The 542,487-nt window shown below is 35.7% G+C and overlaps 10 protein-coding genes and 1 long non-coding RNA gene across 13 annotated transcripts; 5 read left to right on the forward strand and 6 right to left on the reverse strand.

Moving 5' to 3' along the window:
• Nucleotides 1–280: 280 nt before the first annotated feature.
• On the forward strand, nucleotides 281–48,062 carry LOC145668912 (cytochrome P450 20A1-like). The gene is made up of 11 exons (XM_081737193.1): nucleotides 281–436; nucleotides 9,188–9,300; nucleotides 12,390–12,442; nucleotides 19,056–19,225; nucleotides 22,829–22,974; nucleotides 26,330–26,497; nucleotides 33,535–33,787; nucleotides 36,136–36,256; nucleotides 42,221–42,397; nucleotides 45,375–45,476; nucleotides 47,708–48,062. The coding sequence occupies exons 2-11, from the start codon at nucleotides 9,226–9,228 to the stop codon at nucleotides 47,853–47,855; spliced, it is 1,413 nt and encodes a 470-aa protein (XP_081593319.1). The 5' UTR covers nucleotides 281–436; nucleotides 9,188–9,225; the 3' UTR covers nucleotides 47,856–48,062.
• LOC145668914 (uncharacterized) lies at nucleotides 14,306–179,385 on the reverse strand. 2 transcript variants are annotated; one of them, XR_014128116.1, is made up of 4 exons: nucleotides 179,209–179,385; nucleotides 175,591–176,266; nucleotides 152,085–152,231; nucleotides 14,306–14,444 (listed from the first exon to the last, which is right to left on the reverse strand). It is a non-coding gene; the product is annotated as an uncharacterized LOC145668914 (long non-coding RNA). The 2 variants fall into 2 exon arrangements; XR_014128117.1 differs by lacking the exons at nucleotides 14,306–14,444; nucleotides 152,085–152,231 and having other exon boundaries at nucleotides 175,386–176,266.
• On the forward strand, nucleotides 77,601–102,881 carry LOC145667912 (serine protease inhibitor dipetalogastin-like). Its single transcript, XM_081735338.1, has 6 exons — nucleotides 77,601–77,643; nucleotides 78,624–78,782; nucleotides 83,048–83,224; nucleotides 87,800–87,952; nucleotides 89,312–89,470; nucleotides 102,692–102,881. Exons 1-6 carry the CDS (start codon nucleotides 77,601–77,603, stop codon nucleotides 102,793–102,795), a joined length of 795 nt encoding a protein of 264 aa, XP_081591464.1. The 3' UTR covers nucleotides 102,796–102,881.
• LOC145668913 (aquaporin AQPAn.G-like) lies at nucleotides 127,098–306,650 on the forward strand. 2 transcript variants are annotated; one of them, XM_081737194.1, is made up of 6 exons: nucleotides 127,098–127,506; nucleotides 265,913–266,124; nucleotides 286,352–286,495; nucleotides 291,370–291,588; nucleotides 298,675–298,755; nucleotides 301,929–306,650. In XM_081737194.1, the coding sequence occupies exons 1-6, from the start codon at nucleotides 127,398–127,400 to the stop codon at nucleotides 302,148–302,150; spliced, it is 987 nt and encodes a 328-aa protein (XP_081593320.1). In that variant the 5' UTR covers nucleotides 127,098–127,397; the 3' UTR covers nucleotides 302,151–306,650. The 2 variants fall into 2 exon arrangements, with proteins under 2 accessions (XP_081593320.1, XP_081593321.1); XM_081737195.1 differs by lacking the exon at nucleotides 127,098–127,506 and adding an exon at nucleotides 234,487–234,639.
• On the forward strand, nucleotides 144,527–146,167 carry LOC145669075 (uncharacterized). Its single transcript, XM_081737432.1, has one exon. It carries the CDS (start codon nucleotides 144,527–144,529, stop codon nucleotides 146,165–146,167), a length of 1,641 nt encoding a protein of 546 aa, XP_081593558.1.
• Nucleotides 306,651–319,894: 13,244 nt separating the features above from the next.
• On the reverse strand, nucleotides 319,895–321,154 carry LOC145667913 (uncharacterized). Its single transcript, XM_081735339.1, has one exon. It carries the CDS (start codon nucleotides 321,152–321,154, stop codon nucleotides 319,895–319,897), a length of 1,260 nt encoding a protein of 419 aa, XP_081591465.1.
• A 75,412-nt stretch (nucleotides 321,155–396,566) lies between these two features.
• Nucleotides 396,567–398,183, reverse strand: LOC145667914 (uncharacterized). Its single transcript, XM_081735340.1, has one exon. The coding sequence runs from the start codon at nucleotides 398,181–398,183 to the stop codon at nucleotides 396,567–396,569; it is 1,617 nt and encodes a 538-aa protein (XP_081591466.1).
• A 31,379-nt stretch (nucleotides 398,184–429,562) lies between these two features.
• LOC145667916 (uncharacterized) lies at nucleotides 429,563–430,363 on the forward strand. Its single transcript, XM_081735341.1, has one exon. It carries the CDS (start codon nucleotides 429,563–429,565, stop codon nucleotides 430,361–430,363), a length of 801 nt encoding a protein of 266 aa, XP_081591467.1.
• Nucleotides 430,364–496,077: 65,714 nt separating this feature from the next.
• Nucleotides 496,078–497,397, reverse strand: LOC145667917 (uncharacterized). Its single transcript, XM_081735342.1, has one exon. It carries the CDS (start codon nucleotides 497,395–497,397, stop codon nucleotides 496,078–496,080), a length of 1,320 nt encoding a protein of 439 aa, XP_081591468.1.
• A 16,218-nt stretch (nucleotides 497,398–513,615) lies between these two features.
• On the reverse strand, nucleotides 513,616–514,791 carry LOC145667918 (uncharacterized). Its single transcript, XM_081735343.1, has one exon. It carries the CDS (start codon nucleotides 514,789–514,791, stop codon nucleotides 513,616–513,618), a length of 1,176 nt encoding a protein of 391 aa, XP_081591469.1.
• Nucleotides 514,792–539,525: 24,734 nt separating this feature from the next.
• On the reverse strand, nucleotides 539,526–541,478 carry LOC145667919 (uncharacterized). Its single transcript, XM_081735344.1, has one exon. The coding sequence runs from the start codon at nucleotides 541,476–541,478 to the stop codon at nucleotides 539,526–539,528; it is 1,953 nt and encodes a 650-aa protein (XP_081591470.1).
• Nucleotides 541,479–542,487: the final 1,009 nt, after the last annotated feature.

Raw genomic sequence — 542,487 nt, forward strand, 5'->3', positions numbered from 1 at the left:
GAACACTTATTTTTAAAATGTGAAGAAACCTTAAAAATAAGGGAAACATGGAAAAAGAAGGGAGTTTGGTTAAATTAGCTTGGAGGCTAGGCTTTAATGTAAACGGAAAGGAACTAAGTGAGAAAGAAATGTAAAAAAAAAAAAAAAGAACTTCTTGAATTTTGGTGGAAAAAGAAAAATTAAAAAAAGCAGTATATGTTCATTTTTTTCTCACTATTTTTTTTTTTCAGGAACCAAACTTCCGAAGAGAAGGAAGAAAAATGCCTTGAACCTCTGCACAACTTTGAGAAAGGAACGGGACGAAATATGGTAGATTTAGGAAAGCTCTGAAGTTCACAATTATTTACCTTTGTACCTGAGGTAAAGCGATAACGTTTGTTTGTTTGGGTGAAAAAAACAGATAAGATTAACTGAGAAAAGCTGTGAGGGATTGAAGGTATGTATTTAATTTACATGAAATAATGTGTGAATTAATGATAACTTTATTCTGTAACTAAATCTCATACTGCGCATTAAGAAAATTCGGGCGTTTAGCATTTCGAATGGCACTAAATATGCACGGCAACCCTTGTCAAAACATTAGAACTATTTTTTTGGTAGAAGTTGAAGAGCTTTAGTTTAATCTCATCAGAAATAAACATTTTGTTAAAAACGAATTGGCTAAAGAAGCATTTCAAATTAAAGAATTTGCAGTTACTTGGAAGGTCAGAATAGAATGTTGCCTTGTACTTTGTTTGAAAAGCTGGGATATTTTGTACTAGAATAAGTCAATGACAGCAGGTATCAAGGGTTTGGCTATTGTTTACCATTGGGGGACCAGGTTTTTAACCGACTTGTTTTGCGATATTTATTCACATTCGGTTAGGTTAGCTTAATAATATTTAATTTAGAAAGTATTGCCGAGCGAACTTAAGAATAGATTAGGTTTCGTTTCTTTCACTTACTACATATGTTTGGCTCAGTGGAGCTTATCGAAACTTAACCCGGTATCAAAATATGTAGACAACTCAAAGGACTGTAAAATGCACATGTAAAAATAGGACTATGTTTTACATATATTTGTGGCATCCTATTTTAGGAATCCATACTTGAATTAATTAATTATGGACTTCTTTCTTCAGGAAATGCCTTATAAATCATTTTCTTAGTGGTAGTTGCATTCCTGGGTGTACATTAAGTAGAGATGCAAGGGTTCGGAAAAAACTCGGCTTTTTTGGAAAAAAAAACTCGGTTTTTTCTGCTTCGCTTTTTTGCTTGGGAATTTTTGGGCTTATTTCAAAATTCTGCTTTAAATTGATAAACCAAATTTTGTTTCACTTCTCTATAACACAAAAAGTCATTTAATTAGTGATTGATGCCGATAATAATATAAAACCTCGAAAATAAACCATGAATTTCAAATAGATATTTCAAACAGTTTTACTTCTCAACATATTTACATTATGAATTTTAAAGTATTAACCAATGTATATAGTTAGATTTTTTAACCTCCTACATACAAAAGTAAGCAGGGTTTGCAAGAGCCATGGTTGTTTTTTAAAATGCCAAAAACCCGTTTTTTGGGGGGAGTTTAAACTAGGTTTTTTTGGTTTAAACCAGGTTTTTTTGGTTTAGATATTTTGCTTTATGTATTTATATTACATATTGACAGAAATAAGTTTGTTTCGCCTTGGTGTTATTATGCAACAACAGGGTTATGCTGGAAGAGGTCACATAAGCTTAAAGAAGTCTGGTCAGTAAATTTCTTAAATTGCAAAACTCCCGCCCTAGTCATCGGGAAAACCCCGTCATTATTCTAAATGTAAAACAATAACGGAAAATTCGTGTTATTGCTTTGCATGTAAAATTTAAAGGTCAACGTATCATAATCAGTACGCTAAAAATGAGGTATTAAATTACAAATTTAGTACGTACATATCATTGAAAGTACAATCCAAGCCAATGTTGGAAGCTACGTAGGCAATCGATAAATTTTGCCAAAATATATAAATATATTTAAGCAACCTTGACCTCTTTATAAAACAACAGGCATTCAGGCATGCAGAAATATACAATTTAGTTTCGTTTCGTATGTTCAGGCTTAACATCCTTACGTAATACCGAGGTTATCAAGGAGAAGACTTTCGCTTAAAGTGACATCCGAACCGCTACTTTGTTTACGCATGAAAGAAGGGTTGTGGTTCGACCGAGAATTGAACATGGGACACCTTGATTAAAAGGTGAAAAGGAAATAAAACTAATGCAGATGATTTGATGTGGGGAAACGTCAACATGAAGTTCACACGATTTGCATTTTTCGTTCTTTTTTATTTTTTTGGTTCAAACCAATTGTTTATTTAAAAAAAAGAAAAAACAGTTTGTGTAAACCAGCCAACCCTAAAAGTAAATACTTCTTTTAAAAATACACAAATAAGTAGCAAAATTCTATTTAGTATTTTTACTTCAAAATATTCCATACCCTCTTTTTGGAACAAAATAAAATTAAAATAAAGCATAAGAAAATACTTAGATTTATATGATACACTTAAAGGCTACACATCTGGAGCTTTTGGTTTTGTATATTCTTGAAATTCTACAGTTTTAAATAAGCACCATCACGGTTTACTCAGTCCTCAAGTTTTCTGTATTTTTAACAAGAGGGATTCAACATATGAATGGTAACCCACAATTTTACTATTTTAAGAAATTAGAGATTTTCTGCTGCACAATCCATTTTGAAAGTCGGAAAGCTGATTTTTCACATAAGACTATACATGAAGGATTAAACGAAGCGGGATGCGTTGCTGTCTATCTGGTGCTGCATAACTCAACAATTGAAAATTTGTTAGTTACCATGTTCTTGGCTCACACCCTTCATATCATTATGGAACTCTCCCCACCAGCACAAAAAAAAAAAAAAAAAAAAAAAGGACTACGGAATATATTTAAGATAAATACAACTGCACAACAAATATGATTGAGTGGAGCTTTTGCGCTTCTATCGGGAAGTCCGGCATTCAACTCAGCATTCGACCATTTTGACAAAGCTTTTCTTTATTCCATCTGTGAAGTAGAAATAGTGAGGCGTGTACTGTGAGTTGGCCGACTTCCTTTCTTATTGTTTTTAAATCGTTATTATTACTAATTACCAGCAGTGACGGTTTTGCGAAGGTTAGGGGGGCGGTCTTTCGGACTGAAGCGTGTTCCCCAAAATTACGGAATGTCTCAAACAAACGAAATATCTATTAGTTATGCCTTTCCTCATAAACTTTATGCTCCCGTCAAATAAAAATTACGAATGTTTAGAAAAACTAAACATTAGTAAGAAAAAAACTCCCAAAATACTTTTCTAAATCCGCCACTGCTTCTCAGTATAAAATGATCTTCAAGATTGTATCCGGAAGATTATCGCTAAATATATAAACGAAACGAAATACAGTGAAACCTCTGAATAACGGACACCAATGGGACATGAATTTTTGTTCGTTATTGAGAAGTGTCCGTTTCAGAGAGGTTCAGAAATTTAATTTCTCACAACGGTAATTGTACGCAGTAATATACAGTGAATTCATTATGTATGAGCGTACATACGTAAAATTCAATATGACAATAATCTATTTAGTACGTATTTGAATTACTGGGAGGGATGAAGGAGAAATTCATTTTTGTTAAATAATAATATTGCTGGGGGATGTGTTAATATATTCGTATACCGGTACTGCAAAAGATAATGCGTATATGCTAAGTACATTTAATCACTCTGTAAGCATTTCTCGTTTATTTAAAATTCTCAGAACCTTCTCAAAAGATGCATTAGGAACCAACTGGTCGGCTAAACTAATTTGTTTAGCGAGAAAAGGCATAATTTCTCCTCCACAAGGGTAATAAAACTCATTAGCAAGTGTCCTCTGAGAATCCTCGGTACGGTTTCGGAAGAAACATGTGTGTGTTTGTGTATTGGAGCGGCATCTTCGTTGGCGGAATGGATGACAAGGCATATGGGAGTGCATATGTTTATTGACCCAGCCCGTCACTAAGAATATCCTCTTAGAGACAGTGAAAAAGGAAGCCGGGAGAACTCCAACCAGACTTGTTCCAGTATCATCAGTAAAAGAAAAATGTTGCTTGTCCAAAAAAACGTAATAGAGGAAACATTGCTCGTTGAAAATGTTATTGTAAAACAAACAATGTTTGTTTTGTTACCTATGAAACTGTCGGGAAAGATGCAAGGCCCAGAGGCAAAAGGACTAAATTTGTTAGGGAAGGGAAGATAGTTCGCATAGAATTCTTGGCCATACGACTGACTCTGCATGTCTTATCGCATATTGAAGGTTTTCTAGGATTTCCACCAGAAAGCAATTTATTGCGGGCAGAAAAAAGAATAATTTCAAGTTCAGTTTGAAGCTGCTCTGTTTGATGGTTCACCAGGCCTAGACTCATGATAGATACGCTTGTGAGGAATAATATATCGCAGAACCGAGAATAATTCCTGTCCATTATGAAGAGGTTATTGAAAGGTCTGGGGGAAAAAGGACTGTCCGCGCGTCCGTATCTGAGAGGGTCCGTAAAAGAGAGGGTTTTGTTCCATAAGGGAACATATATTTTTGCAGGAAAAAGAAAAAAATGTGACCGTATTATAGAGATGTCCGTTATTGAGAGGTGTGCGTTAAGGGAAGTTTCACTGTATTAGTTATGCCTGTTACTCATAAACTTCAAGCTCCCCCAAGTAAAATTAGGACATTTTAGGAAACGAAACAATCAGAGAAACCCGTTCCAAAGTACGTTTCTAAATCCGCTACTGATTATTTGTATAAATTAGTATTCAAGGTTGTATCCGGAAAATTATTGCTAAATCGTTGCACAGTTACAGTATAACAGAAATGTGGAAGTACGGTTAGAGGGATATATTGAAAAGCGTACGCTTTGACGGATATATAGAAAAACGTAAGTTTAATTTTTGCGCTAGGAGCTAGAGTACTAAGCTCTTAGAAATGAAATACAGATGACAAACTGAAATAATCCTGAGAAGAAAAAAATGTCGATAACTCAAAAGTTAAAATAAAATTAAATAGCCTCTAAAATTGCCCTCAAATACTACATTCTTCATGGTAGCTTTAATTCGTAAAACATGTGCTCCATCCATCTTGATGGTGAATTTTAGAGCGAAATATGGCATTTAGGTCATGGAATTTATATCTAACTATAGAATATACTATAAGAAAGCTATTTAGATAGAAAAATCATGAAAATGAAAAAAGCCAAAATTTCCAAAATTCTTGTTTTTTTTCCCCAAAAGAACCGGCTTTTTATGTGAAAAAAACCATCGATTCAAAAAAGCCGGCTTTTTTGCATCTCTAACAGTAAGTTTATGAGGACTTAACTTTATATAACATGTCATAAAAACGACAGTGGAAACAGCACGATTCAATATGTGCTAGATGGCCTCTGTCGCATAAGAGTAGAACGAAGGGGGTGAGCCTGCGCGGGGTTTCGTCCGTGGAAGCAGGCATATTAGTGGCAGTGGATATGCGCGTATGCGAGAATAGTGCAAACACAATGTTCCTTATGTCAGTAGATGTCTTACGTGTCTGACAGCTGATTATTATGGATCATGACATAACTGATTGGATAGACAGGAATTCAGTTCATTATGGCTTCCTTATGGATAATTACGTTCTTAAAAACGTACCATTTCAATTACGTCTTTTTTTTTTTTTTTTTTGTTAACATTATTAGGAATGTCAGAGGTAAGATCCTCATGTATTTTGATTACTTACGTGTTCTTGTATTGAAATAATATTTGATGTTTTTTTTTTTTTTTCTGTAAAACGCTGATATAAGTAACTTGAAAAGATCATGCCGGGTATATGAACAAGTAGAGAGCACGTAAGACAATAACCATTCACGCTTTCTGTACACATAGGGGATCTATACGTTCAGTTTACTCGGGTTTATCCCGTTTTGTTGTCCTGATTTTTTATTAGAACATGGTAAAATCTTTGCAATTTATTTTAACTCAATGGTTAACATAAACTGTTCAGTGAGGCCGATCTGGCCCAGTGGTAGAGTGCTCACTTCTGGTGCTTTGGATTCCTGGTTGGACCTCAGCTCGGATCAAATGAACTTCGTGCGTGAGTTTGCTCTGAATTTTCCCGTTTCCTTCAACTTTCTTCACTCCATCATTTCATTCATTATTTAGTCTCGGCGCATAATCATAATAATAATAATAGAAAAAAATATCACCAAGCAATTTTTGAACTTTTTAGCTCAAAATACTTGAGGGCCTACAGAAGTTCGCGTCACTGCCAGTGTAGTTTTCTGTGTGTCTTTGCAGCAGACAAATAAAAGGAACAGGTTCACCTTTAGGAGAACTATGTGTTTTGCTCACCTGTTTAGGATAGTTGTAGTAGTTTCTATAGTTACTTAGAAAACATGACTTATTCAATGCAATAGAGATTAAAAAAATGAATGGAGGGATCTAGGTAGTATGTAAATCTTTTCTATAATTAATGGGTTATTGACAGCATTTTGTAGTGATAAAATACCATAACTAAGATTTATTGTAATATGATTATATGTTCATTATGTAAAACTGCTTTATCTCGAAGTTCCGGGTTCGATTCCTGTTGGGAAAGCTTTGAAATTCGAACGCATTATGGTGGTTTGAATTTTACCTTAAACTAAGGTTCACGCCTCAAATACCCTCGATGCTCTAAACGCGTTTCCAACCAGACAATAAACACGATTTTCTTCACGTTTTAATTTTGTTGAACTGTGAAATTATTGATTTATTTCGAAATAAGCTTTTAGTTCCACTTTTTTAATTTTATACTAAACTACCAGATTGCCCGTGCTTCGCATGGGAGGAATTCGTTTCATTTTGGGCATGAAGAGCAATGGGAGTTGAATTTGGATTTAAACAGAATCGGAAGTATCACTGTTTGTCTCAGCGACCTTGAAAATTATGGATTTGACACTAATATCGATCATTTTTATATATCTCCCCCCAGGGCCGGATTTAGAGGGGCAGTACACCGGAGCACGTGTACCCCCCTCCGTTGTGAATATAAACTATCTAAAGTGAGAAGCTAGCAGCGAAAATAGCAATACTTTCGGAAAATTTAGTGTCATGTTTCCGTTTCGGACTTAAAAGAAAGCGGAGCTTTGCAAAAATAATAGTTTAACTCAATTCCTCATAGACACCACAGATGTCTCTAGGCATTTACAACATTTAAATTTGATTCAAATGTACTGGTAGTTATTGGTGCACCCCCCGTCAGAAAATACTAGATCCGACACTGTCTCCCCCTTCCTACGTTGCACCATCAAAGTGAAATGATAAAATCTATCCCTGCCCGAACTTTATCTATGTTGAAATTTTCATCGAGATCGGTTGGCTGCTTCAAGAGTTATAAAGTCACACACGTAGTCGCTTTCAACTTTACATATTAGATTTTATATTATTATTTTAGAGATGCCATTCTATTTTTAGCTGTTGTAATTATGATCATCTTAAGTAGCCATACAGCAATACCTCACAGAAAATGTGGCAGCACTTTCGAAATTAATTACAGTTCAACTTTCCACGTCCGGTAACCAAGTTAAATTTCACGGCCGGAAGCCAATGTATAGTATATTATTGAGAACTTCAAGATCTAATTCTTACGTGATAACCAAAAAATGTAAATTTTGCAAAACGAATCTAAAATAACCTACATCTAAGCCTAAGGTATCTGAGAGAGAGTATAACTGAAGAGATTATGGCCTAATGGTATAACGTTCATTTCTGATTACGTGGATGTGCACACATCATAAACGAATTTTTTTTTTTCGATATATTTCTTTTATTTAGTGAAAAACAAGAAACTTAAAACTAAGAAAGACCGAATTAATTTTTTTTTCTATGGAATATTGTGTTTTCACTAGCCCAATTTTTAGAACACATATGTTCTGTAGATACATTGGAGCCAGTTCATTGTGAATCTCGTACATTAAAACAAAGACTCGTACATTAAAACAAAGACTCGTACATTAAAACAAAGACTAGCTTTGTTGCTTAAACCGTATGATCAATGCTTTGTTTGATTTTCCAACATAAGTACAGACACACTAACAATTTCATCATTGCTAATTATTATTTATTGGAACTGAACTTTCTTACTATCTTGTGTATAAATATTCAGTGATTTTATTAAAGTAAGTGTAAGCCACACTAGACAGCCTTCCATGAAAACGTTTCATTCTCACATACTTGATGTTTTCGTTAAACACGATTGCCAAAACATTACATATTTTATGCAAATAACTTAGGCTAATTATGGCAGGTAAACGTAAACCTTAACTTCAGCTGTTTATATCACAAAATAATGTTTTGTTTTACTTTCGACAAATACCTTAATAATTCTGTATTTGCATGAATTAAGAAGAGAAATTTCATTCCCCTGTAAAAAAATCAGAGATTTATGTTTTGAGCTCCTAATTGCTAGAATTTTTCCAATCTTGAGGAAGTTTTCTGGATTCTATTGCATTTGCATTACACAGACGTTAGGGCAATCATTGCATAGGACTGTTTTAGTTCTTTAAAATTGTGTTTTTTTTTAAATTTTTCTATCTCTGTCTATAAAAAAAAGCTATGAATAAAATCTCCAGACAGTAAAAACTGCTGTTATATATTTTTTTATTCTGCATAAATAAATACATAAGAACAATTTAATTATCAAAACTTACAAAGAAACTTTAAAACTCTTAGTCCTCAATTTATTTAAAACATTTACAATACTGCGTATTTTGGAAAATGTTTATAACCTACAGTATATTGTCATCTACATTAAGAGACTTGCTGAAAGCACAACGCAACAAGTGACTTCTCAATCTAAATCTGAGGCGGTATCCATTGAGAAAAGTTTGTCTTTACACGTAAAAACCCGTTTGTACATTTTTCCCTGTCATTTTACTGTCTTCTACTATAATTGGTTCATGTCCATTTAGGATAAGAGGGCGAAAACCAAATCCACTTCAAGAGATCAACATCGGAATAGAAGTTCTTTCAGCAGACCTTAAATAATGCTTCATGGATTAATAGAAAAGCAATGTATTGGTTTATGCTTCATGGAGTTATAAAAATATATATAGTTGTAATTCTATAGATGCAAAATGCTTATATATTCCTTGCTCTTCCATTTTATGTATTTGTTTTTCTATTTACCAGGTTGGACTAACAAAGAATAAAGTTGGAATCCAAGAGAAATGGCATTGGCTTTTGCCATATTTGCAATTACAGCCATAGTGGCACTTCTTATAGCAGTATTTTATTTCTACCCGGTAAGTTAATTCTTCGTACAAGTTATTTGTAATTGTGTTAATGTATTAGTATTTGAAATGAAATATATTTCGAATATATTTGCTGGTGGATGCTGTAGGATACATATTGTAGAGGAAATACTACGAACCTTATAGTCTATCTCTAAAAAAGTTAATCTTAAATTATTTCAGTAATCGTTATTACTTATTTTTCAGTAACTTTTTAAACTGCTACACTAGCATTGTTGTGTATCCTCTCATCTTATTACTATCCCAGAAGAGGACAATTAAAAAAAAGAAAAGAAAAAAAAACTGAAATTTGTGAAGCACTTCAGTAGCGTAGCTAGAATTATTTTTGGGTTGGAGAGGGGACAGCGAGGGGGCACTAAAGTTTTGATGGGACCATTCATATATAACACACTAAATAGCTTGAAACAAACACACACACTAAATATATATATATAAGATTTTCCTATGGTTTTTAGTTAAAGTAACGGAGTTCCTTCTTTTAGCGTTTCTAGAAATGTAAAATCTGGAATGATCGTTGTCTTTACTTCTTTTAAACAAACTGAAAATACAGCGTGTTTCAAAATGAATATTGGGGTTTTAAGGCTTTGTAGTATTTATTATAATTAACTTACATTTATAAATAATACATGAAATGAAAAAGCAACTCAGTTTTGTATGCACGGATGCGCATGTACTGTTTTTTTTCTTTCTGCCGTTAGAAAGCGCTAGTAGCAAAGATGGCAACTAGTGAGCAGAAAGCTATCTGTGTGTTTTACATTTTGCAAAGACTGAATCTATAGTTACAGTGCAACGCGTTTTCCGTATTAAGTTCAATTGCAATCCACCAAGTGATAATAACATCCATCAGTTCGAAAACAGCGGTTGTCTGTGCAAAGGAAAGAGTACAGAACGACCAAGAGTGACTGAGGAACGTGTTGAACGAGTGAGAGAATCATTCACCCGTAGCTTCAAGAAATCAATTTGAATGCTAGTCGTGAATAAATAATTCCAGTGACCTGTGTGTTCGGAATTTTAAGGAAATTGAGGAATTTAAGAAAAAGGATTGAAGCATTTGTTGCAACAATTACCCCAAACACACTGATCAAAATAAAATAGCTTTAGGACTTCTCAACAGGCAGAATACTTAATAATAATAATAATAATAATAATAATAATAATAATAATAATACTTTCATAGTAGTTTGACACGTTAAATATATATATATATATATATATATATATATATATGTAAACATTCTGCCTTTATATATATGTAAAGAGTTAGAGTTTAGTTAAATGCTGTCATATCAAAGGTAATAGAAAATGTAGTTCTAAGTTAAGCTTGTTCCCTTGCCTACTTCTTCTTCCCGACTATTAACCGGTATTCTTCAACGTAATATATGAACTTCAGGCAATTATAGTTTTGAATTAATGAATCCAAATCAACGTATTGTATTCTTTATACATCTAATTTCCCTTTCATGTTGTAATTACTGCATTTAGTGAAATTGTGATAGCTTCATACCAATGCTTATTACGGACAGCCCGATGAAAATTGTCGTGATTTGATTTTGTTTTTGCTATATATGTATTTGATGGAGTCAGTGTATTATTCCGTGCGTGCTTAATATAGATTGTACGGAGCGCGGAATAGAGAATGGCTCGTCATAACTCTATTGAGATTACTGCTATATATATATATATATATATATATATATATATATATGTGTGTGTGTGTGTGTGTGTGCATGCTTCATACTTTGAAATAAGAATTATTCACTACGAATGTTTTATTATAATGTCACATTACATGCTTTTATGATACTGATTCTGTCATATTGTTTATATTGGTCATGGAAAGTAAGAAATCAGTACTATTTTAATGTGTCAGAATATGTTTAATTGCCGTACAAATTATGAATTAACCACAGTGGTTTGACTGATTACCAGCTGTCTTGAGTGTTCCATCTCAGTGTGCTGAAAATGTTCCTTGATCTAAAACACTTTCTGCTCTCAGCTGTCACAACCAGGAGACCTAAGCGGATGTCAAAAGCTATACATCCTGGAAACAACAACTGAAGAACATCGACTTTCTCGAATTTCTGGTTCATTCGACTGCGTAGCTGCAGAGCTCACTCGGACGGTAAAATGAGAGAGACTACAATAGTTTTAGCGTAGCATTTCAAGAAGTTACTGAAGAAAATAGCATATACTACTGAAATAATTTAAGATGATTAACTAACTAACTAACTAACTAACTAAAAAAAAAAAAAAAAAAGTTAGCATATTTCGGACATATTGTTAATATCACATTATTTTAAAAATCCTGTATTAAGGATTAAGCCTTACTTACGTGGAGCAGCATGATATTGAGTGAATTTTCAATATTTTTGTGTAAAAATTCCAACTTTCCTCTGGTAATTCCTGTCTTAAAGGCGAATATTCACGACTTTTTAGGGAATATGTATAACATCAATGGGCGAGTACTTCCCCTTAGTTCCTTCATTTATTGTCTTACTAAAGCTTGAAAACAATGATAATTAAGTTACATGTATTGAAGATTTACGTATTTATTTTCCATTTCTATTGCTTGAACTTTTATCAGCGTAATTCAGTATTGACTTATCACTTTTGTCTTCTTGTTTGGGGTTCTACGTCATTTTCTTTTCTACACCTAGGCCTTTATGAGTCATGAGCATTCTAGTCAAAGTGGAGTTCAGACAGCATATACTGCCAGTAGAGATTCAAGCAGCTTTTCCCGTTGATCTAGTGGTTAGCATGTGTGACCTTTGCTGCATGTGGTGTCCCGGGTTCGATTCACTGTGGGAGCTCAAAAATTTAATCTCACATCTGTCTTTTTTTTAAAGAATAAAGTGTATAATGTGGGATATTGAACTTTTTTTTTTTTTTTTAATGAAAAAGTGTGGGTTTATGATATTAGTGACAATCATTTTGCTACAGTGATTCTCCTGATGTGATAATGTTGACATGCTTAAACAATTTAAATTATTATAGTTTTTTTTATTAGTGTAGTAGAAACAGAAATTACTTGTTTTTGAAGCTCTAGGTTACATTTAGTGTATATCGTATTCCTATTGCAGGGATCCAGAAGTAAGCCGTCAACCGTTCCAGGACCAGATCCTTCAGATCCAAAGTAAGCATAAAATTTATTGGTAATAAAGGGAAAAAAAAATGTACTCACTGAAGTTTCCAAATGTTAAAACTTTATCTTGACGCTATCTATGTATTACAAGGTAACCAGCAAAAGTTCTTGCTGCTCTACTAAAGCAATGATAAACAAAGAGGAATACAGTGGACGGTTCGTACCTTTAGGTTTCAAAGTAATCTTCATCAGCATCCAACACCTTTTGCTAACATTCCTGCAGGTGCACAATACCTTAGTGATAAAACTCGGCGGTCGTAAATGCAAAGTAGTCAGTGAGTGCGTTCCGCAGGTCTCCCTCATATGCGAAGGATCTCCCACGGAGGTGGTTGTTGAGGGAATGATACAGGTAGTAATATGTTAGCGCAAAATCCGGTGAGTATGGTGCATGGTAGTGTCTTCCAGCCAAGTTGCTGAAGGTTCTCCTGAGTCCTCTTTGGCATATGTGGCTTGGTATTGTCGTGCAGGAACAGTACACCCTTGCAATTCACCAATGCCGACCGCTTCTGCCGCAGTGCATGGTGCATCCTTTGCAACTGCTGAGAGTAATGCAAGTGCTAATGGTCTTCCTAAGTGGAAGGAGCTCATAATGCACCACTTGCCGACAATTCCACTATACAGAGAGCATAAACTTGCGTGGGTGCAGAGGTGGTCTTGAGGTGGAGGAATAAGGTTACATGGCTACGCTTGGGAATATCATAGAGGACCCGCTTTTCTTCACCAGTAAGCAAGCGACCAAATTGGTTGTGTTTAGATTTCGAGTGAGCAAGGACAAACGGACTGACACTCATTTCTTGTTGGCTGCCGACAATGTGTGAGGTACTCACTTGCTTGACTTGTATGACTTCCCTATCCTATGTACGAGGTATAGTCTGACTGTTTCAGCGGAAACATGGAACCTTTCTGAAAGTTCATCACACGTAAGACCACTGCCGTCCTCGATGGCTGCTTTCAGGGCCTCGTCATCTAACACATGTGGCCGTCTACTGCGAGGTTCATCCGAAAGGTACACATCTCCCGAACCGAATTTCTGGAACCAATGCCTGGCGGTGCGTTCGTTTACAGGATTCTTCCAAATGCCTGGTATATGCGGCACCTGACAGACCCACTTTATAAAATTATACAGCAAACATACGCTAACAAGCTGCTTCGATACCTCCATTTCTCTTCGACACTAAACAAGCTATGACTGCTGTGTGTACGCAACGTGCCTTTATTACTGACGGTCGATGGTCAGAGTAACTCCCGATCGCTTGGCAGACAGGTACACCATTTCGTTTCCTCTCTCTGAGCATGTGATTAATGGGACTCAAAAACAGTAAGGACTTTTTTTGGTTACCTTGTGTTTTAGACATACATACAGTACAGACGGACAACATATAGTATTACGTCATTACTTAGTAATACTGGTAACATTATGCAAATGATAATAGGTACTCGCATTGCACTTTTAAATGAAATAGTGAGGGCAGAAAAAAGGTTAGATATAGCGCACATGGCTCTGGAACTCATAACAAAATAGTACTTATGTATTTCGGAGTAGTAATACAAATGATAACCTGTGTGTGTGTTATTAAAAAGTTTTTTTTTTTTTTTTCTATCTCACTTCTCTGTAGCTTTTGGATAAATCAACTAAATACAAATTCTTATAATAACTTGTAGATGTTCTAGGATACATATTTAAACATGGAAAGAACTCTCCTTGTATCCAGTGCTGTAGTATTCCTGTTAAGAATTCGTACTCTTCTATATTTCGGCTAGCGTTGGGACCATGGACCCGAACACTCCTACCGCAAACTGAAAGAAATTACTATGACATTATGTAGTTTTTGGTTCCGTAATAAAGAACTAAATAAAAGACTAATTTGGGACAAAATGTATGTTTATTCGTCGTTTTGTACATATAAAATAGTGTTTTATATAATTTGTAAAAATTCTCATATCACCATCTTCTGGCATCAATGATCTGCTCTGCCCTTACGCAATGAAATTTCTGGAACGAAAAGTCATGAATATCATTTTAATGCCCATAAACAAGTTTTTTTGTTTGTAAATGAACAGATAAAACTGGATTATTCTAAGGAGAAAGTGCATACAGTGCAGAAAGTGAGTGAGAAGAAAAAGTATTTAATGACAGGACACATCTTCCTATTATTGTGTACCATAATGTGTAATCAAACAAAATATTTAATTGAATTAAAAAATGTGTATAAAATAGGCAATGTATGAAGTGGAGACAGTTTGAATATTCTTTAGGATTCATAATCCAATAGAAAATTTAGAGTGCCTTGACTTCTACAATGCAGATGACCGGTTATGACTTTTAAAACTAGGAAGACTCAGAAAGAATGTACAAGAATGTTGTCATGACGGAAAAAAATCATATAAGGTCTCCGTTCGACATAACCTCCGGAAGTTTCTTACTGCCTTTTACGTCACAAAACCGGTCACGTTTAAGGTAAATTGCGAACCTATTTTTAAGGTTTTAGCACTATGAATACGGTTTTTACAAAGGAATACAATAGCACCGGATGCAAGATGAATTCGTTTTATGCTATGTACGACTCCCTTTTGTAACCATTCTTTCTGGACACTTTCCTAATCGAAAGAATTTAACAAAGGCTGATGATAACATTGTCAGATCATATTATACTCTACATTGTTAGTACATAATTTGTATGAACGATGTTGTTGTAATTACGTGATCCATTCCGTACGCCTACCAAAATTATTATTAATACGAACTTGCTCGGACGTTTCAGTAATCCGTTAAATAAAAATAGAAAGGCTTATAACAACTGAGACAGTTTTGATATTCCACCTGTGATAGTCTTAACGATGCAAGTGTTAGTCGTAATGAGTGTATGAACTACATATCCACTACAAGGAAAATGTATAGATGGCAATGGCAGAAGCTGGAATCGTATAATTAAGCTTTCCAACTCTACTACAACCACTAATCAACAATGGATAAACTAGTTTGAGTACCAAATTTTACAGTCAATCCCATGTACACTCATGTCCAAAATTATTGTCGCATGTCTATAAATATGTTGTTGTACGAATATAATTTGATAACGAATTCGCCCAGTAGTAACGAATTTCTTATAATGTTAGTATGTGTATAATCTGCAAAGACATGTATGTGGCAAATTTCATGTCAAAAGTGCAGTAAATAAGAACAATAAAACGAAAGTAAAATTTTCTTGTCCATTTAGCAACATTTTGTTTTACTCTTTCTAATTTTCGTATTTATAATTCTTTTCCTATGAAATTTACCACAAATATACATTTCCCGATTATACACATAGTACCAGTATTAAAAGTACCCTACAAAATCATTATCAGCTTATATTTGTACAAGAAGACAGTTATAGATATGCGACAATAATTTTGGACATGAGTGTACATATAAGTTTCACATCAGTATAACTTACTTTTCAGTATAGTACAGAAATCATAGATTAATTCACAAATCATCAAGAACATAAGATTGAGCTAACATTCTTTATCAACTAATTGAAGTCTCGCATTTGCGTGGAGAATTTTTTCATAAAAAAAATTTTCACAGTGGAAAAAAGATAATAAGAGCAGCAATTTTCTTACCCATTAGCAGTTTGCAACTTAAAAAGTTCTAATCAGTTAAATATTCACGTAACACAATATAGAAAGCTACACTAATTTACAAAGAAAACTCATTTTTGGAACGCAGCGCATTCGAAAATATATATTTCTATTATCCACAGGAAAGTACAATATACTAAAAAATGAAAGTATATACAAATATGTTTTTAAAATCACTATCTTAACAGACTGACCGAACGCAAATGAGCATTTACCACAATAAATATAAGTATTCGCAAATTAAATGTATCTATAATTTTTTCCAATTTCTACATGATTGAGTACACAAAATGTCATTACAGGATTTATCAACTTGGCTGAATAGCGGAAAATAGATATTTAATTACTTGTCAAGCGGTGTAAATAAGATTTTCATAATTTAAAATATTTCATAGTGTCTGGAAAGATCAATAAACTAATCATTTATAACAGTGATCGCCAAACCCTCGATCGGGAGCTACTAGTAGCTCGCGGGACATTTTCGGTAGATCGCGTTAACGCTCCGGTTGGCTACCCTTGATCAGTGTTGCCAATTTGGGTTAAAAGTATCTAAATCCAGGGGATTCGGTTTCCAGAATAAACTTGATGAAAAAAAAAAAAAAAAAAAAAAGAGTTCCATCCTTCTCATTAAAGTTAATGTCTGATAAAAAACAATCTGTTATTATATTTGTTATTTATTACTAACTACACTTCAATTTGTTTTTTATGTACAATTTAATTTCAGTTTCTTTTTGTGATATACAGTTTAATTAAAATTGATTTCATATTTACTAGAAAGGTATGTTTATAGGCAATAAACAAATGTAAGATTTTTTAAAGGAAATTGGTAGTTTTTTTTTTTGGTTGATAGCTCACAGTGGGATTTAAAAACGGTAGCTCAGAAGCTTCGTAAGTTTGGAGAACCACTGATTTATAAAAACGTTAACAAATCAGTGAGAATTTGCCACAGCAAGTAAATGGAGAAGGAATTAGTATTTTTTATGAACAGGTCTTCTCGGGCTAGCAGCCAGGTAAATACTGTTACATCTTGCGACGTTTCGAGGCCTGACATCGTCCTCATCTTCAGGCGAGTATGATGGTGCAATGGAGTGTATAGAATATATATACTCATGTATGTGTGATTGGACTCTTCTGATTGGTGGTTGAAATGGAGGCTTCTAATTGGTGCTTGAAATGGCGGGATATGATTGGTGTCCATGTTTTGCTCAGTTGGAATCCTGTGTCTCTGTTAAGGTTCGTTTTTTCTTGTGTGATTGCAACGGCTTCTTTTATCCTCCTGTCCCAAACTCTTGAGCATTTTGCTATTATTTCGGCATCTGTGAACAAAATCTTATGTTGCTGTTTGATGCTATGTTCAGCCAGTCCGGGTTTTTCTGGTTGGTTTAATCTGATGTAACTGTTGTGTTCTTTGCATCTGGCTTCAATGGTTCGTCCTGTTTGTCCTATATATGACTTACCACATTCACATGGAATGCGGTAAACTCCAGGAGTTCGGAGGCCCAGGTCGTCTTTGGTTGATCGTATTAATTTTTTTTATTTTTGATGGAGGTTTGTGTATTGTCCTGATGTTGTACCTGGCAAATAGTCTGCTGAGCTTTCCAGAAGTGTTCCCCGATGTATGGGAGGCAGATTGTGTTCTTCCGTTCTTCATTCACAGTTTCTTCTGCACTTTTGTCCTTGTTGTCAGTGTCCTTCGTTCTGGTCCTTTTCAGAGCTATATTTATATCTCGCATTGAGTATCCATTCTGTAGCATGGCGCTGCGAAGGTGATTAAGTTCCTCTGTTAAACTATCCTTGTCGGAGATGGAGACTGCTCTATGTGCTAAAGTGTTGAGAACTCCAAGCACTTGACCTTTGTGATGGAAACTGTTTGCTTGAGCTTTGTGATGGAAACTGTTTGCGTGAGCTTTGTGATGGAAACAGATTTATATCTGAACGCAAACAGTTTCCATTCAATGCGAGACATAATGCGAGATACTCAATGCGAGATATAAATATAGCTCTGAAAAGGACCAGAACGAAGGACTCTGACAACAAGGACAAAAGTGCAGAAGAAACTGTGAATGAAGAACGGAAGAACACAATCTGCCTTCCATACATCGGGGAACACTTCTGGAAAGCTCAGCAGACTATTTGCCAGGTACAACATCAGGACAATACACAAACCTCCAGCAAAAATAAAAAAAAATAATACGATCAACCAAAGACGACCTGGGCCTCCGAACTCCTGGAGTTTACCGCATTCCATGCGAATGTGGTAAGTCATATATAGGACAAACAGGACGAACTATTGAAGCCAGATGCAAAGAACACAACAGTTACATCAGATTAAACCAACCAGAAAAACCCGGACTGGCTGAACATAGCATCAAACAGCAACATAAGATTTTGTTCACAGATGCCGAAATAATAGCAAAATGCTCAAGAGTTTGGGACAGGAGGATAAAAGAAGCCGTTGCAATCACACAAGAAAAAACGAACCTTAACAGAGACACAGGATTCCAACTGAGCAAAACATGGACACCAATCATATCCCGCCATTTCAAGCACCAATTAGAAGCCTCCATTTCAACCACCAATCAGAAGAGTCCAATCATACATACATGAGTATATATATTCCATACACTCCATTGCACCATCATACTCGCCTGAAGATGAGGACGATGTCAGGCCTCGAAACGTCGCAAGATATAAGTATTTACCTGGCTGCTAGCCCGAGAAGACCTGTTCACAATACGTCGCCAGGAAAGCTTCAATAGATATTTTAGTATTTTTTAGAATGACAAGAGGAGAGTAGGTGACAGCCAGTTACTTCAGTCTGAAGGTACTATGGAAAAAGTCCCCAGACTCTTCTACAGAGCTGAAATAATTGAACTTTAATACAAATAATTTATACGCCAGATACGTTATATTATCATTTCAATTGAGTCAGGTTTATTTATCTAAAAACTTCACAAAGATTATTTTGTTTATGTTGCAGAGAGGGCAATCTCCCAGACATAGATCTTGCTGGTGGTTTGCACAATTATTTAGTCGATCTTCATGACCAGTATGGCCCAGTGGTATCATTTTGGTATGGTACGCAACTTGTTGTAAGCGTTGGATCTGCAGAGGGTTTGAAGAGTCAGTCACATATATTTGACAGACCACGTAAGTTAATTCTATTATTGTCAATAATAATAAATTGAAGGAATATTTTTTTTTCTCCTGGAGAGTTCCTAAATTAGTTTCGCATTAAGAAACTACCAAAATTGCAATTGTTGACGTATTTATTTCATTAAAAAAAAAAAAAAAAAAAAAAAAAAAAAAAAAAATTGAATGGCCCATTAAAGCCAACATAGAAGCATTAATATCTACTTACCCATTTCCGTGTAGATAACTAAATAGAGTTTGCATCTTGCAGTTATCGTGGATAGAACAAAGCAAGAAAAAGATGTTTGCATAACAATGGACTGTCTTCAAATCGAAAATCCTTTGTAATGATTATAGGCAGAAACACCATATCTCAAGAATAAATTACCATCTTTCTGGCTGATTTATGTTTGGTTGCCGGAACAAAAGTACCTAGGTGTAGTAGATTTTTTTCAAATAAGAAAGAAAAGAAAGGTGGGGGAAAGGGGGGGGGGGGGGCTAGCAGTGATGGTGTTTCAATTTGTAACATTACCTTCATCTGGGTTTCTACCTTCAGTATCAATAGATCGAAAAATGTATTTTCCTATTTGCATTTTAGGTCTGTACGAAAAGACTAACATTTTCAATGCGGTACCCGTATTTTAATAGAGGCATTTGATAGACCAGAATACCAATTTCATAATTCGTTGGTTGTTTTGTGTTGTTGGTGTTTTTTAATTCTAGTTTTGATTTGATCAGCCGGTTTATATGTACAGGAACAGCTGAATAGATGCTTTATAAACTTGCTTAGTCATAGGGAATTGAAAAAAAAAAAAAAAAAGGGGAGGGGGGGACATTGTGGCTCAATGAAAGAGCGCTTACCTCTGGTGCGTGAGGTCCCTGGTTCGATCCCATCGAAGCAAGTTTGTGTTGGACAACATCGTATCCGTGAGTTTTCCCGGGGTACTCCCGTTTCCTCCCATTTTCTCATTCCACCAATTCTTCCATTATTGTTCACGTGCCTTAATCATCGTCTCCCTTAACTTAAAGAGCATAATCGTAGAACGGTACATTGAAATATTTCATTTCATTCGGAATTGGGGCCCGCGGTGGCTCAGTGGTAGAGCGTTCACCTCTGGTGCTTGGGGTTCCGGGTTCGATCCCAGACCCCGCCAAGTAAACTTTGTGGTGGACAAACACCCTGTGCGTGGGTTTTCTCGGGGTTCTCCCGTTTACTCCCACTTTCTTCATTACACCATTTCATTCATTACTCATCATCACCGTCTCCTTTAGTCTAACCGGCATAACCGTGGGACGTAAAACTCCAAGATTTCATTTCATTTCATCCGGAATTGATAAGTGGACTTTATTTGAATTTAACTTTGGTAAATCGTAGAGAAGTTTGTACTTTTCAAGCTTTCGATCGTAATCCTTGGCTTTTGTTTTTCCAACAAAGCTGAAAAAAAAAAAATATTAAAAATAAGATTAGTAAGTTCAATAGGAACCACTTAATTTAAAATAAATTTTGGCCTAGCAGCTTCACCTGCAGCAATATGGTGGGTTTTCTAGATACCGTTAACATAAATAAAGAATTCTGGGTCATAAATGTGAGCGGTGCATGTAGTTACCGGTATAGGAATCGTTGAAATAAGTATTTTAACAATTGATCATAACAAAAATTGAATATTCGCCTAAGCTTCGTAATAGCAATCCGATGACAAGTATGTGATACCTTTAGTATGTATCTCTTGGTAGAATACCTTCTTAAACAGTTCATACATATTCGTACAGGATATTTAGAACAAAGAGATATGTAATAATTTAGTTTGTTGTGCCAAAACATATATGCATTGTCGGAATTTTTTTTATTACTAAAATCAGTTTTGAGTTTCGGTAATAGGAAAACAGCGCAAATTATAAAACCAACTAAGTTACAATGTTTTAATAACCACTAATAATTATTTGTACAAAATAGATATTTCTTCTTTCAAGTTTGGTTAAAGGTAGTGAGCACACCTTATTAACCAGGAAATTAAATAACAACGGTACTTGAAGAACGTTCTACGAAGGAGAGTCCAAAAATAAGTTTCCCCTCACGTTTTCGCCACAAAAGCGAACAGCAATGGGCGAAACAAGACAGCGATTGCATGCGCAACACACCCAGACACAAGTGGGTATCATTCGCCCGCGATCCTGCAGATTGTGTCGTCACAGCGCCTGCGCAAAACAGAGACGATTCTTTCAGTCTGTGCCTGGTAGCTATGGAGAGAAGGCGCATTTTGACATCATGGTCAAAGGAGGAGGTCCATGCGGTTCTCCGCTATGAATGGACACGTGGCGTATCGGGAACCGAAATCCATAACCATTTGGTGGAAATCTATGGGTCTAATGTGATGTCGAAAGAAATGGTGTGGAGATGGTGTCGCCAATTCAGTGAGGGGCGGCAGCAAGTGCTGGACACACCGAAACCTGGAAGGACGTGCGCGGCCACTACATACGAAAATATCAGGTATTCTCGGCAGCAAGTGGTTTGGAAGCAATGCTGAAATAACAGAAGGGGCTGTTCAACGCTTCTTCCATATGCAAAGCCCTAAATTTTTCCTGGAAGGATTTTTGAAGCTCATTGACCGGTATCACAAATGTCTCAATGTACGTGATACTTATGTGGAAAAATAAAGATACGTCTGATCTTTAATATCACATGTTATTTTTGGTCTTGCATCCCCATCTCTGTCCACAGTCGCTTGAGGAAACTTATTTTCGGACTCCTTCTCGTACATTTTATATCTACATTGAAGAAAATTGATTAAAAATAAAGTTCTAACAGTGTAAATTTTAAAGGATATTCTCGGAAGATGGCGGAAACTTGTCACTGAAACGTTTGCGTTCGGATTGTTGTTTGGATCCGTAGGTGAGCATTCAATTTTTGTTATGACTATTTGGTATGGATACTATTATTTCATTAAGCTATTTTATAACAATCCGTCAGTAGTTTCTGTACGTGCATGGTCGTATTTTCATATGCGGATTATGAAACTTTAATTTGCATTATATTGCACGTAATGCAGACATTTCAAAATTGAGTGGTGATAGAATTTTCACAGACATATTTTGGATATTTACGACAAAGATTGTTTGTCTTGAACATGATATAAATATTTTTTTTAGGAATCTTAATCTATTTCTAATCGTTCCAAGCATGTGTAAATGTCTATGGAACATACAATAATTTGAAAATATAAGAAACTTCATATTTAGAATTGAGGAGTTTGATGCAATAAGGGCGTAAGTCTGAAACATGCAGTTGGAGAAAAACGATGTTGAAAATTTAAATATAGATTTTTCTTACATAAAACAATGTAATATGCAGCAATTTATTCCGATATTGAATTGAAATGTTATCAGGAGGCTAAACAAGCATGGCAAAAGCCACAAATGCGTTTGATAGAAAAAGGGCGTAAACTAGCTATTCAACAATTACACCAAACTCTTCGGTTGTTGCATAGGTTTTATTTTATTTTTTTCTTTTTCAAGTGAAAATGTTGCGTGCTTATCAAAGCATTTTAAAAGAAACTATGTGTGCTCTTTATGGTAAGAATTGTTTTAAAATAAATATTAGTTTCTACTGTTCATCTTTTGCAGCCTTACTATTTGAATATTTGAAGCCAGTTATTGGTCCACAGAGCATTCAGTATGCAAATGGAGCTGACGGGAGACAGCGCAGGCATCTTTATGATAAAGCATTTGCACATGATGCTTGTAAATATTACTCCATTTCATTCCTTAAGGTAGGTTTGTTATATCATTGAAGTAAATGGGAATGGGCTCAGAATTTGGGTATTTACAGACATAAATTCTAGTTTATTGTTATTTTCAAAAATAAATTCTTTATATTACAGATGTCCAGCGCAGGTAAGATCAGATAAGGTCTTCATCTTGTCACCTTTTCAACAATACTACTAGCGATATACTTCAGCCAACATTCAATGCCCATGGAATATCTTACATACTATAAATGTTCTGGAGTTACATTAAGTATAGCACCAACTTAATGCCATTTTGTGTCTTGTCCAGTATGGTGTTAGTTGGTTGGCTAGATTTAAATTTTGCGTCCATTTCAGCACCGAGACTATGTGAGACATGGATCTACAGTTTGATGTTGTGAGCTCCATCAGAAATCAAATCCGGTCTTATGCGCCAAAGGCGCTTACTGTGTAGCCAGGTCAAAGATGGTATTAGTGTTCGAAGTGACAACTACTATTTGACTTCAATAAACTCAAAGGTACTCACACCGGGCCGCGGTGGCTCAGTGGTAGAGCGTTCACCTCTGGTGCATGGTGGTCCTTGATTCGATCCCACCTCGCGCCAAGTAAACTTCGTGGTGGACAAACACCATGTGCGTGGGTTTTCTCGGTGTTCTCCCGTTTTCTCTCACTTTCTTCGTTTCTCATCATCACCGTCTCCTTTAGCCTAGCCGGTGTAATCGTTAGACATTAAACTTAAAGATTTCATTTCAAAGGTACCCACTTTTGATCTTTCCAATTCTTGTAGATCGTTAAAAAAATATATTAAACGTCTCAGCATTTTCAAGACTTACGTAAAGAACAATAATTTCGTAGGGATAAGGTGTATGGAAATGAAATGTTTACGCTCTACAAGAATAAAAACATTTATAAAAATTTATAGGATCAAAACTGAGTGCCTTTGAGTTTGTTGATAACATTGCTCTTCAAGCAGTTCACATTATAATACTACTTTTAGTTCTTTCTAAACAAAAATATCAAATCTAGAAAGAAGTGAAGTCTGTTTAATTACATCGAACATTCAAAGATGTCGAACAAGAATATAAGTTACTGTTATGTTTTAGGTTTCATAGCTTTTTAATATTCTCTTGTCCCAGTCAATAGTCTGATTTTGAAGATCAGTAATGCATATTGGTATATTGATGGTATGCAGTTGTTAGACAGTTGATAAGATAAAATGGCAGTGCATATTGCTATATTGATATGTAGTTGTTGGAGAACTGGTAAGCAGTGGCGGTTCTAAGGCCAGCGCCGGGGGAGCTCGCCGACCCAGTTTTTTTGAGTGAAAAAAAAATTGAAGCTATTATTTATATATTTTTGAAAGTTTTACTCATGATATACCTATCATAGGCTGGGTTCTGGTGGTCCCCCCAGTTTTTACCATCTAGAACCGCTTTTGCTAGTAAGACAAAATCATATTTTAAATTATTTAGTTATTTATTATGTGAAGTATACCTTTTGGTTCAAGAACTAACTATTGGATAAACTTTTTAGGCATCTAAGGGTAATGAAGTAGATTAAAATTATTGTATTTTATGTTTATTGTATTTCTTCAACAAAATTATTGCTTTATAAAGATAAACAACTTTATCTTTTTTGTGGTTTATGACTATTTCCAGCTTAGCACTTTATGTAATGACAGTATACTCCCGAGTATCTGGCTCGTGACAATCCAGCTTAGTTTTCTTTTATCGTAATTAAATGAGGAAGTCAAGGCGTTGTATTGGCAACATTGACAAGGCATTGGAAGCAGGCGTCTGCTACAATCCTCCTACGCGTTGTGTGCAAAATACAAGTTGTGACAGGAAAAGAGCAGCGTTCTGCTCCTTGTTCATTGTTTCGTCAGTGTGTAACGGACCTCAATACAGTGCGCTTGCTGCTGTTCCTGATTATAACTGTACAGTACCTACAGTACTGTATTCGTAAATTGTTTTCGGGGTATGCTTATTGGCAGATCTTTATAAGCAGCAAATTGTAGCTTTATACATTGTAAGTTATTGCAGCAGGAGAGAATAAATTTTAACACGAGGTTCAGCAGCTCTTTGTTTGTATTAATAACTATAGAACATAAATATGTATATCATTATTCTACGAAGCGTTATTTCACATGTTTACGAAGCGAAAACTATAATAATTGTACTGATGCACCTTGTTGTTGTTGTTGTAAATTTTGGAGATCCTTTAGGTAAATTCTTACAAAAATTTAACAACTTTCATCCAAAATGTACAGAAAATAAACATGAATTAAGGTTGCAAACAGATCTTCTCGGGTTAGTAGCCAGATAAATATTGCTGTATCTTGCAACGTTTCGAGGGCTGACATTGTCCTCATCTTCAGGCGAATATGATGGGACAATAGAGTGCTGGAATATATATACCTTATGTGTGTGTGATTGGGCTCTTCTGATTGGTGGTTGAAATGGCGGATTCTGATTGGTGCGTGAAATGGCGGATTCTGATTAGTGCTTGAAATGGCGCGATATGATTGGTGTCCATGTTTGACTCAATGGAAATCCTGTGTCTCTGTTAAGATTCGTTTTTTGTTGTGTCGCAACTGCTTCTTTTATCCTTCTATCCGAAAATTTTGAGCATTTTGCTATTATTTTAGTATCTGAATAAAATCTTATGTTTCTGATTGATACCATGCTCGGCCAGCGCAGATTTTTCTGGTTGGTTTAATCTGATGTAACTGTTGTGTTCTTTGCATCTGGCTTCGATGGTCTGTTCTGATTGTCCAATATATGCCTTGTCACATTTACATGGAATGCGGTAAATCCCATGTGTTCGAATGCCCAGATCATCTTCGGCTGGTTGCAGTTGCAATCACGCAAGAAAAACGAACCTTAACAGAGACACAGGATTCCAATTGAGTCAAACATGGACACCAATCAGATCCCACTATTTTAAGCACCAATCAGAAAAGCCCAGTCACACATGTGAAGTATATATTCCACGCACTCTATTGCCCCATCATATTCGCCTGAAAATGAGGACAATGTAAGCGCTCGAAACATTACAAGATACAAGAGTATTTACCTGGCTGCTAACCCGAAAAGACCTGTTTGCAATACTTCGCCAGGAAAGTTTAAATGGATATGAATTAAGGTTGTTTTTATCATTATTTATCGCTGGCGAATATTTTTGTTTTTTTATCAGTTAAAAAAGTGAACTTCTGTTAAACATTCACTCCTTTATGTTCTAATGTTCTCCAAGGTATTAAAGGTACTTAAGGAGAAATCATCTTTAAGTTGGAGTTTTAATCATCGAAGGTTATTATGCTTCTGTAAGTAATAATCAGCATTATTTACTGGACTTCTATTTTTTAAAAATCTATTTGTAGCTTGCTCAAGAGCTATGCAAGAAGTGGAGTTCATTTCCAGCCGATCAGCATATTCCATTGCATCAGACAATGATGGCCTATGCTATCAAAGGAATTGTTACTACCAGTTTTGGTGATTTTCTTAATGACGAAAAGAAGATCCTTGAATTAGCACAGGAATATGAAGTGGTAAGTGAATATAAATACTGGAATACTGCTATTGTAAAATAAATTGTAGAAGCATAGATTAGCCGTCATCTTGTGTAAATTTCAGGTTGCACATTGTAACTTTCTGGTGTGCAAGCTTTTGAGTATAACTCAGTTGCTTGAGTACCAAATGGGAGAGTGATAAGTTCTGAGAGCTAACGGGGTAGCGTAGTGACTAACTCATCTGCACGGTAAGCCGGAGTTCCTGTTTTGAATCTCTGTCCAGTCGTTTTTTTTTTCTCACTCTATGTACGTCATAAGACATTCTTTTATTTTGTGATATTAAAAACTGAAGTATTTTCTTAGTCTCTCGGGGAAACCAAACAATAAACAAGTAAAAGTGAAATATTTTAAATAAAGTATCGAAAAACATCCTGGTAAAAATAGTGAAAGTTAAAAACAAATATTATAAACACGGAAGACTTTCACAAGGGAAAATAAACAATTCTATTTTCTCAAATCCGAAATAGAAAATGAAAGTATGGAAAATAAATATATATATTCTAGAAATCTTACAAAAATCACCACATTACAATCACAACTCAACCTTAACGCATTCGCACAACATCGTTTACAGTGGTGTTCTACAATCTTAGCGTTAATGGTGTGCAGGCTCAGCTGTCAATTAACTGTGTCTGATCATGGACTTCAGCCAAGTGTAAGTACGCAACCATGAACTCTGTCCGTTATTATAATGAAATATGTATATGGCAGTCTTAACATAAGAACGAGAATATGTAACCCCATGTAAATCGAAATATTATTTAATATTTTCTCCATACTCTCATTTATTTTAAATGTTATTCATTTCTCTCTTAACATTTTGGTGACGCTCATACATCATGTACGTATATGCAATAAAATCACGTTTTGTATTCTTCTTCTAAGAATCTGTTTGTCTCCTTTCAAGCACTATACTACCTGCTCTATGGCAGACAATCATCTTTTTTTTATATATATATATATATATATACATCTTAATCATGCATTTTTCTTGTGATTAAAAGAAAAAAGAAATATCGTCATATTTTTTTTTATTCTTATTATACAGTACGAGGTTGGGGGGTTTAATTCCAGATTTTCGAATTGGATACAGTACTTTATTGATTGCTACATTTCCTTCCGTGAAATTTTGGTTTGTTCAATACAATGTATTGGAGAAATGCTAACTTCTTTCATTTTTTAAAGTAGTAGTTTAAAATTAAAGTATTCGTTTTGGTTGAATAACATCGTGTTGCAGAATAAACAAAATGGAGTAAGTTCGTTAGTGTCAAGTTAACAATGCAGAATAATATACAGTTTTTTTTTTTTTCTAACTTTGGAAATGTTTATATTCTTATTCATACATTATACAGGGTGAACACAAAGTCTCTCCCTGATATCAAACATTAATCACAAGAAAACAAACAATGATAGAAAAATGCGTTCTGAAAACATCGCTTGTATGATACTTCAAGATTTTGTCAGCCTGTGCTGTCATCTACTGCAGCTGACCGCATCGCGACAGTCATTTGTTTAAAAATGGCATCAGCACAGCAGAAAGGGAAGTGTTTGTTGCGGTATCATGAAACAAAATCTTCTGCCACAGTTCAACAACATTCAGCAGAAAGTATGGACAGCAGCCACCAGATGTGAAGACCATAAAGGAATGGTATAGCAAGTTTATTGCAACAGGAAGTATTTTAGATCGTGATAGAAGCTGTAGTCCGAGTATTATTGAGAAACGTGTGAAAGCTGTTGATTTAACTCGAAGCCCATGAAAATCCTTGCGTTGCGAACTTCTTCCTGTGGGGTTATGTTAAAGACAGGGTTTACGCAACACCTGTCTGTGACATTGCAACGCTCAAAAACAGGATAAGGATTGCAATAGTCACAGTGACTCTTGAAACATTGAGTAACACATAGATGGAAATTGAATATCACATGGATGCTCTGAGGACAACTAGTGGAGCTGATGTGGAAATTTTCTAAATCAAATAAAAAACTTTTTGAGTTTTCCTATTATTTGCCGCAAACCACATGTTATTCTTAGTTTTCTTGTTATTAATGTTTGTTATCAGAGGGAGAGACTTTATGTCCAACCTGTATATAATAATACCTTTAAAGAAGGGAATCTTTTGTGCAATTGGAGGATGGAAATTTGAGACCATGTGCAGCAAAAGTGAACGTGCTAATTTTTTATCTATTCTAAGGCATGTAGACTTGGAATGGAGCCCAAGATGAACCATGTAATCCTCTTTCTTCCTTCATAATAATAATTTTTGAAGCGCAATATAAACATAAGGTTTTCTTAGAATAAAGTACATAAATAATCAGAATAGTTGATGACTTGTTCACACGGGATTTAAAACATTCTGGTGTAGTTAAACCTTACATGAAACTAAAATTAATTATACACAATCGGTATCATAGATATTCTCCATTCCTAGAATATATATATATAAAAAGTCACTCATTTTGTGTGTGTGTGTGTGTGTAAGATTAACTTCTCATCTCGGTAGGTAATGTATAAAGGTAACCAAGAAAGTTCTGTCGCTTTTTGTAGGAATCTGTGTAGCGTAGTCAAACCGCGAGTTGAATGCGAATGGAGATAAGGCGAAGGTCGGTTGTTGGTGTGGGTATATCCAACATACCACCTGGTTGTGGCAGTTCAATTACACCATGAACTTGCGTGAGAACAGAGTGAACATGGTACCTCCAAGAGCGTCATAAAGGCGTGTATGCTGTACGAGTTCAAACCAGGGTTTGCTCAAGTGGGCCCAGCCCGAAAGAACCCACCGGGTTTTTTCGGGTTGGACCCACCTGAAAAAACCCACCTTAAAACCCACCTGGGTTTTTGAGCTTTTTGTTAATATATTATTGATACAACCAAGGTGATCACATTGAAAGTGATTTTTATCAGATTTTGGACTTTCCTTGGGCGAATTGAATGCTTTCCCGTTAAGGTATACAACATTCAACATAAGACCTTTATAAAGTTCAGAATGCACTGAATGAATAAAAAAAAAACCTTACCTTAGCTTGAGATAATTAAGTAACAAATTAATGTATGGATTATGCTTATAGCCTATTTGAAGGAAAAAAAATGCAATTTTATGTTTTAGAAAATACTTTCCGTGAATAGTGTGCTCACCAACTTGGCGACGCCGAGAGCTCCTCCGTGGCTAAGCGGTTAGCGTACGCGCCTTTGGCGTGGGAGACCCGGGTTCGATTCCCGGCGGGAGCTCATGTGGTTCGGATTCCACGTTAATCAGTAGGTCCACGTCTCATATAGCCTCGCTGCTGAACGGGACGCTAAACTAAAATCAACTCAACTCAATTGGCGACGCCGAGGGACGTTGTCCCTCATACGTTTGACGCGTTTAAAGCCATAGATGCCGGTACTACCAGTAAAGATGTAGTGCATTAGTAAAACTATTAGTATTATTTCTTACCTTTGATGGTAACACAAGTATTCTTCAGTAAAATTTAGTTTTCGAACAACTACAGTTTAGTGCAGTTATTTGTAGGTACTCTTCAAATAAGCATTCTGTAGAATCAACAATAACCATAGCATAAAAATTCGTCAAATTTAAGAAACTCGATGCTCAGAGTTCCGAACTACGTACCGCTTACTGTTTCAAGTGCTGAATTCCAACTTTCGTACTAGTGGAAGTTCCGATGTACAGTAAAGGGAGCTGCATTTTCGAGGGAGGAGGAAAAAAAAAACACGTCCCGAAAGAAGTTCTCGGAAAATTCCCCCAATTGAACGCACAAAGCATCGGAACTGAATACTTCAACAATAAAACTATTTATTTTATGTTGGAAGATATTTAATTTCATTTAAGACACATGAGCTACATGAGCTGACATAAATTATTGAGCACTTCCTGTAGGGCTACAATGATTAAATTTGGCATGATGGTAGCTTTCCGGGACTAACCGACAGAAAAATTGCCAAAAGTGAATATTTTTAATTTTTAGGGGGTCTAAAGAGGGGATGAAAAAATTCCCCACGTTATTTAAATAGGCCTTTTTTGGACCTATAATCTCATGTTTTAGGTGCTTAGAATTGGAATAAAAACTTGAAATTCGGTATGCTTGTACGTTTTCTTAGCAGTATCTAAGTAAATCAGTAAAAATTTAAAAATCCAACTTTAGAGTGGTTTTATAGGGAACTGAAAAATCTTTCCCATGTCATTTATATGGAAAACCTTTTACACCCTCAAATTATTGAGCACTTCCTGTAGGGCTACAATGGTTAAATTTGACATCATTATAGCTTTTCGGGACAAACCCACAGGAAAATTACCAAAAGTGAATATTTTTAATTTTTAGAGGGGGTCTAAATATTGGATGAATTTCCCCATGTTATTTAAATGGTCCTTTTTTTAAAACTTATAATCTCATGTTTTAGGTATTTAGAATTGGAATAAAATCTTGAAATTCGATATGCTTGTACGTTTTCGTAAGCGTTACCTAAATGAAACATCAGAAATAAAAATTTCCAACCATAGAGTGGTTTTATGGGGAAACGAAAAATCTTTCCCATGTTATTTATATGGGACGTCTTCTACACCCCAAAATGTTTAGGTCCTTCCGGCATGATTAGAATGATGAAATTCGGCATGATTATAGCATTCCGGGACTAACCGACAGGAAAATAGCCAAAAGTGAATATTTTTAATATTTTTAGGAGTCTAAATGGTGGTGAAGAAATTTCCTTGTTATTTAAATGGGCGTTTTCTTGGGATACAAAATTTTACCTTTTAAATAGTTGAAATAGGAAAAGAAATGATAGAATTGTGGGTTCAGAAGATGCGAGGCCGTAGGCCGAGCAAAGACAGTGTGTGGGGGGCGATGCCACCGGGTGGACAGATTCAGGAAATTTGAAGAGCAAGTTCACGAAATTCACTGTTGATGCAAAGGGCGTTTGATAAGAAATGCGAGGCCATAGGCCGAGCAAACTCGGGGGTCTGGGGGCAGAGCCCCCAGCTAGCCAAAAGCTAGTTTATTTTATAGCTCGGGAAATTCCCGTAATTGAACGCACCAGGTATCGAAAATGAACTTCAATAATAAAAAACATTTATTTTACGCTGTTCAATTAATATATTTGGTGTTCATATTTGGCAAACGTCACTGAGGCTTTTGGGATGATTCAATCTGCATTTGTTCGTTAGTCTGCTTGTACCACACATACTAAAGGGAATCACGTCCGGTTTTTTAAATGTAAATTTTCAGAGAACAAGCACGAGACACACTAAATTTCCTGTATAGATTTTGGCGGCATACCAACGTAAAATTTCAAAATGGTGACAATTTATTTTTTTTTTCAAAATAGCGGGTATGCACGCTACAAAGCGCAATTTTCGGTCTTTTAAGTCGAAATTTTTAGAGTAGAAGCACGAGATACTCTAAATTAGCTGTATATATTTTGGCGATGATCCAACGTAAAATTTCGAAATGGCTGCCATTTTTTTCAAAAAAGCAATGAATAGAAAATTGTTGCAAGTTGTGACAATGATAATCTTGAAATATAAATCACATTTTAACACTTTTACCCCAAAGACATTGAAATATTTTGATAAAACCCAATTAAACCCGAAAAAACCCAATAAAACCCGAAAATACCCGAAAAAACCCATATGGACCCAGGTGGGTTGGGCTTTTTCAGAAAAACCCGGGTTTTTTCAAACCCTGGTTCAAACAGGGGTCAAACGCCGCTCCAGCAGGGTGGAAGATGTGCAAGGCGTTTGGTGAGGGTGTCGTGACTACGCAGACAGTGCAGCGATGGTTTAAGAAGTTTAAGGACGGTGACGAAACACTCGAAGACGCGCACGTGCCAGAAGATCAACACATGTACACAATGAAGATCTTCAGGCAGCAATAGAGACGAACAGTGGCCAGACATGTGAGGAACTGGAACTACAATTCAGTGTGAGTGGAGAAACCATTCGGCAGCACTTCCATCAACTTGGGAAGCAGTACAAGTTGGGTCGATGGGTCCTACATGATTTGATTCCAGGCCAGAAGGAAATGCGAGCAGACCCTGTGTTTCTTTGCTGTCTCGTCTGAGGAAGGAGATGTCTCTGTGGACCTCCACAGCGCCGTCATAATTGTTTAGGATCGCATGAACCGGTTCCAAAACAGCCGAAACCGAAACTGTACCAGAAGCTCCTCCTGTGCGTGTGGTGGACTGCTCGCGGCATCGTACATCGGGAACTGCTACCACCTGGTCAGAGCATGAATCTAACTGTGTACTTTCAGCAATTGAACAGTGTTCAAGAAAAACTCAAAACTGGAGCCCGCACTTCCGAATCGAAAGGAGTGCTCTCTGTTACAAGACAACGCTAAGCCCTACGTAGCTAGAATGACCCGGGACATTATTTTACGCCTTAGATGGGAAACTATTGCATCCTCCATACTCCCCGGATATTGCACCGTCCGATTATCACCTGTTCCATTCCTTGGACAATCACCTTAGAGGACGTCAGTTCAAATCCTTAATAGAGATGCAAAATACACTTGATACCTTCTTCACTTCACGGCCCACCAACTTCTATCGCGATGTAATCCATGGCCTTCCAGAACATTGACAGAAGGTTGTCGATGCTGATGGGGACTAATTTTGATCTTCCAGGTACGTCTTACGTGACATATTGATGTTCGAAAGTGGTGGGGAAAAAAAAGCGACAGAACTTTCTTGGTTACCTTTATAGAACGCTGACCTCTAGTGTGAGGAGTCCATAGCTCGATCCCTGTCCGTGCGAATTTGTGGTGAACAGCATCGTTTTCGTGGGTTTTCTCGGGGTTTTTTCTTTCCTTCCTCATTCTTATTCCACCTATTCCTTCAGTAATCATTCATTTTCAGTAATCATATGTCTCCTTCAGCCTAAAGGACGTAAAGCTACAAATTTCATTTCAGTTTTTTTTTTTTCGATAGATAATTGAACGTAATTATAAATTAGGTATTTGTATGTTTCTGTAAATTTAGAGAATCAAGAGAAGTATTGACTAAGCATTTATTCTGATTGTTTTAGTGTATGACTGAGATGTTGGCCCGAATGTCAGGACCAACCCCTGACAGCACTGACCCAAGAGAGCTGAGATTCCGCAAATCCGTGAATTTCCTTCACTCCATGATTCGAGATATTGTCAGATGTCAGAAGGAGCAAGGCTCTGGTGATGGACATTCGTTTCTGCAAGTTCTTGTGGAGAGTGATTTGCCTGAAGAAGTAGTCGTCACAGATGCACTTACTTACCTCATTGGTGGATTTCACACTTCTGGCAACTGTGAGTTTTCTGTTCAAGAATAATACTCCACAAATTCATTTTTTTTTCTGGAATGATTTTTTTTTGTTGTTGTTGAAAATCGTAAAATGGGGAAAGAGAAACGTAGCCCCCCGAATTGAGGTTTTATTTACGTTTCTTTTAGAAGGGCATAGCTTAGAAATAAACATGTGAATATATATTAAAATTATGCATATGAAAGGATGATTGAAATTAATAAAAAATTGGTTACTTCAGGGTATCTATCGGTCACGAAAGTCACGAAATCAGAAAACGGTCATGAAAGTCACGAAATGTAGCTTTTAGGTCACTTTTTTTTTTTAACTGTACAAATGTAAGAACAGATTGGAAAATTTTGTTCTATAAAACGTCAAAATTCACCACCAAAAATGTCTATGGTCGGATTTAGACGCTACCAAATCGCAAGCAAAGTACGTTTCTATCACATGGATGAAAATTCGGCCTAATTCGCACCCAAATTCGCTCTTCAAAATGTTAGAAAATTTTATAATTTGGTAAAGTAAAGGTCACGAAAAAGTCATAAAATTTCATTTTGGAATTTTAGTAGACACCCTGTACTTACTAATAAATCCTTCCGCGAGAAAACTAAATACTCTCCAAATGTATCGGAACAACAAGCTAGTTCCGTCTTCAATGGTAAAGTAACAAGGAGAAAAATGGGTGAGAAATACGGTACGGGAAAAGGAATACATATTCTTTAACATAGGATTAATGTATTCTTGCAAAGCATAATATATCTGCTGCCAGTATCCCCCCAAAAGCTTAGAAAAACATCTTACCGGCTTAAAAGATTATTTTGTTGATCACTAAATAGGTCAGGTTTTTATCGTGCTCAATTTGAATGTGACTCCTCATATACAGGGTGTCTCGGAAGTACCCTGATATAGGGTAACTTTGTTACTATCAGAATTACAACAATATGTAACAGGGGAAACAATCTCCAAATATGATGTTTTCAATCTAAATTGAAGGATTTCTTAAAATCGGGCGAGCCGTTTGGGCTGTACTCTCTTCATGCACCCAATGTTAAAGGAAAATGCAACGTTGTCATTTACCTGGATCCACAACATAAGGTGCTTGGGGGCATGTTTGAAATGGATGCTGGCCAGCAACACGTTAGCGTTAAAGACAGTAACTTCATTCACTTAATTTGTGGGTCCAGGTAAATTGCAACGTGGCATTTTCATTTAACATTGGGCGCATAAGGAGTGTACAGCCCTAACGGCTCGTCCGAATAAAAATAAAAAAAAAAAAAAATCACTTCATCATATTTGGAGACTGTTTTCCCTCTTACATTTTGTTGTAAATCTGATAATAACAGAGTCAGGGGAACTTTTCAGACACCCTGTATAGGTTAAACGAAACATAATATTGACACCCGAATTAAAGAATACATTGGACAATCAAAAATGTCACAAGAAAAGGGCATGTCGGGATTGTCACTTGACTTAAAACAACATATACACATTATAAAGCAGGTTTATGTGATAGATTAATAATAATAATAATAATAATAATAATAAACGGGAAATAAAGAATCATTCTTTATTCATAAATATAAACCGGCGTTAAATCTGGATTTTGGCAACATTGATAGAATCTGGTTACCTACCTTTGGTGTAGATTTTAAATCTGGCAATAGTGACGTAACATGGACATTGCACTTCCTTGAACTCAGCTCATTCTTTCGCATGCTTTTTTTTTTTTTTTTTTTTTTTTAAAGCACCAATCTCTTACGGTATATTTATTTGGTGGTATGTATTCCTTTTTCCATACCTTCTTTCTCTCATCCATTTTCATCCTTGTTACCTCATAACTGGAGACAGAACTAGCTTCTTCTGATACGTTTGGAGAGTATTTAGTTTTCCCACGGGAGGATTTATTGATAAGTAACCAATTTATACAGTTACCAATCAAAACATATCAGATTAATTTTTCCGGGGGGAGGGAAGGCGGGCACTGAGAAATGAACGTAACCAAACTACAGGAATTTTGATTTATTTTGCATTGTTACGAATTAGCTGTATCTTTCCTAAATAATGATTAGGTGTCTGACAACTTAGTCTGGCTAGTTAAATGGTCAAGAAATTCTTTGAAATAGAAGAACTTTTGCAATAATCTGTATTTGCAAGAGATGGGTGACGAATTATTTACTTGAAATCGTTTTAAACCGAGATACAGCAATGATAATAATACAGTAATTGTATATCAATGAAAAGAAGTTCATTTCAGTATGTTTTGTGTTCGTTCAAGTGTTAAGGAGTACTGTTAATAACTACAAAAGATATGCAATGTATTTACAGAATATTTGTACTTTCTTTTAATTTCAGTTTTGACATGGGCTATATATTTCCTGTCTTTATATCCAGAAACACAAGAAAAACTTTATGAAGAACTGAAAGATGTCTTGGGTAACGAGCCTTTCAATGTGGATGAAATAGACAAACTGAAGTAAGTAAACTGTCAAACAATTAATAGTTGTTGCGTGTTATCCGTAATGGGCTATGAGTCATGACTTTTTTTTTTTCATTTTCATTTTTCACTTTTTCTGTGTAATATTCTTTTAAGTTCTAGTATCTATATATAGGCACTGAAGTAGTGTCTTCACCATTCGATTTGAAAAGTACCAATAAAGCTTTTTACTTCGTTTGTTTTTCTTCAAGCATAGAGGCATTGTAGAACACGTTACGTATGGTTTCACACCTTTGTACGTCGAGATATAGGGGTGATGACGTCATAACTTAAAAAATAATATTTTTTATTTATGACTATTTTTATTGTTTTTTGGCGGGCGTAATTTTGCACCTAGAAGATTGGAATTTTGCACAAACATTCAGTGCACCGAGTAGTATTTTTAAGATTTTTTTTTCAGTTCTCTGCGTTAACACAGGAGCGTCCGGAGGGACGGAGATGTAAAAAGACGGATTTTTAACCAAAAAATCCCCTTTTTCGTGATTTTCCCGCCTCAGATACACGATGAAGACATGTGAATGGTACCGTTTGAAAGGATGCTCTATTTTGAAGAGAATGAAGTAGAAAATATGAGCCTAGGATAAATAGGGATGCCTCAGGATTTTTTTTTTTTTTTTTTACCTGAGATCCGGGTCTTTTGTGATAATCTAGAGCATTGTGGTGCTCATTGGTAGAGGGGGAGGGTATTTCCCGCCCTTACTATTCAAGATAGAAGTTTGAAATTTTGTACACACCTTTAGTACACCCGTTAACATTTTTCGGTTGATTTTTAGTTCTGTGCGTTAACACGGGGTCCAGTGGGCCTCAAAACTTTAAAAAAATGAAAAAAATCTGAAAGAAAAACCGTTTTCTCTCAAAATTTCTCGCCTCAGGGACCTGATAGGGAAGCGTGAATGGCACCGTTTGAAAGGCTATTCTATGCTGAAGAGAACGAGGTACAAACCATGATCCTAGGACACATAGGGATGATCCTGTAGCTGCTTGACTGAGAGTCTTAAATTTACCTAAAAAAAGTCAGAATTTAAAAGGGTTAAACAAATAGAAGTGGTCAATGTTAGTTATGCATATTCTTCGAGAAAATCATCTACTTATTTTAGTAAAACTTCGAATTTTAATAAATTATGAATCGACTTGTAAATAAAGTACAGGATTACTACAAAATTGCTGGGGCCTTCTAAGAATCTTGTTATCGTTGTTGCTCGGTTTATATTATGATATAAAGTTCTAGTTTTTGTTTTGTGCTGTGTTAAAGGAGACATTTGTACGAGGTCTATTCAAAAAATACCCATCTCTATTTTCACTGCGGAATCGAAAAAAGCAAAGGAAATGTCTTATGGTGGAATGGTGTAGGGCACCGTTTGCAAGCATGATGTTTTTTCCTCTCGCAGAGTGCGTCAGTAGTGAATCTCACCCTGTGAGTAAATCAGCGTAACTAATGCCCTTCGGATTTTCTTTTGGCACGTAATGACGTATAGACTTAAGCAGAGATGTTACATGACTTTAGCTAAAAACTTCCTGATACCTAAGAAGGAGGGGTAAAAATGGATCTGAAAAGGTAGGGGGACGGTAGGTAGCGGCAGACGTCACACCGCCCCCCTGCCTATCTTTGCCCATTGTAATTGTTTTAGGAACTGGGAAACGCTGTACATATTTTTTTGGAAGTGGTGGAACTGTGTCCCTCCGCGTTCCCCCAAACTTTTACCCCTGCTAAGTAGAAAAAAATTCGAGAGATAGTAGAACCTTCTTGATACACATACGATGGAATAATTCAACTGTTTCAGAGATTGCCACACGGCAGTAGAGAGTGAATCATTTTCTGGTAGGTTCCAACAAGCCAAAATAAGAAAATTACTTGTGACAGTTGCTATTGCGACCCAATTAATTAGTAAATCATTTATTAGTATATTCTTTAGTACATATTTTGAAACATCATTTTTCTTTTAAAATGAAGAATCTGTATTTCTGTTTTCCTTCAAACGCGTATTTTTTTTTATTCGCTTTCCAACGGTATCCACCCTTTCAGCGGTAAATGAGACACCTGAGTAACGGAAGTCTTTAAAAGTCTTTATTCACCACGACCACCCACAGCCAGGAGACACACTCAAGTTCTATTGTAAGGCTAGACAGTTTGTGTAGAAAGAGAATCTTCACAATAGCTATCGTAGAAAAGAGGTATATTCGCAAGCGCATGATAAAACCGAAAGAACCACACCGGCACGATATTGCAAGCTAGAAGTCCATTAGCACATTTTAACATTTTAGGAAGAAAGAAAAGGCAACGCAAAAACAACAACCTATTTTGGCAATTTTGAAATTTTAAAACTGGAATTGGGAGAACATACGTTACTTTTTTTTAAATAGAAAGACGGTTGCAAGATACTAAAAGAAAGGGCAGTTAAGTTTGAGAAGTGACACCGACAACACGCATACCGAACTCACACACACAATTTTATTCATTATTTTTTTTTTATCGTGTTGAACAACCATATACAATGAAGTGCTAAACACCTAATAGTGCCGCAACGAGTTCACTCATGAAAACACTAATAAAGTTTAATCAAATTCCGAACGTTCTCCCAACTATAATCTATTTTGCATTTATATCGATTTATAACAGAGTGCAACTAAAGTTTGATTTGTGACTGTGACAAATTGTGATAATTGTGACCAACATATATACGGATACATTATTTGTTAATCAGTTTACGGATACATAATTTGTTAATCAGTGTATCAGTTGGATTCACCAATATTGGACTTCTATAATCACTTTGACCGAGACAACCTATGAAGAGACGCCGAGACGCCTAGATAAGAGGAGGAATTTGGATGCTACAGTCCGTTGATGACGTCCTAAACGTCCAGAGAGAGCCAAAGGCCTAAGGAGGAGAGAGAGAGATCGGCGGGTGACCATACACATCTCGGGAGTCGAACGGGATGCTGCAGTCACATGAACACAGGAACTTGAGTGTTGTAAGTGGTCGACCAGAGGTGAATAAAAGTGGTAGCTTCAACATGGGAATCGACGGGAAGGTAGGACAAAACCTTTATATTAAATTTTCAATTTGGAATTTGTTGCCACATTACCGTGGGCGAGCGCATCCTCTTACCTTGGCCAAATTCACTAATGTATCGAGAAGAGAATTGAATCGTGGTAATCCGGCCTTGACGGACTGAACAGTTATCTTTTATTATTATTATTTTTTTTACAACTGAAATCGATATTTTAAAATTTATTTGTGATTAACTTTTGTCATTTTAACCATTTATATTCACACAACTAATTAATGTTAGATTCTGAAAATTATCTCCTTATATTCTAAATGTTAGTGTTGTTTGCTCATTTAAAGATATTATATGTAGAAAATTTTGTGACAGTATAAAAAGTTAGGTTATTACACGACGAGATTAATGTGTCAGAAAAGCATTACTATTCAAGTATTAATTGGATAAATGATCTTTATGTTTTCATGTACTTCTATCAAAAGTTTTTTTATTTACCAAGTACATACCCAGAAAACTCGTATTTGTCAGTTAGAAGACGAATGTAATCTGTTGGCTAGATATAGGTATTTTTATTTGTATTGACAGGGTGTACCTAAATTGAAAGACATAGAGTATAATTCTTGCCCTAAGCATGTAAATAGAGAAAAGTATCATTAGGACCAAATTAACTCGTAAATAAGCAACTAAACATAAAAAAAAGACATCTGTCTGCGCAAACGCCGCACAGACAGATCTTCATAATTATGAAGTAAAATATTGCGCAAAGTAAAATAAAGAAATATAAGGTACCGACGTTTAGAAAGAAATATTGGCCAAGTTAAGTATAAATTCTGATATCTATATATGTGTTCTTGTAATCATTGTGTATATAACGTGTGACTATTTAGTATATGTGTCCAAGTATAGATGATTGTTTGTTTCTATATTACGAGGTATTTTATTATTATTATTGGATATTATTATCTTAGATCTATATCCATGTGTAGAGAATTTTCAATTTAAAGTAGACAGTTAAAGTCAAATCAGTGCACTGCTCAAATCAAAACTTTCACTATCTTTTCGTCTTTAATTAATCTAAATAATAGTCATGTCTTGCTAGCATTCAAAATCATCTAATTTTCCCACCTTCGTCAACTATCTATTTCTCAAGCATAGGCATTTCCCTACTTTCTCCTTCTGTGCTTGATGCATAAAATATTGTCTTCTGGACTAAATAAATCACACACAAAAGGTTATATCGGAAAGATGAAACAATGATACCATGTACATTTAATTTTTTTGGAATATCTAGAATATTCATCTTTAAAAAGTGGAAAATAGAAAATATTGTTTGTAATTTATATAATAAGCAGTTACAAAAGAAAGGTAAACTGCTCACTAAATTCAAATCTTTGTAATTTGAAAGTATTGCCTAAGACCTATTGTTAAACAACATAAAGAAAATAAGAATCCTTCAGATTCTTCAGTCAACGTATTCCATATTTCATCTTTTATTTTATTTTAGTGACATTTGTCTCAATTTATTTCAACTTAAAATGATCATGTCATTTCAATTTTTTTTATTGTTGTTCAATTTAAATTTTATTGCAAGTTTGGATAATTAAAAATTTATTACTGTTACCTAAATTTTGTTAAATTGTCATTACAAAAACAATTCAGATTTCCCAACCTATTCTAGGCCAATTAGAGAATTTTCTTATATTATTTCGAAACAACTGGGAACCTAGCTGAGCTGACCCTCACAGATACAGTTAATAGAATTTATAGTAAATTTTCTGTTCTACATTTACATAAATTCTGTCTCATAACTAAATTAACTCATGCAATAATTTTAATTGCTTAGCGAAGTGACGGCCAGTACAGCTGTTTCCCAATAAAACTACAATAGTAATTTTATTTCAGCTATGCAGCACGTGACTATCTTTTGAAACATGTTCTAACTAACTACGCACCTATTTTCCTAGCACTCTGGAGTACCGTATGGGGAAAATAGGATTATAAAAATCGTGCGGTGTAAATCAGACTTTCATGAATCAACGCACGTACATTCAGCTTTCTGCTTATTAGGCATGTTATAACTTGCTAGGGCGGCAAGTAAATAAGCAAAAACAATTTGTATATTCATAAATAGTATTTGGCGAACCCGAACATAATTTTTATGAAAATTATTCAAATAATTTTCAGAACCAAGACTGGAAATCAAATTTATCTTGTCATAAATTTGATTCCCCCAGTATTAAAAAATTCCGCCCCTGAACTAGGACTCGAACACCGTTACATACTTGATAAGATATGAACTTTACACATGTTGGACTGTGTATTACACCCAAAAGTGGTTTGGTAAATTTGAGAGAAGATTTGTTCATGTTGGTGGTTTTAAGAAACGACTCAAAAACCGAAGTGCAATCGCCAGTAAACACATTTATCATCCCCAAGGTTATAATAATAATAATAATAATAATAAAAAGTGACAGGTACCCAGCAATATCAGTCATGTTATTTGTTCGTTGACTCCCGTGGGATGCTTCATTGGTAATACTCACCACAAGGCCAGAACATTACCAGAGAGCACCAGTGAAACTTGTTTTTTGACCAAACATAATATAGGCTGCGTGGTCTCCTTATGTGGTTGTCTATTCCCTCGGGCTGAAAATGTTCCTTGAATCACGAGTAGACATTATAGGCAATGTGACAGTTCAGCGGTACATTCCGAAAGAAATTTCAGCTCCCCAGATAAGTAATTGTAATTTTCTTTCCAGGCCAGAGATCTGATATATTTTGAATAGACTTCATATATCGTGAATCTTCAAAATTATAACTTTTCTTGATTTCAGGACCGTAACCTAAAATGATTTAGATATCTAATCCTTGATTTGTCAAAAAGTGACAATTACTATTTTTATTACTTATTTATTTATTTATTTTATTTATTTACAGATATATGCGTCAAGTGCTGGATGAAACCCTTCGATGTGGCGTAATAGCACCATATGCAGCAAGATTTTGTGAACAGGAGAGTGTAATTTGTGGACATGTCATTCCCAGCAATACTCCTGTCATTCATGCTCTAGGTGTCACTCTACAAAACGAAACTTACTGGCCCAATCCTGAGAAGTAAGTCCACTTATATTTTATTTTCAGGTGAAAGTTTGAGTGCCTTTTTAATTTTTTTTAAGCGTTTCAGTAATATAGGGTTATTCAAAAAGGGCGCCGGTTTTGTTACATCAAATTATGAACTTTATTTTTTTAAAACACACTATCAAAATTCATAAATATGTTCATCACACATTCCGATTTCAGGTATGGTGAATGATGTCGGGCATATGACCTCCTCTACTGTACTGGCATGCAATAACTCTGTTCGTGAAATTCGCTAAGACTACCTGACAAGTTTCCACATGGATTTCGCCGACGACCACTGCGACGATGCTCAGGACATTTAATGCTCTTTGTTGAACCCGTTTTAATGAACTTTTTCATAAGTCTGCGTACTTTTGATTCATTCGGTGCCTCATTTCGCCCTAGAACCGCTCGAAGTCGCCTGACAGTTGCTTCATAACTTTCTCCGTTCTGATAAAACGTTTTTACAATTACCACACGTTGCGTTATAGTAAACTGCTCCATGGCTAGACACAGACTGAAGAAATGCGAGAAATTCAGACTAAGGCGACAGCCGGAATATTTGTGGGTAAAGCAACAATACAAAACAATGTCGGCAATTGAGAAACAAAAATTTGCCAGAAGATCCCAAACCGGCGCACTTTTTGAATAACCCTTAACTTCTAAGAGGAACAATGTGAAATTCATAAAATAATACAAGTAATTTTTGAGTGTTTACAGCTTAAATTGTTGCATTGATTCCAAATGATAAAGTTCATCAGTTATGTAGGTAATGAAAAGGATACAATAACTTAATTCTTTTAAAGAAAATCGTAGTAATTTCGTTGTAATTTATCCAATGGTCACTGTTGCCAGTACTTCCTTATATATAGGGTGTTTCAAAACAACACCAACTGCGTTTAGGAGGTGATTCCTAACATCAAGATAAGACAAAAGGTATAGACCAACCGGTGTGCACAAATGCTTCCTTTCGGAGTTATAAGTTGCCGAAAACGTGAAAAATTGAACTTGAAAGGTCCATAACTTCAAAACTATGGGACCTATCGTAGTCGGGTCAAAACTTCACGTAGGAACTAATATGTGTCCTATCCAAAAATCCATATTTCAGAATCCTAAGATACTCACGCAATAGGAGTTTGGCTTCGGGCATATAAGCTGAAGTACTCACCAACTACCTTTATAAAAATTGTTGCGTGAGTATCTTAGGACTCTGAAACATGGATATTTGGATAGGGTACATATTAGTTCGTAAGTGAAGTCTTGACCCGACTACGGTAGGTCCCATAGTTTTGGAGCTATGGACCTTTAAAGTTTTTTTTACGTATTCGGCACCCTGTAACTCCGAAAGGAAGCATTTGTGCACCCTGCATACAACATTTAAAAGGGTTAAAAAAATTAATGTATTACTGTGTTATGAAACTTTTAACAATAACGTAAATCAGTAATTAGTTGAGGTTAGTAAAATGAAATATGTAATGCATAAGCAAGTAATTTTATTGTAATTTGTAGAAATCGCAGTGATGGTGTTCTGTCAATTATTGGTATTCAATTTTCTTTATTATATTATTATTATTATGAACATTTAAGTACTGGCAATAGTGACCATTTAGACATATTACAAAGAAAATATTGCTGCACGATTCGAACAAGGAGAAATCCATATGATAATATATATATATATATATATATATATATATATATATATATATATATATATATATATATATATTAAAGATAAATAGTTGTAGTGAGTATCTTCTACATTTTAAACCCCTTCTAATAAAAGCTCTTCTTGTGTCTACATAAATGATCAAATGCTTATCTACTTTCATTTTTATGTGTGATTTTCCAAAACGGTCTGAACGACTTAACTAGTAATAAATTATGATTAAAATTGATTTTACACTTGCACTTTAGTGTTTAAGCGTAGATTAATTGTTAATAAAAAGTTAATAATAGTAGTGCTCTGAGTTCAATCTACGTCATGGCTGACTGAAAAATATTTAAAAAAAAAAAAAAAAATAATAATTTAAAGGCATAACAATAATATGCGCTTAATGAGTTATTTGGGAATAACGCCATTTGAAAGAACTGCTATCTGTCAAAGTCTACGATGAACGCAAGACGTGGTTAGCAGCTGTTTTGATTTCAGAGATAGGACGAAAGTCACAGGCAATAATAAACGTTTAAAAGTAAACTAATCTTAAGAGCTCATCATCATATATCATCTGGCATTACTGCGAAGATTCTATTGTGATCCCACTATTCTGTTAAATTTTGTGTTATCTGCTTGGTTCAACAAAAACTTATATCGCGTAAGTTCGAAACAGGAATTCTTGGTTCAACAAAAGCTTATTCTATATGACGTAGGATCGAAACAGGGATTCTTGGTTCAAGAAAAACTTATGACATAGGATCGAAACAGAGATTCTTGGTTCAACAAAAGTCTTATATGGCGTAGGATCAAAACAGGGATTCTTGATTCAGCAAAAGCTTATATGACGTAGGATCGAAACAGGGATTCTTGATTCAACAAAAACTTATATGGCGTAGAATCAAAACAGGAATTCTTGGCGCCAGAGGCAAGTGCTCTGCCACTGAGCCAGTATCTTTCAAAAACTGAACTCAAGATTAGCATCAAAACTAAACGGACATGTGCTAATATTGCACTTGGGTGCTATTATTTTCTTAGTTGAATGAATCAAAATATGTACCTAGAAAATAGACTTGTTTTACTGCAGTGATTGTAATTTTTATTGTTAGTTTTTCAAAGGGTGAAATTTAATTATGTAGGTGATAACTATAATGTACACTAGTAAACAATACCTTCTTAAAGCTTTTTGTGTGTGTTTGTACAGTACTGCGTTTACAAAACTGTAAAAACAGTACAACAGTATTGTAACAATATTTTAAGTTCTTGTGCTTCTTCTTTTGTATTACTACTTACTCATTCATTTGTCTTAATTTGCAGGTTTGATCCGGAGCGTTTTAGCCCAGAGAACTTGAAAGCAATTCCATCTATGGCATTCCAACCATTCGGGTTTGCAGGAAAGAGGAAATGTCCTGGCTACAGGCAAGTGAAAAAAAATTACATCTTACAAGTTTTCTTTTTCTTTATTTCTTTCATTTTTGGATCGATGAAAAGTATTACAGAGGAAGAAATATTCTTAGAAAAGCCTTTTGGGAAAATCTTGTCGTATGGGCAATAATCAGTAAATGATTTGATCATTAGGGTGGTACAGTTGCTCACATTTAAGATGAATCTGTGTGATGAAACTGTGTGTCAGTGCAATATGAATGAACTGATCAATTACAGAATCTTAAAATTAATTCTCATTCACTTTAAGTTAGAGAAAACTCAAACTGAAATTGGCTCTTCCATTCGGAAATAGCTGGAAATTTTTTTAACTGGAAACCCAATCGGATAAAGACCATTAGGAAAACCCAGACGCAGATGGGAGGATAATATTAAGATGGATCTTGCAGAAATAGAAATACAAAGTAGAAACTGAATCCAGTTAGCTGAGGACAGAAGTAAATGAGGGCTTTTGTGAATGCGGGATAGAATTTCCGTAAGCCATCGAGTTAATTACTGGTAATTTTCTTCTCAAGTTTATGCCATCAATTAGAACAACAAGAACATGCAGCTTGAAGTTCTCCATGCAATTGTTCTATGTGGTGGTTCACCAGGTCATCAACTTACGATAGACATTTTGTGGAAGGGGAATTTTCTGTTCATTGTACCGTATCACAAATTTATTTTCAAATTGCATAAAATATTCTCTGTACTAAATAGCATGAACTGAAAATAATTTATGTCCGTAAAAGTAAGAATTTTGTCTCGTAGTAATACACATGTTTTTGTCGGGACAAAAACATCTGTCCATATTATGGAGGTGTCCGTTAAGAGAAATGTTTCACTGTAGTGTCATGAAAAATGCATATGCATGCTTTAAGCAAGAACAAGGATCCAGAAGAAAATATATGTAAAGCCAATAAGGAAAGGAAACACAAAAAATAATGGGAGTCAAAGAGAGAGAGAAAATGTTAATAATATGAAGAAGTTTTTATAGCATAGAAGGACATATAAAGTTAAGTGATTAGGTTCGTTTATTACATATGTGAAGAAGATGATGCGTAATTAGCGTTTCAGACCTATTTTTCTTCTTTTTTTATTTGTTTATTTTTATTTCAATGACCTTTCTTATAAAGACGAATTTTGTAATTACCTGTAAGGTTTTCAGAATTGAGAAAAGAAAGAAAAAATTCCGTATTTTGAAATTGAAGGCTTGAACATTTCCTTATAATAAATTTAGCGACAGCTGTGTGCTAGATTCCGCATTATATTCTTATAGAATCCCATTTAAACAACATACCTTCACCCGAGTACTCACGCAACAGTTTTTATAAATGGAGTTTGGCTACGGGCATATAGTTTGAAGTGCTCACCAACTGTCTTTATAAAAATTGTTGTGGAAGTACCGCAGGATTGTGAAACTTGGATATTTGGATAGGGCGCATACTAGTTCCTAAGTGAAGTCTTGACCTGTCTATGGTAAGTCCAATAATTTTGGAGCTATGGACCTTTGAAGTTAATTTTTTCATGTTTTCTGCAGCCTATAAATCCAAAAGGAATCATTTGTGCACCAAGTTGATCTATACTTTTTGTCTTATCTTCGTGTCAGGAATCATCTCCCAAACGTTGTCAGTATTGTTTTGAAACACTTTGTACTAAATATATTAATCGGATTTCCGGTATAGGTAGTTGTGTTCCAGGGACATATCTTTTTTTTTTTTTTTTTTTTCTGACGCCGCTCGAGACCCTGCTTGTATTTAGAAGTACATGCACCACTTGCATGTTAACATCCGCCTATGTACACTGGATATCTGGTTCTTAACATTAGATACAACCTACATATTATTACCAGTGTCATCATTATCATTAATTAAAAACAAATAAGTGTGTTGCGGTATCATAAGCGCTCAGTGAAATGTGTTGTCAGTTCAGAAAGGTTGGGAACCACTGATCTAAGGCACTGAATTATTTTAAAAAATGGCCATCCTGAAACCGTGCCCGTGTTGAGGAAATGGGAATGTCCGGTGAAACTCTTTATCCACCGCCTAGCCCGAGATTGAACTTGAGGTCATAAGCAGTTTACCAGTTTTGTATTTAAAGTTTGTTTCATTGTGAGTAAATTGGAAGTAAAAATTAGCTTTGATAGATTTTTTGTACTGTATTTTTTGAAAACTAATTGAACTGCTATTGCTGTTTCAAAGTGTTTATTTACTGTTATTATTTTGCAGATTTTCATACATGGAAGCCACAGTTCTATTGTCAGAGGTAATCCGAAAGTTTAAAGTGGATCTTGTACCAGGACAAGAAGTGACACCACTGTTTGGATTCGTGTCGAAACCTGAAGAAGAAATATGGATTACAGTTTCCAAGAGGTAGTTAGGTTAGTTGGTTTCTCAGTGTTGCCTTCGAGACAGAGACTGGTTGATTTATTTTGATAATATTTCAATGTGATAACACTGTACATAATTGTAGAGCAATAATGAAAGATTGTAATATTTTTTTCCCCCGTAAGAGACTATTTTGTTACTAAAAGGAGTGCCAATGAACCAAGTTCGTTAGCCGTCTCGTGCCGCAGCAAGAAAATTGTCACATAACAAGTCAGCTACAGTTGCATCATATAAATACAAAAACATGAAGAGAAATAATTGTCTTATTTCATCAATGTAACAAAGGCGTTAATGGGTGTTTTTGTACATTTATGAAATTGTAAAATGGCTCTTGTCTAGTTGAAGGGTGTTTAACAATGGCTGAGTTGGGATTAAGAAAGCGGCTTCTATGACTGACTTTTTTTTTTTTTTTTTTTTTTTCAGGATCTCATTATTTTTCATTTTAATAGAAACCATACTATCAACTTTGCCAAGACTAGCAGTGAATTGGGCACACATTAATTTTTGTCAAATAATTTTTTAACAATTATTTCATAGACCATTTCATACTTGAGTCGGACGTGAAGACTCTGTAGCAGAGTCTGTGATAGGTGTGTTAGGAGGTTTCTATCCTTACTCTAATATCTTAAGGACATCTAGAAACTTCGTAAATGCCCGTCGGAGGTCGGAGCCAATCTTTTGAGGTAATATTACGCCAGGAATGGACTGGGTAAAGTTCTTCCCGCGTAATGACTCTTTTATAGGTTAATCAAAGCACAATCAGAAGATGCAGGTGCCTGCAAATAGAAAAGATGTTTGAAGATGTTGTACTAGAGTCCCTGCCATCACAGAAGCTAGGTTTTCTACATGTGTTGGTAGTAATGATGTTCCATGTTGGCATGACAGCTCAAGAGCACATTACTTATTCCCGTACATACGACACCGGTATGGGGACTCCATAATCTAGAGGTTAACGCGTTGGACTCACGTCCGCGTCGTCCCAGGTTCGATTCCCGGACAGTGCTTCCCAATTTTCGGCGTCCACCCAGTGTCGTGAGGCAAACTGGGGAGACTTGTGAATAAAAGACGTGGCGGTCATCAGGTGTAGAAAGCTCTGGTACACTTGTTAAAGGCAGGGCGATGCAGCGCGCCGAGGACGTAATTCAGCCGGTTCCTAACAGATAGCGTTGGAACTGTTCAGGCTCACAAAGGCCGGTCAGAACAAGTGGTTTTAGACGACACTGATAGGTAATATCGCTCACCATGTGTCGCCAAATCGTGGAAAAGTCTACAATTCCGCTTGGCAAATAGACTAATGTCACTTGTTGCATATATATCAGTCATATTATCGTAACGTTCTAAGGGTCAGCCTCATTCAGTTCAACCTAAATATAAAGATGTTCCTTAATATAAATTGTAATGATTACTAAACGTGCAAATACTTCAAAATTTGCAAATTTAACTTTGTTTATAAAATGTTTCTCCAACAGTCTTGAACATTATGTCTTCATTATTATCCGAATATAACAAATTGTCTGAAATATCTTGTACCAAATTTTGTTCAATTTCGAGTTGTGAATTTTAGATTTAGTACTTTCGATTATATCTGCGTCGGTGTATCTGCTGTCGGTATGTGCGGCCACTGGACTTCGTTCCTGACACTATGGTAATCGACTATTTGATAATCATGAATTTTTATTTAAACCCAGTTGAAGTGGTATATGCATGAAAAAAACTAAAAGACTGCAGAAATTTGTCAGGACCCTTTTTTTTCTTTTTCTTTCTTTTTAAAATAACTGTAAATACCTATATTGTCGCAAGGTACACAGAGAATTAATATATTAACATTACATAGTTTTAATAATCTTGCAGTTGAGGAGGAGTAACACCTTTTTTGATTTTGTTTCAAAAAATCAAATATTTTTGTCAATAAATATTAATTTTTTCAGCTTTATTTTGTTTTCTTTAAACATTCCATAATTAGGTAGCCAGAGGTGGAATATATTTGTCAGTGGCATCTGGCAGCACTGTTCTTTAGCATCTTTAGTGTTCTTAATCCTATGAAACAACGATTTTTGTAACATTTGAGAAATGTTGTAGGAGTTACAAATATATATATGTCCTGTGTAAAAATGTATTTACTTATCTAAATTGTTTGTTTCCAATTCTGACAATACTTTTAACAATTGTGATTAATGTTAAATTATGTTTAATTTCTTTGATGTTGGTGTATTATTTAGTCTTATAGCGCTAAATTTCCGCACAGAGTTTCTTTTAATTGCTTGTAGCTGCTGAATTATATGCTCCGAAATCTTGTTGTGAAACTGGACTTTATTGTATTTGTTAAGAATAAATAAATGGAGGCTGCAATACTGGGCGCTCAGAAATGCACGTTTATCTCCTGATGCTGTAAAGTAATGTGCAATGTTTTATTCGCCACGTGGCGTTTATTTATATACCTGGATACAAACATACGAATACTTTCGATTTAACTGAAAATTGGTGAAGTCATATAATTAAAGAAAAAGTATCTACTGTGTTTTAATAAGATTAAGTATCTACTGTGTTTTAATAAGATTAACTCTATTGTTATAAAATTGAGTTGAGTTGATTTTGAGTTTAACGTCGCTTTCAGCAGCGAGGCTATATGAGACGAGACCGACTGATTAATATGGAATCCGAACCACATGAGCTCCCGCAGGGAATCGAACCCGGTTCTCCCACGCCAAAGGTGCGTACGCTAACCTACGTAGCTCTATGTTATAAAATTATTATACTCAAAGTTAAATAGCTAGACTAATCTGTTTGTTATTTAAAGACACATGATACTGTATTGCTTTTTCTTTCTTGTATGTAAACATAAGTAATATTTGGTTCATTACATGTCATGTTTTCAAATATGTTAAGCAGTGTAACATCTATGCAAACTAAGAGAACTCAAGTGTATATCTGTGATTGGGTTTCCAAGGTGAAGCTTTTTGTTCAGGGATTGAAATTACATATTTCCAGTTTCACTAAGAGACCTTTTCTCCTCGTTTAGAATTCTTTGCGCTATTCGTAAACTCACTCCATAGGCTGCTGCGGTTCTTTTTCAGATACCACAGCTTGTTTCGTGAATGTTCACGTATCTTTAAAATGACAGAGTACAAAACTCTGGAAGTAGTAGCTCATTAAATCTATTTTCAATTCAAATAAAAAGTACGGACATTCTGCCACTTACCTTAAGAGTACCTATTGACACGGACACAAGTCTTAAATACAAACTGTTCGTCTGTACTACAAAAAAAAAAAAAAAAAGGACGTCTGGCAACCCTAGTGATACACCACATATTTCATAATTGTGAATTTTCGGGTTTCTATGCATCATATGCGCATTAAGATTTGAAAAGTCAATCAAAAACGTGTAGGTGCGTATGAATTGTTTTTTGTTTGTTTATTGTAACCAAAGGAGAGAAGAAGAAAGAGAACAATGATATTGGGAAGTATAACTTATTATTATTATTATTTTGAAACGTTGCATTTGGCGCATTTCATATGAAATAAATCTTCCTTATGAGCATGCGTAAACTATTGTTATAGGTACAGAAACAACTGTTTGCAAACTAGGCAAAATTTAACTAAGTTTGTTTTTATTTTATCTTTTTTATTTATTTTTTTTTTAATGTCGTTAGAGGGAAATTTGTCACAGACAATCTCGTAAGAACACTGTCCGAAGTTCCACTGTCAACATTTATCCAGTCGTTTTTATTGTTGGGGCAGATACGTATATTCAGCGACAAAAATCCTTTCCGTTTGTAGAATTAGTTCCGTAAATAACTTCAGAATATAAGTACAATTTGAGTACAGTTTTCAGTAAATTAAAAAGAATATAATTCTCTGTACGTTCCAGCAATACCGCCGTTATTTCCTAAATAAATTTTACGTCAGGAAAGAACTTTTGTCGCTGACTGTACAAGGCGATCATATTAAAGTTGAATGATGAAATTTCTTTTTTCTTTTGAACCAATCTCGTTACTTTGTCGTTAGATTATGTGTAATTTTTTAGTGCCTCTGTAAAAGTTATAGAATTGTAATTTCCATAAAATGAAAGCAATATAGGTTGTTGTAAGAAAAGGATATAGTTTTATCACTTGATAATAACTTATTAATTTGTATATTGTTCATTATAGCGTTGAGTAATTTCCACAGATAGTAATGAAATACACACTGACCGAAGCACGAAATATATTAAAAATATTAGTGTAACAGTTTCGGCATGGTATCTTCACCTTCATCGGATAACGTATTGGATGAAGCCAATGATAAATTGACGGAACTTTTACACAAGTGTTTTTAATATACAAGGGCCGGATAAAAAAATAATGACAACATTATTATAATTCGTACCTGGTTGTATGCACAGAGCAACATTGCCATATTCCTTCAACGTAATTGCGTCCCATCTCTTTCACTTTCAGCCAGAAATGTTTTAAGGCGTCTTACACTGTCAGCGCATCAATCTTTTGTCGATGTTCCGCAACTACCGCCATATGGTACATAGATGGCGTCTTTTGTGTCGTAGTGGGTTCCTTCATTTTGACGAGAAGGCGTCACGAAGTAGCTGAAAATATTGTTATGCACTGTGCCCATGTTCCATTTCAATCTTGATTCCATACACGTTGTTCGTCTTTCCGAAACATGTCGTTATAATGCTACCACTACTTTACAGCACTATGCTTTTGACTGAATAACACATTCATTACCTTTCGCCACGCTTCATCGCCTCATATTCCCTTATTAGCTACGGAACTCTTGTAGTGCTGAGACCCTTATCAGCTACGGATCTCTTGTGGTGCTGAGACCCTTATCAGCTACGAAACTCTTGTGGTGCTGAGACCCTTATCAGCTACGGAACTCTTGTGGTGCTGAGACCCTTATCAGCTACGGAACTCTTGTGGTGCTGAGACCCTTATCAGCTACGGAACTCTTGTGATGCTGAGACCCTTATCAGCTACGGAACTCTTGTGGTGCTGAGACCCTTATCAGCTACGGAACTCTTGTGGTGCTGAGACCCTTATCAGCTACGGAACTCTTGTGATGCTGAGACCCCTATCAGCTACGGAACTTTTGTGGTGCTGAGACCCTTATCAGCTACGGAACTCATGTGATGCTGAGACCCCTATCAGCTACGGAACTCTTGTGGTGCTGAGATCCTTATCAGCTACGGAACTCTTGTGGTGCTGAGACCCTTATCAGTTACGAAACTCGTGTAAAGCTGAGACCCATTATCAGCGATGGAACTGTTGCAGTGCTGAGACAGTTCTCTGACGTGAGAAGAGTGCCGCACGACTTTTTATCCAACTTATGTATAAATACTTAGTGCTTCGGTCAGTGTACTAACTATAATATAGACATTTATTACTGGTTTAACCACATTTTCTATTGTTACCATCTTATATATAAATCTTTTTAATGGTTACATGATATCTATCAGTTGATAAACATCACAAGTTTGTATACTTGGTAGAATAGACTGTTAAAAAACATATATTACATTTTAACAGTTATCAATATGCAGTTAATTTCATAATTATGTACCATATGTAAGTAAGACATTCTGAGAGTAGTTTGCTTATAGTTTATATAAAAGTATATTATAAGAAAGACTGTATCTTTCTAATTACAAATAAAGATAAACTTCGTTCCTGAAAGAAATTGAGACTGATCATTTTTGCAATACATCGTAACAATGTTGAATATGTAACCTCTTTCGTTTTAAGCCCATTGATTTATTCTCCTCTTTTCCTCAAAATGAGCTGGTGTTTTAATAGTGTGGTTTTACCATTTCTTGGAGTCTGTTTAAATGCCTATTACTTCGTAAAAATTAATTTATATTACTCTTTATACAGGTACTTATCAGTTTAATGGAAACGCGTGAGAAAAGGGCATCTTACCAGATTAATGCAGCGTTCGACAAACGGAAATACCTGAGAAAAGGGCATCTTACCAGATTAATGTAGCGTTCGACAAGTGGAAATGCATGAGAAAAGGGGATCTTACCAGATTAATGTAGCATTGGACAAATGGAAATGCTTGAGAAAAGGGCAAATTACCAGATTAATGTAGCGTTGGACAAATGGAAATACCTCAGAAAAGGATATCTTACCAGATCAATATAGCGTTAGACAAATGAAAATACCTGAGAAAAGGGCATCTTACCAGGTTAATATAGCGTTGGACAAATAGAAATGCCTGAGAAAAAGGCATGTTACCAGATTAATACAGCATTGGACAACCCTTCGCCCTCACAATAGCTCCATATTCCATTTTCGCGTCACCATTGGCATCGTACTAAAGTGTTAACAGTTCCTTATCAGCAGTTAGGCCCATCCATAACATGTAACACGCGGCGGACTGTGATTGTCGAGACAGGCTGTGGGCTTCTGGAGTTTCTCCGTCACTTACTTTCTGAGTGAAAATCCGATTTAATGTTCGGCAAGATGTGTCACTGGATTTTCTTTCGATCACTATTCCTCTTCGCAGATGTAGTTTCTATATACCCTTTTAAAGCAAAATTATAATAGACAGCGCGATACAGTTTTTGATATGGATTTAGCGTCTCAAAGATTTATTCCATCTCCACCCTTCTGTTTGAACCGGAAGTGTAAGAAATCTATTACTTCCGTTTTTAATTCCAGTACAAATAGAGCAAAAATTATTATTATTATTATTATTATTATTATTATTATTATTATTATTATTATTATTATTATTATTATTATTATTATTATACTATTAAATATTCTACCTGTCAGCAAGTGCTGGAACTAATATTTGTTTTTCAATTTTAGATTTGGGCTTGGAAATGTTTCTTCTACGTTTCTCAATCTCCAGCTTCCTCTTTTAACTCCCAATATTTTCTACTTTTCAAATCGTCGATCAGTTGTGCTCTTCTTCTTCCTGTTCCTCGCTTTCCTTCCATCTTTCCTTCTATGGTGGTATGAAGATGACAATTTCTGCGCAAGATATATCCAATCCAATTGGCCTTACTACAAAGGATGCTGGCTAAAAGTGTCCTCTTCTTTCCTATCCGTTTTAAAACATATTCGTTTTTTACTCTCTCTGCTCACTTTAGTCTCTCCATTTTCCTACAATACTACATTTCGAAGCTCTCTAAATATTTCTTCTTTAACTTTTGTAATGTCCAAGTTTCTGAACCATACAGTCCAATGCTCCATATATCAGGCCGGTAGCTAGCCCAAAATGTAGGAGGAGGGGCGGTAGAAGTTTGGGGGGGCGATCCAACCATATTATAGTTCATCACCATATTATAGTTCATTTGCAAGCTTACCGTGAAAATTTTAGGGGGAGTAAAACTTTAGGGGGAGCCCTCCCGCCCTAGAGCACCCCTTGGATACGGGCCTGCCACATATAGAACTTGATCAACCTCTTTTTTAGTCCACCATTAAGCCTACTAGTTGAGAATGATCTTCCCTTCTCGAATGTTTCTTTGGTTAAGGTAGTCCTTCACCTGATCTCTTTGATGCAGTAAGCGTGTCTCGTCGAAATACTTCCCAGATATTTGAACTGATCGACGTCTTCAAGTTCTCTTTGATCTACTCTGATCCGTAAGGAAGTTTCCACAGGATATTGAAAAAAAAAAAAAAAAAAAAAAAAAAAACTAAGAGTTAACTAGAAACTATTTTTGATACAGATTTCAATTTCATCAGAAAAAGTTCTCTCTCTGAAATGATCCCAGGATTGAAACTGGAAATGAGACTGACTTTCGGTTTGAATATTGAATTTGTACAGTTAAAAAGCAGTGGCGGATCCAGCCCAGGATCGGGAGGGGGAGGCCTACGCTCCCCAAATTGAAGCTATTATTAATATATTTTTGGAAGTTTATGGTAAGCGTTGTCTTTTATTCTCTATTGGAAAATTTTTGAAACATTAGATATAGTTTCAGTTTTTCTGTCATGCAATATGTGAAAATACTTGAGGTCCACAATATCAATGTCCAACCTAGTCATAATATCTTTCGGGAAATAATGAAGTTGGAAACTTCAGCAGGAACCTATGAAAAATTGTAAACTTACGATATGCCTTTAACCCTTTAGCGCGCAGATTTGCATACATGCAAAGTTAACTAACAGCTTTGCGTATCAGCTAAGATGCCCTTTCACTAATGAAGTTCTGAATTTCCCGCTAGATGTCATAGTAAGCCAGCATTGGACTTTTTTTTCTTACTTGCTGCACTCGGAGTTGTCATCTTGTCATCTTTGAGATTTCTTTGCTCGTTTAGGTGGTCATGTTTTGAGCTGTTGATTTTTTCTAAGTTAGACAGGAGTGTAATGAGTGCAAAAATGCAAGTAGGCTGACATTCGTCGCGTTTTATTGGTTCTATCTGGTTTTAGTGGACTTTGCAGATGTCAATGCGCAATTTTGCATAGATCCTATATGCAAATACCATAAAATATCCCATAGAATACATATTATGTGCATTAATTGTTTTTTTAAAAAAATCTTGTTTCTTACACAAAACCACTCCAAATTTTAAAAAATCAGTTTGATCGGAAAAAATGGTGCATTAAAGGGTTAATAGTCTTGGCTTTGGCTGCCCCCCCCCCCCTGCCTCGCAGTTCTTACCTTCTAGATATGCTACTGTTATGAAGGTTAATGTAGTTTCACAATGAAAATCGAACTTTTTTCTTATTATACTTTCAAACTGTGCTATGTATGTATCGTAAGTCTAATAAAATAGCTTTGTCCGTCCGTCTGTTGTTGACAGAAATAAGAGCAAAAACACAGTAAGAGAGATCGAAATATCGCTGTATTTCTTATCTATTCAGAAAATGCCCAATATGATCTCAAGTTCGGGGGTGTGAAGTTCGATATATATAAACTTTTACTACTTTACATAAGGACACTCGTTTAAGTTGATGTGAAATTCGTTAATAAGCTTTTAATGTAAACATAAACAAATAAATAAATACTTTAAAAATGAAATCTTTCAGTTTAACGTCCCACGTTTATGCTCTTTAGGCTAAGGGAGACGGATAATTTAGGCAAGTGAATGATGATGGAAGAATCGGTGGAGCGAGAATGTGGGAGGAAACGGGAGTACTCCGAAAAAACAATGGACACGATATTGTCCACTACAAACTTATTTGGCCGAGGGATCGAACCAGGGACCCCATGCACTGGAGTTACAATTTCGTGGCACCCTCTATCGGTACTGCTGGAATTCAATATGGTGTTGGCCCACCCTTAGCCTTGATGACAGCTTCCACTCTCGCAGGCATACTTTCAATCAGGTGCTGGAAGGTTTCTTTGGGAATGGCAGCCCATTCTTCACGGAGTGCTGAACTGAAGAGAGGTATCGATGTAGGTCGGTGAGGCCTGGCACGAAGTCGGCGTTCCAAAACATCCCAAAGGTGTTCTATATTATTCAAGTCAGGACTCTTTGCAGGCCAGTCCATTACAGGGATGTTATGGTACTGTAACCACTCCGTCACAGGCCGTGCAGAATGAACAGGTGCTCGATTGTGTTGAAAGATGCAATCGCCATCCCCGAATTGCTCTTCAACAGTTGGAAACAAGAAGGTGCTTAAAACATGAATGTAGGCCTGCGCTGTGACAGTGCCACGCAAAACAAGGGGTGCAAACTCCCTCCAAGAAAAACACGACCACGCCATAACACCACCACCTCCGAATTTTACTGTTGGCACTACACATGCTGACAGATGACGTACACTGGGCATTCGTCATACCCACGCCCTGCCATCGGATCGCCACATTGTGTACCGTGATTCGACACTTCACACAACGTTTTTCCACTGTTCAATCGTCCAATGTTAACGCTCCTAACACCAAGCGAGGCGTCGTTTGGCATTTACCTGCGTGGTGTGTGGCTTATGAGCAGCCGCTCGACCATGAAATCCAAGTTTTCTCACAACACGCCTAACTGTCATAGTACTTGGAGTGGATCCTGATGCAGTTTGGAATTCCTGTGTGATGGTCTGGATAGATGTCTGCCTATTACACTTTACGACCCTCTTCGACTGTCGGCGGTCTCTGTCAGTCAACAGACGAGGTCGGTCTGTACGCTTTTGTGCTGTACGTGTCCCTTCACGTTTCCACTCCACTATCACATCAGGCACAGTGGACCTAGCGATGCTTAGAAGTGGAAATCTTGCGTACAGACTTCTGACACAAGTGACACCTGACCACGTTCGAAGTCCGTGAGCTCCGCGGAGCGCCCGATTCTGCTTTCTCACGATGTCTAATGACTACTGAGGACGCTGATAATGAGTACCTGGCAGTAGGTGGCAGCACAATGCACTCAATATGAAAAATGTATGTTTTGGGGGGTGTCCTGTTATATATATAGCTGTTCTCCCCGTGCAAAGTACGGACATTTCAGCAATTGTTTTAATAATTAGCTATATTTAACGTTAGTTTGAATATAATGAAAATCGCATTGTTCACTGAAACAAACTATACTACTTAAATTTTATTTTTAAGAATTCTATATATCAATATTTTATCAAACAGGAAAATCATTTCAGATTTTGTTTGGGGGAAAAGACAGGCTAGATGCTTCATCTCATATAAGAATATCACATCTTTTGTATTTTATTATACAATTGATTAAAATATGTATATATGTATAAAGGTATCCAAGAAAGTTCTTTCGCTTTTTCATCCACCACCTTCGAACGTCAATATGTCATCTAAGACGTACCTGGAAAATTGAAAGTACTTCAGATCAGCATCGATGAACTGTCAACGTTCTGGAAAGCCAAGAATTCCATCGCGGTAGAACTTGGTGGACCGTGAAGCGAAGAAGGTATCAAGTGGAATTTGCACCTCTACTATGGATTTGAACTGCCGTCCTCTAAGGTGATTGTCCAAGGAATTGAACAGGTAACAGGTGATAATAGGAGGATGCAATATCCGGGGAGTATAGCGGATGCAATAGTGTTTTCCATCCAAGGCGTAGAATGGTGTCCCGGGTCGTTCTGGCCACGTGGGGCTTAGCATTGTCCTGTAACAGGAGGACCCCTTTGCGATTCGGAAGTGCTGGTTCCAGAGTTTTGAGTGTTTCTTGAACACGGTTCAACTGCTGACAGCACATAGTTGCATTGATCTTCTGACCGGCTGGTAGCAGTTCCCGATGCACAATGCCGCGAGCAGTCCACCAAACACACAGGTGGACCTTCTTCTGGTGCAATGCTGGTTTCGGCTGTTTTTGGAACCGGTTCACGGGATGCTAACAAATGGTGGCGGCGCTGTGGAGCTTTGTACAGAACCCACTTCTCATAAGAAGTCAACACCCTGTTCAGAAATGGCTCCCTCCTCAGACGAGACAGCAAAGAAACACAGGTGTCTGCTCGCGTTGCTTTCTGCCTGGAGTCAAATCATGCGGGACCCATCAATCCAACTTGTAGTGCTTCTCAAGTTGATGGAAGTGCTGCCGAATGGTTTCTCCAGTCACACTGAATTTGTAATCACAGTTCCTCACACGTCTGGCCACTGTTCGCCTCAATTGCTGCCTGAAGATCTTAATTTTGTATATGTGTTGGTCGTCAGCACTTGATGAGTCTTCGAGTGTTTCGTCACCATCTTTAAACTTGTTAAACCATCGTTGCACTGTCTGCGTAATAACGACACCCTTACCAAAGGCCTGCCATATCATCCGCCCCGCTGCAGCGGCGTTTGACCCCAATTTGAACTCATACAGCATACAAGCCCTTATGACGCTCTGTGGAGGTCCTATGTTCACTCTGTCCTTGCGCAAGTTCACGGTGTAACTGAACTCCCACAACCAGCTAGTATGTTGGATATGCCTACATCAACAACTGACCTTCGCATTATCTTCATTCGCACTCAACTCACGATGTGAGGGCGAATTGAACACAGACGTCTACAAAAAGCGACAGAACTTTCTTGGTTACTTTTATATTTCAAGAAGTCAAGAAAGCAATTGGTCCTGTGCTCTCTCCAAATGACTCTCCTGATAAACTGCATAAATGTGTGTAAACAACTCGAAAGTAGGTTTGCTATCTTATTGGAATCCTAGAGAATAGTTAGTTGAATGCAACCAGAAACACACTTAGCCGATAATTAAGGGATGCACGTAGATTGGTTAATTCTGTAAAGTCACTGAGTCAATGAAAAAATATTAGGAATTATATTTCCTAATTCACAAAATAAACATTCAGGTAGCCCTATTTTACATCAGTAGGGGTGATGTGTAAAAATAATCCGAAACGACTGATACTAATGTGCAATCCATAGTTTTCGGAGTCGCTTAAGTGAATTGTGACGCTCCCCAATACCTTTTAAGTCCGAGTTCAGTTCCATCGGCAAAAGGAAATGAGGCGTATAAAAAATAAAATGTCAAAAACATGGATGAGATTAGTGTGGAATTCATAGTTTTGTCGAAGTAGGGAAAACGACTGACCCGTTTGAAATTACGTTTGGAACATAATTAATATATCTACCTCAAACTGTTTTTCAAAAGTCACACCAATTTGATTAAAGGGCGTATTCCAGAGCAGGCCCGAACTAGAGGGGGAGCTAGGGGGCCTGGCACCCCTACACTTTTCGTTGTCCCCCAGGCCTCAATACAAATTTCTATTATTAATTCAAAAAACACAATTTAGATATTTGTAAAATAATTTTTGGCGACTTGCCGCCCTAACATATTTATGGCCCCCTAAAACATATTCGTGACCCCCCAGGCCTCAATACAAATTTCTATTATTAATTAAAAAAACACAATTTAGATATTTGTAAAATAATTTTTGGCGACTTGCTGCCCTAACATATTTATGGCTCCCTAAAACATATTCGTGACCCCCCAGGCCTCAATAAAAATTTCTATTAATTCAAAAAACCCAATTTAGATATTTGTAAAATAACTTTTGGCGACTTGCCGCCCTAACATATTCATGGCCCCCTAAAACATATTCCTGACCCCCCAGGCCTCAATACAAATTTCTATTATTAATTCAAAGAACACCATTTAGATATTTGTAAAATAATTTTTGGCGACTTGCAGCCCTAACATATTTATTGTCCCCTAAAACATATTCGTGACCCCCGAGGCCTCAATACAAATTTCTATTGTTAATTCAAAAAATACAATTTAGATATTTGTAAGATAATTTTTGGCGACTTGCCCCCCCCCCCTAACATATTCATGGCCGTCTGTGGCTGGTTGCGGGCATGCAGAGGGGTAAGGAGTGTTTCAAAATTTGTGCCAAAGTTAGAGTATCTTATAGATTTTTAACCATCGTACTATCATTGAATTAAAATACGTATTTTACACAAACCTGTTGTTCCCGTGTGAAAACTGAGATTTCAGCTAGTGTATATACGTAGGTATATTATATAATCTATGTACTCGTATGCTGTCCGGTGTACGAAGACTAAAACGCAAATACTTTCAGACGCATACTGTCCAAAAGAGCATTGTAATATTACAAAACTAGGACAAGTTAAAAAAAAAAATATGCTGACAGGAATAAGCACGGTTTTCTGTTTGTTGTCTTATGTTCATTTGTATTATGTATCTCTGTACTTGTGCATACATAAGATTCCTAACCTTGCTGTTTGACACGTTTGTATTTATCCACATTTTGTTTAAATCTCAGCGCTTTTCATAGCGAATACGTTGTTGTTTTAATAAAAACAAGTGCATTCGAGAGGCGAAATGTGTAGACTTCACAAAACACAATTCCAAGGCAAAGAGTTTATCAACAATTTCAACAGCTCTTGTAGATGACATTAACACTTTAAAAATTCTAAGGAAGCTGGAAAAAATAGTGTAATTTTAGTGTACAGATTACTCAAAAAGGACGGCGATGTCATCGTGGCTTTTGGTTCTGCTTGGTAAGTTCTTCTTTTAAGCTCATGTTTCACAAAAGTTCTTTCCATATTAGTGCAGACCAGAGTTGCCAATCTCACAACAAAATTATCGATTTTTGTCTTTAAAATTATCGTATATTCGTTATGCACGTGATAAGTGTAGAAAGAAGTATAATATTAGGCCTACTAATAATAGCAAAAATATATAATCAACTTATCTAGTACCGTAATCTTCCGTTTCAAACTCCAAATCGGCGTCACCGTTCCCACCATTTTCTAAAATCTTTATTCACGCTACTCTGAATAAGAATATTCCACCTTCTTGTAAACGTAATTGAATTTAAAGAGCTGATGCAGGGTTGCCATTTGCCAATTTTCAAAATGTTAGTGTGGTATGTTTTATAATTATTTAATGCATATTTACAATTTATTTACAGATTCAAAAACTAAAAAAAAAAAGTACTTTCTAAAATTATCTTATATTCATCTAGTAGCATTAAGGCTTAAATTATCGTATATCACGTTAAATTATCTTATGGTTGGCAAGCCTGGCAGACTGCAAACAAACTGAGTGTAGTTAAATTTACATTGAAGTTGTACCATTCGGTAGTTTCGTAATGTCACGTGGTAATTAGTCCACTTTGCACACACAACTTTATTGATAAAAAAATGATTTATGTACACTCCTGTCCAAAATGATTGTTGCAAAATGAAAATAAAATGAAATTTTTAAGTTTTACGTCGCAAAATGAAAATGAAATGACATTTTTAAGTTTTACATCCCACGATTATACCGGTTAGGCTAAATGAGACGGTGATGATAAGAAATGAATTAAATGGTGGAATAAAGAAAGTGGGAGGAAACGGGAGAACACCGAGAAAACCCAGAGCACGGTGTTTGTCCACAACAAGGTCCATATGGCACGAGCAGGAATCGAAGCAGGGACTCCAAGCACCGGATGTGTACGCTCTACCACTGAGCCACCGCGCCCCCCAATGATTGTCGCATATCTATAACTGTCTTCTTGTAAGAATATAATTTGATAATGTTTTTGCAGGGTACTTTTAATACTGATATTATGTGTATAATCGGGAAATGTATATTTGTGGTAAATTTGATAGGAAAAGAATTATAAATACGAAAATTAGGATGGGGAAAACAAAATGTTGCTAAATGGATAAGAAAGATTTATTTTCGTTTTATTGATCTTATTTACTGCTGTTTTGACATGAAATTTGCCACATAAATGTCTTTGCCGATTATACACATACTAACATTATAAGAAATACCGGACGAATTAGTTATCAAATTATATTCCTACAACATATTTATAGATATGCGACAATCATTTTGGACATGAGTGTACGTTGCGAAACATAGTTGAGCGAGCGTTAGCGAGCGAAAAGGGTTACAAGCTCCGCAGGGCTCATTTTATTCCACCTTTGCCCCAATGATAATACCACGTGACATTACGTCACGCTCGGGTGGTGCTACTTCGATGTAAATCTAACCTCATTCATGAAAACTAGTTTTTATACAGTAGTACCAGGCACTACGAGATTAATTCGTTCTAGAAAGTAACTCGCAGCAATATAATGCGAGTAAAAATGCAAAATAATAGAGATCCAAGAATTCGTTCTGTATTCCAAATATATCAATATAAAATCAATTGTCATGGTATTTTATGCAGCTGTGTCGTTTGTTAGGAACTATTAGAGAGAAAAAATAAACAACAATAGATTCAATTTCTAGTTATCATATTTTTATTTATTTATTTTACGTATACAACACATAAATAAAGAATATCTTCCACTTAAATATTAATAATTATTGGTAACGAACGACGTATATTTTAGCGACATAAAAAGGTTTTTTCCCCTCAATTTTCTAGAAAACAACACACACCAATTACCTGCAAGCTTGTCATTTTGTTCATCTTAACGTAGCCTATTGATTGACGTGTACCTCACCTTTGGGCAATATTTTAGTTCAACAGAAAGTTAAAGTTTTAGAGTTAATTACAGTTTTGGCCTATATTTTGTAATCATGATATGTATTGCCAAGGGCGCCGATTTCTCTGTACTTTTTTGAGGGGGGGGGGGAGCATTTAGATGTAAAAGACATATATGAGAATTTTTGGGACAAATTACATTTAAATTTTGTCAAATATTGTTTCATAAATATAATGCGGTGGCTCACATGAGGTTAGGGGGTGCCCGGGCCCCCCTGGGACCGGCACCCTTGTGTACTGCCAAATTGCTAGTGTCATTATGAAGAGCTTAATACGGGTGATATTCAGTATGAACGTGAAATACAAGCAAGGATAGGAATGGCGAATGAAGTATTTAGGGGGAAGAAAATACTATTTTGTGGGAACTTGAACAAAGAGTTGAGAAAAAGATTCATAAAATGCTTCGTATGGAGTGTTGTTCTGTATGGGTGTGAAACGTGAATTCGTGAACATTGCACAAAAACGATGAAAAACGACTGGAAGTTTTCGAGATATGGAGAGGAATGGAGAGAATTAGCTAGGCCGAGCGGAAAATGAATGAGAGGGTGTTAGAAACAGGGGCGTCATTTACGGGGGCAAGGAGGGGCATTTGCCCCCCTTGAGTTTGAGATTTATATAGATTTTATCAATAGAATAGTAGTAAGTCAGTGAAAATGCGAAATTTTACTTATATCAAGGGGTCTTGCCCTCCCTCCAACCCAAATTTGAAATGACGCTACTGGTTAGAAATGGTGTAGGAGTAAAGAACAATTTTAGGTATTATTAAGAAGAGGAAGAGAAACTGGTTGGGACACTGGCTAGGAAGGAACTGTATCATGAAAGACGTGCTAGAGGGTATGGTGGCAGGAAAGGGAGGGAGGGAGCGAAGGAGACTACAATTAATGGGCGATATTAAAACAGAAAAATCATACGTGAAGACGAAGAGGTTAGCGGAACACCGTGGAGCATGGAAGCTTCCCAGTTGCAGCAAGTGACCTGCCAATAACGGCAGAATACCTACGATGAATAGGGGTACAAATCAGTAGACAGAACATTAAGACACTGGGATATAATTTGTGGGGGTTAAAAAATTCACTTTACATGCATACATGTACTAGTTACATACTAACGCACTAACAACTGGAAGTATCAGGTGGGCTAAAGATGGTCGCAGGAGCGGCTGGCTATCCCACGTCAAACATTTTGGGGTTAATTTTATATAGTCTACGTATAGTACTCGTAATTTGCTAAAGTTAACTATGAAATTTAAGTACCGTAAGATTTTAACCGTAATTGTACACAGTAAGATAAAGCATTTTCATAAGACGTATATTTTAAAATTATAAAATAACTTTTTTTTTTTTTTTTTTTTTTTTTTTTTTTTTAATTTCAGTCACGTTGTATGCTAACTCCCAAGCTATACCCAAAGCTGAATTCATTGACAAATGCTGCAGCTATAGTCATATAAAATATGGACCTCCAGTATGTGGATCTGACAACGTAACTTATTTTAATGAACCACATATGCATTGTATTAATAGAATGAACAAAAGAGGTAAATAATTCAAATTGTAATTTTCATTTTATTTAGTGTTAAAAGAATTAGTTTAGATCGAAACACGACTTTATTCAGACCTAGCTATTATCAGAGAACCTTCAGTGTTGGATAATTTGGTGTTTGAAGTTCCAGGTGTATGTAGTGGTGTAATTCAAATCATTTAAGAGCCTAACATACTAAAAATAGTACAAAAGTTACCATTTTTCTTTTGCCTGTTTTTTATAAGTGAAAGGAGATAATGAAATGCAACTTACCACAATCATAGATAACGCTATTCTACAACAGAAAATATGAAGAATTTTCAGTGTTGCCACCCATAGAAATTACAGTGTTGCCAGAATAACATTTTCCCCAAAATCTAAGTTAAGGCAGCAATTAGAGGAACGAACTCAACTGCATTTGATTACGTATCATGTTGTTTAGGTATCATGTGAACTACTTTTTTAAGTAATATTTGTATTTAGTTTGTAATAAGCAAAATACAGTAGTTTTAATATACAGTTACTAAAATTAAATAATAATGTTATTTAAAAAGTAGTTCACAGGATACCAAAACTACATGGTACGTAATCAAATGCAGTTGAATTTGTTCCTCTAGTTGGTGCCTTAACTTAGGTTTTAGGGGAAACGTTATTCTGGCAACACTGTAATTTCTATGGAAGCAACACTGAAAATTCTTTAGGTTCATATTTCCTGTTGTATATATATATATATATATATATATATATATATATATATATATATATATATATATATATATATATATATATATATATATATATAACATTACTATGATTGTGGTAAACTGCATTTCATTATCTCCTTTCACTTATGAAAAACAAGTAAAAGAAATATGGTATACTTTGTATTATTTTTAGTACGGCAGGCTCTTAACAATCGGTTCTACGATTAGTATAGTAAGTTGATCTAGTATTACTATTATTACTTTATGGTTATATTATTAGTATTTGTTTATTATTATTATTATTATTATTATTATTATTATTATTATTATTATTATTATTATTATTATTATTATTATTATCACCAACTAAAATAGATATAACTTCTTGCTATTGAATCATAGCCGCGATGCTTCTGATGAGTCCCGAAACAAAAACACCAGGCCTCCATTTTGTATCAATTTCTGTCAACGCAACGGAAATCCGCGTTTCTGAAAAAAAAAAAAAAAAAAAAAAAAAAAAACATGCTACAGAAACGAACTGCATCTATACGTCGCTAAAATACATCGGGAGGTTCAAGATACAAGGTCTCTATATTTTCAAATATATGTATGCATGTCTAGTGGTAAATATTTATTTTTGTTTATAACATCTTGCTCAAGGAGAGGTTCAAACCCTGAAACTTTCTCTTGCGTACGCCACTGAATGAGACGTAAAAAATTAAAATATGTTTCAATTGCAGCATGTCTTAATTAATTCTCTCTTTAAAAGCCTCTCCCATTTTTCTTTTGTGCATATTTTACTTTTATACTAAAAGATGTCTACTTTTATTTCCTTCATGTCTGTCCGTTCGTTGCATCAAGTTTAAAATACTAACTTCAGAACATTGTAAACCGCTTGTAAAGGGAATACATTGCATTGATGATAGGGTTTCTTTTCTTTTGGCACAAGTCTAAACAAAAAGCATGTTTACTTTTCTACCAGCAACAATCGAATTATACTATACGAACTGTGACTTTATTGAGTTGAATGAACATCAGTCAGCAGTAAAATGGATGAAATCATAGATCGGGAGTGGATAATTCGGTGTTAATGACAGGAAGTGTAAAAAAGAAGTTTTTCGGGCGTCTCATTTAATATAAATAAAATACAGTTTGTTTGTCTGTGTCTGTCTGTCTGGTGCGGCCTGTGTCGGGTCAGACGAGTAGACCGAGAGTTACCAAATTTGGGTCACGGGTACCTTGGTCCAGGCCCCAGACCAAGATGAAGCTATTTTTTTCTTCAAATTTCGAACCAGGGGTGGGTCTCAGGGGGGACGTTTACCTGAACGTAAAAATAGTAGAAAATGACCGATATTAGTGTCGTATTCATAGTTTTCGCGGTCGCTGAGATCAATGGTGAAACTCCGATTGCATTAACTTCCAAATTAACTCCATTTGGCTGCGGGCTGGGTGTCTCCGGAGGGGAGGGGTACCGAGACATGCAAAAATAATCCAAAATGGCCGATATTAGTGTCAAATCTATAGTTTAGCGGTCGCTGAGATCAATTGTAATACTTCCATTTGTGATGGCTTTCAAATTCATCTACCATTGTATGCTTGCTGGGTTCACCTGCGGGAAGGAGGCGGAGTTACCGAAACATGTAAAAATGATCCAAAATGACCGATATTAGTGCCAAATCCATAGTTTTCGCGGTCGCTGAGATGAATGGTGATACTACAGCCTATATTCTTTATTACCATTTGTTATTTTATGCCGTACATCAGTTTTCTTTTTCTTTCTTTCTTTCTTCTTCTTCTTCTTCTTCTTCTTCTTCTTCTTCTTCTTTTTTTTTTTTTTTGAAAAAGCTTAAATTTCTGCCTCTGGAAACTAAAAATGTTATATCTTAATGTTATACGTGGCAAGGTTCAGCGACTCTTTCTTTAAATTGCATTTTTCTTTTTCGTTGAAATCGACTAGACATAAATTTTGGGATGAGAATCAGACATGTTTGCTGTGCTGCCATCTACTGATGAAAAACTTCTCTTATGCAATACTCGTTAGATGTCAGTAACGTGCTCGACGTAGGGTAGTGCGTAAGGTAACTGTTAACGGAGCTTGAATTCCTGATTCTCTTCATGTATACAGGGTGTTTCAAAACAACACCGACAACGTTTGCGAGGTGATTCCTGACACCAAGATAAGACGAAAAGTATAGACAAACTTGGGTGCACAAATGCGTCCTTTCAGAGTTATAGGCTGCTGAAAACATGAAAAAATGAACTTTAAAAGGTCCATAGCTCGAAAACTATGGGACCTATCGTAGTCGGGTGAAGACTTCACTTAGGAACTAATATGTGTCCTATCCAAAACTGCATGTTTCAGAATCCTGAAGTACTTCCTTAACAATTTTTACAGAGAGAGTTTTGCTACGGGCATATAATTTGAAGTAATCACAAACTATCTCTATAAAAATTGTTGCGGAAGTACCGCAGGATTCTGAAACCTGCATTTTTGGATAGAACACATATTAGTTCCTAAGTGAAGTCTTCACCCGACTACCGTACGGTCCATAGTTTTCGAGCTATGGACCTTTAAAGTTCATTTTTTCATGTTTTCAGCAGCCTATAACTCCGAAAGGAAGCATTTGTGCACCCAAGTTGGTCTATATTTTTCGTGTTATCTTAGTGTCAGGAATCACCTCCTAAACGTTGTCGGCGTTGTTTTGAAACACCCTGTATATCACAGTCCTACTACCTTTCTTTCTTTCTTTCTTTCTTTCTTTCTTTCTTTCTTTCTTTCTTTCTTTCTTTCTTTCTTTCTTTTTCTTTTCTTTTGGGAGTATACAATAGTTCTATCTAAACGACTTATGTGCTAACGCAGTTGTATCGATTCCAATGGAAGCTTCATGAACACTTTCAAGTTGTAATTCTCTATATTAACAACGAAAACTTTATAGTGAAATCGGTATAGAAAGGACCACATTATTTGGTTCAGTTCAATTAGATCCATCAAGCCATCAAATGGTAAATGCCTTATCTTTAGATTTTTTTTTGTTACATTCTAATATATAATATTGTAGAATTTCCCGTTTACAACTACACACGTTGGAAATAATTTACTTTCCGTGCCCAGATATATTAGTTTTATGTAGAGAATTATGTCCAAAATTATTGTCGTATGTCTATAAATATGTTTTTGTACGAATTTAATTTGATAATGAATTCGTCCTTTATTTCTTATAATGTTAGTATGTGTATAGTCGACAAAGACATGAATGTGGCAAATTTCATACCAAAAGAGTTGTAAATAAAAGCAATAAAACGAAAATAAAACTTTCTTGTCTATTTAGCAACAATTTGTTTTACTCATTCTAATTTTCGTATTTAGAATTCTTTTCCTATGAAATTTACCACAAATATATATTTCCCGATTATACACATAGTATCAGTATTAAAAGTACCCTGCAAATTCATTATCAAATTATATTGTTACAAAAAGACAGTTATAGTTATGCGACAATCATTTTGGGCATGAGGGTACATCAATCGATTCAATATAATGAAATGAATCAATCGATTACACCAATCTTGACCATTCCTGGAAAATCACTTTCAGACAAGAGTCATAATTTTCTTTCCGAGACCTGAACGCTTCTAGTAATTATATATAATATATACTCGTACAATATACAAGGTGGCTCAAAGTAGGCATACACCCCTGCATTGATCAAGTATAACATTCTAGTTTATGAGTTTATTTGCTTCGGCTCTTCCGAGCTTAAGATGTAAGTAAAAGGACATTAAGAACAAACAATAAAGAAACTAAATCTACCTGATGGATAACAATAAGAAATTATATAAAATGCAATGATCTGATCAGTATGGTGCCATATACCTACCTTTGGTCCACCCTGTATACACAAATGGAATTACAATAACGAAACTAAACAAGTGACACCAATGTTGCGAACTTCCGAAAAGTCAATTCCGGTTTAGGGTCGATTAATGTACAGTCTTGATCAAAAAATTTTGGTCACCCACCTTATTTTAGAAGGCGATATTCTGACACCCATACGGAGGAAATTCTAGAACTTCGGCTCTAAATAAAGATTTTAGATTGCCAAATTAACCTCACTTTTGTTTGATATAATTTGAACTATAGATAAAAGTATAGTGATTTTTAAAGAAAGGTGGGTGGCCATGATTTTTGAACAAAGCTGTGCATGATATAAATATGGAATCACTAGAAACTTCCAGACCCCAGAAAGTACATTGTACTCTAAACCGGATGTAGCCAATATTGGTGTCAATCGTTCATTATTCTGAATCGATTGATATTTATACATGTTGTCTATATAGGATCACTAAGTATATCTATTCCCCACACTATACAGAATTTAGGAAGATAAATAACTGGTCAGATAACTATACTTAAATATACTTTAAGATAAATATACTTAATGTTAAATTTTATATTTCAGATGCTCAACTTGTATTTCGTGGTTCTTGCAGTGACCCTTGTTGGATGTCTGTGACACAACTGAAAATTGAACCGATCTGTGGTAATGATAACTACACATATCCAAATATGTACGCATTTCAATGCTATAAACAGAAGATAAATAGTAAGTTATATTAGATTTGTTACAATACAGTTAACGGTTATGCATTAAATTTATTGATTAATTCCTATGCAACATCGTGGTTATAAAGGACGAAATATACTATTTATTTAAATTTCGAACTGCATCAGGACTTGGTTCCTGTGACTGTGCTGTTGGTGAGTCTAGGCAGTTCATCTTACAAGCCTGTTGGTGAGTCTAGCCTGTTGGTGAGTCTAGCCTGTTGGTGAATCTAGCCTGTTGGTGAATCTAGCCTGTTGATGAGTCTAGCTTTTTGGTGGGTCTAGCCTGTTGGTGAGTCTAGCCTGTTGGTGAATCTAGCCTGTTGGTGAGTCTAGCCTGTTGGTGAATCTAGCCTGTTCGTGAGTTTAGCCTGGTACCGACATCTATCCCATATCACCAAACAATTCTTTCTTCAAGACAACAGACCATAACTATTTTCAATGTTGTATATAAAGCAGAGGGACATTCAGTAGTGGCGGATCTAACCCAGGATCAGGGAAGCCTAGGCCTCCAGTTTTTTGAGTGCCAAAAATAATTTAAGATATTGTTTAGATATTTTAGTAAACTCATGGCCAACTCATGGAACCATCATAGTCTGGGTTCTGGCTGCCTCCCCCCACCTTCTAGGCCCGCCTCTAACACTCAGACAATAACTTTCAAACCATGACTGTTCCGATTACCATACATCTTGTTTTGATTGGAGTAGTCATGGTTTAAAAGCTGTTGTCCGGGTGCTCCTCTGATATGTTATCCCGGTTTTCAGTCGGAATGTATCACTGCATCACTGTGCCTATGGATACGTATCCAACTTGCAGTCCTATCGCATACCCCCGTCGATTGTCTCACGTTAGTAGCTAGAGGCAGCAAAAACTAGTCATATATAATCCTTGGATCTAAGATACGTTTTAATTTCCTAACTACTATCTATTACTGTTGCATCCAACATGAATGAAATGACGAGTTCTCTCGTGGGTATGTGGATAGAAAAATGAAATCTTTAAGTTTTACGTCCCATGGTTATGCCGGTTAGGCTAAAGGAGACGGTGATTATGAGAAATGAAGAAAGTGGGAGGAAACGGGAGAACCCCGAGAAAACCAACGAGCACGGTGTATGTCCACCACAAAGTCCACACGCCACGAGTTGGGATCGAACCAGGGATATGTGTGAGAATATGTGTGAGAACTGGGTTCGATTCCCGGTTGGGCCTCACGTAGTTCTGACTGATTCCACGTTAAGCTGTAGGCCCACGTCTCATATAAGCTCCCTGCTGAAAAAGGACATTAAATTCAAAATTAAATCAAATCAAAACATGAAATAAAAATAGCTCTTGTGATGGTTATGCACTTTCTACTCATGGAAGAAGCGAAAGCAAACTTTTCACCAAAATGTGCTGATTTGAAATGAGTAGAACTATAGTAACTGTATCTATAAGAATGATAACATTTATTATAAACTTATTGTAGTTGTTGTTATTGCTATATTATTATTATTATTATTATTATTATTATTATTAGATAGATATAATTTTAAGGCCAGGGACCTCCACAGGATTTCTTCCAAGGGAGAGACCTATACAGAAGCACAGTAGCTAATACGCACGCGTGCAAATAATACATCATATAAAACAACAATTACTCACACATATATTCCTACTAACTACAGTAAATAAACTATAATATTTAATATAAATATATTCAGTTCTACAGAATATGAGAACAAATTAATATGTTCAGTTTTCCAAGAACTGAATACCTTTGAAAATCCAGGAGGGCAACTGCTCCCTTCCCCCCCCCCCCCGCTGTGGGTGCTATGTTTAACACTAGGGAGTGTGGTGAGTCAAGTAATTTCGCTGTTTCCAGTGTCAACGAAAGTGGTACCATCAGGTAAGAGAGTGAATAAGCATTATTATCAGTAGGTTTAGGTGAACCTGAGAGAACTCGTGAAAACGAATAGGGCCCTCATGTGGAGGAACAGTGAATGGATTTTGTATCTCGACAATGTTCCTTCGCATACTGCTTTAACCATTAATCAGTTTCTGGTAGCTAAGAAGATTCCGGTATTGGAACATCTACTTTATTCGCTGGACTTGGCACCGTGCAGTTTTTTTCGAAGATGAAATCTGCCCTCAAGGGAACTCATTTTCAGACCGTGGAAGAAGTGAAGCAGAAAACGGCAGTGACATGTAAAGAGTGGTACTCAAGACGGTGACGGTTAGCTTATTAAATTATGTAATCTAGTATTTGTTTAATCTATACCTGTTTGAGATTATCAAGTGTATAGTGTGTCATACGCAATCCACTTGAATTTGTCTGTTTTTGTCTTATTTTAACTAACGTTATATCTGAGAGAAGCACAAGAACAGACTAACTAACTAACTCTATGCGTTGTGAAGCCCGAAGGTTCAATGCCGCGTTCACAAAAACTCTCCACTGACTTCTATCCTTAACCAATTGGATCCAGTTTCTACTCTGTATTCCTATCTCTGCTAGATCCATCTTAATATTGACCTCCCATCTGCGCCTAGGTCTTCCTAATGGTCGTTTTCCGATTGGTCTTCCAGTCAAGACTTTGAAAGCGTTTCTACTTTCTTCCATCCTAGCTACATGACCCGCCCACCTAAGCCTTCTAGACTTGACGACCCTAAGAATGTTGGGTGAACATATGGTAGTTCCTCGTTATGAAGTTTCCGCCATTCCCCATTCCCGTTCCTCTTGGGTCCGAATATTCGTCTTAGGATCTTGTTCTCAAATACTTTCAGCCTATGTTCTTTCCTCAGAGTAATCGACCATGTTTCGCAACCATACAGAACAACAGGCATGATTATCGTTTTATATATTTTAAGCTTCAAATTCCTCAACAGAATTCGCGACGACAAAATATTTTGAACCGAGTAGTAACACGAATTCCCTGCTTTTAGTCAACATTTAATTTCTTCGTGAATATGATTTTCGTCTGTTAATACTGATCCTAGATATTTGAAAGTATCCGCTTTATCGAAAGTATTATTTAATATTTTAACGTATCCATAATTTGCAAGGACAGACTGCAAGGACTAATTGTGGTCCACGGACCACAGTTTAAAAAAATACTACTATATAACATTTTCTGATATATACCACACTTCTTTCACTTTTCTCCGTTCTGCAACTTTCCCACCCAATAGTAAGTTAACTAAAGGAATTTCTCTCATAAGTCTGTATTGTGTGTTTCAGGAAGCCTTACGGTGCAATATAATGGACGTTGTGAGTGCAAGAACGAGGTTGATCCTGAAACTCTGAAAGGAATCACTCCCCAGAAACTTATATGCGCATCCGATGGCGTAACCTATTTCAATATATGGGCCATGTTTGCAAATATTAGGAAATACCGTACAGGTAAAGTAACAGATCTGTGTACTACCTAACTACAGTTTGACTCAGAAACATGCTCATTGTTTTAGTAATTGGAGTTTTATGTCCCTTTTCACTAACCAAGCTAAGTACGTAAGACTAGAACTATTTTAACCCTTTAGAGAGGGTGTGACAAATCAACACACTACAGATCCTTCTGTTGAGGCAGGTGTGGCTTGTAAGCCTCATTTGTATTTAATTCGTCAAATAAGTCATTCTACGTACTACAATATCATAAAACAACTTTCAAACTACTCTTTTTTTTAATGTCTTCGTTTGACAAACGTTATGCAAGTACATACTTTATTTGATGTTGAATTTTTAAATGGTCCTATACTACGAGATCTGTTGATGGCGCGGTTTACTGTTGACAAAATATAATTTTAATATTTAGTTTGGGTTTAAGTTGGATATGGTGTGTTTCTTTTATTTGAAGTAGAAGTCGTAATGTTACGACTTAGAGATTTCAAGTGGTTTCGTTTTTTGGGGGGGAGGGGCAAATACTGAGGTTAGGTCAGTGTTGAATTCAGACCTTTGTACAAGAGGGGACAATAAAAAATTAAGGAGGGCTCTGTTCTAGATTGCAATAGAGCAGCAGGAATTTGTCGCAACAAAACTCGCGACTTATTGTCTGACAGGTTGCAATAATCAACAGATTCCCATTTTCCCTAACTAACGTTGTAAAGCGTTTGTATGCGCCTATATATAATTTCCAAGTTTTTATTTAACTTCAACTTTATACGAGAAAGCGGTTTATTAATTAGAACAATTAGTTTGGGTAAAAGAAGAAACTAATTTTCTTTAAAAACACAAAAATCTTTGCTTTTAAGACTTTTATTCCGAAAAAATTAAACAGAAGCAAGTAAATATTTCAATACATATGTATATATATTCTAGAGGGGCGCATATATATTCTAGGGGGCTCAGTCCCCCTTGAACATGCCTGAGTTCAACACTGGGTTAGGTACTCACTGTATTAGTGGCCAAATAATAGATGTACCTACGTGTACCTACAGGAATATATTTGTATAATCATGTTTGTCAATGCATGAACTTACATGATGACGTTGTGTAAGGTAATTGACATTGGTACGCGGAAATAAATTTAAAGAAAGAATTATAAAGCAGTTTTATAGAAGAAATCTTAAGTCAAATATAAATGAGTTTTGAAATATATAATTTTTTATTGTCTTTTGCAAGTCATTTTGAAGAGTAATAAACTAAAAGTATAATCACGGACAAAAGTTTAACGTGTCCCACTACATTTTTTTTTTCAAAGTGAACTTACAACTACAGCTCACAGATGACGAGAAGAACCGTAGCAGAAGTAGTGTGACGTAGATATGGGCTCGCCCACTTTTCGCACGGGGGTTTCAGATGACACCACGGAATAGCACACATATAACTTTACCCGAAGTAGCAGACGACATCTAAGTATAGACCACACCTCAAAAACCCAAAATGGACTTGACCGTGTCGTTGACCTTTCCCCGCTTCCCCTATTTTAGTGTTCTTCTCGTCATCTGTGAGCTGTACTTATCTGTTATCGGAAACTCCAATCGTCTGATTGATTCAGGAAACGGAGAGCAAGCTAAGAAGAGAAAACAAATGATTAATGCATATATAAATATACAGATAACATAATGTATAAACAATTATCTAACTAAAATATTGTATTCAAATCTCGTTCTGTTTCAGGTTATTGAATTTGTAATAATAATTTTAAATTGAGATTTTGGCCATTTCTGCTATCTATGTTATTAGGCTAAGTTTATACATATGTTCGATTGTTCAGGTACGAGCTCTTTTCATTCGTGTCTGGAACTGCGATCTATTTTCTTGAAGTAGTACTCCAAAATGGCGGCTCTGCCCTATGTGCGCATGTCGCGATTTCGTCGGTTTTAGACCTTAGTATCGTACATAACTTTATTTCGTTGTGCGTTGTTTACCCTCTCATATTCACCTCATACGTTGACATCTTCAGTGTTGATGTAAAACGATATTTTAAAAAGTTTGCAAGATTCAAGGATGCCGATCATGAGAGGTACAGTACAAAGAAAATGCCTACTCTTGGATTATAATTCATCTGTTGGACAAGCTCTTCAAAACGTCGACTCAGTATCAACATTAAATGGAATCCACTTAGGCATTTCTAGGGTATGAATATTGATTTAAAAAACCTGGTTAATATGTATTTTGTTTAATGCTAATTATTTAACAGTTATCACTATATAACATTTGGATTTCCTACTACTAAGTGCGTAATTACTCGTATATGGAAACTACTTTCAAAATTCATTCACATTAATTTAAAAATGAGACAAAACGTTTTCGAGACGAGTATTTCTACAATCGGGACGAGACGATAAAATCGAGTAGAGACGAGTATTTCTACAATCGGGACGAGACGATAAAATCGAGTCAAGACGAGAAAACTGTATTTCTCATTTCTTGGGCAGAGCTAATAGCCATTCGGTGAGGCTTCTCATGTGCGTCATAAATCGCGGTAACGAGTTGAAATAACTGTTTCAATCTAGAGTAGCTAATTAAATAAGTTGAATCAATATTTGCAAGGTATAATATTTTACATAACTCAACTAAAATATTTATAAAGTTCAATAAATAACTAACATAGTTCATCTGAAATAAATTTATAAGGTCGAGTAGTTAATAAACAGCTGAAACAATACTTTCAACAGTGTTTACAATGTAGAGTAGTTAATACAAAATACCTAAAAAAAAATGCTGAATAGCTGATGTAACTAATCTAGAGCAATGTTGTGGTTGAATAACTAAAATAGCCCAGTAGGAATAATACTTACAAAGTTGAGTAGCTGACTTAAATTGACACAGTTGCGGCAAGGTTAAAAAACTATATAACTCAACTGGAAAACATTTATATGATTGGATAGTTAACACAAGTCAGATGAAACGATGTTAAATTGTTGAGGAGCTATTATAAGCTACGTAAGCTGAAACATTTTTACAAGATGAAATTCTAAATTGAAACATTTACAAAATTGAATAGGGATTAATAACATAGCTTAAACAATGTTCGTAAGGTTGAACAGCTAACGTAACTCAGCCGAAACAAATTTATAAGACAAGTAGCTAATATAACTTACAAAATTGTGAGCTGAAACAACTTATAGGGCAAGTAATAAATATAACTCTGCCGAAATGACTGGGCAAAATTGGGTAGCTCAGTAGGTGAATCAACTAATTTAAGCACTTCTGAGCACTTTGAATAAGTAAACCTTGAATTCTAAGAACGAGAAATATAACGCTGGCTTTAAGTTGTAGACTAGATTGTATTTGAAATGGAACTGTCATATTGATGTTTAAACCAGGAATTGAAAATAACATATTTTGTGAATCTCTTCTGCCTCTTTTTCTCCAAGAATATCCATTTGTAACAAGGACGTTTTAGCCATTGAAAATTTATTCTGGTTGGATTATACCTTCTCTTTGATTCAAAGTATATACTTTCTTGCCGAAAAATCGCCATGACTCTTTTTTTTTAAATTAAAATATCTAACCCTTTTACATACTGAAATTATTTTCACCTTTTACAGATATTTTCGCAAAGCACTTTGGAAGATGTGAGATTAATTGTCCTTACTCACCGTATTTTGTGCCAGTATGTGACAAAAATGGAAACACTTTTGCTAATATGGAGGCTTTGAGATGCAAACAGATGTTGAATCCATACACAAGTAATTATTGTTTACTCGTAATTTTATCATATAAGAAATTTACTCTAAAATAATGATATATTTCCCGTAATTTTATATTCATCATTAATGCTTAAGAGCCTGACGTACTAAAAGTAATGTTTACAATACAAAATTTACCATTTTCCTTTTGCTTATTTATTCATAAGTGAAAGGACATAATTAAATGCAACTTACCACAATCATAGATAAAGTTATTCTACAACAAAAAATATGAAACTGAAGAGTTTTCAGTGTTGCCACCCATACAAATTACAGTGCTGCCAGTATAACATTTCCCTTAAAATCTAAGTTAAGGCAGTGACTAGAGGAACGAACTCAACTGCATTTGATTATGTATCATGTTGTTTTGGTATCCTGTGAACTACCTTTTTAAATAACATTATTTTATTTTATTTTAATAACTGTATGTTAAAACTATTCTGTTTATTAGAAACTAAGTATAACTATCTGCATTTCCAATAAGAAATTTATGTCTAATTATAACATAATACGATAGATTTTTACTTCTATAATATTTCATGACACAGAAATATATATTTCGTAGTTATGACATAATAAAATTTTATTCCACAAGTAATTCCTGAGATACAGTACATCCAATGTTTCACATACAATAATGAAATGAAATTAATATTTTCGTTTTACGTCCCACTTTTCTGCCCAATAGGATGAAGGAGAAGAACGATTGATAAAAGTGAACAAAAATGAAAGAGCTGGTGGAATGAGCTTGTGGGAGGAAATGGGAGAACCCCTCGTAAACTCAAGGACATGATGTTGTCCGTCACAAATCGACATACCTTGTGATCGGTTATATAAACTTAAATGACTCCTTGCGCCGGAGATGAGCCACCGTACTCCTAAATACAATTATGTTAGACTTTGTAAATCGCATGTTGACAATAAGATCAACTTTATCGTATACAATTTGTTTTGTTTTATTTTTATTATTTTTTTTCAAGATGTCGAGTATGATTCTGACGGAATATGCTGTGAAGACTGTCGTTTAAATCCATGCAAGCAAGATGCTGATACATGGCACTACAATCCTGTTTGCGGTTCCAATCGCAAAACTTACCGGAATTTGGGCGAAATATTATGTCTTAGAAAATACGGCGCAAGTAAGTATCTCTGAAATCTTACTGGATATTAAAAGGAAGACATTGTATAAAATTAAGGGTCACTTGTTCGAATTTCTAATAAACTCTCAGTTGGTTACGTTGCAGGTAAAATTATTTTAAACATCATTCTTCTCTAGCCTTCTTTTCCTCATGCTTCCCTATTATTTTCCGTTGTATTCAGCTAATTTTATCCATTCTTCTCCATATTCACTTTTCGGTAATATGAACTTAAATGAGATACAGTAAGTAATGAAATAAATAAATAAACTTAAAACAATATGTCCATTCTTGTCCATGGTGTTGGTCAGTTCACCTCCATTCTGCTGGAAATTATTGCATTATTTTTCTTTCATATCATACAGAATCCACATTTGGACTTTAAATTGAGCTTATTAAAGCGTACATGTTTAAAACTCAATTGTTTGTGACAGCTGAACTCTAGTTGGAGCTCACAATATAATGCATCAAAGAAGAGCACACTAATTTATAATTTCGCTTGCAACTAACAAATAAACTGAACCACTAAAAGAAAGCCTGACATTCCAATGTTTTTGGAAGACCAATTGAAGCCGTGACTTCCATTACCACATAAGTCCAGCTGAAGAGATATTGAGAAAATCAGTAAAAACTGAATATTTCTTGGAAATGTGAACTTGAAAATAAGATTTTTAAAAAACTCTTTGCTGAATAAGAAATGCCACTAAGGATTAAAATAAAGAGTTTATTACAAGTAATTTGTCTATAATAAAATAATGAAAATATTGGACTTGTGTTATTATGGAACTCATTTGTCTGTTACATTGGTTTTAAATACGAGGTCCATCCGGAAAGTGGTACCCGTTTGCGCCGCATGAAGCGCTGACGACGCGTCAGTGGCTTGTCTGCCTGCTCTGTGCGAGGTTGCGTGACGCTAGCAGTGCCTGTGTTGTGTCTGTGCTCGTTTATAATGATTAAACGAATTGAGAACCCCGCCAGTTGTGAAGTGAGGGCCGTGATTAAATTTCTTAATGCACGAAACGTTCGACCTTGTGAAATTCATCGCCAATTAAAGGAGGTGTATGGAGACAATGTGATGGACGAGTCGTCTGTTCGGCGCTGGTGTCGCAACTTCAACCTGGGGAGGGGGAGTACACGCGACGAGGAGCGTTCAGGGAGACCATTTGTCATTACAGACGAACTGCTGAGGTCAGTAGACGAATGCGTGAGGAACGATCGGAGCGTTACAATTGGATTTTCATCTCTTTACGAAGCTTAAAGACTTTCTGGCGGGAAAAAGATTTGACAGCGATGAAGAACTTAAACGAGGCGTGACTACGTATCTCAATACGCTGGCGGCGGAGGACTATGACGCTGGAATACAATAACTCGTCACACGGTATGACAAATGCCTGAATTTGCTTGGTGATTATGTGGAGAAGTAGTATAAAGTATGCTCTTTCCAATAAAAAATGTGTATATTTGTTAATATGTACTACTGTGTCTTTATTGCACAAACGGGTACCACTTTCCGGAAGGCCCTCGTACTATAATTCTGATTTGGAAACGGAATATAGTGATGTTTAAGCAATAATGTCTGGAAATGAAACAACAAACAGTCACTGTGCATAAACGCAATCTCTATTTTCACATGATGCGAGCGATCCCGGGTTCGATTCCTGGTGGGGGCACTCGGTCGAAAAAGTGTAAAAACTCTTTTTCGGGCCAGCCATCCTGGAATGAGGTTTTCCTGGGTTTTCCTCATTCACACCAGGCAAATGCCAGGATTGTACCTAAGTTATAGGTCCCAGGCCGCTTCATTCCTTCCCTTTCCCCGGATTGTGTGCTCGCCGAGGGACGTCATCCCTCAAAACGTGAAGGATAAATGGCCTTAGATGCCGAAAGCCTAGAAATCTAAATTCCCCCTTCCCCCTTCTATTTTCACAATAATGTAATACAACAAACAAACACATTTAGTTTACTCATATCTTTCGTCCACTTTCCCACACTTCACTTCTTCCTAATTCCTCAGCACTGGGAATCTGATCTCTTACCATATTGGTCCAGAAATCTCTGAACTGAAATAAAATAAGGTTGCTCTGCAAGTAAAATTGAAGACAGGTATTATTCAATGTCCCTGGTCTTAGCAGCTTTGGAAGTTTGCTTTCCAGAACAACACAGATCCATGGACTTGTGTGCTAATGAAACTTAACATGTCAGTAACGTGCGGAAGATATGGGAATCTGTGTTGTTTAGAATGTCAAACGATAGAGCTTAGTTAGATGATTACAACGGTATATATAACTCATATAGTGCCAAAAAAGTGGACGTGCTATTTTGGAATGCACGGTTTCAATTATAGAACAGTTGTTTATTATTGAGCTGAGAGCAAGGATGTTATAAATAGAGGATCTGCCCATATGTATCTTCATCCTATTAAATCGATGAAGCCAAAAAACAACCGAGCATCGGCAAGTCTGATTGGCTACTCTCGTATCTGCCATCGTCTGATTAGCTACTTTCGTTTCCGCCATGATTGTTGGCTCAAAACATTGTGATCTTATTGGGCGGAGTGGGCAGAGTAGGGGTGCCGAAACTGTGACGTATGACTTCAAGATTTTGTTGTAAGGGCAGATCCTCTATTTTATAAGATCCTTGGCTGAGAGTGTCTTTTCAGCAGGTAGATTTTATGAAATAGGAAATCTGAAACTATATGAGCTCCTTCCAGGTCTCAAGTGGGTGTTTCTCATGAAAAACAAGGGCCTGTAATATCACCAGGAATACAGCTTGGGAGGCGCTACGTCTAGAAGCTTCTCTGGCTTCTGTAATTAATAATACCATATGAAATTATTGTCATTATCAGTATTGTTTAACTAATTTTGAATTAAATATTCCTAGCTACTATCCAGGTGATATTCTAAGCAAATGTTGAGAAAGTACCTGGTACAAATTTAACTTACGAGGTCCTGTTTTGTAAATTGTAACACTTTGCTCAAACAAGACATTAATAATTTGAATATTAGGATTGGAAATGCATACTCAGAGCCAACTCTACTATATGTGCAACATGCGCATTTGCACGAGGCTGAAAGTTTTGAGGGGCGGCAAAATCTGCCATAACTATATTACTTAAAACAAATATTTCTTGTTGGAAAGAGACTTCATGATGATGGTAGTTAAATTTACTAAGCTGACCTTTTAATTGAATACTTTATTCGTAAATAATGTTTAGATCGCATTAGTTGAAAGTGACATGGAGAGTACTAAAGCAAATGTTCAAACAAATTGCAGAATGAATTGTTTGATTGTTGTCAAATACAAGAACTCAATTCTCGAACAGTAGCGAACACCTGTTCCATTTCGTTAGTTATCACAGTTTTGGTATGAAAACTAGTCTTGTCTTTGTCACAAACAATTTTCTTATTATTGAAGAGAGAAATATTTTTTTAAAATAAATTTTAACTGATGTAGAAGGAAAATCAAGAAATAAAGATAAAAGAGCTCGTTGCACTAGGATTGCAAACGGACATATTGAGATTGAAGCTCGATATTGAATTGTATAAAGAGGATTACCATCTTTCCTCTGCAGGTATATTTACTTTACAACGGTATGTTGTATATTTTACTTGTTATTTTACTTGTAAATTATTATTCACTTGTAATTTTGGGCCATGATGTATTTTAAATATGTACTAGGCTGATTCTGTTACTAGAAGAAGAGAAAGAAAAAAGAAATAATATAGTTATAATGTTAATACAATAATATAAAGATATTCAAATGTTTTTATGTAATCGAATCTTGATGTCGTCGTCATGACAACATATAATAAATAGAATTATTATTCAGTTGACTAGGTAGACATCTTGAAAAAGTGTGTATAAAATAATTTGTACCCTTCTACCTTATAATTATTAAAATAAGCGTGAAAAAGATAAATTGATGTATTTTAATGGCTCAACAATAATTTTAATCGAACCGTTATAACTTTATCTTTTTAAAGAAAGAAAAAAGCAATAACAACAAGGTTGTATTTGTAGCGCGAGTGTACCTTTTCTCCTATTCGTTGTTCATGATGGGGTACCATATTTAAAATTGTGGCTTTTAAGATTATTTCTTTATGGGAAAAAAGGGGGAGGCGGAAAACGATGCCATTGTACGGGGTGGCAAATTGCCTAGGGCCGGCCCTGTGCATACTAAATAACCTTTCTGCCTATTGAGAGGCTATAAAGCTATTATGAAAGGCTTAGTCCTTCTTCTAATGTTGTTAATTCATTTTGTTTCTTTGCAGACATCACAGTTCTCCACACTAGAGGTTGTACAGTAAACGAAGTAGCAGAATTATGGACGTCATGTGAAAGTTGTCGTCTTGTTCACGAATCCAGTGAATGGAACCCTGTCTGTGGCTCAGATGGCATCACTTACCCAAATCCTTATGCTTTTCTGTGTTCTTTGAATAAAAACCACTGTGAGTATTGGGTTTCGAATATATTAAGTTTGACGTGCAAATTTTACTTCTAACCTGTCCTTTTCTTGTCTGATAATTTCAGGGAAGCGTCTGAAAGTGTATGCCCGTATATGTATTAAAGCAGGAAAACAAAAATGTAGTGCAACTTAGCGTCGTATGACTTTCTTTTTTCTTTTTCTTTTTTTCTTTTAAGTGTAAAATCACATCTACGCCAAGGAATCAACAACATTTCATATGAGATCAAATTTCGACGAATCATTTTGCAAAAAGAAGGAGTATTATGCGAAAATGCAATCGGAAATCTCGTCAAAAGAGCAAAAGTGTGTCAAGATAGTGGCGGGTTTAATAGTATATTCCATATTTGAGGCACCTAGAATCAAACCCCGCCAAATCCATTTTTCATACAAATTGACTTATACATCGTATCCTATACTTTTGAACATGCTGAATTCAAAGAAGACATTATTTCGTAGCTAAAACCCGCCACATTCTACTGTAAAATAATGTTGAAAATCTGGCTTGGTTTCAAAATTCGCCAGATCCGAACAGAGCTAGGATCATACTTGGTTTTAAACTCCGCCACATCCAAGGCAGCTAATGAGAATGCCCGGCTCAGTCATGTGACTTCCCAGAATTGAAACGGAAAGATACGATTCTGAGACCAGAACAATATGAGAGCATCCTTTGTAAGCATAGTATAATTTATAAATAGGGGTTACAGTACCAGATAAAGATTGGAAAATAGGAGCAAAAAAGGTGCAAAAGAAGCCAGGCAACTGATATTTCAAATTCAACCCATCCAAACGAATCATTTGGAAACAAAATCAAAAGGAATCGTGTGTTCCTACGTAGTCGAGAAAGATGATAATCTTGATGTCGTTTAGAGAAATAATGCAAAAAGCCACTCTTCCCAAGATTTAACAATATTATATTCTCAAACCTGAGATAGTCTTAATATTGCAAATGACCGTGTAATCTAATTTTGACAACACAATAAAGTATTTTTCAACTTTATATTTTATTATTGATATTCTGTCGAAAATTATTGATTTTTCTTTTCTTTCTTTTTTTTTTTTTGTTAAATTGTACTTTGTTTTAAAATCCCTTTGAAGCAAAAGCATAAATTGAGTTCTGATTTTCAATACTAGCTAAGTCCTGTCAGTATCAAACACCTCCACATCCGAATTTCCTACAACTATTTTTCCTTATATTTTGAACTAGCTTAATATACCCATTCTTCGCATGGGGCTGTATTTGGAAGTCAACGCCTGTGGGAGTATCACTATTCATTTCAGCGACCGCAAAAACTATGGATTTGACACTAATATCGGTCATTTTGGGCTATTTTTACGTGTCTCGCTATCCCCAGCCTCGGCAACCCCCCGCCCGCATACAATAGTAGCTGAATTTGCAAGTCATTGCTGATGGAAGTGTCACCATTGATCTCAGCGACCTCGAAAACTATGAATTCGACACTAATATCGGTCATTTTCTACTATTTTTACAATGTCCCGGCAAACGTCCCTCCTGAGACCCCTCTGATTGGAAATTAAAAAAAAAAGTCTTGATCTGGGCCTGGACCAAGGTATCCGTGACCAAATTTTGGTAACTCTCGGTCCATTCGTCTGGTCCCCAGGCCCACACAGAGAGACAGACAAACACACAAACTCTTTATTTTATTTATATTAGATTGTTATTATTGGTTTGTGTTCATATTTTGTCACTATGACACAATACAATTAACATGTTTGTTTAAAAAAAAAGAAAAATGTTTGTATTTACAAGTGTTTGTTTATGACAGTTTTTGTGACTTTTTCCACAAAGGTATGTAAGAGGATTTGGCGGGGATTAATTCTAGACGCCTCATTTAATCGCACTTCATACTAACATTAGATTTCTCTATCTTTCGAATAAATCATGCCTTTTATTTAACACTAGCTGAAATGTCAATTCTTCGCACGGGGAGAGTAAGTTAATGGAAAACATTTCAATCCACTCCCCCCCCCCCTCTATGGTACGCATTTCAATCAAAGTGTTATGATAATAATCCATAAGATACTCTATTTTTGGTATAAATTTTGAAACAGTAATCGTCGAGCTCTGTGTATGAGAATAAAAGTGGATCTCTGTATTGCAAAATCAACTGAGCTTAGAAAAGTTTTTGGGAGGTGTCTTCACCTCCTCATGGATCCTACCAATGGTTAGTGGTGTCTTACTTCACAGTTTTTTTTTTTTTTTTTTAAGATTGTGAATTATATGTATGCCAAATTTGGTTGATATTGCTCAGGGCCGGATTTCCCAATAGTCCCGGTAGACCCGGGTATATGGGCGCAAACTCCCAGGGGGTGCACGGCCGAGAGAAAATCATTAAAAAATATCTAGAAATAAAAATAAATAGCCATAGCTTAACATATTTTTTGAATTGAAAAAAAAATCAGGCTAATAAAGGATTCTGATTTTGAAGCTCATTGAAACAAATAATTGTTGGTAAAGTTAAACTATTTTTCAACATTATGCATCAACTTCGTTACAACATTATTCTCAAAAATGTCATTTTTATACTAGTACAATTTACTATTTGGACATACAAAATATCTAAGTTTTACTTTAAAACACAGTTTTTGTGTCACGTTATCAAAATACTTCATGTAAGCTGTGTTTCTGAGATTAAAACTATTTTATGATGTATTACAGAATTTTTTTTTTATTTATTTGCCCAAAGGCTAAATTGAACAAAACCAAAGTTATTCAGCAATCTTTTGTTAATACATTAACCGTATTTTGTTAAGCCCAGAACCAAGTAAATTCCTCAAAAAACTTGCAATGATAAAATTGCATCGTGGAGTGGTGTTTAAGCAATTAACATATAGGCCTGATATAATTTTTTAATAAAGGTTTTTAGGAAAGTAACTTTAACCAGACTAGGGGGCGGAAAAAAAATTTGGCCAAGGGGCGCCAAAATGCTAAATCCGGCCCTGATATTGCTTCAAGCGTTCCAGAGTTATAGTGGAATATGCACACACACAAACACACACACACATATATATATATATATACGGAGTGTCTCAAAAGTCCCCTGACATAGGGCAACTCTGTTATTATCAGAGTTACAACAAAATGTAAGAGGGCAAAACCGTCTCCAAATATGATGTTTTCAATCTAAAGTACGAAGGAATGTTCTAAATCGGACGAGACGTTTGGTCTGTACACACTTTATGCGCTCAATGTTAAATGAAATTGCAACGTTGCCATTTACCTGGACCCACAACATAAGTGAATGAAGTTACTGTTTGAAATGGGGGCTGGCCATCGACATGTTAGCGTAAAAGATAGTAACTTCATTTACTTATGTTGTGAGTCCGGCTGCATGGCAACGTCACATTTTCATTTAACATTAGGCGCATAAAGAGTGTACAGACCAAATGGCTCGTCGTATTTAAAAAAATTCCTTCACTTTAGATTAAAAATTTCATATTTAGAGACGGTTTCCCCTCTTACATTTTGTTGTAACTCCGATAATAATAGAGTTACCCTATGTCAGGGGACTTTTGAGACACCCTGTATATACCCACGCACACATATTTGTAAAAGAAAAAAAAAAAAGAGAGAGAGAGATACATAACGAGGATGCTCCCCTGCCAATTTCTGGGTCAGCTGGCTTAGTCGTTCTTGCTAAACTTGGGTTTAAATGTCAACGAGATGGTAACGAATCAACTTAGCGACGCCGAAAATTTTGCATTCGGCCCTAATCTCGGCAATTTTGTACATTTTTCACTCTTTTAGCCGATGGGACTGAACTTTAACCTAAACGATATCGGGAGTGTCACTGTTCATTCCAACAAGAGGAAAACTATGGATTTGATAGTATTGCTAGTTTGCGATTATTTTTAGATATCACTCTTCCCACCCTCAATCCTTCGAAATACCAGGAGGTGCCCTACCCTTTCTGGGGACTGAGATTGACCTTATATTCTAACAGTATCAAGAGTCACTATTAATCTCCGAAAAATATAAATTCGACATTAATATTAATCATTTTTGATTATTTTTACGTCACCCTCTTCCATCCTTTAGGGATGCTAAGGATATGGATTCGATCATAATATCGATCATTTTCGTTATTTTTACATGCCATTCCCTTCTCCCTCTAGGGGGATAGTAGAAAAGTTTTACCCTCTCTGGAGGCTGAGTTTAGACTTAAACGGCATCGTAAGTATAACTATTCTTCTCGAGGAGTCCGTAACCTATAAATTTGACATTAATATTGGTCGTTTTGGATTATTTTTACATTTCATTCCTAAGGGGGTGCTAGCGGTACTTTACCCCACAGTATTTTTTCAGGTAGTAGGTCATATGTCTAGTAAGGTTAATTAAAGTTGTTTCAGATGTTCCAAAGTTATGCTGGTACATACATGCATACAATTTTATATATAGATTTACATTTGGAGCTTTTATTGGGATCTTTCATGACCTGTTGTGAAAGGTAGGCCTATATTACATTATAAGTTTATGAATTTTTTTTCTGAATAAATTACATTTATAAATATATTTAATAAACCACATGTTATTAAATAGCTCTGGAAGTGAGATTTCATAGTGAATGCTCATCCAGTGTAGAAATCGCATGCGAAAGGATGAGATCATTCCCAATGGACCCAGTGTGCGGCAGTGATGGACAGCAGTACAGAAATCCTGAGGCTTTACGCTGTGCAATGAGAGAAGACGAAAGTAAGTGTCTTGTCGATGTTTCTGCTTTATTTTATTTTATATTTTTATTTGTTGGGCTCTTTGCACCAAGATTGAACACACTAGGCTAAAGAAGACGTTGGGAAATGAATACCCAAGTAGCAAGAAAGCTTTCGGCCAATTGGGGCGTCCTTGCTTTTTGGATTTCACGCTTGCCCTTTAAACGTGTGCTTTCATAAAATCTGCCTTTCGTTGTACTTACAAACGATATTTTAGATCATTCGCAGAGCGTCATCTCATCACTGGCCATTCATTGGCTATTGACTTGACTTGTAGAACGCTTGCGTCAAGCTTGAATGAAACACTGAATGCAACGTTGTCCCCATGTAACTTCGTTGCTGGAATCCAGCTTGCGGCATGCTTGCACACTTTCCGATCAAGCCGGATGCAAGCTTGCCGACTTTCAGTGCAAGCTTACAATAAGCGGTTTGCAAGTTGTCTCTGTTACTAAGGTAATGATAAATTTAAATACGTTTTCTGTTTAAAAAAATATAAAAAGACCAGCTGAATCTGCACTCTTTGCTGCACAGCGCACCATTCACATAGGAGCATGAATCTCCTTGTCATTCCTCACATCTGTACATGTCCCTTTACAGACACAAGTGAAGGACGTCTTGATAAAAATCGGTAAGTTGTATCATAAAGAGGAGTATTTAGCGATTATTTTTTCAATATCTCGCACCGTTTGCAAGATTTGAGCCTTCTGGTTGGAGTTTCTAATTCATCTATGATCAGTTCTTTCTTCTTGCATGCAGTATGTAATACGCAAATACATTACCCACACAATTAATTATATCAGTGATATATGGTGTTCATTGGGCAAAACACTCCAAACAAAGATTTATCTTAGACTGGACAAATGGTTATCCTTCGTTTTCCATTATCATTTGGCCATGAAACAAACGCCAGAGATATATGCTAACCCTGTATACAAATATGTGGTGTTGGAATGTATAACTCGTAGAATATGATGCTTTACTTCTCAAAAATTCAACACTTCAATTCTTCCATAAATGTAATAAAGAAATAACGGCCTTTTTAAATATTCAATTAGAACTGAACAATTTACATAAAATTTGCAATCGATGAGTGAAATAGGTATCATTTTAGAGCTTGTGGATTCCGAGTTACAATTGTCAAAATAATTGGCCAGAAACATATCAACGTCCATAAACATTTAAACTTTTCTTGACTACAGACATATAAACCTAGCATTTTAATATATAGATTGGTCACCCTGAATCACGTAACATTCATATGGCTATTGATATACGTTTTTGTTTGTTTTCTTAATTGCTTGTCCTTTGCTGTATTTTAACGTTATGTGTTTATATTTAACAGATTTGTATATGAGACGTCGAGGCAAATGTACAGAAAGAGATGACCCTTGCAGATCAAAGACACGACTTCTCTCTGATGCTGGGAATCCTGTTTGTGCATCGGATAACAATTCTTACGCAACTCCTGAAGCTTTTTGGTGCGCTAAGAAGAGTAACAGAGGTAAGACGTTGACAAACATTAATGGTATATTCAATTCCAGAATTTTAAAGGTAAATCATGATGTAAAAGATTAATTAGAGTAGAGCAGCGTTTCTTAAACTGTGGTCTGCGGACCATTGATTGATTCGTCGGACCACTTGTGGTCCTCGTAAATCTGTTCTTGTGTTCCCCTTACATTGAATGTTAGTCAAAAAGAGGATTTAAAAAACCTGAAATTCAAGTGAATTGCGTATTGCACACTGTAAGTAAGACTTTCAGGTAGGTATGGACTATGCGAATAACAGATTATGCAATTTAGTAAGGTAAAGGTAAAGTAAGGTAAGGTAAGGTAAGATAAGGTAAGGATATAAATTCTAATTGCTTGTATAGATGTATTATTATAATATATTCTTGATAGCCTTCCAATATGACATATTGAGGAACAAGAATTTTAGAAAAAACAAAAATGGATCAAAAGATTGGCCAATAATTAGTTTATGGATCAGAGACCACAAAATTTTTCAACGGCCCCTAAATTGAGTTTTCGTATTTTCTACGGAATAAGCACATCATACTGAGTTAAGTGATAGTTTATGTTTGGCTACACTATATGCAGTTCTCCAGATATAAGGCCTACAAGAAAATGTTTGATTAAAATATATTGGATCTTTTGATCCAAAAAGGTAAATTTGGGAGTGAAGGATTGTAAAATTGAGGGGAATAATAGTACACTTGAGGGGAGAAAGGTGCGAGAAACGGTGATCCCATTTATTGTCCTAAGAATATGTTTCGTTTTCGTCCTTATTCTTGTATTGATACCGGAAGTAATAGTGGTCTACCATTTATAGTTTTAATAATGGATTTCTTAACCAATTAAAGCAGGGTTTCTTATCCAAGGGGTCGCGAAGATAAGTGGAAGAGATAAATATAATTATAATTTAATACCGGGAAATAGTTTCAAATGTTATTTTGCATTTTGTTCTGATAGGCTTATTTTCATTTTTATACATCGTACTGTTAAGAACCCACCCCCCAAAGAAAAGTATACTAAACATTTTCAACAAGTGCAGAGTTGTTTAAAATTCAATTTAAATGAAAGAGGTACGATGTGAAACTAATGAGAACTGCATATTGAAATATCAGAAAAATACAAATGCAACAAAATCTGCATATTGAAATACAATTAAAATTGAAAACCAATGAGATACCTGAACATGGTGTAACTTCACTAGTGCGGCAATATCCGATTCAATCTTCGTAACGCTCATTGTCAAGTCATTTAAAATTCTCAATAACTTTTTTTTTTAAATAACTGTCCAAGTTTTTAACCAAAATTAGAAATCACTTTATTTTATTTTTTTTTTATCATATGACCCAAAATTAAGGGAGTTATGAAGTTTTAAAATTTTCAAACGGCTTCCATTTTGAAACAGTATGACGGATCGGATTCGATATTTGTAACATGAATGAACTGACCAAATTTGTTTTGAATCCATTCGCTTTTAGGGAAGTTACTGTATCCACTATATACAAGAAATGGATTCTACTATTATAGAAATAGATTTATATCGAGAGATCTCCGCAATAGGTATATAAAGAATCCCTCACAAACTTATTACAAACCAGAAATTTTAAGGGAGTTTCAGGAAAAAGGATGTGATACCGGTAAAATGGGGGTCGTGATAGGAATTAAGTTGAGAACCATTGCTGGAGGAAAAACTGTAAGAGATGGGAAGAAAATGATATTTGATATGAATCCAATGTCCTAAATGAAGATTCTATCTCCGCCGTCATTCTTCTTGAAAAAGAAGTTGTAATTTTTTAACCAGGAAGTGGTCTATATGACTTATGTTTCAATATTGGATATGTACCGGGTATAGCGTGAAAGACTAACGTAGTTTCGCAATGTGAAACGAAACCCACTTGTTTATTATTAGAACACATATGCATTTTTTTTTTTTTTTTTTTGCTACACTTTACTTTGAAATTGAGAACTAGAACTAACCTGTTTTTACAAGGTGCAGCAAATACTTTACGTTTCCGGTCTTTAGGTGCAATATCGTACCTGTACCATAACACTTTTCTTTAGATAGCAAATTGCGTGTTTTCATGTTGTATGTCTCTTATCGTTCAGTTATATGTGGTATATAGTTTAAAAATAGCTATACTATGAATAACGTTCCAAAGTAATAATATGCTTCAAAAATAAATAGAATATCCTAGCAGAAAGGGTCTGAAAAAAAAACGACAACTTGAAATTGGACTTTTTAAGACTTCCAAACTATGCTACTCCAAAGTCCGAGAAATTTAATAGAATGGACTGTATGGTTCAGAGACTTGGACTGTATGGAGCATTGGACTGTATGATTCAGAGACTTGGACTGTATGGAGCATTGGACTGTATGGTTCAGAGACTTGGACTGTATGGAGCATTGGACTGTATGGTTCAGAGACTTGGACTGTATGGAGCATTGGACTGTATGGTTCAGAGACTTGGACTGTATGGAGCATTGGGCTGTATAGTTCAGAGACTTGGACTGTATGGAGCATTGAACTGTATAAAGCATTGGACTCTATGGTTCAGAGACTTGGACTGTATGGAGCACTGGACTGTATGGTTCAGAGACTTGGACTGTATGGAGCATTGGACTGTATGGTTCAGAGACTTGGATTGTATGGAACATTGGACTATATGGTTCAGAGACTTGGACTGTATGGAGCATTGGACTGTATGGTTCAGAGGCTTGGACATTACGAAAGTTGGAGAAAAATATTTTGAGAGTTTCGAAATGTGGTGTTGGAGGAAGATGGAGAAGATAAAATGGACAGACAGTAACAAAAGAAGATTTTTTTTAAAAACCGGATAGGGGAGAACAAGACGCTTTTAGCCATCATCGTTCGTAGGAAGTCCAATTAGATTGGATATATCTTGCGCAGAAATTGTCTTCTTCATACCGTCATAGAAGGAAAGATGGAAGAAAAGCGAGGAATAGGAAGAAGAAAAATACAACTGATCAATGATTTGAAAAATATAAGAAAATATTGTTAGTTAAAAAAGGAGCCTGAAGATCGAGAAATGTGAAAGAAACATTTCCAGGCCCAAGCTTTAAGAAATCTCGTTAGTCCGAGGATATGCCAACAGGTAGAATACTTAGTAATAAAAATAGTGTCCGTCTGTCTGTCTATCGACGCGATATCAGAGCAAAACCGGTGAGAGATAACGAAAAGTTGTTTTATGGGATCGATTCAGCGTCCAGGACTAGATTTAGTCTGCGCATTCTTATCCCTCTACTAAAACCGGAAATGGTAAAAATCTACAATTCTGGTTTCAATATTGATTTCCGTAGAGCAGACATGCTAACAAATGACTTCGGCCAGGGCCGGATTTCCCAATAGGCCCGGTAGGCCCGGGCCTATGGGCGCAAGCTCCCAGGGGGCGCACGGCCGAGAGAAAAAAATTAAAAAATATCTATAAATAAAAATAAATAGCCATAACTTAACATTTTTTGAATTGATTATAAAAATCAGGCTAATAAAGCATTCTGATTTTGAAGTTCATTGGAATAAATAATTGTTGGTAAAGTAAAACTATTTTTCAACATTATGCTTCAACTTCGTTACAACATTGATCTCAAACACGGGAGAACTGGCTTTTTTTTCTTATTTACTTATTTTTTTACTACAGTTTTTTTATTTATTTGGCCAAATGGCTAAATTGAACAAAACCAAAGTTATTCGCCAATCTTTTGTTAATACATTAACGGTATTTTGTTAAGCCCAGAACCAAGTAAATTCCTCAAAAAACTTGCAATGATAAAATTGCATCATGGAGTGGTGTTTAAGCGATTAACATATAGGCCTGATATAATTATTTAATAAACGTTTTTAGAAAAGTAGCTTTAACCAGACTAAAGGGCGGAAACAATTATTGGACCTAGGGGCGCCAAAATGCTAAATCCGGCCCTGGCTTCGGCGAGAGAGTGACAAATGTCTTCGGTGACCCAAGAATAAGTTACAACTCTACCTTTTTAACTCTATCTTAATTGGAAGTGGTGAAAATGCACGATAGACGTCAACACTAGTACCACCTATTAACGTAATAATCGATGTAACTGTTTAATATAGCAATGTCAATGGTTCTAAGCTAATCTAGATTGCCATATAGAGTGAAATTTTTGATTCCATATAGCCCCGGAGGATATAGTTTGATATAACGTTTTCACTTCATTTTACCCTGTAGAATAGCGCTCTGTTGTCCGTGGGGGGAATTTTTACAACACCCTATATATATATATATATATAAAGTGTTTCAAAACAACACCGACAACGTTTGGGAGGTGATTCCTGACACCAAGATAAGACCAAAAAATATATACCAACCTGGGTGCAGAAATCCGTCATTTTGGAGTTACACGCTGCCGAAAAGATGAAAAAATGAACTATAAAGGTCCATATCATCAATACTATGGAATCTACCGTAGTCAAGTCAAGACTTCACTTAAGAACTAATATTTGCGCTATCCAAAAATACATGTTTCAGGACGCTGCGGTATTTTCGCAATAGTTTTTATAGAGGATAGTTGGTGAATACCTAAAATTATATGTCCGTAGCCAAACTCTCTCTATAAAAATTGTTGCGTGAGTACCGCAGAATTCTGAAACATTGATATTTGTATAGGGCACATACTAGTTCCTAAGTGAAGTTTTGACCCGACTACGGTAGGTCCCATAGTTTTGGAGCTACGGATCTTTAAAGTTCATCTTTTTTTCATGTTTTCGGCAGCATATAACTGCGAAAGGAAGCATGTGTGCACCCATTTGGTCTATACTTTTTCTCTTATCTTGGTGTCAGGAATCACCTCCTAAACGTTGTCGATGTTGTTTTGAAACACCCTGTATATATATATATATATATATATATATATATATATATATATATATATATATATATATATATATATGTGTGTGTGTGTGTGTGTGTGTGTGTGTATGTGTGTGTAATGAGAGAATTTGTTCTTTGGCTGACACAATTCCTCTCTTGCAATTGGAAGAGGTAAAAATTTATTACTACTTTAGATTTCGATATTGATATTCATAGAGTAAAAAGGATAGGAAAAAGAAATAGCTTTTCGATAGGGTTCATCGTCCCGAAGTAAGTTTCACCTCGACTATCGATCCATCTCTTTAAACTGGATCTCATATAATATATATATAAATTAAAATATCAAACTTGATCAATGCAGCACTGTATATCTACTTTTGGGCCACCCTGTATAATACCCTTTATAATAGTGACACCAATTAGTTTTTATAATGAGTCCATATAGCACTGAGCATTATTGCTACCGCTGAAGGTGTTGACTGGTACTGTACAATCTGTCTCGTTTTTAACTAATTGTTATTAAATGTTTTCATGATTTTTAAATTCTAAAATTTACCGACACATATTAGGGGACTGCGTGACATACCAGTGTGTCGTGACACATCGGTTGAGAACCACTGTCTTAATATATTGTTAGTACAAACTACCAGGCCTGTATCCAGGGGGTCTAGGAGGGATGCCCTCAAATTTTTACTAGCCCCCTCTAAAATTTTCACAGTATGTTTGCAAATGAACCTACATGGCATAATATGGCGATGAACTATAATATTTTTGGATCGGCCCCCTCTAACTTTCACCGGCCCCCGTACATTTTCGGGCTGCCTACGGGCGTGCAAACTACATAATATCTCACCAAGTGTTTCAGTAGATAGTTTTATGCAATCCAACAGAACTTACTTTGTACTATACAAGAATGAAGAAATATAAACCTTCTGATGTCGAAGGTCTAACATAATGGAAAAAACAATATAAGAATTATTCGAGACAGTTTTTGTGATTGCCTTGTCATCCTTAGCAGTAAAATGAACATAACCCTTTCCAAACTGGCCAGAGATATATATTTAAAAGTTAAAAGTTAAAGACTTCAAACTGAATTTTACAGAGGTTTTTACCAAGCTGTAGAACGAAAGATATACAGGGTGGCCACAAAGTCCCATTATCCCTGAAAATTAGTAACAGAAACCACTAAACGTACATAAATAACTACACGTAAAGAACTGAATGACATGAACAACAATACTTTCGAGAAGTTTTATTGAGATAGGAAACATAAAATGTCCAAAAGATAAGTCTGTCGACCGTCATTTTTATGACAAAGGATAATTCGCCGCCAGGTTCTGTGCGACATTTTGTGGAGCATTGCAGGTGTAACTTGAGTGAAAGCTTGTTTTACAGCTTCTGTCAGTTCGGCAGTGGTTTCGTAACGGTTTTGTGCAACGGTGCTCCTTATGAACTTCCAGAGCGCATTATGTTAGGTGGTGAGATCTGGGCTTCGTGGTGGTCAGGCAAGTGGTGCACGCAGATCCGGACTACTACGACAAATCCAACGCCCAGAAAAGACTTCCATAAGATATTCGCGTACGTCGAGGGCATAATGAGCAGGTGCCCTATCATGCTGAAATCAACATGTCTGTTTCCGTGCTCCTCCAAGAGAGATGTTTCTGCTCATGTGGGCGGTCTGCTACTTATTTCCTTATCTTTCACATTTCTGTGGCGAATAGTTTCTTTTCCCATCGTAGAAGTGTTTCGAGGGAGGGTCTCGTTGAAATCTTGTCCGAAAGTCTGTACGCAATATTGCCAGTATCTTACCCATCTGGTTTTTCCCGTGTACCCAACAACTTACAATAACACGTTCTTCAATACTGTAACCGGAAGTATAAGCCTTCGTACACACAATCTGAAACAATGAAAAACCAGACATTAACATTTATAAAAGGGGTAACGGGAAAACTTACATTAGCATATATCAAGGGTAGCGGGACTCTGTGGCCACCCTGTAAGTCACCCTGTGTCCACCCTGTTATAAAAAAATATATTCAACACCAGTTAACTACTTTCAAAATTTCTGGTGCCGTTCCTGTTTCAGCAGAAACATGCAGCTAGAAACACTCCGTGCGAGCAGCTCAACAAAAGATAATCCAGACGATTTTGTCCAAGGGCACAATCAAAATTTGAGTGGTCCACACTGGGACATTGTTACTAAAGAACATATCTTGCACAAGAATGACATCCAATCACAGTTGAATTTACTTTAGCTTTGGAAAGGGGGAGGAAGGAAGGAGTTGGTCATCGCAGCTGAACAAGTTATTAGTCGTCCCGTTCTTTTTCATTTATAGAGCAGAATTTATGAGGGAACAAGAAATAAAATCTCTATGAAATACAAACATTTCCTTTTATTCTTGAAGTCGTGCGAAAATACAACTTATTTTCCCTCCGTTTCTTACCTTGAATATTGAAACGTGGAAAGCTACAATACATCTATAGAATGTGTAGTGTATTTTTTTTCCTTTCGGAGAATAACAACACTAGAAAATTAGGCGTGTCTGTTAATCAACGACATTTAAAAAAAAAAAAATTGATTTATTATAAAGTAGAAATGTCAAATATAGAGGATACGGAAACGTGAAAGTTAATATTTCATATATATATATATATATATATATATATATATATATATATATATATATATATATATATATATATATATATATATATATATATATATATATATATATATATACAGGGTGTTAATGAACTATCCCGACAAACTGTAAGAGCTGATTCCTTACATCAAAATAGGAAAAAAGTTAATATGGACCTGTGGGCAAAAGTGCATAGTTTCAGAGGTAGGGCTGTCCCAAATCGCGAAGAAGCCAAATTTCAAGTGGCCCTATTTCGAATTCGATAAACTGTGGATGGTGGTCCTTATCAGCGTAAAGGAAGTCACGCATACGCAATCCAAAAATGCATATTTCATTAATGTTCAATGGGTGTACATAGTATTACAGGCAGGGTGACATTCCAGACATGCCATCAACCGAATTTTGAGATATTCTCTGACTTTATGATTGGTCTAAAGTAGGCAAACGATAAGCCTTGATAGCAGTGAACACGGAATCCTTTGGCGCGATGTCGGAAGTGTTAAGGATCGTCAGCAGCACGGTCTCGCGTACTCGGGAAAATGCATGCTGCGATGTTTTCTTTCGCGCTTATAAATGAAGAAAATGTGAAATATACCCTGAAGAAATACATCGCATCACACCTTATTCCGAACACAGAAAAACATGGAGCTCCCGGTTTCTAACACTTCCAACTTCCCTGCGAACTATTGGACGTCGATTGTTATTAAGGCTTACCTCCTGCCTAATTTTGACCCTCTTTCAAATCATGGTATATCTGTAAACTCTATTGAGAACATATCCGAGAATTACACCCTGTAGAGAATATCCTGTACAGCTATTGAAAATTGACAAAATATGCAGTTTTGAATTGTGTGTGCGTGGCTCCCTTTACGCTGATAAGGACCACCCTCCACAGTATCTGGAATTCGAAATATGGCCTATTGAAATTTGTATTTTTTTCGCGATTTTGGACAGCCATAGCTCTGAAACTATGCAGTTTTCGCCATAGGTCCATATAGACTTTTTGTCTTATTTTGATGTGAGGAATCAGCTCTTACAGTTTGTCGGTATAGTTCATTAACACCCTGTAATATATATAAATTTATAGATATTGAATCACTTTATTTCTTCATGGCTATAATGAAGAACTATCAAGAAAATTTAACCTACTGGAATTCCCCTGAGTATGTTTAAATTCAGTAATCGTTTCCAAATTGTGCAAATATTATTAACTAGAACTGAACTAGAACCCAATTGATTTCATTATCATTTTGATCTTATGGACAAGTGAGAACTTACCTCCCACAAGGAATCACAGCCAATGTACGAGGGTGAGTCAAAAATGATCCATAATGTAACTATAACTTCTCTTACATTGTTCGCACTGTCGCCTGTTCTCGTTTCTTTTGTTATTATGCTGTTGTGGTCATGATATGAAAATTTGATCCTAATTCTTCTATTTGTCTGCTTTTCTTGCAGATAGACCGCTCTATTAGAAGTTTGTACCAAAGAGGAACAAGGAGCAGTGACCCAGTTTCTGTGGTCGGAAGGTGTACTTGTATTAGAGGGTCGCAATCCATTTCATGAAATCCATGAAAAATTCAAAAAATGATCGGACAAGTGTTACGCACGAGGAAGGATACGGACGACCATGTATAGCTCCTTCCTCGTGCGTAACACTTGTCCGACATTTCTTTTGAATTTTTCAATCCATTCGTAGGCACTACGTTGTGGCAAGACACTGTCCCCGTATTGTACCGAAAGTCTTTGATGGATTGCGTCCCCTGATACACTTTCCGATCACAAAAAACCGGATCATTGCTCCTCTTTGGTGCAAACTTATAATGGAGCGGCCAGCATATTTGCGGATCCCAAACGTTTCAGATATCCTCTGATCTGATTGGCCGATGCAGATACCCTATCACGAGTCATGATCTACATATAGCACAAAGTAAAGGGCAAATGTTGTCGGCTTTGGTAGCCGAGTGAGCTAGCGCAACATGCTAGTAAAGAAAAATTGTTACAGTATTGGCGTGGGTTCAAATCCTGCCTACGGAGACTTTTTTCTTTACTATTTTTAAAATTTTTTATAACACTTCTTTCCTTTAAAATAAGATCAAAATAATATTCAAAAAGTGATTTAACGATTATTTTTTAAAATTTTCATTAAACTTCTTTCATTAAAATAAGTTTGCCCTTGTACTATATAGATCCACAGCAAATGTAGTAGTAGTAGTAGTAGTAGTAAGTTTACCCTTGTACTATATAGATCCACAGCTAATGTAGTAGTAGTTGTAGTAGTAGTAGGAGCGGGTTAGAAGCCCCGCAGGGGTTGTTTGGGTTCTGTTCTCGACATCACATTGGCAAGAATGCTGAAACGTTTGGGATCGGCAAAAATGCGAGTGGCCATAATCTAAGAAAACAAATGGAGGAATTAGGATCTAACTTTCATAACATGACTACAACAGCACAACAATAAAGTAAACAAGGACAGAAATCTGTATGAACAATGTAAAAAAAGCTGTAGCTACATTGCAGATAATTTCTTGACTTACCCTCGTATTTCATTACTTGTTTGAGTGATATAAATAACTGCTACATAGATATTAGATTGTCAAAAACGCTGAGAACTTATTGCAATACTTATATAGTTAATTGATATCAAAGTGACTGAATATATTTATGAAAAATATAATAAATTTTTATTTTTGCGTTTTCGAACTTACGTTTTTACTACGTTAGCATGTTTCTAACAGTTTGTAATCCTACACCAAAATAGCTTCCTCTTTTTTCTCTAGAGGGAGTTAACGTTTATAAAAACAGAAACAGGGCAACGCCCAAGTAAAACATATGGGATTAAAGAAAATAATTCTACATTTTCATTTAAATCTGACAAGTTAATTTAGTTTTTGCAAATAAAAATGATTGAAACGCAGTGGAAATACTTTTTTTTTTTTGAAGCAAGAAAAACTAATTGATTTATTGAAATTTGCTAAATTAAACTCAAATAAATAATATTAACAAAAGCTTTTTAAGTGAATTGTATTCTACTTTTCTTTCTCCTGTTTCCTACGTCACGATGACGTAGGTATTTGACGTCGTCGTGACGTTAACGAAACTAGAAGATTCAATTATTTCAACTCACACGTAACTAATTAAGAAAATAATAAAAACTTGTAAAAACCGAACTAAATGTGAAGGTAATAACACGTTATTTAATTATGAGAAAAGACTTATTTATTTATTTAAGAATAAGAGAATTTTTTTTTTTTTTACAAAATATTACAGTACAGACACAATGTTTAACATGTTAATTAGTTATCCATAAAACAATGATATATCTCAGAGAAGTATTTTGATATTATTCCTCAAATGAAGTTTTGACACAAGCCACACGTATCTGTACTGTTCATATCATGGTTAGTGTTGCTGACGATACGAAAAATGAAAATGAAATGAAATCTTTGAGTTTTACGTCCCACGATTATGCCGGTTAGGCTAAAGGAGACGGTGATGATGAGCAATGAATGAAATGGTGGAATGAAGAAAGTGGGAGGAAACGGGAGAACCCCGAGAAAACCCACGCACACGGTGTTTGTCCACCACAAGGTTCACTTGGTGGGGGCTGGGATCGAACCCGGGACCCCAAGCACCAGAGGTGAACGCTCTACCACAGAGCCACCGCAGCCCCGATACGAAAAATTAGACAATATGTTTTTAAGGGTCTTCACTACAGCGAAATTAAACTACCGCTAATTTTAAAGTTTTTCTATAATATCTTCAAAACAAATAAAAATATTCAAAAAGCAGAAATGTAGTGAACTAGACAATATGATTTTGCATGTGATACCGTTATCACAACTCATCTACCTGCTTTTGATTTGCAACTATAGATAGATATAACATTTTTTTGCGGGTACTGTAAATAGCGGCATACCAAAAGCAGATAGGTGAATTGTGGTAAAGTTATCATATGCAAAATCGTATTGTCTAGTTCACTACGTTTCTGCTTTTCGAATATTTTTATTTGTTTTGAAGATATTACAGAAAAACTCTCAAATTAGCGGTAGTTTAATTTCGCTGCAGTGAAGACCCTTAAGTTGGAGATGAAATGTGGAACATAACAATTCTCGTCTCGTTTTTTTGAGACGGGACAAGAAACTTCACGAGTCTCGTCTGTAATATTAGTTCAACCAAATTTTTGATCTCAGGCATAATTTTAGTGTTACATGATTCTAGAATATAAACTATAAATTGCAAAAAGGGATTATGCGAACACAATGAATAGTATTTATTAGCGTTTAAAGATACACAAGGCATTAGACAATATACTCCAATAATAAATATGATTTAATTGTTGTTATATCAAACCCTTCGTGAATCTCTCATGGTGGCCGCGGATCTCAGTGGTAGAGCGTTCCCCCTCTGGTGCGTGGGGTCCCTGGTTCGATCCCAGCTCGCGCCAAGGGGGCTTTGTGGTGGACAAACACCGTGCACGTTGCTTTTCCCGGGTCTTCCGTTTCCTCACACTTTATTCATTTTACCATTTTGTTAATTTCTCATCATCACCGTCTCCTCTGGCCCACACGACATTACTGTGGGACGTTAAACTCAAAGATTTCATTTGATTTTTTGTAACGCGGAAGAATTCTGGTAATATCTAGATGAAAGTAAGGAGAATAAAAGGGCATAAATTTTGTACATAATTTCATAAAACGAGACGAGAAAAGATTCTTCGACAGTTGAGACGGGACGAAAAAACTTATTTCCAGTCTCGTGTCGTGATCAACACTAATTATAGTTCTGTATTCGCTTTTGCTCACTGAGAAAATATTTGAGTTGGGTTGGAGACTACACAAAAATCCTTTCTCGTCCTTTAATAGGGAAGATCGGGGTAATTTCAATCAAATGGGCTATTTTAATCAAAACTTTATATATATATATATATATATATATATATATATATATATATATATATATATATATATATATATATATATATATATATATATATATATATATATATATATATATATATATAATGCACCACGCATTTACTGTGTGCTGCAGCGATACGAACTTCTATTCAGTCTTCAGGTTGTTGATCATGTAAAAATGTTGGTGTTTTTTTTAGTTTTCTCAGTTTATTCAATAGTTATCGAGAATGTGAATATTTCCGTACCAAAATGATTTGCAAGATCTATTTTCTTGGCTTGATACAATGATATATGTTGTAGTTAATTTATGCATAACTTTGATATACATGTACCGCTTTTAATTTTCCTTGTTTTGTTTGAAAGAGTGTAATTTTCCGTGTTCGCACATAAATTCCGTGAGGATCTGACAATAATCATTGGAGCTAAATTATGGAAGTCCTTTAAGTGCTGACAGTGTTATAATAACGTAATTAATTGACTTCATTGTGTGCATGTCACGTATGACTTCAACATACGTAGATGTGTTGATTCTGATTGTTTTCTAGTTTCAAAGAGTACACATTCTCACAGGTTCCATATAGATTTTAATAAATTTACATTAAAATTATAATGAATTTTAATTTAAATGTTCAAGTATAATTCTGTAGCGGGAAGATCGATTTTTTTAAAATGTTTACGCATATTTCGTAGGCTGGCCCTAATATTACCTATATGGTTCTAAGTAGTGAACGCTCACGTTATGTCACTGCAATTTAAGTTGTGGATAGAGTGTCTTATTTTTATTTATTTGTTTATATTACAGGATTGCGATTTTTACACAAGGGACAGTGCATTGATTCTAATTATTTCTCGTCAACAACGAACTGCAACAATTTATCTCCTCCAGTGGAAATGACATGTTCGTGATAAAATCAAGTTATTTCCTGTTATAAAATCTTTAAAATAATATCGTTAACAGAATTCTTTGTATTTAATTGACTAATAATATTAATAAAGAGAAAACAGTTGCTTCCTTTATTTAAGTTTTGTGCTGTTCTTTGTGTTCAATTACCTCTTTTGATGAGTTTACATTTTCCCTCCTAGATTAGAAGATATAATTTTCTGAACATTCTGCACAGAAAATATAATATAGATCCAAACATTTCAAGCTCGGTAGTGGAAATTATGTAAGTATTGATCAGATGTATCTCCAGCTAAGGTGTGCCCAGATCTACTTTAGTCTGACGTAATATTGTTGCATTCAATTTTAAAAAGATAACTGTGTGTAAATGAATAGAGCAAACGGTTAAAGAACTCAAAATGAGTTTGAAGAAATAGAAGAGCGCTACTGTGTTCGTTGTTGGCACCGTGATAGCTAGAAGGAATTTCGTTACAGTTTTTAAGAGACAGTATAATGCATTTCCCTCGGCTTGACACAATGAAATGAACAGTGGCGTACACAAACAGGGGTTTCTGGGTTTCAAGTCCTCTTTCAACACAAAAATATGAAAAATAAAAAGGGAAACGTGCCACTATCGAAGAAAAGTATCGTATCTTGAATTGTAGATCATTCACAGAATCGTTGATAACTGACCAACTCTCATTGGAACCGTAACGATAGAAACAATACATTTAAATGCCGTTACAAAGTCAAAAATAGAAACAATGGAAAATGGCCGAAATTCCTATGTAAAAGCACATACTATTAAACGGTGTGATAAACATCCTGGTATTTGAAGGCGGCGCTCCAAGTTCCCTTTAAATGTTGCTAGCAAATGACAGGTATTGCCACGTTTATTTTGTACACATCCACGTCTATCCCCTGCCACCTGATCGCGCTGTAGTCTGTCTGCTTAGCCATAGCCACACCCCTTTACCACTTGGCAACGTCGCGCCAGAGCTTGTGTTTTATTCGTTTAGCTGAAATGCCAAGATGTTTGTCACAGGCTTTAGGATACAATGCAATAGTAATAGATCAACGGTGGATCTACAACATTTTCGCACTTCCGAATTTCGTATCACACAAACATGAATGCCAAACACCAGAAGGAGCTCATTCTATAATTCGCTCTTTAATAAACAATAACCATAGTATGATATATACGAGGCAAGTCCACAAAATAAGGGTACTAGGTCCGTCGCGAGCACAGGGAATTTGTTATTACTATGTTGGTCATATTGCCGTGTAGCTTAGCTTCTACTCTTTCCAGCGAGTTCAAGTGGCCTCAGTAACGTCTTCAGTAAAAGATCTTGATAAAATCTGGCGCCAAGTACGAGATTCGCAGCGTTATCCGTTATCTCGTTGTGAAGGGAAAATCTTCGTCTGTAGCTTTCAATTAGATAAAATCAGTTCATGGTGGAGGAAGTATGGAATCGCACGGGTGTGTTTCAATGGTATCGTGAATTTAAAAAAGGTCGTACTGATATACACGATGAGCAAAGGAAAGGAAGACCGTCAATTTTGACTGATATGCGCACTCTCCTGATCTTGTGCCTTGAGACTATCGTCTGTTCACTACTCTGAAGATGCACATGGGTGGGAAAAATTGTCAACTGACGAGGAACTGAAGGTGAATGTGAAGAACTGCGCAAAAGAGGTGGCGGCAGACGTCTTTGAGCAAGGCATAAAAATATTGATCCTTCGTCTCACTAAATGCATTGAGAGGGGTTACAAATGCGTGGAAAAATAGTTCACATGCATACTGATGTAATCAAGGATGTTACAAAATAGAGGATCTGCCCATATGTACGCGTATCTTCATCCTATTAAATCAATGAAGCCAAAAAAACAACCGAACATCGGCACGTCTGATTGGCTACTCTCGTTTCCGCCATCGTCTGGTTGGCTACTTTCGTTTCCGCCATGATTGTTGGCTCAAAACATTGCGATCCTATTGGGCGGAGTGGGCAGAGTAGGGCTGGTGAAACTGTGACGTGTGGCTTCAAGATTCTCTTGTAAGGGCAGATCCTCTATTTTGTAAGATCCTTGGATGTAACCATGTAAAAGTTTTGTTTTAAATATTTTATTTTTGAAACCTACAAAAATCTAGTACACTTATTTTCTAGACATGCCTCTTAAACAAAAATCGCCTGGGTCTTCAAATGTCTTCAAATGATATGAATTTGGGAGGTTGATGAAAATCTATGCACACTACAAGATTATTTGTCACTGGGATATTGCAAACTGTGAAACAAAGTAAATTTATTGAAGTTCTTACAGGGTCATTTTATTGTGTATTTTATATAATATAAATATAGATTTAGTGGTGATTGAAGTTATTTTGAAAGATGTTTCCTTCCTTTAAAAGCGGATGCATGGATGATTTGTTTGCTTCTTTATATTTTAAGTGTAACGACAATATTCCAATATTGCCGTTAAATGGTACAAAGTTAGAGGTTTATATATAGAGTTCAAAAAATGAGAGTTTCCACGGGAAATCGAATTTGGGTTTCCCGTGACAAAATCGAGAACACTAATATTTTTAGTTAACCGGTACAGACGAGTGATCTACGACAGAAGATATGCAATTGTTGGTTCGGTTTGCGTCTATGGCATAGATGTTTTGTATAGGAAAAAATCGTTAAATTTCCTTCAATTAGAGTTTGTAGTAGACAACGTAACCTAACGAAATGTCTAAGCACAGACTAAAAACTGACTTGTAATGGATAAGCCAGAGATGAAGAGGTAACACATCTTTTTATGGATTTAGCTATTATACTATTATTATTATTATTATTATTATTATTATTATTATTATTATTATTATTATTATTATTATTATTATTATTATTATTATTATTATTATTATTATTATTTTACTTTTATTGATCCGTTTCTGCGTAACTTTAAAGTAAATCAAATTTTCAAAAGTTTTAAATTTCTCAAAAATAGATCAAAATATGAAAAAAAGCTTTTTAATTTAACGTCCCACGATCATGCACCGAAGCTAAGGGAGGCGATGGTTATGAGATGAATGTTAATGATTTAAAGACGGAAGTGGGAGAAAGCGGGAGAGGTCTGAGAAAAACCCACGTATACATTGTTTGTCAACCACAAAGCGCAGTCGCCGAGAGCTGGGATTGAACCAGAAACTCTGCTCGTCGATGATGAGCGCTTTGTCACTAAGACATCAAGGCCCAATTTCCCCTCCTCCTCCTCCTTCTTCTTCAAAGAAACCTATTTTCATAGCAATATTTTACTTATTCTTGCTTTTCAACTTCGCCCGGTGCAAATCTGAAAAAAAGATGAAGCATCTATATATTAAAATGCTAGGTTTATATGTTTGTGGTCAAGAAACGTTTATATATTTGTCTCCAATCCTTTCGCAATGAGACCTCGAGAAACACAAGTGCTACAAATGTGCCGTTTTTCTAGGGCGATTCCAAATTTTGTGTAGATTGTCCAGTTCTAATTGAATATTTTTGAAAAACATGCCCGTTATTTCTTTATTACACATTTTTAGGGGTATACTAGAATTGTTGATTTTTTTTTAAAAAAAAGTAAAGCATAATATCGTACGAGTTATACATTCCAACACCACATTTTTGTATACAGGGGTTGTATATCTCTCAGGCGTTTGTTTCATGGCCAAATTATAATGAAAAACGAAGGATAACCATTTCTCCAGTTTAAGATAAATATTTTTTGATTGTTTTGCCCAATGAACACCATATATCACTTGCATTATAATTAATTGTGTGTGTAATGTATTTGCTTATTACATACTGCATGCAAGAAGAAAGAAAACACTGGTCATACATGAATTGAAAACTCCAACAGGAAGTAGGCTCAAATCCAAACGGTACGAGATATTGAAAAAAAAAATCCCTTTACGATATCTCTTGCCGATTTTTTCGCTTCACGTTCTTCACTTGTTTCTGTAAAGGGACATGTACAGATGTTGTGACAAATTACAAGAAGATTCATGCTCATATTTGAATGATGCGCTATGTAGAGAGCGCAGGTTCATCTAGTCCAATATAAATTAGTAAACTGAATTTACGACGAGCACCAGGTATGGTTTTGATCTGTTAATATATATTCTAGATCAGCGTTCCCTAACCGATATGCCGCGGCATACTGGTGTGCCGTGGATGGGCCGCTGGAGTGCCGCGAGGAAATTGAAACAAATTATTAATTCTATTGCAATCTAATTGCAAGACAAAGGAAAAATGTATATTTGCATTTCACATTATTATGAACCTCTACTATGAATCTACAACTTTAAGTTTCATACCGTGTTACTTTTCTGTACATTTTTAATGTTGAAAAAAGTATTTGTTATCATTGTTATGACTATTATTGCTTCTTTATTGCTGCAGACTATTTCGTAACTTGAAATTTTAAAATATCACTCAATCCTTTCGACAAAGCAAACATGCATACAAATTACCTACATTTGTGTTTTACAACTAAAAGAGATTTGTTTGTTCGTTCGTTATTTAGTGATCTTTCTTCTTACCCTGTTAGTGAAAGGTTGGATACAGTTTTCGAAAAAGAAAGCTTAGTTTTAAAAACCAGAGTCCAATATTTAATTGCAATTGTTTTCTATTTTTAAATGAGAATGAAAAATAAGCATAATGATTTACCACGGGGAAGAACCAGTGATTGAGCTTTCTTGTCTGTGAGAAGGAGATCAGTAATCACAGAAAAATACCACAGTATTATGTATATTTACAAATAATAATATCTATGACTGTGCCACGAGAATTAAATTATACCCATAGTGTGCCGCAAGTTGAAAAAGGTTGGGAAACGCTGTTTTTAGATATTTGAAAGTATCCATTTTGTTGAAAGTATTATTTGACATTTTAACATATCCATAATTTGCAGTATTACGATCCCGACGATTTTCTATATATTTAATTTTCTCTGCTTTTAATTCTCAACCCATTTCTCTGTAGGCGTTTAATAAAACTTTTGTATTTCTTTCTATTGTTCTCATATAACAAGATTTCATTATTACAAATTAATTTCAGCAGGCTCCGAAATGTCGTAATACTCCTTCTCTCCAAAGATAAAGAAATTTAAGAGGAGGTGATGACTACAGTGTTTTTGGACAGCGCCGGGGTCATACTCGTGGAGTTTTGGAAAGAGAGCGCACAGTTATTGTTGACCGATATTGTGAGACCTTGACACCATTGCGCGAAGCAATCAGAAGGAAACAGTCAGGAATTCTCACAGAGGGAATAATCTTTCTTCACGACAACGTGCGCCCGCATAAAGCCCAGAAAATCACCAAGCTGTTAGAACAGTATCGCTGAAACCATAGAGTAATTATATAACATAAGAGGTCTCAGTTGCTCTTTCTGCTGAAACTGCGGAGACTGTGGCGCCACCACTCAAGGAAGTTGGTTACTACGGACTACTAAAAGCAAGAACGAATCAAATCATTCAGAGCGCCTGAGTCTGATAGAATTAGCCAATGATACACTTAGCTAATGCGAGTAGCAGACGATGCAGTTAGTTACAACTCTAGCCGGTAGTGTCGCAGAATCACTTTCGTTGCATTGTGGGAAAAAATAATGTCCATTACTTATATAGGAAGTGGTTCATGAGGGTAATCAGTGGCTGGAACATCATCAGCAATCCTCCTTATAGCCCGGTGCTCGCTCCAAACTATCTTCCCCTGTTCCCTCACTTGAAAGAGCACGTAGGAGACCGTTGCTTCGCTTCAGACAAGGAAGTGAAACACTCGTAACAACGTGACGGAACACGCAACAACAGGATTTTTACCAGGAGGGAATGTTTAATCTTATCCCACGATGCGACAAATCCTCAACTAATATGGAGACTATCTCGAAAAATAATGTATGTACCGATATGGAGACTATCTGTTGGCTGTATTGGTTGTATGAAATAATGTATACAAGTTTCACCTCTCTCATTTTAGAGGTGACCTTACTTTCTTTGTAACCTTACTTTCTGATCACCTCTCTTATTTTAACCTCACTTTCTGACCACTTCTCTTATTTTAACCTTACTTTCTGATCACCTCTCTTACTTTGTAACCTTACTTATTTTAACCTCTTACTTTAACCTTACTGATCACCTCTCTTATTTTAACTTTACTTATTTGAACCTTACTTATTTAACCTTACTCATCACTTCTCTTATTTTAACCTTACTGATAACTTCTCTTATTTTAACCTTACTTATTTTAACCTCTCTTATTCTAACCTTACTTTCTGATCACCTCTTTTACTTTGTAACCTTACTTATTTTAACCTCTTATTTTAACCTTACTGATCACCTCTCTTATTTTAACCTTACTTATTTTAACCTTACTTATTTTAACCTTACTGATCACCTCTTATTTTAACCTTACTTATTTTAACCTCTCTTATTTTAACCTTACTGATAACCTCTCTTATTTTAACCACTCTTATTTTAACCTTACTTATTTTAACCTTACTGATCACCTCTCTTATTTTAACCTTACTGATCACCTCTCTTATTTTAACCTTACTGATCACCTCTCTTATTTTAACCTTACTGATCACCTCTCTTATTTTAACCTTACTTATTTGAACCTCTCTTATTCTAACCTTACTTTCTGATCACCTCTTTTACTTTGTAATCTTACTTATTTTAACCTCTTATTTTAACCTTACTGATCACCTCTCTTATTTTAACCTTACTGATAACCTCTCTTATTTTAACCTTACTTATTTTAACCTCTCTTATTCTAACCTTACTTTCTGATCACCTCTTTTACTTTGTAACCTTACTTATTTTAACCTCTTATTTTAACCTTACTGATCACCTCTCTTATTTTAACCTTACTTATTTTAACCTCTCTCATTTTAACCTTACTTATTTTAACCTTACTGATCACCTCTTATTTTAACCTTACTTATTTTAACCTCTCTTATTTTAACCTTACTGATAACCTCTCTTATTTTAACCACTCTTATTTTAACCTTACTGATCACCTCTCTTATTTTAACCTTACTGATCACCTCTCTTATTTTAACCTTACTGATCACCTCTCTTATTTTAACCTTACTTATTTGAACCTCTCTTATTTTAACCTTACTTATTTTAACCTTACTTTCCGATCACCTCTCTTATTTTAACCTTACTTTCTAATCACCTCTCTTACTTTGTAACCTTACTTATTTTAACCTCTTATTTTAACCTTACTGATCACCTCTCTTATTTTAACCTTACTTCTTTTAACCTCTCTTATTTTAACCTTACTTATTTTAACCTTACTGATCACCTCTTATTTTAACCTTACTTATTTTAACCTTACTGATAACCTCTCTTACTTTAACCACTCTTGTTTTAACCTTACTTATTTTAACCTTACTTATTTTAACCTCTCTTATTTTAACCTTACTGATCACCTCTCTTATTTTAACCTTACTGATCACCTCTCTTATTTTAACCTTACTTATTTGAACCTCTCTTATTTTAACCTTACTTATTTTAACCTTACTTTCCGATCACCTCTCTTATTTTAACCTTACTTTCTAATCACCTCTCTTTCCTTGTAACCTTACTTATTTTAACCTCTTATTTTAACCTTACTGATCACCTCTCTTATTTTAACCTTACTTATTTTAACCTTACTTCTTTTAACCTCTCTTATTTATCCTTACTTTCTGATCACCTCTCTTATTTTGAACCTTACTTATTTTAACCTTACTTATTTTAACCTCTCTTATTTTAACCTTACTTTCTGATCACTTCTCTTATTTTAACCTTACTTTCTTTGTAACCTTATTTTCTGATCACCTCTCTCATTTTAGTGGTGTCTTTACTCAATTTGCACAGAATAAATTAAGCAGGAGGAAAAACATATGAAAACAATAGAAGTATAGGCACCCATTAAGAAGATAAAGTTCAAGGACAAGACGAATTTGTAAACATCCTTCAACAGAATCTCAAATATAAAGTGTTGAATGAAGCAAAGTTGTCAGGCGAACATCGAATAAAAGATAAGTCAAGAGCAATCAATGAATAATTCAATGAAGAAGAATAAAATGTTAAATTGGTCGGTTTCTGCTTACAGGGAAAAAGACAATAAGAACAAAAGAAAAAAACTGCTTACTGATGACCATCTGTCATGTTAGATTTCAAGGTCGTGATTAGAAAAGCGAATTGTTTGAATTCAAGAACCGTTTCAATATAAAAGACTATAAAGCACATCATGAAGGGAAAAAGGGCCCATTTATCATTTGGATTAAGCGTCTTGTCAAGTTGGATGGGTTCCTAATCATCCACGTTTAATGATTCATGTCAATCACTAACGCAGAACGCTCAACTTCAGAACAAAAAACTTGTATTGTACGTACTGGAGTATTTTATGTTATTGTTGATCACATTGTGGGATCTCTTAGAAACTCCTGTGCGTTTTCAACAAAATTAAAGCTTGTTTCTCACCTCTCAAAACTAGAAATCTTGATCTGAAACAGTGGCGTAGGGAAGGGGGCCCCAGAGGGGGCGCCCATCCAAAGAGGTCCGACAATGTACTTTGGTACTTTGATGTTTGTAATTTTTTTATATATTTTTATGTTTATATATTTTTTGCTTGTAATTTTTCTATATGTACCTATAACAGCACTTGGGCCCCCTGCCCCCAAACACACATCCTAGCTACGCTACTGATCTGAAACGATGCTTCCAGAATAACGATTACGTTTAAATATGTAGTAAATCACAGTGATAAGCCACAGCGTCGTTCCCCACTTCTAGAAAATGTCTATGGCTTTCCTCAACTTCCTTAAATTAAAAAAAAAAAAAAAAGCGGGGCACGGGGCGTGACGTCTTGCGTCCCCCTATCTTTTCATATCCACTTTTACCCCTGGTAAAAAAGCACTGGAACTTGACAAAATACTAGAACTTTTTATCACTAGACATTATGTGGGAAGGGGTAAAAGAAGCATTTCTGGAAGGAATGCTTCAGCTGGTTTTCTTGGAAGGGTGATTAAAAAGTGCTTGAGGAAGTTAGGTCTCCATCCTCAAGGTAATTTGCACTCTGTAGTACATAAAAATAAATAAATAATTGAAAAGTATTCCTTTTCGTATGTGTAAACTATATTTTCCTGCGTTTGAATAGAAAGAAGTAATCAACCGTTGAAATTCAAGACGTTATTTACGCGTGCTCTGTATTATCAGGTAAAAAATTTCGACACGTGCCTTTTACGATTAAGTGTGATTTTTACGACTTCTCGAAAATTGTTTTCTGATTAGCTTGACGCTATTTCTGTGAATAGTTTTTAAAACAGCAATTGACCCACTGCACTTCTCCGTTTTATGATATTTACCAAGTTCATACAAAACGTAGGGTACAAGAAGGTAAAATATAATCAGGATCAGCAACTTGACATAAACTATTATTAAATTATGTAATAGCAAGAAGCAGTAAAAAAAAAAAAAAAAAAGCCATCACAAGGTAAGTTTTTCTTTCTTATGGGGCGTTTACACTTAGTGGATTTGTGGTCGATTCAGATGAATTGACGTCACTTTCGACTCAGTCGACTGTATAAACAGAACTTCGACTGAATCGCGTGCTGATTGAAAGCGATTAATCGACTGGAAACTGAATTGAAAGACGTTCTATTTTCTGTGGTCGATTCGATCAGATTACCCAACGAAGACAACTGGGTTGCCTAGTGTTAAACATCTGATTCCAATAAAAGTTTTCAGTGGAAAGGAAAAGTGTCCTGAAAATGGCCCGTTTCGGTACAGCTGAGATGATATTACTTTTATAATTATATGAGAAAAATAAATGCTTATGGAATACAGAAAATACTCTTTATGGGGCGTTTACATTTGGTCGATTTAGTCGCACGACTAAATCGACTCGCTGCATTTGCCACTAAATCCAAGCAACTAGGCCGAATCAGATCGATGGATGTGTTCAATTATTTCAACCACAGAAAATAGAACGTCTTTCAATTCAGTTGCCAGTCGATTAGTCGCCTTCGATCAACAAGCGATTAAGTTGAAGTCCCGTTTACACGGTCGATTAAGTTGAAAGTGACGTCAATTCAACTGAATCGATCGCAAATCGACTAAGTGTAAACGCCCCATTACAGGAATATTGCTGCTAGAGAAATAACACTGAAAGCAATTATTCATCAAATGAGTTTAGAAATCACAACTGTGGATCTTCAAAATAAAATTATTAGAACGACCTATAATAGAGAAGTTGAAAAAGTAAATGCTTCGAAAATGTCGGGTGCAGGTGTGGAAGAAACATACCAACCAAAGGTAGCTTGGTTTCATCAATCTGATCGCTTTTTACGCTACATTATACAAGTAATATAATAAGTGTTACATTAGTAACATAATTAGTGTTATGACAGGACCTGTTAATAATAATCTAATGTTTTATGCTAACAAGTAAGCAAAGGTTTTGCTGCTCCTACCCTGAGTGGTTTAAGTAGCATTCTCGCTTTTAGCGGCTATCTACCACAAGTTTGTTAGTGCTTTTTGTACTTACTGTTAGTTTTTATGGCAGTAAGCTCTATTTGTATCGATAACAGGTAAGCGTTTCTAAAGTAAATCTGCATCCAGTAATACTACATCTAAAGTAAATCTGCAGAAGTCCTCCCTTCTGCAAGAGTAAAATACCGTTGAAATAAATGAATATGTGTACCCATGGGTGGAGCTATGGAGGGCATTTCCCCCCAACTTTTTGACAAAAAGCAAAAATGCTACTTATAAGATCCTTCAATTTTGATTTGTATTAACCGTGCCCCCCCCCCCCCCAGCAACCAATTCCTACCTCCGCCTATCTGTGTACCTAAACTGGGACTGCACGGTTTCTACTGACTAATGATCATCCTAGTGAAGAACTTTGCAATTTTATGACATTGTGTCAATTTGAAAAAAAAAAAAAAAGTATCATTTTTCGGTATTTAATGATTTCATAATACATTGTATAGTGGGAGTTTTCAAAAGACCGTCATAACAATGGTAATTTTATGGTTAAAATGTGTTGAGTATAAATGAAAGAAAACTAATAGGATATTGATTTCCACTGGCGGAACATTTTTGCAAAATGTAGGTAAGCAGTATTTCATGTTTACAAGTGTTATACTACGGTTACGATGAGTGAGTCCATATGAAAGACGACTGTGTAACATATCAATTTCAACCAGCGGAGTGTTTCTCCATAATGTAGGAACGTGTATTTTATGTTATACCGTCTTCTTAATATCCATTCCCTTCCCCAACACTATTTCCTTTTCTTTTCTATTGTCACTGCTATTTTAATTTCGTCCCTTAATTCTTCTGCTATAACACGACAAATTGTTCCAATTACTTTCCGCTTGGACATCTTTAGAATTACCAGTCGATTTCGAATCGACCAGAGGAGAGCAAGTCGACAAACAGCATTCAATTTCAGTTGAAATAATTTGAACACAATTCTTCGATCTGATTCGACCTAATCGCTTCTTCGATTTAGTCGCAACTGCTGAAAGTCGATTAGCTGTGCCGACTAAGTTGAACAAGTGAATACAGGGCTTTACTCTTCATTTTTATATAATTTCTGACTTACTGAAAATAAAGCTCCTGTTCTGGTTCTTATTCTTATTGAAGTGATTCCGAGTGTGCTACTATCATTCCATTCTATCATCTGTCTATCTACATTTGTCTATCTATCATCTGTCTATATAATGGGGCGTTTACACTTAGTCGATTTGCGTTCGATTCAGTTGAATTGACGTCACTTTCAACTTAATCGACCGTGTAAACCAGACTTCAACTTAATCGCTTGTTGATCGAAAGCGACTAATCGACTAGCAACTGAATTGAAAGACGTTCTATTTTCTGTGGTCGATTCGATTTTCTTCTGCTATAACACCGCAAATTGTACCAATTACTTTTTGCTTGGACATCTTTAAAATTGCCAGTCGATTTCGAATCGACCAGAGGAGAGCGAGTCGACAAGCAGCATTCAATTTCGGTTGAAACAATTGAACACATCCATCGATCTCATTCGGTCTAGTTGCTTCGATTTAGTCGCAAATGCAGCGAGTCGATTTAGCCGTGCGACTAAATCGACCAAGTGTAAACGCCCTATAATCGACCTAATCGCTTCTTCGATCTAGTCGCAACTGCTGAAAGTCGATTAGCTGTGCCGACTAAGTCGAACAAGTGAATACAGGGCTTTACTCTTCATTTTTATAATTTCTGACTTACTGAAAATAAAACTCCTGTTCTAGTTCGTATTCTTATTGAAGTGATTCCGAGTGTGCTACTATCATTCCATTCTTTCATCTGTTTATCTATCATCTGTCTATACACGGCGGGGTCTATATAAAAATACTATAACATCTATATATTGCCCTCAGTTCGCTATTTCAGAATTTTTGAAACTAGTTAAAATGTAGTTTACGCACTAAATATTCAATACTAACACTCAAGATAAAATATATTTAAACTGATGTATTTTCCAAAGATTTTCTGCATGTACCTTTATATTTTTCACAAAATTCTTTCTTTATAATTGAGAATACATCCACTATTAATGTCTTCTCTTCGTATTATATCTACCAAGGATCTTATAAAATAGAGGATCTGCCCATATATATCTTCATTCTATATATATATCTTCATAATGAAGCCAAAAAACAACCGAGCATCGGCACGTCTGATTGGCTACTCTCGTTTCCGCCATCGTCTGATTGGCTACTTTCGTCTCCGCCATGTTTGTTGGCTCAAAACATTGCGATCCTATTGGGTGGAGTGGGCAGAGTAGGGGTGGCGAAACTGTGACGTATGGCTTCAAGATTTTGTTGTAAAGGCAGATCCTCTATTTTATAAGATCCTTGATATCTACATTGTATAGAACAACATGTTTATACATATCTGGCCACAAAACGTAACAAGCGAAATGTTCAGGTTTGGCCATAGTTGAAATTTGCTATCATACGTTACAGACTGTTGTTCATATCACCATATTCGTATTTATAAATGTTATCGTTATAATACTTGCCTGTCCGTTCCACAATAATGTTCGTGAAATTCGGCCAATCTTAACAAAGCCTGACATGTGCTTTCCTCCAGGAGTCTGAAATACTCTAGGTCGACTGTTTGTGGTTGAAATCTACTTGATTTTAGTAGAAGAATATGAAACCAATCACATATCGGGAATTTTCACATACAAATATAACAAAAAAAATACATTTCTCTGTGTGAAAAGAAACTGATAAATTCTGACGTTTCTTTTAGGATTATCCAATTAGACTATCTCCAAACTGCGGTAAAGGTTAATACTTCCAAGAGAAAAAAAAAAAAGGGAGGAATATAACAGGATTAATTACCCTAGTGTTGAAGTTTTTGATTTACATAAAATATCTGGAAGTTCAAAATAAGCACGTAGCCACAATTTTATAATAGAGAGGGAGAAGAACGTGAAAATCTTTCGTGGTTTCTGTTTCAGGAATTTCCTTTATAGTCTATAAGTCTGCATGTTGCGATTGGGAAACACACAGACCTAAATTTATTAAACTTTAATTTATTAACAACCTACTGTTTTTTTAAAACTCTTATTTCTGTTAAAGTATAGGCATATACTTACTACAAAACACAATGAAGAGTTTTAAGAGGCCTCATCCCGGCGAAATTAAAATACCATTAATTTTACAGTAATTATGTGATATCTTCAAATAGATAAAAGATAATTGAAATATGGAACAAGAGCGCCCTAGACAATATTATTTTGCTTGAGGTACCGTTATCACAAGTCACCTAGTGGCTTTCCGTTTAGAAACGCGAAACTAAATGCCGATTTTCAAAATGGCTAGAAATCGAAAGCAGATAAATGAGTCGTGATAACGGTACCTCATGTAAAATAATATTGTCTAGGGCGCTCTTGTTCCACATTTCGATTATCTTTTATCTATTTGAAGATATCACATAATTACTGTAAAATTAGCGGTATTTTAATTTCGCCGGGGTGAGGCCTCTTAAGCATTTGGGCCGAGCTACGTTTTTATAGTTTCACTTCGATTGAAATACATATCCTAATTAGGGGGGGGGGAGGTCGATATTTATCTTACAAATATTTTCCATAAATCTTATTCTTCCCATTTGAAGAACGGGAGTTTGAGCTAGTCAGCTATAAATGAAGAGGCAAAGTTTATTGCTAGTTCATACGATATATTTTAATAGATACTGTACGAGCTCGAAAATAGGGAGTGGCTGCCCAGGAGCGTACCCAGAAATTTTTTATTGGGTGGGGTCCACCAGAGTTGGCGTGGGTCAATGAAAATTTGACCCACGACCCACTGACCCACCACCCACCATGACCCACTCTGACCCACCCCCCACCATGACCCACCATGACCCACCACCCACGGTGACCCACTCTCACCCATCACCCACTGTGACCCACCACCCACCATGCACCACTCTCATCCACTTTGACCTACTCTGACTCACCAAAATCCATCGTCATCAACTCTGAACACGATCCACGGTCTCTTCTGAACTGACCGATCAGACACATATTCAACTTCGTGAGGGGTCCACATTTTTTCGGAGGTTCATATTCAATAAGAGGATAAACTATAAAATATATTAAAAAAATATTAAATCATCCCTAAAATTAGACTACATTTACAAAAATGTCAGTATTTCAAGAGCATCCGAACACGCAGGCTCACCCTTGCGTACGTTCTTGGATTCGCTGTTATTCTGCTCCCGAAAAAGGCGATAAACCTATATTAAATACTCTCACCTATATTCTCAGAAAAAAAATATAGAACTAATTTGTTTTTATTAGAAAAGAAAGGGCAAAGATGGGATGTAAATTCAAATCTTTAGACTATATCAATCATTTCTCCGCTAAACAATGCAGATTTATTAAGAAAGTATATAAATGTATGTAGAAATAATAAAGTTTGGGGCTGCGGACCCGGGGGACTCCCGCATGGGTACGCCCCTGTGGCTGCCAGTGGTGCTGATTTACATATCACTTTGGGAGGGGGAGGGCGTTGATATATGTGTGTTCCGTTGTGAAATATCCGAGCAAAGATATTCAAATTCAAGCGGTTCCAAGCTAACTTTGCCCTGGCCCCTCTCGGTCTCTCCAGGATCTGCGCTTGTAATGCATTTTCATCAAACCTATATCTTTATAATATACATATGTCGAATATTTTTAAATATCACATATCTACCGTGCGAAGAACGAATACTTAGCTAGTTTTTATACAACGAAAAAAAGTTGAAACATCGCAATAATAGGACCTGTTCATGTAATTCATTGTCACATTTGTTTTCTAAATCACACATTAATTATTCCATTTACTGCCCTAATGCACTCCACTAACTACAGCGGCATTTAATGCATTTTCAGTTGTTTCGTAAATGCACATCGGAGAAGTTAATTTAGTTAACACTTTCTAAGAGAAGTGTGACAGTGAAAGAAAGATATTGCAGTTCTTATCTCAATTGTGTTTTAGCTGCATATGTTTTGTGACAGTGCGTTAGAATGTGTGATGTTTGTTGCACTGGAAAGTTAACGCCAAACCATCGTGTGCTAAATAACCTTGATTGCTTTCTTTATTGCAGTTGGCTCTTAAAATTCTTTGATGGTTGACGAAAACAAAAGACAATCACACAACTAAAAAATGACATGAATGAACTAGAAAGTGTTTAAAAGCTAAGAAGACAATAGCCCAAGAAAGAAGAAGAAGAAGAAGGGAAAAAAAATAAGATCACAAAGCGTGGTCATGTTAACAGTAAATTCAATGTGCAAAACGAACCATTTAGTCCGATAGAACAAAAAAAAAGTGTTCTGTTTTTACTGATGGTGAAAGACAGTCAACGAATACAAAACTGCGAGTTAAAATAGTTAAATCTATCCTCAAGGGCAAGGCTAGGCAGACAAATACAGAGTTGTTTTAATTAATGCCTTACGGTATGGATGTTTCCAATTTGAGTGCAAGTAAGACAAATCTGCTCATCAGCGCTCAAAATTCTTTCCTGACATACAGTGGTGTATTTAGAGGGGTGGCTATCGGTCTCAAGCCCCCCTTCCCGAAATAAATTTGTTATATATTAAAAAAAACTTCATTAAAATTTGTCGGCACCCAAAAGGAAAAATATAAGTGCTTATCCACGTGTTGTGCATAGCCTCCCCCCAAAACAAAATCCTAAATACGCCACTGCTGACATATCACTCAGAAATGAAATATTGATTTTGAACTTATAATTCTCACCATCCATCAGCGGCGCTCATTTCTGAATAACTTTTAGGGTTGCCAACTGGCCGGTATTTTACCGGTAGATCGGATTTTTTTTTTTTTTTATCAGCCTCAACTATATATTTCAGCGTTTAAGATATAATTATTCTTAAAATGTTTTAAGGATTGTGAGCAGGTGTCGGTAATTTTATTCTTCATAGTTGTCAACCCTAATAACTTTGAGAGGGGGGGGGGTATACAGATATAGTTCGTTCTCAAGTATGTTTTGTTGTCAGATATTCAAGCAAAATGAAACACATCATGGGAGCTCAAGAAAACTTTTCGAGAAGGAGGAGGGATCTTGGCCCCAAGGATCGGCGCCCATGCCTTCAATTAGTGTTTCCTGTGAGGGGGCCTGCACTGAGTGCGAGTGTCCTGAGTGCATCGTGTCCTGAGCGCAAGAGCAGACATCAAGAAAAAACAAGTTGACCTTGAAGGGAAGGAAAGTAGCGCCTTGCATAACACAATAATAATAATAATAATAATAATAATAATAATAATAATAATAATAATAATAATAATAATAATAATAATAATAATAATAATAATAACAATCCCCTAAAAACTATAGCCAGTCAAGGTCAACCAGTTTTTTGTGTTGCGCTCAGGACACGATTTTAGCTTATTTCTATGCGCTCAGGACACTTGCGCTCAATGCACTGACGAGAAAGGAATTTCTAGAGTTTAGTGGGAACACTAGTTCATCCAAATCTTAGATTTGGAACACTGCTTTAGTGTTATATGGTGCACAGTACAGGTTCCACGGTGCCTCAGTAGTACAGCGTTCATTTCTGGTGCGTAGGGTCCCTGGTTCGACTTCACCAAGAAGATTTTGTTGTGGATAAGTACGGTGTGCTTGTGTTTTCGCGAGGTTCTCCCGTATTTTCTCGCTATTTTTCATTCCACCATTACCCTGATTTTTATTTTGGTTTAGGAATTAATTCGTGCGGTTGGTACGCATACATTGAAGCTGTAGTACAAACACAAAATACATAAATACCTTAAGAAAAATATTGTCCATCGCTAGCCACCACTTTCGCCCATCTGTCAGGCAATGTACGGATTCCGTGGCGAAAGAAGTCCTCATCCTTGGAAGCGATCCAGTCAGAGACCCATGTTTCGATATCTTCTGAAGAAGTAAACCGCTGTCCAATCAAATCGTTGTTCATGCAATCGAACAAGTAGTAGTCCGAAGGAGCAACGTCTGGTGAATACGGCGGGTGGGGTAAAACTTCCCATCCGACATTTTCTAAATAGGTTTTGACCGGTTTTGCGACATGTGGGCGAGCGTTATCATGTTGAACAATAAGTTTATCATGTCTGTTCTCCCATTCTGGTCGTGTTCTGGCCAGAGCTTGCTTCAAACGCATTAATTGTCGTCGATAACGTTCTCCATTCATAGTTTCACCCGGTTGCAGCAGCTCATAGTACACCACACCTTTCATATCCCACCATATGCACAACATAACCTTTGCACAGTGAATATCTCGTTTTGGTTGTGATGGACCTGGTTCACCTGGTTTCACCAAGGCCTTTTTTCGTTTAGGGTTCTCGTAATGGATCCACTTCTCATCACCCGTAATAATTCGATGCAGAAACCCCTTTCTGCTCTGTCGTTGAAGCAGCAATTCGCAAATGTTTTTTCGTCTTTCAACGTCTCTGTCTTTCAATTCATGTGGAACCCAATGTGACATCTTTTGAATCATTCCCATGGCTTTCAAGCGTTTGGAGACTGTTGTTTGATCAACGCCTAATGCTGCTGCAAGTTGTTCCTGCGTTTGACACGAATCCTGCTCGAGCAATGCTGTCAATTCTTCGTCTTGAAATTTTTTTGGCTGTCCAGCTCGCTCTTGGTCTGCCAAGCCGAAATCACCACTTCTAAACCATGCAAACCACTTCTGACAGGTTCGCTCAGCTAGAGCATGGTCACCATACACTTCCACCAAAATACGATGACTTTCAGTCGCACTTTTCTGCATGTTAAAGTAATGCAGCAGGACACCCCGCAAAAACACTTTATCAGGCACAAATTGCGCCATGTTCACTTAACTACAAACTGGTGTTGTTGACGCTTTAATCCACTGCCCTATACTACGAACGATACGCGATGACAGGGGTTTGCAACACATGTGTGGATACACGGAACTGTGGGACGCTCCGTTCGTTGCGCCATCTCTTGTCCACCCGCACGAATTAATTCCTAGACCAAAATATCATCACATTCTTCTTTAGGTTAGACGACGGCATAATCGTAGGACGTAAAACAAAGATTTAATTTAATTTAATTTAAGATTCATTGTATAAAAACCTAGAGATACAAAAAAAACTGACTTCTTTTTGGAACGGAGATTTTTTCCGCATAAAAGGCCAAATATTTTTTATTTGAAATTTTATCATTTTTTAAAAAACTTTTTATGGCTTTCTTGTCCAAATATCACTTTTGTTTTCCTATATTGGGTTCTACAATTAAGAAAATGAGTTTACAACATCCAGTACTTATGAATCCTATGCTCAGTTGCAGTTGGCTGTCTTGGTTCATTCTCAAACTAGTGCTGCAGGTGTACATTATTCTATGCCTTATCACAAATGTCGTTTTGGTTGCCTAATCATCTTTTCAGGTGCTTGAAAGTTACACATCTTGATATATGTATTTTACTGGTTACCCAAATATAATTTGGCAGGCAAGAAAAAGTAATACTGTACCATAAATTAACAAACAGAAATTAAACTTTTTTTTTTTTTGAATACAATCTAGCTTACATCTCATTCTTCGTTCGGGAAAATTTTTATCCTGAACTTCAGAGAGTTCAGTTTCCAAAAGTAAAACCATAAACGGCTATTTTGGATATATGAAAAGTGAAATGAAATCTTTAAGTTTTACGTCCCACGGTTTCGCAGGTTAGGCTAAAGGAGACGGTGATGATGAGAGATGAGTGAAATGGTGGAATGAAGAAAGTGGGAGGAAACGGGAGAACCCCGAGAAAACACACGAGCACGGTGTTTGTCCACCACAAAGTCCACACGGCGCGAGGTGGGATCGAACTAGGGACCGCAAGCACCGGAGGTGAACGCTCTACCACTGAGCCAGCGCGGCCCCATTTCCTAATCGTGAACACGTAGTACTGTACAAATAATAATAATAAAATTATAATTATAATAATTATTTCTGTACAAGTAATTATGAGTACAAGTAATTATTGTAAGTAAATCTTTTAGAGTTATATAAAGATTTGCAAAGAAAATTGAATGATACAGGATACATTGCTGTAGTTGAAACTTTCCATGCAAACAGAATACCAGTAGGAACTCTTCAAGCAGAAGAGATGTTCCAAGATGAAGCGAGAATTTTTGATTCCCCATCAAAAATGTTTGAGATTAATGTTTTCAATGTTATTTTAGATACGACAATTCAGCAATTAAAATTATTGATTTATCTGCAATGAAATACTGGTAAAGAATATTGCTTGACTAGAGACTATCCGTTTCCATGAGATCAGTAAACTCGGAAAACTACCTCATTGTGCTCTCAGTGGGAAGAAAAAAATCGAGAGGAACTGCTTGAATTTGTTAGTCATTATAGGGACTATAATTAACCGAGGATACAGAAAGTAGGATATTATAAGTAATGAAGCTCAAAGCGAGCAATACGATCATAGAAGTATAAAAGGGGAAAACGAAGGTGAAGATAATGAAAATGAGGAAGGTGAATAGGGATACACACAAGACAAGATTTGTGGCTGTCTCGTCTCAAAAATATGCTGTAAAACTGATGTCTCGACTCGAAAAATGTATATTTCTCTATTGGAAGAGCCGTGTCTCGACTCGAATTTTGTCAGGAAAATCCTGTAACAGTGTAAAGTGTGTCTAGCTGGTGTATTGCAGCTCTTTCAGGAATTAAATCCATACGAAAATGAAATGAAATCTTTCAAAGTTAACGTCTCACGATTACACATTTTAGACTAAGGAAGACGATGCTTAAAGCAAGTGAGTGATGACAGAAGAATGGGTGGAATGAGAAAGTGGGAGGAAACGGGAGTACCCCACGGACACAATGTTATCCACCACAAACTTACTTGGCCGGGGATCGAACTACGGATCTCACGTACCAGAGGCAAGCGCTCTACCACTGAGCCACCGTTCCTTCTCCCGAATTAAGAGTCTTCATCCCGGCGAAATTAAAATACCGCTAATTTTACAGTAATTATGTGATATCTTCAAATAGATAAAAGATAATCGAAATGTGGAACAAGAGCGCCCTAGACAATATTATTTTACATGAGAAATCGTTATCAGGACTCACTTATCTGCTTTCGATTTCGAGACATTTTGAAAATCGGCATTTATTTTCGCGTTTCTAAACAGCTGAAAACGGAAAGCCACTAGGTGACTTGTGATAACGGTACCTGACGCAAAATAATATTGTCTAGGGCGCTCTTCTTCCATATTTCAATTATCTTTTATGTATTTGAAGATATCACATAATTACTGTAAAATTAGCGGTATTTTAATTTCACCGGGATGAAGACTCTTAAAAGTTGTGAAATCACCCTAAAATTTACACAAAAATCGGATTTTTTTGGGGGGGAGGGAGGGGACCCACATGCTGCTTAGAAAGTTCATGTACGTTTGATTATAAAGTAACTGACGATCTTGTTTCTAGCTTCAAAGAGTTAAGTAAATATTTGAAGCTATCAGTAACTTACATAATGGAAACGAAACAAGCTCAGCAAACGAAACAAGCGAAAGTGGTGTTAATTAAATCCATGCTTTATTATTACTCACATGAAAATATTAGTATTAGTAGGATTAGGTTAGATTTTTGGTTGGAGTATATGTAGGTAACTTAGAAGTAAACTTTAATATATTTGAAATAACCTCTGATTTATGAGGGAATAAACTATTATTTATCCTTATTTCAAAATCGAGTTTTGATTAGGTTTCAATCAGCGAGAATATCCTTCGTTTTTTTAAATGTCAGAATCTTTTGTTTAAAAGCTGGATTGTTTATTTATTACATAAATAACTAAAAGCACTAATTCCAGTGTTGTTTATGTTTATAACCAAAAATGATAATGACAATTCTACATTGTATGAGATAGAATGAATATGTTCCTTTTAAATCTTTTTGAAAATTTTTATAATTAACCTTTTACTTTTATTTTAATATATGTGATAGAATTTGTAGGTTAGAAGACAAACTGAATTTGATAAATCATATGAACAATGTCAAATACATTTTTAACATCAGGATGGTCCCTATGTTTGCCATTCCGTCCCTGCCCTCAATAAATGTTATATATGGGTATATTTATAAAGATAGTGCTTAATTTTCGTCTTCCGAGTTTTTTCGAGGCTCACCCCCTAAAATGATTCCATATCAGACCAAGGTAACCCATGAGTAACATTAGCTCAATTGAGCAATTTTAAATGTTGCCTCAAGCAACCTCATGTATTGAATGCATTTTCAGTATTCTATATGAGGCAAGGGACAATCTCCATGAAATTCATCACTGAAAAACATGGCAGCACGCTGGAATTCAGAAAACCATCTGTATACAGTTCTGTTCGATGGTGCTTCATTCTCGAAGTCACTTGATGCATTGTTTTGGGGATAAGTTACATTTGAAGTCAATATATATATATATATATATATATATATATATATATATATATATATATATATATATATATATATATATATATATATATATATAATCGCCCGAAAGTGTTCGCGAGAAATTTATATTTCTTGCACAAAACTACTTCTTCAAACTGCTGTGAAAAATAAACGAATAACCTTAAACAAATGATCAAAGATAGTTTAAACGTAGAAACGTCTATCCTTCCGAATTTTATAATAACGAAACACTAGCCTCAATGTTAGTAGTAATGTGCAGAAACATTTCCACCGGCCCTCGTATGGCTTCGGAAATTTAACATAGCAGCGATATTAGCATCAACAATGAATTAACTCTTTAGTGGCTATATGGTTAGTCTATGCTCATTTGATGCTGCAGACCCGAGTCGATTCCCAGTGAAAACTCACGAGGTTCGGATTTCACGTTAAATTTTAGATCCACGTCTTATATAGCCTCGGTGCTAAAAGGAACGCTAAACTCCAACCATTATCGGTTAATTAGAAATATTATGAAGATTGAACGAAATGAAATTATCGATTTTACGTCTCACGTTTACAGCTTTTAGGGTAAAGGAAATGGATGATAAGTGAAAGTGAATTAGGGGATCGAACCTGAGACCCTTCGTATTGGAAATGACCACTCTACTGTATATCAACATTAAAGTTAATACAGTTGTCTGTAATCCGAGAAAGAGAACTTTCCCCATTCTGGTAACTCTATGCTTCTTCCTTAACTCACAATGATACATACGCCTCAAATATTGCAATCTTAAGCTAGCTCCCGACGCCATAGAATGATGAAATTTTGCACGGGACGTTAAGTGGGGCAGAAATCCAATTAAATACTCGATCGTTACTTTCGTATGTTCTCTACTAACTACATATCCTATTTGGTTATGCAACCACAAATGTTCTGAAGTTGACATGCATTGTCTAACACGTAGGAAATTCTCGTGAATTACATTTCAGATTGTTGAAAGTACGATAGATTTCATGAACTGATTGAATATGAATACATCTTACAACAGAAAGTAAAAAATAAAATAAAAATAAAAAAAAATATTTTAAAAAATATGCTTTCTTTTTAAGAAATAAAAAAAACTCGTAATAAAAAAATAAATGAAATATTTCTTGAGAACACTTACTTTCCTTAAAAATAAAAAAAAAAAAAATCGTATTGAAAGGAAATAATTTTTTGTGCTGTGATACAGGGGGCTATCTTGGCGCCAAGATAGCTCCCCCAAATGTCATCCCCTCTTTCTCGAAAACTATCAGGGTACAAACAAAACTTTTTTCGGTACAAACGGTACAAACGAATTACTTTCGAATGGTGTACTATATTTCAATGTTTTGTGCTGTGATACGGGGGGCTATCTTGGCGCCAAGATAGCCCCCCCCCCAGTTGACCTCTCAAGTAACCCAATAAGGAAAATGGTACAAACGAAAATATTTTCGGTACAAACGTTACAAACGAATGACCTAGTCATTGTTTTAATTTTCTGAAGTGGTGGTGGGGGGCTATCTTGCCATACGTGATATTAGTGCCGAATCCATAGTTTTCGGGATCGCTGAGATGAACAGTGGCACTTCAGATGCCGTTTAAATCCAAATTCGGCCCCTCAACTTGGGGAGGGGGAGGAAGAAATATATAAAAATGATCGAAAATGATCGATATCAGAGAGGGCTTTAATCATACTAAAAAATGACTGACTAATGGATCATATTGATTTTTCTTATTTTAATTCAGCGAAGAGACTAATTGACTAATTAACACTACTTTCAAATATAATTAATTCATTAATTAATCATCCGTCTCGTCTACCCAAAATGGCATAAACGTGGGACGTTAAGACGATTTGAGAAGAAGAGTAACTGCCTTATTTCTGACAATATGGTTACTTTGCATGCCTTGGCCGCGGGAGACCAGGGTTCGATTCCCGCTGGGACCTCACGTGGATTGGTTTCCATCTTAAACTGTAGGTCCACGACCACATCTCATATAGCCTCTGTACTGAACGCGACGCTAAGCTTTAAATCAAACAACCAGCGGCTTATTACACTGTATACTGTGTCTCAATCAGTACTTTACCCAAAACATAATTCACAACATTATGGCTCAAGTCGCTCAACTTGTTTCCAACTCAATCTATTTTATGCTACTATGGATAATTGCCGTGCATTCATCTTTTTTTTTTTTTTTTAACTTATTATTTTTAACGCGTTTCATTTTAAAGCAAGAATCGTTTCGTGTATTTTGCTTGGCAGAATAAAAGAAGAGCGAACAATATTGCGCATGCGTAGTCACAGAAATGAGGTTACGGGGAAGTGAAATGAATTGGCGTTCATGAAGTTGTATTGTGTCCAACTCAGGTGATTCCGGTTCTGCGACAAGGAATCCGCGTGCATTTTGATTCTCCGCTTTATTGTTAAACGCGTTGACTGAGTCTGTGGCAATTTGTGAGTGAAAACAGCTTCTGCTGCGCTTTGCAGATCGATGGGTCGTTCACACGAACAACCGTGACCGGCTTGCAGAAACAAAACACTGCAGTGAGATGAGAAAATAACGTCTGAAACACATTCCTCAAACGAAAAGTGCTTTTCGGCAGTGAACCAAAAATAACGTTGTGCAGCTTGAATCAGCTGTTGTAACCAGCTGACAGTGCGGGGTTCGTATTTGTAGATGGCAGCTGAAGCATCCTCTTCAAATCAGATCGATTCTCGAGAAACTCGCGAGTCTTCCACAGATAACCAAAGCAAATCAAACATGAATTTGCTTAATATAATCACAGGTAAGGGCGTTTGTATATATAATTTTTCCTGTTAAACTTCGCCTATGATTTTTTTCCTTTTTCGTGACCCGTTTTAGTGAAATTTTAGATTTACTTACAGTAGCATATAAGGAATTTCATATAGGGGGTTCAAGCACTAAAGTTCTTATCGCCAGTGTTTCTTCCACTTGTTTTCGGGGGGGCACTGCTCCCACAGGGCTCTGAGAGTGCCCCTCGGAGCAGAACAAAATAATACGTCTATAATATAATAATAAATAGAATAGTACCGTGTGAAAATAATATGTTTTCCTCCGAATACTAAGTGTGCCCCCCCCCCCCGGAACATTTTTTCTGAAACAAACATTGTTTTTCTCTGATAAAGTAATAGAACTTAAATATTTATTTATAAGAACATATGATCAGGATAATTAGTGTATGTATGGTAGAAAACAGAGGTATTCAATCCCTCCAAGTATGCAATCTCTCAAAGTTAATTATTCTCAACCCCCCCCCACAGTAATTGTAGTAATGTTCTCTTTTTAAACAGAATCAATGTATAGTCACCTACCTCTCCCGCCATAATTATCTTTATAATGGAAACAGAATGCATTCTTTGCTATGATAATTAGTTATGTTGAAATGTTATTCCTGCTTAGTTCATCCTTACAGTTGGCGTTATTAGAAGCATCATTATGATATAAAGTTCGAATGCACCATTTTCAATGGAAAACTACACATTCCCCCAAATATCTCACGGGTCCTGAAATCCGCCTGGTAGAAAGTTTTGTCTTAATCCCTTAACAAATACAGTTACGTAGTCAAGAATCGTTACTCGTTTCGTCAACGTTATTTTAACCTTCGTAGAATCAAATGTCTTAATTAACTGCTCAATAATAGCAAGCATGCCGATATATTTACATAATTCCTTTTCTCGTATTTCTCTCCTAAAAAAAAAAAAAAAAAACGTGTTTCCGTCTTTTGGTTTCAGTACTGAAGAACGCTTGATTATTTAAACTCCAGGACACAGGCGAATTTTGTAACCATAACTTCTTACAATATTTCTATAATAATTATTATTATTACATAAAAAAAACTAGTATAAGAAGTGTCAAAACCCGATAATTTGTATTACGTATGAATATTATAACATTTAGGGTTTAGGTAGGATAGCACTTTTGGTGAATTTCAAACGAGTAATGTACTTCTAACAACATCTTATGGGTTCCATGGTACCTTTAATCAGACGTAAATTCTTTAAGTTGTTTCTCTTAATCTTAAACATCGCTCTTCCTCATCATAACATAATAATGTTCCAGAGACGTGAAATGGATGACTTGCTTTTGCTTAAAAAATATTCAATGGATTTCCTTTTTATACTTCGGACATCCAAGTTAACACCTAGGAACATTTGAGCTTCCTCGTGGCAACACAGTTAACATAAGGGTCTTTGGTGCGCAAGATGGAAGACACGAGTTCGATTCACAGTGGGAGCTTATGTGGTTCGGATCCCGGTTAAAGCTGTAGATCTACGACTCAAATAACCTCGATGTTGAAAGGGATGCTAAAATCCAATGAAACAAACCATCCCACTAGAGAGATATAATTCACAATCCCAGGAGAAAATTTGAGGGGCTCTGTCAGCATTTAGAAAGTGACACCTGAGCTACTTAGACATGTACGAGAGTGCCAAGAGCACTGATGAGATTATTTTTGGGGAAATAATTTTTCATTCAAGATGGTAGAAAATTGTACATTTGTAGAGCAGATTTGTAAATATGGGGGAGAATAGTCAATTTGATTGCTAGAATGGTAAATTTGGGGGAGAATAGTCAATTTGATTGATAGAATGGTAAATTTGAGGGTGAATAGTCAATTTGATTGATAGAATGGTAAATTCAGGGGAGAATAGTCAATTTGATTGATAGAATGGTAAATTTGGGGAGGATAATCAATTTGATTGATAGAATGGTAAATTTACCGTAGAATATTCAATTTGATTGATAGAATGGTAATCAATTTGATTGATAGAATGGTAAATTTGGGGCGAATAATCAATTTGATTGATAGAGTCATAAATTTGGAGGTTAGAATATTAAATTTCGGGAAAGAAATGTATATTTGGGGGGGGGGTAGAATCCGAGGGTGTTAGATGAATACGCACCCCTGGGGATTCGCATATAATTTTTGTTAAAAATACATGAAACATATTCTGCGCGCTTTATAGTTTGTTAAAAGTTTTCATTACAATAGGTACTTTCAATTGACATTTAATGATAGCTTGGTGTAGGTACCCTAACAGCACACATCGTAGGCCTTATGTCGGCTAATGGTCGACATAGTTAAAAATTGGTTGAAAAATACGTTGGACCAACGTAGTTTACGTTGACATACTAACAGTTTACCGCAATTTATCCGACAGTTTCGATCTGGCGCGCCTAATCACAGTTTTACCTCTTACGTAGAGATTACGTTGAAAATTGAGTTGGTTGGCAAATGCTCGGCAAAGTGCCCAATTACAAGGTAGGGCCAACGTTGGCAATTGGGTTGATTGGCAAATGCTCGGCTAAGCGCCAAATTAAAGCGTAGGGCCAACGTTGGCAATTGAGTTGGTTGGCAAATGCTCAGCTAAACGGCCAATTACAACGTAAGTCCAACGTTGGGAGTTGAGTTGGTTGACAGATGCCCTTCTAAGCGGCCAATTACAACGTAGGGCCAACATTGGCAGTTGATTAGCGGTTAGCCTAGCGTTTCTCACTGTTGGACCTAGAGTAGTGTTGCTAGAGTAGTTTCGGGTAAGATTACTATGAATACAAAACGTACAAGATAGGGCACTGTGAACACACTGTAAACTACTTCCTTTAAACTACCACTAATCATTCGTCTCGCCAGTACAGTTCAAGTTAAAAAAAAAAGTTTTATAGATTTAATTTTAGTCTTCATGATTATAATTCAAATTTCTCGTGATGGAATACCTATGGTTGCGTCATGTCATAATGAGGAAAGAAACGAGAGTACCCCGAGAAACTCCTCGAACACGATATTGTCCATAACAAACTTACTTGGCCGATGATCGAATCAAGGACCGCACGTACCAGAGGTACGTGCGTTACCACTGCGTCACCGTGCTTCTCTTTCCGTAGTAAAACATTGGTATTATGCATAATTGTGGAGATACGAAAATAATTATTTTTCAAACGAAATATTTTATAGTAATAATAATAGTAATAATAGTAATAATAATACAGTATGAAGAGAAATCAGTTACATTATAAGCTCACAATGCCAGACGAAGTTCAATATGGTTGCATAAATCAATATAAAATTGCGACTATCGTGTAGCATTACGATAACTTCAAAATTGCAGTACCGTGTATTGTATGTGAATAATACGTATGAGTTCGTCACAAGACCGTGAAAATCAACGTGTATGTTCACTCGCAATTTTTTTCTGATATCTACAGATCCTAATGCAGTTCGTTGAATTTATTTTACATTGTTCTCAGCGGTAAACATTTTTAATGTTTCTATCTCATGCATTATTACAATGACGGATTTACTCGTACGTACGCCTGGTTTATGATTTATGACCAGTTCTGTACTCTTTTTATTATGACTTTTTTTTTCCTCGTATGAAATTCCGTCACCCGTCGTAAATTAGACCTACATATCAACGTTTAAGTTTAACCACAGAACGTGAATTTCCAATTGAGAGAAAAGCCATTAGCACGCTTCGAGAATATGTGTTACATTATAAATTTGTTCTTATTAGTTGTTAATTATTGAATCAAGCTTAAGCTTGTACTATTTGATTCAACTGGCATTTTGTCTATATCGTTTCTCTGTTCCATGAACTGGGGGCTCGGTGGCTCAGTGGTAGAGTGTTCATCTCTGGTGCTTGGGGTCCCTGGTTCGATCCCAGCTCGCGCCGTGTGGACTTTGTGGTGGACAAACACCGTGCTCGTGGGTTTTCTTGGGGTTCTCCCATTTTCTTCATTCCACCATTTCATTCATTTCTCATCATCACCATTTCCTTTAGCCTAGCCGGGATAAACGTGGGACGTAAAACTCAAAGATTTCATTTCATTTCATTTCTGTTCCATGAACAAATTGTCAACACTTATCCAGTATTAATGAAGCTAGGCTCTTGCGGGTTGCACACGAGACGAGATGCGACTAGACGATGCCTTTTATAATAATACTAATTAATTGTGTGGCCTATGGAACCCAGAGGTTCAATGCCGCATCCATGAAAGCCCTTCATTGACTTCTGCCCTTAGCCAACAGGATCCAGTTTCTACATTGTATCCCTATTTCTGCGAGATCCATCTGAATATTATCCTCCCATCTGCACCTACGTCTTCCTAATGGTCGTTTTCCGATTGGTCTCCCAGTTAAAACTTTGAAGAGATTGCTACTCTCTTCCATTCTAGCTACATTACCTGTACATCTAAGCCTTCTAGACCTGATAACCCTAACAATGTTTGGTAAACGGTATAACTTATGCAGTTCCCCGTTATGAAGTTTCCGCCGTTCCCCATTCCTCTTGCGTCCGAATATTCTTCTCAGCATCTTATTCTTAAATACTTTCAGTCTATGTTCTTCTCTCAGAATAAGGGACCATGCTTCGCAACCATACAGAACATCAGTCATGAATACTACTGTGTCCAGTATCCCTTCCGCGAACACATCTATTATTTTGTTCTGAACCTGAGATGATGCATATTTTGAACGTTCTGAGGAATATATATGACTATGGACTTCCGTTTAGAATCTTTTCCTATTCGGTAGTTGAACAGTGCTGTAAAAAGTCTAGTAGAACTTGATTCATAAGGATTTAATTCTTGCAGTCTTTTGAGTCCACATCCTCAATCCTCATCATAAGGTAGCTCATTTATTGCGAGAAACTGCACTTTCTCAAGTACACACTTAACATAGTACTTGTTAGGCTGAGCAAGTGTACCTGTGAGGCTGAGCAGGTCTATTGTGTCCAAGATTCATCGCTTGTGCAGTGCAATTCGAGTAGGGATGCGCACGAGACAAGATTTGAGGCTGTCTCGTCTCGAAAATGTGCTGTAAAAGTGATGTCTCGACTCCAAAAACGTGTGTTTTTCTATTGGAAGAACTGTGTCTTGACTCGAATTTTCTCAGGAAAATTCTGTCTCGACTCGACTCGTGCGCATCCCTAAATTCGAGGTTGTAGCACTTGACAACTTGTTCTGAATATTACCTAGTGAATCTTCAATGCCAGGTATGTGACTGCTCATGTTCATCACGTGTGGGTTATTCGTTTGAACATTTAGCTTTTTTTGCCAGTGAATAACAAACTTATCCATGCTATTTTGAACTGATCTCTACAATAGCACCCAAGTTTTAAACCATACATTTTTTTTCTCTCGTAATGACACACTATAGACGAGCAATATAAACACTGATATGAAACACTATACCTTGAGAATCTGAAATAATTAATCTTTAGATAACGTTAATTTGTTTCAAATTAAGAACTTCCTTCTATTGATTCACTAGGCTATTGTAAGTAATATTTCTTGATTCAAAAACATGATGTTTTTGTTTTGTTTTATAATCCGCGTGCTTTTGAATTCAGAGTGTAAATTATTTGCGCTATCTAAGTTTCTCTAATGAAACTATTTAACAGAAGCTATTTATAATAGTATATGATGCTAACTTCATTACCTTTACGCAGGAACAAATGTGGAGTATCAATTTAAAAACGAAAAAAAAAAGTCAGTAGTGTTAAGCATGAATCCAAGTATGGTTTCAAGAGTAGTTGTGAAACGCCGAATTTTGTTTATTAGTAGGGCAACCCAAAAGCATAAAGAGCATAATAGCAATTTACACATTGGTTCAAAGTGACCAGAATTTTCACTTGCGAAAACGGGACGCATAGGAATTGGCTACGGGGGGAGGGGTATCTGACTTCCAGATTGCATTTTGGGACTCAGCAGTTCTCAATTTACAAAATACACAAGTACGATTGATAACACGCCGTTTCTAACTTCGCGTGTACCACACAACAAATAATGGCTCCCGATTGCAAGTTCTACCCAACAATTCTTTTAACTAGTTGAACACTCAGAACTCCCACTCAATTCTCACTTGAACCACGAACACTCAATTCCCATTTAAAAATTCAGAAGTTTTAGGCACGGCTGAACCTTGACAACGAGTGTTGGTATGGAAAAGAGTAGAATCTGCATTGACGATTTATATTTTGAATAATAATTACGGGACAACTAGGTCATTTTTACTTAAAAACGGGACATTTAGGCGTCCCGTTCGAGAATCAGAAAAAACGGGACAACGGTTGGAAAAAAGGGACTGTCCCGGCTAAAACGGGACGTCTGGTCACCTTGCATTGGTTGGTACCTTGAACATGGTTGTGGTTGTCTAAGGGTCCAGAAGAAACTAATTTTAAAAGCATAATAAAGCATAATTTTAGAAAATAAAGCATAAAGCATAATTTAAAATATATAGCACAATTCTTGGAAAATTCTGTTTAACTGCAACTTTAACATACTCTATTGATATTTTTTAAAACCAATATTTACAATGCAAAATCATTGAGAACATAAGAATGAAACAATGAAAAACTTATTTTTATTCCTGTAAATTTCTTTCGGTGTAATCCATTGATGTGGAGAAAAGAAAAAAAAGCAAAAGAAAAAGAAAAACTTTCCACCAACAATGAATAGTGCACAAGAACTCCACACTGTATTGTTATGTGCATTTCTTGAACTTGAGCACTTTCTGTATTTTTGGTGGCATCTTTTACTTTTCCTTTCTGTATATAGGCCTATGCACACAAGTGATAGAAAAAAAAAACTGCCTCGAGTACAGCATACCTCTTTACAGTGCATTAAGTAGAAAGTTCATTAAATATGAAAAATTGGTTGCATAAAATGTTCATAAATAGATCAAGATATTTAGAATACTTAATGTATATAGTAAATAATATACATTATACACCATTAATATAAAGCAATGTTTGAGATTAAAAATAAAGCATAATTTGGGAAAAAATGAAGCATAATTAAACAAAAAATAAAGCATAATTTGGGTTGCTCTATTTATTAGTATGATCGCTCTCACAAAAAAAAAAAATATGTTTTACAGGTTCAGCGTAACCAAGCGAGATTTGAAAGGGCAATTGAATAAAATATGCAATGATTTAATTCAGAATATATACTGTTCTGATGTAATACATCATATAATTTATTCTAAAATCTTTTGTCAGCCACGCCTAGTCAAATTACATCTAGTGTAAATATCAATGAATAATATTTAGATTAGGTTAAAAATTCTTCTTATTTAGATTTTGGTGCTTTTATTGTCCCCCTACTATCTTCAAGCTTTGCCCTATTTGAGCATCAAAATAATGAAAACTAGCATCGATCGATGAACGGTATTTCTAAATTATTGAATATATATCAAGAAATCAAGAATAAATCAAGAAATTTGTGTTGTGTAATGTAGGTTAGATAATATAAAAGCTATTATTTTGGTATACAAAGAAATAGCTGTCCCCAAAAGTACATCTGCCCCTTCGCTTGCCTCCTAAAGAAATTAAAGCTGGCGTCGTCACTGGGTGAGTTCCTAATCTGATCGCATCATGCCGTTAGAAAAATCCGAATCTGGCGACAACAGTATGAATCCATGGATCCCGCATGTCAAGTTGGAACAGTGCAATGGTGGTAGGTCTATTATGGCCTGTTAGACATCATTGGGTCCATTAATTCGCGTAAGAGTATTCCTTAATGTCAAGCTGTAGCAGACATCCTGGTGGACCAGGTGTAACATTACGTGCTCAAGACCATGGTTCATGCCAACGGGAAGGCATTTTCCAACAAGACAACTGTCCAGCCCACAGGTCCCTGAATTGTTTTTAGATACAGTTGAATGATTCGAGGAACATTCTACCGACCTCCAGTTAATGCAGGCCCCCGCTTCCATCCAGATCTGAATCCAGTTGAACATTTGTGGCATGTTGTGGAAAAGACTCTACAGAGCAGACAGCTTCCATCAGTGAACATGGACCAGCTGTGAAGGACTCGTGGCTTGCAATATCTTCAGACGAGGTCCAGAAGCTACTGGAGTTGCTCGCTACAGTTCTTAAGAACAGATTGGGGAAGCCCACACAGTACTTGGTAGGTGTGCCTAATTCAAAGGCAGGTCACTGTATATGAATTCTTCGTAGCATGGAACCCAACTGTATGTTGATGGTGGTTTGGGAAAATACGTTTCTAGAGCACTGCTCAGATCTTGCGCTCATATGCACGGTAGAGGTCAAGGGCTCTTTCTTTTTACTTGTATATAGAAGCAATGCCTTAGGCAACATTGCAACAGAAAAGAAAATCTAAGTTGGCTTACTTTTACATTTTAACGTTTCATTTAATTACAGTCATAAATTCTTGTTAGAAAGTGGACATTAGAGTTATGATTATTATTTTTTTTTAAATTCAATATAAGAGTTTAACCTGACTGCATTACATGCAACTCAAATAGCAAACTCAGGTTTATATATATTATATGAAACTCAGACTGTGTGTAGTATAATGATTTTCAGGAACAATAAAATATATCCTTATTCTTTTTTATTATCATCAGAGAGAGGCGGCTCGTGAGGGAAGTCACATTAGTATTATATGAAAATTGAATTCAATGAGAACCACTGGAAATTAAGAGAAGAAAAGTAACCTAGTGTTCTCATTCTTGTATACACGGTCTGTCAAGAAAGTTATGTCATATATGTGAAGTGACTGTAGGTTGCAGCGCGCACTATCCGCCACAATCGATGGTCGTGAAAGTAAATTATCATCGAGCAAGTACTTGTTCAGTTGTCTCCGAGCTCTCAGAGGTTAAGCCGGGCAATTTCGTAAACCTCTGTTTCGTCTCTTATACAAGTCGCGATACAGCGCTCACTGGAACAAAGATACGCGATCAAGACTCGGCAAAGTTTGCAGCGGAAACTTTTCTAATGGTTCAACAGGCCTCTGGAGATGAGTATTTATCACAAAGACAAGTCTACAGATGGCACAAGGCATTTTTGGAAGACTTTCAAGAGATCGACGACGCAGCCCGCCCTAGACACCTGTTAATCTCCTCAAACGACGAAAATGTGACTTGTGTGAAAGAACTTTTGCAAACAGACCGAATGAGTGTTCATTTAATGGCTGACACCTTAAATATTCCAAATAACTATCGTCCACGAGATTGTGACCAAGAATTTGCACATGAGAGAAGTGTGTACGAAGCTTGTCTCAAGAATTTTGACGGACGACCAAAAATCTTGCAGAGTATAAATTTGTTAAAATGTTTTGGAAATGTGTAAATATGATCGTCACTTTTTTGGATAATGTTACCACAGGTGATGAGATATTCCAGTACGACCTCAAAATGAAGAAGCAAAGTGCCAGGCAGCACACTTCGGCGTGTTCTCGCCCCAAGAAAAATAATTGAGGACGTGAAAGCAACTTGTGAAATGGCTTTAAATGCACTTCCTGAACAGGCCTCCCAGAATGCTTTTCCAGATTGGAAATCTCACTAGCAAAGATGTAGCGACGTAGGAGAACAATATTTTTTAACAATTTTAATGTACAGGTATTATACCCTATTATTCGTATTAGTTTGTGAATATTTTTTTTTTTGTTCATACTTGAAGATTTGGTTCATGCTTAGACATTACTTTCCGGACAGCCACCGTACAACATTTTGAACATTAAGTAACTTTTGTTTGTTTAGTTTGAAGAAAGAAAAAACGAATTTTATGGGTGTGGCTTCCCTCAGGAGCCGCATTTGTTTCCGAAGTTATTTTATAGCTAATCGTAATGCCTAGTAACTTTTGTGAAGATTTTGGGAAAATCATAGATTTTTTTTCGAGAAAAAAAAATGCTTTTGCTTCTATCCTTAAACTAGGGCAGTCTATAAGTGTAGCCGGAAATCAAAATATTCCTGAATCGAGATGTGACTTTTAACTGTGAAAATATTTTTAAAAATTTTGCTTTCTTAACTTTTGTGATTGCTTCGCGTCGAAAAATCGACAATATCCAAACTTTGGATAGTGATAACTTTGCATAGTGTAAAGGTTAAACGACATATGGACATATGAAAATAAAATATTTCCTTGAGGAATAGTGGACCGAAGACTTTTACATTTGATTAACATTGAAATTTTGATTGGTCATCCTATGTATCGGCAATCACACAATGCATAAATATATTATTGAATTGCATACGTGGATAAATAAAATAGGATAAAAATCTAATCTAATCTAATCTAATCTAATCTAAAGGAATACTTCTTATTTAATCTAAACTAATCCAAGCCAACCAAATCCAAGTTAAGATAAGATGGGCTGAAGGAGACTGAACTTGGCTAACGTCTAACCTAAACAGTTATAAGCTAACACTTAAAAATATAAACCAGTTTATATGAGTCAATAGGGGCGTTAAACTCACATGGATTATGTTCGCTAGCTCAGATTTTTTTCCGGAATATTACAAGAATGTAATTTAGGTAAGAAGTGCATGTACATTGTTTTTCTTCAGTTTTAAAATTGTTAACTACTTAACAGTAGGTTGGGTCTTATTTATCATCCCTTTCAGCAGCGAGACTACCTACGGCTTAACATGGAATCCGAACCACATTAGCTCTCGCTGGGAATCGAACCCAGATCTTCCATGCCAGAGATGCGTCCGGTAATCATATAGCTGCGAAGAACTCAATTACTTAACGAGAATGGTATGTATATGTTTATTCTTTTTTTTTTTTTAATGAATTTCTGTTTCACGTGTGTATAAGTGGACAATGAAGAGGAAGTACATCAACAGATCATTATTTTTTCTCCTTGAAAAGCGGTGAAAACAGCACCACAATTACATGAAGTTCGTGCTTTGTTTGTGAATCATTTTCCATAAACACGAAGGTCCATCTCAATAAGCTATTCATAACTTGAATGAAAGGTTTGGCCTAAATCTGTCATCCAAGAGCATTTCTAGTGACACTATTTGTCATTTTATTGTCAAAAGATGCGATCTGTACATTGTGAGTGAAAGTGGGTACAAATTTTGTGTCTGTTAACTATCCCGTGACACAAGGCTTTGAAGAGTTGAACAACCAGGATTTGAAAATTAGAAGACATGTAGGCAGCCGGAAGACTGACGGAAGTACACAGACTGGAAGTATTTGAAAATAAAATCCTGGAACGAATATTCGGACTCACATGGAACGGAAATGGGGAATGGCGAAAACTTCATAACATGGAACTGCATAATCTGTACTGTTTACCAAACATTGTTAGGATCATCAAGTTTAAGAGTGTAAGATTAGATGGACATTTAAGAGCGTAGGCTCAGGTAACCACGTCAAGTAGCCAAAATGGAAGAAAGTACGCGGAACGCTTTCCCAATTTCAAATAAAAACCCAATCGTTAAAAAAAAAAAAAAAAAAAAACAGGCACAGATGTAGACAATATTAAGATGTCTCCCAACCCTCAATGAGGCTGACGCTTGATTGGTCTCGCGCTGACTTACCTCAATTGGTCTCACTTTCATTAAGACCTCGGATTCATTAACCTTAATCTGACACCTTAACCTTAATCTTGGCAGGGATACCTTGGCCCAACCCCTAAATTTTGGCAAGGGTACATAGGACCACCCCCTTAAATTTTGGAAATTTTCAAAATAAAAATTTGGAAACAAAAAAATTACAAACAAAAAATTTCAAACAAAATTTTCAAACAATTTTGAAACGAAAAATTTTCAAACAAAAATTTCAAACAAAAAATTTTTCGAACTAAATTTTGAAACAAAAAATTCAAAATTTTCAAACAAAAAATTTTCAAAACAAAATTTTCAAACTTAAAAATTTTATGTTTCAGAATTGTATTTGAAAATTTTGTTTGAAATTTTTTGTTTGTAATTTTTTTGTTTCCAAATTTTTAGTTTGAAAATTTCCAAGATTTAACGGTGGTGGTCCTATGTACCCTTGCCAAAATTTAGGGGTTGGGTCAAGGTACCCCTGCCAAAATCTAGAGAGGGTGGTCCAAAGTACCCCTCGGTCATTGACCCCGGGCCAAGGTCATTGATCTTTGACCTATGGCGTCACAAAAACTTTTGCTGACTCAGTTCGCCATAGTGCGGGGAGTACTGCTACTGACACTGTAATTGTCATAAAATAAATTCTGAAGAGAAGTCCCCGAAAGGTAAAATACACTTTCGATGTTACATTTTTACTCCAAAACTTTGTCACAACTTTAGTGCATGTTTGATAATGCTCTCTCCTTTTTTACATTGTTATTGCATATTAAGTGCATATTTTAAGACATTTAACAGCATAATTGCATGCATATTTCATGAATTTTAAGTGCATAAAAAACCGGTCTAGTAATAATAAAATAAATAAATAAATAAATAAAGTCGTCCATTGTGACAGTTGCTATTGTGACCCAATTAATTAGTAAATCATTTATTAGTATATTGTTTAGTGCATATTTGGAGATATAATTTTTCTTTTAAAATGAAGAATCTGTATTTCTGTTTTCCTTCAAACGCGTATTTTCTTATTTGCTTTCCAACGGTATCCAGCCTTTCAGCGGTAAATAGACACCTGAGCAACGGAACTCTTTAAAAGTCTTTATTCACCACGACCACCCACAGCCAGGAGACACACTCAAGTTCTATTGTAAAGCTAGACAGTTTGTCTAAAAAGAGAATCTTCACAATAGCTATCGTAGAAAAGAGGTATATTCGCAAGCGCATGATAAAACCGAAGGAACCACACCGGCACGATATTGCAAGCTAGAAGTCCATTAGCACATTTTAACATTTTAGGAAGAAAGAAAAGGCAACGTACAAACAACAACCTATTTTGGCAAATTTTAAAATTTTAAAACTGGAATTGGGAGAACATACGTTACTTTTTTTTTAAAATAGAAAGACGGTTGCAAGATACTAAAAAGAAAGGGCAGTTAAGTTTGAGAAGTGACCCCGACAACACGTATACAGAGCTCACACACACACACACACACTTTATTAATTATTTTTATCGTGTTGAGAACTATAGACAATGAAGTGCTAACACACCCAATAGTGCCGTAACGAGTTCACTCATAAAAACACTGATACAGTTAAATCAAATTCCGAACGTTCTCCCAACTATAATCTATTTTGCATTTATATCGACTTATAACAGAGTGCAACTAAAGTTTGATTTGTGACTGTGACCAATTGTGATAATTGTGATCAACATATATACGGATACATTATTTGTTAATCAGTTTACGGATATATTATTTGTTAATCAGTTTACGGATACATTATTTGTTAATCAGTTTACGGATACATAATTTGTTAATCAGTGTATCAGTTGGATTCACCAATATTGGACTTCTATAATCACTTTGACCGAGACAACTTAGGAAGAGACGCCGAGACACCTAGATATGAGGAGGAATTTGGATGCTACAGTCCGATGATGACGTCCTAAATATCCAGAGAGAGCCAAAGGCCTAAGGAGGAGAGCGTCAGAGATCGGCGGGTGACCATACACATCTCGGGAGTCGAACGGGATGCTGCAGTCACATGAACACAGGAACTTGAGTGTTGTAAGTGGTCGACCAGAGGTGAATAAAAGTGGTAGCTTCAACATGGGAATCGACGGGAAGGTAGGACAAAACCTTTATATTAAATTTTCAATTTGGAATTTGTTGCCACATTACCGTGGGCGAGCGCATCCTCTTACCTTGGCCAAATTCACTAATATATCGAGACGAGAATTGAATCGTGGTAATCCGGCCTTGACGGACTGAACAATTATCTTTTATTATTATTATTTTTTTTAAGAAACTATAACTGAAATCGATATTTTAAAATTTATTTGTGATTAACTTTTGTCATTTTAACCATTTATACTCACACAGCTAATTAGTGTTAGATTCTGAAAATTATCTCCTTATATTCTAAATGTTAGCGTTGTTTGCTCATTTAAAGATATTATATGTAGAAAATTTTGTGACATAAAAAGTTAGGTTATTACACGACGAGATTAATGTGTCAGAAAAGCATTACTATTCAAGTATTAATTGGATGAATGATCTTTATGTTTTCATGTATTTCTATCAAAAGATTTTTTTTATTTACCAAGTACATACCCAGAAAGCTCGTAATTGTCAGTTAGAAGACGAGTGTAATCTGTTTGATAGATATAGGTATTTTCATTTGTATTGACAGGGTGTACCTAAATTGAAAGGCATAGAGTATAATTCTTGCCATAAGCATGTAAATAGAGAAAAATATCATTAGGACAAAATTAACTCGTAAATAAGCAACTAAACATAAAAAAAGACATCTGTCTGCGCAAACGCCGCGCAGACAGATCTTCATAATTATGAAGTAAAATATTGCGCAAAGTAAAATAAACAAATATAAGGTACCGACATTTAGAAAGAAATATTGGCCAAGTTAAGTATAAACTCTGATATCTATATATGTGTTCTAATAATCATTATGTATATATCATATGACTATCTAGTATATGTGTCCAAGTATATATGATTGTTTGTTTTTATATTGCAAGGTATTTTTATTATTATTGAATGTTATTATTATCTTAGATCTATACACATGTGTTGAGAATTTTCAATTTAAAGTAGACAGTTAAAGTCAAATCAGTGCACTGCTCAAATCAAAGCTTTCACTATCTTTTCATCTTTAATTAATCTAAATAATAGTCATGTCTTGCTAGCATTCAAAATCATCTAATTTTCCCACCTTCGTCAACTATCTATTTCTCAAGCATAGGTATTTCCCTACTTTCTCCTTCTGTGCTTGATGAATAAAATATTGTCTTCTGGACTAAATAAATCACACACAAAAGGTTATATCGGAAAGATGAAACAATGATACCATGTACATTTAATTTTTTTTTTGGAATATCTAAAATATTGATCTTTAAAAAGTGGAAAATAGAAAATATTGTTTGTAATTTAGATAATAAGCAGTTACAAAAGAAAGGTAAACTGCTCACTAAATTCAAATCTTTGTAGTTTGAAAGTATTGCCTAAGATCTATTTTTAAACAACATAAAGAAAATAAGAATCCTTCAGATTCTTCAGTCAACGTATTCCATATTTCATTTTTATTTTATTTTAGTGACATTTGTCTCAATTTATTTCAACTTAAAATGATCATGTCATTTCATTTTTTAAATTGTTGTTCAATTTGAATTTTTATTGCAAGTTTGGATAATTAAAATTTTATTACTGTTACCTAAATTTTGTTAAATTGTCATTACTAAAACAATTCAGATTTCCCAACCTAGTCTAGGCCAATTAGAGAATTTTCTTATATTATTTCGAAACAATTGGGAACCTAGCTGAGCTGATCATCACAGATATAGTTAATAGTATTTATAGTAAATTTTTCCATTCTACATTTACATAAATTCTTTTAGTCTGATAACTAAATTAATTTATGCAACAATTTTATTTCCTTATCGAAGTGACGGCCAGTATAGCTGTTTCCCATTAAAACTACTATGGTAATTTTATTTCAGCTATGCAGCACGTGAATATCTTTTGAAATATGTTCTAATTAACTACACACCTATTTTCCTAGCACTCTGGAGTACCGTATGGGAAATAGGATTATAAAAATCGAGCCTCGTGCGGTGTAAATCAGGTTTTCATGGATCAACGCACGTATCTTCAGTTTTCTGCTTTTTAGGCATGTTATATCTTGTCAGGGCGGCGAGTAAATATGCAAAAACAATTTGCATATTCATAAATAGTATTTGGCGAACCCGAACATAATTTTTAACATAATTATTCAAAATAATTTCAGAACCAAGACTGGAAATCAAATCTATCTTGTCTTAAATTTGATTCCCCCAGCATTACTAATTCCGCCCCCGAACTAAGATTCGAACACCGTTACAAACAAATGGCGCACATCGAACAGGAACCCGAAGCGTAGTTAATTAGTTCCGAACAATTAACTAATAAATTAATAGAAATCACGAGTCAATATCCGTTATTATTTTTGGTAATCGGTATTTTAAAAAAAAAAAAAAGATAGGACCCAATATAGAACGAGACACGTTCTATTCCCCCTCTCCAATTTACTTTCTTTTTCAGGGTGTACGACAGAAAGATTACATCTATAGTAGTGTAGCAGGAAAGGATGTTACAAAGCGTAGAATAGAGTAAATATTCCGAGAGGATAGAACAAAATAATTGACAGACATATTCGGCGACGATGAATGTCACCTTAAAAAAAAAAGAAAGAAAAAGAAACTGAAAAGGAAGGAAGGCAATTTAATTCTTTTAGCGTTTCTGTCAATTCATTACCAGGAGAAATAAAATTTTGTACGTTTTCTTTAAAAAAAAAAAAAAAAAAAAAAAAGAAGAAGAAAGAAGAAAATATCAATGGTTCATTTGTTTATTGTGTGAAATGAAAGTGAGAAGAAAAAGATGGCGATTAAATCACAGGTAAGAACAGGAAAGCCAATAAGGTAAATTAGATTAAGTAAGTATATATTTTTCTGGTACACGCATATATGTATATTGTATTCTTTTTTCTTTGTTTTAGCATAGTGATATTCAATCTTAGTTAATAGGAAATTAATATTTTAATTCGTAATTATATTCAGTGATTTATGTGACTTGATATGAAGCAGATTTATTTTAAATTCCCGAGTAATGTAAATAAGTGCGTTATACATATATCTATACATGTTTATAATTATTATTATTAGTATTAATATAGTGAGCATAAGGAACGAGATTGAATTGGATTAGTGTTTGATTGAGTGACTCCGAGCTAGGCACTATACTTTTAATGAAAGAATAAATAAACAAACAAGTGTGTGTAAGTTGAGTTTCAAAGTTGTCTTGTGGATCAAAGTAATTTTATGCATGTTAGCGTAATAGACTGTGTTAGAATTAGAATCGGATGCTTTATATTCATTTCTTTTCCAATTGAAAGGGATATAATCTATCACAATAGCTGACTTTTTTAGTTTCAGATGCCGAAACTGCGCTCCGCATCGAAAGAAGAGCGAAGAAAACTGATGCTAGGAGAACAGCATTGTTCTGAATGTCAGCGTGATTTGTGGGAAGAGGATTCAGAGGCCACTGAACAAAGTTTTGGATGCGTTATTTGTGGCGATATAAGAAAACGACGAAGTCAAAGAAAATCGCCAACAGAAGAAAATTCGGCAGTCCTGGTCAGAGATCAAAGAAGGAACGCAATGGATACAGGGAATATGTCCGAAGAGGGCGTCACGCCAACCAACAGTGTAGACAGCAGCACGGAACCGCCAATATGGTTCCGAATGTACGTAGAGCGGCAACAGAAAAAGGAAGAAGAGCGGCAGAGAAAGGAAGAAGAGCGGGAGAAAAAGGAAGAAGAAGAACGAGAACAGCGAAAGAAAGAACGTGAGGAGCAACAGAAAAAGGAAGAAGAGCGGGAGAGAAAGAAAGAAGAAGAACGAGAACAGCGAAAGAAAGAACGTGAGGAGCAACAGAAAAAGGAAGAAGAAGAACGAGAACAGCGAAAGAAAGAACGTGAGGAGCAACAGAAAGAATTACAAAGACTGTTTAAAGAACAACAAAAAGAACAAAATGAAATGTTGGAAAAGAAGCTGAAAGAGCTAGAAGATGGATTGACCAAGAAAGCTAGAGAAATGGAAGAAAGTGTAGTGCAGCAAATTGAAAGAAAACAAGAACAGTTGCTGCAAGATGTACGGCAAATCTGTGCGAACCTAGAGGCGCAGACCAAGACTGACAAATTAGAACTACAGACTCGAATGGAGAACTTAGAGGAGTCTATGCGACAGGGACAGGAGGAAATAACAGGACAAGTAACCGCTCAATTGAACAGAATAGAAAACTTTGAAGACTCCGTGCGGCAATCGCATGAACAACTTGTGGAACAAATGACCTCACAATCAAACCTAATTGATGCACTGCGATTACGTCAGCAAGAAGATCGGGAGAAAACTGAGGCCATTCAAGATCAAGTGGATCAGTTGGCTACTTCGCTGACAACACGATTAAGTCAGTTAGTGGAACAGAGAGTGACAGATACAGAGAGAACAGCGCCTTCCACTTCTCAAGTAGCAACCGAGCCGCCACGTAGGACGCCAACGCCTCCTCCATCCAACCCATTCTTGCAGGGTTTAGGTCAGGAGAACCAAATGTCAAATAGATCTGCTGATTCGAATGTCAGTATGAGAAGTTTCTTGCGAGCCCCTAAGATCGAAGAGTTACCTACGTTCGACCCTGACAGCGATATGGGTCTACCGTCCACATTTCTAGATAGACTGTCAGATGACTGCCGACTATATGGGATTGCACAGGAAGAACTTCTACCCATTCTGCCGCGCATCTTGCGAGGCGCAGCCAAGATGTGGGTAGATAATCATTTGAATCAATTCAGATCGTTTGACGATTTCAGAAACGCGTTCCTAAGAAATTTCCAGAGTGAGGCTATAGTCCAGAGAAAACTCACTCGATTGAGGAATACCAGGTATAGGGCAGACTCCAAGAAAACGCTCCGAGAATTCTTCTGGGAGCAGGTGAAGTCGTTCCGTGAACTGAGTCCCAGCATGTCAGAGACGGAAATCCTGTCGAACGTCAAGAACATGTTACCTATCAGAGTTTAAAGGCAGCTGATAGGAGTTCATCTAGAGGACACGGAACAGCTCTCTATGATCCTTTGGGATAGTGAAGAGCTGGACCGTATTGAAGTGCAGCAGAGGGACCGGAACGCCCAAAGAAATCAGAGAGGAGGAGCCACCCAGGGCCAAAAGAGAGTGCAACAAGTACAAGGACAGCGCCCCAGGGACCAGGACTTTGCAAACCACCGAGAGAGACGACATAGAAATCATCCTTACAGAAGAGAATGGGGTGAACGCTACACGACAACAGTCGGCAGGTAGTGACGAGGATGGTGGTGGCTTGAGAAGACAAGGACAACTTTCTTCGAGAGGCCAACAGTCGCGACGGTTCCAGGGAAGTCCAAGAAACAGAGGTAGACGAGGTGAGACACAGACCAGACAAGTCAGCCAAGTGAATAATCAGGAAATGGGCACTCAAAATCAGCGAGGAAATTTTAGACCGCACCGCCGTGGTACACGAGGCAGGCAAAATATGAATAATTATAATATGGATGGTTCCGACAATGCGACCCAGCGAACCGGTCAGCAGTCGGAGAACTAGAACCGGACTAGTGGTCCAGGGTTCGAGATTATGGTCAGAAAAAGCATGCCAGGAAGCAGCTTAATGCCAATGATGACGGCATGGAAGCAACTCAAATTAATTGCCATGAAAATTGTGCGTAGAAAAATATACAGGATTTGAAGCGATGATAGAAGAACCTAGCAATTGCCTAGATGACTACTGCAAGAAATGTAAACGAGAAATTTTTAGTATTGCATACCTCACTTGAATAGCTCACCCTAGTAAAAGATGAAGGACAAACACCATGATGCTAAAGAAAATTTTATTAATCAGCGTATTCTTAAGGCAAATGTCGGACGTTGGGAAGTGAAGTCAATAGGGATACAGAGGACAGATGGAAAAAGATATCCGCCAAAAGTGCGATACTCATTATTGAAACCGGCGTAGGAGACACGATTTTTGAAATGCACCAGAATGTGCTTAGAGATACAGATATGTATTGATAGAGAGCCATCGGAAGAGAGAAATTCCCGATTCGAGCTCTGAAGTGGAGTTTTGCGTTTGGAGCAAGAGACTCAACGCACCCCTTCCCATTGGTGATGACAGCTGTGATGAACGCGCCGAGCTAAAGGTTAATGAGCTTTGAGCTGCGAGCAGCCACCAAAAATTTAGCAGTTTTAGTATATTGATGCATGCAATATGAAACATTGTCCTCAAGAGATAGTGCTCCTAATATTAAGACGTTTTATAGAAGTGTTATAGTGCAGCCGGATAACGAAAACTCAAGTGCGAGCAATGGCTTTGCCCTCGCCTGAGGAGGAAATCTACCTCCAGAAAATTCTCTGAAAACTAATGCCATTCTTTCCTGTAGTCCAAGACGCTGAGGAATGTATAAAAAGGGATATTGTTTTGCCACCTAGAGCAGTCAACATTCTTGCAGAAGCAGTAGCATAAGCGCTAAAATAAAATGAAGAAAACAATTCCACAAGAGGATTAAAGATAATATCATCAGATGTTCTTCAAGCATGACTCGAAAGCTTGTGTTTGGCAGCTTAAAACTGACCAGAAACTCGACACCCGAGACTTCGTATATAAAAAAAAGAAAAAAGGGTAAGAATTTTCACCAAAAGTCATTAGGGATAGGATTTTCATGTAATTTCATTTTCATGTAAACTGAATTTTTTAGGGTTAGGATTTTTATGTAATATTATTTTTGTACTTAGAATTTGTAACACAATGCGCAACGTCACTTACATACTTTCTCTTAGGATGGAGATCTGCTTCAACTACGTTGCATCATCTGCTCCATCTTAGGAGGGGGGTAATTGTGACAGTTGCTATTGTGACCCAATTAATTAGTAAATCATTTATTAGTATATTGTTTAGTGCATATTTGGAGATATAATTTTTCTTTTAAAATGAAGAATCTGTATTTCTGTTTTCCTTCAAACGCGTATTTTCTTATTTGCTTTCCAACGGTATCCAGCCTTTCAGCGGTAAATAGACAACTGAGCAACGGAACTCTTTAAAAGTCTTTATTCACCACGACCACCCACAGCCAGGAGACACACTCAAGTTCTATTGTAAAGCTAGACAGTTTGTCTAAAAAGAGAATCTTCACAATAGCTATCGTAGAAAAGAGGTATATTCGCAAGCGCATGATAAAACCGAAGGAACCACACCGGCACGATATTGCAAGCTAGAAGTCCATTAGCACATTTTAACATTTTAGGAAGAAAGAAAAGGCAACGTACAAACAACAACCTATTTTGGCAAATTTTAAAATTTTAAAACTGGAATTGGGAGAACATACGTTACTTTTTTTAAAATAGAAAGACGGTTGCAAGATACTAAAAAGAAAGGGCAGTTAAGTTTGAGAAGTGACACCGACAACACGTATACAGAGCTCACACACACACACACACACTTTATTAATTATTTTTATCGTGTTGAGAACTATAGACAATGAAGTGCTAACACACCCAATAGTGCCGCAACGAGTTCACTCATAAAAACACTGATACAGTTAAATCAAATTCCGAACGTTCTCCCAACTATAATCTATTTTGCATTTATATCGACTTATAACAGAGTGCAACTAAAGTTTGATTTGTGACTGTGACCAATTGTGATAATTGTGATCAACATATATACGGATACATTATTTGTTAATCAGTTTACGGATACATTATTTGTTAATCAGTTTACGGATACATTATTTGTTAATCAGTTTACGGATACATAATTTGTTAATCAGTGTATCAGTTGGATTCACCAATATTGGACTTCTATAATCACTTTGACCGAGACAACTTAGGAAGAGACGCCGAGACACCTAGATATGAGGAGGAATTTGGATGCTACAGTCCGATGATGACGTCCTAAATATCCAGAGAGAGCCAAAGGCCTAAGGAGGAGAGCGTCAGAGATCGGCGGGTGACCATACACATCTCGGGAGTCGAACGGGATGCTGCAGTCACATGAACACAGGAACTTGAGTGTTGTAAGTGGTCGACCAGAGGTGAATAAAAGTGGTAGCTTCAACATGGGAATCGACGGGAAGGTAGGACAAAACCTTTATATTAAATTTTCAATTTGGAATTTGTTGCCACATTACCGTGGGCGAGCGCATCCTCTTACCTTGGCCAAATTCACTAATATATCGAGACGAGAATTGAATCGTGGTAATCCGGCCTTGACGGACTGAACAATTATCTTTTATTATTATTATTTTTTTTAAGAAACTATAACTGAAATCGATATTTTAAAATTTATTTGTGATTAACTTTTGTCATTTTAACCATTTATACTCACACAGCTAATTAGTGTTAGATTCTGAAAATTATCTCCTTATATTCTAAATGTTAGCGTTGTTTGCTCATTTAAAGATATTATATGTAGAAAATTTTGTGACATAAAAAGTTAGGTTATTACACGACGAGATTAATGTGTCAGAAAAGCATTACTATTCAAGTATTAATTGGATGAATGATCTTTATGTTTTCATGTATTTCTATCAAAAGATTTTTTTTATTTACCAAGTACATACCCAGAAAGCTCGTAATTGTCAGTTAGAAGACGAGTGTAATCTGTTTGATAGATATAGGTATTTTCATTTGTATTGACAGGGTGTACCTAAATTGAAAGGCATAGAGTATAATTCTTGCCATAAGCATGTAAATAGAGAAAAATATCATTAGGACAAAATTAACTCGTAAATAAGCAACTAAACATAAAAAAAGACATCTGTCTGCGCAAACGCCGCGCAGAGAGATCTTCATAATTATGAAGTAAAATATTGCGCAAAGTAAAATAAACAAATATAAGGTACCGACATTTAGAAAGAAATATTGGCCAAGTTAAGTATAAACTCTGATATCTATATATGTGTTCTAATAATCATTATGTATATATCATATGACTATCTAGTATATGTGTCCAAGTATATATGATTGTTTGTTTTTATATTGCAAGGTATTTTTATTATTATTGAATGTTATTATTATCTTAGATCTATACACATGTGTTGAGAATTTTCAATTTAAAGTAGACAGTTAAAGTCAAATCAGTGCACTGCTCAAATCAAAGCTTTCACTATCTTTTCATCTTTAATTAATCTAAATAATAGTCATGTCTTGCTAGCATTCAAAATCATCTAATTTTCCCACCTTCGTCAACTATCTATTTCTCAAGCATAGGTATTTCCCTACTTTCTCCTTCTGTGCTTGATGAATAAAATATTGTCTTCTGGACTAAATAAATCACACACAAAAGGTTATATCGGAAAGATGAAACAATGATACCATGTACATTTAATTTTTTTTTTTGGAATATCTAAAATATTGATCTTTAAAAAGTGGAAAATAGAAAATATTGTTTGTAATTTAGATAATAAGCAGTTACAAAAGAAAGGTAAACTGCTCACTAAATTCAAATCTTTGTAGTTTGAAAGTATTGCCTAAGATCTATTTTTAAACAACATAAAGAAAATAAGAATCCTTCAGATTCTTCAGTCAACGTATTCCATATTTCATTTTTATTTTATTTTAGTGACATTTGTCTCAATTTATTTCAACTTAAAATGATCATGTCATTTCATTTTTTAAATTGTTGTTCAATTTGAATTTTTATTGCAAGTTTGGATAATTAAAATTTTATTACTGTTACCTAAATTTTGTTAAATTGTCATTACTAAAACAATTCAGATTTCCCAACCTAGTCTAGGCCAATTAGAGAATTTTCTTATATTATTTCGAAACAATTGGGAACCTAGCTGAGCTGATCATCACAGATATAGTTAATAGTATTTATAGTAAATTTTTCCATTCTACATTTACATAAATTCTTTTAGTCTGATAACTAAATTAATTTATGCAACAATTTTATTTCCTTATCGAAGTGACGGCCAGTATAGCTGTTTCCCATTAAAACTACTATGGTAATTTTATTTCAGCTATGCAGCACGTGAATATCTTTTGAAATATGTTCTAATTAACTACACACCTATTTTCCTAGCACTCTGGAGTACCGTATGGGGAAAATAGGATTATAAAAATCGAGCCTCGTGCGGTGTAAATCAGGTTTTCATGGATCAACGCACGTATCTTCAGTTTTCTGCTTTTTAGGCATGTTATATCTTGTCAGGGCGGCGAGTAAATATGCAAAAACAATTTGCATATTCATAAATAGTATTTGGCGAACCCGAACATAATTTTTAACATAATTATTCAAAATAATTTCAGAACCAAGACTGGAAATCAAATTTATCTTGTCTTAAATTTGATTCCCCCAGCATTACAAATTCCGCCCCCGAACTAGGATTCGAACACCGTTACACCATGGCATGTGGCTAAAACAGTAATCTTTCATACCAGAAATGGATGCTCTGCTTCTCAGTCGTAATCTTCAGTAACACGGAACTAGTACGTATTTGCGAATCTGTAATTTATTATGGACGCAACGTTCTCAGGAAATTGCACAGCATTTTCCTGTACAAAACAGCAACACAGGATCATATAGTTTTTATCCATTGATTTTTTAGTAATTAGTATTCAATCTGCACCTCTCTAAGAGGAAGAACTATTTCAATTGTACTTCCTAATTGTTAAATTGTAGTGGTAGTAAAGGTTAATGCAATAGAGAAAGCAGAATTTGAATACAGCTTAACAGTGAGGCCTTGAACAATATACATTATGCAATCTTAATCCTTTGGACGTGCCTAAAGGTAATAGAATAAAGAATTCTTCAATACATAATAGCAAACTGTTTTGTTTCCTGCTTCTGATGTTAGTATTCTGTGCAATGCTGTAGTCAAGGAAATACAGTACAAAAGTATTCCATGCAAATCAAAGGTAAATTAACGATATCTAAGTATTATTGATTTACAAACTAAATCCTTACCTCAAACACACAGTAATAAGTGCAATCTGAAACTATATTTTACATATACGAGTGGTTTCTAAACTGTGCGCCATGGCGCTCAACGTTGCTATGACTGGCTAGCATCCTGGGGAATTGACCATCTGCGGGGAACCCCAGCATGAATGCCTGGAAGAAACAACTTAAAGTTTGTACCGTTTTTTTTTTCTTTTATAGAGCAACAATTATGAGGGAACAAGAGACAAGATTCATGTGAAATGTACACACTTCCTTTTAATCTTAAAATAGTATAAAAATTCAGTTCATTTTCACTTCATTAAGAAATAGAATTTTAGAACGCTGAAAAGTTACAATTCAATTTGTAGTGTATTGAAAATAATTTTAGAGTATAATCAAATTAGACATGCCTGTTAATAAAAGATATATTTTTTAAAAAGAGAGAAAAAAATGGATTATTTAGTAGATGTAGATATTACTTTACATGCACGTAGGGGCTGCTGGAATGTAGGAAAGAAGAATCAAACGTAAGGGATGCCGAAACTTGAAAATTGATATTTCAACTTGAACTTGAACCCCACACTCTCTCTCTCTCATACACACACAACCTTAAAAGAAAAAGTTACTTTTACAATCAAAAAGGAAGTACACAGTCACAGCAATAGTGACAAATATAATTTAAACATAGATGTTACAGGAAAAGAGTGTCCCTTAATAAATAATTAAATTTCGTCGACAATAAGGGAAGAGAGTTTTATACGGCATCATCAGTGGCGGATCTGAAAGGTAAAAACTGGGAGGGGGTGCAGCCAGAATCTAGACTATGGTAGGTATATCATGTGTTTACTATAAATATTCAAAAATATATAAATAACAGCTTAAATTTTTTGTCATTCAAAAAGCTGGGGGTATTTAGACCCCACGACCCCGGGCTAGATTGCCTCTGGCCATTAGAAGAAATACTACATTAGATAAGCTTTCCTTTCTCTATCTTATAGTAAAAAGAAGTACTGATATGATTTCCTCCCGCCATTGAATTTGAGATGAGTTCTCGTTCATGTTTCTTACATCTTTGGTGCTAAAAAGGAAGCGTTAAAACTACACAGTCAGCAGTGCTTCTTCTGGGGATGTTTTTCTGGGGAAGCACTGCTCCCGGAGTTAGTGCACCCTCGGAGGATACCAAAATAATACGTCTATAATAGAATAATGCCGTGTGAAAATAATATGTACACTCATGTCTAAAATTATTGTCGCATGTCTATAAATATATTTTTCTAGGAATATAAGTTGATAACGAATTCGCCTGGCACGTCTTATAATGTTAGTATGTGTATAATCGGCAAAGACATGTATGTGGCAAATTTCACGTGAAAAGAGCAGTAAATAAGAACAATAAAATGAAAATAAAATGTTCTTGTCCATTTAACAACATTTTATTTTACTCATTATAATTTTCGTATTTATAATTCTTTTTCTATGAAATTTACCACAAATATACATTTCCTGATTATACACATAGTTTCAGTGTTAAAAGTACCCTGCAAAATCATTATCGAATTATATATTCTTACAAGAAGACAGTTATAGATATGCGACAATCATTTTGGACATGAGTGTACCTATCCGAATAGTAAGTAGGTCCGCCGGAACATTAAAAAAAAAAAAAAAACAATTGACAGTCAGTATTTTTGAAATAGCGACAGTTGATTTGTAACAAACCATATTTCTGGGTAAAATATTAGAAAAGCGAAAAATGAAGATAAGGAGAGTCACGAACTTTTTATTCCGAAGTTGATCTCTAAAATCACGGACAACAAACCAAATGGTCACTTTTAACCAATTAATAATATTATGTTATGTTCATCCTTATTCACGTCCTTATTCATGGATGGACATTCACGTCTCTTCGTGTAGTTACACAACGAGTTACTTGCATAAGAGTCTTCTTAAGAATAGAACGGCTGAGAAACAAGGGATAATTTCCCTTCCTTATACTTGCTTGATCAAGTTGGTCATTTCGCGTTAATAGATGCATCACCTTCTTAGCTCGCAGGTCATTCATTTTCACAGACACGCACGACATCACAACAAGAAACGTGATGTGATGGTAGAAAACGTCTTGTGATTTATTTGGGTAGAAAAAAGAAGATGCTTTTCGTTTGGTGCATTCAGTTTGAAGAGAAATTCTTTATCGTAATGTTCATCTTTTTTCTTTTTCTTTTTTTTTTGTGACAGGAGAAATTTTCTCACACGCCTTATTATATGGTTGAACTTTTAACCTTTATTGGTTAAAATGAAATAAAAAAAATAAAAAAAAAATAAAAACAAGAAACCAAGATGCATTGACCGATGACCAAAGCTACTATGTCATCTTCATAAAAAAAAGAAAAGAAAAAAAAAAACAAAGACAGGTCATACTCATCATCAAGTGTTTCCAGGGATGTGTACAAGTGGGTTTTAGGACGCAGGCTGCTCCCTTCACTGAAAATGATACAATCAAACTAAAGAATTGTAAAGTTAGGGGCAGGATACTAAACAGATATGTACATTTGGGAGAGAATAGTAAATTTTGGGAAAGAATGATAAATTTGAGGGCAGAGTGGTGAATTTTGGGGAAGAATGATAAATTTGAGGTCAGAGTGGTAAATTTGGGCGAAGAATGATAAATTTGAGGGCAGAGTGGTAAATTTGGGACAAGAATGATAAATTTGTGGGCAAAGTGATAAATTTTGGGGAGAAATGATAAATTTGAGAGCAGAGTGATAAATTTGGGGGAATGATGGTAAATTTGAGGGTAAAGTGGTAAATTTAGGGGAAAATGATAAATTTGGGGGTCGATGGTAAATGTGGATCTGAATCACATGAGCTTCTAGCGAGAATCGAGCCCCGTCTCTCGCGACACTAACCATTGGTAAACGTTGAGATGATAACGAAGTGACAAAATATTGATTTAGAAAATTCCTAAATTATGCTTTTGTTCCAAAAACCATGAATTTATGATATAAATAGATCACTATTCGAGACGGCACGTTTAAATATAGGCAGAGCCGTAGCTAAGGGAGTGCGAGCGGGGCGGTTGCTCTGGGCGCTGATGGCAAGGGGGCGCCGAACGAGCAAGGCAGAAAGAGAGAACAAGTCTTAGAAAAAAGTAAACGACGTGGCGGTCCGTAAAAGTATTGGCGCCCCTTGCTCGGTTTGCAAAGAAATGCATTTAGTAAAAATTTTCATGTTCCGCTCGCAATTCAAACGTTTCAATGAGAGACACAATAAGTTTCTACTTACTACTTAAAGAAAGTTATTATACATGATTTGGTAATGACGATGTGATGTACAAGGTGTCGAGTAATGACTTAAAGTTTAAGATGGATCGTTTTCAAAATCGGAAACGGTCAAAGTCTGAAATATGTGTTTGGCGTTATGATGATGATGAGTTTGCTTAGTTAATCACGCTTTTCAACCCAGTCGGATTAATCACGATGGTGCGAGTGAAGGTATGAAAATGATAGGAGTGAACAGACACGCGCAAGCTGCTGTTTACGCGGGAATATTAAAAATGAAGGTAAACAAGGGGAATAGTAACAGTTTCGAACTTGTAGAATAGGGGTTTAAGCTGACAGAACTTAACCCAACGCATCTTCTTGTTTCGGACAAGAATTTTCCTACTCGGATTCATTTAAACACATTTTAATTACCATTTCAAATTCTGCAAAAATGTTGTACAATGTTACTCTCCTAACCGAGCCGTAAGCCTTTCTAAAATCAAGAAATTATTGATGGACCGGGGGTATTGTATTCCCATCTCTTTTCGAGCATTTATCAAATTGTAAATATCTGGTCTATAGTTGATTGATTTCGTCCAAATCCACACTGATAATCTCCATTAAACATCTGCGTATGGGATCAATCTTGCTAATAGAATGTTTCAAAGAATTTTGTAGGATGTTGACAGAAGAGAAATGTCTCAATAATTATTACAATCCACCTTGTCACCTTTTTGCGAATTGGAACAGTGATTCATTCTTTCCAGTCTTGTGGTAATTCCTCCTTGTTCCAGACAAGGAGAATGAGTTTGTGTATCTTGTTCAACAATTTTCCCCTCCACCTGAAATTAACTAAGCTGAAATTTCGTTTATGCCCGGAAATTTGTATTTCTTTATTTTCTTTATAGCGATTTCTACTTCTGTTTGATCAGGCTCTGGAATATATGGTTGTGTTGTGTGCATTCGTTTTTTCCAGGAACATTAGTTTTTGGCTATGTTTTAAGCAAATCGTTAAACAAATCTTTCCATCTGTTTAAGATGCTATCTGAATCAGTGAGAATTGTTCTGTCGTGTCTCTTCAATATATACGCGCGAGATTGATACCCTTTTTTAAATTCGTTGATGCCCTTATACATGTCTCGAATATATATATTTGAAGTTATAAGTCCCACGGTTATGCTGGTCAGGCTAAAGGAGACGGTGATGATGAGTAATGAATGAAATGGTGGAATGAAGAAAGTGGGAGGAAACGGGAGAACCCCGAGGAAACCCACGCACACGGTGTTTGTCCACCACAAAGTTCACTTGGCTGGGGCTGGGATCGAACCATATATATATATATCGCGTTTCTTTCTTCTAAACATTTTGGAAGTTTCCTGTCTGAGGTCAACGAAATTTTGTGTAGCTATATCGTTCGGATTTTGTAGCCAACGCAATTTCGCCTATTTTCCGTTCTCTGTAAGTTTGGTGCATTCCTGATCGAACCATGGTTTGTTCCTATATATTTCCACTTGCGCCAGTTTTTCTCTTGCTAAAATTTTAATGCTATCCCTAATTTAAACCCAAATATCCTCAACACAAGTGCTCCCAAAATCATCTAAAACTGAGAATCTATTCGACACTTCAATTTGGTATCCGCTCCTCTTGCCTGACTCTCCTCTAATTTCTTTAACCTCTCCGTTTTCAGACATTGAATATTGCCTTTATTCAACGATGATCTCTCGCTTATTATGGCTGCTACCAAGCAGTGATCACTGCTGTAGTTAGTTCCTCTAAATGATTGAACATCAGTTATGCTAGACTGTGTTCTTCTATCTACTAAAACGTGATCAATTTGATTGTGTGTTCTTCCATCTGGCGAGGTACCGTATGTGTGTTTATGAACGTCGAGATATGAGAATTTTGCACTCTTTACGATAAGGTTTTCGGATGTTGCGAAGTTCACGAGTCTAACGCCGTTGTCATTATTTTCATTATGCAGACCTCCATTCCCTATAATCGGTTTGAAAATATCGTCTCGTCCTACCTTCGCCAGGGTCGGATTTCCCAATAGGCCCGGTAGGCCCGGGCCTATGGGCGCAAGCTTCCAGGGGGCGCACGGCCGAGAGAAAAAAATAAAAAATTTCAAGAAATAAAAATAAATAGCCATAACTTAACATATTTTTTGAATTGATTTAAAAAATCAGGCTAATAAAGCATTCTGATTTTGAAGTTCATTGGAACAAATAATTGTTGGTAAAGTTCACCAATCTTTTGTTAATACATTAACGGTGTTTTGTTAAGCCCAGAACCAAGTAAATTCCTCAAAAAACTTGCAATGATAAAATTGCATCTTGGAGTGGTGTTTAAGCAATTAACATATAGGCCTGATATAATTTTTTAATAAAGGTTTTTAGGAAAGTAACTTTAACCAGACTAGGGGGCGGAAAAAATTATTGGGCCTAGGGGCGCCAAAATGATAAATCCGGCCCTGACCTTCGCATTGAAATTCCCTAATACAATTTTCATATAGTATCGCGGAAGTTGGGCAAATACCCGTTCTACTACTTCTTCGTAAAAAAAAAACAACAACAACAAAAAAAACTTTTATAACGTCATCCATATCTTCTCTTGGAGCATGCACATTTAAAACAATAATATCACACCACCGACCCTTAAAAGTAATAAAGGAACGTATCTCAGTAACAAATTCAACCCGTTTAATTGCTGATACTAAAAGAGTTGAAATTAAAATGCTATTTGTGTGGTCACATACAGAGTAAAATTACAGAAGTTTACAATTACACGTATGACTGCAAAATTGATGCTGTCACCCATTTCGAATATTTTAGAACCACAGTTGAAATTTCATTTCTTATCGATATTATGAAATGTAAATAGCTGTACATTTCCATAACTATTCTCCAAGTAGATTTGTATACAACCAAAATTAGTTCAACAGAAAGGCCAAAATAAGCCTTTTGAAAAGAGCTCTTATTTGTAAAAGAAAAGAATACATAGTTATCGCTTTAGACTGTTGCAATGGTTTGTCCAAGCAGCTTGATAAAAATTCAGTGTAGCATAACAACAAAAGCTGCTTTATATATATATATATATATATATATATATATATATATATATATATATATATATATATATATATATATATATATATATATATATATATATATATATATGTATGTATATATACCGTATTCTCGCGTGTATAAGCCGCACCTTTTTTCACGAAAAAGCAAACGAAAATGTAGGGTGCGGCTTATACACGCGAATGATTTAAAATGGCTTAAAGATAATTACGGTATTAATTTTTTGCGTTTGTTGTACGGTATTTACCGTACATCACACGAAACACGTATAGAAAACAAATCCACAAAGCCACAATCAGACGAAACAACAATTCAATATAGGGACAAACACGTTAACTCAAATACCGCTATTGTTGATTTGAATCAATAATTACCGGTAAACGAACAAAAGATTTTTTTAACGGAAGTAAAGTTAAATTTTAAGGGTGTGGCTTATACATGAGTGCGGCTTATACACGCGAGAATACGGTATATATATATACATATATATATATATATATATAATTGTACATCCCTTTGAAAACTACGTTACTTGGAGAAATATTGTAGATTTCCAAGATTCTTTTAATGAGAAGCTACAAGATTCTTACAGCACGGCGCTGTAAAGGTTGAAAGTACCGTAAGAAGATTTCTCTCCATTTTGATGTCAACAAATACTTCTTATTTTTAGAATACTGTCCTGGTTCGCTGATAACATCTTGAATACTCACTTTATAATACTAATTTTTGAAACCAAGCCACACGTGTCTTTGTAATACATGTTAAAAGGAAATATTTCTTTTCTTTCACAACCAATCATTGAAACGTTATTCTGCAAAAACAAAAAAACTTTCTTCTTTTCAATGTTTTTCATTAACAAGAGAAAATTCCGTAGCAGATCGTCTTTCTGATCATTCATTACTGTTATCATCATCCTAATCATCTTTCCATTTCTTTTCCCAATGAGTGTTGGCAATGAGGAAATTACATCTCTCTAGTACTCCTGTTAGGTAACAAATGGCCAATCCTGGAAGTCTTTTGAATTTGATTTTCCTCAGAAATAACCAGATGATAACATACATTTAGAAGAAGAAGAAAAAACATGTGAATACACCGCCATCGGCAGTTGTAACATCATATCCTTCGTAGCGATTATATAACCAGTCTGTGACACATGTCCATGCAGCGTATGTTTTCTTATGTACAGTATCTACTTGCTATATAGGAAAAAATATGTACTACTAGTACTACTACTTGAATTGTTGATGTAAACATATTGTCAGAGATTATCCATTAGCATTGTCGGCAGGTGCTTGCGAAGAATTTTTACATCAAAATGGGTTCCTCGTGTGAAAAAACGTGGTCATTATATCATGAGATGCAAAATGCCTGTATTTCATTTCTTTCTAATTGCTCATATATACATTATATGTTTTTACATTCTCGCCTTTAGACATCAATTACCTACATATTAAAGCCCACAGAAGCTTATGTAAGTTTCGTGATTCCTGATTTAAATAATATTATCCCATTGTTGTTAACAAGTTATGGATGGTCATAACATCCTCGATTAGAAAATATAGGATGTATTCTTTTGGTTTGATTTTCTTCTGGCAGTAATACAAAGTGAAAACAGTTATTTTCAACTAGCGCCCACTATCCGCTGTGCTGGGTTAAATTTTAAAAAAAAAATAGTAATATGTTGCGTTAGTCAGTCACTTTTTACTATTACTGAAGAGTTCTGTTATCGGTCATTTTCGATCATTTTATATATATCGTATACCCACCATCTCTCTTCCCCAAGTTACGGGGCTGAATTTGGATTTAAATGTCATCGGAAGTGTCACTGTTCACCTTAGCGACACGGAAAACTATGTATTCGTCACTAATATCGGTCATTTTTTGATCATTTTTAAGTATTTCCCCATCCCTAAGTTGCACCGTCAAAGTAAAATGACCAGACCACATCATCTTTGAAACTATTACAAATGAAAGCTAATAGGTAATACATGCATGCATATTCACCCAGTCATCCTTCAACAATAAGAAGAAACTCCTTATAGCAGCCTATGATAAAGGATCAGATATCTAGAATAGTGTTATTGACTATAGAATAATGAAGTAAGCTACTAGTGGCCTAAAAAAATAAATATAGCGAACTATTTTAATTAATAAAGCTAATAACGCTCATTACCAAGACATGATCTATTTCTCAAACCAATTTCATTAACTTATTACTTACTTTTCAACAACAACAACAACAACAACAACAAAAAAAAAAAAACTATTTAAAAAGTTTTGATAATTTATTTCACATGGAGCAATAGCGAACACTCTGGGGTAATGGCAAATATTCTGTCTGGTATTTCCCCATGAAATGCCATTTTATTGTTAAAATTGAAACTAATTGTTGACTGCATACAGGCTAGTAAGATTCCAAAGAACTAATGCTCAACTGTAAAGGAATATATAGCCTTGTCTGTAACAATATAGATAAGATAAGAGCGAACTTAACTTCCCCAGATTGTGAAATCAATATTATAAGCGAATCGACAAAAGCAACAAAACGTTTTCTTCCTGGCAATCCACTCAACCGACAGTCACTAAATTTGTGCTGCACTTTTCCAGGTCTCTCCGCTAGCGTGCAGCAAAATCGTCTATTTTCTAACAAGCTTCCTTGGGCGTAAACTTGGGTGTTCTGCATTAACCCAGTGTTCGCGAATACCCCGCTTTCCCCTATGTAAAAACGAAACTACTCAACTTGTTTTAAAAAATAATTATTTTCCAAACTGTTCTTTTTCTTTCATCAGAAATATAATATCAGAAATAGAATTTAACTATGGAACCGTCTGAAATATAATATCAGAAATAGAATTTAACTATGGAACCGTATGGGCACCTACATATATAGGAAGCGTTCAGTGCACAAGAGACTAGGTCCACTTTTGGTCTATTTGGACATACTTCATATACCCGAAGCTCTTTTCAGTGCTTAAAATATTCATATCAAGATTCTAAATAATTCTTATCATGTAAAAAAATGAAAACAATGTTTAACTTTTTTATGTATTTAAACTGAGCGTAGAAACTGTCTTTCTCTCAGAACTTGTAGTCATCGGACTTGAATCCTAAGTATTCTGAACGCCCCCCATATACTGTAGGTCATTTAAAGGTAGGTGCAGGTAAATACGCCATGTTAAGAGTTGGATTTTTTATAGCCTTAATTTTCATGAAACACAAAGAAGGAGACATGTGGAGTAGCCTTTTCCGGGTGTAGAAAAAATGTGGCAATGATGCGATTCAGTTCTACTTTGTACCCAAGATGAAAGAAGAAAGTGTTACAAAGTGGCGTATTTACTGACATGTGCAGCTAATTACGCCAAGTCTAGGATACTACTAGAAAGCTGTAATAAATCTTGCAGCTGCTTACATCGTCTGTATTATACGAACTCAAATATTACTACACAGCATGGCTGAAGCAGAAATTGAATAACCAAAGTGCAAGATGAAGATAAAAAGATAAAATGTAAAAACGATAATCTCCAAAGTTGAAATGAAGTTCCAAACTGAAAAGTTTTAGTCCATAAGAAGATAAACAGTGTCACTATACTGTGACTAAAAAAAAAAAAAAAAAAAAAAAAAAAAAAAAAAAAAAAAAAAAAAAAAAACTACACCGATATTACATGGAACATGTGGGACAAATGAAAACATCTTTGTCTTCAGCAGTCAGTCCTGCACAAGCCCTGATGTATTTCGCTGCATCATGCTTGGTATTGATTTAGTAGCCACGGAATCACAACTACTGAAATTGCACTTACAAAACAAACTGTTCCTAGACGGACACGAAATGAGGCGTACATTGCTGTAAACAATCGGCAATGTTCTGAGTTAGCACTTAACTAATAACGGATCCTTACCGCTATTGACATAATAACATCCTTCCACGGAATCTTCCCAAAGCAAACAATCCTGCACGGCGCGGTGTGGCGGTCTCAGCGCTGTCTCCCGGGGTATTCTTTAAATCGGACTTGTCCAAGACCGTGGCACATAGTGGAGGCGCATTTTAGCGGATTTCGTCGGAAACGTCCCAGCACTGAACACTTGGCGTATTTAACTGTATTGGCGTATATACCTGCAGTTACCTTATTATTTATTCTTTTGTTATTCTCGTGGATTGCACCTTTATATTCTAAAGAATAAATTAATGCATAACGCATTCAAGGTCGATCGACTTCCTTTTTCGTGATGTGAAAAGACTGTTTAATCAGAGTTCGTTAGCACCCAAAGAAGTGGAAAGAGAGAAAAAGCAATGTGAAACTTGTAGAAACGAGCGTGACACTCAAATTGCACGTGAACAATTTCAAACTTTGAATATGTTTCATTACATCCTTGGAAGAATTTACAGGATGATTTTTTCATGTTCTCTACGTAATTAAGACAAATATTTACTTTTCAAATAAAAAATGAAATGAAATATTTAAGTTTTACGTCCTACAATTATGCCGGCTAGGCTAAAGGAGACGGTGATGATGAGAAATGAATAAAATGGTGGAATGAAGAAAGTGGTAGGAAACGAGAAAACTTACGCACAGGGTGTTTGTTCACCACAAAGTTCACTTGGCGCGAGCTGAGATCGAACCAAGAACCCGATGCACCAGAGGTGAACGCTCTACCACTGAGCCCTGCGGCCAGTTACTTTTCAAATAAATTAAGGTAACAGTTACTAATATCTTGTATGAGTGTTCTGTACGAAAGTAGATTGTTGCCCTATTTGCCTGCTGGGAGTGTGGTGTGGTTCTCTAATCCGGCCCTCTTGGAGTGTGATAGGTACGAGGTGTAACTTTTAGTACGAGGGTTGGTCTTGTATGATGGTCTACACATCCGCCAGCTGCACCGGAGTTAAGCCTCGCTCACGATTTGAAGTCCACGTTAGTAATAGATTCCATCCTTCGTAACTTAGGCATTACCAAGGTTAGGTTATTTACACCTAACCAAGGTTGTAAAATACAACAAAACTCAACTTGAATCAACCTGTTTGCCTAACGTAGATAAGTGTGAGTCTGACCCAGTAAGGTTAGGGGGAGGGTGGGCAATTTTTTCCTTGTGACTCGAAAGAATGGGACACTGTAAATTAGGCGCGTCGTGCGCCTAGTTCACAACCAGTTATTCGTGCTCCTAGCGCTCAAAAATGTTTCGATGTGCTACGACTGACCAAAAGCTTAAAGCAGTTATAGAAACAACAATTACTTACTAGAGCCTATATCATTCTCAACTGTATATAAATATTTAACCTATACTATAACCTATTAACCTATACTAACTGAACCTGCGCTATTGACACAACACACAGTTCTAATATGAGCGTGAATATCCTTCCTACTTCTCACTATATCTGTGCAAGTCCCTTTACGGACACAAGTAAAGGACAGGAAGACTCTCAAAGGAGGTGAATTGCTAGAGACAAACACATAAATGTAGTATTTTAATATATAGAATGTTGGGGGGAGTTTGTGGCAAACTTGGATAAGTGATAGATGATACCAAATACAAATATTTTTTTCTTATAATTCTATATCCGAGTACGCCTCATTGTGGGTTCACAAGCCTTTGAAGTTGCCAGCTTGCAATAAGTTTTGTCATTCAGATTATTAAAGCAAAGCGCCTGAAATGTCCATCAACCCGCTATACGTAGCTCCTCTACTGGTTGCCTTTCCCAAGGGTCAATAGGCCCAAAACGGAGCCTAAAATGTGGAATAGAAAAATAAAGACAAGTTTTTGGAAATTTGAATAAAAACTGGCAAATCTACACACACTTTGGAATCGACCAGTGAAAACAACACCTTTCTAGCACTTGTGGTTTTCGAAATCTCATTGTCGAAAGGATTGGGGATAAACATATAAACTTTTCTAGCATTTTAATATATAGACTAGCTGAACTTGCGCTCTCTGCAAACCGCATAATTCACATATGATCATGAATCTCCTTGTTATTCCTCACATCTGTACATAGGTACATGTCCCTTTACAGACAAAAGTGAAAGACATCTTGATTAAAAAAAAAAAAAAAAAAAAAAAAAACTCGGCCAGAGATACCGTAAAGGAATTTTTTCGATTACTTTTTCAATATCTCGCACAATTTGCAACAGTTGAGCCTACTTCCGGTTGGAGTTTTTAATTCATGTATGATCAGTGTTTTCTTTCTTCGTGCATGCAGTATGTAATAAGCAAATACATTACACACACAATTAATTATAATGCCAGTGATATATGGTGTTAATTGCTTGGGGTCCCTGATTCGATTCCAGCTCGCGCCGTGTGGATTTTCTGGTGGACAAACACCATGCTCGTGGGTTTTCTCGGGGTTCTCCCGTTTCCTCCCACTTTCTTCATTTTACTCATCTCTCATCATCACCGTCTCCTTTAGCCTAACCGGCAAAACCGTGGGACGTAAGACTTAAAGATTTCATTTTTTTCGACAGTAAGAAGAATAGTATTTAGGGATTCTATCCACAGTCTTATTTTTGGATTTCATATCAGTATATATCAGCAATATTATGCTGAACTATTATTGCAGTTAAATTTTAAATTAATTACTCCTTTTCGAGTACTCTTATACAAATTCATAGGAACCTTGTGAATGTTGGGAAAACCTAGACAAAAACATATTTCTGTTATTCTTTACTAACAGCACACCCATCCAGTTGTATCTCATTGTTTGATACTTTCTTATCAAACATATTGACCTTGTGCATGTTAAGGGAAAAAATAAATAACGCTTCTGCGTACCACCCTCTCCACCAGAACCCGTGACTCAGCTTCCAAGCTTACAACTAGTGTTATCGATTCATCTCAAATATTTCAAAGTAATTTTACTCAAGCCTGTTTGGGAGAAATGAATAATAACCTACTTCTGAACGCCGTTAATTGTAATATGAAATCCGGAAGACATTCTTTCTATGAGCCAGAAATACTGGGCAGAAATACAATTTGTGTACAGGAATTGTATATTTCTCAGGCGTTTGTTTCATGGCCAAATGATAATGAAAAACAAAGGATAACCATTTCTCCAGTCTAAGATAAATCTTTATTGTTTGGAGTGTTTTGCTCAATGAACATCATATATCACAGACAGTGGCGTATTTACGATTTTGTTTCGGGAGGGGCTTTGCTAACTTTTGGGGGGGGGCTTTGCCTGGAAATGTGAAAATTCTGCAAGATATTTCATTTACTTTACTATACTAAGTAAGATTTCGTGGGGGGCTTAAGCCCGGAAGCCACCCCCCTAAATACGCCACTGATCACAGACATTATAATTAATTGTGTGTGTAATGTATTCGCTTATTACATACTGCATGCAAGAATAAAGAAAACACTGATCATACATGAATTAGAAACTCCAACCGCAAGTAGCCTCAAATCTTGCATATGTTTTTGTTTCAATGATATTTAATTTGTTCGATATTCGATAGCTCGATATTGTAATATTCGGTATTTTAATATGTTTTGATTAGACGACATTCCGAGATTTTTCGATGCTGTGGTGTTTGATATTGTATTTTTTTCGATATTTTGGTAAATTTCCATATATTGGAATGATGTTTAATTTGTTCGATACTGTAACATTCGGTAGTTTAATATTTTTCGATATTCTGATATTTGATCCTTTGAGGCGACAGCGTAAAGAAAATTTTCATGAAATGAAAGTGGAAAGGCAGAGCGTGAGAGAAAATTTATTAATAGAGAGGCTTTCACCTAAACTTTTCCCTGATCTATTTTTCAGCTTTTGAGTCTTCTTCCTTGAAACGCCTCAACACCTATTCTAAAAGTAACTCCTGTCTTACTCAATTGTCTTACTCCACTGTTAGACTCTTTTCTTCTCAAGTATCTAATTTCTTTATTGTTAATTTAACCTGCATTTCAAAGTGCATACAAAGGATCAAGGGTAAATAGATATTTTAAGAATTATATGAAATGACCCGGTCCTTCAATAGGGATGAAGGGAGAGGGTTAAAAATTCCAAAAGTCACTACTTTTGTCATTGTGTCGCTTCTGTAGCAAAATATGGTAACTGTTTAATGCACTTGATATGCATAAACCAATATTTAAATATATAGTATTTGCATACCTTAATCCGTAGCAGAGCTTTGTCAATCACTCAGGCCTAGTTACCTTATGTCTTCTATATTCAGAGCCGTAGCTAGAGATTCCGGCGCCCGGGGTGAAGTAGAATTCGACGTCCCCTACAATCACCATACCGAGCTTTTTATATATATATATATATGTAACAGTTTCGCCGCTTTCGAAACGACGGATTCTTTTGGACATGGTTAGCGTACGCACCTTTGGCGTAGGAGACCCGGGTTCGATTCCCGGTGGGAGCTCATGTGGTTCGGATTCCACGTTAATCAGTAGGTCCACGTCTAGTGATGGATAAGTTCCCGGGAAGGTATTTTTCGGGAATATTCCCGGGAAGATTCCCAAAATGGGAATTTATCCGGGAATTTATGTTCAATCAGAAAGAAAATTGCATTCTATTACTATATTATGATTTCAAAGTTGAATTAATTTTTATATCACAGCATATTATTACTGTTGACCACAGAGGATTCTTTAAAATGTATATTCTGAACGGTATTATGTTAGGGTACTTTATTAACACTTTATTATATTTAGAAAGTACGCATAAATGTATATTTATTTACAATATGTTCTATCAATTAAATATGCCTATGTGTGAAAAAATTATATAGTAACAGTTTAAATTTATATGTAAGTGGGTTTGCTCAACTTGACTCTATTACTGATATTATAAACACATTAAATTTATAAATGTTATAAACCAATTAGATTGGGTAAATGCTAGAAGATACATGTCTCACCAATTTGTCAACATTTGCGCATACATACCTGTATTTATGTTCACAAAATTTGCAAGATACTTACTTATCTTTATAGTTTAGTACGTAACATTGCCATACACGACCTTTCATTCTACATATTTCTCGAAATTCCATACGTTAATTCACATGTAAAAGAAGTCCGAGTACTTCTTCAGAAATTCGAGTCAGAGAGAGGAGACAGACCGACGTCTATTACTAATGATGGTTCAGGGTTTATTAATAGTACTTCATCTCTATTTCTACATAATTCTAAATTACTCTACAAAATGGTTCCTTTTCATCATTTGTAAATTAGTACTTTGTTAATTTTGGCTGTTCTTTAGCATTGGGGGCCAGCTTTTGCACCTACTTTTTTGCGATAGTCTATTCCGATGCATTTGTTTTAGGTTTCATACGTTAAATTACGTTACCAACATTAAATTCAGACAGCGTTGCAGAGCGAGCGTTAGCGAATGAAGGCGGGTTAGAGCCCCGCATGGCACGTTGTTTTCTATCTTCGTTACCAACAATTCACTTTCTTTTCTCACATAAATCACTTCCACTTACCTTTCCGTTTTGTATAAATCCCATAATGCTCTAAAAAAATGTGTTCGATACTTTCTTGACTACTTGAACATCACTATCAACTCATTTCTTCCGTAAATCATCATACTGTTTGCTAGTTTTGGCCCCCCAATTCTAAACAATTATCTTACTTTTTACTGCAAATGGAAATGGAACTTAAAAAATCATATTATTAGTTATATAAAGTACCGTCAAATAATTTTAAATTTTTTAAACCTCCAAATTCTTTAAAACCTAGAAGTAAATCATAATATATTAAAATAAAGTAATTAGCCATATGGTTCTCATAATTTGGAAGATAAAGTAAAGAAATGGAAATAAATTCCTTCCCGGGAATTTATAGGCCAGGGGAAAAAAACCGTGAATATTCCCATTTTTAAATTCCTTCCCACTGGGAATATTCCCACTGCCCATCACTATCCACGTCTCATACAGCCTCGCTGCTGAACGGGACGTTAAACTCAATTCTTTGGCACAGGGAGGGGAAGCGTGCCACAATACACGTTTTTAATGAGAAGGTTCACTATTTGTCCACTAGAGTGCAATGCTGTATGCATGCAGATATCCCTTTTGCTTTAGGAAAGTTGTAAAGTGTAAACAGTAAATTAAAAGATGGGGTTGCAAGACTTAAATGACAGCTATAAGATTCTTGCAGCATGACAACCTAGCTTGCGATACACGTATAATGGCGTGACAATTCTTAAACTAAGACGTAAGTTACAGGATTTTAACAAGCGAGCTCGTAGCAGTCGACTAAGCGCCTATTTGTTTTTCTTAGTCGCAGAGTTGCCAACCGCCCAGAATAAAATTATCGATTTTCGTCTTTAAAATTATATTACAATTTTTTTTTATCGTATATTCGTTATGCACGTGATAATTGTAGAAAGAAGTATAATGCTACTAATACTAGAAATAATATATAATAAACATATCTAGTAATCTTTAGTTTCGAACTTCAAGTCGTCATTTTCATCATTTTAAAAATCTTCATTGACACTACGTCGAACAACATTTCCATCGTAATTGAACATAATTGAATTTAAATAATGAATGCAGGGTTGCCATTTGCCAGTTCTCAAATTGTTATAGATTAATTTTAGCAGACACGGCTGTTAAAAACCACCGTGTGTGTGCTTTATAATTACTAAATGCACATTTATAATTTATTTCTACATTAAAGAGTAAAAAAAAAAAAAAAAATGTGCGTATATTCGCCTATTATCGCAAGGACAATATCTTATATAGTATTAAGGCTCATGTTAAATTACTGTATGGTTGGCAAGGCTGATTAGTCGATCTTCCTTTCTCTTCTATGATAACTTTCACAACATCTACGATAATCTACAGGGTGAAAATTTATCCATATATACTTATAATGGTAAACATCTTTTGCAGTGACGAAATGAAATGAAGTGAAATCTTTCAGTTTAACATTACACGATTATGCCTTTAAACAGGGCCGTAACTAGTGTAGGGCAGTGGGAATATTCCCGGTGGGAAGGAAATTAAAAAATGGGAATATTCCCGGGTTTTTCCCCTGGTCTATAAATTCCCGGGAAGGAATTTATTTCCATTTGTTTACTTTATCTTCCAAATTATAAAAGATATATGACTAATTACTTTATTTTAATATATTATGATTTACTTCTAGGTTTTAAAGAGTTTGAAGGTTAAAAAATTTAAAATTCTTTGACTGTACTTTATATAACTAATAAGATGATTTTTTAAGTTCCATTTCCATTTGCACTAAAAAGTAAGGTAATTGTTTAGTATTGGGGGCCACAACTAGCAAAAAGTATGATGATTTACGGAAGGAATGAGTTGATAGTGGTGTTCAATTAGTCAAGAAAGTATCGAACACAATTTTTCTTAGGGCATTATGGGATTTGTATAAACCGTAAAGGTAAGTGGAAGTGATTTATGTGAGGAAAGAAAGTGAATTATTGGTAACGAAGGTAAAAAACAACGTGCCATGCGGGGCTCTAACCCGCCTTCACTCACTAACGCTCGCTCTGCAATGCTGTCGCTTGTTGGTAACGTAATTTAACGTATGAATCCATAATACAACCGCATCGGAATAGAATATCGCAAAAAAGTACGTGCAAAAGCTGACTCCCCAATGCTAAAGAATAGCAAAGATTAGTAAAGTTCTAATTTACAAATGATGAAAAGGAACCATTTTGTAAAGTAATGTAGAATTATGTAGAAATAGAGATGGAGTACTATTAATAACCCTGAACCACCGTTAGTAATAGACGTCTGTCTGTATCTTCTCTCTGACTCGAATTTCTGAAGAGGTACTCGGATTTCTCTTACATGTGAATTAACGCATGAAATTTCGAGAAATGGGCAGGAAGAAAGGTCGTGTGTGGCAATGTTACATTCCAAATTATAAAGATAAGAAAGTATCTTGCCAATATTGTGAACATACATATTTATGCACAAATGTTGAAAAAAATGTTTATAACATTTAAAATTTAATATATTTATAATAGTAGTAGAGTCAAGTTTAGAAAAGCCACTTACATGTAAATTAAACTGTTTAGCGGTTTAAAAGTATGTGGACTTGCTATACCATTTTTGAAACATATTTACTGTCATAGAACATATTGTAAATAAATATCCATTTATGCGTACTCTCTAAATATAATAGAATATTAATAAAATAACATAACATCGTTGAGAATATACATTTTAAAGACTTCTCTGAGGACAAGAATAATATACTGTGATATAAAAAACAAATTTATCTTTGAAATCATAATATAGTAATAGAATGCAATTTTCTTTGTGATTGTTCATAAATTCCCAGAAAATTCCAATTTTTGGGAATCTTCCCCGGAATATGACCAGGGAATATTCTCGAAAAATACCTTCCCGGGAATTTACCCATCACTAGCCGTAACTTGTTGGGATCAGGGGGCAACTGCCCTCCGCCCCCAGAGAAGCTCCTCGCTGTTCAAGGTTCACTACATTGCATAAACAAAACAGCACACAAAAAGTAAATGAAACAAAAATGAGTCGTGGGTCCATTTCAGTAAAAAAATGTCTACTATTAGGGACCTTAGACATAATATTTGTTCGTATGAGTTTGAGATTTGTCAATATTGTCCTCTTAATTTGTCATGTATGAAACGGGCCCAAGGGAGTAGCTAACAGCTCCGCAGACCTTGCCGTGCAGAAGGGCCCCACAGGCTCCGGGACCCATAAACAGTAAGGGAAAGATGGAAAGAGGGGCCCAAGAATTAGGAAAACAACTTTTCTAGGGGGCCCAAGAATATTAATTCTTGCCCCACCAGAAAAAAATGTAAGTTACGGCGCTGCCCTTAAGGCTGACAGGTGACTAAGCAAGTGTATGATGATGGAAGAATTGGTGGAATGAAATGTGGGAGGAGATGGGAGTACCCCGAGAAAACTCATGTCACAAACTCACTTGTCCGGCAGAGCTCCTCCGTGGCTAAGCGGTTAGCGTACGCGCCTTTGGCGTGGGAGGCCCGGGTTCGATTCCCGGCGGGAGCTCATGTGGTTCGGATTCCACGTTAATCAGTAGGTCCACGTCTCATATAGCCTCGCTGCTGAACGGGACGTTAAACTGAAAATCAACTCAACTCACTTGTCCGGCAATCGAACCAGGGACCTCAAGTACCAGAGGTAAGCGCTCTGCCACTGAGCCACCGTACCTCGCTTTTTCTTTCTGCAGTGATGATTTCTGTTTTCTCCGGAGGTATTACAATACACTAAGATGGGGGTGAAAGTAGCATTACGAAAATACTAGGAATCTACGTTGGTCATTATAGGATATACGAGAATAGACGTGCCGATGCTCTTTTTTTTTTGCTTCATTGAGTTTATAGGATTAAGATACATATGTGCAGTTCCTTTATTTTATAACATCCTTGGTGTAAGCAAACTTTTGGGGGCGAACACTAAAGTTCTTCCTGTGTCCATATCTTCGTATGATTCTAATAATTTTTCCTTCTTTCTATCGTTTTTCTTTCTTGAACGAAGACATTTTCCCCTTGTGTCCCATTTATTCCCATCCCGGTTCCGGGGGAGTATTTCTTGGGTTAGGGGAGATAATATCTCCGGACCACCTCCTGAAACCATCACTGACCTTCTGAGTTTACATATTCTGCTTACGTGCTTCCCATTCTTTCGTCCCGTCTTATTCTAATGTCACCTATTATAGGGAGCTAGCTTGTTTACCAGCGGGGGCTGAGGTAAGGGGGGAAAATTTTCAACATTTTTTCTGCCTGACTTGCGACACTCCCTTTCCCTCCTTCTATATGTCAGCGTTGCCAGGCGTAAAAAAAATTGTCACATGAATGTCATTCTGAAGACTTAGTTGATTATTTGTTGGGTGTTGTGGTCGCGGTTTTGTTGCTCATTATTCATTTGACAATGGCTTCACAGCTTAAGAGAGGGCAAACTATACACAGCGAAGCTAGAGAAGTAATAAGGAAGGTCATAGTGCAGTGCGACGAAGAAGCGAGGGAGAAAAAACTGAAGCATCTGTTATCACAGTCTAATTTGCGTGTGTCCACATATACACACGTTTCTATATTCTTTGAACATTATTTATGACTTAATTTTTAAAAAAAAATGTATTGAGTATTTATCTTCATTGTTTTCAGTTACATTTTAGTGCCTATTTTACTGCGTATTTTGTAAATTTTAAGTGCCTATTTGCCCACCTATTTTCCAGGCTTTTAATACCTAAACATCTGATCTCTAGTGATAATGATTAATCGAACTTAAACATAACACATACCGGTATATTCTTCATTGCACTTCTAAACTGTTAATAGAAAATTATGTATATAATTTATATGTTTCAAGTGTTATGTATAAGCTCTGTAATTAGATTGAAAATAAATGTATTATACGAAGACAATGCTATTTTTAGAGCCAACAAAATTTCTTCGAAAGAGCGGAATATTCTTAGATATAATTATTATTAATAAGAATTAATATTTATTATTATTATTATTATTATTATTATTATTATTATTATTATTATTATTATTATTATTATATTGTATTATTATTATTAATAAGAATTAACGCTCTAAACAAGCTTAGAAGCTTCTAAATGTAGGACCTACATTTTTCTTGCATAAAGCGGGGTTTGAACCATCGCATTCAACTATCCCCAGCGGAATTGACCCTTTATGTTGCAATCGAAGACTAAAATGCTAGACCGCTCCGCCACGCGGGTGATTATAAAATATAGAAGGTGAGTAACATGCAAAATGTATTCAAATACGGTAACTGCTTATGCAAATATAAAAAAAAATCCGATAGGGATTGCACAGTTTGTATAAACTCTTTGAATTAAGTGAGTATTAGGTGATTTTTTTTACAGCGCACTGGCAACGCTGCCCAGGACCATTGAGTGACCGTTTCTTGATGACGGGGGTGGGGCACCTGTCAATCAACTCTGAATTCCTCGGCCTCGCATTAAAGCCAGCTCCCTGTAATACACCTTCCTTCAAGTCTCGAATTCTCCTTCATTATAGGCCTAGATAGCGTTACTTCTAAGACATTTCACCAAACAGTACATTTTAGGATTTGACTTAAACATTAATGAGTTGAGTCTATGGTTCCACCCTTCATCAGCAGCATTCATTCTGTACTGGTAGCCATGGGTGCCGGAAGGGGGGCAGGATGGGGCCTGACCCCCCTGGCTCACGAAAATGTATACGTAATATTGTAAACCACGTGTATTAAATCCCAGAAATACCAGACGTAATGTAGCAACCATGGAGATGACACCCCTAGAAAATTTTCTTCGGGTGCAACTGCCAGTAGCATGATTTAGTGTCCCAAGAATAGGTTCTATCTACTCCATTAACCATGTATTAAAACCGGAAGCGGTTTAAATCAATTTTCGTTTTAACATTTATTACTATAGAACAAAAATGATAATATATACAAAATTTTCTGGTGAAATTCTAGCCTATGGTCATGCATTACATGACCCACGTAGCGTTTGTAATAAAAAAGTTAAATTCAAGATGGCGGCAGCAAGATGGCGGTCGTCCGCGTAACCTACGCCAGAAAGTGTCACCCTAACCCTCAAGTTCAAGTACCACATCAAATTTGCTGAAAGTACATCCATTTGGATTTTAATAGGGGTGGTAAGGGACTTTTGAGACACCCTGTATAATGACAAGCTGTTTCGTGCAATCGATTCAGATTGTCAAGAGAACATATCATCACATCCCGTAACACTCTACCAAAACCGTTAAGTTAAAATTTACTACTATTTCCGGTTTCAAAACTGATTGTCGCAATGCAAATATAGTAGGAGATATCGAGATGCCCGTTTTCTGCGATCGATTTAGCTTCCAAAGAGTTAAGGTTCTATCTCCTTCCTTAACCATTCATTCAATTTGGAAGTGGTTCAAATTAATGATTTCCGGTCTCAACCATTATCGCCATAGAATAAAAACAGTTATGCACAGCGAGTAATAGCTGTTTGATATGGCTTCGGCGTCCGAGGATCAGGTTCTAGCTTTGATATTATTAATGTATTGCAATCACTAGTTATAGATGTACTGCTTCAAGTTTGAGGATTTAATTTCGATAGTTTGGGAGTCCACTGTAGTTTACTCTGTGAAACGAAATACACATGTTTAATGTAAAATTCAATATTATAAACCAGAAATAGTGAATTTTCAATACTTTTGTATTGATATAGAGGTTTAAGGGATGTAATAGAGCCTATTCTCGGACTGAATCGATTAAAAAATTAAGGAAAAAAGAAAAGAAGAAAGAAAGACAGAAAAGCTTCTCGCTAGATCTTACCGTTTTTGTTCTGATGCCTGTTGACAGACGGACAAACAATCTTATAAAACAGCAAAGATTTTCCGTATTTAGGAGTCAGGTCCGTATCGATCTGAGGTCTAGGAGGGCGGCCCCCTAACATTTTCATAGTAAGTTTGCAAATGATCTATAATATGGTTAGATCGGGCTTCCCCCCTACTTTCTGCCGGCTCCCCTACATTTTGGGCTGACTACTTGTCTCTTAGGAATAATATTTGGAAGTCTATTAAAGTTTAGGAGAAAAATGCTTTTAGTCAAACTTGTTCCTTGAGGGGCGAAGGAATTGAAAGTTAGAACGTTGAGAATGTTTGTAACAAAATTAATTTTTGCGGGGGGTACACCCCAATCTTTTATTTTTACTTCCTCGTGAGGCCTCAAAGAGACTAGAGGAAATCCCAATAGGTTCAATGCGGTTATTCAGCTGCAATATGTGTTGGATGTAGGTTGGATTAAGTTTCAATATCAAAAAGGACGTTTCTGCTATAACATTTATTTTAACAAAAATTATATATGAATTCAACAACAACAGAATTACTAAACGTAGATAACAATAACCATGAAAAATTCTCGTAACAAATTCGTCGTCAGAAACGTTGATCTTTCGATGCAGAACTATCATTACATTTTAATGAACATCGGAGTTTGACAGTTATGTTTCAATTTTAATTTTATAAGAATTAAATGTCCAAAAGAAGTAATTAATATCACTTTCCCATTCTCACTTAATACGCAATACACTAGCCCATATTGCCATAAATAATAAGGCATCCCCAATCAAACCAAGCAGTCAAGTTAACTATGTGAAAAAGAATGAAAAAAGAAAGAAAAAAATACAAGAAAAATAACACAAAAAGAATGATTAAAGATTACTCATTATCCTATGCTAATATGGACTATTACAATTATAACTTACGATACCACGAAACTCCTGTTCTGGAAATCCACATCGAAAGATATGTAATGGAACGATGTTCAATCACATTTTTAAGTTCAATACTACTGTTCCATTCACTCCGTCTTCCTGTCAGCAAATGTACCTGACACAAGGTTGAGTACTCTCACATCGGTTCAGCTAGTTCCAACTTTTGCCACTAGATGTCACTATGTCTTTGATGCGTATAGAAAGCATCTATCACTGCCTACCTCTAGCGACTAAACTGATAACTACTTATTCCACTTTCTTACTTCAATCTAGATGCTCACAAACTTAAAGTCCCTTTTTTTTCCAATTCCGTTACAAAATTCCCCCACAAGGGTGTATAAATAATTTAACAGACAATAAGGTAATTGAAAAAAAACTGATCTGTCTCTGTTGAAATCAGGCATGCCAAAATCGGAAGGATCAACTCACCATGTCCACTCACTTTCCAAAACAAAGATCTTACTTGAATATGGGCCCACTTAATTCCGGAATATTCAGAGTTCCATGGAGTTCTAATCCTTTCCATAACGAGGATGAAAATGTGACAGCCATCTCGAGGATCCAGAGTATTTACCAAATGCAACTGATGACGAAGAAAAGAAAGTCTCTACCATTTCTGACGATGTATTCCCAGGGACATGAACAGGCATGGACAAGTACACACATCCTGCAGGATTGAACAAACAAACACAGTATACATACATAATAAAAATATCTAACATTAAACATGTCTATCTATATATTTACAATATTTAAGGTTATTACATGTGTTTCCGGCAAGCTTTACTTTCATGAATAAGATTCAGTTACTTATGAATAGAAATTTTAAATGCAATTTTACAATTTACATTTAAATTCTTTCAATTTTACAAATTATGAAGCTCTAGGAGGATAGTACTTTTTTATATGCATTACATTCCTTTTTATAACAATGTCAGGATTCTCTATAGATTTTAACAAAACAGTATTCTTGGTCGGATAACAAAGTATCTGGAATGGGCCATCATAATTCTGACTTAGTTTCGGCATAATTTTCTGCTCGATCGAAGCTTTTAACATACGCTTCACTAAGACAGAATCACCCACAGCAAATGTCACCGGAATATGGCGTTTCTTATAAGCGGATTCTTTCCGACGCCAAGTCTTTTCAATATTTTGAGCTATCCTCTGACTCATCTCTTCCTTATCTTGTGTATTATCCAATACACCAAGATCTATGATCCATCTAACGTCAAGAGGATTCCACATTATTCTCCCAAGATATAACTCCCCAGGAGTTTTACGAGTTTCTGAATTCTCTGACGAGTTCAAAGTATATTGCACTTTGTAAATGTGATCAGCCCATTTAGTTTGGTTTTGATTTATGTACGCCTTCAATATCAACTTTATATTTTTATTTTGCCTTTCCGTAAAGTTACAAGAAGGCGAATAGGGAGCCGTACAAATGTCTTGTATACCCAGACTAAACAAATATTGACGGAACTGATCAGATCTAAAGTAACTCGCATTATCATGCAATAATCGAGCTGGATATCCGTACATATAAAATATCTTATCCAACTTGACACATATAATCTTAGAAGTTATCTTTCTAAGTGGTTCAATAATAACGAACCTTGAAAAGGCATCCGTGACAACTAGCAGATATTTATATCCATGACTAGGTAACCAAGGACCCATTACGTCAATATGCAAGCAAGCATTGGATTTAGTTTCCTTTTTCGAAAAATACGTACCATAAAGAGGTATATTTCGATCTTTTATCCGCTGGCAAATATCACAGCGTTGAATAAATTGAGCAATATCTTGATATAAATTGTCCCAAGTAAAGCGGCTTGCAATTTTAGCGATGGTCTTGGCCCGACCACCATGACCACCCCCGACGATTTGTTCATGGAAGAATTTAATGATACTCTCTTTCATACTTTCAGGAATTACAGCCCGAAGTCCACCATATACCTTGCCATTCGTTCTTTTTAACAAAATATTATTTTGGATAAGATATGGTTCTACTGTATGTTTATTTTCTATAGATTGAATTATACCTTTCAGCTTTGGATCCATCCTTTGCAGTTCTCCTAAAGGTTTATTAAAAAGAGGCAATTTCCAAAAATTTATAAAAGATAAATGCACATTTTGATCGTTAACAGTATTAATCTCAACAATATCATCGCCCGGAGGCTCGAAATCAACAAAACTATACATACGACTGATATAATCAGCCAAAAAGTTCTTTTTACTCCTAAGATGTATTATATTGAAATTATATTTACTTATCTTTTCTATCATAGAGCCGTATTTTCTTTGTCTTTTATGATTTTTCAAAATCCATGTCAAGCTGGCATTATCACAAAATACTGTAAATTTATTATGATGCAGATACATATCAAACTTGTCTAAACAGTAAATTAAAGATTTCATCTCAAGTTCGAAGATATTCTTCGACCATCAGTTGTTGGAATTAACTTACTAGCAAACATCACCGGCCTTAATAACCCTTGATCATCATACTGACTAAGGACTCCACTATAACATCGACAAGATGAATCGACATGTACTACAAATGGACTTGAAAAATCCGGGACCTTCAAAATGACATGATTTATTATAGCTTCCTTGATCTGATCTAAAATTTCATCTTCCTCTTTACCCCACTTAAATGTATTTTTATGACTCTTAAGTTCGTATAAAGGCCCTAACAATTCTCCATAATCTTTCAAGAATCTCAAATAATATGAAAGAAAACCCAACAGTTTCGCTAATGCTCTACGATTTTTAGGCCTGGGAAGTTGTTTAATAACCTTCACTCTTTCTTTGTCGATATACATATTTTATTCAGAAAATTCATAACCAAGAAATTTTATTTTTCGTTTACACAAACGAGTTTTATGAGGGGAAATGGTCACACCATTCTCTCGAAGTCTTTGCAAAACTTTTTCCAGAATCTCGTTATGTTTTTCAATACTATCAGCATGAACTATTATGTCATCGACAAATATGTCTAAATATTCGCCTTCCAGGTCCCTAAACATTCTATGCATTAAGCTAGGCAATACAAAGCCTGATATATTAATCCCATTGGTATCTTGCGAAACTGAAGTAATCTAGTTGGGGTAGCAAAAGCTGTTATGGGCCGAGAGCTAGGATGAAGTTCTATTTGATAATAGCTAAATTTTACGTCAAAACAGCTAAAATAACGATGTCTCCCAATGTTAGCTATGATAGATTCTGCGTGAGGACTCGGAAATCCTGTCATTAACACACGCTTGTTGATTTCTGAGAAATTGACTACTAACCTCGGCGATTTATCTTTATTTGAAATCATGAAGCAGGGTGAGATATAAGGTGAGATATAAGGGATTTTAATCTCTTCAACAACCCCTTTTTCTATTAAAGAATCGATAAATTTATCCATATCTTTCAATTTATGTTTGGGAACAGGATAAGGCTGTGTAATACACGGTGTAGTATCAGTTAATATTATCTTATGTTGATAATCCTTTATCATACCTAAATCATCGGTTATGACATCTTTAAATTCATTAAACAATTTTTCAACATAAGGTATTAAATTTGGAGAAATGATATCAACAGAGAAATCAACATTACCTTTTCCATTTTCTTCCAACTCATTGGGAGAATTCTGGAATTCTGATCTGGTGGGATTGTCAACACTGACCCCAGCTGGAACTTCATCCACAAACTGGACCTCTCTGGAAAAATCTCCCGAATCCATCTGCCTAAATGAAGAACGCCGTGGTATATGAACGTTTGTCTCAACATTGGTTCGGCTAGAACTTCCCCTTCTCCACCTAGATCTGGCACGCTGACGCTGACCGGATACCATCTCTCTGCTCACACCCGATGTTGATTGGCCAAGGGAAGATCGATTAGGACCACCACCATTGCTCTCCACACCTGAAGTTGAACGATCTATCTGCAAAATTGACTGTGAATAGTTACTAGTTAATGGGGGTTTTAATGACTGATCAGGTAAATCAATGTCACTACGCATCACTGGAAATCGACGATCACTCATTGGAACTGATTCCTCAGGATGTTCTGACCTCTGTGTGATAGGCGACTGCGTATTAACACCACTACTGAACTCCGCCACTGCTGAATGATATCCATCATGTAACGCTGATCGTTCATCCAATGCCGTAAATTGAAATCCGCCCCCATCAGATGTTGACGGTTGACACAACAAACCATGACTGCTCACCTCCACTGAAGACTCATGACCACTGCGTACCGCAGACGGACGCTGACCTCGATAAATAGTTGACTGTCGTCTAAAATTCCTAGATGGTACTATTTTTGCCTGGTGAGAGACATCTAGATTACGCTCCGCCTCTGAAACTCCAAGACCTCTTGACATCATGGATGGATGGTGACTACTCTGATGAACAGACGGGCATCTATTTCCCACATCACACGATGTTGTTGATGGACGGGATGAATTGACAACAGAAGTCCCTTGACGAAAACGCACCGCTGATGCACGACGATTACCAATATTCCCAGCTGACCTATGAAAACCTCTTCCCCTACACGCTGCCGCTGAGGAGCTACGCTGCATAGATATAGAACGCGATCCATGTCTAATACCATTACTCTCATTTCCACTAAACTCCAATCGTTGATCGTTTTCAACTTGACAACCTCGTCCAGTAGAAGATGAACAACCTACCTGGTCCGGGCATTGCATATCTGCACCAAGAAAGCAATGTATAGAGTTCTGAAGTGAAGCGGTCGTATTACATACTCTAGGACGACATCCGGTATTACTGTTCTGTCTATTAACCCCACTATAAATTACACTAGAATGTTTTAATTTTGTAGGATAATCAACAAATATATCCGAATGATGAGAATCATGTTGATTAAATTCAGTCAATTTACTTCTTTGTTGAGTTTCTCAAAAAATAAAGTTTTATTTCGAATGTCAATATGAGCAAAATTTTCGTTTAAAAACGAAATTCCCAATAATAATTTCAAATTAGGGTGATCAATAATTCCAAACCAAGCACTAAAACAAGAATTGTTCACGAAAAATCTTAATTCAACCATTTCTTCGATGTTTACAGACTCAAACAAAAAAACAGTCACTGAATACTTTACAGGTTTAACTTTAGGTCGACATTTCATACTTATTTCCTCAAAAACTGTTCGTTCACATAAATTCAGAGTTGAGCCTGTATCAATAACAGCCGGATAAGGCGTTCGACAGATGGAAACCATCATTTGTAAAAGATGATATTGTTTCTCATTTTCATTGTTCAAATACTTAGAGTCTCCCCGAATGTTACTACCTTTATACGGACATCGATTCCAAACATGATTACTACTACCACATACATTACAAACCAATCCTGCCCCAAAATTCCTAACACGATTTTGAGTTGAGTTGATTTTTAGTTTAGCGTCCCTTTCAGCAGCGAGGCTATATGAGACGTGGACCTACTGATTAACGTGGAATCCGAACCACATGAGCTCCCGCCGGGAACCTAACACGATTTTGTTTCGTAAGGTTACGCACCACTGTATTTGAAATATATTGATTTTTTTACTGTTTTCTGATAATCCAAGGCATATCGCCTATTCATCTCATAACTTTCCGCAAATTCTAAAAATTCATGAACAGTATTAGGCAAACCAGTTAACAATAATAAATCCCGAATCTCAGGTTTGATTAAGTTTGAGACCGTGTGACAAAATTCTACATCTGACATTTCCATATTCAATAGTTGCAACACTGATATTTTTTCACGAAGAAAATTTTGAAGGGATTCATGCTCTTTCATAACTCTAAACATCTTACTATTATAAAATTCCGTACGAACTAAAGGTGAGATAAATTTTTCCAAAATACATTCAGAAATATACTTCCAATCAGTCGTTATATTAAGTAAACGCTGCATCTCTTCAAACATTTGGTTCTTACATTTACTTAAACTAGCTACTGAAACTGCTTCGGAAGATGCAACCTTCATTTCGATCATTTCGTTTACCTTCAACAAGAACTGACATAAAAGAATACCACTATTTTCATTCACAAGAGGTAGTTCGCTAATTTGCATCTCAATAGATTTATAAATGCTTTCTGAGAATATTTTTGTGAAATTACATGTGATAGGTGGTTTATTCAACCCACGATAAGGACGAACTTGTGGCACCGCACAGCCAGCGAAGTCCAACAAATCAGAAACATCCCGATTCTGGGCCCCCCTGGCTCCTGCGGTGGGCACATCGTCAATTTGCACCAGAGAACCAACGGGAACCTCGTTACCCCCTGGTGGATTACACACAGGAGACCAACCTGTGAACTCTCTTCCAAAACGAGCGGCAAAATTCATGATTCTGATTTTTTTTGAAAAATATAATTTCTAATTGATAGGCCGAAAATGGTCATAAGCTACCCCGTACAACACACTAAATTTATTAATTCTATAACACAGTAGAACCATTTACATATACTACGTATATTGGAACGAATATTCCTTACAACAGATTACTGCGCTATCTTGATCCGAACCAATATTCAAATATTACACTGGAACACAAACCAACACATGTAACAATACCGGGATACGATCCAACACAGCAATAACCGACATTTGCTGACAGGAAGCTTGTAACAAAATTAATTTTTGCGGGGGGTACACCCCAATCTTTTATTTTTACTTCCTCGTGAGGCCTCAAAGAGACTAGAGGAAATCCCAATAGGTTCAATGCGGTTATTCAGCTGCAATATGTGTTGGATGTAGGTTGGATTAAGTTTCAATATCAAAAAGGACGTTTCTGCTATAACATTTATTTTAACAAAAATTATATATGAATTCAACAACAACAGAATTACTAAACGTAGATAACAATAACCATGAAAAATTCTCGTAACAAATTCGTCGTCAGAAACGTTGATCTTTCGATGCAGAACTATCATTACATTTTAATGAACATCGGAGTTTGACAGTTATGTTTCAATTTTAATTTTATAAGAATTAAATGTCCAAAAGAAGTAATTAATATCACTTTCCCATTCTCACTTAATACGCAATACACTAGCCCATATTGCCATAAATAATAAGGCATCCCCAATCAAACCAAGCAGTCAAGTTAACTATGTGAAAAAGAATGAAAAAAGAAAGAAAAAAATACAAGAAAAATAACACAAAAAGAATGATTAAAGATTACTCATTATCCTATGCTAATATGGACTATTACAATTATAACTTACGATACCACGAAACTCCTGTTCTGGAAATCCACATCGAAAGATATGTAATGGAACGATGTTCAATCACATTTTTAAGTTCAATACTACTGTTCCATTCACTCCGTCTTCCTGTCAGCAAATGTACCTGACACAAGGTTGAGTACAGGGGGTGCTCTTAACCTATGTCCCGAACCTCTACTTTCACGCTCTCTTCACAGTGACGTCACCAGCGAGGAACTTAGAGCTTGTCGTCTGCTTGGCGCGCGAAGATTTGCTAGTAAGACCACAAACAATTCTTTGTTTATTTTGGGTTTTTGCTATGTTGAATTGTGTTGCTTTCTTTTCTAGTGGTGTAAGTGGACGAATATTATTTAATAGGGAAAAGGTCTATATCTCGGAAGATTTCTTTACGTGGGCTTGTCTATATAGGCATGCAATATTGCAAGATAGTGTAAACTTGAGTACGTGTGTACATTTGTATTTTTACGTGTATTTGTCTTTCATCTCCAAGTGTACACATTATAGAATTAGAGATGTACCGATATATCGGTATCGGTAATATCAGCCACTTTTGGGAGTATCGGTATCGGCATTGGCAAATAAACATCGATATTTACCGATACATTTTTTAAACTATTTTCAGTTTGTTTAATATTAACAGTGATACTTATATTTCATCGGTTTCTTTTAGAGTTAAAAGTTGTTCTAAACTATTATCAATTATACAAGCAATCGATTTCTTTATGCATGTATACGCCTATGATTTGCACTAGTTTTAGTCCCTCCATGCCAAAATAGTGAAGAAAAGACAAAGGTCCTCAGTCAGGATAATAGGCACCCGAAGAAAATTTTACTAGGAGGAGCCGATTTCCCAATTTCAAAGTAAAATAAAGTAAGTTTATTTTCCTTATTCATTTTCATAAATTTCTATGTATGCATGAAGTTCATAATTTAAAATCATTTTTCGATATTTTTTCTGCTTTTTGGTCGTCTAGATGTTTATTTGAGTTAGAAATCAGAGTAAAACTCCGGGACGTCGTGTGGGTAGAAGAGGTGGGGCGATTGCCACACGCCTTGAACCACAGAATGGAAGAGTTTGACCGTTCAGGAAAACTAGCAGGTTAACTATTTCTAATTCATTGTTGAGATTAGTGTTGTCCACGAGACGAGGTCGAGGCGAGAAATGTCTCGTCTCGTCTGCAATTCGAGACAAGAAGAATCTTTTAAATTCTTTTAAATTTAAAAATATGGGAGTTCTCGTCTCGTTTTCGAGGCAAGATGAGAAACTTCACGAGTCTCATTGGCAACACGAGTTCACCCAAGTATTAGACCTTAAACACTGGTTTAGTGTTGCATGGTTCATCATTAAAAAAAAAAAACTATAAATTGATAAAGTGATTGTAAGAACACAATGAAGAGCATTCAAAGATATACAAGTCATTACACAATATCCTTTAATAATAAATATGGTTTAACTGTTGTTATATCTCATCCTTCGTCAATCTCTCGTGACTTTAGGAAGTCAGGACAAATTTTATACACAAATTTATGCAAGAGGCTAGAGAAACTTTGAGGCCAGACGAAAAGGGCCTTTTTCGAAAATCGATTCTACAAGATGAGAAAACCTAATTTCTCGTCTCGTCTTGATTCGTAACATTAGTTAGCATACAAATATTTAGATATAAACCAAATACGTTTTTCCGGACTGTGTACTGTAAATGTCACGAAGTGCAATCATAGCGTCAACAATGGGTACATTAAATATAATCTGTGGTGGATACTCGACATGATGTTTAACAGGAATGGGTTCCGTTTTAATAATCATATGGAGAAGATATGAATTGGCAATTTTAAACTTTAAACCTGAGTGCCGTATATTGAACAAAATAAATTGCTAGGCATCAAAGGGCTTCCGCAACTGAATGCATCGACGATCTATTATTATTATTATTATTATTATTATTATTATTATTATTATTATTATTATTATTATTATTATCCACGGTTTTAAGTATTTATTAAGATATTCCTATCAGTAATCACAAAGTAATCTATTCATGGCGGGAATGGAATCACCTTAACATTGGTTCCGCAATTACTTTAACTCTAGGACCCGGAAATTTCAGAGATCGCCCTGGTAAAACACATATTTATCTGCAACTTTGCTTGAATACATTCACAGCAATATTTCAGATATAAATACATTTAAAATGTAATTATAATTCAACAATTATCTATCTCATCAAAAAAATAAATAAATGATCATGCAACACAGGTACATCGTTAATTTTCCATAATATAAATTGCGTTAAGATGTTCTATTTATTGCTGGCTTATTATTTATTTATTTATTTATTTGTAGTTTGTGTAGGAGAATGTTGTGACAGCGAAAATGTTATGCATAAAGAAAGAAAAAAGACATTCTGGCTGCTTCGTATACCTCTATACCTACTTGCTGCTCCTCGCTGGTGACGTCACGCAAAACGAGGAGCGAAGCGTCTGAGCGTATAGCCCAACCTTTCCTTCTAGTAACCTTGGGTTGAGTACTCTCACATCGGTTCAGCTAGTTCCAACTTTTGCCACTAGATGTCACTATGTCTTTGATGCGTATAGAAAGCATCTATCACTGCCTACCTCTAGCGACTAAACTGATAACTACTTATTCCACTTTCTTACTTCAATCTAGATGCTCACAAACTTAAAGTCTCTTTTTTTTTTCCAATTCCGTTACATGTTTTAAAGCACGCATTACATTTATGAGGAATATATATAAGGAAAATTTTTAGATAGTGTACCCAGGGCCGTGCCGTAGTGAGTGGCCAGCGGGGCGAGCGCCCCGGGTGCCGAAGGAAGGGGGACAAAAAATTCGGGAGAAAAAAGGAAAAAAAGATAGGAAAAATTGCTTGGAATATATGTATGGGGGCGCCGTCGTATACTTCCCGGGCGCTGATTTTCCACGGCACGGCCCTGACTGTACCACGAACTTGGGGGAGAAGAGGGGACCTTGACTCCAAAATCCAACATGTTAATTTACTTTTGACAGGCTACTAGAGTCTCTGTATTTCAAGTGTGCTCTCGGAAAATATGTGAAACATACTTCGGCCCCACCCCCGCCACCTTCCTACGGAGCAAAACCCTCCCGTTGCTTACGGAAAAGAAGTGAATGACCTCCGCTGTGTTGCCAATTTGTCATTCAATCGCTTGGTCTTGACGAGTAAAGATCGTAGGCAGTTCCGTGTCTTGGAAAATCAGCGCCCGGGGCGAGAGTATACGACGGCGCTTCCATACATATATTCCAAGCATTTTTTCATATCTTTTCCTTTTTTCTCCCGAATTTTTCGCCCCCTTACTTCGGCACCCGGGACCGTCGCCCCGCTCGTTCCCCTCCCCCAAGGCACGGCCCTGATCCTAGGCTACTTAGAATGGCTAACAAGATAGAGGACAGCGAAGTCCGTGAAATAATTCATTTTGGCAACGTTTCCGCATCTAACAATTGAAAGATCTCGGCCGCAACAACTTCTCCTCCTCTTTTGAGGGAGGTACGGGAAAGCACATTGACTGCAGTGCCAAAAGGGGCACAGTTGAAATAGAAGAGCTCTGGCAAAGCAGTACGACGTCAATCTATTCTTTCTAGCCGAACCTTCTCTACCTGGAATATAGGAAATAAACATAGGCGCCGACTTTGGGGGGCAGGACACTTTTGGCCCCCCAATATTTAAAGGTGGGGTCCTTGACCCCCCAATATAATCCAGTTGAGGAAGAATTAACAAAGAGGAGCAAGAGTTTCTCTCGTAAGCTTCGTCGTGCCTTTAGTTAAACATTAGGAACAGCCTTCTTATTCGATAGAAAACGCCGTTTTCAAAACGGTGTTTAATAGAACACGGAACTTCAAACAACACTGTGGCAGCACTGATATGAAAAGTCAAGATCAATGCGCAAAACAAAGTCTGCTGGGGGGGGGGGGGGTCCATGATGCAGTTGATAGAAAACGGCTGAATATGATTATGATATTTATTCATTGTATGGGTCCCCCTATATTTTCTTCAAGTCGGTGCCTATGAAAATAAATGCATCATTTTTAAACTTTTGAGACACCCCGCATTAACCAAACAACGACGCAAATAAGAAAAGAAGGACGTTTTCTCAGTTGTATCACCTTGACTCGCCGTTACTAGTACCTTTTTTGTGTGTGTTCATTCGAAGTGTTTACCAGTATTACGACTTATTCAATTACAGAATGAAAGATCCGAAATGCTACATTATATTATGATGCTGAAGATAGTACAGAACGAACATTGACGTAGATTAATTGTTAGAAAGATGTTAATATGCCGTTATCTTCATTTATTCCCTTCTAAAACGACATATATTGTGAACATAAACACTTTTCTTTACCAAAGATTGCGTAAGATGTTTTGATTTTTTTTTAAAAAAACCATATTTTCGTCTGCGTTCATAAATGCGTATATCGTTCTTTTTGTACTATTATTCCATTTTTGATTTCTTGGTATGAGAAACACTTATAAGACACTTAGAGAGATTGTCTGTTACGCATCTATTAGAGATACTTATAAGATCAAGTTCTAGGAAGTTCTTTTAGGTGACTAGACAACGAACAGCGAAAACTATTATCAGTCCGTTCTCCTAGTGATAGTTTCTGGAACTATTCCTGCTGTGTCAAGTAATTTTCAAACTGATTTGTGGTACGTCTGTACATCCACGTGCTACTTTTTCTGCTTTCTAGTGATGTATGACGTAGATGGTAAGTACTGTGTTCATTTCATGAGAAAAAGAAACATTTGGTTCTCGATTTTGAAGTTGTATTGATTAACTGATAAATATGGACAGGTTAAAATTACAGTGGTGTAAGGCATTTTCACAAAATGAAAGACTTACACAGAAACCAGATCTAAATAAGTCGATCTCTTAACACAAAACGTAAATCAGAGTTTCATTCAACTGCCAACAGATGACAGTTTAAGTTATAGTGATAAAAGAAGCAGGTGTTTTCTTCACAAAGAAAATGTGACTACACTACTGTAAATTTAACCCTCTCATATACTGTATTATTCACATAATATATTATTCCAAAATTTCAATTAGTTACATACGATCTAATTATTACAATTGGGGGCTGCGGTGGCTCAGTGGTAGAGCGTTCACCTCTGTTGCATGGGACCTTGGTTCGATCCCAGCTCGCGCCAAGTGAGCTTTATGGTGCACAACCACCGTGTGCTTGGGTTTTCTCGGGGTTCTTCCGTTACCTCCCATTTTCTTCATTCCATCATTTCATTCATTTCTCATCATCACCGTTTACTCTAGCCTATTCGGCATAATCGTGAGACGTAAAACTCAAAGATTTCATTTCATTTTCTGATTATTACAAGTACTATGAATCATTTTTAATATGTGTGTTGAGGGTCGTCCGTTAGGGGGCAAAGGTTTGAAGTATACATATATATCTTGATCAATAATACAAGTACTGTAGTAATGAAAAACGTAAAACTTTACACATATCGATTGTGGAGTCTTGCTTCCCCTCCTTAAGCGAAATATGAAGGGACGCCACTGTGTGTTTCAATGTTAGCAGTACGTGCGTCATTCTTAGCATTCCGTGTGTCACAGTTAGGAGTATGTGTGTCACCATTAGCGGGACACGAACAACAGTAAATATAATCTGCACAATCTGTTCCAGCACAAAATATCAATTATACCCTATTATTATTATTATTATTCTGAACGAATGACATACTTCCAAGTGCCATAAAAGTTCTATTTTCTCGAAAACTACGCATAAGAGTTGATTCGCAAGGATTTCATTTTGTTCTGGCCAATGTGAACAATCGATTGATACATATATTTTTTTTTTTTTTTTTTTGGAGAAGGCTATACTTGAACAAAAAATAGAGTTTCTGAATTAAACATAATATTAGGCTATATTTTATTAATCATACTGTGCAATCTCATCTTGCTAGTGCAGCGTTTCTCAACCATTTTTTTCCTCCTTTGAGGCGGACCAAAATAACGCTTCAAACTTTTGCGACACCCCTGCATATGATTTTTCTCTAGATGCAAAAAATCAAACACATAAAAATACATACAATCCCTTCTTTTTTTCGTTATGGAACAATTATGAGACAAAAATCTCAAGCAAATTAAGTAAGATCCTTGAATAGAAACATATTAACATAAGAGAAACTCATGACTCTTAAGCAGGAATATGAGAAAGAAATATTACCTTGAGAAATATTAGATTAAAAATTTCACGACACACCTGAGATACGTATATTCGCGACACACCAATGTCTCGAGATACAGCAGTTGAAAAATGCTGTGCTAGTGTAGTGATGAAAACCTACGATATTTTGTTCTCGAATTTTGGTGGGTTTTTGCGTTTTCCCCACAAATTTTCTGCTGGTCATAGCGTCTTAAGGAAAGAGACGACATAAACTTTCCGAGAATCGAGACGATACTTGTATAAAATTTACGACACGACACAAGAAAACTTTATTTGTGGTCTTGTGGGCACACTAACGAGGGGGTTGTTCTGGGTTAAAGAAATGTTCGTTAAGAGGCGTTTCAGTGTAAATAAAATTAAGCTTCAAAATTTATGGTGGCTATTTTAGCTTATGTCAGTACAGGCATATGAAGTTCTCATCTATAAGATATTTATTTTTAAAAAAATATTTTAATGGAACTTGCAAAGTATGTTAAAATTACGTAATAGGTCATAACAGAAAAATTACAATTACAAAGATGCACTACGCCATCAAATAAATTATTATGGTAAAACTTCAACAGAAACCGGTTTAGGCCTCTCGTGCATGCACATATTCAGAGTTGCCAGCAGTGCGAGACAGACAGAAGAGGACAACGCTGAAAAAAGTAGCAAAATTCGACTTTGGTTAGCATTACCTTCTAACCAGAAGTTGTAGGTTCGATCCCAGGTAGATATCATGACACTAGAATTGTACACGATTGCTTCTAACATATTATGTGCCTATATCATTTTTGTATACAGGATACACAGAAACAAAATTAACCTTTAACTACTCTGGTGGGGTCTCATACGTTCTGCTCTAAATTTAAAAGTGCTCCACAGATGACACTGGTTTCTTGTTTACCCTTAATATTTTGTCGTTACTATCATTGTACTGAGTGGCCCTAAAGTAGGTATACAGACCAGCATCGATCAAGTACGACATTTTAATTTATTAAGACCATGCATTTATTTGCTTTGGTTTATTCCGGGCTTAAGGTATAAGTGAAAAATAAATTAAGAACAGATAAGGAAGAAACTAAGTCAATACCTGTATGAATAACTAGTAAATGATATAAAATGTCATGACCAATCAGTACGGAACTGTATACCTACATTTGGGCCACTTTGGACAAACAGGAACTCTGTATAAACAGGAACAAAAGGCAAGTACTGTGGCTTTTCGCAGTATGACTTGTTTGGGATCTGAGATACTCCATCAGAGCAGTACCGTGCCGTGGGGGGTGCGAGCGGGGCGACGTACCCGGGAGCCGAAGTAAAGGGGGCGCAAAATTTGGTATATATATATATATATATATATATATATATATCCAGCTTCACGTTCCTCAACTTGACACTAGTAACTTCACAGCATATTTGCATTTAATCGTTGAACGAACTCACGTTTATTCGTAACTTTATAAATGCTAGAAAGAATCAGAAAAAACACTAACTTAGCTCGCGGTGGGTCAGTTGTAGAGTGTTCACCTCTGGTGGTGGGGTTCTTGGTTCGATCCCAGCTCACGCCAAGTAAACTTTGTGGTGGACAAACACCGTGAGCGTGGGTTTTCTCGGAGTTCTCCCGTTTCTTCCCACTTTCTTCATCCTACCATGTCCTTCAATTCTCATCATCACCGTCTCCTATAGCCTAGCCGGCATAACTGTGGGAAGTGAAACTTAAATATTTCATTTCAACTTAACTGTGGAATTAAAAAAAAAGAAAAAAAACTTCACAAAGTCAATAATCGCGAAAGAAATAATTGGGGTCTGTCAGACCCCACCGGAGTGTAAGTGTAACAATTTTTTTTTCACCACAGTTGTTAAGGGTTAAGGATCTGGAGAGGGAGCAACAGGAGCATAGTCTAGCAGCTAGGAGAGTCCTGTTGGGAGTTTGAGAGCCAGAAGGTTTGTTTGTTTTACCGAGTTCTACTATCTTTAGTGTTCTTAAAAAAATTGGTCACATGTTCTGAATCATGGTCATTATTGCGCAATGACCGCCATCTTGAATATTCCTTTCGTATTCACTACATTTTTCTTAAATACATCTAGCACAAGCTGTAATTGTCGCAAAGTTATCAGTTATACCTCGTTCGATTTGCAATAGTATAGGCTTTTAGGTGACGTTATTCACTTGTCAGTAATACACACAAGAGGGAAGTAAAGGAGGGAAATTTTGAAAATTTTCCTCAAAATTTTCCCTTTTACCGATTTTTGTTATTGTTATATGGCAACGCTGGGTTCTAGGCGAGAAAGAAAAATTACATACATTTTCTGTAATGTGATAAATATATGCTGAAAGTTTTGTCTTGATTGGTTCACTAGCAGAGGAATAATAAAATATTTTGTATTTTATGATTTTGGTCGCTCTAACAATTTTTGGATTTAATGAAAGTACTTTTGTCACATAGAAAGGCCTCCAGCTCAGACTGTAATTGCCGCAGAGGTACATATAATATTTCGTTTTATAATTTGTTTTATTAGAGTAATAAATGGTGTGGATTAATCTAACATATGTGCCATTATAACTAATGACAAGGAAGTATAAGGGAAATAAATATAAAATTCACACGGAATATTTTTCTTTAATGATGTGGAAACACTAAAAGATAGAAGTGGAACTACTAGAAATTCACTAAACATTAATACCTAATGTTTAATTCACAAGTGAAGACATAGATTTTTTAAAAATCGTAACATTTCATGTTTCGTAATTAAGAAATGTGTTCCAAATTTGATATCAAGTGATATTTTCAAACAGCAATTTATTATTATTCTTACATAACAGTCCACAAATGTCTGATAAACTGACACTTTTATCCCACATTTACACACACATGTTCTTCACTTTACATTTACAGAATGGACAACACGGTATTTGCTTCACTCTGCAAGGACAAACATTAACTTTTGTACATGTCTTGCACATACAAGGAGAGACAAATTCAGGTCTGAAATATCCAGTCGTTATTATTGGCTTAAGATATCCTGCTTCTTCTATGTAACCATACTCTAGTGGATTCAGTGGTTGGGCTTCATCCAGCACAGTCATCCATATGTAGCACTGAAGATATGTACGCTGTATATGAAAGACTATCGTTGATGATGGTGGACATAGTTGAGAAAAGTTGATAGCTTTTGCTTTGTGGTATTGTTCAAATCGTACCATATCACAGTTTGTTTTTGATGAACCAAGTACTTTTGCGATAAAAAGCTCGGCATTTTGTATCATTCCTTCATCCAAGGGAGGAACCCCAAAATTGTTCAACAGGGTTCCTGATGTCATTGCTGTTTTAAGTGCCATAAGTTTTGTCCCAACCTTACTTGCCACAACCTTACCCAACCCATAACATCTGTATCTGCTGAGGCAATCATAACTCTTTCAATGGAATCAGTTTCGACCATGTGTTGGATGTGTTTCATGATTCTATTATCAGCTTCTTCACATTCACAGCAAAGATCTGGTACCAAACTAACAGATCCTTCGGTTAATTTCAGGCATAGCTTTGGGTTATGTTTGTGACCTCCTCCCAAATACAAAGATTTTATAGAATTTCCTTGATCGACAATCCACTCAATGAAGAGTTCTTGCAAACGTGCTTTGTTCTGGCTTGAAACCCAAAAAATATCCATGTTGACAGGAAGGGGTGTATTTAGGTTACTAGGAATCACATCAATAGGATCAACATTTTTTTGTCGCCTCAGTCGCTCCCACTTTTTGATACTTTTATCTTGATACAAGTCAAACACTATGTCAGTGCGCAAACAACCTTCGGAGAGTTTTAAAAATATTTCCCACAAATAGTCAAAGTAGTCTCCAAACGTCTTACACATAAGTCGTTTGACATAGACTTTTCGCGCGTACACCATAAAGTCAATCACCATTGCTGCTCTCGTTTCCTGCGTTGGTAGATGACTACCTACATCATTCTTATTTAAAAAGTGTTTTTCAAGTTCTTTGCTGAGTTGTGCTTTATCTGCTTTCTTTAAGAACCCATCATCTGTTAGATAATACGATGTAGATGTAAGCTCGTATTCCTTACTGTCTCAATATCGAAATTTCTTGAACATGCTACTTCTATGAACCGAATAGCATTATTTGTTTCTTGGAATGCCGTCTCGGTTGTAGATATGTATTTCTTTGTCTTTGGAAATTGTTTATGTATGGGATCTAAAATACCTTTGGATTTGTCAATAAGCCTTTCTTGAAGGAAGTTTTTGTAGCTAGTATCTCCTTTTCCTTGTATAGAGAGTAAGTTTTCAGCTATTACTTGATCAATTTTTGTTCCATTTATAATATTAGAAATTCCACAACTATCAACTTTCGAAAAGGGATTTCCTCTCTCAAGCACAAGAGTTATCATCTCTGAAATATTTTGCTGTTCTTGAATTGTTAAAGACTTCGAAAACTCATGATGAAGAGCATATTCGTCGTCTTCATTAAGGCCACAAAACCGTCTCAAAACGTATGTTATATTTTCTTTCTCATGTTTGATAAGATCGTGTTTTGTCACGGCTTCTTTTCGTCTGATTACTCCGATTATGCCTCCAGATCCCTTGGCTGGCTTATTGTAGTGTTGCTTTAGTGTTTGATCCAATGTAACGCTGCTAAATCTATTGCTACTATGTTGAACTGTGAAATGACCGTTCTTAAACTCATTATAGATCAGAGAATGTTCTTGTTCTAGTTTTAAGCAATCGTGGTAATATAGAGTACACCACCGTGCATAATTTGTTCTGTCAAATGAGAAGAAAAGTGTCAAACACTCTCTTAGGCTGCACACATGCAAGTCCCAGTTATTTTCTCTGTCCGCTCGAATTAAGTCTCGGAAAGAGGAGCAAGTGTGGAAAGAAACTGATCCCAATAAGCAAACATTTCACTTTTTTGTGCTCCACTTTCTCTAAATTTCTCAAAGTCAATTCTGATGGCACTCAGGTTTTCGATAGCACATTTAGTTTCTTTAGATAAACTTTGTTCTTCATACACTGATAACTGTATGCGTTTTACTATTGAAAACAATTCGGAGTATTTGGTTATGTTAATCTGTTCCATGAACGCCTTCCACTCCAGTGTTTCCATTACTTCACAAAGCATTCCTATTGCTCTAACTCCCTCCTATAGTGGTTTCCTTTTAAAGCGCTTTCAGCAGTGTGTGGACCCATGGTTTCAGTCTGAACAAGAATTTCCAAAGCTCCACTGCTCTTGAGATATAGACCAATACATGCAAGCACGACTTTCTGAAGAAGAAATCCTCCAAGGCCAAGAAATATGTTGGAAAACTTTTCGGGTTGAAGAAGCTGAATTTCTTTAGCTATAGGATATACGCCTTCGTCACACCACAGTGAACTCTGACATTTAACTGATGCAAGATATCTTGGAAATTACACATTGTTGTATAAATAGAGTCATACTGAGTTGCAGGATAGGGTAGTATTGGAGTATATCCTGTAATGGTCCTGTGAGATGGATGTTCAGACAGTGCACTCATAAAAGCGTTTCTAGAGGGAATCTCAACTTCCTGAGGGAAATCTAAGAAACCATATGAGATCTAATTTTTTGCCTGGCTGTTTTATTTCATTTGCTGTAATTAGGTCATTGCTAGGAACGAAAGTACTGAGGATACTGCACCTTGTTTTTGGCTTTGTGTAGTACAATAGTTTTTGGGCATCTATATCTTTAGTGAGAATTCGTGAAGTGACATCAATGCCAAACGTTCCCAGGTATCTCTCTGGACTATCAGGTTCTTCTAACGAGACGTTAAGTTTATCACTCAGATAATGGTCTTGAAACGAGACAAGTACTGTGTCGTGTGTTCCATGCATTCCTGAAAATGTAGCTTCTTCTCTGTCGAAATTGTCCATAGCACCTCGAACAGGAATGATGGGTTTTATTGATGGAGATATGGGAACACGGTGTCCTTTAGCCCTAATAATAGTCCTGTTTGTTAGCATTTGATCTTGACGTAGTACATCATCATAACTGCGTAGTACATCACTTTGAGATATAAACGTATTTAAGCTATCTTTCATAAATTTTAGACTTCGGTCAATGTGTTATATTCTATAGATTAAGAGTAACAACCAGTACTTTATAAGGAAGAAAATCTGGAATCACTTACCTTTAAATCATTAATCTTCGCTTTATTGACGGCTTTGACGTTAACCTCGACTTTTGGTCATAGTCAAGACTCCAACAGTGCTGCCAACCTACGCACCAAGAAATTTCCTCTTGTATTTACCGTGCTACAGAGAAAAATAGAAACTTTCAAACGTATTTTCCACATTTTTTGATCCTTCCCATACGCACTTCTGGCAAGCCACCTAAAGGCCTATATCATTAAAAGTAGATATTGATATTATTTGTATCTCTGCGGCAATTACAGTCTGAGCTGGAGGTCTGTCTATGTGACAAAAGTACTTTCATTAAATCCAAAGATTGTTAGAGCGACCAAAATCATAAAATACAAAATATTTTATTACTCCTCTGCTAGTGAACCAATCAAGACACAACATTCAGCATATATTTATCATATTACAGAAAATGTATGTAATTTTTCTTTCTCGCCTAGAACCCAGCGTTGCCATATAAGAATAACAAAAAATCGGTAAAAGGGAAAATTTTGAGGAAAATTTTCAAAATTTCCCTCCTTTACTTCCCTCTTGTGTGTATTACTGACAAGTGAATAACGTCACCTAAAAGCCTATACTATTGCAAATCGAACGAGGTATAACTGATAACTTTGCGACAATTACAGCTTGAGCTAGATGTATTTAAGAAAAATGTAGTGAATACGAAAGGAATATTCAAGATGGCGGCCATTGCGCAATAATGACCATGATTCAGAACATGTGACCAATTTTTTTAAAAACACTAAAGATAGTAGAACTCGGTAAAACAAACAAACCTTCTGGCTCTCAAACTCCCAACAGGACTTTCCTAGCTGCTGGATTAGCAGGAGTAGGCTCTATTGTAGAATTAAAACAGTGGCGGCACTTGAGGGAAGTCATATTGATAAAAAAAATATTGCTACATACTAAACATCTGTATGTAAACATTAGAATATTAGGTTAGTTAGATTAGAATAATAATTTCAAACTAATTGCGTCCATTAAAAACTAATAATTGATAATGAAAGAATGGTAGTCGGGCTCGATCCAAACTACATGGCTGTAAACAAGGGCGTCCATGTTGTGGTTTTCAAGGGGAAGGGGCAAGTTTAAGCGACATTTCAACTGTAGTCTCAAATTTTGCAGTAATTATTCTAAAATATCTATTGGGTTTTCGATCTTCCGAAGCACAATTTCCTCTAAAGGGGGGGGGGGGGTGAACGCCCCATCTTGCTCCCCCTGATGGTGCCCTTGGCTGTAAACCAGTTATTTAGTAGACTTTATTGATAAACGGATACTCTTTACTGAACATCAACGAGATTGCGACATACCTACTTGAATTTTTATTGATGATAATATAAATTATAACATAATGTAAGGCGACAAGTTTCTATAACGTGTCACTCAGGGGCGTGGTTTAGGGGGGCAGGTAGAAGCATTTGCCCCCCCTGAGTTTGAGATTTATATAGATTTTATCAATAGAATAGTAGTAAGTCAGTGAAAAACGCGAAATTTTACTTATATCAAGGGGCTCTTGCCCTCCCCAAAGCCCAATCTGAAATGACGCTACTGGTGTCACTCTGTGTAGTGCTGAGCGCTGTTCCTACTGCTGGAGGCGTTGACTACTGCAGTGTCTCAAAATTGATTTTAACTACTTCATGATTTTAAATCATAAAACTTCGCGACACACTCTATGGAGCCATGCGGCACAATGGTTGGGAACCACTGCTTTCCAGTATAGGAGTCCAAGGTTAGGTTCGGACTGGAACGGCCCAGTATTTGTTCCATGTTTATTTATTATAAGCTTTGATAACTATTACGTTATGCATTACCCAGTTTTAAAATGTAATCACTAAACAATAATAATCTATGCCAAATTTAATTTCCGGGTAACTAAAAAAAAAAAAAGAAAACCCACACACACAAATAGCCTATTTGTGTTTCTTCCAGGCACACTTCCAGCGGTTTTTTTTCGTGGGAGACCCGAGTTCGATTCCCGGCGGGAGCTCATGTGGTTCGGATTCCACGTTAATCAGTAGGTCCACGTCTCATATAGCCTCGCCGCTGAAAGGGACGCTAAACTAAAATCCACTGAACTCAATTCCAGCGGGGTTTAGACTCCCCGTTGTTTCCCCCCCTTCCCCAGAGCTAAGGTAAATGAAATTGCAATCATATGTAATTTTTTTTTTCCAGGGCACTACTCCAGTATAGCACCTTCACTTTTTAATTTTTGCTCCCCGGGACAAAAATTTCTGAAAGATAGTCTGTAGTCTATTAAAATTAATATCGAATCAAAACACTACGAATTAGCTCCTTACTTAACTTTCTGACTAATCTGGCAACCCTGCATGTGACAATCAAGTTATGTGATAGAAGACATAGATAATGGAAACGTAACGAACACTTAAGAAGGACTATTAGAAACACTTATGTGTTGGAAGACATTACGACTATAATTACTGTTACTTTTTTTTGTTGTGGTTAGGCACTACTCACACAAGCCGTTAAGCATGAACCTTCTTACGTCAGTAAAATTCACTTCAATTTTTTTTCAATAAGCACATGCACACCTGCAAATCTGTCGGCCGCTGACAGTGATCAACAGTCACGTTTAGCACCGTGTAGAAAAAAAAATGTTCGCAAATGGGTAAGTGCGTGCTAAGAAGAGAGGAAATTAACATGTCCACATCTGACAATTTCTATATACACATGTACAACAAATTAAAGTTGGATTTTTATAGATATTTGACTCTGGTACAATTGAAAATCGACTTTTACTGAAAAAAAATATTATTTTCTATAATTTAACAGAACCAACTTATAATGAAGTAACAACTGTTCCGTTATTTTAATAATAATAATAATAATAATAATAATAATAATAATAATAATAATAATAATAATAATAATAATAATAATAATAATAAAACATTTAGTATCTACTCCCATTTTTTCTTTAGATTTTGGTTTTTGCATTGCAAATTAATCCAGAAATTTAAATTTGCAAAGTAGTTTGTAAGCTTTGTATCGTATTTTTAACAGTGTAGGAAATTATTATTATTATATTTTATTGTTTTATGAGGATAGAAACTATTAAAAATAAATATTTTTGTTTCACAAACCATAATGATAATGAAAAGAAACCTCAAAAACTGCTGACTTTATTCTGTAGATTATATAAGCTGATAGCTGGTTTTGAATGTGCCCATATCAGGTTTCCTATTAAGTCCTGAATCCTAGCGTCGTCACAAAACGGAGAATTGGAATTATGCAACGATATAAAGACACATTTAGTTAATTTCACACAAATGTTTATTTCCGAACTGATATTGTAGCGCAATGCCACTCCCGAATACAGTTAATTTTTCTATTCTATGAAAGTTCCAAACCAAACAATACATTTCTTTCTCCATTTTCAATGGAAAATATGAGGGTTTAGCTAAGAGAATATTTCTGTATCAATGCTATGTAGCAACAAGATACGTCACTTGTAAAATCTCTACCAGAGCTTGAAACAACTATGGAACAAGAATTTTAGGAATGATAAAAAAAAGATCAAAACGGGATCTTGGCCAAGGATTTTAGGAATGATAAAAAAAAATCAAAACGTTGCGATCTTGGCCAAGAATTTTAGGAATGATTCAAAAAATAGAACAAAACGTTGCGATCTTGGCCAAGAATTTTAGTAATGATCCCCCAAAAAAATAGATCAAAACGTTGCGATCTTGGCCAAGAATTTTAGTAATGATAAAAAAAAGATCAAAACGTTGCGATCTTGGCCAAGAATTTTAGTAATGATTAAAAAAAATAGATCAAAACGTTACGATCTTGGTCAAGAATTTTAGAAATGATTAAAAAAAAATAGATCAAAACGTTGCGATCTTGGCCAAGAATTTTTAGGAATGATTCCAAAAGATGAATCAAAAGATTACGTTCTTCACCAATAATTAGTTTTTGGATCAGGGGACCACAAAATTTTTGAACGGCTCACAAATCGTGTTTTCGTATTTTCTACGGAATAAGCACATCATACTGAGTTAACTGGTAGGTTGGGGTTTGGCTACACTATATATAGTTTTTCAGATATACGGCATGCAATAAAATTTTTGATTGAATTATATTGGATCTTTTGATCCAAAAATAAGAAAGCAGAAAAGAGGATATTGCTTAAGCTTCGTACTTTTGCTAGTGATCTTGTTTTCAAAACGTAAGATGAGATCTTGCATCTCAAAATCTCATTAAAACACGTTATTTCCAGATGCAATATAATGTCGAAATATGCAAAATATCTTTGTCGTCAGTTCTACGACCAGTCTTCAGTAATATAGTGCATAGTCCGTAGTGGATTTGTTTGTATTGGTAAATGTAGGCCGTAGGGGGCTTTCCATTGCTCCCTTTAATATTGCCGTTGTTATTATTGATTGCTAATGGATTTACTAATTTCATTATTTAATTGTTTGTTTAATTTTAGTGTCCCTTTTCAGCATCGTGCCTATATGAGACGTGGACCTATTGTTTAAGGTGAAATCCAAGCCACCGTAATGCATTCAAAGATTTTAATGTTTTCCACCGGGAGTCAAACCCGGGACGACATGAAGCAAAGGCGTTTTGAGTGATAAACTGTGGGCGTTCATGCCCGTACAAGAAAAAAGACATGTAACAATTGGAAGGAAAATTGATATAAAATACCAAAAGTCACTTGGAAGTCTGCTGAAATTTTACATGTTGCAACTGACAGTTTGTCGACGTATGTGCAGAGCGCTTTATGCGAATTGTTCGCCCATTTCCCATGCTTGCTTCACTGGTGGTAATACGTAGTTCGGGAAAGCACCGTTAGAGTACTTTCTCTCTAGTGTTCATTGCTTGAGTGGCTGATTTATACTGACATCTAGTAGAGAATTTGAGAATCATTTGAAACACATAATCATTGTCGAGATGGCGAAAAATAACTGATGAAATACATATTTGTCGAATGTTATTGTGCAATTTACTTAATTTGGTTTACTCTATACTATAGATTTTGTGACGTAAATTAAACTAAGGAAATATTTCTGGAAATTCAAGGTAGGAGGGGGGAGATAGATGTGACAATTGTTATTTTGAGATGTGAATATCTCAGAATCACTCATGGTTAGAGATGTAAAATTTTGGTAGATTTTTCATTTAAAACAATTAAACACGTGTTTCATTTACATTACTTACAGTCAGGCCCGTATTTAGGTAAGTGCTATTCTGTGCTTGAGCACAGAGCGGCAAATTTTAGGGGGCGGTAAAACTTTGATTTTTTAAAAATGAAATGAAATGAAATTTTTAAGTTTTATGTCCCACAGTTATGCCGGCGGGGCTAAAGGAGACGATGATTATGAGGATGAATGAAATGGTGGAATAAAGAAAGTGGATGAAAGCTAGAAAACCCTGAGAAAAGCCACATACACGGTGTTTGACAACTAAAAAGCTCAAATGGCGCAATCTGGGATCGAACCAAGGACCTCATGCACCAGAAGTGAACGCTCTACCTCTGAGCCACCGCTGCCCTCAGGATTTTTTGAAGGTTCACAATGAAGTAATGTTTAAAACTAGCAACCCGCAGAATTCCAGCACAAGCGTGAGAAAATATGTTAATGTGTTTAATTCGCTCTAATTACAGTAATTACTAATTAGCTGGCTTATCTGATTATTTTTAAAGTCATCCACTGCCACCCCCACCCAAAGGGGTGAGGATGAAAATTGATCTCGTTAAATTCAGCGACCTCGACAACTATGAATTCAACACTAATATCTGTCGTAGGGATGCGCACGAGACAAGATTTGTGGCTGTCTCGTCTCGAAAATGTGCTGTAAAAGTGGTGTCTCGACTCGAAAAATGTATATTTCTCTATTGGAAGAGCCGTGTCTCGACTCGAATTTTGTCAGGAAAATCCTGTCTCGACTCGTCTCGTGCGCATCCCTAATCTGTCGTTTTCGATTACTTTTAAAACCTCTCTCCCTCCCTGGGGAGTGGACAAGGGCGCCGGCTTCTCTGTAAATTTTTTGGGGGGTCTATTCAGATGCAGAAGGCATATATGAGGATTTTAAGACAAATTGCATTCAAATTATGCCAAATATTGTATATTTTTAAATACAATAAGGGGCCCCACATCAGCTTTGGGGGGCCCGGGCCCCCAGGATCAACGCCCTTGGGAGTGGAGTATGACCTTGAAGTTGAATTGGATAAAACTGTCACTATTCATCTCAGTGACCCCAAAAACTGTGAATTCAACTCTAATATTGGCCGTTTTCGGGGAGGAGGGGCGGTAAATTATTTAGAGCAAAGGGGCGCACAATATATAAATACGGTCCTGCTTACAGTAGATTAAGTTCAAGTGCAATTTGGAACAGTCAGTCCAAATAGTCTTATGAAGTCCGGCACTGTTTGCATGCCCTTCACCACGGAAATTCACATCCGTTACCAAAATTCTATAGAAGTCTCGTCTCGTTCTCGATTCTTGAAGAATTCTTTCTTATCTTGTCACTCGAACAGTGGCGGACCTAACCCGGGGGCGGGGGCCTAGGCTCCCAGTTCTTTGAGTGACAAAAATTATTGAAACCATTATTTATATATTTTTGAAAGTTTATAATAGAGTCATCATATACCTGTCATAGTTTGGGGTCTGGCTAGCCCCTCAGTTTTTACATTTTAGATCCGCCACTGCACTCGAAAAGCTTTTCTTATTTGGTCTTGTTTTGTAAACTTATATTAAAAATGTATGTCCTCATTTTCTTCTTAATTTCAGAATTCTTCCACGTCACAAGGGTGTCAAATATTTAAACCATATTTTAATGTAAATTGTGTAATGACAACCTATCTTTAAACGTTGATAAATTCTCTTCATTGTGTTCGTATAATCACTTTTATCTATTTATTGCTTTTTATACTATGAATCATGTAAGACTAAAACAGTGTTTGAGATCTAAAGAATTCGGTGAACTAATGTTGCTAGCGAGACTCCTGACAATTCTTGACTTGTCTCGAAAAGAAGACAAGAACTATAATGCTTTCTCGTCTCGTGGCAACACTAGATGAACTTGTTCCAACTAACCACGTGCCCACTATTTCTCGCTGGAACTCAGAGACTTCTCCGTCTTAGAGCACCAACACTTAGCCTGTTGCACCTCACGCATTACTCACTATATCACCCAATCCAGCACTAAACGGGCACAATTTCTCGTTGCAAATCAGAGACTTCTCCGTCTTGGAGCACCAACACTTAGCCTGTTGCACCTCACCCACTACTCACTATCTGCCCCAATCCAGCACTAAACAGCCACAATTTCTCGTTGGAAATCAGAGGAGACTTCTCCGTCTTAGAGCACCAACACTTAGCCTGTTGCACCTCACGCACCTCACTATATCACCCAATCCAGCACTAAACAGCCAAAATTTCTCGCTGGAAATCAGAGACTTCTCCGTCTTGGAGCACCAACACTTAGCCTGTTGCATCTCACGCACTACTCAACATCTCACCCAATCCAGCACTAAACGGCCACAATTTCTCGTTGGAAATCAGAGACTTCTCCGTCTTGGAGCACCAACACTTAGCCTGTTGCGCCTCACGCACTACTCAACATCTCACCCAGTCCAGCACTAAACGGCCACAATTTCTCGTTGGAAATCAGAGGAGACTTCTCCGTCTTGGAGCACCAACACTTAGCCTGTTGCGCCTCACGCACTACTCAACATCTCACCCAGTCCAGCACTAAACGGCCACAATTTCTCGTTGGAAATCAGAGGAGACTTCTACGTCTTGGAGCACCAACACTTAGCCTGTTGCGCCTCACGCACTACTCAACATCTCACTCAGTCCAGCACTAAACGGCCACAATTTCTCGTTGGAAATCAGAGACTTCTCTGTCTTGGAGCACCAACACTTAGCCTGTTGCGCCTCACGCACTACTCAACATCTCACCCAGTCCAGCACTAAACGGCCACAATTTCTCGTTGGAAATCAGAGGAGACTTCTCCGTCTTGGAGCACCAACACTTAGCCTTTTGCGCCTCACGCACTACTCAACATCTCACCCAGTCCAGCACTAAACGGCCACAATTTCTCGTTGGAAATCAGAGGAGACTTCTCCGTCTTGGAGCACCAACACTTAGCCTGTTGCGCCTCACGAACTACTCAACATCTCACCCAGTCCAGCACTAAACGGCCAAAATTTCTCGCTGGAACTCAGAGACTTCTCTGTCTTGGAGCACCAACACTTAGTCTGTTGCACCTCACGCACTACTCACTATCTGTCTCAATCCAGCACTAAACGGCCACAATTTCTCGTTGGAAATCAGAGACTTCTCTGTCTTGGAGCACCAACACTTAGCCTGTTGCGCCTCACGCACTACTCAACATCTCACCCAGTCCAGCACTAAACGGCCACAATTTCTCGTTGGAAATCAGAGGAGACTTCTCCGTCTTGGAGCACCAACACTTAGCCTGTTGCGCCTCACGCACTACTCAACATCTCACCCAGTCCAGCACTAAACGGCCACAATTTCTCGTTGGAAATCAGAGGAGACTTCTCCGTCTTGGAGCACCAACACTTAGCCTGTTGCGCCTCACGCACTACTCAACATCTCACCCAGTCCAGCACTAAACGGCCACAATTTCTCGTTGGAAATCAGAGACTTCTCTGTCTTGGAGCACCAACACTTAGCCTGTTGCGCCTCACGCACTACTCAACATCTCACCTATCCAGCACTAAATGGCCAAAATTTCTCGCTGGAACTCAGAGACTTCTCTGTCTTGGAGCACCAACACTTAGTCTGTTGCACCTCACGCACTACTCACTATCTGTCTCAATCCAGCACTAAACGGCCACAATTTCTCGTTGGAAATCAGAGACTTCTCTGTCTTGGAGCACCAACACTTAGCCTGTTGCGCCTCACGCACTACTCAACATCTCACCCAGTCCAGCACTAAACGGCCACAATTTCTCGTTGGAAATCAGAGGAGACTTCTCCGTCTTGGAGCACCAACACTTAGCCTGTTGCGCCTCACGCACTACTCAACATCTCACCCAGTCCAGCACTAAACGGCCACAATTTCTCGTTGGAAATCAGAGGAGACTTCTCCGTCTTGGAGCACCAACACTTAGCCTGTTGCGCCTCACGCACTACTCAACATCTCACCCAGTCCAGCACTAAACGGCCACAATTTCTCGTTGGAAATCAGAGACTTCTCTGTCTTGGAGCACCAACACTTAGTCTGTTGCACCTCACGCACTACTCACTATCTGTCCCAATCCAGCACTAAACGGCCACAATTTCTCGTTGGAAATCAGAGACTTCTCTGTCTTGGAGCACCAACACTTAGCCTGTTGCGCCTCACGCACTACTCAACATCTCACCCAGTCCAGCACTATACGGCCACAATTTCTCGTTGGAAATCAGAGACTTCTCCGTCTTGGAGCACCAACACTTAGCCTGTTGCACCTCACGCACTACTCACTATATCACCCTATCCAGCACTAAACGGCCAAAATTTCTCGCTGGAAATCAGAGACTTCTCCGTCTTTGAGCACCAACACTTAGCCTATTGCACCTCACGCACTACTCACTATATTACCCAATCCAGCACTAAACGGAAGCAATGATGCAACCCGTGGGAAAAGTCCTATTTTGTGGGATTTTTAACAATAATTTTTTGAATAGGGAAAAAGGAAATTTTCGTCAAAATTTTCAGAATATATATGGGATTTTCATATCTTTATTATTTCATCAATGCCAACAAATTTCTCCATGAGCGGCTAATGACACTTGAATAAACGTGAAATTAGTGTTGCCAAATTTTCGTATTTGAAAATGCATATTAGTGTGAAAGTGAATTATGCAGAAATTGGTTAATCTCAAAGAGATAAGCAACAAGTAACAAATTGTACTCTAGAGTTGAGAAAGGAAAAAGTGATGAAAATACTAAATTCTCACAACAAAATGTGCTTGTTTTTATCAACCATTTCAACAGTCTTCTTTAAATAAGGAAAATACTTATTAGGAATTTAGACATTGGAATTAACGAATAATTCATTCAAATCTTGAACCAAGTAAGTAACATACGAGTAGTTGTTTCAATTTTAAAAATCTATAAATTTTGAAAATTTTGTAATTAATATGGTGCATGGGAAATTTGAGAGCAAAATGAGAATTTCTGGCTTTCAATATGAGATTTTATTAGGTTCCAGCCTGGTAACACTGAACAGAAGACTGTCGCTGTGCACGAATGTTTACTCTTACTAATCCACAAATATTAGGAGTGGTAGTACATGTGTGTTTTCACTATTTTCATAACTATCTGTTTATTTATGTATGAAATGCAATATATGTTAATTCGCTTCCCGGTGGGAGCTCATGTGGTTCGGATTCCACGTTAAACTGTAGGTCCACGTCTCATATAGCCTCGCTGCTGAAAGGGATGCTAAACTAAAACAATCAATCAATCAATCAATCAATATATGTTAAATGTCCAGACAGGGTCGGACCTAGGCAATTTGCCACCCTTGCAATGGTATCATTTGACGCCAAACGCAGGATCCTGGGGGGCCAGGGCGCCCAGGCCACCCCAAAGATGAGGTGCCCCCTCATTGCATTTATGAATATACGATATTTGGCATAATTTGAATGCAATTTGTCTTAAAATTCTCATATATGCCCTCTGCATCTAAATGGACCCCCCAAGTTTACAGAAAAATCGGCGCCCTTGCTTGCCGCCCCTGCCTGCCTTTCACCAGAAAGAACAAATCTAAGCCACTATGTTTGAGTATGCTACCCCATCATGAACAACGAAAGGGAGGGAAAGAACACTCCCACTCAGAAAGGCCTAAACACTACAAATTCAATCCCGTTGTATATTTTTTTATTTAAATAATAATATGTTATGTTAGTGAGAGATAAAGCAAACACTCTTGCAGAGGAAGGATGTTAAACCTTTTTATAGAATTCAATATCGAGCTTCAATCTTAATACATGAGTTTGCAATCCCAATGCAACTAGCTCTTTTATCTTTATTTCCTCATTTTTCTTCTACATCTGTTAAAAAAATAAATAAAAAAACTTGTTCCCACCTTCAATGATAAGAAATTTGTTTGTGACAAAGGCAAGACTACTTTTGATATCAAAACTGTGATAACTAAATGGAACAGGTGTTCGCTACTGTTCGAGAATTGACTTCTTTTATTTGATAACAATCAAACAATTCATGCTGGGATTTGTTTGACCATTTGCTTTAGCACTGTCCACGTGACCTTAAAATAATGCGATTTAACCATGATTTATGAATGTAGTATTCAAATAGAAAGTCAGCTTAGTAAATTTAACTACCATCATCATCATCATGAAGTCTGTTTCCAACAAGAAATATTTATTTTCCAAATTATAGTTATGACATATTTTGCCGCCCCTTGAAGCTTGGCGCCCCCGTGCAAATACACGTGTTGCACATATTGTCGAGCTGGCCCTGTATAGGCCCGTAGCCAGCCCAAAAATTTAGGGGGGGGTCCCGGTAGAAGTTAGCGGGGTCCGGCCCAATCATATTATACTTCATCACCATATTATAGTTCATTTGCAAGCCTACCGTGAAATTATATGGGGGCCAACCAAAGTTTAGGGAGGGGGCCGTCCCCCTTGCTCCCCCGTGGATACGGGCCTGGCCCTGTATCCAGATTATCATTTCAACCCATTGAAAGATCTTTCGAAAGAGGATGTCTTGACATGCCACCCTTACCTTCACCTTCACATTGAGGAATGGTATTGTCTTGTTACATTTATATGCAAATCACTGCATTGTTTTGCTTGCTACCTTTTTGCCTCACCTAAGCGGAATATTTGTTACATTTGGTTTTCATGGACAAGTCAGTACAGACTACCAAATAATCTGTTAAATCAAGTGCTAAAGTCACACTTTTCTATTTGCACGTCAAAAAGGAACAGCGCGACCGCAACAAAATCATTATTGATGCAAACAGAAGAAGAAGAAGAAGAAAAAATATGTAGCGAAGTTAATATTTATGTATATACACTACTTAGAGACCTAAATTTACGCCCGAGCAAACTGGATGTCCTTGTCCATTGGTCAAATAAGGATTTAACCACAAGTAGCTCCACAACTTTTGCTGTATTTGCTGGCAGGCGTCTGGAATTTTTAAAAACAATCCCAAGGCGCCTGGCTATGCTTCTTAACATTATTCCATTTCATTCGCTGTTGGAATCTCGAATCGGGTTGACCATACTTCTCTAAAAGTTATTGTCTGTGCAAGGAACTAGCTGATTATATTTACATCATGCCAGAAGTAGAGCTAGAAAATGATGGTCAGGAACCTTTAACAACTTCTGGGAAGATTATTCGTAAGTACCACATGTCTTTTGAAACTTTTATTTATGTTTTATATTAAACTTGTGCATTTAGTTTGTTGGGGCCGCGATGGTTCAGTGGTAGAGCGTTTACGTCTAGTGCATGAAGTTGTTGGTTCGATCCCAGCTCGCTCCAAGTGAGCTTTGTGGTGGACAAACACCGTGTATATGTTTCTTTTAGGTTCCCTCCCACTCTCTTCAGTCCACCATATCATTCATTTCTCATCATCATCGTCTTCTTAAGCCTAGCGGGCATAACTGTGGGACGTAAAAGATTTTCATTTCATTTCATTTTGTGCATTTAGTTGTATGTCAAAGGTTGTAAAACTGGTAAAAACGTGTTTTAGTAAAATAAATAGTACAATAGAGTGTGAATAGGAAGGAAGCTGCCTGACGGAATCGAAATTTATAACTATTTGAAATAAGGGATTGTCTTGTTATTTGAAATTCATAACAATCTGAAGCAAGAGAATGTCTTCTTCCTCGATATTCATAACAATCTGAAGTAAGGGAATGTCTTCTTCCTCGAAATTCATAACAATCTGAAGTAAGGGAATGTCTTCTTCCTCGAAATTCATAAAAATCTAAAACAAGCAAATGTTTTCTTCCTCGAAATTCATAACAATCTGAAGTAAGGGAATGACTTCTTCCACGAAATTCATATCAATCTGGAGCCAGGAAATGACTCATATCTCAACATTTATATCAATCTGAAGCAAGGGAATGTCTTTATTCTCAAAATTCGTGATCTGAAGCAAGGGAATGTCTTCTTCCTCGAAACTCATAACAATCTGAAGTTAGCGAATGTCTTCTTCCTCGAAATTCATAACAATCTGAAGTAAGGGAATGTCTTCTTCCTCTAAATTCATAAAAAAATACTAAAACAAGCGAAAGTTTTCTTCCTCGAAATTCATAACAATCTGAAGTAAGGGAATGACTTCTTCCACGAAATTCATATCAATCTGGAGCAAGGAAATGACTTATTCCTCAACATTTGTAACAATCTGAAGCAAGGGAATGTCTTTATCCTCGAAATTCATAATCTGAAGCAAGGAAATGTCTTCTTCCTCGAAATTCATAATAATCTGGAACAAGGGAATGCTTTCTTCCTTGAAATTCATAAAAATCTGAAGCAAAGGAATATCTTCTTCCGCGAAATTCGTAACGATCTGAAGCAAGGGAATGCCTTATTCGTCAACATTCATAACAATCTGAAATAGACAAGCAAGCACCTTATCCCTTGAAATTCATAGCGACTTGAAGCAAGGGAATGGAATAATCTCGAAATTCATAACAATCTGAAACACGAATACTTTATCCTTCGAAATTCACGATGATCTGAAGCAAACGATCTCTACGACTTCCGAATTTCGCTTTAGAATGCGATATTAGGAATGTCATCAATAGAAGAAAAAAATAATATTGATCAATCTTAACCGGATGCTCGCATATGAATGAAATTTTTGGGTGTCGTCCTACTTGCGACAGTCTTATGTGCAACAGGAACTGTTAATTGTCCTATGAGCGACCGATTCGATCTGTTAACTGGCCTATGAGTAACCGATTCATTCATACTAAGATAATGGAAGAAGATAAGGTTCCTTCTTCTTTAACTTGTTTTACGCTAGTGTGATTTAAAAGCTAACAAAACGTATCAACATTCTTCTTGCTTAATTATAAATTTCAGATGTACTCTTACCCTTGTATTCATAAGTATAAAGCACTGTTTAATAAGCATTGAATGCAGTGTTAATAACGAACTACATAAAGAATATGATGTATATTTTCCCTTAACTACCAATCACACTTTATACAGGCTTGGGACTGGCAATGTTAGTCATGGCATTGGCGTGTTTAAAAGTTGCGGAAAGCAGGATTTGTCAGAATAAATAATCTCTCTAATATATATATATATATATATATATATATATATATATATATATATATATATATATATGTATATATATATATATAGTTTTTATCTAAAATATCTTACACATACTATACACTGCAGTCAACTGCGCTCCTTGTCACACTTAGAAAACTACGGTAAGCTGTCTTTGTCAAAATTAGAGAATATATATACACATAGTTTTTCCAGTCACACTCATTAACATATACACATATACTGATCAGTTCTGTCAAAATTATTACATACACGAGGACAAAATATATATTACTGGAGCTTTTGCTCATATGTAAGTGACCGCGAACACTTTACATCCACTGTACGCTCGTATTAATAGAGAATGGAAGATATATTGTGGTCTAACATTACATATGTCTTTTTCCTTCATTTTGCCTCCAAATTCAGAATTCTCCTATCATACATAAGACCGTTTTGCAGAGCTTCGTTCTTCAGAACAGTTATTAGATGTATGAGGCTGGGATATAATTTTCCAAGCAGAGGATTAAGCTTATGATCAGGAACGTACGAAGGGGGTGGGTCTGGGGGTCCGGACCCCCCGAAATTTCGATTTTGTGTACATTTAACCTAATTTTAGGGGCAATTTTAGGAATTTTTATATGAAATACCCTCATATTGAGTTTGGCCCCCCCCCCCCGAAGTAAATTCCTACGTACGCTACTGCTTATGATTTCAGCCCTCCACTGCATTTTTTGTTCTATGCCTCTTTTTATAACAGTTCTAGATTTCACTGCTAATATGAGAATTCTCAGCCATGTATCAACAAAGTAATCATAGAACTCCTGGCTTACTTTCTTACAGATTAAAGTCCACAAATTTAATCTACTTAACTCAAGCTTTTCATTCATAGAGGAGCCTTCTTGAATAAAAAGCCAACCATCGTCAACATGTGCAGGTGGCATGCCAAAGCAGCACATTCTTATATGAACTCTGACTTCTGCGTCCTCCTTGTACTCCGAATAAACCTTACCTGTATTCCTCCCTTACCAAACCGATATCCTGCACTTTCCTCCAAATATACTGATTAACATGATAATTACAACCATTGATATCTATTGCCGGAAATACTATCCTCAAGCTTGAAAGAGTTCCTGCTTCCAAGTCTATGATCACGGATTTCGTTTTCCACAAAGGTATAGAAATACCCAAATACTCAAACAATTTACTGTAGATTTCTTTCTTCCTATTGGGTAAAGGATCATACACTACAAGGATGTCATTGGTGTCCTTGTGTGATGCAATTGTAAATTTGTGAAAATAACTTGTAACAGCTTTTAAATAGCCCATCCATGAAAAACGTGGTCCCCGTTATCATACCCTACCTACCGACACGCTTTGGTTGCTTACAACAGATGGGGAAGGTAATTTAAAGAGTTTGTTTTTACCTTTTGGATCGTTTATAGTGCGCTACATTCTAATTGGTGGAGTTGGTTGTGAATAGCCAATCAGCTGTAAGAAATCGCAAATTTTGACTTTTATTATTGAAATGTTTTCTCATTTTATTCATAATCTTAAGAAATCTAAAAACGTTGATAGTTGGCGAAACTGTTATACGTTTAAGTTTTCCGAAATAAAATATTTGTTTTCCTTAGTCAGCAATTAGCTTTGAATTAAATCAAGTACAGAACGCAGAGCTTTTGAAGAAAGGGGATATTACAATTTGATTTTCAATAATAAATTCCGTAGGAATATACTTTTCATGGAAATATTCCTGTTGTTTCGTTAAGTTATTTGATATGGTTTGTGTCAAATCTAACTCAAAATTAAGATAATTTTATTTGAACTCACAGTAGAGGGAAAACATATTTGGCGAACAGTATTACTGGCACGTACATTTTCCATAGCAATTGTTCGGACTCTAATAACGCCAGAGGCAAACATTTTACGAGAGGGAATCATATCATCTTCCATCATCGCAATGTAAATGAATCAGTCGCTCATAGGACAGATAGCAGCTCCTGTCGCTAATAGGACTGTCGCTTCTAGGACTAATTCGAATTTTTGTGGTTCACGTTATTGTATAACACCAAGGTTATAAAGAACACGATGTATTTACGTGGATCGAGGTAATAAAGAACATGATCTATTTACGTGGATCGAGGTAATAAAGAACATGATCTATTTACGTGGATCGAGGTAATAAAGGACATGATTTATTTACGTGGATCGAGGTCATAAAGAACATGATCTATTTACGCGGATCGAGGTCATAAAGGACATGATCTATTTACGTAGATCGAGGTCATAAAGAACATGATCTATTTACGTGGACCGAGGTAATAAAGAACATGATCTATTTACGTGGATCGAGGTAATAAAGAACATGATCTATTTACGTGGATCGAGGTTATGAAGAACATGATCTATTTACGTGGATCTCTTTCTCAAATCCGGTGCAATTGGTGGGTACGGAGACCCTGGTGCAAGATACACTCATAGTATAAGCCATTCAACACGACATTATCTTTCCTTCGAAGAAAGTTGGACTACCTAAACACGCTACTGGTCCCGGCTCTTTGCATATGCTGGAAATATCGACTTTGCTAGTAGGTCATGTGAATGGATTGGATTGTTTTGGGTTTCAGCTCCAAGGCTATGTGAGATGGGATCAAGTGTTCTAAGTAAGATCCTAGCCACTACTTGAATTTTTATCGCAGGTACGTATCTTCATCCGGTAATTGATCCAGGAATCACATACATAGGAAGCACGAGCTTTAGTCACCCGGTCACGAGTAGGCACATCATATGAAATCAATGTAAGAAATGCAGATATACTGTATGTACGTATTAATAATGTGTAAGGAAATCGTTCTGCAAACAAAACCAAAATGCTATAGATTAATTGATTGAAAACGAGATAGAGGCTCTATGTGACATTTCAGCACCAGCGCCATATGATATGGAAGTGACCAGGGACGTACGCAGGAATTTATTTCGGGAGGGGTCCAAAGCTTTTTGGGGGGCCCAAACACAGTTTCAGGCTAAATTATATTAAAAATTGTAAAATTGACCCTAAAATTAGACTAAATTTACAAAAAAGTCCGGATTTCGGGGAAGGGGGGTCCGGACCCCCAGGACCCACCCCGTACGTACGTCCCTGGAAGTGACCTTTTAAGATGGAATCTGTGGGATCCCTTATATATTACTTGATTACTCGTTAATTTTTTTTCGACCGTCTCAAATTTCAATAAAGTACTTAGCGTCATGATGACCTCACATGTGGGCACCCTTGCCCAGTGATGATGTCAGTTTTAATTTCTTACGGAAAAAAAATTGAAATAAAATCTTTGAGTTTTACGTCCCACGATTATGCCGGTTAGGCTAAAGGAGACGGTGATGATGAGTAATGAATGAAATGGTGGAATGAAGAAAGTGGGAGGAAACGGGAGAACCCCGAGAAAACCCACTCACACGGTGTTTGTCCACCACAAAGTTCACTTGGCGAGGGCTGGGATCGAACCCAGGACCCCAAGCACCAGAGGTGAACGCTCTACCACTGAGCCACTGCGGCCCCTTACGGTAAAGTAGTGTGTCAGAAAATTTTGGTGGTAATTACTATTTAGATCAACAGATTCACTATATTTCAGTCATTTTTTTTTGTAGGCCTCGTATCTGGAGAAGTACATATACTGCAGCCAAAACCAAACTATCACTTAACTCAGTATGCTGTGCTTATTTCGTAAAAAATACGGAAACTCGATTTAGGGTCTGTGCAAAAATTTTGTGGCCCCCTGCTCCAAAAGCTAATTATTGGTCAAGGTCGCAATCTTTTGATCCATTTTTTCTTTGGATCCTTCCTAAAATTCTTGTTTATGTGTACCGAAAACATAGATTATTTGACCTACAATACATTATAACATGTCTACGAGAGAATTAAAGCCAGAAGGAGATACTTGTCCCTTTGTTCCCCTCTGGAATCGCCACTGCATTTGCTCATCTCCAGTAATTAAACTTCCAACAGTGAACCGCTATTCCTGGAAGAAATAACATACTCCAATAAAATGTAAGTAAACAATACGATACAACATCATTGAGAAATAGTTCTATCGTATATTTGTCCTACTTTTTAATGAACAGTACGTTTCGATTTTGCATTCTTCGAAATTCAACATTTTTTCTTTTTTTCTTTCTTTTCTTTTCTTTTTTCTTTTTCTTTTCTTTTTTCTTTTTTTCTTTTTTTTTGCAAAGTCATTAAACGATTCTTGAGTCTTCTGCAATTAATCAGCTACTTGCTGACCCCTTCGCTAAGCCTCTTTGATTGCTGTGCGTCACGCTTATCGTTTTTCTGCTGTTTTTAGATTTGCAGCGCCCTCTCTCTTTAGTTTAACGTATCATTCATTTTAGCTGAGATAACAAAATGGCAAGAAACGCATGTCATCTCTTCTCGCGTCACTATGTAAACATTTTAACAAATATCGCGCCTCTTTTTGCTGCATTTCCGCGCTTCTGACCATTTACTAGACGCCTTTACCAAAGATCAAAGTTTTTTATGTTTGTTTGTCACCGTCTGAATACAGTTGCGAGGCTGATCGACCAGTAAAATGATAGAAAATGTCGTTACTAAGTTATTTTGGTAGATACTTATTTCCAGGGGGTAAATGTGGATCTGAAAAGATAGGAGGACGCATTACATCACGCTGTCCCCCGTGCCTATCTTTCCATTGTATTTTTAGGAAGTGGAGGAACGCCATAGGTACCTTTGGAAGTAGGGGAACGACATTCCCCGGGGCGACCCTCACTTTTACTCCTGCTTATTTCATATAACTAGAGACCGGATGTTTAAGCATTAAAAACTTGGAAAATAGGCACTTAAAATTTAAAAAATAGGCACTAAAATGTAACTCGAAATAATGAAGATAAATACTCAATACAAATTAAAAAATAGATTCGTCATAAATAGTGCTCAAAGAATATAGCAACATACCTGTTTGTTAATGTCTTCTCTTATTCTATATGTAAAAAACGAAGCTTGATATGTATATCATATATATATATATATAGCGAGAGAGAGAGAGAGAGAGAGAGAGAGAGAGAGAGAGAGAGAGAGAGAGAGAGAGAGAGAGAGAGAGAGAAAGAGAGAGTGTAATGTACCATGTACTTGTGTTATTTATAGTATATAAATTATATATATATTTCCCAATTAAATCTTATTTCAAAGAAAATGCATAGAATACGCAACATTAGGCACTAAACCAATTATTGCCTAGGCAGTGCATTAGGCAGTGAGGGGCGAAATAGGCAAAATAGGCAACATAAAGTTGACTTAAATCGAAACTATAATCCCCGATATAAACTTTAAAACGTTATTTTTGATCATATCTTTAGCATTAAAGAATAAACATTTTGCCTAACATCCGGTCTCTACATATAACAAACTCAGTGGCGCTACAGTTAAGGAATGCCTGCTATTATTTTTTTTAATTGGGTGATGTGTAGCTGCCGTTCGCTCTAGTTTTACAGACTGGAACTCACTACCTCTTAATTTAAGTGGATTCTTGAGATAGTGAAGCAACACTGATAAATCTGTTATCCCATTAGGAATCAAACCTTCGACATGTAAAGCAAAGAACATCCCATTCCAGATACCTGAGACTAACCTATATAAATATGATTTGGGTACTTAACATTCAATTCCCAGAAAAAAAATATATATAGTTCCTAGTTATATTCCTGTTAATTCAAATTTAAGAGTTAATAAAAGCGTACAAAAATTCATACCTTGTCATTTACATGAAGCTCATTTATGTGAAAGAACTAAAACTACACTAGCAAGAGTAGTGTGGCCAGGTCCATTTCCTTATGCTTCACAGCGGTAAATGAAAATCAGTAAAAAGTACAGATCACCGCATTGAACTTTCTGGCTCCAATACATTAAACTAAATCATGTTATGCTGCATTATTAATGTTACTTTTTCTTGTGAAATACGAGCAAAAATATATGGCGTTTTCGGAAAATTTCACCCAGAGATAAATCGTCCGAAGAATAAAACATCCTTTGTGCATATTTTCTTAAAAAAAAAAAAAAAACATTATAGAGTTATTACTGCAAAGTATATTTATGAAATATGAACGAAATCGCGTGAGTAGTTTTAGAGAAAATCGCTCGAGAAACATCTCCAAGAAAAGAACAATTCCTCGTAGATGCATTCAGGACGAACACTTTATACCATATTCAGGTTATTAATGAAATTGTTTTTTATGAAATGTGAAGAAAGCACTCTGCGTTGTTTTAGAGAAAATCACCAGAAGAAACTCACCCTAAAAAATAACACTGTCTCTCATATATTTTTCATGAAAAGTGAGTCATGCCATATTATTAGGTTGTTAATGAAATATTTATTGAGGCACCTGAGTCGTTTTTGAGAAAACCCTCCAAAAAGATGTTACCCCCCTATAATAAAATTACAGTTCGAATGTTTTCCCCAGAGAAATAACACCATAATATAGGGTTGTTAGTGAAATGTTGATGTATGATCACCATAATAGGTATTCTGCCATTATGGGCACGTCACTTCCCGCAAACCAAAGTCTTCCATGCTCTACGATCTGCCGGTAATCTCTTTGTCTTCACGTACGATATTTCTGTTTTGATATCGTCTATTAATTGTAGTGTCCTTCGCCTCCTCCCTCTTTTTCCTGCCACCATGCCCTCTAGCACGTCCTTCATGATACAGTTAGTTCTTAGCCAATGTCCCAACCAGTTTCTCTTCCTCTTCTTAATAATATCTAAAATTGTTCTTTTCTCTCTCACCATTTCTAACGCCCTCTCATTCGTTTTCCATTCGACCGAGTTAATTGTCTTCATTCTTCTCCATACCCACATTTCGAAAGCTTTCAGTTGTTTTTCATCGTTTTTGCATGAAATATAAACAAAATCGTTCCTCTCATAGCATCATTCCATTAGTTCTTTTAACATTTATTAATTACCCGTCTCTCCTTAGGCTAAAGGACATAAGTGTAGGACGATAAACTTGAAATTTCAATTCAAAAACTGAGCAATGAACCCCTTCGAAGTCAAGTGATCGACAGTCCACGAGACGAGATGAGACTAGAAATAAGGTTTCCTGATCGCATCTTGTAAATTTTTAGACCTCCTTCGTGGCTAAGAGTTTAACGTACGCGCTTTGGGGTAGCAGACCTGGGTTCGATTCCCGGCTGAAGCTCATGTGGTTTGCATTCCAGCTACAGGTTAAGCTGTAGGACTCCTTCTGAAAGGGATCCTAAAATGAAAATCAAATCAAATTAACTAACTCAACTCAAATCAAATAAACTGAAATGAACTCACCTGAACTGAACTGAACTCAAATCAAATCGTAAATTTTGTAGATGTTTCGTATCGTCTCGTCTCGACGCTAAAATGAAAATCAAATCAAATCAACTAACTCAACTTAACTTAAATCAAATCAAATCAAATCAACTCAACTCAACTCAAATCAAATCGTAAATTTTGTAGATGTTTCGTATCGTCTCGTCTCGACGCTAAAATGAAAATCAAATCAAATCAACTAACTCAACTTAACTCAAATCAAATCAAATCAAATCAACTCAATTCAACTCAACTCAAATCAACTCAACTCAACTCAACTCAACTCAACTCAACTCAAATCAAATCGTAAATTTTGTAGAAGTTTCGTCTCATTTCGTCTCGACGCTAAAATGAAAATCAACTCAACTCAACTCAAATCAACTCAACTCAACTCAAATCAAATCGTAAATTTTGCAGAAGTTTCGTCTCGCCTCGATCGTCTCGTCTTGTAAATTTATGCACAAAAGTTATAACCTTTTTTTTTTTTTTAAATTTCACCTAAAAGTTATCAGAATCCTTTCATGCCATAAGAGGTCAATGAAAAGTGTGAAAAAACAACATTTAAACGATATTTATTATTAGAGTAGATTGTATAATGACTTGAATATCTCTAAGCTTTGATAAATGATCTTGTTCGAGCGGTTGCGGGTTCGATTCCCGGTGGGGACGCTCGGTCGAAAAACTGTAAAAGCTTTTTCAGGCCAGCCATCCTGAGTGAGGTTTTCCTGGGTTTTTCTCATTCACACCAGACAAGTGCTGGAATGGTACCTAATATACAGGTCTCAGGCCGCATCCTTTCTTCCCTAATACTTTCTTCCTTCCATTTCCTCGGGTAGTGTGGGATATCATCCTTCATACGTGACTTGCTAACGTGACTATAGATGCCTAAAGGCTAGAACTCTAATTTCTAATCCTAATTCTGATCCTGATAAATTATCTTCATTATATTCGTAAATCATACAATAAATTTACAGCTTTATTTCCTATTAACGATATAATAGTAAAACAGCGTTTGAGTTTTACGACTTAGGTGAATCTAGTGCTACCTACAAGACTCCTGAAATTTATAATCTCGTCTCGAAAAGGAGACGAGAATTGTTGTTTCTCGTGTCATCTCGAGCTTTAAGACGTACTTTCTCGTCTCGTTTTCGACACGAGAATCGAGACAAGACTAGACATTCTTCGCCTTCTGAGCACAATTACTTTCAATATTGTCAAGAAACCAGATATACTTGAAAGAAGAAGGGTAACAAGGGAAAATTTTACTTATTTTTTAATGAAATTACAAACTGACACTCTTCCGTGGCTAAGCGGTTAGCATACGCGTCTTTGGCATAGGAGACTCGGGTTCAATTCCCGGCGGGAGCTCATGTGGTTCGGATTCCACATTAATCACTAGGTCCACGTCTCATATAGCCTCGCTGCTGAACGGGACGTTAAACTCAAAATCAACTCAACTCAAACTGGCATGCAAATTTAGAAGTTTAATTGACGCTATGTTATGTAAGTTGTGGTGAGATGTCCATTGCATTTTCTGTACGATCACGTTATATTATAAAATGAATGTTCTACTCATTTGAACTTGACCTTCTGTGTTTATTTCATAGTTATCAAAACGTTTATTTATTTATTTATTTATATCTTAGCGCCCTTTTTAACCTTTGTGTCCTTTAACAGAAGTGTGTCTCTGTCTTTAAACTACGAAAAGTTAAAATTTTTGACAGCACTATTTTTACATAACTGTTTATAATGTTGGTATTTTTTGGTGTATATTTTGCATACATTTGCGTAGTTTTGTCCGCGCACGAAATGCTTAACGCTGTAAATATTGCGTAAAGATTTTCTTTTAATGGATTGTTCTCGATCTCCTTTATTGTCTGAGTCGATTAAGTCATTTGGAACGATGGGTAAGATATTTTCTATTTAGTTGTTTCTTTCTTGCATGTATTATATGCGTTACTGTTAGAATTATTGTATCACTGTTAGGAATATTGTGTCACTGTTGGGACTATTGTGTCACTGTTAGGAATATCGTATCACTGTTAGGATTACTGTGTCACTGTTAGGAGTATTGTATCACTGTTAGGAATATTGTATCACTGTTAGGATTATTGTGTCACTGTGAGGATTATTGTGTCACTGTTAAGAGTATTGTGTCACTGTTAGGAGTATTGTGTCACTGTTAGGAGTATTGTGTCACTGTTAGGAGCATTGTGTCACTGTTAGGATTATTGCGTCACTGTAAGGATTATTGTGTCACTGTTAGGAATATTGCATCACTGTTAGGAGTATTGTATCACTGTTAGGATTATTGCATCACTGTTAGGATTATTGTATCACTGTTAGGACTATTATGTCACTGTTAGGAATATTGTGTCACTGTTGGGACTATTGTGTCACTGTTAGGAATATTGAGTCACCGTTACGAATATTGTATCACTGCTAGGATTATTGTGTCACTGTTAGTAATATCGTGTGACTGTTAGGACTATTGTATCACTATTAAGAATATTGTGTCATTGTCAGGAGTATTGTGTCACTGCTGGGAATATTGTGTCACTGTTAGGAATATTATGTCACTGTTAGGAATATTGTGTCACTGTTAGGAATACTGTGTCACTGTTAGAATTATTGTGTCACTGTTATGACTTGTGTCACTGTTAGGAATATATATGTCACTTAGGAACTTGTGTGTCACTGTTAGGAGTATGCGTGACCTAAAAAAGTTGTGTGTGATTATTAAGACAATTATGTGATTGCTACAACTATTGCGTCACTGTTAGGAATATCAGTGTCATTGATAGGAGAAGGCAAACAATGTAATCTACTACTTAACGGCATATTTATTTTACATATAACAAACTAATTAACTAAGTCTAGGGCCTATGGTACCCGGAAGTTCAATGCAGCGTTTATAAAAGGTCTTCATTGACTTCTATCCTTAGCTAACTGGATCTAGTTTCTATTTTGTACTTCTATTTCTGCGAGATCCAGCTTAATATTGTCATCCCATCTGCGTCGAGGTCTTCCTAATGGTCGTTTTCCGATTGAATTTACAGTTAAAATTTTGAAAACGTTCCTACTTTGTTCCATTAGCCACATGCCCTGCACAGCTGAGCCTCCTGGACTTAATAACCCTAACAATGTTTGGTAAACGGTATATATTATGTAGTTCTTCATTGTGAAGTTTCTTAAGTAGTTCTTCATTGTGAAGAGGTAATATTATATTAAATTAAAAGGTTCTTAAGACTTTATCATAATTTCAGGCCACATTTCATTAACCATACAGTATACTGTCTTCTTGCTACTATCATGAAGAGAGATCCTTCGTGGCTAAGCGGTTAGCACACGGAGACTCAGGTTCGATTCCCGGCGGGAGCTCGTGTGATTCGGAAATGAAAAAAAAATGAAATGAAATCTTTGTGTTTTACGGCCCACATTTATGCCGGCTAGGCTAAAGGAGATGGTGATGATGAGAAATGAATGACATGGTGGAATGAATAAAGAGTGAGGAAACGGGAGAACTCCGAGGAAACAAACGCGCACGGTGTTTGTCCACCACAAAGTTCACTTGGAGGGAGTAGGGTTTGTACTCGGGACTCCATTCACCAGAGGTGAACGCTCCACAACTGAGCCTCGTGTGCTTCGGATTCCATGTTAATCAGCAGGTCCACGTCTCATGTAGCCTCGTTGCTGAAAGGGACGTTAAACTCAAAGTCAAGTTAACTCAAATATCATGAAGAAATGGTTGGTGAGGGTAGACGTCACTTGCATCAGTTTAATCTTAATAGCTATCCTGGTTATCGTATGGCATCAATTTTTAATTTTACTAAAAAAAATGTTCTTCGTTTTCTCCAAAACTGCTCATGAGGAATTATACACCAACTCATAACTCATACCACTAGAGACCCTATTCATCTCGATTGGGATAAATGACGGGAAACATGGCCATTCTTCTTTCCTCTTCAAAACGAGATATGAGAAATTTCATGAGTCTCGTGGTCAGAATTAGTTCACCTGAGTCTCGTGGTCAGAATTAGTTCACCTGAGTCTCGTGGTCAGAATTAGTTCACCTGAGTCTCGTGGTCAGAATTAGTTCACCTGAGTCTCGTGGTCAGAATTAGTTCACCTAATTCTTATATCTTAAAGATTGTTTTACTGTTACTTCATTAATAGTTTAAAAAAAAATGATAAATTGATAGTGTGATTTAGGAGTATAATGAAGATTATTTATCAACATTTAAAGATAATCAAGTCATTATACAATATACTTCAATAATAAATGTGGTTTAAATTAATTAATAGCTTGTTTTGTCAATCAATTTAATTAATTTCCCAGACGAGGAAATATTATTTTTTTCTTAAACTTTAGATATCTAATTTCAAGTTTTCCGTATATCCTTTTAATTCACCAAGGAAATATACTGCTCACACAATTCTTGCTCTATTGACTAACTGGTCTATCTGGTTATTTTTAATAAATGAGCTATAACCTGCCTGTGATCAGAACACTCAAACACAAGATGAGAATTGGCAATAATTTTGACGTGTGAAAGAATTCAATAAAGTCCAATATTAGTGTCGAACCCATGGTTTTCGTGGTCGTTGAGATAACTAGTGGCACTTTAGATATTGTTTAAATCCAAATTAATCCTTCATCAATATGGAAAGTGAGGGAGTGGGTGTGAAGAATATATAAAATGGAATGACAATTCTAGTTTAACGTTCCACGATATGAACCGAGATTAAAGGAGACGTTAATGATGACAATGAAGAAATAATGTAGTGGAATGAAGGAAGTTTGAGGAAACGGGGTAACTTCGAGAAGTCCTTGGTATATGATGTTTGTCCACACAAAGTTCACTTTTGCAAGAGCTAGGATTGAACCAGAAACCCACGCAACTAGAGGTGAGCACCCTACCACTGAGCTATCGCAGCCTCATGGGGATGCGAAGAGGACTGATGTATAAAAATAATGGAAAACAATCGATATTAGTGTTTAAACCAAAGTTTCCGGGGTCACTGAGATGAATAGTGACACTTTCGATTCCATTTAAGTTCAAAATCATCTCCCATGTGAATCCTTAAAGGGGAAGGGGTTCAAACACTTTTCATAAAGCAATTCTCCCCGTGCGACAAACGGCATTTCAGCTAGTGGCTACTAAATGTCAAATTTACTAAAAGTTTTTTCTACCATTTTGTTTTACTACATTTTTCTTCACACTTGTGGCAACCCTGGTTAAAACTTGTGTTTATGAAACGTCACTTTGAATTGCCAGTTACACAGAGAAGCTTTGACACTACCATGGCAACTACAGAAGTGACGTTAGGCTTTACCAATTCAGTCTTTCTACTTGATTTCCATTTATATTTATTGCGTCCATGTTTTTCAAGAGAACAATTTAAGATCCTCAAGTGACATTTTTTTCTTTTTCATTTTTTTATCAAGCGTAAGATGAGAATAGATTTTTTCGGCTTAAAATGCATTAACATTTATTTTTTTAAAGTTAAACATCTACCGCAGATTTAGTAAGGACGCAGCAGCGCTTAGTTGTTTCGGTGAATGATTAGGTAAAAAAATAAAGTCTACTAAAGATAATAGAGAATATAATGAGAAAGTTATTAGCGTGATCCTAATATCACTACAATCTTATAAGACCCACTAGCGTAATTGTAATAACATTACAATCTAATAAGACTCACTACCATGATGATAATAACATTAAAATCTTATAAGGCCACTACCGTGATCCTAACAACATTATAATCTTATAAAACCCTCTAGCATGATCCTAATAACATTACAGTCTTATAAAGCCCTCTAGCGTAATTCTAATAACATTACAATCTTATAAGGCCCACTAGCGTAATTCTAATAACATTAAAATCTTATAACGCTCACTAGCGTAATTCTAATAACATTAAAATCTTATAAGGCCACTACCGTGATCCTAACAACATTATAATCTTATAAAACCCTCTAGCGTGATCCTAATAACATTACAGTCTTATAAAGCCCTCTAGCGTAATTCTAATGACATTACAATCTTAATGACCACTAGCGTGATTCTAATAACATTAAAATCCTATAAACCCTCTAGCGTGATCCTAATAACATAACAGTCTTATAAAACTCTCTAGCGTGATACTAATAATGTTACAATCTTATATGACCACTAGCGTGATTCTAATAACATTACAATCCTATAAACCCTCTAGGATGATCCTAATAACATAACAGTCTTATAAAACCCTCTAGCGTGATACTAATAACGTTACAATCTTATAAGACTCCAAGCGTGATCCTAATAACTGCTTCTATATATGAACTCTCGTGACCGTTATGGTTAACGTATAACGGTTTCATTCGAGAGATCTAAATAGATTCCCGGAGGGCGTTCAAGTAATTAGAACGATGTTAGATCGACGTCTCATTTTGCCTTGGTGCTGAAAGGGACATTAAACTCCAGCAATAGACGCACTAGAGTGGGTAAACAATGAATAAAAGAAATAAATCGTAATAGCACGGAAAGGTTGTGAATTGGAAAGTCTAAAAAGGAGTAAAAAAATACAATTGGTTTACAGTATATCTTTTGTTCTAACTTTAAAGTTTGCCGAATTTGGAAAAAATCACGACTCTGCTGTCAAGGTCAAATTATTTTAGACTTTTAAAAATATTTATTAACAGATTTTACATTGACATAACTTAGCGTTTATGTGAAGAGTCGTATCTACGTTTTCACTCATTCTTACCTGAAGGTACATTGAAATCTGATTTATGGGCGAACTTAGGCATGGTTCACCTTAACAGCAGAATCGTTCTGATAAAATCATCCTTAGACTCAGCTCCGTGCGAGTTACAACGAGCTCCTGAATTTCTTAGAATTGACAGCTGTTGCGCGAGCGTAACATCTTGACTGATTTTTTCTAAATCGTTATCGGTTCGAGAACGATTCGACTAGAGCTATTACACTTAAATACTTACAATATAAATAAGATAGAAGTTATCGTAGAAATGTGAATTCTTCCGCATTTCGGCAAACTTTAAAGCACATGCTCGACCTGAAGATGTAAACCGATTTTATTTCTTTTTCTATTCCTTTTAAGTCGCCACAATTTACAACTTTTCTGCAGTATTACGACTGGAAAAATGCATTTTTTTTCGGGTCACCCTAACACGCAAACTATACACACAAACATAAGCACGGATTGAAAATCTGGTTAGGTAGGGATAAAATACATATTCATATATATAAAACTTGTTTCTCATACAAGATACTAGGCAGTGCCATGTACCTTTCCGTGGCCAAGGGATTAACGCACATGATCCCAAATTGTTCCCGATCGGGAACAATTTAGTATTGATTTGGATCCCAATTTAAGCAGCAAGATCCCCATCTCATGTAGGTTCGGTGAAAAAAACGCTGGGAAACTTAAATTAGTCTAAAAAAAAATCCCATAGGTCACTTTATTCAGCGTAAATTTGGAACTCGAGAGAAAGCTAATAGCTATTTTAGATCCATCTTCTAATTTTATATATGCGAAAAGCCTTCATTACATTCTAACCAGTGTACGAAGTGGCAAAAGGGTAGAGGCGGTATGTTCTATTATAATTTTGACTAAACATTCCGGCTTTTTAAATATTGTCTTGATCACTGAAAAACCAGAGAAGATATGTCCTCATTACTGAAAAACCAGAGGCGGTATGGCATACCAGCGCATTCCGTCTCACTTCGACCACTGTTTCTAACTCTAAAGGTGGTGCAACAATCATGGGATGACGAAACTCTGCGAAACGATTGTTATCACCTTTCCTTGCCGTAAAACATAAACTGAGGTTGTTGACATTTATCGTTCGGTTTTAGTGAGGCGCGTAACATTGATAACCACCGCTGTGTACCAAAGTTGTACAACAATGCTCCTGTGCACAGAGCCGCTGTTTCCAAAGTTACTATTCGACATTGCAGGTTAAACCGTCTTCCCCATCCACTATATTCTTCAGATAGCAGCACCCAGCACCTTACTAAAACCGAAGGAAAATAATAGTGTCTTTTACTTTTGTTTTTATGCCAAGCAAGATGATGTAATCATTTCACCGAGTTTCGTCACCTTACCTTCTTGCGTCACCTTCAGGCTTAGAATATAATGAACACTCACGTATGTATCGGATGGGGGTTTATAATAATTATTATTTTGAAGTTTTGAAAATGAAAATGAAACGAAATGGAATCTTTCAGTTTTATGTCCCACGGTTATGCCAGCTAGGCTAAAGGAGACGGGGATGATGAGACATGAATGGAATGGTGGAATGAATAAAGTGGGAGGAAAGGGAAAAACCTCAAGAAAATCCACGCATTGAAGTTTTAATCCCTTAATTCTGCTTTTTAGTCTAAAGTGAAATGATGAGGAATGAATGGTGATAATGAACTGAATGAATGAAGTACAATACGTACTTTATTGCTTTGAGGAGGATTCGATCCATGCTTTGAGGAGGATTTGATCCATGGTTTGAGGAGGATTCGATCCATGCTTTATTATCCATGCTTTGAGGAGGATTTGATCCATGCTTTATTATCCATGCTTTGAGGAGGATTCGATCCATGCTTTATTATCCATGCTTTGAGGAGGATTCAATCCATGCTTTATTATCCATGTTTTGAGGAAGATTCGATCCATGCTTTATTATCCATGTTTTGAGGAGGATTCGATCCATGCTTTATTATCCATGGTTTGAGGAGAATTCGATCCATGCTTTATTATCTATGCTTTGAGGAGGATTCGATCCATGCTTTATTTTCCATGCTTTGAGGAGAATTCGATCCATGCTTTATTATCCATGCTTTGAGGAGGAATCGATCTATGCTTTATTATCCATCCTTTGAGGAGGATTCGATCCATGCTTTGAGGAGGATTCAATATATGCTTTATTATCCATGCTTTGAGGAGGATTCGATCCATGCTTTATTATCCATCCTTTGAGGAGGATTCGATCCATGCTTTGTTATCCATGCTTTGAGGAAAAATCGATCCATGCTTTATTATCCATCCTTTGAGGAGGATTCGATCCATGCTTTGAGGAGGAATCGATCCATACTTTGAGGAGGATTCAATATATGCTTTATTATCCATGCTTTGAGCAGGATTCGATCCATGCTTTATTATCCATGCTTTGAGGAGGATTCGATCCATGCTTTATTATCCATGCTTTGAGGAGGATTCGATTCATGCTTTATTATCCATGCTTTGAGAAGGATTCAATCCATGCTTTATTATCAATCCTTTGAGGAGAATTCGATCCATGCTTTGAAGAGGATTTGATCCATGCTTTATTATCCATGCTTTGAGGAGGATTCGATCCATGCTTTGAGGAGGAATCGATCCATGCTTTGAGAAGGATTCAATATATGCTTTATTATCCATCCTTTGAGGAGGATTTGATCCATGCTTTATTATCCATGCTTTGAGGAGGATTCAATCCATCCTTTGAGGAGGATTCGATCCATGCTTTGAGGAGGAATCAATCCATGCTTTATTATCCATGCTTTGAGGAGGATTCGATCCATGCTTTATTATCCATGCTTTGAGGAGGATTCGATCCATGCTTTATTATCCATTCTTTGAGGAGCATTCGATCAATGCTTATTATCCGAGGATTCGATCCCGTGTCAGATATCTTACGACTTCCATCTTAATGACTCCAACTCTCGACCCTGTCGGCCGATTAAGACCGGATAAAGTCATGTGTCACATATTCTTATCATCACAGACACTTGACATGTTAGCACGGTGGCTCAGTGGTAGAGCGCTTACCTCTGGTGCGTGGGATCTCTGGTTCGATCCCCGGCCAAGTAAGTTTGAGGTAGACAACATCATGTCCGTGGGTTTTCAAGGGGTACTACCGTTTCCTCCAACTTTCTCATTCCACCAATTTTTCCGTTATCATTCACTTGCTTTAATTATCGTCTCCCTTAGTCTAAAGGGCAGAATCGTGGGACGTCGAACTGAAAGATTTCATTTTACTATAACATGTAGCTTCCTATTTCACTTTGGTAATTGACTCTAATTTGTTACGGATTTCTACTAATGCTTTGAACTATTTTACTATTTCATAACAATTACCAGGCTACATACCAATCCTCAAATTCTGTCTCTAAACTTTTTGGTTCCCTTCCCCGAAAGAAGAAGAATTATTGTGTACCGTCATCATGCAGTGTATGCATGCTATCATGCAATTGATTTCACATAATTTGTCACCCAGCATTTCATTTTATTGTAAATACCAGTGATCGAAGTTCAATGGAGTACTTCCTTACTTTCTTTTTAATTTTATCATCTGTGTATGATTAAGGATTGCGATGCTAATGTTCTCTTGTACAAATCGCTTAATTTTCTCTCATAGAAAGATTGTTCTTTATGAATTGATAATAGGCATCAATTGAAGCCATGGTATCTCTTTGGATCCTAAGTCCATTGTCTTATCTATTACATTACATGACCTCCCACTTCAACAATTTTGTCGACATTATTATACTATTATATCTGATTTTTTAAATTATTTTTAAGATTTTGTGATTTGTGAAGCAATTTGCGAAACAAATTTAAATTTGAATCGTAATTTATATTTTTTGTATAACATTTTCAACACCAATATTATTCACGAAAAAATTAAATGCAGTGGCGGATCTGGAAGGTAAAACTGGGGGGGGGGGGAGTCAGCCAGAACCCAGCCTATGATAAGTATATTATGAGTTTACTATAAATTTTCAAAATTATATAAATAATAGCTTTAATTATTTTCGTCACTCAAAAAACTGCAGGGGCCTAGACGCCCCAGCTCTGGGCTGGATCCGCCACTGATTAAATGACGACTGAAAGTAAGAAATTTGTGTTACTATTCAGTTCCTCGCGAATTTGTCGAGCAATTTGAAGCCTTAAACAATCATGTCTGTTTGTTCTGTATGGTTGCGAAATATGGTCGCTTACTCTGAGGGAAGAACGCAGATTGAGAACAAGATTCTGAGACGAATATGCGGACCCAAGAGGAACGGAAATAGGGAATGGCGGAAACTTTATAACGAGGAATTACATAATTTATACTGTTCACCTAGTGGCGGCGATACTGCCTTGAGGGCCCCTCCTCAAAAACTGAACAAAAAGCCATGTGTTACTCGAATTTCATTTACAATTTCTATATGCGTACTATTGTACCATTTTACATTGTTAACAGTATTAGCACTATGATTACAACAACAACAACAACAACAACAACAACAACAACAACAACAACAACAACAACAACTACTACTACTACTACTACTACTACTACTACTACTACTACTACTACTACTACTACTACTACTACTACTACTACTACTACTACTACTAATAATAATAATAATAATAATAATACAGTATAACCAAGGTTAACCGAACTAAAGTAGGGGGCTTATTTCGGATACATTTATTTATTTGTTTGTTAAGTCATGGACATCTATTACCGGGCCTGTACTACAGTATTTTTTACTTATCTGAAATGTTTTGAAGATCAAATAACTTGAAAACTTTCTTTGTAGGCTTCACTTACGTTGTTTATTAAATTTAAGGAGCTCAATAGTCTAGTGGTTAGAGCGTTGAATTCATATCCACGTAATCCCGTGTTCAATCCTCCGCTGGAGTACTCCAAATTTTTGGCATCTGCCCAGTGTCGTGAGGAAAACTGGGGAGTAATACGCCTGTTGGGAGAGGGTGACGCAATGGACTGACCACCTGTTCGTCACTCAGGTGGTCGTAGGTCCATCAGTCGTTAACATATGGCGTTGACGCTGGCTTAGGACTTAAGGTCTGTTACGCCAGTGGTCAAGGTTTTAGTTTTTGTAAGTTAAATGAACATTTTTAGGACTACAGTACATCTATATGTAGTAAGTACTGTAATAGTTTATCTTTATAGCATATGGATTAGGCATAGCCTAGCGCGCCTCCGTTCTTTAGATTATTCCCGTACAGTATAGTACATGTTTGGATAATTCGTGTTTCGCTTATCCGGAATTATATTGTAACTACATTCCACACAGAGGAAAAATTAATGTAGAATATTTTTGTGTTCTAGCGTAAAATATAGTACTTTCATTGCCTAGAATAAAACGGGATGGAAACTCTTCTTGTATCGTCACACCGGAACACGCATCACACAAACACACATAATAAAACTAAGGAGAGGTATTCTAAGCATCATTATCACTATATTTCACTTGGAATGGAATAGAACACTACATTTTTAAGAACTGTTTACACGATAACCTTCGGTTCTTCAGGAGCAAGAATTTGTCTATAACTTTATCCGTGTTTTTTCCATGTTTGATTCTCAAAATGGCAAGCGCACGCAATCCACCTTCTGTTACGGTGCTCCGTAAATAATTCTTGATAATTTTTAATTTTGAAAAACTTCTGTCTGCTGCAGCAGTTGTGACAGGAAGTGTGAGGTACAGCTGTAAGTCAGTAGTCAAGTCCGGCAAACTACTCAAGAAGCAACTGTCTTCTTCAATTAACAAGTTGCAATGTCTCGAATTGTTTTCTTGGTAGATGTTTCCAGCGAACACAATAATTTATTGAAATACGTTATAATTTATTGTAATACACGATAATTGTAGTCTAAGATACACGATAACGAAAATATGGCATAATAGACTAATATAAATAATATTGTAAGGATTCCCGCATTACAACAAAAGCACATGTTATAACGACACGTGCGATTATTTACAAAAGCAGACGATACACTAAAGAGGAAGACACGAAGGAAACCGAAAGGAGACGGACCACTTGAAAGGATCCGAATGAGGACGAACCACCTGAAGAGGACAAATAAAAGAGGACTACGGAGGAACCCGGCATCAGTTTGACCACTGACCGACTAACCATTACCTGCTCCTAATTCGCACTGGACTAGGGGTACATTTTTCCTAAGCCCTATGTCACACTGGACTAGTGATCCTAACTACAACTAAAAATCTCGCGAGGCTGCCGTAAACTGAGGGGGTTTCCCATAAATCTCACCTATAACCCAGCAAGTGTTCTGAATGCCGCCATGAGCTGAAGGGGCACCAGCAAAACACCAATCTCCTTCATCTGGTCAATTAGGAGAAAATACACTATTAATTACTCTTTGAAAATTAAAGACATTGTAGTTAGAAATTTTATAATAAAATTGGTGAAAGGGAAAATACACGCCCGAGCTGCTATTTGTCTCTACCTACAAAACATTTCAATATGCAAATGTTACACTGAAAAATAAAATCTTTGGAAAATCGCAAAGATCAACCTGACATTCATGTTCACACTCATACCTTATTATTTAATTTTAATGATTACTTCATTATTTAATTTAGTGAAACTGTTAGAATTAGTTATAGGCTGTGGAGAAACACTTTCAAAATGCATTAAAATTATAGGCTAAATGACGTGTAAAAGGTGCCTTGGTTAGCGTATTTCTAGGGCCCCCCGCGCCGCGGGGTCTACGGGGCCCTTATCGCCGCCACTGGGTTTACCAAACATTGTTAGAATCATCAAGTCTAGGAGGCTCAGGTGGGCAGATCATTTAGCCAGGATGGAAGAAAGTAGGAACGCTTTCAAAGTCTTAACTGGAAGACCAATCGGAAAACGACCATTAGGAAGACCTAGGCGCAGATAAGAGGACAATATTAAGATAGGTCTTGCAGAAATAGGAATACAAAGTGGAAACTGGATCCATTTGGCTGAGAACAGAAATCAATAGAGAGGTTTTGTGAACGCGACATTTAACCTCCAGGTTCCATAGGCCATAAAGTTATACAGGGTGTTTCAAAATAACACCGACAACTTTTGTGAGATGATTCCTGACACCAAAATAAGACGAAAAGTATAGATAAACGTGCGTGCACAAATGCTTCCTTTCGAAGTTATAGGCTGCCGATAACATGAAAAATGAACTTTAAAGGTCCATAGCTCCAAAACTATGGAACCTACTATTGGCGTTACTAGATTGTGCTAATTGAGGCCATGACCTCTTACTTTTGAGAATTGAAAGTAACTTCAAAAGATCTGTTGCTATTGTGGTGAACAACATCATGCTCGTCGGTTTTCTCTGGACGTTCCCGTTTCCTCCCACTTTCTCATTTCACCAATTATTCCATTATCATTCACTTGCTTTAATCATCGCCTTCCTTACGAGAGAAGACAGAGAGATTATATGTCGAAATGGAAGGTGATACCAATCGAAAGCATTAATGATGCTTATTACGAAACTGTAATACAATTTTTCCTACTGCATATACTGTGTTAGTTATATGAATATACAGGATATCCAGAAAGTACGTTGCCACCCCTAGAAATTGCAAACGGTGAGACAGAAACCAAAACAGGAAAATACGTGTTTAATCATTTTAAAAGTACAATGTATCAAAGCAAAAAGTGTTGTCCTAGGGCCACCCGGCGGGGTCCAACTCAAAAATTTCAAATGGTAAGAGGGGCAAGTAGCATATCGTTGGGAAGCTGTTGGGAAATGCAAGAAGACGGAACAAGTCTCGACTCTCTAAAATTACCCTTGCAAAATGGCGGCCGATCAAAATGTCAGCAGAAGTCTATGGACCCTGCGGAGGACCCTGGGACAAATATTTTTTACTTTCATTCATTATACTTTTGAAATGATGAGACACGTGTTTTCCTGTTTTGACATCTATCTCACCATTTCAGATTTAAAAGGGTGACCATAGACTTTATAATGACGTTTTTGCTGACATTTTGACCGGCCGCCATTTTGCACAAGGTAATTTTAGAGAGTCGAGACTTGTTCCCAACGGCTTTCCAACGATATGCTACTTGACTTCCTTACCCATTTGTAATTTTTGAGTTGGACACCGTCTGGACTCTGCGGGTGGTCCTAGAACAACACTTTTTTTCATATAAACCACTTTCCACTTCGATATATAATCTCCCTCTCTTTCCTTGTTAGCCTAATGGGCATAAACGTGGAATGTTAAACTCAAAGATTTCAAAATTCTGGTGATATCCTTGGTCTTGTTCAATAAACCTGGCCAGCCACTTCTCTTTGACTATCCCTCTACTTACATCTACAGTTGGAATTAAATCAAACAAATATGGATTGTCTTAGTTCAGTTCAGATATTTATTTAGGAATTTCTACTTACAGTTATCAGAAAATGACCATTTATATCAAGTTGCGTAGCCCAGATTTTTTTGAATGAGAATTAACATTCTGATTCGTATTGATGCTGAGACGAGATTTAAGTTTGCCTAGTCACGAAAAGGTGTCGCGAAAGTACTATCCCATCTCAAAAAGTATAACTTTTTTCTTTTCAAAGTGGTTTGTCTTGTCTCCTGTCTCTCAGTCTCGTCTTGTCTCGTGGAAAACACTAATTCTGAACCCCCCTACATCCATTACCCTTGCATTGTACTTGGCAAGTTAATAGCGGTGTCCTCGTCGTCTCTTTTATCTCCGAATTTGAAATTCACAGTTTGAGAATCCACACACATCATCATCATAGTGTAGGGGGGCGTGGTAGCTCAGTGGTAGATCGTTCACCTCTGGTGCTTGGGGTCCCTGGTTCGATCCCAGCTCGCGCCGCGTGGACTTTGTGGTGGACAAACACCGCACTCGTGGGTTTTCTCGGGGTTCTCTCGTTTCCCCCCACTTTCTTCATTCCATATTTTCATTCATCTCTCATCATCACCGTCTCCTTTAGCCTAACTGGCATAACCATGGGACGTAAAACAAAGATTTCATTTCATTTTTTTTCATCATAGTGTAACAGAAACTTTACGATATATAGGTTTCAAAGCTGTATGCAGAAAGCAGAAAAGATGCAAAGAGGAGGAGAAGTAGTGGCGAAGCTAGTAGGTAAAACAGGAAGGCAGCCAGGGCCCAGACTACGATAGGTATTTCATGAGTTCATTATAAATTTTCAAGAATATATAAATAATAGCTTCAGTTGTTTTTGTCACTTAAAAACCTGGGAGGCCTAGACGCCCTAGCCCCGTCGTAGATCCGCCACTAGGAAGGAGGAGGACAAAGTAGAGCCAGTATCAAAAACACAAAATTGCTTTTCGTAAACTACAATGAATTTATCACATTATAGCCATCCAATAAAAGAAATCAGGGGCGGGAAGTGAGGGAGTAACGACATTTTAGGAGTACACTGGCCCCTCCTGGCCATCTCTAGTTACACCTATAGCCAGGGCTGCTATCAAGGGCGCCGATTTCTTTGTAAATTTGGGGGGGGGGCATTCAGATGTAGACGGCATATATATGAGGATTTTTAAGACAAATTGCAGTAAAATTATGCCAAACATTGTATATTCGCAAATACAATGAGGGGGCCCACATTACCTTTTGGGGGGGGGGGGGCTCGGCGCCCTTGGCTGCTATTTAATATTTTTGTCGTCACGGGTCATAAAAAATATGACGCCTACTGAATCTCAATACATACTTGTATAAGAAATTTAAAACAATTGAGTGAATACTCAATATTACGTAGAACTGGATACAAGTAAAATATATGCAATTAATAAAATAATATATTTGTGTCCCACGGTGATGAAATGAATGACAATCGTGGAACGGCATAAGTAGAGGTAAACGGGAGAACCCCGAGAAAATCCACGCACACTGTTTCTGCCCACCACAAAGCCCAGCTGGCGGGATCTGGGATTGAACCAGGAACTTCACAGGGTAGAGGCGAGTGCTCCACCATTGATCCAACACGGGCCCCCAATGAATAATATAATATGTAAAAATATATAAATGCAACAATATGTAAAAACAAAATTTAAAAATCCCGTATTATATCCATATACGCGTGCATAAGAAGTTTCTGGAATTTTCAGAACTGCAGTATTAAAAAAAAAAAAAAAAAGTGATACGAGAGAAATTTGTCGCCCATGTTGACTCATGCGTAAACACGGCCTTGTCTATAGATATGACTATTTTGAGCCGAAGAAATTTGCCGACAAAGGCATGGCCCATGTGTAGCCATGCGTAAATATGGCCTTTCCCATCTATAGTTGTGACACTATTTTGAGTCAAGGAAATTTTCCGCCGAGGGCATGGCCATGTTGGCCCATGCATAGATAGTGTCCTGCCTATTGATATAACTATTTTGATTCGAGGAAATTTTCCGTCGACCCATGCATAAATACGGCCCTGCCTATAGATATGACCCTCTTTTGAGTCAAATCCAAGACAATCAAAATATTTCTCGCCAGTACCATAAATTTAGTAATCTTTTATCTTATGTGCACACCTAAATTCAGCACTTTTAATACCAAGGCCATTTGGAGATGAGCAGCTAATTATAAGCCAAATGATTCGAAATAATTGAATTTTAATTAATATATTTATGCAGTATTCTATTGACATAACATCCCAAAATAAGTTATCTATCTTCCACACACGTAATTAATTTATCTAATAAAAATATATTTTATGATATCTCTATAGCATAATTAATTAATTAATTAATTTTGAAATCGTTTTTTATCAAAAAATAATGGGAAGAAAACAATAAAATCGTGGACTTTGGTGATAAGATCACGGGCTTGGCATCCTTGCTGAAGCATGCTACAAAAAAAGTGACAAATGCATAACGTTATTTTACTCCTGCCGTGGTCTGATAATATGCGCAGGCGCACATCTGTGGTCAATTTACTATGCCGTGGTAGATATGGTCTTTCTTTTTACCAGGGCTGCCGGATGTTCGTTTGTTGTTTAACTAATCGTGCGAACGAAGAGCTTCGTTCATAATCGTGCCGTCAACCCGAGTGTCTGCCGCGCCAGATCTCGTGCGAGAATGGGAAAAGGTGAGTTGATCATCTTCACTCTAATGAGTTAATTAACTGTAATTGTCACATTAATTAGACTCTACTTACGCAGAATTTGTTAGTGATGTATTAAGTCAGTAATTCCAAACCAAACGTGTAGGGTTTTTACTAAGAGACTTGCATTTAATCATTGTAAAAATGAATTTATATTTAATTTTAGCGCCTTTTTAAAATATTTTTTTAAAGTTTAAGATTATCTTCATTGAATGTATTTTTTTTCTTTTGGTATATTAAGATATATTATACTTTTAGGGGGGGCACACTGACTCAGTGGTAGAGCCCTTACCTCTGGTGTGTGAGGTCCCTGGTTCGATTTCCGGGCCAACTAAGATTGTGGTGGACAACATTGTGGGTTTTCTTGGGGTATACTCCCGTTTCCTCCCACTTTCTCATTCCACCAATTCTTCCATCATCATTCACTTGTTTTAATCATCGGGGGCGCGGTGGTTCAGTGGTAGAGCGTTCACCTCCGGTCCCTGGTTCGATCCCAGCTCGCGCCGTCTGGACTTTGTGATGGATAAACACCGTGCTCGTGAGTTTTCTCGGGGTTCTCTCGTTTCCTCCCACTTTCTTCATTCCATCATTTCACTCATTACTCATCATCACCGTCTCCTTTAGCCTAACCGGCATAAGCGTGGGACGTTAAACTTAAAGATTTCATTTTTTTGCTTTAATCATCGTCTCCCTTACCCTAAAAAACATAATCGTGGGACGTTAAACTTAAAGATTTTATTACACTTTTAGTATTGTTGTAACATATTTAATTGGTAATACAGTAGTTTTAAGGTTTAAGAGCGGTAACTAATTATTTGTTTCTGTTGTACTCAAAAGTTTAGCAAGAGTTTCTTTGATGTGCGTGGGATTGGGTTCAGTTCTTTGTGGCAGTACATATATTTTTGTATTAAGTTTCTAAAATGATTATTCGTGAGAGAAAATGATATAATTACGGAAAAAAAGTTTTTCTCAAATACGAGAGAAAAGAATACTTTAAAGCTATTAAGTAAGAATTCAGATTTGGGGGGGGGGGAGGGAAGAAGAAAGTGCACTCGTAACGGTGTAATGTTGGACTAGTCACATTTTTTTTTTACTTTATTACTTTCTTTTTCAGTGTGTTTACAGAGGTTGATAATCTCACTGGGAAACTTATTTCACAGACTGTAGTAAAAACCAAACAAAATTATTCTGAGCGAAAAAAACTACGATTGTACTGTAATATGTAGAGAAACATATTCTGTTAAAATAGCATTCGGCTTATTTTGAGTTTAATGTTCCTTTTGGGCCTGTGAAATTCAAACCACATGAGCTCTCCCACCAGGACTTGAACATGACTCTTTGGTAATCGATAGCTATTTAGCCACGAGGGAACTCTTTAGAAAGTACGTTTCACTTAAAAGAGAATTGAAAATATCACAAACACTGAAGACTTTGAAAATATCACAGATGAATGACAACATGACAAATGATGGATGAAAACATCACAAACATAAATTATAACTATAACATTAATTAGTACAGGGTGTCCAATATACAACGCAACCCGGAGTTTGGGATAGTAGAACTTTTGAACCTGAAGTGATACACAAATAATGGTTATACCAAAATCAATCCTTGTTCATGCATATATTTTTAAACTAGGAAGCATACACTAAGAGCCACACAGTGTTGCCAGATGTAACAAGGGTGTAAATATATATATATTTTTGCAAAACATGTATGATGTACGTATGAGGGATGACGCCCCTCGGCGATTACACTACCGGAGCAAAGGTAAGGAAGGAAGCGACCTGGAACCTGTATGTTATGTACCATACCACCATTTGCCTGGTGTGAATGAGAAAAATCCAGGAAAACCTCACTTCGGATGGCTAGCTTGAAAAAAGCTTTTACAATTTGCGACCGAGTATCCCCACGAGAATCGAACTCGGGACTGCTCGTACCAAAGATGAGAGCGTTAGTGACTACGGAGCCACTACGACATCAAAAGAAAGTGGTGACGAAATGATATTTAGTTTATTATTATTACTAATACTTTTATTAAAGTTCCGACTTCCTTCTACCGTATTACAGGCGGAAAGTCTGAAAAGATTACGTGAACAAAAGTTTAACAAATTCCCAAACTCGTGTAAATGATTCATTTCAGTTTATCCTTATCAAAATTTTCTTTAATAGACCATTTCATAACCTATTATTTCCATAATTTATTCGTTACTCATGATAATAACATAACTTGTAAGATCTTCATTTACCTTCCTATTAACTACTAGATATTATACTCCAAGCTCAAAAACTCGGTATACTTAATAACTTATCTTTCACCGGACAACAGGATTTCGAGATCTGCTAGGATACACTGTCATCGTGATACAGTCACTACCTAAAATGAATACATATATTGTATTTATTAATTGCAACGAACATATGGGGTTTTCCCGGTTTTTACTGTCTCCTAAAACTTTAATGACTCAATTTTCGAAATGATTCCTTTCACCCCTTCTTCAAAGCTGACTCAGTGAATTTTAGCTGAGTAGGTGCTGATTCTTCTACAATCAGTGCAATGATACCTCGAAAACCGACACATCGCTCACCGTACCACAAAATGACCACACAACTATTCTCATTTTACCTTTATTTCTTTTATGAGTTGGATCACAATCCTCGTAGAAAACTCTACTCTAGGGTGTGATTGTAACGCTACGACAAAATTCCATACTAGGGTTTGAACACAATCCTCCCATACAAAACTGCACACTAGAGTTCGATCTGAACCTTCCTAGAAAACTATACACGATAGTTTTTAATTGCAACCCTACTAGAAAGTTACTCCATACGGTTTGATCAAAATCCTCCTAGAAAACTTCATACTAGGATTTGATCACAATCCTCCTAGAAAACTGCACCCTAGGGTTCGCGTGGAACCTTCCTAGAAAACTATGCACCCTAGAGTATTTATTCCAATCCTACCAGAAAACTACACACTAGGTTTTAATCGTAACCCTCCTAGAAAATTCTTCACTGAGGTTTGATCACAACCCTCCTAGAAAGTTACACCGCATGGTTTGACTGAAATCCTCCTAGAATACTACACACGAGGGTTTGATCGCCATCGTCCTAGAAAACTCTACACTAAGCTAGGATCAAACCCTCTTAGAAAATTACACATGTCTATTTGATTGCAATTTTGCTAGAAAACTACATATTAGACGTTGATCGCAATCTTTCCAAAACATTACATACAAGGGTTTGATCGCAACTCTTCTAGAAAACTATACGCACTTAGGTGTGAACGCAACCATACTAGAAAAATATACACTAGTTTGATCGCAACCTTCCTAGAAAACTTTACTCTAGGGATTGATTACAATCGTCCTAGAAAATTTCACGCTAGGATTTGATCACAACCCCTCTAGAAAATTACACTACGCTTTCTTTGCAACACGTGTAGAAAACTCCACACTTGGATTTAATCGCAATTTTGCGAATTGTGGATTTCCACGTACACAACTTTACGATCTCAAAAGACATTTACGCGGACCGCGGTGGCTCTGTGGTAGAGCGTTCATATTTGGTGCATGGGGTCCTTGGTTAGATCCCACCTCGCAGTAAGTGAGCTTTGTGGTGGACAAACAGTGTGGTTAGGTTTCCTCGGGTTCTTCTGTTTCCTTCTACTTTCGTCATTCCACCATTTTCATTCATTTCTAATCATGATCGTCTTCTTTAGCCTAACCGGCATAAACGTGGGACGTAAAACTTAAAAAAGAAAAATCTCTCTCTCTCTATCTATATTCTATAACTGGTTGTTAAAAAATCAGAATACCACTGGGTAACGCCGTGCATTTATGCAACCCCAATTACTTCTTGGTTACAACAGTAGAGGATAAATACCGGGGAATGGATTAAGAACTTTTTTTCCTCTCTTTTAATCAAAGTTCTGAATTAAGACCCAACAACGATGCGTGCTAATAGGTATGCTACAATATAAACGTTGTAACATGAGTTCAAGTATTAGTGGGAATAAATAAGTTATTAAATGCTCTTGTTTCATAGTCTTCAGAGCCCCGAATTTGACCCCTGTAGCCGGCGAACATGACTTAATTTTTCAAGACACAGACAGATCTACCAGGTAATTTCTGGGAAGGTACCTTCAAAGGTCATATCCTAGCCAACTTGCCTCTAATAGTTTTTTTTTCTGAGTTTGATCATATGATAACTGGATCTGAAGCTTCGGAAGTAAATGAACTCTGGAAGAGAGACTGTAGATCACACTAAAGTTACATAGCCTTTTGTCATAGGCAACCAACAAACCTTTGCTGCTGTACAGGTTGCATAGAAGCTAGGCGAACGTTATTGATTTTAAACTATACAGTAAGTTAAAAAGTTACCGCTAAGCGTGAAGATGTTAATTTACTGACTCTAGCTAATAATAATAATAATAATAATAATAATAATAATAATAATAATAATAATAATAATAATAATAATAAAGAATTCAAAAAAATATTTTTCGTTCATGAGATATCGTGTGGAGTAGCGAAAGTACATATTAACATTACGTTCTTATAAGGCCCTTTAGCGTCATTCTAATAAGTAAGCCATATTTATTTTCTTTCTTTCATCTGTGAGTTCGAACGTTATCTTGTGAGTTCGGTAGTTGGAAATATTGATCGGAAGTGAAACAAGAATGTAATGCGTAGAAATACTTTTGAAATTGTAATCAATTGGGTTTTATTTCGTAATTCGTATAGGAAGGAAAATACAAAACTCTTTGAGACGTTATTTCAGTTTCCGATATATAGTAGGCGTGGATTACTATTTGAAGAATTTCATACACAAGGAAAAGAAATCCAAAAATGGCCATAGTTTGAATCTCAGCACAATATTGCGATTTAAACTATGATCTGCTCCCATTAACATAGACGTATAGACTGAGTAGGCTTAAGCCTGGGCCTATATGTATCTACTGGCGATCTAGTGGCCTATTTGGCTCCTTCTTCGCCTATATATACGAGGGCACCCCCAAAATAACCCGGAATTTATTGATAAAAACATTATTTCTTTAATACAACTTTAATCATCCTCAAAGTACTCTCCATTAACACTAATGCACTTAATCAAACGTTCATTCTATTGTAGGAAGTACCAGTGGCTGCTTTAGCGGGTAGGCCAGGTAGGCACGGGCCTATCCCAAAATTTTAAAAAAATATATAAACGCTAAAAGATACAATAAAGAGTAAATATATTTTCAAATATTTATATTAATGGTGGATAATTATTTAACAAATAACATCAACCATTACTGTAAAAGTAATTTCCTACTTTCATTAATCAATCAAATGTGTATAGGTATCCATAAGCGAGGGAACCGGCCTACTCAAAATTAAAATCCTAAAACCGCCCCTGGGAAGTACCTTTTAAATTCGGTCTCTTTGATACCTACTTGCGACGTTGTGATATTGTGCTTGACTTAGTCGACATCGGCAAAACGCTTACCTTAACTCACATGTGTGAACATGTTCTTTGTAAGTTGTTTGCCTAATCATAAGTTTCTGCTGCGTTCTTGCCGAGTAAAAAGCGAATCTTCCCAATCGCACGTTGTTTGTGAGCATCTGCTATTTCTACCAAGCAAAATTCGAAATGATTCTTCTGCCCTTTCCTTCACGAAGTTCTACGTATACCACTACCCTCGCTAATAATTCACACAGTGTCAAAAGTAGAGACAGCTGATTCCTGTTTCATAAATAGTGCTAGCAATGTAAATACTAGGTCTAAATGCAGAACTGATAAAAGTAAACACCTTTACAATAGTTCGTGTCATAGAATTACATTTACATGGTGATTTAAAATTAATGTTACTAGTAATCACAAATGATTTTTCAATATTTTTTCGATTTGTAAAGAAATTAATTTGTAAATTCTACGAAAACGGGTTCATAGTTGTGTCGCAGTTAGTTAGTATTTTCTATAGCATCCAATTCTGTATTTTACTATTCTTATTTTAAAATTAGAACCTTCGGTAAGCGTAAGCGTGCACACACATGGTTTTCCAATACAGAAAAATGGTTACATCAACACCACACACGGAGTTATTTCAACACCGAAATAGGTGTCGTAGTAACACAGAAGTGGAGTGGAACTAACACCAAAAACGGTGTTAATCTAGTGGTCTAACCTTGAATTTTAACACAGGAAGTGTTGAATTAACACCAAAACGGTGTTACTTATACGGCTTTGAATTTGAATTATGACACAGATTTTGTGTTGAAATAATAAGAAAATGATGTTAAAGTAACACAGGGACTGTGTTATATTGATACTTGACATGGTGTAATATTAACATAAAATAATTAGCACACTACACACGGTGTTACTTTCTTCGTGTTGGTGCAACACCGCCACAAGTAACACTCAACACTTTTCTCCACACTACTGACTTTGACATGGTGTCGAATCAACACCGAAAATACTAACACAGATCCGAATTTAACACCGCTCAATACCGGTTGTGTGTTAAAGACGTAACACATTCTCTGTGTTAAACGCCAACACCGCGGGGTCTGTGTTGAACTAACACCGCACAGTGGTAGTCAAGCTGGAACCACTGCCCTGTTAAAATTGAGTTGAATTAACACAACCATTTTCTACTGTGCAGTGTCGTTAATGTTATTTTCTGTTATCTCTGTTTTTAGTTTCGTATCTTTAGTAAAAGAAAAAAATGTTCGCAACAGAAACGAGAAATATAACTTCTTACACAAGATTCTTCTCAACACATTTTGTAAAAGAAAAATATTTCTCTCTCTCTTTTTTTTTAAATTAAAGAAGAAAAAAACAGACGGCAGAGCTGATTTCAAATGGCAGATAACTGATCAATCTTGAAAACACGTTTTAATTGCGCAGAGTCCCAAAACAGATAATCTAGAATGGTAGTCACGTGTGGGCTGACCTTGGCTAGCTATGCTGTGTTAGCTTCTCTATGCACTTATAATTCTGAACAGGATATAGTCTTTCAAATAATGTAACTATGCTTAAGTTCATGTCCTCACGACAGAGATATGATGAGAATGACTTTTGTAACTGTACAGCAATGAATAACAAATTAACCAGTGGAAGATAAGTAAGTACTACGTTAAAAAAAAATGTTTATTTTCTTTTTAAGTATGATGTTTACCATTTTCAGCTTCGATGCCGTATCAGACATGGACCTACACTTTACTCTGAAGACATATTAGAAGTAGATCTACGGTTTAACATGGGATGGAGAACCATATTTACTGAACCGGGAATGGAACTCGGGTCTACCACATCATCAGCGAGAACGCTAGCTAATAGTTTAGGCACGTTCCGGTTGGCGTAGTCGCGTGGTGTAAGCCAATGGGCTGTCGATTGCCAATATCTGTAGAGCTCTTCTTGCTGGTCTAGCCGTCTGGGGTCTGGGTGAGCCCAATCAATAAATTGTTTTCATATACCAATATCGAAAGTATTACTGACTTACATATTGATATTTTGATATTTTTCGGTATCCAATATTTAAGTATTTATAAATATTGTTACTACTTCGATATTTCAACCTTATCGACTTTTGACATTTGATATTTTGATATTTTTCAATACTTTCATATTCTATATTTCAATATATTTTATATTTGAATACAGTATACTCCGGAGTATCCGGCTCGCGTCTATCCGGCCTCCATACCACCCGGCCTAGTTTTTTTTTTTTATCGTAATTAAATGAGGAAGGTAAGGCATTGAATTGGCAACATTGCTAAGGCATTGGAAGCGGGAGTCTGCTGAGATCCTTCTACGTGTCGTATGCAAAATACAAGTTGTGACAGGAAAAGAGCAGCGTTCTGCTCCTTGTTCGTTGTTTCGTCAGTGTGTAACGGACCTCAATATCAGTGTGCAATGGGCCTAAATACAATACTCTTGCCGCTATTCCTGATTATTACTGTACAGTACGTACAGTACTGTATTTGTAAATTGTTCTTGGGGTATGCTTAATTTTTTTTAAGTGTACACCAGTGAACTCCGGCCTGCCTTTCCGCCACATTAGACCGGATACTCGAAAGTCTTCTGTATTCTAATATCAAGTATTTCCATACTTTCGATGTTCAATATTTCGATATGTTTTAATATTTCAACATTCTTGATATTTCAGTATTTTAAGGTATTTTTAATATTTCGATATTTGATATTTAAATTTTAATGATATTTTGATATTCAATATTTTAATAATTGATTTATTTAATATCTTTCAATATTTGATATTTCGATATTTTACAGTAGTATTCAGTATCTCGATACTTTCGATATTCAATATCATAAGATGTTTGATATTTTGATATTTTAGCACTTTTAACGTTTTCTAAAGATATTTTGATATGTGACATCTACGGACTTCGACATTTTGATTTTCGATTTCCCAAATTTTAATACATGATACTTTATGTTACAATATCTTTTATTATGTTGTTATTTTCTGATATTTCGACTTATCGATCAAGTTTTGATATTTTATCGATTCTCGATACCCAAATGCAGATATCAATCAGTCCTAGTCTCGGTTCCATTGTCGATGGAGACCATTGAATGTACTGTATTCCACTGTATTCCACCTTAAACAGTAGGTTCACGTCCCATACTGCCTTGGTGCTGTAAAGGGACGCTAAACTTCAAAAAATAAACAATACAACAATAACGCTAGATTTGTCTATCAAGGAGTTGGAATCTACTTCGGGCATGAGTGTTGTGTATTATTCTTTCATCACTCACTGGTTATTTTTGACTAGTGTTACCCACACGACAAGATTTGGGGCTTTCTTCTCTCGAAGAGGTATCTTATCTAGCAATGCGCACGAGACAAGATTTGTGGCTGCCTCGTCTCGAAAATGTGCTGTAAAAGTGATGTCTCGACTCGAAAAGTGTATATTTCTCTATTGGAAGAGCCGTGTCTCGACTCTAATTTTGTCAGGAAAATCCTGTCTCGACTCGTCTCGTGCGTATCCCTAGTCTTATCTCTCACCTCAAAAAGTGAAGTGCATGGTGGCTCAGTGGTAGAGCACTTACGTCTCGTAACAAGTGGGGTCCGTCCAAGTAAGTGTGTAGTGGACAACATCGTGCCCGTATGTTTTCTCCCATTTCCTCCTACATTATCATTCCACCATTTCTACCATCATCATTTACTTGCTTGAATCATCCGTTTTCCTTAGCCTAACGGGCATAATCGTGGGACGTTAAAACTGAAAGATTTCATTTTATTTCTTTCAGGTTAGGCACTGGTAACCCAAGAAGGCGGGTTCTAGGGGGTAGATGGCTCTATTAGATTTTTTTTAGGTGGGGGCTGACGTAATAATTTTTAATTGAAAATGGCACAGTCGAACTTTAATTATACCATAATTTGGCTTCTAAAAACGGTACAGCGAAATTAAACTACCGCTAATTTTAGAGTTTTTCTGTAATTATCTTCAAAACAAATGAAAATATTCGAAAAGCAGAAACGCAGTGAACTAGACAATACGATTTTGCACGTGATATCATTTTCACAACTCATCTATCTGCTTTCGATTTGGAACTGAAGATAGATTTAGCATTTTTTGCGGGTTCTGTAAATAGCGGCATACCAAAAGCAGATAGGTGAATTGTGGTAAAGGTATCACATGCAAAATCGTATTGTCTAGTTCACTACGTTTCTGTTTTTCGAATATTTTTATTTGTTTTGAAGATATTACAGGAAATAAACTAAAATTAGCGGTAGTTTAATTTCGCTGTAGTGAAGACCCTTACGTCTACAAAACGAGCTATCTTGGTTTTGTTACAACCCACTTCGGTTTCTTCTACTACTTTCCTGTGTGGAAGTGTGAGGAGGATTGAATTTTAAATTTGGGTACATTGAGCTCAAGCATTTGGAAGAAGGAGAAGGTACCAATGGGACCAAAAACTGTACGTAAAGGTAAAAGCCCACGCTTTCTTGATTTCGGCACTCGGAAAAGTGTGTAGTCAGTAATGGCGGATGTATAAGACAAAAATAAGGGGGGGGGGGGGAGCAGGGCAGCCAGACTCCAGACTATGATAGGTATATTATGAGTTTACTATAAACTTTCAAAAATATATACCTAAATAGCCAGGGCCGGATTTAGCATTTTGGCGCCCCTAGGCCCAATAATTTTTTCCGCCCCTTAGTCTGGTTAAAGTTACTTTCCTAAAAACCTTTATTAAAAAATTACAGCCAGTTCTCCCGCGTTTGAGATCAGTGTTGTAACGAAGTTGATGCATAATGTTGAAAAATAGTTTAACTTTACCAACAATTATTTGTTTCAATGAACTTCAAAATCAGAATGCTTTATTAGCCTGATTTTTTAAAATCAATTCAAAAAATATGTTAAGTTATGGTTATTTATATTTATTTCTAGATATTTTTTATTTTTTTTCTCTCGGCCGTGCGCCCCCTAGGAGCTTGCGCCCATAGGCCCGGGCCTATTGGGAAATCCGGCCCTGCTAATAGCTTCGATTATTTTTGTGACTCAAAAAAACCTGGGGGCCCAAGAGTAGATCCGCCACTGGTAGTCAGCGCCACGCTCTGGTAGGACGAGAAAAAAAATTTCCGTTCCCATTGGGGATTGAATCAGGGCTGCTCAGTTGGCAGATACGCACCTTACTGAGTACGTTACTGCAGGTTTATTCCGCTTTTACAGTAAAGAAATAAAAAAAAAAAATAGATAACAAGTTTATCATTAAAAAAAGAAAAGAAATTGGGAAGTCACATGATCAGAAGTATTAGAGAAGAGAAACAAAATGAAGTATTAGAGGTAATTGAAACTAGAGGATTACCTCCCACAATGGAGTGTGTTTTTCGGAATCACCAATTATATGAATATTTGAACAAAACGAGGGCGAAACATAGTAAGAAATTCGGCATTTACTTTTGTTCTTTAATTTTAAATTTTGCTCCAATACTGTCATCCGATGAAAAGAGTACAATCGCTTTAAACAAGACTAGGAAATTCTCAAATATTGAATATAAAAACCAGAACACCACCCAAAATTTGATGATGTCAAAATCTCAACCTCTAACAGTTCATACAGAAAGGGAAGTGACAATTACACGAGGGAAATTGTCAGATAAATTTCTGAAATTCACTGACACTTTGATCACACACTGACCTTAGTTTTTGCAAAATATTATATTTACTAAATGACGATATTTTTGTATGTTTAGAATACTGCTTTGGTTTCTGTGCTTCATCGATTCAAGGCCACTGACTGTGGCTTCTGGCACAAAGTAAGACTTCAGGAACACAACTCAGTTCACTAACAACGCCCCCTTTTCACACGGAAACCACAATTCAAGATCGTACTTTTTTTTTTTTGTACTTATCACAGCGAAGTAAATACTACTAACAATACTCATCAAATACTGCAATTAAATGACTTATAATTATATTTTCCTAGTGTTATTTTTTATTTTTGAGAGTATAACTATTTCTTATGTTCTTGTTGGTCACTCATGATATCGCCTAGTGTATTCGTGCAATGAGCTGATGCTAATTTTCAGTAATATGACACTTGTTCAATGTTACGTAACGGAAAGACTTAAAGTGGATATTCTTATATGTCAGCACTATCATCTGAATAATTTTCACAAGTCTGACACGCTGTAAAATGTTTACTACATATACATCAATTAACTATCAAATTTTCTCCAAGTCCATTATTGTTAACTTATAGTGACTCATTGGCAAAGTTTCTGGCATGCTCTTGTTAAGTTACAGCACATTATTGGCACATTTTCTGGCTTTACTTCTTTATGAAAAGACAGATATATGAACAAGAAATGTGTTTCACATTAGAGTAATATTAGTTCATATTAAAACAATGATCAGTAATATTAATAGCTTATTAATGTTTGCTTTAAGATCATTAACGTTAGTCATATTATGCATAGTTATGGCTCTCTTTGTCGACATAACAAAGAGCTTCTTTTTTTCATTGCAGTTGCGTATTTAAGGGTGACTTCCGGGCTTAAGCCTTCCTGAAATTTTATTTAATATTTTAAAGTAAATGAAATATATTGCAGAATTTTCACATTTTCAGAAACAAAGTTAGCAAAGTTCCCCGAAACAAAATCGTAAATACGCCACTGTTTTATTGGTTACCTAATTCCAATATTCTTTTCTTCTCTCTTCTTTATCTATCGTATTTTCTTTCCAGGATTGTTCATCCCCAGTACCTCAAATTTACCATTCAACCTCCAAATGTATCATTCTTGCCCCCGAATTTACTTTAAAAAATAGAAAACAAACACATTTACCATTTTGCAACCCAAATTTATCATTCTGCTCCCAGCTGGACTTTTCTTCCCCAAAATTTATAACTTTTTCCAATTTGATTATACCATTTTCGATGAAAAAAATATATCTTCAAATATTCTCATGAGCACAACTTGCGCTCTAAAACCTATTTGATGGCAGTGTCGTGCCGAAGGGGAGGGGAACGAACGGGGCAACGGGCCCGAGCGCCGAAAAATGGGGGCGCCAAATTCGGAAGAAAAAAGAAAAGGAGAAAAGAAAAAAGAGAGGAAATATTGTGCACATGTGCACATGTATAAAATGGAAGGAAAAAAGTAATAAAATTGCTTAAAATGAAGGAAAAGCAATGTTTATTTTTGAAAATTTTCTTACGCTTCGCGGCTGGTCTGTCGACCTCACTCATATGTACGAGAGCGCTGTCGTATATATTCTTGCCCCAGGCGCTGATTTTCCACGGCACTGCACTGTTCGATGGTACCCCTACTTCTACCACAACAATGCCCTAACCAGTTGGTTTTCCTCCACGTAATTTCCCTGTTTTTTCCTTCCTATTTCGGTCTTACTTTCCTTTACACCTCTCTTGCTTCTCCACACTTACATTTTGAGAGCTTATCACAGTGTTGCCAACAATATTTTGGCTAAGTCTCTACAATTAAGTTAAAATGTTCCTACCTTTCATCGAAAAGTCTCTACGGGAAATTTTGGCTTAAATATGTATTTTGACTATACAGTATGATTATACATTCCAAATTTCACCATACAAGCTTTGCTATATAAAATTATGCAATATGTATATTTATTGACCAGCAATCTTTTATGCATGTTGATGTTTCCTGTTCATTATGTTTTCCTGATAACATTGGAAACATCTAGCATAACAGGCCTCAATCAATCTTAGTCTTTATAAACCAAGAACATATTCAATGCGTTATATCTTCTAAATCCAGTTCTCAATAAATCAACACCATCTCTTGTGTATTATTTCTCTTAAATACTGTTCTGTGTAGACCAATACCATTTTCTGTGTTATATTTCTTTTGAATTCAGTTGTCAATAATCCAACCAATTAGAATCTCATATTTTATTCGGTCAAAATCCAACCTCAATTAACCAATAGCATATATTTTTTCATTGGTTAGTGTTTGATTTTACCTTTCAGCGGCGAGGTTATATAAGACGTGAAGCTACATCTTAACATGGTATGTAAACTACATGTGTTCCCACTAGGAATCAATCATGGAGCTTCAACGCCAGAGGCGTGTATGCTAACCAAATTGAAGTAACATCAATATCTTATACTCTACAGTTTACACATTGTTGTCCAATCCTTTTGACACTTACCGTGGTAATTCAATCCGGTCAATATTCGAATTTGCTGCTAATAATTTTGTACCCTTTTTATCTTTTAAAAGTTATGTAGACAGAAACGAATTGTATTCATTCCAAACTATAAATACAGTATGACCTAATTGCTACTTTTTCGTTATTTTTCACCATAACTCACCGAAAAAAATACAATTAAAATATAAAGGGGCCCACAGTTTATGATTTAAATGCCATACTCCGTACATTATGTGTTGGAAGGGTTTGGACATACATATTTGGATACGACATTTGACGTCTCGGGGACAATATTGCTTGGAGCACACTATATTTACTGATATTGGGACAATTTATTTATTTATTTATTTATTTAACAATCACCAGATACAGCTCAGAGGCCATTTTACACTGGATATCCAACAACAACAATAACAGTGGAAAGGATTTGGGAAGGTATCGGCCAGGGCCTGTTTAGTAGGTACCATCCCGGTATTTGCCTGGTAGGACTGAGGGAAACCCTGGAAAACCTCAGTCAGGATGGTCGGCAGCGGGATTCGAACCCACGACCTCCCGAATGCAAAGCCAACGCTCTACCACCTGAGCTACTTCGCTCGGTAAAGAGGATTTTATTACTAGCATATAGCGCTAGCCCACTCGGCCACTGAGGCCGACAAATTTTGTTAGTTGTACTTATTACACACTACAAAACAGAATATTCTTCGATCCACTTCCTACACAGGTAATCATTTATTGAGTTTTATGTTGTTTTGTTTGCATCCTGTATACAGGGCCGGTTCCACTTTTTTTTTTATGTGCAACACATGCATTTTCATGGGGCGGCAAAATTTCTCATAACTACATTATTTAAAATAAATATTTCTTGTTGGAAACAGACTTCATGATGGTGGTAGTTAAATTTACTAAGTTGACCTTCTATTTAATACTACATTCATAAGTCATGTTTAAATCGCATTAGTTTAAGGTCGCATGGACAGTGCTAAAGCAAATAGTCAAATTCCAGCATGAATTCCTCGAATATTCTCAAATGCAAGAACTCAATTCTCGAACAATAGCGAACACCTGTTCCATTTAGTTAGTTATCACAGTTTTGATATGAAAACTAGTTTTGTCTTTGTTTCAAACTAGTTCCTTATCATTGAAGATGAAAACAAGTTTTTTAATTGTTTTTTTTTTAACAAACGTAGAAGGAAAATCAAGAAATAAAGATAAAAGAGCTTGTTGCACTGTAATTGCAAAGTGATATATTGAGATTGAAGCTCGATATTGAATTGGAGAAAAAGGATTACCATCTTTCCTCACCAGGTGTGTTTGCTTTACCTTTTACTAATATAATAGATTATTATTTAAAAATAAACAGACAATGAGATTTTATTTGTAGGCCTTTCTGAGTAAGAGTGCTTTTTTCGTTCTCCTTCGTTGTTTATGATAGGGTAGCATGCTTAAAATCGTGGCTTTTAAGTTTTATTCTTTTTGGATAAAGTCGGCCGGCAGATGATGCTATTGCATGGGGAAGCAAATTACCTAGGGCCGGCCCTGCCTGTATAAGGAACAAATTAGATCAGAATACTGCACGGAGATTTCTCACACGTGCGGAAAGATTGCATGTGATTCGACTTTGGGAGGAGCAGTCGTGCGTAATATGTTAAATATGTTATTTTTCTTTGACGTAAACGCCCTTTAGCATTGACATTATATTTTCCTGTTACTGTACCTAATATGATTCAATCATTGACCCCAAGCTATCAATGTTTTATTTATTTACTTCTTAACCTCTGTATTCCTTCTTTGCAAGCATCTAAACTTAAAAAAAAGAAGAAGTATTATGTTTACAACACTTGCGGCTAAGCGTCACTGGTGAATATGATAATGAAACTGACTTGTAAATAAGGTTTAAAAAGTCAAATTTAGTGCATGCTAATTTTAACGTATTACACAATGTAAAGTAAGTTTTAAGCACAATGAGTAGGTTTTTTTTATACGCGGTTTTCTTTTCATTTTCTTCTATGTAAAAATGTTCTGTGTAAATACGTGTAGTCCATTCAACTTTCCACAAATCCAATTCTCAATAACACAAACATCTGTTTTGTGTTATTCCCTCTAAATTCACTTCTCAATCAAATATCTCTTTTGTTTCATTCCCTCTAAACCCAGTTCTCAATAAAATATCTCTTGTGTGTCATTCCTTCTAAATCAAGTTCTCAATAAACTATCTCTTGTGGATCATTCCTTCTAAATCAAGTTCTCAATAAAATATCTCTTGTGGATCATTCCTTCTAAATCAAGTTCTCAATAAAATATCTCTTGTGGATCATTCCATCTAAATCAAGTTATCAATAAAATATCTCTTCTGGATCATTCCTTCTAAATCAAGTTCTCAATAAAATGTCTCTTGCGGATCATTCCTTCTAAATCAAGTTCTCAATAAAATATCTCTTGCGGATCATTCCTTCTAAATCAAGTTCTCAATAAACTATCTCTTGTGTGTCATTCCTTCTAAATCAAGTTATCAATAAACTATCTCTTGTGGATCATTCTATCTAAATCAAGTTCTCAATAAAATATCTCTAGTGGATCATTCCTTCTAAATCAAGTTCTCAATAAAATATCTCTTGTGGATCATTCCTTCTAAATCAAGTTCTCAATAAAATATCTCTTGTGGATCATTCCTTCTAAATCAAGTTCTCAATAAAATATCTCTTGTGGATCATTCCTTCTAAATCAAGTTCTCAACAAAATATCTCTTTTATGTTATTCCTTCTAAATCAAGTTCTCAATAAAATATCTCTTGTGCTGGGTTTCTTAGGTTATAAAAGGTACGATTCTAATGATACATTGTCTAGTTGAAAACAACTGAAGTAGAGGTTAGGGCAACTAAGATGGCGTATATTTTAAGTTATATGCATTGTAAATATTCAAAAATCGTTGAACATGCATGAATGTTTTTCTCACAATGAAGATATTGTATATCCAGATCTCAAAGCTATTCTTTTCTTTACCAACGTTTTAATATCTTTTATCATTTATATTATTATTTTTTAATTGATCACGGAAATGAACTTTGCTTGTGTCCATTTAGTTCCATCATTAAAAAAGTCCGCTTTATGTAACTTGACCCACTTATTACCAAGCGCGTGGTTGGTTCCAATTATTCAGTTTCTGCAAGCACACGTGTGTACTCGCTAACCCTAATACACTTCTGGTTGGTATTGCATTGGTAACGTCAGTTAAAGTGCAGCCAATCAAATTAGACTCATGTCCTTTCGACGGTAAGTTTTAATGATTAGTTGGCACTTACTTATGTGCAAGTAGTTTAAATTGGATTAGTGAGAATGTTCGTACAGAGATGTGATTCTATAGAATTCGAATAGTTTATGACTTTCTCTCTACAACAGTAGCATGGCAAATTCCCAATAGTGCCTAGCATATAGTTTTAGGCTACGTTTCGTGTGATAAGTAGGTCATGTTAATCTTGCAAATTCTACGTAGCATTGAGGCCATACTATCATCATCGTCATCAGACGTATGTCACAAATACAGACAGATCATTCGCTGCGAGAATCTTTCATGCACTCCTGTCGTACACTAGTTTCTTCATTTTCACGCAAGAATTATTTTTAATATATTGAACATCATTTCCAATCTTCCTCTCCATATTTTTCCTTCCACCGTAACTTCTATCAAATCTTTAATAAGACACTTTTTACTTCTAACAATTTCTTAACAGTCTCTTTTCTGCAATATTGTTAATTTCATTCCAATTTTTGCTAATACTTCTTAATTGTTACGTCGTACTGTCCAGTCAGTTTTATCAAGTCTGATACATACCTGTATTGTTAAGTACTTTCAGTTTTTTTCCCAGTCTTTCGTAATATCTCAAATATTTTTCTTAATTTATAGAAAATTTTTAATATATTTTCAATTATTCGGAAATATTTAAATTAAAACCTCCTGGCGTACAGCTTATGAAAAGAACATAATTGAACCACTTACGTACAGTGATAAAATAAAGTGGCACTGTGGGATAACGGGGAAAAGAATTACTCTTATAAATGGGCTGTTTAGACGAGTTGGAGAGACTTTCATCCAGCAGTTGATTGTCAATGGCTGATATATATTTACTTGCAACATACCTTGTTTGTTTAGCATAAGCTCACTGGTTCAAGGGTAAGCAGTCCGCTCACTCTAAGTTTTCTAAGTCTTGTATATTATAGCCAATTCTAGTCTGACATGCTTATAATATACTCTTAAAAACGCCAGAAATTATGTTGTTCCTCCAAACTTTTATATTGCTCCCCTTAAACTTTACTCTACATCTGAGGCCTTATTATGTATGAGGCTTTGCAGAATTTTGCGAATCACAACCCAATGCAAAAATAAATAAATAAATAAATAAAACAATTATAAGTGTTACGTTTATTATCGCAAACTAAGACGCAAACCGACACATATTGGAGTGAAAACCTTCAGAAATACTGCTTTGAACAGACTCCAGAACGCTAATGTATACTTGAGAGACAATTACTCAGGCCGCACCCAGAAATTTTTGTTCAGAGGGGTCGAAGGTTTGGGGAGGGGGAGTCCAATAGTACAAGACACTATGCTTATGCAGGATCGAACGGATGTTATTTTACAGTCGAAAAAAAAGATAAGTAATTTATAAATACTGTACCTTTATTCTCACGAAATATAATAAAATTAGATTGTTTTATGACAAGACAAAAAGCAAAAATGATGAGTAAGGCATATCAAGTACAAACAAGTATAGTTTTATGAAAAAAGTGTACAAATATACAGAATATCGAATTAGAAAATTTTGAGGGGAGTCTAGACTCGACAGACTCCCGTGGGTACGCCCCTGCAATTACCCCAGAACTAAGTAATGTATACTAATTTTATATAACATTGGACATCTATGAAATTAATAAGTAATGCATTTATAGGCAATACGCATTATATACATTATTCTCTTGCATGTTCCGTGGATGTATCTATCCACATTAATAAATGAGTGAATAAACGTGATTTCCAAGCATGCTGTGACCTGATTTCTTGATAAATCCTTGGGAAACTCATATATGATCGACATATGTGAGCGTGTGTATTTGGAGATAAAAGTGTGTTATCGATAACATTGTTGATAATGGAACCCTTGTTACAAGTAACGCGAAAAAGATTGTGTGTACAAACACTGGCGTTCTTATGAAGATACTTTTTTTTCTTTTTTTTTGTATTTTTTTTGTGCATGAAATGTTATCATGTAATATTTAACAGTTTAGTTATCGTATCATAATCAAAGGCTGTTTTTACTGAGATTGAACATGAGAAAAACATTGTGAACTCTCGTTATCTGTCAGAAAGTTTTTCCGAACAAAGCCCATTGGAAACTACCCACAAGCATTAGTCAATATTAAGAGTATTCATTCGGTGAAGTGATCACGGTAGAATCTTTCGTTTCATTATCTGAGTACACTGACCGCCAAAGGAGCGATCATGTTGCTTGGAGAGCATTGTTTATTAACGGCAGTAATACTTATTACAATCACCACTTCTTTTTTTGCTAAATAATAAGAATAAAAACAAAAAAAAGTCACAATAATTTTCGATGTACACTCATGTCCAAAATGATTGTCGCATATCTATAACTGTCTTCTTGTAAGGGAATATAATTTGATAATGATTTTGCATTATACTTTTAATGCTGATACTATGTGTATAATCGGGAAATGTATATTTGTGGTAAATTTCATAGGAAACGAATTATAAATACGAAAATTAGAGTGAGTAAAACAAAATGTTGCTAAATGAACAAGAAAGTTTTATTTTCGTTTTATTGTTCGTATTTACTGCTCTTTTGACATGAAATTTTCCACATACGTCTCTTTGCCGATTATACACATACTAACATTATAAGAAATACCGGACGAATTCGTTATCAAATTATATTCCTACACAACAACATATTTCTAGACATGCGACAATAATTTTGGACATGAGTGTACATATACTAACACCAATCAAGTGAATAATTTCATAAGCATGTTGGCGTGAGGCGAGTGTTAAGATTAAATCGGACGTTCCCATGCGTTATCTCCTCCGCACCGTGGTCCACAAAGTTTCTTTGTACACTTTATCACTGAAAATTCATTAGGATATCTTTTTTTTTTTTTTTAATCACACATGACGTGCTATGCTTGTGTCGTTTCCATATCGTGTCCCGACAGCCTGCCTTCAAGAGAAACCAGCCCGGTCGTGGCTCGTCGGGTGCGATCCTTCGGCTTTCTCCGGAGCACACGAAGAGACACGAAGTTGAGCAAAACCAAGGGAAATGGTGTAGAAAGCTATAGCGGCGCTGCATGGTACTGTATGTGTGGATGATCGCGGCTATTAGGCTAAAAGAGACGAATTATTAATAAAAGCGAAATATAAAGTAAATAGAGGAATAATAATATAGAAGGAAACGAGAAAACTCTGAGAAAATCCACAGACATGATGTGGTGCACCACAAACTCACTTGGCCAGAGATCAAACAAGAGACTCATTGTACAATCCGCAGCAAAAATCCTGCAACACAAGCATTGGGAAACTACGCCTAACAGCTTAGGGAATCAACATAACGTCTAAGTGGCAAGAATCACGCCAGGAGAAACCTCGGCGTCCTCCCCTGCACACTTATTTTGGAGCAAAAGACTTCGTCGTTTCACAATAAACTTACATGCTCATGTTGCAGGTTTTTTTGCTGCTGACTGTACCAGACTTGAGCATTCCACCACTGAGACAATGCACCTCCTCATCCCGAGTGATTTTACGCTTTATTGGATCCAAAGGATGTAGTGGGGCATTACGATAGTACATATACGGTGTATACCTACCTAATATTTTTATAGTCCAGGGTATATATACACACACACACATTAAAAAAGCGAACTTGTATAGTGGTATGCGCTATACTTTTGAAAACGTTGGAGCATATACCCACCAAAAATTCACTACATCACTGCAGAAATACGTGTTCAATGGTGATTAACCTAAGTTGTAAGAAAGCAATTCAGTTTCACCCAGTCATATAGTGATCAATGACCTAAGTTGCTTAATGTTTCATCGGAAATTTCATACTTTCAGAATATTTAACTCTTAATTATTCCCCATTTGCAAACTATTAAACTACAGTTCTAAGAATCTCAAGACATACCAAGAATTCTCCGAGGACCCATGAGTGGATCACGACCCATAAGTTGAGAATCGCTACATTATTTGTGAAACATCCTACTTTTGAGAAAGTACAAATACTGCGCTCAGTTTCTACAAGGCGCCACTAGATCTCAAGATATACAAGCTGTAAATTTCAAATGCATCCTTCTTGATAATAAATCACTGTTCTGTTTGCAAAATACAAATATTTGGTTAGTATTTATCTGGACCAACATGCGTATATACTCATGTTTGATTCCTGTGTTGAGTACATATTAATGTAGTGTCTGGGCATTTCCCGAAGGTGTAAAACACTCCGAAGTAATTAAACTCTTTCCTTTTTTCCCCTCAAAATTAAACAACCATTATTAATTTTATGTGCAACCTATCTCGTCTTTGGTTTCTCAGTGCATTATATTTTCTACGAGATAATAATAGGAGAGATGTTAGCTTATGTTCGACACACTTGTGTCAACTTTTAGCACAGAAACGCAAACTCCACCAAGGCCAAAGTGAAAAGCAAAGAAGTTCCTCTGTCAACACTTACCCAGACAAGCGTATAATATATTTTTACTATCTTTCATTCACGGTTGCTATTTGTTGAAGCAAGTTGTAGGTCTTTTGAATATCATATATTGTAGATGCCATGTTCGCCTAGGTTGCGGTGGATGTTTTTCCTTAGTATTACTATCTACTAAATGCATAATTGTAAATATACGAGTAAATAAGTTACTTTTATCGCTTAGGAACGCGAACATTCATAGACATCACGTCATGAGTCCATTCACGTTCTAAACCAGAATTATTCTTATAGTCTAACCGTTATACATATGGACCTTGAACATGACAGCCAAGCAAGCTACTAACGTTGCAGCTGTGATGAGAACGTCTGGACGATTATACAGGCTACAGGAAAGCAACTAATCAGATTAGATTAGTTTGGGGGAATATTTAGCTCGGAACCAACGAATCAAAACTAATTTGAAGGGAACCAATTAGAGTTGTTTAGCTCTGACATACGTCATTTGAGGTTAACATTTTTTGATTCAAGCATACTGTGAGCAGTTGGGTCATTTCAGGTTTCCTCAGGGGAACACGATAGTCACCAACATAAAACTCACTTTTTTTTTGATTAAAAAATCCAATATCAGGCAAAAATTTTCTTGTATGCCTTATATCTGGCAAAACTACATATAGCGTAGCCAAACTCAAACTATCAGTTAAATCAGTATGAAGTGTTTATTCCATAGAAAATATGAAAACTTGATTTACGGGCCGTTCAAAAATTTTGTGGTCCCTGATTAAAAACTAATTCTTGGCTAAGATCGCAATCTTTTGATCATTTTTTGGATCATTCCTAAAAATCTTGTTTTATTTGATTTTAAGTTTTGCTTCCCTTTCAGCAACGCGGGATCCGAAGGACAGGAGTTCGGCTGAAAATCGAACACGTCTCCTACGACAAAGGCGTGTATACTAGTGCTGTTGAATTTTTGTGACATTTGCGGTTTTCGGTTTTTGAGAAAACCGGTTTTCTGAAAACCGAAAACCGCAAATGCGGTTTTCAAAACCGAATCCGCAAGTGCGGTTTTCAAAACCGAAACCGAAAAAGCGGTTTTCAAAACCGAAACCGAAAAAGCGGTTTTCAAAACCGAAACCGCAAAAGCGGTTTTCAAAACCGAAACCGCAAAAGCGGTTCTCAAAACCGAAACCGCAAATGCGGTTTTCAAAACCGAAACCAATGTTTTTAATTACACCTTTTAACAATTGTGAAAGCATCTATCGATCGAGACAATTGTATTGATTTATGTTTGTGTTTCAACTTTTTTTTATTTGCTCCCGTTTCCTCCCACTTTCTTACGGTTTAGAACTCCGTAAGTACTGATGTGAACTTGTGTGTTACAAATACTGACCTGGGATCATTTGCACTTTTTTTTTTAGTTACTTCTTTGATGACACTTCCAAGGTACTTTTCGGTTGCAGGGAAGCAAACTGGACCCCACCTGATTTTTATATATTTTGTAAAGTAGAGCACGAGGAACACGAATCTTAAGGAATTTTGACATTCCGACTTCCCGAACTCGAGATACTAGAACTTATACAGTAGTTTTATATAGTATGTATAAAGTTAACGAAGAAAGTTCTGTCGCTTTTTGACCTACCGGTATCACCTTAGAACATCGATATGTCACCTAAGACCAGGGGTGTAGCCAGCAGGTTTCTGTAGAAGGGGCCCGTCGTTTTTGAAGGGGGGCAGCTACAATCTAAAAAAAAAAGTGTTACAGCTAGTGTTTTTGAAGCCTGAAGAAAACTGGAAAATTTTGGTTTCCTTCCGGAAAACTAAAAACACTGTTTTAGCTTATTATTATTATTATTATTATTATTATTATTATTATTATTATTATTATTATTATTATTATTATTATTATTATTATTATTAATAATAATAATAATAATAATAATTATAGTAATTTCATAAATTATATTACAGATAGTTTGTATTATATTTAACCAAGAACTACTGCCTCCGACCAAACATTATACCTTTGTGCATAACTATTTCAATACACAGAACCGATCTATATAGGTAAACAAGAAAGTTCTATCGCTTTCTCACTCACCACCTCCGGACATTCATATGTCACCTAACACGTATCTGGAAGATCAAGAATAGATCGACAACCTTCTGCAAACGTTCTGGAAGGCCATTTATTCCATCGCGGTAGAGGTTGGTGTTCCGTGAAGTGAAGAAGTTATCAAGTGCATTTTGCACCTCTACTTGGGATTTGAGCTGGCATCCTTTAAAGTGATTGTCCAAGGAAGGGAACAGATGATAATCGGACGGTGCAATGTCCAGGGAGTATGGCGAATGCAATAGTGTTTCCTATCCAAGGCGTAAAATGGTGTCCCGGGTCATCCTAGCCACGAGGGGCTTAGCGTTGTCCTGTAACATAAGGACCCCTTTGGGAGTTTTGAGTTTCTCTTGAACACGGCTCAACTGCTGACAGTACACAGTTGGATTGATGCGATGACCAGCTGGTAGCAGTTCCCGATGCACAATGCCACGAGCAGTTCATCAACACACAGGAGGACTTTCTTCTGGTGTAGTACTGGTTTCGGCTGTCTTGGAACCGTTCATGGGATGCTAACCAATTATGACGGCGCCGTGGAATTTCGTACAGGACCCATTTCTCATCACATGACAACACCTTGTCCAGAAATGTCCTCAGACGAGACAGCAAAGAATCACAGGTGTCTGCTTGCGTTGCCTTTTGACCCGGATTCAAGTTATGTGGGACCCATCGACCCAACTTCTAGTGTTTCCTCAGTTGAAGGTGCTGCTGAATGGTTTCGCCACTCACACTGAATTGTCCCCATGCCGTAAGCGTCGGTGGACCACAAATGGGCAATTAGCGACATCACGCCAAACATTGGCGGCAGAGATGCGACAAAACGCCAATGAACCACAAAATTACTCCCCCAAAATGTTAAATCGGCTAAATGTGTGAATTAGTTACATTAAGGTGAGTCTAAAAAACACTTTTAAAAAGTACCCAAAAATTACCCCGATGGGGACTCAAACCACCAACCTTATGATTACTAGGCAAGTGTTCTTCCTACTTCGCTACGATGGCGATGAAGGAAACGTTGCTTGTAAAGGGATAAAACGTTAAGATCTTTTTAATTTGGTCAATCACAGTGCTCCTTTAACCGTTTATATTCGACGATAACTGTTTGGAATTAGATAAAATGTGTTCACCATGTAATTTTGTAACAAAATGACGCGTGTCTATTTACTTTATTTCATAGTTCTCGCATACTCACTTTCTAATGATCGACGACAGTTGTCATCTAAATTCATACAATTATCGCACTTATCTCAAGATTTTTCACGTCATGATGTTGAGGCAGAGGTTATTCTTGACCCTCGGAGCTCACTTTAGGAACAATTCGTCAGCAACAAATAATATATAATAATAACCGCATGCACATGACTGGCGACAGTTCGTGTTGGTCCCTTCACGATTCTCCGCGAAGAATCTGAGAAGTGCGGACCAAGACGAAGTTCTCGCTGGTCGCTGCTACGCGGTGGTACTTCAACACCCCGACGCGAGATATATGTTTCGACTCGACGAAACCCGGCCGCCAGTTAGGGCCAACTATCGCAGACCTACGCAAAAAGCGACAGAACTTTCTTGGTTACTTTTATACATAAGACTGATTTTCTTTGAAATTGCACTTAATTTATTTTAAGATTTTCTGAAAAAATGTTTATTTATTATTCGTGACTAAAAAGACATAATTATTTTATTAACAGCTATATCTCACTTCCTGTTTTACACGAAATAGCATTTTAAAAAGCGAATGAAATCCAAACTGAAAAACTGAATAAAAACGTTGCTTTTCACCAAATTTTCCATCTGATAAAAAGTTTTCTTGAAACACTAATTACAGCATATAAATAATATAATGTACTTACGATTTAGTATAGTACCATTGTTTTATGATAGAATTTATAGTTGGGGGCGCGGTGGCTCAGTGGTAGAGCGTTCACCTCCGGTGCTTGGGGTCCCTGGTTCGATCCCAGCTCGCGCCGTGTGGACTTTGTGGTGGACAAACAACCGTGCTCATGGGTTTTCTCGGGGTTCCGTTTCCTCCCACTTTCTTCATTCCACCATTTCATTCATTTCTCATAATCACCGTCTCCTTTGGCCTAACCGGCATAGGTGTGGGACGTTAAACTCAAAGATTTCATTTCATTTCATAGAATTTATAGTACCTTGTCAAAACGTTTGTCTTCAAACTGTCAAATACAAATCGCCGTAAATTGTGTAATCTACTGTCACAAAAAGTATACCATACTATTTTCGGATCGCTATAAGGAAGAAATACCATACTATTTTGTGATCGGTATGGTAAAATACTATTTTTCCATACTATTTTACCGTAAATTATTAATTATATGTAAACATTGTTATTTTTAAATGACTGAAGCGAAGTAATCTCACGATGATGTTTTAACATTTGGTCATTAGGGGGGCCAGGAAATCATTTGGGGGGCCTGGCCCCGTGGCTACACCCCTGCCTAAGACGTACCTGGAAGATCAAAAATAGTACCCATCAGTATCAACGGACCTTCTGAAAACGTTTGGGATGGGCATGGATTCCTTCGCGGTAGAACTTGGTTTGCCGTGAAGGAAAGAAGGTATCAAGTGCATTTTGCACCTTTACTACGGAGTTGGACTTTAGTTCTCTAATGTGAGTGTCCAAGAAATGGTTCAGGGATAATTGGACGGTGCATTGTCCAGGGAGTATGGCGGTTGCAATAGTGTTTCCCATTTAAGGCGTAGGATGGTGTCCCGGGTCACTCTAATCATGTGGGGCTTAGCGTTGTCCCGTAACGGTAGAACCCCTTAGCGATTGAGAAGTGCTGGCTCCAGGGTTTTGAGTTTTTCTTGAACACGGCTCAACTGCTGACAGTAGACAGTCGCATTAATGTTCTGCTCTGACCAGCCGGTAGCAGTTCCCGATTTTTCTCCAATCCCAAAAAGCGGGTGGTTTTTCGTGATTAAGATAGCGAGGGACGAATATAGAACCTGACAATCGGTTGGTACCTGCAAAAATTGGGTAATATGACAACACTAAGCTAAATAGAAAATAAGGTATATCCCTATTTAAGATCACTACACCTGCAACCCATGAAATCCAATTTGAAATCTCATCCACTTAGACTGAGATCTTTTATATTATCATTACTCTTTCACTTTGTTTCTAAATAGTACTGCCACTCTTCCTTTTGTTAACAAAAAAACACCACGTCCCTTTCTTAAAAAAAAAGAAAAGAAAAAAAATTTAGATCGCAATACACAATTTTATTGTTGATTTGTTGCCACTCCGATAAATGTGAATGTTGTGGTTTTGCATGTGTTGACTGGTTTCTTATCGCAAGTCCCAGACACCTGCAATAGTTCATACGTGAAGGGAACACCGATCATATTTTATTCTATATCTTTTTACTTCCCAATAACGATAGCCGTGCCTCTTCGTGAGAAACTGCAACTTATTTTTTTTTATTCTGCCAATTGTAAAAGAATACTAAACAAGAATTTCCCTACACGTTAAGACATTTTAAGAAAAATATCTTCTTTCACCTCTGCAAATTTTGAGCATTTTTTCCCTACGTCGGGGGAAATTTCCCTCCATCTGGCAACTGTGAGCCGAAGATGGGAAAGATTCTTTGCTGTTTCCTCGTCGTTACTTGATAATAGTGCTCTCGAATTTTTGTGACTTCTGCAGTTTTCGGTTTTTGAGAAAATCGGTTTTCAAAACCGAAACCGCAGATGCGGTTTTCAAAACCGAAACCGCAAAAGCGGTTTTCAAAACCGAAACCGCAAATGCGGTTTTCAAAACCGAAACCGCAAATGCGGTTTTCGAAAACGAAACCGCAAATGCGGTTTTCAAAACCGAAACCGCAAAAGCGGTTTTCAAAACCGAAACCGCAAAAGCGGTTTTCGAAACCGAAACCGCAAATGCGGTTTTCAAAACCGAAACCGCAAAAGCGGTTTTCAAAACCGAAACCGCAAAAGCGGTTTTCAAAACCGAAACCGCAAATGCGGTTTTCAAAACCGAAACCGCAAATGCGGTTTTCAAAACCGACATTTCGGTTTTATGAAATTTCACTTTTTTCAAAAACCGGTTTTCGGTTTTTTCAAAAACCGGTTTTCGGTTTTTTCAAAAACCGATTTCGACAGCACTAGTGTATACTAACCGCTTAGCCACGAGGGAGCTCTCGCTTTATTTACAAATGCAAAATTTGGTTTGTCTCTGCTTATTAAGTAAACAAATAACCTTCATCTCTTTTCTTGCTGTGAAGAAAAACAACGTTAATTTATTAATTTACTTACTGGCGACCCACGTCAAAAATTTACAAGAGATTATGTACATCCGTTGACGTATTATAATTATTTTTGAGTTATCAATATAGTTACTGACTTGTTTTGGTTTTAATTATTTTCACGGGAAGTCGTAATCATGCAATCGCAATTTGATTCGATCGTTGAGGGCAATGGAGGGGGTGTTTTTAACAGATAAACTAACTCTAATTGAATTTGCCGACAGTCTTGCAATCAGGTTACAGAGTCGTGGCATAATTCCAACGGTTTGATAACTAAATACCCGTTCTCTCTCTCTCTCTCTTTTTTTTAAAGAAAAAAGTGTTGACCTCATTTCCTGTTCAACTAATGTTAAATACTATCATAATTATTTAGATATCATAAAATGTGTACACACATTGTCTTAATCCAACATAATTCTACTTATAATTCGAACACTTATAATAATTACACATTTAGCATTTACTATAAATAGTATTGTTCATGACTGTCGCATGCATCAGTAGTAAGTAATAGCATACACCGCAACGATCATTGGGTTTGAATTTCGTCTTGGTTTTTCTGCACCACGTTACTTTTATTTCGGCTTGGGATTTTATAAGAGATGGAGCCACGGTGGCATAACGGTAAGGCGTTTGCCTACCAGTTGGGAGGCCCATGTTCGATCTTCGGTAAGTGTCGGAGAGTTGTTCGCTCTACTTTCGTTTCAATGCTGCTCAGGAAAAAATGAAATGAAATCTTTAAATTTTACGTTCTACGCTTATGTCGGCTAGGCTAAAGGAGACGGTGATCATGAGAAATGAATGAAATGGTGGAATAAAGAAAGTGGGATGAAACAGGAGAATCCCGAGAAAACCCACGCACACAGTGTTTGTTCACCACAAAGTTGACTTGGCGCGAGCTGGGATCGAACCAAAGACCCCATGCACCAACGGTGTGAACGCTCTACCACTGAGGCACCGCAGCCCCAATGCTGCTCAAGGGTTCGCCCAATCTACACAACAGGGGTGGCCAACGTGTCGGCCGCGGACTACTCGTGAGACGTAGCCATTGGTTATCTATCCATCTTATCTGTATCGATGATTATTGTTTTATGATTCCTCTAGTGGGTTAATAAACAGATTAGTAGACCATCACTGATTTCTAAAATGAAAAGTAGCCCTGAAACCTAAAAAAATTGGCCAACCCTGCTCTATAAACTGGATATCTGAGAAAAACTTGGAGGCAGGAGCGTACCCAGAAATTTCTGTTGGGAGAGGTCCAAGCTTTTGGAGGAGGGTCGATGTCCATTACTACAAGCCATTACGTCTACGTAGTATTAAACGAGTGTTCTTCTGCACCCGAAAAGACGATAAGTAATTTGAAACACTTCCACCTATATTTTCAGAAAAAATGCTAGAACTAGATTGTTTTTAATAAGAGAAAGAGTACAGATGAAGTGTAAAATCAAATGTTCATGCTACATCAATCGTTTCTCTGTTAAACAAATATAGTTTTATTGAGAAAGTGTACAAATGGATGTTGAGTGGATGCGTTCCTGCTTGGAGGTAAAGGCAACCAAGACATAATTAACTCTAAAATTTTAAATTTTGTTTGAGCCCTCTCTTGACAAATGAGACGTCTAATGCAACCATGGCCGTGTGCAGAATGTAGAAACGTTTCACAACAGAAGATGCACCGCGGATTATTACCTCCCTGTTAGAACTGTCATCAGTCAACAAGTGCCTCTTCCCTCTTCTTTCCACACTGAGAAAAAAATTGTAGATGGCGTACTTAAAAAGATAAGTTACATGTGTAATTCCTGTAGTTTTTGGACTTAACGTACAGCAGACGTATAACTGAAAACGCATGTTTTATAATACTTTCTGTATAAGTGTTCCATCTATACGTACTTTCTGTATGAAGCAATGTAGGCGGTCAGGATCTCACATACAAATGGACGTATATAACATATAGCTGACGAAGGTAACATAAGTATATGCTTGTGATATACGAAAAACTGTTAGATGTCAGACATCCTACAACGGCATGATGTAACATCTAAGGGCAGTGCCTATGTAGCATTCGGATGGCGTATGCTCCGTACTGATTTTTATAGTAAGCAAGAGGATACCGTATATTTGTATAATATACCGCTGTCCGGAGAATGGATTTTTCTCTGTGCATCAACATTCAGTCCAGTGCCTTTTATTAATTTACCTTTTCTCTTTTCCTACCTTCTGTAATTTCTCTTCAAGTAAAGCAGTTTTGAACGAACTACTTCTTAGGATTAAATCCCCTCCTCGTTTCCGTCTTGTGACGACTCGTCGTCCATTCGGATGTCAGAATGATATGGAACCACAATAACTTAGATCTATCACAAATGAAAGACATTCCACTTGTTCCTGTTTTGCACGGATCCTTCCGCGTATCGGGCAGCGTAGGTTCTCTAATAGTTCTAGAAGTTTCTAGTGACTCTTTACCAAGTGCTTTAGTTGGCTTCGAACCTGCGATTTCATTATTGGACTACTACACGTACATTGTAGACCCTTAGTATCATCTAGGGGAATGTGTGGAAAACGTGTCCTGCTGCTCGTTGACATTAGCATCCTCTGCTTGGTCAGTGGTGTCTCCTGCAACAAAAATCAGCATCTTTAAATATGTTAAGGACGTAAAGGCACTTTTTGAAACCATTTATGGCATTCAAGAGAGTGCAAATAATCTTCTCCAAAAGTCTAATTTATATGGAAATGTGTTATCACCCTCCCTGGGAGATTGTTTAACCACTTTTCCAATACTGACTCATAATCGGTATTCAACGGATATACTATATGACTGATATGTCAATAGGTTGGAGTTTTTGTGTACAATGTAGGAGGAGACAAATTATGGTGACAAAATTTGCTCTAGCTGACTCAGTAACATTCAAATCCTTCGAATGAGTAAGATGTTTATCCATGGTTAACAGGCCAGGGTTCGTGTCTGAATGGCTTTGCATGGTGTTGAAACGTTGAAGTTTGCAGTATGGGTACAAGGTAGGCTTTTTCCATTATGACGCGATTATGTTCTAACGTAAAAATGCTATCTTGTACAGACAGCACACCCATAACTGTCAGCTTCAATGTTTAGTTCGTTCAACTCGCTTATATTTGTGAATAATGTTTGATACACTGTCGGACAAATATATAAATACTAATGCAGCTCTTATCTTACATTAGGGGTCTATCACCCTTGAAAACAGGTTTTTCTCGTCCAAAATGGAGTCAACCAATGGAAAACGGAGTAGATTCCTGCCCACACTCACACGTCTATCACCAGACATCTAGTTGACGCATTTCTATCAGGATAGTATCACTATCAGAGTGACCTTTTTGCCCCTGGTATCATTATACCCCCACTTTTCCATAATAATAGATAAGTATTATTGTTTCTGAATTATAGAGAAAACGATATTTTATTTTATGTGATTTGTTCAAAGAAATGCTTGTTATAAATACTAATTTAAGTGTAGTAGTGATCAACTCAAATATACGTATTTTCTGTTCATTCTAGGTTTGAAGAAAATGTGCCGCTTGCGGCAGAATTCTCCCGACAAAAGCGACATCATCTGGGAGTTAACAGTATTAGCGCTTGCAGAATTTATTGGCACGGGCACGCTGATGTTTCTAGGCTGCATGGGAGGCATTGAGGATTGGCCTTCTGGGAGACCATTACCATTACAAGGTGCTATAGTATTTGGTTTTACTGTTGCAACCATAATTCAGGTTAGTTATCTTATCCTATTTATAAAACAAATACATCTCAGTTTGTGAGTAATACTAATATGGTAACTGCAATACATTTAAGAGCCGCAGTTTGTATAACGATTTAGGCGACAATATTTAGATATTCTTAATTCTTATTAGAAATGCATCAATTTCCTAATAGTTCATAGTCAGGCTAATAATTGTCACTAGTTGCGCTGCTCCCTACCTGACTCCAAGAGATGTTTCTAACGGTTAGGAAACATACAGACGATCTCGGAAGTTCATAAAATATGTATATTTTACGTAAAATCCCTAAAGTTTATTAAATATGTCTAATTTTAGGTAAAACCCTTCAAGTTTACTAAAGATGTCTAATTTTACATAAAATCCCTCAACTTTATCACACATATCTAACTTTATGTAAAACTCCTCAAGTTTATCAAACATTTCTAATCTTAATAAAATCCCTCAACTTTATTAAACATGTCTAAGTTTACGTAAAATTCCTCAAGTTTATCAAACATGTCTAATTTTACATAAAATCCCACAACTTTATCAAACATACCTAACTTTGTGTAAAACCCCTCAAAATTATGAAACATATGTGATTTTTGTAAAACCCCTCAAACTTTATCAAACATGTCTAATTTTACGTAGAACCCCCAAAGTTTATTAAACATGTCTAACCCTCAAGTTTATCAAACATGTTTAATTTTACGTGAAACCCCAAATTCTTCTCAAATGAGTTACTTTTTCAAAGTGGATCTAGTTTCTGTTCTTCTTTGAGGTTCTAAGTGGGGCTTGTTGCTTGCGGTTTATATGAATCAGGGGCAGGGATACAAATTTTCCGCAGCTTTACAAGCATCTCCCATGTACCTTTCGAGAAAATCCGGTTTACCCGAAATATGACGTATGTTTCCTTAGAGGTTTAAAGGGTTATATTAATTGGTGAGAGGCTGAGGCAAAGTTGTGTTGTGAAACGTTAAACTTAAAACGAAAAGGGGACTTCTACTGTATATGCCACCACAAGTACTGTTTTCCTTGACAAGTAGCAAAGTGCAGAAGTATTAGTTTATTCATAAGTATGGTTGATCCACGTTAACAACTGTGGACTTCGTTCCTAAACTGTCTACTTGAAAATACGATGAATTTGCTGGTTTTATGTTTCATAGATGAAAAACGATTATTCATCAACTTAAATAATATGTCATTCCTATTGACAACTGTGATTAACTTATGAGTGATTCGTCATGTGTAAAAATATACAGAACTTTGAAACGCTAAGTATTCTTGGAACTATTTACGTGTGAGTGAAGTTTATAATTTAAAATGAGAACTATGGGTCCATCAGTATACTTTTCAGTTTATTATGGAACACGTTAATGGTGTTCTCCTCTTAGTACAGGTCTTATGAAGCCCAATCAATTATGATTTCAGAAATGGCCTGGGGAGGGGGAAGGGAGCAGTTCCTTCCGAGAGCTATGAAATTCCCGGAACATTTTTCAGAACCTGTTCAAACTGGGTTACCAATATTTTCACAGTATTACTTTCACCCCCCAGTATATTGAAAGTCCCTTCCGGAAGAAATGTTCTGAGATCATGAGTGGATTGAAGACCTGAGACATACGAGGCTGAGAAACATACACGAGGTGAGGTAGGTAGCAACTTGCTCAATTGCTTCTACTCTTGAGGCAGGGCTACCAAATTTTCTGAAGTAGAAAAAGGAAATCTTGTAGAAATTTATTTACAAAATCTGAACAAGTAAGGTACTTGCGGTAAATAAGGCCTGGAGGGAAATAAGGCCAAGTGCAAAATTTTATTTATTAGAAGCACTGTAGGAGAAATCTGGCAATATCGCAAATAGCGATTACTCACACAATGCCTGCTTGCGAGAGCTCGTCTTCCTGTCCCTGGTTAGACGGAACGCTGGCAGTATTGAATCATCGAGAAGTCAGTTTCCATGTGTTGATATAATTTATGGAAGCAAGATAAATTCATCTTTTGTGTGTAGAATAAAGCTAATGCGAAATATCTTGTATATTTGTGATGATCATAGTGTTTAGTATTTGGGATAATAGTTACTTCGTTTTAGTCTGAAACATGTTTGTAAATAATGGTTTATAAAATGACGAGTACATGATCAGTAAATAAGGCCCATCAAAAATCTACTGGCCCTCATATGCATTGTTGCAAATGTGTATGCATTCTTAAATACTTAGAAAATGGCAACTTGAATGTGAGTTAGTTTGTTGTTCTTTCTTGGCCAATGCCAGCCTCTGTAGTAGGGCGGTCTATCATGTTCGCGCCTAGTGGTTGACTATTGGGGTTCGCAGGTTCGAGTTCTACATTAATGTCTTTCATAACGTAAATTTCTAATTATAATACATGCGAATGGCTTATATCACTGTTTTTGGGTATATTCTAAGCACAGTTTCGCGCGGTTCTGAGCGTTCGAGGTATCGCAATATCGTTCATTATGCACCAAAGAATGGATCGGTGAAATACAAATCTGCAAAGGGTGCGGTGTATGGGTATATGACGAATGTATTGTAATATGTTTAATATGTTACTAATAATATGATACTAATTATGTTACTGAATGTAGCAATTATAAACTGTTACGTTAAGTAGTTAGAATTTTAATAAAATGACAAGTGTCATATATTTGTGGTATTTATTAAAACCGTCACCATAAATGTAAATGATATAGATACAAACAATATTTACAATATCATGATGTGAAATATAAGTAGTACGATGGTAGGGTCTATCAAGGAGAAATCCCTGATACTCTCGTGTGTTTATAATGTCTTGTAGTCCTCCCCTCACGACATTTATGTCATGTAAAAGTTCATCAGCGCAAAGCTCATACTCACAAACACAGGCCTTCCATCACCGCTGTCAGTCCTGGGTGGTTCCTCTGGACGCAGAATAATTGTACCATACCACACTCTTAGCAGGTGTAGGTTGAATGATGATAATTTTTAAAAATGCCTGGTTTTATAGTATCACTAAAAACTGTTTTAGTTTTAACAAGGCACTGTTTATTCTGGAAAATATGTTTTTATCAATTTAAAATAGACACCTTGAAGATTTTAACTAATATGTTTTGGACACCATCACCTTGAATAAGCTTGATATTATCACTTTGAAGGTTTTTATGTTTTGATGCCACTGAAAAATCCGTTTGCGTAGGACGTGTTGTTTTTCGTGGTTGTATCGTATTGTTAATCTTGATAGAATTTTCACAAGGAGAAATCACGATGTATATTAGTGTTTAATAATTTTAAACTTTTCATCGTTTGATGATTTTGGGAATATAATAATCCCCCTTTTAATAAAGTACAATGGTCAACTGTTCATGAGAACCAGTGACATGGAATCCCTTAAAATTTTTCATCGTTTGACTTTTATAACCATGAGGCTGGTGCACAAAAGAAAGAAACAAAAACACTAGAGGAAGGAGGCACTAGTAAACACACACACGAGAAAAAAAAATCACTAAAACTGCTGGATCCGTGTAGATGTCGAGCGTGATCCCAATAGTGTATCCGGGAAGGCTGGAACTCGGGAAATCCTGATCGTGGTGGTGCAGCACGTCGAGAGTCAAGGGCTATCTCCTGGAAGTCCGCTATCTGGAAGGCTTGATCCTTGAGCCAGAATGGACAGCATCTTGTGGTCTGGAAGTCGAGAGGTCCATCATCCAGAAAAGGAAACTGCGACTTGGTAGGCATCATCCATGGAAACGGGTAGCAAGATGATGGGTAGCCCAGGTGCGTTTGTGAAAATAGGCCGGATGCGGAAAAGAAATTACATGACAGGAGGCACTGAATTACTTGTTAAAGACCATTGTGAAAACCTATTTTTTTTTTAAAGGACTAAAAGAAAGAAAAGAGGGAGAAGAGATAATTGCAAAAGTAACGTACAAGGAACAAAAAGGATAACGTAAAAATATGTATAATGGCGAACTGTAATGAAGAAGGCACCTGATCAATCTTTAGGGAGATACGGAGATTCCGGGGTGTGTGACGTTATTGGTATGAAAAAGAGGAAGATAGATTGGGTTCGGAGCAGCGGGAGGTGTGTAAGATACGGTGTAAGTGTGGCTGGTAGGCGTTGGGTGGGTAAAGGAGCGACGAAATTTATGAGTTAAAAAAAACTTGATGTAAAAGAAGCCACCAATGATAAAGAAGAGAAAGATGAGGGGGATTGCAATGTATAAAGATATGGGAATAAAGTCGCCAGCTGCAACACCGGGTATAACCAGAAAGAAGAGGATGCTAAAAGAAAAGAGAGAAAAAAAATTGTAAGAGACGAGCCCCTTATTTTATTTTTATTTATTTATTTATTTATTTATTGATTTTTTTTTTATGATCATGTTTACTATTACTGTGTGTGCTGTGTACGGAAGTATGGTCGTGGATAGCGAAAGATTCCGTTATAGTAGAAGAAGTATAGAAATGAAGAGTGAATTTGCCATTAAGTAGGACAGAAGGAAAATATATATATATACATATTAGTGAGACGTAGTTTATTCCTGGCCAAGGTACCGTAAGTTGACCTGGAAGACAAATGATTCGGGAGAAACTGCATGAGGTTGCCAGTCGTGAGCAAAAGGAGCTTGTATACGGGTGTTAAGAAAAAAAAATGGAGACGCGAGTAGCAATGGCAATTAATGTGTGCCGTCCGCGAATGTGTGGTGGTGGGTTTGTGTTTTATTAACATCATAATGAGAGGATTTGTTAAGATATCTAGAACGAGGAATGCAAATGGCGGAGGACAGGGTACGAGGTAAGTACCAAAAAGTTGTTTGATTTAGTTTTCAGATTGTCTTTTTTTTTTTTTTTTTTTTTTTTTTAGGAAGAGATGCGGAAGGAGAGTTAACGTGAGTTAAGGGGAATTAGTTCGGGTGGCTGAGTTGTGGTAGGTGTTAAAGGTAACTGGTGTGTACGACGATGTAAAATATAGATGAAGAGGGTATTCATCATAGAGAGGGAAAATAGGATGAGAGAGAAGGAGATAGAGATGGTGGGATAGTCGTCCGTGGGAAGCCAGGAAAGCCAAGTTGGCGGTTTATAGGAAGAATTGGTAGCTGTGATTGGTGTTATGCGGTGGCTAAAATTAAGGGGAAGATTTTGAAGGGAGTTATAAGGGAGAATCCTATCAGCGGGTAAGAGGAGTAAATCGGAATCAATGATATGGATATGATGAAGGACTAAATGGACAGGAATGATTGTGGTCGGAAGACAGAAATGAGAGCGGGGTATGAGTTCGATAATTCCTGAATGGAGGCTTGTGTCACAGGGTAAAGTAACACGGAGATTTAAAGAATTATTAATGTATAATGGCGTGGCAGTGCCATTAAGGAAAAGATAATGAAGGTTGTTGGGTGGTCGGGTTAAAATAAATTGATGATCGTCTACTTGGGTGATGGTAAACTGTTGTGTGAGGGTGCAGCTGTAAGAACAGGCGTTTTTTAGTAAGCCCGATATATGTTGATATTTCAAAGTGTGTAAACAAGAAGCTATTGTATGATTATAAATAGTAGGGATTTTGCACAAGAAATGTTTAGATGAGAAGGAACAAGATGTAAGATCAGCCGGAGAAAAAGGGATAGCTTGATTATCCATGAAGACAACAAAATTGGAAGGAAGCTGTAAATAGCAATTTTGTTGAGCTGACGCAACCGGATAGGGAACTAATTTAAATAAACGTGGTAGCGTATGGAGGGGAATAGCAGGGAGTTTTACGTGTAAAATGATATGATCGGGAAAGAAATAGCAAGTGGTAAGGGGTAGGGTGTAAATGATCGGTGCTGTCAAAACGGGATTGACGCGTAAATTTTTTGAAACCAATTTGAGATTAAAATCATGTAAGTCAGAATGTAACTGATGAACTGGTATGATTTGAGGAGATAACCGGTTTTCTTTACATTGGTCAAAAATGTTGTTAAAATTAATTAAGTAAAGTAACTGACGAAGCATAAGGAGGATCGCGTTGTCAAATTTTAAATACATTTTAGAGAAAGTAACAAAAGAGGAGTGATCCGTGCGCATGGCTTCAAGTAGGCGTGTCTCATCGGCAATGAGAGCAGAAACCGTTGTTTGCACATCTTTGAAGGAAGAAGAAGTTTGTTCAGCAAGTGTTGCAACCTGATGAGAAATATCAGAAAATTTAGAACTGAGAACAGATTCATGGTTTTCAAGCTCTTGTACGTGTGTCTTTAGTTGTTCGGAATTAATTTTAGTTGAATGTATTTGGTCTTCAGTAGCAACTCCTGTGAGAAAGTTTAATGCTGATCCGATGAAGTTAAAAAGACCTCTTTGGGGTCTCGGAGTCCTTGAAGAAGGGGTTCCGTTAGAAAGAAATTTAACCAAGTATGTAGAAGTTTGAATGTCATTAGACAGAGAATTTATTGAGGATAGAAAATCTTGAAAATGGGTACACAACCGGGAAGTATTAGTTTTGCATTCTATGGTTGAATTGATGGACTGAAAGGTAGGTGTTGAAATGTTATAGATTAAAGGAAAGGTTTGGGAATAGGGGATCGCTTGGGGAAGGGGAATATAGTCAATGCCATTAACAAACTGTACGCCTTGTGGCATGAATGTGCCTAAAGCTGATACAAATAGGATGGAGAGAATAAACCTGAAAGAAGAGAGAGAAAAAAAAGTCACATAATTGTGATATATTGACTGTAATGTATGGGTGTGGGATGAGAGAAAGCATTTCGTCCTAGCGACCTTAGTGATATCAAGTGGGGTCGGACCAGCCGTTCCCGAAAAAGGACGCAAGAAGGAAATGAGATGGAAAGTCTTTCCTTACGCGTCTAGGAAAGAAAAATGACGTGAATAATGAATGATGCCGGTATATTGCTTATGGGGAGAAGGAAAAGCGTAGAGTTTGTTATGAGCGTAACTAGGAGTTGTTGCACGGGAGAAATAGTACATGTACAGCGGGTTGCCTAAAACAGGAGACGAAGCATATGCAATAATAATGAACTACCGGAAGAAAAAAAAATGCCGCACGGGAGAAATATTGCCTGTAATGTGTGTTGCCTACCTGTATCTGTAATTATGGCATAACGAGAGACAAAGTCGGAAGTTTTGCCAGTGTGGTACTACAGAAAGGGATCATGTTTCACTAGGAACGTTAAATTAGATAATCAAAACATAACGTGAAATGTAATTGGTAGTTGGGTTTTGAAGTAATGTGTGGTCGGATCCTATTTAGAGGTACTGAGGAAGCGCTTGTACTTATACTCAAATTCGGGGTCTGGGTTTGTAGGTGGGATGTACAGTTTCAAACGGGTCTTAGCAATGACCGTTGGCTTCCCATCAATATCTAGAAGATACTCATCAGCCGAGACATTCGAAATCACTTTGTAGGGTCCCTTATAAAGACGGGATAATGGCTTACAAGTGTTAGGTTTTGTTGAGGTATCTAAGACCATAACTAAACTGTCAGGGAAGAACTGTGTTGGATTTTTGACCTTCTCAATGCGCTTCTTCAGATCAGTGAAAACTTGGTGTTTTCGAAATTCAACGAGGTCCCTCATTTCTTTGAGTGCAAGTAGGCGATCATTAGTATTCAAAGTTTCTTGTTGAACATGTAGCAAATTGTCTAATGGTAAGGTGGGATGAACGCCATAGAGGAGAAAATGAGGAGAGAGACCAATGGAAGTTAAGGGTGATTTATTCAGAGCCGCAGTGGCATGCGCAAGGAAGCGAGGCCAAAATTTCTGGTTGTCTTGGCACAGAAATTTGAGACTCGTTTGCAAGGAGCCTAATCTTTGTTCGACTGTGCCTAGAGAACGATGTTGATAGGGTAGGCCGTACTTAACTGTTATGTTAAGAGACTTGAGAAAGTTTAACGATACGGTAGACCGGTGTGAACTCTGAAGATCTAAGTAGATTGTGCGAGGAGTATTATATGGAAGAATGATATGGTTTGTGATGAAATTGATGAAGTTGTCGCTGTTTGGAGTTGTTATGGGATGAGTAATGGTGAATCCAGTACAGTGGTCCGTAGCTGCATAAAAGTATTGGAAACCTTCGGGATCGCTGGGTATTAGCTTGCCTGCTAGGTCCAAAGAAAAGGTTTCAAATAGGCCTGACTGAGGAAAACGCTGAATTGTGGGGTTATTAGGCATGTAATTGCGTTTAAAGATGGCGCAGCCTTTACATGATTTAAGTTTCTGAGCTAGCCATGATTTTAGGCGCGGAAAGAAATACTTGTATCGCAACATCCAATACATCTTGGTAAAACCTATGTGAGTCATTGAGTCATGATACTCATCGAATAAAGCTGGTTTAAGACTATCGGGTACGCAGAGCAGTAATCGAGAGTTAGGTACTCGGTACAGTTTTTTGTAAAGTATGCCTTTCTGAATAACGTATTGTTTGTTGAGACGTTGGAATGAAGGATCTGTCTCGTCTCGTTTGTTAAGAGTCTCGATAATTTTGGAGAAGAATTTATCTTCACCCTGTAGGCGAGATAGATCCAAGTTGTTATCGATAGTTAGAAGTACAGAATCAGGCACAACTTCATTGTCCATGTCTATCGTGTCTTGCGTAAGAGGAGCAGGATGCCTACTAAGATAATCAGCTATGGGGTTCTGATGGCTTTTTGCATGTTTGATTGTAAAGTCAAATGTATTAATGTAGTTTAACCATCTCAAAATTTTTGGGGATGGAACAATTGTTTTCCGAACGGCAAGAAGAGAAATATTGTCAGTAACTAGGGTGAAATGGTGGCCTAACAAATATTTTTCTAATTTCCGAAGAGAAAAGTACACTGCATATAATTCTTGATGGAAGATGGGAAGGGGGGAAACGGTTTTGGGATGTCTGGAAGAGACATAGCAAACAGGTTGCACAACGTTAGTAGTGAGATCTTTCTGTAATAACACCGCCCCGACGCCTACTGATGCGGCGTCTGTCATGAGAATGTGGTGTGTATTGCGGGTTGAATATAGAGCAAGTACGGGGGGTGAGGTTAGAAGTTTCTGCATTGTTTCAAACGCTTGAACGCGCTCAGGAGTCCAGATGAGCTTTTTAGGATTGTTTGACAGAGCCTGATAAAGGGGTGCAAGAATGATGGAAAAATTTTTGAAAAAACGTCGGAAAAAATTTGCACTGGCTAACCAGCTTTTGAGGCTTTTGAGAGTGGCCGGTCTGGGTGCCTGAGCTAAAGCCGAAATCTTATCAGGGTCAGGTTGTAGAGTGTGATTGTCAATAATATGGCCTAAACATTTAATTCTTTTTGATCCGAAAACTGATTTTTTAATGTTAAAGAGCAGAGAATGTTTGGCGGCTTGCTGAAAGAAGGCACGAAGCACAATCATCATCTGATCGAATGAATCTGCGTGGACATACATGTCGTCAACGAATGATGTAATATTGTTGGGGAAGATGTCCCTATAAATGGTTTGAAGAGCTTGTTGAAGTAAAATGGAGGCATTTTTGAAACCCTGAGGAACAGATGTCAACTGAAGGTGATTGAAAGGGAGAGAAAGACCCTTAATGGAGAACGCAGTGGCCGGTCTTTCCTTGGGATCTAAGTCTAATTGATAGAAACTGGAGTGTAAATCAAAGGAGTTGAACCAAACTGAGTCAGAAAGAGACTCGAGAACGTCCTGTATATCTTCTAAAGGAGAAGCTAATGTTCTGGAACGGGAGTTAAGGCCCCTGAGATCAAAAACGGCCCTTAGCTCAGTTTTGGAATTTGGTTTTAAAACAAATAATATGTTATTTCTATACTGAGAATCTGATTGTTCAAACACTCCTTGATTAATGAGGCGCAGGACGAGCTCTCTTGCTCGCGGTCTAAGTCTGTGTGGAATGACGAATTGGGGGGACTGAAAGGGAACGTCTGATTCTAAGTCTAACGTGGCCGAAAAGATGGGTATTTTTGTAAAATCATTGTCGTGCCATTGAAAAAGAAAAGCATATTCAGAAAGTAGCGCCTTCATTTGAGCAGTTTGATGTTCGTTCATGTCAGGGGAAAAGTGAAATTTGTTAATGTCAATGAGATGACCGATTTCTTTAAGGCGTTGTGCTTTGTGTCGTGAAGCGTCCTCGTCCGTGGGAAAATGAACCTGTCTGATGGTGTAAGCGTTAGTGTTCTGTTCCGGTGGTGAAAATATAGAACCAATAACAATGGGAGTATTGGCCTTTATAATCTGGGGACGAGACGAGACGTTTGCAAGTGGCAAAACAAGGTTATCTATGGAAACAACAGCATGCGTCATATAACAGTTACTTAAGTTTCGTAAGATAGGAGTATGTAGCCGGAAGGATGTATTTGGAAAGTGACCGTTAACCTTGAGAGGAACTGCTTTAGCTGAACGGGGTGGTATGACAAGTCTCCTACGTGCTTGAAAAACAATGTGAGGAGTGGGATGTTTTTTGAAAAAGTGAAATGTGTTTGTATTAACGCTGTGTATTGCATTATCGGCTGGAGGCATGCGACCTAGATGACGTAATGATAGGATGCCTTTGTCAAAATCAAGGGTTGCTTGATGGTCTTGAAGAAATTTACTGGAAAGGATAGCAGGAAAGTTTTTGAAAGGAACCAAACGAAAAAGTACAGAGTATTGATGACCATTAAAATTTAAGTTGAGAATGGTAGCACGGGAGAGATGTACCGGAGATGATGAAAGACCATTTAGAACCGTGTGAAGCTTAAAAGTACGAACCGAAGGGTCGAGTTGGTCGGCTGGAAAGAGACTGACTTCAGCACCAGAGTCAAGGCAAAAGAAAACATCCTTGGTCATGCAACGGGCTTTTACGTAAGGTAATTTGCCTTTGAAGTGCAACGGTAATTGGAGGTAATCTGAGGAAGAGGGAGGGGAAGAAGGGGATGAGGGAGAATTAAGCGCGAGGAGACTGGTGTGCTCTCGCGCTAATTTTGGGCGTTTTTTGGTTTATTGGTACGAGAGTTTGTGGAGACAGGGGAAGGGGAGGGGAGTGAGGGTAGGTGGGTAGGGGTAGGATATTGAAAAAAGGGATGATAGAATGGATATGGGGGAATGGGTATGGTTGGCTGTTGTGTAGTATAGACGTTTTGGGGTTGGGAAGAATGCTTATTAAAACGCTTATTGTTCTTGCCTTTACGAGAGTCGTTATTGTGATCATTTCGTGGAGTGTTACGAGTTGGGGGAGACTGAGGGACAGTTTGACAATGAGAGGAGGCGGTACATTGACAACAATGATATGGGTGTGTGGAGCAATGAGTACACGAGTTAGAAGAAGAAGAGGTCGGATTGGTGGAATGAGAATGTTGGAGACAGGAGGACGGCGGATGGGGTGAGAGGGACCGTGGAAAGGGAAGGGATTTATGGTTAGGAGAGAGGGTGTTGTGATTGTGAGGACTAGGAGAACGAGAACGGGTAGGAGCGAAATGAACAGAGGTAGGTTGAGAATTTGAAAGGGTGTTGAGATGAAGCTGTAACTGTGAAACTTGATGAGTTAGTTCTTGAATGGCGCTAGAAGTTGGGACATCTGAAGTTTGGCGTGAAAAGGAAGAGTCCGTTTCTCGCTTTTGGGCCATGAGCTGAGTGCGTTCTAAGGTTGTAACCTCATCAATAAATGTGGGATAGTCAGATATGGTGCGAGTGCCAAACCAACGTATGTTCTCGGGTGTCATACTCGACACGCATTCTAAAAGAAACTCCTGAAAATCTAATTGCGTGTATGCCTGATCTGCCAGAAATTTCTTTGCGAAAACGTAATGAGAAAGTGGTTCATTAGGGAGTTGAACTCGAGCCCTATACTGATGAATGCGAGATCGTGGAACCTGTTCGTCGCCAAATTGTTTTAGGAATTTTTGTTGGACGGTTGACCAGGGAAGGGTAGAGAGATTTTGGGTGGAGAACCAATGTTGAGCGGGTCCAGAAAGGGACTTTTCGAAAATCTTTATGCATTTTGAGTCATCCCAGTTATTGACCAGTGCGATCTTCAAAAAATTTTGTAAAAATAAATCCGCGCGTTGTTCCTTGGACGCACTGTATATATCGGGAATGATGGAAGAGATACCTGCCATATTGTTTGAATTTTGAGCTTGAGGTGTGTTTAAGGGAATGAAAGAAGCCTGACTGCGAGTCGTGGGCATGACAAGAGAATGTGAGAAATGAAATGACCACAATGGAGTTAACAAAGCAAAAAAGTGCCTTATATGTGTGAAAAGAGGAACACAGACACTAAGAACCACACGAGAGAGATTCCTCTGGGGGAGCCATAATATGTTTAATATGTTACTAATAATATGATACTAATTATGTTACTGAATGTAGCAATTATAAACTGTTACGTTAAGTAGTTAGAATTTTAATAAAATGACAAGTGTCATATATTTGTGGTATTTATTAAAACCGTCACCATAAATGTAAATGATATAGATACAAACAATATTTACAATATCATGATGTGAAATATAAGTAGTACGATGGTAGGGTCTATCAAGGAGAAATCCCTGATACTCTCGTGTGTTTATAATGTCTTGTAGTCCTCCCCTCACGACATTTATGTCATGTAAAAGTTCATCAGCGCAAAGCTCATACTCACAAACACAGGCCTTCCATCACCGCTGTCAGTCCTGGGTGGTTCCTCTGGACGCAGAATAATTGTACCATACCACACTCTTAGCAGGTGTAGGTTGAATGATGATAATTTTTAAAAATGCCTGGTTTTATAGTATCACTAAAAACTGTTTTAGTTTTAACAAGGCACTGTTTATTCTGGAAAATATGTTTTTTTCAATTTAAAATAGACACCTTGAAGATTTTAACTAATATGTTTTGGACACCATCACCTTGAATAAGCTTGATATTATCACTTTGAAGGTTTTTATGTTTTGATGCCACTGAAAAATCCGTTTGCGTAGGACGTGTTGTTTTTCGTGGTTGTATCGTATTGTTAATCTTGATAGAATTTTCACAAGGAGAAATCACGATGTATATTAGTGTTTAATAATTTTAAACTTTTCATCGTTTGATGATTTTGGGAATATAATAATTGTCTTGGTCGATGCCGATGATGAGGAATTCATTTGCTACAAGTGTTATCAAGTGTAAACATTGTTGAAAGTTAGTGTGAAATCTGTTTTCAATGGGGACTTGTTTATTATATGTCCAAGTTGATTCTTTAAAATTCAGTTAGTTGTCACGACTTAACCAACGACTGCATAACATAAAACTGATTAAAGGGGGGAAAAAAGGAAAAAGAAAGAAAGAAAAAAGAAAGATAGAAAGCTCTGTAACATATGATATGCATGGAATAAATCGTGAGTGGGAACCCTTCGCCCCTGGTGGTGGTGGGGGGGATATTCATGAAGCTATAGGCTTATGTCTAATTATATTGGAATATATTATCCATTTCTTAATTTCGAACATACTAGATTCAATCGAAATGAGAAAACTTTTTATCGGACTTCTGAAGAAAATAAAAATAAATAAATACATGACCGTGTTTATTATATATGGAATTCCCAGTCACGACCCCCTTTTCAGTTTTATTAAAATAGAAAAAGAAGTAAAGAAGAGAAGAGAAAGTTGGGATAAGAAGAGAAGAAAAATAGAGAAAGTAAGAAAAAAAAAAGAACTGTTACTGGATATTTTTTAGAAATATTGTAAAGGAAAGTGAATAATTATCGAATTGGGATCATTTCCAATAGCTATTGGGTGAATGTTTGGTATTAAGGTGATCAAAGGTAGACACATGTTAACGCATACATCCCAGACCTAGATCCATTTAACCCCAACTACCGAATTATCCCAATCTAGCTCTGAGATAGATGAGAAAGTTTAATTTAACCGTTTATTCAATATTTCCAGAAGTTCTAGACTAATATCCAATATTTGAAAAATAAACGACGAAGTTGATGGCATGTTAGAATCGACCACAAAAAAAAAAAAAAAAAAAAAAAAAAAAAAAATCAGAGTAACCCATCTATTTGTTGAAGATTTTGACTTTCACAGTTCTCCCATGATGATTATTCGTTCAGGCTACTTCAGTCCTTTTTGCTTCCTTCATAGAGCCAACTTAAATTAAGTTAGTATTGACATTCAACGACTTTAATTGCCAACTACCATTAACTATAGTAACTCTCTCTCTCTCCCTCACACACACACACACACACACACACACACACACACACACACACACACACACACACACACACACACACATATATATATATATATATATATATATATATATATATATCAAAAGAATCGGTGCACTTAAAACTAAACCTACATTTCACTCACACTCACATTCATACAGGACAGTGTATACTTCAGGTTGTATTTAGTTGAATTAAACTAACCTAACTACATTTCTATAGACATTTATTACATTTCAATAAAAGAAAAACTTAGTTTGACATAACAGGAAAAATTTGATACATGAAAAAAAAAAATGTTTCATAAGCATGCACAGAAATCTGCTACTTTCAACAATATCAAATAACACATTTCTCTTTCTAGAGATATTAAAAGTTCGATTACATTAAAAAAAATAATATTCGACAAAAGACGAAAGACAAAAATTAAAGAAAAAAAAGAATTCAAAGGTCAACATATTTAAGATTCAATGCAACGAATACATTGTGGAAAAAAAATTGGTTAATCATTCTTAAAAAAAAAACACTTTAGTAGCATTTTATTGAGTATCTGTCCCAAGAGGAGGAATTTCGACAATTTTATGAGTCTTTGTACTCACGTCGATAATAACTCCTTTTTCAACTCTCTTTATTCACTATGATTGGTGTCCATGAGAGCATTTAATCGTTTGTCTTAACGACAGACAAAAAATTTAGTTTCTTCATATTATATATAATTTTCATTTCGTCACTTGACGCACTTGATATAAAATTTCAAAGTTTATCGAGATTTAAAATATCGAGTCCAGTCCTAAACATTGGGAACTTATTTCCATTATACGATATCTCAATGGACCCATCGTAGGTCCTGTATTCACATTACTAAATTATTAGCCAAAATCAGTTTAACTTAAGATCACTAAATTTTTATTACCAGTATAGATTGTGGAGTCAAGAGATTGTAGTCACTGAACTGACGAAAGCCAAATAGTTATGTTTCCAGTCGTAGGGGAGGATTTGTTTCATATATTACTGATAGAAGGATTCGTTGGTGGGGCGCACTGTTTCGTAGTTTACTGAGTTCACTATGATCTCGCAAAATAAATTTGGATAAGGATTAGGGTTATTTTTACTTTTCTTACGACCTGCTACTTGTTCTATTTACATGCAGTATTTAACATGATATTCAACTTTAATAGTCACAAACATCAATAACAACTCAACAAAATGTCATTTATTACAATTTACGCGGTAATACTGTATATCACAAATAGTTGGTCAGTGTCGGGTGTCAAAAATCTATAGCAGCCTAAAACAACCAGGGTAAATACCGAGCCCTTTACATACATACTCATATATATATATATATATATATATATATATATATATATATATTTTTTTTTTCATATTACTCAATATAATAAATTTCACTTTAATATCCATCTCAGTATTTCGTCGACGTTTAAATTCTACATAACCTTTTTATATTCAATAAGTATTCACATTTTATTGGCTCAAAGACAAAACAAAAACCCTGACTAACAAAATTCTTTTTCTTTTCATAAGGTTGCGACATTGAAACTTTATATATATAAACCCGATAATTAATAATAATTCTCAATTTACTAAGATCCGCGTATAAAGAAATAATTGGTGTTATTTAATAAGTTGACATAAGAGGTGGAAATACAACAAATAGAGCAGGCACGTAACTTTCAAAATATGTAAGTACATACATAGATGTATATACAGAGAAAGAAAAAAAATCAATGTTATTCGAAACTAGTGGGCCCAAACTATAATACATACATCATATAACCAATCAATAGAAAGAAAACCAGAAATCAGTAATCAGCGGTATAAGTTGTACGATCAATGAATAACAAGTAAGTTTCTGGGAATCTGAAATTATAGTGTACCTTCTCGCCAGTTTCTCCCGTGGTGGATTGAATATCGCGAAAATGGTCCTAGGTTGTGCTGAAATACCTCCACGAATTGTATTCCTCGATGTCTCAGTTAGTACATACGATCGAAATTAGTGATATGAATATTGTATGTTTTCATGAGTTTCAAAACCGGGGGGGGGGAAGGTTGAAAAAATAAAAAAAACTTTAGAGAAGAAGTAGAAGAAGGATAGGTAAAAAGAGAGGAGACAGAACACTACAACTACAAAAGATAAGTGGTCGAATTTGCGTATACAACATACTATAACCAAATACTCTCTTTTATGCCAAAAGGGGTTCGGCTTACCAAATAAATAGCCGAAAAAAGATGTCTGCAAAGTCGAGACGAGTCTGTGTCCTCGATGGGATTTTCGGAAAGACAAAGGCTTTAGGGAAATCCCACCACTCACCGTATCCGGTCAACGCCCTTGCAGATCCCGGAATCCACCGGAAGGTTAGAGAAGGCGCTAACTTAGAATTTCAAAGAGAAAAAAAATCATCCGACCTTTTGGAAACTAAGAAAGTTCAGAATAGTAATGAAACTAGAGTAATAGCTAAGATATCCCTAACTACTGATTTGCCAAAATAAAAAAATTAAAATAAACTGAATTTTGGATCGGTGATTTTCAATGACCAAACATCACCGATGGCTACCCTGCGCAGACATGCCAAAGTCTGGGACGTCGTTAATTTCCATCAACTAATTAAACTAAGAAAAGAAACGAAAATACTTAAGAGGGTCATGGGTCGACGTCCGGGTACGCGATTGACATAAATATTAATTTAGTAGTGGTTGATTTAATCGGATAGTCCGATCTAAGTTATATGAGCACTGCATAATAAATAGGGTCAGCAACGAAAAAAAAATCTCGGAGAGTCAATGAATGTTAAAGGTACAAATGACCGAACCTGTACTTTTCGATGATCACAGGATATAGCAGTTAGTTTTCTTAATTATCATTTCTGTCAACCTTCAGAAGTAATTCCCACATGATACTACTCTATCTGATGAAAGGCTTAAGAATCCGGGACTGTTACTATGAGGTACTTAAATACGAAGTAACATAGGCTACAATTCCCAACTACGCTTTACTATCCAAATAGCAAACTCGGTTGGATGAATGTACTGGTGTAGAAGTCAAAACGCGAGAGATGTTTAGTAAACATATTCATATTCTCACTATATAACATACACTAGGCCTATTTATTTAAATATAGGTGTCATACCATCTCATTCATATTTTATATCATATTATAATTATATCATTACATTCATTCATTATTTACTCATTTTCGCGCGAAGTAATATTTTATAGACACCCTATTTCATACATTTTACACGCAGGCCATACACATATTTACATTACACACTAATAAATATATAATTATCACAATCTATCACGCTCAAACTACTACACGATAACATTCATCGAACCACGGACTCTTTGTTTCGAAGCACCCAAATTGTATTTACTTCGCAGTAAAAAAAATCATACGTGTATTTACTGAAAGTTAAATTGTCAACGATTAATTTGTTTCTGATTTGCTGATAAAACTAAAGCAACAATGGAAATTTTCTACAGCCACGGGAAAAGAGAATTTAAAACTACATTTTGAAACAAATAGTAGCAGCATATGGACTTTACCTCTATTAAGAAAATATGGATTCTTTATTTCAGTGGATATTTCGGGTTCTAAATGACATAGCAAGCTGTAATTTTCAAAATAGTAAGATCTCATGCTATTTCATATAAATGCATACTCATTCGAACCGAAAACCATGTCCATGGGATGTAATTTGAGAATAAATGGCCAAAATCAAACAACTTAGATCACTAAGTCATGCGACGTCGTAATGTCAACAAACAATTGACTACCGAAAACGGACACGGTGGCGCTGTAGTGGAGGCATAATTTACCGTGTACTGAAATATATACTTGTACTCATTAATCAGAAATCTAATATTTACTCTCGTTTATTTATGTATAGTTAGAAAAATGGTACTAAATTGACGCATATTTAATACACTGTCCTTATGGTAAAATCATGCACTCACTCAGAACTACTAACTACACACACCACTATAAATACTACACATAAATACTAACTAATCAAGCACCATTTAATTACATGCATATTAAAGGCAAGTACCTTTAATCATATTACTCCTTGTCGGTATATAGAGTTGGCTCTATTGAAACTTGATGGGGGGCAAAATGAGAATAGTTAACCCTAGTTCCAATTGACCTGACCAATTGTTTACAAAATTATTACTAAAGATTGATGCCCTGGGGGCACCTTAACGAGGTTTATTGAGGGACCCTTCCCCTGAGAGGGGAAAAGGCTTTAAAACAAACAACAACTAACCCATTCCCCCGCTAGAAATGGTTCAATTTGGAAAGGGAATAGGGGCCTCCTTTTGTTAAATTAAGCTGCCATTCTGCTGATTAGCATTACACTACGAAACCTACCATGTACATGCACTTACTGAATAATAATAATAAAAAATCACATTTACTCTATACACGGACAAAATACACACAAAACCAGGTCGTATTTCCCCTAATCCCTAACTGAGTTTTAAAAGATCAAAAATCACTCTCCTGTAAACAACATGGCGTCCTGTCAACCAGAATTGGATGTTTCACTAACTTATTGTTTCTTTACAAAAAATGTAGATTTTTTCTTTTTTGGGGCTCCTACACAGCCTTCAATGTTCAACTATGAAATTAAATCAGATTTTTACCTGAATTCTATTAAAATCCTAGTTTTCCCAGTTGAAATGCGACAGTACACGTCACGAGTTGTGCGTCCAGATGCGTCCTTGATTATTCTATTAACATTGCGCCGAAAACGACAGGGATTGGAAAATTCCACCAATGAGGTCGGAGTCTACCAGCCGCGGAAATTACAAAACAAATAGAAATTTGGCAAATCCAGATATAACCGGATCTGAAAGTGACTATGGACTAGTGAGAGGGGGTGAGGGAAAGATTAGGTACCTGACTGAATTTTACATTGGTCTGAAATTAAGAAAATTTATATCCAATGACGGAATTATTTTTTGGTATGACGTCGGCCTGATAAACCTTGTTACTATTCAACTTGTATATGCGAAAATGGGATTTACACTTAATCAAAATATAAATAAATATATTATTCAGTGGGAATATGGTTACTAATGAAACCTTTCGATTCATTACATTTAATTTGAAGTAAAGAGAGTAAATAAATTGTGTAACTAAACCGAAATCGAATAAAAAAAATTACTAGGTACAGGGTGCGTAAAAAAAGTTGCCATTACTTTCAACTGTAATAGTACATTACAAACACATGGAAAATTACTATATCCTTGTTATTTCATATCCATATTGTTACTAAATGTAATTTTATTATTAGTATTAAAGTGCTGTAAAAATATTAGGTATTAATTGAGTTCAATGGTCTTTCAATGGTAAAATTTTACTTTTCAAATAGAGTGGATCTTATTTACCTACCGTGCTGGCAATAAGGCCATTTTGTATGTTTCTCTTTTAGTACGTTTTTCATACAGTTAGTTCAATGTTTAAGTTAAAGTAAATATACCATAAGGTAGATAAAACATTGACAAATAAAATGCATATCAATTTATGTCTATTACATTATAAGTATTTACGTAATGAAGCAATTTTTCTTAGGTGGGCCTTATTTGCCGCAAGTACCTAAACACTTAAAAAAATCGTTTAAATAATATGTAACTACTTTATTTCTTTACGTAACTTCTAATACGTATTTTGGACTACAAACATCAATTTCGGTTATACGAATCCACTAATGTTATTGCTGAGCGAATTAAAGTTTACCCCTTCAGCTGAGTTCAAGTACTTCACATTGCCTTTATAGTCTTTATAGATATAAGAATCAAGGTGGAACTATTTATTTCACCTTTCAATTTTTATGAAATTAATAAAAAACCTGGACTGTTTCATTGTAGGAGAAAGTTTGTCCAGAATCTTATTTTATTTTTAAATAAGAGGTACGGGCCACTACACTAAAGTTTCTCGCTCCAATTTGTTATAAATTAAATCACGTTATGCTGCAATTATAACTAAAATATCTGTTAGTGAAATAGAACAAAGTTATAAAGCTTTTTCGGAAAAGTTTGTCTATAAAGAGTAAGTTGCTTATTTACTATGACTGACATTTGTTTGTTTTTCAGAGTATTGGACATCTGAGTCAGGCCCATATAAATCCTGCTGTGACCTGCTGTGCAGTGACTCTTGGTTTAATGTCCATACCAACAGCTTTGGTCTACATAATCTCACAGTGCCTTGGAGCCACGTTAGGATATGGCCTTCTTCACGTAAGATTCTTGAGCATCTCTTAAGTCAGTGGCGGATCCAGGGGGGGCGATTGGGGCGATTGCCCCCCCCGCAGAAGAGGAAACTTTCTTATTTTATATATATATAAATAAAACCCATCCCAGAGTTTGGACCTCTTAAAGGTAGCTCTAAGTAGCAGTATTCCAACTCACCGGCCCCCCCAGAAGTCCGTCCTTGATCCGCCCCTGTCTTAAGTATGTAATGAAAATACAGTAGGAAGCTGAGTAAGCTAACACAATGAAGTTGAGTATGAATTCAAGTGTTTTACAGTGCATTTCCATGCCACATTGTATAAAAAATAAAATAGTCTTTAAAAACTTCTATAACAGATCTTGTGGTGAAAATGGGGTTAAAAAGCGTTAAAAAATGTTCTTCGTGTATCTGAAGTATACTAATAAGTGTTCCAGGACGTATTTAAAACACTGCTTCTTGTCAAACACATCGAAAACAAAGTTAGGACATATTTTCAAACACATTTAAGACATAAGTTGTCAAAACGTGTTACCAATAAATTTAATTTCACTTATTAACCTGTTCTTATACGTGTAACACTTAAAATTCAAGAAAAGAACACCCAGATGTTTATATGGATAAGGAAGATGGCAGCACGTATTTACAACGGAATCGTTGCTACTTCTGCCATCTATGTGTTATTCCGAGAACTTCTTAAACTTGATGGTATGTTTCTTATTATGTATGTAGCTGCTTCAATAAAACAAGTACTGTTAACATAAACTGCTTTCGTATGTCACATGAAAATCAGTGATGACGCTAGATAGAGCCAGTGATTTTGACACCCTACGCGAGAAATATTTCTGCGCCCCTTGTCACTCTTCACATTTCACCCCATAACCCTACTGTTACAAAACATCCCGTCCAATATCTTCCTGACCTGAACATGATGTCATTTCGTTTTTGATCAACTACTTACGCGCTGAAGTTTTCTACCGTAAATTGTACTTTGCTTTACACAGATAGCTGTAAAGTATTCACTCTAGTGTTGGAAATTTTGAAAAGCAGAAAACAATAGGGTAGTTCCTAAAATTTACTGCTTATGCGCCAGGGACGTACGCACGGGGTGGGTCCTGGGGGTCCGGACCCCCCGAAATTTCGACTTTTGTGTAAAATTAGCCTAATATTTGGGGCAATTTTAGAAATTTTAATATAAATACCCTAATATTGGGTTTGGACCCCCCGAAATAAATTCCTGCGTACGCTACTGCTATGCGCCACTATCTAGTTAGCCTATTGGAACTAGCCAGCCCTGATGCCGGAGGGGGTAAAAGGGGACTGTGGTCTCTGGTGCCTTCGTCTGTCTCTGAATGACACTCCAAACGTATTGTACCATTGTCATATAGGTCAAGCAATTTAAAACTATCCTTTTTGGCATGCAAAAAATACCTGCTACCCTAAATGTTTCTCTGCCTCTCCCTTTTGGTCCCTCCCCAAGAAATTAAAACTGGCTTCGTCAGTGACTAAAACCACCAGGACTTCTATCAGCAAAACTAGTAACGACAGCGCTGGGAACCAAGGGCGTCCATGTTGTGGTTTCCAAGGGGGCAAGTATAAGCGACATTTCAAATATAGTTTCAAATTTTGATGTAACTATTCTAAAAGTCTATTGGGTTTTCTATATTCCGAAGTACAATTTCCTCTAGGGGGGCGAGCGCCCCACCTTCCCCTCCCTGATGGGCGGCCTTGCTGGGAAACCCGATGTGCTGACTGCACATTCCCTACCTGGAAATCGCCAGTTAGTCAGAGGTTCGTGCTAGGAACTTTAGTGTAGCTTAAAGTTGATTTCTTTGTCACTTCTTGAATTTAAGACAACCCTGGATTTTCAAACACTGTCCTGGTAAAGAAAGAAAAAGTTTAACGTTATTATACCACATTTGAGCTCCTCTATCCAAATTGTTCACAATTGTTAACACAGGATTTAATCAAATTTTGAATTCCATACACAGTAATCCTTCGACTTACGTAAGTTATGAGTTCCATAACTTGAATTTTACGTTGAATTTGTAAATTGTTTATGTGTAACTTCGTAAGAAATGCAAAATATTTACAATACATATACACACATTATTACTTTATAACTGAAAGGTGATTCAGGACTATATTTACTGGGATATAAATATATATACTGGGATATAAATACATATATATTAAAACTACATATGTAAAATTATATACGATAACCTGTACCGTAGCTTACTATACACTGAATGTCAAACCCTCAAAATCTTCAAACATGTTCATATGCCCTATTAGTTGTAATTTTCTAGGTTTATTACGCAACTACAATTAATGTAAATCACGTATTTATGATCTAGACTTAAATTTCTGGGTTTTCGGCATCTAAGGCCATTTAGCGCGTCACGTTTGAGGGATGACGTCCCTCGGCGAGCACACAATCCGAGGGAAAGAGAGGGAAGAAAGGATGGGGGAAGGAAGGAAGCGGCCTGGGACCTATAAAGTTAGATACCATCCCGGCAATCGCCTGGTGTGAATGGGAAAAACCCAGGAAAACCTCATTCAGGGTGGCTGGCCTGAAAAAGTGTTTTACACTTTTTTTGACAGAGTGTCTCCACCAGGAATCGAACTAGGGATAGTTCGCACCGAAGGCATAAATCACGTATTACTTACGAGTCGTAAGTCGAGAGTTTACTGTATATTCTTACATATTATATATCTGGTTAGGTTATACTAACAATTTGAATTGTATTAATACATAGTAGTGATAAATATTATACTTGAATTAAACTAATTTCTACATGTTCTGACAACTGCTATACACAATTTGAGTACATATGAAGACAAAAAAAGTAATTTCCATAGTAGCCGATGTATAACGTCAGTGTATGGCTTTACTCTCGGAGCAGATTCACTCATATAAGAATTTCACGCTTTTTATTAGTATACGCATTACTGTATAATTATTTAAAATGTATGTATCTCTTGATCTCGGGGGGAGAGGAGAATTGCACCCTCCTTGCCACTTCAAATTATGCCCTGATAGAAGGGTGTAAAGAAGGTTTAGCAGTGTGCGATTAATTATGGAACTATAAATGTTGTACATGTACTTCAAAACCATCGATTCCGACATTTATGTTCTTTACTGCGTGTCAATACTGTCTTTATCACCTGCTCGTTGTGTTCATTCATCTAATTCAGAGTTTCTCAAACTTTTTTCAAGTGGGAACCATTTTTACAAGTGGTATGTGCTTCACTGTTAGGAGTATGTACTTCACCATTAGAAAAAGACAAAGAATCGGTACTAAAAAGAATATGCCTTTCGTTTACGTATATACAGTACATAAGACAATCAATATTTGGTTCCAGTAGAACAAAAAATGTATCAATTATTACTGGAGCCGAACGACATGCTTTTTAACGCTTTTTGTTACTCATTCCCCCCGCAGCCTGTGGGCTCTTCCGCATGACAAGGTCTACGGAGCAGTTAGCTACGCCTCTGGACCCGTTCCATACACGACAAATTAGTTAAGGGGACAATATTGACAAATCCCAAAGCCATACGAATAAATGTTATAGTAGACATTTTCTACTGAAATGGACCCACGATTCATTTTTGTTTTATTTAACTTTTGTGTGCTGTTTGGTTTATGTAATGTAGTGAACATGTTTGATGCTTCATTTATAATTTCATGTTCGCATCGTATGTGGAGTAAGAAAATTTTGTCTTAAGTGCCCCCCCCCCTCCCTCGAACGACGGGGAGCCTCTCTGGGGGCAGTTGACCTCACTGCACCCGCAAAAGTTACGACCCTGACTTGATGAGATACTGGCAAATGTCGAGCATGATCGGTATGCGATTAATGATGACATTACCAATGATATCACCATCCATTACGAAACAGTGTTAAACCGTTTGGAGACAATTGGCTACAAAAAGAAGCTCAACGTTTGTATGCTACACGATCTGACTGAAAAAAAAAAAACATTTACACGATCGAATTTCTATGTACGAATCTCTACTGAAATGTAACGAAATAGAGCCATTTCTGAAGCGATTGATCACGAGAGATGAAAATTGGATAACGTACGGCAACAATGTGCGCAAAAAAAAAAAAAAAAAAAATGCCGATCGAAACGAGGAAAAGCTCCATAGTCTGTGGCAAAGCTCATACGGAGGTCCAGGGAGGTTATACTGTGCGTTTCGTAGGATTGAAAGAGCATCGTGCATCAGAAGCTGCTGCCACTTGGTAGGACGATAGACTCGGATCTCTTCAGTTGGCAACTAGCGCGAGTGAACCTATGCAATTCTATAGAAACGTCCTTAACTGTAAAAGGAAAGGGTGTCATGTACCATGCTCACAACAGTAGGCTGCATACCTTTTTAACGGCCCGTCAGAAAATGAGAGAACTTGACTAAAAGATTTTAATGCATCCATCATATAGCCCAGACATGGCACCATGAGACTATTTTTTGTTTCGTATCTGCAGTTCATAAAATCCTGTGAAAGCCATGTATCATTTTTTTTAAATCATAAATCCCGGAAGTTCCCATATCGACGGGATTATGGTTTTCCCGTTTAAGTGATAGGTCATCGAACAAAATGGTGCATGTGCAAATGTTATTTTCATACCGCAATAAATGTTATCACTTTAGACATCCAGAGACTCAATACTTTTTTTTTTAAAAAAATACATATTATTTCCTTCATTATCTTTGAATTATTCAATATAATTAAGATAAAGTGGGATCACAATGCTTAAAGTGCTGTTACATTTCCTTTTACACACGATAGAAAGAACTGTTAGAACATACAACTTATTTATATTCATTTGTAAATCTTTCGTTGCAGGGTATAACTAATAACTTTTCTTTCTTCCCACTAGATGGTGACTCCAGCGCATTTGCTGAACTCGACGAATGGTTTCTGTACAACAGTTCCGCACCCAGATGTCACTGTAGTCCAGGCGTTCCTCGTTGAAATCCTGATAACTGGAATTTTGATGCTTCTTGTCTGCAGCGTTTGGGATAAAAGAAACGCGAATAACCAGGATTCAGTGCCTCTAAAATTCGGATTTCTCATTACTGTTATCAGTATAGCAGCGGTAAGTATGAGCATGGATAAATTAACCTTTCTCAACAGGGTGACTTATAAAAAACTTATTTCATTTTATTAACTTGTTATTTCTGAACAAATCTCAGCCAATACATACAGTGTCCTGAATTCTACAGTAAATGTGGGTGAATATTATATTTCCCCACAACAGCAGTGATTGAATTGGGATGGTATGATCCATTATGGCATACTCGTGATAAATTAATATGGCAAAAATTATGCAAGTTACAGGACATTAAAAATAATCTCTGCTATATTGGAGAATACCTTAAGAAAAAATGAAATCTTGAAGTTTTACGTCCCACACTTATGCGGTTAGGCTAAAGGAGACGGTGATGATGAGAGATGAGTGAAATAGTGGAATGAAGAAAGTGGGAGAACCCCGAGAAAACCCACGAGCACGGTGCTTGTCCACCACAAAGTCCACACGGCGCTAGCTGGGATTGAACCAGGAACCCCAAGCACCAGTGGTGAATGCTCTACCACTTTTTTTAATAGTATTTATTGAGCAATTACATAATAGTTACAATAATAACAATTAGAAAAATGCAACTAATAACAAGAAATACAAAAAAAATAAACATATACCAGTAGTTAAAGCAAAAAAAAAAAAAAAATAATAGATCGCCTGATAATACTGAGCAAACCAGCGATGACGTTGGGGAACAGGTATACGCAAAAGAGAATAAGATAACCAAGAAATGTATAAATCCGGGGAGAAATCCGTAGAAAGATGAAGAAAAAGATCAGCCGTTGTAATTGTCAACCACACAACAAAATTATGTTTAACTGGAGGGAAGAAAACAAAATCGGGGCGCTAAATCATATTGTCACAAGTTATATATTCGGTACCAGTGCGAAGGATTCTGGCAAGAATCTGAGTATATTTTTGCCAAAGAGGGTGTATCCGAGTACATGTATGAAGACGATGTGAGAGGGTGTCGGTTTGTCCACAAATATGGACAGATGAAAGCAGGAGAAATGCCCATGTTATAAGCTCGTGCATTCGTTAAAAATAAGTTATGCACCAATAAATACCAAAGCGAACGTAAGGGGGAAGATAAAACTGGGGAACCAATGTTACGCCAAATTTGAGGCCAGTTATTATTAGGAAATTTACGTACTATAAGCGGAACGCAAGAGGGAGAAGCATAATATTGATATAATTGTGAAACGGTCATATCTTCAAGCCGAGCCCGTGCGATAAGGCCATATGCAATATCGAGAACTGCTGTTTTTAAATAAAGATAGGTCGGTGACCAGCCATGAACGGAGACAGGAGCAGTGTCACGTGACTCAGGCAGCGCATGATGTATTGTGACGAAAAGGAATTGCTAAAAACACAAAGCAATTTACAGGTTCTATGAAGAAAAAGACATCTGGCCTGTAAAGCAATGTCCTTGATACCAAGGCCTCCAACAGAAGGTCGACTGCAAACTACCTGGCGATTTACCCGAAGAGTATGTTGATACCAAAGAAAATATAACATATGTTTGTTTATTTTGTTAAGAATAGCAACCGAGGGCAGGAAAATTTGCACAATAAAATATAAAAGACTAAGAGCATGAACCTGAATAAAAGTGGCACGTTCAAAAAGGGTAAGATTTCTTGTTTTATGTTGATAGAATAAAGTAACCAACTTAGAAACAACAAGATTATAATTTACCGAGATGGTATGTTTAACGGATGGATACCAGGTAATACCAAGAATTTTATGACAAGAAACAGATGTGAAGGGGGAAACCAAGGACGTATGTGTTTGTTCGGAAAGGCATAACAATTTAGTTTTATCAACATTAAGGGTCGCACCTGATGCTTGACTAAATAAGTGCAAATTATCTTGAATCGTATCAAGATCACTTTGAGAATGAAAAAAGAAGCTAAAATCATCAACGTACGTTTGTAGTTTGAGAACCGCCTTATTAATACATATGCCATCAATTTCACGATAAATTTTACTAATAAAAGGCATAACTGCAATGCTGTACAAAAGGGTGGACAAAGGACACCCCTGAATAAGACCACGTTCAAGCCGAAATGAAGAAGTAAGCGCTCCATTAAGTTTCAATTGTGCCGTACGATCTCGATAAAGAGCACGGAGCATATTAAAATAACTGGTGCCCAAATGTAATGCATCCAAAACACGAAAAAGATAGTCATGATCAATTTTATCAAAGGCCTGGGAAAAGTCAGTACTTAAGATTGCTGTGGCGCGAGTGGGATAACGCTAAAAAAAAGCGATGGTGTCACGAATATTTGCTAGCGCCAAATATAAGAGGTGTTGGACATCATGACCAAATTGGGCAAAATGTAAAATATTTGGGAGGAAATTACGTAAACGAAAGGCAAGAACCTTGGTTAAAAGTTTATAATCACAGCAAGTAAGACTTATAGGCCGGTATTGAGTGACACAAGGGGACTGAGACTGCTTCGGAAGTAAAACTATAATACTATGCGTAAGAGAGGTCCATAAACGTAAGTTGACACGAAAATCATTAAAAAGTTCGGTAAAAAAAGGAATAAAAATACCAGCAAAAGTTTGATAAAATTCATAAGGAAATCCATCCACACCACTAGATTTATGTCTTGGCGTGGTCATTATAACATGCTTGATTTCATTTTCAGTAAAAGGGGCATTCATAACATCTTGAGCCGCAGTTTCTAAGGGAGTCAACTCAGAAAACAAATCATCAGGGCACGGAGAAGAAGGATGTCGGCTATAAAGACGGGTATAATAACGGGTAAAACAAGGAGCAACATTGGTTCCCAACCATAAACGACCCTCCCCATCTTGGATCTTACCGATTAGCCATTGCTTGCCCCGACGTCTTTCAGCAGTTACTTGAACCAGACCGGGAGATTCAGTGGGCTGACTCGAAATAATTTTACTCCTCACACTAATACCGGATAACTTGGTACGATGTAATGATAAAAGGAAAGCTTTCACCTGTTTGATTTGTGATAAAACAGGAGCCCCTTGTTGATAAGCAAGATGGTACTCATGCAAAAGTCGGTAATAATAATTATACTGCTCATGAAAGGTTTTACTTCGCTAACGACAATAGTCTCGACAGAGACGTTTAAGGGTAGGTTTACCCCGAGAGTCCCACCACTGCATAATGTTACGCTTACGTAAGGATTGCTTACTTATTTCATTCCATTTGTGTCGAAGAAGTGCTTGAAAGGATGGATCAGACAAAATACTAGTATTAAGATGCCAAAAAAAGATTTTCGTAGATATTGTGTTACAGGTAAATTAACAGTTAAAAGAACAGAATGATGATCAGAAAAACAGACTGGGACCAGTTGTATGCTCTGAACATAAGGAAGCAAGGATGCAGAGATGAAAAAAGCATCGATGCGAGATTCTCCTTGAGAATGAACATACGTATAACCCGGGTCGTGAGGGTGAAAATGACGCCAAACATCCACGAGACCAAATTGATTAAGAACATGAAGCAAATTTGTGGAAGGGGCACGGTTCTGTAAGGAATCTTGAGAACCGGGAACTTCATTGTGATCGCCTCCCCAAATAATAGATCGAGTACCAGCATGCAATGCAGTAGCAACGTCATCGCTGAAAAAATTATTGCGTTGAATACGGTTTTGCGAGCCAGAGGGACTATAGGAATTACAAAGGTGTATAGTTTCCAAATTGCCAGTAATAATGCGACCATCAGGATAATTATAAACCTGATCGAGTTGTAAATCACTGCGATAAATAAGTGCAGTACCTGTACCTGCTACAGTTTCATTACTAATAAAAGTATAATTATATAAACCGTGTAAATCAGTAATTTTAACCTCTTGGGCAAACAAAATATCAATCATTCTAGTATTAATAAAGGCAGCAACTGCATCTTGTTTCGTAGCGGAAGAAAGTCCGTTAAAGTTTATAGTACCAATCCTAACACCATACATAATATGGAAAATAGAAAAGTAAAAATGTAAAACACAGAGGAGTAATATACAAAATGCAAAGCGTATGCACGAAGCAGAAAAAGTACCACACCGCAAAAATTTAAACCCCCCAAAAAATTACCAAAAATTAAGATGGCGTTTCAGCATTTTGGTTGGACGAATAGGAAGATTCATTAGACACAGTTGGCACCTGTGGTTGCGAAAGTTGTTTAGATCGCGTGCGGAGAGCAATACTAGGTTCATCAGACAGAGATGAGTCAAGCACTTTTTGAACTTTAGGAGCTTTACTATCAAGGAGAGGACGTTTCTTTTTCTTCGAATTATCCAAAGGTACCATCTCAACATTCATCACACTAGGCAAATTTGCGCTGGGAATAACAGAAACACTAGGAGATTTAACAAGTTCCGGATTAGATACTGCAGCGTGTTGTTCATGTACTGAGTGGTCACTTGAAACGTTCACTGAGGGCGTTGAAAGAGACGATTCCACTACTAACGACATCGCAGCAGCAGCCTCTAAAGTATCATCCAAACTTACCTGATTCAATCCAGAAGAAATAGAAGGTAGTATCACACCTGTGCTGGAAACATCAACAGGCGAAATAGTTACAGAAGATTTCTCTAAAGAAGGAGCTCCAGGGGTACTAAGAGAGGGATGGTTCTTCTCCACATCACCATCAGCACTAGTAGTCTTGACTAGGGAAGGAGTAGAAAGTACAGGAAAAACACTAAAGTTAGTAACATCTGGAACAGCTTTAAGTTGCACTGGAGGCGGAGCCAAGCGTAAATTTGACTCGGGAGGTAGTCGAGAACCTCCAGAAACCGGAACAGTCACAGGAGCACGTTTAGGCAGTCGTTTATCACATTGAGAAATCAAATGCTGATCACTATCACATCGCGCACAAGTTTTAATTTGTCCAGGATATGTCACCCACAAACGAAGACCATGAACTGTGACATATGACGGAATGTTCTTTTTGAGGACGATCTTAAGTAATTTCCGCCCCGTACGCACCGGGTAAAAATGTCCAGTAGAATAGAGTTCATCAGTAAGACTTAGAATTTCCCCATAGGAAAGAAAAACTTGTTTAAGGTGTAAATCGGAAAGTTCCATTGGAACCGCATGAATGCGGACCAATTTAATCAAATATGATGCAGAATCAATAGGTAGGTTATATGAACCTACCGCATCAGAATACTTAACAGTATCTGTAAATACATTTAAAATGCGTTCACAATCTTCCTGAGTTTTTAATTTAATATATAATAGCTTACGCGGAAAATCCATTTCTATTCTGAGCGCAGTTTCCAAGGGTAACCCAAAGGTATCCCTAATCCACTCATGTAAAATAATAGAAGTTGGCACAGTTACAACACTTTGAAAACTGATACGAAGTGTATTGAGGCGAATCGTGTTCATATCGAACTTGTCAGAAAACTGAATTCCAAAAATAAGAAAAAAAAAAAAAAAAAAAAAAAAAAAAAAAACCAAAAAACTATGTGATAATATGAAGAGCAGGTGAAAAATAGTATTAAATTCAGTCAAATAACACACACACACAAAAGAGGAATCGACACACTACACTAGCAGTAATAGCTGCTCGAAGAAACACCAGTGACCTCGAGCGAACCACGCCGAGAACCAGCTCACTCGACTACAAGCCACGAACTACCCAGCCACTCGGCCACGACGGGCTAATGCATTAGCCACCGCGTCCCCCACCTTAAGACAAATCTGTGTATACTAGCAATGCGTAAAACCGGTTTCTAAAAAGAATCTACATTTCGGTTTTCCTGTAACATTGACGTAAACGAAAATTTGAAAAAAGTGAATGAATATTATTAATATACAAAATTTGTAACACATTATGAGAATATTATATATATATATATATATATATATATATATATATATATATATATAAAACACCATGGGAAAATGAAAGATCAGATTTCTACATCTCTTAATTAGTTTAGTTAATAAACATTACATTTTGAAATTATTGATAATAACGCATAAAGTTTTAAATAATAATTTCAATTCGTGTTTGAGCTTTATAAATATTTCAGAGCTAAACTGAAGTTGAATATTCAGTGGACGACATTTAGGGATGCGCACGAGACGAGTCGAGACAGGATTTTCCTGACAAAATTCGAGTCGAGACACGGCTCTTCCAATAGAGAAATATACATTTTTCGAGTCGAGACATCACTTTTACGGCACATTTTCGAGTCGAGACAGCCACAAATCTTATCTCGTGTGCATCCCTAACGACATTGCTACATGCAAGTCCGCAACCAGCCACAGAGGTTTGGGGGAGCCATGGATATGTTAGGGGGGGCCAAGTCATTAAACATTCTCTTGCACATATCTAAATTGTGTTTCTTCTTTGTATTGAGATCTGAAGGGGCCACGAAATGTTTAGAGGGCCAGGTCCCCTAGCCCCCCTCTAGTTGCGGGCCTGGCTACATGTTAAATATGCTTTGAAACGCTATATAGCGTATTTCTAAAATGGAAAGCAAACTGAAGAAATTAACAGTATTGTTAGATGCATTACTGGTAACAATTCACGAATTCTTTTCCTAAACAAAAAGTTGTGATTACATTTTGCAATTTCATGTTTTAACAGAGGTCTTATACAATTTAAATTTCCCATCTAAAGTATCATGAGAGCTCCTTCGCGCACGCATCTTCGGCGCCGGGGACACGAGTTCAATTCCTGCGGAGCTCATGTGTTTCGGATTCCATGGTAATCAGTAGGTCCACGTCTCGTATAGCCTCGCTGCTGAAAGGAACGTTAAAATCAACTCAGCTCAAGTTTCAATGAGTCACTGACAGTCATACTGTCATTACTTCAGTATTAAATAACAACTATTATTAATAATAATATTTTTCATTTGTCAGTGATACGTATTAGATTATTATATCTTCTTAAAGCACTGTGGAAGTAGCTTATCTCTCTCTCTGCGATGATCTGCCAATTTATGAAGCAGAAATAACACCTATAAAACAAGCGGGTTTATTTTAGATAGTCGATACGAAGTGTATATACCACTTTAAAGTAGCGAGACATAATAATTTATATTCAATAAAATGTTGAGTGTTAAAGAATTTACAGAAGTAACACAAATGTATTATTTATTCCTTTTACAGGGCCCATACACAGGCGCAAGCATGAATCCTGCAAGAACTCTAGGTCCTTCGATATGGACAGGCAATTGGACACTGCACTGGGTAAGTAAGTTTTGAAGACACTCACAAAGTTGTGTAGGAAATTTAGGACAAGCTCTGACTAATTAGTTTCATAATACTAATTGCGATATCAACAGTATTATTCATGTCAAGCACTGGGCTGTAGAATTTCAAAAATTTGTCAGTGCTTGCTATAAATTTACAGAACAAATGCTGTGTACAAGGAAAATTGTCACATAAAATTATTGCTAGGATAGCACATCTGTTTGTAATAATCAAAGATGCTTAGTGTAACCAAATTTTTGTTTAATCTCCATTTCAAAGAAGTACTTTAAAAAAATCAGGGACATTTACAGCCTATGATTAACTGTTTATGGACAGGAAATAATCACGCATAGGTTTGCGGACAATGTGCTGTTGCCGGACAATGAGAAATAATTAAAAACATGCATGAACGGAGTGTAAGAACTATTCAGAATCAAATTCAGTATGAAGATCAAGAAGAACGAAACAAAAGTTACGAGATGTGCAAGAAAAGAAACAAAAAGAAAAAGAAAACAAAAATAGAAATACAAATGACATGAAGTCTTTCAGTTTAACGTCCCACGTTTATGCTTTTTAGGCTAAGGGAGATGGATGATTTAGGCAAGTGAATGATGATGAAAATATTGGTGGAATGATAATGTTTGAGGAAACTGGAGTACTGCGGGAAAACCTATGGACACGGTGTTGTCCACCAGAAGCTTTATTGGCCGGGAATTCAACCAGGGACTTCACGTACTACAGGTAAGCGGTCTACCACTGAACCACTGTATTCTCTGAATCTAAGATATATCACTTTTGGAAGAAACGCAGGAGTTGTGTTATTTAGGGAGTAAAGTTAGAAGCGACAATAGATGCTAACATGACGTAAAATCTGGAATAGCCCAAACCAAGAAGATCCTGAGCCGAATATTCGAACCCAAGAGGAACGGGAATGGGGAATGGCGGAAACTTCATAACAAGGAACTACATAATTTATACGGTTTACCAAACATTGTTAGGGTCATCAAGTCTAGGAGGCTTAGGTGGTCAGGTCATGTAGCTAGGATGGAAGAAAGTAGAAACGCTTTTAAAGTCTTGACTGGAAGAGCAATCGGAAAACGACCATTAGGAAGACCTAGGCGCAGATGGGAGGATAGTATTAAGATGGATCTCGCAGAAATAGGAATCCAGAGTAGAAACTGGATCCAGCTAGCTCAAGATAGAACTCAGTGGAGAGCTTTTGTGAACGCGACATTGAACCTCCAGGTTCCATAGGCTATTGAGTTAGTTAGTTTTTTAGTTTCAGGTAATGAAGACATTTAAAGAATAAACGAAGTCTATTGACCAGTAATGCCGAACAAGAACTGAAGAAAACATATGTGTGCAGTTGGCTTTTTATTCGATGTGGGGTATGCACTCTGTAAGTGACAAAGAAAACCTGAGGATGAAAAGCCTTAAAACTATGGTGCTATTAGTATTCCCAAGAGACGAGAAATTGTCTCGATTCTCACATCGAGAAACGAGAGTAGAGTCGAGACTAAAAATACCTTTTTTAAAATCGAGACGAGACAAGAAACAGAACGCTCGTTTCATTTTCTAGACCAGATGAGAAATTTCATGAGTCTCGAGGGCAACTCTAGTTCACCCATATTTTAGATCTGAAACACTAATCATGATTCATAGTATAAAAACTAAACATTGATCATACGCACACAATTAAGAACATTATCAACGTTTAAAGATACAGAAGTCATAACACACTATATTCCTTAATAAATATGGTTTAGATATAATGTTACAAGCTTCGTAGACTTTTTGTGACGCAGAAGAATTCTCATACCTTCTATGCGAAATTAAGAAAAAAAATCAGGGCATAACTTTACAAAACTAGACGAAACGAGAATTGCTTTTCGAGAATCTAAACAAGACTTCTACAACATTTACGGGACGAAGAGAGTCATATACAAATTTTACGGCACGGAGGGAGCCTCGTTTCTTTTATCGTCCTATGAGCAACACTAGATTGCGTAGAAGAATGTTGAAAATTAAATCGATGAGTAAAGCATCTGATGAACAGTAATGAAAGTGGTAAAAAGAGAAAAAGGAGCACATTGCAGGATACTTCTAGAGAAAGGGATAGGATGATTGGACTCGGACTAAATAATATAAGATGCAGTAACCAAAAGGTACAAAAAAAAGTGAAAAATTCTGGCTCATGATAAGGAAACTGCATGAAATTAATCAAGATACTACCGACCTAAAATTAAGAAGGTTCATCTTTACTAAAAAGCTTCTTGCTGGAAAGATAGTATATATGGTGTTCCTAATACAAACTCTTATCTGTGCCTCCTCAAATACAGATAGTTTTTTAAAGTATTATATGGAACTCTGCAGAGAATAGAGAAGCGAAATTGACCATCCTACAATTAAATTAAGTCACGTGTACGTATGATTAATGACTTTTCGGATACAAACGTAAATAGGCCTACATGTTTTACAAGAGCGAACATAAATAAATCGTTTAGCGTCCATACATTTACAAATCGAAAGACTTCGGGATCTAATCCTGCAACCAATGATTTAAACAAGTTTTCCGTCATGCCACTACTATACAGCAAATGCTACCCTGATACGATATCATAAATCTTTGTCCAATTTCTTCCAACTTTATATTGTTAACGTTCTCAATGTTATCTCATTGGATAAATATATATATTGTTGCTGACAAACTTACAGATTACTTGTCCCAATCATTGCTCATTTCCTCCCACACAATCCTCGGCTAATCTTCTGCACGTGCGCTGTCATTTTCTTCAATGTTGCCGTACTTCCGTAACACATGTATAGACCCTATCGAAATGGAAGATAAAAGAAGGGGACAACAGAGAGATGTGGCAACGTTGATATTTAGGTAACAGGGATCATAAATCTTTAGCAAATGACACCAAGAACAGTAAGGAGAGTTTTGAGGACTTTGCAGATTCCACGAAAACGTATCTCTCCATCTATGTCTGCTAGCATATTTCACTATTCGTATAGATGTAACTTTCTTAGGACAAAACTAAATATCGAAGACATACTTTCGCTTTATTATGGCGTATTGAATATTACTAGTTACTTTACAGAATAGATATAGACGCATCTTCTTATTTATAAATTAGTTGTATATAATTTTTCTTTTTGTTTTCCAGTTGTACTGGGTAGCACCTTGCACTTCCGGAATCGTCGTTTCGGCCTTTTATCGCTTTGTGTTTGACCGAAAACCAGGAGACAAGAATCAGGACAAAGAGTTTGATCAGGATCATCCACTGACCGAAAACCACAAGAAGTCTCCTATGGATGGCAGATCTGACTACAATCCAAACAATAGTTATTTGAGTGACGTCAAGTTATCAGGAGGAGCAAGTGTTTAATTTATACGGTACCTGTTTAGCTAACGATGCTTCTGTGTGTATATCGTGTGTATACGTATGCGATACGGAACTGTTTAAAAATGTGTGTGTATGTATGTAGTATGCTGTGTGCGGTAAGTGCTAGTTGGCAGTTGTATAACGAATGGACAGTGAAAGGCCTGAACATTAGTATGCGTAAGAACTATACTTTTTAGAACGCAAATTCTTTTTAGAACTTCTTCAAAGATGTCGAGCCTTGATATTTAGGCCTATCTGCATTCTTATTTGCTGTTTTCCTAGTTGTTACAAGTTGGTGAAATCAGAGGCGTTATTTGAGGTGGACGGGGGGCAATTGAGTGCACCAAGTTTGAGAAATACATATTTTTTAATCAGTTGTATATTAATCCCTTACTGCATGATTTTTTCTTTTAGCGAAAAAATCAGTATTGGAAATCCTCATATGAGAACTTGAAAAATGAATTAAAACTTGAATTTTAGATTTTTCACTTAATTCCGATGAGAAATAAGTACGTGTCGTATATGACACACTATGCAGTATGGTAAATTTTCCTAGAAGTGTGTAGGCAATGGATCTTGCCATATTTATCACTTCATGCAGTAATATCTATACTATGCTATAGGGCTAGTATATCTATACTATACTCTCAGTTCTTTGGGAAAAGTGCGCACAATGTTTCGCCAATAAAATATTTTCACTGACAACAATCCACTGCTTCACAAAGAAATACATGTCAACGTTTAACCGCCTAATAAAACTCACAAAGGACATGCCAGATGACACCAAAATCTCTTATTCACACATGTCAATATCTCACACAGCAGACGAAATAGTCATTTGGCCCCTTTGATAAATCACACAAAAGCTAAAGTGAAAAAAGGGAATGTGCCATATATGACACAGCATGCGGTAAGGGGTTAATAGATTAATAAAAACGTTAAATCTTATATCGGTGGAGAATCTTGCGCCCCCAAATCTGAAATAATGCTGCTGGATCAAATGTTAATTTATAGCAAAAATTCAAACTGTTTTTAAGATTAAAAAAGTAATACACATCACAGCTAGAGAGGTATTTGTATAGATTCAGACGTTTCAAGAATAAAAAACTGCATTCTTCAGCAATTCGTGAGTTTTTAACGTGATTCATTCTTACATTGAAGTAGAGCATGTGCTTTGCGTTGTAGCCGCATTATTGTTATGGAGGAAGTAACAAACACAATTCAGAAACAGAGAGATCCACAGTGATGCATGGTTAGGAAGTATCGAAAATTTCACCAAAGAAAAATAGTTTAAATTGATTGGCTGGCTGATAACTGCGTCATGTGCGTAACAATGAGACAAAGGCCATTGAATTAGCACGTAATAACGTGTTTTTGGTAGAAACTTCAAAGTTGACAAATGGAAACAAGCCAATCTAACTGCATTTAGTTCGTTTACTGATCTTTGTGGAAGAATGTCTCAGTGTAAGTTACTAACAAATAATTCAATTCCCAGTACTACAGTAAAATAGTTAAGACGGAATCCAGTACACACATTAAGTATTTTGTTTCATGGCTTCCTAAGTAGTTCTACTAGATTGCCTTGATATATCATCTCTAGTGGTTTAATCCGAGACAATGTAAGTTTCTGATGGACATAATCATCATTTCTAGTGGTTCAATCAGAGACAATGCAAGTTTCTGATGGACATCATCATCATTTCTAGTGGTTCAATCAGAGACAATGTAAGTTTCTGATGGACATAATCATCATTTCTAGTGGTTCAATCTGAGACAATGTAAGTTTCTGATGGACATAATCATCATTTCTAGTGGTTCAATCAGAGACAATGTTAAGTTTCTGATGGACATCATCATGCTCATTAGTTTATTCTGGTTCTTCCATTCCCTTCTACTTTCTTCATTCCACTAATTAGTCCATTCTCTTTCACTTTCATTTATCATTAATTTCCTTCAGAGCATAACCGAGAAACGTTGAGTTTAAGGTTTCATTTTCCTTGTATGATCTCCAAATATTAGTATTAATTAATATCCTGTCTCTTCTTTGCAGACTGAGAATAGCAGTAACAAAATTTGCGAAATTTTAGTTCGAAACCACTAACATTTCAACTAATATGAATCTATTTATGGCGTAACGAATTTCTTAATCCTTACGCGGCATGAAATATCCTATACCTATCTTTCTGCTGAGATGTGTAGAATGTATCATTTTGCAAAGTTTGTACTGTACTTAAGGATCATGCAGTAGCGTAAGAATACCAGCCTTATTTACTCACATTAATATTCATAAATTATATCGACGACTTGAATTTGTTCGATGACATATCAAAGCTCTCTGTATCTCCTGTTATATACTATTATATCCAGAAGAAAATTATGTTAATAATTGTGAGTTGCGTTCTTTTCATATGAAACAGTTTGAATAGTTGTAATGGTTGTAACAATAGCTTCATGTGCAGTTATTTGATGCTAGATTCAAACTAAAACTTTTTTTTTAATGATTGAAAAATTTCGTTTCATCTATAGTAACTTAATTTATAGGAATGAGATCTAGTTGGAATAATTATTGATACCTTTGGATACACCAAAGAATGGTCGAATGATAATGTAAAAGCAATGTCTTAGGTAGATGGGGGTTATGACTAAGGCCCGTATTTTAAAATAATGAATATACTTATATGCAAATGCATATTTTGATGTTTAGTGCATATTGTATGGATATTCACATATTTCTGCATATATATTTGAAGTTACTTATCATTTTAGTATTCTTAACGTCTTGAATCGGTAGTTTCATATGTCTCGTAATGTGTGAAGAAAATATTTCTCCTACTCTGTTACTAATGGTACTACCCTTTTCTAGCATCATGATATTCAATTTATTCATGTACATCTTTCGACAGTTGTCGAAACATTTAAGTGTCTGGAAACTCAAAGGCGCATTCCTCTAGGAGTCTCTCGAATTTGTTAACAAAGCAACTTCTTTAAGTTCTGCTCCAGACAAAGCTAGAAAAAAATAAAAATAAAGAGACGTTGGATAAGATGTTTAGCTTAAATGAAGAACGAAGTACTTAGAAAATCGAGGAAGAGGTGCTTAACACAAATCATAAAATCGAGTCAGATGAATGTTTCGAACTTTGTGTGTAATTGTAGAATATTGTCCAAATAATACAAGACATAAGGAAGAGAAGCTAGAAAAAAAATGAAAAGTGTGTCCGATAGGGAAGGGTGGGAAAGGATGGAAAATTGCGTCAAATCAATCAAGAGATTAATAACCCGAACTGATGTCCGAACACCTCACTTGATGTTGAAAGGTTACTTTTGGACTATTGAGCTATAGAGTCTATTTAGCTGACAATATATCAAGTTTGACACCAGAAACCCTTGAAAATCTGCCAGTGTACTGTGGAAGTTCATTCTACAGTACATGATATACGCAGGTAAACAAGTAAATCCGAAATGAATAAAACGCTTATCAGCATAATACTTTATTTACAACGGATATTTTCTAATCTTTTTAGTGTATTTTTGTACGCATATTTTGATTTTTTTAAAATTATATAAATCCGGGCTCTAATTAGTTATGACAGTCGACATTGAATGGATTTGGATATGATCTAATAATGAATGCCTATTTATCATTTACGAAAATACATGTCAAACAGTAAACCATGCATACTAGAAGTGAGTAATTAACTCTTTACTACAAAGACACTCATTTGCGTACATAAATTGATATTTATTCGGCACAACGTTAAGAAATCAGAACCTAAATTTATCTTATTATTCTATTGCGAGTATTAGTATTATTATTTAGGTAACTCCTATGTGTAAACTATTATACGCAACTGACGATTTGTAGCTTGGTATTTTAATAAGCAAAAATAGGGTTAAAGAACATGTTCAAAAACTTATAAAAATTTAGCGAATCAGCAAAAACAGTAATAGAAAACTTACAAATATCATGCTACATATATAATAAAATCAAAACAAGTATGACCGCATGGAACTCAAATTTTTAAACTGCAGTGGTTGTTTCTCGTGTAAAATATATGTGTGTGTATGTTTAATTGTGTTTATATATGTACGAGATATGTGTATGTATGGTAAGTGTACGAGATATTTTATGTATGTTTGCACTTTTATTATATCGAAGATGAAAGCATATTACAAATATTTGGAAAAGAATATAGTGATGGTGTTTTATGAACCGATTTTACTGCTCTATAGGTACTTTATGTACCGTATTGTATAGTTAATGTAAAATCTTCTTTGCATTTTAACAGCGCTCCCTGATGCATTATAAACTTATGTATAAGACGATATTTTTTGATTTTCTTTTTTTATATAGTTTTAAACTGTTTTCTTGTTAAGTTCTAAAAAGGAGTGCAAATACCAGTGCTGTTGAATAGAAAACAAACTCTTGTAAAATAAAATAATATAGAAAAAAATATGTGCAATTAATTTTATATATGCATAATAAAGAAGTATATTTTTTTGAAATCGACTTTTATTTCTAGAATTATCATTTCGGTTTATTATATAATATTTAATTAGTTTTGTATTGAGTTAAGGTATTAAGAGCCTGATATCCTTAAAGTAATGCAAAATTTACCAGTTTTCTTTTGCTTGTTTATTCATAAGGAAATAATGTAAAAGTAAAGTAGTGAAAGGAGATAATGTAATGCAACTTACCACAATCTTAGATAGTGTTATTCTACAACAGAAAATATGAACCTGAAGAATTTTCAGTATTTCCATCCACAGAAATTACAGTGTTGTCAGAATAACATTGCCAGTGCCGTGCTATGATGGAGTTATGAAATACCACCCGCAAAGAAGAAAATGGTTATAGTTTTTCTCCCTTCTCAAGTATGTTTCAATTCTGTACTTCATTTGAAAGAGAATATACTTTTAATTAAATCCCTAGAAACAACCTTCGGATTGTTATTATTATTGTTATAGCTTTCTCCCCCACAGATAATGCATTTTCCAAATATCGATCTTACCCTCAGCTTAGATTGAACAAGAATACCTGTAGAAAATTTTATGTTCGTATGACCAACAATTTCAAATTTCTGGTGAAGATCTCCTTCTGCAAAGATTCACCGTATCTCCCAAGAATGGCCGAATGAGAACATTTATACAAGATTTGAAATTTTACAAATAAATGACATTATTTTTAGGTTTAAATCATATATTTATTCCATGTATGGAGAACAGTTATTTTCTTGTTTCATGTATGACATGATTGACTACCAAGGGAACACTTATAATGAAGTAGCGTTGCCAAATCAAACAATGTACAATCCATAGAGGAGTGATAAAAGTGAGAAATCGAAAGTTTTACGGGCCGACACGCAGAAACACAGGAGATACAGAGGAAAGAAGGGTCTAGAATCATGTGAAGATAACAGTGCAAAAGATACACTGACACAGAAAGAACTTCAAAATGATTAAAGTAATCAAAATGAGATTTACACAACGGTATAGTAAACAAATATTGTACCCACAGACACGCTCAATAACATCTCATATGTAATGCAGTATTGCCAACTGAGCACAAAAGGAAATTTTGTTAAATGGCACGGAACACAAATTATAACATCTAGAAAATCTAATTAGGGGTAGAACCATACCTGTGAAGTCATGATGTACAGTGTTGCCAACGTTTGAAGATAGACCTTTATGAATTCCTATATGAATATCGGATGTAGAAGAGAACATACAATACACGATTCTAACTAGTTAAAACCAAAATATGAGACTACAAACGATAATATAATCAGTGAAGCACGAAAATAAGGGACGAAGCACAGTGTCGAAGCAGGTTTGCCCAAGTGGAAAATCAAAATAGTATCAAACACAACACACAAAACTGAAATGATGCATGCTCTTGGATTGACAATTGATTAGCAGGACCACGTTCCTGATGCACGTAATATTGTATCACCTCACACATTATTGGTAGTCAATTTTTCAGTGTCGCTGTTGATAAAGCGCTCCGCAGTGTATTGGTAATTTATGTCACTCTTCTACATCCGAAATTCATGTAGGAATTCATATAGGCCTATCTTCAAATATTGGCAACACGGTACATCATGACTTCACAGGTATGGCTCTAATCATAATTAGATTTTCTACATGCTATAGTTTTTTGTTCCGTGTCATTTAACAAAACTTCATTTTCTGCTTAGTTGGCAATAGTGCATTACATATGATGTTATTGAGCATGTCTGGGGTACAATGTTGTTGTGTGAATACCATTTTGATTACTTTAATCATTTTGAAGTTCTTTCTGTGTCAGTGTATCTTTTAATTGATATCTTCACATGATTCTAGATTCTTCTTTCCTCTGTATCTCCTGTGTTTCTGCGTGTCGGCCCGTAAAACTTTGGATTTCTCACTTTTCTTCACTCCTCTATCGATTGCAAATTGTTTGATTGGACAATGCTACTATCAATATAAGATGTTCCCTTGTAAGTAAGGGAAATTGCGTGATTTAAACCTAAAAATAATGTCATTTATTTGCGACATTTACGATGTTGCCGGTTGTTTGTGATCGCATCATGGGGAAACGGTATAAGAACTTAAAATGAATTTTAGATAATCGTGAATACCTGTTCTTGAGCAAAGATATTGTGATATTCCTTTAGTTAAAGAGCATATGCTAAGGGGTAGACGGGATTTAATACTTATGTAAAAATACAGTACCTCAGAAAAGTAGAACAATGAAACTCGGTATAAAAATTCCTTATTAAGAAGATAAAGGATCATTCGTTTGTCCGTTATTGAAATTTTCAGTTTTAATGCGGAAAGGGAGCATTTCTATAATTTCTTTCCTCACATTGAAATGGACATTGTCTGCTGTTTGAGATTACATAACAGGTAAATAGTTAACCAGTTTGAAATGATTTTGGAACACAGTATCTACCTCAAAGAACACAGTTAGTATCTACAGAATTTTACCATGTGCCTTTAATAAATGGGCGTATCCTAATGGAGAATAGAGGTTCAAAATTTCTGCGAGAAATAGAACATTTAATAAATTTTTATCATTACGCTTATTACAATGCACATTCAAACGAAACTTTAAGTCTTCATCCCGGTGAAATTAAAATACCGCTAATTTTACAGTAATTATGTGATATCTTCAAATAGATAAAAGATAATCGAAATGTGGAACAAGAGCGCCCTAAAGCGTTTTTCACAGTCCTTTGCACCTTTCAAAAACAAACCGCGTAACTTTATGTTGTATCACTGCGCGCACGACTACTTGCTGATTGGTGAAGAGGAAATTGTTTCGTCTGTTTCCCGCAATATTTCTGCTGCAGCACGTGCATGAATTTCTGCTACTGCGGTGTACATTACTCGTCTCACTCTCACACCATTGCCGTGATATAAGGCAAAATACCCAATACTATATAATCCCTCCTCCTTTAAGAGCAACAGAACATTTTATTTTTCTCCAAACAGTAATTATGGATGAAATTACAATGAGTTATGTCAAATTATCAATTGAACGATAAAGAGATGGCGCTGGTATGTAACAGCAAGCATATTTATCATTATGGGAGATGATTTGTTTTTCATCAATTACCTAAATCATTATGCATATCCATGAAAAACATATGGTACTTTTCCCCCTTAAGTTCAATTTATTGATGTGCTTTCTTACATTGTATAGCATGCGAATGTACAAATACTAACTTCCGTACTATAAAGTAAGTAAATAAATATTCTATAAGAACATGAAAATTAGCTATTATAGGTCTTAATTATCTTCAAGTGAACTGAACAACGTTGTTATCGTTTGATAAAGTATTTGCTTTTCTTCTGCACTCACGGGTTTGCCTTGTATATGTTTAACAGAATAACTCGGAGCAGCAGGTAACCTGCTGGCTTCTTTGGGCGACATCTTTAAATTGTGGCGCGCATTTCGTGTGTTTTGTCATTTATTGTAACAGTTTTCTCTTACAAATTCGATTTTGGTTAAAGATTTCGATCCCATATAGATACATACTTTGAGTCGAAACCTACATCTTCTTACTGTGCCTTAACAATACATTAATTACCATGATACATTGCATTTGTTGTGTACTATTTGCTCATGGAAGAATAAACTGTTATTAGTCTCATTTTCAATGTTGCTAACTCATAGTTAGTTTTCAGTTTTTCACAAAGAATGGTTGTCAAACAGTTGTCATTTCATGAAAATGGGCTAAGAAAATGTAAAAGAGAAATCAAGTGAACTCGCTGTTCTTATTGAAGATAATAAGTTCCTTATAGTATTTCAGATCTTTGTTTAACCTTTCATTAGAGATGAGGAAATAGTCATTAAAAAAAAAAAAGAGAGAGAGAGTGAGAGTGAGGGTGATAGAGAGAAGTTAAAGAGGATAAAACCTGTTTTAGTGATTCATTATTAAGTAATATGAGGCTAATTTTTTCAGTTATAATTTGTATATCGCACTTTTAAAATGCGATCAGAATAAATGACCATTTAAAATATGCAAAAACTGAATATTCGGTGCCAGAAATGAAGTAATGTACACAAGAATCTTCAACATTTAAGAATTTTTATAATATTGGAAGGAATGTTCATAACTTTTGAGTCTTATTTTTTTCTGGCTGCAATGAAATTAAGAGGAGGTACTATGTGCATGTTAAATAATGTGTCTTTATTCCTATGTAGAATCTAAAAAGTTTCTTGGAATTTGTTGAATAAGATGTCGATAGAATCTTCATACTCTCATGACTGATATTAGTTTATGGCGTAACTTTTCTGTTAGATATTAAATGAAAGGATGTCACGAGGATTCAATTATGTATATTTTATAGGTATTTTATTACATATAACAAAGGAAATAAAATAATAAATTCTCTATTCAATAAATAAGTAAACTCAGTAGTTTTCAAGTTCTTGCAGAATGAACAATTGCTTGTTTCAAACACTCGCTCGCCTATAATGGAAACGTACAAGGAGCACAATTTTGAAATGAAATTAAATGAAATTTTTCGAGTTTTACGTCCCATGATTATGCAGGTTAGGCTAAAGGAGGCGGTGATGATGAAAACATGAATGAAATGTTGGAATGAAGAAAGTGGGAGGAAACTGAAGGACCCAGAGGATACCCACGCACACGGTGTTTGTCTACCACAAGGCGCGAACTGGGATCGAACCAGGAACCCCATGTGCCAGAGATGGACGCTCTACCACTGAGCCACCGCGACCCCCCAAGAGCTCAATTTCGAATAGAAGTCGTGAGTACAACTGCACATGTTTCTAGATCTGATAATTAACTCCTTTGTGGCTATATGATCCGCGTACTCGTCGCCGGGCGGGAGACCCGCGTTCGATTTCCGGAGGCAATTCATGTAGTTCGGATCACTCGTTCGGCTGTAGGTCCAAATCTTATAGAACCTTGTTGTTGAAGGGGATGATAAACTTTAATCCATCCATCCAATCATAGATCTCCTAGTAGGAACACTAAGTCATCATGTAATAGTGGCTCTGAATCCTAACATTTTAGGTAGATTCTCAGCTAGAGGAAACGTGGAGTGGGGATAGTAAGTTTTAGTTGTAATTTACACTGGTAGAAGAAATTCAGCTTTCTGCTCTTCTTCCTCCTGATGCGTGTCTGCGTTTACATAGTAGTTCAAACATTCAGAAGAGCAGTGCGTACGCCACTGCAAACGAGAGAAAATGGTTCCTGATTCTCTTATCACAAGCCCATGCCATTTTATTTTTAATCTCATTGTTTTTTCCCCTTCAGTTTGTTTATTCATTTCTTAGCACAAATTTTCATATAACATTTTTTGTTTAATTAGTTGGCAACATTTCTGCACTGCAGTCTGCATTATTTACAAGGGGTGCAAAGCTTTGTGAAAATCAGATTAGACAATATCATTTTTCATGAGAAACCGTTATCACGACTCACTTATCTGCTTTCGATTTCGAGCCATTTTGAAAATCGGCATTTATTTTCGCGTTTCTGAACAGCTGAAAACATAAAGCCGCTAGGCGACTTGTGATAACGGTACATCACGCAAAATAATATTGTCTAGGGCGCTCTTGTTCCACATTTCGATTATCTTTTATCTATTTGAAGATATCACATAATTACTGTAAAATTAGCGGTATTTTAATTTCGCCGGGATGAAGACTCTTAAAGTTTCGTTTGAATGTGCATTGTAATAAGCGTAATGATAAAAATTTATTAAATGTTCTATTTCTCGCAGAAATTTTGAACCTCTATTCTCCATTAGGATACGCCCATTTATTAAAGGCACGTCTTAAAATTCTGTAGATACTAAGTGTGTTCCAAAATCATTTCAAACTGGTTAACTATTTACCTGTTATGTAATCACAAACAGCAGACAATGTCCATTTCAATGTGAGGAAAGAAATTATACAAATGCTCCCTTTCCGCATTAAAACGGAAAATTTCAATAACGGACAAACGAATGATCCTTTATCTTCTTAATAAGGAATTTTTATACCGAGTTTCATTGTTCTACTTTGGTGAAGTACTGTATTTTTTACATAAATATTGAATCCCGTCTACCCCTTAGCATATGCTCTTTAACTAAAGGAATATCAAAATATCTTAGCTCAAGACAGGTATTCTCCTCATTAAAAAAAAAAAAAAAAAAAAAAAAAAAAAAAAAAAAAAAAAAACGGGGTTTTAGCCAATATTAGATAAAAGTGTATGTAAATTTGAATAACTAACAATACAATTTAAATAATACTCAGTAAGGTCATCAGTAAGGCGGCAATTAGTGAGGCAATTAGCCTATCAATAGGCTAATCAAGATGATAAATTTAGTGAGGATGATAAAACCAGGACATTTATGTAGTAAGAGTAGTAGGAAGGCACATTAGAAAACCAAGTAGTCGAGCCATGAAGTCACATGCCCTGGATCTCAGGATACTCTCCTCTCTCTGCCATTAGGCATCATACTTAATTTTTTAGAAATTAAAGTAGTCACGTGATCTTCGTGCAACAATTGAGGCGAACAGTGAACAGCGGTCCAGAAACTCCGAAATCCTGGCCAAAAAAATCAGACAAACAACATGGACTGCATGTGTGGTTTGAAATCGTTAGAAATACCGAAAAGAAGATTATATTAAGTGTCTGAAAGAATATTAGAACCGTATGGGTAGAAGTGGCGTATATTATTTATGTAAGAAAAGTAAAGTATAACCTCACTCTGAGTCCTCTTCACTGACATCTGTGACATGGACCATAGCGTCCAGTATGCGTGGTACTTCACATAACAGTGGTTTTCGTTTTTATCTAGGTATCATTTTATGCCAAAGATAGAAATGATAGGATCAGAGGTAACGAGAAGGCGTTGCATCACATCTCACATGGTAAGCTCCCTTGATCTCTTCCTGGCGTGATGCTCCCGGAATTGATTCAGATGTTTGTTGCGAGCTTCCTGCGCTTCTTCTGACATCTGTCCAATAGGCAGGTGGACGTAAGAGATGATGGCCGCACCATGAACGAGCACTTTATGCACAGATGCAGGCATGAAGTACCAAGAGTATTGCCGTATGTAGAGCTACACTGTCTCTAATGCGTATGTTTGAAACTTCTGTGTGTTGATGGTATAACCGCTTGACATGATGTAAGATGCACGCACATCTCTACACACAGGCCGGTTATGTATGCAACCTGATCAGGATGATCAAAGTATCTTCTCGTAGTATTTCTGTCATTTGATGTCCCCGAACCTCCGGGCTGTGGCTGATCCACGATGAGACCGAGTGCTTCCTTTAGTTGGTGTTGAACTTGATTCTTCCACCATAGAATTATTCTCTTCTTCCTTGACCTGCCATGATTGCACATCAAGACTATATGATACATGCAGAAGCCATTCTATAAATCGAATCCGAGCGTGGAGAGTCCAAATTTGAAGGTGAAGGCTCTGTCTTTCTGTTTAAGTCATTCATGTCTTTTGGAGTAGCACCACATATATAACACTTTTGACTCGATGTGTCCAGTGAGTGCGTTACAAATCTTCCCATCTACCATAGTCAGTTGAAGTTGATGGTGGACTTCTGTAACCTGACCAGCTATTGTAATTCTTGAGTTGCATTTGTTGTTGTTGTATATATTCAACTTCCCCTGTAGCGACATGTTTCGTTTCATTCTTCAGCTGTATCTGTACTGTCGACACAATCGGGTAGATGATACACATGGATTGGGCCAGAAAATGACTCCTGATTGATCTTGCATGATCACGAGCAACTGAAGTGGAACGATGAATGTAAGGAACATATCAGAATCGAACAAAGTTTATCGGTTGAAACTTGTTGTATTGGGAATGCCCGCTGCTGCCATTACAACAACACTTTCTTAAAAATACATATTTTGTGGTGAAGTTCTGAATGAGCACCTTTTTCTGGACGATAGCTAAACGTTGAGTCGCATGATCCACGAGTTTCTGAAGCAGGAACTGTGCAACTGATTCAAACACTTATAGTCCGTGTAGATAACATTGCCTTTTTTTTTGACTCTAACAGTTTGTTATAGGCTAAGTAGATATCGTGCTGTAAATCCTTTGCGTCATACTGAATAAGCTGATATTGATGTTTAGTCATGGCATCCTCCAGGAAGAGTGCAAGTGCTGTATGAGACATGTTTGTTCGAGTTCCTGATTCCGAAACTTCATGTTGTCTAGATATCCATTCTTTGATCCTGTTAGAGGATGTGAAAATATGTGAATGTGCAAAGTTATAGCGGCTGAGCGCCATAAGAAACGGAAGGGGAAGCAGTCAAACTTGGTGGGAGAAGTGCTATATGCTATATTATAGAAATATATCAAATAAACTGTTAAATCGTAAAAATAATGAAAGATAGACAATGCAAACGATAGTAGTTTCACATATTGGCAAAAGAAGAAATGGCGGAGTAGATCACACACCTCCGCCGCCATCTTCGGAACTTGCAATGATCCATCGTCGGAGGACACAATAATCGTGATCCGTGCTAACATTGTCACAATAATCGAAGACATCATATTTGAAACAAACCAATCAAATATAATGCGACACGATAGACACTCGAGGAAGCCACCTCACCTGATAACTTATTTTCCGCTACAACTTAATTGCCGTATTCCACTGCAGTTGTCCACTTTTCATTTAGATATAACTTACTACGCTCGTCCCAAGTTGCTATGCTTACGAAGGTGGACAAACAAAGTTGAGTGAAAAATACAGCAAGTGGTTAAAAATATTGTGGTTTAAGTGCAGTATGTAATAATTGCATTCCAATCTATCAGATTTTATTGTGTTATGGTCTATATTAGTAAGTATGTCATTTAACAAAATGTAGCTATATAAATTCAACTTGTGGGTTCTGGGGTCATGAAGGACTAAATTTTATTAAAGAAGTTGGGCGCCGAATAACTCTCAAAACAGGCGACACTCGAGCTTCAGCCTTTCTTATACAGAGATTAAGTATGGCTGTGCAAAGAGGGAATTAGCAGCGATACTAGGAACGCTTCCACCGGGAAAAGCATTGGAAGAAATCTTCCTTCTGTAACCACCCTCCTCTCACCAAACTCACGCAATTTCTGCTTATTATGTTGCATATTATATAAGAAATTACGGACAACCATTCTTTTACTGTATGGTTAATTTACCTATCTGTCTGTAGTCTAAATAACAATATTATTACTATAGGTGCAGTATATAAAAACTCGTCAATTGTATGAAATTTAAGTGTTATAATATGCAGTATTTTAATCCGAGAAAACAAAAAAATTACCGTATGTGTCAAATTTTTGTGTACATAAGTACGATTTTTAAAGTTTCTAATTCAACATTATTTTCGACCAAAAGCGCAAGAACAAAACAAAACAAAAACAAAAACGTGAAGCGGAGCGGTTATTCCAGATGGAACAGTTCTCTTCGGCACTATATGAAACAACTTGGAAGTAATGTCATAAATAATACTGCGATAAGATATAACGTGGATATCAAATTTCACTTTTAGTTTTATTGGTTTATAGGCATGTTTAACTTACTTATCTTTTCATGATAATCCAAACTTTCAACATACGAGTATCAGTCCCCTAGATTTTCGTAAATAACTATAAAGATGATCTTAAATCTTCCAAATAAGTACAGGTAATGGTCATTAAAGTTCATAATTTACTTTCTGAAAACATTCTGGCCCTAATTAATATATCACATGACCACCTTTCTATTTCAAAGATACAACATATTTCAAAATGGCGGATTTCAAGATGGCGGCAGCGGTTCATGATCTACTCTTCTTCTTTTGACAATATGTGAAACTACCACCGTTCGCATTGTATATCTTTCATTATTTTTACGATTTAACAGTTTATTTGATGAATTTCTATAATATAGCATAGCCCTTCTCCCACCAATTTTGACCCCCTCCCCCTCCGTTTCTTATGGCGCTCAGCCGCTATAATTTTGCACATACACATATTTTTACATCCTCTATCAGGCGCACTGTGTCTCATCCCGCAACTCGATTCATCCATTTGGACCCTTTACTTGTCAGTAACTTACTTGAACTATTACTAATTTTTACTTGCTTTTTTCGTTTATTGCTATTTCAACCACCTAGAAGGATAGGGACACGAAGACAGAAACATTGGGGACAATTAAAATCACAAAGGCTCTCCCACCGGGAATCGAACCCGGGACCCCGTACACCAAAGTCGAACGTGTTAGCCACTAGACAGCGGGGAGGGCGTGAATAAAACTCACCAATTACAAAATGCGAGGTCCAGAGTGGCGAATGAAACAGAGGGAGAAATGCTCGAAAGTAAGGATAACAAGCCCAATACCTGTTTTGCGTGAGTTAACCATTGGATTTTCCACGATGACATGGAACTACACAAGAACGTTGCGACGGCTGAATATACGGTTACCAAGCACAGAGTTGCGAAGATAGATGTGGTGTGTGAGGTCCCTGGTTCGATTCCCGCTCACACCAAGTGGGTTTTATGGTGGACAAACACCGTGTGAGAGGGTTTTCTCGGGATTCTTCTGTTTTCTCCCACTTTCTTCATTCCACCTTTTCATTCATTTCTCATCATCACCATACCCTTTAACCTAGCTGACATAACTGTAAGACGTAAAAATGAAAGATTTCATTCATTTGCGAAAATAGACGTGACTCTCCAAACATTTACTCCGTGAAAGTTTCTATATATATATATATATATATATATACCTTCCTTCAACAGAGAAAAATCACCATTTACAGAAGGCTCTTAAATCGAACCCGGGTATACATTAAAGAAATAATTAATATATTAGTAAGTGAAAAAAATAAAAATAAAAATGATAGTATTAAATAGTATTTAAAAAAATTGAAAATAAAAATAAAAAACAAAAATAAAGAAACCAAAAAAGCCAAAAAAAAAATGGCAAAAAAAATTCTTCTCAGATACACAAAGTTACATAATAAATATTGCAATAAACAAGTTAGGTTTATGCTTTTGAGTAATTCCAGATACACATATTGAAGTACATACCATACACGTACATAGGTTTTATATAAACACACAAACACACACACACACACACACACACATATATATATATATATATATATATATATATAAGTACACGCACATATACTTGTAAGCAAGAAGACATCAATACATAGGTAAACTCCATAATTATGCCTATATCTATTTACTAGCAGCGTTCACCCCGCTTCGCTGCGGTCACCCCGGAACGCAATAAACTTTGTTACTTAGATAATTTTTACTTTTTCGCTTTCAAGTGATATGATAAAAACCATAGAAGATTGCAGTAAATGTTAACATTATATCGCCTGTCATTTATGTTAACCCGCCCCGCTTCGCTGCGGTCACCCCCGAACGCAATAAACTTTGTTACTTAGATAATTTTTACTTTTTCGCTTTCAAGTGATATGATAAAAACCATTATAACGCCTGTCATTTATGTTAACCCGCCGAGTGACACGGTCATGCGGGTTGCATATACATACGTTTATTTTTATACCTATGATGAACTAACAAAGGATTTGTACGTAATGGACACCTGAATGGTCAATTATCTCAAGACACTGGTAATTGAAAATTAAAGTGATATGATAAAAACCATCTAGGGTCCAAATCCTAATAACCCCCCAAAAATAAAAGAAATTGGTTCAGCCGTATTAGCGTGATGAGCGGACAAAGGATTTGTACGTTCTCTTTTATATATATAGATTTTATTATGTATTTATTTTATTCTGTATTTATTTTATTTTATGTTTATTCAGTAAACATTTATTTTTGATTAATTTTATAAACGCTTGCTGGTTAAGATAAAATTCTTATACATTTTGCGCTATATTATTACATAGCTTACACATTTTGACAAATAGTGAATTGTTGTAAGTATTTGTTTTGGATGTTTTATTACACAACAGATTTCTATTTCTCAACGTTCTGTTACTGATATTAAATTTAATGTATTGTAAAAATTCACTATTATCAAACATGCCATTTACTATTTTGTGTAAATACATTTCTTGTGCAATTATACATCTAGCAGAAAGTTTAATATAATTAAATTCACTTAACAAATTAGAGTAAGATATTCTATTTACAAGAGCAGACGGTCCTGTTTTCTTATAATATAAGTACCTTAGGGATCCTTTTTGTACTGTTTCTATCTAGTTTTCTTGAGTTTTACATTTAGCTGCCCAAATCACTGACGCATATTCCAATTTTGGCAGTACTAGAGTTCCAATGACATTTACATTCGTAAACATTTTTAGTTCTTCTGATTATAAACCCCAATTGCTTGAACGCATGTTGTATATGTCAATTTTATAAGTTGTTTTTACTTTACCAAGTATAATACTATTCACCTCACTCACCTTAAATAAGCAGGAAAAAAAGTTTTATAGAAAACAGTCATTCCAAACTTTCTCCTTTGGTCACCTTAAGCATCTGGGAGTTCATAACACAATACTTCTGGTGCACTATTCTGCCTGTTTATTAGTTTACGATTAAATTAGCTGAATTAGAAGTTTATTTAGAACTGACTTTTTTTTACACATATAAATTAATATTTCTTCGACACAAATCAGTAAAATCTAACAGATGTCAAGGTGCCAGAACATAACTCGTAACGATTACTGAGACTTCAGATGGGGTCACGATCCCAGAGTTATTATAGATTCAATACGCAGTAAACAATGTATGCACTTGAACTAATATTTCTTTCATACAAATCACATAAGGTCAAGAACCAAGGAAATTATAGATTCAATACACAGTTCTATACTTCAATATTTGACTTAATAATATTTCGATGCAAATCAAAGTGACTTCTTAGAAAGCCAATTAGTCAGTTCCTTGTCAAAGTTCTAGCTTAATCAAATGTATTAAAATGGAATTATTTGGCAGAAATAGACCGGCGCGGCTTACTGACCCTAAGTAGCCGTTTGTTTATTTTGCAAAAACACTTAATTACATTTAATTGCACATAAACCATTTTTATTCATGTCTTGCACGTGTTCACAGTGAATACTGAAATATTCATATTTCGGAAACTTTATAATGAAAAGTACCATCTTAAGTATATCTTTATAGAAATACAAAACAGTTCCGAAGGACTTGGTCTTCATGTGTTTAATAACAGAATAACGAAAGTGTTTAGACCTGACCATAGCAGTTTCATTTTCATGTCTGCTTGTTTTCTTCCTTATTATAATGAGTTATCCGTTTCTACATCATTTCTTTAATTTACTCATTATTAGTTCTATAACAAATCCGAAAATGCTCGTAGCTACACCAAGAATAAGTAATGCGAAGGAACCTATTAATACTGAAATGTCAAAAGTTCTCACCTTTTCAGGACTGAATTTTCTTTGAACTCCAATTTGTGCAGAGTACATTGCATCTGTATGCCATTTGTGAAATAAACCAGAAGTGTCACAGCTTTCAACAATGTAATTGAAGACTTCAACAAATGGAGATCCCTTTCTCATCTTATAGTAGCAAGGAAAATAAGAATTTATTTCTGGAACTATTGCCAAAAGAGGTTTTCCATCGTTATCTACGTATGATTTGCTGTAAATGATATATTCTGTGTACGGTAGTGTCCACAGTGTTGCAAAATGTTTAGTTTCAACTATCTTTTCGTAAGCTTCTTCCAACGTATCTACCACTTTCCAGTTCTTATATATTGTACGAGCACTAGAATCATTAAAGGGAATTACGAAATTTTTCATGTATTCTAATCCACCATATTCAATCCCAGATTCAGCGATATCTTTCATCGAGTTGATGGGAGGGACTCTCTTGGGATTAGTAAGAAATCCAAACAAAGCTGCTTGATAGCAAGCGTTGATCACAAATGCTGCAAGAACCCACTGCAATAGCATTGCCCTAATAATTGGAACTTTTTCTGTAAGTTTCGTGGATACTCCTAACAGAATGCATAGGTTCTTCAGAAATGTCATATGTAATGACTGATATTTTCTTAAGACTGTTCGTTGAGCTGCATACGTTTGTAGAGTGACACCAAAATAAGTTACTAGAATTGCAAGCCATACAATTGGTTGAAGTGGAAAATACAGGTTCATCCATTGCGGATAAATATCAGGGGCTGGAGTAACCCATACTACATGAATTAAACTCGTGGAAAATATATGATCGAAAACGTTGTAGTGTTGTTGTTCCAGATCCATATATAAAAAACCACCTTCATACAAACCGGTAATTATACCTCCTCGGAGCCCTGAAATATAATCTGTAATTGATGTTGCATAAATGAAATTCAAAGAGAAATTAACTCTTTCAGATAAGGTTTGTATTAACATTCCATCTTTACCCATCAAATTTAGAACACCATTTGAATTAGAGTGGATAATGCTTTGAGGGGGTAAATGAGCACCAACAACAGTGAGAGGGCATCCGTGTAAATTTCTTACTTTACTTGGGAACAAATCTGTATTATTCTTAAACTTATCTCCTGTCCATACTTCCATTATGACCCCTTCCATATCAGAGCACCATTTCGCTGTAAACGGGAAATAAGTGTAAAGAAAAATCGAACCGGGTGCCCTCGAAATGTCCTGATTTTTCGTGTTAACATGTTTAGTTTCGCTAGCTATTAGGAGGATAACATTTAATATGTCTTCCTTGAAACATGTTTGAAATAGTTCTGTGATATTTTGAGAACGTTGATTAAAAGAATGAATAAATATCACAAACTTAGATCGTGGATTCCACAGAGGAAGTCTTTGTAATTGAGTGATTACTTCTCTGAAAATAACAACATCTTCAACAAGAATAATGTAGTCCATTCTCTGGATTTCATAATACCAGTATGGATTCGTACTATTCACACGAGATACAAATTGCTGTATGTTGTGAGGATCCAACCAAAAGACAGGTTTTGCGTCTTTCTGTAACAATAGAACATGCATTTCAATCCTCTGGTCTTGAACAACAGCTAGGCTTCTTGTGTTACTGAAATGTGTTTCCAATATGGATTGAACGCACAATCTAAGAGTCTTATACCAAAATTGTTCTGAATCATGAATGGTATATGGGACACAACATCTTACCAACACTGTAGAGATGAATAAATAGAAATGGATGTAATGTGTAAGCATCATCGTAATGATAGAAATGAACCTGGAAAAGAAAGGAAAGAATTTAGAATTAATTTTTACTTTATAATGAGTAAAAGTTTAAGTTTAAGCTTTTGTTAAATGTTCAGTTGAACATAGTAGTTTAGCTAGGAATAAAATGTTACATGTAATATATATGAACGAGCGATATTTCTCTGACTCCAGGCAAACAAGTTTTTGAAAAAGAGAGTCTGTGTAAGAACAGAATTTCATTTAGTGAGAAATACTTTTCTGGGTGGATGGTATGTCCATGGCAATAGCTGGGTGTCCAGAAAAAAAAAAAATAAAATCAGGCGAAGTAGGACGACAACAAACCGGTGGTAGCTTAATTATGATTTGAGAAATATTCTCATGATCATCTATGAACCCGGTAGTGGAGGGTACAATGTCTTATCCTATCAATCGGAAGGTCATTTGTGATCGTATATACTCATTCATGTTGCCCATATTCCCACCTGGCAATGACATCTTTCAGTAAGACAACATTCCTTTACATAAGGCCAACGTTGTGCAACAGAGATTCAAGGAGCACAATAGTAAATTTAATGGCTACAATAGTCCCCAAACTCACCCAATCGAACATCTTTGTGGGATCATTGAACTTCAGATCGGAATTTATCGCCCTTTCCGTGGAATTCACATAAATTCAGTGACTTACACATGCAAATGTGGTGTACCACGCCTCCAGCAACCTTTCAGGGGCTCATTGATTCCATGCCAAAGGGAATGCTGCTATTCGGCGAGTCGATGATGTATACACCAGATATTAGATAGATAATCCTAATGATTTGTCTATTCAGTGAATATGATGCTCTATGTGAGAAATTTTCTACACAGTGATCGTTAACTCAGTTTGATTTTGTTTGCCAAGCTTCAGTATTTTAACAGAAACAGACTGAAAGATATGTATGAATATATAGATTTAAAGACAGACGGAACTTTTAAGTTCTGTGCGAAGTAAGAATTTTACTCTCTGCAAAACTACACTCCCTTCCACTTCTTCTATTGAGTAACTGTCTTGGTCTCATTGCAATGTTTTTTGAGCCGCGATATAACTTGATTCTGCTGTGTTATGTATAAGTTTAAATGTTATAAGTATTGAATCACAAAATTTTTATTATTGTTTTTTTTTTTTAAATCGAACATTTATCAGAGCTAAATCATAGCCGTTGTAGGGAAAATCAAATTTTCAAAATTTTTATCCTTAAGTAAACTACCTTTATTTTTAGGAGTAGGAAGAAAATTAAAAAAAAAAAAAACTCCGGAGAATCTCTTTGGGAGGCAATGCAACGAAAGTAGTAATGTCACCTTCTAAGAAGACCTACCTGAGTAGAGAATGGCCAAAGGACTTGTTACAATGCTTACATTAAGTAAGATAAAGAATTGTGCCGGTGCTGTGCCATCAGTCGGGAAGTTTCAGGTTATGCTTGAAGGTATGCGGAAAGGAAAGAAGGAAGCTAGTCGAGTTTATTTAACAAATATGCATTTACAACAGGTGTCTGAGAATGTACAGTTCTAAACAAAGTTTTCTTTCAATGAGTTTTGTGTTTCTTTCGTTAAAAATGTAATTTAATAAAATAATTGAATTTAGTGAATTAAATTCACAGTTACTTCTAATACACAGTCACTTCATTTCCAATACACAGTTTCTTCACAGAATGCAATGAGATAAGGTCAATATAGAACTATTATATTCCACAGTGGAAGGATGATTCTGCTCATAATGAACAGATGACTAGAAAGAAAGGTAGAAGAAGTATTGAAATAAAATCAATTTGGAATCCGGAAAGGAAAAGCCACCAAATATGATATTTGAGTTGATGAGAATTTATTAGAACTAGTTCTTAACGTAAGAGAAGAGTTATTTTTGTGCTTCATTGAGTGGCAAATAGCTTTAGATCGAGTTAAATGAACCAAACTTCTGAAAATACTTAGGGATACCGGGGTAAGTTGGACAAACTGATAACTCATTCGCAACACGAACATAGGACAACGAATGAAGTTCTTAAATCAAGGAAAAACAATTAGTGCAGAGATTGGAAGAAGAGTTAGACAAGTATGTAGTATGACATCTAATTATTCAACATTTACAATGACTGTTTAAGGAAGGAAGCAATAATGGGAATTGGAGATTTCAATATTGTAGGGAAGATCATTAACAAGATCGGGTATGCAGACGATACGGTTGTTATATCTAGAACAGAAGAAAGTGGAGAAAATACTTGACACTTGAAACAATTTGGAATAAAAATCCACTTCGAAAAAATCATGAGAATATCCCGAGGAAATGCACCTTTACAGGTTAAAGTAGAACAAAACGAACTTGAAGAGGTCGATCATTTCAAATATCTGGGAAGTATTTTGGATGAGTTACTTAATGTACGAAAGAGATCAGACCAAGAATTGTCATAGTCAAAGAAGTATTCATAGCCAAGGAAATATCACTCCTAACTAGCAGGTTTTATATTGGACTAACAAGTAAGATAGAAACTGGTCAGGTTCTATATAACCTATATGGAGTATTGGACTATATGGTTTGAAACTTGGATACTACGGAAGTTAGAGAAGAACTATTTGGAAGAATTCGAAATGTGGTGTTAGAAAAAGATGGAGAAGATAAAATGGATGGACATAGTAACAAACAAAGAAGTTTTAAAGCAGGTAGAAGACTAATCAAGATGATATATTCAGTGAAGATGATAAAACGAGAAGTTTTATGTAGAAAAATTAGCGGGAAGATACAATAGAAAACCAAGTAATCCAGGCATGAAGTCACATGTCCTGGAAACGAAACAGACAACCCTCTCTTTGCCATCATACTTAATTTTAGAAACTAAAGTAGTAAAGGAATTAATGTCAAATCTTGTGAGAAAGTCGTAAATCATTTTCATTATGTGGAAGACAAGGAAAGTCTTGTGCGAAAAGGGAATTACTATATATTTATAGATTAAAAGTACTAAATTAACTCACCTGCGCAACAGAATACACAGCTCACTTAACTTTAGTTATTACTTAACAATATCAACATAGGTATATCCGAAGTTAGTTGCTCAAGACATCTACTTTCTTGTTAGGTTATAATGATCTTTATGAGGACGTGTATTAAACATTCTGACGATAAGTATAAGCTTGCAACACAGATCAACGTTTGTTTACTCTATTGACTGCGAAGAAATTGTTTTTGAACCGCAATGAAACTGCCAGGATCCATTTGCAAGCATTACGCTTAATGGGTTTCCATTAATACAGATATATTTTTGTAAACATTTCTATATTCTACTTCAATATACGTATATGGTACACATCGATGTACATTCAGATTATTTACATAGTGCTTTATATCACCTTTATCTAACTCTTAAATGTAAATAACAGAATAAAACATATATTTTCCCATAAAAGCACTTTACTACAGAAATATAAGCTTTTGGATTATTCCTTTTTCGTATTATAATCTGTTCTTAATCTAACAGAGGTAAGTGTTTGTTTTTCTCATGGATAAAACAGTTTATGGAAAAATAAATAAAAATAAGATATTGCAATAGATACGTTTGTCTCAAAATAAAGTGCTCTTATTTTACCAAAATGATTTACCTGAAGTTGACTAACCTATTCGTCCCATATATGCCTATATTGCATTTCCCAAATATGTATCTTATCCTCTGCCTGGATTGAAGAATAATATTTGCCGAAAATTTTCCAGCTTATATGCACAACAGTTTGAAAGATCTCGTAGATATCTCCTCTTGCATAGAATCATCTTACCCTCCAACAATGGTTGAATGAGAACATTTACGCAAGATTTGAAATTTTACAACTAAATTACATTATTTTCATGTTTTGATCATCCAATTTCCCTGACTTAGTCAAATCAATCCTGAATGTCATACATGAAGCAAGAAAATAACTGTTCTCCATACATGTAATAAATATTAAAGTTAGGACAGTGAGATTAAGTCTTTTAAATCGCAACAATGACAATAAACTATAATAATAATAATAATAATTCGAATGTTGTTACTGAATTATTATGAGGGATTTAATTAAAAGTATCTTGTCTCTCATATACAGTACAGAATTAAAACATACCTTGAAAGGAAGGGAATTTAAAACAGTTTTTCTTCTTTGCGGCTGGTATTTTGTAACTCCGCAATAGCACGCCACTACTAATTGATATGGAGAAAAATCTCGAGCGCAAGGTTTCTCTGTCATCGAATTCGAAAGTTAAAACTCAGTTATTGGATTTTAATGTGATTCTTGATTCAATATGAATGTGATTCCCGTCGAATAACAACAAGAAAGGTGGTACAGTCAACAGCAAAAGTAATTACCCCTCACTGCATTAACTCCATTAATTTGGGTCCAGTACCTTTGCTGGTACCAAAAAGCCTGGACAGATGCAACCCAACTAACTCATTTGGAGGTGTTGTGCAATAAATACTATATATCAATAAATAATATCAAAAATTCTTTGTGTGCATAATGTATTATTCAGTGAACTGCTTTTGACTACCTAATTAAAATCCAGTGTCAGTCTTTATCAAAACCTGGTCGGAAGTTTTATTGAAGTGCTACTTAATTCATTTATACATTCCCCCCCCCGAAAATTATGCTTTATCTTTGATTCAATTTTTGCTTTTCTTGTAAATTTCTTTTCTTTTTCGTTTTTCAATCCAATCAGATCTTCCTTATTGACGTAAGAGTGTTAGAATTTAGATTTGTGTTTTGATTAAAAGTTTATAGTCAAGAAGTTCAAGTTAAATGGAGAAAATCAGGAAAGAAATATTTTCCGTGCTTCATAGAGTTGCATCATCTTTTGCACTAAGTAGAAGAATTCATGGTATTAATTAAAAACTGCCTATCTATTACCTTCGTAAAGAAAGATACGTCTTTCGATTGTGCTAGGAAAATCCATCACAATAAAGTTTTCTTGACTCTTCCAAAAATCATTAAACGGAATCATCATATTTAATCCCAGGTTCAACTATTTCCTTTATGAAGTTTATGAGATTAATCTTTTGGGGTAAGTAAGAAATCTAAAAAAAAGTTTCGTACCAAGTGTTGATCACAAATGCTCAGAAAACGCACTGCAGAAACATGATCCATATCAAACTTTTCCTGAAAATTTCGTAGATACTACTAACAGAATGAATAGGTTGTACAGGAATTTCACATATAAGGGCTGATATTTTTAAAGACTGTTCGTTGATGGCGTACGTTTGTAGAATGAAAGCAAAAATAAGTTATTAGAAATTGCTACTTAAACAAGTGGGTGACACGGGAAATATACATTCATCCATTGAGGATCAGAGGCTGGTATATGAATACAATATGAATAAACCTACTGGAAAATATATAATTAGCAAGACGTACTTATTGTACAGCGGGGGACACTTCTAAATGGTACACCTTAGCCGTAAATCTCCATATGGTACAGCCATATGGAGATTTACGGCTAAGGTGTACCATTTAGAAGTGTCCCCCGCTGTACAACATATTCATATGCAAGAAGTCACCTTCATATAAAATGGTTGTTAGTTATATCTCTTCGGAGCTCTTGAGTATGATCCATAATTGATGTTACATAAACTAAATTTAAAGAGAAGCTCTTTAGACAACGTTCGTTTCAGTCAACATTCCATCTTTATCCACCAAATTTAGAATACAATTTGATTTAGAATAGATAATGTTGTGGTGCGGTAAATTTTCACCCGTAAGAGAAAGAGAGGACTTGTCATACTTTTTGTGTTACATTGTCTGGAAACAATAGGGATGGCCACAAAGTTCTGGTTCTGGGGGAACAGGTTCCACGAAGAACCGGCTTTTGGAGATCCGGATTTCAGAACCGGTTCCAGACCTGGATCCGAAAAACCCGGTTCCAGACCTCAATCCGAAAACCGGTTCCGGAACCGGATCTAGAACCGAATCCGTTCAGAGCCAAAAAACGGTTCCAGTAGGAACCGGTTCTGGCCATCCCTAGGTAAGAACTCTATATTATTGTGAAATTTATCTCCTGCACATATTTATTGGAGCATACCTTGTGTATCCGAAAAGATTTTGATGTAAACGAGAAATAAGTATGAGGTAAAATCGAGTGGGGTTCCATTAAAGTGCCCTGATTTTTTTGCTAACCGGTTGATTAGTTTCAGCAACTAGTAGGAGAAGTATCGTTGAACTTTTGCCATACATAATTCACATTTTTTTTTTTATAAAGATGTGAAGTTTGGTTAGAAGAATGAAGGAATTCCTTTGTGGAATTCAGTGATATCTTTTCCTAAGTTACCAATATCTTCAACTCCATTCTTTAAATTATATAATAGCAGTAGAGATTCGTCCTACTCACACAAGATAGAAATTGTTGAATGTTGTTTAATTGTAAGCACATGACAATCTGGCCATCTTTGTGTAATAATCCACTTTGCAGTTCAATCCTCCCGTTTTGTACAAATTTTAGAAGAAGAAAATAAATGTAAAAACAATGCTTTCATTTAGTGAAAAGAAAATTTTGAGGGTATTATGAGTACCTAGCAATAGCAGCAGCCTCATTGGAAATGAAATTCGATTGCAACTGCATCATTTTTACGGGCCTCCATCTTAACAAACAGGAAATGACATTTTGAATTTAATGTCCTACTTTTTATTTGTTTTAGGGTAAAAAGAGAGATCAATAGATGTCGAATACTATGGAAAGTTTGGCGGAATAAAAATGGTGAATGAACTAGAAAACTACGACGAAATTTACTAGCACTATATTCCCATCTCAAACTCACTTGTTCTGTGATCAAACTTAGATCCTTTCACCAAAAGTAAGCCTCTTATTACTGAGACACCATGCCGTTGGATTAAGATAAGACACTAACGATTTCTGAAAACTGAAATTCAGCCTCAAGAAAGGTTAAAATCGACTTATTTATTTCTGGTTATATTTGATAGGCTAATGAAGTCGATAAGTTTAATAACCAAGATAGCAAATAAAGATGACTGAGTTAGTATAACTAAGATAATGGATTTGTAAGGGGAACACTGAGCAAACACACCATAAGCTTAAATTTTGGTATCGAACCAAAAATTCTCTGCTGTGAGTCTGTTAAAAACGAAACTAGTAAAGGAATTAATGACCAACCTTACTTGAAATATAGCTAATTAATTTTTAATTTGTCTTATTCAAAGTAAACTTTTTAAAGGAATGTGAGCTGTATATTGAAAGTAATTAATGGACTCGGTTCTGGGATATATTACAGACGTAACAGGATTCTATTAAGGAAATCCATGTAAATACTCGAGGATTGTTACTATATTAGCTAGGGGGTTCAGATTTCCCCTCCCTCGTTAAATTTTAGTGTCTTTGTATGAAAGCACAATGTTAAATATTCTGGCTGTGTAAACGTGTAACATACAACCGGTATTAACAACAAACATATTTTATTGTTTGTTGATTCGTGTTTGTATACTTTTTTATGTTGTATTGCTGACGAAGAAATGAGTTTGAAACTATAATAGAGCTAAGCTCTTAGAATACATTTACCAACTATTATTATAAATGGATCAAGGCCAAAATACCTTTTATTGATAGTTCAATACACTACTTTAATATTCTAGCTACGTACTAGCTACAGCATATTAATGCTTTTTACATATTTTGATATCACATTGATCTAGATGATAAAGGCCTTCATGAAGTAAACAAAAAAAAAAAAAAAAAAATGAATAAAGTAGAAATGTCGATATAAGAGGATATTTAAATAATAATGGTATACCTTGAACAACGGTTTTGTTTGTTCCTTGCGTGAAACGTTTCTTCCTTGCGTGAAGCGTTTTATATAATCCACTCTGTAGCCCAATATACAAGAATGATTCAAAAAGTAAGGTAATAAGAGCTCTCATTTTTATACCTTATTTCATAGAAAACATACAGATGGTTATGAAAATAATGGAAGGACCTGAAAGAAGTGCAACTTAATATATTAATATGACATATATTAATAAAGTTCAGTTTTGTTCAGCAATTGAATTCTATTTCAAAACGTAATATCTTTGCAGCCAAGAGTCCAAAACAAATGTAACTAAAACCATGCGAAAGGGGGTGGGATAGTTTCATATGACAGCCGCTAGACAGAGGCATCAGTGGGACAAAAGGGCAACTGCCTCCATCCCCACTATGGGTTTCAGATTTTGGGGGCAGTAAGGTAATTTTAGAAACCTTTTGATAAGCAAGGTCCAAAAGAAGCTTGAGGTCCTACGGAATAAATACGAAGAACATTCAAATGATTAAAACTGGAAAGTTGCTTAGACCCAATTTCCCAAATTTTATGCAGGCCCGAAACTCGAAAGTAGAGCCACTTTTGGAATCATTGGACGAAAAATATACAAGAGAGTAATATGGGCCTATAGCTCCTTACGGCTAATGGAAATGGATTATAACTTATCAAAATCCGTATTCATTCGGTGAAAGGACTTTGCTCAGCAAAAGGTTTCTAAATCTGCATTACTGCCTCCAAAATGTGAAATTCAGGGTAAGGGGCCGATGACCTATAACGAACACCCCTCGCCCCTCTCTAGCGTCAATTGCATAAAATTCTAGATTGTATCTTGATATGTAGTTTTTATTTCTTTTATCTTGAATTTGTGGTTGTGAAAATATGACGTTTTCTCTCGGTGTATTCTTTTGGACATACCCTGCATTTATTTAACGTAATTATGAATAATTGACTGTGGCATTCGGAGCTTGACTTGTTAATCATTCCCACGCTGCAGCGTACACAATATAATGTTAATATCTTAAATTTATGAGCAAGGAGGGGAAAATTTGCCCCGTCTCTCCCATTCCATCAACGCACTTGTCTTGCGGTTATCCTATGGAATTCTAGTCCACACTCTTTCACGTGGTTTTTGTTTAATTTATTTTGTACCCTTCGCTACGAAGATACTACGTTTGCTGAGTAAAAGTGAACCTTTCTGAAAATGGACTTGGATCCCTTGCGCTTTGAACGCCCCATGTGTAAAACTATTTTATCAAAACTGAGTTGGAGCCAAATTTATCCTGTAACCCAAGTTTGTTCAAAACGCATAAAATTAGTTTATTTTGATTTATTACAGTCTTGCCTCAGTAGCAAGGCTATATGAGACATTGCTTTTTGTTTAAAGTGGGATCCGAAATACTAATTTTGAAATTTTAAATCAGATCGCGGTCAAAATCTATACAACAAATACCGATGTCTCGCGCCTCTACCTTCAAAATTTAATGTTAAAAGACCGAAAATTGCACCCTGTAGCGTGGTGCATACATACAAACAGACGAACAATCAAATTGTCCCAGACACTGACGTTCGGCACTGGTGTTACAGTATCACGCTTTAATGGTTTGTTACGCGGGCGACTGCCATACCTTGCGCTTTCTTTCCTGGTTCCTTTATACAAGCTATGTCAAGGTGTAAAGTTTTTAAAAAAAATTTAGAACTGAGGTAGGGAAGAGGGACGAGGTAAAATTTCCACAACATAATGAAAGAGATATTGTTGATACAAAATTATTTCTTATCTGAAGTTTCCAGTTGTATCTCAACCACATCACTGGTTAGAATAATCAGAAACAATTTTCGGATCAACACTTTTACCATTTGTTCGAGTTTCAAGTTTTTTTCACAACATTGCATTTTTCATAATGATTCTTCATTCTTTGAACTAAACCAACTATTTCTTTCTTACACGTTTTGCAACGAGCTCGTATGGTCGTTTTCTTCTCTGATGGAATTTGAGTTACTCTAATAAATTTGCTCCAAATGATGTCTTTTTTTCTTCCCGTAAAACTCATGTTAAACGATTCCAAGTTGTACGGAGACTGAAAACCAACATGTACTGTATCAACGAATGTCTGCGATATTTTAATTTCAGAACCGCAATTTAGCAAATAGTCTTTTGTTTGTTTTCTGAATACAACATGGAAATTGTTTTCCATGATAATTGCTTATTTATTTTTTAATCAGTTTTACAAGTAGTCCTACCTTCGACTACGATACATTCTTGGAAGTTAACTGAGAAGCATTTAAACAATACAATATACGTTAAAAATAAGGGGAAAAAGAGACAAAAAACAAATTGTAGATCTCCACATTGACCTGCTGTAGCCACGAGAATCAAAACATTCTTGTGGGAAGAACATAGTCTTCTCCTTTATATCTTTCTTCCTTTATATGTCTAGTATGCCTATAACTATACCCTCTTTCTGACACTTTGTTTATACCTCTTCCTCGCGATAAACTAAAAGCAACGAAATTTTTAAAAAAACGATACATAATGCAATAACTAGAGAAATAAAAATAGAAAAAATCAAAAATATAGAAAGAGTAGCAGACTATATGCTCTACGGACGTGAGAAATGAAATTAATGAACGATATTTGAAAGTTATATTTGAAATTTTTCTTTGTTCTTTGTATACGTATGAAATTATAAACGAATACGGCCTCTTACCTGCAAGTACTAAAAAGTATAAAACTAAAGAGAAATTCTGACCAAAGTGCAAAAACTGTAACGTTATTATTTATTAAATAGTATATGCTTTGGTCAAAGTTTGTCTTTTACTTTATACAAGAAGTTCCAAAGCTTGAATGAGTCATGTACTAAAAGTCTGTTAAATTGACAGTGAATCTGTATACTAAAAAAACAAATAAATCAATCTTTGAATTAAAGACCATCAAACTATTTAATTACATGCATATCTAGGATTAGTATATATCAATTATCATCTATCACTTTAATTTCAGCTATTAGTGCGTAGTAACACCTTAGTATTGATCGTTTTTCTTTATATAGTATCACCTTTCGGTACTGCATTCATAATTATTTATGTTGTTTTAAAATTTTCCTTCTTTTTAATGTTATTTATTAAAAAATTAGCTTATAAATTATAATAAACTAATCCAACATATTTTTAAATATATAAAAATACACAATATGAAGAGTCGATCGCTATGCCATTGCATAATAATCTGTAGAAGGGTAAACGAAAGAAAAATGCGGAACTGAACTATTTTTATTGTCAACAGGAAAACAGAGAATAGTTTCTGCAAATCACTGTATTACAACAGAGATATTACATATTCAACATATCCATCAGAAGATAAATACCATAACTAATTCTATAATAACATTATCGATATTTTTGCTAACTTATTACAGAACAAAATTTCTTTAAATATTTTAGGAGAATAATGCAAAATAATGCACTACCTATGTAATCTTAACATAGATATGTTGAAATCGTACTGACTTTTATCCATTTAATGGAAATATCTACAGATGGAATTATATCAGATGTCTGGGTCGACAATGGTCAGGTGGCGACCGCAGCACCGGTTTCTTGGTCACGGTGTATTTGGGAAAATTTTGTATTGTGTGAGGACCAATAAAAAAGAAGTGTTCAGTGAACTGAGCAGTAATAGTGTACAATGAGAGACCTGTCTCATTTTCAAAGATGACAAATTGTTGGCGCTCGGTTTTTTTGTGCGAGCATGATGAAAGTAGCAAGTGTCCTAGGAGATCATGTCCTGAGAGATGGTGGCTTATAAAACTCACTGCAAATCCAAGAGTTGGTCAAGAGAAACTGCGGTCGTAAAAGAACGATAGTGATAACTTCCGCCGAGCATAAAAGCGGATTGTCAAGCAGACCCATCGTTGTGATTTTGGTGCAAGTGACGAAGGAACTCATGAAGAGATTCCGAAGATCTGTGTCAACAATCACAGTTCACAGCGAGTTGCATGACATGGTCATAAGCAGGGTCGGATTAAGGGGTGGGCTATAGCCCCGGGCCTCCAAGTGGACAGGGGCCACCACAATGTTTAAAATCTCAACTGGCTATCTAAAAAGAATCATGATGATATAATCATAAAATAAAATAAACAACAAATATGAAACATATTCCCTTAATTTTCCTAATGTATTTTCACAGAAATGTATTAGGTAAAGTCAGAAGAGGCCACATATTCTTTCTAGCCACGGGCCTTCAGATGGGTTAATCCAGCCCTGGTCATAAGAGTCGAGTTCCAGGGCGAAAACGTTGATAAAGAACCATTAAGCTTTAGCCCGACGCCAATGGTATAGCAAACTTGCAACATGAACCGCATTACTGGAAACGTGTGGTACGGTTGAGTAAGTTATTATTCACATTATTGGAAACCACAAGACTTAATTTTCCAAAGAAGCGTTTGATCCAAATTGTATCCACCCAATTGTGAAACATTGCTGCGGCTCTGTGATGATGGTTTGGAGCACAAAATCCTTATTTTAGTAGGTCTTTGTGCTGACGCTTATCTGTCGGTTCATTGTTCATAATTGTGTCGTCATTTCAGAGGGAGACAAGCATTGCAGAAAGACTGAACTGAAGTGTCCAATTCATGATTTTTCTAAAGCTGTTTTTTCAAATGTTTATTCCATGTGTGTGCATTTTATGATATTATTATTACAATAATGTAGTATCAAGTAAAATAATTTCATGGCAGAAAACGGAATGTTAAAACGTTCTTGGAAGAATGTTAAAATTTTACGATTGAACGATTCCAGAACTGGAAATTTTCTTTTGAATTCATAGAATATATGATGGAGACATATAAAATAATTAAAAAAATAAAGGTAGCTGTTAGTTAAATAAGAATGCAATAGCGGATTTTAGTTTAATATTGGTCTACCTCAGAAAAGCAGAGCAATGAGAAACAAAGATGGGAATTTCTTATTTATTTTCATAGGCGAGTGCGATCGTTATTGAGTGCAAAATTACGTGAAATTCTAATAAGGAAATGTTACAACAATCCTATCTTTCTTTCAGTCGTCGGATACTATTAATTTGAAATGTGTATGGTTTAACATAATGAAACATTAGCAGTATTTTTGCATTGTAAATATCCAAAATTCTTTTCTTGGCCAAAGATAGAATAGTAATGAAATTAAACTTAAAATAATTTTGGAGGGATCTCATTTAAAAATATATGAACATTTTCTTCTTTTAGTCTAAGGTCCTACGATTATGGACAGAGGCTAAAGAAAGTGTGATAATGAGACTTAAGATAATGGTAGAGCAAAGAAAATAGAAGAACACCCGCACTCATAGTATTTGTCCACACAAAACCCAGGGACCTCATGCGCCAGAGATAGAAGTAACAAACAGATTATTATATTATTTTATAAAATTAATTTTAAAAGATTTTTCTCATGGAGTTTCAACGTTAATTTTGAATGCGAATCACAGAGCTACTTGCTGAAGGATTTTACAGAAAGAAATTGCAAAAGTCTTTATCTGTTTTCCTGAAAAAAATATTATTTTAAGAGCACAGTTTAAAAAAAAGAAATAAAGAAAAGTAACTCACTTTATGCACAACAAAATGTTTCGGGTTTTGGTTTAGTTTATGCTAAGTTGTAATACTGACATTACAAGAATATGTGATTTTACTTCGTTTCTTGAAATCTTCAACTTTTAAGAAACCAAACCAGTTTTTTTCTGAATCCCTTATGGAAATAACGGGTCGGATGAATCACATATTATACCAGAGAACAGCAGAAAGTTTCCAAATATAGTTGCTTTTACCCAGATGATTTCGAAAATTTTTTCATAAATTAATTCTTAGTTTTTGCTTTAGAAAGGTATATTTTGGAGAGGAATTGATGTCAATTCTTGTATGAAAGAGAACTAATGCATTTCTATTCAGGATGTTGGTTAAGCTAAAAGGTGTTTTATTTAGTTATACTTACCCTATTTGTTTATGTGTCGTCTTTCTGTCCAGGAAATATCAAAATCTACTTCTGGATTACCATTACTTTTGACCAGGATACGAAAGGTTAAAAGTTATAAATCAGGATCGATGATGGAGGTATTCTATCCACTGAAAGTGGTATCAATCAAAGATTTCCGGTTATTACATTGATAATTATAAAGCAAAAACTAATTCTAATCTCTCTAATAAAACCAGAAATGGTGGAAAGGGCGTAATTAAAAGCTTTTCTTTGAAGACAATGTAGAATAGACCTCTTCTCCATCCTTCCATTGAAAAGACATTATGAAGCACTCACCGATTATTACTTCTTTCAAACGGGACTTACAAGGTAACAATGACATAAAATTTATCACTATAGACCACAAACTACCACTGTACAGTAGAGTGTTTAGAGAAGTCAAATCTATGAGTTGTTCGCTTCCAATCTGGATTTTGTTCATTTACAGCAAATCCTGTAGGATCTGTATAGTTTGTAGAATTTTAAATACTTGAGAGTGTTTATGTGAATCACTTGAATGCCCTGAAATATTCCCAGTTCTAAGAAACACATCGATCCTACAGTTTTTCTCGGTTTTTCAGAATTTACTGTAAATGAACGAATGCCAGTTTGGAACTGAACGACTAAAACATATAAAACATTTATTTTTGTTACACAAATAGGAAAACATAAACCTACTTTGGTGTGTCGCTATTTGATAATGCGTTATTTCTACATTAAGGTATTCTAACCACTTAATTCCAGCTTAATTTGAATGATTACAATTTAGCTATTTCTAAACTGTTAATGATATTTGCTTTTTCTGAATAGGACAAGGACATCAGACCTCCAAAACATTTTTGCTTTTAGTAAGCATAGAAACTCATTTTTCAAATTTTTCCGATAATCTTCTTGTACAAAATGAGAATATACTCGTGAATTGCCCAAATTTAAAAGTAGGTTTTCGCTTACAGAATGAAATCCATATATGGCGAAGCTCTTAATTTTTTGAAAATCATTTGTATGTCATTTCTCTTTCATGCTCTATTAGTAATATGAGCTAAACATAATGATGATATTTTTTACCCATGCTTTAAACAATACATTAAGCACCATAATTAGTTACGCAGTATTCCACTGATTCTCATCAGCGATACCTCCACATGGCGACACTGACCGTAAAGGATGCTGGAAAAAAAAGGATGATTTGAGAGACCCCTGGAATCATACCTTTACGCAACAATCACTACAGTGTTTATGCTGAATAGATTACATTGTTGGTATTTTTAATTTTAAGTAATCTGTATCGAATCGTATAGTTTATTTAGTTCCATAATACATTTATCCTTCGATTTTACGAACCTTTGTTTGACGAATTTTGGAAGCAGCAGACAAAACTTGAAACAGCGAATTTAGTTTGAATGTTTTGATATTTATCTAAATATGTTGAATTTTCCTATTTGACAGTATATATTTATCGTGATATAGGTATTTTACACTGTCACGTTAGATAGTGTACTTGAATAAAAAAATAGAGCACTATCTTCCGTGTCACTTTCTTTCGGAATGCAATTGTGGACATTAGACATTGAAGACTCAGTGACGGAAATTACAATTGGCAACACTTTACCGATATTGCCTCCTTTTACTTCCTTATAATCAGACATGAGTATATCAACTTTATTACAACTTAAAAAACACTTACCGTAAAAACACCTGAATATAAACTTCAAATTTATAGAGTAAACCAGATGAAAATATTTTACTGTTTGTTGTTTACGCTTTGACTTCCTTATAGGCTGTGTTGAATACAAACAAACAGATTTTGAAACTATAATGGAAATGTTAAGACACATTATGTACCATTAAGATACATGGATATTCCATTAACAGTTATAAATTTCTTTTACAGAATATCAATATGTTACTTTACTACTATTGGTATTTACTGACTACCTGCCTCTAAAATAATCTTCGCTACACTTATTTCATTTGATCAAGATAATTAAAACTAAAAAACTGTAAAATATTTTATAAATTTACCCACTATCAAGATAAATATAAATGGATGTTCCATTAGGTAATGCATTTCCTTCTCTACTTATAACAACATGTTACTTTTTTCTTTATATATATAGGACCGGATCCAGGATTTTCTGAGGAAGGTGCACCAATAAATATCAGTAGATTTGAATCAAATTTAATTTTTTTAAATGCCTTTAGGCATCTGTCATGAGTATAAGGAATTCACTTAAACTATTGTGTTTAGCCGAACCGCTTTCTTTTAAGCCTGAAACGGAAACATGACATGAAATTTTAGGAAAGAATTGCTATTTCCACTTCCAGTTTCTCACTTTAGATAGTGTATATACAAAACGGAGGGGGATGCACGTGCTCCGGTGCACCTCCTAAATACGGCCCTGTATTGTTCTCAATTGTATAGGTCGAGGAATATTAAAACAATCAGATTGATATGCAAATTATGAATCTGCTTTAAAAAAGTTGCAAATATTTTATTTATTTAAATATTGTACAGCCACGAACATTAGAAAGTGGAGGTTGGATATATAAGAAATGATAGCTTTTTCCAGTAGCAGCCTAGTTTCATTGTATGTCTGATAGTTGGACAACCAACATGACAACAAATGCATACCCGAAAACATATTATGCTAGGATATTCCTCCACTTGGAGGAAAAAGTATTACTATGTGAGAGTATCAGAAACTACCACGAGATAAATCTGCAGAAATTCCATTCACGTTAAGTTCAAAGAGATAGGAATTAATGCAAAAGAAACGAAAAGCAGAATTCTCATAATGCAGAGACCGAAAAAGTATGGAAAGCTAAACAAAATTAGAAAAGAAAGAAAGATGGAAAGCAAAAAGCAAAAGACATGGGAATAAATTAAATTTTAACACTTCAGGATAAACAGTCCCTGCCCCCTGTATTGTCTTGGTTTTTCTCCCTTCATAGGATAAATCTCTTTCAGTATCAAACGCGAACATCAATTATAATGTTTAATTCCTTAAAAAATATGTAACTCAGTCTAGGCTGATACTTAAACAGAAAATCCTTAGAACAACAGTCACACACGGTACCCACTTATCTACACAGGATCTATCATTTGCCTTTATAAATCAGCCATTACACGCGCTGTTATCAAACGTGTTAAATAAACCTTTGTCGGTGAGTTACCCGAGTTACACTTGAAGTTTGAATTTTATTTACGGCCTTTAGCAATCTATGGCAACAGGCCCCATGTTTTCATTATAAAAGCATTTGTTCTGTAGATTAAAATCAAGAACAAATTAATCTATTATGAATTAATCTCTTGGGTGCACCAGCACACGCAAAAACAACACACAGACACATACATCGCATATATATATATATATATATATATATATATATATATATATATATATATATATATATATATATATATATATATATATATATATATATATATCGGATTGATTAAGGTTTAAATGAGTTATTTCTTAAAATTACGAAACGGGTCTTGCAGGAAGTAATGACATCTCGTAGCTTCAAAACCAGAAGTTACACGTTCTTCCGTGGCTAGGTCGGTACGAAGTCTGCTTCCTGAGTGGAGCAACCTGGGTTCAAATCTCGGCTGGTTTACTTTGATTTTTGTTTCTCATCCAGTGTACTACCGATATGATTCTTCTCTTTCGATGGCATATCGATGAATCCATTATGGAATGCACAATACACTTTTCCCATTCTTTCGTCTTTAGAATTCTATTACTATAGGAATTACTGCTGGAGTTCCGTATATTAGGTTGGGCCTGAATTTCAGCAATGAAAGCGTCTGTATCGAAAGCTCCCATTGAGCTAATCTTTCATAATGAGTATCTGGTTGCTGGAAAGATAAATTGTGGCGCTGTGGCCCGTCTTCCACACAAGAAGTCGCGTAGTATGTAAAGGTCTTGGCTTGTGTCAGGTGGCAAGTTCCCCCGACAAGCGTACGACAGTGTCACGCTTATCGCGTAGGGCCTTGTGTGAAGGTCCCGCGCCATATCCATTGTAATGCATAATGGGAATTCATTACCCCGCAACAAGCTAGCCACAGAAAAAAGTACACAGTCCGTACCGAATAGTAAATATTCAGGATTGTTTGGCACAGCAACTGGATTCCTCGTGGGATTGTCCAGACAACTTTCCCCCAGTGCTAATCCCCCAAGTGCGTCAATAGTGTGAGAGAAGCATTTGCAGTGAAATCTGAATTAAAATCTTATATATATATATATATATATATAAAGAGGTACAGTGCATGAGAAAGCCAAATTGTGATTTTAAGGATAAAAATTATTATACATATTCTGTGTTCAGTGTTGTGTTCCTTCCTCTTCGCTATTTTTAATATAATAAATAAGTATTCTAATAAATAAGTATAGTGTTATTTAATCCAGTGTGTTTTCGTTGTTTGTATGAGTGAGGTTGGTGTGCGTTGGGGTCTGGATGACCGTCTGATCGTCCGTGAGATTTTCGAGACGAGACATCCGAACCTCTAGGCGCCTAATGCTCGTCTCATCATTGAGACCAACGAGCGATTTGGAAACAATTTGTAACCCTTCTTGGAGAGGTCCTTCATCGTCCTATCCAGGTAAGTTCAGGTATCAGGAAAATACTTATTGGTAGGACCACGGAACCATGAACAGCAACCCGATTACACGGAGTGGTTACAAATAAATGGCGGCCCGAACAGCGACTTGACACTCGGGTGGTTACAAATAAATGACGGCCGAACTACCGACCCGAATCGAGACCGTTGGTGCTCGAATACTTATAAGATTAATATTTTAATATATCATTTCTCTTTCAGCTCAGTATCAGGATTTAAAAGAAAACATTCAGGTGATTTTAATCATGTTTTTTTGATAGCCTATTTTATCTTGTCCAAAATAGCACATGAGGAAGCAGATTTGTTTACCAAGATAAGCTTACTTCTTGAAAAGAATTTTGCTCAATTTAAAGAGAATTTTGATAGATTAGGAAAGGTATATGATAAGAGCTTTGCTAGGTTAGAACGAAAACTAGATGAAGACAGTGAGAATTTTGCTGAGGTAAAGAGCGAATTAGGTCAGAAGATAGACGCTTTACGGACGTGTTTCGTGAAAACGACTAAGAAATAGAGAGCGTTGAAAGTAAAACACCGGTATATGAACCCCAGTTACAGTCAGATGTTCCTAGTGGATACGAAACATCGGAATCGGAACCTGAACCAGAGACAGGTATTCTAAACCAACCTCGTAACAAATCTGAGAATGATTTTATTCATTCAGAATCTAGTGACACCGCTAGTAGTAGTAGTAGTAGTGAAAATCACGAACTTACGGTTGTAGACGACAGAGGTCGCAAACGCACTAAAACAGCTGTTTACAAACCAAAGAGAGAAAAAGCGCAAACGAGGTTATAGTTATTGCAATAGGCAAAGATACGCCGACCAGAACGTACACAATATGAAATTTAAAGGGAATCAGAAACAAGACCGCACTCGAAAAGGCAGTAACACAAACACTAGGAGTCGTAAATCACGGCCACGTAACCTGAGTTATCACAAACACGACAGGAACCGCAACTTCTGTAACAACATTATGAATATTTTTGTACGTAGTAGTAATCATTCTAGGAATAAACGAACAGACTGCAGTTACCAAGACAGAAACAGTAATCATAGAAAAAGGAAAAAACGTAATCAAGACTTTGTATATTAATACAAATTTTTCTTCCAGGACAGCAACGCATTTCTTTTAATCTTTCTTTCAACTGTTAAGCGATAAACATGTATTTATTTTTCTTCCTTTTTGCTTTCAGTTTCGATGACTCACGGAAAAAAACAAAAAGAGAATTATGCATTGTTTTTAAACACATTTTTGCTTCTAGCTTTTAACTGTTCAGTAAAGAGCAGATAACACGTTTTCCTTTCTTTTAATTTTGCATTTGCGTCTAGCCGCTGCATTTTCGACCACCTGTTTATGTCGATGAATAACGGACGACACACAGCTGATTGATTCTTTTCCTCTTTTGGTCTTTACTCCATGTGGCACCTCACAGTTGAATACCAATGTTGAAAACCTTATCAATGATTTACTATTAGTTTAATCTCATTATTTTTTTGTTTTCATTTCAGATGTTTGAAATTAGGATTTTTTGCAAAAACGCATTCCACATGCATAGGGGGACCGTATTTATCCAAAAAACGGTTTGAAATCTTGGCGAGATTTCCGCACCCTCAGCCAGTGGGAAGATGTTTTGGACTTATAATATATTTTTATTAAATGTTTTAAATTTTAAATTCCTTTTTAGGATCCCTTCCCATTTTACAAATTCTTAAACATGTTATCATACGCATGACTCTCAATTAATGTTTGATTTTCTTTTTAGAATTAAAAAAAGAATGTATCGAGATGCCCAGGATAAGAAAATTTTTAGTTGTTAATTATATATATATATTTGTATATTTGTCATTGAAACTTAGTACGTAATCTCATGCGTAGAATATGAAATGTACATTTATAATCAATGTTAAATTTATTTTTCAGTGTTAATCTTAGATTTTCGTTTTCATTTTGATAGAAAACCCGTAACTAAGCATGTGTATTCTTAGGTTAGATTTTTTCAGTATACTTTGTTGTCTAATAACGTTTCAGCGAATATTTTAATGTTTATGAATTGTAATTATATGATGTGTATTGGTATAGTAATACGTAATATTTTCATATTAATTTTGATAAAATTATATTTTAGTTCCAGTATGTCCTAGAAAGTATTCGAATTTGATATAGATCCCGAAAAATTAACTTATTTTCTTTCTTTCCGACAGCATGAAGCCATAACGTTTTATGAAAATTACTTTCTGTCAATTATTTCATATGCTCGATTACTTTGAATTTTAATGTGTTAATGAGACCATTTTAAATATTTTGTAGCGAAGGTGCCTAAGAAAGTTTAACTGTTATGGAATGACATAGCTGTTTTGTAGGGAATTTAGTTTGGATGTTTCCGGCCGACCAGAAAATTGTAATGTCGTTGACTATATTTTCGTGTTTGTATCTCATGTTTTTTTAATAGGCCTCATGTATTTTGTCTTGCAGAGACATTTTACGATGCTACGAGAGCATTTGTATTTTGTGAGTTTACACATCTTTTTCTACGTTCCAGGGAACATACATGTATTTTACTGAATATTAAAGTGTTAATATTTCAGTTATGTATAGAAACATTTTTCTAAGTGCCTATGGTTGCAGGCCTTTTCACGTTTCTAGTTTTGCCTCGCATGTGTCAATGGCATATTTTCTGTGTAAGTACGTGTAGTATTACACATTTTCCCACCTATGGTTTTGGTCAATTCATGACGTAATGATCGTTTATTTTCAGGAATGTTTGGACTAGTGAGTCAACTAGCTTTATCAGACCTTTGAGAAACTTGGATCAATATTGTATAGTTTTCATCGCTTTATTAATAACTTCTTTTGCAGATAGTAGCCACCTATTCTGGTCACCCTACAATATTTACGTCTTTTGGAAGTGAATAACAATAACTATGAACGTCATTTTTGACCCTTAAGTTTATTATGGGGACGCGGTGGCTCAGTGGTAGAGCGTTCACCTCTGGTGCTAGCGGTCTCGGGTTCAAACCCTGCTCCCGCCAAGTGAATTTTGTGGTTGACAAAGACCGTGTGCGTGGGTTTTCTCGGGGTTCTCCCGTTTCCTCCCACTTTCTTCATTCCACCATTTTATTCATTACTCATCATCACCGTCTCCTTTAGCCTATCCGGCATAACCGTGGGACGTAAAACTCAAAATCTCATTTCATTTTAAGTTTATTATTTTTATTTTGGAAAAACGATTTTTCGTCCTTTTCGCTAAACAACACAAGGCACCATTAAAAAAAGGAACATACAGGTGTAAAACCTTATTCTGTTTGTATATTGTCAGTTTCTAATGTATTTACATTTTTATACATTTTACTTTTTTTAACGACTTTCATATTTTTTCGAATATATCACAGTAATATTGAAACTTTGACAATAATTTTAATATTTTAGTACGTTTAACATGTTTGCTATTTGCATTTTTATTCATATTTTAATATTTTAAATACAGATATCAGTATATTTTAAAAAGAAGACATTTACTAATTTTCATTGCAAAGTTTGATAATTTTTTAATCCGATATTTTCATGAATAGTTATTGAGTGTATATATTTACTTCATATAATATCAAATAAACTGATCGAAACGGAACACTTAAAACATTTTACGAATAGTATTTTTTTAAAACAATAAGAATTTAAGTAGCCCTATAAACGCATTCTGCACACTTTCAGTAAAAAAAAGAAAAAAGAAAAAAGAAAAGAAAAGAAATCATGCAGGTGTTTAAACCATTTATCGTTTCTTACAACAGTGTTAAAAAATCTCCCCTTCTCCCCTCATCAACTCATCGTTCGAGAACCATGGAGGATACTCAACACAGGAAGATAGCATGGTTCCAATATGTGAAGAAACGGAAGATAAGGATACCCAACTGCAGCAATCGTTCAAGAGGATCTTATTACTTCATGGAACATTTGGACTGGACACTGCTCATGCAGGAACCTCATCATGTCGTAGTGAGTGAACAAATTATTTAACTATTTTAAATAGCCCCTTTTCAAGTGAAAAACCATTCAACGTTTATACACGCAAGTCTGATACCATATTACAGTGTTACCAAATAACTGATTTTTAATTTTTGGAGAAAAACCTAATTTTATACATATTTCATTATACGGCCAGGAAATCTCAACCTGTCTACGTGTGCACTTGACAGGTCATTCCACACGAGAGATACCATATAGAACCGCTACCAGGTTATAGAATTATTTTTTGTGGAGAGAATTTAGACTGGTATTTATCATTTAATATGAGCAAAGCTTTGCGAAATATTTTTGGCACTTCTGCCAAGTAACGAATAATGTTCTATGTTTTCAGCAATCGGTCACAATAATATTAATTTAAAGCTGTGAATCGTCTGACAACAATAACACAGGCAACAGTTCTGCCATCTTATGTTCATATATGTTAAGACACAAGAATAACAAATAAAGAAAACAAATGGAAGCACAGCTATCTGTGTAACTGTTTTCAGATGATTCACAGCTTTACAACAATATTATTGTGACCGATTACAGAAAACATAGAACATTATTCGTTACTTGGCAGAAGTGCCAAAGATATTTCGCAAAGCTTTACTCATATTAAACGATAAATACCAATGCAAATTCTCTCAGGTAATGACTAGTTATTTCTGATATGCTCGGAAGGCGATGGCTTTGTGCTGGAACTCAACTCAGAATTCAGGATTGATCATCGATTCATAGTTCTGAGAACGATTATTAACGCTCTCTGAGCATCTAATAGTTATTTTGTTCATTTTGAGAGGATTGTTCTGCTACAAACAATCGACATCCCCTTGCAGTCCGTATTGCTGACTCAAGTGGAAGCCCGTGGCTATTATCACCTTGTCGTTTCTTCATCTATTTTTTGTGGAAGGCCAGTGGTTACACTGACCGACATCTCCGCGAGGACATATTGCCGCCTCAAATGAGAGCCACAGTGGGCTTCCTTCATCCGATTGCCTTGAAAAACTTTCATTCGAGTTACCTACTCTGCAAGGTTAAATCGTCATCATATCCCCCTCCCTGACGCGAGCGAAGGGCACAGCCACAAAACCAGGTCACTCTGCTGGTACGGAGACCATTAAATCAGACACTTCGAAACAGGCTGAGTCTCGATCTCGCTCACGATCTCCAATCGGACACTCCAAGCAATCAGTCTAAGAAACCAAGGCATTATAGCTCTGATGGAGAAGGTTCTGCTGCCTCAATGAATGTGAGAAACACCAAGATGGACTGGACTAATGCTCCACCATCTCCCACTTTGCCAGCTAATCTGGATATACTGTATAATTGCATATTAAAGAACTTTGACGCTAAGTACTGAACTGCACGAGCAATCTTCATGCAAATCAATAAATATATACCGCGCGCAGATGTGCATCAAGTTGTACCTACTAGGGACGGCATCATCTTGAAATATCCTAATCCTAACTTCCATACACATGTTCGAAACAAGGCTACCTTGGAAATCTTTGGCCCGCAGGTTGTGATGACACCTCTTACCCCGAGCCAACGAAAAGCACATCTACCTCTTCGTCATCCACCATTGTTATCAGTTGTTATCAGTTGTTATCAGGGGCATTGAGCCTGAACTCACCGATATTTGATGAGCTTCGCTACGAGGGACTCGAAATCAAGAAATGTATCAGAATACGTAACAACACTGGTCCTACCTACCTCGTTCGTGTTTTGACCGACCAACAGCAAATCATTGATCATCTCTTAGCTAATGGGGCCTATGGTGTATATCGCCGCCGTTACAAGGTAGAACCGTCTCGAACGCCTCCTCCGTTTCCAATCCGCTGCGAGAAATGCCAGACGTATAATGATCATTACACTCATAACTGCACAAACACTGTCAAATGCGGATATTGTAACGGGAGTCATCTGACCCGAAATTGCCCAAATTCAAGCGCACCTCCTCAATGCACCACGTGTTCTGAAAAACATCCAACTAACGGTTATCGCTGTCGTGGCAAGCCTGCGCCTACCCCTGATAAGCCAGAATTTGTAGCTCCCATCAAAACTTCCGATGACCCCACTCCACCTGCAAACTCGCTGACACATCCTGTTACGATTCTTAACTCTAACCTTACAAAACATTTCAACGCCCGCACGTTCTCAATCAAATCATTCACTCTGCTAAACTTCTCTATAATCTCCAACTACACGCCACATACAGCGGATCCGACGTCCATTTCCGAATACAACCTACTGAATCAACTGTTTGAACATGACTTGTCATCTCTGAACATGACTTGTACTATCATTCTTCTTGTCCTATACGTTATGGCAAACAACCTGTTATTTCTTAACATCGTCACTCCTCACGCATCAAGTGATGTTTCAGCAACTTTTTTTAGAGGAGAATATCGCCGCTTTTGCACTTAATGAAACATTTCTAGCTCCTTACCTAACCTGCTTTATTCCCAAATGTACTCTTCACAGACACGATGGACCCAGCGGCGCACGTCTGCATCATGGAACAGCCATTGGTTTAAAATATCGCATACCACATCGCCCTATTACCCTCCCACACACATTGCAGTTGCCAGAATATAATGTTATATTATTATATCTCAAGGGTCATACAATAGCCTTTGCAACCATCTATGTCAGGCCGAGACACGATTTACCTTACCAATTTTTTCAATACCTCTCCGACACCTACCGTAAATTCATTATCATGGCCGATATCAATTTTCATAGTAGGCCTCAACATGAGAAACAGCGATTTAGATTTTATCAGTCTTAATACAACCTTTCATGTTGTACCACAGCCAACTAGTCCCTCTAGCAACAGCACACCAAATATCGTAATTTGTTCCACAGCGATCAATTATCACATCAATATTGACGTTTTAGATTCTTTGGGGAGTGATCATTTCCCAATCAAGCTATCATTAACTACCAATACTTCTCCACACAATACCATACCCAAGAAGAAAGTGTATCTCTATCATCAGAGTAACTGGTCAGCCTACCATGAGACCATTACATACTCTCTCTCCGCTAATTTGGTCTTAACGTCACAAGATGACCTTGACAACGGCGTTACCCGACTCACTCAGACTTTGCAAACAGCAGCCCAACAGCATATTCCAACTACCTATATTACCGTGCATAAACCTAAACTTCCCCCACGATACCTACCTCTCATTACTGCAGCTCGGCGTGCTTGCAGAGAATACACTCGCAGTCGTAACTTAGAAGCACTTCGCCTCCATAGACAGTATCTGCGCATCACTCACAATTATATCGTTGCATACAAACGCCTTCTATGGACCAGAACGTGTAACAAACTCAACGAAAAGATACATCCTACCAAATATTGGCGACAGTTCAATCAGCTCATCGGAAAATTTCAACGGACGCCCTACCCATTCGTTGTTGATCAGCAAGCACTATCTTCTGATCAAGACAAAGTCAACACATTTGCCCAACACTTTCAAAATATCTTCACTCCTCTACCTGGCTGGCATACCCCATTACATTTAATCCCAATCACGCCCTGGAATTAGATCATCCACTTGCAGTACCGATTCAACCTACTGATATTCAGGCCACACTCCTCACCAAACGAAATTCCGCTCCAGGCTTTGACGCTATTATCTATACTCTGATTAAGAACACCCCTCCTGCTGTCTTCACCATACTAAGTATCATTTCATACTTCGAACTGTTTTTTTGTCATAAGTTTCAAGTACTCAAAAGTCTTATATTTTCCAAAGCCTAATAAGTCTCCTTCTGAGCTCACGTCTTATCGGCCGATACAACTAACATCTACATTAAGCAAAATTTTGGAACGCAAATTAGTTCGCCGCCTCCATGACCGCCAGAATCACGAGTTACTTCCGTTGCACCAAGTTGGGTTTCGACCTAACTTTAGTATTCTAGATCCCTTGTTGCGTCTCAGTACTTCTATATATAACGAATTCAATCGAGGCCATCCATCTAGTCTGGTCGCATTCGATCTAGAAAAGGCGTTCGATAAAGTTTCTCACCAGGTCCTTATATACAAGTTATACTCTTTTCAACTTCCCCGCTTTTACACAGAGTTATACATTCCTTTCTTACAGCCCGACTTGCGTACATCTCCATCAATAATGCTCTGTCCTTTCCAGTCTTTTTGAATTCTGGCGTTCCACAGGGATCTTCTCTTTCACCCCTATTATATTTGCTGTACGTATCTGACTTGTCTACTACTTCTAACGACAACTTTTCCAAGTTGCTGAAGATACAGCATTTCTGGCTGTCGGTCGGACAATTACTACTATTCAATATCACCTTCAACTGGCCATTGATGCTTTTGTCGACTGGTGTGACGTGACATCTGGCAATTATCAATCAATGCTACGAAAACGCAAGAGATCGTTTTCTTACCATCTGGACGACGATCACGGGTCCATCGAAATCCCTACTTGCTACGTCTCCATGTTGACAACAGTCCGGTTACAATCCATAGTACTCTTAAATATCTTGGCGTTGTATTTGACTCCAAGCTCACTTGGAAGCCTCATCTTCTTACTGTCATCGATAAAGCCAAAAACTTACTCAATTTACTAAAACGCCTAACAGGTACCACGTGGGGTCTAAATTCTTCTCTCCTTCTGAGTACATACAAGGTTTTCATGCTCCCAATTCTAACTTATGGCCACACAGCCTGGATATCAGCTCCCCCTAAATATTGTCTTTCTATTATGAATACTAAGGGCGGGAGAAATTTTATCAAGAATCCCCACAATGCCCCAAATTAGCGCAAAACACCATGATCTCAGGTAAAAAATTTCCTGAGACATTTGTATTTCTATAATCCGCCAATCATTCTCTTCAGAGTAGAACTGCCTTTCAGGCGATACCATCCACATGACTCCATCATGTGTCTAAGGTGGGAAAATCCCGAAAAAAGTGATTTTTTGGTCTAAATATCCTTTTTTCAAATTTTAGCCTCTCTGGAGCACCCTTGTTTTAACGCAGAAATCTGAAAAAAATCTGTTAAATACTACTCGGTGGATTGAATGTTTGTGCCTAATTTCATTCTTCTAGGTGCAAAAATAAGCCCGCTAAAAAATACCGAAAATGTCCCATATTCCCCTATACAGAAGTATATTTTGATAAAAATTCCCTGACACATCCCTAATTACCCTAGGGTCATGTTTCGAACATCATTCTCTTTAGAATAGAATTACCTTTCAGACGGTATGACTCACGTGTCCCAATCATGTATCTAAGGCGGGAAAATCTCGAAAAAAGGGATTTTTTGGTCTAAATATCCCTTTCTTCAACTTTTAGCCCCTCTGGACCACCCTGTTTTAGCGCAGAAATCTGAAAAATCTGATAAATACTACTAGGTGAGCTGAATGTTTATGCACAATTTCAATTTTCTAGGTGCGAAAGTAAGCCCGCCAAAAAGAAATGTATACCGACGATTTCCCATATTACCGTATACAGAAGGATATTTTTAAAAAAATTCCCTGAGACATCCCTAATTACCCTAGGACTATAATCCGCCAATCATTCTCTTCAGAATAGAACGGCCTTTCAGGCGGTACCATTCACATGTCTCCATCATGTACCTAAGGCGGGAAAATCCCGAAGAAAGGGATTTTTTTGGTAAAAATATACCTTTTTTCAACTTTTTGCCCCTCTGGATCCCCCCTGTTTTAACGCAGAAATCTGAAAAAAATCTGGTAAATACTACTCGGTGGACTAAATGTTTGCAAAATTTCAATCTTCTACGTGCAAAATAAGCCCGCCAAAAAATGAACATAGGCTTAATAAAAGAAAATATATATTTTAGAATTATGACGTCATCACCTCCTATGTCTCGACGCAGGAAGGTGTGAAACCATACGTAACGTCTTCTACAATGCCTCTGGACTTGAAAAAGAAAAAAAACTCGGGCGAAAAAGCTCAAATAGGAGAGTTATAACGCAATGTACCATGCAACACCCATACGGTACAAATTGCACCATCGGATCCCTAAATGGCCAATTAATAAATGTTTTTTTTAGCCCCGTTGCAATCTGACGCCTTTCTTTACAACTGTGGTTTTACTTAAGTTTGTCATAACATTGATGAACACAGATTTCACACTCCAATATCACATCCATCATGTTACTGCTACGACATCCTTCTTGAAGAGGTGTATTTCTACCCTAGGTAACGTAGTAATAGTCACTCGATGCGCAAATGCTTCGATGAGCTGCTACACCGACGCCATCTTGAAATCCAGTAGCCAATGTCCAAGAATACCCTTTTGGCACAAAAATGAAAATGCTTTTGATAGATCTAACTTCAGTATTGTAAACCAAGGTAGAACATCTATATGCGAGAGTACTTCCAGTGCATGATCGCCAGTTCGAAAGGCGCCATATTTAATCGCGGTCAAATATGATAAATGGTAAGGGGGTCATGTGGCATCTCAAATAGCACTAGAATTTACTCCTGAATCCATTTCCGTAACCAAAGTTTACATATCTGTTTTCACTTCAGAGTTAAGAGCTCTCTCGCTCACAGGAACATATAAAAACTGTGCAAGTAAAATTTGTGTTATGAAATGCAGTTGTGCGAGCACTTGCAGGATTTTAACTAATGCAGTAGTAGTTATTTAATCTACAATAGCCACTATACCATTCAGATCTTGAGACTAGTGAGATAAATCGTTAATTAAATTGAAATGCCTATAGTGAAAAATGGAATAGAAGCACTGTAACAAATTATACCTATTTCAAAGTGTGCTATACATATGAGACTGTGTGTGTTGCGATTATGCATAGCATTTGAATGCTGTAATATAAGTTAAGTGCAACGGCACATATGACCTTACAAGAATATGTCTTGAAGTTACTAGAAAATTAATAAAAAAAATATTAGAAAAATAATATAAACTGATGCACATAAGCAAATATTAATCTACTAACCTTTTGCTCTTCAGTTGTGATGATGGACAGCCAAAACGAAGTGATTAGCACACAGTATCGTGGAGCAGTACAGACACTTAACACATGCACTTTCGTCACAATCTTCATGACCACAGACACTATTTTCTACTAGTCTCCAGAACAGAGCTGGATTTAGGTTTGGTGGGGCCCTAAGCTACTGAAGATAATGGACCCTTTATGTGTCGAGATGATCGTAGGACCCTATGTACAGAAATGAAGAAACCAGTGATATTTTAGGAAGCAGACTAGCAGAAGGGGCCCCATTACTTACATCATAGGGGCCTACACAAACGATGCACTCTTGCTATATGTAGATGTTACTTTATTTATTGTTTTTCTTATATTTTGAAAATGTACATTCAATTTTTTCCTTGAATTTTTGGAGCCCTAAGCTATAGCTTGTTTAGCTTATACGTAAATCCGGCACTGCTGCAGAACATTTGTAAATGAACCAACTATTGCTTCTGTGACGTACCCACATTTCTGCCTTACATATGCAAGCATGTCCTTTAGAACTGGCGCACAAAATTGATGATACACAACAGAATGCATTTTCATTGTGAAAATTCTGCCATATAACTTGTACACCGAACAAGTGAACACCTGCTACAATTAGTTATTTATCACAGTTTTGATATGAAAGCTAATCTTGCCCTTATTATAAGCAAATGTTTTATCGTTAAAGGTGGCAAGTTGCAGATATTTAATTATTTAATATTGAAGGGAAAAGCAAGAAAGAGGCTTGTTTTATGGATTGCAACTTGATACTGAATCTTGTAACAATCTTTATTGCCATCTATTCTTAGCAGGTGTGTATGCACTCTCTTATCACTAATAGCAGAACAGACACAAGAAAAGTGAATTCTAAGTTTCTAGGTGTATCTTCTTCTAAGAATGGGCTGTGAACTGATAATTTAAATCCCCTTAATTGTTCAATGCGTCAGCAATAAATCGATTGTATTTAGACAAACTGGCAATAAATACATTAAAGTATTTTAACTTCGTAATATGCACGGTAAATTAGAGGTTGTCAAGTATGAGTATTGGAAAAGAACGCAATATTCTGCAACAATGATAGTATTTGCCTAAGGTTTCATGATTGGAGAAAAAACTTAACACACTATAACGGACTACGTAAAATTGCCTAAAATAGATTTTTGGTTTGATTTAGTCCAACGTCCCACACTTATGTCTGCTACGCTAAACGAGACGTGGACCTACTGGTTATAGTGGAATCTGAACCATTTTGGCCGTTCAACTAATATTCACCAGTTTATATCATTTTTCTATATATATCCGAACAATTCCTTTGGTATTCTCTGCTCGTCAGTAATATTAGGCATATGTTTCATCGAAGATAAGTCTTTTCCATCGTACTTTGAAATAGGTATAACTTGTAGCATGCTGCTATTCCATTTTTCCTTATAGGCATTTCAATTTAATTAACGATTTATCTCACTAGTCTCAAGATCAGATTGGTATAGTGGCTATTGTACTGCATTAACTACTGCATTAGTTAAAACCCTGCAAGTGCTCGCACGACCGTGTTTCATAACACAAGTCTAACTCACACAGTATTTATATGTTCCTGTGAGCGAGAGAGCTCTTAACTCTGAAGTGAAAACAGATATGTAAACTTTGGTTACGGAAATGGATTCAGGAGTAAATTCTAGTGCTATTTGATACCCCACATGTCCCCCTTGCCATTTATCATATTTGACCGCGATTAAATATGGCGCCTTTCGAACTGGCGATCATGCACTGGAAGTACTCTCGCATATAGATGTTCTACCTTGGTTTACAATACTGAAGTCAGATCTATCAAAAACTTTTTGATTTTTGTGTCAAAGGGATATTCTTGGACATTGGCTACTGGATTTCAAGATGGCATCGGTGTAGCAGCTCATCGAAGCATTTGCGCATCGAGTGACTATTACTACGTTACTTAGCAACTCGAACTGAATCTTGTCACAAATTTTCATCAAAATTCAACTCTCATGGTTTATGGACCTTCCTCGTTAGTCAGAGTAAGCACTGCCTGCGAAATGTAGACCAAACGGAAGAACAACACTCTCTGCATAAGTTGACCGTTAAAACAAGAATAAACATGATCGATATAATTGACATAACAAGAAGCAAGAGCAATCAGTACTTACGGACTTTTTGTCAAGTGTGCATTTTGACTTTTTTCGCCTTCTGCTGATAGCAGCACTCTTCGTCCTTGCAGCTGTGGGTGTGATACGGCAGTGTTACAAGTAGAGGAAAGAAACGAGCTTGAGAGGCTTGACTGGACTAACTATTCATCCTACTTTATTTTACTTCACAACAACGGATTTCCAGTTGAATTTATGACCAAAATACCTCCTAGAAAATGACGTCTTTCCTTAATACGTTGACCCCTTTCTGCTCAAAAACACAAAACGCGCTTTGCTGTGTGTTACGCTAGGCTATACTAAAGGACTAACTGTTCCCAAAATTTCAGATTTTTTCATCCAGGATCATCTTCTTTTTATTGACCGTCATTGTTTCATTCACTAACTTGTGTTCATAATTCTAATTTAGTAAAAAAATCATTGTGTTAGTTGGTCAGTGTATGGTTTTCATTCTACCACTTGTGAAGTGGAATTAACATATGATAGGTTATAATTGTGGCAGAGCCTGAATATTTCATTTATTTTATGTTTAATTTTCAGTCAGTTATATTTAGATAAAGATTTAGATTTTGATTATTAGAATCTTAGAAAACAGTAAAGTATCAGGAAATAATAATATACGAAAACAAATTACATAAACGATGGACATTGCTCTCTAGTGTAAAAATAATTATGCAACGTTGGTATGTGGTTTAATTTTCAGTCAATCATATTTTAATAAAGATTAAGATTTTGATTATTAGAATCTTAGAAAACAGTAAAGTATCAGGAAATAATAATATACAAAAACAAATTACATAAACGATGGACATTGCTCTCTAGTGTAAAAATGATTATGTAACGTTGGTATGTGGTACGACTTGACTAGCAAATTATTTAATTACAGGAAATTAAAATCAGAATTCAATTAATGTATGATTGGAAAGAATTGTTAGAATTTAATGTCAGTAAATTTGTAAGATGCTTGTGAACACAAGACACTCTTCTCGGGTATGTTAGAATTGCCAGGAATCGTGATTCTAGGCATTCCAAGGATTGCCAGTCGTCGGCCACAATGAGGAAACCGTTTCGCTTCCTAGATGAGAAAGAGCACACGCCTCTGACGTCATGCAGAAGCGGCAAATTTCAGGCTACAGAGAATCCAACAAAAACCTGAGGACCAGAGGTCACAGGGGAGACAGAGAGTTAGAGTTACGGAACAACGACGACGACCCGGAGAACGAAATTAAAGGTCGAATCAGTAGAATTTCTAAAACGGACTTCTTTAATTTGAGCGAGTCAATGTTTCGCTAAACGAACTTAGAAAGTTTATCGTGTAGTACCGAGGAAATATTATTATGCCGACCGTTCGCATTACTACGGCGTAAACGAATTATATCGCAGACCTTTCACAAATCTTAATTCCTTTGGAGTGACCGGGCAGCGAGTTACTATCCAGCCTGTGACTTGGCAATTGGGAGGAGCCTATTGGACCAGCATTTCGAGGGGAAGCGGAACCAGACATCCACAGGTATGTGCTACTTTCTGAAGCATTTGTCGAAGGTTCAATGTTTGGATATGCAGTGTTAGAACTGGATTTTCTAAATACCCGAATTTATACACAAACACCTTACACGCTCTTACATGAGGTTAAGTAAATACAGCATTAATTCTATTTTCGAAGTATGGAGTTGTTATTTAGACACAGAAATCCCCGCATTACCATGAATTGAAATATTACCTCTCGCTTAGTTATACATCGTATTCCCACTCATTTCAGATGGTGAGTGGAAGGTAACTTCTCTGCGTTCACTTGTAACATTCCCAAACTAGAAACGAACCAGGGAGGTTGTCATGGTGGAGATACTTTGGATTCGATGTCTAGTTGGTGCACAAATTCAATTTACATTCGATCCTAGTTTAAATTAGCTCTCGTATAGAATTACACCGTATTGTCATGGTTATTTTTGATTTCCGGTTTACTGATGTTAGATATAATGTTAAGAAAATATTATCCTACTGGTTGTAAATGGTGAAAGGCTTCATGTTTAATCCGGTTGAAATATTTTACATAATGTTATTAAATGAAATGCGAAGTTTAATAGGAGAAAATAAATATAATTCCCATCCCGCCCGCCCTCGTTGCGAATAGAGTAATGACTAAGTACAAATTTGGCTTGCACATTTTTCCAATAAACATGAATATTAGTAGATTATAATAAATGAGCGAAGAAGTTATTTGTACTCGAGCACAACAAGCTGTTAGAGGTGTGCAAGTAGGCTCTGATAGTTTATTTAATATAGGAACACCAGGAAAAAGGAAACAAGTAAAGATATCGGGACAAGAAAAAGGAGTAGAAAGTTCAAGTAGTAAACCTAGTTTTAAAATTGGTCCAGTAGAGATTTTTCCGTCAAGTCCTGTAGTACAATAATTTTCTGAGGATTTTGAGTATATTTTTCACGTTTATAATAGTTCAGTAGGAAAAGAACAAGAGGAAGATTTTCAAGGTAATAACACGGCAGATAAAGACAAGATGACTTCGAATGTTATATTTTATGCGGATGTAAACAAATTGCCTAAATTCGATTTAAAAAACAGACAATGATATCGTTAGTTTTTTCGACGAATTTGACGATGCCTGCCAGATGGCTGGAATTAGTGAAACTAAAAGGAAGGAGCTGTTGCCTAGCTTGTTTAAAGGTACGGGACGACAGTGGATTAAATTATTTTTGAAACGGAGAAACATTAATGAGTTAGGTTATAAAGAATTGCAAGATAATATTATAGAAGAGTTCACGCGGACGAACGTGACAATGGATATAGAAGATAAGATTAGAGAAAGGTTACATCAAGAAGACGAACCCATAATCAATTAAGTCTATGACATGTTAGTTTTATATGAGAGACTTGATGCGAACATGACGGATAAGAAAAAGATTGGAATAATAGCTGGTGGCTTACAACCATACTATATGGAAAAAGTTGGAACGGTGTCATACTCTAATATTGATAAGTTTGTCGAGAATTTGCAAGAAAACGAAAAGAATAAGTGTAAAGTCGACAAAAGAGTAGAAAGAGAGACAGGTAAAGTCACAATTAAAGATAAGCTTAGGAAAATTAGGGAACAAGTAGAAGACAAAGATAGTGAGTCGGATATAGATAGAATAATTTTGAAGAAAGAGATTAGGAATAAAGAGGATGTAAAGATGAAACAGGAACCGCAGAGGGTGACACAGTTAGCTCAATTAGAAAAGAAGATAGACCAGTTGCAGTTAACATTAGCAACTAAATTTCAAGTTCAGGATGAACAAGGGGAGAAGCAAGGAAATTTATCAAAAGATCAAAGTAACAATGGTAGAGGAAATAGAAATTTCAGGAACACAGGTCGAAATCAGTATAGAAATAACACTAATAAGAACTGGAGTAGGAGCTATGAGATTTCTAATCGTGGTAACTGGAATAGTAATAGAGGATACGGTAATTTTGGAAATAGAAGATGAAATAGAGGTGGTAATTGGCGTGGAAATAGAGGGGGACGAAGACAGGATTTTTGGCAGGATAGAAGAAATTGTTGCAATAGTAGGCATTATTGTCAGGCGTGTTGTCAAAATCAACGTCAATGTAGTCAGCAGCCACTGTATGTGCAGGTGGTTCCGAATCAGGTTAATGTGACTAGGTATTACCAACCAGCGACCACACAAAATTTAAACTAGACAACGCTGTAGATGGCAGAGGCGCATTTATAGGGGATAGAAAGAAAATTCGAGAAATTGTGGCCTCTATATCTCACGATAATGACATGTTGTACTTACCGATAGAAATGGAAGGAAAGAAATTACAAGCGTTATTAGATACCGGATCACAGATATCTATTATAAATGAACGATTTATACCTCCTACTGCTAAGGTAGTCTCTCAACAAACTCGAATAAGAGGGATAACACAGAATGTGTTGGTAATAAATAAGTTACCGATTATAAAGTTCAAAATTTCTGGACAAACGTTTCATTTAGCATTTAGAGTGATTCGAGATTTTCCGTATCAAGTATTAATCGGGAACGATTTTCTAAAGAGTCAAAACTGCCAGATAAATTATGATGAAAGGAAAAAAACGGTACAGAGATTTGGGAAACCTCAGATTACGAGAAATGTGGACAAGGAGTCTGTGTCTGTATCGGAAAATGCTGCAATTGGTGTTAAGTACAGTTTAAAACCTAAATGGATACTAGGACATAAGGTACGATTATTACCTAGAAGTAAAACTACGGTGGAAGTTAATTTAGTGAATTCATGGAACAATAGAGATTTTTTGTTAGAGCCCAATAGAGACTTGGAAAAGCAGTATAACATGTTAATACCTAGGGTATTATTATCGGAAGAGAATAACAAGATAGAATTGGTGAATCCATCGAATAAATTTATCATGTTGAGATCGAATGTAATGTTAGGATATGCTGAGGAATGTATAGGTGAAAAGGAATTACGGGAAGGATTGTCAGATGAGGATATTGAGAACATTTTAAAGTCAAGAAAGAATTTTGATAAATCTAGGTTAAAATTTGGTGAGGAAACAAGACCAGAAATTAAAGATCAGATAGAAAAATTATGCTATAAGTATGCAGATGTGTTTGCATGGCAAGAAAGTGAGTTAGGTAAAGTCAAACATTTTGAACACCACATTGAATTGGAAACGAAAGTACCATTTAGAAGGCAACAGTATCCTATACCCATAGCATTAAGAGAACAAGTTAAGGAACAAAAAAATGTATTACTAAAACAGAACATTATAGAAGAGAGTTGCAGTGCACATAATTCACCAATGCTATTTATCAGAAAACCATCAGGAGCGATAAGGGCAGTTTTGGACTGGAGATTTTTAAATTCGAAAGTCAAGTTACATAGCATAGCGTAACCACACATTCATCAAATTTTGACGTGCATTGGTTGTTCATAAATTCTTTAGCATCCTCGATATCAAATCGGCATACCATCAAGTGTCTATTTCTAAGGAGTCAAGAGATTACTAAGCTTTCAATATACCGGGCGTAGGGGCGTATTCATACAAAGCTCTCCCAATGGGATACCTCCAAGCTCCAGCGATATATACAAAAATAATGGCCATGACGCTTGCTAACGTAAGTCCTGATGCCGTATCGTATTACATGGATGATATTTTTATATACGTAAACGAATAAGAGCGAATGGTAGAGGTTTTGAACTCAATATTCAAGAGGCTAAGACATTATGGTTTGAAATTATCCGTAGAGAAATGTCAGTTCATGGAAAGGAAAGTTATGGCATTAGGGCATATCGTTAGTAACGCCGGTTATGAAGTTAGTCCTAAGATCATTCAGGCAATCAAGGCGTGTAAACCTCCAAAGACTGTTAAGGAGTTAAAGTCATTCTTAGGTCTGACGAACTATGTCCGAAAATTTTGTAAGGACTATGCTAATACTCCGCTGTGTTTCAACCGTTACTTAAGAAGGGCCACAAATTTGAGTGGAATGAAAGTTATCAGGAAGGATTTGACAAACTAAGAGTAGCCTTAATGAATGCACCTTTGCTAGCACCATTTAGGGAAGATCTAGAGACGAGGGTGTATACCGATGCGTCTACAAGTTCAATTGGTGGAATTTTAATGCAGAAACAGGTGAATGAAGAGTGGACCCCAGTAGCTTACTATAGTTATGACCACAGGAAAAGACGAGACACATCGTAGAATTGGATATTTTGGCCGTAAGAAGTTCTCTGAGAGCATTTAACTATTATCTATTTAATAAGGAATGTGAATTGTTTACTGATTGTAAAGCGCTAAAATATTTGCAGACGTCCCCTAAGTTATCTCCGAAACTAGCCCGTTGGAGTCTTGATTTAGCTCAGTATAAGTATACGCCAGTGCACTGTCCAGGAGATAAAAATCCTAGTGACATATTATCAAGAAACACTGATATTGAATCTTCAAAGGAGGATGTAGATTTAGAAGCATTAAATATAAGCAAGGAAGATTTTCAAGTAAACTTAACATTTGATAAAGATGTAGATGTCAGGGAGTTGCAAAGAAAAGATTCATTTTTTGGCCCCATAGTAAAAGCTATTGAAAACCCAGAGGAAGCGGTTGTAAAAGCTGAAAGACAAGTAAGGTGGTATACTATCAAAGATAATAAATTGTATCGGACTCAAAGATTAGCTAGTGGAACCAAATTGTTATTGTGCATCCCGTTTACTTTAAGAGAACATGTTTTCCGGAACCTACATTGTTCCATATACGGAGGAGGCCATTACTCTTACAGCAAATGTTATAAGATAGCGTTGCGACTTGTTTATTTCCCGAACATGAAGAAATTTTTTGAGGAAAAAGTGAGCCAATGTATAAGCTGCCAGATGCAGAAAAGAAAAACAGGCCGAGTCCCTTTTCATGCTCAGACCCGTGTTACGCACCTTTTCAGTCTGTAACACTAGACGAAGTGCGACCATTTAAAATCTCTAGGAATAATAGGAATAAATATATTTTGGTATTCATAGATAATGCTACGCGTTATATCATTGCCAGAGCTGTACCGGCTATCACGTCAGACATAATAGCACAGGTCATTTTCGAAGATTTAATTACAAGACACCTGGTTCCATCTCAGTTCCATCTGGACAGATCATCTGACCATAAAAGCAAAATACTACAAAAAATGGCAGAGAAATTCGGTATGAATTTGGATTTCGCAAACACAAGCGCCCACTATTCTATTGGAAGTGCGTAAAGAGCGATCGGTTCATAACAACAAGTAATGAAACATTATATCGAAAAGGATTTCTCAAATTGGGACGAAATTTTACCAAGCATAATATTTACTATGAACACGCAAGTGCATGACGGTACTGGTTATTCGCCATATTATTTATTGCACGGAGTAGAACCTAGAACCGTGTAACGTGGGTTCCTGTCACCACGGCATGGCGCGTCCTCAGGTTGCGGATCGAGGAGAAGGCCTCTAGATATAGAGGTTAGCTGCGAATATACTGAATAAGCAGTCGCGGACAGCCGACTAGGTGTGGTCCTCCAGCTTGGGGGTTTGGGTAGGGCTAACAACCTCATCCTGTAAAAAAAGCACTTGTTCAGAAGTATTCACAAAAGCCTCGGACAAGGACTGATAACTTGGCACGACCTCAGAAAAAGAAAATGGACATGAGATTTGGAACATGGAATATTAGGAGTCTTTATAGGGCAGGCGCGTTAAAATCCGTAACGAGTGAGTTAGAGAAATACAGGATGAACGTAGTAGGAGTTCAGGAAGTTAGGTGGGAAGGAAATGGATCTGAGAATTCCGGAAATTTTACGTTCTTTTACGGGGAAGGAAATAAAAATCACCAGTTAGGAACAGTGTTTTTCGTTGATAAACGTATATTACCAGCAATTAAAAGGGTTGAATTTGTTACTGATAGACTTTCTTTTATTACTCTTAAGGGACGGTGGTGTGACATTATTGTTTTAAATGTACATGCCCCAACTGAAGATAAGGATGACGATATAAAAGACAATTTTTACGAAGAAGTTGAACTTATATTTGACCAACTCCCGCGATACCATATGAAAATTCTATTAGCAGATTCCAATGCAAAGGTAGGACGAGAGGATATTTTCAAACCGACTATAGGAAACGAAACTCTGCATAAGGAAAGTAATGACAACGGTGTTAGACTCGTGAACTTTGCAACATCCAAAAACCTAATAATGAAGAGTACAAAATTCCCACATCGCGACGTTCATAAGTACACTTGGACATCACCAGACGGAAAAACACACAATCAAATTGATCACGTTTTAGTAGATAGAAGAAGGCAATCTAGCATAATTGATGTCCGGTCGTTTAGAGGGGCTGACTGTGACACTGACCACTACCTGGTAGCAGCGATAATACGAGAGAGGTGATCGTTGAATAAAGGTAATATTTATTGTCCGAAAACGGAGAGATTTAATTTAAAGAAATTAGAAGAGAGCCAGGTAAGAGAGAAATACCAGATTGAAGTTACGAATAGATTCTCGGCTTTAGAAGATTCGGAGTGCACTAGTGTTGAGGATACGTGGATTGAAATTAGAGATAGCATTAAAATTTCAGCAAAAGAAAAATTGAGACACGCGGAAATACGTAGGAACAAACCATGGTTCGACCAGGAATGCATAAAACTAGCAGAGAAGAGAAAACAGGCAAAATTACGCTGGCTACAAAATCCGAATGAAATAACCTCACAAAATTTCGCAGACATCAGGCGGGAAACTTCCAAATCTCTTAGAACAAAGAAACGCGATTTTTTGAATGCTAAAATTAAGGAACTTGAAGATAATAGTAAAAATAAAAACATCCGGGACATGTATAAGGGAATCAACGATTTTAAGAAAGGCTATCAACCTCGTGCTTATATGTTAAAGAAATCTGACGGTACGGTTCTCACTGACACGGATAGCATCTTAAATAGATGGAAGGATTTCTTTGACGATTTGCTTAACACGAAACCAAAAACTAATGTGCGTGGAGAAAAAGTGATACACACGGCAGAATCGAATATTCCAGAACCCAACCGAATAGAAGTAGAAACCGCTATAAAGAAATTAAAGACACACAAATCTCCGGGTGCAGATGAAATTACGGCTGAGTTAATTTTAGCTGGAGGCGAAAAATTGTGGAACAAGATACACAAACTCATTCTTCTTATCTGAAACAAGGAAGAATTGCCACAAGAGTGGAAAGAATCAATCATTGTTCCAATTCACAAGAAAGGCGACAAAATTGACTGTAATAATTATAGAGGCATTTCTCTTCTGTCAACATCCTATAAAATCCTTTCAAATATTCTGTTAGCAAGACTGACCCCATACGCAGATGAAATTATTGGAGATTATCAGTGCGGATTTAGACGAAATCGATCAACTATCGAACAAATATTTACCATTCGCCAAACACTCGAAAAAAAGTGGGAATACAATACCCCGATACATCAACTATTTATTGATTTTAGAAAGGCGTACGACTCGGTTAGGAGAGAAACATTATACAATGTCCTTACAGAACTTGGAATACCGGGAAAGCTAATTAGATTAATTAAGATATGTTTAAATGAATCCCAAAGTAAAGTCCGGGTAGGAAACTCTTTGTCCACGAGCTTTCACGTCGAAAATAGCCTGAAACAAGGAGATGTGTTGTCGCCATTATTATTTAACTTCGTTCTGGAATACGCTATAAGGAGAATCAAAGATAGCAACCAGGGCCTAGAGTTGAACGGTATTCAGCAGGTTATGGCATATGCTGATGATGTAAATTTAATAGGGTATGATAGGAGAACAATAGAAAGAAATGCAGAGATCTTTTTTAATCGCTTGCAGGGACATGGGTTTAGAAGTAAATGCAGAGAAAACTAAATACATGGAAGTGCGTCGGGACCGGAATACAGCAAATCATGGATGCGTTAAAATATTAAATAATACTTTTGATTAATTGGATATTTTCAAATATCTAGGATCAATATTAAAAGAGGAAAATCATATTCACGAAGAAATTAAATGTCGACTAAAAGCAGGGAATTCGTGTTACTATTCGGTTCAAAATATCTTGTCGTCGCGAATTCTGTCGAGGAATTTGAAGCTTAAAATATACAAAACGATAATCATGCCTGTTGTTCTGTATGGCTGCGCAGCATGGTCACTTACTCTGAGGGAAGAACATAGACTGAAAGTATTTGAGAACAAGATCCTGAGACGAATATTCGGACCCAAGAGGAACGGGAATGGGGAATGGCGGAAACTTCATAACGAGGAACTTCATAAGTTATATGGTCTACCCAACATTGTTAGGGTCGTCAAGTCTAGGAGTCTTAGGTGGGCGGGTCATGTAGCTAGAATGGTAGAAAGTAGAAACGCTTTCAAAGTCTTGACTGGAAGACCCATAGGAAAACGACCATTAGGAAGACCTAGGCGCAGATGGGAGGACAATATTAAGATGGATCTCGCAGAGATTGGAATACAAAGTAGGAACTGGATCAGTTAGCTAAGGATAGAAGTCAGTGGACAGCTTTTGTGAACGCGGCATTGAACCTCTGGTTTCCATAGGCCATAGAGTTAGTTAGTTATTATAACCTAGAACGTTTTTAGAGGAGGATTTAGAGATCCCCTGCGAATATATAGAAAATGAAGTAAGAATTCAAAGAATTAAAGAGGCTAGAAAACTTGCGTATAAGAATTTACAAAGAAAATTGAAAGCTCAGAAGAAACAAATCGAAAGAAAATTTGATTAGCTAAGTTTTGACATTGGTCAATCGGTTCTTATAAAGGAAATGCCTAGAGCTGGTATTCCAGCTTGCTTTGGTGGAAGGTATAACATCAAAGGGATAATAGTAGACAAGATTAACAATAACTCATATAAAGTTAGGTACGAGACTAAGAAAGGAGAAAAAAAGGCGGACACAATAGACATTAAAAGATTAAAACCATTTATAGGTCAGCAGAATGAGAAGCTAGGTGATGATGATGATGATCAAGAGTTGGGTTGTGAAAATTGAAAATTAAAAAAAGGAATAATTTGGGTTTACTGTAACTATAAGGCAAATTGGGTCTATCGATGAAGTGCCAGTCAGGGGGCACTTTCTCAACCAAACCCTTTTCCCGAGACTTAAGGAAATGTGAGTCTCCATCTGAATTGTCCCGAATCGATAGACAATTTTTGGATTATAGGTATTAGAAGTTTGGAAATGTTAAAGTCATAAATATATATATATGAATTAATTTTATAGAAATTTAAGGTATTAAGTGAGATGCCTAGGGTACAAATAAAGAAATAAGTTAATATAGAAATTGATAAACTAATTAGTAAAAAAATAATAAATAAAGAAAAAGGGCGGGATAAAATAGTAATTATAACATTTTCATTAATTTCAGAGACAGTAAACGATTTTGGATAAAAGGATCCGAATTAGGAAATGGCATCAGTAAATGTACTTCACGTAATTAGTTGGGTAATGATATTCGCAAGTGGAAAAGCTGAACATCGTCAATTAACTTTGCAAGACGTGGGAATTGCATTAACTCAAGATGCTCTAGCAGTACATGCTTCAAATATGGTATATACTACTATTAAAATGCATATAAACTTACATCAGGCTGTACCAATGCATAATGTATGTAGTGAGACGTATGATATTTTAAAAGACTATGCTGAAAGAGAAAGAGAAGTTAGAAATAATATTATTAATTCGATCCCATGTCAATTCGTGTATGTAAATGGAAGTTCAAAGTGTGTTCAAAATTTAAGAAGTAAACGATCAATTTTGTTTTTCCTTTTGGGATTTAGTTCAATTGGTTTGTCCACATATAACTTCATACATACCCAACAGTTATCCTATTCAGTGAAACAAATAACTGAACATGAAAATTTATTAGCTACCGAAATAAAGAATTTAAAAATGTCATACAACCAGGAAATTTCAATAGTTCATGGTATAGTGGTAAAGGTACAACACGTATTACAAAATGTTAGAAGTAAACTACAAGAAATGTATTGCTACTTGCATCAAGCTGAGAGAAAAATTCTAACCAACTTATTTGCCCATCTCGCAAGAGAACGTGTAACGAAAATAATTAATAAGATTTTAAGCAATCAGTTATCCTAGATTTTGTAAAACTCCGCTGTGAAAAAGTTCATAAATTCTCATGATATTCTAAAACATTCAATATATCGTTGGGACATAGGCATGTTTTATAGTTTCGTCCATATACGTTATGAAATACCACTATAATGAAAACAATATTGATTTGTTGTTAAAAACACCAATTATTTATGATAATACTGTATCAATGATGTATAGTGTAATCTCAATGGGATATTTAACGCAGAATTCTAGAATCTTTTATAAATTACCTGAAGCAGTGTATTTAGCAAATGGTGAATATCATACACTAGATAAATCAAAAAGTGAATTCAAAAGTTTTCTATATTTTTGCGAGATAATAACGGTAGACGATGAAGCAAAATTCCTAAACAATATTATATTCAATGGATCGTTACATAGTTGTCAGCAAAATACCGAAAAGTATTTAGGGAAACATATAGGTTTAAGTATGCAGGCGTACTATATTCATCATTACAAGAAGGGTATATAACTAAATTAGGCAAGCATCACGAAGTAACATCAACAAAATTAATGCATGGCAATAATCGTTCATATTTTATAAATTATAGTCAATTTGACAATTTGATTTTCGGCGAATTGGCCATTCCCACTAGAAAAGTAATTGCTGTAAATAATAAACATTTGAATTTGATAGGCAATTGGACGGAAAAACAATTAAACTTTACCTTACATACAGAAGAGTTAAACTCATTAGCGGAAAATTTGTTAAAATTAAAAGTGGACACGACTGTACCACGGCTTGTATTGAAGACAGATTATATAATGTATGTAATCGCTGCAATTATAATTGTATTAAGTATTTCTGTAATCTCATTAATTGTATTATATTGTAAATTGTACAAATCTATAAGAAAATATAAAATAGAGAACGACGAAGCATAAACGAAAATAATAATAATAATGAATGCAAGTAATAGAAAATTTATTTGTATCCTAGAGCACAATATTCTATATAGATTATATATTGTAAAACAACATCAACTGTAAAACGAAACCTTCCATTTTAAAAAAAGGTAAATACAACAATTAAGTAAAGTAGAAGGTTCAGATAGAAAACATGCAAGAAGCACTTACCAAGCAGCCATCACCAACAATCATCACCACCACCAACTATCAGTGCATGTAGTAATAATTACAGTCCATAGTCTATGAGTAACCGACCGAATAAGAGTAACCGACCTAACCAGTAAACCAAAATGTACGACGTCCTATTTACATTTCAGGAATACTAAAAAATAATCATAGTAATAGATAAGGATAGACAAACTAGACAAGTCTAGGAACGAAATCTGATAGAGGAGAATAGAGAGAGTAAATATTGTTAAAAACATCTAAATATTATAAAGGGACAATAATAGTAAGCTGTAAAGAGGAAAATTAATAATAGAGGTAATAGTAAATAGGTTAAAAATAGATAAAAAAGGTGTTAGATACAGAAGGGTATTATTAGAATACATATAGTTAATGTAGAAATAGTAAATAATGAGTGATATAAGCGATTATACAACGATTAGATTTTATAAAATATTTACATTGTTACTTAAAGGGTTAAAGGATTTTAGTAAGCTTAAATAGATTAATGAACAATACTATCGAAGAAGAAAAATAAGGCATGAAATAGACAATAGAAATATTTGGATCCAATGAATTTCTGGAATATGGTTAATATTTATTTCGTATTTTAAGTATATAAATATATTTAAAAGTATTAGATAAACATTTTTAATATTTGAATAATAATTGTAATTAATCATTGTACTAAAAGTATTAATTGGCATTATTTAATTAATGGTCATATGCATATTCAAACGCTAAAGTTAATTAGAGACAGCGAACAAGTAATGGTTTGCGTTGCAACCATCAGTAATTTCTGACTGGCAAGAGGTGAAATATTGGACTGAGACCCGTGTAGAGGCTAGTTGTGCTCTAACATGGCAGACGCCACTGAGCGTTACCGAACGTGTCCGGACAGTAACGAATGCCGGAGGAAGCGCTCGCTTGCATCCTCCGATAGGAGTGAAGCGTACAGCGAATAGATTACGAAATAAAACTCATTTAATTATAATAAAATCAGTTAATAATAATCACGTTAATGCATAGTTATTAATAAAAAGAAGCCTAGGAAATATATATACGTTTTTAAAATGAATTTTAGCAACAAAAATACAACGAAAATAGCGGATAAAAATGCACATATTTTAATGCAATTTTTAACAAAATACGAGGAAGGAAAGAAGAAATAGCGTGTAAAGCTTAAGTTTATAAACCGGCAGTATTTTACACATAGTTAGGCGTTACAAAAGAATAGTCTTACACCATTATTACTTGAAACGTAGAAATAGTTGTGTATAGACAAATAAATGAACATTCTAGGCCTGCTTTATAATGACGAAATATTATAGTCTAAGAGTATAAGCTAGGGATGGCCAGATCCGGATATTTTTGGATCCGGATATCCGGATCCACTTGGGTCCGGATATCCGGTATCCGGATATCCGGACACTGGATCCGGATCCGAGATTTCGGATCTTGGATCCGGATCCGAAAATCCGGATCTTGGATCCGGATCCGAAAACACGAATCTTGGATCCGGATCCGAAATTTCGGATCTTGGATCCGGATTCGAAAACACGGATCTTGGATCCGGATCCGAAAATCCGGATCCGAATTTTCGAATCTTGGATCCGGATCCGAAAAAACGGATCTTGGATCAGGATCCGAAAAACCGGATCTTGGATCCGGATCCGAAAACCGGATTTTGGATCCGGATTCGAAACTCCGTGTCAGAAAATTCGGGTGTTCCGAATCAGCAAAATTTTCGAAATTATTGACAAAGTGATTTTCATTCCTATGCTTAAAATAAGATTTTAAGACACTTTTGGTATCTGATCGTGTGACAGCCTTGCGTTCTCTTCATTCTGTTGATATTTGGTTTTCGTGCCTTAATATATCACAATTACTCCAAATTTGATTGAGTAAAACTGTCGACTTAGGTGAGAGCAATCTCATTGTCAGATTCGATTCTAGTAGAAATACTTGACCGAAAAGGTAGTAAATCTTTTTTAAAGCGGTCGTCCTGATGGAAATTTGTCCTTTGTTTTCTGTAACACTAGTCAAATCCTTGGATGAAACCTTAGTCTCAAGCCCAAGCTACTTCATTAGACTCAGGCTGCTTACTTTTCTAATTCTTTCTGAGTTATTGTGGTCACTGAATGAGGCCATTTCCTAGTCGTGATGGGCTAGGCCATTGCTAATAGAACAGCCCATAAAATATAGATCAAATCAAATTAAGGAGCAACTTCCCTTTTCTTGCTCTTGATGAGATTTTTTTCTTTCTTTAAAAATACGTTTCTCTGTGACCGTACCACTCCAGTTAGAATTAAGAATTGTAGTAGATGAAGTTCTAAATGGCAATTAATTATCAAAATCAATGTATTAATGTACTGTCTGTGTATACAAAATACCATATGGAGCCTCGAGCAGTAACACGTATCTTTGTAATTAGTAAGCCACTACTATTAACTCTGCATAGGTTGTATAAGGAGCTATATCATTCATGTAAACACATAGGCGGATGCAGGGGGAGGGCAAAAAGTCGTTCGCCTCTACCCAGCGCCACCATTAACAATGTACTTTAGTAGTAATTTGTGGCAATTTCAGATCATCTAAGTACTTTTTAACTGCTAGCATCCCCAACCGCCCCCTAAGAATCCATCCGCCCCCTCCAGGAGTCCGTTCTGCATTCGGCCCTGCGCAAACATAATATACAACTCATTCAAGAGTACATTTTGGTAGCTTTTTAAAATTTTTATCTTAAAGGATTGTCATTTCTCGTGGCTACTTATGCAATTTTGTCCACAGGCATACATGCAATTTCCAGTCATTACGCAAATACATTTATGTACTTAATAGACCTCGGCTAGTTGGGGGCTTCGCCACTAGACCCCGTTACTAGGGCCTCGCACCACTAAAGCCTCTAATCATAATCAATTTAAAAAGAAATGTCTGGGGATTTGCCCTTAGACCCTCTGATATCTCATTTGATCGGCCTATGACCTCGTACCTCGTAAACCTACAACCATACCGAATCTCAGTTCAAATATCAAATTGTATGTAATAACATTCCGGTATCCCGAGACATACCGAATTTCAGTGCGAGTACATGGGGGCTTTCCCCCAGCCCACACATTTGCTCGGTCTACGGCCTCGCACATCATACGCCTGCAAACATAACGAATTTTTAAGGGGGCGCGGTGGCTCAGTGGTAGAGCGTTCACCTCCGGTGCTTGGGGTCCCTGGTTCGATCCCAGCTCGCGCCGTGTGGACTTTGTGGTGGACAAACATCGTGCTCGTGGGTTTTCTCGGGGTTTTCCCGTTTCCTCCCACTTTCTTCATTTCATTTATTTCTCATAATCACCGTCTCCTTTAGCCTAACCGGCATAAGCGAGGGACGTAAAACTCAAAGATTTCATTTCATAACATATTTTTGTTCAAATAACAAGTTTCATTTCTCTAACATTCCAGGATTCCGAGATATAAAAGTCTTTTCTCCCCGCCCCTTTTCTTCCCCTCTAAGACATACATCAAAAAACGCTTAAGTACATACCTAATTATTTCAAATGTAAAGTCAAAATACCAAATTCTATGCTCCTAACCTTCAGAGGTTCCCAGATATCGACATGTTATTATAATAATTACAATCCCCACCCTCTTTCCTTTCCATCTCTTCTCTTTTCCTTTTTACTAAAACGTCTAAAAACACTGAAACACATGTCAAATTATTTTCAATGAGAAATGCAAATACCAAATTTCAAGTCTCTAACCTTAAATGATTGAACATATTAATACAATAATTCTAATCTCCACTTAATTTTCTTCTCGCCCTTTTTTCTTCCCTTCTGGGCCACATATCAAAAAAACGTTGAAATACGTATCTAATTATTTTAAGTGAGAAGTCCAAATACCAAATTCCATGTTTCTAACCCTTTAAGTTTCCAAGATATAGGCATATTATTATACTAATTGCAATAATTGCAATTACCACCCGTTCTTTTACTTTCTACATCTTCCCTGCCCCTTCTAATTTAAACATCAAAAAGCACTTTAACAAGTATCAAATTATTTTCAATGAGAAACCCAAATACCAAATTTGAATTATCTAACGTCAAGAATCATCATTATTTTCCACCCCATTTCCCCCCTTCCTCGTCGAATTTCCCAAAGTCCTTCCTTAGTAGTATCCTACGTCACAAAGCCTATAAACTGTCCAAATTTCACGTTTGTAGCTTAAGCGATTTGGCCTGTACGGTGATCTGTCACTCACTCACTCAGGACTTTGCTCTTTTTATATAGAGAGATTTAAGATTTCATGGGAAAGCCATGGATTTTGTCCTAAAGCCGCCAGTGTCTTAGAAATGTAATAGCTTTGCTATAAACTTTAAGCAATCAACTGACTGAACTGCGTCTATATGTATTATGTAAAATGCCGCTTATGATATTTACTTTGCTCGTAATAAAAAATAGAAATAATGACGAAAATTCAAAGACATCCATGATTTTAGCGTAATGCTAGAGGAGTTCAGATCATTGAATTAATCATAAGAGCCGACTGTATAAGATAGACTACATTAAATTCCAATGTGGCACAAAGAAAATATGCAGCATTACTATGCAGTTTTTCAACGTTATAACTCATTCTGAAAATATTATCATAGGTCTCACAAACAATCGAGTTTTAATCCTAACTCGATTAATATATAACAAAAGGCAGATCTGTACAATTACTGACTTGAGATGAAAGTGGCATACTTGTAGTACGTTTAAAGATATACTAAAGACTAAATGATGGGGTGTGCGCAACAGTGGTCTAACCCCGAAAAATGTGAAAATGAGATTTTCATGTAATCTTTTGTCATTTAAATTGAATTGTCTTCCCACTGAGTTAGATAAAATTCACCTAGTCAATTTTATACATATGGATATTTTAGTTCTGGGTCTCAATCTAAGGCCTAAAATACTCAAATCAGGAGTCCGAATCTGAACTTCGAAATTTAGGGTGTGGATAGAGGAACCGAATATCCGGATCCAATATTCGAAACTTCGGATCCGGATCCAAGATACAAAACTTCGGATCCGGATCCAAGATCCGAAATTCCGGATCCGGATCCAAGATCCGAAATTCCGGATCCGGATCCAAGATCCGAAATTCCGGATCCGGATCCAAGATCCGAAATTTCGGATCCGGATCCAGCAACCGGATATCCGGATCCGGACCCAAGATCCGAAATTCCGGATCCGGATCCAAGATCCGAAATTCCGGATCCGGATATTATAGGATCCGGATATCCGAGATCCGGATCCGTCTGGCCATCCCTAGTATAAGCAGACACAAGTTAGAAACTATAGATAATTTAAATTTATACTAGCAAATAGTGCTTACTAGGATATTGAAATGAGCCTGTCCCGACTCTATCTATTTCTCATCTATTTCAGAAAACCAACGGAAGAAATGGACCTCGAAACAATATTATTTTTAATAACTACTATAATTTTAGGGATTATCCTTTTAATAGTAATTATTAGTACATATTACATCTTCGCAAGACTACGAAAACTAGAAAGAAAGTAAGACGCTAGAAATATACAAAGTAATGTAAGAGTTAATTTTAGTTCAGAAGTAAAAGATAAATGTAATACAGAAACTTACGTTCTCCCAAATCTTTCACCATTGTATGCGAGAGTAGAAAAGAATAAAGCACCCAGACTTGACGCTAACACACTTGTTATACACATCACTAAGCACACTCCACTTCAAACAATAATGCCAGATTCAAGCAATGCATATTTTGACACTATCACTGACAATGAAAAAGAGGTAGCACATCCTAAAAGCACTAGAAATAATAATACGCATTCAGAAGACCAGGCAATGCAAACAGGACACGTCACGGATTTCCAATCACGGATATCGAATAAATTAGTGAATAAAACCGAAATAGACGGTAAAATTGGTGTCACGAAAGACCGCGAAAGGGAAACATTCTTCCCGTGCGATATAGTGTTAATTTAAACTTAAAAAAATAGAATAATCCACCACAATTTCTTGTGTGTTGGGACACCGATCATAACTAGCAAGGAACCGACGCGCAAATGGACGAGAGACGTGGAAGTATTTTGAGCCAACCTTGATTCGAAAAGTGATGATTTTGCTTTTCTCAAAGTCAAGTTCAGCATTGCTAACAACCTCAAATTGGATTTTCATGGTTCATAAATAAGTGGTTTTGGTGAAACTTATTTTGAAGTATATATAAAATAAATTAGTGATGTTAAAGTGTAGTGATAAGTGCAATATACATAAAAATAATAATATCAATGGTGTTGAGCCTATAAAAAATTAGTGGAAAAGTGTGTCAAATATTGTTATAAATGTTCCAATGAATTATGGACGTACAGATAACTTGTCTCAAGTTGAAAGAGTGCAAAGAGCATCCGGTGGTGTGACAATGAAAAATTTCATTGCAAGCGTTGTTACCAACAACAAACTGGATAAACTTAGTTGCAAACATTAAAAGAACTTGATGTGCAATTAACACAGCTAATGCGATGAGTTGAAATAATTCTCACTTTAGCCGTTAGACGGAGTGAGAATACAAACTAATGAATGAAATGCATATAATAATTATTTCAATTAATAAAACGAATGAAAATTAAGAATATTAACAACTATTTGGTATCAGGTGTGTTGGATTAGATAATAAATATTTATTAATGTTGTAATATATATGTATATTTTTGATGTTTTATAGATATTCTTGTGTATTTTTTTATTTTTTATATACAGAATGTTCCAAATTAAACGATCTCCTATGAGATCTAGTCCGTAAGCGGAGCATAACGGTTTCAGTAGGGGGCATGTGGCAAAGCCTGTATATTTTATTTATTTTATGTTTTATTTTCAGTCAATCATATTTTAATAAAGATTTAGATTTTCATTATTAGAATCTTAGAAAACCGTAAAGTATCAGGAAATAATAATATATGTAAAAATAATTATGTAACGTTGGTATGTAGTATGACTTGACTAGCAAATTATTTAATTACAGGAAATTAAAATCAGTTTTCAATTAATGTATGATTGGAAAGAATTGTTAGAATTTAATGTCAGTAAATTTGTAAGATGCTTGTGAACACAAGACACTCTTCTCGGGTATGTTAGAATTGCCAGGAATCGTGATTCTAGGCATTTCAAGGATTGCCAGTCGTCGGTCACAACGAGGAAACCGTTTCGTTTCCTAGATGAGAAAGAGCACACGCCTCTGACGTCATGCAGAAGCGGCAAATTCCAGGCTACAGGAAATCCAACAAAAACCTGAGGATCAGAGGTCACAGGGGAGACAGAGAGTTAGAGAGACGGAACAACGACGACGACCCGGAGAACGAAATTAAAGGTCGAACCAGTAGAATTTCTAAAACGGACTTCTTTAATTTGAGCGAGTCAATATTTCGCTAAACGAACTTAGAAAGTTTATCGTGTAGTACCGAGGAAATATTATTATGCCGACCGTTCGCATTACTACGGCGTAAACGAATTATATCGCAGACCGTTCTCAGATCTTAATTCCTTTGGAGTGACTGGCCAGCGAGTTACTATCCAGCCTGTGACTTGGCAATTGGGAGGAGCCTATTGGACCAGCATTTCGAGGGGAAGCGGAACCAGACATCCACAGGTATGTGCTACTTTCTGAAGCATTTGTCGAAGGCTCAATGTTTGGATATGCAGTGTTAGAACTGGCTTTTCTAAATACCCGAATTTATACACAAACACCTTACACGCTCTTACACGAGGTTAAGTAAATACAGCATTAATTCTATTTTCGAAGTATGGAGTTGTTATTTAGACACAGAAATCCCCGCATTACCATGAATTGAAATATTACCTCTCGCTTAGTTATACATCGTATTTCCACTCATTTCAGATGGTGAGTGGAAGGTAAGTTCTCTGCGTTCACTTGTAACATCCCCAAACTAGAAACGAACCAGGGAGGTTGTCATAATGGTATTGTTAATGTTTGTTATGTGTTTAATTGTTTGTAACTAGTGTATATTTAGACAATCGATATTATGTGGTTTTAATTGCATTTCTCTAATACTACTTAACTATGTAGATATATGTATAAGTGTAGTGTTCTACGTTTCACTTCATAGAACAAAGTTGTTTGAAGGCTCTGGATTAAGTGTAATGGTGGATTGTATAATTTATAGGCGTGTACCTTTGATTCTGTAATGCATTGCTTGTTCCGTCCACTGTATCGCTATCTGTCCTCCCTGTTTCGTTCAGGTGTGACTCAGCGTGCCTCGGTAGCTAGTCTGTGCATAGCACAAGTCAAGAGTATAATATGCCTCATTCATGTGGAACACAGTGTTGTAATAACTTCGTTTTGTCGTTAACGAATATTGTGTCTTTGCTGTCTTGAATGTGAATAAAACTGGTTGTGGGAAAAATAACTGAATACGAATCTGCTTAAAGTCTATTTATATAGTTTAATATTGTGGTCTCAATATGGCCCCTTATCTCAATACTTGTGATTGTTTTCACAGGACACTTTTGGGGAGAGGGAAAGTTGTGTAAATCACAATGTTTTGGAATTCGGGATATTAGTGGTATGTTGTTAGGATCTTGGAACCTTAGGTGATAATCCTTGCAATTATCACTTTGATGTTTTATATCTGTTTGTATTAGGCATTCTTATTACGTAAGCGCCTATTTGTCATCTCGTTGGTTTGAATGGAAGCATCCCACTCTCAGTTCTGGGAGCATCTCTGTCTCTCTCTCTCTCTCTCTCTCTCCAGCATATATATACAGAGAGAGGAGAGAACAGAAGAGAGAGAAACTTTCGAACTGATTGTGGTTTTTGTCTCAGAGCGTGATGATCGGCAAAAGGACATAGAATTTTTTACGGCATTTGTGACATGGTTTCTGGAATATGCACATTTCTAAAAAAAAAAAAAAAAAAATGGCTATCGGAAAGACTCACATGTGCGAAATTCAGGAAAATTTCCAGTTTTTCCGATCACCGCCCTTTGATATATGTATATCCCTGATTAAATATATCTCTTTGTTTTCATTGTTTCATTTTCCTACTAAATTTCACCGAAATTTTTAATTCGTTTTCCCTCAACATATTGAACGGGTAATACGCTCTTTTTTTTTTACCACCTCTCATGTGCTGTATGCATTATTAAAAAATTAAAAATATACTCCTCGGAGTAAATTCGAACTTTACGTCCTTTGGATTTGAATCTAACGCCTTAAACACTACACCAAGATCGTTGCTTGGTGACTGCCTATTTGTTGACATATTTGTTCGCATTTGTATTTTATTTTCCCACGTCAACATTTTCTACTCTTTTTTCTCCGTTATCATCTGCTGCTGGATTTCTCTTCCGGTGTCACCATTTATTTACACCATGCACTATTCGTATTCACAGCTTGTGCCCCCTCTTCAATGTCTTATTCAGATTAGGCTCTTCTCCTTACCCTTCACTATACTTTTGATTGATTTAAATCTCATATTCTCCACGGTTAAAGCGCAGGAATGCCAGACTCTAAAAGGAGATGTCCATTAATTTTTCTGACAGAGAGTACATATCGATATACTTATACAATAAGGGCGTGGGAGACACGGATTTGATTCCCGGCGGAAGCGCATGTATTTAGGATTCCACGTTAATCAGTAGGTCTACGTCTCATATAGCCTCGCTGCAGAACGGGAAGTTAAACTCAAAATCAACTCAACTTATACAATAATATAATTTCATAGTGCCTTTCATCACTTTTATCTAACTGTTAAATGTAAAGAAGAGAATAAAACAGTTACCTATAAAAGGACTTTAGTATAGAAATATAAGCTTCTGGATTATTCCACTTTTCGTATTACGATCTATTCTATAATCTAATAGAGAGGAGTGTTTGTTTCTCGCATGGATAAAATACACTTTATGAAAAGTGTTTGAACACGAAACTATTACAACATATTAGTTTTTTCTCAAAATGAAGTGTTCTTATATTACCAAAATAATTTGTCAGAAGTTCAATAAGCCATTCTTCCCATAGATATTCTATTTCCACAATATCTATCTTGTCCTTAACCTAGATTGAAGAAGAATGTTTGTGAAACATTTCAAGCCGCATGCCTAATAGTTTCAAAGATTTGGTAATGATCTCCTTTTGATAAAGAATCATCTTAACCTCCACCAATGGTCGAATGGAAACGTTTATAGAAGATAGGAAGTTTTTGAACTAAGTAACATTTTTTCAGGTTTTAATCAAACAATTTCCTTGACTTAATCAAATCAATCGTGCCATACGTGGAGCAAGAAAAAAACATGTCTGTTACATATGGAATAAATGTTTAATTCAGAATAATGCGATAAAACCCTTCAAATCGCAGTAATGACAATGAGCTATAATAATAATAATAATAATTCGATAGTTATTTCTTAATTATTATAAGGGACTTAATTAAAAGTGCATTCTGTTTCATATCCAGTACATAATTGAAATATACCTTGAAGCAAGGGAAATTAAAACATATAATTATTTTGCGCTGGTATTTTGCCATTGCTCCGCCATTGCACAGCCGTACTTATTGAGATGGAGAATACTCTTGAGCTTAAACATTTTCTGTCTTGGAATTCGTAACGTGTAATGGATTGCAATGTGATTTTCGACGGGAATATGAATGTGATTTCTATCCATTAACAACACCAAAAGTGGTACAATCAATAGGAAAAATAATTTTCTCTTACTGCATTAGCACCTTTAGGTTGGGTCCAGTACATTTGCTGGTACCACAAAAGCCTGCACAGATGCCACTCAATTAACACACAACAATTCTATCAACCGAAGACAGTTGGTAAACTTGAAGAGCACTGAAACAGGCTTTTACTGTGGAGTTGAAGCGCGAAGAAATTTCCACATTTTGAGATTGATCTTTATTCTTTGAAGCGTGTTGTGCAATGAGTGATATATCAACAATATTACTTATTCACTAAACTGTTTTTGAGTTTCTGATTAAAATCCAGTTTTAGTCTTTATCGAAATTTGGTGAGAAGTTTTATTGAGGTTCTACTTAATTTATTTCTGTTTTTTTTTTCAAAAATTATGTTTTATCTTTTACACAATGTCTTAAGGTAGTACCAGCATTTAAAATTGCCGTGTTACCACTAAAGTAAAAGGAAATTTATATTCGTATTTATAGAACACGAGTCCACATGAAGGTGTAAAGAAAAGGAGGTAAGTGGGTGCTATGCCTTATAAAACATTCAATTTAGTTATTCAAGACGATCTTTTAGACCGCGATTCGAACAATACAATATACTATTATAATATTCTTTTTGTATACGTATATACTTACGTACTTCGCTAATGTCTCGTAGGAAACTTTACCTTTGATACTGGGGTATTAGCCACCTTCAAAGAGACAACTTCAATTTCAGTTAACAGATACATACACAAATGGTATCGCGTGTCACTACCACGACAAACAAACCAATTAATATCTGCTGATAAGGTATCTGTATACAATCAACGTAATAGGAAGCTGCCATTGTAACCTGTTTAATATTAAATGAATCTATATCGGCTCTATCATAGGTATATTTTAGTAAGAAAAAATAAATATAATCTAATGTAATAACATATCAAGTCAAATAAATTAGTAGTTTGCGTGTTTTAAGAATATAATTTTCTCAGTGTGAACTCTTCTTCGTAACGCTTTGAATCGATAAAATATATAGATGAATTCATTTGATTATTTTGTTCTGTCAATGTATTACACCAACCCTCACCCACCCACCCACCTACATAAATGTAGAAAAATATATAAAATATATACATCTGACTGTCGATGGCGTCCAAAAATTGTTGATGGCTAGTTCTTCATGCTGGTTAGATCGTGTAGCTTTAATGCATCAGAGGGGACGGTAGCTCAGTGGTTCGATCCCAGCTCTCGCCAAGTGGGCTTTGTGGTTGACAAATACCGTATTCGTATATTTTTTTCTGTGTTCTTCCGTTTCCTCTCATATTCCTTCCACCATAGCATTCATTTCTCATCACCACCGTCTCATTTAGCCTAGACGCCATAACCATGGGACGTAAAACTGAAATATTTCTTTCATTTCATATTTTAATGCATGATATCTTGCTTTCAGTACCTCTTGAAAATAAAGCGAACAACCTCTACTAGTTTTGTTCTTAGTTTAAAGTAAAGTCTGGCCCTAAGTATCACTGTTAACAACCGACTACAATACAAACTAATTCAATTCAATAATTGATAGTCTACGAGGAAAGCATTAATTGAAGCCATCAACGGAACATTCGACAGCAAGGTAAACATAAAGAAAGAAGTAATGTTGCTACCATTTTTGGAATCCATTACGTAATCTTAAGTAACTTATTTATGAAACAAGAAACTTGTGAGAAAACGTATAACCACTGACGTTGTTCCTTCTATCGGACAAACCTTCAACTTATTAAGGGGGCAGACTACTAAATATTTTTGAAAAACTAATAATTTTTCTTCTGCCCGTTTTTCATATATGGAAAGAGGTAATAAACTGTAGCTTACCACAACAATAGATAATGTTGTTCTACATCCAAAAACATGAATTGGAAGAATTTTCAGTGTTGCCATCCATAGAAATTACAGTGTGACCAGAATTTGAATTTCTCAAAAATCTAGGTAAAGGCAACGACTAGAAAAATGAACTGAACGGTAATTGATGACTTATCATGCTGTCTATGTTTCTTGTTTACTACTTTTTAAATAATGTTTCTATTTATTTTGTAATAACTTATTTATTTTGAAATAATTTATGTAAGTTTTATAAAATAAATAGAAGTATTATTTAAAAAGTAGTAAACAAGGAACATAGACAGCATGATAAGTCATCAATTGCCATTGAGTTCATTTTTCTAATCTTTGCCTTAACCTAGATTTTTGAGTAATTCAAATTCTGGTCACATTGTAATTTCTATGGATGGCAACACTGAAAATTCTTCCGATTCGTATTTTCGGGTGTAAAATAACATTATCTATTGTTGTGGTAAGTTACATTTTATTACTTCTTTCCACTTACGAAAAACGGGCAAAAGAAAAAATATTAGGTTTTCAAAAATATTTAGTAGTCTACCGCCTTAAGGGAACACTATTCCCTCGTACATGCCTGATTTCCACTTCTGGTGTGATTTCAGGCTTTTTGGCTGTGGGGTCCTTTTGACCGAGATCCTTTTCCTACCGAGTCTTTTCAATCCCGGCCCATTAGCACATTGTCCTTTTTACCCATGCTCTTTCGACGCCAGCCCTTTTCTCGCAATGCTTTTTTGACACAGGGAACTTTGACTTGGGTCCTTTTGTTACGAGGCTATTTTGATTAGGGCCTTCCTGTCCTCGTAATCTTATCCGACATCGAACCAACATAACTTACAATATACATACTCCAAAACCATTATACTATATTTGGTAATCAATATCAATAACAGACTCAACTCTATACCCAAGTATCAAAGTTACTGGTGTCTATAATATAATCTCCTTTCAACATGATGGCACAATTAGTTCAACCTATCTGTATGTTACCATAGGACTCAACAATTATGTTAATGTTCAAAAATTCTCTTAGAGAAAAAATAAAGTACATTCATTGCATTGCTGAACATACAGTATTAATTCTATTGTACAGAAATGTATGTATTCTACTTCTACCTATCTATCTATATCTATATTTATTTATTTTACAAAAATAATACAAAATAATCTATGTGTCTACAAAGTCTTAAATCTTCCTTATGACCAGAGGTGAAGGAAGGAATGTTTTATACGGTTCGCTCATGGCAGCCACCTGGGTGTTTTGCAGCGACTTCAAGTCCTTAGATAACCTCCTAGGCTCATGGCAGCTTCGTGAGGTATGGTTTGTGATTAGGAATCCCCTTTGCTTTAAGACAGCTTCCAGGGATTTTACGCAGGGTAGAGCTCTTTTGTCCAACGCAACCTCCATAATCAATATGGGTTAGCGATCAGTGGTCAACTCATGCCACCGTCATCTTTGGCATCTCTTTTATAAACCATTTTCAGGTGGCCTAGTGGCTCGTTCCTCATCGGTTCCCATCGTGCTGTTCGTGTCTTCCTGCTTTTGTGTATCGTCTACTGTTTATAAATAATAGCACGTGTCGCTTGTGTAACATGTGCTCAAGCTGTAATGAGGGGATCCTTACAATATATTCTAATATGCTAAAGATTGAAGAGGGAGCTTTAATATTGATTCTAAAATAATATAATTATAATGTCAAATTGAGCTAAATCTGTGAATCTGTTGGTCTTCAATGGAACCAAATGCGTCTCTGGGTGTAGTTTCTCAAGAGTACACACTTTCGGTATGATAGATCGCAATAAGAATAAACAACAAAATAAAAACTTTTTAATCAGTACCTACTCTCAAGTCAATATAGAAAGATGAGACACATCCTACGCGTGGATTTTCTCACGGTTCTCCCGTTTTCTCTCACTTCCTTTAAATTCAGCATCTCGTTCCGTATCAACCACATTATCTTCCCTAGCTTCAGTACATCATTATGGGTGTTAAACAAACAAACAAACAAACAAAAAAAAAAAAAAAAAAACGATAAAACGATTACCAGAAGCTCCCGGTAAGTACTAATATCAATTAACTTCACCTTCAGGAAACACATTTCCATAAGGATCGCTAAAACGAGAGGTTAATGAACCATACACAGGATTTTAATTAACTATTAAAACAAACTGTAAGAGATGATTCCACACTACAAAATAAATTTCAAAAAATAAAGTAAAGAACAGTTCATATACACTTCTGGTTAAAAATGCATATTTTTCAAAACTAAGAGTGAAAACTAACATATGCTGTCCAAGCTGTAAAAAATACAATGAAATACGCGCTATTTAGAAAAAGAGAAACCGTGGAGTGATGAAGTGTATCAGCGTACAGGAATATACACGACGTCAAGAAATGGATATTAAGGCAAGTGTAATGGGTGTATAAGGGTTCCCTACAATTTCAAAACATGGTCCCAACATACTTAAAAAACTAACTAGCTAACTCTACGGCCTATGAAACCCAGATGTTTAATGTCGCGTTCACAAAAGCTCTCCATTGACTTCTGTCCTCAGCCAACTGAATCTAGTTTCTACTTTGTATTCCTATTTGTGTGAGATCCATCTTAATATTGTCCTTCCATCTGCACCTATATCTTCCTAATGGATGTTTTCTGATTATATTTCCAGTCAAAATTTGGAACCATCCCTACTTTCTTCCATTCTATCTACATAACCTGTCCATCTAAGCTTCCTAGACTTGATGACCCTAACATTGTTTGGTAAACGACATAAATTATACACTTCCTCGTCATGAAGTTTCCACCACTCCCCATTCCCGTTCCTCTTGGGTCCGAGTATTCGTCTGAAGATCTTCTTCTCAAATACATTCTTACCTCAGAGTGAGCGACCATGTTTCGCAACCACATAGTACAACAGGCATGGTTATCGTATTATATATTTTAATCTTCAAATTTTACTCGACAGAATTTGCGGCGACAAAAGATTTTGTTCTGAATAATAACATAAATTTCCTGCTTTTAGTCGACATCTGAAAATAAATTTACAAATAATTCTGAATATAAATCACCAAAATTTTTTTGGTGGAACTACCATGTTGGAGGAAAACGTCAAAATTTCAATTTTATTTTTTTAACTCAATAATATTATTTTCAACAACAATTCCAATTATACGAGAGGCAATTAGGATGTATGTTAACAATTAATTAATTCAAACTACTAAGAAAAATAACACCTTACTAACTTTTTTTTTTGCGGAGTTGCTGTTTAATCTATGTAACCGTCATTTTCCATCTAGTATCACGAGATCGATCCCAGGTCAAGAAATATTATTATCAATTTGAAAAATAATTCGCGTAGTACCAAATGTTCTTTCCAATATTTCTAATAAACAAGGAAAATATGTATATACCAAAAAAATATTAATAAATTTAACAAATAAAGAACACCAATAGAGTTCAATTTCAATAACAATTTATTTAATGTAACGTAATTGTGGTTGTGTATTTGCAATATTACGTTAGAATAGCGCAAATACACAAGTTACACAAGCCCACAATAACTATGAAAAATATAGTAAATATATAAAAAAAATTATATATATATAGAAAACTTCAGATATAAAATTGAATTTAATTCAGAATTGACAAACTATATATGAAAATCCTTTAATTTTTTACTTTAAGCAAGTGATTATTTCTCGCAAAAAATATTTCTTGAAAAATGTCCTCCGAGTCATTAACGTCAATTCCAGCAGAAATATTAATCTAAATTCAAAAATGTGAATCCTCACAAAGCAAAGCAACCATACAATTAGTTAAATCAAATATTTTGAGCGTGCTTCTAATTTGAATACCTCGCCTTTCGAAGATTCTGTATATGATTCTGAAAATACTAATCATTCAAAGAAACAGTTCTCTAATAATTCTTACTCAAGATTCGATTGTACATCCAAAACTCTCATTCATAATACAATTCGCAAATATTTAAATTACCTCTCTCAATCTTTATAATTTCAAAAGTGGAATTAGAATGTTGGAGAAACTGAAAATTAATTCTGACTCAAAATACATTTAAATACTTATTAATCGATTCCATCAATAACTTTCAATACTTTAATGTACTAAAATTCTTTCTTTAGACTCTGCAATAGTAGAATTGGAATGCTGGAGGAAATGAAAGGAAATTCGGTAGATTTTCTATCAAGTATGCTTACGCAAAACAATATATATATGTTAAACAACGCTGCGAGCTGTAAAGGAAGCTGCAATGATTGGAAATATTGGAAAATAATAATAAAATCAAAATGTCTTGACTTTTACGCCGAGCTCTACTTAACTCTCCAATTTGCATTTAAAAATGAAAAAAATCGTAAGGGCACGTGAAACGGGAAAAGAAACAGAAATTGAAAAGGCAATTCGACCAGGTTTGAGAATCAAAGTCGCAATCGGACAAACATCAACTAAACGTGACATACTTACTACTCAATGAATAAGTCAAAATTCACACTCACCTCATATTGTTTACATCTCGCAATTTACCTTCAAATTTAGTGACTTCTTCTCGTCTGGTAATAGGATTACGTCTGAGCCCTTTTTGGACATAGGACAAAATCAGATTGGTCGGTCACTGCCAGTACTATTTTAGAAATTCTTTAATAAATCCCTTTTGCGCCTTCGTTCCCAAACAAAAATTACTGGAACGAATAATATTTTATTGGATTTTGTAAAACCAAACAATCAGACGATCAAAAGGAATCAGATTTTAAGTGATCAAAATGGGTGCTCACACGGCACAACAGAGCCTTCACTTCACAGTATTCACGGGGCACCAAATCGTTGAACAGAAAGGAAATATTATCGGAAAAGCAAGTAATCACACATACCACAAACTGTGCAAGTAATTTCCACCACTTTTTATCACCTTTAAAGTGAGCTCTCATTCATGCTACCACTTTTTGTAACTGACTGTCCCACAGAAAAGAGAAGAAAACGGCCCTTTTGACACACTACAAAAGTAGCTATTGTGAGTTGCACGAAGACAAAATATAACATTTCCTTTTTCAGTGATCACTTCTTTCTCATTACACTGGAAAACCACCAAAGGATTTTGTCGGTCCACGTCGCCCTAAATTCACACTCAGTAACTAAACAAAGAACAAAACGAAGACCAACTTCCTCCACGCCAGAGAAACATTCCCGATCGAAAATTAAACAGCAGGTCAGCAAGGTAATATTCCTTGGTTGACTTGTTGCTTCGGCGAAGCGTTAACCCCGCCCCTTTCGCGATAGCTTTTCATTTCTTCAACAGACTTTCCAACTCCACAGAGACAAAAATTACTTTTCATTTTATTCTTTCTTTAATTTTTTTTTAAAAAATAATTTTTCTTTTTTTAAAAATCAATTACTTGAACCAAATATGATCTTAAATCGTGACAGATAGTGACCCTAATATAACCATTGAATAAATTATTACAATATACATTATTTTTCTTCCAAACCTTTCAATTCTACTTGTGATGTGTCCATTTTCGTGGGCCTCATTCCGGACAAAACATGGACCGTTACAGTCTTCATATCGTGTAAATGAACAAAGACCAACCTTAAAAGTGTGTTGTAATATACTTGGAGGAGTTGGCATGAATAGCTCAAATACGTCACAATGAGTATCAGTAGTAAGCCTTTCATTCTGCCAAAATTCTTTAATATTTCGTAAAACGTTCCAAATTAACAAATAAAACATTAAATAAATAAGGGCAGAGAACATTAATTTCATTATTCATTTCCATTAATCACTCATCTCCTTTAGCCTAAATGACATGTCCGTAGGTCATTAAACTACAAATAAATATTTTTTGCATCCGCATTTGCAAATAATGGAGAAACGAGAGCTCATTATTTCAAATGAAAAGTCTAAATAAAAATTTTCATGTTCCTTGTCTTAATTGCAATCTTAATTGCAATTATAATTGCAACCCTCTCCACCTCCAGCAACCACGCCGAATTTATGAAAATCCATGTTTTTTAGCGCCTTACGTGACAAGTTCTGTATATTGTCTAAATTTAAATTTTCTACACTGAGAAAAAAAGGACTAGGGTTTCCGTGTGGATACAACGGTTTTACGCGGGTGCCTCCTTAAGTAATGTAATTTCATGTATAAAAGTACAGCAGGGGGGAACACCATGCCAAGTCTTTAGTTCGGCTTCAAACTAGACTCGCTGTGATTGGATAATTTTATTCACATGATTGATTTCGTGTTAAAAACTATTACTCTCTTAAGGTAGGGAGTCACAGATTTAGAAAGAACCAAGAGGGGACACTCGTAGGAAGGTAGTAACAACATTATATACCTAAGTTACCACCGTCGGAATGGGTATGGCGTTAATTCTAGATTTGAAATGTTGGTCCCACAATACAAATTTTCGCTAGACTTTGGTGTAGATCGTACTACTGATGAAACAACATTACTTAATGTGGTGACGCGCGGAACCTGGTAAAAACAGCATTTACATGCCGACTGGATTATGCATTTTTCTCCGTGTAGATTTAAGTACAGTAGTTTGAGTTAAGCGTTGTTGAGTAAGTCAGGATTGGTTTTATCTTTAGAGACGAAGGAAGTTGTTGAATTTTCTCTTTTTGAAGAAAATAGCATTTTTAAAATTTCGACTTTGCAGTAAACTATTCTTTTTTGGTAGAAAGCAGATTGGAACCCTACCTCTAGAAAGTTTTATAGAAACCTTAAGTTTAAAATGTGGTCCAAGTACGATCAACGTAATGGTGAATGGGTGAGTGCCATACATTTGGACGTCTAGTTGCCCGAAATGTACTTAATCCAAGTCCAACAGTTTTCATAATAGATTTGCGACGTTTCAAAAAATTAAATATAAATAGTACATTTTAATCCGTTATTACTAAATATATCACTTGAATTGTTATACACATATCTGTCAAGAATCCCAAAATTCTTTAATATTTCGTAAAAAGTTCCAAATTCTTCTACACTTTATTCACAGGAATACCTACCAAGTGATAATAGAAAAAAAATCTTATTCTAGAGCTGCGAAATACTTTCCAGTGACAAACAAAAAGGGATGATATTATGAATTGCTAAATACGTCGCCAAGTAATTTGTACAACAAAGTGCTTATCTCATCATATTTAGTTCTTATAGCACTTTTGTTTACTTATTTACTTTTCTTTCCCTCATGTATTATGAGTTTTCAATATCATTTATCTAACTTATACATTATTAGCTCTATGATAAACCCAACAAAGCATGTAACTAAACCAAGAAAAGTAAAGCTAAAGAACCTATTAATATTGAAACATCAAAGATTTTCACCTTCTCAGTACGTCTTATTCTTTGTATTCCACTCTTTGCAGAATGCATAACATCTGTGTGCCATTTGTGAAACAAGCCAGAAAAGTCACAGCTCTCACCAACGTAATTGAAGATTTCTACAAATGGAGATCCTCGTGTCGCCGAATAGTAGCACGGTAAATAAGAAATGATCTGTGCAACAATTGACAAAAGAGGCTTTGCATCGTAATCTACGTAATCTACGTGTTCTGATAACCTTCTCTAAACATATTTACACTTTTCCAATTTTCATACATCGCACAAGCACTAGGATCATTAAAGGAAAATTGGTAGCCTTTTACATGTTCTAATCCACCATATTTAATGCCAGATTCAACAATATCCTTCATCGAGTTGAGGAGAGAGATCTCCTTGGGGTTAGTAAGAAATACAAATAAAGCAGCCTGATATCGAGTGGTGATGACAAATACTGAAAAAACCCATAGAAAGAAGATGGTCCGAATTATAGCATTTTTTTGCTGGAAATTTCGTGGATACACCTAATAGAATACATAGGTTGTACAGGAATGCCACATGTAAGGATTGATATTTTCCTAAGACTATTCCTTGAGTAGGATACGTTTGAATAGTGACAAAAAAATAAGCAATTAAAATTACAAGCCAAAAAAAATTGAAACGGGAAGCATATGTTCATCTATTGAGGATTGATATCAGGACCTGGAGCAATCCATACTACATGAATAAAGTTCCTAGAAAAGATGTTATCAAAAACGTTGTATTCATATTGGAACAAATCTTTATGCAAGAAGCCACCATTACAAAAACCAGTTACAATGCCTTTTCGAAACCCTTTAGAATTTACATGCCATGGAAAATATTCTTCCATAGATAGAGCATACACTAGTTTTAGGGAGAAGTTAAGTTTTTCAGATAGTGTTTGTATCAACTTTCCATCTTTCCCCATCAAATTTAGGGCACCATTTGAGTTCGAATGAATAATGCTTTGAGGCGGCAAACATGCACCAGTAAGTGAAACGGGACATTTATGTAAATTTGTTACCTTGTTGGGGAACAAATGTACACCATTCTTAAACGTAAGCAAATCTATTGAAATCGTTCTTTTTCTACCTTTGGAGTGAATTTATCACAAACTCTGATATACGTGAATATTATTTTAAAATAAAAGTTTATACATCGAATTTCAGAAAGTTTATGCACCGAACTTAAGCGAATCCTCAGATTCGCTACTTTCTAATTAAGGGAAAGGATCCCGCTCAGAGGATGGCTGGCTAGTATTGCGATGTGTTGTGTATTTTGGTTCCATGGTGAAAAGCATCAATGGGCACAAAGCCCGAAAACCCCACGTTTTCGAGATATCTACTGGTAATTATCGTCACTTAAAGGCATACGCTCCTTCGTAAACTGAAAATAATAATTAGGTCGACATTTTATCTATGAACAATGATCGAGTCTCAATAGGGTATACTACGTATTAGGGCTCGCTGATTCCGAATTCGAGGTCGGTTAACCTTCATCATGTCAGGTTCAACGACATTTGAAGGTCAAATCAAGAAGGAACATTGAAAAAATTGAACAAATCTTCATAAATGTTTTTTGAGTCGCTGGATCCGATTATGTCAATTTCTTGACCCGAAAAGGTCATTTCAAGATCATCACAGGGTCTTTTCAAGGTCAAACTTGAAAAACAATAGGGAAAATCTCAAAGTTTCAATCTGAAATTCGTTTGTTGATGCTGGGTAAGACTCTACAATTCACATAGAGGCGAAATGCTATGTGGCAAGAAATCAATCAAGTCGATATCTCGGAATTCCCTCAATTTGATTTTGCGTTTCTTAATCGATTTACGTTGGTTGTCAGATTAAAATAGCATCTTCGTATATACAAGATTATTTAGACCATGAGAGTACTGATATTTTTCAATTTGATAGAAATACGTTCAAGCCAGGATTGTTACGTTTTAGACTTTTCAAGATTTAGAAACGATACTCGATATCTGCTTTGGATACACTTTACAGTGAATAATCACGAATTGGCGGCCATGAAAGTAGAAGATAGTTTGATATTAGGGCATTATTGCGCTTGTAAATTCGGTGCAAATACATTAGGTTGTCGTGCATATGTAACCAGCGTCCTATGTTTTTTAAAATGGGCTCAACATCAACACCATATTAAATACCGTAATCGAACTCTACTGGAATACATAAAAGATGTTAGTATCATAATGTAAACAACGATGGAAATAAAGGTGAAATACTGGAGTTGAAGTTCAAGAATGATGAGATGTGAGATACAGGACCAATATTTATTGGAGAAGATGCTACAAGTGACTGAATGGAAAACTAAATGGACAATATTAATGGTAAATTCGATTAACAATAACCTTGGATTCGGAATCAGCTACCCTAAAACGTATCTATTTTTTAAGATTTTTCTGAAAGGTTTTCAAGTTTGACCTTATAATGACCCTGGAATGACCTTGAAATGACGTCGGGTCAAGAAAATGACTGACATAATCAGATCCATCGATTCCGAAACCATTTATGTATTTTTGTTTAGTTTTTTCCAACGTTCCCTCTCGATTTGACCTTCAAATGACCTTAAACTGATGTGATGTAGGCTAACCGACTTCGGATTCGGAATCAGCTACCCCAGAAACCATATTATGCTCTATTGAGACTTATTCATAGTTTATAAATAAAATGTGGACCTAATTATTATTATCACTTTACGAGGGAGTGTATGCCTTTAAATGACGATAATAACCAGCAAATGTCTCAAAAACGTGGGGTTTTCGGGCTTCGTGCCCATTGAGGCTTTTCATCAGGGGACCAAAATACACAACTTATTGCAAAAGCAACCAATTTAACGGAAACCGGATTTCAATAAGCTCTGAGCGGGGTCCTTTATAAATTTCTCCTTTTGGAGAGGAATTTTCAAAAACTCTGAAATACCTTCCCTTATTTGTAGTGATGAGTTCACTATCCGAGTTTCAACTATCTAAGGTCAGGTATCAGTGAGATAAGTTATTCTTGGCGGAAGTTTTGAATCCCCTTTTACCCATCCCCTAGGATGAGTATTTCATAAAATCCTTCATTATTCCTTGCTTTTGTGACAAAATGATTATTCTCCTTAAATTTCACCTTAGTACCTATAGTAGTATGTACTGAAGGATAATGACTCACCCATCTTTGCCTTTTTATATTAGGAATTTAGCTATAAGCACAAAAGTTTCAGACTATTCAACATCTTTTTCCCGAAGGTCAATACACTTTGCATATCGTTATTGTAACTTCTCTAACACCTCAAAAAGGAAGGAAGAAAGAAAATAACAGGAATTTCTTTATCCTGGTCTGCAAAACACTGTTCTGCAACTGTTATAAACTTGTTATCAGTGCTAAATTTCACAACTTCTTTTAGTGTAGAAAAGAGATAATAGTCAGAGGGTCCTAGGTAATGCGAATAAGATGGATGATCAATGCACTGAATCTCTAGGTCTTTCAGAAAATCCATTGTTCTTCTAACCACGTGAAGGTGAACAATGTTCTACAGAACAATCTTCTCGACTTTTTCCGGCACTTTTATTTAATAGTGTATTTTAACTTAGGCAGAAGACTCTAGTGATACTTTCATGTTATGGATTGCCTCGTGGGACGGTAATCTGGTAACAAAACACCCTCTTTATCACAGAATATTGAGTCAATCGCCTTGCCTGCGGACCTCTGTGCTTTGAATTTCTTTGGCTGTGAAGATCTTGAGTGGCGTCACGTGTATGACTGCTTTTTGATCTCGGGATCAAAGTAGTGGCTCCAACGTTCATTCTGAATAACAAGCCGATTCAAAAAATCGTCCAATAAAAATCGGTTAAAAAAAATGATTTCCACGAGAGCTCAAAGCACTACATTCACCTCAATAATTGACAATCGTTAGGTAAGATCTTGAATTGATTATTTTATCACCCCAAAATACTCAAACGAAATGTTCTTTTTCAAAGTTGATACATTTTAAAATAGCTTCTTGCATAAAAAAGATTCTTTCCTCCTCGTGAAAACTGTTACGCATTTTTATCCACCAAAATGAATTTCATTAGACGCTCTAACGAATAGTCTAGATTTCAAGACTCCCACTTTCTCTCGTACTTGTTGTACTTTACAAACTTCCATCTTATACTCAATCTAGGTTCAAGGTATCCATACAAAATTTCAAGGACCTACGCCCAACAGTTTCGAACAATTTGGGAACAGAAAAACCGAGTCAACCTTTCTACCGTTACAGTTTACATTTTTCAAAACTTCTTCACATTCTCCAACAGGGATTAATCTGATCATTTATACTAGATTCGATGTTTCTTACCTTAAACAAAATTAAAGTGTTTTTAAGCTTAAACTTCACGTACCGTAGGATATTAAGTGGGTTTTCTTACCACTCTCAGAATTATGTCCTCTATCCAAAAAGACTTACGATCATCTAAAATTTTCTTTTTGAACATTTTAAATTTCACCGAGGAGACGATGAAAGAAAAGCACTTTATGATTAGTTTCCTAGCGTAAGTTAAATAGCTTTTTAAAAGCTTTTTTTTAAAAAATGGCAAATTGAAATTTAATATAACTCCTAATATACACAAAGATGAAAAATTATATACACTGTACTACTATACTTAATACAGTATATTGTACACTGTGTCATTAAAGTTTAATTGCGTTTATCTTTCGAACTAAGAAAGATAAAGACATGAGACTTGAAACAAATGCAAGCGTGTAGATATTTTCGAGATCATGACCAATGTTGGAATTTCTAATGTTTTTGTGTAGGACGAAAGAAAGTACCGAAAGCGTAAAATAAAAAAAATATACAAAATTAGGAAAATCAATATTCAGTTACAGAAGACTGATTTTCTGTGGCGGAATTAATGTGTATATGTGCAGTATGCATCAACATTTATCCATTGGTGTGAAGATGTGACAAAGTTGATGCAGTGTTGCCATGCTAAAGGACTTTTTAATGCAAATCTATAAAATGGGTGTTTTTTTTTTTAACAGAAACGCGGCCTCTGCCAACACTGTTGTCGTAAAATTACTACAAGAAGTTTGTTTTATATTCACTAACGGTAGGCAATGAGAATTTGCACATAATTGATAACCTGAGTTCTTATGCCAGCTATCAGGTGCGTATTTTTTATTGCAAATCTTTGATTAAAAACTCAGGTTATCAACTATGTGCAAATCCGCATTGGTTATCATTAGTTAACCTAAAACACACCCCTTGCAGTAATTTTACGACAACAGTGTTGGCAGGGGCCGCGTTTCTGTCAAAAATCACCCATTTGATAGGCTTGCATTAAATAGTCTTTTTGCATGGCAACACTGCATCAACTTTGTCACATTTTCACACCAATGGATAAATGTTGATACATACTGTACATGATTCACTCGCAGGAAATCAGTTTTCTGCAACAAAATATTGATTTTCCTCATTTTGCACAATTTTTATTTTTCACTTAGGATAATTTCTTTCATCACTACACAAAAACGTTACTAATTCCAACATTGATATATTCTCAAAAATATCTACATAGAACACCCCTACATTTGTTTTAAGTCTCATGTCTTTATCGTTCTTGATTCAAAAGATATACGCGATCAAACTTTGGGTTGCGCAACTTTACGGACATACTGTATTATAGACATATAAGAATTTTCTAATATGCCTACGTGTACAGATGATAACGAAACTATTTAAACTTCCAATATTAGTTTGGTATGGTGAAACTACCAGTTGAGCTATAAATTCAGTTCGACAATTTTAGCTCAAGTTACAGAAAGAAAAGTAAATTTCTTCAGAATCAAACTTAATCCTTATTTAAGCTAAATTTGAGTCTGTTATTGTATCCTTATTGTAGAATTACTTTGGGCTTGAAGAGCGAAGTCTGTGAGTAATTTCCCAAGATATCAGAATGACCAAGATAATCCTTACTCTTACATAACCAACAGCTAAGAATCAAACTCTTCACCGAAGTTTATAATTTTATATCAGAAATCAGACGCGTCCACCATGTACGTATAGTTCACTATCAAAGTCATCATTACGGAATACTATTCCTTAGTAATGACCAAGAAAAAGTTTTCTTTATAATGTAAAATCTAATGTATCACATAATGACATTTAATGGTACATGTACTAGAATAGAAAATGCACTTGAGTTTTTTTATTACTTTATACATAAGAATCAGCAAAGTACGTCTAGAGAATTAAGGCAACTAAAAAGATTTTAAAGCCCATTATGTGGATATGAAATTATCGGAGAAACTAGTCTTTTAACCATAACCATAACTTCGAAACCCTAACGATTGGTTAACACCATGAATAATCTTTGTAGCATCAAAAGGCTCATGATTTCACATTACATATTATATTTATGTATCAACATGAACCATTATTAGATCTTTTAATTTTATGATGCAAATGATCATTTGCAGAACACTAACTTAAACTCTTTCGTACTTTCTCACTCAGTGTTGCTGAATTCTTCAACAGGAATTAATTGAATTGTTGAGTTTGAACCCCGGTCATTTGGATCGAAGCTAATTTGAGAAGTTTCAGATAGCAGTGTGTAGATGCAAGGTGTATATATACTGGGTGGTCCGGAGTTGGGCGTACCCCCTTTAGTTTCATCAATATAGTGTTAGTTATAGTAGAATGTCTGTACGCAGTTACCTTGAAGTCTTAAGAGTCATGGTCATTGGTATGATCACCATCCATGTCGTAACACAACTGAATTGTGCGCCAAGTTCTCGCAGATGTTTTGCGGAGACACTCCGGAGTCACGAGGGTGAAGGCGTGTTCCAAAGCTGCTCGTAATTCCTGCGTTGTGTGATATCGAGTGTTTATTACTTTTTGCTTTATGAAACCCCAGAGAGCATTGGCTGGTTTCAGATCGGGACTTCTTGAAGGCCAGGCAAAGGGAGCTGGTGAAGATGCACAATCTCTTATAATACAGCAGCCAGGAAATGTCTGATTCAGGTAATTGCTCACGTGAATCACGAAGTGCACCATCCAACTGTATAACAACAGTGTCTTTGATACCATTTTCTTCCAGTTGAGGCACCAACCACTCATTAAGCATCTCCAGGTAAAAGTGTCAACATTAGGGGGATGCCCACTTCTGTACCACCCTGTAGTAAGTATTACCTTTCAGTACTTTACTCATAATTATTTCTGTTGTTTTAAATTTTTCTTTCTTTTTTTTAATTTTATTTATTAAATAATTAGTTTTTAAACTATAATAAACTAATAAAACATATTTTTAAATATATAAAAATACACAATATAAAGAGTCGATCGGTATGCCATTGCATAATCACCTGTAGAAGGGTAAACGAAAGAAATATATGGAATTGTACTATTTTTATTAACAACAGGTAAACAGAGAACAGTTTCTGCAAATCACTGTATTACAACAGAGATATTACATATTCAACATATCCATCAGAAGATAAATAGCGTAACTAATTCTAAAATAACATTATTGATACTTTTACTAATTTATTACAGAACTTTAACAAAATTTCTTTAAATATTTTAAGAGAACAATGCAAAATAATGCATTACTTATTTAATATTAACATAGATATGTTGAAATCGTACTGATTTTTATCAATTTAATGGAAATATCTACAGATGGAATTATATCAGATGTCTGGGTCGACAATGGTCAGGTGGCAACCGCAGCACCGGTTTCTTGGTCGTAGTGTATTTGGGAAAATTTTGTATTGTGTGAGGACCAATAGAAAAGAAGTGTTCAGTGAACTGAGTAGTGATAGTGTACAATGAGAGACCTGTCTCAATTCCAAAGATGACAAATTGTTGGCGCTCGGTTATTTTGTGCGAGCATGACGAAAGTAGCAAGTGTCCTAGGAGATCATGCCCTAAGAGATGGTGGCTTACAAAACTCACTGCAAATCCAAGGTGGTCAAGAGAAATAGTGGTCGTAAAAGAACGTCAGTGATAACTTCCGCAGAGCATAAAAGCGGATTATCACTCAGACCCATCGTTGTGATTTTTGTGCAAGTGACAAAGGAACTCATGAAGAGATTTCGAAGATCTGTGTCAACAGTCACAGTTCACCGCGAGTTCCATGACATGGTCATAAGCAGGGTCGGATTAAGGGGTGGGCTATAGCCCCGGGCCTCCAACTGGACAGGGTCCTCCACTCTGTTTAAAATCTCAGCCGGCTATCTACAAAGAATCATGAAGATATAATCATAAAATAATATATGACAACAAATATGAAACATATTCCCTTAATTTTCCTAATGTATTTTCACAGAAATGTATTAGGTGAAGTCAGCAGAGTCTACCCTATTCCTTCTACCCATGGGCATCCAGATGGGTTAATCCAGCCCTGTTCATAAGAGTCGAGTTCCAGGGCGAAAACGTTGATAAAGAACCATTAAACTTTAGCCCGACGCCAATGGTACCGCAAACTTGCAACATGAACCGCAGACTACTGGAAACGTGTAGTACGGTTGTTAAGTTATTATTCACATTATTGGAAACCACAAACCTTGAATTTGTGTGGAGAACGTCCAAAGAAGAGTTTGATCCAAAGTATATCCACCAAATTTTGAAACATTTCTGCGGCTCTGTGATGGTTTGGAGCACAAAATCTTGATTTTAGTAGGTCTTTGTGCTGACGCTTACCTGTCTGTTCATTGTCCATAATTATGTCGTTATTTCAGAGGGACACAAGCATTGCAGAGAGACTGGACTGAAATGTTCAATTCATGATTTTTTTAAAGCTGTTTTTCCAAATGTTTACTCCATGTATGTGCATTTTATAATAATATTATTACAATACTGTAGTACAGGAATGCAATAACAACTCGCTCGTGGTTCATTGATTCGGGCGAGTATTTAATATCATGCCGAAGTTAAGTAAATGATTTCTATTGTGGGATATGGGCTAGTAGTTTGTTTCTTGGGCTAGTAAAAGTTTATTGTTTGTTTGCATCTCTGCTGTAGTATCAAGTAAGATAATTTCATGGCAGAAAAAGAAATGTTAAAACGTTCTTGGAAGAATATTAAAATATTACGTTCGAACGATTCCAGGACTAAATTTTAGTTTGAATTCATAGAATTGATGATGTAGACATAGAAAACGATTAAACAAATAAAGGTAGGTGTTAGTTAAATAAGAATACAATTGCGGATTTTAGTTTAATATTGGTTTACCTGAGAAAAGAAGAGCAATGAGAAGCAAAGATTGGAATTTCTTATTTATTTTCATCGCCACGTGCGATCGTTTTTGAGTGCGAAATTACGTAAAATTCTAATAAGGAAATGTTACAAGAATCCTATCTTTCTTTCAGTCGTCAGATACTATTAATTTAATATAACGAAACATTAGCAGTATTTTTGCATTTTAAATATCCAAATTTCTCTTCTTGGCCAAAGATAGAATTGTAATGAAATTAAATTAAAATAGTTTTCGATTGGTCTCATTTAAAAATATATGAACATTTTTGTTTAGTCTAAGGTACTATGATTATGGACAGAGGCTAAAGAAAGTGTGATAATGAGACGGAAGGTAATGGTAGAACAAACGTAATGGAAGAACACCCACACTCATAGTATTTGTCCACACGAAACCCAGGGACCTCACGCGCCAGAGATAAAAGTAACAAACAAATTATTATATTCTTCTATGAAATTAATTTTAAAATATTTTTCTTATGGAGTTTCTACGTTAATTTTGAATGCTAATCACAGAGTTACTTGTTGAAGGACTATACAGAAAGAAATTGCAAAAGTCTTTATCTGTTTTCTGAAAAAAATATCATTTTAAGAGCACACTTTAGAAAAAGGAAGAAAGAAAAGTAACTCACTTTATGCACAGCCAAATTTTTCGTGTTCTCGTTTATTTTATGATAAATTGTAATAATGACATTACAAGAATATGTGATTTTACTTCGTTTCTTGAAATCTCCAACTTTTAAGAAACCAAACCAGTTTTTTTTCTCAATCTCTTATGGAAATAACGGGTCAGATGAATCACATATTATACCAGAAAACAGCAGAAAGTTTCCAAATATCCTTGCTTGTACCCAGCTGATTTCGAGGATTTTTTTCATAAATTAATTCTTAGTTTTTGCTGTAGAAAGGTATATTTTGGAGAAACCAGTGAAACAATTAGCGAATCGCATGAAGTAAATGGTTAGTCATTGTATTTTATTTGTAATAATGGCATTTGGGCTACTTTCATAACTTTTTGAATCATTTTAGATTAAAAATGTAAATAATGTATCAAATTTGCAACTCTAGATCTTCGAACTTTGTGTATTGTAACTACAACAAAATGTTCAGTGCACTACGCTATATTATCATTCAATTCCCACCTCTGAATGTGGCAAAAATGCACGGAAAATGGTCCTAACCTAAAGGAATTCGTAAAGATGTAAGGGTATTTTCTTTCAGGTATAATCTCTTAAAACAACCTAGGTTTTTGTGAGTCTCTCGAAAGCAATCAAGGTTTTCGTGAACAGAATTGTACAACAAGAATATTTATTTCCCCAAGTACTAGTCGAAACTTCTAACAGTTTTATTTGTTGACTTATTTTTTCCTTCCTTTATATTGTGTGAGTTTTCTAGATCTTTTCTCTAGTTGATTTTTTATCAGTTCTGCAACAAATACGACAGTACTTGTAAGTAATCCAAGAATAAGTAAAGCAAAAGAGCCTATTAATGTTGAAATATTTAATATTTTCACCTTGTCAGTATGATGTGTTCTTTTAACTCCAATTTCTGCAGAATACATTACATCTCTATGCCATTTTTGAAAGAAACCAGAAATGTCACAGCTTTCAACAATGTAATTGAAGACTTCCACAAATGGAGAACCTCGCCTTATAGAATAGTAACAAGGAAAATAAGAATTTATTTCTGGGACTATTGACAAAAGAGGTTTTCCATTGTTATCTACGTATGATTTACTGTAAATGGTATATTCTGTGTATGGCAGTGTCCACAGTGTTGCAAAATTTTTAGTTTCAACTATCTTGTCGTAAGCTTCTTCCAACGTGTTTACGGCTTTCCAATTCTCGTATATTGTACGAGAACTAGAGTCATTAAAGGAAGTTAAGTATTTTTTCATGTATTCTAATCCACCGTATTCAATCCCAGCTTCAACGATTCCCTTCATAGAGTTTATGGGAGGAATCTTCTTAGGGTTAGTAAGAAATCCAAACAAAGCAGCTTGGTAGCAAGTGTTGATCACTAACGCTGGGAAAACCCACAACAAAAAGGTAGTCCTAATAATGGAAACCCTCTCTGGAGATTTTGTGGATACTCCTAACAGAATGCATAGGCTATACAGGAATATCACATATAAGGGTTGATGCTCTTTTAAGATTACTCGTTGAGTGGCATACATGAGTAGACTGACAACAGAATAAGTTATTAATATTCCAAACCATGGAAATGGTTGAAACGGAAAATACAAATTCATCCACTGAGGATAGATATCAGGGGTTGGAGTAATCCATACCACGTGAATAAAACTTCTTGAAAATACATAATCAAAAACATCGATCCCATAATCGTATATATTCATATGCAGGAACCTTCCTTCATATAAACCAGCTATAATACCTTCTCCAAGCTTTTTAGCGTAATAATCCATCAGAGATGTTGCATAGACCAAATTCAGAGAGAAATTAAGCCTTTCAGATAACGTTTGTATTAACATTCCATCTTTACCCATCAAATTTACAACGCCAGTAGATTTAGCATCAATAATGCTTTGAGGCGGTAAATGTGCACCAATGAGAGAAAGAGTACACTTATGTAAATTTAATACCTTGTTTGGGAACAAATTTATACCATTCTGAAACTTATCTCCTCTCCATATATCTAAAAACATTCCTTCTGTATCCGAACAAGATGTTCCAGCAAATGGAAAATAAGTGTAAACTAAAATCGAACCAAGTTCCTTCAAAGTGCTCTGATTTTGTCTGCCAAGATTAGTTTCAGTAACTGTAAGGAGGATAACATTTAGCATATCTTCTTTGTAACATGTTTGAAACACTTCACTGATATTTTGAGAAATTAAGTTAAAGGAATACATAATTGTCAGGAACTTAGATCGTGGATTCCACAAAGGTAACCTTTTTAAATGACTGATTACTTCTCTAAAAGTAAGAATATCTTCAATAAAAATAACATAGTCCATTCTCTGAATTTCATAATACCAGTAGTAATGCACCCCATAAGTACGAGATACAAATTCCACAGTATATTTGGATTCCAAACGAACGATAGGCTTGGTGTCTTCTTGTAATAACACATCATCTATTTCAATCTTCTGGTCCTGTACAACCGTTAGGCTTCTTGTGTTTTGGAAATATGTTTCCAATATAGAGTGAACACATAATTTAAGTTCTTTATGCAAAAGTTCATCTGAAGTATGTACAGTGTGAAAGCAACAGTAATTCCTTAAAAATACTATAGATATGAGTAGGTAGACATGAATATAATTTGTAAGCATCATCCTGATGGTATGAATAGAAACTGTAAAGAAAATAGCTCAATTTAAAATTCATTTAATTATTTAATAAGCACTCGAAGTTTATAAACTTATATAATATTAAGAATGTATAACAATTTCAATGTTTACTTGAAACAAATATGTTATTACATAAAAAATTAATAGTAAATACAGTATTAAGAAAGACAGTAAACCAATTTCGTGGGAGATAGCATGCTACTACAGTGGCCTAGTAAGCCAGTGGTAACAGTCGAATAATATAATACAATCAAACTCTTGCCCAACTGCATCAAAATAACGCACTAGATTAAGAAGTGGGAAACAAAATCTTTGATTTATCGTCCGAAGATTATTCCTTCCAGGATAAAAGAGGATAAGCTTGAAGGAAACAGAATGCTGGAGAACCTGAAGAACGGTGACACAACCCAACGTGAGACACTGTGTTGCCCCAATATATGTGGTACTTCAAATATTTTACTGGAAATTGGAATTAAAGTACATGAAAGGTGTTGAGGAGAAAAGTTAAATATGAATTAAAATGTTCCTTGTTATATTGAAAGTCATAATCAAGACGATAAGTTAAAGAAAAGTGGCAAATAAGAATGAAATACTTGGTATAGTCGTTGCCGCACAGCACATACGAAATCCAACATAAGCTCACATCCCTCGTATGGAATTAGAGACTTTCTGCACTACATGTTTCTTAACAGCGAAGGTAAGAGAGGAATTGATGTCAATTCTTGTATGGAACACAACTAATGGATCTCTATTAAGGATGTTGGTTTACCAAGAGTCTGTTTTTAAGTTATACTTACCCTTTTTATTTGTGTCGTCTTTCTGTCCAGGAGACAATATCAAAAACTACTTCTGGATCACCATTAATTTTGACCAGGATACGAAGGGTCAAAAGTTAGAAATCAGGATCGATGATGGAGGTGTTGTATCCACTGAAAGTGGTATCAATCAAATATTTCCGGTTATTACATTGATCATTATAAAGTAAAAACAGTAATAGATTCCAAGAGACTGTGATCAATTATGCATTCTAAGAACATATACTATCTTCATTCTAATCTCTCTAATAAAACCAGAAGTGGCGGAAAGGGCGTAATTAAAAGCTTCTCCTTGTAGACAATGTAGAATAGGTCTCTTCTCCATGTTTCCATTGAAAAGACAATATGAAGCATTCACCGATTATTACTACTTTCAAACAGGACTTACAAGGCAACGATGACATAAAATTTATCACTATCGACCAGAAACTACCACTGTACAGTACAGTGTTTAGAGAAGTCAAATCTATGAGTTGTTCGCTTCCAATCTGGCTTTTGCTCATTTACAGCAAATCATGTAGGATTTGTATAGTCTGTAGAATTTGAAATATCAGAAAATGTTTATGTGAATCACTTGAACGCCCTGAAATATTCCCAGTACTAAGAAATGCATCGATCCTACAGTTTTTCTCGGTTTTTTAGAATTTGCTGTAAATGAACGAATGCCAGTTTGGAACTGAACGACTAAAACATGTGAAACATTTATTTTTGTTATACAAATAGGAAAACATAAACCTACTTTGATGTGTCGTTATTTGATTATGCGTTATTTCTACATTAAAGTATTGTAACCACTTAATTCCAGCTTAATTTCAGTGATAATTTAACTATTTCTAAATGGTTAATGATATTTGCTGTTTCTGAATAGGACAAGGACATCATGCCTCCAAAACATTTTTGCTTTCAGTAAGCATAGAAATTCATTTTTCAATTTTTTCCGATAATCTTCTTGTACAAAATGAGAATATACTCGCGAATTGCCCAAATTTAAAAGTAGGTTTTCGGTTACAGATTGAAATCCATATATGGCGAAGCTCTTAATTTTTTTTGGAAATCAATTCTATGTCATTTCTCTTTCATGCTCTATTAGTAATATGAGCCAAACATAATGATGATATATTTTACCCATGCTTTGAACAATGTATTAAGCAGCATAATTAGTTAAGCATTATTCCACTGGTTCTCTTCAGCGATACCTCCACATGACGACACTGACCACAAATAAGGCTGGGAAAAAAGAAAGGATGATTTGAGAGATCCCTGGAATCATACCTTTACGCAACAATCACTACAGTGATTATGCTGAATAGTTTACATTGTTGGTTGCAAAAAAGAAAAAAAGCATTTTTAATTTTAAGTAATCTGTATCGAATCGTATAGTTTATTTAGTTCCATAATACACTTATCCTTCGATTTTACGAACCTTTATTTGACGGATTTTAGAAGCAGCAGACAAGACTTGAAGCAGCGAATTTAGTTTGAATGTTTTGATATTTATCTAAATATGTTGAATTTTCCTATTCGATAGTGTATATTTATCGTGTAACACGTATTTTACACTGTCACGTTAGATAGTATGCTTGAATAAGAAACAGAGCACTATCTTCCGTGTCCCCTTCTTTCGGAATGCAATTGTGAACATTAGCTATTGAAGAATCAGTGACGGAAATTACAATTGGCAACATTTTACCGATATTGCCTCCTTTTACTTCCTTATAATGAGACATGAGTATATGAAGTTTATTAGAACTTAAAAAACACTTACCGTAAAAACAGCTGGATATAAACTTCAAATTTATAGAGTAAACCAGACGATAATATTTTACTGTTTTCTGTTTACGCTTTGACTCCCTTGCAGGCTGTGTTGAATACAAACAAACAGATTTTGAAACTATAATGGAAATGTTACGACACATTATCTGCCATTAACATGAATGGATATTCCATTAAAAGTTATATATTTCTTTTAGAGAATATCAATATGTTACTTTAGTACTATTGGTAATTACTAACTACCTACACTAAAATATTCTTCGCTACAGTTATTTCACATTTGATCAAGATAATGGAAGCTAAAACACAATAAAATGTTTTATAAACTTACCCACTATCAAGATAAATATAAATGGATGTTCCATTAGCTAATGCATGTCCTTCTCTAGTTATGTTACTTTTTTCTTTATATATACTCGCGAAATGAGAATATACTCGGAGGTGCACCAATAAATATCAGCACATTTGAATCAAATTTAAATTTTTTAAATGCTTTTAGGCATCTGTGATGTGTATGAAGAACTCACTTAAACTATTGTGTTTAGCCGAACCGCTTTCATTTAAGCCTGAAACGGAAACATGGCATGGAATTTTAGGAAAGTATTGCTATTTCCACTGCCAGTTCCTCACTTTGGATAGTGTATATTCAAAACGGAATGGAGTGAACGTGCTCCGGTGTACCCGCCTAAATCCGGCCCTGTGTTGATCTCAATTGTATAGGTTAAGCAGTATTAAAACAATCAGATTAATAAGTAAATTATGAATTTTCTTTAAAAAAGTTGTAAATATTTTATATATTTAAATATTGTACAGCCAGGAACATTAGAAAGTGGAGGTTGGATATATAAGAAATGATATCTTTTTCCGGTAGCAGCATAGTTTCATTGTATGTCTGATAGTTGGACAACCAACATGACAGCAAATACATGCCCGAAAACATTACATGCCACGATATTCCTCCACTTGGAGGAAAAAGTATCACTAACGAGAGCATCACTTAGAGAAACTACCACGAGATAAATCTGCAGAAATTCCATTCACGTTAAGTTCAAAGAGATAGGAATTAATGCAAAGGAAACGAAAAGCATAATTCGCATCATGCAGAGACCGAAAAAGTATGGAAAGCTAAACTAAATTAGAAAAGAAAGAAAGGAAAGAGCAAAAGACATGGGAATAAATTGAATTTTAACACTTAAGTATAAACAGTCTCCGTTTCTCCCCCTGCCCCCTGTATTGTCTTGGTTTTCCTCCCTTCAGATGATAAATTTCTTTCAGTATCAAACGCGAACATCATTTATAGTGTTTAATTCCTTGAAAAAAAATGATGTAACTTAGTCTAGGCTGTACTTGAACACAGATTCCTTAGAACGACAGTCACATACGGTACCCACTTATCTACACAGGCTCTATCATTTGCCTTTATAAATCAGCCATTACACGCGCTGTTATCAAACATGTTAAATCAGCCTTTGTCGGTGAGTTACCCGAGTTACACTTGAAGTTTGAATTTTATTTACGGTCTTTAACCATCTACGTCAACAGGCCCCATGTTTTCATTAAAAGCATTTGTTCTGTAGATTAAAATTAAGAATAAATTAATCTATTATGAATTAATCTTTTGGGTGCACCAACACACACACAAACAACACACACATACATCGTATATATATATATATATATATAAATTATCGGATGTATTAAGGGTTAAATGAGTTATTTTGTAAAATTACGGAACGGGTGTTGGAGGAAGTCGTCGCAACAGTAATCATATCTCGTAGCGTTGTTACGTAACACGCGCAATATAAATAAAGCTTCAAAACCATAAGTTACACGTTCTTCCGTGGTTAAGTCTGTAGGATGTCTGCTTCTTAAGTGGGGCAACCCGGGTTCAAATTTCGGCTTGTTTACTTTGATTTTTCTTTCTCTCAAAATGCATTCCTATATGTTTGTATTTGTCACTAATAATTGCTTTACTGCATTTTTTGTAGATTAACTTAAATTAGTGGAGGTTAAGTAAAGTCAGGAAGGTTAAGATAAATATATGACTGCTTTATATGTGTGTGCAGTCCAGAGTTGGAGTGAGTCAGTGGGTCAATTGGGTCAAGATTTGTAAGTGGGTCGTGCGTCAACAGGACGTGACTCACTGCGGCAGACAACCCACCGTGACTCGCTCTGACCCAGCAACTCATTCTAACCCACGCTGACCCACTGATCCACAATGACTCATCAACCCATTCTGCTCAGTGCATTGGAGACAGCTTCTTGTGAGCATTAGTGAATTTGTCTACCTTTTACTTTCAAGGTCTCCTTTCTTCTTCTTTTTTCATTTGTTACTATTGAAGAAAGAACTTCAGGCACTCTTGCAGATCTTCAGGCAATTGACCATATTTGGAATTGTAATAATAGCAATAGGATTTACTTCTTGACTTTTCAAACATATCCTATGAGTTTTTAGACAAGCTAGCTACTGGAAAAATAATTGTGAATCACCTATAATGTATGAATTATTATATAAAAATTGAATATATCTATGTGTGTGTGATCATCATGATCAAATTGCAAAGTCAGCTGAAATGACATTTGGCATATTGACATTTGGGGGGATTTTCTATATATAGGGTTGATTTCTAAAAATAATCGAAAACGATCGATATTAGTTCAGATACAAATTGGAAAGCAATTACTGAGAAATAAAAATTACAGTTTTACGCATTTTACATCTACTGCTTTTTATTATAATAATTGCTGAAGCTTGTGTTTATATATGGAGCGTTCACAGCATAAGGGTATCACGTCATAAAGTTGTGAGGAAAATGGACATAAAATTTGTACTGTAATCGTAATTATGTGGGAATTTTAAATTTGTACGGGATGCTTAATTGTATGGCCAATTTTAGACTTCACTTTACTTTGGTCTACTTTACCTTGATTTAAGACTTTCAAATTTCATACTATTTTCCACTGAAAATGTCTGTAAATCAAGAAAGAAATAATTTTATATGATAATTAAATTTAAATTTTGACAATTTGGCCCATGGCAAACACTTTATCATTGTATATCGTAAAGATCAGATCCATCGATATTGTAACAGAGCGGTGCTTGAGCGTTGAACCGTAGAAATTTAAACTCCGATTAGTGATAATTTCACAACCTTGTTTTATTACAAATTTAAACTTTATTTAGTTTTAAAGAGAGCATGGATCATGGGTCAGAGTTGATGACGATGGGTTTTGGTGGGTCGGAGTTGGTCACAAAGGATCAGAGTGGGTCATTGTGAGTGGCTTGTCGCAGTGGGTCACATGCTGTTGATTCACGACCCACTCAGAAAACTAGATCCACTTGACCTACTGACCCACTCCAACTCTAATTAACGCTTCGACATCTGGAGAGAACAAGTTCTGCCAGGGGACCTCTTTTCTATCAAAATATATTTTTATATGCTCATATTTATTATTAATTACTTTCTTGTATTTTCTACTACATTATCTTAGATTTGTGACCGTGGTTTAGGGTAGATTATATAAAGTGAAATGCGGTTATGTATGTTTACACTTTCGTTTCTTCCTTTCGAAACACACTCCTATCTGTTCACGTAGTCCAAAAGTAGGCATAGACCTCTGCATTGATCAACTACAACATTGCAGTTTATCAGTTTATTTGCTTCGGCTCTTCTGAGCTTAAAATGTAAGTAAGAACTTATTAAGAACAAATAATAAAGAAACTAAGTCTACTTGATGGATAAAAATAAGAAATTATATAAAATGCAACGAGCTGATAAGCACGGTACTGTATACTTATTTTTGGGCCACACTGTATATTACTAATAATTTATTTCTTGCATTTATCAATAACAAGCTGAAATACCCACTTTTCGCATGGGCCAGATAAAATATCTATGTAAACAAACTGAACAATGAAACGAAAAGGTATCTATCATTTTCTACTACTTTTACATATCCCGGTAAACACACCCTGAGATCCCCTGGTTCGAAATTTAAAGGAACGCCTCTCGCCCGCAGACGATTGGGCTGTATTTGGAAGTCAACGTCTCTGGAAGAATCACCATGAAGAACGTGAAAACTAAGGATTTGACACTAATATTGGCCATTTTGGTATATTTTTATATATTTCCGTACCCCATCCCCGAGTGACACCGACCCGCATACAATGGTAGCCGATTTTCAAAGTCATCGCTAATGGAAGTATCACCATTGTTCTCAGCGACCGCGATAACTATGAATTCAACACAAATATCGGTCATTTTCTAATATTTTTACATGTCCCGGTAAACGCTCCCATTCCCCCGAGAAACTGGTTCGAATTTAAAAAAAAAAACGCTCGTTCTGGTCTGGAGCCTGGATAAAGGTGTCCGTGACCAAAAATTAGTAACTTTCTGTTAACTTGTCTGATTCCCAGGCCGCACACAGACAGACACACAAACAAACTCGTATTTCATACACACAACTGATAGAACAACCCAGAGCATTTTTTTTACATAGCACAGCGTTCTTTGCCATAGAACTTGTACAACGACTCACCAAAGGTAGTCGTCAACCTGGTTCGGCTAAGTAATATATAAATCTTGAGTGGTAGTATTTGTTTGCCTGTAAAAATACCTTTAATAATTATATATACTATTATTCTCACCTTTTCTATCAGAATTATAAAGTCGATGAACGGCACTAAATGGTTTATTAGTTGATATACTTTATAATATATTTTCATTCAAACTGTCATGCACACAGACATGAAGACTAGATATCCATAAACAAGTACATAGCAACTACTAATTACATAATATTATCCCATAATATATCTTACATATATTAAAAACATTCTTCTTTTGTTAATATTAAATTAACATTCTATTAAGTATAGTGCACATGTATGAGCACTTTCTGCCCAAGGTACAGGTAATTATTAATCTATCCAAAGTATTTCGTTATATAAAAATGTCGCCCGACAATTGGACTGAATATAAAAGTCATAAGCGAGCTTGGCTTTTATCTTCAAGAACCACTGGTCCGTTTACAATAGTGTTCTTACATTACATATGTCCATCACATTTTGATTGCACCTCGTATGTATCCTCATTATATATATATATATACATTTATAACAAATCTTTCATTTCATTAATAATTATTTTTAACAATAAATTTTCAACACAAATTAATATAATGAAAACAATTTTTGCGATTAATCAATCATGAATTAAATTATAATCCTTCACGTTAATAAGAAAGAATAAAAATCATTGGAAACTTATCGTTAGTTAATGAAAATCAAAGAAAATTAAATTGAACAAAAATCAAAATTTAAACATAACCTACGTTTGAATAACCAAAAAGGAAGAAAATAAATCTATTTTTACATAAACAGAAGACACCCTTTTATTATATATATATATATATATATATATATTTTTTTTTCAGTATTCTTCATTCCTATTTATTTGAGCAAGAATGTCAGGCGCAACTAACTCTTTCACTAGATGCATCCATTTTTCCTTTGTATACTGAGTAGGTTTCCAAACCTTTAACTCATCTATATTACGAAATACAATTGACGTACCCGTTTTAGCATTCAACAATTCAAAAACCTTAGGATTTATTTCCTTAAAACATAAATAAGGGCCTGAGAAAATGTCACAAAATTTATAGATCTTCTTTAACAACATATTACTTTGTGGATGTTGTTTAACAAAAACTAAGTCATTGACCTTAATCCGATATTTTCCTTCTTGCAAAGACTCTACTTGAGAATTACGTTTTAAAAATTTGTTATGTCTTCGGATTTTTACCATATTCACTAAACTGGAAGAATCTATAATTGTCGAATCTTCTAACTTGACATCAAAATGTTGTTCCACAGGGAAAACCAAATCAGAACCATTATGCACATTAGCAGGAGACACACCTAAAGTGTCTGATATAGAATGATTCAAAAGGTACGTGATTTGATTGACATGCTTAATCCATTCGGCATGTTTATCTTTACAAAAGTGTCGAAACAACATACCAAAATTGCGATGTACATTTTCTACCACAGAACTACTAGGATGGTACGGAGTTACAAAATGAATTTTAATGTTAGCCTTGTTCATGGCTTTGAGGAACACATCACTTTTGAATTGTGAACCGTTATCACATAATATGTGTTCGATAGGGCCACAATGTGGAATATATACATTCAAAATTTTATTTACGATAGCGGCGGAAGTTGCTCTACGCAAGAGATAGGCTACTACATAACGTGAAAAGATATCCATGGTTGTTAATAAATAAGTTTCTCCAGTAGTTGCTCTTGGTAAAGGTCCATATAGATCGATTGACAGAAACGAATGTGGTCTCTCAGGCGTTATTGAGAGCATTGGTTTTTGTACCGCCTGGTAATTATGTTTAATTCGCATGCACTCAATGCAGTCATTGATATAATTTTTGATTTGAGCTCTCATTCCCTTCCAGTAAAAGGATTTATTTACCAAGGCACATACTTTTACATACCCAAAATGTCCGAAATCGTCATGATAGACCTTTAATATGCGTGCTGTTAACGTAGGTGGAATGCAAATTTTGTTTCTAGATTTGAATTTAAAATCTTTAATAAGTAGAATTCCGTTGGTTAATTTAAATCTGGAATTCCAATGCTTGGGACAATTACATTCCTCACCGCATGAAGATAAATGTTCCATGATTTGTTTATATTCATGATACTTCATTTGATGTTCTCGTAAATCTTCTATTGAAATGGTAGCTATTTCATCCTGTAAGATCTTAAATTCGTTAATGGACAAGATATGTTGTTCTTCTCCAGGAAACAGACGTGATAACGTATCTACGGGTCCATTATCTACCCCTTTAATGTGTCGTACTTCGAAATCATAAGCTTGAAGATCTAACGACCAGCGAAGTAGTCTGTTATTATATCCCTGTACGCTGTTAAGGTATCGCAATGAATTATGATCGGTAAGTACTATGAAATGACATCCGCTAAGATATGGAGCAAATTTTTGTATCGCAAAACGTACAGCCAAAAGTTCGATTTCTGTCGTGGTGTATCCTTTTTCAGCTTTCTTTAAAGTACGGCTAGCGCAATGAATAACAGCCGGTTCTTGAATAGTTGGATTAGGTTGCCAGAGTACGGCAGAGATTCCAAGTTGGGAACCGTCACACTGAACATAGAAAGGAACGTCATATCGGGGGTGATTCAAATGGATGTTCTGCTTCACGCATTCCTTCAACTTATTGAAACTGTGTTCTTGGATCGGACCCCATTGCCATGGTACTTTTTTCTTTATAATCATAAATAAAGGCTGGGCTATCTCAGCAAATCGTGGTATGGCTTTGCGAAACCAATTGAAGAGCCCTAATATTTGCCGTGTCTGTTTCACATTTAATGGAGCAGGCAGATCTTCTATGGCTTGTACTTTAGATTGGCTGAATTGTAAACCAGAGGCATCAATTTGGTATCCCAGAAATTCTATGGAATTCTGCAGAAATTTTGATTTCTGTAGATTGACAGTAAGGCCCGAACTTTCCAATCTGTCTAAAACTACATCTAAGTACTTCAAATATTCATGTGGGTTTTTTCCCATTATTAAGATGTCATCAGCATAAGTTATCACATTGCTACGTAAGTCTTGACCCAAAACTTTGTTCAAGCAGGATGCTAACGCCGCACTACCATTAATACGCCCAAAGACTACACGGTTGTATTCGTATAAGTGACCTTCAAAACTAAATGCTGTGTACGGTTTCGAATCTTCATGTAGTTCGACCTGATTATACGCCATTACTAGATCTAAATTTCCGAAGACTGCGTTCCCTTGTAGAGAAGCTAGTATTTCTTCCACTGGAGGATACCTCACTTGTTCCAGATCAATGTGACAATTCGTGCGTCTCAAATCTAATACCACACGTAGAGAACCATTTTTCTTTGGAACAACATGTAATGGATTAAGGTGAACGCTTCGTGAAGGCCTAATGATCCCGTCTCTTAACATATCTGTAATTTGCTGACGTACATTCTCCCTGTATCTATATGGAATTATATAAGGCTTTGTTACTATGGGTTTGTCCGTTTTAACTTTAAAAGAATAAACAAAATCCTTGCAACGCCCAGGACGTTCTGAAAAGACATTTCTATGTTTATATAAGATATCCTTAAAGTCAGCTTTTACTGTATTATCAGTAAAATCAAGGTTGCTTTCGAGTGATTTAACACGCTCAGAAAACAATACATCGTCCTTTAAATCCACCAAATTTTGTGTGTCTTCCAACCGTTGATCATTTAATTTACCACTTTCTGCACTAACAGAAACATTATTCACTACATGAGAAATATTATTATATTGACAAGCAATATTATCTAATTTTGGAAGCAGTTTCTGAACGATTTCCTGAGGTATACCCGGTATAGTCAACGTTTGGTTTTTAAAATCAAGCATGACACGTAATTGAGATAATAAATCTAAACCCATAATTAATTTCTCGTTAAGTTCCTTTATTACCAGAATAGGGATTGATATTTCAAAATCTTGAATAGTTATTGTTACACGAGTAATTGCAGCTACTCTCTTTTTATATTTACCGGTAAAATCAACTATAATAAGGTTCTCAGCCTTTTGTAGCTTAGGATTCGAATAATTACTAGTAATTGCTTTCCACAATGAATACGATAATAGAGAGGCATTTGCTCCTGTGTCAAGTAAAGCTTCAGTACTTAACCCATTGACTTTAATAGGTATTTTAGCTGTACTATAAGATTTTAAAAATACAAAATTTTCTTCAATATTAAAACCATCGTTGACAGTATCATCTTCAAACCAACAACGATTTACAACAGGTATAAATTGGTACTGACATCTATTAATTGCTATTTCCGAATAATTATTTACAGAGACGTCATGTGAAAGATCATTTTCATCATTAACATGAACATGTAAATTGGAGGATAAATGTTCATAAGAATTATCGCTTAAATTTATAGATAAATGTTCATGAGAATCTACAGCTGATATGGGTTTAACCCCTACCACATCAGCCGCCATTAGTTTAAATTCATACTCGTGTATGGTTCCAATAAAGTACATTGTACAGCACAATCATTATTATGTCCCCTATTACTGTTCTGTACAGGAATTACTTCAATACCTGGATCCGGATGCGAAGTGCCATCTCTTGACCTCCAATTACGTCTATCCACGTAGTTTGCTGTATTCCTGGAATTTCGCCATACATTCCGTCTATTTTTAAACCTATTTTGATTATATGGTCTAACATAAGGATTGCTACGATTAATTAGGTTAGGCGGATTCCCTACATAACTTTGCCTATTTTGCTCGTTTTGATTGTTAGAATTTACTCGGCTTAGGTTGTGTTCCGAATCGTTCACACTTCTGATATTTAGATTCCGAACAGGTACAAAATGATCTGAATTATTCTTATTTTTACTCACTCCTACTTGTTGATTCAAAGCATGGTATTGAGTTTCATAGCATTGGACAAGCATTAATAAATGGTTGAAACTCATACACTGTGTAGAAAACAAGATCTGTTGTAACTTAAATGGGAGCAAATTCCGAATCGATGCTATTATTCTAGATTCCGATTGCAATGGATTAACGACTTTTAATTCGTTGTATGTGTTTACAACAAACTCGACAACAGATTTGTGCAAACGAGGATTGAAATGTTGATTTCTAAGGGTGGCATCTCGATTTGCAAGCAAAAAGTCATTTTCATAATTTGCGATCAGTGCCGCTTTGAATTCCTCATATGTATTGATGTGATCACGTACTGCTTTAAACCATAAAGAACATGGTGGGAGTAATACATGAGGGATTAATTTCATATATTGTGATCTATCTATACACATTATATTGCATTCGTCCTGAAATTTTTCTAAGAAAGAAGTAGCATTCTCGTTACACTTACCACTGAATTTACTCATAGCCCGTATTTCACTCATCTTAACACAACTTTACCTTCCTTTTATCATTCCGTGTACTTATTGGGCGACAGTTCCTATCCATGACGTGATGTGTCGTTAAATCATCTATGTTTCGCCCATCTGTACTCTTCGGATGTATTTCTTCCAATATAATATCTTCATCAGACACCGGCGAAGGCGAGGTCATCTCTGGTGAGTGGGGAAACTCCAAGCGATCACTACACATGTTATTGTGGTATGTGTTGTCCTTAACCTGTAGCGTTCTAATCTCTTCCTGTAGAGTAGCTATCAATTGCGTATTTGCACGTATGTTGTTAGAATTATTGATGACCTGGATCTTTTGCTGTTGAACAGAAGATTCTATTACTTCTAAATCCTTTTTTACATCACTGAGTTCTTGGATTTGGTGATTGTGCTTCTCCTGACAATCCTCGGATATTCTTTTTAACTTTTCCTCGAACTGTGAGGAGATGTCATTCACCGCCTGGACAATCGACTGTTTCGTTTCATCTGACTTCTGTTCTATCCGTCTACTTAATTCTTCATATTGCTTGTTAGATTCTTCGGACTTCTGTTCTATCTTCTGTTCTATCGTCTGCTTCAATTCTTCGTATTGCTTGTTAGATTCGTCGAACTTCTGTTCTATCTTCTGTTCTATCGTCTGCTTCAATTCCTCGTATTGCTTGTTGGATTCTTCAGACTTATGCTCTATCGTCTGCTTTAACTCGGTAGACATCTGAATCAATTGTCGCTGTAAGGCTAACAAGATTCGGTCTTCTGATGTCGTTCCTGGTGCTACACTATGTTCACCGTTGTCACTATTATGGGATTCATTCTCCATTGTTTCATTGTCCATTTTTCTTATAATTATTCTACCACTTCTCAGTATGGTCAAATTTGTATTCATTAACTATATTACAAAAGTAAATTCACCCTTACTTTGCTTCGGGATATGAATTTACAGCAAATCCCGGGTTTCGGCACCAAAATTTTTACAACGACTCACCAAAGGTAGTCGTCAACCTGGTTCGGCTAAGTAATATATAAATCTTGAGTGGTAGTATTTGTTTGCCTGTAAAAATACCTTTAATAATTATATATACTATTATTCTCACCTTTTCTATCAGAATTATAAAGTCGATGAACGGCACTAAATGGTTTATTAGTTGATATACTTTATAATATATTTTCATTCAAACTGTCATGCACACAGACATGAAGACTAGATATCCATAAACAAGTACATAGCAACTACTAATTACATAATATTATCCCATAATATATCTTACATATATTAAAAACATTCTTCTTTTGTTAATATTAAATTAACATTCTATTAAGTATAGTGCACATGTATGAGCACTTTCTGCCCAAGGTACAGGTAATTATTAATCTATCCAAAGTATTTCGTTATACTTGCAATGTTGCTTCCACCCAGTTAAGCCTTCTAGTAAGTGTGTGAGGCATTAGTCTTTTATACCTAAACGTATGTGTTGAATTTGTCTCTTCTATCGTATAATGGGTCGCATGTACTCTTAGTATTAACTATTTTGTTGATATATTGACCAACCAACAAATGGATTTTCATTAAGTCAGGAGTCGCTTTTGTTCGTGAAGGTGATATACAGTAGAAATGACCTATTACTTATTAACCCGATCTAAAATAGGAAGATTATATTGGTTTTACCTGAACACCCACAAATTTGATGTAGGAAGAGGCCTTCCCACAACTGCTTCCAATCCGGCATAAATTTCACGGCTAACTTTTTGAATTATACACAAGAGTATCATCGATATGTTAGTGTTAATAATATTTATGGAACTAGACAGGTTTTAAACTTCCAAACTATGCCGTGCATAGAAGTCGGAAGTCTTATAGAGTTGTTTCATCCGTGTGTGTGACAGATACCGGAGCAAAGAAAGTAAGTGATATCAAGAAGTGATTTTCTGCCATTGATTCTGCATCCAAAGAATAGGTTACATCTCATCCGTTAACTCCATATTCAAGCCAGAAGTGGTTCAGATGAGCTATTTCTAGTGTTGCCTCTAGACGAGACAGAACTCTTTAGGACGAGACGCGGACGAGATAGACTACTTGTCTCGTCTTGTGTCTTCTCGAAATTGCACACACAATTTTTGAATTTAAAACACACACAGCAAACGTAACCTTTTCGATGTTACTCGGATGACACATTAAGATGTTAGAACATTGAAACAGTTACATTTGCTCTGCGTTTTTCTTTTTTTAAAAAATAAAGTTAAGTGTGATAGCCTTGTTAGCTTGTTTTTATTAAATTATTTCTTTATGTTTAATTTTCGGGCTGTTTCTAGTATACACTACTTAATTTCCTACAGTAATTTGAGTAAAGTATTTATAATTGAAATTTAACTTTTGGTTCCATTGCATTTTATTGTCAATAGTAAAGGTGCATACAACACATATAATTTTGACTGAAGAAATGAAATTTCTTTACGTATTTGTGAATTCGAACCCCTGCCCTGGATGACTTTTGTATGTGTCCTTAACCATTTTTTTACAACGCATGTCCTGCACAGTAAAAAATATCTGTGTTGATTCAACATCATGGGCGGAGCTATGGGGGGCATGGAGGGCATTGCCCCCCAACTTTTTGACAAAAAAATGAGTTATTCATATTAATTCCACACTCGTCTAGGAAGTATTCCACAGGTCCTAGAACGACCAAAAGGTCTGCCCCCACAGACAATTCCTAATTCCGCCCATGTTCAACACAATGCGGTGACCCAGCATGACTAACACTTTTTGTGTTTAATCAACACAACACACGGTGTTGATTTCGGTAGTGAGATAAAAAGCTATCTGCAGGGAGATTTGAACATGGATTACCCAGTTAGAAGTCGAGTGTCTTACCTACTTGACTAACTGAAGTTTTATTGTACATAACTGCCTAATACATAATTAGCAAATAACGGAATTAGTCCTTGCAGAAAAAATAACCTAGATCATCATTAACAATAAGATATTTCAACTTAATCAATACATAATAAAAAGAAAATATAAGAATAATAAAGAAAAAAGGAAAGAAAAAATGAAAGAAATAAAAATAATATAAATAATAATAATAGTGCGACTATACTCTTTCGAAAGTAAGCGAAGAGTTTATTCCAAGACCACTTCTAAAAACCGGGTGAAATATTGCCGGTCCAGCTCCGGGGAGTAGAGCTTCCGACGTGTACGACTCAGAAAGTCAAAATAAGTGCACGCATCCAACAAGGGCACATAGCGCTGGAAATAAGTAAGGGTGGATGCAACAAGAAAGAGCACTGCCTGATGTTTAGTGTAAAAAAAACGAAAATCAGGAAATAACAAGTGCTTCACTGTAAACTGAGAGGGAGGACGGCGAGTAATATGTCCCAACAATTCCTCTAAGCATGCCAAATCGGGGGAGCTCCAACGCATTGGGTATAACGATGAATCAAAGTGTCTTCTTGCTTGCAGTTATCACACGATGCATCAGGGACACGTTGAATATCAAATAAGTGCGCACGAGTAGGAATAAGCTGATGTACAACCTGGAACCAGGTGACTTGCATGTACGAAGGGAGTAGAGAGGCTGAGATATTAACCCACACTTGATACGAAATGACTTGTGGAAAATGATGAAATTACACGCAGCCGCATCTGAGGATAAGTTAACGTTAGAAGGGCACAATATAACGAACATGAAGTGTGAAGGTGGGGGTTTATGATAATCCCTGAATAGGTCCAATAACGGATGAAAGTCTGCACATACGCCGGACATTGGGCTGCAAATTGGATAAAGGGCGGATTCAAAGGATGCTCATAATTCGGCCAGAAAACACTGATCAAGTTATGAGTCAAAGAAGCTGCAGAAGTGAGCACAGTGTAGGAATCTAACATGTACAAAGTTCGGCATTTTAAGCGGGTTAGTTAATACCAAGGGAACGTGGCAGATAAAGTCCGGTACGCGGAATACGGAAATAAAAACCGCGCCAGATATGCCAAAGAAACAAAGATTCGAACCGTTTGGCGTATACCTCCAATAATGGGTAATATCCCTGTAAAACAGGAAGAACTCCCTGGAGAGCAGCAGAATCCACTCCGGTAATGGTCGATCGTCAAAAGAGAGGGTCCAGAAGGAGACAACGTTGCCAAACGATTAAGGAGCGGGTCTGAGACTAAAGCGAATAAGGTGGAGAGACGGAATCCTTGACGCAATCCACGCTGTAAAGAAATAACGGGGAATAAAGGGCCATTAATTTGAATCCGGAAATTCGCTGTAGCGTAAAAGTTGGAAATTACTTGACGGAAAGCCAACGGAAAGCCCCAAGCTTCAAGCGTTAAGCGAAGGAAACCATGATTCGCGCTGTCATAAGACTTAGCCAGATCTACTGCTAGGGCTCCTGCAGGAACCTGACGAGAATGGAAATATGCGAAAAGATCCCGGAGAGAGCGAAGGTGTACTGTATGTTATGCGTCTCATGAAGCACCGCCTGAAAGAACTGATATATCGTTGAATAATAGGACGTACTCTGGCTGTAAGAACCTTCGTGAATAATTTAAGGTCTACTGGTAATAAGGAAATGGGTCGGTAATCAGTAACCGCGCGTGCAGTAGAGGAATTCGGGATGAGCACAACGATAGCCGTATTATAAAAAAAAATTCCCCGACAACAAAGAGTTAAAGATCGATACAAGAGTTTCACTGAGAAGAGGCCAATAACGTCGGTAAAAGGAAATACTCAAACGACTACCTCCTGGTGCATTGCGACCCTTGGCACGTCGAAGAACAGAAGGTATTTCATTCTCTGTAATTGGACGCATCAAATCATGACCGTCACGTACCGTCAGCTTGTGGGGTATTGCGGTCAAAATTCTGGTGCTGAAGTATAGTCCATAGGCTGAGCATTCTCAAATAAGTTATAGTACTCAGTGAATACCTGTAATATGTTAAGCGAATCTGTAGTAGTAGTGCCATCCACAAAACAAGGGAGTCGATGAAGGTCGAACGACGTTGTTTTAACAGAAGGTCCACGTCATATAGGGAAGATGTTTCCTCCGGAAATAAATGATAGAAGTCCTCTGAAATATAAGCTTGAAGAGAGGCATGAGTGTCATCCGATATTTAAGGTCGCGAATACTGGTGTGAGTGACAAGTGACGCTGGTGCTGCCCAAAGTTCACAAAGAGCACTGTAAAAAAAGTCGTGTAACTGACGGTCCTCTTCACGTGCGAGTTTACCACGCCATTCAAAGAAACTACGTATTTTATGTTTACAATAAAGAAGCCACCATGCTCCGACAGTTGGATAATATTGTTGCATTCTACTCCAGTACTTAAAACGCGTGGAAAAAGCTTCCACCACTTCCTCGCGTGACATCCCTTCATTATTAATCTTCCAAAAGGAATGGCCGCGTGCACCAGGGATAAAAAGAAGTGAGCTTAAAGGCTACTTCTATTGCTGCGTGATCTGACATCAGTACGGGCAAAGTTAAGATTTGCAGCACTGCAGTACATAAAGGAGCCGTAATATAGGCTCGGTCGAGTCTGCTCTTGGTCGTGGGGCCGCAGAATATCATAGCATTCATAGAATTACATGTAATCAGCGCATTTTGTGACTTCAGAGCGCGCACCACCTCCACTAAATTATGACAAGGAGGTGAAGGGGTGAAAGAATCACGAGGATCTATCACCGCATTAAAATAAGCTACCAAGATACATTGGTTTACACCAGGAGAAAGCAAAGACGAAATGGTTGTAGCACAAAACTCTTCCGTTTCTCGTATACTGAGATAGCCCGAATGCCCACACAGACAAATGATACAAATATTTTGAATGTAACAGCGAATGGCTCTACCATCAGATGTCAACATCACTCGGTCATAGGTTAATCTCTTCCTCACTAAATAGCGACACCATTAGATGGTTCACACTTGATAATTGCGTTATTATCACGAAGAAATTCAAATGAAGGGAAACTCAGTTCTGTGATACAACAGACGTCCGGGCGACTCCTCTCAACAAATTGTTTAAGGAGTGCCGTATTTTGAGCAGAACTAATCCGATTAATGTTGAGCGATAAAATTGTGAAAGAGTTTATCGCTGACATACCTACATTCAACATGAAAAAACAAACATAAAAATACTTACGTGACTAAGACTGGGCAGTACCCTTAAAAAAGTCGTGTATAGAAATGAACAATATTTGATACAGGTAACCTGCCCACTGCTAAGCAAACGAGAAAAAAATAATAGAACAAGGTTGCAAAACATTGCATGAATCGGTTATAAACAACAAAACACTCTAGTAATATAAGGTTGAAGGACACTCACGTCTTTACTCATTGCAGTTCCGAATCAGAAATAGCACTTTCTTGGGAGCGCGCGTCACGTGATACTGCATGGTTCGTCCCTTTAAGAACAGAAAGAGATACAGTCTGGTCTTTTTACCTAGTAGATGACCTTGATAGTCTTCTTCGTTTTTGTTGCGAAGCGGGATCAGGGTCAGCAGCCAGAACACCTGCAGGTAGTGGAGGAGGAATGAATGGATCAGGGGCAGAGGGAGGGGAGTCACTCGTGATCAGAAGAACATCTTGAATCGATGAATTAGCAGCTGATCGCGTATTTTCCAGTGGCGTATCTCGTGGAAGCAGCGGGAGTGAGGTCGTTATAGAAGCATCCAACACTGGCGTTGATTTTCTCAATGACACTGGAGCAACAGGACGGCGGGGTAACTCAGGAAACTCACACACATCGGCAAAACGGCTTACCCCCGAGTATCCGGGAACGGGGACCAAAGGGGCCTCAGTGAAACGCTCCAAAGGTCCAGAAGAATGATTTGTACGTTGTACTTTCCCTAATTCGGTCATGTGCACAGAAACGGGGTTGGGTTTCACACTCCAAGGGCTGGGCTTTTCTTTAAAGTGCAGGTAGAGATCGTGTGAAGTTGACTCTGTGTGAGAAAACAAGTAATCGATTGAACGTCATACGAAACACTCACTTTATAGCCCTGCACTATTAGGCAAGAAAGGATATTTTTACGAAGTTCCATATGTATAATACGGACGCCACTGTCAATCCCAGTAGAGAATGGGGCAGCCCAAAATTGCTGTTCTACGCGTTGCACTTTTCCATAAGCACTAAATTGCTCTTCTAGGAATTGTAAAGGCGCTTCAAGGGGAAAATAAAAAACACGCACCATTTTAACTGGGTCTTCAGCCGTCAAAATCCTCACAATGCTCGAATTTCCATCAGTGTGAGTAAACACAACAGACTCAGAAACTGTCGATGCAAACTGTTCATACTCCTTTAAATTCTTGAAGTTAATATAAATACTGTAAGACTCTTCATGTAACTGAAGGGCACAAACTTTATCGAAAAGGCGAGGAAATGTTTCATTTAACCACTGGTAGACCTGGCTCGAATTTGGACGAGAACTGCGTTATCTCTTATCAAACATAAATTTATATTCCAGATCTTTTTTATATAACATTGTACGTTGGAATAATGAATCACTAATTCACACCAAACTCACAAGGATAGGCACTAAAGAGGCCAAGCAATATATTCCACAGGAAAGTGCCAAGCGCACAACACTGCAGGTGTGGGAAGAAAGTAAACTATACTACCAGCACACACTGAGATATGCTTCGCTCGAACGCTCGAGTGGAACTGTGGACTAATTCATCAGATAGAAGAAAGCACTTGAAACAGTATAGAGATAAAAAAAAATGTTGCTGAACACTAAACACAAAATTACTCTCACGACTTATACCATTATTTAATTGCTTTTTCAATGGTCAACTAAGAAGCACATTTCCCTATCCCTTTCAGTACCCTTTCTGTAGTTTTATTTTTTTTAAGACACTACACGACCTGGCGACGCGACGGCCAAAACATTTTCTGTCATCACGTTTTTGTTATTGTCTCTGGAGCCAATCATAGCATTGCTATTATTAGCGTCTAATCATAATAGTAAATATGGTCGTAATTGGAACATGCCAAGTTCCAATTTGTTCTACACTTTCCCTGTCAAACACATTCTTATAGGGCTATAATCATATCTAATATAAGTGTGGTAGGACTTATTAAACCATTTTAAACCTGTCTTAAGACCGTCTTTACTATTATAATATTCGCGTGCTATTACTAACTCAATTATCGCAGTAGACATGCCCATTTGACTTGACTCGCGGTTTTAGAGAGTAAGGTAGGTTGTACGGAATACTATTTAAAAAAAGTCTTAGTGAGTCGGTATTGAAATCTTCCAGAAGGCCTATTTCAATTCAGTTTGGGATTTTACTTCGTAGGAGCTTTTATTTTCAGTTGTTTTCCACCCTCTAAACGTGCCGCCTTACTTGCTCATGACAACAATCAGCACTCTCTGGGGCCAGTGCAGTCACATCGAACTTTACTTGTCGCGTTAACATTACTTGACATTAATGTCTTCGTTTTCAACGTGTCTATGAGGAATTTATATTCGTGTATTCATGCTGGTAAAACAAATTTCAATGTTTTAGAATGTAAAAAAAAGTTTAGGGTCGAGGAGCCTTAAACCAGCGGCGCAAACCTGTCTTCAACATTAAAAACCGTTCCCGTATTTTCTAAAGAGATGTTCAAAATATTTTTAATTTGAAAAACAGCACTATGGAGGATCAAGGAGCAGAATTGTCTTTAACATTGGGAGGCTGGCAGATTTGAAACTTATTCTGAAGGGAGGGAGATGAGACTCATATTACGGTAGATGAATCTGATTTCTGAGGTGAACCTGTTGTGTATTATATGGGAATGTAGATGAAGTGGCAGTCGGACACAAATCATCACATTTCTCCCCAAAAAAACACATTCCAAATCGTGTTACTGACCTTCGTTTATTCCACATACCGTATTATCCGACATATCATTGCAGGTAAAAGGTAGGATCAATCGGCAAGAAGAACTGCAAGTTGTGGTCTTAGTCTGTCTTTGATGCTCTGGACTCTATCGCCTAGCACGCCCGTCTACACCATGACTCATACGTCTATCATTCAGTGCAGGCACGTATGCAGGTTTTCTTTTCGGAAGGGACCCAACACAAATCCTTGTAAGCACGTAAATCCAATGTTTCAAAATTATCGATACTACTACTACTAGTACTATTACTACTACTACTACTACTACTACTACTACTACTACTACTACTACTACTAATAATAATAATAATAATAATAATAATAATAATAATAATGTAACAGTTGTGTATTTCTCTTAAACTTTTTCTTACTTTTCATTTATGAACCGGTTTACTTTAAACAAACTGGATTGTAGCACAAACTAAATCAAAAAATATTTTTGAGACATAAGAAAAACTGTCTGCTACGTATATCACATAACAAAAATAGCAAATGGCAATGAGTGTATCTTTCTAATACATTAATGTTATAAACAGAACGGAATCGAAATTGTAATCCCATTTAAAAGTGCTCTTTAATTCCACCTGATATCAATGGCATTACGGTATGTTCTTAGAATTATAACAACAACGTATTGCTCACAGTTTGGACACTGCCTCAAAGTAATCTGATGAAAAAGAACCGCAAAAGGAAAAAAAAGTTTATTAACAAGTGCTTGAGTTTTGGAAGGAGACAGCTTCCAGGACCTCACGCTCAATACGTCCCTGCGTCAATACATTACATTTATTTCTTACAAAATATGATTATTAAATGAGTAATATGTAAAATTATATCATAGCTTGACTTTTAATAGTTCTTTTCTTAACACATTGATAAATTCCGGCGTTCTGCCTGCCTGTTTTATGTCGGATAAGGGAAACTCTACTGTATTTCCAAAGATAGCATATAAAGAGGGCCTAGAAGTCTGCACGGACCGGAATTTTAAGCCCAGACACGGCCCGACCCCTTGAATCTGCCAGCATTAGCGGATTAAGGGCGAAGCCAATGGAGCCCAGTCTCCGGGACCCCAAGCTCAGGGGGACCATTAAAATCCCTCTGTTTAATAGTAAAATATAGCAATCAACTTATTATATTATAAGCTTCAGACCTATGCTAAATTTCTTTCGGCTCGTAACGCTAGCGGTATCGCTAGATTTAAGTCTTTCCATCAGCAGTCTTTAACTGTTAATAATGAATATAATTATTTAACTATTAATAATGAATGTAACTAAACTAATTATTGTAGACTTGGAGCACATTAAAATATTACAGCATAGTTCTCGGTGGTTCGATAAGCCTATGAGCCAGTGGAAGGCAGCAAAGAAAATGTATGCGCTGGAACTATTCGTAACATAGGACCTCCTTAAAATAGTCGCCTCCAAGTCCCCAAAAGCCTTAATCCGCCCCTGTCCATAAGCAATATTTCACGAAAAGCTGGTATGTTTTAACAAATGTGTTCGTCATCAAGTTTTTATAAAGTAGTCCCTTTCTCCTTTAAATAATTTCAGAGGCCGCGGTATTTCAGTGGTAGAGAGTTCACCTCTGGTCCATGGAGACCTTCGTTCGATCCCTGCTCGTGCTAAGTGAACTTTGTGCTGGACGAACACCGTGTGCGTGGGTTTTCTCCCACTTTCTTGATTCGACCATTTCATTCATTTCTCATCATCACTGTTTCTTTTAACCTAGCCGGCATCTACGTGGGACGTAAAACTTAAAGATTTCATTTCAAATCATTTCAATCAAAAAACAGTTGCAGGACGTATGTAATTTCGAATAAAACAAACTACTATATAAAATTATGAGCATATTATTTTTTTTAATGAAATTCTCGCAAACCTTATTCCAAGTCGAAGGGTAAAAAGACTAAATATACTCTTTTATTATTTTAGAGCCGTTTCAATTGAAGCAGTTGAAATAGTTGGTAAAATTAAAAAGCCATACACTATTTCAGTGTGCCACAATCGGTATAACGCGGCACACTGGTGTGTCCAGCATAGTGAAGAGTGTGACGCAAACTTGTTCCCATTATTTGCAAAAATAATTGACGAGATTCTGTTATTTATTATTATTATTATTATTATTATTATTATTATTATTATTATCAACTATTCTTCATGGATCAGCTGTCTGTACACAGTTAAGCAACCACAAGTATCACATTGAGGGAATGAGTATAATTATTCACTTTAATAGTAACAGAAAAGTCTATTTGCTTGTATATTCTACCGAGAATAACTGCATCCGTCTAGAAAGTTAGGAATAACAACAAAGGGATCCAATGTTCTGACCACACACCGCCCTAAAGTCGTGAGTGCCACAAGTTCTCTTCTACGTCTTGGCACAATAAGGGCCGTTGCATTCAGGGAGAGAAGGAAACAACTTAATTCCATTGCAGTTATACGTTTTACTAAATGTTAACTTATGCTTATAAATTATGTAAGTGATCGTTTCGTTTTCTGTTTATTATTATTATTTCTTATTATTATACATTTCTTAACACGCTGATTACCATGTGCATATTATTCCATACAGACGGCTCTCCCATGCAGCGCAGCATGATGATTTTCCATACACAAACAATATAGATATTCCAAGTTTGGTGTGTTCGTTCTATAGGTGTGTAATTAGATACATATGGCATAGAAATCAAAATTTAATGTCCAGGCCACGTATATGCAAAACCACACACAAAGAAATTTATGAACAAAGATATTGAGTTTGAGTGTAACATCTCGTTCGGCAACGAAGGTATATGAGACGTTGACCTACTGACTAACGTGCACTCCAAACTAACGTGGCTAACCGCTTAGCCACGAAGGAGCTCATGAACAAATATATATATGGGCTAAAACAAAGGCAAAAACAAAGATGTGTGATGTGATTTTAAGTTTATCTTCCGTTTCAACAGTGAGACTATATGAGACGTGGATATACTGATTAACGTGGAATCTGAACCACATGGGCTCCCGCCGGGCGGAAACAAAGAGTTACTGGCGGATTGCTGTCCGTGATGCACAGGTGATAACGGTCAACAGTTTAAAATTTAAACAAATATAGTTTTAATTAAGCAGGAATTTAACTGACAGTCTACAGTGGGAAAGGCTCAATAGTTCGCAAGAATCGTTTCCTTTACAATATCAAACCCCGTCAAACATCCTGCAAACCTGTCAGCAAGCCCCTATCAATATTAAATAGGTATTGTGTTGCAATGTTCATTTCAATGTTAATCTATGTAGGCCTACGGACTTCAAGACTCGCCCTCAAAAGGTGCAGACTATCCATGATTTGCAGTATTAAATTGTCTATCATCTTCTCTAATCTTTTAACGTGTCTCCCAGCGATTACATGTTTTGGTATATCAATTACTTCTCCGTAGGATAGCTTTATCTAGAAGCCCCTGATTAACCTGGCCTTGTATTTTTCACTTTTTTACCTTTGGAATTGCGAATCATCGTTTGCACATTTCAGTTGCACCTACCTTATATTAACAACGTTTCTTCGATAATTGCGTAACATTGTATTATTTCTTTGTATTATTCATTAGCTTGGTCAGGCTTATTTAAACACTTTTTTCTTTGCATCGAAGTGTCACATCTTTTGGACAAAAATACACTAGCTCTCACTGGAAATCACATCCAGAACCAATGCACTTGAACCATTTGACCACAACAAGGCACATTTAAAAAGAAGTTTCGTTTTTGTTCGGAAAATTGTGATCAGGAAACATTTAAAAATATATTTAAGAAAGAGTACGGAGCAAACGCACTACACTTTCTCGCTCGAATTTCTTACATTGACTCATGTTAGGTTGCAGTTATTATTGAAACAATTATTTGGGAAATTGCTAATAAAATAATGTGTTTTGGAAAACTTTGTTAGAAGAAACTTTAGGCCCAAAAGTAAAGTACCCATTGGTCATATTTCCTTTAGAAATAACTTAAGCCATATATTAGAATTATTAAGGATATAATTGTATGTGAACTATAAGTAAAAGCGTCTGAGTAATTTCTGAGAAAATCATGAAAAACGTCACCCCAAGAATAAATTATCCCTTGTGATTCTTTTCAGGACAAACGAGCTATGCTATATTGTTAGTGATTTTATGAAACTGTTCATGAACAAACGCTAAAAAAAACCTTATGCCTGTTACATCATTTTATTATAAGTTTTTCACGCTACTGTATAATTCGGAATAACGGTATTATTATAGTTAATATCCATGGCATATTTTGGAAGCATTCGTGTTCCTTACAAATAGAGCTGTATAATTTAGTTTTGATTAAAGAAAGCATTCTTTATTCCTTACACAGACTTATGATTGCATTTCTTGCACTTGTGGATATGAAAAAAAGAGACAGAGTCAATACTCTAAAAAGAAACACACACACACACAAACACTAGAACAATAATTTAACATCAGCTCTTTTTTATTTCAATGAGCTATTCTACTTCATTCGCTGTGACTGTAAGGCTGCAGGTCGCGCATGTTTTTTTTCTGTTCTGACTCGCAGACATACTCGAAGTGCGTTGAAGTTTCTTCTGCTGTGCAAAAACGGAGGGGACGAATAGGCATACCATACCATAAATTGAAAACAATAGTTATTACTAATAGTACACTAATTCTGAATAAGTACCTCATTAAAGGAAACAAAAAGTTATTTCCTTATTATATTGTTTCGGTTCCTATTAACATAATAATTATACACTTTCTATAATGTTTTGTAAAAAAATGTAAAATGGATGGCATGGGACGGGATTCGCCTTGGGGTCAAAACAGTATATGAACTACCAGTCCGCCACTCTATCCACTTGACCACAGATTTGTGGCCTGTCTTTTTCTTAACAAATAAATGCTCATGGCTATAGAGCATGTCACTTCGAAATTTAAGAAAGCGATTTTTTTCTTTGTTTCTATATTTCCGTACAACATCTTGGTTACAGAAGCTAATTTATATTTGGTAGACAATTTACACCCTAGGTTTAAACCAATATATACAATATTTTACTCCACTTACTAGTTCCTTGATTCAACTTCTGGATACTACGATAGTACCGATCGTGAAATTCCCTCTGCAGTCGTGCTCTGCTACTGCAAAATTCTCTCGAAAGCATTATTGCCATTATACTGAAAACCGAGCATAATTTTGTTTTTTTCTTATATTTTTATTATTTTATTATTTTTTTTAGAAATATCGTCTTCGATGGATTTCTTTCTATTGTCTCCATTTACTAATAACTGAATTTTACTCAGAAACGTAAGGAAAATGGAATAATTGCGAAAAATCGTGGTTTAAAATATACGCCCATTTTTCTTTTTTTGCGCATAAGGTACGTCTGTATTATACAAATGAAAAAGACATTGTTTAACGTAAAGGAAATGGTTGACCCATTCGGTGTGAAGTTTTTAACATAGTTAACACCTACTTCAAACTGGGTTGTTGTCACGTCATATTTATTAAAGTGGGTATCTTAATAGAGGAGAGAGGGTTAAAAATACATAAGAAATAGAGTACTTCGCGTTAGTGAGATGAAACTTAGTACCGTAAGACTTTGCACAAGATTTAAGCCATTTTAAAGAAAATTACATGTAACTTACAAACGTAATCATTTGGAACACTGTATTTTATACATGTAATAACTAGATACATAAGGATAACATTAGTGCAAGTTCATTAGTAAACATTCAGTATAACCATAGTTATTGAAATATAAACTTCGATGCAAATTAAGCCCATAGCTGGAGGTACTTTGCACAACATACAAAAAAGTATGTTCGACATACGAATATAACGTTTCTGTGCAATGTTTTCCCTTCAGTATTTATACATTTTACTTTCTACACAAAACTGCATGCAGTCTACAAATATTGATATTAGAATGATGCTACTGGTATTAGTACTTAGTTTGAATTATCGATATTTGTAAAGAAAATTATGTATTTTCTGCTACCGGCATAGGAACCGCATTCTAATAGTTTAGCGTATGTCCCACAAAAATGCCAACTTAGGAACAGGAAAAAATCCCCGTGAACTGATTTGCCTTGGTTGTTCCTTATGTCCAAGAATATCATAACCGTAATTAGTGAGAGATTTATGGGATTTGGAACTTTCAGGCTGAAACCCACCCAAATTGCACGATTTCTTTTTTTAAAAAAACCTAATGTTAGTCATTTCTATGCGTATAAGCTGAAGCCCCCCCCCCAAAAGTCTAGTCATTTCTAAAAAAAAACGAAATATTTGTGATTGAAGCCTTTCTCAAACTACTTTTCTGAATCCGCCACTGTTCATAATTTACTTTTTAACAAGAAATTCATTCCAGCATCTTCCTAAATAGGAAATTTACCTAAATTTAGAATGCAGGAGGTTCCAGTAGTAATTATTTCCTATCTAAGTGGTATTTTGGACCGGTGCAAAGTAACCCCGAGTAGAGACTGAAACTGCCTTCTCCCAGTTTTACTTTTTTATGACTTAAAAAACGTTTCACATTTCAATTTCAACTATTGCATCAAAGTCCCATTATACACAGTAGTATTCTACGAAACTGACTTAACTTTGACGGAAAATATCTACGTGATATCTTTCAAATTTTGGCGGCCTTTACAGTGACTGCTTTCCATACTTCTACAACAATGAACCCTCTCGGTAATTAGAACTGATGTTAACTCCCAACATTATAGCCAAAATACAGTTAGATGTTCTATCTTACGGTGGCAGTTGAAACTTCCTCTTTTCTGTTCATAGTTTAGCCGACAGAGGACTGTGAAACTCTTTTCATATTTTGTGCAAAATAACCCCTGATGTGGAAAGTCTTATGGTATATAAAATCCTTATTAGAAACGAGTAAGCACGTAAAAACGAGTAAGCATTTTGATAAATTTCGGTATGAAGTGAGGAAGAAGGTCAATTTCTATAACTTTTGTTCATTTAAGAATGATGACGAGCTTGTATGTCTTGTGTTCACATTAAAACGGATGATCTGCTTGAAATGATTTTTTTACTACCCTGTATGTAGCATTTGGCTCCAGTCGGATTTTTATGTTACATTCATTAACATGTATGCTGTAAGAGGAAGGCGAAACTAGGTATATAAATATATTGATTTAAAAAGTGAGCTCATCTTCCTTGAAGGGGAGCTTTGAAGGGGAGAGGAGGCAAGATCCAAATACGTGGTGAATATGTCAACTTAAACCTTTGATTCACAAGTTTGTTTCTTCTCCACACCAAATTACAGACTTAATTATCATACTCTGCATTTGTTTCAATGCAGTCACTATTACCTGATCAAAGTCTTCTGTCCGGCACTATACAGAAAATGCACCCTCGATAAAAGAGAATTTAAAAAAATGCTAGAACATGTTCTGTTTATTTATAATAAAGAATTAATATACTGAATTTCAGCTCTCCAAGTTGAACGGCTTGTCATATACCAAAATTGTTTGCAAAAATTCGGACCCCACTTAGAATATGTAATATAATAAAACCGATACGCGAATGATAACTTCCCAATTCGGATTGGGGCCTAATTACGAGGATTGGGGCCTTGTATATTCCAAAAATCATTTCATTTGACTTTGCAATTTGGATGTGATGATCTCGCATACATAGTTACATTCAATTTTTTATTCAAACATTTTTTCCCAGTAGTTAGCTCCTCTAAAAAGTCACAGGCTGCGTCTCAAAGCTAACTAATAAGTCCTATTGCTATTATTACAATTGAAAATATCAATATCTAAAATTCCCCGAAGTTCTTTTTTCAATAGAAACAAATGAAAATGAGAAGAAAAAGGATGCCTTGAAAATAAAACGCTGACAAATTCACCAGACTTCAGAAGCTGTCTACAATGCACTGAGCAGAATGGGTCGGTGGGTCGTAATGCGTTGTTAGGTCAGAGGGGATCGGTGGGTCAGAGCGGGTCCCGGTGGGTGGTGGGTCGCAGTGGGTCACGTTCTGTTGACCCGTGACCCACTGACCCGCTCCATCTCTGGACTGCACATACGAATAAAGCAATTATATATATGTGATTTAACCTTCCTGACTTTACTTAACCCTCGCTAATTTAAGATAATTTAAAAAAAATTCAAGTAATAACATATATAAAAATATACAAATGTATTTTGAAAGAATAAGTAATCGGTGTACTCGAGACTCGAACCCACACTGCCCATTCAAGAGGCAGACACCTTAACGACTCATCCACGCCCTAATTTCTGATTTTGAAACTTTATTCATATTGCGTGTGTTACGTAACAACGCTACGAGATATCATTACTGTTGCGACGACCTCCTTCAAGACCCGTTTCCTAAATTTACGAAATAACTCATTTAACCCTTAATCAATCTGATATTATATATATATATATATATATATATATATATATATACGATGTATGTGTGTGTGTTGGTGCACCCAAGAGATTAATTCATAATAGATTAATTTATTCTTGATTTTAATCTACAGAACAAATGCTTTTAATGGAAACATGGGGCCTGTTGATGTAGATGGCTAAAGGCTGTAAATAAAATTCAAACTTCAAGTGTAACTGGGGTAACTCACCGACTTTGGCTGATTTAACACGTTTGATAACAGCGCGTGTAATGGCTGATTTATAAAGGCAAATGATAGAGCCCGTGTAGATAATTGGGTACCATGTCCTATTAAAAAAAATGTCTGACTGTCGTCCTAAGTATTCTGTGTTCGAGTCTCAGCCTAGATTGAGTTACTTTTTTTTCTTCAAGGAATTAAACATTATAAATTATGTTCGTGTTTGATACTGAAGGAGATTTATCCTATGAAGGGAGAAACCAAGACAATACAGGGGGCAGGGTGAAAAACGGAGACTGTTTATCCTTAAATGTTAAAATTTAATTTATTTCCATATCTTTTTCTCTTTCCTTTCCCTCTTTCCTTCTTTTCTCATTTTGTTTAGCTTTCCATTCTTTTTCGGTCTCTGCATGATGCGAATTATTCTTTTCGTTTCCTTTGCATTAATTCCTATCTCTTTGAACTTAACGTGAATGGAATTTCTGCAGATTTATCTCGTGGTTTTTTCTCTAACTGATGCTCTCAGATAGTGATACTTTTCCTCCAAGTGGAGGAATATCGTGGCATGTTATGTTTTCGGGCATGTATTTGCTGTCATGTTGGTTGTCCAACAATCGGACATACAGTGAAACTATGCTGCTACTGGAAAAAGCTATCATTTCTTATATATCAAACCTCCACTTTCTAATGTTCGTGGCTGTACAACGGTGAGAAAAGTGAGAAAAAAGGGAAGAAACAGACAGATAATGGGATAAGAGAAAGAAAGATAACTGCAACATACAGAAAACGTGAATATAAATCATGGAATCCAATAAGTTTCATTTTTGTTGTATACTCTGTTCTTTTCGTCTTCCAAACGTTTACTCTAATAGAATTTTACCTTATTAATACAATATGCTACTGTGATGTGTTAGGTGTGATGAAAGATGATTTCCAATACATAATTCATCTCAAAACAGAAGAAAAGTGTAGTGAGTCTTCGTACAGCGAAGACGTGTCTGCAGCAAGCTCCGGAGTGCGACCAAACGTAACATGGGAGATACAATAAGTGCGTGGAGGGCCAGAATAGGCCTTTTTATTGGGTTAATGAAAAACAGTTCTGATGTACAGTGTGAAAGGGGTATCACACGCCAAAATGCATATTTTGTATACGGTTTGGTTCTAGTTACGATGCTTATAATTGGTTGTGTGGAAAGCAATCCAGGGCCCCCTCACAAATCTGAATTGGCAGATATCAAGGAAATCCTTAACAATGTTCGCAGTTCCAACGAGCAAATTTTCGTAGAAATAAAACAATTAAAAACGAGCGTATGTGAACTAACAAGTAGGTTCAACAACGTTGAATTACAGTTAAAAAACATGTCTAGAGAAGTGAGTGATTTACGAGAATATGCGAAATATTTAGAAGACAAAATCGACTATCTTGAAAACCATTCAAGAAGACAAAATTTGGTGCTATATGGTATAGAAGAAAGTGCAAGGGAAACTTGGGAAGAAACCGAAACCAAGGTGAGAACAATGATACAGGATAGACTCCATATTGAACTACGAGACGAAGACCTACAGCGAACGCACAGAGTGGGAAAGAAAGCACCAGGAAGAAACCGACCTATTGTGTGCAAGTTTACTAGTGATAAAAAGAAGGAACTTGTGTTAAAAAATAGGACCAAACTTCGCGGGACTAAAATATACGTTGACCAAGATAATTCAAATAAGGTGCGTGACGAACGGAAGCAACTTCAATTCTATCTAGATGAGGCTAGAAGGAAAGGAAGCTTCGCGTATATGCAATTCCGGTTTCTATTCATAGATGGGAAGAGATTCACCCTTTGAGACTTGAAAGAAAGAGACCAGCAGCAAACAACAATGACTGCATTCCAAAGTGATAGTGTGCCACCTGAACAGCCCGGGGCTAAAGAAATCCAGCAGCTGAGTCCTGAAGGCGCCACAGGGAGCAGGAAGAAGAGTTTATCTTCCCCCTCTTCGTCCAAGAACAAACCTATTGTGACAAACCCAGTCAAGTGAAAAATGTGTATCAAGGACTCTCCATCTGTAAGTAAGATAATAGATAAAAATATGCATGTACCACAATGTTTAAAAAAGAAGGTCAGTGACACGTTAACACAAATAGGTAGAACTAACTTGCAAATATATTTCCAGAATTGTCGTAGCTTACGATGTAAAAGTGAAATATTTTATACTAATGTTTTATCTTCTAACTATGATATTATTATAGCTGTTGAAAGTTGGTTGTGTGAGGGTTACTATAATTCTGAATATTTTGATGACAGAATATTCCGTCAACACAGGAACTTGAAACTATTTGGGACATCAAAGGGAGGGGGTGTAATAATAGCAATACATACATATTTCAATGTTCAGTTTGTTAATTGATATGATGCAGGATTTGAATGTGTTCTAATCAAACTTATAAACAAATCATTAGTTGTGTATATTTGTGCTTTGTATATAGGGCCAGAATCGAAAATAAGCACTTACGAAAACTTCTATCAATTCATTGAAAGTAATTGCCCAGTGGGTAGCTCTATTCTCTGTATTGGGGACTTCAACCTACCGGAAATTAGCAATTCTATGATTGACTTCACTCATTCCTCAACTAAATGTAAAAGCCTCCTCAATTTCCTGTCACTCTATAATTTAACTATGCATAATAATATACAAAATACCAATAACCGTACACTGGACCTAGTACTCTCGAATGCATGCGAAATTGAAGTAAAACGTGAAAATTCACCACTGGTACCTATAGAAAATCACCATCCCCCCTTAATTATAGCGCTTTCAGTTAAACGTTTTCCGAAACAAAAAGTAAACAATAGATCATCTGGTTTTAATTTCAGAAAAGCCGATTATCATAAATTGTATTTAGAACTTTCAAAACTTAATTGGAATTGTCTTACATATTTAAATGATGTAAATAAAGCTGAAAAAACTGTTTATCAATTAATTGACGACGTATTTAAACAATGCATTCCAACTAAAAAGAATCCCAGTAATAAAATCTTTCCGGTCTGGTTTAACTCAGAAATAATTCGAAAAATCAAACAAAAATCGTAGTATCGCAAAAAGTGGAAGAACACAATAGACAATAATACATATTACCGTGATAAATTCTATAATTTAAGGATTTAGGTAAAGGCAAAAATTGCGAAAGCATACAAAGAATTCGTAGCTAACTTCGAGAATTGCATAGCAGATGATCCAACAAACTTTTGGAATTTTATCAAAAATAAAACAAGGCATTTGACTAATGGACCCCTTATGTATAATGGTGAAAGTCTACAGTGTAACAGGGATATTGCGGAGGCTTTTGCACATTATTTTAAATCTGTTTACAATCATGAACCTGTGTGTTATAACACTGATGCTCTAATGTCACACGAACCTAGAAGTATATCACTCGATATTTTCCAAATCACTGAAATAACAATATCAGAATTAGAAAATGCCATTAAAAGTTTGAAATCTAGAACAGCGTGTGTCCCTGATGATATCCCACCCTACATAATAAAGGAAACTATTGATATCATAAAACATCCTATACATATACTATTAAACATGTCCGTAAAATGTAATGTTTTTCCAGACCGATGGAAAGAAAGCTTGATATGTCCTATTCCAAAAACTAGCAATGCTAAAAATATAGAAAGCTTTAGACCAATTGCAATTCTATCACCATTTGCAAAAATTTATGAATATATAATACACAATCGCTTACTGAATCATGTTAGATCCAGTATCTCTGTATACCAACACGGATTTCTCAAGAATAGATCCACTTCAACTAATTTGACAATTATAACAATCTTTATAGCTTCAGAACTAGACAAAGAAGGGCAGGTGGATGTAATCCATACAGACTTTCAGAAGGCGTTCGGTTTAGTTAACCACGACATTTTACTTGAAAAACTAGCTCTTATGAATCTTTATAAGCAAGCATTAGTACTTTTCACATCATACTTACGTGATCGTAAACAATCTGTAGCTTACAAAGGTCATATCTCCAACAATTTTAATGCTACATCAAACCTTGGACCTTTATTATTCCTCATCACTATCAATGACAACTAAGCACATCAAGAAATCGCATACTTTACTCTTTGCAGATGACTTAAAATTATATACTCAAATTAAATCACTTGAAGACTGTAAGAACCTCCAGGAAGACTTGGAAAATGTAAAACACTGGTGCCACGTGAATAAATTTAGTCTAAACATAACTAAATGTAAAGCTATTACATTTACTAGAAAAGGAAAATACATGTATAGATTATGATTATACTATTCACGGTATAAATCTTTGTAGACCGGAAACTGTTAAAGACCTTGGTGTTACCTTCGACCCAAAACTAACTTTCGCTAATCACATTGAAACTATTGCAAACAATGCTTATAAGAGTCTTGGATTTGTTTGTCGTGTAAGTAGAGACTTCCGTAGCCACATGACAATTTTGAAACTATATTATTCGTATATCAGATCCCAACTGGTATACGCTTCTCTTATTTGAACTCCTCATAATGGAAAATGTATTCAAATGCTTGAAAGAGTGCAGTGCAAGTTTTTGAGATTACTAATGTATAAAAAAACTGGAATGTACCCAGCATACACATCATACCCAGAACTAACAAACAATTTCAATATACCGACATTAGAGCAACGTAGATATGTTAATGATTTAGTTTTTCTACATAAAATAATAAATAATAAAATTGATTGCATTGAACTAAGTTCTAATATATTTCTGCATGTTCCGACGTCTAGAACGAGGTTAAGCAATAGTAGTACCATGTACTGTAAGAAAACACGCACTGACATCCTGTATAAATCCCCTTTATAGAGAATGAGCTCTCACTACAATAATATTGAAGAAAAGTGTGAAATGATAGACATATTCAATATGTCTGAAAAAATGTTTAGGAATACAATTTGTAGCATGATGAGCTGAGTTAATGAAACAATAAAAATTTCTGTATGTTTTTCTTCTGTAAAAATAATGATATTTTACCATATATGTAAACAAACACTGTAAATGGGCAGGATGCCTGTTGTGTTGTTACAATAAATAAATAAATAAATAAAATATTTTTTTGAATGTTTAACATTTCATGATTGTGCCCTTTAAGCTAAAGGAGACGGACGATTAATGAGACTGAATGATTGTGAAATTAAAATTTTTGTGTTCCCCACCGGAAATCGAACCAGGGCCCTCGTACACCTAAGTCATCGATATAGAAGGTGAAGTTAAATTGTATTTGGATAAGAAGATTAAGTTTCTTTATAAAAATTAGGAAAGGAACTATTCACTTTTAAGGAAAATAACTAGTTTTTCAAAGAGTGAGAAAGGTGAGATATATTCACTATCTAAGTCTTGAGTTTATTACTTGTATTAAATCCAATGCATGATTTCATGACACTCGTAGTAAATATTTCTTACGTTGTCTGCACCTGCACTTGCTGTGTTCCCAACCACTGCATGGCGGAGATGCAGGCATGGGCTTAAACCATGATCGTCGTGGAATAGTTGGGAAATAAAAAAAAATAGAACAAAATAAGATATGAGACTGGACATTGGTCCTAACCACGACGAACATAATGGTTACAACCCAAAATGGCTAAACCGTGACACGATCTAGCTTAATCTTCGGATAGAATTGTATCTGAATACATTATTGTTCATTTATTAAAGTTCGACAGCAGCAAGAATAGGCATCGTAATGTTTGTGTACAAAACTTAGGATTTGAGTCACGTAGTCACAAGTAGCAGACGGTCTCGGAGTAAAATCACGCGTAAATTGTTCTAATTTGTGAAAAAGGAAAAAGAAAGAAAACAGTAAGCTGGGTTTGAAAAACAGAAAGTAAATTTAATTATCATAGAAATATTATTTGTATATTTTTTTTTCGTAAGAAATCAAAACATATTTTATTTTTTGCAAAAATTTTCTCCTGCTGATTTCCGATAGTACAAACAGCTGATCGTAGCTGAACAAGAAAAAACACACATACTTACTTTGACAATATGCACCTTTTAGATAGTAGTGAATGAAAATAATGTGCTTTGTGTAAGTTAGTCGTTTATGCTTGTGTTAATTTTCTATTAAAATACTTCACAAAATGAAATTTCAAAAACAAAAGTCATGTGTAACTGAAACAATTATACATTAGTTTCAGAAAGGTGTTTGTTTACATTTTGTTATTGAAGTTGTGTTGGTACTTTCAATTTTTATATTGTGATTTAGTTGCTTGTAATTTAAGCAAATATGGAGGCGATATATTTTAGAACAATTTCAAGCGATGTTAACAGAACAATTAGAGAAACAGTCTGATAAATTAGATCAAAAATTAGAAAATAATAGTAAACGAGTAGATGAATTAATAAGCGAATGTAAGCAGAATAGGGTTGAATTAGAAAATCGGTTGGATGGTTTGAGTAGAGATGTAATACCGACTAATAACACGATCACTGAAGTACGTTTAGAGTTGACTAATCTAACCAAACGTGTCGAGTCAGGTAGCGAAAAATATAAGAAAAGTGTTGAGCAATTACAGGCGTCCATACAAGCGGTACAGATTGAGTGTAGGCAGACCGTCGAGGTCCAACGACGTGACATTGATGCTCTGAAAGAGGAAGTGCAAGGGGTAAAAAGCCAAGTGGAGGAAATAGAAAAATGCCAGGTACTTACAAATGGGAAATGCGAGGTTATTAATTTTCGTGTAAATAAGCATGAAAGCGCCGTTCACGAATTAAACGGATATGTAAAGGAACGCGGGGAAAAGACGAGTGAGATAGGTGAAGAAGTGCAAGCGCACCGGCAAATTCTAAAACTGAACAGTGAGCGATCAGATGGAATCGAACAGACTTTAGAAAGTTTTAGAGAACATCATAAAGCTACTGTTGAAATGATAATCAAGCACTTTGAAAAACAGCCCGCCGTTATTGTAAAATCCGAACATGATCGAGACTTCACTCAGCATAGGTTAGAAAGAGTAAATCGTGAATTGTTAGTACGCCAGGAACATATTGAAAATAAATTGCAACAATTGCATACTGATACACGTACTTCTCCACCCTAAGGAAGATCAGTCCGATCATGAGTACCACGACTCAGATTATCAAAGTGAGGGATTCGATCTGATGGATCCGATAGTAGTATAAAACGAGTCTATTCACGAAGAGTTTCTAAGCCTAAGCGCGTCATTCAAGTTAGAGACTTACAGTATTTACCCAAATATACAGGGCTCCCGGATAGTACAACAGCGTGTTCATACATTCAGGATTTGAAAGAAAAAGCTAGAGTTGTAGGCATATATGAAGATGATTTAGTTCATCTTATCCCGTGTCTTGTCGAACAGGTGGCTAAAGAGTGGGTTACTAATTATCCTCGAGAATTTGAAACTTTTAGTCAGATTGAAAAAGCATTAATAGATACGTTTGATTCAGATACTATTGTTGCTAGTCAGATTGCTTCTTGTAGGAGCAAGTGGTTCGATCCAAAGACCCATGACAATGTTCGCAGCTTTGCCACAAAACAGTATCAGTTATTATGAGATCTAAATCCAGAAAGTTCACCCGCGAAAATTATTGCAAGCATTATTGATACTTTGCCACGCAGGTACCGCGAAGAATTGACACTACATCCGTGCACTTCTTTTCAACAATTCTTAGCAAGCATTGCCACAATTGAATCATTACGATTTGCTGAAAATAGTAACATGAAGAGAAATCGTAATACATATAACAGTAATAATTATAAAGACAACCGTACATTTCGTGTGCAACAAGCCAAAACAACAAACGATTCATCTAATGGTCAGCAAAGGAATAACAGGCGAAACAATCAGGGCGATGGTACTCGACGAAACTATCGTAATACAAACAATCAGGATGCTGAAAATGCACGAACGAATAATGAACAGAATCGAACCGAAGAACTTCGTAGTGAGAGGGATAATAATTAGCGCGGTAATAATAACCGTATACCAGGACAACGTCGGGGGAATAATAGAGGACGGGGAAATAAGAGACAGAATTGGAGAACCCGAATCAATAATGGATCAAATCAGAATCGAACTCAGGACCAATCACGCGAAGAGTCGGAAAACTGAATGAAGACGGGTTTCGAGGGGGGACATCCGTCGAGACAGTAAACAATCCAATCTTCAATAACGTATTCCGTGTTCGAAACTTTACATTTGAATCAGATTCAGATTTAGATCAGGATGCTAGGAGCGATACCGAAAACGATAAATTTGAAGAAATGATAATAAAGGCGTATGGTAGGCAGTATTCTGCTTATATTAATACACATGTAAATGGAATTGAAGTAAAAACATTGTGTGATACTGGAGCAAAGACTTCACTAGCCTCCTATGACCTATGGAAAGAAATTACGAAAGAAATCTCACTTCCTAAATTACAACCAGCCGATGATGTTCTTATTGTAGATTACAGTGGAAAGATCAAGAAAAAATGTAAAGGTAGGACCGTTATACCAGACGAAATAGATTCACTCGCATTTACGTTAGAAGTTTTTGTTGTGGCTGATCTTAATGAGAAATTTATATTGGGTTTGAATGCATTAGAACAATTGCAAAGTATTATTAACCTTAGTCAAGGTAACATTTCATTAGAATATGATAATATTAGGGTGGTTGTCTCCCTCCTCCCCATTGAATCACAGAGCCGTGACGATGACAGTGACTCTTACGTTGAATCAGCTGACGAAGAAGATGTCAGTATAAGACAATCCTGTGTAAATAATATTAATTGTGGTCAGGAAGAAACTGTTCTTAAACGAGTAGCATCATCACAACAATTGAAAGCTGCCGTTGATCGTGCCAGTACATTGAACCCCCACCAAAAGGAACAATTGTTGGATTTACTTTTTCGATAGAAAGAAATTTTTACGAATTATCCTGGCGAGTGTAAAGGTTTTCAATATGAAGTGGAGATTGACACTAATGAACCCTTGGTTCGTAAACAGTATCCAATTGCGTACAAACATTTGCCGTTTGTACGAGGAGAGATTAAAAAGTTGTTGCAATTGGGAATCATCACAAATAGTCAATCTATTCATAGCAATCCCATTTTAGTTGTCCCGAAAAAGAATAATAAACAGAGGTTATGCATTGATTTGAGAGCTGTTAATGAACACTCAGTTTTGAGGCAGGCTAAACCGGAACGAATAGAAGATTTGTTAGCCAAATTACAGGGCAAACCATTGATTAGTGTCTTAGATCTAAATTCTTCATACCATCATTGTCCCATACATCCTAAATCTCAACCGTATACAGCATTCAATTTTGAGGGACAGTGCTATCAATATCAGCGAGTACCTTTTGGATATAGGAATGGTGGCCAAGTTTTAAATGCTATGATGTCTCATGTGTTAGGCCCGGAGTTGCACAGCAAAATCATTCGGTACATATGTGCAGTCGCCCCTTGTCGGTCTGAAAGCTCAGATAACACACTCATAAGTAACACAATAGGGGATGTCAGAACCGACAAGTTGCGCCCAGGATTTTGTATACACAGAACTTAACAAAATGAGAGGTACGGGATCTAACCTGGGTTGCATTTAAATAAAATCTCACATGTACAAAAGAAACAGACTGTGATGTAAAAGGGGGTGAACAGGAATAAGAAGGGAGTAACTTTCAGGAAAGGTTAACCTACTTGCACTTACTTGCGAGTCTGGTGGTTGTCTCTCGACGACTCCTTCTGTGGGCCGACGTCCGTTCATTTCTCTGTTTGGCTGGTTGGTTGTCCAAGTAATAGAAGGTTAAAAGTCGGCGAAACCCGGACTGAGAAACCGACTTTACGAAGATCGCAATTTTAGTTAGAGTTAAAACTTTCACTCAAAAACAATACATCGTCGTTAACAACTATCTGGCGTTAGCTGAAACAAAAGTGCTCTATAGGACAGAGCAAGGCTATATCCAAATGAGGTTCGCGGTCTACCTCTTAACTCATCTCTAACTCCATGTCGACTGTCCCCTTCAAAAGTCTCTCAATCCATTTTGTATCACGTTCCTTCCGGGTTCATATCCTTGGTTATTCACTCTGATTTGCGTCTCGATGAAAAAGTCCATGCTTGTAGATTAACCAAGGTAAGGTGATGGTAAGAATGCGGACGGGGAAGCAATCTGTTATTTTATTAATTGAGAAATTACATACGTAAGAAGTAAATGACAGACAGTAAAGGCAAATAAACTTAGTAAAAAAAGTCGAAATGTGATTTAACTTAAAATGAATGGTAATTGTTTTCACTGTAATGTTCTTTTAAAATAAAATGTCCCATTGTTCAAAATAAGATACTTTGCCATGTGTCCAAATACACATGTCTTCACACATAGATGATAACTTGATCACGAATGACAGTTTTCAGGATCATTTACAGTTGTTGGATCAGATTTTTGCCAAGTTCAAGCAATATGATATAACATTGAATATTGATAAATGTATGTTTTGTGCACCAGAAGTATCATTTTTGGGGTATATTGTCAGTCCTAAGGGAATCAAGAAGGACGAAAAACCATCAAAGCAGTCAGGGTATTATCAATACCTACCAATACAAAAAGCTTGCAATCTGCGTTAGGATTATTCAATTGGTGTCAAAAATTTTATACCGGATTAGCTACAAAAGCTGCTCCGTTGTATGCATTGGAAAAGAAGGGCAAAAAATGGCAGTGGGCTGGCGAGTGTGAGAAGGCGTTTAATCAGATTAAAGATGATATCTGTGCGAACATTTTGTTGTCACACCCTGACTTCTCAAAACCGTTTTATGTCCAAGTGGATGCTTCAACCGTTGGTTTAGACTGTAAATTATGACAAGAACAGGGTGGTGAACCACGGATTATCCAATGCATTAGTCGTACCTTGACCCCATGTGAACGTCGGTATTCAATTTCGTAACTGGAATGCCTCGCGGTCATATACGCCTTGAGAAAATGGAGACCTATGTTGTTAGGAAGGCGGATTATTATTGTCACTGATCACCATGCTCTTTTATTTCTTAAACGCGTAAAATCTTGGAACAACAGATTATCACGTTGGAGTGCAGAAATTAGCGAATTTCATCATGACATAGAATTTGTAAAAGGGAAAAATAATAAATTCTGTGATGCTCTCAGTAGATTATTCCCATCACATGAACATAGATTGCTTAAAGTACATTCTTTTCAAGTACTGCAAGATGAAGTTCTTAATATTTCTCCTCAGCGATTAGCAGATCTTCAAAGAGAATGTTCAGACTATAGAAACGTCATACGTGTTTTCGAAGAAACAGTGGATGAAATTGAATTTCGAAACAGTAGATCTTGGAAACAAAAGTATAAATTGGAAAGTAATATTTTGCTCATTCGAGACTTTCATCATCCTAATAAGTAGAAAATTTGTATACCACCAGTTTTGGTGCACAACATATTCACCGCGTACCATTCCGACGTAGGACATCCAGGTACCGATAGGACAATAGCGTTTATTTCTAAAGCATTTCATTGGAAGGGATTAAGAACTCCGGTGAAGAATTTCGTGAGAGATTGTATCGCGTGTGCTCGAATGAAGCCGGATCAACACCCACCAGCCAAGTTGATAAGTACCATCCCGTCACGAAGACCGCGAGACTATATCTCCATCGATATGTTGGGGGCGTACCCAACTGGAAAGTCACAGAAGCGTTTTGCACTTGACATTATGGATTTGTATACACGATATTGTACTGCATTCGCATTGAGGAATTCTACAGCCAAGGTGATTGTGAGGTGTTTTGAAGAATATTATTTTCCTATGCTTGGACTGCCTCGTTTTATTTTGTCAGACAATGCGCCAGTTTTTCATTCTAAATGTTTCGTTCAAGCCATGAAAAAAATACAATGTATTTTTTAAGTACTGTACTGTCTATCATGCCCAGAGTTCTTTGGTAGAGTGACTAAAAAAAGAACTAGTACAAACGTTAAGAACGTTGTTTTCACAATCACACACGGAATGGGCCGAAAATTTGACACAGACTGTACTTTTGTATAATTACTCCATTTCACAAAATTTAGGAGTTTCACCAGCCAGTTTACATCAAAACATCGACTCTTCACGCCCAATATTTTTGCATTTTGGTATTAATGTTCAAGAAGACGTGTCCGATGAGGATGGAATAAATTGGAGTAATATATTAATTTTAGCCCATATGAAAAGAAATAAAAAATAGAAAGGAGAAACAAAACGTGGAACGAAATCCAAGCACACAGACGTTTAGTGCGCACCGGAGATTTTGTATTTGTGCGGCAGCATAATGGGAGCAGTCTTATAAAGAAACAAATATGTACTAGTGTGTCTAGTAATGACAGAGCAGTCGAGTTGCGGGACCCTTTGAGTGGTGAAAGTATAGGATATCAATCTATGGATAGGGTCAAGATATGGACGCCTACATCACAAACGTATAATACTTGGTTATTGTTGGCCAAGAAACATTTACCTGAGGATGAAATTGGCAAATTGCAGAACCTCCCCCATCGACTTGAGACAATCGATGATCCGTTACCTCTGTTACAACCTGAATGTGAAATTCATAACCATCAAGCACCAATGAATGAAGAAGGTAATGAGACACAACTGAAACAACGTTCTGTGCGATTAGAAAATATACATAAATTGAATATTTCCTGTACAAAACACGTGACTTGTACGTCACTGATTATTGTATGCGCTCACCAGAGTGGACTAGCGAATGTTTTAAGGTCATTATGCCTAATTATTCCAGCGTACTTCAATTATGGCATTAAAAAAAGAGATAAGCGAGAAGGGAAGTTGAGACAAAATAGAAAAGTGAAAAGTCATACCTTTTTTCCCTTTAGAGGCACCAAATGAGATGTAAAGGATTATTCTTTATTCTTTTAACTATTTCCTTCGAATTACGAAAGTTAGGAATTTGCTTTTCAGCTTCAAGTGTGTGACTACCACCACCGACGCGCCCGTCCAAAAGGAACCGCCAATATCCATTTACAATCAGGTACGTTTACTTAAATGTTACGTTTTATGATTTCTTTACAGTTTTTGGAGATGAAAGAGGAATGTGGAAAGTAGAGGAAGGACAGTATTGGAAAGTTTGAATAGGTAATCAATTTAGATCTCGAATTCGGACTTTGAAATTTTAATAATGCCCCACCACTTTCGAAAACTATCGTTATTCCATTTTGGATACGGAATTTCTGTATCGAATTCTTGTTAGGATGTTCATGTTTTGTATGTATTATTTCTTTTCAGGTGCTTCCAGTTTTGGGAACCAGACTATTAATAAAATTTTATTATTCGATTTTCTTTCGAGTTTTTATTCATTCGCCTTTATGTTTATATAAATATTTAGCTGTCCCCATACCACCATGCAATTATGCATTTAGAGAAATATTAGGCAATTAGAGATATTTGGAAATCTACTTAAAGAAATATTAATGAATATCACAATTAATTATGAAATTTGGATCTTTGGGTAATTAAAAAAAAAGTGTGTTCCTCGGTTAATGAATCTTTTCATCTGACTTTGTTACTAAGTATGTGTAAAAGTATATTGAATTTATAATATCAGACTGGTTAGGCGTCGGAACATTTGAACATTAAGTATTATTTAGTATGATTTTGAAAGTATTTGAAAATAATGTTGAATTTAATAAATCTGTTTACGAATTTGTTCGCATATAGTGTTTGTTATGCGAAAGGCAATGGGTATTTGTTATGATGTTAATGAAATTTGAAATTTAGTTGAGTTTAGAAATAATCGTATTACGAGTTAAGAAGAGTCAATAAGTTAAAAACAGTTTGCCCCTTAGAGGCGTCACTATTTTCTTTCCCAAGTGACGAAACCGGGGTAGCGTCCGATTGGGCCTCAGCTAGTGTGTGAATTTGGCAAGCAATTCCATTTCGGTTTTTGACGTTTGATGTATTTCTTCAAAAATATAATGTTTAACTCACGCTTAAAATTGTGTATTTTTAGCAGATATTTATCTTTAATTGACTTAAAAGAGAAAATGAAATTATACTTGTTTCGGGTCGTAACAAACATTTTTCTTCTTCTTCCTGCTGTGGTACAGTATTTGGAAGGTAAGATAAGACTACTTTTCAAATAACGTACCACAGACAATAATACATACAATTTGGTATAGATGAGTATAGAGTGTTTATTTTAATGAGTTGTAAAAAATCTGAGTTGTAAAAAAGTGAAAAGTACATAAAATATAAACGAGTTATAAACATTATGAAAATTTGATAATTAAATTTATCATCAGTCTTATATTCATTAACATTATTGATTTGATTTTGGGCAAAATTTGATAAATATTGTTTTAAATTTTGAAATGAGTCTATTTTCGAAATTGAGAAATGTAAACAATAATATAAAGAACACAATATTCCGATTTTAAATGACATTGTCAGATGTAACAACTAATTCTGGATGCGAGAAAATCTTCCTTTGCAAATTTTCTAACTTTACTTCCTTTTAATCTTTCTTGTATGAGAAGCGTCTGTTGGTTCTTAGTTGAACATAAACACGTGTATTATTTTCGACCTATTGATAATTACAATTGTTAGACTTTTAGTATTGGCCTTGTCATCTTGTTTCATTAAGGTCATTACAGTTCTGCTTTACTTTTCATATTTGGGATAAAAGTTAAGCATGATAAGTTTTGTGCTGTAAGCCAAGTAGCGTTCTCTTACGCAGTTATAAATCTGTAATTTTCTAGAATAATTATGACACTTGATTGCGAATATATATATATTCCCGATTGTGACTTAATCCCGGATGCGACGATACCTCCGATAGTGATAAGTGCATTTTTGCCAGTAGGCCGCACATTTCTGTATTTGCCAGTGCTCTTAAGAAAGTTATGTGTTTGTAAACCTACTTACTTTGTAGGTATGAGCAGGCCTGAGATAATCTCAATGATTTACTCAATGGAATTTAAATACGGGGCTGTAGTATCGAATACGGGTATTCTTATTGTCCTCTTCATATGTTTATTTTTGAAACACCTTCTTTAGGTCTAGATGCTGACAGCCCAATTGGGGTTGGGAAAATTAACCCTGATGTGTCATGGCGTGAATGGAGAAAGCATTCAGCCAGGGTGGAATAAGGTCTTAGTGCAGAAGTGATTTATCCAAATCGTCGGGGAGGTTGGCACACTTCAAGCCGAAGGATATTGTAAGTCATCGCCCATTGGTCTTCGGGACCAATTCATTAGCTTATTTTTTTATTATTGGCGACTTACAACCTGTGTTGTCAATCAATGACACGCAGGACGGCGCTCCGTAAGGCTTAACCGCCATTTAACTGGTTCATATGTATTAAAATGTTTGAAAGTTTATTAGTTAGGTTATGTAACGCAAGTATGTAGATAAATATTTTGACCATTTTGCATATAATGATATAATACGTAGGAATGTTAGCATATATGCAGATTTTGTTTAGTTTCGAATCTTATTAATTTTATGAATATATTTTGTATATTTAGTGAGAAGATATAATTAGAATCCAAATTCTGTTCATATATTCCATCGTATTTTCATATTACGTTTGTATTTGTTAATTATCATTTGAAAAATGTATACTTAAAATGAAGAAGTAGTCTTAATGTGAAAAGCATATTAAAAAAACGTTTTGTTTCCATAATTTTTACAAGTCTCTCTATTGCTCAACGACTCGCACAAAGGAGAGAGCACCTAATCTTTAGTTTCGTTTTGTGTTAAATAATTCATACAGGTGGAAAATTTAGTTTAGTTCATTTTATTAGAGTTTTTATTCACTCCAATATGAGGAAAGTGTTAGTTGAAGCTTTCGCTACATGATTCATTTAAATGGAATGATCATAATTAACGAATTTCTTTGATGATTAATTGATTGTTTTTTTGTTTATTAGTTTGAAAGGAGAGAAAGTGTAGTCCTTAATTAGCACTTGTCAATAAACTCATATAATAGTAAAGATATGTAACGAAATTTACATTGAATTTGGGAATTAAAAAAAAAAACAATGGAAAGAAATTGATTCGTTGTACAATTTAGCAACTGATAGATCCCATTGCTTATCTTGCGTTGAGAGAATCAGGCGTAAAACTATTTGGCACGTTGATATTGATAAGGGTTATCAGGCGAACAAAATGATTGTGTGTGAAGTATTCCTAGGCTGTATACGTTTGAGTTCAATCGAATGGCAATCGAGCATTGCAAATAAATTAGGGCTATATTTAAGATGCCGAAGGCTGTATGAAGCGGCATACTTGTGTGAATTTATTGTTATGATGCATGTGTATTTTAACGTGAAACCAAAGGCCATTAGAGGGCGGTTCACGTTTGGAGATAAGTACTATTTGATACTTCTCGAATGCCTAGCTTGTAATTTGCTAGATGAGTAGGGATAGCGTGTTGTAAATGTTTAATGCTTTCAGAGGTGTATTGTATATCCCTCTTGTTACATGTGTGCGTTTGCGATTAATGCCCGTAAATGTGTTAAGAGAGTTGTATTTTGCCATTGCCAATAAGATGTTTGTTGAAAATGAGAGTAAGTAATGATTGTATCAGCTAATGACTGTATGTTCGCTAATGATCTAAAAAATCCGCGCATTAATGATGATGCCTACATATCTGTTGCAATTGATAAATAGATAAAATAAAAGCTTACGTTTGTTGTAAGTAATGCTGATAATTAAAAAAAAATGAGAGTTGACATGTGATTCTAAATTTATTTGAAGCAATTCAATAAATCTTCTGTTTGTTGTTTGAGCAATATGATTATTAAAACTTAAGATTTTAAATTATTTTGTATTCTTCTTAGTATTTTGAATAATCAGTATGTGATTTACGCTATAACTATTTTACGAAATTCTTGTTTTGAAAATTATTGTGTTCTATTAATGTTTTTATGTGAATGAATCTGAATATGATTAATATAATTATTTTCTTTAATACCATATTATGTGTTTACATTTAGTAGTTGAATATTAGAAAATATTTTGAATAAGAGAATTTAAGTATTAAGTGTGTTGTACAAAGGTGCACACATACACATTACATTACACCAGGTACACATATTAGGAATTTCGACATTATCGTTCACACCGCCGTCAGGCAACACTATCGAAATCGACACATACATTTTAATATTGTTTAGAATTAAGTATTTTTTGTGTTAATGTTTACTTGTATATTCATTCAGTTTAACACGTTTAAATATGTCATGTGTTTGATGAAAATGATTGAAAAGTACTCTGAAATGCACATAGTTATGGTGAGAAACCGATATTTAAAAACAAATATATAAATAAAAGAAAGAAAAACGAACCATAAATGAAATAATAATGAACATTTTATTAATGGTGGCATAAAGGTGGCTTACTCAAAACTTAAAAGTGGCTTTATGAACATAATAGGTGGCTTTAACAAAAGTGGCTTATTGTCATACAGGTTGAACAACCTTATAGTTATCAAGTGAAGTGTGATATATACAGTGCAGTCCCAATACATCGAATTTTCATAGTGAGTCCCCAATGATATTTGATTCATATACAGGGTGTTCCACAATACAGCGATTTTTCAGTGACACTTCAGTATAGACCATTAACCCTTTGATAGTCAGGGTTCTCTTCGCAAATTGGATCAATTTGTTCGGTCATCGTTCGAACCCCAATAGGATATCACCGACCTAAAGCTCATTTTTGGGTTTAAAAACAACATTGGGAAAAATAGACTTAATTTCGAACTTTATTAACCAACCCTCGTATATTTCCAAACGTTCTAGAAACTCTTCTCTAATCGCTTTCGTATGTCTCTTCGTCTGTGTTGGTGAGCCTCAGTCCGATTTCATGGCCATATATAGACATATGATGTGGACACAGCGACTCCCTTTGTGATTGCCTTCTCAGTCCAGAAAACGGGAAACTTGCAATCACACTTACATCTTGTCATTGTTCATCTCTGGTTGGCTAATTCGAAGCATCCACATATCTTCAGCCGAAGAGCTTGAATTCAGCATTATACGTCATAATCGGGAGGCTCCAGCCCCGAAGAACTCATACACAATAGCCCGTTGGACAAAGCCTCAGTGTTTCGAAACCCCTTGTGAGGACTATCTTCTTGCTGCCGTGTGCTAGGCAAGGCAGCTAGCACCTACTCGAGAGCAGCGTCCACACTGCCTGAAGTTACGTATCGCACGCATCTTGTTTCCAAGCGTGCGAGTTATCCCTTCGTGAGACGGACATAAGGACTTAATTAATTGAAAATGTGACAAATAATTTAATCGCAAAATATTTTGAATGTGAGTGCGTAACAGTCTATCTGCGAAATGTTTTTGATGTGACGAATAAGTCGAGTTTACTGTTCATTACAACAAATATCGCTGTAAGTGAAACCCCGAAGTACGAATCGTCTGGGACTATGGACTAAAAATCATATTTGTAGCGCCAGCTTGGGATACTCCTGAAGGAAGCAGCAGTTGGGACTCAAACCCCGGACAGTGATGGAACAACATTAAGGGCTAGCCGAAGAATGACGTGAGCTGTTTAGTTTATACGCCAAGCCACCTACTACATCGATATTAAGTAAAAGGTTGTTAAATTCACTTAATCTCTTAATCAATGTGCATGTAATATCTGTGTTTATTGAGTGACATTATATATTCACTATCTAAGTCTTGAGTTTATCACTTGTATTAAATCCAATGCATGATTTCATCACACTCATAGTATAGTAAATATTTCTTACGTTGTCTGCACCTGCACCTGATGTGTTCCCAACCACTGCATGGCGGAGATGCAGGCATGGGCTTAAACCATGATCGTCTTGGAATGGTTGGGAAATAAAAAAATAGAACAAAATAAGATATGAGACTGGACATTGGTCCGAACCACGACGAACATAATGGTTACAGCCTTATGTAATTGCAAGAGCTTCCTTTACTTGAGAAGAATATTTACCTGTTATAAGAAATACAAGTCTGGACAAACGTGAAGTGCGTATAACTTTATTACAAAAACTATCCTTTGGCTAGCTCCGTCTCCAGACCCCCGCGTTTACTCGGCCTACGGCCTCGCATCTCTTAGGTATCAGCCTTTGTATCAAGAGTGAATTTTGTGCATTTGCTCTTTAATTACATTTCCTGAATTTGGCAGAGCTTTGGGCTTTGCCCCCTGACCCTTACGTTTACTCGGCCTACGACCTTGAAGTCTTAAATCCACTATTCTACCAAATCTCAAGCCTTTTTTTCTATTTCAACTATCTAGAGGATTTTGTATTCCAAGAAAATATACATTTAAATAACAAGTGAATTTCTTCATCCTCCCTTTACACCCCTTAAAAACTAAAAATATTCGCTTATGGCAATTTTCCTGTAGGTTAGTCCCGAAAGGCTACAATCATATCAAATTTCATCATCCTAATCCTGCCGGAAGTTCCTAAACATTTTGGGGTGTAGAAGATGGCCCATATAAATAACATGGGAAACATTCTTCAGTTCCCCATAAAACCACTCTACATTTGGAAATTTTCATTTGTACTGATTTACTCAGGTGACGCTAAGAAGAACATACAAGTATACCGTATTTCAAAATTTTATTCAATTCCAAGTACCTATAATAAGAGATTATAGGTCCAAAAGAACACCCATTTGAATATCATGGGGATATTCTTCATCCTTCCTTTAGACCCCTAAACTTTAAAAATTTGCACTTTTGGCAATTTTCCTGTCGGTTAGTCTTAGAAAGCTACAATCATATCAAATTTCAACTTTCCACGTCAACCGGAAGTATTCCTTTAATTTATGTCAGCTCATTTAGTTTTATATATAGTTAAGCTTAAGATTAAGATATATGCAGTCCTTAATTTCTATCCTGGAAACCATCAAGAAAACAACAAATCATATCATGTCAAAGTAAGTTTTTGATGGTGTTCATGCGAATATGGTATCCGGTTGAATGTAGATATTACGATGTCAGGTATATAGCTCATTAAGAACTCATAAATTTTGTATATTATGAAATGTTTATATTATGACAAGTATATGTGATGGTATGATTCGTTAAAGAATTTGTTAAATTTTGATGAAAATAAAGCAAACCAAATATATAGTTCTAGCATGTACTACGCAAACACACACACACACACACACACACACACACACACACACACACACACACATATATATATATATATATATATATATATATATATATATATATATATATATATATATATTTCTCTGCTTTAGGAAAAGTAACATACAACGAGATTGTATACCTGATCTATAAATTACTTCCATATTTAATTGTAGCTATTTTGTGCAACGGAACTTAGAAGTGCACAATATGTTATGAAGAAGAAGAAGAAGAAACTGTAAAATAGTTGTTGATATAGATTAATATTCATGTAATGGTAGTGATTATAAATATAGATAATTGTTTGTTTTGTGTTGCTATGACAACATGAGGATTATTATTCATGGAATTTTGAGAACAAAAGTTAGTTGTTCTATATATTTGACGATCCTAATTTCCAAGGTATGCAATTGTTAGTTTTTGCAATTAAGTGTATAAATTAAAGTACCGAATCGTGTTGATTTACTTGAACTGTGGGCAAAATATACAGATGGTGATCAGAAAAATGGAAACTCCACATAACCGCGCACCAACAATTTACCCTCTTTGAAAATCTGAGAGGTCTCCCATTTTACACTACCTCCGTCTGCTGCAGCCACTGGACACTGCGCCTGACGTAGTATGGAGACCGACCTAACACACCACAACCAACGGTCTGGCGCTGCGTGCGCCACGACACCACTGCCAACCCATACATCTGACGTGTTGCCAACTACAGGTGTTTACATTTTTCTGATCACCATCTGTATTTAAGAAAAGGAAATCTTAAATAACGTTACAAACATGGGATATACATCGAAAATTAATGGCATATAAAGGAGATCAGATTATTTTGTTTATGTGACAAGCGGTTGTTATTCATTAATAATAGAAGAAAACACATCATGTAGCAACCACAGTACTTTAAATCCAAATCAAAATCTAATTTTCTAAAATATTCTGTACTAGCGTAGAGCAACATACTAACGAGGAAACGGTCTTAAGTGTAAACAACCGATTTGGCTGGGGTCCGGATATGTGTTACGGGAGACCAAAGTAGGAGACACGTATTTTCCGTTTGGGCCCATACGCAGAAATTTCCGCAATGCGGGACCCGAAAGTGGCCCTACATGCCATAACTAGGAACCAAATGAGTTACTTGTATATAACCGATTTGGCTGGGGTCGGGATATGTGTTACGGGATACCAAAGTAGGAGACACGTATTTTGGCGTTTGGGCCCATACGCAGAAATTTCCGAAATACGGGGTCTCAAAGTGGTCATATATGCCATAACTAGGAAGCGAATGACGTTACTAGTACACAACCGATTTGGCTGGGGTCGGGATATGTGTTACGGGATACCAAAGTAGGAGACACGTATTTTGGCGTTTGGGCCCATACGCAGAAATTTCCGAAATACGGGGACCCAAAGTGGCCCTACATGCTATAACTAGGAAGCGAATGACGTTACTTGTACACAACCGATTTGGCTGGGGTCGGGATATGTGTTACGGGATACCAAAGTAGGAGACACGTATTTTGGCGTTGGGGCCCATACGCAGAAATTTCCGAAATACGGGGTTTCAAAGTGGTCATATATGCCATAACTAGGAAGCGAATGACGTTACTTCTACACAACCGATTTGGCTGGGGTCGGGATATGTGTTACGGGATACCAAAGTAGGAGACACGTATTTTGGCGTTTGTGCCCATACGCAGAAATTTCCGAAATACGGGGTTTCAAAGTGGTCATATATGCCATAACTAGGAAGCGAATGACGTTACTTCTACACAACCGATTTGGCTGGGGTCGGGATATGTGTTACGGGGTACCAAAGTATGAGACACATATTTTGGCGTTTGGGCCCATACGCAGAAATTTCCGAAATACGGGGTTTCAAAGTGGTCATATATGCCATAACTAGGAAGCGGATGACGTTACTTGTACACAACCGATTTGGCTGGGGTCGGGATATGTGTTACGGGATACCAAAGTAGGAGACACGTATTTTGGCGTTGGGGCCCATACACAGAAATTTCCGAAATACGGGGCCCCAAAGTGGCCCTACATGCTATAACTAGGAACCAATTGACGTTACTTGTACACAACCGATTTGGCTGGGGTCGGGATATGTGTTACGGGATACCAAAGTAGGAGACACGTATTTTGGCGTTGGGGCCCATACGCAGAAATTTCCGAAATACGGGGCCCCAAAGTGGCCCTACATGCTATAACTAGGAACCAATTGACGTTACTTGTACACAACCGGTTTAGCTGAGACCCGGATATGAGTTACGGGAGACAAAAGTAGGAGACACGTATTTTGGCGTTTGGGCCCATACGCTGAAATTTCTAAAATACGTGGCCCCAAAGTGGCCCTACGTGCTATAACTAGGAAGCGAATGACGTTACTTGTACACAACCGATTTGGCTGGGGTCCGCATATGTGTTACGGGAGACCAAAGTCGAAGACACGTACTTTGGCGTTTGGGCTCATACCCAGAAATTTCCGAAATACGTGCCCCAAAGTGGCCCTACATGCTATAACTAGGATGCGAATGACGTTACTTGTACACAACCGATTTGGCTGGGGTCCGGATATGTGTTACGGGAGACCAAAGTAGGAGACACGTATTTTGGCGTTTGGGCCCATATACAGAAATTTCCGAAATACGGGGCCGCAAACTGGCCCTACATGCCATAACTAGGAAGCGAATGGCGTTACTGGTGCAGAATATCGACCTGGGTTGGAATATGTTATAATATATCCAAAGGTATGAGACTTGTGTTTGTTGTTAGGTCCCACAAAAAGGAATGTCGAATGTACAGAGTCCGATATTGGTAGATTTTCAATAAGGCCATGAAGTTGACGTATGTGGTACCCATGCAATTTTGAACAGATGTTCAGCTGGAACGAGCCGTCGAGGGGGATCTGCTGACCACGAGGGTGTCAACGGAGCGAAAGAATGTTTGCGTTTTTCGCTGGTATTTCTATGGCTACGATGTGTGGAAACCGGGCAGTACACTTTTGTGCAAGAGAGTGAACATTAATATTTAATCGATACGGCGTGTGCTATCAGGAAACCGGGTACAGTGGCTGAAGTAAAGTTTGCCACCCTTTGAGGTTTTGTAGGAAGACAAACTACATGTTTTCGACTCGAGCTTATAATAGCCATATCCGGATCTCAGTCAAACCTGTTGTGTACAAGTAACGTCATTCGCTTCCTAGTTATAGCATGTAGGGCCACTTTGGGGCCCCGTATTTCAGAAATTTCTGCGTATGGACCCAAACGCCAAAATACGTGTCTCCTACTATGGTCTCCTGTAACATATATCAGGACCCCAGCCAAATCGGTTGTGTACAAGTAACGTCATTCGCTTCCTAGTTATAGCATGTAGGGCCACTTTGGGGCCCCGTATTTCGGAAAATTCTGCGTATGGGCACAAACGCCAAAATACGTGTTTCCTACTTTAGTCTCCCGTAACACATATCCGGACCCCAGCCAAATCGGTTGTGTACAAGTAACGTCATTCGCATCCTAGTTATAGCATACAGGGCTACTTTGGGGCCCGTATTTCGGAAATTTCTGGGTATGGGCCCAAACGCCAAAGTACGTGTCTTCGACTTTGGTCTCCCGTAACACATATGCGGACCGCAGCCAAATCGGTTGTGTACAAGTAACGTCATTCGCTTCCTAGTTATAGCACGTAGGGCCACTTTGGGGCCCCGTATTTCGGAAATTTCTGCGTATGGACCCAAACGCCAAAATGCGTGTCTCCTACTTTGGTCTCCCGTAACACATATCCCGACCCCAGCCAATTCGGTTGTGTACAAATAACGTCATTCGGTTCCTAGTTATAGCATGTAGGGCCATTTTGGGGCCCCGTATTTCGGAAATTTCTGCGTATGGGCCCAAACGCCAAAATACGTGTCTCCTACTTTGGTATCCCGTAACACATATCCCGACCCCAGCCAAATCGGTTGTTTACACTTAAGACCGTTTCCTCGGAAGGCCATGGACTTGCGACCTACATTTTGTATGCAAATTTATTCACGAGCAAAGCATTTTGGTTATGAAATCGTCATTACCCTCTGGTACACTGAGTGTTAATAGTTCATCTGATGATGAATCATTGTCTGCTTGTTCATTGTTCCGTTTAGTTTCTGTATCTTCTTTTCCATCGTACATAATTCTTTTTTATACGATGACGAGGTTATTACTGCCGCTTGAGCAGCTTGACGGCCTCTGATTGACATTTTCCTCCGCTTCCCAGGAACTAGAGATATGCAAATGTAAGGGTTTGTCGGTTTATAGAACACCCTACTCCTACATGTTTGTACATGTTTCACCACCAAAGGCTATCAGTTGGCACAATAATCATGGTGATTTGCAAACTTGATAACTTAAAGAATAAACGTATCTAATGAGTAAATCACCTACCTCTAAATAGTGAAGAATTATCAACAGAAATTTTAGTACAATGAAAAACAAAACAATGCTCCTCACACGCTAACCCACCATCACAACTGGTTTAAACTGTACTTGCTCCGACAAATGGTGAGAGTAGAAACTACTGATAATGTCTCCGTCAGGGTGCAGCGTGTTCCAGCCAGAAACGGCGGTATGTCGGCTTATGGACCTATGTCGCTTTTGGTGCTTTTCCTCTACTAAATTCAGTCACCCATGGAATAGAATACACAGCTCACTTAACTTTAGTTTTCCGGAGGGAGCTCATGCGTTTCGGATTCCATGTTAATCAGTAGGTCTACGTGTCATATAGCCTCGCTGCTGAAAGGGACGTTAAATTCAAAATACAAAAAAATATCAATTTAACTTTAGCTAATAATTAACAATGTCAACATAGGTATACTCGACGTTAGTTGCTCAGCAAGGTGCGAAAGACATCTACTTTCTTCTTTTGTTATAATGATCTTTATGAGGACGTGTGTTAAACATTCTGACGATACGTATGACCTTGCAACACAGATTAACATTTTTTGGACTCTATTGATTTTGAAACCGTAATGGAACTACCAAGATCCATTTACAAGCATTAAGCTAAATGGGTTTCCATTAATATGGATATATTTTTTCTAAACATTTCAATATTGCACTTTTATATTCCATTATATATGATACATATCAATATACAATAAGATTGTTTACATAGTGCTTTCTAGCACTTTTATCGAACTCTTAAATGTAAAGAAGAGAATAAAACATTTTCCTATAGAAGCACTTTACTATAGAAATTAATGTATGCCTCTGGATTATTCCACTTTTCGTGTTACGATCTATTCTATAATCTCACAGAAATAAATATTTGTTTCTCCTATGAATGAAATAAACTTTATGGAAAATATTTGAAAAATAAATTATTACAATTTATTTGTTTGTCTCAACATAAAGTGTTCTTATATTACCAAAATAATTTGTCAGAAGTTCAATAAGCCATTCTTCTTATAGATATTCAATTTCCAAAATATCTATCTTATTCTGAACCTAGACTGAAGAAGAATATTTGTGAAACATCAAGCTCGCATCCCTAATAGTTTCAAAGATTTGGTGAAGATCTCCTTTTGGTAAAGAATCATCTTAACCTCCACCAATGGTCGAATGGAAATGTTTATACAAGACTTGCGTCAATTACCTGCTTCGCTGGATTAAATTAAGAAAAAATAGTAATATGATTCCATAGTCAGTCACTTTTTACTATTACTAAAGCGCTCCTTGATATTGGTCATTTTCGATGATTTTTATATATTCCCTTTCCTCCCTATGTTGCGGGCCACGGCATCGGAAGTGTCGTTGTTCATCTCAGTGACCTCGAAAAGTATGAATTCGACACTGATATTGGTAATTTGGATTATATATATATATCCCCTCCCCACCCACAATTTTTGCGGGGCTCAATTTGGATTTAAATGGCATCAGAAGTGTCACTGTTTACCTCAAAAACTATAGATTCGACAGTAATATCGGTCATTTTCAATCATTTGCAAATGTGTTTCCCCTGCTTTAAGTTACATCGTCAAAGTAATACAACTAAAATCTTCGAACTTCATATAGATTGAAAATTTGATCGAAATCGGTCCGGTGTAGTTCAAGAGTTATTTAGCTTTATTCATTTTTATAGATTTCTGAAACAGGCATTTGCTGTAGAGTTGATTCACGAAAAAAAATTCACAATTTTTTAGACTGATCTCTATTGTTTGGAGCGTGTTGTGCAATGGGTGCTATATATCAACAATATTAAAATTCATTGTGTGCATAATGTATTATTCACTAAACTCTTTTAGAGTTTTCAGTTAAAATCCAGTTTCAGTCTTTATCAAAACCTGGTTGGAAGTTTTATTGAGGTGATACTTAATTTATTTGTATCTTTTTTTTCGAAAATTACGTTTTTATCTTTGATTGAATTTTCGCTTTTCTCTAAATTTCTTTCCTTTTTTCTTTTTTCAATCCAACCGATTCTTTCTTATTGATGTAACAGTGTTAGAATTTCGATTTGTGCTTTGATTAAAAGTTGATAGTCGTGCAGTTCCAGTTAAGTGGGGAAAATCAGGAAAGAAATATTTTCCGTGTTTTGTAGTGTTGCTTAGTCTTGTGCAATAAGAAGAAGAAATCGTGAATCTCGCGTTTGGTGCTAGCGGTCCCGGGCTCAATTCCCAGTGAGGGTACTCAGTCGAAAAAACTTTTTCAGGCCAGCCACCCTGAATGAGGTTTTCCTGGGCTTTCCTCATTCACGCCATGAAAATGCCGGGTTGGTACCTAACATATAGGTCCAAGGACGCTTCCTTTCTTCCCCAATGCTCTCTTCCTTCCATTTTCCCGAATAGTGTGCTCGCCGAGGTACGTCATCCCTCAAACGTGACGGTCTAGCATGGCCATAGATAACGAAAGCCCAGAAATCTAAATGCTAAATCCTTAAAAATCCCGAAATCGTGATATTGATGAAAAACTGCTTAAATATTACTTTCGTAAACAAAGTGCGGTCTTTTGATTCTGATAGGAAAGTCCACCACCATATGTTTTTCTAGGTCCTTCCAAAACTACTGGGTATTGATTCTTTGGGAAATGTTGAATATGCTCTTCCATACGTTTTAGGTAGCTAGAGGACTAAATACAGGGTGTCCCGATAACTACCGATCAGAAAGAAATTAAATTGGCCTGCCAACCAATGGTGACAAGATCTTTCGGTTTTATTATAAACAGAAAACATTCAGTGTACTTAACAAATCTGCACGTGCGCTTCTTTACTCGGCAACAATCAAGACAGTACTCAACATCCCTGTGTTCTGTAATGTTTCAGGCGTCATATGTACAAACAAGGTTATGGTTCTTTATCGAAGATCACCTAAGGCTTGCAATTATTGTGTTCAGTATTATGTTCACAGGTCCTTACAAAATATTTTGTTTTCGAATTCTTTTCATAACTTCTTCTAACTCATCTACGAATTTATTTCACAATTCTGATATATTTTTGTACGACCACTAGAATCATTGAACGGAATCAATTTCGGTATAAAGATCTTATTTTAATATATCTTATTTGATACATGTTTCAAATATTTCTCTAATATCTGGTGAAGTTTGGTTAAAAAAATAAATATTTTGTTATAAATGTAAATTGTGGATTCCGCAAGGGAAAACTTCATGAATCAGTGATAATTCTTCTGAAATTAGCGGTATCTTCCTGAATTGTATAACACCAGTAGGGAATCGTCCTACTACACAAGATTTGGTTGTAAGGACATGGCAAGTTTGGGTACTTTTCTGTAATCATCAATTTTCCAGTTCAATCCTCTTTCGTTGTACAACCGTGAGGCTTATTAAGATTACTGAAATATGTTGTCGATATAGACTGAACATACAGGTTAAGGCTTTATACCAAAATTGTGTATGGTTATTGTGAAACAAGACATTATATAATACTGTACAGATGATCAAGTAGAAAAGACGTCGTGATGATACGAAGCTGAAGAGATGAATATAGATTTTATTTTCTTATATAAACTACAAGATAGAAGAAAAATAAGATTATTTTTTTAGATGTTCAATTTGAAAAAATACTTCTATATTAATGTTTAGTAAGGAGGAAAGTGTGTAAAAACATCAGAGCTATTAATATTTTATTGTTTGGCTATAGGCGAACAAGTTTTAGAAGGAGAAAATAAATGTAAAAACAATGCTTTCATTTAGTGAAAAGAAAACTTCGAAGATGTTATAATGAATAGCTGGCAATAGCAGCTGCCTAATTGGAAATGAAATTCGATTGCAATGCATCATAATTACGCTCCATCTTAAGTAAGAGGAAATTAAATTTTTAATTTAACGTAATACGTTTATTCGTTTTACGATAAAAACAGAGATTAATGAATGTGGAATACTATGGAAAGTTTGGCGGAATGAAAATGGTGAAATGAGGAGAACTACAACTAAACTTACTAGAATTATATTCCTCACCTCAAACTCACTTGAACTGTGATCAAACTTAGATCCTTTCACCAAACGTAAGCCCCTTATTACTGAGACACCATGCCGTTGGATTAAGATAAGACACTAACGATTCCTGAAAACTGAAATTCAAGCCTCAAGAAAGGTTAAAATCGACTTATTTATTTCTGATTATATTTGATAGGCTAATTAACACGATAAGTTTAATAACCAAGATAGCAAATAAAGATAAGTTTGTATAACTATCTTCAGTTACTATAAGATGAGTTGGTATAACTAAGATAATGGATTTGTTAGGGGAGCACTAAGCAAACACAGCATAAGCTTACATGTGTTATGCCCCACTACTGGCATTAACAGTTCTATTATTATTTGTTACTTGTGACTTAGGTTATTTAATCACAGAATTAGTTTATAAGTTAGTTTGTTTAATTTACCAAAGTTATTAATAGAATTTCTTAGAATTTCCTAAGTTATTTAATTTGTTATGTTATTCTTTATCTGCACCAAAATTACACCTTGTTTAGAATATTAATTAATAAAAGATTTAATTGTCCGAAAAAGAAGAAGAAAGATTTAAGATTTAAATCGATAAAAAAGAAAGAAAGATTTGTAAATGTTTTGAATATAGAATTAAACCAATGTAAATTATTTAGCAATTATTAAGCAGAGCAAATTTATAAGGAAACTTAATATAATAGAGCCGACAAGATTACTAAACGTAACACTATCACGTAAAAATAGTTATTTTACTTTATTTATTGTTCAACATTTGATAATTGTGATGACAGGCCTAACTGAAATCAAAATACTGCACTAGAAAGCTCTTTCTAGGGGCTTAGGCCCTTCTTTATTACCGTAGGCCACCAAAAGTAAATAAACACGTAGAAATAGTAATCAATATATATTTAAAACTTTAAGTCAAAATTCCTGTATTTTCGGCTTCTGTTCTGTATACACCCAATATGTTTAGAATGCTGCATATTATCTTCTTGTAACAGTTAGATTTTATCATACATACATGTCGGCCTATTAACCATAACTAATATTGAGGATGTTATAAATAATTTACTTATAGATGAGATATCTTATTCGACTGGAGATAAGTAGATTTCAGAACTTAGTGATGCTGAACGTTATTCTTTTAGATTCGAATCTTAACATGTGAAGTTAGGCAAGGTTGAATTAGTTAAGTGAATATTAAGAGAAATATGAAGAATATATGTAATAATTAAATAAGAATAGCAATTGTTATATTAAATGAGTGAGTAATATGTATAAATGAAGTTTCAGCCTTGTGACAAGATTTAGAAACTTGATGATAATTGAAAATACTAAGTACCTGTTCGTTCTGCTGCGAAATGTTAAGATGATATCTCTGATATAATTATGTTGTGCAATATCATGAAACTACATAGATATCAATAATTTCGTCGCGCCGATATGTATCTAATTGAATAACTGTACAAGTAGAGAACACTTTTAGTAACTCCTATGTGCAACAGAGGTGTAAACTGCTTTAAAATATATTATTTAGGTGTGATTGCTGAAGATTCTAAGAATTTCATATGCCAAATAGGAATTTAATAATTTTGTGCAAACTGTATTATGTTGTAAATTTTCCAAGAAGCTTTTGTAATACTACCGTAACATAAATCAGTAAAGCTATTGTAATTGCATTTGAATTTCTTTGAATATATATATTAATGTAAGAAATTAACGATGGCATCATTCAAAGAAGTCAACCAGTCGCGGTGTTCATTGTCCCACGCGATGTGATTATTTTACAGATGTGGTTACACTCAATATCCTGATCCTTACCGGAATCTTATGAGAAGACTTTTCCACGTCAGAACGCGTGGTGGCGACCCAGACAATATTAAATACATATGTGTTTAACCATAGTACAAAGCGCATTAGCTAGGCAAAGCGTAGACCAAATTTGGCTGGGTGGCCTACGGTAATAAAGAAGGGCCTAAGCCCCTAGAAAGAGCTTTCTAGTGCAGCATTTTGATTTCAGTTAGGCCTGTCATCACAATTATCAAATGTTGAACAATAAATAAAGTAAAATAACTATTTTTACGTGATAGTGTTACGTTTAGTAATCTTGTCGGCTCTATTATATTAAGTTTCCTTATAAATTTGCTCTGCTTAATAATTGCTAAATAATTTACATTGGTTTAATTCTATATTCAAAACATTTACAAATCTTTCTTTCTTTTTTATCGATTTAAATCTTAAATCTTTCTTCTTCTTTTTCGGACAATTAAATCTTTTATTAATTAATATTCTAAACAAGGTGTAATTTTGGTGCAGATAAAGAATAACATAACAAATTAAATAACTTAAGAAATTCTAAGAAATTCTATTAATAACTTTGGTAAATTAAACAAACTAACTTATAAACTAATTCTATGATTAAATAAACTAAGTCACAAGTAACAAATAATAATAGAACTGTTAATGCCAGTAGTACATAACACATTTTGGTATCGAACCAGAAAGTCTCCCCTGTGAATCTATTATAAACGAAAATAGTAAAGGAATTAATGACCAACCTTACTTGAAATATAGATAACTAATTTTTAATTTGTCTTATTCAAAGTAAACTTTTTAAAGGAATGAAAGCTATGTACTGAAAGTAATTAATAGACTCGGTTTTGGGATTTATTACAGACATAACAGGATTCTATTAAGGAAATCCATGTAAATACTCAAGAACAATTACTATATTAGCTAGCGGGTTCAGAGTTTCCCTCCCTTGTTAAATTTTTAGTGTCTTTGTATTAAAAAACAAAGTTAAACATTCTGGCTGTGTAAACGTGTAATATACAACCGTTATTAACAACAAACATATTTTATTGTTTGTTGATTCGTGTTCGTAATTTTTTTATGTTGTATTGCTGACGAAGAAATGAGTTTCAAACTATGATAGAGCTAAGCGCTGTTAGAATACATTTACGAACTATTATTCTAAATGGGCCAAGGCCAAAATACCTTTTATTGATAGGTCAATACGCTACTTTAATATTTTAGCTACGTACTAGCTACAGCTTTTTACATATTTTGATATCACATTGATCTAGATGATAAAGGTTTTCGTGGAAGTAAATAAAAAAGAAATGAATAAAGTAGAAATATCGATACAAGAGGATATTTAAATAATAATGGGATACCTTGAATAACGGCTTTGTTTGTTCCTTGCGTGAAACGTTTCTTCCTTGCGTGAAGCGTTTTATGTAATCCACTCTGTAGCCCAATATACGAGAATGATTCAAAAAGTAAGGTAATAAGAGCTCTCATTTTCATACCTTATTTCATAGAAGACATACAGATGGTTATGAAAATAATGGAAGGACCTGAAAGAAATGCAACTTAATATATTAATAGGACATTACACAATCTTTCGCCCTCAGAACATCTCTGATGCGATCTGAAATAGAATCAAATGGCAAGTGGAACATTACGCCATTCTGTGTGCATTGCGTCACTCAGTTTCGTGAAAGAAAATGGAGGTGGAAATCAGCATTGGATAAGTGTTTACAAAATGTTCAGGTCCGGGGCTTCGGACAGAATCTGGAAGAATATCAACCTCATTCCGATGTTCCTCAAACCACTCTGCAACAACTCCAATGGTGTAAGTGGGTGCGTTGTCATACTGTAATATTGCGTCATTACCCTGAAGGAACAAGTAGACCATAAGATGCACAGAGTCCCCTAAAACGTAGACATGAGCACGGACAATGACGTGACCGGTAAGCGCCCGACCTCTGAAAACCAGGATATAGCATCACAAAGCGCCACTATGTTTCACAGTTAAGTGGAGAAACTGCCTATGATACACTCCTTTCGACATCCGTCACACATAAACATGTTATGGTCTTGCTGTGAGTTTTGTATGCCGTCATCGCCTTGGATACTGTCCTTTACAACTTCAACACTCACTATCTCCGTGTGTTTAATTTAATGCTTTGTAAACCAGGGTTGGAAAAATACAGTTATTTTAAACAGTTCTACAAGTAGTCCAACCTTCGACTACGATACTTCTTGCACGTTAACTGAGAAGCATTTAAACAAAATATACGTTAAAAATAAAGGAAAAAAGAGACAAAATAAATTGTAGATAACCACATTGACCTGTTGTAGTCACAACAAATCAAAACTTTCACATGGGAAGAAAATAGTCTTCTGAATGAGAAGCACTTTTTGACAATTTTCTTTCTCTGGCAGATTTTTTTTACAAAAATAAAATAAAATAAAAAGAAACATATGTTTAAAACAAGTCTAAAAAGACACGTGTTTAAAACAAAATGTTTTAAACGTATACAAAATTTGTTTTAAACAAAACCAATTGTTTAAAACAAGTTTTAATCATTTGTTTTAAACATTTTGTTTTAAACGAAACAATCCTGTTGCAAACTGGCGTAATAAAACCATCTGTATGTGTACTCAGCATTTAGATTACTAATACAGATTACTTTTTCAGCATTTTGATCATGCTTGTCCAACCATTTGTTTCTTCTGTACACCAAAGACGCGACGCCAGCATAGAAGAAATACGTCAACTCGCCCAAAGCATGTCATGACGGATTGCTGAACTTCTGTGTTGGTTTTGGATCTCTTACCTACCCCGTGTTTTTACAGATTCTACCAAGGCTATTAAAAAAAGGAAGAATATGTGCTTTCATGCTTGTCCGACCATCTCGGTGCTCATCTTGCACATGTTCTGCTGTCAGCGCCGTAACTTAGAATTTTTTTTTCTGGGGGCAAACATTAATACGCGTATTTGGACCCCCTAGAAAAGTTGTTTCTCTAATTTTTGGGCCCTCTCTTTTCGTCTTTCTCTTACTCCTTATGGGCCTCTCGGAGCCTGTGGGTCCTCCCGTACGCCAAGGTCTGGGGGCCGTTTGTTACGCCCCTTGGCCCGTTCCATACAAGACAAATTAATTAAGAGGACAGTATTGACAAATCTCAAAGACATACGAATAAATATTATCTCTAGGGCCACTAATAGTAGACATTTTTGTACTGAAATGGGCCTACGACTCATTTTTGTTTTATTTACCTTTTGTATGTTGTTTTGTTTATGTAATGTAGTGAACCTGTCTGATGCTTCATTTATAATTTTATTGTTCGTATCGTACGGAGTAAGAAAATTTTGTCTTAAAACGAGCCCCCCTCAAACGACTAGGAGCTTCTCTAGGGTGCAGTTGCCCCCTGCCCCCACAAGTTACGGCCCTGTCTGTCTTTATCGTTCTCAGTGCACTATACCTGTACCTGCTTCGATGATATTTCCTTACCTTGTGTATCGTATGGTACACCTCAAACAATTGCCAATGTGCTGTTGAGATGTTCTTTAGATGTGAACATTTGATCACATAAAACTGTTTCACGTTTGACCATGTCTTCGTGAATGCAGGAATTTTTCGATTGATATTGCGAAGGTCTAACATGCGATATTTTCGGACTAATGATTGTACAACAAGATAGTTATCACCTACTGCGTCCTTATAAGCAATTCAAACAACGGAAGGAATGTGACGACTTGGAAAATTTTGTAACCTTACTCTTTGAATCGCCTCGGTGTTTGTGTGGATTTTTAAAAGTATCAAAATATGTGCTGGTGTTAAACAAACATGAGCTAATTCGAACCGCTATATTTCCACATTTTCTATTATAGTATCTGGAGTTGCAAGAAAACTAAGTCATCGATATTACAAAGCCTACGTAGGAAAGAACATTAAAATCTACTTCAAAATACATATAATTGGATTAATTACTTAGTGTACGAAGATGATTAGTTAACCCTTATCCGGGCAAGCTATTTTATGACATAGACAGCAACTGGGGCCTTACCAACTCCATTAGCCTTACCAACTCGATATGTTCATGACTTTAACTTCGACTAAAAATAGAAGAATTCAGAATTTTATGTCATCGAAATATTTATGGTTATTGAGAAATTAGAGAAACAATATGAAGCTACTGGGCCTGGGAGGCCCCGCTTGCACGGATAAGGGTGACATATATGTAAAAAGGAAGAGACTTTTCTTTAAAATAGAAATGTAATATAGTGAAAGTATTTCTAAACTCACCTCAAAATTAAGTTTGGGCCACGGTGGCTCAGTGGTAGAGCGTTCACCTCCGGTGCGTGGGGTCCTTGCTTTGATCCCAGTTCGCGCCAAATGAGCTTCGAGGTGGACAAACACCGTGTGCGTGGGTTTTCTCGGGGTTCTCCCGTTTCCTCCCACTTTCTTCATTCCACCATTCCATTCATTTCTAGTCATCGGCGTCTCCTTTAGTCCAGCCGGCATAACTGTGGGACGTCAAACTCAAAGATTTCATTTCATTTTAAAATTAAGCTTGATGGTGAATAAATCAAACTGAAAGATTAATAGGTGTGCAATTCACTCATAGATATGCAGTAACCAAGTAGAATTTTAAAGTGAAGTTAGAAGGCATATAATCATAATAACAAGTATACAAGGGCGTTGATTGCTCTGTAAATTTTTTGAGGGGGGGGGGGCATTCAGATGCAGAAGGTATATATATGAAGATTTTAAGACAAATTGCACTCAAATTATACTAAATACTTTATATTCATAAATACAATAGGGGGCCCACATGAGCTTTGGAGGGACCCGGGCCCTTGCAAGTATACACAGCGTAGAACATTTATTTTCAAATATTCCTATAAGTATTATACTATAGTACTCGCGCCGAGTCGTGAAGCTTGGGCTCTAAACCAATCATTGCTTGAGCTCTGATACATCGGAAAACTTCGGTATAATTCGTGGATCCGCTTCCCGAGCGCAGACTTGGGGAAACATCAAACAGCTGAAATTCGCCAACAATGTTGCCAAACTTTGAAGATAGTGTAAAGGAGTATTTAAAAAAAAACATTTAAAAATCACCCATAATAACACTGCACAACAATAACTATACTAACAATTTTTCTAAAACGGTAACAATAATACGAATTGTAACAATAAGAATATAATGCAGCAAAAAACAATTAACAAAAGCGGAACTTGGCGCCAATCCGACAACAGTGTACTCTCGGGAGATGTTTCCGTGTAGCGCGAGAGAAGACACTGACAAAATTTGATGGGTGGGGGTTGACGAACGGAACACACCCTCGCTTTCTATTGGGTGGTGAAATCGGTAGATCTAGGTCAAGCATCACGACTCGGCGCGAATACTATAATAGGTAAAAAAGTGAAATATTGTGCAACAGAATTATCATCAGAAGTGCATTATTGCATTATTTGCAATATCCCCAGATGAACAGTGTCGCTAGCGCTACATAATGTTTGATTTTACTCAAATACCACTACTTCAGGTTATTACATATTAATCGGAAATATACAGTACTGCAGTTATTATTCAGTATTGCTAAGTACGCTAAAGTATAACAAACCTCGAATAACAATCACGGTTTAATGAATTTTATAACAGTAATAACGGAAGTAAGACTAACAGGGCGTCCACAGTAAATTAGTATCAAAATACTATGATCATGATATGAGGAATGTTGAAAGAATAGGAACAAAGTAAGAAGGGATTGGATATTTGATATTTTCAAAAGAAATTGTTTCGAAAAAAGTATCGCCTGTAATCACTTCAAAAGGTTTTCAGAAGACATAAACATGGTAGTGTTCTTTACCCTCGGGTGTACCCATCAAATTTTTCTCGAGGAGTCTCATGACTTTTGCAGAGATTCAGGTTCGCACATGCTAAAAGCGAGCCGAAGATCTTGTTTCAGGACGCGCAAGCATTAATTACTTGCACTGAATAGACTAAAGACATATAATAATAATAATAATAATAATAATAATAATAATAATAATAATAATAATAATAATAATAATAATAATAATAATAATAATAATAGGGTGGTAGCAGTAGTAGTAGTAGTAGTAGTAGTAGTAGTAGTAGTAGTAGTATATTTGTCGTTGCAACATAAGTTTTGGTACTCAGCAAATTTAGAATCACAGATTGTAAGAAATATCAATAAACATTTCAGAGGAAAAGAAAAAATATTTTGGGAAGATATTTGTTTGACTTCGTTTTTATATGAGTAAACAATTTTGTGGAAATGTGGAAAAAATCGAAGAAGACATAAGGTATCTCTCAGATACTAATATTCAATACTACTATAAAGCAGTGGCGTCCGGTGGATTGTAGTTTCGGGTGTTGCAGTACGAACGATCGGAGACAGAAGATATAAAGTTGACTCATTACTAATCAGCATAACTTTAGATGCAAATGCTATGTGACATGTGAAAATAAATAAAATTCTGTTTTTAAAAAATAAAAAATACAGAACATTTAATCCGATTAATCACCTTAATTAATTAGTAAGTTCATTCTCCTTTCTTTGATTGGAACAAATCTGTCTTATACATGCTGGTTGAACTCTGGTATTCTTATTGTCAGGTCTTTTTCGATGGAAAGCATAACCAATGGTGATAACCTTTCTTGGAACATGTATTCAATTCCTTGAAAGTGTCAATTCTTTTTGATGCGGAAAAAAAACTTTTCGTCTTTTCCTGATAGGTACAGTTAATATTAATTTCAGAAGCTTTGTACATTCACTAAACATTTTTTTCTAGATTATTGCGAACGATTCATTCTAGCAAACTCAGTCCTTGACAGTGATCCAAATTCCTCTTCAGCGTTGACTGAAAAGAGTTCGTAGCAGAGATTAGTGTTATAAAAAATGTACATTGAACTCACTTTATTCACAGTTTATCTAAGAAAATTTTAAATAAATTGTGGAAATGTATCAGGTGCAAACAATATTACTGCCATAACAGATCCTGTAAATTTAAACTGGATTTTTTTCGAACACTCTCCTGAATTGCCCTTTACTTGTTTTGTCTAAACCTTAATTGCAAGTTTTTCCTCAGTTAAAAGCTGGTCAATGTTTCTTGTAAGTTATTTACAGAAGTCATGGTGTACAATTCATTCAGAATTTGTAGGTTATTTACAGAATTAAAGCACACACAATAAAATTAAATCTAATAATTAAAAACCAAAAAAACTAATACAAAAGAGGTACTTGTATATGAATTTCGAATGTCTGATATTCATACATAAACACACATACATGTGTGTAAAAGACAAAAAATTACATTCCAAATCATCCGTCTTGGTTGTTACGCAATGCACGATGAACACGATATACTTCCACATGAGGCGAAACAATTCTTATCAATGTCATATGTTCTGGAAAGCAAACTTTGAAACCCGCCAGATGTAGGATCAGTATGTAACAGAAGCCAAAACTCAAAGAACGTCAAAACAAACAGCACTGTCAGTTCTGCACCCAGAAATGTTAGCTGGGAGGGGTCCAAAGTATTTGAGGGAGGTCCAATACGTCTACGTAATATGGTACCTGTCTTATACTGCACCCGAAAAGACGATAAGTAATTCTTAATTACTGTCACCTATATTTTTAGAAAAAATGATAGAACGATTATTTTATAAGAAAAGAAAGAGTACATGATGAGGCGTAAAATAAAATATTTAGTTTACATCAATCACTTCTCTGTTAAATAAGTATAGTTCGGTAAGAAAGTCTACAAAAGTTAGTCAAGTTTCGAAATATTTGGGAGGTCCGGACCCGGTGACCCCCCGTCGTAGCTACGCCCCTGAACATTGCTGACTAGTCCCAAATTCAATGTGATGTTTCCCATCATACAGTTTTATGTGGAAATTATCAAGAATATAAAATACACTTATTTTATAAAATAAATATGTATATACTAAAATACTATCCACATGGGGAGATTCTCCATACTGACTTATTAATATTTGATTCACAAATTATTGTAGAAGAAGCCATCATTATCAATATAAGCTAAGAATTAACTTGTAAATGCGGGTCTACTTTCATTTGTTTTCTGCTTTACTAGATATTTTCTTTCTTATTTTGTAATTCTGCAATGACTTTTTCTTTAATTGTCATTATATTGATTTGCTTCAGTATGGTTCCGTAATTTAAAAAATATGAATGTTAATTTTTAATTGTTAACAATTCCATATGTTAATTGCTAGTGAAATAAAATTGAGAAATCTTATTTAGCGCGAAAAACCTTCTCGTTCACTGGAAGCCGTGCTATGTTGCAGAAGCACTGCAACGACCAGTCCTTTAACTTCTGAGATAGGGGAAAAGAGACTTAACTTTCGCTCCAATTGCCGCGCTGAAGGAATCTGGTCGTTGTATGCTTGCTGCAACGCAATATAAATTAGATACTCTGTGATGGTTATTTTTCGCTTTTTAAAACGAATTAACGGAACGGACAGTTACAGAAGCAAAAAATATGTTATTTAAAGTGTATATATGCGAGTATTAGAAAGTATTTTTTCTGTTCTTTACTCTATTTATAATAATATTTTTTTTTGAAATACTTTGGTTGTTGCGCAACGCTGCAACACTAACATTAGCTGTTACTGCTATAGATATAAAATCGCATCTGTGTTCTTTCAGTCATGTACTTGTAAACGCGAAACCAAATACCCAATTTTATGTCTCTACACATAAGGGATTCTGAGAGATTTATTTATCTTTTATGCTAATTGCTACCCCCCCCCCTTATTTTTGGTTTCGAGTTCGATTCTCTGTCGGAGAGTACAAAAATTTAATTCCTTCATTCATTTCCATTAATCACTCGTTTCCATTAGCCTAAATGGTATGTCCGTGGGACATTAAACTACACATAAAATATTTTCCGACATCTTTTTATTCCCACCTGTTTTTTTTTCTTCTAGATCAAAATATGAAATAACGCAGAAAAGGAAGATGATTATATCAAATGAAAAGAATAAATGCCCAAATATTATGTCTGTAATCTTAAGCGATTTCGAGATATGAGCATCTTATTATAATAATTGCAACCCTTACTATTCCCCACTTCCACGTCGAATTTACTAAAATCCATGTTTGGTGGAACCTTATGTTACAATTTCTATGTAGTGTTTAAATTTAAATTTTCTAGATTAAGTAGTTTCACTAAAGCGGCGTTCACTCAATCAGGATAGCTTTCATCCCTAGAGGTAAACGAAATTGTGTATTTATTTTGAAAAAAATTGTATTTTTAAATGTTTCTACTTTGCAGTAAACTATCCTTATTTTGGAGGGGTAGAAAGGACATTGATCTCTATCAGGCACGTAGCCAAGGTGGGTCTCCCCCTTAAAAACCAGAAATAAAAAAAAGAAAGGATGAAGCAAAAGAAACGAGAAAAAGAATAATCAGCTAATAAAAAAACTACAGCAAGCTTTTGGTTACTCTTTCTTGTGAGAAATTTGTATTAGTTCAAATACGTGGTGGCGAATGATCGGAATATCGTGGAAAATTCAGGGAATTTGAAATTTCTAGAAAAGTTACGGAATTCACAGAATTTCTGCTACTAGTCAGGGAAATTTCAAGTATTCGAAAGCATAGTGCCGTTCTGTAACAGTGTGGACATTTTTTTTTAATCATAATTCTTCGTCATCGCTTCTCTGCAATATCAAACATGTTATTTAAAATCAGTTTTCTACTGCTCCTTTAACCTGTTATTTGGAACAGACAGTAGTTGATGGCAGTGGCGGCGGTTGGACGTTAAAAGTGAGGGGGCAAGACATGATCTGAACAATTGTATATCAATGTTAGATTTCCTGGTTGTTTCTAACACTGATCAAAGGTTGCATAATTAATAGGATACTATCTTTTTTCACTTAAAATACCGTATATCGTTTTTTTATTTTATTAAGTAAATTCATAAGAGCAATACAGGTAGGTACTAGCCCTTTATACTCTTAAACAACGAAAGTGTAAAAAGAGATTTGAGTTCTTGCTCATGAACATCTTAAAATTCTGTCTGGAAAGTTGTGTGATCAGATTACTTAATAAATTTGAAAAACAAATAAATAGAAGGGACATTATTAATCATAGTAATGAATAATGACGCTTGTTTTGCAGAAGTTACATTGAAACTGGGAATTACTGAACAACTGATACTTTTAATTCCACACATGCCATTAAATTAATGATTTCACTCTTAGAAAATGAAATACAGTAAGTACTACAAGCATATAATATGATAGTTAATGAAATATGAAATTGCAATATTAATTGCTTTGAATTGCATTAAAACGCAATTCGTGTAGCTTTCTTAACTCCACGGGAAGACAAATAACCAATACGTACTCAAGCAACGGCAAATATTATACGGCACTATTTTTTTCCTATGAAACAGTAATACATACAAAACCTTTACCAGGGTGTCCACATTCTGGAAAATAAGTGAAAGTCAGAGAAAGGTCAGGGAGGTAAAATGTATCATGTGAAGTCAGGGAAAAGGCAGATTGGTCAGGCAAAGTCAGAGAAAAATCGATTTAGGTCCATTGTTCAATTATTGAATTTACGAAACAGGGTTGATTTCTTTACTGTTACTGGACCCAAAATGTGGTATTTTCAATGATTATATTGAGGGAGTCAGTATTCTCTGATATATTTGTTGAAACTAATTTTCTGTGAGAAACACATCTAACTGCATCCTGGCATATTTGCTCAAAAGGGTAGACGCTGTTCTAGAAGAATTGCATGGTGCCAAGAGGATATCTGGACAAGTGGCTGAGAACGCAAAGAAATAATTTCTCTAGCTCGCAGTGAAAGCTCAGACTGAAGAATTTAAGAAACACTCGAATGAATTCATAGCCAATGACAGAGATGGTATTGGACTTGATGAGTTTTTTAATTAGTCTTAGGAAATGGAAAGAATTTCGTTGACTTATGGTCAGTTATGAAATTGTGTTTTATCTTCTTTAATGAAAACGCATTTTTGGAAGTTGTTTCGCAATAAATAAAATTCTCATGGTTGACAACTTAAAAGAAGAATCTCTGGTGGCTCATCAACGGATCATATATGATTCTGTGATGAGAATATGTGGATCATCAGGATTAATAATTTCAAGAGGTATGATAAATTTAGTGAGAAGTTCAATGAGACAATATCAGGTGTATTTGGAAAAGAAAAAAGAAATGAATGCTAGAGACGAGAAGAGAAGAGAGAAACGAAGATTTAGCAACAACTAAAGGAGCTGGAGGAAGAAAAGAAAATTAACCTGCGAAGACAAGGACATTCAGATCAATGAGAAGAAAACTATGCGAGAAAGGATGAATACAAATTTTTAAATGGGTTGCATTTAGGAACTGCACTATGTGTTACATAACGTGTGTGTGTGTGTATTTTTAATAATCAGTAAAATCATGTATGAACTGTTTATTACTACAGGCAACATTATAATGCTGTGTAATTGGTATTATAATGTGTAAGCGCATAATGTGTAATTTTTTTCATATCTTATGTACTCTGTAGACTTCACACTTTCGTTTGTAACTTTACATTTTGTGTAATATGTATGCCTAATCAATATCGGCCTAATGCACGTGTTTGTAAATTTAGGAGGTTGGAGTTTCTTTTTTCTATATTTTTAAGTTATTCAGGGGTCAGGGAAATCCGGAACTTTCGTCATGGAAAGTCAGGGAAAAGTCAGAGATCTTTTCTCCAAATTGCGTGGACACCCTGTTTATATTTCCAAATGAAACTATATAAATTAGGGCGTCACTTCAAAAAAGTGAGGGGGCAACTGCCCCCTCTTGCCCCCCTAATCGCCACCCATGGTTGATGGAATAATGGAAACAAACAAGTTACGTGAAAAGGAAGTTCTGTTAATATTTGATTTAACACAGAAAAGAACGCAGATATTGTAAAATATTTTACAAGACATTATTGGGCATGTACTTTTCATAATAGTGAGGTCATAATGAAAGGAAAAGTATTATATTTGAATGAACACTGGAAGGAACGTGGATATTGTAGAATCTTTTTCAATATTCATTTTATATTCAAACTATTTTTCTTAATAGTTTGTTATTAAAATACTCACTAACATATCCTCATTTTATTATCCTAAGAAACCAATATATGTTACCAGTAAAATAATATAGATTGGCCTAGCTCCTAGTGTGATAATCACAGTATTTCATGTCACCCACTTCCTTTACGAAATCCTGTCTACGTGCCTGTTCCTATCAGAGAAACATTTAAAAAGAAATAACTTAAGTTTAAAATGTGATGAGCATTGTGATGGATAGCTGAGTGAGTGGCATACATTTGGTTGTCCACTAGCTTCACCATTGACCAACACATTCCAAGTCCGTCAGTTTTCATAGTAAGTTTGCGACATATTACAAAATTTAAATATAGACAGTACAGTTCAATCAGTTATTATTAAATATCATCTTAATTGTCATAGACAGAGGCTATTTGTCAAGAATCCCTGTGTTTGAGAAATTTTAATCTAGATATTCGTCTTCTTTCCAATTCTTTTTCTAGAGCAAATTTCATTAAACGGAGTAAATAAGCATTAAAAGATCAAATATTAAATTATTTTCTGTATTTGTCCTTAGAGCTTCTGATCTAAGAAGTCTTGTGACGGACGAATTTTCTTTCTTGTCTTTACAGTACATAAAACCATTTGCTCAAAATAGAACAGCAAACAAATGGAATATCACCGAGTTATAAAACCATTGTGCTAATGACCTGAAACACACATATTTGAAACTGTGGAAAGTGATTAGTTGTAATTCGGCTCATAAGATACTCTTCGTCATTTCAAGAATACGACAACATTTAAAAAGAACTAACACTGAGCAGTAAGGATTCATATTTATAAGCAGTGGCGCCAATTAAACGTTAAAAGTTGGGGGGGGGAGTCAAGACATGATCTGAATATTTGTATATCAATGTTAGTTTTTCTGGTTGTTTCTAACACTCCGCTTGACGAAACGTTGCCTAACTAACATGATACTATTTTTTCAGTTAAAATACCGTATATCGTATTTCATATTTTATTAAGTAAATTAACAAGAGTGGCGCAGGTAGGTTCTAGCCTTTGTAACAACAGAATTGTAAGAAGAGATTTGATTCCTAGCTCATGAACATCTTAAAATTCTGTCTGGAAAATCCTGTGATCAGATTATTTAATAACAATATTTGCAAAACAAATAAATAGAAAGTATAATATTAATCATAGTAATGAATAACGAGGCATATTTCGTAAAAGTTATATTGAAACTGAAGATTAATGAACAACTTATATTTTTAATTCCACACACGCTATTAAATATATGCTATTACTCTTAGAAAATGAACGACAGTAATTACTTCAAGCATATACTACGACATTTAAAGAAATACGTAATTGCAATATTAATTGCTTCAAATTGCAATTAAAACAGATTTCCTATAGCTTTCTTAACTCCACGGGGAGACAATTAACGATACTCACGCAATGGGAAATATTATATAGCACCATTTTTTCTATGAACCAATATTACGTATATACAAAAATTTTACATTTCCAAACGAAACTATTAGGGGCCACGTCAAAAAAGTTCGGGCAAATGGCTTCTCTTGCCCCCCGCCCCTGTTCATAAGCATTGTTGCATTTGAGAAACTAAAATGAAAGCTTTGAGTTTTACGTCCCACAGTTGTGCCGGTTAGGCTAAAGGAGACGGTGATGATGACAAATGAATGAAAAGGTGGAATGAAGAAAGTGGGAGGAAACGAGAGAAACCCGAGGAAACCCACGCACACGGTGTTTGAACAGCACAAAGTTCACTTTGTGCGAGCTTTGATCGAACCAGGGACCCCAGGCAGCAGAGGTGATGCTCTACCACTAAGCCACTGTGGCCCCTGTTTGAGAAATTAATAAAGAATACAAAATACATAGATCACTCAAGTAAATAAGTAATATTATGAGTGATGATAAACAAAACATTGTATAGAATAACATAAAAACTGCTCTTTCAAATATTATAATACGATATATTAATCCACATTCATTAATTATACAGCATGTACTTTCATGTCCAAAATGATTGTCGCATATCTATAACTGTCTTCTTGTAAGAATATAATTTGATCAAGATTTTTCAGGGTACTTTTAATAATGATACTATGTGTATAATCGGGAAATGTATATTTATGGTAAAGTTCGTAGGGAAAGAATTATAAATACGAAAATTAGAATGAATAAAACAAAATCTTGCTAAATGGAGAAGAAAGTTTTATTTTCATTTTATTGTTATTATTTACTGCTCTTTTGATATGAAATTTGTCACATACATGTCTTTGCCGATTATACACATACTAACATTATAAGAAATACCGGGCGATTTCGTTATCAAATTATATTCCTAAAACAACATATTTATAGATATGCGACAATAATTTTGGACATGAGTGTACATTTAAGCGTAATTCGCCAATGCACAGGCCGACTTGAAAAGATCTAATTAAAACCTCTCATATAAGCAATTTATCACCAATGTACGTCTCTTGAAAACACTAAAAACATATTGAAATCACGTATCTAAAAACATATTGAAATCACAATCTGGGTCATACCGTTGTCTAAAGCAGATATGTTCAAGTTGGAGCAAGGGGTGGGCTAACCACAGAGGACTTACTGGGGTCAAGGGCCGTACGAGATAATGTAGAATATTTTTAGAAGAATTCAATAGGCGTATTAAAGTTATAAAATCGTTCCTCATCGTACACTAATATCACAGGAACATAAAAACTGTTATGACGTTAACCAAAATATTTACTGAATAAAGAAAAGCAGGAAAAATATTTATTTAGCATTTTAGTGGAACACTTGACCAGTCTGTCATTGTTCTGTAGTATACTCTGCACTGCGTATTCCAACGCGGATGATATTTTCAAGGCAGACATAAGTAATTCAAGCAAAACTTTGAACTCAGTATGAAATTAATTTTCAATAACGAGTGAGGCGGACCGGATTAAAGGGCTCAGCTAGCCGACTGTCTCAGATGGTTGGTCGAAAGTGTAATAAATTTGTAAATCTCTTGGAGCGTAAATAACATTTATATTTTGTGCATAACAACACAGTTGTTTATGGAGTGCTATATATATATTCGTGGATCTAAAGTTAAACATATTTCTATCCATGCGATTTAATTACTTTCTTTACAATAAAGAGTTTCTGTTTCAGACGACATAAATACTGACAAAACAGACAAAACAAAGCTGACACACTGACATCCTTTTTTTCTAAACTCTCATTACTTTCCAATTTGAATACAATGTCTGTAAAATATTCTGGTAAAATATTTGTATTTTTGGATTACATAATGATGGGCCAAATACAGTGAGTAGATTTCAAAAACAGTGTGCTCTAAGTTGATTAACATGATAAGATTGAGTATTATGATGCATCACATTTAACTTAAAGTTTCTAGGCCTCATGTATTCATATACAGTGGACTCTTTTTAATTCGAAGTTCAAGGGGACACGAAAAAACTTCGAATTATCCAAAATTCGAATTATCCAACAACATTCATTTTCACATATATAACAACAAACAAACCAAAGTATTGTGCATCAAAAACATATTCATATGGTGTAGACTTTACCTTTAAAGCAGCTTATTATTTGCGTGACCGAATATCGCAAACTAACAAACGACATTGACTCCACATAATTCAAACTACGTGTACAATGGAAAATATATTTACGTACAGCACTACAACATACATTGAATAGCCCAAACAATTAAACACCAGTAACAATTTGAATATTATGTTCTCACTTTTAAGAAGTCGTAAACCTCATTTGCTTAAATTTGATTGTTTTTGTACGGTCAATAAATCTTGAATTTCATGTACTGCGTGGAATATGATATTAATAACATTTGGTTGACTTTATCAATAATTCATCTTAAATTTTCAACCAATTCTGAAACAAGATGAGATTGGCACACGTTCTCTATCTTTACTTCTTCCCCAACTCACCTTCATCTTTATAATTACATAGATTTTCTATTTATCTTTTGTATTACTCTTCCTTATGGCTGCATCTGGATAACTGAAAACACGTTAAAACTGTATTTCTCTGTTTGCATCTGTCCAACATTAACAATTTTGAACTGTATTTACTTCGAATTATCCAAAACATAGGTTCAAAAGTTCGATTTATCCACGATTTTTTACTATTGTTTTCAATACATTTTTCAAGGGGAATGGACTTCTGTTAGAATTATTCAATATTTCGAATTATCCAAGTTCGAATTAACGGACTCCACTGTATGTGCATATGAACCAATAAAATGATTTTTCGTAAGGTGCTAGAACTTAAGTGCCTATTGAAAATGTTCCTATATTCTAAGCACGTGTCCATTACACTGGATCTAAGAAGATTAACACGGAATACTTAACATTTCGATTCATTGATCCAAAATATTTACGTAAGAGTATCTGAATTAATAAAATGTTGCGGTAACATTCTTATAACTTTTATTATTTACAGATAATGTCCCAACTTATAAAGCGGGTGTCAATTACAATTGCATAATCGATTAAGACAATAAAACTTGCAATCAGATTCATCTATCGTTACCTCCCGCTTTGAGGTTTCGTTTCTCAAAGAAGCTTCAACTAAATATATAAAATGATTTATAACAACACCAACATGATCATATCTGAAAATTTGTATCTATGTCTTCACTTAGCTATTTACAGAAGCTAGGAACTTGTACATTTAGCTATTTATAGGAGGAGGAACTAATACATTTAGCTATTTACAGGAAGCAGGAACTAAGAACGTTTTGCCATTTACGGGGAAGGAACTAATATATTTAGCTATTTACAGGAGACAGGAACTAGTACATTTACCTATTTACAGGAGGCAGGAACTAGTACATTTACTTATTTACAGGAGGCAGGAACTAGTACATGTGACTATTTACAGAAAGTAGAAACTAATACATTTACCTATTTACAGGAGGCAGGAACTAGTATATTTAGCGTATGTGTTTTGGCCTGGTCATTAAGCCAGTAGAGTAGCAGTAATATAATCAGTTTCTTTCACATATGCTGCAATACAAAAATGGCTGGAAACCAGAATAGGTAGAGATTGAGAATGTCTTTAACGATCACATCACCACAGAAGTGAGCAATTATATGTTTCACTTCATTTTACATATATTCATTTACATACATGTATCAATACTCCCTGAATATATATCACTGTCTTCACATCGTGTAAAAGAACAACTTTATTGACAAACACCTAGCATAATAAAGTGTATTATAATTTACTGGTAATAGTTTGCATGAATAGTTCAAATTCGTCACAAATGGTCATCAGTAGCAAGGCTTTTATCTAGCTAAAAGTCTTTAATATTGTGTAAAATGCCCACTTCTTTCACACTTTATTTAAAGGAACACCTATGAAATCTTAATGAAAACGAATAATATTCGAGTACCTGTCGACAAGTAAAAATATTGTATTGATTTGCGAAACTACTTCTCAGTTAATTTGTACAACAAAGTACTTATTACACCACATTGTTACTTATAGCACTTTTATTTATTTATTTATTTACTTTTCCTAGTATGAGTTTTCAAGATTTTTTATAAAACTTATTTACTATTAGCTCTATAATAAATCCAACAAAGCTCGTAACTAAATCAAGAACAAGTAAAGCAAAAGAACCTATTAATATTGAAACATCAAAGATTTTCACCTTCACAGTATGTTGTATTCTTTGTATTCCACTCTTTGCAGAATACATAATATCTGTATGCCATTTGTGAAACAAGCCAGAAACGTCACAGCTTTCAACAATGTAGTTAAAGATTTCTACAAATGGAGATCCTCGTCTCACCGAATAGTAGCACAGTAAATAAGAAATGATCTGTGGATCTATTGACAAAAGAGACTTTGCATCGTAATCTACGTATGATTTAGTGAAAATTATACATTCTGTGTATGACTGTGTCCACAACATTGCAAAATCTTTAGTTTCAACAATCTTCTGATAACCTTCTTCAAAAGTATTTACGCTTTTCCAATTTTCATACATCGTACGAGCACTAGGATCATTAAAGGAAAACAGGTAGCCTTTTACAAGTTCTAATCCACCATATTTGATGCCAGATTCTACCATATCCTTCATCGAGTTGGGGGGAGGGATCTTTTTAGGATTAGTAAGAAATCCGAATAAAGCAGCTTGATAGCTAGTGTTGATCACAAATGCTGGAAAAACCCATAGCAAGAAGATGGTCCGAATAATAGCACTTTTTGCTGGAAATTTCGTGGATATACCTAATAGAATACATAGGTTGTAGAGGAATGCCACATGTAAGGGCTGATATTTTCCTAAGACTATTCCTTGAGTGGCATTCGTTTGTAGTGTGACAGCAAAATAAGCAATTAGAATTGCAATCCATGCAAGTATTTGAAGTGGGAAATAAACGTTCATCCATTGAGGATAGATATCGGGGACTGGGCCAATCCATACTACATGAATAAAATTTCTAGAAAAGATGTTATCAAAAACGTTGTACTCATATTGGAACAAATCTTTATGCAAGAAGCCACCTTCATATAAACCGGTTATAATACCTTTTCGAAGTCTTTTAGAATTCACACGCTATGGAAAATATTTTTCCATAGATAGCGCATATACCAGTTTTAGGGAGAAGTTAAGTTTTTCAAATAATGTTTGTATCAGCTTTCCATCTTTTCCCATCAAATTTAGAGCACCATTTAAGTTAGAATGAATAATGCTTTGAGGCGGCAAATGTGCACCAGTAAGTGAAAGAGGGCATTTATGTAACCTTGTTGGGAAACAAATCTACACCATTCTTAAAATTACCTGCTGTCCAAACATTTAGGATTATTTCTCCTACATTAGAACAAGACCTTTCTGTAAACGGGAAATAAGTGTAAACTGAAATCGAACCTGATTTCCTCAAGGTGTCCTGACTTTCCTTGCTGACGTGCTGATTAGTTTCTTTAACTGTAAGGAGGACAATATTTACTATGTCTTCTTTGAGACATGTCTCAAATACTTGTGTAATATCTTGAGAAATCTGGTTCAAAGAATAAATAACTGTTACAAATTTAGATCGTGGATTCCACAAAGGAATGCCTCTAAGTGAGAAATTATTTCTCTGAAAGTATTGATATCTTCAACAAGAATAACATAGTCCAATCTCTGAACTTCATAATACCAGTACAGATTCGTTTGCCCAACACGAGATACAAGTTGCTGGGTATTGTTTGGTTCTAAGCGTATGACAATCTTGGCATCTTTCTGTAATAATACATCTTCCAGTTCAATTCTCTGGTCGTTAGACTTCTTGTGTTTCTGAAATGTATTTCTGTAATAGACTGAATACATGATTTAAGCTCTTTATACCAAAATGGCTCTAAATTATGTACGGCGTAAGCACAGGAACAACTCCTTACTATCCCGAAAGTAATGGCCAGGTAGAGGTGGATATACTGTCTAATCATGCTCATCATATTATAAAACAACCTATAAAGGAAAAAGATATGAATTCATGCTTTCATTTATTACATAATGAACATACGAGATAGAGATTCGAAAATTATAAGACTCTTTTGTTAACGAGTAAACAAATTGTTCACTAAGGAGGATGTTTTTCAAAAGTAGAACTTCAGAGCTATTTTTGAGTGTTTGACTACGGGCAAACAAGGTTTTGTGGAAGAAAAACTATGTAAAAACAACACTTCATGTCGTGAGAATTATTTGTCTCTTGAGAGCACAATGACTTCGTAATAGAAGGCTTATCTCTGGTGTGAGAGTTACTTAGTTCAATCCTAAACCATGTGAGTTTGTAGTTGGCAACATTGTGACGGTTAGCTTTCCTGAAGTTCTATTTCCTACCATATTTTTATCTTAACAATTATTTCACAGTTATTTAATTTCAATCATTGTTTGTCTCCTTTAACCTACGTGGGACTCAAAACCATTTTTATTAGAATATCAGTGGAAGGTAGAAAAAACAAGTGAAAGGCATTCCACTCTCAAATATATAATCAGAATAAAGTAAACACTAGGAATAGACTTTTAGTTAGTCATTATTACAAGTCAGAAGCAACAAAATGCTTGCTGTAAAGAACTACAAGCGAAACTGATAAATGCCGTTTACATAGTTTTAAAGCTTTAAATTAATTACTGTGTTTGAATAGCCTATTAAATAAATTTTTTAATAAATATTTTTCTCCTTTGAAGCAGATGCTTATTCTTGAACAGTCAGCTCGATCTGAGTTGGCCTCTTGTGGTAGATTGAAATTTCTTGTAAACTACAGAAACTATCAAATTTTGTAATTTGTTCATTATAGTGAATTAATATAAATATTAATCATCTAGATTTATTAATTTTAGTCCCAATTTTGAATTAATTTATTTAAAGACTTAATTCTTTCGACCTCCATTAAGTCCTCTTATTAAAACCACGTGATATTAGGAAACGGGGACATCGCAAAACTGTGCGTTGTGCGTCACCTATTTCGCACACCGATAGACAGATTCTGACATTCAAATATTGTAGAATAACGAGCGTGGAGGCATATGGAATGCAATCGAAGCGCCCACCAAGTGTGAACTACATAATGGATTTCGCTTTATTCAGACGGGAGGATTAAATACAGCCATAATTGATCGTGAGTAAGAATTAAGAAATGAATTTTACAAGTGATGACTGTGTGCTCGAGTCCTGAAGGAAGTTTAAAAGTATCGTTGACGTCCACGAGGACAGTAGCCAAAGGTGAAGATCTATTGCGGCAAACAACCTTTATAAACTTGTGAATCATGTGGTTTATGAAAGACGTACATTTTTATTTCTTAATTGTCTGATCTTGGAATTTCAGGAAACTTAACAGTTGACTGGAGAAATTGAAGTAAACACTTGGCGAGCGGTTAAATTGCAAGTAGTATGTTTTCAAACTTAGGACCCCAAAATCATTGCGTAGTAGAGTCTGTCTTTAGGTGTGAGGAAAGGACTTCGTCCAATGAACAGTTTTGTCTTACATCCGTCTTGTCATCTCTCGTATATCACCTCAGGTGTCTTAGCTAATGTTGAAAACTTTCTTTCGTATCTTGATATTAAACTTAATAATTACAAAGCTAGTACGTTTAAAGTATAAAATAAAATAATAATGAAAATTAAATAAGCAAGAAAATGGAAGATTTTAAAATATTAGACATAGGAAGCAAAAGAGTAAAGTGGTTTGGTAAAACACGAAGCCGATGAGAACGTTTTCTTAAGCATTGGGGATAAATATGCTGGAGACAGATGAAAAGAAAAAGAAATGAATGTATGAAAAGAAATGGTTTTATTTGAGATAGGAGAGAATATAAAAACGATGGGAAAAGAAAAATCAATTATGGATCACAATATTTTAAAAATAACAGTTCTTCATCAAAATAGATCTTATTAGAATAGCATAGCGTACGGGTTTCTCTGAATGGCAAATGACTTACAATTATTGGCATTATGACATGAAATGAGGATATTTTCATGAAAAGCGGACTTTATCTATCAATTTCAATTAATTCTCCAATCAGAGAAGAAACAACTGAATTTGAGAGAGCTGCTCTAATATTACAACAGAAAAAAAGTTTACATTTGTAATGCTCTAAAGTTTAACTTACATTCGAGAGAGGTAAAAATATTATGTATAATTCTTGTTCTGCCAATTACAAAATTAAAAAAAATGTTTAATTACAGTACAACAATAATATTCTTGACTAACATTTTTTTTTTCAAAAAGTACAGATAATTGTATTACAACATATTGGTATGTTTCTTTCAAATAATTAATTAATCGGATAGTTCAAGAAATGTTTACAACCTACGAGAGTATGTAATAGCATTAATCACCTGTTGTTATATACACTACCTAATACTAAAATAGAAAAGTAGAATTAATTTGTCTCTCTAAACAATGAAGAAAGAAGGTTGAACTTGAATATTTGGAAGCAAAACAGAAGTTTTTATATTCTGAATACTCTGTTTTAGTTGTCACTTTAACGCAGTCATTTTTAGCTGGATGATTTGTGACTTCACAATCTTCTGCTCCTGTTCTCAGCAAATCACAGAAAGAGAACAAGGAGCAGACAAGAATGGTAGCGTTGACGAAAGCCAGTGTTGGCAGACAAACCAGAACATTGATGGCGTAGTCAATGGTTGTACTCCAAATGGATCCATGACAACTCTTATACACAGAATAGTTCTAACAATATCAAACACTTTGATCTTTACGTTTCTTGGGTCGTAATTCTTTTCAGATTGCTTGCTTCGAAAAGTGACGATGATAGAAGGAATCAGCAGACGTATGCTCCTCGGTGGCATCGTCTGTCACATTAGGGATGTATTATAAGGTAGGTCAAGTAGTTTAAATGTTATTTTCGGAATCCCATCCTTAAAAAAGAGCATCCCAAGAAAATTGCTCTGCCCTTCCACTTGTCCTAGAAGAAATTGAAGGTCAAAACACCAACGTACTCGAAATCTTGCATCCACCAGTGAGAGTGACTCCACGAAGTTTCGCGACCATCAGTACAGAGTCGCAAAATTTGTCGCGAGTTGTTATTAGTAAGTAATGTTAGAAGAGAAACGAAATATACAGAGATAACAAACTGTTCTTAACTTGAGCAACCGACGTACTGTTAGTATTTAAAGTAATTGACTTTACAATAGATCTTAATTCCCTCACTCTAAAGCTTCTAAAATCCTCCTTTGAGGCCAGATTACACATCTTTGTCTGGGAGATTGTTAATCATCATATAATATCAACATATCTCATGATTCAATAAACCTTCAAATCGTTTTCCAATGCTAGATAAGCTACGAAAACTTGGTGATCCACCGAAAATCGAACTCTGAATCATTACATCAAAATATGAGTACAATTTACTGAAAAGCATCGAATCAACAATTTAACGATGCACGATTATTCTTCCTAGTCTACAGCAGATAGATAATGATTATTGGATGAGAAGAACTATGGAAAACTGAGAAAAGAGAATGTTGGAACAGCCAAGGAAACACCGAGGAACCCTTCTAACACTATATTGTGTATCACAAACTTATCTGTGATCAAACTAAGGACTGCTTTTCAGAGCTAATCGGTGTATTACTGAAACATTGTACTACTGTACTAAGATAATAAAAAAAGTGAAATTAAGCTATAAAAGATGGACTATTCTGTTAAGATAAAAAGTCAAGTTGAAATTACAATATTCCTTTGTGATATCTAATAACATACTCAACATGAATCTGAGGAAGGAGGGGAATAAAGATGAAAGAATTAATGTAATGAAAGTAGTGAAAGAAATAGGGAATACTGAGTAAACTCACCATAAGGCCACATCGCTGGTATCGAAACAGTACTCTTCGGTGTGTCTGAAGAGGACATTGATTTTTGTGTAAAGTAAAGTAAGATCCTAATAGGAAGAACGTCTATAGCTTTTGCCGTAAATTACATATTTACTTGATTTTTATGTATTTTCAGTCTTCACAACTACTCAAACTCAGTTAAATGTAATAGGGCCACGACAATTCTTTTTCTTATTCTGTTTTATCTTCTTCACTCGTTGGCCGACTGCTAGCGACTGACGATTTCTGCGGGCAGGAAAAAAAATTCTCGACTGCGCATGCGTGTCCCCTCTACTTCCACAGTGAAGAAAGTCTCCCGCGTTTCATCAGTTTACGCGGGAAAGATAAGGTTCAACATTTTTGAACACACCTCGTGTACATATATTTTTTCTCTTGAAAGTCTTCATCCTCTTTCTTTAGTATCCTGAACAAACCTATTTTTCATCCACAGTTATTGGTTTTATGATTAAAGTTTTCTATAATTAATAGAATATTATTTTCTCTTTAAGTTTAATAGACCATTTTGCTCATGAATTGCAGGAACATAATTCTGCTGCAGTTTTTCAAAATTTCATATATACTGTATAATGTAAACATAACCTATTCATCTATGTAAAGAAAATTGAAACTAACAATAGTTTGCGGTTAAATCCTCCTAGACCAGTGCACTTTTTTTTTGAATATTTTTTTCATGAGTAGACCATAAGCGTTATAGTAAATTTGTTTAGTAGATTGCACTCTCTAGAGGGAGGAAACACCCCCAGCAACAACATTCAATGTGGATATAGGGAAATATTTCAATGAGTTAATTTTCATTTGAGTTACATTGGAAACCGTTTCCTTTTTATTTCTAACATTTGAGAGGCTCTTGTGAACATAATGGCATGCATCACTGTAGGTGAAACTGACTTATTAAGTGGAATGGGTTGGAATTGAATCATAGAACTGTATGTAGATAATTTAATTGAATCGGGAAATGAAATTGTAGATGACAGAGGGGAAACGTGTTTGGTATGTGTAACTGCATTAAACTGCATGGGAATATTGAACATTCTTTCCCAGTTAGATAATCTAATATACCATTATGTTTCCCTGATGTGCTCGTTTAAACTGCAGCAAACAAAAAAAAAAAAAAAAAAAAAAAAATCGTTCAATGAAAATTCAAAATGTTGTAATACATTCTTTGCTACAACAGCGGCCCCGCGTAGCATAGTCGTATTCGCTAACACTCTCGCCTTCGATATGAGCGGTCCCGAGTTCGATTCCCAATGGGGGTACTCGGTCGAAAAAGTGTAAAAAGCTTTCTCAAGCCAGCTATACTGAATGAGGTTTTCCGGGAATTCAGGATCGTATTTTGTGTTTATTCCTCATTCACACCAGCCAAATGCCGGTGTTGTATCTAACTTACAGATCCCAGGGTGCTTTCTTCCTTCCCTAATCGTTTTTTCCTTCCCTTTCCCCGGATAGTGTGCTCGCCGAGGGACATAATCCCTTATACGTGACGGATTAAACGGCCATAGATGCCTAAAGCCCAGAAATCAAAATCATAAGTCCTAATCTTTGTTACAACATGGGATGGTGGTATAGGTTGAAATATTTTTGTAAACCAGTTTTTTCTCTTCATGCGGAGAATGAGCATTTCAGCTTATGTCATTATTCTGAACAAGAAAACACAAATATAATGGCGAAAACTTTAACATAATTGAACAACTCATAATATTCACGGCGACAGTCATTACAGTTCTCATATTGCGCACCTTGTATACTATGTTGCATAAATGTGATTCTTTAAGCAAGAAAATAAAATATTCTGTTTTTTAAAGGTAATTTCAACCAAACTACATGGTATATTTAATTTGATAATAAAGTAAAATGTTATTAATTTTACTGTACATACCTATCGCAAAAGACCTGAATGTAAACTTGAAATGTATAACATAGAAAAAAATTTTGCTGTGGGTTGCTTGACTTTGATTTCCTTGTATCCTGTGTTGTTTATGAAAAAGTGAATTTTCAAAATATTATGATATATTAGAGTACACGATTGAAATAAAAGGATAGTCTAGTAACAGCCAAATGTTTTCCTTAGAATTTCAATGTTACTTAAACACTTTAGTTTACTCACTATAGTCACTATAGTTCACTACTTAACAATTCAAAGAGTTTCTCATGATTTTAATCTAGATTGTAAACGACACGGAGCAGTAACGTTGAACTAACTGAGCCTACATTTATAAACCATTATGATAAATGAACACACACTTTATTAATATTATTTTCTTTTTAAATGTAAATACGATACTTTAGTATACATTTCAAGCTCTCCAATAGTTTTATCTAGAAATGTTACATTTACAGAGTATTACGACAAATGATTATTCCATGACAAAATTTTTTTATAGGTATATTAAAGTATTGTTATGATTACTTTGTTACTATTGCTAATTACACGCTACGATCTTTGATAATCTTTAATCATTTGATCTAGACAATATGGGCTAAAAATTAGTAAAAGAACACCATTAGAGCACAGATTTACAGGCTATCAAGATATTTGGATATTTCATTAGCAGCCACATGGTTTCCGTAGTCATACGAAAAGGTCACTTTAGTATTTCCTTTGAACACTAGCTTAGAGGTGCTAACCGCTTTAATATTTCTTTTTATCATGTTGATCTCGACCTAACACGTTAAATAATGATAAAAAGTATGGTTACTGCATTTAACACTGTTGACTACTTGTATTTTAGTATATTTATTTTATATGAGGAATTATTTTTCTTTTTATTTTGAAATGAACTGCAATCTTACTGACGCGATTTTTTATTTTTTCTTAAAATCTTGTTAAATGCCCCTTTTTGTTAAAAAATGTTAGTATTTGTAAATTTAGTATTATTTAAATTATATTTTAGTATTAAAAATAAATTAGTTTCCTCCAAGTAAGGACATTTAATATAGGTTCGTTAAAAACGTTAGAAAATCAAATCATTAAGACCAGTTCGTTTTAGAGAAATCGAACGAAAACTTGTGATTTGTAACAAAGACAACAAAGATGTCCGCCATTCTGGAACACTTGTACATGCAACAACATGAATTATGTTATTGGCCTTCCCATATACAAGGTTCATCACACTTTAATTTTTATAATTTTCGGAAATGGTCAAGCAACCACGTCTGGACTACTTCGTATGGATTGACCCATAACAAAAATGTTAAAGACGAAATATACATTATAGGAGAAAACAGATGATGAAAGATAGTTGTGTACAGTATAGGAACAACAATAACACTTTACTATCATTGAAGTGATAACCACTTACAGATACATATGATGTCTAAATATTGACATTGTGTTACTAAAAAAAATACGTGTATAGGAAAGGAAGACGTCCAAATGAACGGCTTTTTATCAACTCCATCTTATCATTTCATGTTATATCTGGTTTTCATGAAGTAAAAATAATTCCATTGTAAGGATGTCTTAATGGAGGTTGAAAAAATATTCCTCGTATATTTATATTGAATGTAATAATTAGTTTCTGCAATTTCAACGGAACTATTACTATTAAGTAAACTGGAGCTTTCGAAATGTGAGATATAGGAAGAAAAACAAAGTGAAAGTTAAACGTGAAACTGATTAGGAACTTTCAGTAGATGTTAGGGAGAGAAAATGTTGAGATAGTTAGAAGAAGAAAATGAGTTATCTAAAGTATTATTTCAGAGAAAAATAAGATTCTATTTAGGATAGAATATTAGATAAAAACGAAGAATACGAGAAAGATCATTAATGAGACACTCATACACACACAAAAAGAAATTCTTATATCAAAATACACTTTATTAGAAGAACATATTATGCCATTTTTTAATATATGGCAAATGATCTACAAGGAACGTGAGAGTACATACAATGTAAAGAGAGGATAATTTCATGCAAAGAGCATTTTGTCCATCAATTTCAATCAAATCTTCAATTACTGAATTAGAAGAATTACTGGAATTTTTAAGAAATGCTCTAATATCACACATTCTAGAAGGGTGTAATTATTAGCTATAACACTTGTTTTGCCAATTACAAAATTAAAAAAGCAAATTTGGCTACAACAGTCATATTCTTGATAACGATTTTTTAAAAAGGAAATATACGAAATTATATTACAATCTGTTTGTATTTTTCTTTCAAATAATTAGCTAATGAGTCCTTTTAAGAAATGTTTACTAATTTTGCTAGTATATCACAATATTAAAAACGTGTTGTCGTGTATATTACATAAAACAAAAACTAAGAAGTAGGAATTATTTGGCTCTCTAAAGTAAATCAATCATGTAGAAAGAGGGTTGAACTTGAGTATTTGAAACGAATAAAAATAAACTAAAATCTTTGGGTCTTATGTAGATTCGTTTTGACTTATGATTAGCGTCATACTAAAGGCCTGACATTATGGCACTACCGTATTTTCGCGTGTATAAGCCGCATCCTTAAAATTTACCTTTACATCCGTTTAAAACAAAATCTCAAGGATAAGCCGCCGGTAGAATGTCTAAGCTACAGCTAAAATAAAATCATATGTATGTACTTATCACACACTAAGACTTTTTTTTATTCTAAGATAAAATCACACTGTCACTACCACTAGAGTGGTTGCTCAAAATGTACAGTTGTAATGTTATTCACTGTCACTATCATTGCCACTACCAGTAGAGATGTTGCTTGCACTATCTGTACCTGCATTAGAGGCATTACTGGCATCACGATCACTATCGCTGATATCCCATAGCATATCATCCTGGGAGCCGTCCAGAGCATTGGATATTCCACACTTCAAAAATCTTTTGACGATCGTTTCAGGTTTAACACTTTCCCAGGCTGCCAGAATCCATTCACACACAAGCCGCACAGTCGGACGTTTGATCTTACCTTTGGGTGTACGGTCATGGTTTCCTGCAATCATCTAATCATTGTGAAGTCTCCTGAATGAACTTTTAAAGTAGCGATTAACAGTAACATCAAGGGGCTGAAGCATTGAAGAAAGGCCCAAAGGAACAACAGCTATGTCAGTTTTATACTTATTTAATGTTCGCTTCACACGAGGAGTTACGTGAGCTCGGAAGCTATCCGAAACTAACAAGCTCTTAGGTTTCAGCAAACCACCAGGTCTTCTGTTCCACACCATTTGCAGCCAGTTCAACACCAGGTTCTCTTCCATCCATCCTTTTTCCTGAACACGCACAAAAATACTCAGCGGTATGTCTTTTGGTACAGTCTTTCGCTTCAAGATAAGGTAGGGTGGTAGTTTTTTTTTTCAACTGTCAGAACAGCCAGCATAACGGTACATCGCTGCTTCTCACCACCTGTAGTCTTTATTCTTACGGTGCGCGAGCCTCTTGGCACAACTGTAGTAGACATAGGCATGTCCCAGTAAATGGGTGTTTTATCAGCATTACATATTTGGGAGAGCGCATACCCAAATCGCAATCTTGTCGCTCGCGGATAGTAAATCTCTGAAGCTTCAAAATTTCATCGTCAAACTCTGCTGGAAGACGTTGAGCAACTGTTGTCCTACGACGTAGTGACAAGCCATTCAGACGCATGAAACGTGCACACCATCCAGCACTTGCTCGAAAATCGTGGCTTACTCCCAACCGACGACCCTCTTCAAGAGCTTGAAACCGTATCATATCAACTGTAACAGCATAACCTGAACTTCTTTTCTCATTAACGTAAGATAAAACATTTTCTTCCAATTGTGGATACTTAGCTGCTTTTCTAGGAAACGCCTTCCTCTTGCCCCTTGTTGCTTGAAGTTCATTCTTCTGCTTTTTCCAACTTCGCACGTTGGATTCATCCACCTGAAAATGACGTGCAGCAGCTCGGTTCCGTTTTCCTCAGAGAATCGGATAACTTTCAATTTAAAATGTGCATCGTAGCTAAGTCGTTTGGACATTTTTTAAGAAGAAATCCACAAGGCATACTCTTCGTAACGTATAGGTGCAGCGCACGAGACAGACTGCCTTCTCGTAGAAAAAACTCTTGAATGTGCGATTGTTATCGCACAGGAATCTTTTGTTCGTTTACCGGTAATTGTTGATTCAAATCAAGAATAGCGGTATTTTAGTTAACGTGGTTGTTCCTATTTTGAATTGTTGAATTATCTTTAAGCCATTTTAAATCTTTCGCGTGTATAAGCCGCATCCTACATTTTCGTTTGCTTTTCCGTGAAAAAGTGCGGCTTATACACGCGAGAATACGGTAATCACGCGTCAGAACGTTTTTGCATAAGGCCCTTTGAATTTAACGTCCTACAATTATGGTTATTGCACTAAGAGAGACGGATGATTAAGGCAAGTGAATGATGATGGAAGAATCGATTGAATAAGAAACTTGGAGGAAACGGGAGTACTCCGAGAAAACAGACGAACACGATGTTGTCCACCGCAAACCCACTTGGTCGGGGATTGAAGCAGGAACCACATGCACAAGAGGTAAGAGCTCTGACACTAAGCTACTATGCCCGGATAATTCAATAGAAAACCAGAAGCTTTTATGTACTAAGTACACTGTTTTAGTTGTTACTTTAACGCAGTCATTTTCACGGTTACCATACGTGCTTCTGTTCCCGGAGACCCTGGTTCTATTTCCAGCTGGAGCTTTGTGGTTCTGATTCCATGTTAAGCTGTAGTTCCACGTCTCATATAGCCTCGCTGCTGAAAGGGACGAACTAAGCTAAAAATCAAGTCAATCAATGCAGTCATTTCCAACTTGGTGCTCTGTGACGTCACAATCTGCTGTTCGCATTCTCAGCAAACCACACAGATAGAATAAGGAGCAAACAAACGTGGTAGCGTTGATCAAAGCTAGTGTTGGCATACAAACCAAAAAATTGAGGGCATAGTCAATGGTTATACTCCAAGTAGATTCATGGCTACTTGTACAGCGACAACAGTCCTTAATATGATCAAAAGCTCTTATCTTTCCCTTTGTTGACTCGTACTTATTTTCTGGTTGATTGTTCCAAACAATGAGGAAGAAAGCAGGGTGACACCGTCTGTGCTACCAGACATGTACTATAATTTGGGTTACGTAATATAAAATTGCTATTTTCAGAATAAAAACTGGCAGACCAAAAGAATTTCTCTGCCATTTTACTTGCCTCTCAAGAAATCAAACATGACGTAATCATTGGTTCGAAATCTTGAATCCACCTGTTGAAAATGATTGCACAAAATTTCGCGACCACCGGCGCAGAGTCGTAAAAGTTATTACAAGTGGTCGTTATTAATTTATATTAGAAAAGAAAGAAAATATACAAAAATACTAAACCGCTCTCAACTTGACCAATTGACATAACTTTCGTCTTTAAATTAATTAGTGTTAGCTCGTTGATCAGCGTATCGTCTTTTAACCCCAGTATAACTGACAATTTAGGTAGTAACTACCATTTCATTGTTCGAAAAACTTCCACATTTTTTTGGGATGCTGGGTAAATTACAAAGACTCTGAGGCCCACTGTTCGAAAAACTCCCACATCTTTTTGGGATGCTGGGTAAATTACAAAGACTCTGTGGCCCACTATTCGAAAAACTCCCACATCTTTTTGGGATGCTGGGTAAATTACAAAGACTCTGTGGCCCACTGTTCGAAAAACTCCCACATCTTTTTGGGATGCTGGGTAAATTACAAAGACTCTGTGGCCCACTGTTCGAAAAACTCTCACATCTTTTTGGGATGCTGGGTAAATTACAAAGACTCTGTGGCCCACTGTTCGAAAAACTCCCACATCGTTTTGGGATGCTGGGTAAATTACAAAGACTCTGTGGCCCACTGTTCGAAAAACTCCCACATCTTTTTGGGATGCTGGGTAAATTACAAAGACTCTGTGGCCCACTGTTCGAAAAACTCCCACATCTTTTTGGGATGCTGGGTAAATTACAAAGACTCTGTGGCCCACTGTTCGAAAAACTCCCACATCTTTTTGGGATGCTGGGTAAATTACAAAGACTCTGTGGCCCACTGTTCGAGAAACTCCCACATCTTTTTGGGATGCTGGGTAAATTACAAAGACTCTGTGGCCCACTGTTCGAAAAACTCCCACATCTTTTTGGGATGCTGGGTAAATTACAAAGACTCTGTGGCCCACTGTTCGAAAAACTCCCACATCTTTTTCCGATGCTAGGTAAATTACAAAGACTCTGTGGCCCACTGTTCGAAAAACTCCCACATCTTTTTCCGATGCTGGGTAAGTTACAAAGACTCTGAGGCCCACCTGAAAAATAACTCTGAATTATTATATCAAGATAACGCCTTTCATTTAAAATAAATAACATTGAATCTTACACTTAACATCCCACCATTATTCCTTCTAGTTTGAGAGAAATAGATTATAATTATTGGATGTGATGAACTATGCGCAAGGGAGGAAAGAGAACTTTGGAACAGTCAGAAAAACACGGTCAAACCCTTCTAACACTACTATAATGCCCATCGCAAATTACCTGATCTCTGATCAAACTAATTACTGCTTTCCAGGACTAGGCGATATATTACTGAGACTTGTATCCATATGTTAAAATAACATCTGAAATATGAAATTAAACTATAAAGGATAGACTATTGAGTAAGGAGCAGAAAATCAAGCTGAAACTATAGTATTCCTTGGTGATACCCAATAACCAATTCAAGATGATAGATTCGATGTTAGATGTAAATAAAGATGAAAGATTCAGTATAATGAAGGTAGTGGAAGAAACAGAGAATAAAGAGAAAACTCGCCATAAGCCTGCATCATTGATGTCGAAGCTGCATTCTTCGGTCTATCTTAATGCTGAAAACGATCTGAAAACGTAATTTATTTTGATTTTGTGTAAAGCAAAGTAAGATCTTTATAGGAAGGATGCCTATAGTTTATAAGATCTCAATTTACTCATCTCTGCAATACATTACGTAGATAACTTGATTTTAATTATTTAGAAAATCAACATAACTACTCACACTCACGTCACTTAATGCAATACCGCCTCAACAAGTCTTTTCTCTTATTCAGTTTTATCTTGCTTATACCATAATAAAACTAAGCTATTAGGAAGCTCTCATAACCTATTGTGCTCTAATGGATCCTTTTTCGTGATAATTCAACCTGTTATTTTAACTACCAGTTAGATTCAATGTACAGTACATTAATACTCTTGACACATTATATTTCACACTGATCTAGATCAGTGTTGCCTATTTGATGGTGAGCAGATAGAAGAAAAATATTTATAGAAGAACTTTACATAAAATAATGGGATATCTTGAACAACTACTTTGTTTTTATCTTGCATAAGGTGAGTTATGTCACTTTATAATGTAATACACCACAAGCATTCAGAAAGTAAGGTATCATAACTCAATGACAAACTTTGTTTTACAGCAGTTGTACACTAGTTGTGCACTGATATGAATTGGGTACCAAATCTCGCTACTAAACTTTAGAGTTAGGTTAGAATCTTCGGGATTAGAATCTTTACTCCCTAAACCTCGTGAATCAGAACGTTATCTGCACAAAACCTATCCATCCGAAAACTCACGTTCCAAAATCTTGCCTGGAGAAAACGTTGTCATCGGTTGATCATAACAGCCGCACAGAACATGACGGGCGAGAATTTCACTCTGTTCAAAACCTCTCAGAACAAACTGTAACCTGGACAAAGGCTCGCGGATCGCCTAAGGATAAATTTCTGAAATACATGTTTCTCATATTTGTGTTAAAAGTTTATATAACGAATTTCACACCTTCAAGACCCCACTTTCTACCATACTTGTTACATTTTACGAATATCTATCTTAACCTCAAGTGAGGTTCGAGGTATTTTTATAAAATTTCATCTACCTACGCCGAACAGTTTCAATCAATTGGCGAATGGAAAAATCAAGTCCACCTTTTCGCCGTTACATTTCACATTTTCGAACCTTTTTAACATTACCCTTCAGGGGTTAATGGGACATTTTATACAAGATCTGAAGTTCCTAATCTTAAACAAAAGTGAAGTATTTTTAAGCTTAAACCTCACGTACTGCAGGGTATTAATTTGAACTTTTTAGAAGGTACCGGTGGAATAATGAAAGGAATACACTCTATGATCAATTTAGTTTTTAAAAACTGTTTAAAATAATACCAAGTTGAAATTTAATATTTTCTAATGATAATTATGTTAAGTACATCCCATTGTATAAAAAATGAAAAGTTCTTTACACTATACTATTTTACTTAATATGTTGTACTATGATATACAGTAAAGCCACGATTGTCCGAAGAATTGGGTGGCATACGCACCACGGATAGCGAAAATCGTTGATAATCCGATTGCCTATGATGTCACGTTGGATCAGTACATCCTTTCGTTTTATCATCCAAATTACATGAATTGTTCAATTTATTAGTCATTTGCAGAATACTAACTTAAACACTTCCGTACTTTCTAACTCAATATTGCTCAATTCTTCAATAGAAATTAACGACATTCCAACCGTATTGTAGTTCTATTATACCTTTTCTTTCTTCCTTTATATCTCTAGTATGCCTATAACTATATCCTCTTCCTGACACTTTGTTTATACCTCTTTCTCGCGATAAACTAAAAGCAACGAAATTTCAAAAAAAGTTAGACATAATGCAATAACTAGAAAAATAAAATATAGAAAAAAATCAAAGATATAGAAAAAGTAGCAAAATATGTGCTCTACGGACGTGAGAAATAAAATGAATGAACGATATTTGAAAATTATATTTGAAATCTCTCTTTGTTCTTTGGATACCTGAAATTATAAACGAATATGGCCTCTTACCTGCAAGTACTAAAAAGTATAAAACTAAAGACAAATTCTGACCAAAGCGTAGAAACTATAACGACATTATTTATTAAATAGTATATGGTTTGGCCAAAATTTGTCTTTTACTTTACACAAGAAGTTACAAAGCTTGAATGAGTCATGTACTAAAAGTCTGTTAAATTAAGAGTGAATCTGTATACTAAACAAACAAATAAATAAAACTTTGAGTTAAAAAGCAATCAAACCATTTAATCACCTGCATATCTAGGATTAGTATATATCAATTATCATCTATTACTTTAATTTCAGCTATTAGTGTGTAGTAACTACCACATATCACCTTAGTATTGAGATATTTTTGTATATAGTATCACATTTCGGTACTGCATTCATAATTATTTATGTTGTTTTAAAATTCTCCTTCTTTTTAATTTTATTTATTAAATAATTAGTTTATAAATTATAAAAAAACTAATAAAACATGTTCTTAAACATAGAAAAATACTCAATATGAAGAATCGATCGGTATGCCATTGTATAATCATCTGTAGAAGGGTAAAAACGAAAGAAAACTGCGAAACTGAACTATTTTTATTGACAACAGGAAAACAGTTTCTGCAAATCACTGTATTACAACAGAGATATTACATATTCAACATATCCATCAGAAGATAAATAACATTATTGATACTTTTAGTAACTTATTACAGAACTTTTAACAAAACTTCTAATATTTTAAGAGAATAATGAAAAATAATGCATTACGTATGTAATCTTAACACAGATATGTTGAAATCGTACTGATTTTTATCTTTTTAATGGAAATATCTGCAGATGGAATTACATCAGATGTCTGGGTTCACAATGGTCAGGTGGCAACCACAGCACCGGTTTCTTGGTCATGGTGTATTTGGGAAAATTTTTGTATTGTGTGAGGACCAATAGAAAAGAAGTGTTGAGTGAACTGAGCAGTGATAGTGTACAATGAGAGACCTGTCTCATTTCAAAGATGACAAATTGTTAGCGTTCGGTTATTTTGTGCGAGTATGACGAAAGTAGCAAGTGTCCTAGGAGATCATGCCCTAAGAGATGGTGGCTTACAAAACTCACTGCAAATCCAAGTTGGTCAGGAGAAACAATGGTGCACAAAAGAACATCACAAAAGAACATCAGTGATAGCTTCCGCCGAGAATAAAAGCGGATTGTCAATCAGACCCATCGTTGTGATTTTGGTGCAAGTGACGAAGGAACTCGTGAAGAGATTCCGAAGATCTGTGTCAACAATCACAGTTCACCGCGAGTTGTATGACACGGTCATAAGCAGGGTCGGATTAAGGGGTGGGCTATGGCCCCGGGCCTCCACTCTGTTTAAAATCTCAAACGGCTACCTAAAAAGAATCAACAAAATATAATCATAAAATAAAATATGACAACAAATATGAAACATATTCCCTTAATTTTCCTAATGTACTTTAACAGAAATGTATTAGGTAAAGTCAGCAGGGGCCACATATTCTTTCTAGCCACGGACCTCCATATCGGTTAATCTAGCCCTGGTCATAAGAGTCGAGTTCCAGGGCGAAAACGTTGACAAAGAACCATTAAGCTTTAACCCGACGCCAATGATACCGCAAACTTGCAACATGAACCGCAGATTACTGGAAACGGTACGGTCGTGTAAGTTATTATTCACACTATATTGGAAACCACAAACCTTGATTTTGTGTGGAGAATGTCCAAAGAAGAGTTTGATCCAAAGTGTATCTACCCAATTCTGAAACATTGCTGCGGCTCTGTGATGGTTTGGAGCACAAAATCCTGATAGGTCTTTTCGCTGACGCTTACCTGTCTGTTCATTGTCCACAATTATGTCGTCACTTCACAGGGACACAAGCATTGCAGAAAGACTGGACTGAAGTGTCCAACTGAAGATTTTTCTAAAGCTGTATTCAAATGTTTACTCCATGTATGTGCATTTTATGATATTATTATTACAATACTGTAGTATCAAGTAAGATAATTTCATGGCACAAAAGAAATGTTAAAACGTTCTTGGAAGAATGTTAAAATTTTACGTTCGAACGATTCCAGGACTGGAAATTTTATTGTGAATTCATAGAATTTATGATGGAGACATATAAAACAATTAAACAAATAAAGGTAGGTGTTAGTTAAATAAGAATACAATTGCGGATTTTAGTTTAATATTGGTCTACCTGAGAAAAGCAGAGAAATGAGAAGCAAAAATGGGAATTTCTTATTTATTTTCATCGGCATGTGCAATATTACGTAAAATACATAAATATAAGCTATTGAAATTCTAATAAGAAAATGTTAGAACAATCCAATCTTTCCTTGTCGTCGGATACTATTAACTCAAAATGCGTAAGATTTAACATAATGAAACATTAGCAATATTTTTTGCATTTTAAATATCCTGGCCAAAGATAGAATTATAATGAAATTTAACTTAAAATAGTTTTCGATTGGTCTCATTTAAAAATATATGAACTTTTTTTTCTTAGACTAAAGTCATATGATTATGGACAGAGGCTAAAGTAAGTGTATTAATGAGACGGAAGATAATGCTAGAACAAAGATAATTGAAGAACACCCGCACTCATAATATATGCTATATTTCAGTGCAATATGCTATATTATCATTCAATTCTCACCTCTAAATGTGGCAAAGATGCACGGAAAATGATCCTAACTTAAGGAATTCGTAAAGATGTAAGGGTATTTTCTTTCAGACATAATCTCTTAAAACAACCTAGGTTTTTGTGAGTCTCTGGAAAGCAATCAAGGTTTTCGTGAACAGAATTGTACAACAAGAATATTTATTTCCATAAATACTAGTCGAAACTTCTAACAGTTTTATTTGTTGACGTATATTTTCCTTCCTTTATATTGTGAGAGTTTTCTAGATCTTTTCTCTACTTGATTTGTTATCAGTTCTACAACAAATACGACAGTACTTGTAAGTAATCCAAGAATAAGTAAAGCAAAAGAGCCTATTAATGCTGAAATATTTAATATTTTCACCTTGTCAGTATGGTGTTTTCTTTTAACTCCAATTTCTGCAGAATACATTACATCTCTATGCCATTTTTGAAAGAAACCAGAAATGTCACAGCTTTGAACAATGTAATTGAAGACTTCCACAAATGGAGATCCTCGCCTTATAGAATAGTAACAGGGAAAGCAAGAATTTATTTCTGGAACTATTGACAAAAGAGGTTTTCCATTGTTATCTACGTATGGTTTACTGTAAATTGTATATTCTGTGTATGGCAGTGTCCACAGTGTTGCAAAACCTTTAGTTTTCACTATCTTGTCGTAAGCTTCTTCCAACGTGTTTACGGCTTTCCAATTCTCGTATATTGTACGAGAACTAGAGTCATTAAAGGAAGTTAGGTAATTTTTCATGTATTCTAATCCACCGTATTCAATCCCAGCTTCAGCGATTCCCTTCATAGAGTTTATGGGAGGAATCTTCTTTGGGTTAGTGAGAAATCCAAACAAAGCAGCTTGGTAGCAAGTGTTGATCACTAACGCTGGGAAAACCCATAGCAAAAACATAGTCCTAATAATGGAAACCTTGTCTGGAGATTTTGTGGATACTCCTAACAGAATGCATAGACTATACAGGAATATCATATCCAAGGGATGAGGCTTCTTTAAGATTAGTCGCTGAGTGGCATACATGTGTAGAGTGACAACAGAATAAGTTATTAATATGGCAAGCCAGGGAAGCGGTTCAAACGGAAAATATAAATTCATCCATTGGGGATAGATACCAGGGGTTGGAGTAATCCATATCATATGAATAAAACTTCTTGAAAATACATAATCAAAAACATCGATCCCATAATCGTATATATTCATATGCAAGAACCTTCCTTCATATAAACCAGCTATAATACCTTCTCCAAGCCCTTTATCGTAATAATCCATAAGAGATGTTGCATAGACCAAATTCAGAGAGAAATTAAGCCTTCCAGATAACGTTTGTATTAACATTCCATCTTTACCCATCAAATTTACAACACCAGTAGATTTAGTATCAATAATGCTTTGAGGCGGTAAATGTACACTAATGAGAGAAAGAGCACACTTATGTAAATTTAATACCTTGTTTGGGAACAAATTTATACCATTCTGGAACTTATCTCCTCTCCATATATCTAGAAGCATCCCTTCTGTATCCGAACAAGATTTTTCTGTAAACGGAAAATAAGTGTAAACTGAAATGCCAAAATGTTGATTAGTTTCAGTAACTGTAAGAAGGATAACATTTAACATATCTTTTTTGTAACATATTTGAAACACTTCACTGATATTTGGAGAAATTAGATTAAAGGAGTAAATAATTATAAGGAACTTAGATCGTGGATTCCACAAAGGTAACCTTTTTAAATGACTGATTACTTCTCTAAAAGTAACAATATCTTCAACAAAGATAACATTGTCCATTCTCTGAATTTCATAATACCAGTAGTAATGCACCCCATAAGCACGAGATACAAATTCCAGAGTATATTTAGATTCCAAACGAACGATAGGCTTGGTGTCTTCTTGTAATAACACATCATCTATTTCAATCTTTTGGTCCTGTACAACCGTTAGGCTTCTTGTGTTTTGGAAATATGTTTCCAATATAGAGTGAACACATAATTTAAGTTCTTTATGCAAAAGTTGATCTGAAGTATGTACGGTGTGAAAGCAACAATAATTCCTTAAAAATACTATAGATATGAGTAGGTAGACATGGATATAATTTGCAAACATCATTCTGATAGTATGAATAGAAACTGTAAAGAAAATAGCACAATTTAAAATTCATTTAATTATTTAATGAGCACTCGAAGATTATAAACATATATAATATTAAGAATGTATAACAATTTCAATGTTTACTGGAAACAACTATGTTATTACATAAGAAACTAATAGTAAATACAGTATTGAGAAAGACAGTTAACCAATTTCATGAGGGATAGCATGCTACTACAGTGGCAACAATAGAATAATATAATGCAATCAAACTCTTGCCCAACTGCATCAAAATAACGCACAAGATTAACAAGTGGGAAACAAAATCTTTGATTTATTGTCCGAAGATAATTTCTTCCAGGATAAAGGAGGATAAGCTTGGAGGAAATGGATGCTGGAGAACACTATATTAGACACCATGAACTTATCTTATGTGACCATTTGCGTGAAGTAAGCATCTTCCCACTGACACACTGTGTAGCCCCTATATATGTGGAACTTCATACATTTTACTGGAAATTGGAATTAAAGTATATGAAAAGTGTTGAGAGGAAAATTTAAATATGAATTATAATGTTCCTTGTTATATTGAAAGTCATAATCATGACCATAAATTAAACAAAGGTGGCAAATAAGATTAAAATACTTGGTATATGGTGATGCGGCAACAAGCACAGCACAGACTAAATCCAACTTAAGCTCACATCCCTCGTATGGAATTAGAGACTCTCAGCACTACATGTTTCTTAACAGCGAAGGTAAGAGAGGAATTGATGTCAAACCTCGCGTGGAACATAGCTAATGGATTTCCATTAAGAATGTTGGTTTACCAGAATTCGTTTTTTTTTTACTTATACTTACCCTATTTGTTTATGTGTCGTCTTTCTGTCTAGAAGACAATATCAAAACTACTTCTGGATCACCATTAATTTTGACCAGGATACGAAGGGTCACAAGTTAGAAATCAGGATCGATGATGGAGGTGTTGTATCCACTGAAAGCGGTATCAATCAAATATTTCCGGTTATTACATTGATCATTATAAAGCCAAAAACAGTAATAGATTCCAAGAGACTATGATGAATTATGCATTCTAAGAACATATACTATCTTCATTCTAATATCTCTAATAAAACCAGAAGTGGTGGAAAGGGCGTAATTAAAAGCTTTTCCTTGCAGACAATGTAGAATAGACTTCTTCTCCATCCTTCCATTAAAAAGACAATATGAAGTACTGACCGATTACTACTACTTTCAAACAGGACTTAAAAGGCAACAATGACTTATAAAATTTATCACTATAGACCAGAAACTACCACTGTACAGTACAGTGTTTACAGAAGTCAAATTTATGAGTAGTTCGCTTCCAATCTGGTTTTTGTTCATTTACAGCAAATCCTGTAGGATCTGTATAGTTTGTAGAATTTGAAATACGTGAGAGTGTTTATGTGAATCATTTGAACGCCCTAAAATATTCCCCGTTCTAAGAAACACATCGATTGTACAGTTTTTCTCGGTTTTTCAGAATTTGCTGTAAATGAACGAATGCCAGTTTGGAACTGAACGACTAAAACATATAAAACATTTATTTTTGTTATACAAATAGGAAAACATAAACGTACTTTGATGTGTCGTTATTTGATTATGCGTTGTTTCTACATTAAAGTATTGTAACCACTTAATTCCAGCTTAATTTGAATGATTTCAATTTAACTATTTCTAAATGGTTAATGATATTTGCTGTTTCTGAATAGGACAAGGACATCAGACCTCCAAAAGATTTTTGCTTTCAGTAAGCATATAAATTCATTTTTCAAATTTTTCCGATAATCATCTTGTACAAAATGAGAATATACTCGTGAATTGCTCAAATTTAAAAGTAGGTTTTCGCTTACAGAATGAAATCCATATATGGCGAAGCTCTTAATTTTTTTGGAAATCAATGGTATGCTATTTCTCTTTCATGCTCTATTAGTAATATGAGCTAAACATAATGATGATATATTTTACACATCCTTTAAACAATGTATTAAGCAGCATAATTAGTTAAGCAGTATTCCACTGGTTCTCTTCAGCGATACCTCCACATGACGACATTGACCGCACAGGACGCTGGGAAGAAACAAAGGATGATTTGAGAGACCCCAGGAATCATACCGTTACGCAACAATCACTACAATGGTTATGCTGAATATATTACATTGTTGGTTGCAAAGAAAAGTGTTTTTAATTTTAAGTAATCGGTATCGAATCGTATAGTTTATTTAGTTCCATAATACACTTATCCTTCGATTTTACGAACCTTTATTTGACGAATTCCGGAAGCAGCAGGCAAAACTTGAAACAGCGAATTTAGTTTGAATGTTTCGATATTTATCTAAATATGTTGATTTTTCTTATTTGACAGTGTATGTTGATCGTGTAACAGGTATTTTACACTGTCACGTTAGATAATATGCTTGAATAAAAAATAGAACACTATCTTCCGTGTCTCCTTCTTTCGGAATGCAATTGTGGGCATTAGCCATTGAAAACTCAGTGTCGGAAATTACAATTGGCAATATTTTACCGATATTGCCTCCTTTTACTTCCTTATAATGAGACATGAGTATATGAAGTTTATTACAACTTAAAAAACACTTACCGTAAAAACACCTGAATATAAACTTCAAATTTATAGAGTAAACCAGACGATAATATTTTACTGTTTTCTGTTTACGCTTTGACTCCCTTGCAGCCTGTGTTGAAAACAAACAAACAGATTTTGAAACTATAATAGAAAAGTTACGACACATTATCTACCACTAACATAAATGGATATTCCATTAAAAGTTATATATTTCTTTTAGAGAATATCAATATGTTACTTTACTACTATTGGTAATTACTAACTACCTACACTAAAATAATCTCCGCTACAGTTATTTCACATTTGATCAGGATAATGGAAGCTAAAACACAGTAAAATGTTTTATAAACTTACCCACTATCAAGATAAATATAAATGGATGTTCCATTAACTAATGCATGTCTTTCTCTAGTTATAACATGTTACTTTTTTCTTTATATATATATATATATATATATATATATATATATATATATATATATATATACAGGACCGGGTGCAGGATTTTCTGAGAGGGTGCACCAATAAATATCAGCACATTTGAATCAAATTTAAATTTTTAAAATGCTTTTGGCATCTGTGATGTGTATGAGGAACTCAGTTAAACTATTGTGTTTTGCCGAACCGCTTTTGTTTAAGCCTGAAACGGAAACATGATATGGAATTTTAGGAAAGTATTGCTATTTCCACTGCCAGTTCCTCACTTTAGATAGTGTATATTCAAAACGGAAAGGGTTGCACGTGCTCCGGTGCAGCCCCCTAAATCCGGCTCTGTGTTGATCTCAATTGTATAGGTCAAGGATTATTAAAACAATCAGATTCATAAGTAAATTATGAATTTGCTTTAAAAATGTTGTAAATATTTTATTAACTTAAATATTGTACAGCCACGAACATTAGAAAGTGGAGGTTGGATATATGACAAATGATATCTTTTTCCGGTAGCAGCATAGTTTCATTGTATGTCTGATAGTTGGACAACCAACATGAAAGCAAAAACATGCCCGAAAACATAATATGCCAGAATATTCCTCTACTTGGAGGAAAAAGCATTACTATCTGAGATCATCAATTAGAGAAACTAGCACGAGATAAATCTGCAGAAATTCTATTCACGTTAAGTTCAAAGAGATAGGAATTAATGCAAAGGAAACGAAAATAATAATTCGCATCATGCAGAGACTGGAACAGTATGGAAAGCTAAAGAAAATTAGAAAAGAAAGAAAGAGTTAAACGAAAGAGCAAAAGACATGGAAATAAATTAAATGTTAACACTTAAGGATAAACAGTCTCCGTTTTTCCTCCTGCCCCCTTTATTGTCTCGTTTTTTTCCCTTCAGAGGATAAATCTCTTTCAGTATCAAACGCGAACATCATTTATAGTGTTTAATTCCTTGAAAAAATCATGTAATTCAGTCTAGGCTGATACTTGAACACAGAATCCTTAGAACGACAGTCTCACACGGTACCCACTTATGTATACAGGCTCAATCATTTGCCTTTATAAATCAACCAGTACACGCGCTGTTATCAAACGTGTTAAATCAGCCTTTGTCGGTGATTTACCCGAGTTACACTTGAAGTTTGAATTTTATTTACGCCTTTAGCCGTCTACGGCAACAGGCCCCATGTATTCCTTAAAAGCATTTGTTCTGTAGATTAAAATCAAGAATAAATTAATCTATTATGAATTAATCTCTTGGGTGCACCAACACACACACAAACAACACACAGACACATACACACATATATATATAAATTACTGGATTTATTAAGGATTAAATGAGTTATTTAGTAAAATTACGAAACGGGTCTTGCAGGAAGTCGTCGCAACTGTAATGACATCTCGTAGCGTTGTTACGTAGCACACGCAATATAAATAACGCTTCAAAACCAGAAGTGACACATTCTTCCGTGGCTAAGTCGGTAGGATGTCTGCTTCTTAAGTGAGGCAACCTGGGTTTAAATCTCGGCTTGTTTGCTTTGATTTTTCTTTCTCTCGAAATACATTCCTATATGTTTGTATTTGTCACTAATTATTGCTTTACTGCATTTTTTGTAGATTATCTTAAATTAGTGGAGGTTAAGTAAAGTCAGAAAGATTAAGATAAATATATGACTGCTTTATACGTGTGTGCAGTCCAGGGATGGAGTGACTCAGTGGGTCAATTGGGTCAAGATTTGTAAGTGGGTCGTGGGTCAACCCGACGTGACTCACTGCTACAGACTACCAACCGTGACTCACTCTGACCCAACAAACCCTTTCTAACCCACGCTGACCCACTGATCCACTCTGACTCACCAACCCATTCTGCTCAGTGCATTCTTGTGACTTGCAGCTTCTTGTGAGCACTGGTGAAATTATCTACCTTTTACTTTCAAGGCCTCCCTTTTTCTTCTTTTTTCATTTGTTTCTATTGAAGAAAGAACTTCAGGCGCTCTTGCAGAACTTCAGGCAATTGACTATATTTGCAATTGTAATAATAGCAATAGAACTTACTTCTTGAATTTTCAAACATATCCTGTGAGTTTTCTGAGGAGCTAACTACTGGAAAAATAATTGTGAATCACCTATAATGTATGAATTAGTATATAAAAAATGATTATATCTATGTGTGTGTGATCATCATGATCAAATTACAAAGTCAACTGAAATGACATTTGGCATATACATAGTTAGGCCCTGATCTCAATATGATTTTTTAAAAATCTTTTATTGGGAGGGGATTTTCTATATATAGGGTTGATTTCTAAAAATAATCGAAAACGATCGATGTTAGTTCAGAAACAAATTGGAAAGCAATTATTGAGAAATAAAAACTACAGTTTTACGCATTTTGCATCTACTGCTTTTTATTATAATAATTGCTGAGACTTGTGTTTATATATGGAGCGTTCACAGCATAAGGGTATCACGTCCTAAAGTTGTGAGGAAAATGGATATAAAATTTGCACTGTAAGCGTAATTACGTGGGAATTTTAAATTTGTACGGGATGCTTAATTATATGGCCAATTTTAAACTTCTCTTTACTTTGGTCTACTTTACCTTCATTTAAGACTTACAAATTTCATCCAATTTTCCACTGAAAATGTCTGAAAGTCAACAAAAAATAATTATATATGATAATTAAATTTAAATTTATCGCAATTTGGCCTATGACAAACACTTTATCATTGTATATCGTAAAGATCAGATCCATCGGTATTGTAACAGAGCGGTCCTTGGGCGTTGAACCGTAGAAATTTAAACACCGATTAGTGATAACTTCACAACCTTGTTTTATTACAATTGTAAACTTTATTTAGTTTTGAAGAGAGCGTGGATCATGGGTCAGAGTTAATGACGATGGGTTTTGGTGGTCGGAGTTGGTCACAAAGGTTCAGAGTGGGTCATGGCGGGTCGTGGGTCGCAGTGGGTCACATGCTGTTGACCCACGACCCACTCAGAAAACTAGATCCACTTGACTCACTGACCCACTCCAACTCTAAGGCTTCGACATCTGGAGTAAACAAGTTTTGCCCGGGGCCTTTTTTCTTTCAAAATATATTTACTTTCTTCTATTTTCTCCTATATTATCTTAGATTTGTGACCGTGGTTTAGGATAGATTATATAAAGTGAAATACGGTTATGTATGTTTACAATTTCGTTTCTTTCTTTCGAAATACACTCCTATATGTTCGCGTAGTCCAAAAGTAGGCATAGACCTCTGAATTGATCAACTATAACATTCTAGTTTATGAGTTTATTTGCTTCGGCTCTTCTGAGCTAAAGATGTAAGTAGGAATATTAAGAACAAATAATAAAAAAACTGAGTCTACTTGATGGATAAAAATAAGAAATTGTATAAAATGCAATGAGCTGATCAGTACGGTACTGTATAGTTATTTTTGGGCCACCCTGTATATTACTAATAACTTATTTCTTGCATTTTTTTAATAATAAGCTGAAATACCCACTTTTCGCATGGGCCAGATAAAATATCTATGTAAACAAACTGAACGACGAAACGAAAAGGTATCTATCATTTTCTACTACTTTTATATATCCCGGTAAACGCCCCCTGAGACCCCCTGGTTCGAAATTTATAGGAACGCCTCTCGCCAGCAGGCGATTGGGCTGTATTTGGAAGACAACGCTAATGGAAGAATCACCATTCATCTCAGCGACCGTGAAAACTAAGGATTTGACACTAATATTGGCCATTTTGGATTTTTTAAAATATATTTCGGTACCACATCCCCAGAGTGACATCGACCCGCATACAATGGTAGCCGATTTTCAAAGTCATCGCTAATGGAAATGTCACCATTGATCTCAGCGACCGCGATAACTATGAATTCAACACAAATATTGGTCATTTTCTAATATTTTTACATGTCCCGGTAAACTCTCCCTTCTCCTGAGAAACTGATTCGAATTAAAAAACGCTTCGTTCTGGTCTGGAGCCTGTATAAATTATCCGTGACCAAAATTTAGTAATTTTCGGTCAACTTGTCTGATTCCCAGGCCGCACACAGACAGACACACAAACAAACTCGTGTTTCATACACACAACTGATAGAACAACCAAGAGCATTTTCTTTTTTTTTTTACCTAGCACAGCGTTCTTTGCCATATAACGTTGCTATTGTAAAGGGTGTGTAGGGGAGGAAAAATGAAAGGAAACTCCACCTACACAAAAGCCGTCAGAAGAGTGAAAGTGGGGAATTCAGCTCGTAATACGGGTACTGGGTTCGGACAGCTGTCCTTTGAAGTATAAGATCATTGGGGATAGAAGAGAAATTTACGAGGAATTTCTATAAAAATAAGAGAAACAAGGTTTGGGATAGGAATATTGGGTCAGGAAAGGAATACCTTCATTCTGACGTCCGGGCGTGCGTCAGATTCTCCTTGGTTGCCGGCGTTTCGCTCTCTCTCTCTCTCTCTCTAGGTCAGGTCCTGGTCTACTGACAAGGTGCAACGGTCATCACTGGATCGAAGTAGGGGTCCAAAGCAACTCCTATTCCAACTCGAGTCCACAATCCAACTCCAATATGAATCCAACTCCGATTCCAACTGCGACTCCCCGAGGCGGAAGTAACATGACCTATTTAAGGAAAGCCCCCGGGCTCGGCGACTATACCAGGAGACCTTAGAAGCGAGTCCCAGACGTCACGAAAGGTGTGGTTTGGGTGTTGGGAGGAGTCAGAATGATGCCTTTCGTAACTTTATTACAAAACAGTAAAGACAATTACATAAAACACATTATATCCACAAAATGCTGACACAGCAAAACATCAGTCAGTGGGTTACTGGCTTTTCAGAGCTCAAGTTCGTAACATACTTATTTCTCGTATGTAATTATAATCGTATAATAAAAAGTATCTGTACTTTTTTCAGAAGCACATCGAAACTTCACAAAACACAAACAAAAATAATCAAGAACAAACAGTTCACATCATTTTCCGCTGATAAAAGACATACGCACAAAATCAATAAATCTATAATAACAGTCTTCAATGTGAGCCCCGACACAAACACATTGATTCCTTTACACTATGTTGCTTCCACCCAGTTAAGCCTTCTACTAAGTGCCTGAGGTATTAGTCTTTTATACGTAAACATGTGTGTTGAATTCGCCTCTTCTATCGAAGTAATGGGTCGCGTATACTCCTAATATTAGCTATTTTGTTGATGTATTGACCTTGAAGAACCAGCAAATGGATTTTCATTAAGTCACGAGTCACTTTTGTCCGTGAAGTTGATATACAGTAGAAATGACCTATTAATTATTAACCCAATCTAAAATAGGAAGATTATATTGGTTTTACCTGAGCACCCACAAATTTGATGTAGCAAGAGGTTTTCCCACACCTGCTTCCAAGCCGGCATAAATTTCACGCCTAACTTTTTGAATTATACAGAAGAGTATCATTGATATGTTAGTGGTAATAATATTTATGAAACTAGACAGGTTTTAAACTTCCAAACTATGCCGTGCATAAAAGTCGGAAGTCTTATGGAGTGTTTTCATCCGTATGGGTGTGACAGATACCAGAGCGAAGAAAGTAAGTGATATCAAGAACTGGTTTTCTTCCATTGATTCTGCATCCAAAAATATATTACATCTCACCCGTTAACTCCATATTCAAGCCAGAAGTGGTTCAAATGAGCTATTTCTAGTGTTGCCACTAGACGAGACAAAACTCTTTGGAACGAGACGCGAGACGAGACATACTACTTGTCTCGTCTCGTTTTCGAGATGGGACACGAGGCGAGACGTCTCGTGAAATGTCTCGTCTCGTGTCTCGAAATTGCAAACACAGTTTTTGAATTTAAAACACACACACAGCAAGCGTAACGTTTTCGATGTTACTCGGATGACACATTAAGATGTTAGAACATTGAAATCGTTACGTTTGCTCTGCGTTTTTCTTTTTTTAAATAAAGTTAAGTGTGATAGCCTTGTTAGCTTGTTTTTATTAAATTATTTCTTCATGTTTAATTTTTCTTCTGTTTCTAGGATAGTCTACTTAATTTCCTACAGTAATTTGAGTCCGGCATTTATAATTGAAATTTAACGTTTGGTTCCATTGCCTTTTATTGTCAATAGTAAAGGTGCTTTACAACACATTTAATTTTGACTGAAGAAATGAAATTTCTTCACGTATTTGTGAATTCGAACCTCTGCCCTGGATTACTTTTGTATGTGTCTTTAACCTGACTTTTTACAACGCATGTCCTGCACAGTAAATAATAGCTGTGTTGATTCAACATCATTGGCGAAGCTATGGGGGGCATGGAGGGCATTGCCCCCAAATTTTGACCAAAAATGAGTTATTCATATTAATTCCACACACGTCTAGGAGTATTCTACAGGTCCGAGAACGACCAAAAGGTCTGACCCCCCAGCAGACAATTCCTAACTCCGCCCATGTTCAACACAATGCAGTGACCCAGCGTGAATACCACTTTTAGTGTCAAATCAACACAAAACAAGGTGTTGATTTCAGTAGTGGAAGAAAAAAGTTAGCTGTAGGGAGATTTGAACATGGATTACTCTGTTAGAAGTAGAGCGTCTTACCTACTTGGCTAACTGAAGTTTTATTGCACATAACTGCCTAATACATAACTAGCAAAGAACGGAATTAGTCCTTGTAGAAAAATTAACCTAGAACATCATTAACAATAAGGTAATTCAACTTAATCAATACATAATAAAAAGAAATAATAAGAATAATAAAGAAAAAAGAAAAAATAAATAAATAAAAAATAAAAAATAAATAAATAAAAAAATAAAAATTAAATAATAATAATAGTGCGACTATACTCTTTCTAAAGTAAGCGAAGAGTTTATTGCAAGACGACTTCTAAAAACCGCCGGTTCAGCTCCGGGGAGTAGAGTGTGTAGGCCTCAGAAAGTCGAAATAAATGCACTCATCCAACAAGGGCATATAGTGCTGGAAATATGTAAGAGCGCATGCAACAAGAAAGAGCACTGCCTAATGTTTAGTGTGGGGGATAAAACAAAAATCAGGAAATAACAAGTGCTCCACTGTAAACTGAGAGGGAGGACGGCAAGTAATACGTCTTAACAATTCCTGCTAAGCATGCCAAATAGGGGGAGCTTGAACGCATTGTGTATAACGATGAGCCAAAGTATCCTCTTGCTTACAGTTATCACACGACGCATCAGGGACACGTTGAATTTCAAATAAGCGCGCGCGAGTAGGAATAAACTGATGTACAACCTGGAACCAGGTGACTTGCATGTACGAAGGTAGTACAGAGGTTGAGATATTATCCCACACTTGCTGCCAAATGACTTGCGGAAAATGATGTACTACTCGCAGCCGTGTCTGAAGATAAGTTAACGTTAGGAGGGCAGATATAACAAATGGGAAGTGTGAAGGTGTAGGTTTATGATCATTCCTGAATAGATCCAATAGCGGATGAAAGTCTGGACATACGGCGGACATTGGGCTGCAAATTGAATAAAAGGGGGATTCAAAGGATGCTCATAATTCGGCCAGAAACAACTGATCCAGTTATGAGTGAAATAAGCTGCAGAAGTGAGCGCAGTGTAGTAATCTAACATGTACAATGTTCGGCATTGTAAGCGGATATTAACTATTCCTAACCCACCAAGGAAACGTGGCAGATAAAGCCCGGTACGCGAAATACGGAAATAAAAACCGCGTCCGATATGCCGAAGAAACAAAAATTCGAACCGTTTGGCGTATACCTCCGGTAATGGATAAACTCGCGCCCGGTACAAAGGTTTGGTTGCAACAAAAATATTGATAAATTGAATACGGTGTAATAAATGGAGCCGACGAAAACACTGGGAATAAAACAAACGGCGAACCTGTGTTAACAGTGGGGACCAAATCTTGTCATACTGCGGGGTAGGGTGTGACGTAAAGGGAAGGCCTAAGATTGTTAAAGAAGTGACATGAGGCAGACACAGGGTACCAGGAGTGCTCACAGATAACTGAAAGCCATTCAACTGTAACACGTGAGTTTTCCTGTCGTTAAAATGAAGGCCAGAGCAAAGAGAATATCGCTGTGAAACAGGAAAAGCTCCCTGAAGAGCAGCAGAATCCACTCCGGTAATGGTCAGATCGTCGGCAAACCCAAAGATTTTTGGCTGCGAATAAGAGAGGGTGCAGAAGGAGACAACGTTGCCAAACGATTAAGGAGCGGGTCTAAGACTAAAGCCAATAACGTGATGGAGAGACAGCACCCTTGACGCAAGCCAAGCTGTAACGAAATAACGGAGGATAAATGGCCATAATTTGAATACGGAAATTTCATGTAGCGTAAAGGTTGGAAATTACTTGACGGAAAGCCAATGGAAAGCCCCACGCTTCAAGCGTTAAGCAAAGGAAATTATGATCCAAGCTGTCATAAACCTTAGCCAGATCTACTGCTAGGGCTCCTGCGGTAACGTGACGAGAATGGGAATATGTGAAAAGATCCCGGAGAGAGCGAAGGGTGTACTGTATGTTATGCATCTCATGAAGCGCCGCCTGAAAAGAACTGATATATCGTTGAATAATAGCACGTACTCTGGCTGTAAAAATAACTTGAGGTCTACTGGTAATAAGAAAATGGGTCGGTAATCAGTAACCACGCGTGCAGTAGAGGATTTCGGGATGAGCACTACAATAACCATATTATGGGAAAAAATCCCCGACAACAAAGAGTTAAAGATCGATACAAGAGTTGCACTGAGAAGAGGCCAATAACGCCGGTAAAAGGAAATGCCCAAACCATCATCCCCTGGTGCACTGCGACCCTACAACGGTATGTTGTATATTTTTTTACTTGTAACGAACTTGTAAAACTTATTAAATTGTAATTATTAACTTGTAAGGTATTTTAAATATGTACTAAGCTGGATTCTACTATTAGAAAAAGAGAAAGAAAAAGAATTATATTACATATATTGTCTATGAAAAAGGATATTCAAATGTTTTTTAAAAAATAGGATTTTGAAATGTTATTGTCATGACAACTAAAAATAAATAGTTTTTATAGAGTGAGTTAAGCAGACATATTAGAAAGTTGTGTAAAAGTATAAAGTACATTTCTCTGTTATATTTATTAAAATAAGTATATTAAAAGATGAAATAGTGTGTTTTAATGGGCTCAACAATTAATTTGAACTGTTCTAAAAATTGGTGCCGAAACCTCGGGAAAGTGAAAAAAAGGAAATGCATCGTTAGAAGTATAGTAAAACGAGCACCATTGAGCCCAACGTTCATCTCACTATTTTAAGAAGTGGGAAAATAATAAATCGGAAGATCATGAGTACTGATAGCCAAACTGTTCAGACAGAAAGGAATTATCCAGAGAAACTAATGGATGTCTTAAGAGAGATATCACACAAAATCAGGCTCAACAAATTGAGAAGTTAGACCAAAAAATGAATCTACAAGCACAGAACTTAGATCAAAAAGTGGATTTACAAGCACAGAAGATAGAGCAAAAAATGGAACATCTTGATGAAAAGTTGGAGCAACTACAGCAACGCAATGACGACAAATGGGACGAAATACAGCAGCAATTGATCCAGATAAATCATCAAGTAGACACAAAAGTTGAGCAATATGATAATAAAATGGAACGAAAGGATTAGCACATGAAACAGGTTGAAGAAATCTCACCACAGGTTAATACGAGTAATGAAAATGAACCTGAACATTCTACAGAAACAACGGAAAATGTAGATTTTGAGTGAAAGGTACTAAGTTCTCGCAAAAACTTACAGCCGTATTGGTTGAATCAGACTATCCCAACTTTTCTTTTCAGTCGAATGTTTTTGATTGCCTTATGGATGCTATGTGTAATGAAGTGTTTGGTATACATTAAAGTGTGAAGAGTTATGATCGTTTTCGTCCAGTGAATGCTATTGACTACTTGAACTCACAGTATCATGTTGAGTACATATCATGCCATGATATTAATCCTGCAGATGAAGTAATGGTAATAGAATCATTTAATGGTATGTACATAACACTGGCAGCAAAAAGAAAGTTGAGTCTAGTATCTGTGAATTTCAGGAAGAAGACGTGTGTTCACACCAATGTTTGTATTGATTGGCCGATGATAATAGCGAACAATCCGATGATACCTTTACGGAACATGATGCAGTGCGTTGATTTCAATCATGTAAGCATGTCGTCGCGATATTTTGAAAATTCTTCAATGGATCAATACAGTTATAACTTGAACCAAACCAACCCTAATCGAAATCAACTTCGATATATTCATGTGAGATTGAAGAGTGATCCCAGTGTACGAGACAGAGATGGAAGTCAAGATGATTGGCGAAGAGAAGAGTGGATCGACAAAAGGAGAAAGAAGTCAGACAAAAATTATCCGCCGGATAACAATGCGGCTACATCTATGAAGTACGACAAAGATCCATCGGATGCTCCGAGGGAGTCTTCGCGGAACAGAAACCATGGCAGGACAGACTACCGTGGATGTCATGTAAAGAACAAGTACAGACCCATAAGGAGACACGATATTTCACACCAGTGAAACGAATGAGATCCGAATCTAATTTTACCGGTTATGTAAACGAACCTAATCCTAGTAGCGACAGTGGTAGTGGTAGTGGTTGTGTAACCGAACCTAGTCTTAGTAGTAATAACAATAGCAGTCGCATTACATGTAGAAAGCATGTGGTCATTAGATCTGATTTTCTTCAAATTAGATTTCGTAGAAAAATCATAGATGGCAACAATTCTCAAAGTAAGAAACGAAGAATTGTAGAAGTAAATAACGCGCAATACTATATTCCTATTTACGAGTTTCAATGTAACTTATATGAAGTCGTTGGACATGTAACTTAAGCTAAAGTTACGGTGTGAGCTAATGTAAAGGGGAAAATTACTATTCAAAAGAGAAAAACGAAAATATTTTATGGATATGTAATTTGGTTTATTGCGTTTTACTTTATGTTATTTAATCTTTGAGTTTATATCTATAACAGTAAATACTCAATTTATGTCAACATATGCTTTAATGTTATGTATTTTATTTGATACTTGTATGTCACACTATTCATGTGTTTTTCTGATTTGAAAAACGCAATATTAATCGCATTATTCGTGTTTGTAATGCGAGAATGTATATTGAAGTTAATAATTTATGTGTTCCATAAGGAATTTGTATTGAAACAATTCTTACTTTTGTGTTCTTGTTACATTCGAATTATAGGTTAATAATATAAATGTTAAAGAATAAAAAATGATATTTTAATGTAAACGTATGAGAGTAATGTATATTATGTAAAATCGATGTCATGTATTTCATGGAAAAAAGTACGAGTAATGAAAATCAACATTTATACGTTTTGAAAGAACTTCGAAATTCAATATTATTACGGATTCAGTTTTAATTTGCCTAGAATAAATGTATATCAATAATCTTTAGTTATTGGCACATAGCCAAAGATTTAAAAGTATTAACAATTAACCTTTTTATGGCCCATAACAGACTTGAATTAAGTGACCGTAACTTTTTGTGTGCCTTGTAATCAATGATTATAATCAAATATAATGAATAATCATGTTTTTAATGTAAAAAATAAGAAAATGCATATGTATTATGATATGTTATATTTGATATGTACGAGTAGCACTCAAAAAGTATGTTAAGGGTAACGGTCCAGAGTTCTTTTCCTTTTATCAAATAAAATAAATAAAAGAAAACTCCGTCGAGCGCCATAATATACAACGGTATGTTGTATATTTCTTACTTGTAACGAACTTGTAACGATTACTAACTTGTAATTTGTGCCGTAAGGTATTTTAAATTTGTACTAAGCTGGATTCTACTATTAGAAAAAGAGAAAGAAAAAGAAAAATACACGGAAAATGATCGTAACCTAAAGGAATTCGTAAAGATGTAAGGGCCTTTTTTTTCAGACATAATCTCTGAAAGCAAACTAGGATTTGTGAGTCTCTGGAAAGCAATGAAGGTTTCCGTGAATAGAATTGTATATACAACAAGAATATTTATTTCTCCAAATACTAGTCGATACTTCTAACAGTTTTATTTGTTGACGTATATTTTCCTTCCTTTATATTGCGTGAGTTTTCTACATCTTTTCTCTAGTTGATTTGCTATCAGTTCTACAACAAATACGACAGTACTTGTAAGTAATCCAAGAATAAGTAGAGCAAAAGAACCTATTAATGCTGAAATATCTAATATTTTCACCTTTTCAGTATGATGTGTTCTTTGAACTCCAATTTCTGCAGAATACATTACATCTTTATTATATTTTTGAAACAAACTGGAAGTGTCACAGCTTTCAACAATGTAATTGAAGACTTCCACAAATGGAGATCCTCGTCTTATAGAATAGTAACAAGGAAAATAAGAATTTATTTCTGGGACTATTGACAAAGGAGGCTTTCCAATGTTATCTAAATAAGATTTACTGTAAATGATGTATTCTGTGTATTGCAGTGTCCATAGTGTTGCAAAACCTTTAGTTTCAACTATCTTCTAGTAAGCTTCTTCCAACGTGTTTACAGCTTTCCAATTCTCGTATATTGTACGAGTACTAGAGTCATTAAAGGAAGTTACGTAATTTTTCATACCTTCTAATCCGCCGTATTCAATCCCAGCTTCAACGATTCCCTTCATAGAATTTATGGGAGGAATCTTCTTTGGGTTAGTACGAAACCCAAACAAAGCAGCTTGGTAGCAAGTGTTGATCACTAACGCTGGGAAAACCCACAGCAAATACATAGTCCTAATAATGGTAACCTTCTCTGGAGATTTTGTGGATACTCCTAATGGAATGCATAGACTATACAGGAATGCCATGTATAAGGGTTGATGCTTTTTTAAGATTGCTCGTTGAGTGGCATACATGTGAAGAGTGACAACAGAATAAGTTATTAATATGGAAAGCCAGGGAAGCGGTTCAGAGGGAAAATATAAATTCATCCATTGGGGATAGATATCAGGGGCTGGAGCAACCCATATCATATGAACAAAATTTCTTGAAAATACATAATCAAAAACATGGGTCTCATAATCGTATATATTCATATGCAAGAACCTTCCTTCATATAAACCAGTTATAATACCTTTTTCAAGCCCTTTAGAGAGATAATCTTCAATAGATGCTCCATAGACCGAATTCAGAGAGAAATTGAGCCTTTGAGATAACGTTTGTATTAACATTCCATCTTTACCCATCAAATTTACAACACCAGTAGATTTAGTATCAATAATGCTCTGAGGCGGTAAATGTGCACGAGTGAGAGAAAGAGTACACTTATGTAAATTTAATACCTTGTTTGGGAACAAATTTATACGATTCTGAAACTTATCTCCTCTCCATATATCTAGGAGCATCCCTTCTGTATCCACACAAGATTTTCCTGTAAACGGAAAATAAGTGTAAACTAAAATCGAACGAAATTTCATCAAAGTGCTCTGATTTTGAATGCCAAACTGTTGATTAGTTTCAGTAACTGTAAGGAGGATAACATTTAATATAAATTCTTTGTAACACGTTTGAAACACTTCACTGATATTTGGAGAAATTAGGTTAAAGGAATAAATGATTGTCAGGAACTTAGATCGTGGATTCCACAAAGGTAACCTTTTTAAATGACTGATTACTTCTCTAAAAGTAAGAATATCTTCCACGAGAATAACATAGTCCATTCTCTGAATTTCATAATACCAGTAGTAATGCACCCCATAAGCACGAGATACAAATTCCACAGTATATTTGGATTCCAAACGAACGATAGGCTTGATGTCTTCTTGTAATAACACATCACCTATTTCAATCTTCTGGTCCTGTGAAACCGTTAGGCTTCTTGTGTTTTGGAAATATGTTTCCAATATAGAGTGAACACATAATTTAAGTTCTTTATGCAAAAGTTGATCTGAAGTATGTACGGTGTGAAAGCAACAATAATTCCTTACAAATAATATAGATATGAGTAGGTAAACATGGATATAATTTGTAAACATCATCCTGATGGTGTGAATAGAAACTGTAAAGAAAATAGCTCAATTTAAAATTCATTTAATTATGTAATGAGCATTCGAAGATTATAAGCATATATAATATTAAGAATGTATAACAATTTAAATGTTTAAACAAATGTGTTATTACATAATAAATATATAGTAAATACAGTATTGAGAAAGATCATGAGGGATAGCATGCTACTACAGTGGCCTTGTAAATCAGTGGTAACAGTAGAATAATATAATGCAACTGTCTCCTTTAGCTAACCTGCATAACCGTGGGACATTAAACTCAAAGATTTCATTTCATTTCATTTCTATATAATGCAATCAAACTCTTGCTCAACTACATCAAAATAACGCACTAGATTAGCCAGTGGGAAACAAAATCTTTGATTTATTGTCCGAAGATAATTTCTTGGAGGATAAAGGAGGATAAGCTTGGAGGAAACAGAATGTTGTAGAACCTGGAGAACAGTGACACATCCCATTAACACTATTTAGCCGCCATAAACTTATATGGGACCATTCGCGAGAAGTGAGCCTCTTCCCACTGATACTACATGTTGCCTCTATATATGGTACTTAAAAATTTTACTGGAAATTGGAGTTATGGTATATGAAATGTATTGAGGGAAAAATTTAAGGACGAATTATAATATTCGTTGGATATATTGAAAATGATAATCAAGACGATAAATTAAACAAAGGTGGCAATTAAGAATGAAATACTTGGTGTATGGTGGTTGAGAACGAGCACAGCACAGACTAAATCCAACATAAGCTAACATCCCTCGTATGGAATTAGAGACTCTCCGCAGTACATGTCTGTTAACAACGAAGGTAAGAGTGGAATTGATCTCAAACCTCGCGTGCAGCATAGCTAATGGATTTCCATTAAGGATGTTGGTTTACCAAAACTCGTTTTTATACATACCCTGTCTGTTTATGTGTTGTCTTTCCGTCCAGGAGACAATATCAAAAACTACTGAGTGGATCACCATTAATGTTCACCAGGATATAGAGAGTTAAAAGTTGGAAATCAGGATCAATGATGGAGGTATTCTATCCATGGAAAGTGGTATTAATCAAATATTTCTAGTTATAACATTGATTATTATAAAGCAAAAACAGTAATAGATTCCAAGAGGCTCTGATCAATTATGCATTCTAAGGACATAGTCTATCTTTATTCTATCTCTCTAATAAAACCAGAAGTTGTGGAAAGGGCGTAACTAAAAGCTAGATCTCTTCTCCATGTTTCCACTGAAAAGACAATATGAAGCACTCAGCGATTATTACAACTTTCAAACAGGACTTATTGAGGCAACAATGACTTATAAAATTTATTACTATAGATCAAAAACCACCACTGTGCAGTGTTTAGAGAAGTCGAACCTATATGAGCTACTTGCTCCCATTTTGGGTTTCGATTATTTACAGCAAATCCTGTAGGATCTGTATAGTTTGTGGAATTTTAAATACTTGAGACTGTTTGTGTGAATCACTTGAACGCCCTGAAATATTCCCAGTTCTAAGAAACACATCGATCCTACAGTTTTTTTTCGTTTTTTCACAATTTCCTGTAAATGAACGAATGCCATTTTGGAACTGAACGACTCAAACACATAATATTTTTTGTTATACAAATAGGAAAACACAAACCGGTTTTTGTCTCGCTATTTGATGATGCGTTATTTCTACATTAATGTATTGTAACCACTTAATTCCAGCTTAATTTGGATGATATGAATTTAACTATTTCAAAATGGTTAACGATATTTGCTGTTTCTGAATAGGACAAGGACGGTAACAACATTTAGATTTGGTTAATAAGGATTTTAACCTATAGAGTGCAAACAGCCGGTGGAATAACCAGCAAAATGAAAAATAAATTATGGTTAGTACACGCCTTGAGGTACATTCCGTATCGATTATCTCAAAATTTGCAGATCGCAACGGAATGCGAATAATACAGTAAGTAATTATAACTATTATGATGAATATCGCAAACTAAAACGCAAATTTTGCTTTGATTATTTAAGCTGGTAAGGAATCAGGAGGTCGTCCTTCGATTTGACTAATGGCTGCTTTATTTCCCGTGCCAGTTTGGTATGAATAAGAAGGGAGAAGCATCAGTCCTCCAATCATTTTTGTTTTCGGTAAGCATAGAAATTCATTTTTCAAATTTTTCCGATAATCCTCTTGTAGAAAATGAGAAAATACTCGAGCATTGGCCAAATTTAAAAGTAACTTTTCGCTTACAGAGAGAAATCCATATATATGTCGAAGCTCTTAATTTTTTTGGAAATCAGTGGTATGTCATTTCTCTATCATGCTCCATTAGTATTATGAGCTAAACATAATGATGATATATTTTACCCATGCTTTAAACAATGTATTAAGCAGCATAATTAGTTAAGCAGTATTCCACTGGTTCTCTTCAGTGGTACCTTCACGTGACGACACTGACCGCTAAAGATTCTGGGAAAAAAGAAAGGAGAGAGGCTGATTTGAGAGACCCCTGAAATCATAACCTTTACGCAACAATCACTACTGTGGTTATGCTGAATATATTACATTGTTGGTTGCAAAAAAAAAGTGTTTTTAATTTTAATTAATCTGTATCAAATCGTATAGTTTATTTAGTTTCATAATACACTTATCCTTCGATTTTACGAACCTTTATTTGACGGATTTTAGAAGCAGCAGACAAAACTTAAAGCAGCGAATTTAGTTTGAATGTTTTGATATTTATCTAAATATGTTGAATTTTCCTATTAGACAGTGTATATTTATCGTGTAGCAGGTATTTTACACTGTCACGTTAGACAGTATGCTTGAATAAAAATTAGATCACTACCTTCCGTGTCTCTTTCTTTCGGAATGCAATTGTGGACATTAGCCATTGAAGACTCAGTGACGGAAATTACAATTGGCAACATTTTACCGATATTGCCTCCTCTTACTTCCTTATAATGAGACATGAGTATATGAAGTTTATTACAACTTAAAGAACACTTACCGTAAAAACACCTGAATATAAACTTCAAATTTATAGAGTAAACCAGATGATAATATTTTACTGTTTTCTGTTTACGCTTTGACTCCCTTGCAGGCTGTGTTGAATACAAACAAACAGATTTTGAAACTATAATGGAAATGTTAGGACACATTATCTACCATTAACATAAGTGGATATTCCATTAACAGTTATATATTACTTTTACAGAATATCAATATGTTACTTTACTACTATTGGTAATTACTAACTAGTTACCACTAAAATAATCTTTGCTACATTTATTTCATTTGATAAAGATAATGAAAGGTAAAAAATAGTAAAATGTTTTATAAATTTACCCACTATCAAGATAAATATAAATGGATGTTCCATTAACTAATGGATGCCCTTCTCTAGTTATAACACAATGTTACTTTTTTTCTTTTTTAAGTACTAGCTACAAGGCACTAATCAATCACACACACACACACACACACACACACACATATATATATATATATATATATATATATATATATATATATATATATATATATATATATATATATATACATAATATTATGTTGATGTCAATTTCATAGTCCGAGGAGTATTAAAACAATCAGATTGATATTTAAATTATGAATTTGCTTTTAAAAAGTTTTAAATATTGTACAACGGTGAGAAAAGAGAGAAAAAAGGGAAGAAACAGACAGGTAAATTGAACAGGGGGTGGGACAAAAGAAAGAAAGGTAACTGCAAGATACATAAAACATGAATATAAATCTTGCAATCCAATAAGTTTCGTTTTCGTTATATACTCTGTTCTTTTCGTCTTCCAAACGTTTACTGTATACTGTAATACAATTTAACTTATTAATACAATATGTTACTTTGATGTCTTAGGTGTGGTGAAACGTGATTTCGAATCCAAAATTCATCTCAATACAGAAGAAAAAATGTTTTTCTTTGAAAATTTAACCTTCTATGATTGTGCCCTTTAAGCTAAATGAGACGGACGAATAATGAGACTGAATGATTGTGAAATTAAAATTTTTGTTCTTCCAGCCGGAAATCGAACTCGGGACCTCGTACACGTAAGTCATCGATATAGAAGGTGAAGTTAAAATTGTATTTGGATAAGAAGTTTAAGTTGCTTTATTTAAATTAGGAAAGGAACTATTCACTTTTAAGGAAAATAACTAGTTTTTCAAAGAGTGAGAAAGGTGAAGCAGTTTTCATTCCACGCACTTCTTTCAATCCTAAATTCAGTAGACTTTCATTCAATTGTACAGTACAGGGCATGATTAGTTACTGTATTGATCACAAGAACATTAAATGACTTGTTTCTTTAAAGAAGAATATTTTTTCTAATTAAGTTATCGTGATACTTAAAACCGTTAACTGATATCTCACCGGACCTACGTAGGATCAGAATCACATGAGTACTCAGACCATACAACTACTAGAGAGTTCACTTCCTCCTTGTTTATATCTTTCTATTATTATTTCAATGTGTTAATTCTTGATTCAAATAATTATCCAGATTTTTGCAATATTATTCCAACAATGACATATGGACTGAAGTTAATAGTAATAAACTACCTGTTCGGTTGCGTAAGATTTATACTACCTCTTTTCCAAGTTCAGTTTTCACTATTATGTCATCTATATATATAAAAGAGAACGCACAAATCCTTTGTTACCTCATCACGCTAATACGGCTGAACCAATTTCTTTTATTTTTGGGGGGTTATTAGGATTTGGACCCTAGATGGTTTTTATCATATCACTTTAATTTTTAATTACCAGTGTCTTGAGATAATTGACCATTCAAGTGTCCATAACGTACAAATCCTTTGTTAGTTCATCATAGGTAAAAATAAACGTATTTATATGCAACCCGCATGACCGTGTCCCTCGGCGGGTTAACATAAATGACAGGCGATATAATGTTAACATTTACTGCAATCTACTATGGTTTTTATCATATCACTTGAAAGCGAAAACTTCCGGGGTGACCGCAGCGAAGCGGGGCGGGTTAACATAAATGACAGGCGATATAATGTTAACATTTAATGCAATCTTCTATGGTTTTTATCATATCACTTGAAAGCGAAAAAGTAAAAATTATCTAAGTAACAAAGTTTATTGCGTTCCGGGCTGACCGCAGCGAAGCGGGGTGAATGCTGGTAGTATGGTATAAAAGACGATGATAATGGAGTGGCAAAATGATTACATCTGTCAGACGAGACTCGAATTCCGAACTGCTATATTTTAAGCTAGTTACTCTAATGCTCCAGATTTGGAAGAATCAACTATATCGGCCGATTCTCATAATCTTCACTTGGCAAAAAAGGTGTTCATAACTTCATGAATATCAAACAACTATTAAAACTATATCTATATAAATAAATATATAATAAACCTTGAAATAAGCATAGTTTTAACGGGAAGTTGCAAAATACCCTTCGCTGAGTCAATGTTTACCAAATTGATAGTGGGATAAATTTAAATATAGGTTTAACAAGAATTTACCATTATAATGACTTTAAAAGAAGTTTGATTCACAAATGATTTTATTAGATGACTTAGAAATTTATGTCCCTTGTGTGTGATTACAAACAATTTTTCTACGATAAACGATAAATGATAAGATTTTTTGTTTCAATGACTCGAATTCTGTTTAATATTATTTTCATAATCTGTAAAATTTTATTGTTGCTTGTAAATATACTTACCGTAACACACCCGAATATACAGACGTATGATCATGAAACTTATAAAACAGAGAGAAACATTTCACTCTGTGTTTTCTACGAGCTGTTGAATATAATAAAATTTTATATGACTTAGTTATGGATAAATGTATTTCATAATGATTACGTATATTCGATAAATAGCATATATAAAGTATATTATGAGCATAGGTAGTGACAACCTATGCTTCACTATTTGTTTTATGTTTACCACTCCTTAGGTTGTGCGACCTAGGTAGTAAATGATAAGGGCCGCGGTGGCTCAGAGGTAGAACGTTCATCTCTGTTGCTTGGGGTTCCCGGTTCGATCCCAGCCCCCGCCGGTGGACAAACACTGTGTGCGTGGGTTTTCTCGGGGTTCTCCCGTTTCCTCCCACTTTCTTCATTCCAACATTCACATAATCACCGTTTCCTTTAGCCTAACCGGTATAACAGTGGGACGTAAATCTCAAAGATTTCATTTCATTTCATGGTAAATGATAAACAAAAATTCATCAAAGAAGGTAGTGCGTGGCGGCTATCATTAACTTCACTATCAAAGTGTTGTGTTTATATGTCACTGGAAACGCGTCTCTTAATGGAGTACCTATTTCCTTAATGGTATCTAAATGAATTCTAAGTATTCATATAATCGTCAAATGGACCAATTGGATGCTATAAATACTAAGTGTTGTAAGTCCAAAAATTGATTTGTTTCTGGAGAGAATTTTGAAGTTTAATATCACATGAAAAATTCATGTTTTTGTTTTAAATTTTGGAACTAAATACATAATTATAAAGTTTATTTTGTAACACTCGTAGTGACTAATATTTCCTTCATGCAAATTACTTGGCATCCAAACGGTTCAAATATTAGCTAACACACACTAATATATTTTATAATTTTTGTGTTGTAGACCTACAACGCGATCCAAAATTTAGGGACTTATGAAATAACACGAAAATATAGGGAGAGAGGATGATCGAAAGTATGGAAACATCTTGTTAACCCTCGGACAGCCAAGATCGTCTCAAAATCATCCTTGTAGTCAAAATTTCAATTTTTGTCCATTCATCATTAAAGCTGAAATTCTGTGTATTCCTTAAATTTTGTCAAAACGACCAGATGTTGGTCGTTGCATGTAATGAAGTTATCTTGGGGTTCTAAAACTTAATGCGTAATTGATTTGACATTTTTATTATAGCGTAGTGTCTAGGCGGCGCTACAGTTTTTGCCCAGTTCAAACACCAGTACAATTTTTTTTTCAAAATATGCCATATTATTTTTGAAACTGAAATTTCGTTTGAAAAATTGATACCCGTGTTTGAAAAAAAAATTAATTAGATCTTCCTCTTCATTACTATTCTTTTACTTGAACAAATTTCATTAAACAGAGTAAATAAGCATTAAAAAATCAAATATTTATTACTTGCTAAATTCTCCTTAGCGCTTCTAATCTAGCAAGTCTTGTGAAGATCGGAGTTTCTTTCTTCTCTGCACTGCTCTAAATAGAGCAGAAAATAAATGTATGCTCATCGAGATATAAAACCATTATTCTTATGATCTGGAATGCAGACATTTAAAATTGTTAAAAATGGATGTCTCTAATTGGCCCCATAAGATTCTTTTCGTCATTTCAACAAAAATGCAGGATTTAAAAAGAACCAATGCTCAGTAGTAATAATATGTATATAGACTGAATATAAAATTCGTGCTAAGTGCCAAATATGGAAAAAATTCGGTTTAATATAAAAATGTTTTCCTATACGTCCAACACTGCTCACTAGAGAAGTACTCGAAGTGGTAAGCGTGGATCTGCATGTGTTATATATCGTCGGAGAGGTCACAAGGAGTACACCTCACATAAGAAACATCTCGCTTGAGTGGGGTCTGTAGGGAACGTGGAGATCATTTGAAGATCATAACAAAGCATGCTTTGAAACACCAAAAAACCGTGGACAAAATAGGACGCTATGATGTAATTGTTTTGAGACGCGGTACACATAGATTTAAAAAGTAGGTGAATACAATCTGATATGAAATGTTTACAAATCAAGATGGGAGATCCAACATAGCGAACAAAAATTACAGCTATGGAACTGAAATTGGAAAGAAATCTTTGAGTTTTACGTCCCACGGGTATGCCGGTTAGGCTAAAGGAGACGGTGATGATGAGAGAGGAGTGAAATGGTGGAATGAAGAAAGTAGGAGGAAACGGGAGAACCCCGCGAAAACCCACGAGCACGGTGTTTGTCTACCACAAAGTCCACACGGCACGAGCTGGGATCGAACCAGGAACTCCAAATACCGGAGATGCACTTTCTAGGAGTGAGCCACCGCGCCCCCTCGGGGCTGAAATTGGGTATATAGTGATAGTAGACGTTTCTATGTATCAATCGAATACTGAAAGTGTAAAATTCAAAACGGCGGACGAAGTGCAGAACACTGCTATGCAACTGAACGCGGGTAGGTAGAAGTTTTCGTGGTCGCGGAATACGAATCCAATCCTAAAAGTGCCAGAGAAAATTTTAAATGTACAGGATGGTAATATGTGTATCGAGACGAGCCTTGATTCCATCTCGATCCCGTCTCGATTTGGAAAAAGCACATCCTGATCTCAAATTAGAGACGAGATCGAGCTTTGTCTTGGTTTCAGTATGTCGGTAACATCCCTACTCAGAATGGACATTTGTCATTCATATGGCTCAGAAATATAGGCCTACACGGCATAATATGAAACCGGAAACACAGTTATGGAGACATATTTTTCAATGTTTGGATCTTCAGATGGTATATGCAAATAATCGCAGCGTACCCTACAGACGCCATTCAAGCGAGATGTCACAGATGTAAAGTGTACAAGGTGCGATTTTTTCAACGATATATAACGCATGCCGATCTCTTCGGGGCCGAAGAGGGAGTTGTATTGTTGTCTATGATTGCAATCTGATCGTATCATAAGACTTTCATGTGTGCTACAAAGCTTGTCTTTCATTCCGTGCTTCAATTTGAGCATGATTGGATAGCAGGGGCGGATCCAGGACCGACTTCTGGGGGGGGACGGTGGGTTGTCATAGTGCTACTTTTAAGGGCTCCAAACTTTGGGATGGGTTTTATTTATATATATAAAATAAGAAAGTTTTCTCTTCTGGGAGGGGCGATTGCCCCGATCGCCCCCCTGGATCCGCCCTTGTTGGATAGCTAAACACGCTCCTTGTTTATTGTAAAGTCTTCACCTGCCCCTATTTACCCAGTTATGCACTAAAGGAATGTTTCTACTATATGTGTGAGAAACACACATGTCCTTTCTGTACATATTTTTTGCAATGTTCGACCGCCACATTAGATCTCCCATATTGCATTTTACACTTTTAGCATTGAATTCGTACTCAGTGACCACGAAAACCTCTACCTACCCGCTTTCAGTTCCATAGCCATGTTTTGCATTTTGTTCGACATCTTTCAATTTTACACTTCTGGTATCCGATTCATACATATGTATATATACCTAATTTTTAGAGATGAAAGGGCTCGGAAAAAACCCGGCTTTTTTCGAAAAAAACTTGGTTTTTTCTGCTTTGATTTTTTGCTTGAGAAATTTTGGGCTTTTTTGAAAATTTTGCTTTAAACTGATAAAGCAGACTTTGTTTCGCTTCTCTACAACAAAAAAACTCATTTAAATAGTGGTCGACGCAGATAATACTATGAAACCTCGAAAATAAACCATGACTTTCAAAAAGATTTTTTAAAATTCTTAGCATATTTACATTATGAATTCCAAAGGATTAACCAATATATGTAATAATATTTTAACCTCTTATATACAATAAGTACTTTAAAAAATGATAGACAAATAACTAGCAAAATTGTATGTAGTATTTTTACTTCAAAATATCACCCTCTTTTTGAAGCAAAATAAAGAAAAACAGAGAAATCTGCACATTTAGAGCTTCGTTTCGGGTGGTTCTGTACATTCTTGAAATTTTTCAGTTTTAACTTTCATATACATTGTATGAATATTTCGAACAAATTTTTCACTGATTGATCATATACGTAATATTATGTTACCGCCTATCAGGTGCTTCGGATCTGCAAAATCGGTAAAGCTCCAAATTCTGTAATGCACCGACTGCTCCTCAAGCTTGTTCAGAATCGAGAAAGTATCGAATTTTCTGTTTATGGATCATATATGTAATAGACGGGTCATCTGAGTATGGTTTCCTAGACTGTAGAACATATAACCACCATCACGGTTTACCCAATGCTGAAGGTTTTTGAATTTTTAACAAGAAAATTCAACATATCGTTACGAAACTTTTTTTTATAAAAAAGAAAAACTATGGAATACATTTAAAAAGAGTGGAAGAATCAATCACTGTTCCGATTCATAAGAAAGACGACAAATTTGATTGTAATAATTATCGAGGCATTTCTCTTAACATTCTATTAATAAGATTGACCCCATACGCAGATGAATATATTGGAGACTATCAGTGTGAATTTAGTCGAAATCGACCAGATATTTACCATTCGACAAATACTCGAAAAGAAATGGGCATACATTACCCAGTACATCAACTGTTTATTGATTTTAGAAAGGCTTACAACTCGGTAAAGAGGGAAACATTGTACAACATTCTTACAGAATTTGGAATACCGAAAAAGCTAGATTTATTAAGTGTTTAAATGAATTCCAGAGTAAAGTCCGAGTAGAAAAATGCGAGCTTCCACGTCGAGATTGGCCTGAAACAAGGATATGCGTTATCGCCGTTATTATTCAGCTTTGTTCCGGAGTACGCTATAAGAAAAATCAAAGGTAGGAACCAGGGCCTAGAGTTGAATGCTATTCACCAGGTTATGGTGTATGCTGATGATGTAATCTGATAGAACGATCGAAAGAAATGCAGAGGACTTATTAAACGCTTTCAGGGGCATGAGTAAATGCAGAGAAATCTAAATACAAGGAAGTTCACAAGGAAGTTATGGCAAAAAATGAATGCGTTAAAATATCAATTAATACTTTCGACACAGTGGATACTTTCAAATATCTTGGATCAGTATTACCAGACCAAAATCATACCAAGAAAGAAATTAAATGTCGACTGAAATCAGGAAATTCTTGTTATTATTCAGTTCAAAATATTTTCTCGTCGCGAAGTCTGTCAAGGAATTTAAAGCTTAAAATATATAAAATGATAATCATGCCTGTTATGCTTTATGGTTGTGAAACATGGTCGCTTACGCTGAGGGAAGAACGCAGACTGAAATTATTTGAGAATAAAATTCTGAGACGAATATTTGGACCCAAGAGAAACGGGAATAGGGAATGGCGGAAACTTCATAAGGAGGAACTACATAATTTATACGGTTTACCAAACATCGTTAGAGTCATCTAGTCTAGGAGGCTCAGGTGAGCAGGTCATGTAGCCAGAATGGAAGAAAGTAGGAACGCTTTCAAAGTTTTAACTGGAAATCCAATCGGGAAACGTCCATTAGGAAAACCTAGGCCCAGATTGGAGGACAATTTTAAGATGGATCTAGCAGAAATAGGAATACAGAGTAGAAACTGGATTTAATTGGATAAGGACAAGTCAATGGAGAGCTTTTGTGGCCACAGAGAAAGAGAGAGAGAGAATACATTTAAGTTAAGTACAACTGCACAACAAACATGAGTGAGTGGTTAGCTTTCGCGCTTCTATCGTGAAGTCCGGGATTCAACCCCGCATTCGACCATTTTGACAAAAAAATTTCTTAATTACATCTGCGAATGGCGGATCTCATGGAACGCATTCCATAGAGATAGTGCGTGTACTGTGAGTCCTGGCCGACTTACTTTCTAATCGTTTTTAAATTTTTGTTATTATTAATTACCAGTGATGGGTTTGCGAAGAGGGTTAGGGTGGGGATGTCTTTCGGATTGAAGCCTCTACCCCGAAATTAGGGAATTTCTAAAACAAACAAAATATTAGTTTTGCCTTTACTCATAAACTTCAAGCTGTCCTCAAATAAAAAAATATAGGAATTTTTAGAAAAACTAAGCATTAATAAGGAAAGCCACTCCCAAAATACTTTTCTGAATCCGCCACTGATTATCAGTATAAAATGGTCTTCAAGATTGTATCTGGAAGATTATAGCTCAATATACAAACGAAACGAAATATTTGTTATGCCTGTACTCATAAACGTAAGCTCCTCTTAAATAAAAGTTAGGAATTTTTATACAAACCAAACATTATTCAGAAAAAAACACTCCCAAATATTTTTTCTAAATCCGATACTGATTATTTCTATCAAATGGTATTGAAAGTTGTGCCCGGAAGGTTATTGTTAAATAATTGCACAGCTACAGTATAACGGAAACGTGGAAGTACGCTCTGACAGACATATTGAAAAACGTACGCTCTGATGGATATATTGAAAAACATAAGTTTAATTATGTGCTAGAAGCTAGAGTACTAAGCTCTAAGAAGTGAAACACGGATGACTAACAAGAAATGATCTAGAGAAGAAAACATGTCGATAATTCAGAAGTTAAAATAAAGTTAAATAGCTTCCAAAATTGTCCTCAAATACTACGTACTTTATGTTTACTTTAATTCATAAACCATGTACTCCATCCATCATGATGGTGATTCCAGAGCGAAATATGGCATTCAGGTCATGGAATCTTATTTAACTTTAGAGTATACTAAAGGAAAGCTGTTTAAACAGAAAAATCATGAAAAAAGCCAAAATTTCCAATATTCTCGTTTTTTCCCAAAAAAGCCGGCTTTTTATGTGCAAAAAACCATCGATTCAAAAAAGCCGGCTTTTTTGCATCTCTATTAGAGATGCAAGGTCTCGGAAAAAAACCGGCTTTTTTGGAAAAAAAACTCAGTTTTTTCTGCTTCGCTTTTTTGCTTGGGAAATTTTGGGCCTTTTTCAATATTGTGTTTAAATTGATAAAGCCGACTTTGTTTCACTTCTCTACAGCACAAAACTCATTTAATTAGTGGTTAGTGTAGGTAATAATTAGAGTAACCCACATTATGCTTTATTTTTTGTGTAATTATACTTTATTTTTCTTCCAAATTATTCTTTATTGTTAATTTCATTCATTGTTTTATATTAATCGTGTGTAATGTAAAATATTTACTATACATTAAATATTCTAAATATCTTGATCTATTTATTAATATTTTATGCAACCAGTTTATTTCATATTTAATGAAATTTCTACTTAATGCATTGTAAAGAGATATGCTTTACTCGAGTCAGTTTTTGTTTCACTTGTGTGCGCCTTAGAGGTGCATCGTATATACAGAAAGGCAAAGTAAAAGATATCACCAAAAAAAAAAAAAAAAAAAAAAATACAGAAAGTGCTCAAGTTAAGAGGTACACATAACAATATAGAGTGGAGTTCCTGTGTACTATTCGTTGTTGGTGGAAAGTTTTATTCATTTTCTTTTTTTTTCTCCACATCAGAGGATTACACCAAAAAGTTTACAGAAATAAAAATTAGCTTTTTATTGTTGCATTGTTACGTTCTCAATGATTTTGCTTTGTAAATATTGGTTTTGAAAATAATATAGTAGGCCTGTCTTAAACTTGCAGTTAAACAGTATTTTCCAAGAATTGTGCTATATATTTTAAATTATGCTTTATGTTTTATTTTCTAAAATTATGCTTTTAAAATTAGTTTCTTATAGACCCTTAAATAACCACAACCATGTTCAAGGTACCGACCATATGTCTAAATTGCTATTATGCTTTTTATGCTTTTGGATTGCTCTAGTAATAATATAAAACCTAAAATAAACCATGAATTTCGAAAAGATTTTTTTTTTTAAATTCTTAACAAATTTACGTTATGAATTCCTAAGGATTAACCAATAAATGTAATAATTTTTAAACCTCTTATACACAAAAGTGAGTACTTTTATTTTAAAAAATGATACACAGATAATTAGCAAAATTATATGTAGTATTTTTACTTCAAAATATCAAACACCCTCTTTTTGAAACAAAATAAAATTAAACATGAGAGAAATACATTTATATGATAATCTTAAAGGCTGCACATTAAGAGCGTGGTTTCGGATGGTTCTGCACATTCTTGAAACTTTTAAGTTTTAACTTTCATATACATTGTATGGATATTTCGAACAAATTTTTCATCATTGATCACATACGTATTAATCTGTTACCACCTATTAGGTGCTTCGGATCTGCAAAATCTGTAAAATTTCGAATTCTATAATGTACTGACTGTTATTTAAGCTAGTTTAGAATCGGGCAAGTAACGAATTTTCTGTTCATGGATCATACGCGTAATAGACTGTTCATCTTATCATGTGGTTTCCTAGGCTATATCCACCATCACAGTTTACCCAATCCTGAAGGTTTCTGAATTTTTAAGGACAGGAATCAACTTTTTTGTTAAAAAACTATGGAATGCATTTAAGAAGAGTGGAAAAAATCAATCACTGTTTCAATTCACAAGAAAGGCGACAAAACTTACTGTAATAATTAGCGAGGCATTTCCCTTAACATTATATTAACAAGATTGATTCCATACGCAGATGAAATTATTGGAGATTATCAGTGTGGATTTAGGGAAATCGATCAACTATCGACCAGATATTTACTATTCGATAAATACTTGAAAAGAAATGGGAATATATTACCCAGTACATCAGCTGTTTATTGATTTTAAAAAGGTTTACGACTTGGATAGGAGGGAAGTATTGTACAGTTCTTACAGAATACCGGAATACAGAATACCGAAAAAGCTAGTTAAATTAATTAAAATGTGTTTAAATGAATCCCAGAGTAAAGTCCGAGTAGAAAAATTCTTGTCCATGAGCTTCAACGTCGACGAGAATGGTTTGAAACAAGGAGATGAGCTATCGCCATTATCATTCAGCACTGTTCCGGAACACGCTATAAGGAAAATTAAAGATAGCAACCAGGCCCTAGAGCTGAATGGTATTCACCAGGCTATGGCGTATGCTGATGATGTAAATTTAATAGGGGATGATGGGAGAACAATAGAAAGAAAAGCATAGGCCTTACTAAACGCTTGCAGCGACATTGGTGTAGAAGTAAATGCAGAGAAAACTAAATACATGGAAGTTCACCGGGATCGTAATACGGCAAATTGTGGATGCGCTAAAATATAAAATAATACTTTCGACAAAGTGGATACTTTCAAATATTTAGGATCAATATTAACAGACCAAAATCATATCCACAAAGAAATTAAATGTCGATTGAAATCAGGAAATTCGTGTTATTATTCAGTTCAAAGTATTTTGTCGTCAAGGAGTTTAAAGCTTAAAATATACAAAACGATAATCATGCCTGTCGTTCTGTATGGTTGTGAAACATGGTCGTTTGCGATGAAGGAAGAACGCAGACTGAAAGTATTTGAAAATAAAATCCTGAGACAAATATTCGGACACAAGAGGAACGGGAATGGGGGGAAACTTCATAACGAAGAACTGCATAATTTATACTGTTTGCCAAACATCGTTAGGATCATCAAATCTAGGAAGCTTAGGTGGGCAGGTCATGTAGCCAGAATGAAAGAAGGTAGGAACGCTTTCAAAGTTTTAACTGGAAACCCAATCGGAAAACGTGCATTAGGAAGACCTAGGCGCAGATGGGAGGGCAGTAAGATGGACCTCGCAGAAATAGGAATAGAAATTAAAAATTTGATCCAGTTGGCTAAGGATAGATGTCGGTGGAGAGCTTTTGTAAACGCGGCATTGAACCTTCGGATTCCATAAGCCATATATATAGAGAATATATTTAAGTTAAGCACAACTGCACAACAACCATGAGTGAGTGGTTAGTTTTTGCACTTCTATCGGGAAGTCCAGAATTCAACCCCGAATTCTAGCATTTTGACAAAACTTTTTTTCAAATTCCATCTGTGAATGTAGAGATAGTGTGTGTACTGTGAATCCTGGCCGACTTCCTTTATCGTTTTTAAATCGTTGTTATTACTAATTACCAGCAGTGAGGGATTTGCGAAGGGGGTTAGGGCGGGGATGTCTTACAGATTGAAGCCTGTATCCCGAAATTACGGAATTTCTAAAAGAATCGAAAAGCTCTCCTCAAATAAAAATTTGGTATTTTTAGAAAAACTAAACATTAATATGGAAAAACCCTCCCAAAATACTTTTCTAAATCCGCCACTAATTATCAGTATAAAATGGTTTTCAAGGTTGTATCCGGAATATTATTGCTGGATACAAACAAAACGAAATATTAGTTATGCCTATACTCATAAACTTCAAGCTCCTCCCAAATAAAAATTTGGAAATTTTAGAAAAAACAAACATTAAGCAGAGAAACACCTCCCAAAATACTTTTCTGAATCCGATACTCATTATTTCTATAAAACTGTATTCATGGTTGTATCCGGAAGATTATTGCTAAATCATTGCACAGCTACAGTATAACAAAAATGTGGTAGTACGCTCTGACAGATATACTGACAAACGTACGCTCTGACGGATATATTGAAAAACATAAGTTTAACCTATGTGCTGGAGCTAGAGTAGGCCTGCTAATCTTTAAGAAATGAAACACGGATGACTGAAAAAGAAATGACGTAGAGAAGAAAAAAATGTCGATAACTCAGAAGTTGAAATAAAGTTAAATATCCTCTGCAATTGCCCTCAAATACTACGTACTGTATGTTTACTTTAATTCATAAAACATGTGCTCCATCCATCATGATGGTGAATTCCAGACCGAAATATGGTATATAGGTCATGAAATCTTATTTAACTTTAGAGTATACTATAAGAAAGCTATTCAAATAGAAAAATCATGAAAATGAAAAAAAAAAAATTCCAAAATTCTCGTTTTTTCCCAAAAAAGCCGGCTTTTTATGTGCAGAAAACCATCGATTCAAAAACGCCGGCTTTTTTGCATCTCTAATAGGCCTATATATATATATATATATATATATATATATATATATATATATATATATATATATATATATATATATATATATATAGATAGATAGATAGATAGATAGATAGATAGATATAGATATAGATATATATATATAAACTTCCAGCTCAGTTTGAGAGATTACGTACGAGTCAGGTGGGCCGGACTCAGTAAATGAATAAAAAAGAAGAGTTTACCTTGAAACGTGAAAATTAATGTATTACATAGTGACATAAAACAGTATATGTAATACAAAAGGAAATGCACTTGAGTTTTTTTATTCGTTTATGCATAACAACGGCAAAGTACTTCTAGAGAATTAAGACAACAAAAAGATTGAGAACTCATTATGTGGGCAAGAAATTAACGGAAAAACACCATAGTCTTTTATTAATAGTGACTATGGATTTCGAAATTCGAAAGAGTGCTAAGTCCCGTGATGATTCTTTATGGCATTAACAGCGTTATGATGTCAAGTTGAATCATAACATTTTTTTTTTTTTTTTTTAGTTTTATCATCCAAATGACGTTAAGGGTTCAATTTATCAATCAGTTGTAGAACACTAATTTAAATTTTCCGTAATCAAACTCAGTGTCGGCGAATTCTTCAATAAGAGACCGCGGTGACTCAGTGATAGCCCGTTCACCTCTGGTGCTTGGGATCCTTGGTTCGATCCCAGAAGTGAACTTTGTGATGGACAAACACCGTGTGGGTGGGTTCTGTTGGGTTCTTCCGTTTTCTCCCACTTTATTCTTCCACCATTCCACACATTTCTCATCACCATCGTCTCCTTTAGCCTAGCCGCCATAACTGTGGGACCTAAAACTCTTCAATAGAATAATTTTTGAATTCTTCAATAGAAAATATTACTAGTATGCTGTAGTGCTATTATAGACACTTTCTTTATACCTTTTCCTCATAATAAACTAAAAGCAACGGATTTTAGAAAATAATAATAATAAAACAAGAATTTTCGGAATGATAAAAAAAATGGATCAAAAGATTGCGATCTTGGCCAATAATTAGTTTTTGGATCAGGGGTCACAAAATTTTTAAACGGCCTCTAGATAAATCGAGTTTCCGTATATTTTACGGAATAAGCACATTAAACTGAGTTAAGAGGTAATTTTGGTTTGGATACATTATATGCAGTTCTTCAAATATAAGGCGTACAAGAAAACGTTTGGTTGAATGAAATATATTGGATTTTTTTTGTATTAGGAACCACAAAATTTTTGAATGGTCCCTAAATCGGAATTTTATAGTTTTCACGAAATAAGCAGACCATTCTGAGTTAAGTGGTAGTTTTGCTTTGGCTACAGTATTTGTAGTTCTCCAGATATAAGGCCTACAAGAAAATTTATAATTGAATGAAAAACATTGGATGATTTTTTTGATCAGGGACCACAAAAATTTTTAATGGTCCCTAAATCAAGTTTTCGTATTGTTTACCTAATAAGCACATCATACTGAGTTAAGTAGTAGTTTTGGTTTGTCTACACTATATAGAGTTCTCCAGATACAAGACCTGCAAGAAAATTTCTGTCTGAAATATATTGTATCTTTTGACCCAATAATGCAATTACTAAAGGTATAGAAAAAAAAGTTGCACAATATGTTCGCTACGGACGTAAAAAATAAAGTCAATGAGAAACGTTTGAAAGATATACTCAAAATCGATCTTTCCTTCTTAGTATACACATGAAATATAAACAGAATATGGCCTCTTAGCTGCAATACTTACAAGTATTTTAAACCATCAACTTATTTTTATACTGAGCAAATAAATAAATAAATAAATAAATAAATAAATAAACCTTTGAATTAAAAACAATCTAACCAATTAATCCCCTGAATATTCAGGATTAGTAAATATCAGTTATCATCTATTGCTTTACTTTCAGCTATTAGTGTGTAGTAACTATCACATATCACCTTAATATTGATCTATTTGTGTATATAGTATTACATTTCGCTACTGCACTCATAATTATTTACGTTGTTTTAAAATGTTCCTTCTTTTTAATTTTATTTATTAAATAATTAATTTTCAACCTATAATAAACTAATAAAACATGTTTTTAAATATAGAAAAATACACAATATGAAGAATCGATCGGTATGCCATTTTATAATCATCTATAGAAGGGTAAACGAAAGAAATATATGGAACTGAACTATTTCTATTAACAACAGGTAAACAGAAACTTTCTGAAAATCACTGTATTACAACAGAGATATTACATATTCAACATATCCATCAGAAGATAAATAACATAACTAATTTTAAAATAACATTATTGATATTTTTGCTAACTTATTACAGAACAAAATTTCTTTAAATATTTTAAGAGAATAATGCAAAATAATGCATTACTTATGTAATCTTAACATAGATATGTTGAAATCGTACAGATTATATCAGTTTGATAGAAATACCTACAGATAGAATTACATCAGATGTGTAGGTTGACAGTGGTCAGGTGGTGACCGCAGCACCAGTCTGTTGGTCACGGTGTATTTGTGAATTTTTTTTTGAAATAGAAATGCAGTGTTCAGTGAACTAAGCAAACGTTGATAGTGGAAAATGAGAAACCTGTCTCATTTCCAAAGATAAATTGTTGGCGCTTGGTTATTTTGTGCGAGCATAACGAAAGTAGCAAATATGTTACGAGAGGCAGTGTCCTAGGAGAAGATGGCCAACAAAACTCACTGCAAATCCAGATCCGCAAACATCCAGATGGTTCAAGTGACGATCGAACTCAAGAAGAGATTCTAAAGATCTGTGTCAACAAATACAGTTCACCGCAAGTTGCATGACATGGTCATAAGAGTCGAGTTCCAGGGCGAAAACGTTGATAAAGAACCATTACGTTTTAGCCCGATGCCAATGGTACCGCAAGCTTGCAACATGAACCGGAGATTACTGGAAACGTGTGGTGCGGTCGTGTAAGTTATTATTCATACTATCAGAAACCACAAACCTTGATTTTGTGTAGAGAACGTCCAAAGAAGCGTTTGATCCAAAGTGTATCCAACCGATTGTGAACATTGCTGCTGCTCTATGATGGTTATGGACCGCAAAATCCTGGTTTTCAGTGGGTCTTTGTGCTGACGCTTACCGGTCAAGTCATTGTCCATAATTATGTAGTCATTGAGAGAAGCACAAGCATTGCAGAAAGATTGAAGTGATGTGTCAGATTCAAGATTTTTCTAAAGCTGTTTTCAAAGGTTTACTCCATGTATGTGCAAAACAATTTTATGATATTATTACAATATTGTAGTATCCTATAAGATAATTTCATGGCAGAAGAAACAATCTTGAAAGTTCTTGAAAGAACGTTAAAATTTTACGTTCGAATGATTCCAGGACTGGAAATTTTATTTTGGATTCATAGAATATGCAATATAGACATATAAGACAATTAAACAAATAAAGGTAACTGTTAGTTAAATATGAACGCAATTGTGGATTTTAGTTTAATATTGGTCCATCTCAGAAAAGCAAAGCAACGAGAAGTATAGGTGTAAAAATTTTTATTTGTTTTCATCGGCATCAGTGAGACCGTCATAAATACAGGGTGGTCGTGCATGAATGTCGGAAAATTCGGGAGATGAATCTACAGGTAAAAACAAGCAAAAAATGTCATATGAACATTGGGTGAATGCGACTTCGTTTGGACGCTAGAGGCGTCTGAAATGTCACCTTCCGAGGCGGCAATTTGCAATATCTCAAGAACGGAGAGAAATACGAATGTCGGGTCAAAACATATCAAAGGAAACCCCACCCGAAGAATCCAATTGTGCAGAAGTAATGGCGAAACAGTGGCGGCGCTAGAGAGGGCACAAAGAAAGTGAATGAAACATGGAGAAAAGTGAACAATTTACACTGAAAAATTGTAGGAGGGGATGTTACTTGGAACATGCAACAACAAATGTTAATGAACAAAGGCAACAATGGCTACGTTGTAGGGACACTATGAGAGGTGGAATGTTGAAATACAGTATCATTTTAACGGAGAGAAATAGAAATGTCGGGTGAAAAGATATCAAAGGAAATGCCATCCTAAGAATCCAATTATGCACACGTACTCCGGAACAGTGGCGGCGCATGAGAGCTACAAAGAAACTGTTAAACACTCTTAGTGATGAAACGTGCAGAGCGTAAAAACACGTATGGAAGATGAGACCCAGTGTACTGTAAAAACAAGAGGTATTGTACTTACCATGGTCAACATAATGACATTCTATAGCAACTGTTCAATATGTCTTCCTTGTTCTTCGAGACAGACAGTTACACGATGGCGTAAGGATTCTCTGACTGGTGCTAATATCGCTGGCGTTTGCCGTAATGTGGCAAATGCAGCACATACACGCTGGCGAAGATCAACATCATGCAGGGGCCGTGTATACACGAGACTCTTCACGTTACCCCACAGGAAAAATCTAGGGGATTCAGGTCGGGTGAACGTGGGGGTCATGCTTGTCTTCCACCACGACCTATCCACCTGCGTAGAAATGTTTTGTTCAGATATGCACGAATGGTGTGACATGAGTGGGCAGGGGCGCCATCATGCATAAACCAAATACACTGTTGTGTCGTCACATCTTCAAGCAGAATAGGTAGGTTCTGAGTCAGAAACTGGAGATACGATATTGCGTTCAATCGCTGTGGTAAGAAGTGTGGTCCCACAACGTTGTCGCCAATAACACCAGCCCACACATACATTTGGAAACGCTGTTGATGCTTCGTCTCTACAATTGCATGCGGGTTGTTGAGTGCCCATCGATGGTCATTGTGGATATTTGTGATGCCATCCCGTGTGAATAATGCCTCATCCGAGAACAATACCTGTGTTAGAAAGGCTGGTGATACACGGCAGCGGCGGTATAACCGACAGAAACGTCGTCGGGTTTCATTTTCACCATCGTATAACGCATGCGTTCGTTGTACGTGGTATGGTCTGAGATTATTAATATGCAAGATGCTTAGCACGACTTGATGCGAAATGTGTTCCTGCTTTGCTATTCGTCGGGTACTAATACTCGGGTTCCGGGTCACATGTCGGAGTACCCTCTCTTCCAGTGGGGGTGTTCGAACGCGTCGTCGTCTTGGAATGTCTGTGTTGGGAAGGAATGACCCAGTGTCCCGAAATCGCTTATGAATACTAATAAACATCCCCCGTGCTGGAATATGTCGATCTGAGTAGCGTTCCGCATATAACCTACGTGCTTCTTCTGCATTACCTTCCGCTAAGCCGTACATGAAATGCATATCTGCCATTTCGGCGTTAGTGTATACTACCCTATTCATTGTGGTGCATTACACATAGCACTTGACCGTCCCGCGCATGTCAACATTAACACTGTTTCACACGACACAAAGTAAACCACATTCACATACACATGGATCACTGTCCTGTCTGTAGAGTTTGTGCTGTTACTGTTATTGCCCCATTCAGTACAAATGAACTGTGCGCTATCCTTCCTCTGCAACTTCGATGCGAACGCTCTCGTTACCCACGCTTTCACTACTCCTATAACTAACTCTACTACGCGACGCTCTGCACGCCCCCTTGTTCCACCTACTGTAGCTATGTGCCCTCTGTCATCGGACATGTATCATACAGTACACCTAGAGTTGTATTCCTTGTTTCCTGATTGCTTTCAAATAGTTGTGTTTTCACCAATTTCAACTTTTCTCCGCGTTTCATTCACTTTCTTTGTGCTCCCTCTGGCGCCGCCACTGTTTCGCCATCACTTATACATAATTGGATTCTTCGGATGGGATTTCCTTTGATATCTTTTGACCCGACATTCCTATTTCTCACCATTACAAAGATACTGTATTCCTACAATCCGCATCCCATAATGACCCTACAGACTAGCCGTTGTTGCCGTTGTTCATTAACATTTATTGTTGCATGTTCCAAGTAACATCCCCTCCTACAATTTTTCAGTGTAAATTGTTCACTTTTCTCCATGTTTCATTCACTTTCTTTGTGCCCCCTCTAGCGCCGCCACTGTTTCGCCATTACTTATGCATAATTGGATTCTTCGGATGGGGTTTCCTTTGATATGTTTTGACCCGACATTCGTATTTCTCTCCGTTCTTGAGATATTGCAAATTGCCGCCTCGGAAGGTGACATTTGAGATGCCTCTAGCGTCCAAACGAAGCCGCATTCACCCAATGTTCATATGACATTTTTTGCTTGTTTTTACCTGTAGATTCATCTCCCGAATTTTCCGACATTCATGCACGACCACCCTGTATAAGCTACTGAAATTCTAATAAGGAAACGTTATACGAATCCTATCTTTGTTTTAGTCGTCGCCAAATTTCTCTTCTTGGTAAACAGTAAAATTGTCATGAAATTTAGCCTAAAATATCTTTTTCTGGTCTAATTTAAAAAAAGGAGGAACATTTTTTGTTTAACGTTCCATGATTATGCACCGAGGCTAAAAGAGACTGTGATAATGAGATGAATGAAATGGTGGAATGAAGAAAGTTGGAGGAAACAAGAGAACTTTGAGAACACACACAAACATGGTGTGTTTCTACCACAAATTCCAGGAAGCCCACAGACCAGAAATAGAAGTAACAAACTAATTATAAAGATCCATCATTTAAAAGATTTTCTCATAGCGTTTGTATGATTATTTTGAATACTAATTACAGAGTTACTTGCTAAAAGATTTTACCAAAAGTAAGCTTCTACAGCTGTACTAAACTTCATCTGTTCTCCTAAAAAAAAAAAAAAAAAAAAAAAAAATCGTTTCAAGAGCCCAACTTGAAAAAAAGAAAATAAAAGTAACTCGCCTTATGTGCAACAAAATTTATTTAGGTTTTAGTTTATTTTCTTGCACTTTGTAATACTGACATAACTTGAAATCTCCGCAAGTTTTAGAAACAAAGGCCAATTTCCTCTCAATCTCTTATGCAAAAGGTGGAACGGATAAATCACATTTTACGACTAGAGAATGTTATCAAATATTGTTGCTTTTATCCTGCTGATTTGATAAATTCAGATTTCATAAATTACTTCTTAGTTTTCGCTCCAACAAAGGTAGCTAGAAAAATCTATGTTTCGGGAACACTTGAATTATCAGTGAAACAATTCAATAGCTCCGCCGAACAACGTTGCAAGCGACATTTTCTGTCACTTTGAGATGTTAACAGAACAACGGTACTGTAATAGAAGTTCCAATTCTATGTAACATCATTTGATATAAAGACATAATTTGAAACTGAATAAGTAAATTTAAAGCCTATAAATAATCAACATACGTTTTTTTCTATTTCTGTATATTTCTATTGTTGTCACTTGCAACGTTCAGCTTTGCCATTTAATTAGCAAATAGCGTACAGCAGATGGATGATTATTGTAGTAATGATATTTCCCCTACTTTTATCACTTTTTAAATCGTTCTAGATTAAAAGTATAAATAATGTATTAAATTTGAGACTTAAAATTACCGAGAGTTCCTGTATTGTAGCTATATTGTTTATCTACAACAACATTTTCACATGCATAATGCAATATCATCGTCCAATTTCCACCCTGACTCTGAGAAAAATGCAAGGAAAATCATCCAGACCTAAAGAGAATTTGTAAGAATCTAGGATCATTTTTTCGGACTTAGTCTGTATAGGTCCGTATAGATTTTATAAATAGATTTGTACAAGATTTGTACAACATTTATTCCTCAAAATGCCAGTCGATTTATTTACTTACATATATTTTCCTTTCTTCATGTTTTCTGAATTTCCTACATCTTTTTTCTAACTGTTCTAATATTAGTTCTACAACAAATACGATAGTACTTGTAAGTAATCCAAGAATAAGTAAAGCAAAAGAGCCTATTAATGCTGAAATATCTAATATTTTCACCTTTTCAGTATGATGTGTTCTGTGAACTCCAATTTCTGCAGAATACATTACATCTTTGTACCATTTTTGAAACAAACCAGAAATGTCACAGCCTTGAACAACATAATTGAAGACTTCCACAAATGGAGATCCTCGTCTTATAGAATAGTAACAAGGAAAGCAAGAATTTATTTCTGGAACTATTGACAACAGAGGTTTTCCATTGTTATCTAAATAAGATTTACTGTAAATGATATATTCTGTGTATTGCAGTGTCCATAGTGTTGCAAAATCTTTAGTTTCAACTATCTTTTCGTAAGCTTCATCCAGCGTGTTTACTGCTTTCCAATTCTCGTATATTGTACTAGCACTAGAGTCATTAAAGGAAGTTACGTAATTTTTCATACCTTCTAATCCACCATATTGAATTCCAGATTCAACGATTTCCTTCATAGAGTTTATGGGAGGAATCTTCTTGGGGTTAGTAAGAAATCCATACAAAGCAGCTTGGTAGCAAGTGTTGATCACTAACGCTGGGAAAACCCACAACAAAAAGATAGTCCTAATAATGAAAACCTTGTCTGGAGATTTTGTGGATACTCCTAATAGAATGCATAGACTATACAGGAATGTCATGTATAAGGGTTGATGCTCTTTTAAGATTGCTCGTTGAGTGGCATACATGTGTAGAGTGACAACAGAATAAGTTATTAATATGGCAAGCCAGGGAAGTGGTTCAAACGGAAAATATAAATTCATCCATTGGGGATAGATATCAGAGGCTGGACTAATCCATATTACATGAATAAAACTTCTTGAAAATATATAATCAAAGACATAGATCGCATGATCAGGTACATTCATATGCAAGAACCTTCCTTCATATAAACCAGTTATAATACCTTTCTCAAGCCCTTTAGAGAAATAATCCTCAATAGATATTCCATAGGCCAAATTCAGAGAGAAATTAAGCCTTTCAGATAACGTTTGTATTAACATTCCATCTTTACCCATCAAATTTACAACACCAGTAGATTTAGTATCAATAATGCTTTGAGGCGGTAAATGGGCACTAGTGAGTGAAAGAGTACACTTATGTAAATTTAATACCTTGTTAGGGAACAAATTTATACGATTCTGAAACTTATCTCCTCTCCATATATCTAGGAGCATCCCTTCTGTATCCGAACAGGATTTTCCTGTAAACGGAAAATAAGTGTAAACTGAAATCGAACGAAGTTCCCTCAAAGTGCTCTGATTTTGAATGCCAAACTGTTGATTAGTTTCAGTAACTGTAAGGAGGATAACATTTAATATATCTTCTTTGAAACATGTTTGAAACACTTCACTGATATTTGGAGAAATTAGGTTAAAGGAATAAATAATTGTCAGGAACTTAGATCGTGGATTCCACAAAGGTAACCTTTTTAAATGACTGATTATTTCTCTAAAAGTAACAATATCTTCAACAAGGATAACATAGTCCATTCTTTGAATTTCATAATACCAGTAGTGCTGCATCCCATAAGCACGAGATACCAATTCCTCAGTATATTTGGATTCCAAACGAACGATAGGCTTGATGTCTTCTTGTAATAACACATCATCTATTTCAATCTTCTGGTCCTGTACAACCGTTAGGCTTCTTGTGTTTTGGAAATATGTTTCCAATATAGAGTGAACACATAATTTAAGTTCTTTATGCAAAAGTTGATCTGAAGTATGTACGATGTGAAAGCAACAATAATTCCTTACGAATAGTTTAGATATGAGTAAGTAGACATGGATATAATTTGTAAGCATCATCCTGATGGTATGAATAGAAACTGTAAAGAAAATAGCTCAATTTAAAATTCATTTAATTATGTAATGAGCACTCGAAGATTATAAACATATATCATATTAGAATGTATAACAATTTCAATGTTTACTTTAAACAAATATGTTATTACATAAGAAGTTAATAGTAAATACAATATTGAGAAAGACAATAAGCCAATTTCATGGGGGATAGCATTCTACTACAATGGCCTTATAAGTCAGTGGTACCAGTCGAATAATATAATGCAATCAAACTCTTGCCAACTGCATCAAAATAACGCACTAGATTAACAAGTGGGAAACAAAATCTTTGATTTATTGTCCGAAGATAATTTCTTCCAGTATAAAGGAGGATAAGCTTGGAGGAAATAGATCAGCGTTTCCCAACCTTTTTCAACTTGCGGCACACTACAGGTGTAACTTGAATTCTCGCGGCACACCCATATATATATATATATATATATATATATATATATATATATATATATATATATAATTACCGTGATATTTTAATGTGATTACTAATTTCCTTCTTACAGAGAAGAAAGCTCGATCACTGATTTTCCCCCGTGCTAAATCATTATACTTATTTTTCATTCTAATTTTAAAATAGAAAACAATAGCAATGAAATATAGGACTCGGGTTTTAAAAAATCCACTTTCTCTTTCGAAAACTGTATCTAACTAACTAAAAGGGAGATCACTAAATAACGAACAAATAAACAAATCTCCTATACTTTTAAAACACAAATGTAGGTAATTTGTATACATGCTTGCTTTGTTGAATTTAGTGAATGATATGTTAAAATTTCAAGTTACGAAATAGTCTGCAACAATAAAGAAGTAATAATGGTCATGACAATGATAAATACGTTTTTCAACATTAAAAATGTACAGAAAAGTAACACAGTATGAAATTTAAAATTGTAGATTTATAGTAGAGGTTCATAGTAATGTGAAATATAAATATACATTTTCCCCTGTCTTGCAATTT

Source organism: Thermobia domestica, chromosome 13 (genome assembly GCF_964235325.1).
Source record: "Thermobia domestica chromosome 13, izTheDome1.hap1.1, whole genome shotgun sequence".
Classification (NCBI taxonomy): domain Eukaryota; kingdom Metazoa; phylum Arthropoda; class Insecta; order Zygentoma; family Lepismatidae; genus Thermobia; species Thermobia domestica.

Coding starts and splice junctions, on each gene's coding strand:
- LOC145668913 (XM_081737194.1), top strand. CDS start 127,398: ATGGCAGCTGAAGCATCCTCTTCAAATCAGATCGATTCTCGAGAAACT. Junction 291,589..298,674: donor CTGTTATCAGTATAGCAGCG/GTAAGTATGAGC, acceptor TTCCTTTTACAG/GGCCCATACACAGGCGCAAG. Junction 298,756..301,928: donor GCAATTGGACACTGCACTGG/GTAAGTAAGTTT, acceptor TTTGTTTTCCAG/TTGTACTGGGTAGCACCTTG.
- LOC145667912 (XM_081735338.1), top strand. CDS start 77,601: ATGGAGGCTTTGAGATGCAAACAGATGTTGAATCCATACACAA. Junction 77,644..78,623: donor GATGTTGAATCCATACACAA/GTAATTATTGTT, acceptor TTTTTTTTCAAG/ATGTCGAGTATGATTCTGAC. Junction 83,225..87,799: donor TTCTTTGAATAAAAACCACT/GTGAGTATTGGG, acceptor GTTATTAAATAG/CTCTGGAAGTGAGATTTCAT.
- LOC145669075 (XM_081737432.1), top strand. CDS start 144,527: ATGCCGAAACTGCGCTCCGCATCGAAAGAAGAGCGAAGAAAACTGATG.
- LOC145667913 (XM_081735339.1), bottom strand. CDS start 321,154: ATGGAAGTATGGACAGGAGATAAGTTTAAGAATAATACAGATTTGTTC.
- LOC145667919 (XM_081735344.1), bottom strand. CDS start 541,478: ATGATGCTTACAAATTATATCCATGTCTACTTACTCATATCTAAACTA.
- LOC145667918 (XM_081735343.1), bottom strand. CDS start 514,791: ATGGACTATGTTATTCTCGTGGAAGATATTCTTACTTTTAGAGAAGTA.
- LOC145667917 (XM_081735342.1), bottom strand. CDS start 497,397: ATGCTTCTAGATATATGGAGAGGAGATAAGTTCCAGAATGGTATAAAT.
- LOC145667916 (XM_081735341.1), top strand. CDS start 429,563: ATGGGAGATACAATAAGTGCGTGGAGGGCCAGAATAGGCCTTTTTATT.
- LOC145668912 (XM_081737193.1), top strand. CDS start 9,226: ATGGCATTGGCTTTTGCCATATTTGCAATTACAGCCATAGTGGCACTT. Junction 19,226..22,828: donor ACATATATTTGACAGACCAC/GTAAGTTAATTC, acceptor CATCTTTTGCAG/CCTTACTATTTGAATATTTG. Junction 36,257..42,220: donor GATGAAATAGACAAACTGAA/GTAAGTAAACTG, acceptor ATTTATTTACAG/ATATATGCGTCAAGTGCTGG.
- LOC145667914 (XM_081735340.1), bottom strand. CDS start 398,183: ATGGACTATGTTATTTTTATTGAAGATATTCTTACTTTTAGAGAAGTA.